This window comes from Drosophila takahashii, chromosome 3R (genome assembly GCF_030179915.1).
Source record: "Drosophila takahashii strain IR98-3 E-12201 chromosome 3R, DtakHiC1v2, whole genome shotgun sequence".
NCBI lineage: Eukaryota > Metazoa > Arthropoda > Insecta > Diptera > Drosophilidae > Drosophila > Drosophila takahashii.
Window position 1 is genome coordinate 19,676,395 of NC_091681.1, and position 416,051 is coordinate 20,092,445.

The 416,051-nt window shown below is 41.4% G+C and overlaps 46 protein-coding genes, 2 long non-coding RNA genes and 4 other non-coding genes across 72 annotated transcripts; 29 read left to right on the top strand and 23 right to left on the bottom strand.

Moving 5' to 3' along the window:
- Window positions 1-13,510: 13,510 nt before the first annotated feature.
- On the top strand, window positions 13,511-14,324 carry LOC138913577 (uncharacterized). 4 transcript variants are annotated; one of them, XR_011419362.1, is made up of 4 exons: window positions 13,514-13,637; window positions 13,716-13,776; window positions 13,845-14,035; window positions 14,100-14,324. It is a non-coding gene; the product is annotated as an uncharacterized lncRNA (long non-coding RNA). The 4 variants fall into 4 exon arrangements; XR_011419361.1 differs by having other exon boundaries at window positions 13,511-13,776; XR_011419363.1 differs by lacking the exon at window positions 13,716-13,776 and having other exon boundaries at window positions 13,514-13,582; window positions 14,100-14,323.
- Window positions 14,325-19,257: 4,933 nt separating this feature from the next.
- On the top strand, window positions 19,258-22,725 carry LOC108064439 (uncharacterized). 2 transcript variants are annotated; one of them, XM_070217150.1, is made up of 3 exons: window positions 19,258-19,703; window positions 20,274-20,477; window positions 21,570-22,725. In XM_070217150.1, the coding sequence occupies exons 1-3, from the start codon at window positions 19,621-19,623 to the stop codon at window positions 22,582-22,584; spliced, it is 1,302 nt and encodes a 433-aa protein (XP_070073251.1). In that variant the 5' UTR covers window positions 19,258-19,620; the 3' UTR covers window positions 22,585-22,725. The 2 variants fall into 2 exon arrangements, with proteins under 2 accessions (XP_070073251.1, XP_017007445.2); XM_017151956.3 differs by having other exon boundaries at window positions 19,259-19,703; window positions 21,567-22,725.
- A 2,631-nt stretch (window positions 22,726-25,356) lies between these two features.
- LOC108064357 (Ionotropic receptor 94b) lies at window positions 25,357-26,553 on the top strand. The gene has a single exon (XM_017151845.3). The coding sequence runs from the start codon at window positions 25,357-25,359 to the stop codon at window positions 26,551-26,553; it is 1,197 nt and encodes a 398-aa protein (XP_017007334.3).
- Window positions 26,554-26,727: 174 nt separating this feature from the next.
- LOC108064356 (uncharacterized) lies at window positions 26,728-27,905 on the bottom strand. Its single transcript, XM_017151843.2, has 2 exons — window positions 27,067-27,905; window positions 26,728-26,740 (listed from the first exon to the last, which is right to left on the bottom strand). Exons 1-2 carry the CDS (start codon window positions 27,903-27,905, stop codon window positions 26,728-26,730), a joined length of 852 nt encoding a protein of 283 aa, XP_017007332.2.
- A 1,076-nt stretch (window positions 27,906-28,981) lies between these two features.
- LOC108064355 (Ionotropic receptor 94a) lies at window positions 28,982-30,787 on the bottom strand. Its single transcript, XM_017151842.2, has one exon. The coding sequence runs from the start codon at window positions 30,785-30,787 to the stop codon at window positions 28,982-28,984; it is 1,806 nt and encodes a 601-aa protein (XP_017007331.2).
- A 71-nt stretch (window positions 30,788-30,858) lies between these two features.
- On the bottom strand, window positions 30,859-33,197 carry LOC123003025 (uncharacterized). Its single transcript, XM_044394146.1, has 2 exons — window positions 31,654-33,197; window positions 30,859-30,886 (listed from the first exon to the last, which is right to left on the bottom strand). Exons 1-2 carry the CDS (start codon window positions 33,195-33,197, stop codon window positions 30,859-30,861), a joined length of 1,572 nt encoding a protein of 523 aa, XP_044250081.1.
- Window positions 33,198-33,947: 750 nt separating this feature from the next.
- On the bottom strand, window positions 33,948-35,430 carry LOC138913313 (uncharacterized). Its single transcript, XM_070216578.1, has 3 exons — window positions 35,102-35,430; window positions 34,326-34,858; window positions 33,948-34,003 (listed from the first exon to the last, which is right to left on the bottom strand). Exons 1-3 carry the CDS (start codon window positions 35,428-35,430, stop codon window positions 33,948-33,950), a joined length of 918 nt encoding a protein of 305 aa, XP_070072679.1.
- A 1,120-nt stretch (window positions 35,431-36,550) lies between these two features.
- Window positions 36,551-38,236, bottom strand: LOC123003027 (uncharacterized). The gene has a single exon (XM_044394147.2). The coding sequence runs from the start codon at window positions 38,234-38,236 to the stop codon at window positions 36,551-36,553; it is 1,686 nt and encodes a 561-aa protein (XP_044250082.2).
- A 551-nt stretch (window positions 38,237-38,787) lies between these two features.
- LOC138913314 (uncharacterized) lies at window positions 38,788-39,996 on the bottom strand. Its single transcript, XM_070216579.1, has one exon. It carries the CDS (start codon window positions 39,994-39,996, stop codon window positions 38,788-38,790), a length of 1,209 nt encoding a protein of 402 aa, XP_070072680.1.
- Window positions 39,997-43,568: 3,572 nt separating this feature from the next.
- LOC138913315 (uncharacterized) lies at window positions 43,569-45,257 on the bottom strand. Its single transcript, XM_070216580.1, has 2 exons — window positions 45,141-45,257; window positions 43,569-44,486 (listed from the first exon to the last, which is right to left on the bottom strand). The coding sequence occupies exons 1-2, from the start codon at window positions 45,255-45,257 to the stop codon at window positions 43,569-43,571; spliced, it is 1,035 nt and encodes a 344-aa protein (XP_070072681.1).
- Window positions 45,258-60,444: 15,187 nt separating this feature from the next.
- LOC108064492 (calponin homology domain-containing protein DDB_G0272472) lies at window positions 60,445-75,516 on the top strand. 3 transcript variants are annotated; one of them, XM_070216840.1, is made up of 12 exons: window positions 60,445-60,846; window positions 64,778-67,327; window positions 70,404-70,555; window positions 70,624-70,758; window positions 70,836-71,093; window positions 71,550-71,889; window positions 71,952-72,038; window positions 72,101-72,251; window positions 72,514-72,823; window positions 73,157-73,256; window positions 74,294-74,437; window positions 74,818-75,516. In XM_070216840.1, exons 2-12 carry the CDS (start codon window positions 64,971-64,973, stop codon window positions 75,251-75,253), a joined length of 4,470 nt encoding a protein of 1,489 aa, XP_070072941.1. In that variant the 5' UTR covers window positions 60,445-60,846; window positions 64,778-64,970; the 3' UTR covers window positions 75,254-75,516. The 3 variants fall into 3 exon arrangements, with proteins under 3 accessions (XP_070072941.1, XP_070072943.1, XP_070072942.1); XM_070216842.1 differs by lacking the exon at window positions 74,294-74,437; XM_070216841.1 differs by lacking the exon at window positions 60,445-60,846 and having other exon boundaries at window positions 64,640-67,327.
- Window positions 75,517-77,440: 1,924 nt separating this feature from the next.
- LOC108064435 (Shal K[+] channel interacting protein) lies at window positions 77,441-244,437 on the top strand. 8 transcript variants are annotated; one of them, XM_044394310.2, is made up of 20 exons: window positions 77,441-78,113; window positions 86,528-86,577; window positions 95,877-95,932; window positions 121,574-122,377; window positions 216,337-216,684; window positions 217,069-217,361; window positions 217,437-217,486; window positions 218,014-218,120; window positions 219,520-219,606; window positions 220,534-220,590; window positions 233,635-233,692; window positions 235,467-235,696; window positions 237,741-237,904; window positions 239,526-239,607; window positions 240,141-240,359; window positions 241,464-241,656; window positions 242,542-242,687; window positions 243,078-243,343; window positions 243,419-243,540; window positions 243,974-244,437. In XM_044394310.2, exons 4-20 carry the CDS (start codon window positions 122,018-122,020, stop codon window positions 244,435-244,437), a joined length of 3,246 nt encoding a protein of 1,081 aa, XP_044250245.1. In that variant the 5' UTR covers window positions 77,441-78,113; window positions 86,528-86,577; window positions 95,877-95,932; window positions 121,574-122,017. The 8 variants fall into 8 exon arrangements, with proteins under 8 accessions (XP_044250245.1, XP_044250246.1, XP_044250247.1 ...); XM_044394311.2 differs by having other exon boundaries at window positions 243,995-244,437; XM_044394312.2 differs by having other exon boundaries at window positions 235,467-235,585.
- Window positions 129,425-159,890, bottom strand: LOC138913366 (uncharacterized). Its single transcript, XR_011419062.1, has 3 exons — window positions 159,775-159,890; window positions 156,476-157,379; window positions 129,425-130,061 (listed from the first exon to the last, which is right to left on the bottom strand). It is a non-coding gene; the product is annotated as an uncharacterized lncRNA (long non-coding RNA).
- Window positions 159,804-165,508, top strand: Gld2 (GLD2 poly(A) polymerase). 2 transcript variants are annotated; one of them, XM_070216874.1, is made up of 4 exons: window positions 159,804-160,030; window positions 160,093-162,801; window positions 163,279-163,542; window positions 163,611-165,508. In XM_070216874.1, exons 2-4 carry the CDS (start codon window positions 160,303-160,305, stop codon window positions 164,826-164,828), a joined length of 3,981 nt encoding a protein of 1,326 aa, XP_070072975.1. In that variant the 5' UTR covers window positions 159,804-160,030; window positions 160,093-160,302; the 3' UTR covers window positions 164,829-165,508. The 2 variants fall into 2 exon arrangements, with proteins under 2 accessions (XP_070072975.1, XP_017007432.2); XM_017151943.3 differs by having other exon boundaries at window positions 159,805-160,030; window positions 160,093-162,816.
- A 51-nt stretch (window positions 244,438-244,488) lies between the features above and the next one.
- LOC108064437 (uncharacterized) lies at window positions 244,489-246,658 on the top strand. The gene has a single exon (XM_044394318.2). The coding sequence runs from the start codon at window positions 244,489-244,491 to the stop codon at window positions 244,813-244,815; it is 327 nt and encodes a 108-aa protein (XP_044250253.1). The 3' UTR covers window positions 244,816-246,658.
- A 1,572-nt stretch (window positions 246,659-248,230) lies between these two features.
- Window positions 248,231-254,065, top strand: LOC108064551 (carcinine transporter). Of its 2 annotated transcripts, XM_017152133.3 has the most exons (10): window positions 248,231-248,527; window positions 249,947-250,431; window positions 250,487-250,599; window positions 251,092-251,254; window positions 251,334-251,510; window positions 251,594-251,743; window positions 251,971-252,195; window positions 252,507-252,634; window positions 252,713-253,134; window positions 253,773-254,065. In XM_017152133.3, exons 2-10 carry the CDS (start codon window positions 250,124-250,126, stop codon window positions 253,875-253,877), a joined length of 1,791 nt encoding a protein of 596 aa, XP_017007622.1. In that variant the 5' UTR covers window positions 248,231-248,527; window positions 249,947-250,123; the 3' UTR covers window positions 253,878-254,065. The 2 variants fall into 2 exon arrangements, with proteins under 2 accessions (XP_017007622.1, XP_017007624.1); XM_017152135.3 differs by lacking the exon at window positions 248,231-248,527 and having other exon boundaries at window positions 250,317-250,431; window positions 250,491-250,599.
- A 10,279-nt stretch (window positions 254,066-264,344) lies between these two features.
- Window positions 264,345-275,576, bottom strand: LOC108064425 (uncharacterized). The gene is given in 6 exon segments (XM_017151933.3): window positions 264,345-264,835; window positions 264,890-264,967; window positions 267,809-267,915; window positions 268,122-268,299; window positions 268,802-269,056; window positions 274,977-275,576. Coding segments are annotated over 6 exon segments (1,353 nt in total). The 3' UTR covers window positions 264,345-264,700.
- A 12,151-nt stretch (window positions 275,577-287,727) lies between these two features.
- On the top strand, window positions 287,728-289,270 carry LOC108064411 (uncharacterized). Its single transcript, XM_044394150.1, has 2 exons — window positions 287,728-287,774; window positions 288,109-289,270. Exons 1-2 carry the CDS (start codon window positions 287,728-287,730, stop codon window positions 289,148-289,150), a joined length of 1,089 nt encoding a protein of 362 aa, XP_044250085.1. The 3' UTR covers window positions 289,151-289,270.
- Window positions 289,271-290,060: 790 nt separating this feature from the next.
- Window positions 290,061-290,775, top strand: LOC108064396 (uncharacterized). The gene is made up of 4 exons (XM_017151902.2): window positions 290,061-290,120; window positions 290,179-290,334; window positions 290,388-290,561; window positions 290,620-290,775. Exons 1-4 carry the CDS (start codon window positions 290,061-290,063, stop codon window positions 290,773-290,775), a joined length of 546 nt encoding a protein of 181 aa, XP_017007391.1.
- Window positions 290,776-291,034: 259 nt separating this feature from the next.
- Window positions 291,035-291,901, top strand: LOC108064397 (uncharacterized). Its single transcript, XM_017151903.3, has 2 exons — window positions 291,035-291,105; window positions 291,179-291,901. Exons 1-2 carry the CDS (start codon window positions 291,076-291,078, stop codon window positions 291,518-291,520), a joined length of 372 nt encoding a protein of 123 aa, XP_017007392.2. The 5' UTR covers window positions 291,035-291,075; the 3' UTR covers window positions 291,521-291,901.
- Window positions 291,902-292,048: 147 nt separating this feature from the next.
- On the bottom strand, window positions 292,049-293,038 carry LOC108064394 (uncharacterized). The gene is made up of 2 exons (XM_017151900.3): window positions 293,012-293,038; window positions 292,049-292,778 (listed from the first exon to the last, which is right to left on the bottom strand). The coding sequence occupies exons 1-2, from the start codon at window positions 293,036-293,038 to the stop codon at window positions 292,272-292,274; spliced, it is 534 nt and encodes a 177-aa protein (XP_017007389.2). The 3' UTR covers window positions 292,049-292,271.
- Window positions 293,039-296,093: 3,055 nt separating this feature from the next.
- Window positions 296,094-300,613, bottom strand: LOC108064395 (uncharacterized). The gene is made up of 2 exons (XM_017151901.3): window positions 300,425-300,613; window positions 296,094-296,608 (listed from the first exon to the last, which is right to left on the bottom strand). Exon 2 carries the CDS (start codon window positions 296,595-296,597, stop codon window positions 296,100-296,102), a length of 498 nt encoding a protein of 165 aa, XP_017007390.2. The 5' UTR covers window positions 296,598-296,608; window positions 300,425-300,613; the 3' UTR covers window positions 296,094-296,099.
- A 1,167-nt stretch (window positions 300,614-301,780) lies between these two features.
- LOC108064432 (putative cyclin-dependent serine/threonine-protein kinase DDB_G0272797/DDB_G0274007) lies at window positions 301,781-302,676 on the bottom strand. Its single transcript, XM_017151939.2, has 3 exons — window positions 302,591-302,676; window positions 302,017-302,505; window positions 301,781-301,940 (listed from the first exon to the last, which is right to left on the bottom strand). Exons 1-3 carry the CDS (start codon window positions 302,674-302,676, stop codon window positions 301,781-301,783), a joined length of 735 nt encoding a protein of 244 aa, XP_017007428.2.
- A 10,575-nt stretch (window positions 302,677-313,251) lies between these two features.
- LOC123003029 (farnesol dehydrogenase-like) lies at window positions 313,252-313,868 on the top strand. Its single transcript, XM_044394151.1, has 3 exons — window positions 313,252-313,459; window positions 313,513-313,678; window positions 313,738-313,868. The coding sequence occupies exons 1-3, from the start codon at window positions 313,319-313,321 to the stop codon at window positions 313,866-313,868; spliced, it is 438 nt and encodes a 145-aa protein (XP_044250086.1). The 5' UTR covers window positions 313,252-313,318.
- A 1,702-nt stretch (window positions 313,869-315,570) lies between these two features.
- LOC108064390 (farnesol dehydrogenase) lies at window positions 315,571-320,300 on the top strand. Its single transcript, XM_017151895.2, has 5 exons — window positions 315,571-315,778; window positions 315,832-315,997; window positions 316,057-316,183; window positions 319,804-319,939; window positions 320,060-320,300. Exons 1-5 carry the CDS (start codon window positions 315,638-315,640, stop codon window positions 320,234-320,236), a joined length of 747 nt encoding a protein of 248 aa, XP_017007384.2. The 5' UTR covers window positions 315,571-315,637; the 3' UTR covers window positions 320,237-320,300.
- Window positions 320,301-320,752: 452 nt separating this feature from the next.
- Window positions 320,753-325,208, top strand: Sar1 (Secretion-associated Ras-related 1). Of its 2 annotated transcripts, none has more exons than XM_017152065.3 (6): window positions 320,753-320,864; window positions 321,637-321,774; window positions 322,432-322,551; window positions 322,618-322,683; window positions 324,016-324,251; window positions 324,325-325,208. In XM_017152065.3, exons 2-6 carry the CDS (start codon window positions 321,732-321,734, stop codon window positions 324,439-324,441), a joined length of 582 nt encoding a protein of 193 aa, XP_017007554.1. In that variant the 5' UTR covers window positions 320,753-320,864; window positions 321,637-321,731; the 3' UTR covers window positions 324,442-325,208. The 2 variants fall into 2 exon arrangements, with proteins under 2 accessions (XP_017007554.1, XP_017007555.1); XM_017152066.3 differs by having other exon boundaries at window positions 320,824-320,913.
- A 67-nt stretch (window positions 325,209-325,275) lies between these two features.
- JMJD6 (Bifunctional arginine demethylase and lysyl-hydroxylase PSR) lies at window positions 325,276-326,869 on the bottom strand. The gene has a single exon (XM_017152063.3). The coding sequence runs from the start codon at window positions 326,780-326,782 to the stop codon at window positions 325,565-325,567; it is 1,218 nt and encodes a 405-aa protein (XP_017007552.2). The 5' UTR covers window positions 326,783-326,869; the 3' UTR covers window positions 325,276-325,564.
- Window positions 326,870-327,327: 458 nt separating this feature from the next.
- Muted (biogenesis of lysosome-related organelles complex 1 subunit 5) lies at window positions 327,328-328,047 on the top strand. The gene is made up of 3 exons (XM_017151998.3): window positions 327,328-327,455; window positions 327,520-327,791; window positions 327,858-328,047. The coding sequence occupies exons 1-3, from the start codon at window positions 327,434-327,436 to the stop codon at window positions 328,026-328,028; spliced, it is 465 nt and encodes a 154-aa protein (XP_017007487.3). The 5' UTR covers window positions 327,328-327,433; the 3' UTR covers window positions 328,029-328,047.
- On the top strand, window positions 328,034-329,065 carry LOC108064462 (transmembrane protein 199). The gene is made up of 2 exons (XM_017151996.2): window positions 328,034-328,616; window positions 328,675-329,065. Exons 1-2 carry the CDS (start codon window positions 328,034-328,036, stop codon window positions 328,998-329,000), a joined length of 909 nt encoding a protein of 302 aa, XP_017007485.2. The 3' UTR covers window positions 329,001-329,065.
- A 12-nt stretch (window positions 329,066-329,077) lies between these two features.
- LOC108064463 (zinc finger protein-like 1 homolog) lies at window positions 329,078-330,446 on the bottom strand. Its single transcript, XM_017151997.3, has 5 exons — window positions 330,179-330,446; window positions 330,001-330,112; window positions 329,749-329,942; window positions 329,490-329,697; window positions 329,078-329,434 (listed from the first exon to the last, which is right to left on the bottom strand). The coding sequence occupies exons 1-5, from the start codon at window positions 330,278-330,280 to the stop codon at window positions 329,145-329,147; spliced, it is 906 nt and encodes a 301-aa protein (XP_017007486.1). The 5' UTR covers window positions 330,281-330,446; the 3' UTR covers window positions 329,078-329,144.
- Window positions 330,447-330,608: 162 nt separating this feature from the next.
- Polr3F (RNA polymerase III subunit F) lies at window positions 330,609-331,737 on the bottom strand. The gene is made up of 3 exons (XM_017151995.3): window positions 331,628-331,737; window positions 331,169-331,572; window positions 330,609-331,113 (listed from the first exon to the last, which is right to left on the bottom strand). Exons 2-3 carry the CDS (start codon window positions 331,559-331,561, stop codon window positions 330,625-330,627), a joined length of 882 nt encoding a protein of 293 aa, XP_017007484.2. The 5' UTR covers window positions 331,562-331,572; window positions 331,628-331,737; the 3' UTR covers window positions 330,609-330,624.
- Window positions 331,738-337,892: 6,155 nt separating this feature from the next.
- On the top strand, window positions 337,893-343,877 carry PyK (Pyruvate kinase). 2 transcript variants are annotated; one of them, XM_070216176.1, is made up of 4 exons: window positions 337,893-338,051; window positions 341,526-342,915; window positions 342,980-343,136; window positions 343,601-343,877. In XM_070216176.1, exons 2-4 carry the CDS (start codon window positions 341,547-341,549, stop codon window positions 343,611-343,613), a joined length of 1,539 nt encoding a protein of 512 aa, XP_070072277.1. In that variant the 5' UTR covers window positions 337,893-338,051; window positions 341,526-341,546; the 3' UTR covers window positions 343,614-343,877. The 2 variants fall into 2 exon arrangements, with proteins under 2 accessions (XP_070072277.1, XP_017007482.1); XM_017151993.3 differs by lacking the exon at window positions 337,893-338,051 and adding an exon at window positions 339,835-340,099.
- Window positions 343,878-344,078: 201 nt separating this feature from the next.
- Window positions 344,079-346,706, top strand: LOC108064459 (pyruvate kinase). The gene is made up of 2 exons (XM_044394085.2): window positions 344,079-344,224; window positions 344,277-346,706. Exon 2 carries the CDS (start codon window positions 344,448-344,450, stop codon window positions 346,650-346,652), a length of 2,205 nt encoding a protein of 734 aa, XP_044250020.2. The 5' UTR covers window positions 344,079-344,224; window positions 344,277-344,447; the 3' UTR covers window positions 346,653-346,706.
- Window positions 346,707-346,907: 201 nt separating this feature from the next.
- LOC108064458 (uncharacterized) lies at window positions 346,908-350,882 on the top strand. The gene is made up of 7 exons (XM_017151990.3): window positions 346,908-348,197; window positions 348,253-348,902; window positions 348,959-349,144; window positions 349,205-349,780; window positions 349,838-350,356; window positions 350,419-350,589; window positions 350,650-350,882. Exons 1-7 carry the CDS (start codon window positions 347,028-347,030, stop codon window positions 350,801-350,803), a joined length of 3,426 nt encoding a protein of 1,141 aa, XP_017007479.2. The 5' UTR covers window positions 346,908-347,027; the 3' UTR covers window positions 350,804-350,882.
- Window positions 350,883-351,033: 151 nt separating this feature from the next.
- On the top strand, window positions 351,034-352,271 carry LOC108064408 (protein suppressor of variegation 3-7). The gene is made up of 2 exons (XM_017151915.3): window positions 351,034-351,175; window positions 351,229-352,271. Exons 1-2 carry the CDS (start codon window positions 351,141-351,143, stop codon window positions 352,187-352,189), a joined length of 996 nt encoding a protein of 331 aa, XP_017007404.2. The 5' UTR covers window positions 351,034-351,140; the 3' UTR covers window positions 352,190-352,271.
- A 201-nt stretch (window positions 352,272-352,472) lies between these two features.
- Window positions 352,473-353,153, top strand: LOC108064559 (uncharacterized). Its single transcript, XM_017152145.3, has 2 exons — window positions 352,473-352,670; window positions 352,731-353,153. Exons 1-2 carry the CDS (start codon window positions 352,572-352,574, stop codon window positions 353,151-353,153), a joined length of 522 nt encoding a protein of 173 aa, XP_017007634.3. The 5' UTR covers window positions 352,473-352,571.
- Window positions 353,154-353,189: 36 nt separating this feature from the next.
- On the top strand, window positions 353,190-357,505 carry Gpdh3 (Glycerol-3-phosphate dehydrogenase 3). The gene is made up of 6 exons (XM_017152143.3): window positions 353,190-353,389; window positions 353,452-353,629; window positions 353,684-354,263; window positions 354,326-354,479; window positions 354,543-354,635; window positions 354,691-357,505. Exons 1-6 carry the CDS (start codon window positions 353,346-353,348, stop codon window positions 357,401-357,403), a joined length of 3,762 nt encoding a protein of 1,253 aa, XP_017007632.3. The 5' UTR covers window positions 353,190-353,345; the 3' UTR covers window positions 357,404-357,505.
- A 3-nt stretch (window positions 357,506-357,508) lies between these two features.
- CAH8 (Carbonic anhydrase 8) lies at window positions 357,509-359,983 on the bottom strand. The gene is made up of 4 exons (XM_017151841.3): window positions 359,475-359,983; window positions 358,410-358,607; window positions 358,090-358,352; window positions 357,509-357,895 (listed from the first exon to the last, which is right to left on the bottom strand). The coding sequence occupies exons 1-4, from the start codon at window positions 359,536-359,538 to the stop codon at window positions 357,509-357,511; spliced, it is 912 nt and encodes a 303-aa protein (XP_017007330.2). The 5' UTR covers window positions 359,539-359,983.
- A 1,005-nt stretch (window positions 359,984-360,988) lies between these two features.
- On the top strand, window positions 360,989-363,850 carry LOC108064402 (phosphoglycerate mutase 2). 2 transcript variants are annotated; one of them, XM_017151908.3, is made up of 4 exons: window positions 360,989-361,487; window positions 362,688-362,800; window positions 362,864-363,358; window positions 363,531-363,850. In XM_017151908.3, the coding sequence occupies exons 1-4, from the start codon at window positions 361,471-361,473 to the stop codon at window positions 363,692-363,694; spliced, it is 789 nt and encodes a 262-aa protein (XP_017007397.2). In that variant the 5' UTR covers window positions 360,989-361,470; the 3' UTR covers window positions 363,695-363,850. The 2 variants fall into 2 exon arrangements, with proteins under 2 accessions (XP_017007397.2, XP_017007395.2); XM_017151906.3 differs by having other exon boundaries at window positions 360,990-361,348.
- A 129-nt stretch (window positions 363,851-363,979) lies between these two features.
- Window positions 363,980-365,029, bottom strand: LOC108064401 (uncharacterized). Its single transcript, XM_017151905.2, has one exon. It carries the CDS (start codon window positions 365,027-365,029, stop codon window positions 363,980-363,982), a length of 1,050 nt encoding a protein of 349 aa, XP_017007394.2.
- Window positions 365,030-368,910: 3,881 nt separating this feature from the next.
- On the top strand, window positions 368,911-368,992 carry TRNAS-GCU (transfer RNA serine (anticodon GCU)). The gene has a single exon. It is a non-coding gene; the product is annotated as a tRNA-Ser (tRNA).
- A 192-nt stretch (window positions 368,993-369,184) lies between these two features.
- On the bottom strand, window positions 369,185-369,266 carry TRNAS-GCU (transfer RNA serine (anticodon GCU)). The gene has a single exon. It is a non-coding gene; the product is annotated as a tRNA-Ser (tRNA).
- A 449-nt stretch (window positions 369,267-369,715) lies between these two features.
- TRNAS-GCU (transfer RNA serine (anticodon GCU)) lies at window positions 369,716-369,797 on the bottom strand. The gene has a single exon. It is a non-coding gene; the product is annotated as a tRNA-Ser (tRNA).
- Window positions 369,798-370,103: 306 nt separating this feature from the next.
- Window positions 370,104-370,185, top strand: TRNAS-GCU (transfer RNA serine (anticodon GCU)). Its single transcript has one exon. It is a non-coding gene; the product is annotated as a tRNA-Ser (tRNA).
- Window positions 370,186-375,408: 5,223 nt separating this feature from the next.
- On the top strand, window positions 375,409-377,968 carry LOC108064418 (uncharacterized). Its single transcript, XM_017151925.3, has 2 exons — window positions 375,409-375,738; window positions 377,391-377,968. Exon 2 carries the CDS (start codon window positions 377,392-377,394, stop codon window positions 377,962-377,964), a length of 573 nt encoding a protein of 190 aa, XP_017007414.2. The 5' UTR covers window positions 375,409-375,738; window position 377,391; the 3' UTR covers window positions 377,965-377,968.
- Window positions 377,969-378,933: 965 nt separating this feature from the next.
- On the top strand, window positions 378,934-381,646 carry LOC108064548 (IQ motif and ubiquitin-like domain-containing protein). The gene is made up of 7 exons (XM_017152130.3): window positions 378,934-379,449; window positions 379,510-379,765; window positions 379,827-380,044; window positions 380,106-380,749; window positions 380,801-380,913; window positions 380,976-381,160; window positions 381,211-381,646. Exons 1-7 carry the CDS (start codon window positions 379,010-379,012, stop codon window positions 381,473-381,475), a joined length of 2,121 nt encoding a protein of 706 aa, XP_017007619.2. The 5' UTR covers window positions 378,934-379,009; the 3' UTR covers window positions 381,476-381,646.
- LOC108064549 (FAST kinase domain-containing protein 4) lies at window positions 381,524-383,874 on the bottom strand. Of its 2 annotated transcripts, XM_017152131.3 has the most exons (7): window positions 383,812-383,874; window positions 383,441-383,636; window positions 382,664-383,377; window positions 382,357-382,606; window positions 382,019-382,293; window positions 381,896-381,965; window positions 381,524-381,840 (listed from the first exon to the last, which is right to left on the bottom strand). In XM_017152131.3, exons 2-7 carry the CDS (start codon window positions 383,616-383,618, stop codon window positions 381,630-381,632), a joined length of 1,698 nt encoding a protein of 565 aa, XP_017007620.2. In that variant the 5' UTR covers window positions 383,619-383,636; window positions 383,812-383,874; the 3' UTR covers window positions 381,524-381,629. The 2 variants fall into 2 exon arrangements, with proteins under 2 accessions (XP_017007620.2, XP_070073852.1); XM_070217751.1 differs by lacking the exon at window positions 383,812-383,874 and having other exon boundaries at window positions 383,441-383,678.
- Window positions 383,875-384,158: 284 nt separating this feature from the next.
- Window positions 384,159-392,371, top strand: lqfR (clathrin interactor lqfR). 2 transcript variants are annotated; one of them, XM_017152046.3, is made up of 6 exons: window positions 384,159-384,508; window positions 385,911-386,112; window positions 386,176-386,548; window positions 386,610-386,706; window positions 386,770-387,518; window positions 387,783-391,087. In XM_017152046.3, the coding sequence occupies exons 1-6, from the start codon at window positions 384,456-384,458 to the stop codon at window positions 390,539-390,541; spliced, it is 4,233 nt and encodes a 1,410-aa protein (XP_017007535.2). In that variant the 5' UTR covers window positions 384,159-384,455; the 3' UTR covers window positions 390,542-391,087. The 2 variants fall into 2 exon arrangements, with proteins under 2 accessions (XP_017007535.2, XP_017007536.3); XM_017152047.3 differs by lacking the exon at window positions 387,783-391,087 and adding an exon at window positions 391,399-392,371 and having other exon boundaries at window positions 384,167-384,508.
- A 547-nt stretch (window positions 392,372-392,918) lies between these two features.
- On the bottom strand, window positions 392,919-394,925 carry Nop56 (Nop56 ribonucleoprotein). Its single transcript, XM_017152055.3, has 3 exons — window positions 394,784-394,925; window positions 394,218-394,620; window positions 392,919-394,154 (listed from the first exon to the last, which is right to left on the bottom strand). Exons 1-3 carry the CDS (start codon window positions 394,784-394,786, stop codon window positions 393,064-393,066), a joined length of 1,497 nt encoding a protein of 498 aa, XP_017007544.2. The 5' UTR covers window positions 394,787-394,925; the 3' UTR covers window positions 392,919-393,063.
- Window positions 394,926-395,006: 81 nt separating this feature from the next.
- On the top strand, window positions 395,007-396,887 carry mats (MOB kinase activator-like 1). The gene is made up of 3 exons (XM_017152057.3): window positions 395,007-395,431; window positions 395,982-396,148; window positions 396,208-396,887. Exons 1-3 carry the CDS (start codon window positions 395,418-395,420, stop codon window positions 396,684-396,686), a joined length of 660 nt encoding a protein of 219 aa, XP_017007546.1. The 5' UTR covers window positions 395,007-395,417; the 3' UTR covers window positions 396,687-396,887.
- A 489-nt stretch (window positions 396,888-397,376) lies between these two features.
- On the bottom strand, window positions 397,377-398,604 carry pinta (prolonged depolarization afterpotential (PDA) is not apparent). Its single transcript, XM_017152056.3, has 3 exons — window positions 398,173-398,604; window positions 397,854-398,083; window positions 397,377-397,793 (listed from the first exon to the last, which is right to left on the bottom strand). The coding sequence occupies exons 1-3, from the start codon at window positions 398,563-398,565 to the stop codon at window positions 397,595-397,597; spliced, it is 822 nt and encodes a 273-aa protein (XP_017007545.3). The 5' UTR covers window positions 398,566-398,604; the 3' UTR covers window positions 397,377-397,594.
- Window positions 398,605-399,792: 1,188 nt separating this feature from the next.
- Window positions 399,793-411,864, bottom strand: LOC108064555 (transcription factor SPT20 homolog). The gene is made up of 4 exons (XM_017152139.3): window positions 411,351-411,864; window positions 401,725-402,942; window positions 400,313-401,324; window positions 399,793-400,204 (listed from the first exon to the last, which is right to left on the bottom strand). The coding sequence occupies exons 1-4, from the start codon at window positions 411,357-411,359 to the stop codon at window positions 400,143-400,145; spliced, it is 2,301 nt and encodes a 766-aa protein (XP_017007628.3). The 5' UTR covers window positions 411,360-411,864; the 3' UTR covers window positions 399,793-400,142.
- Between the last annotated feature and the right edge of the window lie 4,187 nt (window positions 411,865-416,051).

The window sequence follows — 416,051 nt, forward strand, 5'->3', positions numbered from 1 at the left end:
GACAAACTCTTATATCTGCCACTGCCACTGGTTGAGCTTTGGTTGAAAGCCCCGGCCACACAGCAAATTTACATAGCATGTTTAAATTATTATTACTTTCCCCATCTGAGCTGATTTCTTCCCTCTCTGTTTGCTTTATTCTTTGCCAGCGCCAGGAGTCATTAATAAATAAATTTAATTCGAATTACCAGCATTCCATTATCGAGTGGATTATGCCTGGTTTTTTCCCAGCTGAATTCCAGCGCAATTGAGATGTACGGTCGGCTTTGGCCGAAGCGTATGCTTAATTAAAATGCGTAAAGTGGCAGACATCTGCAAGTCAAAGCTTCATTTTTAGGAAATCCGAGAAGCTGTCCTGAAATTCCTTGAATTCTGGAAGTGATAAAATTTCATAGATTTCTTTGAGCGAAGGTGAAAATAAGTGGGGGTGAACAAACACAAATAAATTAAATAGTTCTTGGCCTGAGGTAAGCCCTTTTCACTGAACTCTTGACTCTTTAAGTGGGAATACAAAGGGCGTCCTACTGTTATTATTAATTTTCCAGGAAATCAGGGCAGCTGACCTTAAATTCCCGGAACTTTGAAGCTGCCCACAGCCATAGATTTAACAGAGAAAAGATTTATTACATAGTTTCTGCCTGAAGCTAAACTTATTCTACTAAAATGTTTACTCTTTAAGTTTTAATTTGAAGACTCTCATTTTAATATACCTTTCTTTTGCATTTTAGATTGTTTGTTACATTCTTTTCAACCTGACTACTAATCAGTTTCTTTTAAGAATTATTTCCGAGGAATGCATCCTGGCTGACAAGGTCACCAAAAGTTTAGCTACTGCAAAAACTTCAAGCTGACATCTGCAGTAATTCGCAACTTAAGGCTTGTAGGGCGTAAAGAAAAACTTTTAAAAGAAAAAAAATAGGAACGTTTACAGGTAAATGTAGCTGAAACTTTCGAGGCACAACTTTCTGAAGGGGAAATTCCTCTGTAAGTATCGAGACAACAGGTTGAATATTCCGAGACAGGATCAATGACATTTTCCCAAAAATTAAATCAACAGAGCATGAAAAACAATTTGTCGCACTTTAGTCAGGAATGAAATAAAATAATGAGGAATTCGGTTAAGTAACAACTTGTCATTCTGCAAACCAATGTGAGAGACATGGTGATGAATTAATTAAGCCGGGATTCTGAAAGCGCTTAATTTAATTTGATTCGGCAAATTAATTACCAGACCGTCTTATCATCTGGCTGCCAATTACAATTTTCGTAAGCCAGCTGAGCGCACACAAATTATGCTGTAAATATGTACACATTATAATTGACTTTTTCCTGGGAATCTCGCCGCTATTTGCTGGCAAATACCATGGCTTTGAGCCAAATGAAGGGTTGCAGTACATCCGGCCATGCAGTTTCGTCTACCAAAGGCTTCTTAATTAATCCTCGACGGATTCAGTCAGCTCCATGTACACCGAGTCGGATGGATTACCATTGTGGATTGCCCCCAAAGGTTATTACTCTGGCTTTCATTATTTTCCCGCTTGCGGCCTTCGAAACAATCTCCATAAAACGGCCAAAAATATAGTTCGTGTTGGGGCATCACTGACTCATTCGTTAACAATTCAACAGGAGCGACGGTGGCGAAAATGAATGCGACCAGTTCTGGCAGGGAAAAGCAAAATGTTCCATTGTTACTTGCCAGTTTTCCGTTTCGCAAGCAGTTTGATGGACATTCGTGTATGTGTGCGCAGTGCGCACGGATGTATGCAACAGTTTTCCGTTTTGAACTTTGGACTACGACGAATTGGTGGGAAAATGCTCAGCTGATGCTACTTTGGCATTCTCCGTAACAACTAGAATTCCCCTGAATTTCGACTGAATTTCACAGAAGCTGCCAAGCTGTCTTTGCTGCAGTTCGTGCCCACTGCTGTTTATTTGCAATGCCAAGATGCCAGTGGCCTCGGTGGCGTATGCGTAATAAACGGAGGTGAGATATTTGTGGCATGCCATGTGGGTTGCGGCCATTTTAAATTCTGAATAAAGGCAGTTTCGTTTACTTAACCTGTTTAAATCAGAAATATCTTAATTGCTGGGGGGAAGCCACATTTAAATTTAGATTTAAAGAAAACTCGTCTTTTATTATGTTACTTTTAACAATTTAAAAATATTATATCTTGATTTAAAAAATGTTTTTCGGTTATCTGCATTTAATAATATTTTTCCAATCCTAAAATAGTATATCTTAGTTTTCGGTGTACTTTTTTGCCTGAGTTATGTGCGATTTTACTTAAGAGATGTGCAAATTGAATGCGTCCTGATCGGCTTTCAGCTAAGCCTGTTCTTAGTTATGCTGGTTGAGTTCGGACTGCTGCTATAACGAATCGACAGTTCCGGGGGCTTATCAATTAATAAGCTTACCTGCCGGTGCCAATGAATTTACTCCACACTTATGCTTCATTATTCAGAGAGTTGGCAATAATATAATCGCCTATGAAAGCTGGTTGCCTTAATGACGGAGCTCTGTAATTTCAAATTAATTTAATGACAGGGGCTTTTAAGCTTAGTTCTTAGTTTGTTAGTCCTCCTGAATATTCTCCTTGTTCAGCCTATTATTTACGAAGCTGCATCTTAAAATCAAAGACCCAAAAGGCAATTCAATTTTGAATTGCACACCAAGATGTATTCAAGGAAAATCCCTTAGCAGCACGTATCATTTGTTAAATCAGATTTTTATTCAGGGTCCCAGGCCTCTATTTCCAGCCAAGCGTCTGTCACTGCACCTAAATGTCAGTTTCCACAGCCAACGGCTGACGGTCACCTGTGAAATTACCTATGGCCACCTGTCTGCACGTGTTTCGCTTTATGTTTTTCTTCTTTCTTTGTCCCCCAACTTGACCCTCAGAGCGCTGAAAGTGATTTGTATCTGACAGCTGTGTGGGATTTATAGCTTGAGTTGGGTCAAAGGATGGTCGGCGGCTTGCGGTCACGTTATATTTAGCTTATTACCTAATTACACACCTGATTGAAACCGAATACCTGATGAGGTAAAAGCGCGAATAACTATAAACGGCGAACTCACCCCCTTTGGTTTATAATTAAATTCTTGAATTATAAATGTGGCAATTACTCGCGTGGGTAATAAAAATGTGAAAGTTGACGAATATTTTATTCATCCATTATTAATTAAAATAATAAGGCTGCGTTAATCATTCAGCAAATTTAAGTTTTAATTAATCTTGGGTTAAGGCTAACTTAAATGTTAGTTTATTTTGTGAATCTGCGAATTTATTTTTATTACCTTAAATTTTATTAGGATTTGTTTATGACATAAAGTTAAATATGTTTAAAATTACAGATTAATGACCAGCTCTTATACTAGAACTCAGCAGTCGGTCCTAAACGATTTAAGACGAAGTCCTCAGTTAAACCGCATGTAAGGGCTTCAAGTCCTTGGGCTTCTCCTTCAGACCCAATGACTCCCTCCTGGCCAATCGCATAATGGCGCCTGCTCTAAGTGGGCTTTCACTCGAGACGAGGAATTCCCTTTGCATCGGTGATGCTCCATCCATTCTCGGCCGGGGGTTAACTGCAGCCATGTGGGACATAAAAGTGCCGAGGCCCCATCAGATATATGGACCGGGTCCCTGAGTTTTATGCGCTATCCCCTATACCAACCCCACATCAACCCGCCACTTTGTTTATGGCCCGGCCATAAGGAGGGGCCATGCCACATAGCAATTCTGATATATTAAAAAGTTTTACAACAATAAAACAAACAGATTTTCACTGCTGTTTGTATAGGTTTATTGGGTTTTCCGCATAATGCAATATATATTTTTCATAGAGTCCCTCAAACGAGTCGCCTTCGAGTCGCTATTACGACTGCCTCCCGGTGTGATATTAATAGCATTAGAGTAGTAGAAAGTGGCACGTCCCCCTTCTTCCCCTGCTGCTTTTGATTTGCCCCCTGCTGCCGCCGCCTGTTGACTTCCTGTCGTCATTAGTGATGTTTGCCTGTCGCCGCGTGACGGCGCATAAATATCAAAGTTAGATTTACAAGAAATCGCATTCAATCGGAGCTGAGCTGAGCAAGGCAGGTAGGCTAATAGAATTCCAGCTGGCAATGGCACTTCAAAGCTCTTTGTTTTCCGTTCCTCTGGCAGGAAAACGGAAAAATGAGCATGAGAAGGCGGTTGGAAATGTTTGCCGGGTCCAAAAACTAATTAGAATTGATGCTCGGCGATGTGCACAGGTGAAAACAAAGGCTGTCCACCTATTGACTGACATTCGAAATGACAATATGCAAAGGTAATTGCGTTTGTTGTCGCACAAAACGAATAATATATGCCATTTTGTCTTTGCCATGGACATGTCATTGGTATATTAATGGCATCATTAAATTGTATTTTTCAAATGAAATGGAAACCATTATCAGGATTTTGTATCATTGTGGCTTCAATCATATGAGAGGGGTAATGAATCTTTCGTAGAGATGAACAAATACGGTATGTTCTAAGTACACTATTCTTGTACAGATTTTATTATAGTACCAATATTTATTAAATGTTATTATTTGTTATTTTTTCTATATTTTTTTGGTTTGTAAATCGCGGCATTTAATTGTTGATTTCAAAATACGCATACCTAGAAGTCATTAAAGCACACTTAAAGACCACAAAAATTCGCCAGACATCAGACACACTCTCGTCAATTGAGGAGAACTCTCTGAAAGCGCGAATCCACCCAGGCTAACGCACTTTTCGCTGCATGTACATAAGTTGTTGCTAAGCGTCGTCGTCCTGGATGCCGCAGATTTACCTACCTCAAAGGACTCGGGCGTCGGGTGACGAGGGGGCGGATATAGTCTGACGCCATAAGGATAATTGGCGGATGGCGGCTCATCAGAACGTTAATGCCCGCACGTAGTTTAACTTTAAATGTGGCTCAACTAACTTAATGGGCAGTCGAATATGTGTGTATGTATGAATGGGCATCGAACACTAGAAGACCGTGGCAACGGTGCTTACATATTAATTACTTCTGGTGGTCACTTCGCATGCGTGGGCCATGTACCCATTAGGCTATAACCGAAGGTCCTGTCTGCGCTGCTGTCGAAGTTTGCCTTGAGTCCCCACCAGAACTTTTGACGTTAAGCACATTCCGGCAAACTAGCTTGTTTGTTTTTCGCAAAACCCTTCCATTGTTTTGGCCGACATACTGGCACTTCGCTGGCGTTTTGATGAGCAGCACAGCTGCTTTAGTTGCGATTATAATATTCAAATTGCTGGCAGCTTCAGCTGATGATTAATTTAAAACTTTGGGAAAAGAGTTCTTCGCACAACGATGGGAAAATATGAACTTTGTTCATTTATTAATGAGTTTACTAGAATATTTCGCCATACTTTCCTACATATATATTTTAAGAAATTTTTTAGTTGGGAATTTTTTTTTGTGGTGATTTTAAATTTGCCCGCTACAATAGGCCCAAACAACATCCACATTAGTATCATATCCTATCCATTTACTTTCGTTTTTATAAGACTATAACAATTTTCTAAATTTTTCAAAATTTTTTATACACCCGCCATCCATTCTTGCGGCTTTTAATTTTCCGGTCTGGTACAGAACATAAATATTTAAGTGCTGCCAAATTGCAGAATTTATTTAGCTTATAAACTTACCACGAAAAAAGCTGTCAAAGTGTAGAACTTGGAAGGAAAGAAAAAGCACAATGAAAACGGACGGCTTTGGTACTGAAACGAAAAGCTTTTGGAAGCCAATACCTGTCGTTTGTTAAATGCTATAAAAGTTTAGATTTAAAATCGTATGATTAAACTTAACTTCCCTAAGAGAAATTAAAATGATATTAACCAGTAGTGGATTCAGAATTTTATGTTGTATTCTTTTTTATTACCATATTTCACTTTTCATCCGAATGGGTGCTTTTATTCCCAAACTTACACTTTTCCCGCAAATCATCGCATGTTTTAAAATTTCATTTATAAGAAAGAAATTGTTATATATTTTACATAATTATACCATACTAAATTTTGATTATTCCACTAAATATGATTTTATAAATATAGTTTAGAGCAACACAATAATTAAGAATCAAAGTGCAATAATTTCTAAAAAAAATAAATGGCTTTTGGGCCCAACTTGGAACTATAATTTTCCGCGCTTAGGTCCGATCCCTAACCATCTACCATTGACCGAACCCACAACCACTCAGGACGTGACCCATGTTGAGCTAATAGAGAGTTGGTTTTTACGCGAGTTCGCGCTTTTGTAAAACGCGACAAAGCGCCAGGACTCCGAGGTGAGATGAGGAACTGCGCCTGGAATCCTGCAGGCTGCTGTTCTGTGAAAAATCCACGCTTTTGCCCATCGGCCATTGCCGCCTTTGATTTGATTAATTGATGCATTAAGCTCATTTACGCATAATTAATGCCACTTCAATGTGTGTTTGAAATATTTTTTGCCTGCCTTTATTTTTTTTTGATTTGCAAAAATGATTTTTTTATTTGACGCTGTGAAATGCAGCATAATCAGGAATTCAAGTCGTGCGACAACAGAAAAACTGATTTTCCAGCCTCGGGGCAAACGAAAACGAGGTGCAGTGGGAAAAATAGGAAAAGCGAAAAGAAGAAGAAGCGGAAGTACAAATTCAACATCTTGGCATGTTTGTCTGTTGACTGACAGTGCAGTCTGTGTGAGTGTGTGCGGCAGATATGTCCTCTGTCTGTTTGCAGATACAGATAAGATGTCTTCTATATACGTGTGGGGGTGCATATGCTGCATATAGAGTCGCAGCTAAACCGAAGCCATATCAGAGCCACCTGGAAGCGTGGCAGTTGCAACTACGTGACTCCCTCGAAAAGAGCTCGGAAAAATTCCTATTTTTTATGAAGTTTATGACACACAGGAGAAAAATTTAAGTAATATTTTTTATATGAATAATCTGGAAATAGTATTGATTGTAATTTGTAAAAGTTCGGTTAGCTTGAAAACTAATCAAACAAACTATTACAATTTTTCGTAGAATTCTGGGACCCCCGGATAATGTAAAATTAGTGATAAATATTAGTCATTCACTTACAACTTACAAATTTGTCAGGACCGAATACTTCTTGAACAATAAACTTTTTGATAAAATAACTTTTAATTTCTTTATGTGCATTCTTGGCGAACATCTCAAAAACTGAAGACAAAATGGATGCCGCATGCTAATGCAAAAACTTTTCCATTTCTTGTCTAATTTGGGTCATTTCCTTAAAGTGCAGCTGGCGATGAATTTTAGCCATGTCTTGGAGCGAAAGCAATTACAGATAAGATCGACTCATTTCGCAGGCCTTTAGCTTTAGCTGTTTGCCAAGTGTTGGGAATTTCGCTTTTCACACTTGCCACACTGAGTGGTGATAAGCATCGGCCACTGTCACTTGCATTATGCCCGTCGCCACACCATCCATATATATATTGCATTTGGGTTTCGCTTTCCTTTTGCCCAGTGACACAGATTGATGGCAGGCAGCTGATTAATTGCAATTTGCGTCATAATTCTAGAAGCCAGTCCAGCCAGGAGCCCTGCTTCCTTCGCTTCCTGGCCCTAACGGTTTCCCAAAGGTTGGCAGCGGTAAACAGGAAGTGGCGCTCAGGGAACTCAAGGTGCCGCCAGTCATTGAACTCTCCGTCTAGTAGGGTTGGAAAAGTATATATAAGCAGTTCGAAAATTATGGAAAATCAGTAAATTAAATAACAATTGTATTAAGCTTTGTGCTTGACTCCAATAGTTGTGGGATAATATTAAAAATGTTACTCCAACATAATATTTCCGAAGAAAAACTATAAAACAAAAATTCGACAAAGGGGTACAAAATTCGTTGGAACTTTTGGGTAATTACTTATTTTTTTAAATAATAAAATATAAGGGCATAGGGGAACAAGCCTGGGAAAACTGCCCCAGGCGATATTGCAAAATTTTAGATGAGGATTGGTAGATAGGAACCTAATCGATAAGAATTCCAATTTTCAAATATTTTGATCCGCTGGTTTACGAGTAATCTGCCGCAACTAAAGAACATATCACTTGATTTATCTTCCCTTCGGTGGTTCTTGAGAGAACTTTTTTGATGCCAATAATTTTTGTGTTAACCTTCAAGAATGTCAGCCAATCTTTGGATTTTTACCATTCTTATAAGCTACCAAAAATCGCGATTCAAAATTTCAAAAAATTGGTTCAAGACTTTCCAAGTCTGACAACACCGCCAGTTTTTTACAGTTTGTGTGTCCTATAACCATCTACTTGATATAAAAAATTCATAATTTTTCGAGTGGTGCAACAGTGTTAAACAAACAAAAAACTGAAGAATTTATTTCTAGAAGGCTAGGAATGGAGTCAATAAAATATATTTGGCTTGTAAATAGTTAGTTCTAAGACCAGAATTATTATCAAAGAGTAAAGTTTTTAATATTATGGGTGAAAAGTGGTCCAAATTATAAAATGCTTGGCATGTAAATGTTTGCTTGTAATTGATTTAATAGGGACCCAGTCCCAGTCTAGTCCCCACAGCTTCGAATTTCATATCCTCCCTGGACAGAGATTTTATAAGAAATCCTTTGAGCATGGATGATCAACAAATACTTTAATTATGTGATTCTAAAGAATTCGCGGTCCAAAGAGGATTATTTAATATGCGAGATTTCGGCACCGTTGTTATTGCGCGAAATTGTTAACAATTTGTTATCATGCTCCGCATATTAAAGCTTTAAAATTACTATCTTGCTTTTTAGAATAACGATGGTACCGAAAGGATCGCAATTTAAATAATCCTCTTTGGACCGCGAATTCTTTAGAATCACATAATTAAAGTATTTGTTGGTCATCCATGCTCAAAGGATATCTTATAAAATCTCTGTCCAGGGAGGATATGAAATTCGAAGCTGTGGGGACTAGACTGGGACTGGGTCTCTATTAAATCAATTACAAGCAAACATTTACATGCCAAACATTTTATAATTTGGACCACTTTTCACCCATAATATTAAAAACTTTACTCTTTGATAATAATTCTGGTCTTAGAACTAACTATTTACAAGCCAAATATATTTTATTGACTCCATTCCTAGCCTTCTAGAAATAAATTCTTCAGTTTTTTGTTTGTTTAACACTGTTGCACCACTCGAAAAATTATGAATTTTTTATATGAAGTAGATGGTTATAGGACACACAAACTGTAAAAAACTGGCGGTGTTGTCAGACTTGGAAAGTCTTGAACCAATTTTTTGAAAATTTGAATTGCGATTTTTGGTAGCTTATGAGAATGGTAAAAATCCAAAGATTGGCTGACATTCTTGAAGGTTAACACAAAAATTATTGGCATCAAAAAAGTTTTCTCAAGAACCACCGAAGGGAAGATACATCAAGTGATATGTTCTTTAGTTGCGGCAGATTACTCGTAAACCAGCGGATCAAAATATTTGAAAATTGGAATTCTTATCGATTAGGTTCCTATCTACCAATCCTCATCTAAAATTTTGCAATATCGCCTGGGGCAGTTTTCCCAGGCTTGTTCCCCTATGCCCTTTATCAATCATTCATTATCAAAATAGAGTCAATTGTGCTGTGTACGAATTCTTTTTAATTTTGGTTAGCAGGAGATTTTTAACTAACACAATAAATTATATCAATTTGTATTTTATTATATTTTTATTTATTATATTTGAATTGGTCTAGTTAAAGCAATTAATATAAATTACGGCCCCTTGTCTGCCGAAATCTAAAAGGAATGCATTTCATTCAAATTTAATCCTCATAAAATATACATTCTTGTTGCAGCACATCCCATCCTTAGCCTCCTAAAACTTTTCCATCCCGTATAGTCACAAAGCAAATTCACCATTTCCCTTTTTCGATTCGGTTTGAGTGGAGGCCCTGCATTTCGCTGATGAGGGTAATTAAAAAGTTTTCACACCCCCGCCAAAAAACCGCAGAATGCAGGCAAATTGGTTGTAATGCAGGGATTGTAATCGCTTTAAATCTATAGGGTTAGGATGAACTGCAGATGCGTATGGAATAGCTGCCAGTGCTCTTGACTAATTCCCCAAAGACCGGGCCACCCCATCCGCAGTTCCTCCTCTTTGAGTCATCGAGAATGACGACGTCAACGACTTTGACTTTGTGCAGCAAAAACTTTTGCGTCTGCCAAAGTTTTATGACAAATTTTTGTGATTATGCAGCCTCCTCTGTGCTGCCGAAAAAAAGGAGCAAAATTTCCTATGCATTTGTTTGCCGGGAATGCAAATTAGATTTTAAATAGTTTTCGGTTTGATTGCAGAGCGTCGTAGGTCGACGGTCGTCGTCCATCTGGATCTGCCTAGATCAAATGCCTAATGCCATTTCAATTTCGGTAATTTGAAAAGGGGGATGCCTTAAAGTCTGCCGCTGGACCGCAGTAAGCTCTATGGGGTCGAGCCACCCTTAAATGCATTTGACTTTTGCTTTCAAGCTCTGCAATTCCCTGCCATCCCTACCCTGAATAATGTGCCCAACCCGTTGCGGCCACAAAAGCAACTAATTAAGAAATTAAAATAAAAAAATGGTCAAAAAAGTGAGCAAAAAATCGAGAATGCACTTTGCATGCAAATTTTATAAAAAATTAAACACAACAGCCAGCCGAGTGCAGCGGCAAAAAGTGCAACTCTTGCACAACGCCTAAAAGGGGTGGGGCTCGGGCTGGCCTTAACCCCCCGGTTAACCCATCCCTTAACCCCTTGTACGCCCATCATCATCACCCCATGTTTTTCGCAGCAAAACGATGACAATGACAGAAAATTGCACAGCTACAGAAATACCTTAAAGGCTCCTCAAAAAGGCAGCTGCCGAAGGGTTGAGATAGGCTTTGGTTTGAGTTGTTCCCCGAACAAAGGACCCTGGATACCTGCACCACCCCTCTCCACCCAAAAGGACAAATTGCAAAATCCGCAGCTCCGTTTTCGTTTTTCGGTTGCCCTCAAACTGTGTTCTGTTTTTAAGTTTTTCCTGTTTTTCACCCTGTTCTGTATGCAATGCAACGGAAATGTGAATGCACCGTAAAGTGAAGTGAAAAATGCACTTGAATTTTCCTATTTTTCCCTAACTGTTTAATCTGCTCCTCTTCTTCTCTCTGCTTTTTTATTGTAATTTTCGAAGGCCAAAAAAACGAGTAGTGTAAAAAAAATGTAGAAATTAAAATGAGCGCTGCAAACGAGAAACAAACGTAGGCATCATAATTTTCCTAGCCATCTCTAAGCGGCTGTGGGGGAAAAGAGGGCGTGGCGGGGGCGTGGCATGTGCATGTACAACAAGAACAACAGCGGCAAGAACAACAATGTAAGCGCCCACGTACCAACGCCAGTGCTGAAAGGTGCCCTCAGTGGGTTTTCGATGGGTGGTAGAATGGGTTTTTCTTCATTTTTTGTTGTATTTTTTTGGAACAGGTGAGGGGCTAGGCGACTTGTTAGCGTGCTGCTTGTTCATCAACAATGCAGCGTTGTCGCCGCTTCTTCTTCTTCAACGTCGTCGTCTTGCAGGAAAATTTCATTTTCCATGAGGGTTGCCCAGCACACACATACGAGCTCCAAAATCAGGGCTGCCTGAGAAACTGCAGCTTGCTCGCTGATTTCTCTTAATTATGCCCTCGCCGAGGAAATTTTAAGGGAATCATTCTGAACAGCCAAGCTGGAACTACCACACTTGTTCTTAAAATAATACTTTTTAACCTTTTACCAAAGAAAACTTTAAGCTAAATATGCATATATATTATTAACTATTTTTAATAAAAATTTTTTATTAAATGTTGTATAAAAGTATGCAATATAAAATATGTAATTTTTCTTAAAAATCAATAGAATCTTATTGGCCAAAGGATAAGTTACATTTGAGGAACCAAAACCTATAAACAAAAAACAAATTACATTAAAAGTTAAGGCTTGTTCATACTCTGTCTAGAATTTATCGTTTACATTCTTTCGCTTATTTACTTTTAGTTCAATATTTTAAATATATTAGTTTAATATGTTTAATTTTATTACTTATGGTACCTATAGCTGATTATATATAGCATAGATCAGAACTATCAGTGATTTTAAATGGATATTTCCAGGGTATTTAAACTTCCCCCTATCACAAGAACACAGCTATTTCTTATGCACTCGCTTAATATCTACCTGTCCCTTTCTCCCACCCCAACAAGCTGGTGTTGCCGAAAAAAAGAAGAGTACGAAATTAAAAGAATTTTTGTTAAAAGCGCTTCAAGTGGGTACTACGATGTCGTTGTTGTTGTCGTCTCCTGGCTTCGCAATCCATCCACCTGTCCTGCCGCCGTGTATATGTGTATGTGAGTGTGTGTCTCTTGACTCGAAACACCTCATATTCGCCGGTATGTGTGTGTGAGTGTGAGAGTGGGCGGTGGGGGAATCCCCGTCCCCTGGCGCTCCTCACCTGAAGCGCGGGTGCAGTGACACGACGACAGCTTCGCGCTTTTGGCTTTGACGTTTGCTGCTTGATTTTCAGCTGTAGCTTTTAATTTTTATTTTAATTTTAATTTTTTGTCCGTTTTTTATTTATGTGAATAATTTGTGGGCGACTCGCGAGAGTGTGTGGGTGGTTCTTGGCGACTTGATGTGGGTGTGTGTGTGTGTACGGGAGCAATATGTGAGGCATGATCCCAGCGGGAATGTGAGAAGTTGGTTTTTGTGTTCTTGAAATCCTGTTCCTTTTTGCAGGCGGCGGTGTAGGGATAGATAATTTCTGAGCGTTAAATGAGGGTGGGTTTCTGAGTAGCATCAATATCAGGCCATTTATGCGCTGTGTGATTTCTGTGGCACTACGATTATAATATTTTTTAACAAAAAAAATCACCAACTTATAATATTAAAAAATCCTATGATTTACACCAAAACCAAAAGACTTGTTCTCACATTTAGTTTTAATTTTCAGTAATTTTAAAAGTCGTAGAAAAAATATTAATAATTGTTAATCAAAAAAATTAAACTATATAACATTATTATCATAATGTCTATAATGATAATATTAATTTATTTTACTCAACATTTTTCAAATAATAATAAGGATGAATGTGGGATTCAACCAAATTATAGAGAAAAGCCACGGTAAGACGATTAAAATATTTGATCACATTTATCAAGGAATTACATTAAATTACAAAGAAAACTATTGTTGTTTTTTACATTTTTAAACATTTTCTGTGAAATAAAATAATTTGTTCGTCAGATCGTGGCCTAAGCCATTTTTAAGTGTTGTTAAAATATAAAAATTCGTTTTGGTGGTATTGATAACACGAAAAATGCCTAATATACCTATAATATACGTAACCTTTAATGATTACGGTCCCTGAAAAGTATTGTTTAAATATTTATTCGGCGCCAAAGTGTGACCCAACTTTACAACGAAATTTACCCCACATTTATCTGCATTTTGTATGGTATTATCAAAAATATAATGCAGGGTCACATCATTTTTAAATTTGTTGGAAAAAGTGAAAAAAAAGTGAAAATAGTTAATTTTAATCTAAAAAACAATAAAAAGGTGCGTGATAAAATGAATTTTGTCTTTTTATAACCTTTATTTCAGCGTTACAAAGGTTAGTATCACAGATATTTTCGCCATTAATAAATATACGCCTCCGGATGCTATCTTCAACACAAATTCTGCATTTCAGTGACACTTGAAATGTTTTTAATCTTTACCAGTGGTAAATGGTGTGAGGTGTTCATTAAATGGTTGTATAAATAGTACTTCAGTACTAACTTAGTTGTTTAACTTAATCAAAATATTACATTCATTTCAGCCAGGCCGACTGAGACTTCTTGGGACCAGAAGTGTTGCGCCTGCGTTTGTCATATTTTATTTTTTCTTCTCATAGTTTTTGGTATAGATACCCGACATAAAACAACTGAACAGAGGGTAAATGATCGGCCATGGCAAACCAGGCATAATTTCTAGAGAGATCCTTTAATTTTGTGCGGAGACCTAATAATGGTAATTACTCTTATTATTATTCCTGGTCTTACATTCATATCTAAATTATGTTTGATATTTTCAGAAGACAGACAAGAAATGGATATCTAAGTACTGCATTCGGCCAAGCAAAACCCGGGAATGCTTCATTAAAAATTTGTAGTTCCAATGCTTCGATAATAAATACACAAACAAATATTACAAAAAAACATGATTTTTATTGTGGAAAATCAGATACTGCAAAGCAGTGCAAAACCAAAACTGCGAGGGTCTGGAAAAACCAAAACTGGGAGGGTGTAGAAAAACAGATATTGCAAGTGGAGGAAAACCATAACTGGGTACGTGTGGAAAATCTATAATGCGGGAAGTCGAAAAACCAGTGGATTTTGTCCTGCATTCTTCTGCCAGAGATCCAGATAGAAACCTCATTTCCCCCTTACTTTTTGTGTCACCCCCGTGTATTTTGAAACCAGAGATGGAAGAAATGTAAGGGGTGAATGAGGTTTAGTCCCTTCCGCTTCTATGGAGAAACCTCTTGAAAATATGTTATTTTCCAGAGGAATTTTCCCGGTGGGATGATTTGTTGGGTCTGTCTGTGACAGGCATTTTTGATTCGAGTTGCCTGCCGCGAAATTCTAAAGGATTTTGCTATGGAAAGCCATTTGCATGTGACCTTTGATAATCCAATATTTAGTTTATCAATTTGCAGGCTTCATTTTATGCTACCAATAAAATTTGATAAATAGGTTCGTTAGATTTTAGTCATATTTAAAAAAAAAAAAATTGTAGGTGCATTGAAAGGTAAGATATCTGAAAATAAAACATATTCCAATATCTTTTATTTATATTAATTTTAGGTATTAAGGTAAATATTTAATTAACATTTTTGTCCATAGTCGAAGAATTAATTTGTTTGGAAGTTGTAATTAAATGTCGAAATATGTACGAAATCCTAATTCCTAATTATCGGATCTTTTGAGAAAATTATTCTTTAAATGTATGATTTTTAATAAATAATAATGAGTAATGTAATTTTTTTATATTTAAAATGAATTTTTAACTAACTATATTTAGTTAAAAAAATTAAGTAAGTGTATGAATCGCAGGGTGTTGAATTCCAGTCCTTCCGTGTCACTGCCGTATTTGCCCAAAACCATTTTTTGTGATTTTATTTGGATTTTAATTTTGTTGTGGCTTGTACTTGGCTTTTACATACTCCCCCCGGTCGAGCGTCCCGCCTCCTCTCCGAGGAAATCCCACTCCCACTTGCCATTTGCCTTTGGGCCACTGCGATGCTGATGCTTTGGTGCTTTGGTGCTACCTGGCTTAGCATTTTAGCGATGCATAATTAATCTGCGAGCGCAGGGTATGAGTGCGGGGTGCCGAGGCTTCCCTTTCACTCTATCATCCCCTGCGCCACTTCAATAAAATATCTTTTATTTTATTTTTAGTGCAGCTTTTCACTGCTGAAAAAATGTTTTTCATGTATCTGATGCTGCCCACCCCCCCTTTTTTCGGGGGGACGGTGATGTAAAAGCGCAAAAATGTGACGGGCACGCTTGAGTGCGGCCCTCGTTCCCCATTTGTTTGTAGCCCTTAAACCTTCTACCTCCTACGTTTTGGGCCAGGAACCCCTGGCCATGTTGTGTGTATTGTTTGTCAAACAACTTGAGGGCCGAAAGCGCTCTTACCTGTGGGCAGGGTAAGGTAAGAGTGTTCCTCAATGGGGGTAATGACTTATGGACTATCCCAGATATATCTGATCCTCCAGCTCGAGTTACAGCAAAGTTACAGCGTCTTGGTTAATCAGGGGTTAGGGGTTCTAAGGGTCGGAATAAGGGATAAGCCATGCATGAGCGCCCGGGTTATTGTTGCGTGGCCTTTTTAATTGGCCAGCCGGATGTCGGGTTAATGTTGCTGCAACTTCTTTCGCACATTTAATTATTCGCCGGCAACAAAACAAAGGCGAACGCATTACATTTTTAATTTGAAAGCGGAAGCGGGCGCCCTGAAAAAACTGCTTAATTTTCAGGAGTGTTTGCTTAGATTATTTCATTAAATTGACCAGCGACGGGCAAAGGACAAAGCTGCCTGGCCTTTGTCCAGGCCAAAGGATCCACGATCCAGGACAATGCCGACAGAGAGAGAGAGAGCGGACAAACAAAAGTGTTGGCGGATAGCAAAAAGTTTGGCCAGACTCCCAGGACTCCTGCCATAAACGCCAAAACGCCAAGGACTCTGGCCTGCCAAGGGGGTGGAACGTGCACTTAATTAAAGATAAGAATTAACTGCTGATTAGTAGTTCTTCTTTACACTTGACACTGTGCTCTGTCGACCGGCTGGCAGTCCTAGTCCTTCTTGTAGTAGCACTCCTTCTAGTCCAAGTCAAAGTCCAGGCACGTACTTCTCCGCCGTCTTGGTCTTCGCCTTGGCCTAACGAGTTTTTATTTTTGTTTCCCAGACCGCCGAAAAAGTTTATTTAGCACTGCCTGCTTAGGGTTTTCAAAGACCTAATGTAGCCAAATGATTTATGCACTCGCCCAGACACCATTTGGGTGGGGTTGCGCACATGCACTGGCCGCATTTGCGATAATTGATGTAGCCAAGTCTAGGCCTTCTTTTGATGTCCTTGCGGGAAGTATGTTGGTTTCTGCACCAGGAATGGCATACATTTTTGTTGATTGATTATTTCCTTTCCTTATACGTTTTTTAAAATAGAAAATATTTCTTTTGATTCAAGATTATCACAAATAAATAAGAAATAAATATTTAAGGTACATTAAAATACATCTTTGAAGTCTTTACGATTTTGTTCATTGAAAATGTAATTATTAAAGTTAATATCTTAAGGCTTCCTCGTTTAATGTCCTGAAAGAGTATTGCCAAAAACGACTATGATTTACCTCAAGCTTTTGTGTATAATTTAATGCTCCTACGTGTTAATCACGGCAATTAATGTATGCCTCCGCTTCTGTCCCAGCCTCCTCGATTGTCCTTCGAACACATACTTCACTGCGGGAGAGATACAGATACAGAAACAGCCATCGCAGACAGACACAGAACGAGCTGGAGATACAGATGCAGACCCATAAATATCTGGCACGTTCAACAACTCGAAGGGAAAAACTTTCGTTGGCACTTGGCTTAAATGCCTCATTTTCCAGTCATTAAATTCTGCTCGGCGCTTACTGACCAATTTCGGTGGCCATAAAATCTTGTAAAAATGTTGGTGGCAATTCGCCTACTTGGAAACTACAATATGTCCAAGTCAACTTGTTATTGACTCTCTGTCTCGGACCGAGGAGGTCCTGAAATATGTTGACAATGGCGCCAGCAACAAAAACTAAATATAAACACCCTATCCACGAAAAATACAGCCCCCCATTTATGTTCTCAAATTTTCAACCCCGCAAGGCATTTGACTTTTTGATATGCTTCCTATTTTTTTTGGACGCATCAGCAAAAGTCCTCTGGTTTCTTTTCTATAGTTTTTTTCTTAACATTTCCTGAAGCGAATTGGGTGGGGGGAGCGCGACAAATCAAAGCGTTACAAAGCTGGAAATGTGTGGAAAAGTTGCAGTGCAATTTATTATACGCTTTTGATTCTGCGATTCGGATTCTGGCTGATGTTGTTTTTCTTGCCTTCACGTTGTTGCTGGCACTGCGGAAATGTTAAATATTTGTTATTGCAGTCTAATGTTTCCGGTTTTACTAAAGACAACAGCCAGAGACGTTTGAGATTGTGCGGTGTATGATAGAATATTGTTGTACTTCTTTTATAAGCTGGGAACAGAAAAAAATATAATGAGATCTATTTTAAGAATATAGTAAATAAATACGTATTAATATATATTTAAATATTCATACATTAAGTTTTCTAAAAATATTTTTTTATATTTGTTATTTATATTTATATATCCCATTCGTATAGAAATGTTTCTGTGCTCTTTCGGGATAGTAAAACGTTACAAAGAAATGGTTATATATTTTATTTAATTAAAATATTCCTAAAAAAGTGATTCAAAATTAAAGTTGATGCATGTTCCTCAAAGATATATATATGTTAAGTGCATATATTCCAATATACCAGTACTTCTTAAGTTTTTAATGTGGAACTTCAAATTCTTCAAGCCACTTATATACCCAATATAAAACCCTATTCAATATAAAAATATTTTCTGGCAATGAAAACTATTAGCCCCAGTCATAAATCTTGAAGTCCACAGAGCGGGGGCAAAAAGGGGAGATGGTGTGGGTATGGGGGTATGGAGGGAAATGGAACCACCCGGCACGGCCGAAAGCCGGGTTCGACTAACCGCACAAGGGACCACAAGAACCGAGCTCCATTTGGCTGCGCAGACAGTGGCAAAGTCAGGGCCAGACATGGCACAATTATGACAATTTCTGATGCATAACGCTGCATCCATAGAGCTTTTAATGCAATAAACAAGCGACTGCAGCGTCATTAACACTGACAGGAATCGGGGAGCGCGGGTGGTGGGCGGCGATGAAGCCAAGGAGCATTCCCGGCCTTTTGTCGTTCACTAATTGTCTGGCCTGGCCGAAATGTGCAGCGCAGGCATGCAACGCAACGCTCCAATTCAGGTGTGTGTCAGTTGGCCGATGTCGCCACAAAACACTTTGCCGGCAATTGTCAGCTGGCAGTTGGGCACGCGTTATGAGCAGTGATGGGAGTGGTAAAACTCTTGTTTTAAGGTACAACAATAAATTAAAATGAAATATAAAAAATTTTTTGTATTTTGTATTCTTTGTATTTTTCTATTTTTATGATTTTATTTTATTTTTTTTAAATATTTTAATGGTTTGATTCCGAAATATTGATATTGATATTGGTGATGAAAATAAATTAAAAAGGTGACTAAAAATATGCAACAATGCTTTGTAAGACCAAAATTAATTCAAATAGATGACGTGTTTATTTTACAAGCATAAGGGTCTCTTAATTTTGATAAATAAACTCTAGTATATTTTAATAATTAACTATTATTCATTCAACAACACAAAGTTATAAACCTTTTCATTATTAATTCTTACAAAATTTAAAATCCTTAAATAAATTAAAGATTTTCAGTTGTTTTTTGTTTATCAATTTTTTATATTTAATAGTACTCGAAATCTGGTAGTCACGAGTGTCTTGTGGTACGACTACTTAACCACTTGCCATCACTGCCATCGAGTAGTAGTGTTAAGGCCGTTGCAGTTGCCAGTTGCTAGTTGTAGCCAAACTCACTTAGCAGCTGACAATGACAGTGCCCCCCTTCTGCACCACCAGCCCCCTCAAGTTCACCTGCGTTAATAGCCGCCTGCCAGCCAAGTGTCTGGCAAAGGTTTTGCCCAGTTGCCTAAACGACATTGTCACTTGCGGTTGGTTGGGCGCTCCATCTCCTGCTACTCCGGCTGCTCCTCCTCTGGCTCCTCATCCTGGTCGTCCTGCTTGCGGCTTCTGCAGTCGAGTTGCCATCGGTTTATGGCAGGTTTAACACCAGCGACAATGAAGCACGGTGCTGTGAAGTGATAAACATACGCGCGTTTTGCCACAAATCAATTAGCAATAATTGTGAATCGTGACCTTAAAGACAAACGAAATGTCAAACGGCCAAATGACGAGTCAGCTGAATTTGCAACAACAGCATCCGCTGCTGTCAGCCATTCCGGGAAATAATTATGCGTAAGCCGTGGCCGAAATGAGTTTCTATAAATGTTGGGTATCTATAACCAGAAAGCAAATTAAAGTCCTTGGAATTAATGAGTAACACAGTTTTTTTTTGCATTTTTTAATTTTCACTTTAAAAGACAGGAATTTACATTTTTTTTGTAGTTAAAAAAACCCGTTTAATTTCTTCGAAATTAAATATTCTTTTGAAATATTTCAAACCAAATGCTCAAGTATTGAGTTTAAGGAAACAAATAAATAATAAAATGATGTAATATAGGAAAATAAATTATTAACTATCATCATTAAAAAGGAACGTTCTTGTCCTAAAGATTCGTGCCTTATACATCTATTGCTTAATCAAAAGCAACAGGATTAAGTGTACCCTTTGACTTAAAGACCAAATGGTGAAGTGTCGGAAGCAACTCCCATCGACAGCGACCCCAGGCCCAAAAGGCAACCGCAGCGGGCGCGGACTGATACCTCAGGCACTTAGCCGGGCTAATGTGGGACACAAACAGGAGCGACGTCTCCGTCTCCATCTCCGTCTCGGCCACTCATTCCTCGTCTCCCCTTCACTTGCAGTCAAACGCAGCGCATGCATTACTATCCCAACCACTACTACCCGAGCCACTACTTCCCGGGCCATTACCACCAAGGACACCAAGGGTTCCAGGGGCAACATGGCCATCAGGGGCAGCTGGGGCAGCTGGGGCATCAGGCGGCCGCCAGCAGCCACAACGGTGCTTATGCGGCCACGGCGGCTGGCAGCGGACACTCCGGCTACGGGTAAGCAAATGGCCACCCCTACACAGAGAGAAAAGTCAAGCATATTTAAATTATATTTGATTTATTAATAACGAAAGATTATGAGATCGCCAAATAAGTTTTATTAAATATTTTTATACCCGTTACTCGTAGAGTAAAAGGGTATACTAGATTCGTGCAAAAGTATGTAACAGCTAGAAGGAAGCGTTTCCGACCCCATAAAGTATATATATTCTTGATCAGGGTAACTAGCCGAGTCGATCTAGCCATGTCCGTCTGTCCGTCTGTCCGTCTGTCCGTCTGTCCGTCTGTCCGTCTGTCCGTCTGTATGAACGCTGAGATCTCAGAAACTACAAAAGCTAGAAGGTTGAGATTTCCCACACATATTCTTTGGCTTCCTACGCAGCGCAAGTTTATTTTAGCCGAGCGCCACGCCCCCTCTAACGCCCACAATCGCCCACTAACGATTTTAAAATGGGTCCTGCGCCCACATCTTTAAAGATTTCCAAGAAGTATAAATGCAATTTTGTTGTGTATATTTATACCTATCGAAATGTAGAAGACACTTTTCAAATCGGACCATTCATTAAAAAGTTATACGCTTTATAAATTGTCAACATATATCTATCTCCCTCGCACTCCCTTTAGCTGAGTTACGATTATTAGTCGGGACACCAACCCGACACAGCGTTCGCACTCCCTTTAGCTGAGTGACGGGTATTAGATAGTCGGGACACCAACCCGACTATAGCGTTCTCTCTTGTTTTAAGCTTCAATTAATGTTAAAATAACTTTGTCATGATAACCCCTCAAACATTTAAAATTAGTTTTTAGCTTTTACCTTATACTCAGATTTCTTTCGACAAACAAATATAAATATATCAATTTATAAATTTAGACAGAAAGATGGTTATACTTATCAGTGATAGATTAGAATTTTGTCAAATATTAAAATTAAAATCCTAATAATACCCCATTATATGATTTAACTAAAGCTTTTCCAGCTGCCCCAGTCTATCTATTTTTCTCTCTGTGCATAAAGAGCCAAAGTCAAACCGGAAACCCGATCCCACTCCAAACGACTACCCTAATGCAAGTTTAAATTCGCAGCAGCATCGAGCCGTCCGTGGAGTATGAGCTGCCGCATGACCCACCCTCCGGCGGCTTCTCCTCCTTTCACTCCAGTAGTGCGGGCAGTGGGCCCGCATATCCACCGCACCACCCACCACCGCCGCCGCCGCCTCCGTCCACGAAATCGTCGAAGAAATCGAAGAAAAGCCCCGGCTCGGTGATGAACGCACTGACGCTGCTCTCGTTCTTCTTCTTCGTGAACATGCTGCAGAACTGCCTGAAGGATCACATGTCCGATATGAATCCCACCGTGATGGTGCTCACCGCCAGCGGCACTCGCAACCGATTCAACAAATTATCCGAGATGAATTCACGCGAACAGACCTCCACCACGGCCACCGAATCAGCGGCAGCATCATCTTGGAATCAGCAGCAGGCTGCTTTAGTTCCGGCCGTCGTGCCACCCAGCATACCGCCGCCCTCCATTGTTACGCCCACGGTCGTCCTGCAATCGCCCTACAGCGGCGTTCACTCGGAGGTGGCTAATAAACCCCAACGGCCGCAGTACCAGTCGCAGTACCCTCAGCCAAAACCCCATGATTATCGTCCCCACATCGTGGATGATGACGATGATTATAATTACGGGCAGCGCAGACCTCCTCCTCAGACCTCCAGTAACTCCGATTTCTATCCTAATCGCACCGCACACATCGACCACTCGTCCCGGCCCGACTTTGAATCGGACTCGGGGTCCGATTACTATCAGCACCACTACAACCCGTATGCCGGCACAAATTCCCGTCGGCATCCTTGGTCTTATGGCAGGCAGCGTTACTCATCCGCACCGTGGTCTTCAGCTTCGTTGGGCGCTCAGTCGGGCGTGAGCTCTTACTTGGATAATGCCCAGCGCCGGCAAGGTGATGATGACGATGGTCATGGTTATGGCCATAGGGATAGGGATGAAGATGGAGAAGGAGATGGGTATTGGGATGGCGACGAGGATGGTCAGCAGCGGCGACGCGGCGATGCTTTCTATACTCGCACACGCATTAATTGAATGCAAGAATCCCGCGCACATTTCTATGTTGCACGGAGGGGATTTGCTGCATTAACCCATTGCACAAAAATGGGGTGGAATAATGTGGATGAGTAGGAAGGTTTGAATGGATTTTCAGTGGAGCATAACCCGCGTTTATGGCTTAGAGCGCTTTATATTCTGTAAATATTATTAGAATCTATTATTTGAAGCTAAATACCTACAATTTAAATAGCTTTTATTTCTACTTTAAAAATAAACAGTATGTAAGAATATCAAATTTTGTTCTTAAAACTGGAAAGATTTTAACTAATTAAAAGAAGTTAAAATAGTTTTTACCTTTTTATTTATTTATTTTATTTACTTAATGATAACATCCTAGTGCTTCAAGTTTAAAAGAAAACTTCAATTTTATGCACTGGTCGCAAAGAATGGAAGTGATAATTTTAAATACAACGATTAAACATACATAAAAATTTTAAATGAAGATTAATTTACTCTGAAGATTTTCTAAAGATTTATTAAAAATAATAATTCTTTTTTTTAGATTTAATTTTTGGTGTTAATATCTTTATTTAAAAAGTATATTAATAATAATATCAAAGGGTAGAAAAAGGTGAACGTTTAATATCATTTAAGACTTAAAACCCCTGAACAACTTGGGTTAAAAATGCAAAGCTTACATGTATTTATAATTAAAAGCAAACAACGCGCATAAGAGCTGACAAAAAATGAATGGAAAAAGTCGGCGGCAAGCAGACACCCAGCAAGTTGGAATCGTAATGAAAATAAATGCTAATTTGTTGCACAACAAATTAAAAGTGCCCCCAGATTCTGTCCGGGCTAAGACTTTATTTTATTGCCTGGCACAGCAACTAAGTTGCTATTTTCCCGGCTCACTCTACCCACTTCGTTTGCTGCTTGCTGGTTTTCTAATTCAAATCTGGTGCATTTTTACCTAGCCACCATGCTTCTTGTCTGCTCACTTATTTAGTGGGATCTCGTTCTTGGCCCCACAATAATCACGACCAATGGGCCGCGAAAGCAAACTCGTGTCTGGGCTTCGTGGGAGGGGTTACTTTAATTAACACATTTAGCGCAATTTAAAATGCATTTTGCCATTTGCCGCGCGTGCACTACAAACAATGCTATCAATTTCAACAACTTTGATTAAACGTCATTTGCAGTTTGCCGTTGCATGTGGGGTGGCTTTTTCGACGGGAAGTGGGGAAATTGGCGGGGAAAGGGCTGAAGTTGAAGCTGGCAATTGGCATTGTCAGCGCTTTGGCTGCGGCGCTCCTCTTGCTTCATTTGCAATTAAATGCACGCAGCAGATGCGGCAGTTGCAGTTCCAGTTGCAGTTGCAGCTGCAGCTGCATTTCGGCCTCAGTCTCAGTCGACACTCAAAAGCGTAATTTAAAATTCTCTTGGCTGCCATTTTTCGAGGCCCTTTCTTCGCTTTGTGTCGGTGATATGGCTGGTTGGCGTGGCGTGGAGTGCCGCTGCCAGTTTTCCACTGACTGACTGGCTGGCTCACGGCACCACGGTCCACGGTGCGTATGAGTTATGCAACGACTGCAGCAGGAGCGGCAGGAGCACCACCACCCGGCCAAATGAAGTTAATATAAATTTTGCTTTACAACGGCGCCCGGCGAACGTGTGTGTGCGGCTCGAGCGTTTTTATATACGGCTCTGCGCCTCCCGTATATTTAAATAAATTTATGACTTTAAGTGCAAAGTGGCAGCTAATGCGTGATTTTTGGAGCCAGCACGAGCACGTAACCGGCGTAAGTGCTGCTCAATGGGACCGAGGTGGCCCAGAAAAATGGATACTACTTAGCAAGGTGATCGAACCAGTTGATGATGACCAAGGCTTATGGGGCAATGTCTTCCGTGTAGAGCTTATAAGGGCATTTAATATTTCAAAGTTAAATTATAAGAATGCTGATGCTTTTTCAATTTTAACAAATACAAAATTAAATATTTTCAAAGTTTGTCGAATTATAGCACACAAATAAGTTTCCAATTAATTTGTGTAGCAAAGTGTAGTATTATCCCCTTTACCACTTAGTCAAACCGTAAACTATATCAAGGCATCATCTGACAGCTGTCCTCCAAAAGATAGTAAACCTGGAACCTCAACACTTACAAAATACCTAAAAAACCATTTAAAAATAATATTTAGTTCAGTCTAAACCATCGAAAAGAATAGACATTACGCGAATATTTAAAGAGATGTCTCCTGTATTCCGAGTATTATTCCTAATTCTTCTAAGTCCAGCACTCCTTCAAGGAACTGAGTTTCCACAGCTCAAGTATCTCAACAGAATTGTCGGAATTATTAAGAAAGAGGAACCAGTCGAATCGGTTTTGATACTCCAGCACCATCTACACAACAATTGCTCTCTACGTCACTGGAATCCTCGAGAAGCTGCCATTCTACGGACTACTGATCTGAGCACTATAAATATTAGAGCACACTTTAGGAGGAAAGTCTTGGCCATTGTCTGTATAGGCGAAAGTGCACACATCGGACTGCTAAACAACTTGGCTGAGGCTTTCGAGAATATGCGACAGGACCGAATTATATTGTGGACACAAGTTCAACCAACGATGAAAATGCTCAGAGATGTCTCTAGAAAGGCCACCAAATTTCACTTCTTACAACTGGTAGTTCTGGAGGCTAACCCAAGAGGAATTGCATCCTTCTATCGACTTAATCAGATACCAAGTGCTCACATGGACCGAATCGAAAATATTTGGAAAATGAATGGATCAATTTTCCACGACCCCATGTATAATTTTCAAGGAAAAACGGCTCTGGTTAGGCACAATCCGAACTTGAACAAATGGTTAAAGTCAAAGTTTGAACCGACTGGAGTTGTGCCCATTTACCAAATAGAAGACAGACAAATAATTGAGTTTGCATTGAGTTTTAACGTGACCCTAAAAATACTGGAATGGAATCACTCAAGCAGTGATAGGTTCGACATACAATTAAACCCTCAATTGGTCACTAAAAAAGATATACACCTGCGGATGGAGTTTGTGAATCCATTCTGCTCCTCCTCTCTGGTGGTTGTGGTTCCTTGCGGCAGTTATATGAGTTTTCAGGATGTTCTCCAGCAATCCGGTGTCCAGAAGTGGATTTTGTACATTATGGTTGTCTATGTGATATTCGTGTTGATTGAGACCTTCATCCTCAAGGTAACCTGCCGGATATCCGGACAAGCAAGCCGCCAGACAATCAACTTGTACGCCTTTCGGGCCATTTTGGGTCTGTCATTTCCGGAACCCCGAAGGTCAAGCCTTTCACTTCGCCAACTCTTTTTGGCCATTGTCATTTTTGGAATGGTATTCAGCAGCTTTATAAACTGCAAGCTAAGTGCGATGCTCACAAAGCCCTTTCACCGACCTCAAGTGACGAATTTTGAGGAGCTGGCAGCCAGTGGATTGATTGTGGTCACGGATGACTATATGGACTCCTTCATCAAGAGCGAACTAGACGCGGAGTTTATACAGAAAATTATGCCGAGGAGAATTGTTTTGACCTTTATCGAAAGAGTTAAGATAATGTTCTCATCGGCCGACAGCTACGCCTACGTTATGATTGGTGAAAAGTGGGAGGTTTTTAATAACTATCAGAGATCCCGGGGAGAAAGGGTCTACTGCACCTCCAAGGGCTTGACCGTCATCGATAATTGGCCAAGAATGCATGTCTTGCAAAATAACTCAATATTTCAGTGGCCCTTGAGCAGGTTTGTGATGTTTATCCAGGAGTCTGGAATCACCGCTTACTGGCAAAAGGATATACCCCAACTTCTAGAAAAGATGTTCAACATCACCGTTTTTCAGAAAGCCCACAAAAGTGCATTATCAATCGATCAACTTAAATGGGTATGGTATCTGCTTATCCTGGGCTACACATTGTCAGTACTGGTCTTTCTTGGCGAGATCTTTTGGAAGAAGCGATTAGATAATCTTAACTAGCTTTTTACTTACTCAACAATGTAAACCTAGGAATATCAGTAATATCAATTTAAAAAAAAGTAATTTTTAGTTTTAGTAAAGAAAAAATGTCCTTTAGTTTATTACGCATAAATTACTATTACATTTATAACATTAATAATTCCGTTTATTTATAGAAACAATTACATTCAGATATTATGGTGCTTGTCTAGAATAAAAGATGAATAAATAAGCTTTGAGTAATTTTATGTCTGCGATTAATGTTCTCTTGGCTTTTTTATAAAAAGTTCTACGATAAAAGCAAGAGTGGCCAAAGCATATCCAAATATAAGGATAATCCACAACCATATAAGATCCTGAAAGCCAATTGGATTTTTTTTTCGCGAAAACCTTGGAAACTGTGTGATATTGAGGGATTGCTTCATATAGTAGGTCGATTTACTTATCCAATGTTTTATGATGCCATTTTCCCGAACTCTCCTTAAAAAGTGTGAAAGTGGCCAGTCGTACAGTGAGTTGTTTCCCAGGACATACATTCTGGGTATGCCCGACATGATGGTCAGGTCCTTTGAAGTACAAAGAATATTTCGTTTGATAGATTTTTGATAATTGTCCAGCACAGTCCACTTTTCGAACAGCATAATATACGCATACTTGTCATTTAACGAGAGCATGAGTCGTGTCACCTCACTATTGTTCAAAAATATAGCTCTTGGTATGCAGTCTTCAAAGAACTCAGAGCCGAATTTATTTTCAATATAAATGCGAATGTTATGTCTAACAATTACGGACAAATCACTGCCACGCAACTCATCGAAGTTGCTTACTTGAGGATGGTGGCTGTGCTTCGTTAGCAGAGCACTCAATTTGCAGCTGAAAAAGTTGCTAAAGACCAGTCCAAAAACGCTGATAGCCATAAAGAGTTGTCTGAGTGAAAAGCTGGATCGTCGGCTAATGGGAAATGGCAGTCCCAGAATGGCCCTAAAGGCACGCAGATTCAGAAGCCGATTCATGCAGGTCAATCGGTAGGTGTGCCCTCGAAAACGATGGGTTAACATCAGAATACACGTTTCCACGACCACAAATACGACATAAATGGGTAGAATCCATAGCAACAGGGGCAAGACCTTCAGTTGCCTGAAGACATCTCGTATGGCCCTCTTTCTGCTGCACGGTACTACCACAATCAATGATGACATGTCATACGGGCTCAAATTTCTGACATCTGTACCGTTCGATGTAAGCTCCGAATGTAGGTAAATGTCAGGAATCACATTAAGGTCCTTCTTTGAAGATCCAATAATTACGAGACTCAAATTGTATTTCTTGGCAAACACAATGATCTCACTGTCTTGGATTTGGCTTACAGGCATTGACACCGTATCGTTAAGCCAGGCGAAAAGTTTAATAGAGCTGTCCAAATCAGGCAGCACATTGGCCCTCTTGCCTCTAAAGTTCCAATCAAAAAAATAGAAAGGTGATGAGGAGCTCAAAATATTTTCGACTCGAACAAATTCAGAGCTTGGGAATGGCTCTAAGCGCAATATATTTGTTGGCCTCCTTTCTCCATATTGCACTTCTATAACAATCATTTGAAGGAACTGATTCTCATCAATTAAACGCAAGATCTCTTTAAGGAGCTGCTGCGTAAGCTTTGTGTACACCCACAAGATAATTCGCTCTTGTCGCATTCCTTCGAAGTTTTCAGCCACGTTCTCCAGTAGACTAATGTCGGAATCCTTGCCGATGCAAACAAGGCAAAGTGCATAACAATTGAAATGTCTTCTAACTTCGACCTTTGCCAGCTGATTAAAACGTAATATCGGAATATCTATCTGGTTCCAATCTTGGAGGTCACAGTTCCTCGACCGATTATGATTTATCATCAAAATTGTATTGATTGGGTTTTTTTGGTTTGTGTTTGCGATGAGTTTGTTGAGAAATCTGATCTGGGACCTCTCAGCCGTAACTCCTGTTAGGATTAATATTACAAATAGGGCGAATTTGTCCATGCTTACTGCCACTTTCGAAAACTAAAGATGATGAACTAAAGTGTTCTTGTTTTTCCACTGGAAAGTTTTCTGCTGCGCATTGAAACATAAGGATTGACAGCTGTCTTTCGATTAAGTTCCTATAAGCTTAAAAGGATCCCATTAAGTTAATAATATCATGATTATTCCTCATCATTACTGAAATGAATTATTGACTTTTAATTAAAAAAAAAACGTTATGTACTTCTGTTTTAAATTATAACAGTTTTTAACCATAATTTATTTTAAGCACCCGTCAAAATTAATTCAACAAATTTCAATTTCAACTTATCAAAAAATTTTTTTTTTTTTTTTTGTAATTTCGTATTTAGTTTTTATTAATTTATTCTCAAAAGGTGTATTTCTCCAATTACAATTTTTAGTAAACCATTTGAAACTCACGTATTTATTCTAGCGTACTAACATGGATATATGTTTCCCCTTCTCATACGCTTATGACTCTTAGCCCAACAGATTTCCATTACGAAGACCATAAATGATATGATGTAGGCAATTCCGAGTAGGGTCCACAGCCATTTGAAATGATCAAAAGAGAGTGGAAGATGCGATGGATGCTCCTCGAAACCGCGCATGGATGATTTAATAGATGCTTTAATAGATGCTTTGATTTGTTGGCCAGCTAATTTCATCCAGTATGTGCCCAAACCTGAAACATCAGTATTCAAAATGAAGTCTCGCATCTTCTGGCTAAAGATTGTGTTCCTTTGGAGGAAGAACGTCGACGGCACATTCTCTATTATCGTCAAGTTCTTGCCCTCACAATAGACTTTACGATTCAGCTCTTTCATAACTTCTTTAAAAAAGGTCCAAGGAATGGAATGTACTAGAAAGCCGGCATTCATTTCTAATGAATCGATAAGTTTAATAAATTCCAGAGATGACGTAATCCTGACATTAGGAACTTCGTGGTTAAAAAAGTCACCATTGATTTCAAGCTCTATAAACTCTTTCGTAGATGCATCCACCACGATGGTCAGACCACTTTCACGTAACTCTGAAAAGGTCTCAATCTGCGAGTCATGGGGCTTCTTAGTCAGAAAAGAGCTGAGTTTGCAGGCGAAAAAGCAGCCAAACAGTGTCCCAAAAAAGCTCATTAAACAGAGGAAAAGTTGGATTGATGGACTGGATCGGTTGGAGACGGGAAAAGCATGGCCCAAAAGAGCCCTGAAGGCTCGAAGGTTCACAAATGGGTTCGTAAACCTGATGCTAAAATGTGTTCCATTGATGCGATTGGATATGTAAACGAAAGTCGCCTCCACCAAAGCGAAGGTGAGGTAAAAAATCAAAGCCGACCAGGTCAGGGTCCCCATTCCGAGCTCCTTAAAGATGTCCACGCCGCTCAGCTCCATTCCACATGGCACCACAATTAATAGGGAGCTTGAAGACAGTGTTGCCACCAGAAAAATGTTGTTCGAAAAGTTCTTACTATTGGACAGACGCAAGTTCATGTCGATGTCATAGTTATCCTTAGGTATTTCAGTCTTATCCTGAGTTGCTGACCCTTGCAATCGGAGGGATGCATTGTATTTCCGAGCAAATTCTAAGATTATTTGTGAGCCTGCTCTATATACGGATTGGACTTCATTCGGTATAATACTTGCCACCCTTCCCTGAAAGGAAGCATAATGGGGAAAAATGTTTTTACCGGTAAATAGGTTGCGAACCTTCTTGAAGTGCGGTTCGGGAAAAGGTTTCAAACGAAGAGCAAATGCAATAACATCGTTATAGTCTTGTTTTTCGACAATCAGCACTATCATATGCAAAAATTCTAGATCCTTAACTTGTTGAGAAATATGATGCATTAGATCTGGATCTGGTTTCCGCCGAATCAACAGAATTATACGCTCCTGCCGCATTCCTTCAAATGCTCTAGCCAGAGTTTTGAGAAGTTCTCCATGAAAATGTTCCGTTACGCAAACCAGGGCCAATGCATTGTGGTTATACGAGTTTTCCAAGCTCAGATCAGTCAATTCATTTGAACGAAGAGTTGGAACTCCCATAGGATTCCAGTCCTTAAGGATGCAATTTGTATCTTCAGTATGATGTAGTAAAAACAATGTTTCAACTGAACGTTCGTTGCGAACAAAGTAAAGGACTTTGTTTAGAAAGTTCACACGTGGATCTCCATCTCCTTCAGATGGTACTTGGATTAATAAGATTACCATCAATAACATCCTAAATTTTACACGCTCTAGCAAGGCCATTATGTTTGTATTTACTCCATCAAAGTTAACACCAAACTGAGTTAAAAGTGACTCTACTGTTCTGCAAAGTTTCATTTTCTAATGGCCAGCACATTGCAGCTGTCAAATTTGAAGGGCATGCACTTAGATTCAGAAGTTAAGAGGCCAACCTAATGAATTATATTTTCTTTTGTATTTATATTCAGTGTTGGGACATACATAGGTACAATTTAGTGTACATTTTTAGTGCGAAGAAAGGATTAATTAATTTCTCAGATAGTAAAAACCTGAAGCAATCTTTGGAAAGCCGTTGTTTATGTAACCTTGCAGTTAAAGTCATTAATTTTTCATCATTATTATTTATTAGTTTCTCGTTTATTTCTAAAGGGCCTAGAGGATATAGTAATAAGATTCGTTTCCTTCCTACTTGTATAGATAGAAGAAATTCCGTAAAGTTTCATGAAGAGCATGCTAAATCGACCCGTCCAGTGATGCTGATCAATAATATATATACTTTATTAGATCCGTTGTAAATTTTCCATCTGTATTTTATTTCCATCCTTATTGTACATACAAACGTAAACACCAAAATATGTTAATCTAATGATAAGGTTTAAGTGCATTTAATTATTTCATATGGGTCTAACTAAAAACCAACTGAATTTGACTTTTTGTTTCGATTCCCCATAATAATTTCAAATATGAAAATTGTAATTGAAAATCCATAGCCACATCCAAGAACACACCAAAGCCATTTAAAATGACCAAAGGATAAAGGAATTTTTCTGGGCTCGCTGTTCCGTAAATTCGTGATGTTAAGTTTTGAATATAAAATAATATCTATCCAATGTCTCATAATGCCATTCTCTTGCAGTCGCATCGAGAACCTGAATAGGCTCTGTTCCAACATCGAGTTATTCTTCAGAATATGCGTTATGGGCAGACCTTGGTTGATAGTTAGATTTTCAGAGGTACATAAAAATTTGCGACCATATAATTTCTGAAACTTATCGACGACACTCCAGTTTTCCGAGAAAAGAAGGTATGCATTGTTGTAGCCCGGAGATAGCATCATACGAATACGATCTTCCTGAGATATATACTTCACGTTAGTCAAGTTATTTTTAACGAATTCAGATCCAGCTTCACTATCAACGAACGCTCGAATGGTCGGTCCTATAATTACGTTCAATCCACTAGTGCGTAAGTCATCAAAGTTTCTAACGCACGGATGTGCGGACTGCTTTGTGAGAAGAGCACTCAGTTTGCAGCTAAAGAAATTGCTGAAGATCAATCCAAAAACACTTATGGACAGAAAAAGCTGACGTAGAGAAAGACTTGAATTGTGACCGATCGGAAACGACATGCCCAAAAGTGCCTGGAAAGCACGGAGATTTAGCAGAGGATTGAGAGAGATCAATCGGTATGCTTTGCCGGATATCCTATAGTTTACCGCGAGTATAAAAGTCTCCGCCAGGACAAAGATTGCATACACAACAAAAATGTGAAAAAGCCATGACTGCACATTCAGTTGCTTGAAGACTTCCTCGATTCTCCACTGTTTGCCACAAGGAACGGCTACCACTAGCGACGATATGTCATAGGGGTTCCATGTTCTCAAATTGGCCATTTTGGTATGAATCTGAGTATTCAATTGAATGTCTGGGACTACAGATGATGTCAGGTTATACGAATCCTCCAAAACTCTAAGTCTCAAATTGTACTTCAAAGCAAACATAAGAACCCCTAAGTCCTGATTTCGGACTATGGGAACAGATATTTTAGAGGGCAGCGTCACGTTGATTTTAAAGGCAGCGCCCCAATTAGGCAGCAAATTAATGGTCCTTTCCTTAAAGTTCATCTCGGGCGGAAGAAAAATGGGTCCTTCAAGGTCGAGAATGTTATCGATTCGAAGAAAATGTGCATTCGGAAAAGGATCAAGACGACGTACGGCTACTGTCTCTATCGGTTCCTCTCTAACCTCTAGGATGAGCATTTGAAGAAGTTGATGTTCCTCCACTTGATTGGAAATCACATTAAGCATCTCCTGTGTGAGTTCAGCTTGAAGCCACAGGATAATTCGTCTTTGACGCATCCGGTTAAAACTTTGGGCCAGGCTTTCTAGAAGCGTTGTATCGGAATCCCTGCAGATGCAGACAACACCCACAGCCACATGGTTGAAAAGCTTTCTGAGTTCCACAACATGCAGTTGGTTGAAGCGCAGAGTGGGTATTTCGCGATGATTCCAGTTTCGGAGTGCACAATTCCCATCTCGATTGTGTTGCATTACTAACATGGTTTCAATTGGCTCTTCGTGTTGAATCTTTTGAAGGAGTTTGTTGAGAAATCCAAGTTGCTGATCTTCATTGGTACCTCGACCTAAGTAGGTCACGAGCAAGGTTATTATTGCCAACTTGGAGGGTAGAACCATGTTGCCAAACCTCTTTTAATATACTGGATGGGCTACCCCTGTAAAGTGCTCTATAACAACATTTTGTAGTGGAGTGCCTTTTCAAATGACAGCCGTCAGGCGATAGAATAAATGAAAACTCATTAAACAGATAAGAAAGCGTCTTTTTTATCAACCAATAAAACACATAATCATCTACCAAAATTTGACGGCAAGAAGTTTTTAATCAATACTACAGTGATGGTTAATAAATTCCATTATAATTATATAATTTTCTTTGAATAAGTGTTTTTTAAACGCCTACAAGATTTATGAATTATCAAATAATGTATTAATTAAATATTTATTTAACTAAGACACATATATTCAATGTGATATTTTAAGCAAGTTGTATTTGATATAAGCTTTAAAAGATTAATTTAAAAAGTTTGGAGTTCGACAAAACTATTTTTCATTTAAAAAGTTAATAAAATTTTTGTAAAATTTAAAAATAATTGATATTCCTACATTTTCTATCGATCATTAAACTAAATATAACATTATATGTAGGTATACATAACTATAATTTTTAGACGACAATAAAATGGTTTCTGGATCGCGGGTTCCATATCCAACGATGATGACCTCCCAGACAAATTTCGATTAAAAAGACAAAAATGGCGAGTCCATGCCCACATCCAAGAATAGTCCACAACCACGTTAAGTGATCAACGGATAAAGATTCTGTCTTTTGCTCGGCATTATGCACAATGGTTGCATTTAGGAGAGATCTTACTCGGAAGGGAGCTTGTTGGGTCCAATGTCCAACGATTCCCGCTTCTTCCAGTCTTATTGAAAACAAGAAAAATGACCAGTAAAATAAAGAGTTGTTTCGCTGTGTGTATGTCCTGGGAATACTTTGGATGATGGTCAGGTTCTTCGAGGTACAAAAAACCTTTTTTTCATAAAATTTTTGATAATTCCTTAAAGTGTGCCACTTTTCCATTGGCAACACGTGTGCGTTAGTGCTGTTAAGGGAGAGGAGATGTTTATTATTTTCTTTTTGTGTCACGAATTTGACCCTTGTTAAGTTTTTCATAAAAAATTCAGCTTCAATTATATTTTCGATGAGAAACCGCATGTGCCAGTCCACTAGGACGGTCAATCCACTCGTCTGTAACTCCTCGAAGTTTCTGACCTCGGAATGCCGGGAATGTTTTGTTAGCAGGGCACTGAGTTTGCAGCTGAAGAAATTACTAAACACAAAGCCGAACACAGTTATCATCAGGAAAAGCTGTCTCAGCGAGAGGCTTGATCTGCGGCTCACGGGAAAGGACATGCCTAAAAGGGCTCGGAATGCGCGAAGATTCAGCACAGGATTTAGAGTGGTCAATCTGTAGGCTTTGCCTGATATTCTATGGGTAACCACGAGTATGAAGGTCTCTGCCAGCACAAAGATTCCATAGACTAAAAGAATATGAAGCAGCCAAGACTTCAGATCCAGATGCTTAAACACCTCCTCAATTCGCATCTCTCTTCCACAGGGAACGATAACGATTATGGTTGATATATCATAGGGATTTATATACTTGATGTGTTGATTTCCATTGAACAGCGAGTTAAATTGAAAGTCAGGAATTCTTAGAATGCTCTGGTTAGATTCCCCAATCGGCGCTTGCATTACTTTAAGACTCAAGTTATACCTATTGGCGAAATCCAGGATTAAATTGTCTTGTGCTCGATCTATTGGGATTCTAACCTTTGGTGACAAAAATTTGTTAGTTTTTAAGCCTTTTCTCCAAGCTGGCTGTAGAGTTGCAGTTTTTCCCTTAAAGTTGTTTCTTTGAGACGGAAAAATTGAGCCTTTTAAATTGAGTATGTTTTCAATGCGATGAAAGTGTTGGCTCGGAAAAGAATGTAGGCGGAACACAGTTATTTTTTGCTACGGGTTGCCAATCGCCTCCACGATAAGGAGTTGCAGAAAACTGTGCTTTTCGGATTGTTTGGAAATTGTATGAAGAAGCTCCTCAGTGACGTTCCTTTGAATCCATAATATAATTCTTTCTAGTCTCATTCCATCAATATCTTTGGCCAGTGTATCGAGAAGAATAGTGTCGGAATCTTTGGTAATGCACACTACACTTAGCGAATGATGGTTGAAGTGATTCTTTATACTTGCTATGGCCAGTTGATTAAATCGCAATGTGGGAATTTCCTGCTGATGCCAGCTATGAAGAGCACAGCTTCCGGACTCATTATGATGCAGCAGAAACATCGTCATAACTTCATCCTCTTGATTTATTATTTGTAGAAGTTTGTTGAGGAATCCAAGATGCGGGCTCACAAACGTACCTCTGCTTAAAACCATAAATAATAATGATATTATTTTGAGTGCAGAAGGTTTCTTCATTTTGCATATCTGCTTTTATGTAGAGTAGGAAATAAACTAAAGGGGCCAAGAACTATAGCTGAAACCACTAAAAAATGCACTTAGCGCAGTGTGAAACTCATAGGTTGACAGCTGACAGTCGATAAATGTATTGAGAACTCATTAACTAATAAGTCAAAGCAACCCGTTACCAATGAACCGTATGTTTACCACAAAATAGCTTGTAAATATCTATGGGTTAAAAAACAATAAACGAAAATCTAATCGCAAGAACAGAAGAATCCTCCAAAACACTAAGGATCAAATTATATTTCAAAGTAAACTCGAGAAACCCTAAATCCCAATTTCGGAGTATGGGAACTGATACTTTGGAGGGCAATGTGACGTTGATTTTAAGGGCTGCAATATTAACATGCTTTCAATTGGCTCTTCGTGTTGAATCTTTTAAACGAGCTCGCTGAAAACTTAGGCCCATGATACTCATTAATAAGGAGAATATACTGCTTGTGCTATCCCTGTGAATTGCTCTATGATAAATTCTTTAATGGAGTGCCTTATTCAAATGACAGCCGTGAGGCGATAGAATAAATGAGAACTCATTAAACTAATAAGAATGCGTTGTATTTCTCCACGATTAAATCACTTAATCATTTACCAAAATTAAACTGCAAGAACTTTTTAATCAATATTACAGTGCTGGTCAAAAAATTCCATTCTAATTATATAATCCTTCTACAGGATTTATTAATTTCCAAACTTAACGAAAATTATTTTGTTAATTAATTCACATATATAGACTACGATACATATATTTAATGTGAGATTCTAGGCAAGTTGCGTTTAATAAAAGCTTTTAATGATTGATTATTTTAAAAAGTTTGATAAAACTATTTTTCATTTATAGAATTATTTAAATTATCTAAAATTTAAAAATACTTGATATACCAACATTTTATTTCGATCATTAAACTAAATATAAGAATGTATGAAGGTATAACTAATATTATTAGACTACAAAAATATGGTTCCTGGCTCGCGAGTTCCATGTCCAACGATGATGACCTCCCAGACAAACTTCAATGATAAATACAAAAATGGCGAGACCATATCCACATCCAAGAATAGACCACAACCAGTTCAAGTGATAAACGGATAAGGATTCTATTCTTTGCTTGGTATTATCCACAACGGTTACATTTAGGTTTGATCTCAATTGGAAGGGAGCCCGCTGAGACCATTGACCAACGATGCCCGCCTCTTCTAGTCTAATTGAAAAGAAGAATAAAGACCAATAAAATATGGAGTTGTTTTGCTGCGTATATGTCCTGGGAATACTTCGGATGATGGTCAGGTCCCTTGAGGTACAGAAAACCTTCTTGTCATAAAATTTTTGATAATTCCTTAAAGTGTGGTACTTTTCCAACAGCATTACGTGGGCGTAAGTGCTGTCAAGTGAGAGCAGATTATAGACTTTTTCACGCTGTGTCACGAATTTGACTCTTGTTATGTTTTGTGTAAAAAAGTCAGCTTCAACTCTGTTCTCGATGAGGGAACGGATGTGCCAGTCCACGATCACTGTCAATCCACTTGACCGCAACTCATCGAAGTTTCTGACCTGGGAATGCTGGGAATGTTTTGTAAGCAGGGCACTCAGCTTGCAGCTAAAGAAATTGCTAAAGACAAAGCCGAACACAGTTATCACCAGGAAAAGCTGTCGCAGCGAGAGGCTTGATCTGCTGCTCACGGGAAAGGACATGCCTAAAAGGGCTCGAAAGGCACGGAGATTCAGCACAGGATTTAAACTGGTCAATCTGTAGGCTTTGCCTGATATCCTATGGGTAACCACGAGTATGAAGGTCTCCGCCAGCACAAAGATTACATAGACTAGGAGAATATGAAGAACCCAAGACTTTACATCCAGGTGCCTGAACACCTCCTCAATTTGCATTTCTCTTCCGCAGGGTACAACAACTATTATGGCTGATATATCATAGGGATTTATATATTTTATGTGTTCATTTCCATTGAACAGCGAGTTGAATTGAAAGTCAGGAATTCTTAAAGAGCTCTGCTTAATTTCCCTATTCGCGGCCTTCACAACTTTAAAACTCAAATTATACTTTTTGGCGAAATCCAGGATAATATTGTCTTGTGCTCTGTCTATTGGAACTCTAACCTTAGAGGTCAGCCATTTGTAGGATTTTAGGCCTGATCTCCAAGCTGGCTCTAGAGTTGCCATTCTTCCCTTGAAGTTGTTCCTTAGAGACGAAAAAATGGAGCCCTTCAAATCGAATATGTTTTCAATGCGATGAAAGTGTGGGCTGGGAAAAGAATGTAGCCGGAATGTAGTCACTTTTTGCTCCAGGCTGTCTATCGCCTCCACGATGAGGACTTGCAGAAAACTGTATTCCTCGGATTGGTTTGAAATCGTATGAAGAAGCTGCTCACTGACGTTCATTTGAATCCATAAAATAATCCGATCTTGTCGCATTCTATCAAGGTCTTCGGCCAGAGTATCGAGAAGAATTGTGTCGGAATCTTTACATATGCAGACTATACTTAGCGAATGATGGTTGAAGTGATTCTTTATACTTGCTATGGCCAGTTGATTAAATCGCAAAGTGGGAATTTCCTGGTGATGCCAGCTATGAAGGGCACAGCTTCTGGACTCATTGTGATGCAGCAGAAACATCGTCATAACTTCCTCCTCATGACATATTTTTTGTAGAAGGTCGTTGAGAAATCCCAGCTGCGGATTCACAAACGTACCTTCACTTAAAAACGTTAATAATAATAATATCCCTGTGAGTGTAGAAGGTTTCCCCATATCGAACTAGTACTTTTATGCAGAGAAGGGAATAAACTGACCATGAGTTTAGCCTGACCCAACTAGAAATTGCACTTTTTTCTTTGTGAGACTCATAAGTTGACAGCTGACAGTCGATAAATGTATTGCGAACTCATTAACTAATAAGTCAAACCAAGCAATGACCAATGAGAACTAATGTTTACCCAGATATTTCTACAAGCCTTTTAAAAACACCAAATCCAAAAACAAAGACATTAAATAGTTTTTTTTATTAAAATTTATCTTTGAATAAAGTGAAAAACATACTATTTGTTGGTACGTAACTCTTATAAGTTATAACATTCAGCAAAAATTAAGTGATATTATTTATATAAGTTAAGCAGATGTATTAAAAATATTAAAGACACGATCTTTTCGATTTTTTTTGCACCATACTACGGTATTGAGGCATCGTTCTTAGGCTTTGAATTTGTATTTCCTCCGAAAAATATCTCAATGAAAAACACCAGTGTGGCAATTCCATATCCTAATATCAGAAGAAACCATAGAAAGTTCAAGTGTTCAAAAGAGAGAGGAGTGACTCCATGTGGAGGACCTATATCCTTTGATATATTATACAGTTTTTCAAGCTTGTTCATAAATTCTGTTCTCCAACGCATGTTGATGCCTCCTGCATGTGTTCTGTAAACAAAATCCCGAAGTGGCCACTTGTACATGGAGTTCCTTGGCAGATAAAACATTCTGGGTAGGTTCGAGATAATGGTCAGATTTTTAGAGTTGCAGAAAACCTTGGGTCCCCGTGCTTTTTGGTATCCCTTGAGAATGCCAAAAGTGTCTTCATGCATAACGTAAGCAAAACTGTCGTTTAACGCTAATATTTTTTTCATTTTATCCAGATCGTTGACACCAACGACGTTTGGTACAGTTTTTTCTATAAAATTGTCTTCGAACTCGTCTTTGATGTAGTGTAAAAGATTGTTACTTATCAAGACAGGAAGACCACTGGCTCGCAGTTCCTCGAAGTTCGTGATCTGTGCATATCGGGAGTGTTTTGTTAGCAGAGCACTCAGCTTGCAGGAAAAGAAATTGCTGAAAACAAATCCAAAGATACTGAGGGTTAAGAAGAGCTGGCGTCGTGTGAAGCTCCATCGGCGGTGTACGGAAATGGAGAGGCCCAAAATGGCACCAAATGCACGAAGGTTTATTAATTGTTTTAGGTAGGAAAGTCGCTCAGGTCGTCCTTCCACCCGACTAGTGACCATGCATATAAGGCTCTCCACTATCACAAAAGCGACATAGACAGGCAGGATGTACGTAACCCAGTCAAGGAAGTCCAGATGGTTAAAAACATCCTGAATGCTTCTCTCCTTGCCGCAGGGCACCACCACGATCAGGGAAACAACTGTGAAGGAGTTGGCACTTTCGCTGACATCCCATTTGGACACGAGACGCGGGCTCAGTTGCAAGTCAAAGTGGTCAGGACTCAATCCATTGGCCTGATTAAGCTTCAAACTCAAATTGGTCTTTCGAGCGAACTCAAGAATCTGCCAATCTTCTTCGGTAGAAATGCAAAATATACCCACACGTCCATAGCTAATGTTGAAATGCAGAAAAGGGTTTTTTTTCTGCATAACAATGGCCATCTTTCCTTGAAAGTTAAGTCTGGGACCTTGGAAAGTTCCTTTGAAATCAAAAATATTTTCAATTCTATAAAAGCGTGGTTCGGGAAATGCTTCAAGCTTATACAGGTTTGTAGTTCCGTTTTCTGAACTTCCAGTTTGGAGTATCACAATCCGTAAATATGAATGTTTTTTCGCGAGGTGACCAATTTCCTTCAGAATTTCTTGTATTGCTTTTATTTGCGTCCACAGAAGTATTCTTTCTTGCCGCATATTCTCATAGGTTTTCGCTAAATTATCGAGAAGCTTCACATCAGACTTTTGGCTTATGCAGACCACAGCCAAAGAATGAAAGATGTTAATAGTTTTCTTCACTTCAAAGGTAGTTAGCTCATTTGACCGCAAAGTGGGAATACCACTGGCTAACCAACCTTCAGTTAGACAGTTATTTGCTCCGTGATGCTGAAGCATAAAAATTGTTTCCACTTTATTCACTTTTTCCATTATGCTGATCAGTTTATCCAGAATATTCATCTGCTGAAGCTGTTCCTTCTGACTAAAAACCTGGCTCAGCAGAAGAAGCAGGAATATTTTTATATAAATGCAGCGCATTATGGGAAAACTTCAAGTTCAGTCCAAGTACGTCCTTTAAAGGGAATGAAAAAAGACTAACAGGATACTTTATAAGTTCTTGGTGTGACTCCCCCACAAGCTGATATAATCAGATGACAGTGGCATGTTTGATTATCTAGTAATCCCAAAATGTTGATACAATCTTTTAATTTGCTTAAAACCAATTTCTATTTTCGATATTTCTGACTAACAAAATCATTCCGGTAAAAAAAAGTTTTACAAAAAAACTTAGCACCAATGAGAATTAAATTGTTTGGTGCTTGCAAGTCCAGCATGATTTTTATTTTGCAAGTATTATTTTTATTAATCTAAGTTACAACTTATTTATATGTTTTTAATTTTATACGATATTTAGTAATTTATAATCGTAGCAGCGTTACTACGATTACTTGCATTTATTAATTTCGTATGGGTGTAACCAAAGTAACTGAATTAGTAAAGTCCTTAAGCTACAGATATATCTTCATTTGATTTTTTATTTTGAGCCGCCAGAAGAATTTCAAAAGTAAAAACAATAATTGCAAGTCCATACCCACATCCCAGAATAAACCATAGCCATTTAAAATGACCAAAGGATAAAGGTATATTCCTCGTCTCTGTGTGTCGCGAAATTGTGCTGTTCAGCTTATTTTTAATAATATGGGGCATTAGATTTATCCAATGCCCCATTATGCCATTCTCGTGCAACCGCATCGAGAACCTGAACATGCTTCGTTCCAATATAGAGTTCTTCCTGAGAATATACGTAATAGGCAGACCTTGGCTGATAGTTAGACATTCGGAGGTACATAACAGCTTTTTTCCATATAATTTCTGATACTTATCCAAAACACTCCAGTTCTCCGAGAACATAAGGTAAGCGTTGCTGTTGTTGGGAGACAGCATCGCTAGAATACGGTCCTGCTGTTTCATATATTTTACGTTGGTCAGGTTGTGCTTAACGAAATCAGATCCAGCTTTACTTTCAACGAACGATTGAAAGGTCGGTCCTACAATAACGTTCAATCCACTGGCGCGTAAGTCATCGAAGTTTCTAACGCACGGATGTGCGGACTGCTTTGTGAGTAGTGCACTCAGTTTGCAGCTGAAGAAGTTGCTGAAGATCAATCCAAAAACACTTATGGCCAGGAAAAGTTGACGTTGCGAAAGACTTGATCTGCGACTTATGGGAAACGACATGCCCAAAATTGCCCGGAAAGCACGAAGATTTAGCAGAGGATTGAGGGAGGTCAATCGGTAAGCTTTGCCGGATATCCTAAAGGTTACAGCGAGTATAAAGGTCTCCGCCAGCACAAAGATTCCATACACTACAAAAATGTGAAGCAGCCCTGAGTGAACGTCGAGGTGCTGGAAAACTTCGTCGAGCCTCCACTGTTTGCCACAAGGAACGGCTACGATCACCGACGATATGTCATAGGGGTTCCAAGTTTTCAATTGGTCCATTTGGGTATGAATATGAGTTATTAGTTGAATGTCAGGAACTATAGATGATGTCAACTTATCCAAAACTCTGAAGCTCAAATTGTACTTATGAGCAAATTCGAGAACCTTAAAGTCCTGAATTCGCACTATGGGAACAGATACTTTGGAGGGCAATGTGACTTCGATTTTAAAGGCTGCGCCCCAATTAGGCAGCAGATTAACGGTCCTTCCTTTAAAGTTCATCTCGGGCGGATGGAAAATGGGTCCCTTGTGGTAGAATATGCTATCGATTCGGTGAAAATGTGCAGTGGGAAAAGGATGAAGACGTCGTACAGCTACTATTTCCTCTGGGTTGTCTCTAACCTCTAAGATGAGCATTTGAAGAAATTGATGTTCCTCTGCTTGATTAGCAATCACATTAAGCATCTCTTGGGTGAGTTTAGCCTGAAGCCACAGGATAATTCGTCCTTGTCGCATCCTATTAAAGCTTTGGGCCAGGCTTTTTAGAAGCGTTGTATCGGAATCCTTGCAGATGCAGACAACACCCACAGCCACATGGTTGAAAAGCTTTCTGATTTCCACAACGTTCAGTTGGTTGAAGCGCAGAGTGGGTATTTCACGATGGTTCCAGTTTCGGAGTGCACAGTCCTCATCTCGGTTATGTTGCAATATTAACATGGTTTCAATTGGCTCTTCGTGTTGCATTTTTTGAACAAGTCGGTTGAGAAATCCGAGATGCCGATCTTCACTGGTACCTCGACCTAAGTAGGCCATTAGCAGTGTAAATATTACAAACTTGGATGATAAGCCCATTTTGCCAAACCTCTTCTCAGCAATGCTGAGAATATACTGGATGGTTTACCCCTGTGAGTTTTTGTACCCTAACATTTTTTAGTGTAGCGTTCTATTCAAATGACAGCCGTCAGGCGATAGAATAATTGAAAACTCATTAAACTAATAAGAATGCGTCAAGGCTAGAACCTATTTCTCAACGATTAAAACACTTAATAATCTACCAAAGATTGCTGGTAAGAAGTTTTAATGAAAGATTGCCAATCATTTACATTCTAATTATATTATTTTATTTCCTTCAGATGGAACATTTAAAATCAAATACGTGTATGCAGAATAAATTTAATGGGTCAGGAATTAAACCAGACCTAACTAAAAACTGATAAGTTAACACCTGTCAGTCAACAAATTTAATGAGAACTCATTAACTAATAAGTCAAACCAAAACTTCACCCATAAATTCTTACAAACAAACATTTGAAACCATAATAAATATAAATACATAGACATGCAGTAGTTGTTTATTTAAATTTGCGAATTTACTTTTTAAAAAAATGTTTATGTATTTATAAGAGACATTCTTAGACATAATTAGACAGCTACTGAAAATTATATAGGTACTCAAAATACTAAGCTATTGCGACATTATAATTTGGTTGCACAGTTCTTACGAAAGTTCGGTTACCTCCGCAAACCATTTCAATGAAAAACACCAAAGTGGCTATTCCATAGCCAAATATCAAAAGAAATCATAGAAAGTTAAAGTGTTCAAAAGAGAGCGGAATGGCTCCCTGTGGGACAACAAGCTCCTTTGACAGGTTATACTTTTTCCCAATCTTTGTTTGAAAATCTTTTCCCCAGCGCATGTTTATGCCAACTGCATGTGTGCTGTAAACAAAATCCCGAAGTGGCCACTTGTACATAGAGTTCCTTGGCAGATAAAACATTCTGGGTAGGTTCGAGATAATGGTGAGATTTCTAGAGTTGCAGAAAACCTTGGGTCCCCGTGCTTTTTGGTATCCCTCGAGAATGGCGAATCTGTCGTCTTGCATAACGTAAGCGAAACTGTCGTTTAACGCCCATAACTTTTTCATTTTATCCAGATCGTTGACAGCCTCGACGTTTGGTACAGTTTTTTCTATAAAATTGTCTTCGAACTCGTCTCTGATGTAGTGCAAAAGATCCTTACTTATCAAGACAGGAAGACCACTGGCTTGGAGTTCCTCGAAGCTCGTTATCTGTGCATGTCGGGAGTGTTTTGTGAGCAGAGCACTCAGCTTGCAGGAAAAGAAGTTGCTGAAAACAAGTCCAAAGATACTGAGGGTTAAGAAGAGCTGGCGACGTGTGAAGCTCCATCGGTTGTGTACGGAAATGGAGAGGCCCAAAATGGCACCGATAGCACGTAGGTTTATTAATTGGTTTAGGTAGGAAAGTCGCTTAGGTGGACCTTCCACACGACTAGTTACCACGCATATAAGGCTCTCCACTATCACAAATGCGACATAAACAGGCAGGATGTACTTGACCCAGTCAAGGTAGTCCAGATGCTGAAAAACATCCTGAATGCTTCTCTCCTTGCCGCAGGGCACCACGACGATTAGGGAAACAACTGTGAAGGAGTTGGCACTTTCGCTGACATCCCATTTGGACACGAGACGCGGGCTCAGCTGCAAGTCAAAGTGGCGATAATTCATTTTATTGCCTTGTTTAAGCTTTAAACTCAAGTTGGCTTTCCGGGCGAACTGAAGAACCTGCATATCTACTTGAGTTGCTATGGTAAATACACCTAGATGCTCAAAGCTGATGTTGAAATGCAGGAAAATCATTTCTTTCTGCATGATAATCGCCGTTTTTCCTTGGAAGTTAAGTAAGCCTCCAAGGAAAGTTCCTTTGAAATCCAAAATATTCGCGATTCTATTAAAGCGTGGTTCGGGAAATGCTTCAAGTTTAAATAGGTTTGTAGTTCCGTTTTCTAAACTTCCCGTTTCGACTATTACAATCCGTAAAAATGAATGTCTTCCCACAAGGTGACTAATATCCTGGAGAATTTCTTGTGTAGCTTTTATCTGCGTCCACAGAAGTATTCGTTCTTGCCGCATATTATCATAGATTTTCGCTAAATTATCGAGAAGCTTCACATCAGATTTTTGGCTTATGCAGACCACAGCCAAAGAATGAAAGACGTTAATAGTTTTCTTCACTTCAAAGGTAGTTAACTCATTCGACCGCAAAGTGGGTATACCACTGGCTGTCCATCTTTCAATCAGACAGTTATTCGCTCCGTGATGCTGAAGCATAAAAATTGTTTCCACTTTATTCACTTTTTCCATTTTGCTGATCAGTTCATCCAGGATCTTGAGCTGCTGAGGCTGTTGTTCCTCAGAAATAAGATCTTGACTCATCAGAAGAAGCAGCAATATCTTTGAAAGGCAATGCATTATGCTAGAACTTTAAGTTCAGTCTTAGAACCTTCTTTAAAACGACTTAGGGAGGTACTAACTGTTACTGCTACTTTAGAAATTCTCGCAGTGCTACCTTATAGAACCTTCCGGTGAATGTTTGATCGACAGCTGTCGGAACATCACTTTAAGTTCGGAAAATCCACTTAGCTTAATAAGATGTCAGCTGCTTGTTTGTTGTCTAGTGCTTAAGGTCTTAGAATGTTGATTCAATCATTTAATTGACTAAAAACACATGCTAAATCATTTATAATAAGTTCCCAATTAGGGAAGAAAAACTTAAATCACTAGCATCTTGTTTAATTTTGTTAGAGTAAACAAGCAGCTGATTCAAAAAATAAATGGAATGTGTGAAGATCATTTGGGTCTTAGTTTCTATTTGTTTGATTTTTTGTTTTGCCATTTTTCCAGAATATCATTTTCAATTGGTGGCCATAAAATATTACCGCAAATAATCTCGCATCTGTCCGACTGGCATTCTGCTGGTTTTGTCTGGCCAAGAGCCACAGACAGTCATTAATCAGGCGGCAAATTGTCACAATTTGTGGCAATTGTTTGTCTGTATTTGTGCTGCTGTAATTATGACAATTTTGCTTAATTGTTTTTGTTGCGGTCGCTGATGCCGGTATTTTTATTTTTATTCTCTTTCTCTTTTTTATTTCACATATGATTGTTTACATTTAGCAATTGTTGGTCGCGCATCGCAAGTCGCTCGCTTTGGCTTAACGATGCTAATTTGATTAATTTCCCTTTGGCCGACACACGTCGTATACGTAATGCCCATAATCCGCCCTGTTACAGTTTATGAAACGTTAATTAGGACTGATAATTGCCAGGGCATGGGAGAATGTTAATTGAAGCACGGCACGCTGTTTTCATTATGCCGATTGAGCGAAGCACGATTCAATGGAATGTCAATTGAGGGCGATTATGACAGTTGGCATTCAGTTACCGCTAATTGTATGATAGCTTAGCATATAATGTGGGTTCTTTAAAGCTGATACCGGAGTAATTTTAATGGTATTTAATGGAAGTCGATAATAAAATATTCTTCAAAATTATTGTTCGAATTTTGTGAATTAAATTCCTTATTTTCTTGAAATACATAGCTAAACTTTAACTTTTAACTTTTACCCTACAAAATCCGTATCAAATTAAAGTGCACGCAAAGCTTTACAGTATAAATGTAACAATATTGTCCCATCAAAGCTGACGTCATTGCCACTCAATCAGTTGGGCGGCCTCGAAACCGCACAAAAAAAAAGAATGAAGAAAATTTCATGAAAAATTGAATAAACAAATCTGATTATGCGTCGTTCACAGAGACACTCAGCCGCACAATCTCACACCCACAAAAACACTCGCTGTTCAATTTAGAAACCGCAATTTGTATTTTCCCCTTGTCTGATATCCATATACGCATATATACACTTTTATATATGTATGTACGCTTTCAGTCCAATTTCCAGCGCTGACAAATGCAAAACCCCAGCATTTGGCCGTCGGTTCACTCTAAATGTTATTTATAATAGAATTTATGCCTAGATGCCGGCCATCTATACTCGGGCCTAAAGTGAACTGGACCAAATGCAAATGGCAGCCTGTCGCCAGCGTTCCAATTTTGTTCGTGTATCAGATTTTAGTACCCTAAAATGGAGTGTTAGTGGGGCGTATTGTCTTTTTTTAATCCATACATTTTTAATTTCCAGGTATTAATATTAATATTTTGGTGAATATATTATTGTGCCAATTTCCTCTTCAAATTTTATACAGTTTAGCTGATAACGATTATTAGGGAGATTTTCTTTAATTATATTGTGTTACATTAGATCAACAAAAATATTTAGAAGTCTTAAAATCTTTAAAATTGTAACTTAAATCAAATATTAATGGTAATCACAAGGCTTATATGAACTTGCACTTTTTCTTTTATTTGTTTTCATTTTCCCGGCCGGTTTAGGCAACCGCAGAATTCAGCAACAGCAATGGCGGACGGCGTTATAATGAACCATTTTGTGGCCGAAAATAGAAAAAAATAGAGGGTAGATCCAATATTCGCAAAAATGTTCCCAATTTTCTTTCCCAGATGCATTTCCAAATGATTCATAAATTGACAACGAAATTGAAATGGACACTGGGCAAATAGCATTTGACATTATATTAAAATAAAGTCATAAATTGGGCAAAATGTGTGCTGTTTGTTCATTTCACACTCATCCGCTTTCTCCGACTCCCCGACTCACCGCCTTTCTCCGCTTTTCCCTTTCTCTTTCGTTCAATGTGTGCGTGCGCCCCGAAGCGTTAAAATTGCATGAAGGCAAATCTCAATGGCATTTATGTGCTGTTGTGGCGCCGCCATTAACACGGTCAAAAATGCGTTGGTGGTGGTGTATCCCCATACATTGCATTGTCAGCCATTGTCAGCAGTGGTGTTGGCCATACAACAATGGCCGCTGGCGGCATGTGTCAACAGCTGTTGCTCCGCCGTGGCAGTTGTATAATTTTTGGCCTTTGCCACCACTTGCCCACTCGCACGCGCCAAATGAACAACAGCGGAGAATGAATGCATTGGTAAAAGTCAATTTAATTACAAACAAGCGTATTTAAATTTAAATCAACCCGCCTGGGTATCATCACTTTTTTCGGATTCACAATGTTATTAGTTTGCAAATGGAGACCGAGAAGGAAGTGCTTTATGTGTGCTCTTTATGAATGCTTACGTTTTATACAACTACAAAGAAATTTAAATAAGATAATTGCTTAAATAAATTACAAAACTTTTCTTGATCTAAAGTAGATTGCTTATATTAAGGTGGCTGATAATGTGAACTTACTAAATTCATATTAACTCATAGTATTTTTCTTTTGTTTTTAAATTTTTGACTAATTCAGTTTCAAATTATCTTAAATTTTTCAGTACCTGATTGAAATTAAAAAAAAACCTATCTTACAGCTTAGCAACAAAAACTATGTAAATGAATTTATGTAGCAAAAATTAATTATTAATTTTTACCCTTATGCTATAAATCGCCAAAAATTTTTTTAATAAATCCAGGCAGTTAGTCAAAACTGAAGCCAGTGTCTAATGCCCATAACTTATTTTATAGTTCATGAAAAACTTTAAAGTTAACTTTAAATATTTTAGCAGTCACTCTCTTTTATGCGTGTGCATGTAAATAGTTCACACGGCCACTAAAACGGAAGTTGCAACGAACACACGCACACCGACAAGGAATTCCATTCCCGGTGTGTGTGTTAGTGTGCCACGGCAGGCGCTGCAAAGTATGCTACGAAATATTTTCAGTTTCATGCGCCAAGGCTTTACATTCATTGTGTGTGTTCCCGACACGCCCCTCGCCCATCCCCCTTTCCATACCCCTCTGTGGCAGAAAAATGGAATTGTTTATTTGCTTTCGCCTTTTCTTATTTAAAACTATTTTATGTGCCTGCTGTCCCAGCGTAAACTTTGCCAAAACGATAGAAAGTGCAAAAAAAAGGAAAAAATAAAACTAGGAGCAGGATAGGGAAAGTCCTGATAGAGGGGAGAAGGAGAGGGAGAGAGTAGCAATTGGAGTGTGAAACGTTTTCACTTCCGTGTGCCTTTGGTCCAAGTCTCCGTCGCTCCTGCAGCACTTTTCTTAACATGCACATAAAGTTTAGTCGATTCTGTTGCTGCCTTCGTTTCGGCCATGGCTTACACTCGCTGCCTTTCCCGTTCGACCAAAATCCCATTTGGCACTGAATTGTGTGCACACATTGAATTTGTAGCTAGCTTAAAACCGGAGCAATCTATGGGCATTAATAGATATTTTATCTCTGCATGTGTGCCACCGTAGTATATATCTACGATGTAATTGAATTGCAAGAGCTGCAAGTCCCCAGCAATATTTTTACTTTTGTTTGGGTTCGGTAAACTGATGTTGGTCAGCCTACACCCGGAGTTTTAAGATTGATGCTGTGAAATATAGTCATTGTACTTTCGTAATGAACTTAAAACAGCCTAAGACTGAGAAAAATTAAAAGATTATTTTGTATTTTATTTATTTTTTTGTAAAGAATTATAGTTGACTTAAATCAAGTCCTTCTTTTATCCCGTACATAGTTTTTCCCTGTGCATTTGAGGCCCTTCAACAAACAACTGAAGATAGCCAACGGTTTATGACGTGTTTATTCGCCACAACAATTGCGACACAATTGTGCCACATGCAGTGACATTTATGTGACCAACTCGAGTGCGAGAGAGATGGATGGTTGGTCGGCCGGTTGGTGGGACAGAGAGGGGGCGAGAGAGTTGTCTATGAGTTATGGCTCTTCAAGCGGCAACTGCAACCGCTGCATGCAACGTTGACACATTTTACTGTGTGTGTGATAAATGAAGCATGCCAAGAAAAGCCAAGTCCAGGCACGTGACAATTGCGGCTGCCTTCGAGTGTTTGCTTTAATAGTTTAGGCCAGAAAATGGCTCAACTTTATGGCTAGAGAGTCCATTTTGATCTTGCGAAATGGGTTTACTAATTTTGTGTTATTTCTCAAACTTTGAAGAAACAAAATGGGGTAAGGGATAAGGTAATTTTTTAAAATTATGACTAAATAAATACATCTTTTTATTTTTTTTTTAAAGGAAATAAACACTTTAAAGAAGGATTTTAACAATAATTATTTCCCTATAAACTTCTACTGTAAATCCATTTTATTCAGCAATCCAGTGTTTTATTTAGATAGTAAAATAAATGTGAACAAACGGGGTAAGCACCAATTCAAATTAAAATCTCAGCCGATTTTAGGCTTCTACTTGAGCTGGGAAAATTGATTTTATTGAAAATGAACTGGTAAACGGATGTATAAAGGATTCTAGTTTGCGACCACCTGCACGCCAGTTAAAGCCCGAAAAGGAATATCTTTTCGGCTGGCAACTCCTTGCCAATTGAACAATAAAGTCATAATACTCTTTTCGTGTTCTTTCTCGCAAGCGCATGGAAAGGCTGTGTGAGCCCGGCTAAATGAAATAAAATGCAATAAAATAACAACTTAACACCTTTGGCGCAAAATAGACAGAGCGAGCATAAAAGGGAACTGCCATCGGTAGACCCCGACACACCACCCACCACCCAAAGAGCCCACTATATCCATATAATTCACCCACACAAGTGCGCAGGCAATGCAAAAAGCAAACCGTAAGCGCAGACTAAGCCGATTATAGCACGAAAGTAACGGCAATGATGGGTGGTTGGGGAGTCGGGAATATACACTGGAAGGACATAATCTTAAAGAAAGAAAATTGTTCTTGGTGAACGACTGAAGTTGTATTTTTTAGAGCATATTTAATTGTTAAAATAAATAAAGAATTATATGCCAGTTTTTAAATCACCTCCAAAGGTGTCTAAAAGCATATATCTAAAAGCTAGAAGAGACATATTTTACGGAACACTTTTACATCTCTATAAGTATTTTTAACATCCTCATTTCTTCTGTAATAAAATAAAAATTTAGTATATAAAAACCAAAATGAAATCTATATTTTTGATTTATACTAAATACAAATTATTCTGCCCACAAACACTTCAAAGGTGCAAGTTACTCCACTATTTCTCTCGGCGGAGGGTGAGACGAGGGGGAGTAACTTGGCAGGAAGTGCGTGGCGGGCAGACAGAGACAGAGACACAGATATAGACAGGGACGGACAAGGAGTCAGGCAGGCAATGAATTATCGCACTAGCTGCGCCAGCAGTCGAGACAAAAGTGTTGTAAAAAATGTAGTACTATTAATTTTCTTTGCATATCTTATTGTATCTTCATAAACAGACACGCACACAAGCCAGTCTGGGAAAGTAGGGAAAAAGCAGGAGGATGTTCGAGCAGGGACAGCCCTCAGGAAACTGGCTTAGTGCTAAGAGATTTCTAATTCAGTTGAGCAGAAATAAATTACTTACCGTAATTGTTTGCCATATAAAACTGTAGCAAAATACCACTGAGATCTCTGGAATTGCCCTCCCGTTTCCCCAGGTTCTCGTTCTAGACAGTTCTGTAAAAGGATTCCAACATCTTAGCCTCATGCGTAAGGAAAACTTGAAATATCTCCATGGGAAACGCAATCTTGCGCTTTTCGGAACTTTAATAATTTTTGCAAAATTTATTCACTTGTTTACTTTTAATTTATCTACCGCACACTTATAGTTGACACGAGTGCAAATTAATGCCCTTTCATTTTGTGCTTTATGTGAGCATAAATAATTGTGCAAAGGCAGGCACAAAATTGCGTCGATTACAATTTTTAATTATTTTTTAATGAACTACGAACGGCAAAAAAATATTGACAAAAAAGAGTATGGACGTTGAAAAAACCTGTCCTTTACATTATAAATTTATGCGTGTTTAAAGTGAATTTATTGCATGTTTAATTGTGGATAATGTGTCAGACGCAGGCGACCAGAAGCCAGAAGCCAGCTGAAATCCCTTTCAGCCCCTGGACCTCCGGTGGGTAATGAAAATTTTCACTTTTATGATCTCAGCTGGGTAGTTGCTGCAGTAATAAAATCATGGCGGTCTGGCTTGAGTTGGATTAATGCGGGGTTGTCCGCTTATCAGGGATCTTGGTGAGTTCTTTATCACTCAGTTAAGAACAGAAGTTGCTCAATGATGTTATAGTTAATTAATTTAACTTTTCTGATTTCAAGTTTGTCTCTCATAGTTCTATTACTGTGTTTATCCGGAGGTTATAGAAAAATCCTTTTTAAAATTACTGAATTTGTTATGTATTATGTGTGTATTATAAAAAGGTAGCTTCAATAAAAACGAAATGAGGTTAAAGAAATGAAATAAAATGTTAATGCAGTTCCCAAGTTGGGAATCCCAACCATAAAATGGAACTTTAAATCTTTACAGCACAACATTAAGAAACTTTATTTATATTTCCTATTTAAACAAAATTAAATTTAAAGCTGAGTACACAGATATGTAGTAAATATAGTGTATGTAAATTGTCTTCTACATAAAATACCATATTAAAACAACTATTGAAAAATATTAATCAAAATATAAAAATAGAGATATTAAGCATGAGAGTCGCAACTCCAAAAACAATTTATCCTCTTTTTAAGAAGGAGTTCACCAAGAAATACTACTAAAGATGTACTATAGCCCAGGATAAGTAAATACCACAGCCACTTAAACTGTTCGATGGAAAGAGCATTTGCCTGTCCGTTGTTATTGGGAATAAATGTTTGATTTGCATTCTTCTCAAGAATTTTTGGAATCTTTCCAAGCCAGTAATTGGTAATCCCAGACTCCTGCATCAATATAATGAATCTGCTCAGTGGACTCTGGTATATTGAATTATTTCCCAGAATTTGCATTCTGGGCAAGTTTTCAGCGATGGTTAGCTCCTTGGAGGTGCAGTAAGCTCGCACTCCTTTGGATCGTTGAAAGTCATCCAAGACATGCCAATTGTCGGAAAACATGACAAGTGCGTATCTGCCACTACACGAAAATATTAGCTTTATTCTTTCCAAAAAGGGCACCATTTTTGTTCTTGGCATCAATCGCATATTGATTTCAGTACTGAGCTCCGTCTTAATAAAATTGTTTGTCACGTCATCGATGAGTACAACCAGTCCACTTTCCTGCAACTCGGCAAAGTTTGTCACCTGAGGACGGAGATGCGGCGTTGTGAGCATTGAACTCAGCTTGCAGTTTATAAAGTTGCTAAAAACCATTCCGAAAATCACAATGGCCAAAAAGAGTTGGCGTATCGAAGGGCTTGACCTTTGGGGTTCCGGAAATGACAGGCCCAAAATGGCTCTAAAAGCGTAAAGGTTGGCGGTCGTTCGGCGGTATCTTGTTTCAGAGATCCGGAAGGTTAACTTAAGAATAAAAATCTCTATCAACACGAATATTACATAGACTGCACTAATGTACAAAAACCATTTTTGGACTCCAGATTGCTTGAGAACATCCTGGAAACTCATGTAAGTGCCACAGGGAACCGCAACCAGCAGCGTCGATGCGCAGAATGGGTTCACGTAGCCCGTTAGCTTGGAAGAGTCATTTTTGGTCATAAAGTCATTTTGGTCAAAGATACCTCCATTTGACCCGTTTTCCTTCACGAGCTGTAGAGTGAGGTTGTACCTGTTGGCAAACTCGATGATTTCCCAGTCATCGATTCGGTAAACGGGATGTATATTCTCGTGCTTTCCTCCCAGTTTTATTTGTGAGCTATAATCGTGCGTCACAATAGCGGTCTTTCCTTGGAAATTTATTTCTAGGTCCTGGTAAAAAGAACTATTAAGTGCCCAAATATTTTCGAATCGATCAAAATGGGCACTAGGAAACGGATTTAGACGATGACATAATAGTGCTGCATTTGGGTTATCTTTTAGCACAATAAGATTTAAAAAATGTAAGTCCTTGGATTTGTTTGAGATCTGTTCGAGAAACTCCACCGTGGGTGTTACTTTCGTCCACAATATTATTCTCTGTTGTCGCATGTTCTCAAAAGCATCTGCCACGTTATTTAGCAGATTAATGTGGGAACTTTCCCCAATGCAAATAATGGCCAACGCACGGCTATTGTAATTATCCTTTATCCTGACCATTTTGAGATCATCAGTCCGTATGACGGCTATTCCATGCGGATTCCAGTGCTGAAGGCTGCAATTGTTGTTTAGATGGTGCTTGAGAATCAATATCGTTTCCATGCTATGCTCTTTAATCAGATGGTGAACTATTCTGCTTAGATTTCTAAGCTGTGGAAATTCGGATCCTTGAAAAAGAGCTGGACTCAGTAGAAGTATTAATACGAATTTCATTATGGATGTCATTGCACTTGTAACTCATGTAGGTTTTGGTTCTTAACGAAGTTTAGACTGAACTAAAGTACAACTATTTTGAAAGCACTTAACTTATGTCAACATAAGTCGCTACTTACTAATAGATCTTAGATAACAACTGTCAGTTATTCTCTGAATACATTTAATAGTAATTGTTTCTTTCCCTTCTAATTGCAAGCCATAATAAAATACCTTAATGGACGCTTTTTCAACATGGCACTCTACGGAAAAAAAAATCTACAAATTAACCACATTTTATGAATTTTATAAGTTTTATTTATTATGACACGTCTTTTAAAATTAAATGTGATTACATTTTTTTATAACTTAGCAAAAAGTTGGATATAAACGGCCTGCCTAAAAACGTTTCGAAAAAACTTTCCATTTATTAAAAAAGTTTTGAGCACATAATTAAATATAATTTTTAATACTTCCCTACCAGAGTAACGAGTGTTTAATAGTCGAGGCATTCGACTAAAACGTTCTTTTGTTTTAAAATGTGTTTTCGAAATAAAATTCAGGTTAAATAATCACAAATTAATATTCTTTATTTAGTTTAAATTAATAACATTATTTTATAGGTTTGGTTAACTTATGTATATTTTTGTGTGTATTTTAGACAGATTGTCCTCTAAACCAAATCTTGTTTTCCGATGGGCCTTCTCATTATATTCTTCCAGAATTTATTTCTCTTGCTAAGAAATATCTCGACGATGAAAACCACTGTGGCAATACTGTGCCCAATGATCACCAAATGCCACAACCAGCTCAAGTGTTGAATAGATAGGGGAACTGTGCCGGCCTTAAACCCTGGAACAATGCTCATATTGTATACATTTTTTTGAAACATGGGAACAAAGTGTGTTATCCAAAGCTTAGGGATCCCAGATTCGTGAATATAAATCATAAACCGCGACAGCATCCATTTAAATATGGAATTGCTCTCCAGAACGTACATCCTGGGAAGATTCCAGACTATGGTCAAATTTTCTGAGGCACAAAAGACCCTTTTTCCGATAGATCGCTGAAAGGAATCTAAGGCAGGCCATAAATTTGAGACCACTGTAAAAGCAAAAGTGTCGTTTAAATTTGCAACCATTTTGTTTCGATCCAGACGATCCATAATAACAACATTCGGTAAAACTTCGTGAAAGAACTCTGGATCAATCTCACTCTCTACAAAGGAGTGGGTGTACTTATCCGTAATTGTTATCAATCCGCTAGCTCGCAACTCCTCAAAGTTCCTAACTTGGGCATTCTGGGCTGGTTTCGTGAGCAGAGCACTTAGCTTGCAGCTGATAAAATTGCTGAAGATAAAGCCAAAAATGCTAATGGCCAGAAAAAGTTGACGCAGCGAAATGCTTGACCTGCGAAACTCCGGGAACGGCAGACCTAAAATAGCCCGAAATGCTCGGGAATTCAAAAAAGGATTTAGGCTGGTCAGGCGGCGTGAATCGCCGGATATCCTGTGTATTAACCAAAGTATGATGGTTTCCACAAAAACGTATGCCACATAGACAGTCAGAAGGCACATTAGCAATTTCTGTAAGCCCAATTTCTGGAGAATATCCACAAAACGCCACTTCTGACTGCACGGCACTATGACCATTAATGAAGTGGCCGTGGAGGGATTTATAAAGTCCATCTGGGTGGGAAAGTTTTGGGTTATAAAACGTTGACCTAACTGAATATCAAAGTGATCTGCCTCGGTATCATTCCTGTCACTCAATCTTAAGGTTAAGTTATACTTGTTGGCAAACTCAATAATTTCCAAGTCCTCGATATGAGAAATGGGAATGTGGCCAGTTGTGGTCCTTACATTATAACGTATATTCGAGTCCGTACTTTCTCTCAGGACAGCAGTCCTTCCTTGATAATTGAACCCAGGTTGATGAAAAACCGGGCTATTGGTGTTCAATATATTTTTGATTTGAACAAATTGCGGAGTGGGAAACGGAATCATCCGGTAAAATAATATTCTCCCTTCGGGATTATCAGCCATCGCCACCATTATTACTTGAATAAATTTAAACTTTAAGGACAGCTGGGCAATAAGTTCTAGGAACTCCTTCTTGGGTTCTCTTCGGCTCCAAAGTATTATTCTCTCCTGCCTCATGGTGTCCAGGGTGTGTGCTACGATTTTCAGGAGATAAGAGTCGGATTCAGGGTCCATGCAAACGAGGACAACTGTCTGGTCATTGCAAAATCCACGAACTTTGATGGAACCCAACTCATTGGCCCTTAGGATTGAAACTCCAGGTGGATTCCAGTGTTGAAGAGAGCAGTTTTTGTTCTGGCTATGCTTGATTATAATAATGGTTTGGACATCTCTTTCTTCTTTGATAATATCGATGAGATTTCCAAGGAATCTCAACTATGGATAGTGAGTTCCTCTAGTCACCGATAAACATATAAGAAGTATAACCAATAAAATAGTAACTTGGGTCATTTTTAATCAGCCTAAGGTTAGTTTAATATCGTCAGAAAGTTGGAACTATACTGACTGTTGCTACAGCACTTTGCAAATGTTTATCCCTAAACCAATCAAAAGCTTTGCTGTCACCTACGTCAACTGTCAAATGTCCAAAGCAATTAATTTAATTGCAATTTTTAAATGCTAATGAAATAATACCTATTACTAAAAACATAATTATTGTAGATTCTGCAACATTTCAAACATTAATCGAAATTGCTATAAAAATGAATTATTTTCTGTCAGTTTTTCTGTGGATATATTTAATAACAATGTTCTTCCACTTTTCTAAGTGCCAGCAAAATGCCTCTATGGCCGCTTACTCAATATGGCAATTATGATTTAAAGAAAACAAAGTTCAGGTTAAATAACCACAAATTAATATGCTTTATTTATTTTAATAATATTAAAAGTTGTTATTGTGTTGACTTGATTAACTTATGAATTTAATTTCTTGTGTTTATTGTTGACAGATTGGTTTCTAAACCAAATCATGTTCCCCGCTGGACCTTGTTCTTAAAATCTTCATGAATTTATTTCTCTTGCTAAGAAATATCTCGACGATGAAAACCACTGTGGCAATACTGTGCCCAAGGACCAACAAATGCCACAGCCAGCTTAGATGTTCAATGGATAGGGGAACTGCACCAGGTTTAAACCTTGAAAGCATGGTCATATTGTAATTCTTTTTTATCCAATGCATAGGAATACCAGATTCGTCAAGATAAATCATAAATCGTGTCAGCATCCATTTGAAAATGGAATTGTTCTCCAGAGAATACATCCTTGGAATATTCCAAGCGATTGTCAAGTTATCTGAGGCGCAAAAGACTCTTTCTCCGTAAGATCGCTGAAAAAAATCCAAAGAAGGCCATAAAGTTGAGAGCATTGTAAAGCTAAAACTATCGTTCAAAGAGGTCACCATTTTGTTTCGTTCAGGATTCTCCATAATATAAAAATTCGGTAGAACTTTGTGAAAGAACTCTGGATCAATCTCACTCTCCACAAAGGAGTGGGTGTACTTATCCGTAACTGTTATCAATCCGCTAGCCCGCAACTCTTCAAAATTTCTAGCTAGGGCATTTTGTGCTGGCTTCGTCAACATAGCACTTAGTTTGCAGCTAATAAAATTGCTGCAGATAAAGCAGAGACCGTAAATAATCATTATTTGAGATTTTTATTTTAAAACAAGAGAGAACGCTATAGTCGGGTTCGTGTCCCGACTATCTAATACCCGTCACTCAGCTAAAGGAAGTGCGAACGCTGTGTCGGGTTGGTGTCCCGACTAATAATCGTAACTCAGCTAAAGGGAGTGCGAGGGAGATAGATATATGTTGACAATTTATAAAGCGTATAACTTTTTAATGAATGGTCCGATTTGAAAAATGTCTTCTACATTTCGATAGGTATAAATATACACAACAAAATTGCATTTATACTTCTCGGAAATCTTTAAAGATGTGGGCGCAGGACCCATTTTAAAATCGTTAGTGGGCGATTGTGGGCGTTAGAGGGGGCGTGGCGCTCGGCTAAAATAAACTTGCGCTGCGTAGGAAGCCAAAGAATATGTGTGGGAAATCTCAACCTTCTAGCTTTTGTAGTTTCTGAGATCTCAGCGTTCATACAGACAGACAGACGGACAGACGGACAGACGGACAGACGGACAGACGGACAGACGGACAGACGGACATGGCTAGATCGACTCGGCTAGTGACCCTGATCAAGAATATATATACTTTATGGGGTCGGAAACGCTTCCTTCTAGCTGTTACATACTTTTGCACGAATCTAGTATACCCTTTTACTCTACGAGTAACGGGTATAAAGACTACTGTGATATTTTCTTTTAAACGTAAAAAAAACGTTCTTTTTACTCTTGTCCACAAAGTATATGCATTTCAACAAATCTTTAAAGCAAATTAACTGTTATTTCTTCATGTCTATAAAGTGCATAAAAACAAGTTAAATTGTTGATTAAAACTTGTAAAAACCTCAGTAGGCCATTTAAAATAAAAATCTCAAATAATGATTATTTACGGTCCCTGAGATAAAGCCAAAAATGCTTATGGACAGAGAAAGTTGTCGAAGCGAAAGGCTTGATCTGCGAGGCTCAGGAAAGGGTAGACCTAAAATGGCCCGAACGGCTCGAGTATTCAATAAGGGGTTTAGGCTGGTCAGGCGTCGTGAATCCCCGGACATCCGATGGTTTAACCAAAGTATGAAGGTTTCCACAAAAACGAAGGCAACGTAGACTATGAGAAGGCACAACAGCAATTTAAGAACACCCAATTTTTTAAGCACATCTACAAAACGCCACTCTTGACTACAGGGTACTATAACCATTAACGAACTGGCTGTGGAGGGGTTTATAAAGTCCATTTGAGTGGGAAAGTTTCGGGTTATAAACCGTTGACCTAACTGAATATCAAAATGGGTTGCCTTTGTGTCATTCTTGTCAAACAATCTCAAGGTCAAGTTATACTTCTTGCCGAACTCAATGATTTCCAAATCTTCGATATGAGATATGGGAATACTGCCAGTTGTGGTCTTTAAATTATAACGTATATTCGAGTTTGTACTTTCCTTCAAAATAGCCGTCCTAGTTTGATAATTAAATCCAGGATCATAAAATACTGGGGACTTGATCCTTGATAAATTTTTGATGTGAACAAATTGTGGAGTGGGAAACGGATTCATCCGGTAGAATGATAGTTTTTCTTCCGGATTATCAGCAATCGCCACTATTATTATCTGTGTAAATTAAACTTTAAGGATAGCTGGGCAATGTGTTCCAGAAATGCCCTTTTGGGTTCTCTTCGGCTCCAAAGTATGATTCTCTCCTGCCTCGTGGTGTCCAACACGTCTGCCACGATTTTAAGAAGATCTGAATCGGATTCGGGGTCCATACAAACGAGGGTCCGTCTGGTCATTGCAGTATCCCCGAACTTTGATGGAGGCCAACTCATTGGCCCTAAGGATGGTAGTTCCAGGTGGATTCCAGTGTTGAAGAGAGCAGTTTTTGTTCTGGCTATTCTTGATTATTATCATGGTTTCAATCGGTCTGTGTTCTTTCAGGATATTAATAAGCTTTCCAAGGAATCTCAACTGTGGATAGTCAGTTCCTTTAGTCAGCGATAGATATATAAGTAGTATAACCAATATTTTTGTAACTTTCGCCATTTTTAATAAGGTTTAAGGTTGGTTGTAATATCCTAAAGGAGTTGGAACTAACTGACTGTTGCTCGAAGCACTTTTAAAGTGTTTCTCCCTAAACCAATCATAATCTTTGCTGTCACCTATGCTAACACCTGTCAAAAGTTGTGCAAACTAAACTAAGCAATTAATTTAATTGCAATTTATAGATTATCATGCAAAAATAGATATTACTGAATTGTACGTCCTGCAAAATTTAACAAAAATCAAAATTGCTAAAAAAAAAGGTTATATTTTCTGGACTGTTCTCCGCGAACTAATTATTGACTTAATTTGAATTATTGATTAGGCATCGAAATAGCTTTTTGTTGTAAAAATAAATAATCAAACTCAAGTAATGAAAATAATCAAATCAGTAAGCAATAAATTCGAAAAATCCACATCAAGATATTATTACCCTTCTCCAGCTGCTGATCCGGAACATATTTGCTCTGGGAATGTTTTTCCACATTTATGGGTCAGCTGTGCTCCATTTGTTTGTGCAACAATTGAGATCTGTTTCGGTTAACCGTTTCCATTTGGCCACTGATCGACGTCGAGTGGACCGGCAGCAGCAGCGTTTAAATCTATCGATAGCGTCGGCCGAGCGACAATTTTTCTCGGCAGCAGCACTTTTCCTCGGCCAAAATGATCAGCGGCCTGTGCAGTCGTGTACCGTTTGCTGAGCCGTTTGGAACGCGAGCGCCGTGAGCGCCATTGTGAAAAGTGAAAAATGGATTTTCCGGCCTGGGCAGTCGATGCGCTTGGGACGCCCGAGCATGTGCCGTTGCCTGTTAGCGATTAACAAGTGTTTTCCCCAGTTTTCCCCCAACCACTGGCCGCCTACTCCGAGCATCTTGAAGGCGTGGGCCAAGCGGAAATGAGAAAATTTAATTTTAACAAATATTAATTGTCATTCGGTGTCAAATCAAATTGAAATACGTGTGTGTGTTTTTGTGTAATTGCGTAAATAATCTTTAAAAAATATTACTGTACGTTTATATGCGTGAACAGCCTACACAAAGTACGGTTGAAATAGTGTAAATAATCCTCAACAAAATTCCCTCAAGTTCTTCAAGTAAGTTCAAGCTTAATAAAGTGTCTAATAATATTCATAAACCTTATTATACGTTTTCCAAGCATTAAAGTTTAAACAAGAAATAAACATATATCAAAAAAGAAAAGTAGCCATAGAAATAATGTTTATTTTTATTGTCGAGAAATAACAAGTATAATAAGAAACAAATCTAAAAAGTACAAAAATCGTAGAGGTATTATTTGTTTTTTTGTAAATCAAAGTTCTCCTTTCTCATAAGTTATTGCTTGATAAAAATGTAACCCGAAAAGGTGTATTTAAGAAAATATTCATTAAATATGCCATGAAAGCGTTTAATGAGCCATCACTGTAAATACTTATTACATATTTGTTATTGTTTTGGCTTCTGCTAAGATACACACGATTAACTCGCTCAACACCTCAAGGCGGGGCTGTCGCAATCAATTTTTGTCGCCTGTCGCATGCATTAATAGTTTCACTAATTTTGAAATTTATTAGCCCCCCTCGCCGGGCCTTACATATCTGTTTTATGTGTAGTAAACCGTTTTTATCACCTCCACGGGCAGTGGGATGGAAAAGTCGACCGGTTCAGAGAGCACACACAGAAGGTGTGTGGAAAATCTTTAGCAGCTAAGCAGACAGACAGGCAGAAAATCTAGAAAATCCGTAAAAGCTAGGAAAAATATTAACCCGTCCCTGGGCGACGGCAACTCTGCGGCCGGAATGTTTTGGATCCGCTGCTTGATCTGGCATCAGTCAATGTCAGTTGGCCCAGTGCCAGGTCGACTGTGTGGGCGGCGACAAACAAACAATCGACTGCCTAGAGAAAAGTAAATAAATGTTGAGTTAAGGGAAAGTGCTCGAAAGTATTGCACCTAGTGGGAAAGCCTGTGTAGAGGAATATCTCTATGATCTAACCGCAGATGAAAGTGAGAGTACATAAATACCTCCCTTCATTTTTCCGCCCGTGATTATGAGCGTGTCATCCCCCACTACCCTAAAATAAGTTTCAAGTGGATTTCTGTCTCCACGCGTCAAGTATCAAGTGTTTTGTTACGAACCATATTTATATTGTTAGCGAACAACAGTGCGTTTCACACAGAACCTGTCATTTAATTCAAATGACCTTGGAAAATAATATTAACATTACAAATTGAAAATTATATTCTTATAATTTATTGTTAAAAGAGTTAAAATATCTGAATAAATCTGATCATGTTAAAATGTAATAAATATTTTTGTCATAATATAAAATACAGAATAATATAGTTCTGAAACGCACTGTACATATTTGAACGTGTTAATATGTATGGCCATATATTCTCGCTCGATTGCTAACATATGTTCAAATGACGACAAAAGCATGCCAAATATTCATGGCATATTTTTTGTTTTGTGGCATTTTTTTGTCATATTATTTTAATTTCTATTAATTTTTTGCCGCCTCCATCGCCGACGCTCGCCAAAAGAATAAATATTTTAACACATTTTCTATAAGGAATTCTTTAATGGATTTTATTGACTGAGTTTTTGGGCCTTTAGGCCGAGGCATTGGCATTGGCCAAGTGCAAAATTTATTATACATTTATCATTTAAGTATCATTTTTTGCGCCTTTTATTTTTGTGCGTCTGTTTTACTTCACATTGAGAATGTTTATGATTTTTTCCTTTGGATTTCTGAACTTGTGCAACAATTGGCAAGATATAAAATGTAAATTCAACAATGATACAAAGTCTGTGCCATCTGGTTGAAGGCTGTAAACTTGAACGACTTACGAAGTGGGTCAGTGTTTTTTCTAACAAAATCTAAGGGAAATAATTACATTTATTTATTTCATTTGTCTATTGATTTGGATCTTCCATATAGGAATTTCCATTTCATTGCCATAATACTCGACTGCATCATTTCCGTTTTTGAATTTCGTGCCAAAAGTAAGAGCGTCATGCACTTGACCAGACCAGAACCCCAAGATCTTCCGAAATGCCCATTCCACCACCTTTTTTCCGTTTTATATATGGTGATCATTTAGAGGCGCTTGGTTTTTATCTATTTAAAAAATTCGGGAATATGTGCAAATTGCGCAGCTGTCTACGCGTGAATCCCAAAATGCAAATTGTTCTCCGAATCATAAATTTTAATTTTGGTGTTCCTGGAATTATTCGAAATCTTTTTTTACTCAAAAATTTAAATTTGCTTTTTTATTATTTCAAACTCAATGTTTGGATAAACATTTTCACTTTTTATATATTTAAGGATTGGTATTTCATTAAGCCATTTTTATGTACATATATCTCAATAATTAAAGTGATAAAAATGTTTAAATAAAAATTGCACAGGCCATTTAATTAATTTGTATATCTAAGCCGATTTATCTGTGTAAATCTTCCGGATCATCAATTACACTCATCTGGCGCCCGATTTCACCTCTCTTATGGTGACGTAAATGAGAGCCCTACGAGAATAGATATTTTTAGCTATATTCCGTCGATTCGGCTGCTTGGAAAATCTGCGAGTCTGTGTTTTATTTTATTGCTGCCTATAATTGGTTCGTTTATGTGCAAAATGTAAGAGAGCAGCCTGAACTTGAAATAGAAGCATGGAAAAAGAGAATAGAGGGGAGTTTCTGGGCATGGAGGAAGTTTCACCAGGATTATGATGTTGGTTTATTTTTGGCCTGTTCGCTGCAGTTTGAACTTTGGTTTGAGCGGAAAGACTAATGACTAAGGAGTGGCGCTGACTCAAGTGTAGATCTTTGAAGGGCACTGAAAAAAATATAGGAACGGCAGTGGAGCCTATTTGAAGGTTGTTTGAGTAAGTAAATACCATTATTTTTGGGGCATACTTTTAGGAGTTCGGCTAAAAAAAATTCATCAAAATAATATTTTTTTAAATTACAATTTATAAGTATTTAAAAAAATATCAGATTAATAAAACAACCTCGGTAGGACATAAAAAAAGGTGAAAGTCTGGGCAGAAAATTATATTCCCCAAAAACGTGATATTCTCCAAGTGAAGCAGCCAATGTCAATGAATAATTTTCCCTTTCCGTTTGGGATTATTCAAATGCCTTCACAGCTGTCGAATACCTCAATTCTGAGCTCTGGCTTTCAACAATGTACATTCTACAATTAGCAAATTGTTGTTGCTCATCGGATGACACATAATGACGCATTGCTTTGGCCCACAACAATACCAGTGGGTCGCCTGGCCAACTGGCTCCCGCTTTCTATCCATCAATTAATATTCATAAGCAATTATCAGGCTTACCATAAACATTGTATTTAGTTTTGACTGCCTGTGCGAGTATGTGTGCTTCTGTAAGATAATTAAAACAAATTATGCCATGTGCCTTTTTTTTGCTATGAGTGCACATAAAACAATTATCTTTACTGAAACTATTTAAAAGCAGATTTAAACAAAAACATTTTGAAATTGAGATTTATATAGGAAACTGTGACTAATCATTTTTTGAGTCTTGAAAAGAATTAAAACTGAATATTGTCAGTTAATAAATTTATTTTAATTTGAAAAAGCATATTCAACGAGATCCTTTTAATAATAATTTATAAATAATAATAGTTTATTACTCATGAAAAGTCTAGAAAATTGTATAAAATTCTTCTAATTTTTTGCAAGTGCATTCTCAGGCCACCTAGTACTCACATACGCCCCGCTATAGTTACTCATAATTGTCCAGCATTATTGTCATCATCATGATGGTCTCGGTTGATCATCATGATGGCGATCATTATGGCGACAGTAGTCGCATCGCATGGAGTGCCAACTGCCGACTGAGCGACAGTCGCAGTTTATCCGCCGACCAAGTCGAATCTGAAAATCCGCCAAAAAGTGCTGAGCGCGTGCGGGTAAACTAATTAACGCCAATTAATCCGCGCAGCCCAACCCACTAGTCACCGAAACTAATGTAAAATTGTAAAATATTTTCAACAGGTTGAAAGCATTTAAAACAACAACAACAAGAAAATTCGAAATAATTGCAACAAAATAACGATTTGTTTATTAAACGAAAAGCACACACAACGAAACCAGAAGAAAAACGAAGGGGAATAAATGGATTTAGAAATAGATGAAAATTAAAATAAGAAGCTAAGACAACGGAAAATCCTTAAGAGAAAGAGCGAATATGTTTAATTTGCTGCGGAGATCGCGTCGTGGAAAAACGCACAAGAACGTTGTCGTCGATGAGGAGGAAGATGGGGACAGACCCGTGAGATACAGTAAAATAGGGGAGATTGCTCTTCGGCGCGAAGAGCCCAAGGAAAGAGCACGACGGGCGGTGATCGAAGAGCTGGAGGACTTTGCCAGCGACTTTGACGACGAGGCAGGGGAAACTGCCAGCGGCGACGAAGAGCGTTTAAAATTAGCAAAAACAGCTGCTAATGGCCGCTCCGACAATTTGTATATAAATAAAATGGGCGGAGCGGCGAGGACGTGGACGTTTTCCTCGGGCGGTGATCGAAATGCGGCTCCCAGCAGTCAAAACGAGGCAGCCAGCGCGATCGCGAGCAAAAGCGTTGGTGGTCATCAGCTAATTGGCACCATTGAGACCGAAATCGATGGCCCATCTATAACTCACCGCCAGTCGCGTACCGAAAGTGAACCGCAGAAACGTCAGTCGCTGCTCTCGATTGGCAGTTTCAAGATAGGCAACGCCAAAGAAAGTCCAGCTAGTACCGAAAGCACTGAGCCGAAAAAGCGGAAAACTCTGCAAAAGAGTCGCGATTTTCTTAGCGACATTTTCATGGCGCGTGGTCGAAACCATCAGCGTCAAAATCAGCAAAACCAGCAAAAGCAGCAGCAGCAGCAGGCTGGCAAGCCAAATAAATCGAATAAAAGTAATGCCAAAGACGTAATCGCCATCACAGCCACAGCCACCACACACCTTGAAACGAACTCCGACCCCGCGCTCGCATCCCCGACTACTTATCAAATGACTTTGGCTAATAATAGCCCAGAGAATAGCGGCCAACGAAGAGCGACGAGCAGCGGCGAAGAGAAAAGTAAGCCAGCTGGAGTGAAGCTGAGTGAAGAGCAGGCGGCGAGTTTTCCCGCTGAGAGCGAGAGTTTTCCGCCAAAGATCGAGCCGGAAAAAGAGCCAAGAGCCATGCGTTCGTCGGCGTTCCTCATTCAAGCGGCAAACGTTGAGAGGCCAACAGCAATTGCCGAACAGCAACAGCAGCAGCCCGGCAATGCAATTGCTGCCCCGCAGCAACATCTGGCCAACAAGCAGCAGCAGCAGAAGCAACATCAAGCGCCACAGCAGCAACATCAGCAATTAAGTGACATAACCATGGGCCAAACTAGTGCCAAACCGAATGAAATCAGTTCGGAACACAGTTCGCGTGCCAGTACGCCGCGTGAGTTCCGTGAGTCGATCGTGAGTCCGCCGCCGCAGCCACCGCCCAGGCATCAAAGGTCACCGGAAGTGCCGAAAATCACCGTCGAGGATTGTAGTTTCCCGGAGGAAACCCTAGCCAAAACACCGGAAATATTCTACGAACTAAATGAAACCGCCGAGGATTCGCTAAACATCGAGGAACTCAACGAGGCGCATATAGAGACCCTAGAAGATGAGGTCTTTGCCACGGATATACCAGCTACAATCTATCAAAATTCGAATAATCGTCCCTGGACTCGCTTGAGCAATGTGAAACTGGAAAATGTCCAGGAGGAGGCCGAAGAAGAAGACGAGGAGGACGAGGCTGAGGATCTAGATGATGTCGATGAGGCAGTGGAACTAGACTACGATCCCCATATAGGCCATAACCATCAAACAAATGGCAACTCTCGGCAGTCGGCCAGCAGTGAGAGGAGTGCCCTGAAGAGTGACTCCAATCTGAGCAGCAGCTATGCGGATTCCGGGATCGGGGAATCGCAGGAGTCCCCGAACCAGGCACACAATCCACAGCCACCGCAACCACCGCCACGCAGCTCCTCGCATATGGCTACCACCCAACAGAGTCAACAGAATCCACAGAACCACACCTCTTCCTTTATACGCGATGGCAACTCCACCGACTGCGAGGAGACCTTTCTGCAGTGCGACGAACTCGACGACATTGAGCGTTTCGGCGAGTTCAGCGAGCGTTTGGTATGCATCGAGAGCATCAGTCTGCCGGATGTGGTTGTGGAGTCAACGACCGCCAGTGCAACCGCATCAGGAACAACACTTTCAGCCACATCCACATCAGCAGCAGCAGCCCCATCATCATCATCAGCCTCATCGGCGACCACAAATGGCGGCGATTCGCAGATCAACATCAATATTGCCAACGGAGCGGGGGGCAATAGCCTGGGCAACGTGCACTTCATACCCATCCACGTCGAGGGACGCAGTCGCAGCAGCAGTCCCAAGCAGCGCAGCCGGGACGACAGTTGTCTTGGCCAGGACATGACGCCCTGCATCGAGATCATCGAGGACGGGAGTGTCCTCAACAAGCCGGTGAGACAGGAGAGCCCCTTCGACAGTCAGGAACTCAGGTGAGCTAAATACTTATAAAGAAGGGGAAATTTAAAAAAAAATGGCATTCCAATTTTGAAAATATATTAGAAAAGATTATAATTTATTACAATTAAAAAGGAACTTAATTAAATTTCTTTGGGACTTAACCACCAGGAAAATTTATAACGCGATGCATTTAATAATTTTCGTATATTTACCTTTTATAGTTTTTTTTGGAATGAGAAATATAAAAAATATTGAAAAATATTGAAATATTAATTGCAACGAACTAAAAATCACATTTAATTTTCTTTCAACAATGAATATTACTAGAAGTAATTGTTTTTATAGATATGCATCAAGAAATTATAAAAGTGCATCCAAACGGCGTTTCCTCATGACGTATACTTGATATTAGCTAGTTGTAGCAGCTGCGGCATCAAGTACGGCGTATTTACTTAATCGCAAGCGCATGCCAACAATTTCACCATTAACATGGCTAGGTGCAGCCAATTTATCTTGATCTTTGTGTCATGGAACATGCCTTGTGATCTGGTTTTTCTTACTGGGAAATCAGTCAGCGGAAATTTCCCTCTCATTTGCTTTGTGTGTTTTTTGCCAATTTGATTTGTGTCGAGTTTTCCAGTCGGGGACGACTATTTTTAAATGGATCAAAACACATATTCATCCACAAACAATTTGATTGGTGAAAAATTTTGAGGCATCTGCCAATCAAAATTGTTTTATGAATGAAATTTAATTTCTTCATTTTAAGAAATTTTAGCACAAAGTGGAAAAAATAAAAACCGATTTAAAAAAGTCAATATAGTACTAAAAAGTTTTAATTAAATATGTCAAAAGAGTTTCCGTCGTTTAAAGTGATACGATTTGATGGATAATTTTCCTTCAAAAAATATTCTGCAAGAATACCATATTTATAGAAGCGAATTCCTTAGAAAATCCCACTTGTTTTGGCTAGTGTCTCTCATTACGTATACGCAGTGTGAAAGGTGGCATTGTTTGGCCTTCGCCGATATGACAGATTATGACAGCCGTGCGGCAAGTGTCTCATAGCCAAATGGCCACAATTATTTCGACAATTTATATTTATGTAAATTTTCGTATTTTAAATAATAAACATTAGATTTGTGTTCAAAATGGGTTGAACAAGTGAACGAGGGCAAAAATAAATTCACTTCGTCATTTCTCGTTTGGCTTTCTTCCTCTTAGTTTGCAATTTTTGTTGGCAACATGTTGGTCATTTCCCACGCTTGTTTTTTGCACACTCTGACATAGGGTATATCAATTAGAACATCATCTGTTTAAAGTTTATATATATTTTAAAAAGCTTAGAAAATTATTTTTTGAACATATGATTTTTGTAATTTTTAATTATTGCTTAAACATTTTTTGTTACTTCCTGTTATTTCTTTAAAACCGTGTCTCATATAGAAGATAAGTTCCTAGAGAGCATACGTGGCCTCGACTTACCTTAACTTTAGAATTTTTCCCTCAATCATATTTTCTCATGTGCATAGAACACGATCTGCCTGCTCTAGTTTTATTCGCCTTGCTTATTTTAGGTGTAGTGCAAAATGAAAAAGACAAGTAAATTTTGAAACGTTCATATTTAGAGCAAACTTGTGAGGAAATGGTCAAGCGGGGGGCAGCGAGCACTTGTGGAATTTTATTTGGGTTGTTCTTGATTTTGGTGGATAATTGATTGGGCATACGAGCAGGAGGAGGAGCATCCTCCACCTCCACTTAGCTAGCATTGAAAGATTGTTTATTCCGCCGGCACATGCGGCGTATGCGTAATTTGCCTCGAATAACTAATGGACCGTTGCTTTCCCGAATCTTCGGCTGCTGTTTCCTTCTCTTCATCACCAGTTGTTTATCTAATCCGATTTAATTATCAACTTGGGCATAAACAACGAAAGAATCCAAGCTGGCAACTATGCATTCGCCTCGGAAAGTTCACAGGCACCGGCAAAGATGCTCTTGCCAAAAATAATTGAAATAACTTTCAATCTAAGTACACGAGATGCATCTGTCCTTTGTATATTTATCTCATTCCCGCTCCCCATATATATCTCTGTCTATCTTTATCTCCGACTATCTCTAGAGAAAAGCTAGAAACGCGTGTCACAAAATTTGATAAATTCACATTGTCTATACTAAACTTATGGGCGCATAATGGGGACAGTGTAGAACATAATAGAATATTCGAAAATCTTTATAACAAATATTACAATCAATACATAAGTGTTAAATATATAAAATACTCCGTTTTTAGAAGCTAGTTAACATTTTAAATTATTCAATGTCTATCACACTGCTCTTGCATTATAAAGTCTTAACTTTTCTAAGAAGATCAGATAAGGTAATAATATTATAGTATGCTTCTAACACAATTGTATCAATTTTTATAATATATTTATACGCATCGTGATCCTTAATGATCATGATATTATGAGTTTGACACTATCGATACGCACTGTATCTTCTATAGAGAGCGACTGAGAGTTGGCAAAATGCGCGAACAAAAACAGCGGAAAACCGTTGATTTAAAAATAAACTTTGCGCATTTTCGCAGCAACCGAGAATCGACTAGGATAAATTCAATTAAAACGTATTTCATTTTTGCGTTGAAAAGCCAAAACAAAACAAAGCACAAGCCAATATACATATTATATAAAATTGTATCTGTATCTTTGTCTACGTCTACGTAGCTATATATCTGAATACTACAATATGTATCTCAACAAATTATGGTTGAGGAAGACGTTGCCACGGTTTTTACACCTCATTCACATTTAACGAGCTTTTCCATTCAAATTACGTCAGGCCAATGTCTAGCTATAGGTATAAACGCTGGGACAATAATATAAAATAATAATTATTTTTATTTCTCTGTGGTTTTGCTTTTATTTATTTATACAGTTCGTGCTGCGTGCGCGGAACACGTTTGTGATTCATTTTGTTTGTGTTGGGGATTATTCAGTGACAAGATTTGTTTGAAATATATTCGTCTGACAGTTGAGCTGATCTGTCTAGGGATTTATGTTTCTATTCCGAAAATTACTCATCCTTGTACTATATACGCTTTCCCAGAAAGGAGCTGAAACAGCAGAAAGCTCGATTCGCCAGCCAATTGGATGAGGCCCACAAGAATGCCAGTCAACTGGAGGGCAAGGTTGCCGATATGCAGTTCAAGATCCAGAAACTGGAACAGGAACTGTCCGTCAAGCAATGGAATGTTGAGAGTAAGAATATCATTTAAAAAATATTTTTAGAAACCCTTTTAATTTTATTTTAATAATATTTTTTGCAGGGCTACAAAGTGAACTTAGCGCAGCCCACAAGGACGATGAATATGTGAGGAAAAAACTCAAGCTACTAGAGGATGAAAAAGTCCACTTACGGCACAAGTACAGCGAAAATCAAGATGAATTCCAGATCAAATATAGTGGGTATACAAAAATTATTTAAATTTTGTAAAATCAAATGCTAATTTTACTAATATATTTTGTTATGTTCTTCCAGACGAACTCGAAGCTCAGTATACCGAACTAACCGAGAAGTACAAAGAGACCCAAAGCCTGGCTAAAAGCCTGCAAACCCAATTGGCCTGTGCCCAAGTCGAGGCTGAGGAATGGCGTCAGCAGGTGGAGAAGATTCGAGCGGAACTGGAGGAGCAGATTCGCATTCTCAAGAACGCCCTGGAAAACTCAGAGGCGGAACGCAAGATCTGCGAAGACAAATGGCAAAAGGAGTTCGAAATGCTCAGGACACACAATCGAGGTAAGATTTTTAAAAACAAAAGAAAAACATTTTAGTGTCTATACATTAAGCAATTAAAAACTTAATTTTTTCAAATCATTAGGAACAATTTATTTAAAAACCCTAATACATTTTTTGGCTTAAAATGACATACGATTTTAATATTTTAAAGAGCGGTCTATTAAACATTTTAAAATCTACATTTTGCTTAAGTGGTTAAATGATCATTTCTATCTTTTTTACGATTATTATTTGGAATTCGATTAATAAATACTTGTATCAAATTCCAAAAAAAACGTATTAAAAAATAAGCAGAAAAAAACATATACAATTTTTATTATCTTAGATTTATAGATAAGTATCGAACCTTAGCGTTTACAAATTAATTTGTTGTCATTTACTAATAATACCATTTTAAATATTGTTAATTATTTTTTATCAACTCTGTAATCTAATAATATTTATAATTTATTATAGAACGCGAGGAATCCCTGATGACGGACTGCGAGTGGCAGCTGCGGCAGATGCAGCGGCAGTGCAAGGACAAGACGGACAAGTCCAACTACGAGCGGAAGCAGGCGAGCGCCAAGGCGGAGGAGCTGGAACTGGAGCTGCAGTCCCGCCGAAGGGAGTCCGAGATGCTGCGCACCTGCCAGGCGCAGGTGAACTCGCTGAGGGGCGTGGTCAGCGAGCAGGAGCAGTCCATCCAGACCCTAATGGACCGCATTGAGAACCTGAAGGGGGATCTGCAGTCGGCCAACGAGAACCTCGAGACCCAGATCGAGGCGGTGCACAAGATCAAATATCAGTGTGATAAGTGGGTATATCTGGGAAATATTCCTATAGCAGTTGTAAATAATAATTATATTCCTCTTTAAGTGCCATCTATGACAAGGAGCGTCAAATGATCTACAAAATCGATGAGGTGCGAAACGAAGCGGCCGCCTTCTGGGAAAACAAACTTTAGTAAGTACTATTTGTGAGATATGTTTATGACCTGGACTATAGCTTCAATTTTACACCCCTAGCACAGAGATGACAAGACTGACAAATGAACTGGAGTCCGTGTATGTGGACGAGCGCCGGGATGCGTTGGATAAACTGCAGAACGAGCACATCGAGGAACTGAGGGCCCTGACCAATCGATATACGGCCAACGAGGAGGAACTGCGAGCCGAGGTAGAATACGTTTTTAAGAAGGGGTTGCCTAATGATATCTTTGGCTATAATCGATAATATCGATACTATCAAAAATGATTTAAACGCATAGACAACTTAATGACACCTTTAATTAATGGAACATTAATGCATAAATCATATTACTTAAAAGATACATCGAATTGTACAACAATCGATAGTATCGATAGTATCGATAGTTTTAGTTATCCTAATTCCAAGTAAATTTATATCAATTTAATTCGTATTTATAAATCCCCTTTAGATCGAAGATCTGCACGAGAGCCTGGAGCTGAAGAAACAGGATTTCCTCAGCCTTCGCGAACGTTCGGATAATGCTCTGCTCCAGACCCGCATGCATTTGGATAAGGCCGATCGCGAGTACCAGAATGCCATGTGCCGCGAGGAGGATCGCCGTGTGGAACTGGAGGAGAAGCTGAAGAGAGAGTTCGAAGCGGAGAAGGCCGAGATGGAGGAGAAGTTCCGCGAGCGACTGGGCCAGGTGAAGGAGGAGTTCGCCAAGGAGCTGCAGCTATCCACGCAGGACATGGTCGACTCGCACCGGAAGGAGCTGGGTGAGGCTGGGCTAAAATTTTTAAATTTCATTAAATTTTTTAATATAGAAAAGAAAGACCTACAAAAATCGATAAATTTAAAAACACTTTCTAAAGTGTCCTATCTCCATATTCAAATTTTTAAGAAGGTCTAAAACCTTATACATTTGCTGATGCATTTTTTTAAAGCATATATTTATTTTGGAGTATTTACGAAGAGAGAGAAGTCATCAAAGTGTTATTTGATGATATTATTTAAATAAAATTATTTATTTAATTATATATATATTTGTGTGTTAGGGCTGAGCCTATAAAATTGATAAATACATGTTTGCATTTCATCAAAACCAACAGACTCTCAGAAGGCCAAATTGCAGTCGGAAAGGGACGAGGCGTTGCAGGAACTTGTGGAACGACATCGCGCGAAAATGGCCGCTGCCGATGAACGAATCAAGTGAGTGGCTGAGTAGCATGCCCCGCCCTTATGAATATTTAATTACCCGATAGTACCTGTACCACTGCTCCCTACTAAATTGCATTGAATGTCTGCATCCCACTCATTTGTCACCTTTGAGGCCTTGATCTCGATTCATTATCATACGAACATGTATTCTGTTTCTCTCGTTTCACACTTTATTCATTGGATCAGCATGGATCAGCATTTAGGTCGATCGACATCCTCTCCGGCCCTGTGGGCCTTGGCCAAGGGGGCGTGGCCGTATATGCCGACTCTATATGTGCTATATCTGACCATGTCGCCGCTGATTGCCATTGCATGCTTAGTGTTTAATATTGTCGCTGTGCTCTACATTAAATACCGTCACCTCTTGGCTCGCCAATAAAATTCTATCACCCCGTTTTAGCTTTGTATGGTCCTTGAATTAATTTTGGGATTTTACGGAGGTCTCTAGGATTTTAAAAACATTGGTTTAGGTGTTTGAAATTAAATAGAAATTACATAGAAATTTAATAACACTTTCAATAAACCGTAATCAACAGGCTAATTTGATCAGTATTTGTTTAATGTCTATATTCATTTTAAATTTACTCTGTAGAAAAACCAGCAAGTTAACGACTATAACTTACACATATAGTTCTATGTCTTATTTTATATTTACACTTTATTCACAATTAAACAAAACATATTCTTAAAATTTTTTTTTTTGCTCAGCATCAATTTTTTGAACTTTCTAGTAACCTCACACTGTACCTAAAAATAATTGTTGTCAATTGTAGAACACCTAAATAAATGTTTTAATATCTGTAGAGTGTTCCAGAATCCCTAAGATTATTATGATTTTTTTTCTGGAATGCAGCTTGTCAAACTTTGCCCTTTCGGAACGATTCTCTTAATATTTTACTTTCTCTTTCTCGCTATGTGTGTGTATCCACCTCAACCTCTGCCCACTTTTTATAACCTGTATAACCCAAACCCGAATCTGAATCTGAATCTGAATCCGCAACCGAACAAATCCGCAACCGCATCCGCAGCGATGTAGAACTTCGGCACCAGCGCAATCTCAAGGACCTGAAGGCGGCCTACGATGCCGAGAAGGCGGCGCTGGACAAGCGCGACATCAGCAACGCCAACGAGATCGAGCAGCTGCACCGCAAGTGCCGCTGCCTGACCAACCTGTAAGTGCCCCCACCACCCAAAGCCCGAAACCCACCATATCCCGAAAGTCAAGTTCTTAAAACCATTTAAAAATTCTGTATTATTAAAATAGTAATTTGTAACTTAAAAGAAATAGTTTTTAATATTATCCAAAACCGTAAACATTTATAATATATTTGAAACATAACATAAATACTATTGAGTTTATAAAGAATATGGAATTAAGTACTTGACCGAACCTCTATAAATCTTTACTTATCTTATCCAAACTGATCTTACTTTTGCTTGTCCATGTTGTGGGATGTTGTACGCTAAGTCAGTATCCAGTATTCGCTTTAAATTTACCAAAATCTTATATCCCATACTAAATAAAACATTTTAAAAACAATTATTTCCGTAGGTTCGAGGAGATGCGCATGCGATACGAAAGGCGGGATCCTCGAGCCGAGGATCTGCGTGAGATATCCGAACTGCGAACACGATGCGAAAGTCAGGAGAGAGATTTGTACGTGCTCACCGATCGCCTGCGCGAAATGCAGATTCAAATGTCCGAGATGCAGCAAAACGGTGACCGAAAAGGCGGTGGAAAGTCGATCAAGAAACCTCCGCCCAAATCGATAGCCACCAGCTGTGACGTCATATACGAGGAAAACGAAGAGCGGGAATCGCCCGAGCAGGAAAATGGGGAAAACTCCTCCCAGGGAGATGACGATGAAGAGGAGGAGGAGGAAGTCGAGCAGGAGCCCAGCGATACAGAGTCAAATCACACGATCGAGGTCAATGGAAAGTCCGATCGAATTAACGAGGATGACGCCCATCTCATCACCGCCGTGTGATCTACCAATTCTTCTATATCTTCCAATTTTGTGGCTGTATTTTTCGAGATCCCCCGGAGTGGAGGTTCCATGACCAAGGATGTGTGATCCCGGGTGCTTCGGTGCTTCATGTGCTGCCCTCTGTATCGCAGGATACGGAAATCGACCCACTCAACAAAATCGCTCAAAGCTTGAACTCATAAAAATTGTAAATGAAATTTCTGAATTGGTTTTTGAAACCGCAAAAAAAATAACGAAATAAATGTAAATATTTTTAACTAAAATGGAATATTTTTATTTTTCATAACAAATAATTTCTCATAACAAAATAGACCATGGACCAAACAAATTCAAAAGCATCTTAAAGTTATTAATAGACATCGGATTTTAGGTGAAATCGTTTTTTTTAAATACGATTTAAAGCCACATTTGATTGGTTACAAATTTTATTTATTAAGATATAATTAGATTTAGGCCAAAATTAATTGAGGTTTTTTTAAAAAAATTGTATCCAATAAAATGTGGCTTTAAATCGTATCTAAAAAAAACGATTTCACCTAAAATCCGATGTCTAGTTATTAATATTGAAAATCCTGCATAATTGAAAATAGTTCTTACATATTTTCTACATTCCTTAGTAATTTTACACGTCGCAACCCAAACATAACATCGATTCTACAAGTTCCCATAGGGTGATTCGCCTATTAAAATTGGTCTGTTTTCGTGCTCTCTCTCAGAACACTCTCTCTCGCAAATTCGAACAAACTCATCTGCAACTATCTCGCTCTAACGCACGTATTGCGAGAGAGCATAAGCAGAGCGGAGCTAAAATATAGCGGCTGGGTACGATTTCTTATCATTTTAGTACAATACGATTTTAAGAAACATAGTGGACATGAACAATAATAATAATATTCAAATAAATGTTGGGTCAAAATTTTTTGCTACGGTTTTACATTTTTAATATCTGCTTAGAAAACTTAATTTTAATTTACCTATAAATTTAATAATAATACTTGTCTAATAGAAAATTCCATTTTTTTAACGTTTTCTTGAAATATTTCAACTTCTAAACTTCTTACACTAGTTTAAATATATTGTATTATTGATTTAATTATTCTTAGGTTTTTTAAAGTTTATCCCAAAATTTTGAAAATGAGTTAATGTTAGTTGTAGCATCTGTTAGCTCAACAGATGTTTTGGGCTCTGTTACATGGAGAGAGAGAGAGAGAGAGAACGGGAGAGTGTAATCGCGCATGCGCCCGAGCGAGAGACCGAGTGTACTAAACGATTAGCTCATTTTAGACCGGGTTCCAAATGTATACGAACGGCACCGCCGAACGGGCAGTAGTTGAAATTAGTACATTTAATGTTAAATTGACCTTTCCATGAACACTGACAACATTTCTTACTCCAAGATTTAATTCTTTATTATTCGTCAACCTTCAAGAGTATGGCCAAAACTACTCAACATACCCTATGCATTAATACTTAAAAATGTAAATTTATTTTTAATTGTACCTTTTTAATAATAATGTACGTATTTTCCAGGGTTCGTAAACATCACTCATTTTAAAAATCCCTCAAAAACAAGCCGACTGTGATGAAAATAAATAAATATCAATCACGATACTAACAAATTGTCGTCTTTGCTCTTTACTGATCGAAAAATATTCATCATGAGTGAAGAAAATAAAATGATTAAAAACTTTTATAAAACTTGGTGTTAGTAGCCTTTTTGTTTTTATTTTCCTCACAAAATGTCAAAAATGAGGAAAATGTTTTAAGGAGAAAGCAGGATAAAGCAGTTTAGAAAAATATTCATCAGCCCTGCTTGGAAACTCCTCATTTTATTGCGACAAATATCACAGCCCTATTTTAACATTTGTATATTTAAACAAAATGACAGATTGTGAGGGATATTTTACGAACCCTGGTATTTTTGGAAATTAAATCGGATTGGTAAAGTTAGCATTTGAGTGCTTAAGGACAGTTAACATTGTGCATCGAGTGAAAGCTAGCAAGGCAGAGTTAACAGAGCGCGAGAGCAAAATTGCGGGGCGAAACTAACAGTGTGCGTGAGCGTAACATTGATCTAAAACATAAGAGAGTAAAAATGAGAGAGCCTCTCTCGGGAAAAAACTGCCTTTGCGAAGAGAATTCTCGAGCGAAACGCTTGTTTTGAAACCAACCCAGCCAGCCCGTGAAACGAATCATTCGTACATTCAGTTTTTCAAAAAAACTCGAACAAAACGGTCGAAAGGCTCGGGCTGCGGACGATTTGGAAATCAGCTCGAACGATTCGGTCTGTCGCGAGAAAAACTGAAAAGCCGGCAAAACTGATGTGTTGTGATTGAGAAAAACGGTAGCCAAACGAGCCGTTTAATGGGCAAACAAGCTGGCCAATAACCAATAACCATTTACCATCAAGCAAAGCAGGAATCGTGATAACAAAGCGGAGACGAAACCGGCAGCAATTTGTTAATTTTAAACGTCGTGTGTGTTCCTCTCCTGGCAGCAGCAACAAAAATACAAGCGAAAAGCATTTAAATTGCATTTTTAGGACCCTTGATATTTTAGTGGAGGAGACAGCAAGGTCGTCGGGGTCAAACGATGCAAGTGACAAAATCAAAATTGGAGTAAACAGGGTAAAAGTTTGAAGAACAAAAAGGAGACACGGATTATTATTTTTTTGTATGTAATTTTGAGCATCTTCGCGTCGCGTAACGGTAAATCTTCTGCGTTCTGTTTCTGTGTGCGTTCGTGTTTGAGTGTGCGTTTCTCGGTTTTGTTTTCGTCTCCTCCTCGCCGTCCTCCTTACACCTTCAACTGCCATCTCTCCTAATTTCTTCTACGAAAAAAAGGAGAGCGAAGACCAAAAGTAAGTGCCGCTACTTTTATTCCTTCCAAGTGTTGTTGTAAAAGATTTGCAGCCATGTGTGTGCGAGGGAGATTTGTGTGTGCGAGTGTGTGTGCAGCCTCCACCAAGCGCCGCATTTAAAGGATATTCCTAATCCGTTTTATTGATTGCAGGGCAAAAGGGAGAAGAAGAAAAAACAGCAACAACAACAACTACACAGCTGGAGAGCTCAAATTGTTTGCGTGTGTGTGTGTGTTTGCCGTGTTTAGTTGTTGTTCTCGCAATCTGTGCCGCTTTTTTATGTTTTTATTCCCTCTCCATTTCCACTCTATCCTCATCCTCATCCTCCGGGGTTGTAGTTGTTGTTGTTCGTGATTTTGTAGTGCCTGCTGTTTTCGTTTCTCTCTCTGCTTTCGCCTTCTAATTCTGACTCTTTGCCGGCTTTTTGCTGTCGCTGCCCACAGATTTCCTGACAAATGTTAATTATTTCCTATGGAGCATTCTATAAATCTTTCTCCAATTGTCCGTTTCCACTTGCATCTATAAGTCTGAAATTTCAACTACTAAATGTTATACCATTCTAATTGTAATTCACTATTATGAAATTAAAAATCCAATATATCTATTATTGATAAAATGACATTAAAACTTTTTTTAAAATAAGGATTTGTTTAATAATGTACAATTGGAACACGATTTTATTTTTAAATTTAATATTCAAAGAGTTCAGTCAGTTTTAAAATTATAAAAAATTTTCTAATTTGCAACTTAGTATTGTAAAAAAATATCAAACATTTAAAATTGTGGTTGAAAATTCAGAAGTATTATTAATTCTCGTTATAAATCCCCCAAAAATATTAAAAATTCTTTAACTCCTGAATGTATTCTGAATATATTTATTAAATCATTTTTGGTATTTATAATAATAAATGGTTGTCTTATCTCTTACCATTAATCAGCGGAATTTGACAATTATAGAATATATCTGTGCTAATTAAGTGATTTAAATGTTGAAAGTAATCTCCAGTAAATCTACTTAACGCTACTGAAAAGTTTTCAAGACACCTGTCTTGGCAGTGTCAAAACAAAACGTTCAATCGCTGACTTTTAGACACCGAAATGAATGTTTTTAAATCTCACAAACACACACCTTGGTTTCACATTTTTTTTCGCGTTCCTTATCTCTGCTTATAATACTTGTACATTTTCGCTGCGTTCCATATCTCTGTGAATAACTTCATCAGAAAATTAAGCGAAATATGCCAGGCACCTGCCCCCGTGGGCATAACTCAATAATCACATCAAATGTCGCCACTGGACCGCCTTGCACCCTTTTTGCCCCCCGAGTTCCTGGAGCAGCGGTCGCAACACCTCCTTAAGAGGTGTGTCCAGTCGACTGGGTCTCCGCACTTCTGGCCCCCAAGATCCCAAGATATCTCCCGGCTGCCCAGCTTTTCAGCTCCACAGCTCCTCAGCTCTTCAGCTCCCCAGCTAATGCCGCACAGCTGCGCGCCATTTAAGTCGCTGACAAGTGTTTTGCCGGCATCTCCGGAATGCGACGGATACGGTGGATGCGAGGTGGAGAGACCTGGCTTCCAGGCTCCAGCTTTCAGCCTTCAGCTTCCAGAGCCACAGAAGCCGCAGCAAAAAGTGGCAGCCAACATTGCTACCAATTATGCGATAAGCGAGAGGAGCCCTGCACAGCAGCTGATGCTATTTCACCTCACAATTGTGAGAAAACTTTAAGCAAATACAATGCGGGCTAGCAAATTAGAAGCTTCAACTTTCGGACTTATTTCCAAGTGCAGTTTTCATACTCTAAATGCCTTCATCCATTTATTGTTCAGCTTTTTAATTGATTCAATTATGCATTTAGTTGTGAGTAAATAACACTTAATTGTACAACTGAGAACTTTGCAATTACCAACATTTTGATCAGATATAAAACCTAAATTTTATTTGTCTGGACTTTTTTGCACTATTATTAAAAGTTATTTGAAATTTTATTACGAATTCTAGAAATATGATAGGAAATGTGGTGTCAGAATTAGTGGTCTCTAAAATCCAAATCCAAATTAAATGCATCACAACAATAACAATAATATTTATTTTTAATTGGATATAGGGTTTTTTGAGAGCGAATAAAAAAATATATTTTAAATGCAAGTTAAAGCAAAAAAAGTATAGAACCACAAGAAAAGAACACCATTTTTTAAAAGTTTCCGTACATAAATTATTTCACATTAAACAAAACTAAGCGGCCTTTTCAAAAATCCATAGTGCCCCTTGAAACCATTAAAAGAAAGCAAAAGTCGCAGCAGGGCTTACACTTCCCACACTTTTCAATTAAAGCCTACTTTTTTCGCACTTTGCCAGCAAGTTCGTGCAACTTGCAGCCGAACAACGTGTTAACATGGCCAAAAGCGGTGGGAGACTCGGGCTAATGAAGTGATTAGACTGCGATTTCGCTGATGTTGTTCCCTTAAAGAGTATACGAAAAAAGCATAATAATAATGGAAGGGAAGAAAAAATGAAATTGGATGGGGAAAACTAACAAAAGGCCGCGTGCGCAGCCATCAAACGAAACGAAAAGCGTGCAACTGCAACAAAAACACCGGCAAGAACAAGAGCAGAGGAATGACCTTATATTGCAACTGCAAGTCAAACAAAGGGCCGCTAATGGGTGGTATTGAGGGGGTTTTCGAGGGGGTTTCGAGGGGCTTCCCGAAGGGTGCAATGCCGGGTGAGGAGCGGAGCGAGAACCGGTCGATGCCCATTGGAGTCCGCTCTCCGTGCCGCGCGGCTACTGCGGGGCAATTGGGCCAAAAGCATAAAAATCAGTCAAGAGTCGCCTCCGCCAGCTCCGTTCAGCATTAAAAGCGACAAACAAACAAACAGACGGACACTGAGCAAAAAAAACATCCTCATAAAGATAATCGTGGATATAAAGCGGGATTTATGAGTACTGAAAGTAAATTATATCGTGAAATATTTAATAGTTAAAGGAAAAGAAAATTTTGCTGGCAATTTAAATTAAACAATAGTTTTTATTATGTTAGTAAAATTAATGTTAAATGGGTTAATGTCTAATGGAACATCACATCAAAGGTGGTCATTTTTAAGATCTATATATTTTTTTAAAGCCATTTCCTTTGATATTTCTCACTGTGGACAAACAGGAGTGCAACTCCCCAACTGGGAATGGAAACACGGGAGTGGGAATGGGAATGGTACTGTGGACCGGGGAATACGAATGGGACTGTGACTGGGCCTCGGACTCGAACTCGAGCTCGCACTGGAGCTGGACCTGAAACCTGGACACTCGCATCCAAAAGGCCGCCCGTGCGAGCGCAGGCAGCGCTGAAATCGATTTTCTCGCAAACTTGGCCAGGACGGGCAGCCGCAGGGCCAACAACTACTCGCTGTCCTCGGCCCTCTGTGCTCTGCTCTGCTCTGCCCTGCTCCACATTGCCTCATTCCCCCGATCCCCATCCCAATCCCAATCCCGTTCGCATTCCCATTCCCATTTTTCGTCTGCTCCTGCTCCTGAGCCTCCTGTTATTCTGGCTGTAATGGATATGGTCGAGGCGCGCGCGGTTTTCGTACCCGAGGACCTCATGGATTACAAGGGTATATTGCCTTTGACCATCAAAATGTAATGGTCAGAGTTAAGAGCCTAATGGCATATAAACTTAATTTGTTTACTTTAAAGCCCTAAGCACAATGTACCATTTGTTTTAGCGAATAAATGTTGAAATATAGAAAAATAATGTAAACAAGATTTTATAAATAAAAATAAAATAATAAAATTGATTTATTTTTAAAAAACTTGTTTTTAAAAAGAAAATATTGAACAATTTAAAAATATTTCAAAAACAAAAGGATCTTTAAGAAAAGTAACTAGTTTTTTTTTTTTAATGACAAATAATAATTGTTTTTAATCACAATTAATTTGTTATTAAATTCATTGCCGCAATTTCAAGTTTTTATTATTTAAAAAAACGCATCCTGTTTATAGTACCAAATAAAATTGGTATAAAACCTTGTGTGTGTTCAACAACTCAAACCCGAAAGAGAGTTGATAATTGCAGAAACGGGTATCGTATAGTCGTAAAGCTTGACTTTGGCTCACTTACTGGTTAATGATGATGCTGTTAATGATGATTCCTCTGATGGGGATGATGATGACGATGCGGATGATGATGGGGATGATGCGGCGACCACGGTTTCGCTGATTTCGCTGCTGGGGTCTGCTGGTGCAGCTAAAATTGCAAGTCAAACTGTCGTCGCTCGGCGTTGTTTAGTTGTTTTACTCGTGGCATGGCGCTGCTCTTTCTTCCTCTCTCTCCACGCTTTGGTAATTGCAATTGCAATTTTCTCCAACTGCAAGTCCGACTCCTCCGACTCCCGCTCTTTCTGCTCCTGGGGGTTAGTAAATCTGCAAATTGCATTCGCCTAGCAAATTTAGTGGCAGCCGGAGTCAAGTCCATTGCTCTGAGTTATTTAATTTGGGTTATAAATAAATTTGTTTAAAGCAATAATTCGCCTTCCGCTGGGGGAAGGTAAAAAAAAAAATAAAAATAGGAAAGGTTCCGATGTAATGTTTGTTCAAGACCCATAAACTTTGATTTTACTACATTAATTTATGGCTAGAATATTTCCTTTAAGAAAAATTCCGATTGTTTTAAATTTTTAGTCAAATATATTGCCGTTTCAAACAGATGACATAGGGACATGTTCTTAAGCACTTTTAATTATAAAACGAGAAATTTTGTAAACCAGTACTGAAAGCGAACATAATTCTCGCATTTCTGCTTTACATCTTCGAAACATCACTTCTTGCTGTATTCAACAATATAACTCGGCAATAATCAGTTCTGAGTGCCACACTCACTAACGAATGGTACTAATTGAAATCATATTGCATCCACAGGGCGTCAGTGGGGTTTTTCCGGGGCGGGCGGGGGCAGAGGTGGGCTGTCAGAAGGCCAAACCAATTCCCGAGAAGAACAACATAATTCGAGGCCAGCAGGGATGAGGGACGAGCACTAGTACGATACTATACTACCATGTGATATGCAGCAGTGCAGCATCCGAGTCGGGAATCGAGAATCCAGCATCTAGACACGCAAGCAGCAGCAACGGCAACAGCATTTGCATTTGGCCCGGACAGCAATTACCGAAGCTGGCTCATGATGTTGGCCTCATGATTCTCTGCTGGCCTGAAGCCTTTGCCACCTGCTTGTCTGGGAAATCTCTGGGTGTCTTCTCCTTCCTGGGACCCATCATGTTTGCAGACGAGGTCACAATAATAGTACTAGATAAGCAGAATATTGTTTTTGGTTTGCTCAAGTAAACTGGAAATTCCTAAAGTATTTTTTTTGGAAAACATGAAAAAATAACAAAGAACCCAAATATATTTACATTATTACTGGATTGTACAAATAATGTGTGCAATTGAATCCCATTAATTATGACTATATTAGTTCTACATGCAACTATTAGTTATATCTTTTAAAATATTAAAGGCAATTATTATATTAGTTGCTTGGTGCTATTATTTTGCCCACAATTGTGGCTGCGTGTGTGTTCCCAGCAGCTTAACTGACGTGACTGTCAATAGAAGGAAAAATGAGGAGGGGCTGGTACTAGGGAGGTGGTTCTATATAGGGGGCATGCGGGAGCGGGAGCCCCCTTCGCGTTTTCATGTTTTTCAAGTTGTCTGCAAACGACACCCAGCGACGTCGCCTTTTGCACTGATTTTTGCCTTGGCGCTGTTCTGCAGGCTCATCAGAGGAAAACAACAACAAATCAACAGCGACGGTGGCATCAATGACAACCAAACAACAAGCAGCAAACAAAATCATGGATGAAAAATATTGTAGAGTTGTTCGACTTGGAGATACCGAGGATTCTCAGATAGATAATAATAAAAGATATATATTGAGTTTTAAGAAAAGATTATAGAATCTTTAAAATCCCAAGGTTTGATTTTTTTTTATTGAGTTCAAGGTTTTTTTATATTTGCTATAATCCTTCTTTAAAAAATCTCGGGATTGGGCGGATCCACCTGTTAACCAACAAAGCCATATACCTTGTGTATCTATTGCGATACAAGGACGACGACGGCATCGTTTTATGAAGGATAGACCTTGGGCTGCATCTTGCAACCCTTTAGGAATCCCTGCACCCATTCCAACCCATATATCCTGTGTACATAAGGATGGACCCGCATCATCTTATTTAAGAAGAGAGCTTTGCTGCATTTTTGCTTCTTCCTCAGCTGCTCTTGTTCCTCTTCCTGTTGTCGCTGTTGTTGTTGTCGTTGATGTTTTTGTTTATTTTGTGTTCCGAGTTGTTGTTGTTTTTGCCATTGCTTTAATTATTGTTCCGTTTCGTCTGGCATTTGACGCTGCACTTTTTCTTCATGTTTTTCTGTTGTTTTTTCATCAGGTTTTGTTTTGGTTCTTGTTTTTTTGTTTTTGTTTTTATTTTGTTTTATTGCAGTTCTTCTGCATTTCAGTGGCGTAGCACTGTGAAACGGGGGTTGAGAGGGGGTGAAAATAATACAATAGGCGCACCGAATCACTTAAATCATTCACAGCTTGGGGCGGATGTGTAATGGATACGGCTGATTGAAGAGGGAAATAATCATGTAGAGCGCAAGTGCATCAGTTTCGATAGGGTTTTGTTTTTATAATGGATATTTGATTGCACTTTAACACTACATTTGATTGGAATGTGCTAAAAAGTAATACTATTATTTTTTAAATATAAGTATTTAGTGAATTTACTTAATAAACAAAATATGATATTTTTTCGAGAGTTCCAAAAATAAATTCGAAACTGAGACAGTGTCTCTAAAACTTAAAAACCCTTCGAAGAGCTCAGGTACCTGTAACGAAGAACTCACCGAAAGAGGATTAGGCTGCACTCTGCTCAATTGGTTTCGCTCCACTCACTTGATAAGATCGTTGATCCATTAATTCGTTTCGGCGCTCTGTTATTTTTTGTGATCTCTTACCCAAATCCTCTTTTTTTCGACAGTGAATGATGCCAGTTGGTGATTCATTTTCAACTTTTGTGCGATTACTTCTGGCATTGTTTGGTCTGTGGGGGAAATTCTCGCATGTAATTATTTTAAAGCGTTTTCCATTTTGGTTTTTGTTTTTTCGCCATTAAATGTCTGTGGAAGTGCAATTGCAACGATGCTCTGCCGACTCTCTCCCGTGAACTTCTAAAATCCAAAGCGAAAACCAACCGCCCAAAAACATTTCACTTTTCTTTGTGCCAAAACGAGGAAAAACAAAAACACAAATAAAATGCAAAAGTTCGAAGCCCCCGGAACGCTTTTGCCGGTTACTTTAACTGCCATGGCAAAAGGAGCAGCAGCAGCAGCAGGAGCAGGAATAATACAAAATAAAAGCCGAGCGAAACGAAATAAACAAATCAGAATGGAAGAGGACGAACCACGAATGCAGCCAGGACCTCGAGTTTTCCAGGCTCCTCGGCGAACTGCAACGTCCCAGATACTTTTTCATTGCAACACAGGGAAAAATAATACTAACAATAAAAGCAAAAATATATATTTTCAAAATATTTAAGGGAAGACAATTTAATTTTCAATATTTTTAATATTTATAAATTTTACACTAAATAAAAATAAATGAATTTACCAATATTTAAACTAAGGAAATAGCTTTCCAAAAGTTCGTTTCACACAATAGGTAAATCTTTGAACTAAAAAAAATTATAGTATTATTAGTAAATAGAAAATACATTAAAAGGCATAATAAATATTTTTTTCTCTGTGCTGTTGTTAGCCATTTTTGTGTGACTTAAATTGCATTTTATTTCTGCAACGTTGCAAAACATTTATTTACTTTCATGGTTTGTTGAGTATTTGCCAAGCCACAAGGAACTACTGCAACGACGAGGCATGAAATTCGCCAAGGATAAGCACGATGATGACGATGCAATGGTGATGATGATGATGTGCCAGAGGATGACGATGTGGCAGCGGAGTTTCAAACAGGCGAGCGGAACTGTTGACTGCTTTTGAACTTGTGCGTCGTCGTCGTCCTCGGCAATTGCATCCTTAGACAATGACGCGTCCATAGAAGGCGGCAGCAGAATGAGTTGAATTCACAGAGTTGCAGACATTTTGACAAGCGACAGTCTTCTTATATTTTTTTTTAATATTTTTTTTTTTGGCGTTTTGGCAAAGGGTGTGCCCTTTAAGTAGCAAGCGGATTTCGTGAAAGGGCTTCAGATTATTATTATTATTTTTATTTTGTTTCACCCTTTATCAAAAGTATATCTTTTGAGCATACCAAATTTTTCAAATGCCCTTGACATTTTGTTTTGATTTAATTAATTTAAAACAAAAATATTCGTTTCAATTGCTAATCGGAACAATTTGTATTTTCTTTTAGATTTTGAAGACCAACATATTGATGATTTAATTTTTACAACCTGAAAAATTGTAAGTATTTATTTAAGAAAATAACTTAAATAATATCAAATTATTTTTAAAAAGTACAACAATTATTTTAAAATAGTATTTGACTAGAGTATTTATATCTTGGTGTAGCTAGTGAAAATATCTGAAAATTTCGGTGCCGGGCGGATTACGCAGATGAAGATTTTTCAACACGCCGCCGATTGAAATTGATGAGGCCTGCGCCCTGAAAGTTGCCTCTGCGGCCACAATTATGCGCTAATTAAATGCTACATAATTTTTTGAATGCCGAAGACAACTAAAACAAGAAAGGAAGCTAGCTTCGGCCAGCCGAAGCTTATATACCCTTGCAGATCATTCCTATTAATTAACAAATCGCAAAAATGTTCAATTTTCTAATATTTCTCATTAATTTTCCGATCGTTCCTATGGCAGCTATATGATATAGTCGTCCGATTTTGATCAAATTAAAATTGAAATTCGGAAATATTTAAAAAGAGTCATATCCTAGAGTAGAAGATAATACAATAAAAACCAAAGAAGCTAGAATTTATTTCCTATTACTTTTCCATTAATTTTCCGATCGTTCCTATGGCAGCTATATGATATAGTCGTCCGATTTTGATTAAATTAAAATTGAAATTCGGAGATATTTAAAAAGAGTCATATCCTAGAGTAGAAGATAATACAATAAAAACCAAAGAAGCTTGAATTTATTTCCTATTACTTTTCCATTAATTTTCCGATCGTTCCTATGGCAGCTATATGATATAGCAGTCCGATTTTTTAAAAAATGAATTCGAAATTCAGAAATATTTAAAAAATAACATCCCCAAAAGTAGAAGGTAATATTTCAAAAAACACCGAAGCTAGAATTTTTTAAAGTTTTTTTTTTCCGATTGTTCCTATGGGAGCTATAAGATATAGTTGTCCGATCCGGTCGGCTCCGACATATATACTACCTGCAATAGAAAGAAGACTTTTGCGAAAGTTTTGTCCCGATAGCTCAAAAACTGAGAGACTAGTTTGCGTAGAAACAGACAGACGGACAGACGGACAGACGGACAGACGGACAGACGGACGGACAGACGGACAGACGGACAGACGGACAGACGGACAGACGGACATGGCTAGATCGACTCGTCTTGTGATGCTGATCAAGAATATATATACTTTATGGGGTCGGAAACGTCTCCTTCACTGCGTTGCAAACTTCTGACTGAAATCATAATACCCTCTGCAAGGGTATAAAATGCATAACATATGTTGTGCAGCCCGAAAACGCTGGGATCTCTCGGTATCAGTCTCAGTCTGGGTTTCTCAAACCCGAAGTCGATGGAGAACCAGAACCGCTTTTGTGCCTCTGCCAGTCTGGGTGAATTGTGGCCTCATGCCTTGGGCTCGGGGCACAAGAAACAATTTTCAGGCACACACAAAGAAAAAGAAGCAGAAGCGGCAGCCATAACCATAACATGTTTTGTTATTAATTATAGTTTACGCAATGCAGGGGACAGGCCGAAGACAACAACAGTCACAGTCACTCAGGGATCGAGGCTGGCTGGCTGGCAGGAAGCTCGACTTGACCATGTGCTCCTCCTCCTCCTCCTCCTCTTCCTCCGGCTGCAGCAGATCCTCCTCTTCAACAACAAAAAAAAAAAAGAAGGAAAAGAGTTCACTTAATTTGACGCACAAATGTCAGTCACAAGATGTTGTTGAACCGCGTCAGTTGGTCGGTCTCGGGCTTGGGTTCGTTCGCCTTCTGCCTGGCTGACTGGCTGCCTGTCGTTACTTTAGTTGTGAAAATAACTCAATAACTAATCCTTTTTGATGGTAGCAAAGGGTTGTTTGCCCAGGGCATTCCGAAAAGTCAAGGCGAAGCATGTGGCAAGAGGCTTCACTCAGCCGCGGCGGACTTGACAATAAAAATTATCATAATTATATTTAAATTAATATGCAACAAGGCCCGAAATGGAAAAGGGAAAAAACTGAAACTAAAACCCAAGCCGGTAATTTCCGCGCGCCCGACAAATTACAGGAAATGCCAAACACCAAAGGGGTGCTGCTGCTGCTTCTAGCGGTCTGTTTGGTGTTAGTTCACAAACTGTTTATATTAATTAGGAGCCTCGAGTAGCTTCACACTCCGCGAAGAAGACCATAGAAGTCGCACCCACGCGGAGCCATATAAAAAACATTTATGACACAACCTTCACGGAAGGGGAACATATTTTTTATGACCGTCTCACTTGAATGATTTCGTTTTCACACCTTTCAATCAATGAAACACAAATTCAATGAATAGATCCGCCTAGAAAATAGAGTATGTCAAAACTTGAGAATAAAAATGGACTTATAAATCCAATAAATTTTCTCTCCCTGCAGCAGAAATGCTTCAAATGTTTCTGGTGTTTTGTTAAAATATTTCTGTAACTCAGTTTTCTCTATAATCCCTGCTCGAGCTCAATGTCATTATCGCTCCTCAAACTTCATCGAATGGCAGCCAAGAAGTTGCTAAGCCCACCGACAGACTGAAGAAGACTTTAAGCCCCACTCGACTCAGTTCCAGCCAATCAGACCAAATTAGATGGTGGGGCAAATTAATCCGAGAGCAAGACAAATAACCAAAACTCGTAACAAATGCGTGCGACATTAATTATGCAAACAGAAATAGAAACAAAGGAGAGACAAACAAAGCAGACGACTAAATCGCTCAGTTTGGTTTATCTAAATCATGAGCGGCATTTTAAAAATCATTAATCATCGACGCTGATGAGTCAGACGGAGCTTAGGCAAAGCAAATTCGAACCGAAATTCGAACAAACGAATCGAAATGAAATACAATTTAGCATAAGTTGTGCCTGGTTTCGAATTAAATAATTAAAATCACATTGCCCGCATGTAGAATTAACTTAATTATTTAATTTATGCCAACCGAGTTGTCATCAAAAATGCAATAAAAACCCGAAATCCGTAAACTACAAAACATTTGTCAAAGCCGCCCGCTCATCGGCCTGAAATTAAAAATTTGCATAAATTTGCAATTGAATTGCACAGAGCGTGGGAGTTGACAATATTAGTTTTTAATTGCCATATAAATTATAAATAAATTCACGCTTCTCTCGCGTAGGCATTTCAAACGCGAATAGTTTGAATAAATTATATTTCCACTGTCGGCAACTGAATTTAGGCTGAGTGACTGCCTGACTGACACTTGGTAAGAGAATTTCCCGAAAAATGCATGACAATGTAAATTAATTAAAATATTTATAAGCTTGTGCCAAAATCCGAGAGTATGTGGTTTAGCTAATTGATAATTAAATGTCGAATGCAGGTGAGGATAGGTAATTGCAAGAAAATTAAGGAAATACTCAGAGGTCTTTGACACTAGTGGATGTTTTTGACTCTTGATATTATCGATACGACCTTTGATTAGATAATATTTACTTAAGTTCTGTGTATGTTTCTGCCCATAAAGTCAATTATTAGTTCCCATCATTATTTCCCCCACTAATCTCTTCTAAATTTACCATTTAGCTCGGGGCTTCATTAGTTTAACCTCTGCATTTGTTTATTATTTATGACTTTCATTAGGCTTAACTGTTATCCTCCTTTTTCAACGTTTACAAGCATTTAACTACTAAATAAAAAACAACTAAAACAACAAATGAATTAAGCTTTGTTTACATTACGAATTTCATGTTAGATTTATTGGTTTTTTATACCCTTGCAGAGGGTATTATGATTTCAGTCAGAAGTTTGCAACGCAGTGAAGGAGACGTTTCCGACCCCATAAAGTATATATATTCTTGATCAGCATCACAAGACGAGTCGATCTAGCCATGTCCGTCTGTCCGTCTGTCCGTCTGTCCGTCTGTCCGTCCGTCTGTCCGTCTGTCCGTCTGTCCGTCTGTCCGTCTGTTTCTACGCAAACTAGTCTCTCAGTTTTTGAGCTATCAGGATGAAACTTTCCCAAAAGTCTTCTTTCTATTGCAGGTAGTATATATGTCGGAGCCGACCGGATCGGACAACTATATCTTATAGCTCCCATAAGAACAATCGGAAAAAAAAAACTTTAAAAAATTCTAGCTTCGGTGTTTTTTGAAATATTACCTTCTACTTTTGGGGATGTTATTTTTTAAATATATCTGAATTTCGAATTAATTATTTAAAAAATCGGACTACTATATCATATAGCTGCCATAGGAACGATCGGAAAATTAATGGAAAAGTAATAGGAAATAAATTCTAGCTTCTTTGGATTTTATTGTATTATCTTCTACTCTAGGATATGACACTTTTTAAATATTTCCGAATTTCAATTTTAATTTAATCAAAATCGGACGACTATATCATATAGCTGCCATAGGAACGATCGGAAAATTAATGGAAAAGTAATAGGAAATAAATTCTAGCTTCTTTGGTTCTTATGGTATTATCTTCTACTCTAGGATATGACTCTTTTTAAATATTTTCGAATTTCAATTTTATCAAAATCGGACGACTATATCATATAGCTGCCATAGGAACGATCGGAAAATTAATGAGAAATATTAGAAAATTGAACATTTTTGCGATTTGTTAATTAATAGGAATGATCTGCAAGGGTATATAAGCTTCGGCTGGCCGAAGCTAGCTCCCTTTCTTGTTTCATTATGTCATTGCTTCGGGGCTGGTCTATAATTTATTTAATGATGCTTTTAATGTGGCGCGATTGGAGTTTTTGTTTTAGTTGGTCGACAGTTATTTTTGTTGCCGCTCGCGCTGGCCGTAATAATGGTGTTTAGTGGGGCTTTGGGCTATTTGCATTACATTTTACCCACCATATGCATAATGAGTTTAATTGTCGGTCCGTTACTTAATTGAATACATTAATAACAAAAGAGCGCTGTGGACCTGTGGACCATGTGTGTGCTTATGTGGATTACAAGCCGAACGAACAACTCTTGACATTTAAGCCCCGTTTCGAAGTCAAATTAAAAGCAAATAAAAATCCAGAGACCAGGTTGTTAGCTTCACATACATGGCTAAGCTAGGAGTCAGCGATTTAGATAGCAATAAAATGCAGCTCACCTCACTGAACTGCACATGCCCCATTACCAATTCAGAAATCTTTAGGCCGCCGCTAGAGAGCTAGAGAGCAATGGGGAAGCATGTTGCAACAACCACGTCAACAACATTAGAGAAGTCACGAACTGCGGCAGGAACACGGTGCAGCAGCAACAGCAACAGCAACTGCAGCAAGAGCAGCAACAGCAATATCAAAGGCAACAGCAACATCGGCAGGAGCAGCAGCTAAATTGTAAACATAAACAAAACATTTATGACTATTTACAGTTGAGCCCAAGACTTGAACTCCAACTGCCGGGGTTTTTTTTTCAGGGTGGGGGACCTTGTACGTGAGCAATATCTCCTCGTGTTGCTATTGCTGCCGTAGATGTTGCTGATGAAGTTCAATGAGTTTTCGGGTGTGAAAGGGTCAATTGTGTAAATAATAACGAAAAACTGTGAACAGCAAACACAGCTACAACAGCAGCAGCAACTAGGCAACCGAAATCGAAAATGGAAAATAGAGAGAGGGAAAAATGCAAGGGACCCAGGGTCGAAAAAACTCATAAAAATATCACACGCATATAGGAAAAGCATTTGCGATAAGCATTGCACTATGCAAACAACCAGAGACAAACATAAACAGACACCGAGCACACACAAGCGGAGCACCTAGAATTCAGGTACAGTGGGTACTGGGTTAAGTGGATTTAAGATTAGGAAATAATTGTCTTCCCAAAGATTAAAATAACTACAAAATTAAATACCAAATACTAATTGACATATTTTTATAGAACAATAATAATATTAAAAAGTGGAACACTCCAAATTTAAATGATAAATTAAACTATTAAATATTTAACAAAATATTTTAGTATAAGAACTGTGTTATTAAATTTAAAAAATATACATTTTTATAAAGATTTTTAAAGTACACGTCTTATAGCATATTAAATTAACTTCGAATATAAACACAGGAATAAAGAAACATTTATTTTCGAATTCCCAAACAAGCAATAAGCATTAATGTTTCATTCTTGAATAACACATTGGTGATATAATTACCCATTTCTAACCACTTAGCAAGCGATCACTGTTCACAATAAAGTTCAATTGCTATCAAAATTGGGAGTGGGGAGAACCGATATCAAGAGAGATGGGGGACATGGGGTTTTTATATTGGGCCAGACAGACTGCCGCTTTTTTATGATGCAATTAAATATTGTGTTTAATGCATTTGTAAATAATAATAAATAAAAAACATTTACTACAGCAATCACGATAATGCAGCCAGCCAGGGGCAATGGTAATAGTGTGGGGAGGTAGCGATAGCGATAACGCGATAATGAAGTTGAAGTTTCGAATGCCTCTCACATGGCCGCTTGCTTTATTTGCCTACAGGAAATAAAATTGCCATAAAAAACCTCTCTTCTGTCTCTGTCCAAGCGTGTCTCATAAATGCATATAAATTATGACAGTAAATACGAGTGGAGGAGCGTTAACTGAAGCTCATCTAACCTAAGCCCGGCCTTTTAGTCCAGCTGGCTGAGCATTTGACAGGGCAATTCGGTTTTATTGCAGCCGTCAATTGTCATTATAATCGGGCATTTAATGGCAACTTCAGTTCTGGCCCACATGTTTGCTCTTCGCTTTTTTCTCGATTTTTCCCAGATCAGAGAAAAAAGCTTCTGCTAATTGATTTTGAAGTGTGGGCTTCCATTTGACATGCATAATCTGCATTTAAGTGTCTTGAGCGCCAGCGTTGACAATTGACATGGGATTAGTTTCGGGGCGAACAATAAAAAATATAACGAATCTATTGAGCTCCTGTGAAATGCATGTTGTATCAATTTTGAGCTGGGAATTATGATTTTATATTGTTTTGGAATGCCATGTCAAGGGATTTAGTTTGCTTTTGCTCTGCTTTAATTTAGTTGGAGAAATTTCACAATAATCTGCATGCAAATTTGGTTGTGCAGGCGTCTTTGAAATGAAGTTAGATTGGCTTAGTTTAATTAAGGTAAAATATCTAGATTAAAGCTTAAAAGGGAAAACAAAAATAGTAATTTTAAAGTTTAATTTAATTTTTTTTATTGAAAGAGTTCTCGTTCTTGTATAAATTCACCAAAGGTTTCCGCACTTAAGAGGTATTTACATCTTTGACTGCCTTCAAGGGTTCCTGCGTTAGTCCTTTATCCTGCAGCGCAATCAATGCAGTTTCCCCTTGCGTTTTTTTATTGCATATTTGAAGTGTGTGCGTGGCAGTATGCAAATGCAGCAGAAGGATCAACAATAGAGCTGTCAAAGATGCAAATGTCGAGTGTGTGCGTTTTTCCCTCCGTTTTTTTAGTAGGGTTCTCAATCGATTCGCATCCGCAGGCTACTTTGGGACTCTTTGTTTTGGCTAGCAGAACAAAAAAGCCCCTCAGCATGCGTGTGAGCCTTGGGTTAATTGAACCCCTCGCCGAGTGGGCTCAATGTCACATAATACTCAATCAAATTAGGGCTCAAGTTGACTCAAGTAATTAAATCTAAAACCAACAATTGCCGCACTCGAAACCCAAGAAGAGGCACGCACACACACTTTGGGGTAAACTAGCCGTAAATAGCAACAATTTTCATATTAATTTTCATAATTTTCCAATGTTGACAGCAGAGCAAACACAAATACACGCTGGCAAACAAAGGGCAAGGAAAGGAACGGAAAGGAAAGGAGCAGGAAAAAAGTGTAAGGGATACTTGGCAGGACAATGGGGGGTAAAACACCGAACCTTGGTCACTTGTTGGTCAACGGCAACCTGCTGCGAGAATGTGAGAGTGTGTGTGTGTGGCCCAGTACATCTATGCGGCGACAATTTGCCTAATAACACTGGGCCAAAAAAAGGGGGCGAGGCAAAGTGTTTGCCTTGCTTCTCAAACCCCTGTCCTTCCCCCTGCCTTGCGGTTAGTTTGAACTGTTGACTTTGCGGTGAGCACTTTAAATTGATTAAGTTGAATTTGTCTAGCGGCGCCACCGCCTTGCGGTCTTAACCAACCCACCTGCGCCCCCATCTATCCATTCATCCATCCATCCATCCGTCCGTCTGTCCTACTAGGCGGGTACTTAATGCCACACAAACTGCAGCTGCTCTTTGATTAATTCATGTGTGGAGTGCGGAATAGAGGAAAAGAGTCTGCTCTGCTGCGACTCCGCAACAACTCGTGAGACATTAAAACACTTGAATGCCAAAAAACTTTGCAGCAATTTGTGTCGACTTGGCCAGAAGGAGTTTTCAGCCAGGGTTCGAGTTCGCGCTCGACTTTTGCTGAAGCCTCAAACTCTGACTTTGCACGGAGAGAAAATTAGTTTAAAAGAAATCATTATTTTTTAAGTTTTTTTTAATCTTTAAATGCCCTATTCCAAACAATAAGAAAAAAAAATTTTTTGTATGAGATATTCTAGATATTAAGTTAAATCCTTAACAGTTTATAATTATCTCCTCGCTAACGAAACAAAATGCATTGTATTTATTTTTCCTGTGCATCCTGTCACTTTGGCTGGCAAAAAACTTTCCAAGTCAAGCGTTGAAATTAAACTTTAGAGCGAAATTGTGAGTGGCCCAGACAACAACTAAAGTTACAAGTCACACAACAAAGGCAGTCAAGTGAGCGGACAAGAGGATCGAGAAAAAGGGGACTGACGATGAGTTGAGAATGTCATCCCAGCCGAAAATTAATTTTCCAACGCCCAGAAAGAACACCTCATCATCAACTTTGTCATTTTTGCGTATTTTGCTCCACTTAAAGTTTTTGCACCTTTAAGAGATGCTCCACCTTGTCGAGCAATTTTTGTGCAACGTCATTTCATGCTTGAACACGATGAACTGACCAGAAGTTGTAAACTGTGTGTTGCGACGACGAAGAAGATGGCCTGAAATGAAACTTTGGCTGGCCAAACAACTAACCACAAGATTCCTTTGCTCGACAGTCTGCCAAGTTCTCCCCCCTACCTTCCATTACTTTACACCTCCCGATTTCGTAGCTCCACTTCCCTGGCAATCATATCAAAGTGTCAATGTACATGGTCAGGCTGCCTTGGACTTGCACTTTGCATTTGGTCAGCACGAAAACAAACTCAAACACGAGAGAAAAAGGTGGTCAAAAAGATGCAGAGTGTGTGATACTCTAGGAAATGAGGATGTTATGTTGATATTAAATGTTGGGATTTACTATTTACTTAGATCTAACAAACCCTAACTATATTTTATATTTTAACCCCTATATTTCTCTTTTCGCTTCAGTTGTATAAATACCGCACACTGGGGCTCAAAATGACATGCTGTTAATAACAATCAAGGTGAGTAAAATAAAAATATTCCTAGAAATTAAATTAAACTTAAAAGCTTTGCTTTAATGAATTCTCCTTGGCAATATAGGTTGCCATTTCTTTGCTTTATTCCTAATTCAATTTACCATTTTGCTGGTTCTTTTCTTAAGCGCTGTAATTAATGTCTTGTGGCCTCGACGTCAAGTGTTCACTGTACCGGGGGAGAGTACTTCTTTCAGCCGCTGTAGTTGCCTTTTGCTGAAGAGCCCACCATGTCTGGCATGGGCCTACAATCGACGACGCCTCCACGCACTCCAGTTGTGTCCCCTCCCGCCCACTATCCCTGCCCAGGGGCAACCCCCTCCTTCTGCCGACGCCCCTGTGTCACCCTCTGTCTCTGTCTTGTCCTGATTCCCGCGCCCCAGCTACAATTGCAATTTGTGCACTTTACGCTGCCAGTTTGAAAATTGTGCACACATTCATGGGGCGAAGTGGGAGGGGAAAGTAGTGGGCGGGGGGGTGTGGTGGGGGGAGTGGGGGAGGAGGTGCAAGTCTCGGGCTGAGTGAAATTTTTGTATCTTGGCGAGTTTGCGCGGAAAATGTTCCGAGCTGTCGTTGCACTTGAAAAATATTACGAACAATAAGTGTAATTAATTTGGAAAATTAAAAAAATATTTTTTAATAAGACGAGTATATTGTTTTATGAAATAATCAATTCTTTTAAAATTATTTAACTCTGAAAGGAATTTAAGTTAAAGTTCTTTAAAAACTTAACATTTTTTAACACATGCTCTATTTTTTTTAATTTTTAAAAATAGCTTTTAAAAGTGGAAAAAAATAAATTTAAATATTTATTTTTTCTTAATTTTTGTACAATTTAATTTTCCTCTCTGCACTCCCGACCATATCTGCTAGTCATTGTCTACGTTGTCGTTTGAGATGCGAGCGTGCAGCTTTAGCTGCATGCCACATAGTTGCTTCTCACTTGAAAAAGTTGCTCATTTTTACACACTTTATTTTTGGTGCACTCCGGGCTTCAGTTCAGTTCAGTTCAGTTCGGAGTTTGGGTTTTTGGCTTCGTTCGTTCGCTGCCATGTTGTACTGGGTTCCCTTGTTGCACTTACAACTTGGAACATTGTTTCAGCACTTAAGCGACACACACAAACTGAGGCAAAGTAAGCGACCGGCGGCCAGGTGAAAGAGGGGCCAGAGGTGGAGGTGGAACTGATTGAGGGGGATCGGGATCCAAAAAAGTAGAGGGTAGGAGGGGGAGATGAGCAGGGCAACGGCATTCACTTTGCCCCCCACAGAGATGTGTGCGCTCAAATGTTTAAACATTGTGGCAGCCGCAGGAAAAAGTGGGAGGGGTTTTCCACAAAAGCAATCCCAAAAACTGAACCCAAACTGAACCAATCCACACAGATTCAAACAAACACACACACACAGATAGTGATGCTGCAGCCTTTTGTTTGAAGTTTGTCTTCGAATGGAAAACTTTTGTGAAAATTAATTACGAATTCGTGAGGTCAATCGTTTTTCGGTGATAATCGAGTGGGTGCCAAGCTCAGGAGGGAGTTTTCATGGGTATGGGGAGGTACAGGTTGTTTAAAAGCGCTTTACAGCAGGGGGCGGCTGTCCCCCGGCCCTTTTCGCCCCCTTCCCCGCCTCCTTTTTTGGATGGCATGCTGAGTGTGTGAGAGTTCCAGTGCATTTTTGGTATTCTCACTTCCTTCTTGGGTTTTCCAAAGCAGAGTGCCTCATCATCGGCAGCTAAGTCCCATATGGGTTTTTTTTCTTATAGAGGAATGATCTTCATACTGGAACATATCAAATGCTTACCAAAATAAAATGATACAGCTACATTTATTTTTATTTACATTTACATATTTAATTTTATTTAAATAATATAATATTTACATAATATTTTTCTTACCAATTCTTAAAGTTAAAACTATCGCCATATTTTACACCAAAAGCAGACAACAGTTTTAAAGTTCCTCCCTTCATTGTTCTTTGGCAGTTTGTTTTTTGCTGTTTGCTTATAATTTGGTAATTTGCAGTTTTGTCGTCGTCAACATGGTCGTGCCAAAGATTTTATAATTTTGTTCACATTTTCGGAAGTGGCTCCCACTGATGTTGCTGCGATGTTGCTGCTGTGCTGCAATTTCAGTTGCTGCTGCTGCTGTTGCATTTTGCATAATTTTCCATTTGGCTGTGGCTTGGGCTTGTTGCGTGTCTGCCCCGGCAAGTCGTGAGGCGTAATTAAAGAGTTTATTTTATGATTTGCGGTTCGTTGATGCTGCTGGTTGCTGCTGCTGCTGGTTGCTTCTTTTGCTCCTTGGTGGCTGTTCGGATGCTTGGATGCCTGGATGCCTGGGTGGCCCCAAAGTCGAAGTTGATTTTCCAGATGAGCGTCTTTTTTCCCAAAGGTGCCTCGCAGCTAGTCGGGCATGGATGGCATGCAGCTTTCGAAGGTTCGAAGGAGAGCCTTAGCCAACCAGCCAGCCAGCCAGCCAGCCAGATATTCTGCCAGCCTTTGACGTTGTCATCGCACTTGTCAGCGGCACGACATTGTCCCCGCAAATCCCCGACCCAAAACGTTTTCTCGTGTCCTTTGCCAGAGCCTCGAGCCATTCGATGATTCTGCGTCGTCGTCTTGTTTGCTTTGGCATATTGGGGAGACATCCTCGACAGGCACTAATTTTAACTAAATAACTTTGATGAGTTGGCTTTCGGGCCGCAAGGCTTAAACCTCTGCCGAGAACCTTTGCTCCCTGAGCTTAACCTTTGTTTAACCTTTCTTAAGCTGCAGTTTTTTTTTGTCCTTTCGTTTTGCTACCAACATATTTGTTTAGGTGCTCTCTCGATATGATGGGATGATGTCCTTTGGAAAGGATTGTATTTGTATATTTAATATATTCAACGCACATATGGCTACTGACTGGAAACCGAAAAACCCTTGCCTAAATGCTTTAATTAAATGAAATCTCATGGTTTTCGGATGGATCAAGGGGATGGGATTTTGGATGTGGAAAGGGGAAAGGGAGAATACAGGACATTGGCCAGTGGTCCTGTAACACGTTTCACAGTTGCACGCACAACTATGCGAGATGCTGGTCCTCTGGCGGGGCAACAACCATGGATCCGAGGGTTGTCAGAGGTCTGGCATTCAAAAATTGAAAAACCAAAATTTAAGCTGGGCCAGCTTTTTGAATTTATGACCAAATGGCACACACTCACATGGAATACGCATGGGAATGCATGTAAAAACTATAAAGGATCAGCCAATGTGCTCATATAGAGCTGAGTTTGGGGGGTAGTTTTTCCTGCCACTTTTGGGGTGGCGATTGCGTAACACCACGTAATAGCATGAGCAGCGGACATATATTATATGTGTGGCGGGACAGAAGGGAGCACATATCTCCATGTAGGAATGGAAAATAAATTTGATTAAAAGTTGATAAATTACCTCTAATACATTACAGTTGGCACAAAGTCGGAATTTGTCAGGATATACAGAGTAGCTAAATTTATAGAATTAAACAGGACTTTAAGTGATTCCATTAGGTAGCAGAGTAATAATTACCAAGTATTTACGATTGAATAGCCGAACGAAAGCACAATCCATTCAAAGAATGAAAACAAACCTGTTCATTTCCAGGGGATTCAGAAGGATAATTTTCCTAACCACTTTCAAATTACTTTGCAGCTTCCTCCCACTGCAAATCCTCTTCGATTGCAGCATTTTCGATGCCCAGTTACCTAAGCAGGTATTTCCCATTGGCTCAATGAAGATACATACATGCCTTTCGAACGGACATTCTCTCTCTCCTTTAATCCCAAAACCAAAATCGGTTGCAGGAGGGACAGGACATGTCTCCTATCTCCCCATCTCCTGGCATAATGTGACACGTTTCGGGGTAGTTTTCTAATCCCAAAACGAAGCAAAGGCCAGGCCAGAACGGTCCAAGTCTAGAAGGGAATGTGCCACAACCTGACACTCTGGTGTCGGAGTTGTGAAATCAGGCAGCAAAAATTGCTGGGCTTACCTGAGCAGCAGCAGCAGTAGAATCATCTCATCATATACCTGGGATATGGCCCAAGTAGCAGCTGTAAGATGGACACACAAAAAGACAATTATTCATGTATGCATTGGACTATAATGCTCTGTGCTCTGTTCTTTGCTCGGCTCGGCTTGAAACTCACCTGAATGGCTTGAATGGCCATGCAGCATTTCACTTTGCATTATGTAAAACATTTTCACAGGCGACAAACATTTGCATGATTAACCATAATTGAAAATCCGAAAGAGAGACAGCGGTGGCGGTGGCAACAACTGCCTTCCTGGATCGTAAGTCCAATCAGTAGCGCTCCATTCAACTCAATTTATCTACGCATGCCAGGCAGCCAACCTTCGGATTTCAGATTTCAGTTTTCTGTTTTCGGATTTCTCAGCTCCCCTGTCAGTGAGTCATTTCAGCTCGGTTTAGTTCGGCTAACTTGAGTGGAGCCGCCTACGGTTGGGTGGAGATTTGCTTTTCCGACTTTCAGTGCTCTTTTCCCCATCAGTAGAGTAGACTACACCACGCCCTTTTGGCCGCCTTGGAATGCGATGATGCTGGACTTGTTCTGGGCTCCTATAAGATTGGCTTTCAAAGTTACAGCTAAAATGAGGCTTAAACATTGTTAGAAAGTTGGGAGCCCTATTATCAAGTAATAATTATAGCCTATGGTTAAAAGAAACTCGTTCATGATAAAGTCATTTTATAAATTTTTCAATAAATTTTGGTTATTAATAAAAATGGCTACCCATTTAATAGAAAATCCATTGTTATAAAACCATTTCCATTAATTGGCTTTAGTAGGTCAATTGGTAAATATTTTATTTCGAAATAAGAGTAACAATTATGTGAAAATTATTGATGTGAAATGTTGGGAGAAACCAGTTTAAAATGGAATTCCTGCTTTTGTTAGAACGACTGCTCTTCCGACCTGCGCTGCCCTGTAACTGTAATTTAAAACTCATTCATAATTGAATCTCGGTATGTTGTGCAGAGGAAAATGCTTCCTGTTCATTAATGTTGCAGAGGCAAGAAGGAACTCTCGAACCGGAGTAATATCGAGGCAAAGGTAATCAGTCAAGTGCAACTTTTCTTCCAGGTCTTGGCTCATTTTTACCCCGAATGCCAGTGGCTTTTGTTCTTTGGGGCTAATGGGTGGCTTCCTGTTTAGCTGGGGGTTTTGTTGCTTTAATTAGTTGATCGCACGTGATAGGGCCCAGTAGTAGTACCCCTCTTTTACCTGCCGTCTATCTGCACTCGCTTTTGTTGTTATATTAGCACTTGTCCAGCTTTAAATTGCTTGTAAAGATTATCTATGGAAAACTCACACTCAATTTGCGCTCCAACTTCGGCGTGCATATATGAGGCATAATCTGTGCAAAATCTTAAGTAGCTTACAATGAGGGGCGTTGGTTGTGGCCTGGCCCGAAGACAATGCAGATAGGATGGTGGGTTTGGGTTTGGGCTCTACACCATTACTACCATTACCACCATCGTACGTACACTTGCGATGGTCACCAGACATTCTCTATCCTTGTAAGCCAAAGGATACATAAATTGCAGATGTGCGGAGCCCAAGGAGCGGACAGAAATTGCTTGGCAAATGCACAGCTGTTGCCAACAAATCTACAAGCAATTCGAGTTTCAACTGAAATAACAATAATACCCACACACACATTGGGGCAACAACAGTTGTTGCTTCCGCTTCATGTCCTTGTCGCTCCTCCTCGTTGTAGTTGTTCTTGTTGCTGTTGCTGTTCTAGTTATCCTTGTTTTTGTGGTTGTTGCTGCCGGCCGGCCAGTTGTCCTTCCTTCGTTTGTTTGTAATTTGATGCGCGCTTTTAGTTAATTGTGGCATCAGGACATGAACATTTCGGGCTATGCGCAATAACTAAGCCTCTTTCGCCTACAGTACGTACTGAAAGTATATATTATTTTAAGATAAAATTATATTGTTATTAAACTTAAAAATACTATTTAAGTAATTTAAAGTTTAAAAAAATTTATTCTATATAATAAAAACAACAATAATAAATCATATAAAAAAGTATCCAGATCATTTACAACATTTTTGATAAATATACTTGAGGAAAACAAAGTTCCTTTACAAAAAAGTAATTTAAATATATTAAAATTAAATGAATTCAATAAGTATTGCTAGAACTAATAAATACTTATGAATATAGAAAAAAAATCCATACATTTTTGTAACGCACTGTACTTGCTTGTGTGTAGCTTGTGTGAATTGCCGGCCAAGTGACATTTTGTCGCAGTTGTTGCTGCCAAAATGGGTTGGCCACTCGTATTTCTCGGTTTTTGATCGCTTTGTTAGGGCAAGCCAAGTCGAATCGGGGTTGGGGAATATTGGGTTTTAAATTTGCACTGCACTTGTCACTCCTTCCCCAGCCTGGCATATTTTAGTTAATTAATTTTGTGGTCAAGTGCATGCAAATCGTCTGATATAGATATATCTATGTATATAAATGTATATATCCCACAAATATACGCCTGACTTTGATTGGCAAGTGATTTTGAGCTGTCTGGGCGGTTTTTGTAGCCTTCTCCGGTGGCAGGAATGCAATAGTCCCTCCTTGATTTAATTGCATTTGCCGAATGCTGAAAAGGTGAAAGGAAGCCTATTAGGCTCTCCTGATGATGGAATGTTTTTGTGTGAATTTATGTGAATTTAAAACCGAAGCATTCGGCATTATTGCTCACAAATTCACACACAACCAATCGAATATAATTGGAAATTGCGGTTGTCCTTTCATGTCAGATGAGATGCCAAGTTGCTGCTGCTTTCTCAATGACAGAAAATAATTCATCTTTTGGTTATTATCAATTATCCAACACAGATGGCCACTTTGAAATCGATGAGGTAAAATAATTGATGCAATTTCGCAACTAGCAATGACATAAAATTGGGAATATCTAGAAATTAAATTATGGGAAATATAATTTATTATTTTTTCTTTGTTTGTCTTCTATAAAATAATAAGAATTTGTAATTAATAAACCAATTATTTGAATTGATAATTCCTCATTAATCGCCATTAATTTTGCAACATATACATTTCACTTAACAATTTTTCCCTGTACAGTCTACAATCCTGGTATTAATGCTGCAAAAACTTTGAATCTGAATGTTACCTGATTAATTAATGAATATTGCCTTACTTCCGCTAAAAGCCCAAATGGCCTTGCCCAAATCAGGCCAAAATGTTGAAACCACTTCAATTTACCCCGATTTCTCATGCTCTCACCACCGCTTTTAACCCGTACTCATTACTTATTGAAGCACTCTGCAAAAGTTACAAATTTACAATATTTTTCGTCGTAATTATGCTTGGCATATGCGCGCATTTCAACAAGTTTGGGCAATTCAACAACCCCTGAAATCCGAAATTGGGGTTAAAAAATGTATCGAAATACGAGTTTCCATCACTCTCGAAACAGTTTTTCATATGCAAAACGAATGGAGTGGTGGAGTTGGAAATGTTGAGGAGAGGCCAAACCCACTTGACCAGTTGGACATCGTCCAGGAGGAGGCACATTAGTCATCCTTGGCTAAACGCTATTTGAGTTTCGCATTTCAGACTTTTATGCTGGATGCTGGTGCCTTTCTTTTATTGGGTTTCTCGAGTAGGACGCAATGGGTTGGGGTCGGGGGTTCTAATTGGGTCCACTGATTAGCGTTTTGCATGCGAAATGCATAAATCACTTTGGAGGCGCGGAGAAAACGAGTGGAAAAAAGAGGGATATTCCATTCCGACGGCTGCAATTGCCATTTGGTCTGCGGCGACTTCGTTGACATTTTTATTGCCTGAGAAAATAGAATTTTTTCTTTATTTGCTCCTCGCTCTGGTTGCATTTTATTTTTTTTTTCTCCGCACGCTAAAAACAAGATTTAGCTGCATAAATTTCGTTTTTATCGCAACTAAATGGCCGCAAATGCTCAGCGGTTGATATGCTGAGCTAAATAAAATATATTGTCAATAAATAATACAACAAAATGAAGGGTGGGAGGCGAAACGACGAGGTCCTTGGCAGTGGGCGTTGATCTCAATGGCCAAGTCATAAAAACTGAATATGCAAGGCATGAATCATGTTCTATAATAAAATTAACTGATTGTTAAGGGCGAATAAAAAATTTAAATCTCCCGAGGAGCAACATTAAAAATCGGAAATGGTCGACAGGCCTCCATGATTTAAATATATAGTTTTAAAGGCTTAAAAGCCGTGATTTTATATTACAGATAAATAAGGTGAATGGGAGAACAGTAATGTTAAAATCGCTGTGTGTAGTTAAAGTGTGTTGGCAATTAAAAAATAATTAACATAGTTTTTTTTCTCTAATTACTCGTTATTCCCTCAATTACGTAGGCAATAATATAAATATTTAATGGCGGTCCGCCCTCAAGAACATCCCGGCTTTTCCTTCTCTATATCTTTTGGCTCCACTTTGACCCTCCTTCCTACAACGAATATGCAACATGAAGTCGTAACTTAATTTACTGCTGCAAGAGGAAACTACTGTGAACGGGAGAAGCTAGAGCCAAGGCTAAAAGTGTAATAAGGAAAAGTCTTTTACTAATTGAGGCCAAAGAAGCAGCAGCACAAATTATGAGCACGAAAAGAAAATAATAATTTTATTTTACAGCTTTTCTTTTTATTTTTTTCTACCACCAGCCAGCCGGCTGTGCTTTGTTTTTGCCGTTGCTATTTGCTCCTTAATAGCCGTCAAGATTCTCGGAAAGAAATAAAGCAAACGGCGCAAGGCACACAGAAGAAAAGGCAAAGACGAACCCTTTTCTCAGGCTCCCCAAATGTGCGCAAGCGTTGAGCTGTGAAAAGGCACAACAGCAACACCACAGCAGCAACAGCAGTACAGCAGCAACATTGCAACAGCAACAGCAACAAGAAGTGGCAGCAACAGCAACAGCGACGCGAGGCAGCCAAGTGAAGTGGCGTGTGGCGTCATCAGGTTGCAGATGCTGCTCCCTGGCTGCCTGAAAAAAATGCGTTCTACTTAATGTTGCATGCATTTATAGCAAATATTTCCCATGCCCCACGCCTTGGCCTGCCCACAATTGCTAATGATGCAGGAGCAGTGCGGCACAAGGAGCAATATAAGGAGTTACACCAAAAAAAATTAAAGAAAATTATTTAATTAGAAAAACCATCTAAACAAAAAGTTTCTTATAATAGGGCGATAGACTTATAGAATTGAAATGGTGTATCTATTTTAGAAATATACTCGATAGGAACTTTAAGTAATAGAATATTTCCAATAGAACTAGCAGGTCTTATATCTCTATAAGTTCTAGTAAGGGAAATTCGATGTATTGTATTTGTTTTTTGGAAACTATTTTCCACAAATACCATTTTTTTGGGTGTAACTTTCATCTTTTTGTAGCTCCCATTCCCAGCTGCTGTTGCCGCTGCCAGTGCAACTTAGTTGGCGCTCTTGTCATTAAGCTGCGCAACATTTACAGTTCTTGCCCGCTGGCTCCGCTGAGCTTGGCTTACTGCTTTTCGATTTAACTGCTGATAGCTTTTGAAGTTAGAGTAAGTTACGTAGTGCACTTGGCGCACACTTATCTATCATTATCATCAGTAACACACCAACACACACACAAAGGCATACATCGTGGCAACTTTTCTATTACGCTGCAAACTGCACTTATCGTCATCATCAGTAGCAGCAGCAGCAGCAGCAGAAGCATCGGCAACAGCAGGCGCAGCAGCAACATCTCCTGCACAGCAGCAACATCTCTACTCTCGGCGGCCTCAAGTGCAGCAAGACGATGATGACGATGCATCTGAGAAAGGAAGGAAGGCTGGGAAGGAAGCAGTGGGCCGGGTAGCGTCCACTCTAATCACTATATGCATCAGGCTTGATGGCATTAGTTGGACTGCTGGGAGCTGGAGCTGCCACCGCTGGATGGATGCCACTTGAGTTGTTGCCATCTCAGCTCTCAGTTCTCAGCTGACGACGATGACGATGAGTGCGGACTGTTTGGCAGCTGTTGGCAGTGCGTTTCGGTGATGTAAGGCCAGATTTGTTGGTTTCCAGATGGATGATCAACTGGGGAAAAAGAAAATTTATACAGTTATCTATTATACTTATTATTAGCATTTTGGTGAATTTTAAATGGAATATTAGGAACCTCAGAATTATTCCCAAATTTGATCTTCTGTTTTCAGTTTTATTGAGTTAAACTAAGTTAAATTCCCTGAACCCTTTTCTTTAAAATAATTCCTAGAAAGTATATCTATAATTTTTTGCAGCTCAACAAAACTGTTAATAAAGAAAGTTCCCCTTTATAGTCTTGTTTACTTAAAATTAGAGTAAGATATTTTTCCATCAAGCAACTTGGTTGCCGCAGTCTTCTTTAACGTTCGGAAAAAACTATATCTATCCATCTCGTTTGCCCTTTTTTTTCTCTTTCTCGATTCACGGCCTGCGGCCTAATTTTGTATAATTTTTTTTTGTATTATGAATTTGCTGGAAAATTGCAATTTTATGTGCAATTTCTTGTGGCCCTCCTCCTGCAACGCCCTGCTCCTTTGCTCAGCCCGCTGGCTTACATTTATTAGAATAATTTAATTGCTTATTAAATCATCTTTGCCTTCATGACTCTTTTTTTCTCTGTTCTTTTCTAGGTGAGTTTGTTGATCTACTGCGCGGGGCCTTTGGACTAATTAGTTTTGCTGTTGTTGCGGCTGCTGCTGCAACTGATATTGCTGCTGCTGCTGCAGTGGCCGGTGCAACTTTATTAACCGCTCGAGGTTTCAATCTGCGGCTGTCAAATTAAATGAAATTTACACTTTACCGTTAAATTGCCAGGTACGTTAGAAAATTGCCCAGCCAAGTCCATAAATTTTTACCGAGGCCCCCTTTTGTGTACATTTTAAAGTTGATGCGGGCCATCAAAAAATGCGGCTGCCTCCCCAGCATTTCTGTTTGCCCCACGGTGGCAGCATCCGATTTTGACACAATTTTGCAGTTGAGCGGCATAAAAAATAAATATAGTTATAGAGAGAACGAGAGAAGGGGTTGGATTGTTGGATGGATTCCCCCGGCTCTGTGCTCTACGCCCTATGTATTATGCATTTCGTTATCCATCCCTTCTGCCACTGAAATTCCAGCTGCATGCCTCAATGCACTTTGCACTGAAATAGAGAAATTCCACTATTTGGTTTCTATTGCTCTCGCTGTTTGTTACCCCTTTCATGCAACTGGTTTTTTGTATGCATCGAAAAGGAGAGGTACAAAAAAATAATGCTTACAGCAAATATAAACATGGAAAAAAGTTGAACAAACTTTGCTTGGTTTTCGTTTTTTATTCAGTTTTTTTTTTGCCCAGCCTTCAGGGCGGACGTTAGACTCCGTGAACAGAGAACAGAAATGAAGGAATACAACAAATAATGCATATAGAAAGCATAATATGCCGATGGAAGTCGCGTGGGATTAGTCGTTTTAGGGGATACACTTTCACTTCCAGGAACTCCCAATTGGAGGAAGTTGGCGGACTGAAAGTTTAATTTAGATTTTAGTGTTTGTCTTGGAGGGAATCGTAAAATTTATGAGCGTATATTAAAGGGCCTGGGGATTATGTATCGAATTCTTAAAGATACTAATGTGAATTAGCTTGAGATTATAGCTAATCATGTTTGAATACATATTGAAACTTAAAAGATAATCCACTTATACCAAAGAAATTTAGTTTTCCCAATATTAAAATTTATTAATTTTTTCACATTATTTTATTTGAATACCTTTAAGCCTAGTAATTCTTTATGCAACCTTTTTTATAAATTCAATACGCCTTTAAGAACTTAATGCTAGAAATGCTGGAAGAAAAAAAGAAAAATAGGAGAGCCATGAAATGGAAACTGCAGTCCAAATATGAATCAAGCCATGGCCCAGGCACGACCCAAAACCAAATGGGCCAGAAGACCAGAAACAGACCAAGAACAGAGGAGGCTTTATGGCCCAGTCTCCGCCCCTCTCCTCGCCATTCCCCATTTCCTGGGCTTTTGGCCAACTGGTCCAGAGATGTCTGTCGGCTGCGGCTGTTGCATTGTCTTGTGGCTTTGGCTGCAGTTGCACTTGGCGCTGCTTTTTGGGTTTTTATTTTTTTATTTTGTGTTTCGGTTATTCCTTTTTACTTTTGCCGGCTTGTGCCTTTGACCAATGGCCAGGGCGTGTTGTCTGTGTGTTCCCTATGTTCTGGCCATGTTTTGGTTTTGTTGAAAAACATTTCTACATACTGGCTGTATTGCATTGTTGTTGTACGATAGTTGCAACATGCTCTTTACACATGTCCAGCTGACCCAATTCCACGAATATTTAAATTTTCATAAAGCCCGAAAGAGGTTTATTACATTTCTTTTTGTTATGCTAAATTCATATTTGAATTTTGTTTGAGCTGGGTAAATTGTATTCCCGAAATGCCATGCGAGTATGAACCAATTAAGAGCTCGGAGAGCCTCCCTCAATCAAAAATGTTATTTGGCCGCAAAAGTCCTAAATCAACACAGGGCCATAATCCAAATACCCCTAAAAGGTCGTACAGCAAAGTGTTGACAACAACATCGAACGATGTTGGTTCAAACTAAAGTATTTGTGTAAATATTATTTGGTTCTGGAATTTGATTTCTCGGGCTAATGCTAATTTTCATTCTAGCAAAATCTGTAAATAAACAAAACCTAACAATGCCAATTGTTGTTTTCCCCCCAGTTTTTCCGGGAAAAATGCAGTGCCACATAAAATCAACCACCGAAATGAAATGGCTGGAAACATGTTTTCATTAGTCAAAATTATTACCACCCGAATGTGTGATTCGATTTTCCATATTGTTCCCGACACGCTCGCTGCTCTATTCCGCTATATCCATCTGTCCAGTCATCAATACTTGTCGCCCAAATCCTTTACACCATCAGCACCCCAAAAACCCGGCTGCCGGGAAGTTCATTTATTTTGTGTTTAACAGCATTTAGGGATTGGAATTTTCCACGCATTGTCTTATTTGCACACCCCGAAAGACGAAATCTGAAATCCGAAAACCGGGGGTTGCTAAATAATTTATTTCTTTTCTGCCCGTTAATGCCCTTCAAGTGTTCGCTGGAAAGCGTAAAGTCCTTTTTAGGCCTCCTGATTTGTCCGTGGATTAATTTGACCCTCACTCTCTCCTTCGCTTGTTGGGATATTTAATTTATTTGGGTCTTTTTGTCTAGCAACTGACCACGCAAAACTTTGGCCTTCAAAAAATGTTTTCAAAAATAATACGCTACCCTCACTCTCTCTCTCAAAAAAAAGGGAAAGAAAGAAATCAGCGCGCAAAACCCCAAAAAGCAATTTCTATGCACAGGCAACAACATAAAGTCAATTTACAGCACGAGCCCTAAAAGAAAACACACAGGGAAAAATGTGAAGAGAAAAAACACGAAATCCGGGGCCAAAGTCAGGCTGCCAATAAATCCGTAACGAATCCTTTTGCCAACAGCAGGAAAGGATCTACGCTTCAGTGCATTTTTGATGGACGTATCCGAGCGTAGCATATTGATGGCAAGTTTTGCGCATTTTACGGATATTGCACAATTTTTCGTTTTTTTTTTATTCTTTATTTGACTTTGCAGGCGAAAAAAATGATTAATTATACAGGCGAAATGGGCGTGATTGAGGCAAACGTTGTGCGAGGACTTTTAATTGGCTTTTGAGTCATCGACTAATAAAGATTAATTGTTTTTTAAGAGCAAAAATGTTGACAATGCGGCCGGCTGAAGGGGAAGTGAAGGGAAAGGGACAGGTCCATGTTGAAGGAGGGGGGAAAATGAGAGTGGAAGTGGGGATTATTGGTAGAGTTTCGGGGGCAAAGGACACTCGGATGCGTCTGGATGTCCAGAACACGCCAGTTTATCTATGTCAGCACAGTGGTACGCACTCAATTGGAAGATTAAATGCAAGCCAAACAGTCTGCTCGCGGTCTGGTTCGGGTGTGATCTCTTGGCTACAGTGCGTTACGTGGCCAGAAGGCTAAAGTTTAACGGGGTTTATATCTTAATATTGGATGGAGTCTTAAAATAAAATTTAATAACAAAATTAATTTGCTTTTAAATATACAAAAAAGTAATCACATTTTGAAATAATTTTTAAAGGTTTCCAAAAGTAGGCAACACAACATTTCTAAATTTGAAGTTACTTTTCTAACGCATGCTTTAAGATGTTGGTGATTTTTTAAAATCCCCATTAAGGAACTTTATAATTTCTATAATATCACAATGATATTGCACAACAAATTGTTTTAAAATTAAGTTTTAAAGTAGTTTTATAGTTATGCAAGGCACTGTAGCCCCTCAGTCTACGTTTGTGGCACTTGCCAATGCCGCACTTTTTTCCCTTTTACTTCAGACAATGTGTTATTGTGTTCCCCCGCCTCTGGCTTTCGGTTGCATATGCGGTGGTGGCTACTGTGGACCGTCCATTGGCAGGTCGAACGGTTCAAATGGGCCGCTCGATGTTGCTGCCGCTGTTGCTGTTGCTTTTGTTGCTGCTGCCTCATCCATTTTTGCGTATGAATTGCAAAACGCCGCACATATTTCACGTTATTGTTTGGTGGGGCTCGAGCTGGGTCCTTCGTACGTCTGTCTGTGGCTGCGAGTCGAGTTCTGGGTAAAGCAGGTAACCCTCTTCCTCCTCCGATCCGATCCGATCCGTTGGCATTCCAAGTCGTGCCACACATTTGATATATGTTTTGGTGTCGAGCATGAGTTAACTGTGTCACAGGCATCGTAAATTTTCGCCACATTTTCCAAGGGTTCGATGAGAGGAGTGGTGTGGTGTGGAGTACTGCATTGAAATTGCTAGAAATAATCGTAAAATGATGAAGTCGTCCGCAGCAATATGAACTTCAACTTGGGCCCCGAAATAAATGATTTGTGTGTCTCTCGAGTTTGCATTTTTGCGGGGTGGCCGCACTAAATTATCATATTTCTTTCCGAGTTCCCCGGGAAGGGAAAATAAATGTACCTATATATCTCTAAATTAGTTGAGAAGTTGTGTGGGGACTAATTAGGCGGCTGCAATTGCACTTTCAAGTGGCTGACAACAATGACAGGATATATATATACGTATACCTACATGTGTTCTCGGATATGTCATGAAAAATGATACACAAAACCCGCTTTGGCCAAGGGGCAGCTGCCCCTCGGATGGATGCCTTCTGTCTTTCATTTTCTGCCTCTGAGCCCTTTTGTTTTATGCCGCCAATGGGCCTTTTGTTGTTTCGCCTCTCTTTCGCTCCTTTTCGAGTATAATTTCGTTTAATATTGTTCATTTTAGTTGTGTAATTGTGCGACGTTGTCAAATGACAACTCCACCTCCTTCGCTTCCTTCACTTTCGGTTTTCAATTTTTCATTTCAACCGAATTGTTGGTTATCCTCTTCCTTTTTTTTTTTGCTGTATTGTTCTTGCCAGAGATCAGTTTACAGGCTATAGGGAACTCAACCTGGCCGAGGGTCGCGTGGGTATCGGATACACACAGAGATATATATAAATATCTACCTACATCGTACCTGCCTGCGTCCTCAGATCGGCAGCTCTGTCATATAAGGTTTGAGGAGGTATAAAAGTGGCTTAAAGGGCAGCGCCACATTTTGACATGACATTCTCGGGTTTTTATCTGATCCGAAGCAGCAGTCAGTCGGTTGGAAAATTTCGAGCTCTTCCCTGAAACAATTCGTATATCGTATCGTAATTTTCATTAATGGTCTGTGGCGACTCAGTTTTATGGGGCATCTGTCTGGGCAGAACAGAGATTCTGCTGGGCTAATCAAAATGATGAAATTTCAATTCTTCTCCGTGGGTTCTTCAATGTGAAATTTGAGCTATTTGATGTGTTTTTAGGGTAATGCGGCTTGACACTGATTTGGATATGTTTTGAGTGAATAGATTTGACAGGATTGAGATGGGGATAAACTGTTAAAAGGTTAGGATCTGATGGAGAATGGTTCAAAGAGTGTTTTGGTGGCGATGGCGGCAAGATCTTGATATGTTATTTGAAACGGTCAAAGCGGAAATGAAGTTGGGCGGTGATTTTAAAGCTTGATAGTGGTAGAATTTTGATGAAAGCCTCTTAACTTATGTTAATCCTTGATTAATGATCAACATAAAAACTTATGTTTTAAAATGTTCTGCATGTTTATGTTTATTCTATTAATTTTTATCCTGATTAAGCTTCACATTGATTTATAAAAGCAAAGTAAATTCCTAAGACATGTTATGATTAATTAGTAAGAAACAAAAAGTAAGTTATTAATGTTAAAGCCCGCATCAAGTTTAAAACAAAAGTTGTTTCAAGACGAAGAGTAAACATCTCAAGGGCTTTTCGGTCCGAATTTTTTTGAGGCAAACTTGATGATGAAAGTTGGTTAGAGATAACAAATTGGTCCGATCATGAGGCGGATACGATTTTTAAAAGTTTCCTAAACATTACAAATTGCTGCGATCATGATGATGGCCAATGATCGATATACCTTTAGTCAGGGCCTTTGTTATCATAGTCACGCCTATCGTTCGCTTGTGTTTTCAATTGTATCTGCCGGATCGAAGCACCGCGCTTAACCCCCTGTTGCCCCTTCGAGCTGGAGCTTTGCCAATATCCCGTGGCGAGTGCGTGAGTCGATCGAAGAGACGCACTTGGAAGTCATTAATCAAGGCCCACTTAAACAGATTTAAACGCTTACGAATTGTAACGAGCCCGACCACGATTTATTTTTTGTATGCTTTTTATTTCTCGCTTTATTATTATTATTATTGATACAATGCCGTTTGTGTTAACCGTTGCCATAAATTCACTTTGTTCGAGCTTTGGCAACGATGACGACGACGCATGCGCCGCTGCCACAAAGACGGCGATGAAATCTCAATAAGAAGAGAGATGTTGGGGACAAAAAGCCAGGGAAAAAAAGAGATCGCTGGCAAATCGGAATGTAAATTTTGTCGCTTCCCGGGAATTGATTTATATCTGCTGCAAGTCTGTTGGCGGCGGCCCCTCATTTGGTTCGCTTCGGCTCGGATTGGATGGGATTGGATTGGATTGGCTTGGCGTACTTCACTCCACTTTATTATTCATTGGAAACACAAGTCGGGCTGATGCTGATGAACCGAATGAAGTAAAATTAAGCAGAAACTCAGCCCCGACAATAGCCATAAAACCGATGGCAAAATCAAAGCCATAGCCACCATAGTAAAAGCCAAAGCCGGAGCTTTGAATTTCAATTAATTTGACTGACTGTCTGACTGATGGACTGGCCTGCTGCCCGAGGGAGGAGAACCTCGTAAATGTGGGCATTTTCATTTTTATGGGTTAATTGCCATTGTACGTTTGCTTCGCTTCGGTTCAATCAAAGCCAAATGGCAAAAAATAAAGGAGGACAGGAGGAAAAAAAAAGGCCAAGTTTATTTATCTTCCGCCCCGGGAAGAAATTGTTGTGATTTATGTGACTTCTTGGGGTTACAAAAATTGATAAAAGATGTGGCAGCGAAAGGAACACAATCACAGCACATTGACAAAATGCTAAATTGGAAATTAATCAATGGAAATTGAATGCCAAATTAATATTTATGGGAAAGCTTTTTCCCAAAAGCCGAAGACCAATTAATGCCATCAGATTTAAATATGAAATATTATTCCGATTTGTTCAGTTCGCATAAAATGAGTCAAAGGAAAATTAAAAATAAATAATGTATAAATGTATTGGTTAACAATTGAAGCCACGTTAATGGTTGAAAAAATGATACCATTCCTTTATTTTATTATATCAACAATTCATTTTAATAAATGGAAAATGGATAATAACAATTAGGCCCGAGTGTTCAACTTTTTATTTAAAGTGCCTTATGTTTCTCTGTCACTTAAAATAAATTTCCATCAACCATCAGCTCGCATATGATAAAATTGACTTAAATCGATGTTTACAAAAACTTAAAGTCTCCCCATTTGGCAACCGCACACATCAAAATAATAATCATTGTAATTATAGTCGAAGCCATGGTAATAATCATAAAATTGTGAAAAATATTCAGACCAGTGGACGAGTAAATTGCCTTGCCAACTTTTGACCGTTTTCCCCCGAAACCTTAACCCTTCTCCGCCGCCTGTCTGCTGTGCACAAATTATGCCTGCATTTAAGTAATTGTTGCTACCGATGACAACGCTGCTGTTGCATGTCCTCCACTGTCTATCTCTGTCACTTGCATTGACAACAAAAATAAAAAAAATACGCAAAAAAAGGAAAGAGTGCATATAGTGCATATTTATATAAATGGTGTAGAAAGCAGGACCAAGCGGAATTCATAAACTGCAGCGACGACAAATTGATAGAGGGCTGGGGGCTGAAAAGTGAGCGTCCAGCGAATGCACATCGTATAAAATTTTATGAAACGCCATAAAAATATTTATAAAATTGTCACCAAGCTGCATGTTTACGAGCATTTAAAAAATAATATTTCCAATAATGCGAAAATTATACAGATAAAAAAGGGGAATACTTAAACTGATTGCACAAACGGAAATTACAGAGATCATTGAGATAGGAAGCGTATGGTGTTAAGGATGCCTAAAGAGTCGTTATACTTTTTAAATGTGAATACAAAAATTATAATAACAGAACTAAAATAAAATGACTTATAGAGATTATAATTGAAATTCACATAACATAGAGTATTTTCCAAGAATGAAATCCCCAATATAATACCATTTCCAGCTGCAATTTAGTTCTAACAATTTCTAACTATTTCCTTTATGGGCTTTAGAGCAGTACGCTTCATTGATTTCGCCCAGCTTTTGACAGTTGAATGCATTTTTGATGCTCATTTTGGGTGGGGATGAGATGATATACATTATGTGTGCACATGTATCTGGAGGTCCGGAGGAATAGCGTGAGTGTTGCACGTGTCACTAGCACAGCAGGCGGTACATGGATGTGCAAAATCAGGAGAATATTTCACACTTGCTGACCCAAAGCGATTCGATTCGATTCGATTCCATGATGCACTCCGTGCCGAACACACGCAATACCGAATTGACTAATCCAAAAAGCATTCCTGACACTTGCTTCCCCCGTCAGCAGCCGGCAGCTTGCCTTCGTTACTAATGACTTGGCACTTTTCGCAGGACAGTACGGCGAAGCAGCAGCAAAATCGGGAACAGCAGGCAACCTGTGTGCCACGCCCTTGGCTGTCAGGCATTTGTCATATTTCTGTCAAATAAGCGCTTTTAATATTGATAGCTGCCGCCTGCCACTGTCAACAGGATGTTGGCTTCAGCGCGTTTTCAGCTGAAGGAGAAGAAGTGGAGGACTCGACTCACAGCTCCAGATTCTCGCCAATCCCGGGGAATCAGCTCAGTGCAGCTCGGAACGCAATCAGGCGTTTTATGTGAGCAGCTTAATGTGAATTTATTGCATTTCAGCCAGTTGCCACCCGCTTCCTGCTCTTCGCCCTTACATAATGAGTCTCCATTTATTTCCTTTTCATCTTTTTTTCTTTTTATTTCATTTTTTTCTCACTCACTCCTCCTCTCGAAAAGAAATCAATAAGTATGCAAACGTCTCTCGCTGAGCTGCCAAATTTTGATTATGAGGGTTAACGATTTAACATTTCGAGGGGTCAGAGCGTAATGATGAGGATTTATAGATGCCTGTTTGACTTAACTGTAGCGCCATTTGTTTCCTGGGACGAACTAACAAATAAAGACAAAGAATGCTAAATTATGGAACATTAAAAACATTAACTTGAGACTGAAAGTTGGGGTTTTCGTGTTTTTAAGACAACGTTCGCTGAAGCCACCTGCGCGTTTTCCATCCCAGTATCTTTTTTATTTTGACCACCCGCTGCGCTTGAATACCGAAAAAAATGATATAAATTTATTTATACTGCGCCAGAGCTTTGCCTCTGGGGCATTTGACTTTCGCGAGTGTGTGTTTCTTGTCGGTTTGCAAAATGCAAAATGCCAAAAGGTCATCAGCTTTTGGGCCCAGCGTGAAGCATTTTCGCTAAAAGAGCAAAAAAAAATTATGATTGCAACATTTCTGGCTTGGGAGGGCAATGGGCGATGGGCTTGTGCTTGGGAGATCATTATTAGAAGGCCGCAGAGCTGGGTTTTATTATATTCACTTATAGCTCTTGGTTATGGGTTATAAAACTAGAATAACAACATCAATCGGTGGCCGTGATACCACTTCAATTGAAGGCAATTAAGGGGTGAGCCTGGAGGCCATAAAAAACACCAGATAGTGCAGTTTTCCATGGGAAGTCAAAGTCGTTAGGGGCTTTTGATTAGGCAATATATTCATAATTGACTAAAGAATTTTCATTGAAGCTTAAAATTTAAATTTTCCTTTATTAGAATGGAAATAGTCATTTCAAAGAAAATTCATTCTGAATTAATTTAGCAAATCACTAGTAAACTAAATGAGTTGCCTCAGTTAATAAATATTTAATAAGTATTTGAAATTATACTATTTGGCAAACTCCAATTTAGATAGAAATCGAAGTAAATTATTGAGTCTTTAATTAAAGTACTAAATCTGTTTTCATTTAGCAAAAAAATAAATAAACATAATTATTATTATCCTGATTTGTGTTTATTAATTAGAATTCGCATTGAAACTGTAAATTAACCAAATGCATGATGGCTTAATTAATAGATAGCAATAAAAACAGAGCATTTTGTTATAATTATTAAGCCCCATTCAATAAGTATTTAGGTCCCAGCTCCTGTGAGATTTGGAATGCAATTTAAGATTCATTTATTGCAGTCATGCCAACCTCTCTCGAGTCAATTGCTGCTTAATTGCCAGGCAAGACTTCTTGCATTACGACCTGTGTCCCCTTGGATCGTGTCCGAGCAATCAATTCCTTAAAGTTTACACAACAATTGCGGTTTAATTAGAGTCATGCATACTACATTATAAATGCCAAAGCCAGACATGTGTGTGAATCTGAATCTGAGTCTGGTTTTGCCTTTGGTTTTCGACCAGAGACGACAGGGACAGTTTTCAATATTTATTGCTGGGTGTGGCTCTATACTACACTCCACTCCACCTGGCATTAAAAAGGGGCTAGTCTAAGGTTTGAAATTCGTAATTAATTTATTGAATGCGTTCGCCTGCTTTCGGTTTCATGTGAATGTGTGTTTTAGCCCGGAGGTTGTAAAATTTTAATGTCCACTTCATTATCTCGACTTGAAAATCTAATTACCAAAAGTGACTGCAGTCAGGTCGACCTGCTCGGCCCAGTTCCGTTCCCTTTTCGGGACATTCTTGAAGTGCCCAATATATATATATAAAATATATATGTGACGGAGAATCGTTTTGGCTTCTTTTTTGTTCCCTGCAGCTGACGCCACAAAAGTCAACAATTTTCTGGGCTCAATTAAAGAGTCGAACTGAAACCGAAACTTGGCTGGCTGCCGACTTGGCCGAGCGGGCCTTTATTATCTTGATGAGCGGCCAAACTATTTTACGAGCTCAACAACAAGTTAATTAGCCGTTGGTATTAATGCCCCCAGTGGCGGCAGTTGCTTGAAACAAAAATTTTATGTTGTCAAATGGATTTCGGCCTCTTCGCCGCTCTTCGTTCGTTCGTTCCACTTCCTATCATTAATGAAGACGCCCTGCTCGGCTGGCAATTTATTTGCTTTCCTCTCTTTTATTTTTCTGTTTAATTTTTATTGCCCACTAACTCCGGGGACTATGCAAAAATTGTATAAATATATAGATGTGTATTCCTGTGTTTGCTCAGCTAATGATTATAATTAGATTGCCCCGAGAAGTGCGTGGTCTTGGCCATCTTAATTGCCATTAAGTCAAAGTCGTGGACCGGCGAGCGTGTGAATATTTTGTTTATGTCGTTTCCGTTGCGCACCTGCAGAGCTAAAAAAAAGTGTACAAAAAAAATCCAACAAAAATAATGATAAATGAAATCAACGAAAAATTGTTTCGCCTGGCTGTGCAAATAATTTTTAATTAAATGGCAATTGCGCATACGCCGCGTGTCCCCGCTAGATGTTAGATAGATAAATCGCCAGACAGCCAAGTGCCAGCTGACACAGCTGTTGGCGACGTGTTGCAATTGCTGTCGTTTGCTGGCTGCAACTGCAACATAAACTGAACAATCCCAATTGTAATTTGCTTGGCCGTTTATTGAGCCGCAATTTGATTTGCCCGGCAACACCTCTCACAATTGTCTTAAGCTAAGGCCAAGAGTCAAACACGATCCCAATGACAGCGTTTAAAAATGTACAGAAAACCGACAGGCAGACAAATTAAACTGGCCGAGAGGAGACCCTAAAAAACGAAAATCTGAGAAAAATTGTTTTTGTATTAAATGCGTTACGACAACACGCCCACACGATATCAATTTGTTGACTAAAGACAACAACTGCAACAAGTCCGGCCACAATTTATTCGATGATGTTGCATTAAATCGTTGTTCAGTTCGGTTCGGTTTAGTTTTCTTTTATTTTATTTTCCATCTCCACCCGCTGTGAACTGCGTGGGCGGAAGATACAAAATTAAACAGAAACAAAAAGGAAAAACCAAAACAAAAGCAAAACAAATCGAGCCCCCGACAAACTTTGACCCCAAAAAGAGAAATATGCAAAGCCAATAGGTCGGAAGTGAAAGGGTTGGTTCGCCGCGACTCATGGGGACCAGAAGCGTTGGCATTTAAGTTGATGTCGGTTTTATAATAAAATTTAATATATTATGATTGATTTATGGGAAAACTTTGAGATGGGGTTACTTAATAAAGAGCTGGTAAATTAAACTCCCTAAAAATAGGCTTATTTAATGTTTGTAAGCTGCAAGAGAAAAAAAAATTATTAAAATAACTTTTTTATTCCCTTTGTGAACGCAAAGGAATTAACAATCAATTAAGGCCATAAAAACCCTTTACATTTCATTGCCAATAATTCTAAATGAATTTTCCAATCAATCTGCCATCGAACGTGCACACTTTAGCAACACATTTTCCATTAAATCATTGAAATAAAAAAAATACTCAAACTCGTCGTAATTGATTCCATAGACTCTTCAAAATCACTTTCCCAGCAATTTGCGATTGATTTCCGCTTAGCGCAGCAAGTAAAAGTTCAATTCATGACATTTGGTCGACAGTTTTATTGGTGAATAATTGGTCATCATTGAAGTATTTGTACGGCGAACCGAATACCATCGAACCCGTCCATGATTGATCTATTCAATGCCAATGAAAATGAAAATGGAAACAAAGCAGCTGCCACACCAGGCAACAACAACCCAAAAACAACAAGTAAAACGACAACAACATGGCCACAAAAGCAAAAGAAAAACTAGAGAAGAGCGACTGAAAAAACAAGAAATCAGCTTAGTCACTGGAAAAAGAGGTGGGTGGGTGGTTCTGATTCTGGGGAGTGGAACATAAATTATATGATATGTTTGTCCTTTAGCGAAAGGTGTGGGGGTGGTGAGATTGGGCGAGGCCTTCTGGATTATGGGAACGATTATACCCGGTAACTAAAAACGAGAAAGGGTATATGGGACGTTCCATGTCAACCCGGCCACCCCCCTTTTTTATTTTTTTTATATGTGGACAGTACCACATTGATTGCAAAGCCACTTGCTTCCAATAGTTTACCTCATACCTATTTTGTCAATGTTACCACTCTTTCGCCGTATAATCGCGTTGAAAAGAAAACACAAAATCAATTTTATCCTGCGAGCGGAAGATACAATTGGCATGGTTTAAAAGCAGAAAAATCTGTCTTTCTATAGCCGATTACGAGAAAAAAAATAGATTTTATTAGACCGTAGATGACCAAGCGATAACGTTTTTAAAGTCTAAAAGTAGGATTTCGTCCAAAGGGCCAGTCTGCAAAAATACCATTATATTTTTCTCAGAAAGCCCCATACTTAACGGATTTTATGCCACTGGTTTCAAAGTGGGATCTCTCTTGAGGAATTAGCTATGAATTCTTTTCATTGATTTGTTAATTTTTTTCAAAGCATATACGATTATTTTGTATTATTTATTAGTTTTTTCTGACAGTTAACTACTACAAAAACGTACAAAAGAATTCATAGCTAATTCCTCAAGAGAGATCCCACTTTGAAACCAGTGGCATAAAATCCGTTAAATATGGGGCTTTCTGAGAAAAATATAATGGTATTTTTGCAGACTGGCCCTTTGGACGAAATCCTACTTTTAGACTTTAAAAACGCTATCGCTTGGTCATCTACGGTCTAATAAAATCTATTTTTTTTCTCGTAATCGGCTATAGAAAGACAGATTTTTCTGCTTTTGAACCATGCCAATTGTATCTTCCGTTCGCAGGATAAAAATGATTTTGTGTTTTCTTTTCAACGCGATTATACGGCAAAAGAGTGGTAACATTGACAAAATAGGCATGAGGTAAACTATTGGAAGCAAGTGGCTTTGCAATCAATGTGGTACTGTCCACATACAAAAAAAAAAAAAAAGTGGGGTGGCCGGGTTGACATGGAACGTCCCATATTGGGTTTCAGAAGTTTGGGAATATATTTATAGGTTATTAGGAATATTATGATATTGTAATATATTAAACTCTTACGCTTGTATTTAATATAATGATTGTTATAATAATTTAGAAATGAAAACTAAATGCGATGTTTTAAATTTTTTCTTAGTTTGTATATATGTTTTTATAGTTTTTACTTAATGGGAATCCCTAGTTCCAGAGATACAACATCTTATTATACGTTCCCTTTTTTTGCGGCTGCTCGCTGACGAGCCAAGCAACCACTAAAATAATCCATTAAAGATAAACTAAAAGCAAACACTAAACTTTAGTGCTAAGCCGGGGAAACCGCAGGGCGCCCACAACACACCCACTCACATACAGCCCATGAATGGATTGATAATCAATCATTTATCAATGAGCGAGGGAGCCAAAAGCGCGGCACACGCCTTTCCAGAAAAATATCGACAGTGTGTGTGTATAAGCTTTTAGTTTGCGTTTAACGCCTCATGGATTCTCCAAAGCGGAAGCAACTTTTGGAGGGGGGCTCTTATTCGAACATGTATATATATATATGATGGAGTGATATGTGTGCATAAGCAGGAGCAGGAATGCACGCATTATAGGCCCTTTACCTAGATAAGATGTTCGCAGCCAAAAGATTGTGGGAATTTCCAAAGGGGGTGAAATGATGTGAGGGCGTGTGCAGTTGAACAAACCGCAGCTGCTACTGGGTTTAATTAATTTTCTAGCATTCTGAGTTTGATTTGAATCTCGGCTGTGCAACGTCATCAACATCAATTGTGGCAATAGCCGCGGGCTCTATTGATTTGTGCGAGATATATTATGGTGGGAAAACCAGATTTTCCGGAGGGGTCGGCGGGTTCGCGGGTTGTCGGGTTGGTTATATCATCTATTTTGCATAGACATATGCGGGCTCACCATATGCGGCCAGCCATTTCAAATTTATGCAATTTTCCGGCCGCTCTCTCTAAATTATTGAAAATAAACGTTTTTCGCGCTGACTACTAAAATTCCCCCCATTTTTATCCATTTTTGCAGAAGCAATGCGGAGCAGCGACGGCGGTGCCAACAAAAATGTGAGGATAAACCAGCGCTGGAGCCTTCTGGGATTATGCTAAAAATGCTCAAAGTGCGATATAAATTTTTATGAGTGTACGCGTTGAATTTTTACGACTGTCTGGGGGCGGGGAACGAAAAATTAGAGAAAATGCCCCAGGGAGGACGATTTAAAACAATACAATAGCTTAAAGTGGCAACGGAAATTGCATGCGAGCAAGGAGGCGTGGCACTGAACGCCCCCCTCATCGCACGTGACGCGCGCACTCACCAATACACAGCGAAACTAATAGACGCCATTTTGTAACGGTAATTGGCAGGGCACACACGTAAGCAGCACAGCTCCTTACGTAAAAAGAAAAAAAAACACCACCCAAGAAATCACCCTAGAAATCACCCACAAACTTAAACCTCATCATCACCAACATGGCCGTTAGCAATATTGTCTGCGAGTGGCTAAGAGCTTTGGGCCTGGCCCAATATGCCGAGAGCTTCCTGGACAACGGGTACGACGACCTGGAGATCTGCAAACAGGTCGGTGATCCCGATCTGGACGCCATCGGCGTTGAGAATCCTGCCCATCGACACAAGCTGCTCAAGAGCATCCGATCGCTGAGGGAAAAGGGCGCCGCATCCGTCTACTTTATGCTCAACGATCCAAACTCGCTCTCGGGCAGCATGGAGATCCTCTGCGAAACACCGCCCAGCAATGAACTGGAGCTCGTCCTGCGGGAGCAACTGGAAACGGACGGAGTCCGGCTCACGGCGCATCCATACTCAACACCGGTAAGTTAGTTAGTGCCTAAAAAAAATTTAATATTTAACCCAAAATGCAATTTAAGAACCGTGAATTCTTTATGCGCCCCCAAATTAAAGTTGGAAAAGTCGTGCCGGGCATCATTAACATGCCAAATTCTACTCCCCCGGCTGATACAGAATCCGAGGCGAGGGTTTAAATATCTATTAAAAGTATCCGCCCCTGCCTGTCATAAAACTTTCAATCCAGCATGTTGAAATCGCCAGTCCGCCGCACACACCCGCTGCTGCAAGCAAAACTTTGGCCAGAGCTTTCTATTACGAAATCCAATTGCAAACAAAACTGAAATTGCACTCGCCCGGTCCCCTAAACTATGGAATAACCCAACCCCCACTTATTTCTGGGTTGGGTTGGGTTCCGGTGGAACCCAGTAGTCGTTCCATTTGCCGCCCACAACAAAAGGGAGGCGAGCGAGATGTGCTCCCTGGCGAAAAACTATTCAATGTCAGTTTACATACTTAAATTAAAATTCTCGACATGCGAAGCAGAATCAAATAATGGAGGAGGGCAAAGGAATACCAGGGAACGGGAATAGGAATGGGGATCCCAGGGGCAGTTGCATCGTTGGCAAATGTCAACCCGGTCCGGTCCGCACTTGACAGTAAAATGGAGAACATTTAAACAGAGGCAAAGCAGCAAACTCCACCTTCGGTCTTCGGTTTTCGGTCTTTGGTCTCCTCTCATCCAGATCCAAGTGCTCAACACCAACTCTCCGCTGACCAGTGGCCTTTTGTCTGGGAATTATCCTCGGACTCGAGATTCGAGACTCGAGTGTCATGTTGCTCCATGCCGGTCTCCATTGTTCTCCGCTCGGCGAGTGCTTCACTTCTTTAGCACCGAATCCCTGAATCCCAGAAACTGCAACTCCAACTCCTGGCCAAAGCATCTCCCAGGTAGGCGACATATCATGTGTTACCAAAAAGGCACCGATGGCCCCGAAAATGTTTCGTTTTCTGACCAGCAGTAAATCCACAAGCTGCACTGAAAACTAAATATAGTAAATATATTTGTAATCAAGGCAAACAGAAAGATAAGTTAATATATGGGATAATATAATATAAAGCAGGATAGTTAATAATAAAATGCAAAATTGAGGGTTTTCAGAACAAAGTTTTAGTTTTTCTCTCAAATGGAATTTGAATAAAATAGTAAGCAAAAAAACTTTAATTAATTTATTTCAAATCCCAATTTTAAAGGCACATCAATTTTTTCCCAGTGCAGGGGAGCATTTAAAAAATACCTTTAGCCTTCTGGCTTCAGGTTCTGGGTTCTGGTTTTATTGCTGCGAGCCTTTGCATTTGGGAGCCGGCTCGAGTGTAATTAAAATAATGCCAAAGAGCAGACAAGTTGCCGGGGATAAATGGCAACATTTGATGGACTTCTTTGAGGCTATGGGAAAAGGCTAAAGATAAAGCGGCTGCCCCGGCGGAAGTTTGATTTATTATGCAAAAATATTTCGCAGCTTTAAGTTATGGCCCCCCCAAAAAGAAATCTTAGAAGAAGAACCCTTTTCAGTCGAAGAATTTTGCACATCAGTTCAGTGAAATGTGATTTATTTATATGAGCCAGGATTTTGCAAAAGGGATGGGTAAACGAAACGGATGGATGGAATGCCCGCAACGTTGGCGGCACAAATCACGTCATTGAGTTGTTTTCATCAAAAGGGCAGGCATGCAGAGGAGTTGCTCCGTCTCAGGCTCAGTCTCGGTTTCATTTTCATTCCCTCATTCATCCATTCATACAGTCAGGCAGTCGGTCACTCTGGCCTCCTTCACCGAGTATTTTTATCCCGAAAACTATCTTTGGGGCCTGACGACCGACAACCGACAACCGTCGACGTCTTGCAGCTTTGTATCTGCGTATATATCGCTGGCATACAATTTTTATTTATTACTCATTCAGCTGCAAAATTGTTCCTTAATTGCCCATATCAGCTGAGAAATGAAATTTATTACCTGGCGTGTGTATATCGCCAGTGTCCAGTCGTCTTCCTCCCCGAGAGTCTCTGCTCTCCCCAGTTGGCCGACTCTCCTGTCTGTTTGTATCTTGGCCTGTCTGCCGCATCATTATCAGGCTGAACACAAGTTGAAGTTGGAGTCCCTGGCAGGGGAAGAGGCTGAGGCATCGGTAGATATTCCCCCAGCTTCATCGACATCATTAGTTTTGTGCGCCGTGCCGACAACGTTTTGTATATTTACTTAATATTGCATTCGGTGGTGCTCTTGGCCGAAGAAGCCATGACCATTTATCTCAGAGTCCGAGGAGCAGCCTTCTGTGATTTCTGATTTCTTATGCCAATTTACTCGGGGACTGGTCGTTGAGGTTGCTCCACATTGTTGGATGAGCCAGCCATTCAGCCATCCGACCAACCAACCATCCTCATCATCCAACAACATCATCATCATCGTCATCTGTAGCCACCATAGATCAAAAGACAGTTTGCTTTAGTTTTCCCTCCTCGCCGTTGTATAATTTTATTTTATGTGCCTTTAGCCTTGACCAGGTCAAGTTGGTTGGGTTTTGGGGTCGTCTCCTGTGTTCCCTCTGTGTTTTATTCTTCTGACCGACCAATCAACCAACCGACCAACTGACTTGGCTGACTTTAAGTTATTTCCTCACTGGAGCTTTATTGATTTGTCCTCTTTGATCTTCTGCCTGAGCTGTGGCATGATTTCATTTTTATGAACTTGAGTTTGGATTGTCTTTTGCCCCTTTCCTTGGCTTTTACTTGGATTTTGCGTAGCGTGGCAAGTAATTGCCGCAATTCAATTTGCTCATTTTGCCTACGTGCTGTGTGGCTTTATTATTGTTGATTTTACTCGCCCATTACTCGGCGGAACTTTTGTAGGAAATTGGTCAGTCCGGCAGGCTGGTGTATCTGGTCTCGTCTGGTCTGGCTGCTCATTTACTTTCGATTATGTGCTGCCTCTGAATTGAAATTAATGGGCAAATATAAATCATGTTTGTGGGAATTATGTTTTTGGTCTCATATCTCCAAGAAATGCCATAAATAACACTGGAGATAACCGAAACTAATTTTCTAGAAATATAAAAAGTGTATTTTCTTGAAAATATTTAAGTTTTAAAAGGTGAAACCCTGAAGATGCTTTTAAATTTCACCCCTAACTGAAACTTAGTTTTATGTTTACCTAAACAAGGGTTAAGACCACCCCCCACATCGCAGCACAATCTTTGACAGATTTCCTGTAAATCTCCATTAGTCCTCCCTTTGGCCAATTAATTTTGGTAAAATCTTTAGCTGCTTGAGTGATTTTTCTTTCATTTACCCGCATTTTCTTCATCATCTGCATACATCTTGGGCCTGCATTTTCCAGGGGCTAGAATTAAACTTTTGTCATTGCACTAATTAAGACGGGAAAGCGGGAATTGTTATGGAGTTTTCCATCCCCCACGAGGAACAGCAACATCAAAGCAGCCAATTTTCCGAACTCCAACCCGAACCCCTCCTGGCGGAAAAAGGGGAAAATTTGCATAGCTTTCACCATTCAACTTAATCAAGCATTTAACACCAAAAAGTAAAACTGCGAAACCATTCATTGCTCATAAAAAATTAAAGTCTAATTGTGCGCGGCATGGAAAAGGGAAAATGAGGAAATTGGTGGAAAAGGGAATCCATGTCCAGAGCAACATTGTATTTTTTGTTTTGTTTTCCTTTCACACCGCCTGCCAACCGTTTGGACCCTAAACTGAATGGCAAGCGGGAAAAACCCTCTTCAAAAAACGAACGAAAGCAGGAGGAACACAGGAACAGGAACGGAAACTGAAATTCAGGAGCAACAGGAGTGGGCAACCGAACCGTTTGCTAACGTGCTGCGGCTGCGTGCTTTTTAATTAATTTAATTGCAATTTAATTACGCTTGCTATTTAATTAAACACATTGAACAAGCGAACGCGAACAAGTTGGCCGTTACGTTCGTTTCGTTTTCGACGTTTGCTCAAGCCCAATTGCATGTGAAGCTTTTGCTTTACTTTCTGTAAAGAGGGGGCGGATCCTTGGCCTTCTAAAAATTTGGTAATAGTTTTTTTGGGTGGCTTAATTAGAACCGACTGCACAAGTTTAATTGATTTGTTAGCCAGAAGAGGTTGATAAATGGTTTGCCTTTTGAATTTCAGAAGGGCAGTAAAATGGGGAAAGGATTTAAAATGTAAGAAAAATTAAAAAACTACATTGTTTTGATGTGAGGATATTGGTTCTACCTCTCACTAATTTATATGGTTGCACATGCCGCACGGCCATTTCGACACATAATTTAGTTTACCAAGTGTAATGGCTTTTTCCACACCATTTTCGAGTTACATTGTTGCATCCTGCTTTCAGCTGCTTGCTCCCCATAGGCCTGGATAATTTGCAGCTCCGTTGATAATTGACGATTAATTTAATAGAATGCCCAAGTTGGGAGTTGTGGCCACTACTCTTTACTATTATTTTTTGTTTTGCTTTCAACTTTCCTGGCTGCCCGTTGTCGGCATGCTCAATTGTGCGAAGTTATTTCGCATTCGCCGCAAAGTGGCACCAAAATGCTGTCGTCGCCTGTCGCCTGCCTGTCGTGGAGGCTGCTGTTTCCTCGGTTTGGTTAGTTCTAAACAACTTGCCACATGCTTCGAAGCTAGAGCTATGGAGCTGTGGATCCATGGACTTGGCCTTACTTGGAGTTTATCTCATATTTCACATGCCGCCGCAATTACTGCGGCTACTTACTGCCGCTGCTGCTCCGGCTGCCTTGCCTTTTGCTCCCAGGCCCCAAACAACTGCAGTGTCAACTGGCTGGAAAAAGAGTAGGAGCCGCCGTGTCCGCTGGCTTGAAATGTTTCATAAATACTTGAGCAACGCGGCAAACATTTTGCTTATAAATCAAAAAGTGACCACGGCGGTTTCTGCTTCTCTTTCTCCTTTTTTCTCTCTCTCTCTTTGGTAGCTCGTTGACAGGCGCTTATAAATCTTGTCGCGCACTTCGCGACCAGCTTCCCCAATGGACCCCGGTGGCCGGGACCAAAAAGCCCAGGCATCCACCGCCAGCGAGGACTGGAGGACTTGGACGTGTACTTGGCCTGGCCAGTTGGACAGTTGGCCAGTGCAGCCTACGCCAGGGCCACTTGTGCGTTTCATATAACCAATTACAGAAAACAGTAAGAGACAGCGCGAAGGCAGGGAAAGAGACAGCCGGCGTGGATGAGGGGTGGGGAGCGGACTCATCTTGTCCTTTATTCAATTTGTTTCCAAAGTCTTGTAGCCTTTTCTCATACCCTAGCCCAGAAGGTACTTAACTTTTAAAGGAATTTTACAAAATAAATAAAGTAAATGAAATCCTTTAAACAAACACCACAGCGTTGTTTAAATTAAGCTTTGGTCACACTGCGTATATAAGTGTGACCATAGAGTGCATACGATATGATCAAAATGCAACCATTTTTGCTACATTTCAGAGTAACTAATTTTATGTTTATCTTTTTCACTTACTGAGTATCTTAAAGCCACAATACTCATTACTCCCCAACATCATTCTCACTTGTTTTGCTTAAATTTATGTTTTTCCCGAGGAAATATACTCATTGGCAGCAACAGATCCGACAAAGCTGAAAAAAATGGGGGGAAATGCGATAGCTAAACAAATCGCATTCGAGTTGACATAACTCGCTGTCAATGTGTCGTCTGTATGTCTCATAGTTGCTGCTGCTAGAGCTGCTGATGTTGCTATTGCTACGCTATTGCCGATGTTGCTGCTGTTGTAGCAGCAATTACACATTTCACAATTGTGCCACGCTAATGATGGGAGTCCCACGTCCAAAGCGCCGTTGACAACTGCCTGTAGATTTTTGTGACATTGGCCAATTGTACAATTGCGTGGAGTGAAAGGCGGCCTAGGAGCACAGAGTACCGACTTCATTGCTCCGTCTCTGTCTCCTTTGGGTTTGGGATTGGGGTGATTGTGCTGTCCAGTTCATTGATATGCCCGTCGCTGCTAAATGTCAATTAATGTCATCAACTTAGTAGATGGCTTCTCCTCGGTCCTTTGCTTGTATTCCTCGTTTTTTTTTTTTTTAGTTTTTTTTTATTCCAGCCTTTGAACGTTTTCGCTTTTAATTGGGCGTTCGGCCAGAGAGCAGCCTAGATTTTTAGTGGGCGGGTTCTATGGGCAGATTTCACTGCTCTTGACTTCAACCGCTGAATGATTAACCAGCAAGTGAAAGTTGTTTGCCTGACACATTTACGGATTTACTGCCCAGCAAGGCAAGGCAAGGCAAGGAAAGGAGCTGCATTCAAAGGGATTCGTCCTCGTTCCTTTCTCCGTTTCTCCATCTTTATCCCCTGCTCTAGTTTCGGGCCTGTTTTTGAAGCTGGAGCTAATTAGAGCAGTTCCAGGCTGCATGCATAAATCAAACATTGCACAAGTGCAGCGGACGTCCAGGGGATGTTGTGATGGTTGCAGATGCTGCCTTGGATTGCAGTTTGTGTTTGCCGTAATTAACAAGCAGCTGCAGCGATTAGAAACGAGTTACCAAAAAAAATACTACGGAGGAATAATTGTCACATGCATAACGACTGTCGAATACCCGATGCATTATCATTTTTTCCTTTCGTAAGCAAGGGCCAAGTGTGAACATGCCATATAAAAAAGGGGTTCTGGTTTCCGAACGAATTAAGAAGTGTAGACATTCAAAATTAAATAATTAAAATTTTTAAGAATTGTATCCAATAGCTTATTGCATAATTTAAGAAAACTAATTAAAAATGGTTTTTTGAATCATAACCCTAATGTTTTTTTTTTCAAAAGTTATAAATTACAATAAACTGTTAAGAAAAACTTTCCCAAGAGGATATACCTTCATTATATATTAAGCATCTTTGATGCCTTTTCCATAACACCCAAAGCCAGGGTACGTATGCAAATTTCAGTGAATTGAAAAGTGTTGCAGCTAGATGGTAGATACCCAGCGACTACCTAGGCTTCTTCCCCCAAAAAAACCTGGTTGCAAATGTTGTGCAAATAGTCACAGAATTTGGTGCAAACGCAGCTCGAGGCTAAGCAGAGATGGGAGATTTCAGGGGTTTTATAGGAGTGTAGAAATCTCATCTCTGTTCGGCTCCTCAGCTCATGGATTTTTGGGTCGCTTTGGTTGGAGTTTTTGATTTTTGCCTTGGCCATGTTGTCATAATTCTCCCCATGCCGAGATGGATGTGTTGTTGGTTAGGCGGGTGGGGAAAAAGGTTTTCTCTGGGGTTAAGGATGGGGGATACGGTCGTTCACGTTGCGAGATGTTGTTTGGCTTACACTAAACGACATAAGCATAAATCTCACTTACCTACAACTTGATTTACTTACTTCTGTCTGTCTTTCTCCATCCACCTCTGCCCCCGTCTCTTTCTCCCTCTTTCTCGCTCTGTTTCGGTCTCTTTCTCTGTGCGACGTCATAACGAATGTGGCCCTGTCAACATTTCAACTTTGCGCCATTTATGTTGGTCAGCCGCCTGCAGTTTTCTGCTGAGCTTTGAGCTCCAAGTCGTGGACATTGGGTGTGTGTTTTTCAGTGTGTGGGAGTGGATGCTTCACGTTTATTTTTGCATGTGCAGACATTGCCCTCTGTCTCTGCTCGTAGGCGTAGCATTTTCCCTTCCTATCTCTGGTCCCCAGTCTGAAATACACAGGGAAATAATGCGAAAATTACTCATCATCGAACAGTGTGACCTTGCTACTGAAATAACAGGATTTTAAAATAAGATATTTTGAAGATGAAGCCTTTTAAAGTAGTTTTCTAAAATTGAAACAAACATAACTTATGTCAGTCAAAATTTAGTCAGTGTATTAAGGAATTTTTATGGCCTTATTATGGCCTTTTTTCTCTCTGTGTTTCATGGGTTACTTCATAAATATATTTCCTGTTTTATGGTGGTCCACTCTCACTCCGATTCGTTACTTATGATTCATTTGGCAATTTGGGGTCGTCTGACATTTGATATAAATGTTGAACATTTTGTGCAGCCAGCCTCATAAGGATTTGCATAATGATGATGATGGCGATGATCATTGGGGGCCAGCTAGACTAAATAGGTTGGGGGTTGTCACGGTCCACCAGCATGGGTTAAGCCGTCAGCTTCTTTCACATGACACGCCGGGGCCATAAATTTGCAATTCCCCCGAATCGGTTGGCGGCTAATCCCTGGGCTCTAAAACACAACCAGCCACAGCCACACCTCACTAAATACATTTCCATTTGGCGGCCACCTGCACCATTTTATCACCTCGGAAAAGGCTTGTACGCAAAAACCAATTTGGAGCACCCACACAAAGGAGGAAATTTAGTTGTTAAACTCAAACAATTTCAACAATATTTCTGCACATAAATTGCCGCCATTGGAGGGACACTCAACCCCTCGCGGCCCTCCTTCGGTTGACATTGTTGCACCATGCAGTTGCATCCGTTGCAGTTGTTGCGGTGGCTGCTCCCCTTTTTCTCCTTCTTTCTTTGGCTTTTTTTGGTCAGTCAACGACTTCGCCTGGGGGTCATAAATTTCCACTTGGCGAAGGAGGGAGCACCGACGACATTTTGGCATTTTCCCTGCATGTTACTTCAAGTGAATTATGTTTGGCAGACGCAACTGCAACTGCAACAGCAACTGCAGCAACAATGAGTTCCCATTTATTTATTTGCATTTAACTTTGGCTTAATTACTTTTCCCGTAATCGGAGGGAGAACATTGATCAGATGCTCCCTTTTAGGAGTGTAGTGTGACCATGCACCTTAAAAAAAGGGTTTTAAGAAAAAATTGATTTGAAGTCAAATTAAATAAAAGTTTAAATACTTTCTGTACTATTAAGGCACTTAAGTTGTACAACTCATAAGGCAGCATCGCGTTTCGCCATTTCCTAAGCCCTAATTATTGACCAGACGTAACCCTTTTGCTCCTCCAGCGGCAGCTGCTTAAATCCAATCCTTTGCCAGCCTCTTGATTTGCTCGATAATATTACATTTTCATTAGCCTGTCCGGTTGCCTGCTGGCTGCTTAATTAATTTTAGTTGATTGTACGACGCGTGGCATCTGCGGAGTGTCCAATAACCAGCCGAATTTCGAGCGCCAGCCGGGAGTCTTATCTCCTGACGTCTTTCGCCCCTGACTCGCCGTCTGGCGATTCGATTCGATTCGCTTCGCTTTGAAGCTCAGGATGAAGCTCGCTCATCAACGGGTTTTCGCAAGCATATCAGTTTTCATAATTGGCACTGCCCAGAGTTGCCGGCGGTATTTGTTGTTTTTGTTGCTGTGTTGCTGCGCAAACATTTCATGTTCAAGCTTCCCACTCAAGTGGACATTTGAGCCTCCTTTTCGGCCAGGTCTCTCATCTGAGCTCACCGGAGACCCGGCTTCAGTTCTGGTCCATTGCCAAGGCAATGTTTATGTTGTTGCGTTGTATCTCTGCTGATATGTGCAGCATCATCACCTCATTTAGATATGCGATATGCAAACGCTTTGGCTACGCTTTACGACTGCCGTAGCGAAAGATGCATTGAGAGAAAATATCATTAAATTAGGAATTTCACTTAAAAGATTTTATAAAATTAAATAGGAACACAAAAAAATTTAAAAACTAATTCAATGAATAGTGTGACCATGCCACTTAAAATATGGTATTTTAAGAAAATCTAAATTAAAAATCCTTAAAAATTTGTTTATTTTTAATAACAACAAATCTTTCCAAATATGATTACACCACTTGAAACTTTTTTTTTCTCTCTGCAACTGCATTCGGAGGGTCTTATTTTTCCATTTGCAACTCGGTTGTCGTTGAACTTGACCCTGAGGCTAAGCCAATGAAGAACATGCGCCTTAAATGCCTGAAACCGACTCGGACACGGACGCTTCCTTTGCAGTCTCCAGACTCCGGTTCCCAGTTCGTGTTCCTTGGTGCCAACGCATTGCACTCAATGAAATGAATTGGTTGACATTAGTAAGCAGACGAGTGTTGTTGCAGTTGCAGATGAAATTCTAAACGGGCTGAGGGACAGCCTCGGAGGCCATGACCACGAGGTGTGAGAAGTGGTTGTGGGTCTTAGCTGCCTTTAAATGGGGTATATATGTCGGATTGTTTAAGCGAAAATTGAGATGGAGTCGGATCGCTTAGGTTGCGAATGGTCATGCCGATAAGATACGGAAATTGAATTGGTTTTTGCAGTATGTGAGAATGAGAATGGGATTCATGGGAAGGTGCTACCACGAAATGCAGAAATTTATCAGAATAATGGAAAATAAACAGATCATTACGAAACATCTCGCGGATAAGACTACAGATTACTGAATTTTAGAAAACTGATAGGAAATTGTAATTACTATGAAAAATAAATTAACCCATATTCAACTTCTTCAGATTCTTTAATTGTCAATGATGCACCCACTTGCCAAGCAATTTATTTCTATTTAAATGGCTTGAAAATTCCTAACATTTTAAAATGTTTCTCATTTTAGATCGTTTAATATGCCATGACCGAGTTAAGTTCATCATAGCAATTAAGCGAGTATTTCATGAATATATTCAGTTCCATCTGTCATGGTCTATCAAAAGTGTTGTCACTTCACAGCTGTCTGAGCTGCTCAGGCCCAATTCATATCAATTTTCATATAGTCGACTGCAGCTCCATTTCCCAGATCCATTCCCACTGCGTCGCACATTCCCAAACACTCCACTCAGCGCCAACTAATTTCGCATGCCCTGCCATCACGAGTCGAGCAGAGCACTTCAATCCCCGTTTCCAGAGGCAAGACAAAATGCATAATAATTTCTGCCTCAGTCCCTTTTTTTCCTGGATTCCACCCATCCTGCGCTCTGACTCCCGACTCCCATCCATAAAACACCCAACAGACTGAGACGGGACTCAACCCAATTCCATAAAGCGAAAATCTCAATGGCTGTTTGTGGGGGGGAGGCATCCATATCCATATGCTAAAGCGAATTCGCCGTGGCGCACTTGTCTAAAATGACATAATTTACGGTGTAGCGCAGTGCCGCAGTTACGCCCACCCAACAGGGCGAGGAATTTTATAAATAATATTTCACTTGTACATATGAAAATTACCCAAGCTCTCTCGCACAGTTGTAAACATACAGTGAGCAAAAATGATTGTATAATTTAGGCTTCCTAAATGATATGAATAATGTTGGAAGGCCAATTAGAAATGTAATTTTTATTATCATTTTTTATTATTGCTATAATTTGGATTTTCTATGGTTTTCCCTTTTAATTATTGCCTTGAGATTTTTTCCCTTTTCCCACAGTGAAGGCCAGTGGTGCGCATGTATTCATAGGGCCTCGTGCAATTTCTTGACTCAGCTCTGATCTGTCTGTTGGTCTGTCGGCTTGCTCTTATTGCCAAATAAATTCGTGCAGCAGTGAAAATGAAATGTGTAAAATATGTGGCACGACTGTCTGAGCCGCAGGCAGCGGCCAACAGCCACTGGCGAAAAGGAGGAGGCCTTGTGCCCCAAACTTACGGCCCCAGCTCTCGGGGCAAAAGCCATTTTTATATGGTTTTCACTTTTTGTGTTGCTGTTCTGTTCGCTTGTTGATTGTAGTTGCAGATGTGTTGCCACACCGCAGCAACAGCAACAGCAGCAGCAGCAACACTGCCCTGCCCCAAACTCCAGACCCAGTTTCGGCTGCCGCTTCTCCGCCGCTCGGCCTTAATTAACTGCTTATGAATCTGCATATGCAGAGGCAGTCGTCCTCCCTTTGTGTGTAGGTGCTGCTGCTGCTGCTTGTTGCAAACTCAAAAAAGTTCAGAAAAACACCAGAGAGAAGTGGAGAAGAAACCAGAAAAAAAAGAGAAAACAGGATGCTCATTTAAATATTTAATGAAGTGCCTGTGTTGCTGCAAGAGATCTAGGCTGCAGCTAATCGTGCCAAGCTCCCACATGTAACAGTTTCTGTTCTTTTTTACACTTTAGTTTTCATTTTTCCTCTTCTCGATTTTGGTTTTGTATTTTTGTTTTTTGGTGGCCCAGCCAGCACCTCTTGACCCATTTCGAGGCTGTCTTTAATTAGAAATTAATTGCAACAAAATCCGGCGGAGCAAAGAAGAGATGTGTACAGAGGAAGAGGAAGGTAAGACTCAAGCGGCGCCTGGAGCGCCTTGAATTGATGGACATGAGCTTGTTGGAAGACTTGACTTGACACATGCCAAAACAGGCAACAAACTATGAGCCGGCTTTAGTTTTTTATTGGCATTGGTGTTGTGTACACAGAGCGAAAAACAATTCAAACAATTTCAAAAAACTATAATTGAAAGATTTCCAGCAACAACAACAAAATTAAATAATTTCGAATTGAGTTTTAAAGGCATTATCACACTATGATTTCGGTAAGAAATAACGATTGTTTGGTAACATTGAATAAGGTCTCTTTTTTCCTACGTGTACTTGCTTTGGTTTTTACTTATTTATTTTGGTTTGCATTACATGGACATGCCTTCAATTCAGTTGGCAACACCTTTCAGTCAAGTCATGGTCTGTCTGGGGTCTGAGGTCTGTGGTCTGGGTTTTGGTCCATTGTCTGGATGGCTTCTCTACAGTTTTCTCTCCGCACCGCCTACACATGGACCTGGGTGATTTTTGCTTAAATTTATATTTACTTTTGCCTGGCTGTTGGATGGACCTCATGTTGTTATCATGTGACATATGTGCATCAACGCCCCATGTTCGTTCGAGGCCTGTCAACGCGGCCAAGAAAGACACCCGTGGTGGTGATTGTATTGGTTGGTGGTGGTGCTAGTGCTCCTGCTCCTTGTGGAGTGGGTCCAAGATTTATGCTGACAACTCAGTGTTTGATTGGCAAATGGATGGGGTCGTGGCTTCGGGGGAGCCAGCGCGTCGTATGCGTAATTTGACAAGTCTTAAAGTTGCCAGTGATTTAATGCCAGAGAATACACACCCAATATATACTCTATACACACAGCAAAACTGCAGCCAGAGAAGTGGCAACTTCCGCATGCCGCTAATTGGCAGGAGCTGTGTGGCAAACGGCAAGCTGAGGGGCAGGAGCCACAGGGGGCATCCTTGGCTGGCAATTAACCCGCATTGCCCCAGTCGCCGGGTAGTTGAACTCCAACTTCCAAGTCAGGCTTTTGTTCTCTCCAATGCTCTGAGTGTGCTGTGCTGAGCTGTGCCGGTGCCTTCTTTCTTTTTTTCGGCAATAAACTAATGAGCGACAAAATGCAAAAGCCGCAGACTAGTGAGAAAGGAGGAAAAAGGGGTATGGGGTATTCACACTTGGCATGCAATGTAACACCGAAAGAAATATTGAAGGGAGCACTAAGGAAATTTAAAAAAATATAATAAACAAATAAAAAATAAAGCTTGCTCTTTTAAAGAATATTAATTTGGAATAAAATATATTGTTTTATTTTTTAGATGTGATAATTAGACGATTGTAGGCCTGTTTTTTTCGAGTGCAGCCTTGCCTGTTCTGGGCCTTAATTAGAAGGCAACTCCCAGCGCCCAAGTTGGCTTAGACGCTGACGATGACACCCAAACAACTTGCAACTATGCACTATTAACCCTTTGTGCCTCATGTGACTGTCTGTCTGTCTGGCAGCGAGTGTGTGTATTTGTGAGGCATGCGGGTGTCCTCGGCAAATCTCATTTAGCAATTTAGCCGCACACCCACTCGCACAGGCCTTGGTATTCTTGGTGATTCTGGCCCGGTTTTCTGGTTCTGACTATGGCCCTGTCCCTGCACCCATGGCTCCATGGATCCATGGATCCTTGGCTCACGTCCATCAGTCGTTTGCTCGTTTGCCTGCTCGCTCATTTAATTAACAGTCGCGCGCCACGCCATACTCATACTCCTCGGAAAAGAAAAAAATAAAGGAGGCTGGGTGGGTTCTTCTGGTTCTTCTCTGAACTCAAACTGAAGCTGAAACTGAACTGAAGCTGAATCTGAAGCTATATCTATAGCCAAAGTTGGAGCTCGGCTCAAGGCGTGCTGCTGCAATGATTCTTTTGGGTTCGGGCTCTCCCTTTGACGGCAGATGAGCAAGTTGCATGTTTTTTTAATTATGAATTATCGTTCCGCCCCAGAGGAGACGGCTGCTTGACTGACTGACTGACTGCCTGCCTGGCTCGCATGGAGCTTGTTGCATTTAAATGACATAATTATGGCGCATAAAGAAACTCCCACACAGAAGGCGGCGTTTCAAAGGTAAACTAACCACCCAGCAGCAGTCGCAGACAAAGGGAAATATATTCTCCCTCCCTCACCTCACCTCTCTGGGTAAATTAATATTTCCGAACTGGCGGCAGACAACTTGAAAAATTCCCGCACAACAAAATACGAGTGCCAAACAATGCAAAAAATAAAAAAAGAAGATTCTTTATTTTCTATTTATATTGTATAACAATTTTTATTTGCACTGGCGGAGCCACTTAACTGCCACGCCCCCAGCAGACTGCACTTGAGTATTTTATTTTTTTTCCCGAACAGAGATTCGCAAAATTTGGACAATTGAGAGCGTATTTGAGCGTTAAGGCGCATATTATGTGTGCAAATATATTGCAAGCAACAAAAATTTATTTCAATTCTATTTGATTTTCATGTATTTTCTGTGGGATTTTTCTTTCTTCCTCTTTTTTTTTTGTTACTGTACTTCAGAGTGAAGGCCACTTGTGAAAACCATTTTCATTATGAGTGGTGGGTAGCCACCAAATATAAAAAAGTGGAAGTGGAATAAAAATAAAATGTATAATAAAACTGCAAATAGAAGGAATAAAATTCCATATCGATTTGAGCACGCATACGGACACACACACGAATAAAAAACCGTCAATAGCCTAAACAAATAAAATGATGAGCGCCAATGAAGCGGATGCTAAAATGTTTGACTCTCCAGGGGAAAAAGGAATCCTACTGAAAAGGGAAAGGGATTTTGTCTGCGTGAATGTGTGTTGATTATCAAGTACAGTGGTTATTCTTTGGAGTAAACAAGGTGATAAACAATGTGGGATATTAGTAAATTAGTAAATTAAATTAGATTTTTATTATAAACTATATTTTCTTATAAATAGTTTTTGGCTTTTCCTTATTCCTCAGTATACAGTAGCTTATATCGTTGGCTTACTGTTTCCCAATTGGCAGAGATTGATTTCGATTTTCAAGTGCAATGAGGTTGATGAAGCACCAAGCTCCTGCTCGTTTATTGTATTGCATTTTAGTTCAATTTTAGTTGAAGTATTTAACTTGATTGAAATTCTGTTTGACTTTACCACCTAAACGAGAAACAAAGAGCAAAGGAAGGCAATGGTTAAAAAAAACGCTTTTATATAAAACCAATAGCGATGTCTAAATGAAGGAATTAAAAACTGAAAAAAAGGATATCAGACATATAGCGAATTCGAATTAACAATAAGCTTAATGAGAAACAATGTCAGGTGCAGCGCAACTAGCTCAGCTTAACTTTGTCTGAAAATAATTATTACGCATTTAAATGTATTAAAAAACTAAATTTTCCATTGCAATTAAAATGCTGTGAAACCTCAAAAGGAAAAAATACAATAAAGGGGACAACAATGGCATGCTTTCGCATAAAGGCTAATTAACTATCGATTGTTTTTGTTAGAGATTTTATTTTTTCACTATTCTTTGAGCGAAAATTATTACATGGCAATTATAAATGCCTGGCAATGGGTTTGCAATTAAGCATGCATGAAACCACAAATTTGCATTAAAATCGCACGTAGTATTAGCAACAGAATCGAAAATAGTTTTTATCTATAAGCATAAACGCACTTTTAAGCTGATTAATAAAAATGCGAAAATTGAACGCAGGCTTAATAATCCTTCGGCAGCTTGGTTAAATTACTAATTAAAAGGGGAAATTAATGTGGGGTTTGGAAGGGGGGTAACATAGGGAACGTGCCAATGCATAGCAAATGATTTTAGTTGCTACAGTTCCTCCATTTTATGGCATTATAATATGATAATTATATCAGTAATCTAGGCTCCGGCTTAACTAATAATTAATTTTATTGATCGACGGCAGCATTAATTGCCCAGCTTGCGATTCCAAGAACCCCAAGATAAATGGGCCGGTATTTGTGTAACCATTCATCAAGTTCGGGGTGCTTGACAAAAACTGAACAACTAATGAGCCTTAATGGCTATGGCTTCACCCGAAAACTAGGCAACACTTTGCTGAAAATTTTAATATCCCAACACGCAGCTGGGAAAAAGGCCTGGTGCGCGAGCCTGTTAAATTGTCTGCATCGTCAACACCTACGGCATTTGATTTATGACCCACGAAACCACAACCCCCTAAAAATTCCCCTCAAATCTGCTGCGAAAATAAATTCCCGGAGCTGCTACTATTCCTGCTCTATGTAGCACTTAATGGTAATGCATAAAAACGCACTTAAATAATCCCACGCAATTAATCCAGCATACTGGTTTCGTCTTATTATTTTCTTCCTTTTTTTTTTTGCTTTGTTTACTTAATTGGTAAACATTTTGTTACAATTTTACGAGCGCTAAGGTGAAGGCAGCAGCAAATCAACCATCAGTCGACACTCTGGTGCGCAGAAAACAGAAGTCGCTGCTGCATACTGGAGTTCGGTTAATGGAGCAACTTTTAACAGCGTTTACACACACCCATCAAGGCACACACGCACCCAATTTAATATGGCCCTTTTATTGTTGCCCGCTACTTGCCTTTGTTAATTAAAACACAAACACGTGCAGTACGCATAAAATATTCAGCAGGGAGTCCCCACCTTTTTGAGGCAAAGTCCCTATCTCTAGGCATAGCCCAAAAGCAAGTAGAATGGAGAATGATATCATGGCGTTTTCACTATATTTTTCATGGCCCACATAAAGATATAGGAATCGGTAACTGGGATTAGTTAGAAGTTGATTAAAAACAATTAAAATAAACAAAAATTAAATTATTAACACTATGTTACAATGTTTCTAGCACTAACACTGTGTTTTCAAATTATTTATTATTTATATAATAAATTCCAGCTAATAAAATTATAATTGTAATACTATGTTTAAAATATCGATTTTAAAATTCCATCAGATTATAGTCAAAAAACACACAATACTTTCAATGTAATCTCTCCCGTTTACTAAAATCCCTCCCATATATGTACCCAAAATAATTGTATGCACTCATACACTTTTCCCATAAATGCAATGCAAATTTAATCCTTTTAGCAAGTCGTTTTCATTACATTAACGAGACAAATAACATTTTGGTTTTATCAAAATATGAAAAAATATTTATTTTCAAAGAGCTACAAGGAGAAAAAAAATGCCTGGTTCGTGCTCCTTTGGCTGTTTCATTTTTTTATGCCTGTTTGTTTTAAGCGGCGAGAATATTTCAGTTATGCTTTTTTCACATGCCCCGGCAATCATATTCGTTTATCCGCATCCATATCCCTTTTCATGTTTGTTTGCTTGCTGTTATGTGCAAAACAATTTCATGTCCCGTTTGTGTGCCCTCTCTAGGTTTTTTTCGCTGCTTCTGGTTTGTTGGTTTTGCTGCAACATTTTGTGGCCCCCAAAAATGTGCGTGTTTGTGGGAAGGAGACAAGTTGTAAAAGGATAACGTGATTACTGAAATAATTTTATGGAAAATGCAAAAAGTCGCAAGAACATAAAATATTGTTTAGTGTCTTAAAGTGTTGAAACCCTTTTCAAGTGGATAATTTCTGGAGAAAAACAATTCTTATTCTCTTCAAACACATCTGTTTCATCTCGCCCAGTTTGTAATTCTTGGACCGCTTTCGAAGCCAAAAATATGTAAAATTCCGTGTTCGCCCACCGAAAAAAATGGGAACAAAAACATGAAATGGTTTCGTCATGATAGATGCAAAAAGCGTCGACATGCCAAAGGATAACCAACAAAATGTGTGAAGATGAGATGAGGTGGGTGGCCAAAAAAAGAAAGGAGAGATATGGTTATGCAAAAGAAGGGAAAACAAAAATCAAGTATACGCAGCGTCAGACAAATGCAAAGTGGCAGGCAGCAAAAAGCGAAAGGAGAATATTTGAATCCGGAGGCATCATGTGTGCGAAAATAAGCACGAAAATTCCTCAAACATAAATATGAATATGAATATTCTGCGCTCAGCTTTAAGAATCGCTATTTAATGTGCTGAAAATGTGAATTAAATTGAAATGGGTGCGACTGGCGGCATATATGTTGTACATCCACAGCAGTTCGTTTTTACGGAATATTCATGGTGGTCGAGGGGCTGTCACGTTGTCTGCGGTCGACACAACTGAAATTCACCTTGAACGGCCACAGAAATGATGTCCAGTGCAGTTGGGGCAGCTGCCGCAATCGACCGCAAAAGAGTTGGCAAAAATCTTGATGCAATTATTCATATAAAACGCAACACGCACGAACCGAGACCAACTGAAACGAACTGAAACAAGTCGAGATGCAAAAACTCAACGAGTTGAAGGTGTGTGCCCAGCGGCAACAGCTGCGACCCGATCCTCCGATCCTCACCGATCTTTTGAATCTGTCTCAACGCCACTGATCCTCCACTGACAGTTTTCCTGGGAACTTGGGTATGGGTACTCCGCACTCGGCACTCGGAACACACCGGCCCCAATGCGAAATTCATTTGTCATGCTTATAATTGTCTCACTCCGTTTCGTTCGCCGGCCAAATTGCAATTTTACGCAGCGAGCTCGGTGTATTTTTACTGCTTTTTTTTATTTTTGTAGTTTTATTCTCCTGCTGCCCTTGTTGTGCGTGGCCCGCAGATTGGCCAAGGCAGCAATTTTAATGAAAACGTTTTGGCCCAGCCCAGCACTGGAAAAAATCGAGCTTTAAAAGAAAATCTTTGTATTTACCGCAATTTAACCGAATTTTAACTCGAAAGAATGAAAATGCAAGGATATATAACTTAATCAGTAAAATCGATCATCAAAAGTCCATCAAAGGTTTTAATAATATTTATTGTCAAATATTTAATGAAAAATCCTACTAATTAAAATGTATAATTTAATGTTTTAAAGGGATAACGGTTCGTATCTCAAGCTAAGATGTTTATTAGAATCTGTTAAAATTGCCTTGTGTTTGTTAGAAGTGTGTTTAACATGTTCCACCAAATTTAAACAGTTTAATAATTTTCTAATTTCATTTTTCCTTTACAAAAGGCCTAGTTATTTGTGCCAGTGCCGCCTTCAGTTTAAGTCCGAGATCCTGGGCTGCCTTCACGTAGCCCTTGGTTTTGGCCGCCGCCTGTGTGTGGGGCCGCCTCGATTGCTGTCAGTAATTATGCTTAATTTTTGGCTGTTTGTTTGTATTCTTACTTTTTTTGTTTTTGTTCTTTATTTTCTTACTTGCGCGGGCATTTTCTCGGAGGCGCAGTGAAAGGGCATTCGTGGCAGTTGAAACATTTATTTCGGCTGGCCAGGAATTCGGCATCCATTCCATCCATCCGGGATGCCTTCTCATGGCTTTTGTCTGTATTAAGTTGTTTGGCAGCTGCTGCCGCTTTTGCTTCCGTTGGGATAAAAACGAGGATGAGAGGATGAGAACGAGGATGATGATGCCCGGTTCGGTTCGTTCGTTGTTTAAAATTGAATAATGCCCGCTCATTTGGTTTTATGACATTTCGATAATGATGATTGTGTGTTGGGCCTTTGTTCTGGGCTTAACTTTATAAGGCAAACAAATTGTTGTAATTTGGACGCAGCGCCAAGCGCTAAAAGACCGCAAAAGTCAGAGTCAGTTGGCCTAAAGTCTGTCGACATTGACGGGGTAATTCAATGCAGCAAAATCGTATAATTCCCAGACAGCGGCGATCAAAACGCAGAGCCAGAAAAAGAAAAAAAAGAAGTACAAAAAAAGCAGAGGAAAGAAAACAATCCGAGGCTGAAAATGAAATCGATCATGATTGAAATCGAGCAGAGCAGCTTCGTCTGCAACTTCGAGAGGGCGAGTGTTTTGTGAAACATCAACATTTTGACAGGCACACAAATCCTCTTGAAAATGAGATTTATAAAACACAGCGAGGCGGCGGCCGCAATAAAAACCCGGCGAAAAAGGCCAAAGTCATTGTCAGCCGAGTCGAGTCGAGCGTTGCGCTTGGCTGCGAAATCTCAAAGGCAAACAGAACAAAAAAAGGAGGATATATAGAAACAGTAGCGGTCAAAATAATAACAATTATGGAATTCGTATTTAAATTAAATTAAGTATTTAGGTTAATGACAATATCATTTTAAATTTGAATACATTCTATATTATTATAACCAAAGTTCATATAAAACATTATAATACTGCAAAAGAGTTGATTTAATAAAACCAATTGAAGAAATTTAACATTTGTCATATTTCAATTTAATACGGAGCAAGGTCTTATTTTCATTTATTATGTTTAATTACAAGTTTTTAATTGTTTGACAAATAATTTTTTTTGTATAGAAGAAAAGTAGGTAACTTAAATCCAAATATCCGAGAACCAATTCGTTGGCCTTAACTGTATAGATCTACCTTAAATCGGGGAGAGCTGGGGGCACAAGACCGATGCGGTTTAATGTGTAACATGTAGCCAGGTCGGACTGTCGACGGTGTGGACCTGCGGACTGTGTGTTGTTGCCAATGTTGCTGCCTCATGTTGTCGCGGTCTTCACTCAGGTCCCGACTCGACTCGACTCGAGCGTATTTATTTTCATTTCGAAGACATTGTAGTGTCATTTCAGCGACCGCAGCATGAAAAGCAAATAAAAGGCAACAACACTCCACACCGCATCACATTGCAACGCATCCCGTCCAATCCGATCCAATTCGATTCGATGCGATTCAATTCCAGTCCGAATCCGAATCAGAATCCGTGGAACAATCCCGGGCTTTGCTGCAGCTTTTAATTAAGCCAAAGAGCAACCAGTTGCTGGACGTCTTCGTCTTCGTCGTCGTCTTGGCCAACAGAAGAAAGAATGAAAAAAATGAAAAGAAAAGCAAAACACAAAAGAAGTAAAAAACCGAAGTAAAATAATTTATCTGCCGCCGCGCGTGTATCTGTATCTGTATATCTGTATCTGTAGCAATATGTATCTCTCGCCTGCCGATGTTGCATTTGCTTTGTTTGCTCAAGCCTCAGTTTTAGTATCGGTATCAGTCGCAGTCGCAGTCGGTCTCTGATGACGATGATGCTGCCCTCATCTGCTGTCCCGCTGAGCCAGCAACACCCCAGATCTGCGGAGCTCACTGTGCGTTCAGATACCCTTTATTAACGGATTTCTAGGGTATGTTGAACGAGAGATACCAAAAGATCCCAGTCTACTCACTTTTAAATGTAAAAATGCTATATAAATTGAATAGTCTTAATACATAGGATAGTAAGAGTTTAATAGACCATTTTTCTAAGGTTTATAATATCTTATACTATTTATTTTCATATCAAAAACATTAAAAGAATGGACAAATATTTTAACCTATTTTAGAAATTCTAGAATAATTAACATATTGCAAATCAATCCCAAAGGTTACTTTTTAAATATTTAAGATAGGATCTTTGTGTTTTAGTTCTAGAATAATTAACTAACAAGTCCCATTTTTTAGGGCTGTACAGGGTGTTGTATATTCGAGGGTTCTCTATCACCTCGTAGTCTTTTTTTGTGTTTTTTTTTTCGCAAACCCAATCCAAAGCTCTGAGCTCAGGCTCTGGCTCAGCCGCCCGGCAGCATCTCACGTTCATGCGTGGCCACATTTTTTGCAGCGCTGCCTGCGTTTTGTTCGTTTTTATGGCAATAATTGCAACTTGATGACTTAATTGCGGATGCAACTTGTTTTCCAGCTTCAACCTCAGCTCCGCGTATGCCTGGAAATTGAATTTTTCCACCTGGTCTGTCCCGTCTGGCTCTTTATTTATTTTCCTCCTGTTTTTTTTTTAAGCAGGATATGCTTTCATTACTATATAGATAGCTGGCAGATGGACGGAAAGGGGGCAGTGGGGCGCGGCTGCAATTTTCCCCATTGCATAAGCAAATAAAAATTCATTAATTTATGACTGCCAACGGGCAGAGCAAACCGAACTTCCAGTCCGTGCCCCGAACCCCTCAACTTCTCCTCGGGAGTTTGGAGTTTCGAGTTATTTTTATAATCGCAGCAACGTGACATTTATGCGAGTGTTCATGTAAATGATTATTACGTGCCGCAGACTGAACGAAACCAACCAACCGACGGCACCCCGCTGTCTCCACTATATATTTACCCCCGGAATCCCTGGAACCCCCGGCCAAGTTCCAAGTTCCCACTTCACAGAGTTGTTTGCCCAAGTAGATTTCATTTGATTTATTCGCCCCAACAGCACTATCTCCTTCTTCTCTTTTTTTTTTGTTTCTGTGAGGCTGTGGCAGCGCCAAAGTAATTTTATGTTTAATTAAAAAGAATTCTGCGTCATTTGCTTGGAGAGCAGACTTTGATGGACATTTTTGCTATTCACGTTGCCTTGCTGTCGATTGTTGTTTGTGTTTGTGTTGCTGTTGATATTTATGTTTAATTATAGTTAACATGTTTTGTGTCTGTTGTTGGGTTTGTAGTAGTTGTAGGCAGTGGAGGGTTAAATGGAGGCAAATGGGAATGTCTATGTCTGTGCACGACTTTGATGTTCGTTTTGTAATTACATTGCGTGGGCCATATTCAAATCGAGTTTGGGTTTCAGATGTGAGGAGCGATACAGTGCGTATCAGAGCTTTAAGACGGCTGTCTGTCAATCAGCTGCTGGGATGGACAGTTTAGTTATAGGCTGTTGATAAATGACGTTTTTCCTGTAATTGGTGCTATAAATTAATTTAAATATAAATATAAAATGCACTTAATTTCATTCCCTTTTCCAAATGTGTTTTTATTTATGGGGTTAAATTTATGGTGTAGTAAAAAACTCAGCGCTAAAATATAAATAAAATTATAAATTACCAACTATATCCACTTGATATAGATATATGTGCTTACAATTACCCCTTAAAAAAAACCTCGCATTCCGCGATTAAAACTTTCTCGTCCGACCACTTAACTTTGATTGATTGCTGGACAATCAAATGAACCTCATTTGTAGCCCCTAAAGCTCTTTTTTTATTTTAACTGCAATTACAGATACTCGGGAAAAAACACACAATTTAATTAACATTTCTCTTCCCTCTTTCATTTCGTTTCAGGTAAGTCAAACCTTCTTCAGGCCATATCGAAACGTTTTGTCAGACATTAAAATCGAAACGTGGGTTAAATGTAAAACGTAAGTGACTTCAACTTCCACCGAAAATACAAACCGACTTCCAACTCTCGTGCAAATGAAATACGAAAAAAAGGAATCAAAAATTGATAAGACCCGCCCCGCTACGTAGGGAGTTTAAAAACTCATTTAGTGTCCAATCAAGCGGCCATAAAATAAAGTCAATAAATCAAGCATAAAAGTAACAAATGCACGGGCAGTTCACAGATAACACGCACACACTCGTGTCGAGATGGGGATACAGATACGCACCCATACAGTTGCACTTGGCTGCATTTCAATAAAAATTCGATACGTTTTGAGGTTGGGGTTCTGGGGTTCCTGCCGCCGATTGAGATGGGGTAGCCCTGTAGCCCTCCTCCTTCTCTTATTCCTCCGCTTTATCAAGGTGTGATGATCACTTGCGTGCCATCGGCGCCTGACTTGCATTTCAGAGCATCGCCACCTCGGCACCTCCAACCTTTTTATCCCCATCCCCAACCCATCCCCATCTGAGTATACGCTTACCTACCCCCACACTTCCCTTTGAGAATCAATAAAAATAAATCGAAATGTCACAGCGCTGCATGTTTTCTTCAAGTGTGAGGTCCCGCAGCTCTCAATCTTCCTCTACGAAACACACAAAAAAAGCTCTGAAAAACTGTAAATGACTTTGTGGACAGCAAAATTCATTGGAAATTCAATCTGCCAACTAACTCTATATATTAATTTCACGAAATTGGAAATTAGTTGCCTTTAAAGCTATTGAATTACCCGAAGGTGGGCGAGGTGAAAACGGCACAGAGAAAAATAAGCTATGGTTACGCTTACAAGAATTCATATTCATATTGTATGCTAACCGTTTTTGTACAAACATATAAGTATAGACTTCAATATGGGTTAATAAATTTTAATGCTTCACACTACACCCTAAATATGTAAATATTTGATATTGATATGATGCCAGATCCAACTGATTACATTAATAGTAAACAAGGAAGATGAAAAACATTAATATGGTAATGGGCTTTACTTTTTCGCTGTGTGAGTTTCGATTCAGAAAAATCATCAATCGATTGTTCGGGGCCGCACATAAATCCCCGAAATGAGAAATGTGTGGCACACAGCATCGCAGTGCCCCATCAGCGGGGGTCTTTTAACCCTCTCCCTTTCTCCGTCTCTGTCTAAAGGGTCCAGGGCCCAATCGCAATCGCAGACCCAAAGCCAAACTCAAACCCAACGACTATCCACAAATTGGTCGTGTTCAGCCTTAAATCGTTTTACGTAGTTTCCATCGAGACAAGTTTCGCGGCCCCGTAAATGTTTGCCAAATGTGGCGCTGTTTGTAAATCACGCACGCTGCAAGTTGCACGCAACCGTCGTCGATCGATTACCGGTCTCTTTCGCTCCCCATGTTCCCGTCTCTTTCTCATTTGGAGATTCGAGCGGGGCGGCCGGGCCCCCCCACCGTCTTTGGATCGCCGGAGTATGTTAATCTTGGTCAGCCGTGACTTGGCTGGAGACTCCTCCCCCTCTTCGGACTCCTTAACCCATACCTCCTCACATGGGTTAAAATTTATGCGCTGTTCAAACGGCGCGTAATAAATTTGTTTGCTCTTCAACTGTGTGCGCGCATGTTCATTGAAATTGTGGATGGTAAAGAGGGGGTTGAAGGGGGTAAGCGGTACCAAATCGAAACGAAAGCAGGCTCAATCCCAATCCAAATCCCAATACCAATCCCGAACCAGAACCAAAACCCAGTTTTCAATTCCAATCTCGGTTCCAATACTTATACACTAAGAGCAAATTTAATAGGACCTATGTATCCGCAAATAATTGAAATCTCATTAAAAGAATAAAAAGCAGAACTTCGTTAAAAATAAATTAAATGATATAAACATTTTAACGAAGAAAAGCTCAACTTTCTATCATATATTTTTTTTAAAGATTTTAAATATATTTGTGGGGCTTCACTACTACCCATTACTACTTTCATAGACAATTTCCTTTCGTTTCGCTCTGCTAATTAAGGCTCGTTTTACTTTCGCAGTGTAAACATTGCATTGCCGCCAACGGCCACTTCATTTTGTAGCTTTTAACAGCATTTCAGCATTCTTCTGTATTTGTTTATCTAAACGTTTTATTCATTTGTGGGGCTGCTTCTGCTGTTCAGTGTTCTGGAGCTTGGAGATGGGAACTTGGAGGTTGGAAGTTGGCAGTTGGGGTTCCTGTGGCATTGCTTTATCTTTTGGTCAGTCTTTGGGCTTTTGCAGTTCGTGCTGCCGTTCCTGGCGGCCTAATTGATGCGCACTTGGCTGGGATTCCGGCCCCCTTTACTCCCGATCCCCGTTTATCGCCCCCTATTGCCTGGGTTTTTCTGCGCATGCGCAACATTCACACTTTGCCGGCTTCAGTCCGCCGGTTGTCGCTGTTCGCCCGTCGCCATCTCCAAGTTGATTGCACATTTTATTTGCGCATTTATTTGCATTTTTTCTCACACCACAAGAGTCCAGGAGTTTAGTTCAGTTCCGTTCCGTTTCGATCCGTTTGGTTCCCCTTGTTTGTTTTGTTTATTTCGCTTATTTTGTTTGCCCAATGCCAATGCGAATGCAATTCAATTGTCTTCAGAGTGAGCGCTTTTCGTCTTGGCCTTCTTCATTTGTTTGTTTGTTTTCCGTTTCTTCTGCTACTTCTGCTGCTGGGGGGTTTTCTCATGTTCGCCGCCGACTGATGCCGCCTCCTTTAATAGTTCATTTAGTTTGCATTTTTATGAAGTCTTTGTGTGGGTTGTGTAATAAATTTAACTCAAGTTTATTTATGTGCCATCGCCGAGACATTTATCACTCAATTTGAAGGCGTAATTGGGCGCAAAACGACAGGAGGCTGCCACAGGAGTTGTTTCTCGTTTCGCTGCTTTTTCCTTACTCTCTCGTCTTCAACTCAACTTAAATCAACTCCGACTTTGCCTCTGACGACTGACAGCCGATATGGCATCTGTGTTGCATATTTTGCATATCGTTATGCAGTTTACCTCCTCGACTTCTTCTTCTTTTTCTGCCGCTGCAGTTGCTCCTCTTGATTGGCAAAGCCGTCTCGGGAGTTGGCCAAAATTGGATGATCCCGTGGCTAAGGGGACATGATCTTAACGGTTCTCAATTCGTGTCGTGTGGGGACAATTTCATTTGATTTGCATATGCGAATTTTTATTTTGATTTTTCAAGCTGTCAAAGTGGAGTAGCTTTTGACACCCGTGGCTGAGGAGTGGAATTTATGGAAATCCATTTTCGTTGCACCAGTTTTCAATCAGGTTTTAAGCCATAATAAATATAACTGAGCTTTAACTAAAATGTATTTATTTATCTACAATTTATAACCAAAAATTCACATTTGTTGGGTAATCGTCGCCTAAATATGCAAATGAATATCCATTTTGGTGGACATTTTAGTGCACACCTCACTTGGCAGCATACGATATGTCAAGTTGAATGGATCGAAAAATGTTCAAATTAATTTACTGCTTCATCAAGCATCAATTTTGGCATTTCCCTCGAATTGTTTCCTGCGCGGCACCAAAAGCCAAATGCCGGCAAAACGGCGAATTTCCAATCCGAAATTTTATAGTTTGAATAGAACAATGGTGCCCACATACATACAGGGATATTTCTGCAAATCTGCTTAACAAGAACGATACACGGATGGAGAGATACTCGAACACGTGTATTTTGGCACCTGTTTTTAGCCATCGCACTCCAACAATGGCCAGCAACGCTGAAAATGTCGTTTAGCAACCAGAAACCATTTTAAACAATAAATAAGCAATTTATGCCACAATGCCAGCGGGGGAAATGGGAATGGAAATGGTGGAAATGGAGGTGGGTAAGTCAGTCTGAGTGGGTGGCATGCAAAAATGCTACAAAAGAATGCTACGACGAACATTCCACACATTTTGTAATTTCATTTCGCTCTCTCTGCTCCTGATGGATAGTTGAAGGATGGCATGGCAGAACCAGAAAAAAAAATAGAGGATAAATGAATAAATGTCTGAGCAACACCACCAAGATGTGGGAAATGAATGGGAAGTATTAAAGAAACCCTTCTTTAAAATGCTATAATTTTTTTAAATCAAAGTGGTAAATTAATCCAACCTAATAAACGCGATATTCCCCCTTTTGTTTGTTTACCTCGCCGCCGGCAACAGTGCTTTTGTTCGAAACTCCTTAGCCCCGAAATTGCATTGGTGCTTTCGATTTTTTTTTCTCGTTTCTGTGCCACCCGCGAGAACCCAAACTGCGACTCCGATTCCGTTTCGACTTCCGTCTGGCATTTGTTGCTGTCTGATTGCCCGCAAAAGACTAGTAGTAGCTGGCCATATAGACGGGATCTCCGAATGGAGGAGCATCATCAGTGGCACATTGCATCCTATCCTCGCACTCGCGCTTGGCACACAGCGAACAAAAAATCGAATTTCCCGTGCGGACTGATTCGATTTGGCGTTGCAATTTCACGCTGTGTTATTGCAAAGTGGCTGCAACTGTCGGCGCCAGGCGATATCCACCAACGAAACCATCCACCCACTCAGCCACCGAAAGCACCACCATCCACCCGTTCTGGCCATTCTAGCCACTCTGGCGATGCCAAAGCCACAGGAACAGAAATAGGAGAAACAGGAGCATCAGGCAGCCAGGCAGGCAGGCGGCAGGAACTCGCTCGTTCGGCTACCAAAATAGCAATTTCGATGGCGCACAACAATGGCCAAAAACGAGCGAATTGCAACAAAAAATACCGAACCGTAAACGAAAAAAATCTCATTTAGTGACGAATTAAGCGCCAAAACAGACAGGCGATTCAGTTTGTCAGACAAGCGCTAGACACCGACATGGATACACGTACAAGTGCACTGAAACAAATTTTGTTTTTCTATAAAAGCGATGCAAAAGAAAAGAAATAAAAAGTTTGAACTAATAGATATTCAATTATGAAGCTGAGTACCTGTTACAAGTCTCAATATTATTACATTTTTAGATCATATTAAATTGCTTACTGATAATGTAATTGATTTAGATAAAAAAATAAAAATTGGGAAATCATTTAAAAATAATTAAATTTTTAAAGAAATACAAACATTGAAAATATTGAATTGTCCAAAAATTTACTAAAACTAATTTTTTAGAGGAACTCTATTTAATCTTTACTTTCTTATAATATATATGTAATATTTTTCTTTTTGTGCAAAGTTCCGGAAGAGTCTATGTTGAGGTCTAGGTCCCCGTTTTTGGGTTCGGGTATCGGTTTGCAGGCCTGGTCAGCAAGTGGGGCGCTGTCAAGTGCAGAAGGACGATGGACGGTCGGGAGTAGATGACTCGGCACTATCTATGGCCAGGCATCGATTGGTTTGCCATGGTCTAAACCCAACCCCTCACTGGCCCTTCCAAACCCCTTTCCTTTCACTCCGCCGACTCGTTTGCTGTTTATGGCCTTAAACGCCATTTTGTGCGCACTCATTCACGCCACGGTTTGACATTGCCATACTGGTACAACTTCGCAGAGTCCCCCCTTTCCTGTTCCATTGTTAGTCTGCTACAGGATCTATGGATCCATTGTCTGCGCGGGCAGGACCCATCCTCTCATCCTCCCATCCGCATCCTCATCCGCTTCCTGTGGGTGCTGCACTCCCATTCTGACAGATTGTTGCAAGGGCAAGTGCAATATTAGAACATGATTTATTTATGCAATTTTTACCATAAAGCGAGCAATTTTCGTTCACTTTGCAGCGCGCGAATTTTCCCCGTTTCCATTTGGCATTTGTCTATCATTTTCGGTGGCGCGAGCTTACAATTTGTGTTTTTTTTTCCGCTTCTCCCTCACATTTTCCGCGTGGATTCGAGAAGGGATTTCCCCGTTGTAGTGCAGTCATGTCCATTAGTCGATGTGTCGGCACGTCAATTTGTTTGGGTCCGTCCATTCTGTCGGTTTCCATGTCTATCTGCCCATCGACAAACTGCCGGCACTGACTTGCAATGTTGGCATTGGAAATTATGATATGGAAGGCAATCGAAATCGCAATCACACTCGGAACTCGAATGCGAATACGCGGAGTTTTGGGCCTAATAAGTTCTTACTGTGCACTCGCATTTTGGCAATTAGTCGTGGCATACTGACGGTAATTAGTGAAGGGTGGAAAAGATGAGAGGGTTAGCTAATGGAATGGTTTTTGGAAATGCTGCCATGGAGTGATGGTGATGGCATGTTGATGAATGTATCGTTTGATCTTGGAGTGCATTAGTATGTGGGGAGTTCTATGGAAGATCCTACGAAATAGAGCTATTGAATTAAAAACCTATTAATTCGGTTTTTGGGGAACTTATCTAACACCCGTGTGAAAGCTTTCCGTTAACACCTAAAATTAAATCACTCACCCTCGCTTTTCATCACGAATAACGTTTCCCCTGCTCCATTCAAGCCAACGTAATCAACCGCAATCAACACCAAAGAGCCAAAAGCAATAAAAAAAATAGAAAGAAATGCATAATCAACATTTTTATCATTAGCGATAGAGAAATATGCAAAGCAGAGCGAAGAACGAGCCAAGTATTTCAAAAAGTGGAAAATGCAGCGGAAAATCTAAGAGAGTCGGGGGGAAATGAAATGAAGCACATTATAAATGCCAGAGTACATGCTAACTACAACAATTATCCTTAATGTTGCCAGCCAATGCCATTAGGGAGAAATGCGGGAGGAAAATCGCCTTGTCCATGGCTGATCACTTGCTGGAAAGAAATTCAAATTAAAATGCTTCCAATGGTATGCAAAATAGTTTCAATTTTCCGCCAGAGAGCCCTCCAGGAATGCTCATTATTCAACTGGAGAAGAACTTTAGCACAGGACACACAGGAATATCGGGAGAGATGGGAATTAAATGTCAAGGAATGTCGGACAGGACAGCCGGGAATCAATATCGCGAGTCAAATTGCAGTTAATTACGGGCCAGTATTGTGAGTTTTCCATTCTTTAGCCGTGTGCCTATTGATTCACGCTAATAAACCTCAACCTTTTAAACAGAGGACAAACGCCTGTTAACAAGGCGCCACAACACGCGATCGACACCATTACCAACACCCCGGCTAAAGGATACGGAATAGGGGTAGTTCATATATAGGATATTTTTCTAGGTATATCCTAAAACCACCCCCTGTAATCAAAGCCAGCTGCCAACTGCCGTCTGCATTCCATTTACCTTGCTCAGAGCACTTTTCAATTATGTTATTAAAACAAGCAAACGGGCAGTTAAGGACCCTTTTTGCAGGACCTGCCCAACATTGCGTGTCTGCCCTGCATGCTGTTCGTTGTTAGTTTTTTTCCAAACACTCTGTACACTCACATATCGTTAAATATATAATTCTGGCTTTTTAGAATTTCCCAACTCATAAATGCTGCAGCAATAGTAATGGCAGTGTGGCAAACATGAAAATTCAATTATGAATGCCCGGCTTAAGGTTGACGCCCCGTAATTTCCATCTCCCATATCCCCGCGCCGTCCAAGTCTGTGGCTCAAGGCAATTTGCATGGGTAAATATTGTAAATCTATGACGGGTTTGCAATCATTTGCAATCGGAGACCGCAGACGGAATGAGCGTAGCTATTCGATGCGATTCGAATCGACGACTCGCACAGACATCGTCTAATTATGTCGAGTGGCAAACAAGATACAGATACTAACGCACACACTCGCATGCAGTCAGATGCCAGATGCAAATAAAAATAAATATTTACATTCAATTTCGACAAACGCGCCAGCCACCGAGCGCCAAGCCAACTTTTGCCAAAGGAAAATTGTGCGTAAAAAGCAGCGGGAGCTGTCGACGCATATTTGTTAACCTCAAGCAACAGACCCAAAAACCCGAACCTCAAACCAGGTTCTGAAGTAAACTGAAAGAAAATTCAAATTTGTAGATTGATTATTTTGAACTCCAAATATTATATCATTATTAACTTTAGTACTATAGTACCTTATAAGATTTACGGGATTTGTTTTTGTAAGTTAAACAGGTCTCTAAAGATTTTAAATCATTTGTAAAGGTGTCTAAAAGTATGCTGTGAAAAAATTACATTATCTCTCGGACTTATTTTAAGGTTAGGAAATATTTTTTTCAAGATTTCTCTCAGTGTCGAACGAGTTTGATTTCGATGCCGGCCAGACAAAATCGATTACCGACTGATTGACTGAAATGCTGTCTCTCCGCGCCCATCGATGGGTTTGCTGCAGGTTAAGTTTGGCATATAGATATATCGCTGGCGCTATGAAGGATATAACTATGGCTATGGCAACGCAGCAGCTTCGAGGACTGTCAGTTAAAATGGTAATTGACTTTTGCGCGGAACCGCAATGTGTTTGTAAACTTGTTGCCATGTTGTTGTCTATGTACAGTGTAAACACAACAATTCCCCGTTGCAATATCGCCGGGATGCATCGCCAAGGGGATATACCTATTTTCCCCGCGAACTCTCGAACCCGATTGCAATTTCGCAAAATATTGTGGCATACGCCAAGGCGCACAAGCCGAAAGCTCCGCTCTGGCCATAATGTCATATTAGGGTTTATCAACTGGCATGGCTATGAAAATTTAGATCGCTCCTGCCGCTCGAAGGACGAAGAGAACGCAAACGGGAACGGCGACGACAGCCTGCAATTTTCAATTTCGCGCACACTTTGCACAGATAATAGAAATTTCTTTCGCTCCTCGAGTTGCTTTCGCCACTGGAGTTTGCGAGTTTTCCAGCTTTTTCCTCTGCGCTGCGTTTATTGACACAAATCGCAAACGCATTTGGCATAAGTACCGGCCAACAAGCTGCCTGCTTTTCCCGGGCTTTTCCCCCTTTCCACATAGTCATACCATTTGTACTTATTGTTTTTCTCCTCGGCACCACCACCACCACCACCCTCTTAAAGTATCTGGGTTATGAGTGGTTTAATGGCAGCTTTGTTGGTTGTGTTGCCTTCCTCCAACTTGAATGCTTTGGCTGGTTTGTTCTGGCCAAGTTCTGGTAAAGGAACTATTTCCTAAGCAGCTTAGCAAAATGTGTAATGCCTTGCTTAGACAATTGCTAAAGGGAAGGAATAGATGAGGAATATGGAGAAAACCATAAGAACTTAATCTACGGTCTAGGAAAAATCAAAAGAGTTGGAATATTAGAGCTGAGAAAAATAAAGAATGGAAATAACTTAAAGAATCTTTTCTATCCACCCTTAATTAACCAAAAATTTTGGAGTACCTACGCAAGGCAATAAAGCACTTTCCCTGATGGCCTCTCACAATGCCAATCAAATGCTCGGCGAGAACAAGCCATTTCCGACTTGCGAAGAGGGGGAAAATATTCGCATAATTATGACTTCAGCGGTTACAGTCTGGCAAATTTTCCATGTGAATGAATTTCGCACAATTACACACGCGTAGGCAGAACTGAAATCCACAAAAAAAGCAGAGAGAAAAACTCGGGGGAGTGGGCACATGTCGGCACATGACGAGGAGGAAGATCAACTTCATTCACAATTAAGCTAAAAATACAAGCCCCCCAGTTCGCGGGATATAATTTATTGTCAAGTGCAGAGTCACAGCATTCAAGATGTGTAACAGTCGCAGTCACAGTCGAAATAATTGGGCAGCGGGGAGGCCAACGAAAAAAAAGTGAGGAGAAGAAATAAAGTCTGGATCAGGTCTAGGTGTAACAAAGGGAGAGACTCTGGGAAATACGCAAAAATGGGGGATGGATGGAGGTGGAGTCACGCTGTCGCTCACAGAAAAATACAGGAGAAGTGGAAAACGCAGAGGGCCGGGCAAATCAACAACGCAATCTTAATGAAGGCAATAATTCAAACAAAATGCAAAATTCCCTTGGCAAACTCTGAGGGAAGTCACGGCGAGTCACTCCACAGCGAAGACAGCGCTGAAAAATTGCCGCCCAAGAAATAATTCCTGGTTGAAATTAAATTTTTACAAAATCAAATAAAATCCAGAGTGTGGCAGTCACTCACTCACTCACTCACCAAATTCAATTCCCTGGGCTCCCTTTTCGGTCGATCCTCCCTCGATATTCCTCTTATTAATTAGTTTGTATATTTTTGGCACACGAAGCGCAACACGAAATTGTTTAACATTTTATCCCCGGCACATTAAGTGGCAACATTTGTCAATTTGTTTTCGGTTGTAATTTTTGGGCCCAAAGCGGGCGGGTCACCACTCTCCAATTCTCGGACTCTTGGGCGTTTTGTGTGTAGTTAATGGCCAAACATTTGCCTAAATAATGAGGCACCGGTGTATTGCTTTGAATTCGATTTGGCTTGATTAAAAATATATTTCATTGTCGAGACCCGTTGCCTGTTTAAGTGGGTCGTCGTTGGGCAGTGGGTGGATTGGATCGCAGGCGATTGCATTAACTTCACGAGAAACAACAGCTGAGAAGCTAATCAGGCAAATGTGGCACAGTTTTCGGTAAGGTGAATTCATTAGTACCCGAGTAATACGATGGATACGTGTAGTCTGGGGGGCTGGACAACTGACTGAAGTGGAGTCGTAAGCCAGATGGCATTGAGTAATGCCTTTTCGGATAGAAAAACATTGGGAAATTCCGAAAAATTTGAAAGTAAAATGGGGAAAACTTGTCATGCATTATTCACAATTTACAAAAGAAATTAAGTTACTGACTGAAAAACAATTCCTAAAATTGCTTGATTTTATTTCTCCTTTTTTATGTCTATTTGATAAATACATTAAATTTAATTTATTATTTTTAAAGCAATCTTTATTATTACAATATTTCTAATATTACAACAATAATATTTACTTGCCATAACTTTCCATTGGTTCAATTCCATTTGATAAACATTGTATATTCCAATCCAATCCGCTCCAATGTTTACTGAAATCTAGCTCGCTGCATAATTAAAAGTGCGGAAAAAGTGGAAAATGAAAACGCTCGCTATTTCCTGTCGCCCTGCAATGCAATTTTCACTTTTTTTTCCGTGTCGCTCCGTTTTCTCATTTTGTCAAATAGCCTCGAGGCGGTAGAAAGAAGGCATAGCTCAGTCGGCAGGGCAAACTTTCGAAATTTAACGCCGGGCACAATGGGGCAGCAAACCAGGAGCAGAGCAACCAGGAGGAGGAATCATCGCTGGCTGCCAGCCGCAGTGGCGGAGAACAATTACTACGGGGTTTTTCGTTTTTCGGTCTTATGCAAACAGGAAACGCATAATGAACAAAGTCCGAACGAGCCGAGGAGTCACACCACTCACTTGGCCGGAGAATGGAGCCACGCGACTCTGGGCTTTTCAACTCCAGCTCCTTCATCCATTCATTCATTCATTTTTGAGCGGTTTCGTGGTTAACAACCGCTTCCTTATCCTTATTATTTTAATGCCTGCGGCAGCATTCCATCTTACTTACATTTTTCTCCTCGCTGTTGTGGCTTAAATATTTTAACTACTGCCAGCTACTAGTTGGCTGTCTGTCTGGGCCGGGCCGGGTCTTTGTGCCCGTAATTGGGGTTAACTGCGTTCAGCAGGTGAGGAGCTGAGGAGTCCGGAGTCGGCATTGTGTGTCCAAAGTGTGCCAAAAGGAAAAGTACAATTTTTCTGCCGCACTTATAAATTGTCCGTGCTGGAGTTTAAATTTGGTCTTCCATTGCTTTCCTTTTCATTTATTTTTCATTTTTTATTTTACACCCATTTAGCTTGGGGGCCGGCAATTAACTGCAATTGAAAGTGAAATTGAATTTGTGAAGCCGAAATAGACGGTGTGCTTTTGACAGAGTGTCAGAGTTGACACGCATGTTGAGAAAATTCAATTAAAAATTTTATACTGCAATCGTCCCGCTGTCTCTCACTCTGTTTGGGTTTTTCGCCAACTCATCGTCGATTCAGTTGATAATTATTTTTACGCGCCGAGTTGTAGGGTAAAGTGCATTAAAAATGCAAATGGCAACACTTTGCCACTTTGATGCCAGTGTTGCCAGTGTTGTCACGTTTGCCGTTTTATTAATTTATTAAATTAAAAACAACGCAAAAGGAGGCAACAGCGCACCGCCGGCTCCACTCGGGCATGTGTAATTGTAAATTTATGAGCGTGCCACAAATAAAAAGGAGGGCCGGTACTACAGTACATTAAAAAAAAGGAAGAAAAAATTAAAAAAGGACCAACCAACCAACGGCAGGGCCAACGAGTTCAACTGGGGCGCACTGTCAATCGTGTTGCATGAATTATTAATTATTTGCTTTTCGCACACACATCCCGATAAAGGGACAGCGCGAGTCCAACAGCGCGGATACAAAAATATACGGCGGCAGTGTTGCAATGCGGCAATCGGCTGTCAACTCCGCCACTTTGACAAGGGAAACACTAATAAAATTATTAACCAAAATGGCAAAAAAATAAGAAATTCGTTACGTTACTGATTGGCAATAAAAAGAGAGACCGAAATTAGTTTAATCTAATTACCTGTCACGCTTTATTGTCTTTAGCATAACGAAATGGATTTTGGTAAATAAAAAGTCAATGCCTAGGATTTTTACAAAGCCAAAAAAAAGAAATAAAAAAAAATTGGGAAAAGAAAGATGTATTTTTGGGTGGGTAGGTAATGTGAGCGTCCAACCCCGGGGACCCACGCAGCATTCCCAACTCTCCACCCCTGGCCGCCGCCTTATTTATCCTGCGTTTTCCCCCGGGGACACGGGCCACGGCATTTTCCTTGGCTCTCTGTGAATTATTCAGGCCTTCAATCGATGGCCGCCCGAGCATCTTCATTGCATACTATGCCATATATATATAGAGCACACGCCTCCCGCCCTTTTTTTCTTTTTCTATATCCCTCAGTGCTGCTGACAGTTTATTTGCCAAATTGCTTGCATGTAATATGAAACTTTTTTTCCCCGGTTTCGGGGCTAATTTTTAGTTCGGCAAGAGGAGGGATCCCAAAAAAAAAATGTCTCTGGGTGTGTGCTAAATCGAAAATCTGTAACACGCGTCACACAGCATTAAATGAGGAGGATGGCAGTACCAGGAGGTTTATGAGGCGGAGGGGGTTAGTCCACTAATACGGCATGACTCAACCGATTTCCACGTAAACTTTTATGACGGAGAGAGCTATCTTTGTTGGTTTATCTTCCTACTTGACTAAATATAAAAATATTTTATCCCTGTTAGTCTTTATTAAAAATGCCAAATTGCCATACTTTACTATTAAAAATTAAAAAAAAAAACAAACCTTCTGTTACTTTTAAAAATATGTCAATAATTTAACATAAAATACATTTTTTTGGAAACTATATAGAACCTTTTCCGAGTGCATCTGCCGAACCCCTTTGTCCTGTGCGCTGACCATAATTCATGGAAAGTTTTAAATTTGAAAATCTGGCCGTGGAAAGGGGGAATAATGGAGGCAGAGCACAGTTATTGTTGCGTTATAAATCTAATTAGAATATGTGAGCGTTCGGGGCCCCGTATCTGAATATGCACGTAGACTAAACCAATTCCAACCCCCTGTCCCCTTGGCTAACCCCCTTTCCCGGGGCTCATTTCATATGCTCACCGCATCTGGCCGCATCTGAAAATTGCCAATGGCGCCGCTGCGTCTGGGGTAATAAATTTGATTTGTTTCAAATTACAGAAGAACGCAATTTCTTCTCGTTTTTTTCGGTTGCATTTTTCGGGCTGAGCCGGCAAATCGAATTGAATTTTTAAATCCTTGGTTCGAAAGCTGCGGTTGCTTTTTGTGGGCAATCTTCATAATTTACATAAGCAAATCAAATTGTAAACGTAATACGGAGACAAAGGAGGCGGGTCTGAGCCGACTTTTTGAATGGAACTATGTTGAGAGGATGGCGCAGATTTTCTCCTTTTATTTTCTCCTTGTTTACAGAAAAATGTGTCAGCTTTTTGCGAAAGCCTTCTTTGTTTTAGTCAATGCGTCAGGGAAATTTAGCTCAAGTGGTGAGTGGAGGAAGTTGAAAGGATTGCCACCCGGAAAAAGAGAGTGTGAAAACCCAGAGACGAAATAAAAAATCCTTTGAAGTGATAGTGTTCAATATGTGTGCCACTTTACGGTTTTCTTTTTGCCCAACACTACGAAACAATCGTTGGATGTCTTACCAACACTGCTGGTTCTACCCATTGAACTTTTACACATATGACAGGTAACTTTTTTTACTTGTGTGTGTCGTGATTAATCCTAGTGAAAATTGTGTAAAATTTCTGTACAAATTGTGGGAGAAATCGGAAAAAGAGGGCAATTTCGAAACAACAAATCACGTGTCAAGAAAATCGAAACTGTGGGGAGAACAAAATCAAAGGAATATATACAACCCATCTGAAGACATAATGCGGCCTTTAAGATCGGCACTTTAAGGTAGAAATAATACACACGACCTTTGAGCTTCCTTTATTGGCTATTTGTTTTTGGTCTTCTAGAGCCCCCTTTTCTAGTCACCCCAGAAGAATCCAGCCGAAAAAATTGAAACCCCTTCGCCTGGCGTTCAGTTTGCTGTCAACTCTTTGCTTACTAGGAGTGACAGATTAAGGTACCGGACACACAACATATTCTTTAGCAATCTGCGTTTGCGTACGCACATATATATAGATATATGTCGTTTGGATCGTGACTAGGCCGTATCGGTAGCAATGTCCACTGCTCTGGCAATGGCAGCAGCGGCACCATCGAGTGCCACGGCAGCAGCAGCAACAACGACGACCACTAGCAACACCACCACAAACACCACAGCGTCACCGGCAACAACCACCAGCACCACCGACACCGACACCACTTTGAACACCACCATTACCATGACCACACCGAAAGCCACACCAACGGAAGGATTAGGAGCACTGGAAGAACCAGCTCCAACTTTGCAAGCTGAGGAATCCAACAAGGATGAACCGAAACCACGGAGGGAGCGCAAGGCCACGGTGGTGCACACATGTCCCCGACCACCGGGCGGCTACAAGTACTCCATGGAGTTTCTCTACGGGATCGGCAGCGGAATGGCAGGCATTACGCTCAATATACCGACGCCTTCATCGATAACGCCGCGAACGGTGAGAACCACTGTTCCCCTGCTAACCACCCATATGCCCCTGTTAACTACGGTGGGCGTGGCATCGCCACGATCCGCAGCTGGCTGCAGTTCGTCGGGAATTCGTTATGTCGGTGCGACGGGAACGGCTGGAGGATCAGGAGCAGTAGCATCCTCAGCAGTGACTCCACCGGCAACGGGAGCCGAAGGAGTGGCCCAGTTCATCTACCAGGGTTACCTGCCAACGGGACCCCAGCGACGCCTGTGGCACACGGAAAACGCCGTCTGGCAGTTCGATCGGAACTATCCCTACAATCAGGCATATTCCTCGCAATACGGCATACCCATGATGCCGGTGGGCTTTGAGCATCCCTACGGCCAGCGGATCATATATCCGGGCTACTACAATCAGGCCACGGGCGGATTACATGCCGCTACGGTCCCGGGAATGCAGCGAACCAGTCGCCATGTCGCCCAGCAGCAGCAGCAGCAGCCACATGTGATGGCCCAACCGACGGCAGCATCAGTGGTGAGTGGCGAAGCTGGCGAGGAAGCCCCTCCGAGCCTGGGAAATGCTCCGCAGGTGAGCAGCCCCTGGCGCTACGGAAGACCGGGATCACACCGCGATCGCCTGGGATCGGGCAGACAGGGAGGAGTGCCCACGGCGGCGGGTTCAACGGTATTCCACAGGGATTCCAAGACCTTCTACAACAGCATCACCGGCGGAATGGGCGGAGGACCGCGATTCAAGGCGCCCTTTGTGGCTACTACTGCCCGTGGCTATCAAGGAGGAACAGGAGCAGGAGCAGCCGGAGGACCAACAACTGTAGTTGCTACAACAGGAGCAGCCAGCGAGCAGAATAATCGAAGCAATCAAGCGGCTGCTTCGACCAACAACAACTATTCCAGAAATCGTCACAATTCCAAGAGGGGCGGAAAGAATTCGGTGGGCAAGGAACAGACCTCGAACTCCTCGGGATCCCTGTCAAATTCCTCCTCGAAATCCCAACTGGATAAACCTCCCAGTTCGAGTACCTCGATTTCACCAAACAAGCATCCCAATCGCACCTACAGAAACCGAATGCGCTACAATTCCATAGAGGAGCAGAAAACCGTGACAATAGCAGCGCCACCTATCGGTAGTAACTACCAACCGCCACAACAGCCACAAAATACTGGACGTAGGGCTGCCAAGTTCCAGGGAGCAAATGCCTATCAAGGATCGCGTTTCTATCAATCCCGACACATGGATGGATATGTCTACCAACCGGGACACTACATGGTCTATGCACCCGGAACACCAGGAGTTTTGGGAGCAGCAGGAGTAGGAGGAGGAGGAGCAGTTCCAATGCCGGGAGTAGCAGGGGGAGCTGGTGGATTAGGAGGAGGAGCAGCAGCCACGGTCACGGCCAGCAGCGCCACCTCGGAGGGCGAGCAGCCGCTGGACTCGGACTTTGATCAGCGCCAGGAATATGCTGACTTGGGTCTGGATCCAGCCAATGGCGGCTTCTCCTCCGACCTGGAGCCGCCCGGCTTCAAGCAGGACACCTCCGAACTGGACGCCCGCTCTTGTCTGCTGTCGCATCCGAGTTCCGAGCCCGACGGCTTAAACGGCGATGGCGACGATGGCCACTCTTTGGCCAGCCTGGCTCCCAGTGTGGAGAGCGATGCGACCGAGAGCGAGCTCAGCGATGCCTCCGTGGAGTCGGTGGTGCGCAACATAATGGTCAGTTGCCTGGCCCTGGCCACCGGAGCCCAGGAGCCCGATCTGAGTGGTCCGAATCTGGTGCCCTACGGCGATATGCATCATCTCAGGGAGCTGGAGAGGAAGGGGCAACCTACCGGAGCGCCGACCAACGGGTACAGGTGCCACATGCAGTCGCATCATCATCCTTTCAGTCCCCGCGGAATGAGCTGCTGCGGCGATATGTTGAGTCAATGTCCGGACGATTTGGTCTACAAACTGGATCAGCTGCAGCAGGATGGCCTTGAAAATGGCAAGAGCCGCTTGAAGGAGATTGCCGAGGAGCCCGACAACATCTCGGTGGCCTCCAATCTCTCCTGCAGTCCCTCCGCCTGCTCCAGCAGAAGTGCCATGGCTCCCAAGGTCAATATCATCATGGTAGGTCATCTCGAATAGCGCCGATAATTGGCTATACCTTTTGAAAGAAGTTTTTTAGTTTCTATGTCCGTTTGTCTGATAGCTCACTTTATATGGCGCAATTGTTATACGATTTCTAGCACTCACTTTATGAAATAAATAATTTTTCCAAATTGAATATAATAAATTTTTTATATTAGTCATAAAGATTCTACACACAAAAAAAAAAGCAAAAAGTCGCCGTAACATCGATATGTGCATGTAAATTTTTGGTTATTCAAAACCCATATCGTTTTTACATGAAATACCCATATCAAGTTAAAATTGATATTACATACGTTTCTTAGCTATTTAGCTATTAGTAGCTATTTCACGTTATTAAATTTCAAAAACTAAAAGAAAAAAGTACCGTAAATCTTCGGTCACCGAAGAAAACACCGTTTCCTATGTTTTTTCAACCATTCCCAATCCTGATCCCCAAAGCCAGAAGAAGTAACCGAGGAAGAACTGCCCTTGGTGATTCACAATCGGTATTGGCGCGAATTCTTTGGTTATACGCCAGCGGATCGCTTCTTGCTCCGAGCCAAAATGGTGGAAATGAAGAGGCCACCGAAAACAGTGGCCAATAGAAACAAGTGGGAGCCCTTGTCCATTTCCATCTGGCGGAAGTTCCTCGAGGCGCAGCAGACGCGTCATGTTTACAAGACCAAGATGCGACTGTGGCGCTCCATTTACTCAATGGCCATGGTGAGTTGAGTTATGGTGAGGTATTTTCAATATAAGGCTAAAGTTTCTGGTTCTCCAACGTTATGCAGACAACATATCCAAGATATGGGCTTTACTTAGTAGGCTCCACCATCTCGTACTTTGGTTCCAAGTGCTCGGACATGGACATTTGCATGCTGGCCTGCACAAATCCGAACATGGATCCGCGCATGGAGGCCGTCTATCACCTGCAACTGATGAAGGAGCTGCTGAACCGCTCGAATATGTTCCAGGACTTTAATCTAATCGAGGCCCGGGTGCCCATACTGCGATTCACCGACCGACGGCACAAGGTGGAGGTGGACATCAACTTTAATAACTCCGTGGGAATCAGGAACACCCATCTCCTGTACTGCTATTCCCAGCTGGAGTGGCGCGTGCGCCCGATGGCCCTGACCGTCAAGCAGTGGGCCCAATATCACAACATCAACAATGCCAAGAACATGACCATTTCGAGCTATTCGCTCATGCTGATGGTCATTCACTACCTGCAGGTCGGCGCAAGTCCACCGGTACTTCCCTGCCTGCACAAGCTGTACCCGGAGAAGTTTGGACTCCTGCAGCCCAGCGACTTTGGGTACGTGGACATGAACGAGGTGATGGCGCCGTATCAGTCGGAGAACACCCAGTCCCTGGGTGAGCTGTTGCTGGGTTTCCTGCACTATTACAGTGGCTTCGAGTACGGAAAGTACGCCATCTCGATACGGGTGGGTGGTGTCCTGCCCGTGGAGGTTTGTCGGGCGGCCACGGCCCCCAAAAACGATATACACCAATGGAACGAGCTGTGCATCGAAGAGCCCTTCGATCAGACGAATACAGCACGGTCGGTGTACGATTCGGATACCTTTGAGCGCATCAGAGCCATCTTTATGGCCAGCTGCCGGCGTCTGGAGTCGACAAGGAATCTGAACTCTATATTCGAGGGCTACGACGGACCCACAATCCTGATGCAACAGCCCTCGGTGGATTCGGAGGGTGATTTCTACGAGGGTCAGCAGCAGCTCCAACACCACCATCCCCATTTGCGGGCCAATAGAGGCTCCTCCCGATCCAATAGCAAAGTGTCCTCGCCGAGATCCTCAAAGCTAATGGTGGACAAGGCAACGACAGCCATTTGGAGTGACATTAATAGAAAACCCGATACCAACCCAGCCAGCAGCTACAATCAGTATGATACAAACGGTGAAAGAGCTGGCAAAAGAAACAAGATCTCCAAGAAGATGCCGTCCAAAAAGGACTCTGTGGCCACCGAGCCACCGCTTGCTTAAAAAAAAAACTATCACCCTCTATAGAAACCAAAACTAGAACCAAAAAATACACAGCACACAATAATCGCAGACCATCAAAAAGACAAGAAATACTTTTATATTCCCCCGAATCAGGATGTAAAAAAAAATTGAAAGGTTGTGATCGGAAGTTTTTTGTAGTAGTTGCCGGACCCATTTAAACCGATTTAAATTTGACGTTGGATTACATATGCATAGTAGGAAATTAGATCATTTCGATTCACCATATGTGAAATGACCAAATAAATAACGACACATCATCTATCCCAATGCAAAGTCGGTCGCAAAAAAAAACACTAAAATCTGCTAAAATGCAAGAAACATTTTCAAGTGTTTGCGTACCACAACGACTAGACTCGTTTTCACAAGCTTCAAAGCAAGATAATTGCTAATAAATAAAGCCTGGAAGAAAGAACATCATTAAAAAATCGAAAAAAAAATTAACAAAATTCAAAAATGTAAAAAAAAATATATAAAGCAGTTTTGTACAAAGTAGGGAGCAGTACATTTCTAAATTCCTACTTTTTATACAGGTGTAGGTTTGTAGGTAACATAAAATCATAAAACACATAAACCCACAAAAAAAAACATAAAATAAATAAAATGTAAAACAAAAAAATACGACAAAATTTGTAACAAACCAGTGAAAAATGTAAAAACCGCGCAAATCTTCACAAAAAAGCTCACGAGTTAAACGGTTGGGTGGAAAAACTCAGCCAAGAACTTGATTTAACCTGATGATAGCGCCAAAAAAATTATAAAAATAAAACCCCAAACACAATAATATTGTTAATTTATGGAAAGGGACTTAAACTTGAAATTGTATTTATTTGGACCCTGAAGAACTGTTTTTATTATGAATGTTTTCCACAATGCTGAATATTTCCGTACATGTGTGCATAAATCAACCCAATGAAATCATCCATCATCAGGCCATTAAAACCCGAATCTGATCCCAGTCTGCATGCCTTCATTTCAACACTTGGACTCTCTGGGGTCTCTCGAACTATAGGCGAATGAAATTATTTAGGATGCTCAATTTGATATTCCGCTCTGATTAATTCTTAGTGGTTGCCGTCATCATCGAATATCACCCTTGGGACAGGCGCTCTCCGGATGGCCGAAATTCTCGCACATGTTTCAGTTTGGCAATTATCTAAGGAAATCAAATCAAATCATTGATGCAGCTGTTACGCAATAGAGGATTGGATGGTGGTAGCTGATGGACAATGCCAATCCAGTTCGAAAGGGGGCGTGGCGACAGTCCAGGCATTTTCCATCCAAAACTCTGTTACCATCTCCCTCTGCATCTGTTTCGGTTTGGTTCGATGGTATCGATGGCAACCAAAAATGTCAGTGCAGCAAATTATTTCATCAATTGCAATGCTCGATTTCAGGAGGTTCACAATCGATGGCTGTGCGTTTTTGGGGTTGCATGTCCTGACGTCGTCCCGTCCCTGTGTATTGGGTAATTGATATAATGCCGATGGTTCCTGTCGTCGCCCACCTAATGGCGAAAATTGTCAACGGGATTTGGTTTGGGATTTGGATTTTCGATTGCAATTGGGTGGGTGACAATGTGGATGTGGATGGTTTGGCTGTAATGCAATATCGAATGGCAGCGCTATATCAGCGCTCCATAATCATCATCATCATTAACGCAGCCGAACAATTGTCACACTAATTTGTGCATATGTGCAAAAATGTTTGGCAATTAAACGGCGCAGCCAAGTCCCTCAGCCATTTTTCATTCTCCTCTGCCAAGTAATTAATGTCTTTTGTTAATGGTAATGCATTTGCATTCGGAATTGGAATTATACCCCAATCCGATCCAATCCAAACCGTGGGCTAAGACAATTTGCACAACAAAGGGCGCTGGTCGGTGGAATGCTAGAGATGAACTTCATTAAAATTTTGCACGGAACGGAAAAATTTGTGAAATTTGTTAAAAGGCGGAGGGGCGGAGGTTGGTGGTGAATTGAGGGAAAAATAGAGAGCAGCAGCTGCTGCATTAAAATTCCTGTCCGGGATTTGGTCTTTGGTCTTGAATAATTATTCATTGTCATTGTAATTGGCGTGCCAGGCGCTAAATGGAATCATAAAGAGGGGGGATGGGGCGAAAACTCTGGTTGACAATTTTCATTTTTCCACCAGAGCCAGCAAATTGAAGTTGCTCGATTACTTGGACACTTTTCTTTTTTCCTCTTTTTTTTTGTATTTTTTCCTCCCACATGAGAGGTTTTCCTTTTTGTCTGCCTCTGTGCTGGAGAAAGAGCGATTACTCCCCATGGATCTCGGGATTGGGATTGGGTTTTCGGTCTTGGCTTTTATATTGTTTGGGACACGTACGGGAATTTTCATTCGATGTCATTTCAATTTTCCTGTGCTCTTTTTTTATGGACGCACAGAGACAAAAAGGGTTTGGATTGGAAAAGATGCAGCGAACACAAGGATCCGACATGGGATTGCGTTTCTATGTCTCTGGGCCTTTGTTTCCCCGTTGGTCACTGAGCAACAAATTACCTGAGGCAGGTGGACAACTGCAGAACCGGAGGATAAGAGAGTGAACAACCGAACGAATGAATGAATAAATGAATGAGTGCCTCAATGGGCAAATGGGGAATGTGTGTGAGTCCAAGGTTGAGTGGCTTCTGATTGCGTTGGAGGCGGTTCATTTTTTTTAATGAACTTTAAATGCCCTTAATGCCATTTTAGTTTTTCAACAACAGCTTACTAAATTATACTCTCTATTTGTTCTTTTAATTGCAGGTAAGCTCATTACGACAAACCTTTTTAACACACCACAAAAGCAGCATCAACAGCAGCAGCAGCAACAACAATAATAAATAATGTTAGCGTAAGTGCTTGTCTACAATTTTAATTAGTTTTAAATGCAATTTAATGCATTTGTTTTCCCCGCTTTTTTTTGGTTTTGTTTTGTTTTTGGAGCCATGTTTTGGTTTGCCTAATGCTAAAGCACTTAGCATAATTCAGAGACAGAGAGCTGAATTTAAATTTGAAAACAATAAATCATTTCAACTTTGTGATAAATGCCGTGCATAATACAATGTAGATTAGTGTGGGCGAATTGCTCACATGTGTGTACATTCCCGCACAATTAGAAATTCATTAAATATTTAAAATTCTGCGTCACATTGTGGAAATGTTTTCCGTGGTTAAAACAAACATTTCGCTGTTGTGTTTGCCTACACTTGATTTTATTTACTCTGTACACGGAATGAATAGGATCTTAAACTTGAAACAAAAGAGTATTGAAGATAAAAATTATTACAATTGCGCCTGTGGACATAAATTTTAAAAAGTATATTTTTATTAACGCTTTTACTTAGAATTTTTCATTTGCGACACTTTATTTTACGATCAACCATAAAACGTTTCCTAAGCACAGAATTTCTTCCACTAGTTTTATGACTCATTTAGAGTTTGTTTTTCGGTTTCCGCCCTTTGCATTTAAAACAACTCAATTTCTGTAAGAGCCACGCCCTTCAGATAGTTAAACGCCTTGGCTATAACAACGAGCAGCGAACAAAAATCAATCAATGTAAAAAGCGGGGAAAGTTGCCTTACCATAAAGCTTTAAGGCGTGTTTGAACAGTCGCTGCCACGCCCACTGCCGCCGCCTTTTCCGCCGATTCGGCAATCAAGCTCATTTATTATGCATTTTTCATATGACGGCTTTTCTTTTTTGTTTTTTTTTTTTCGCCGAATTCTGGGCAGACAATTTAAAATCAACCGCAGAAAAAGCTGCATGTCCTGCCTCCTCAGGCTGGAAAATGGTGAAATATCCTGAGTGTGCGAAAGAGAAAGGGCAGCGGAAAGGGGTAAGAGCGAGACGGGGGCACACGCATGCCAGTGTTGCCTTTGTGTGACAAGAGTGACAACCGATGGAAACAAAATCGATCGCAAAAATCCACGCACACACAAATTACCCGCATTTTTTGTTTATATGAAAATTGAAATTCATGCAGAGCACAGCCCTTCATCATCCGTGTCCATATCCATATCCATATCTGCCCGAATATATCTAGCTGCAATCCATATCCCTGTCGTATCGCTGTCATCGATGGCCCCCTAACAATCTATCGATAAAGATTTCTTTTTACCACAGTTGAGGGCGAAAAAATATAACTAAGGTTGTCTTTCTCGTTTATAACAAATTTTGCCAGAGCTTGAAAAATATATACTTAAAGAGTTAAAAACTCTAAATTAATTGATGAAAGTTTCCAGGACAATATATATATTTTTTTTTTCAAATTAAATACAAATTATTTGTAAAAATAAAATAGAAGCCTTTTGACAGTCTTCAAAGCTTGAAGCTCAACAAATATTTCTTTTAAAATTAAATGACTTAAATTAAACATAAATCAAACTAGTCGTCAACTAGTTGTGCTATTATTTCGACTGACACTGTAGTTCGTTACATAAATTGTTTATTTCTTTTTTTGGAAACGTTGAAGAGTTACAAAAAGAGTTTTGGCGAGGGTCGCTGGTTTACCTGGCCCCCGAGGGTTGCCACATGCACATTTGCATATCGTTTCAAGTGCGAGCCAAGTAAAAAGGGGTCGTACTTTTTAGTGAAGGGGTGCGGGGGCTGAGGTTGAGTAGGCGTGGCACTGCTTATCGCCGCCACACTTGCCGCGAACGGGGGCAAGTATTTCCGTTGCCTGGGCACGCTTGTTAGTCGAGGAGCCGCCGGAAAAAAGGGGAAAAGGCTTGGGGAAATGGGAAAATGAGGGGGTGGAGTGGCGGAGTTGCAAGTGTCAGCTCTGCGGCGGAGTTCAAGTCGAAGTTGCCGGTTGTCGCTTAACGATTTCGTGTCATTTTTTGCATTTCCTTCTTGTGCCCGGCTTTCAGTTTTATTTTCCACTCCACCTCCAAGGATATTCCTCCTGCGGTTTTCCGCTTTCGAGTGTGCGGCGGCGGCCAGTCTTATCGCGTGCTACCTGTGTGGCACCTTCAGACAGCCACAGACCGGGGGAGAGTGATAAAAATTAAAGCAAAAAGTAACAAAAAAGCTGAAAAATAATAATAAGAAAAACAAGGCGACTTCAAGGAAATTCATACTGTGGAGAAAATAAATCACCAAGGAGGAGAAGCAGCAGCAGCAACTCGTAAATTTCTCTGGCCTCTTCGTGTACGTGTTAAAAACTTCTCACGTGTCAGTCGTTAGGATCTCGCCGAAAGTGAAGTAAAGTCACAGGACTCCGGATTCGGGCGGATGTTCGCTCTATCTGCAATGCAGAAGATAACTTTTGCCAGTCTGGCTGCCTGGCATATCATTTGCATTTGCATTTGGCACCCCTCTACGAAAACCGTCTTGGCTCGATTATGAATTTTTGTTATAGTTATTCCAGAATGATGAATGTGCGCCAGAGGAGAGTCCCAGAAGCAGAGCCAAAAGCGTCTGCAATTAGTGAAGGAAAGCAGGAAAGGAGCCGAGCCAAGGAGCTGTCCTTCGCGCTGCGTCTCGCGAATCCGATCAATTAAAAAGCAACTTACGAATGCCGGTGGTCATGGTGCTGCCGACTGTCAGCTCCTTGGAGCTCGTCGTGATTAATTTCAGTGCCCATTTGCATGCGCCATGGTGAATGATGCCATAATCCTTGCCGGCTGCTGTCCTTCTGGCCCCTTCTTTGCCGCTGATTTAAGTAATTTGTGGCCTTAACTAAAGGGTATTGTGAATATGCTAAGGAGCTGCAGAATCACTTGGCTGTTGGTAGCCAAAACAAGTCTTTTAATGAGGATTTTTGGTTTTTTGGTAATTTATCCTTGAATTGTAAGCGATCTATAGAATTTTAGTTTATTTTTATTTTTTCAGTGAGAACTTCTTAGAGAGTATTTAACCCTTCGGCTCGTCGAGACATTTAAACTCTTCACTCTTCATCCCATTTGCTTGAAAGAAAGAAATTAAAAAAGCACGCAGCTCAGTCTCTGAGTTGCGCTGGCAAGGATAAGGCTTAAGTGTCTGCCTGGACTCAGACTCCTACCTGCAGTCCTGCGTCCTGCATCCTGCGTCCTTTTTGCTGGACCTGGACAACGTTGCAGTCCGCGCTGCGAGGAATATTACAAAAAACGTGCCAAACGTTTATTTAAAAGGATTTATGTGCGTTACGTGCTAAATGTGAAATAATAATTTTTCTCACTCATTCTTTTTACCCTCGATGGCTTCTTTTTTGTGTTCTTTTTTTAATACCTTTTGCCAGTGCAGAATGCAGTTAGAGTGGGCGAGCGAATATATTCTATCCATCTCTTTCCCACTCTATCTCTGTGCTGGCATTAACTCAAGTCCTTTTCGCAATTTTTATTGAGCTCACGCTGAAACGCATGAAATTTTTGTGGGAAAACCCGAGGCTTTTGCACACGGACTTTCCAACTGAGATTTTTCCGGCTACGAGACTTAATTGCATTTCGAGTTGTTGTTATTGTTGCTGTTGTTGGTGCTGCTGTTATTGTGGTTTCTTCATCAGCTCCTTGTGGGTCCTAAGTGCTGGCCGAAAGGAAAAGTTTCTCCAGTTTTCTCCGCCATCTTCGTTCTGCGGCTGCCATTGCCAATTTCTAGCTTTCTTCGGGCAATTTCTTTATTTGTATTGAAATCGAAAATGCGTAGCTGGGGAATAGCAAAGAGCCGAAACTGGGAATTGGAGTGTCGAATAAAAGTGGGCAGAGAAGAGAAGGCCATAACAATGGCCGGGACTCAAGTCCAAGTTTAAGTCCTAGAACTGGTCCATGTTCATTTTCCCAGTTGGGTTTCTACTTATTATTATGTGCCCTCTCTCTCTCGTTGCCCGTCTTGCCACCTCTTTCTCACTCCGTATTGCTGCCTCTTTCTGGATGCCGTCTGTGCGTTTGTTTTGCACCCCGCACGCATATAGCATAATAATTAGGTGGAGAGTCCTGCTGCCAGACTCGTCCTGTTAATGCGAGACTCCTTCTGTCTGACTTCAGAAGTCCAGCATGCGGACAAAGAGGGATATATGCGAATGGAAAGAGACGGACTGCTGAATTTAGAGGGAGAGGGGGTCACACTTTCCACAGTTCATTTTGCGGCCCACAAAGTTTCTTAATTTTTTCCTTCGCCTTTGTCTCTGGCAAATGGCAAACACGAAAAAGAGAAAAGTTTTAATATGATTTGCAGTCAGACAGCTAAAAATAATTAAAGCCAAGTCGGAACGTTCAGACCCTTAAATTCGTTCTTCTTCTTCTTGCCTTCATCTTGGGTGGGTTCCTGAACTTTACTTAGTCATAACTTATGCATATGCATCTTGGCCTCCAGGAATTCGCAGGATAGGTGGGCGTGTGTGAATAGTTTGTGTCGTGAGCCCTTGCACTGAAATAAATGTAAATTTGTTAAGGCAAACTAAAGTTTTAAATATATTTGTATTATTTTAATATTTTTCAAAATATTTTAAGTCAAATTAAATCCAAATTAAAGACTTACCTAAAAATATGAAAAGTAATGTTTACACAAGATGATGTTTATCTTTCTTTCTTTTTTCACCCATTTCCACCATTTTATAAATACTTTTTTCTGCACTTTTGCTATATTCTTCAAGACATCAACGGGTTTTCAATGTTCTGTTTGTCAAAAGCAGAGTTCTTTTCTTAATTTTCTTCCGCTTTCTTTTCGAGTGTAGACAACGTGCTCCTCTTTTTAACTTTGCTTTAGCCTTACTTTTTTGTGCACAGCTTATTACCTTAAACTTGGCGAAAAGGTTGTTGACTGGCTGCAATTTGTTGACACAGACAGACGACTTCTAAAGTGGGTGTAAGGCTATGGGCCTGAACGTGTGTGGAAATGTGTGTATTCAAGGTACACATGTGTGTTTGCGAGTCGGGGCTGTTGTCCTTGGGATGTGGCTCTTGGGCATGTGCATGTACCTAAGACGCTTGCAAATTGAAATTCATATGCGAAAAGTGTGTGTTTTTCCGCTCTTGATATTCCTGTCCTTTCGCAGTCATTGTTTTGCATTTGCCGAGTGCATTAAGGAAAGCCTGGTTTTCTCTCCTTTTCGTTCTTTTTAATTTTCATTAGCAAGACGCTGCACTCCACTCGGTTGACCAAGCTGCCATTTTCTCCACATTTCTTTCTCTTTCTCCGGACTTTAGTCCTTCCTTTCTAAAAGTGCCGAAAGCTTTAAAGGCGCTCAAGTGAAAGTAATCTCCTGCATTTTATGTTTGTCTAATTCAATTAGGCCAAGAGAGAAGATATAAAAATGGTGAAAAAATAAAATAAAATAAAACCAAAAGAATAATCCAAACCAGAGATGAAACTTTAAGTTGCTTAAAGCCTTACTCGCTCTGGAATTAAGTTAAGTTGCTATCTCTTCCGCAACGCTGACTAAGGCAATAAAACTTCAATTAAATTAAATAAATCTCTGTAAAAATGTGCAACTTTTCCATCAGAGGGAGAGCAATCAACAAACAGCCTGCGGTCATTATTAAATGTCTAATTTATTTTGAAAACAACAACAACAGCAAGAACGGGCAGCCGAGCAGCGGGAAAACTCAGTTTTTACAGCAGGATTTTCCATTTTCTTTGGCCAGCTCGTCGTAAAAATTGATTTAATAAAACAGGCACGTTTCCATTTGAAGTGCTGTAAATTTTAATTTAGTTGTTGCTTCTCGCACAGCTGCGACACGCCCACACTTTTCCAAAAGGGGGCTGGGATTTTGGTTTGGAAAACAGCATCAAAGACGAGACGGGACGGGAAAACTTTGATAGAGATCACACGACGGCCTTCATTAACAATGGGGAAAAAGGAAAAATGGAACGGCGGAGCAGCGGAACCGCTTGGAACGGAAGTGACTTGTAAACCATCCTGGTTGTCATTTATTTTCTTTGTTGTCTTGTTTATTATTATCTCTTATCTTTGCAGAAGTTCCACTTTAATGAGTTTTATCTGAGAGGTGGGCGGTGACTCTCTGCAGAATTGACTGCCATTTTCAAAGGCCGCGAGCTGTGGGCACACCGAAAGAAAAAGAAGTAAATGTATACTTGAGGGCAATCAAATGGAAAATATGCTACTGTTACTTTGTTATTTACCCTGCCTCCGCAAATGGAATTTATGAATATTTATGAGTGTGACAAAAGTTTTGCGAGACCTGTTTAGTTTCGCTCCGTTGTTTATTTTATTTAAATGCGCCTTCAGCTATGCAATTGTATATTAATTCCCCCGACTCCCTGCTAGAATTCCCCCATCCCGCTAGACAGCGACAAATGCTAACTGACAAGACAATTTCGCTGGGGTTTGCTTTTGAGCGCAAAAGTTTTGTCGGTTAGGATGGGTTGGGTTGGTTAGGATCCCTAGCAGCTGACAGCCTTGGCAACAACAAGAACAGCAAATAAATACGGCAACAGCGGCTACAACAAAACTTGCCACTGACACACGTTGACATCGAATTATGCAAAAATGGCAAAAGGCGAATTAAAAATGCAAATTCCCAGCGACCAAAGTTGAAGGACACCCCCAGCTAAATGTACACAAAACTTGAACAAGGGATGAGGGAAGTGGGGGTAGTGGAGGGTCGGAAAATGGAAAATGGAACTGAGGGTATATGTGTCCAAGAACTAATCAAGTCGGCCTGTCAGTCGTCGTGGGCTGGATCAGATCCCAGGCTAGACATTATTTGATGATGCTTGAATTGACTTGGGCAACTCAAGTGGAAATATCACATTTCGACTCAGTTTTGGGGGAAAATATTAGCCAGGAAAATGCCTTTTCTTCTTGAACTTGATTTTCCTTGTGGAACGTGAACTGAAACGATAATTGTACGCTTATCTAGTGGAAAATCTTTTTGGGATAGATTTACGAAATTTATTTAAATTTAAAATGGAGAATGTAGGTATTTTATATGTTTCGATTTTCCTTTATAGTTATTTGATCCTAAAAATAGAAACTCTGGTTCATAGCTTATAGCTTAGTTAATATACTAAATAATTTTAAAAAGCTTTAAATAAATTGCAGGACATATTAAAGAGCAACTGTTTGTTCGACCTCCGCTGAGTGAAAACATTTCATTATTTCTATTCATTGACTTCAGTTGGCACCTCACGCCTACGCTTAGTATGCGCTTCAATTGAAATTGTTTGGCGGGTGGGTTTATTCATGTGATTGTCATTCGCTTACGCATGAAAATGCGCTCTGGCGTGCACATGAAAATAAATTGAAAAAATACCTTTGCTGCTCTGCCCGGCATCTTTTCCTCAGTCATCGCTTTGTCAATCTGTCGGTTTTCATATTTTCAACATTTTCCCCAACAAAATAGCTTAACTGCCTGTGTCAGCTGCATGCGGTTGAGGTGGTGGTGCAGGGCTGCTGGGTGGTGCGATGTGGTGGCGCCCCACAAAACCCAATAAGTATGCAGTAGGGTTTTGCCATTGTCAACTGCCTCTGATTGCTGGCTGAAATGCTGCTGAGCTTCTTACCTGACATTACGTATACGCCATGCTGTGTGTCGCGGGGAGTTTTTATTGCTTTCGATTTTCATTTTGACTGCTCGCACGTGCGGCGACACGACAAGGTTTTCCAGGGGAGAATGAAACGGGAAAAAGGCCGTCCGTCGTCCTTCGTCCTCCGTTTGCTTCGAAACTTTCCAGTTCGATGGCGTAAATTTTCTTTAAGCATTATTTTATTACATATTTCCCAGGCAGCAGGAGCAGCAGCAGCCGCCTTGTCCTTTTCATCCGCTGCTTGGCTGGGTTTGTTTTCGCTTTGCGTGAAATTCAATTTCCCATTTGCCACACATCCAGTTCATGTAGCCAACTGAGACATTTCTTTTTCCCTTTTTTCTTTTTGCGCCCAACCCAACCGACACTCTCTATTTCTCCGCCTCTCGATATAAAGATATTCATTCAGCCCGCCACACGACTTCATTTTTGCATATATCTGCAGAGCAAAGGAAGCGGCAAATATAAGCCACTACAGTGCGTTTCAACATTCTAAGGATAGTGCAATCTGAGTTGTCACAATGCTGGAATAGAAAAAGTATAAATTTAAATAGGAAAATTTTTAAATCTCTTTAGGGTTTTTTAAAATAACACTGTTGTTATATCCTACAGATAATCTTTTCTTACCCAGAGCGTTAGGGTTTAGGAAAATATAGAAAAAAGTTAAGTATTTTATAAGAAACAATTTTTGCAGTTTTGTTTTGCTTTGACTGATTTATGGTAAATGAAACTGCGACTGGAAAAGGACAAGTAAAACTTGGGCTTTACATTTTCCTTGTACTCGCAGCAGAACATAAATTTAATTTAAGAGGCTTGGCTTTGTCTTATGTGCTTGAGTTGCCACAGTTTTTACAGCCCAGCAGCACCCTGTAGCTTAATCGTTTTTCCCGCTCTATCGACCTATCCCTATCGCTATTCCCCTAACAAGAAAAAATAAACCCTGTTTCCCGCCTCTCGACTTTATGCCATCCGCTCGTGTGTGTGTTTCAATGGCTTCCCGTCTTATCTGCAGACGCCATCGCTGCCGCCGATTTACTTTTCCGTTCGTCGTTCGGTTTTTCCACCAACGTTGCAGGGGTTTTTCTTAACGGGTGGAAATTCATTGCAAATATTCTTGATTTTTATTGCGTTCGCTCGCAAGTGAAATTGCTTCAAATGTATTTGAGTTTTGCTTTTTTTTTCAATTTTTTCTTGCCTTTTTTTATTAGTTCTGCAATGCTAGACATTTCTGGCCTGTTATCCCGGTTCGTCCTTTTGGCATGCCAAATGCCTGCAAAACAATTTGTTCGTCGCTTTTCCTTTTGTTGTTTTTATGGAATTCCTTTTGGGTTTATTACTTTGTTTTGTTGGGTTCTTGGCGAGATTTGGTCGAAATTCATTCTGTTTATTTGGCCCGAACATGCAAACGCTTCGGTTTTGTTTTCTTTTCTTTTCTCGAAGCATTTCCCACATTTTTCATGTGCATTATCTCAACCGATTTTGACATAATTTATGTGGACAATTTTTGCCGTCGTCTACGGGATTTCTTTCCCCTTTTTTTGATCAAGTGTGCAAAAATGTGCATTTAATTGTGACTCATTTACATTTTTTCTCCCTCGCACTTGAGCTTGTCTTTATCCTTGAAAGGGTACCCGAAAAACATAAAAAATACAACAAAGTACGGAAAACGATAAAGAAAAAACCGAAAACAGAAATACAAAATAAAATATAAATCATACGCACCATTTAACAATGGCGAAAGCTGCGCCATTGCCAATCCGCAATACAATGGCACACATAAAAAGCAGCGCAGCAAAGCTTTCAGTATCACTTATAATGCCACGCCCCCACCGCCAACCGACCCAACCGCCCACTCTTGAAGCTGCCATTTGCAACGGAAATCAAGTCGCACATGCGAAAGTAAAAATTCAAACAATTGCGGGTCGAAAAGGAAAAGGAGCAGAAGGAGCCAAGCCAAATACAAACATTTAAAGTGAAATTCTGCAACATTTAACCCGGGAAAAAGCCATTTGAAAGGCGAAACAAAAGGCAACAAGCTGCTGAGGTAGAACACAAAAAAATACAAAAAAAATTCCTTCTTTCAAAAGCAAGAAGGTCAGCAGCGAAACGTAAAAAAAACATCTAATGAATGTTGAAAATCAATTACAAAAGCGAAACAAAGCGAAATAGCAATCGAAACGGGAACAAAAGCGAAAACAGCAAGAAGAGAGGGGCTGAAGAGGGGAAAATTGAAAGTGAATATGCTAAAAGCTGCCCCCGCTGATGATGATGATGTTCTGGATCCTGGGACCTGATTGTTGCCGCTCAATTGGTTGGAGGTTCGATGATGATAATACTGCCATTGCCACTGGCCCCAACGATTTCCGCTGAAAATTGCCAGCCATTAGAGAAAAATTGAAAAAAAGCTGGAACCTTGAGCTTTAAAGATATCACACTTTTAAAAATAAGTTTTGAATGGTATTCAAAACTTTTAAAATAACCGTATCGAACTTTTTACGATTATTAGAGAATGCATTTCTATATGGTTTTCTTTAAGTTATATCAGTTGGACGTTTTTTTTGCCACAAGAACCTATCCAAAAAAGTTTTGTCATTTCATATTGCATGAAAATGTTGAAGCTAAAACTTCGCAACTTTTGGTTTTACAATTTAACACTTCGATGTTACTTTAATCTGTTTGCCACAGAAGCAAGCTCTCTTGTACTTTAAGAAACGGGGCTCATGTGGCACCCGCAGTGGGGAAATGGAAAAATGGCAAAAGGAAAAGCTTGCATACTTGCAGGCTTTTCAATAAGCATAAAATAAGCAACTGCAGCGGAGTGGGCGAGAGCCTTGAGAGTTGAGTTTAATATAATGACACATTTTATGATTGCATTTGCTTGGCCCGGGCAGGCACTGCAGCTGGTCAATCTCACGTCTCACGATGGGGCATAAAAAGTTGGCCAACCGATGGCCCGATGGGCAAAGATGTAGCCCTGGACGCAGCAAAGTCAGCACATTGTGCAAAAATGGAAGGCGTTGCCTAACGAGCTCTAAGAACTGCTGGCCCGCTGTCCTGTTTCATCCTATCTTCGATAGCACTGCGATAAATTTTTATTCATTCTTTTATAAATTGTTAAGAAAATTTAAAGAACTATCGGTTTTTATCGTTTAATGTGGCAATTGCTTAACAGTGCTTAAAAGTATCGAAATTATCGATGATGGCCTAAAGCTATCGATAGCTAAAAAATGGATAGTGCTTAGTATGGAGGTTTTCACAACTTTAGTTTCTAAAAGAGCATATTAGATATTTAGCAAAAATTAGACTGAAATGAAAATTCTCCTTATTTTTTGAGTGTATGCTGCCCTGTCTTTTCTGTTTATGTCCTTCGTTCGATGGCTGCTTTTGAGGTCTTTTCTCGGTTCTGGCCGTGCCTTCGTTTTCCTTTTGCCGTGTTCATATACACAATTACCAGCTAAGGCGATTTGCAAAGACACGGCAGCGCCAACAAAAACGAAAACAACAACGACATCAGGTGGCCCCATGCACTCAAGTGCTGTGTTATGCCATTGTCCTTACACCCAGCCACGCCCCTTTTGCCCCTCGCCGCCCCCGCCGATTGTTTGACAATGTTTACAGGTGCAAATTTCAAAGTGAATTGCTTTTCTATCGCTCGGAAAAGTGCTGCAACACGCAGGCAACCAAGTAGTTGCTGCCGCTTCCCCTTCCCCCTCCCATTCCACTCAGTCAGCTCAGATATTTTCCTGGAAAATTAGTTCCAGGCAGGGGAAAACTTGAAGAAAAGCCGAGCTAAGCGGATTTGTTTATGGCTGCTGCCTGGTCGTGACAGTTTGTCATACAATCTCAGCCATTAGGCTGATGCCACCTCGGGGATTCCCCCGCATCTAAAAACCTGAAGAACTGAAGACGCAAAGGCTCATTTTTTGGCAATTGACAGCTTATTGTCGTTCGCTTTTGGCTGTCTCAATTTTAATTGAATTGTCTCCCTTTTTCAACGGACAAAGGGCATTCATTTATTAACAATAATTGCATTTTCATATAGAAGTGGAAAACCAAGAAAACTGTCAGCAAATGTCCAAAACTAATTTATCAATAAACGAGCGAACAAGGCATGGAAAATTGCTTTGGCTAACCATAAATGGTCAAGTGTTTGGTAAACACACAAAAGCACACACATATTCTCGGAATTTAAGTAAAAAGTTTGCAAAAATAATGAAGCATGGCCCTGGGGCAATGGAATGGGTTTCTGGATTCGGGGAAAATGCAAATTGCAAACAGGCGAGACAAACAAAATCCCCAAACTAACCAAGTGGGGATCCAAAGAGCACACACACACTCACACCGAAAACAGAAACGGACACACCTAGCTGACCACAGGATCCTGACCAGGCAGGACATCTGTCTGCAGTAACCTCAACCCCAAAGTGCCCATCCTTCGGCCATCCTTTGAGTCCAGTTCCCCGTTGGCTGGAGGCCAAAGCAAACGCACTGGCACGCAAGTTTACAATTTTTCGAAAACAAATACTACATGGGGAGAAATCAAAGTTTATAAAAATTATTTTATTAGAATTTAAAATAAACCATGTACTAACTTTTCTTTAATTTTTAATGGTGCTTAAATACCATTTTATCAGCCAAGTGGAAAGTCACTAATTCTTTTATTTATTTATTTATTGTTATTATAATTTTTTACTATTTCCCTATTGAATTTTTCAAATTCTTTAATGCAATTAAATACTTAACGCTAATTAAAAGTATTTTCTTTTTGGCGGCAAATGTTTCCCAATTTATTTCTCTGTGCTTGGACACTCACTTTCCCAGGACTGATTGCTCGCTTTGCTAGCCCTTTCCATTAGATTTGATCATCTGACTGGCTCACAATGAAATTTTTGTTAAATTTTGCAGTACGTTTCGGTGGGAGTTTGAGTCTGTGTCTGCGTCTGGATGTTGGTCCCAAAGGATTACCTGAGCTTTGGTCTGTTCCCGTGTCTGTCTGCCTGTCGCACAGTTGGCTACCATTTCTGTCCGGGATCCCGTCGCGTGTCACGCACTTGTGGCGCCCTCCTTCGCCTGTCAATCTCCCCGTATTCACACATCCAATCAAGGACCTCGTCCTCCACAATCCAGAATCCAGTTGCATTTGGGGAAAGTGCATAAGCAAAGTCAAGCAACTCTTTCACATTTCAATTTGGATTTTATAACTGTCTCACCTGGCTCCAACCCCTTCACTCCGGCGTGTGCCCATCTATACTTGACTCCGGCTAAAAGTTTGCTCAACTTGTTTTCAATAGTTTCCATTGAATATACATGGCCAACTTCCTCCTCTCAGTTTTCTGTTTCCAGTTCTCAGTATGCTCTGATTGCTCTTGGTCCGGTCTTATTGATTTCCCTGGCCTGACAGTGCGTGTCAAAATCATAGGAAACAGGTAGATTCAATTAAAGTCACAAGTTGAGACAGCAATATATTTATTGGAAAAAATTGGGACTCTGACAGCTGTAAAATACATTTAAAAATATTTTTAAAAAATTTGTTTTTTTCATATCAAAAACCTTATAAAATTGCACCGCACTGTTCAACTTCTTGTTATGTAGGTGGAACTTGCATTTCATCGATGCCTTTAGCTGCTGGCCAGAAATTGTTATATGGGCAAGACAAGTTTATCTACTCGAAACTTATTCAATCTCTAGAGAAATTATCCATTTGCCATTTTTGTTTAGCTCAAACTTAATTTAGTTATTGTTATTGCTGCTGCTGTTCCTGATTGCCAATGGATTTGCATTGCAAATTTGAATTTATGAAACGATGATTTTGAAAGCAAAAATTCTAATGAAATGCTATTCTCTTTCTTTTCCTTGCAGGTAAGCTGATTGAACCTGTGTGAATTGCTTTTGTCTTCGGCATCAGAGGTTTTTATAATATTCTTTTCTGATAAATACACTCATCATCTGGGCTAAGTCCGCGGTGTCAAGTGCAAGGTTAAAGAACATAAATCAGGGACACGGGAATAGAGGTTATTTTCGGAGGCTTGGAAATATAAATGTCCAATTTGCGCTGCCGGGAAGTTTTCCCCACCGAAATGATTAACTTGATTTATGCGTGCGGCGACAAAGTTTCGAAGGCAACGCCCTGCCTCGACTGCCAGGTGGTGGCCAAGAAAAGTTTGGATAAAAAATGGTACACAGAAAAAATATACGGAAAAACTGGGGGGGGGGGGGGCGAATGGGGGGATAGGGTAGAAAATACATTTGTCGCGTCGCGTCAAGGCGTTAATTTCTTGGCACTAACTTGAGGCTGCCCGAAAAAGTATGCTATACCACTTTTTTTGGGTGGAGGTCGGTGTGCTTCTGGTGCTTTTGTTTCAGGACCTGGAACTATAACAAGCTCCATTAGTTGGCCATGTCGTTTCGACAGCTGCTAGTCGTCGTCTGGCTGGCAGTGGCCTCATTTGTTTTAATGTGTCAATTTGTTGACTTTTCCAGCTGTTTTGCCCCCTTTGAGACCTTAACTGCGGAGGAGGAGTCTTTTTTTTTGGAAGTTGAGATATAAGGCCACCTGTAATCTGCCATCAGACGCTTTAATAGGCGTTTAATAATTCGGGCAAACGAACTTGTCTAGCACAGCAAACTTTTGATTGGCCCATGTTTTTTTCCGGTTTTCTCATCACAAAAAAAGTTATTAGTCTTGGGTGCTGACATTTTTCACGCCTTTTGCATTCTTTATGGTTTCGATAGAAATAAGCAGGGGTCTTTGAAAGTCATAAATCAATTGATGGTACAAAATGTAAAGAAAGTTTGTTTATAAATTTGATTATTTATATAAATAATATATATTTTATTATTTTGTTTTGCCCAGTAAAAGTTAATGCCGACATATTTTCGCATTTCTGGTTTGATTTTTATGTTTCCGCAAGGAAAAGTTTGTCGTAAAAATGTTTCCTCCCCGAGTTTATTGATGCTCTTTGATTAAGTGTTAAGTTGGAGTTGGATACTTTGAGGGATCTTTAAGACCTTTAGCTGCCACATCTTGTTTGCCATTGTTTAAAGCTCACTTAAGGCAACAATTTCGCCTGATTTACAGGTCATATATTCCCCTATGTAATTCTGTGTGGGATGTGGGCTCCATTAAATTTTTATTAAGTGCAAAATGAAATTGCCTCACTTTTGGCCCCCCCTTTTCCACCGCCCACCGCTGTCTGTGTCTTTTGTTTTTGTTGGGGCTTAATGCGCTTTAAGCCCGCTGGAACTTTGGTGGCCATTTAAAATTTGTGCCGACATAAAGCATAAATTATGGCGTTTGCCGGGGACTTATGCCCCTCTTCTTCTTGCCCCACCCCTCTTTTAAATGTTAAACAAGCTCATATATGTATGCCCACGTGTGTGAGTGTGTGGAGCATATGGTGAACATTTTCCTAGCAATTTTTCCCTCCATTTTTCCATCGTTTTGTTTATGTGAAACTAGCGCATTGAAATTGCATTTTTAATGCGCTTATTAAAATGATATAGTGGCCGGCAATACCCCTGCTAATTCTTCATAGAAAGCTAGACAATTATAGTACTTACTATATTTATATGTATGTATGTGTGTGCGCTGGTCAACCATTTTGTTGGGTCATTAATGTTGTTGCTTTGTTCTCGGTGCATTGGAATATGCTCGGTTTCGGGCGCTTTAGTTTTTTTTGGTGTTTCCTTTTTTTGGCAGTCGGGCAAAAGTTAATTAAGTTGCAAATGCCGCGCGTAAGTACATTAAAAACTAATTGCTGCTATCGTTATCGTTACGGTTGGGCATTACCGTTACGTAACGGTAACGTAGGACTCATTACGATTCGCTTGGGTACGCCCACACATTTAAAGACTGCAAATTGCTCTCTGAAATGAGAGGAAATGGGGTAATGGCTTTAAACTTGAAAACTATTTGGAGTCCTCGTGGATTTCGGTGGAAAATAAAAGCACTGGGTTTGAAATTCCCCTTTAAAGGTGTCTAAAAGAATACAACACTTTTTCGCACTGTAATAGTTTTGCTTCTTTATTGCAGTCCCAAACTTAATTCAATTTATATTCTCAATTTAAATAGTAAAATCCAATTCCGAATTTAAAAATGCATTCTTCGCCTCTTTCAGTTTCATTTTTAATTCAATCGGGATGATTTTGGCGTCATAATTTATTTATACCAATTACACTTTGCCCTCGAGTCCTGCCAACGACTCTCACTCCCCGTCCGTGACTCTTTAGCTGATTGTTCTGTATCCTTCTCAAGCGCTTGTGTTGTGTTGTGTGTTTTGTTTTCTGTATTCGACCTTAATTTCATTGACGCGCCCACATTTTGCTGACATGGCCGCAGACACTGGCACACACCCAGATCCACCGCTTCATCCACATCCACATCCACGTCCTCATGGAGATACCAGAAAACACACACGTAAAAAATTTGTTTGTCCTCACACTTGAGTGCCAGCCACAGCCGGAATTTCGTCCTTTTCGCCTCACTTTCAGTTTGTTTAGTTTTTTTCCCCTCGGTATTTATTCCTGGGATTGTGTGTGCTTCGGGTTTTTTTAGTGTTCCGTCGTTTACATTGTCTAAACAGCCGGAGTGCCCAACAAGTGTACGGGTCTTTGGCATAAAGGTGTATATCGTTCTGCAGATCTCACACCGCACCCCCCATCTCCATATATTTCCCCATCTCTATTCCCAACTGAATCCCCCTTTTCATCGCACTCTCGGCAGCTTCTCATCTTGCCGGAAAAGTTTGTTGGCTCTTGTTTTTTTCGCCGTTGCGCACTTTTTTATGATTTTCAGTTTCAGCTTACCACCCCACCACTGCTCCGCATGTGTAGGTGTTTATGCACTGAAAAAAATATAACAAAAATTGAAAGTTTACCAAGCGAATAAAAAATAGGAAAATATATTTCTTGAAAATGAATTTTTTGCAAATTTAATTTTTTTAATTTTGAAAAGTTTTTATTTCTTGACAAAAAATCATGAGAAATATAATTCAATCATATATACTTTTTTTCCGTTGTGTATCCACAAATATATATATATATTAAGGAGGACTTATTCACCCCCTGCTGTTCCTGCCACGCGTTGTACATTTAATGGCGTTGATATGGTTTTATGACCTTTGTGGCCTGTTACACATACGCCCCCGAAAATTGCATTGTTGGCTTTATTTTCGTCCTCCCTCTTTGCCTTTTTATTACATTTATTTTATGTTTTTTATGATTTTGTGCTTTTGTTTCTCTCATTCTCATTCTTTGTTTTCATTTGTGTTTGTGTGTGTGCCGAGTTTAATTTTCCCTTTTCGCCCAGCATCACCAAGGAGTCATAATTTCTAAGTTGATTTTCTTGTTTTCCTCGAACGAACGAAAATCGGAGAGTGGTATAGGCTTTTAAAAATCTGTTTATTTTTTATTTCTTCCCCCGCAAATGCAATGCATTCACTGCGCTGAAGTGCCAAGTGCATTTCTGCAAATAAAAATGCAATTGGATTTCGCTTTGCTGCTGTTTGCTTTTGTTTGTCATCGTATTTCAAATGTGACAAATTGAGTGGTTGCCCCATCTCGTGGATGGAACACCTGTCCCTGAAATTTGTTTGCATTTTTAAAAGATTCATTTGGTTTGGGGGGAAAATCGAGATGCGTTTGGTTTATCGATGCCAGACGGCAAAAACCGCAATACTGTAAAGGGTGAAAAATATCTAGGAAAAGGGCGAAAATTGCGGGACAGACAACTTGAACTGAGGTTAAGGTTTTATTTTGAAGTTCTGGTTGGTTGCATTTTAAAAGCATTTTTAAATACCCATATAAAAGAAAGAATTGCATTTGAAACATTTCTAAAAGTGTTTTCAAGTTTATACCTTTAAATATTAAAGATTCCCTCATTCATAAAGAGAAAGACTAAATGGAACGTTTGTTATCAAAGTGAATTGATCAATTTCTATACAAGTATAGCTAATGAAATTTGTGTTTTACCGGCTTTTACGAAGTGAATTATCAGGAATTGGAATTCCGAAGTACCAGGCACCATAAAGCTAATCGATCGGCGAAGGAATTTAACGCCCGTCTCTAACTTCCGATTAACCTCTTCGATTAACCCCCACTCGCGCAGTCATAAATCCACAAAATTGACCCGAAATCGTGGAAATCGTTGATTTATGGCTCCGAAGCAGACAATTCCATCAGGAAATTGCGTGACTGTTTAATTGAAATGAGTCCGCAGTTCGTGAGTGCCGGGGCCGTAATAGTATGCAAAACGAGGACCTCCACTTGGGAGAAAAAGGCCGAGCTAGCAGCAGACCCAAAAGCAGACATGCCAGACAGTTTATGGCCAAAAGAAAGCCCCAGGCCCAAGTTGACTCGACTTGACTGACTCTCCTCGAGCGTGCTCCAAAATTCATGAGCCACGAAAACGCATAAATATAAAGTTTTCCCTTCTCTCTTCCCCGTGTATTTTTTTTGGTTTTTCTGTATGAGACACGAAAGTGGCACAAAATAAAAGAACCGAAAATAAAAGTATAGGCCAAAACACAGAAACAGGAGGAACAGAAGGCAATTTTGATGAAAATTATGACAATAATTGTCATTAAATCAAAAATGCTCAGTAATTGTCTCATAAATTTACTATGCAAATTGTGAGGCAGGGCCATGAAAATCAAGAGAAGAGGGGCAGAAGGGAAAGGGACCAAGTTTCGTGTTGGACTTTGCAAATTTTACGATATCAATAAAAACGTCGACAATATAAACTTTACTTCTGCGGGCTCTCGTGGGCACTACCTCCTTTGGGCATTAAATTTGTATAGCATATTTCTAGGCGCACGTTGGTTTTAGTTCACGTTGTTGGCATGTTTGTTGTTTAGAGCCCAAAACGAGCGCGCGCACAGCCACAAAAGTTTTTACGATGCCTCATAAAAGCCAAAAGCCGAACTGGCCAAAAGGACTCACTCCTCCTTAAACTCCTCGAAAGGTAGCAGGGCCAAGTTGTGCTGCAAAGGATTAGATAAGAGGCATAAACCCGATGGCCCGTTCTTACCTTTTTATGCCCATGCACTTGTCGTCGTCGTTATGTGAACAGTCGGTCGGTCGGTTTGTTGGTTGGTTGGTATTAAAAAACCCAGCAAACAAAAAAAAATGCAAATAAAAAACCGATATAGCGCCTTTAAAAAAAACGAACTTCGCCCAGAGGCGATTTAAAGTTCGACGCCCACAAATTTGCACGAGGTCGTCGGCGAGGAGAAAGAGCGTCGAGAGCATGCTGAAAGTGGGCGGTGACCACAGGAAGCCGCAAAGTGGCTTTTTAATGCACAGCAGGAGCAACAACAGGATCAACAGGAGCAGTCGGTTCAGGCAGCAACAACGTAATCTACGACCAAACACAAAAGCAGAAACAGAAGCAACAGCTAAAGTAACGAAAGTAGTGGCAACACTATTAAAACCAACAGCAGGAGCAACATTAACAATTAAAGAAACGGCAGCAGCTTTAAGAAAAGGATTTTCAAAGAATGTTGCTTTCTGAAGGATTTTTTTCCAAAGGAATACGATTTTTTGTAACTTGCAACAGAATTGTATAATAAAGAAAACATTATACAATTGAATTATAAAAGTGATCAAAAATACGCAGTGAATAAAAATACAAAATAATATTGCAATCTTTTTGGCACCTTTAAATATAAATTCAAGACTTTTGTGATTTCTGTGGCACTTTCGATGTTTTAAAAGTACACCAATACTTTGATCAACATTAACAACACAGCAGAGGTAACAGCCCACACAAGCCACAAAAATTGCAAGAGCCGTAGAAAATAGCAAAGGGAATTTTCGACGAAATAGCAGATATTTTAAGGGCAGCAACATCAGCCATATATGTTGCACACACAGCAGCAACATGCAATTATATATAAAAATCACCCAGCAGCGAGATGGATGAAAATCGGAAAATAAAAAACAACACTCGCTGAAATTGCTTACTTTGCTGCCCACAAACACGCCCACATTGTTGGTTGGGCGTATGTGTGTGTTCAGGAGTGGTTGAGCATGTGTGCGTCTGCTTTGCAGGAGTATGTGGTCTGTTGTGTTAATTTAATTAAGGCCTTGTTTGTCCTGCTACAACGCAACAAATTAAATACACATATTTAAAGCCGATGGCAAAATAGGGTTTTATGAAAATTTCTCAAGGTCGGACTAGCGCATATTTATTTATGAAAACCCAAGGCTTTAAAAATCTCAATTCACAGCCGTTTCGGAGGTTGTTTTGGCCAAACAAAGCCATATGCTGGCCAACACAATTGGGACGCTTCATTAATAATTCAACAGGAGACGTGAGCAGCAAGGGGTCAAAATACAAACCTTTTTCCATCAATAGCCACAATGTTGCATATCTTTACGGGACATACCATATATTATGGTTGGCTAGGTCAAACCCCAAAAAACTGGGCCCAAAAAGGGGAATATTTACTGAAAGGTTATCCCTTCGAAGAGTTCATACTCTTTCTATTATATTTTAGTAAAGTAATAATTAACATTAGCGGGACTTACATTTTATTTAATTAATTTTACTGTTCTAATTTAAATATTATCTCTTTAGTCGTCGAAAATATGATTATTTGCTGAAGTTGTTAAATACCAAAGCAAAGTGACTTCTTTTCTTCTTAACTATTGCTTCAAAGAGGTATCAAAGACCTAAATAAAAGCAAGTTTCCCACATTTTAGTCAACAAAACCCAGTGATTTATGAATCGAATCTGCAAAAAAACAAAAGAGAACTCAAGTGGCTGTATTATTCCTCACTTTTCCAAAGTATCCCGAGCACCACCCTCTCCCTTATTATTTTAGACAGCTTGAGAAATTATTATGTTTTGCTTTTAGCGTGATTGAAATGAAATTAAACTCCTTGCCATGCACGCGTTTCAGTCTGCCAGCTGCCAAGGACATGTGTTGACATAAACAAAATTAAACGAAAGCGAAAAGAAAGTATTCTAAAAAATGAAGATAAACTAGCAGACACAGTTGATGGCGCTAGCAAAAAAAATGTAATTTACAAAATGAAAATTTAGGAAGAGGCATAAAAAGAGTACCCACCCTGAACATATTTTCTCGTGAATATGAAGTATACGCATATTTCTCTGAAGGATCTTAATCGCCTGTGCTTGGGATGCTGACAATTTGCGCGTCTTATTTATGGACAATTTTTTTATTGTCAGCTGCATTGCAGCACATATCCTTGTACTTATATTCTTATTGTGTGTGTTTGACAGCAAAAACCTTTTTAAATCCTTGTTAACTTCTCTAAATGCTCAGGTTGCTTTTTGAAACTCCCTCTCATATGTATTCTGTATATATAAAGGACATTTATATTGCTCGTGGGCTTTGCTTTGTGTCATCAGCAGCGGTATTTGGATGGAAGTAAAAAATAAATTGAAAAGCATTTAAGAAAAGGTTTTTCCTCGCTTTTTTTCCTTCTTATAAATGAACTGAAATTATGCTGATTGTTGGTTGAGCTCGCCTGATGCCTGGAGACTTTGGCAAATCGAAACAAATGAGTATGGAAATCGGTTTTTAGCTGCTAAGTGAAAATTATGTGTGCAAAGACTCTAGGGGATTTCGGGAGAACGGCAGCAAACCCATGGGAGTGGATGAAAACAGACAATTTAAAATGTAAGCAAAAATTTTCCTGAAAGAGAATAGGAATAACGAAAGCTTAACCCTAACTTGCAACCCGTTGAGCAGCTTTGGTATTATCTTTTTTCCTCCAGCCATTATTCATTCATTTATTCTTGGTTTTCATTTTGATTGCCCGCCAAATCTATGCAAATTAGCCAAGCTTAAGACAAAAATGCTTAACAAAATGGGAGAGAGAAACAAAAAAGAAAGCTCATACACTTATAAGGCATTAAAAAATAGTTGGGGACCCCTAGATGACCATGAAATGCAACTGCCAATCTTTCAGCTTTTCTCTAGAGCAGCTTAAGTGTAAATGCGGCATATAAATGAACTCATTAAACGTGGCAGCGGCAATGGAATGGGTCCCAAGATAATATTTTTGCTATTTGAGAAATGTATTTTTCATTAATTTGAGACATTTAAATATTTACACAGCAGCCGGGTGTATAATTAATTGTTTGGCCTTCAAGTGGCTGACTGGAAATTTTTCACTTGGCTGGTAAATTATGCGAATGGTGCCGCATTTCACACTTTAAGCTGACAGCTGAAGGAGGTGATGCCGGGAAGGTGAAAATTTATGCAACGAAATTAATTCCATGCAAAAACAATTAAGTTAATTTAGCAAGAGCCGGGCGAAAAGCGCAACAGCAGAAAAATCAGGCTCAACTGAAATATAATAAACTTTTTCGGAGAAGTCAGGGGCGTAGTAAGTGGGTGGGGGTCGTTGTGAAATGCTTTAAATTTCCATTGCCATCGCCATTTGGCATTGCCCATTGCCTGGCTGTTGTTTCGCCTGTGTGTTGTAATACAAACGCAATTAAAACCCGCTGAAGAGGCGCAAACAACAGACAGCCGCCGGGGGATTGAGGGGGGTGGTGTAATATAAGAGGTGGGTGGACGGTTCTAGGGGGTGGAAAAACTGGAGACGGAAAATGGGAAACGGAAAACGGGAACCAGGAGCCAGCAAATGAAATGAACGAACAGAAAGCGAGAGAAACGACACCGTAAAACATTTAAATGCCGAAAAATAGACAAAAAAGAAATGGAAAGGGGTAGCACAAAAGGGAGGGTGAGGGTGAAAGCCGGTGAAAATGGCAGCGGTGGAAAGGCACGGGGGGTGCAAAAAAAGAGAAAGGCCGTGCGAGCGGAATTTCGCTTTCAAATTTGCGTTGGCGCGTGAAATATACTTGCAAATGTATGCGTATACATTTAAATGTGTGTGTTTGTGTGTGAAAGGATTGCGAATTTCACAGTCAATGCATTTAACGTTTCGCAAATGAAAAGCGGGGGGAAAATGTTAACAACCAGTGTAATTTTACAGCTGAGCTCGGGCAGCCAAAAGCATGGAAAACTGCGAAGAGAAAAAAATGCACAGGAAATAAAATCCCCTTTAAAATGATTTCATTAAAAGTTGTAACCAAACTTTGAATTCAAATGCCTGAAAATACATTTATTAAAATATAAATCCTCTATAAATTGTATAAATTTTTCATCAGTGTAAAAGGACAGCTCAAGCTAGATAAGATAACTTATCTCATCTGCTGATTGTTGTTTCATTTATCACGCAAATGTCAAGATCCGCTGGCACAGCTCAAAATGAATAGCGAAAAAAAATACGTTTTTAATTGCATTTCAGCTTTTGCCACCCCCTCGTTGAGGTGTTAAGTGGCAACGGAGATAGAGAGTACAGTATCCACCCCCTGGGCGGTTCGGCATTGACATTGACACAACCCCTGCAGCACACTACTCCCCTGGTTTTTCCATCCATCCCATCCTCTTTGCAACTCTCCAATTTTCAGCTGGCCAACTCACAGGCGTGCAATAAATTTTTCAATGTCATGCTGCGTATCTATATAAAACGAGAACAGGAGAATGTCCTCGATGTGGATGGGTGGGTGGAAGAATGGTAGAATGGGTGTGGGTATCGTTGCTAAACCCTTCGTCCTTCGTCTTTAGACCACTAAGCACCCAAACAGCAAAACAAACTTCCAATCAGACCCAAGTCAGTCACCCCTCCCTCTCTATTTTGGCTGCGACTTTGTGATAAATGTGCTACAGCTTTTTGTCTTTACTTCATTTGAAGTTGGCTTGGCTTGGCTTGGCCATCTAGAATCGCTTTTTCCATCTCCATCTCCACCTTCCCCGAAGTCCAAGTTCTGCTGAAAGTGTTGAAGCAGCACTTTGGCATCGCATCAACGCCAACCAGCCCCGCCCACATTTACCACCGCCACCGCCCCCTTTTCCACACCCCCCCTCCCCTTTTAGGGCCAACGGCATGTTTGCTTTTTTATCTGCGTTTTGCATGTGACTCCGAGTCTCGGAATCTTGAACGTAGTTTAAGTGATGCCCTGAAAGAGGTTGCTTATGTTGAAGATAGAGGTTCAAGTTCCTACAAAGTAAATGTATTACATGAAAATTATATGATTTTCTTTAAAATGTGTTGAAAAGTTAAAAATAATAAATATATTGACACTTCTGTTGGTTAATTATTTTTTTTATCAAACAAAATCCATACATACAATTTTTTAAATAAACGACTTTTTCCATTGCAATTCTATAAAGGTTATTTAAATATTTTCTTTAAATAAATATTTCTAAGTCAACCAAACTACTTACATTTCTTAGTGCTAAGGGGGCCATTACACGATAGAGTATTAAAAACTTCAACCTTTAAGCATCACTTCTATGTAGTGTTTTTTTATCTTGCGCACAAGTTACATTTTTAATCGCGCCTTTGAGACTTCATTAGTGCAACAGCAGCCAGGAGAACGAAGCGGCACGTAGCGAAGGGAAAAGGGATATAGAAGAAGGATATAGAGGGAGGATATAGCGAGACTGAAACATGTGCGACGTTGTTTCAAGTGCAGCTGATGCTGATGGTTCCTCCTCGGCCATAGCCCCCATTTTTCCCATTCCCATTCCCCAGTTTCCCAGTTTCATTCTTGTTGTCTGCCAAATGGCGCATGAAACACTGGCAAAGAACACTATCCACCTTTCTCTCTCCCACCCGATTACTGCCGTCTCGCTCTGCGACTGTCTGAGCACTTGGCTTTACTTCAAGTGTTGTCTCTGCTTTTTGCCGAAACCCTTTCTCTTTCTCGCTTTAAATGAAGAGTGTTTGTCTTGAGCTTCAAGTGTGGCAGGTTGTGATTTTTATTTAAAACTAAGCAAACAACAATAATGGTCATAAACCAATCTCAGCATTTTATCAGTTATATTTGGGATCTTGAGTCGTTTATGGCTGATATTTGCTCACGCACTTGACATGACTTTGCCGGGAAAAAAAAACACCTTTTGCCCCCCCTGAAAACTCTCCCGAAAAGTACGAGCCACATGTCGTATGCGTGTTGCGTGCCTTACTTGGCAAAACATAAAATATGCATAAATTCCAGCATATTTCACGTTTCGTTTCGCTTCACTCTTGTCTTTGTTTGGCGGCGAGTCGTAAAAACCCAACATCAGCCAAAGAATTCAACACAAAAATGTTTTCTATATACAATATTTTCATTTCATTTGCAGCTTATTGACAATTGACATGAAATTGCCATTTTCTTCGCCGTGGCTGTTGCTTCCTTTATGCTTTTGTTATGCGGCTGCAAATAAAGTAATAAAAGTTGAAGTAAAATCACAGCCCCGGTAATGAAAGCATAGAACATGCAACACAGTGTACAACATTTTCCCCGTTTTTTTCTGAATCAACCGAATGACACACAACATTGACATTTTACAGCATAAACCTCCTTACCCGTGAGTCATTTTCCACAGAAAGTTTTTTAAACAGGTTTTCTTGGGAAAAGTAAAAGGAAATAGTTAAAATATGTCGTTGGCCCTAAAAATATGATAAACATTTGTGGGGTCTTTGGGTACTTGCAACCCTCAACTAATTGGAACTTGGCTTTGCAGATATATAGCTTGACTTTGGGACTTCAGTTCCCAGTCACCCTTTCGGAATTTTTTCCTTCTGCAGTAAAGCCCTTAAGTCTTTAGACTATCCATCTATCTGTCTCTTCTTTTCCTGATTTCTTTTTCCCCTTGCTGTCATGCGATATCTGCCAGCTAAAAAATTCTATTGCCACTCTTCTTTGATATATCTCAAATCCCAGCAATCTGTTTGCCAACCAACTGAAACCGAAGAAGATTTATGGTGTCTCAAAAAGGCAAAAAAAATAGCAAAAGTGAAACAAATTTTGTTGCCTAGGTGTCAAGTGGCGTATATAACAATTTGTAAATAATATTTTTTATTGAAATCCAAGACTTTTGACGGGCATTTTCGAACAGCAAACTGTTGCTATATCCTGTCAGCTCCTCGCAGGCGGTTTATAAATCACGGCGATGATGTCGTCGCTCGTCCTGACTAACTGGCTAGCTGAAGACATAATTAATTAGCTTTTAATGCTCCTGCTGCCGGGACACGAGATAAATCCGTAGCCAAGGAATGCCGCTGGCAGTTTGTTCCGCAGACTGCAGAATGAGAGAGAGAGTGCATTTAGTCAGACGGAAAATGATGCCGGGAAATGCCAAGGCAGCAGCCAGTGGTTGCTTGTGAATCTGACAGAAGGACCGACAGTCAGACAGACAGACATATATGCCGCATCCTTTGTAGACATTTCGTTAAAAGTTAGCACAGAGCACTGCCAACAATCAAATCAAAAGCAAACAATGGGCAAAAATGTAAGAAAACATAACCAGAGATAAGCGGCTTCAGCTCAGGCAAAAAAGATGGCGACAGACGGAAACGCAGACGGGCAAAGTAAAAAAAAAAAAAAATATATATAAAAAAAAAAACAGGACCTGGCCAAAAGGAACAAGAAACGCCGGGTGAAATGGGAGTGCAAATGTCGGCGTGTCCTTGTCCACGCCCTGGGTCCTGTTCGCTCTGCCCGACTGTGTTGTCTGCTGCAAATACCGCAACATGTACTCAAGCAGATAATGTTAAATACCACTCGAGAAGAGGACGTATAGCCAAAGCAAAGGCAAAGGCAAAGCCACCAGGCACCCGGCACCAGCGACAGCAAAGGAAGCAGCAAATCCATGGGCAACAAAAGACATAAGCGCTATAGCGGCTGCTCTTGGCCAGAACAGAACAGAACTCAACTCAACTGCGAGTCTGCAATTGGTATTTGGCGCAGAGAGCATGGGAACAGGTCTTAAACTGGGTACTACTAGTGGGACCCACGAATGGCGACTGGGGCTGGACGAGCAGTTAAAAGGACACCAGCAAAGGACACATGCAGAATGCGAAAAACGAAACCGAAAGCGGCGAATGCACTGAACCAAATAGAGGAAGCAATACTTTTTAAATTCGATTTATTGTTTGCTTTGAAAATATATTTTTAAATATATTAAAATGTTATCTATATTTTATTTGCTTATAAAACCAATAACTGCAGTTATGTGCTTTGTGCTTTGCCATTGCTTATAATCTCACAAAATATTTATTTTTAAAATCTAGTAACATTTGAAATCATGGAAAAGCAGGAACATCTTATTAAGAAATATTTATCAAATTTCCCTTTCAAAAATCTGAATTTTATATATTTATAAAATCTTTTAGTAAACCTTTTGTTTATTTATAATTGTTTATAATTTCGTGAGTGATCCTGGCTGAAGATTTTAGCCATTTTCTTGGCCAGTGTATGGCCGTCAGATCCTGGAGAACACCCAGTTCATTCGGCCTGTCCTGGCCAGTCAGACACATAAAGCGAAACAAAAGTTCAAAGACACGCCGAGCCGGAGAGACATTTCCGAGGCGGCTCCTCCAGCTGCTGCAGCTTCACTCAGTTAGCTGATTTTGTTGCCACTTCTGCCGCCGCTGCGCCTGAGCCGGAAAATTTAAGCGTAACATTAAATAATTTACAAACAAATGGCGCGACGTCGTCGTGTTCGGCTTAATCGCCGGAAGTACGCAAAAAACCCAACTTGAATGGGTATCCCGACCCTGGGTGGAATTTGCGGATGGTTGGGGGGAGGTAGAGCTACAGGGCCAGGGTCGTCGACGCATGTGCATGTGGCAGGCGAAGAAAATCAATAAAACGTGCGAGGATGCGGCGGTTTTGCTTTTTGCCACTTTTACTTTTGCGACGAGGAGTCGACTGCTGGCAGGACAAGCAGCTTCCGATGTCGTCCTGCAGCCTCCATTCTTCCTGCTTTGTCATTTGTTTGGCCTGCAGCTAAATTTGCCTGTCTATGTGGTACTCCTCTTACCTCCCAGACTTCCTTATTTCATCATCCTGGCCTCCCCTTTGTGCTCACAAACACACACTCACTTGCTCACAGGACTTAGGTGTGGCTCCTGGCAGCTGTTTCAGCTCTCGTCCTCTCTCTCTCTGTCTCTCTAGCTGTGCAGGCTACAAAGTGCAACAAACCGAATTGAAAATGGAAATTTGCAAAGCCACTCGCGTTTTGAATACTCTAAATAAAAGTAGTAACACCTTTTAAATGCCAAATAACTTCTCTAAAAACTATTAAAAAAATTAAAGTTTAATTATAAGCGAATTTTTATATTTACAATATTAATTTCAATAGAAGGGCATTTTCTAGCCCTGGTTTTCCAAAAAAAAAACCTTTTCATTCATGTTACATTTTTACAAAGACCGAATAAAATGGGTTTTTGGGGAAACGGAAGATTGCAGGCTTTAGGAATGGGACCTGACAAGCGTTAATCTCGAAATAAAATATTTGTTATGCACGGCATCGAAAGAGAAGGCTTCGCAGGACTAAAGGCGGGTGCAAATTCAACCACCAAAAATTCGTAGCATACTTAGGAGCTCACCAAGTCGTGAACTGCTTCTTGGGCTTTTTTCCTCTTTTTTTTTTGGTGTGTGAGAGTTGCTGATTATCTTTGGCGGCAAAGGCAAAAGCAAAAGGGACTTTCCATAGACTTTGCATAAATTTTCAACTGCACAAAAGTTTTCGAATACACTCAGACGCTCGAATGTTTTGGGATATCTTTTACTTCTAAGCTCTGGCAAATTGACAAAGAACTTCACTTGAGTCCGGAATTTTCTGTGGCTTCCTTTTTTTTTTGTTCAAGGGCCAGGTGTGTGTATTTATCCTGTCAATGTCTCGCAGTCGTCTCGCTATTTGCATATCAACTATGCGAAGAGCTGGGGGTGTGTGTAACACGCTAACATTCTGTTTGTATTTCATTAATATTTCAGAGGTGGCGTTGTTTGAAATCAAAACATAAATATTAACATACACGAATTGAAACGCTGTATCGCCGCCAGCGCATTTCCTGCCAACTTCACACACACATCGCAGCCAGGCCGCAAAAAAAATTCTGAGAACCCTAACCGAAAAAATATAGAACAGAGAAAAAAATATGATATAAATGCCGCCCGCAGAAACCGCAAACCAAACAACAAATACCCGACACACACAAAACACACGCCGAATAAAAATGTTCCAAAACTCTGGAACAAAACGTACAGCTGAAAATAAACGAGATTTAACCCGCTGCAATGCAAGGCAAATATTTTTGTATTTTTGTCTAGCACGAATTGGATTTGGTATTGGGATTGCGATTGGGATTGGAATTGTACATTTTCCAGGCGGCGATTCTGATTTGCTTGTTTTTCATTTAACACGCAAATATTTTGTGGCATGCAAACGATTTTGTTTCATAATTTTAAGCAAATACGGAAAACAGTGGCAGGGGGAATTGACAAGAAACACACAAGAGTTAATTATAAAAGTGATATTTATTATTTATCGGCGAGAGATAAGGCCAATTAAAGCTGGCAGATTTATGCGGCTTGTGATTGGAAAATCCGAATCAATTGAAAAATGAATAAATATTCAAAGTGGTATGTTGGCTTCGGGCTTTTAAATATTGTATGCTATTTTATAAACCATTTTTAATAAAACAATACCAGTTAATAAATGTACTAATTTCCTTTTATTATCTTCTCTTTCTAGGTAAGTGCCAGAAGCCTGAATCACCTCCTAAAATTGCAATCGATGTTCCATCAATGTTTACCTCGCTCTCTCTCTAACTGCACATCATCCAATCAAAGTTTGACATTCCTTCATCCAAACATTAGTTCATTACCCGCATTCAATCCTGCATACTTTCATGATTTCCATAATTTTTAATGTAGTTTAGAATTATGCCCATTCCCCTTAACATTCCCACTAACAATCCCAACCGGATAGGTAATATCTATGTGTGTGCCTCGCTCTGTTTATTGTAAGTCTCTGTGTGATTGTCGTTACAAATTGTGGTAAATATTTAAACATTTTCATTATCATTTCGCAGACAAGCGCTGGGAATCTGTCAGAGATTTGCCAAACCGCCAAAAACAATTTGTGTGCCTAATTAAAAATTTAAATTACATCAAATATAGGAGGCGGGAGGCGGGGCTGAACAATTTGTGCGTGTGACAAATTTGCTGGCGAACGAAGGCCGAGGCGAAGTTGCAGCCATTATGACATGCATTATGGTTAGGGGTTAGGTTAGGCGACAGAGGGGCGGAGGATATTCCGGAAGGACGAGGGACGAGGCAATATGCCACATGCTGCTGCCACACTAATTTGTGCGTTGTGCCAACTTGGGTGCGAAAAACACAGGGAGCGACGCCGCCAAAAACTTTTACCCAGTCGAGGGAAGGTCCTTGCCACGCCCACTGCCGCCCTGACCCGCATACCGCCCCCTCGTTGAGTGCAGAAATTAATTGCATTAGAAAAGTTACCCCAAAGTAGAGGCAGAAGGCAGGGAGAGCTGCACATGTGCCCGGGTAGCAAGTTGCGCTTATTTAAGTTTAGAAATGCCTTGGCAAAAGTTGCCACCTCCCCTTCCGAATTTCGCCGAACAAACGTTTGTCAGCAAACTTAATTTCTGAACTTTTGCCGAGGCAAATGGCAGGCAATCCCCAATTTCCACCCAGCCCCCAATTCGGTGCTTACAAAATGCTCGTCACCAACTTGAGCTGCGCTTTTTCAACGTCTTTCCGAGAATTCCCAGCCCAAGTCCCCAGTGCCCCGTGCCGAGTATATGTATATTTTAAAGGCGAAACTTGCCAGACGCACATTTTACATAAATGTTGCACTTAAATGCACATTTTGTCATAATGCTGCCCTGTCTTTGTCCCACCGTTGGGAACAGAAGTGCTTTCAAGGGGTTTCACTCAACTAACAAAAAAAAAACCAACTAAAAAACCAAGAAAATCCCAGCCTTTAAGCTGCCCCGGAACTTGGAACTTGGCAACAAAATTAAGATTCTTGTCTGGGCAAGTCTATAACAATTTTCAATAAATAACATTTTGTTTATTTTTGCCTGCAAAAATATTTCTCTCTCAAGGGTTAGAGGAAAAACTTTGTAACTGGAGGGCGAGAGCACTTTGTGCAGTGAAATGGAAATGAAAACTGTTGCCAAATGAAGGTAATGCAAGGGGTTTTTTTTATACATTCTATATATCCTTTTCTGAGTGCGTATGCGAGTGTGAGTGTGTGTTCATGTGTCGCTTGTTAGTGCAATTGCAATTGCTATTGCAATTGAAGAGAAACAAACGAGGCATTGCATCTGTCCCTGTCTTCTGTCTCCTTTGCCGAGTCACTTTGTATTGAAATTAGACACATTTCCGTTCAATGGAAAATGCCAACGGCTGCTGGCAACCCCTCATCCTTTTCCCCTTGATTTTTTGCCGCCCCTTTTGTTGAGCATTGATATGCTCACAGTACAGAGAAGGCCGCAAGAATAGAACTACAAACTTAGAGTTTTGCTAAATAAAAGTTTTAAAAAATCCGAAAATATCGATAAAACACATGCAAAGAAAATAATAAAAAAAATTTAGTGTATATTTAGTAATATTTTAAGTTCTTTTGCAGTAAAAAATGAAATTGATTTGTAATAAAATGTATTAAAAATTAGGGAGGGCCTTAAACTATATCTTTAGCAAGAAAGAATATATACAGTTCACAAAAACCTTTTAAATTTTAAAACTCCTATTACCTTGCCCTCTGCTGTAATATGCAGCCTTATGCACTTCGTTGCAGCTGCAAAGTATGCTATAGATTTTTGCTCGAGCGCCTCGCACATCCTGAGGTAACGGTAACGTAAACGGGTGTAACGAGTGGGTGGATGGGCGGCAGAGAGTGCGTGCTGTGGCTGAGGGGTAAGGGTGAGGGGTGAGGTGCAGCTGCCTGCCTGTCTGTCTGTCTGGCGACACTCGTTGACATTGGGGGCGACAATGCGTCAAGGCAGCCTTCCCTTCGACCGCCCACTCAACCCCCTTTCGACTCACTAATTTGCATATTTATGCAATTATACGCTACCTTTTGTGCCAGCCAACGTTTTTGTACGTACATCAACCCTTTTTCGGGACCCGAAACGCGAACCCAACCTCAACAGTTGGTCGCTGGCCCCGGGAAAACAGTCGCTGGAAAACACCGGCAGCGGCAAAGTCGTAGGCAGAGGCACAGGCACAGCATGTCACTTGTCACGCCAAACACGAACACGTTAAATGTCAACAATGAAGTGACGCAGCACGGCAACAGAGGGGTTAAGGCATACAGGCAGTAAGGGTTAAGGTGGGTGGCTCACTAGTTGGGTGGATGAGCGGTCATTGTCCCCTTGCGCGCCTACCAACTGAGACAACATCCGCAGCGGTTCGGATTTGAGAAACACTGAGGAAAACCAAATAAATTATGGATTTTAAAAAGGTTAAACAAATTTATTAAAATTTAAAAAAAGTAAACTTATTTTATATTCCAACTAAAGATTTTTTGAAGATCAATTTCCAGATATTAGTTCATTAAAAAACAGAACTAAAAACAAATGAGATCTTAAACTAAATTAAAATGTTGTTTTTTCGTATAGCAAAATATTTTCCAGTGCAGCACCCTTCAAACCCTTATCCCCAGTCCCTCCCCAACCGCCCCTCGTCTCCTGACATTTGACACTGTCACAGCGTTTAGTGATTTATTTGATGGTAACATGCGTCGCTGTTGTTGCCCTTCTAAAAAAAACTAGAAACAGGAAAAGGAAAATATTTCGGAACGTAGCAAACATTTTTGCTTAATTTTTGTTATTTCTATTTGCTTTTGTCGGTCGGGCGGAGATGATGGGTGCCCTCGTTCTATTAAATGCAAATGAAGTTATGAAAATTGCTCAGCAGCCCTCAAACCGCAGCATTGCTGCCGCGTGCCAGCCAAACAACAGAAAAAGGGTCCTGGCGATATCTTCAGCAAATGATCTCAATTTAAGGGGAGCGAGCATTATGAAAATTGCATAATTTCGCCATAAGGGTTGTGCCGCCCGCCACCCCTTACTAAGAACCCCGCCAATGGCACTTCAATTAGAGTAGCAAATAAAAACAAATATAAACAACATTTTGTGGCGGGTTCAAAGTTTGCACTCAAGGAGTCGCAGTGCTCCTTTTCAGACCTTCCCAATCCGACAAGTTTATAATCTCGCCGGGGAAACGGAAGACAAGATCTTGGCCCCGGCTTGTATGTCAACAGCTTTAATTCGGCCTTTCATTGGCTGCTATTGCTGCCGTTCGCTTTTCAATTACCAGCTCAATGGCTTCTGGGTAAAATCCTTGCAACAATGCCAGTATGCTGTGGCAGCCAAATAGTTGCACTTTTCCAAGGAGCCAACAGCGTCTGGCTGCCTCTTGCACTCCGCCCTCCGCAGCTCGCAGCTTCACAGCTTTTCAGCTTCAGCTTTTCAACTTTCAGCTTCATTGAGCATTGGACATTTATTGTTGCTGCGCATTAAGGCATTAGCAGGAGGTTGGCAGGAGGGATCGGGAGGGATATATAGAAGCACTAGAGGAGTGCAGGAGTGCCAGGAGTTATGAACGTATTTTTGACTTTGTTCGACACTTTTATTGCCCCAGTAGAGTGCAGCGTTTACATTAAAGTCGAACGCTGATTTTAATGTTTCCTAGCCATTTTAATGCATACGTAAAAATGTGCAATAATTTTTGAGTTATTGGAAAATTAAAATAAATATTACAAATTTATATATTCTCTAAATAAAAATGGTGGATTTAAATCTATTTAAAAATTATGAACTTTAATCCATATACAAATTTTGAGAAAGAAAACCTTTCACATGCTTTAAAGTGAATCAACTTTGACCCCCCATTATTGTTATTTTATTTATTTATTTAGCTGGTTAATTTCTTGCGGCATTTGCAAGGGGTCCTGGCCTTTTTTGATCCGTCTGCATAAACTTTTTGACAGCGAGAGCGAAGGGAGTTGGATATGATGAGTTTGCTGAGTGGGGTGGGCAAAAAAGGAGGAGCACATACAGCAAATTCCTTGCCTTGCCTTTGACTGACATGATTATAAGTTTGTCTGAGTCTGAGTCTGTTGCCATCCTGAGTCAGAGTCTCAGTCTGGATCTCGTCTCGGCACGTTAACTCAAACGAAACTAATTTAATGCGCTGCAAAAGTATTCAAACAATTGCACAAGGCGACGCCCAAAGTGAAAGCAGCTAAAGCCAAAGCAGTACAAAAAAGGAAAGCACGAGGAACACAAAAACTAAACTCAACTGAAAAGGAACAGAGATGGATCTGGGTGTTTTTATTTTTTTTCGGGGGATCCAGAACAACTCGTGCTCACATCAAACGAGCGAATTTCATTTGCCAGCCAGCGAAAAGGAAAAAGTTTTTGTCTTCCCCCGTTCTCTCACCGCTTTTTATATGTATTTATTTATTTCTTTTTTAGGAAATATACTTATGTATAGAAATTTCGTGTTCTCGTACTCCATGAAACAAATTCAATTGTTGGGGCGTGTGCGTGAGATGATGGAGCAAAAGGGGCGGGGGCGTGGCGCCGGGCGAGAGAATGCTAACAATTTTATTTATGTTTGCTTTGAACTTGTCTTCATTATTTGTCAACGACAACAGCCAGATGTTTTCCGATTAAATATTTTCCTCCGGATTGAACTCATTTGGATTAACACTTTAAAATGCACAAATAAAATAAATTAAATAAGGGGCTTTAATATTATCAAAAAATAGCCCACTTTGGGTTTACATTTTTCTCTGCTTGAAATTAAAATTAGCTTAGAAAGTTCTCCCCATCCAAACCACGGAAAGCCATTACTCACGAAAAACCATTAGAGCACCTTTAAGGCCCCAAACCCAGACATGAAATATTTGGGCACAAACTAAATACATTTGTGTTAATTTCCACACACACACAAAGGAGGGGGGTTGGGAAATGGCTGCCGAACCCTTTCTGCAAATTTGCATATGTGTGGCTGCCCCTTGAGCAGCGAGGGGAAGTGAAGAAGTATGAGCCACTCATACATCAAACTATTAAAAGCCTGGTGGAAAAGCCTCCAGGGCATCCCAACGCAGCCACAACAACCACCTTTGGCATTAGGAGGAGGAAAGCCCCGACCCCGATCCCGAGCCACACATCCTGAATGGATGGTGTGTCCTGGGTGTCCTTTCTGTCTTGCCGGCATTTGTCAAATGCTGTTGCGAGGCTTCAGCGCCCCATGGAAAAGTTTCCCCGCCTGCCAAAATAGCAACAGTTCTCCAGCAGCCGAAAAACTTACCACAAAACCCAGCATCTCCCCCTAAAAAGTTTAAGTATATTTGCGCTTAGATGGGAGGCGAAGTGGAGCGCCAGGTGCACATATTTACATATTTTTGGGTATACAATTTTTTGGTCTGGGCCCCTTGGATATTTGCGGGCAAATGATTTTAAGCCTTTTGCTTTGGCTTAGATTGTTTCTGGCTCCCCGGACGAAGCGAGCTGCTCACTAAATTAGTTTCATTTATCTACCGGCGGGCTCTCCGTAACGTTATTCCCTCACAAAAGTTTTCTAGATTGGAAGATTTCGTGTTTTTTTTTTTGTTAGGTTTTTGGCTCACGTAAATTTCCACAGCCGACCCAGACATCATAAACAATCCATGTGGCTATCATAAATTGCTTTTCTTTGGCCATTTCCCCACATTTTCTCAAATCCAAACAAAGTCTGGGTCATTTTTTACGGCAGCCCAGACAGAGGGAAGATGGAAGTTGAGATGGGGGAATAATGGGAAACTTTACCGGGGGTCTTAGGGGCAATTAAAATAAATTATGATGTGCAGATTTACGAAAATTAAGAGATTGTTTTTCCTGCCACTTAAAGCGAGGGCAAAGCCGGCAAAGTAAACTATGAAATTACGTAATAAAGGGAGCGCAGCAGAAGGGATAAGTGAAATCAACTTGCAGGTTAAGCGTCTCCGTCTCCTATCTGTGCAAAAGGATCCGGATCCTGGATCTGTGGAAGGAGGGCAACACGTGCTGTGGCCTCATCAGCAGTCAGAACACCTGACGCGACCCCCAAACACCCACACATTGGAATTAAGTGTGTGGATGGGGAAAGGGATTTGCCTGGTTTGCCTGGTTTGCCTGCTTTGCCCGGCTTGCCTTGGTTTTTCGAGGCGAATCCTGGCTCCTTGGGCAATCAAGAATTCAGGTCATGTGCATGTGAACTCAATTAAGCAGCACATAACTTACAAACCGGATTACAATCATCATCATCAACAACATCTGAGGGAGGGACCTTTGTGCCCCTGCCCCTTTCCCCTCGGAAGATCCATCCGCTCCTCTCGTTGTTTGTTTGGCATGCAAAGCAGTGGCCGTAACAGTTGGACCCTTGGATGCCTTCGGTGCCGTTTGCCTTTGACTTTTCACCAACGGAATATGTTGCTCATCCGCCCCGTTGTCCCGTTGCCCGGCGTAACCTTTTTCGGGTGCAAAACAATTTGCAACCATAAATTGTGGACCATTTTGGGGTAAGGTCAACAACAGCTGTCGATTGTCGAACTTATTTCGCATGTAGTGCAGGATATGAGAATTTTCACTTGAATAATTAATTGAACGTAACGGTTTTCCGGGGGGTGGGTGGGTGCTGCCCTGTCCATCTGTCGAACATTTGTGCCCCTTGTCTCCTGTCTTGTCTTGTGGCTCCTTTTCCCTTCTGTTAATTAAGCCATATACACCAGCAGCGACTCCTGCGGAATGAGGTTTCCACCATTTTGGGGTTGATTGCCACTGCCACTACCACTACTCAAATTCATTTTTTCATAAGCCGCTTTCGAGCGTCGCCGCCGCAACAGGCAAAACAACATTTAAGCCTTTTCGTGATAAGCATTTAAATAAATTAAATCCAAATCCGCTTTCGACCCCTTCTCTCCATTTTGCATTCTAACCGCATGCGAGAGCTCTAATGAAAAATAGCGAGAGTGCCGGGCATAAACAAACACAAACCGACGGCGACAAAGCCAAACAACAGGAACAAAAAACAGAAAGCAGAGAAAAAAAAAGATTGCAGGCGACATAAAGATTTGTCAACGTTGATAAACAACAACAAAGGCCAGAAATGCGACGCGACTGGATTGCCGCTATGTGCATGTGAGTTTGTCTGCTTTGTGGTAAATTTTCACTGCCCCCTTCCGAAGTGGGTGGAAAATCAGGGTGGCAGACTGGCGGGCGAACAAACAAAACCGAATCAAATGTGCAACTGTTGCGGCCAGTGTTGCTGCCTCAGCTGTCGCTTTGATGGAAAGTGTCAATCTGCCGATGAAGAGCAGCCAAATGACAAGTGTCAGGAGGTAAGGGATAATATGATCAAAAGGGTTACCCTGTACTAAATAAATATTGGGGAATTTACAATCATGAGGTAATACAACAAAATGACAAAAAATAAATCGCGTTAAAATCGGCTTTACCGATATCTCTCTCTCTCTCTCTGAGCATATCGAATTGAGGTGCTAACATATCAAGTGCAAAACATCAAATCGATCATCGTTTCACATCAAGGTTTTTTTGGGAGTGAATATAAATTATACAAATTAAATATTTATCCATAATCCAATAATTTATCTACCCCACAAAGCACCACCTACAGGGTATCAAAGAGTGTTTCGCTAGCCGCAAAATAGGTGCACTGTTAAGTATGCTATATTAATTTGCATTGTGCGGATTTGCAATTGATGCTCTTATTTCAATCCCGCTGTCTGCGGCCAAATGAATTCAGTTCAGCCAGAGTGTGAGTTTTAGATTGATGGGCGATGCGACATCGATGCCATTTTGGTGGCTCATTCGAATGGAATGTTTATTGTCGGCTTTGTTTGCCGATCAAATTCTTTTCTAAGCAGCATTTATCGCCTAACCACTCCACTCTACTCCACTCCGAAGCACACACCATCAATTCAATCAGAATTCTGTCACACAGCGTCCACCGACCATCGTATCGTTGCATACGTTGCCATTAGAGATAATCACTTTTGCATTTTTAATGCCCCGCCCCGGACACACGGACATAAAATGAAATTGCAATTGCCAGAGCGCCAATAGCTTTGATAAGCCATAATCATTGCGATTCTGCAAGTGAGACGGGATAGGGAAATTAGCATAATAAATGCAAGTCGTGGCTCCATAAAATTTTATTAATTTGCCAGCCATCGCACGGTGCACACAAAAACGAGGCACTCAAGGGCTTAACAGATTTACAGCTCACAAAAAGCCAAAGCCATAAATACGGCGATGCAAAAAAGCGTGCAAAAGTGCACTAAAAGCAGACAATGACTCATGGGCGGCGAATGGGGGAGGGGAACTCTCTTGTGTATGCCACTTTCTAGGTCAGCCAATTGGCAAGTGCACTAAAAGCCAAACAGCCGGCGAGCAAACGGACAGATAGTTGTCAAGCGGCCGTCGACGTTTCGGCAAGGTATGCCAAAGGGGCGTGTCCAGCCCATCGTCACCCCTTTCGGCCGCCCCTTTTACTTACACCCCCTCCCCTCCCCAGCACCTTGCACCTTGTGCGCCGGCTGTCAACAGTGTCTAACGGGTTGCCCTGGGCCAAGCTGACAAGTGTGTACGCCTCACAGATGGCTGGCAGATTGCGATTTCTGGGTGCAGACAGTGCACTTAACAAAAAGTCGCATAATATGCAAATTATGGGATCTAAATGTAGTTCATGAGCTTATTTAAAGATCACAGAAAAATTTAAAAAGCAAAGATCCTTTATTTCGGACATTAAATGAATAAGATTGAATTAAATCATTTTATTTAAAATAATTTGTAAAATATTAAAAATCCTAATAAAATCTTAAGTAAGTTTGATATAATCAATGAAATCTTCAATACTTTAAATTAAATTATATAATTTAAAATTAGTATTCCAAAAATAAAAAATTACATAAAAAATGTAAGAAAAGTGATAAAATTTACCTAAAAAAGGGAAATGAAATATTTACCTAGTTTTTATGGAATTTTACCTAAACTATTGTTTAATTAATGATTAATAACGGTTTCTTGTTTAGGTGTAAATTTACAGTCTTGTCTGATTTCCTTCTCGTAAAGTGAATATTTAATGACTTCATCATTTAAAGATTTCCACCTTTTTTCTCGCAGTGTGCCCCCTCGGAGAGCAGCATGTATGCACTTTTCGGCACAAAAACATGGGCAGACATTGTGTCTGGGCCCGTGTTTTTGGCTGGCTTCATTAGGAAGAAGGGTGCACTTGTCTGTTGTCTGTCTGTTGACTGCCGACTGTTTCTGCTTTCTGCCTTGTATTCCTGCCGTTTCCACTTTTCCACTGCCAAAGTGCCAACAGCCAACTGCCTGCTGTCTTTCTGTTTGCCATTTGCTGCTCTGCCCGCTCCTCCTGCCCCCGAGAACACAAACTATTTACGTTGACGCATACTGGGACACAGAACGCCCACTTGGGCACACCCAACTTGAACCTACACATCACCTACATACATCTCCTCCTTTGTTACCCACTCAAAAGTTCAATGTACGCGCTTTTGTTTCACAAAAAAAAGAACTGAAAAAAAATTAAGAAAAAAAGGAAATTGTTGTAGGCCAAACGTTGCCATTTTCTTTTCTCATTTTCCGCGGCTTTCAACGCCGCACACAATCTGCGATGTCACGCCCACTTTTGGCCCAATGCCAGGGCAAAGTTGGTCTTTGGGTCGCCGTGACTTGCAGCTGATAAAAAATTAAGCATAGTTTTAGGCCAGCAAGTGCTGATTCTGCTCCTGCCACAGCCACTTTTCCTCCTACTTTTGCTTCCACTTCCACTGACTTGATGAAGAAAGTTTTATTGCTCGGGGCCCGGAGTCTGCACAAGTCCATTTGCCTTTTTAATTTTAAACAAATATTTTGCCAAAGCGTTTTTATGCTCCGCTGTTCTCTGCCCCCTTTTCTTATTTTTTGGTTTTATTAAAATGTTGACAGCTTATTTGGCGGCAAAAGTTTTTCGCTTTCTTTGGCTAATGATAATGAAATTATGCTGAGATTAGGAATCTAGCCGGGAACTTCAAGGAGAGTAGAATTTTTCTAGATATTTAAAAATATTTTTAGGTACTTCAAAATAGTTTCTTAAACAATTAAAAATAATTTTAAAATAACAAAATTTTTTCAAAAGTTTTTCCTGTCCCCTGACATTTTTAAAAATATTTAATACGAATAGATAAAATTCTAGGAAAGAATTTGGTTCTCAAAACTTTCCTAACATTTTCCATACAAAATGCAAAGCATTTCAAACGTGTTAGATTTACTGCCAGCGTAATTGTATATATTTTTTATGGGGTGCACATCAAACAATGCAAATTGATTGCGGGCAAAGGAAACGCGTAAATTTGGGCAAATATTACTGTCAGTCAAACGGCAAGGAATCAGGTTTTCTCGGGGATGGAATGGGCCTGATCCTGATCCGCCCTGAGCCGCAGCCAAAGTCTTGCCACATGCCTGCGCATACCAAGTGGGTGAGTTTGTTGAAGGAGGATGGGTTGTGGCAACATGGCCATATGTGCGGCATAATGAGGAATCCCAGCGAAGGCAAGTCGTGCATGCAGTCGCCGCATCTGACAGCAAATCAATTCATATGCCCGGCCAGAAACCACCGAGGAGGATAGGATAGGATAATATAGGATAGGATAGGAGTGGGCGAATAAATTCATCAAAACGACGGGCCCATTGTTGTGGGCGGTTAACAACTGCAAATATGACTCGGGGGTGCCGTGGCGCACAATCGTTATACTTATACACAATGTCTAAACGGATTCTCCCCGACAATGGACAATGACCGAAGGCGGAACTTAATCCATTTTGTCTTTTGCTTTTTACTCAGACAAATGAAGTCAATTGGATTGCGAAGCGAGGCGATGCGACTGGCCACCGCATCAAAGTAAATTGTTTTAAGCATTCCGAGTTGATGCCATGGATTAGCATCGGTGGGTGAAATGACAAAGGCGGCGGCGCCTTAACGAATCCAATCCCCCATTGCAGTTTCTTGGCCCGAACTTTGAACCCTCGTCCTCGGCCACATTTATTACACACGCTCATTTGTTTCTCGTCCGCCGGAGCAGCTGTCATATTAAGCAACTTTGACCATTCGAGTGGCCACGCTCGAGATAGAAATCTTTTTTGTTCATTTCATTTTATGTCCACTATGACGACGAGGCCCACGCACACACGCATTTTCGGCAATTTCCTGGCCTTCTCTCGGCCATTTTTGCCCCCAACCACCCGTGTCTGCTGTCTGACCAATGCCTCAATTTGACATTGATGTGCCAAATGTGGAAATTTTCCTTCACTGGTCAAGCTGGGAAAGCAAAAATAAAAAAGGGAAAATAATAGTGATGAAAAGTTGTGGGTTCAAAGGCGAATGTTTAAATACACTTTCCATTTAGGATTTACTCGTTAATTCTGCATAGGCAATCTTAAAAACTTAAATAAATGTACAAAAATGTTTTCTTCTTGTAATGCATTTTAGAGTCATTATATTAAACCAATTAATATACCGTTTTATCCTTTGGAACCTGTCATGAATACTCCTTATAAAGTGTATATTGCGAACCCTCTCGTAAGCTGAGAGAAACTGTAACGGCTAAAGGCTGTTGAAATGTAATTTGGCAAAATATTTGGGTGCTATCCTCGCTTGACTTTGGTTTCGTGTGTTCCACCCAAATGAAACTCAATCTGTCAGTCGCTCCGTCTCTGTCTGTCGCCGTCCGTCTCTGTCTGTCTGGCCTGCCAGTCATGTTGCCACCCCCACACAACCCACTTTCCATGGCCTTTCAAGGCCTACAAGGCCCCCTTTCAACCCACCTCCTCGTACGTGCGTTACTCATTTTGGCACTTTCTCATGTCGTCAGTCGCTTTGCCTTTTACTCATTCGCACAGCAACGCCTACACATATTCATACGGATTGTTTTTCCCCATTTTTACCCAATTCCCTTATTTTTTTCCGCTCCTGTGGCAGATTAGTCTATGTACTTTTGGTGTTTCTGCTACGTTCTTTTTTTTTCTGAGTTTGCTTCTCTGTTCGATTGTGCATTTAATGCCAATTTGCTGTGTTGTTGGTGGAGGTGGCAACCCTGTGACTAATGTTTGTCTTCAAACGAAATGAAATCAATCATGGGCAGACGATTGAAAGAAGGCTCAAGAGCTTAGTTCGTATAATTAGCTCAGTTTTTCTTTCGTTTTTTATACAAATAAAAGTAATTTCTGGATAAATACAAATATTTTTTGGTTTACGTAATTTCTTTGTCATTCATAAATTCTCAGCTGATTTAATTGCCTTTTTAATAGCCCTTCTACTTTGTCTGTTTCACCTAAAATTATGAATCATTCCCAGTCTAGACATAATGAGAAATATTCATGCTCTAATCTCCCTTTCAATGGCAAACCCCTGAAAATCAGCTGTCCATTTGCAAACTCATTTACAATTAAAACAACATTAATTTTGCTCTAATATGACCTCAAGCATTCGGCGTCTGTCTGTCTGTCCGAAAATTTAAATTGCCAGAGCAACACAAGAACAACAAATGATTGTCCATCCTGGAACCGCCCCCATCATTGTGTATAAATGCCGCAAAAAAGTAATTAAATTACGCTGCAAACCAAACCCCAAAACCGAAGCCAAGCCAGAAAACCGTAGAACCCCAGGAAAACTTAAAATGCCCCGCCCACGCAACAAGCGTTTAGCCACGCCCACTCTCTGCGCCCCCTTTGGGAAAGGCAGCTCCTGCTGTGTGCGAAAATTTCGCATAATTGCGTCAGGCGAGCGCATAAATTGCCAAAGACAAGCGGCCTGGGGGCACGTGCGTATCTGGAACCGATGGGGGAATCCATAGAAGAGTATATAGAGTGGGAAGGGGGGAGGTGGGTGCAGCAATCAAACGCTGCACTTTGCGTGCGCATATGTCAAATGAAACGGCTCCAGTTCCCCCAGACATCCTTCATCCACCCACTGAGTGCAAAAGGACTCGCTGCGCTGGCTGGCACATTGTCCTGGGCATTGCATGGCTGTCACTCCAAACTGATAAAGGGGAAAATAAGAGACATAGAGGGCGAGTGCCATGCATTTTGCCAACTTAAATTATATTAAGTATGAAATATTATGCTAATTATGGCTGATTTCATTCCATTTGAAGCACAAAAGAACACGAACCCACACGGCAGAGACAATGCAAATGAATTACAATTAAATGGCAGGGAAAATGGAAATGAAATGAGAATGGAAATTGAAATGTAATGCCAGTCGTTTGACTCATCCTACTCCTTCTCCTCCAGAGTATTTTTGTGCCCTGCAGCCGTCTGACTTGTGCACTTTCATGTGAAACGCGGCGTATGCGTAATTTTTGCCTTTTTTCGCATACGAACGAATTGCCAACCCTTTGACAATTTCCACGCACTCCAGCTTGCTTTTTATATATTTGAAATGATTTTTCCATCACTTACAAATGAGAAATTAAATTATTTGCTGCTAATGTATAATGTATGTGCCAGCAGCGGAAAAGCAGCAGCAGCAGGAGTGAAAATGTGTGGAAAAGCCCCCCGCCCTTAGCGGGGCGGAAATGATACAGCAAAAGAGCCGAAAGGGCAGCCATCTGAAGATGAAATTTGTGCGCCGTGTGTCGCGTGGAAAACTAAAACTCATTTCTGGCAAATTAAACTTAAATGTGCCACGTTTTGGATGGAATGGAAGATGCCAAGCGAAATGAGTTGAATCCGGAAGAGGAAGGGGGTGGAAAATGGGGTTGTAGGGGGTGGTGTGTCGTGTGTGTGCTGTGCGAGCATCTCGAATGTGAAAATTAAAAGGCATTTCCGCAGAATGTCAGCGTCATATTGTAAAACATGAGTATTTAATTAGAAAATACTTTTAGGCAGCTACCTCAATATCGTCCTCTCTTTCTGGCACAGCATACACGTGGCAAAAAAAAAGTAAAAGATTAAATAATTAAAGACTTTCAAAAGATATGAATATACATTCTATAAATTTATATGAAATATGTCAGGAAATGATTTAAGAAAGTTTAAGTAATACCTTCTTTTGATCTTATTTTGATTAATTTATTTTAATTTCAATTACCAAATATTTTATCACTTGGTATACTTTTTCTTTCCGTGCATCCCTCTCGTTTCGTTTCGCTGTGTCGATACATGTGCCTGGCTAATGAATTCCTCCAGGAAGAGTTCGCCCAAGTTTTGTGCTTTTTAACAACTTAACATAGTTTTGGTCTCGAGTCTCGAGTTTGTTGCCTGCTCATGTAAGGTTGTAAGTACAAAATAGCATTTTCCTTAATGGAAAACCTCCGCTGCCTAGGCTCACAACTTTGCATGTATGCGGGATATTAACACGGAAAAACCAACAGCCAAAACAGCGAACTACAAGCTCAAATGGTGTTGGCTGAAAGTGCCGGCCAAGAAGAGGTCGTCAGCGGGGGGTTCAAAGGGCAAGGATAAGGACAAGGACGACGGCGATGACGATGATGATGATGATGAGGAGGCGGACTGTGAGGACTGTGTGGCGATGATGATGATAACGATGATGGCTGTGTTAATGGCCAGGCATTATTCAGGGCCTCATTCCCAGATTGTCACACAGCGATAGGCGAAGGCGTGTGTGTGTGTGAGAGTGAGTGTATCTAGATTTCAGGCTGATGGGGGGTTAAAAGGAGGCCCAATGTCCACTGGCCATGTCAAAACTCATTTGCCGTTAACGAGCAGCCATTGTGCTTATAAAAGGATTATTTACAAATCACTGACTTTCAAAAATTGTCAACTGCAGGGCAAATGCCAGTGGACCTTAACCCCCCTTTAGCCCCACAAACTGGCCGCTTTGATGTACAATTTATGGAATTAACCCTTAAGTGCTCGCCGGCATCAGACAGCAGCCGTGGATCAACGCTCCAGTTGATTTCTTTCAGCTGATTGCGGCTGAAACGGAAACGGATCTGCCCTTGCCCTTTCCCAGCCCCACAATTCAATTCAATCCAATCCATCCATCCATCTAACAACAATTGTGACTTGCAAATAGATTTTGCGATTTACAATTTGCAATTGATGGCAGTTGACCAACCGGCCAACTTAAGAAGGGAGCAAACTTAAAGAGGCTGAAGCTCCCCTTAATTGAAGCCCTTTGTTTGCCCTGTGGTCACTCTAATTGGTGTTTGCATGTGGCTCTCGAAGACTTGTGTAAACACGAGATTCTGGCTGACCAGCAGCGGAAAGGAATCCTCCTCCTGACTGCTTACCCACCTCCTCCTCCTGAGCTTCTTTTGTAATTTTGCGTGCGTTGTGTTTGCTCATTAAACGGATTTAGCCAGGCGCAGATTCGGATGAAATCGCATTGGTTGTGTTCGATTCTGAATGCTCTTTAGTATGGTAAAAAAATAGAGAAGTTTTTAGCAAACTCTAACTAAATTTTAATTATTTGTTAATTAGAACAAAATATATTTTTAGTTTGATCCGTAATAAAAGTTTATTTTCAGACATATTATTTTATTACACCCAAAAAAAACTTTATATTAAACGATGATCGATTTGATGTTAAGTGATATCGACTTTGACGTGACAAAGGCCATTTCGAAATAAATTAAGCGCTATCCCGCTTTATTTTCACTTACATTGCTTCATTCTCTCTTTTTCGAAGTCATAGAATCTCTGAGAGAGATTTCGGTAATAACGAAAAGCGTATGCAATACCAGAATTTTACCTTGCGCATATCGATTTTACCATCAAAAGCACGTCGCGTGTTTGAATTTTTTTGTTTTAATTTTGATGTTCCTGAGAATTTCAAGGTATTTTCTTATACCCTTCCCAGTCGGCTTTATTATTCGCCCCTCGACAGACGTCATCAATTAGCAGGCCGCAAGTCGAGTGGCTGGCCAAGTTTGCGGAAAAAATTGACAACTAGGGAGTGGGAGTGCGAGTGTTTCGACCAGGCCTAATGAGCAAACCAAAACAGACGGCGTGGCCTTAACGCCACTTGCGAAATCACATGTCAAAAGTTATTAGCCCGGCGTGTAATTTGTGCCGGGCTGATTACCACCGCAATGTACATGAAACAAATAAACAAAGTCATTTGGCTTGGCTAGCGGGAATAACAGGATTCGTTGCCAAGAAGATGGGATGTTCAGTAGCTTGTGTAGCTGCTGCTGTCATTGCCAAAATCCTGGGCCAAAGTTTGTGCTAGCTTCGCCCCTCCTCGATTCATGCTGTCAATATCGTGGCAACATATTTCCTCGCTTAATATTTTTTTGCCACATCCCATTTTTACCCTGGCTCCTGTGCTGTCGCTATTTCAGTTGCTGTTACTGTCTGCGAGGACGTGAGGGCGTTAAACTCATACATCACTTTATCCAGCATCCAATGTCCTGGGACTTTGGCAGGCTCCCTAACTAACTGCCTCGCCTCGCATCGCCTCGCCTGCTGTTTGTCTTGGTCTGGCGCGTTTTTCTCGCACCGCGATGTGTGTCAAGAGTTGCCAATAAAGCGGCAACGGCAGCCGCTTCCCCATTCGCTATTCTCAACCCGATCCTGCTCCTGCTCCTGCAGAGAAGCTATTGAAAATAAATTTATAACGCATACGTCATGTGAGCCAAGACAGAGTTCGCAGTTTATTGCATTTGTCGCTGGCATTGCAAAACTTCAATAAATTATTTTATTGCGACAGTTATTTTGCTTGCTTTGCCCTCTCCCGGTTGGTTTTTATGAATTTGTTCAGCTCACAACACACATATAACCATGAGCATAAGTACGATATATCTATATCGAAATCCATCTGGCAGGAGCAAACTTTCTGTCAGTTGGCATTTTCGTTCATTTGGCACTCAAGTCTTTGGCAGCAAAATTGCAAATGACTTTATGAATTTGCTGTTACGACTTGGACAAGCTCCGATGACCTTTGTAGGGTGGAAAGCGCGATATGGTATGGAATATATGTAGTAATAATCAACCTTATACCGAGATGAAATTGATTCCGCATGGGGCATAAACTCGGAATTGCATAATAAATTGCTGCATGAGCATAATGAATTGTTGAAAGATGGTTTTTTATTTTGTAGGAAAAGGAAAAACCAAACTGAGTCAGTTTATAGGGCGTAACATGTTGATTGATGCGAAGGCAGCAGGCTCTCTGATCCGATCATTTTGCGGCCATATCAAGTCCCTCAGCCCTCAGTCCCATTTCAATCGAGCATTAAACACACTTTGTCAGTCATAAAGGGCCAAAACACTTTCGTTCCCCTTCATCAAAAGTTGACACTTTGCGAGTTAACCTTTAATGAAAAGGCCAAACAAGCCAGCAGCCTGGAGGGCTCATTGTGAAATTACCCAAAGAGTAAAGAGGGCGAAAACGACAGGAAAAAATAAGTAAATGGAACTCTGGCTGGTAGTAGTAATATGGCCGAGGGCCATGAAACTCACTCTCCCTCCTCCTCCACTGCCGGCATCTCCTAGTCAAAGAGGCAATAAGTAGCAAAAATTACGCTAAACGTGGCAATTTCCTCGCAAATTGCACAATATATATATACAAAGCGAGTTCTTATGCCCTACGCATGTCTGGGCCGTAAGTCCTTCGTCTACTCAATTTAACTATGGAGAGAAAAATATTATAGAGGTTGGAGGTGAGACAAGAAATACCCTACGATATCAAAAGAACTAAAAACAATAAAAGAGACAGTTTAAAAATTTAAATAAAATATTAAAAGGCATAGCCCTCTCACCCAATTAGGGTCACAAATTGCTGATAAAATTCTACTTAAGGCTGCGAGAAAAGGGTATAATAAGGCCCATAGAGCTCCGTGCCAGGTATTTTTCATCCGTCAAAGTACAACGCACCCATAACTGGCGCTCTGCAGATGCCCGGGTAAAATCCGCGGCCAGGTGGCAAGCTGAAGCCTGTCAATTTCCACATGGCGCCACATGAGGTGGGTAAAATGGGGCACAAATTGGGGGCATGGCGGGAATCGGGGCGATATTTTAATGCGTGTCATATTTGATTGATGCCAGCGCAGCACAGAGCGGAGCCGTGGAACAATGTCAAGCGTTTAACATTGCCCCGAGCGCCACTCAAAATGTCAAGGCAGTGGGGTTGACCCAACTCCATTTTTAAACCCCCCATTTACCGTCATTTCCGCTCTTTTTTCGCCCTGCAAAATTGCCCCTGCAGGTATGCAATGAAAAAGTGCGTAAGGGAAACCCATTGTTCCTTTCTGTGTGTGAGTGAGTAAGTGACTGTGCACGAGTGTGAGTGCCTCTGTTTTGTGTAATTTAACATGGCAGTTTGTTAACAATTTTATCAGGCCCGAGATGTTTCGCCTACCGAATAAGGGAAATCGCTTCGAGAGCAGTAAACACACAAGTCGAGTGTGTGTGTGGGTGGCATAATTTATGCCCAGACTAAGTGCATTATGTTTTGGTACCCAGAGCTTTTAGTTACCCTCCCCCTTACCAGCCCCTGAGGCAGACTCAATTATTTGTGGCAATTGGCAGCGGCAGTTGGCGCAACTAATTTGACTTGAGCGTCGAATTGTAGGCAAACAGGCAAACACATAAGCTCGAACATATAGGCATTTATTTAATTATGGCACGAGGTACACAATAACACAAATCTGACTTGGAAGAAAATACATTTCTACATAAAAAAAATTATATCAATTATATACTCTCTACAATAAATATTTAAAGAAAAATCAAAATTCTATTAACTTAAGCCTAATACATATAAAATGATATTTAGATGTTTCCTTATCATCTTCCTGCTTTGGAACCCTTTTTTCCTTCTGTGCCAGTTTAACCCGTAGTTAAGTTATGGCTGCTGTTGATTAACCGGATAAGCGAATTAACCCCTTGAATTATTAACCCGGTGACTAGCCCAACCGCTAACCCCAACCCCAACGCCAACATCAATGTAGCATCATTAACCGCTCAGACTCTGTGCATTCACCACTCTGTCTCTCACCCGATATTCATCTAATTAGCCCCACTGTAACCTCCGCACCCTCTAGCATTCATCCCCACCACCTACACAAAAAACTCACTCTGCCAAAATAGAAAAAAGAATACTTGGCCAAGTGCTTTACCGTTCTCTGCTGCTCGTTTCTCGATCTTTTGCAGGATGGACAACGCGGCCATTTAGAGGGCCTGGCATCCGTCTATTGCGAGCTGCTAATGGCTCCCTTTGGGGACATTTTGGCGGCTCTCGAGCAGGCGCGCCAGGCGGCCTGGGCGGAGCGGAGTCCGCTGCACAGTACCGCCCAGTTAGTGGGCGGCGTGGGAGGAGGAGGCGGTGGGGCTGGCGGCAGCACGGGCAGCGGCAGCGGCGGTGCGGCCAGCGGTGGCAGCGGCGGGAGCAGCGGCGTTCTGCACCACCGCCAGCAGCACGGCCATCGCGGCCATTCGATGCACGGCGCCGGTCTGCCCAATAGTCATAGCCAGCCCATTTATGTGCCCGGAAAGTACTCGGTATGTATGATGACGACCCGGAACCATCCACCCAACCAACCACCCAATCTTCCCGCCTCCTTAATCACCAAGAATACAAAAAAAATAACAAAATTAGAATGACTCCATTAGCGGCCCCCTAAGGAAAATATTTACAAAATCAACAGAAAGAAGTACTTTTCAAAAAAGAAAAAATTGATGTTGGCGTTGCTTAAAAAAATAACTGAGAAAAAACCATTAAGCATCTATCCGAATAAATTTATTTAATTGTGTGTTAAGAATTGTGTAAATATTTTTTGCTTGCTTGCGTTCTCCACTTTCACTTGCATGTTGTAGCTGTGTGTTTTATTTCCCCTTGAAAAGTAACCAATTAAAATGACTAATTTGGACTCCCAACTTTTACAGCCCTCGAGTTGCTTGTCGGACAAGGAGGAGGATGAGATCTACGGATTTGGCTATGGCGTCTTTGCACCCCGAGTGGCAAGAGGCGGGCTAACGCAACAGCAGCAGCTGCTGCAACAGCAGACGCTGCAGACGCAGCAGAGCATACAGCAGCAGCAGCAGCAGATGCAACAGCAGCACCAGCAGCAGCAACAGTTACCTATTGTGCCAGGCCAACAGCAGCAGGCGGGAAATGGGCCGCATCAGCATCAGACTCTGCCGCCGAATGTCGCCCATTTGAACTTTGTGCAGCAAAAGTGAGTACAGGATTTAAATAATCCAAAGTCCCCTTATTTGAATCTTAATGCTTATACAAATTCGCTTTTATACAGCTGCCTGAGTCCGCGCTCTGCTTATTTTTATGAATTTCCACCGACAGCTGGTAAGTTGAATGAGAAAAAGCCACAGAAAGTACAGTTCCTAACCTTGCAGAGGATTTCTAAAGCCTTCATGAAAAGGTGATAAGCTTTTGCACTCAACGCGATAGTCAAAGAAGAATTTTATTATTTAAACATAACTAAAATCCTGGGAAGTGAATGAAAGTGTTATAAATTATAGTGTCAACTATGTTAATTTATTCAAACTTACAAAAAAAAAACATAACAAAAGGTTCTATATTTCTAAGAAAAATTTTTATAATAACAAGTTTTAAGCAGGAAAACTAGTACTTTATTTATTTAACGAAATATAATTCCTTTTTAAAATGTAGACCTTAATTTTGGTATTGGCATTATCTTGCTTATTTATTTAGTTTAAAAAGTAATTTAAACTCTAAAGTTATAGACCCCCCTGCAAGGTTAAGGGTCTGCGAGAAAAAAAGAGAATATGTAAATCAGCCGCCGACTTGAATTCCCTTCACTAATTCAATTTCTCTCCTTTTTCCAACGACTTTTCCCCCGCGACTTTCAGAGGGTCGCGAGACAAAGAAACGCACCACACTGGCCCGATTGCTGAAAGGCTTGAAGACTGTCAATCGACGGGATCGGAACAATCAACAAAATGGCGCCCAGGCCAGGGTAAGTAAAGTACTCCCTCAATACTTTTATACCAGAATTTTCTCCTCAACTCCTCCCTATAAACTGAAACTCATTTTCGCGCTTCGTTTTATGACCGCAAGCAAATTGTTTGTCCTGTCCCGCAACTTTTGTGTCCCCAGCCTTTCATTTGAATCAACTGCTGCGGTAATTCTTTCAATTTATTTGCTCGCATTTCGTTTGGTTTCCATTCCTTTCCTTTCCTTTGCTCGAATTTCCTTCTTCTAGGCTGCTTCTGCTGCCATTTTATGACTTTCTGCGTCTTGACTTGAATATTCCGCAGTGTTCTGTGTAGTATACTTAATCTTGGCCCTGGGGACATGTAAATTTTTATGCGCGCAGCGCTTCTCCCCTCCATTTTTTTTTTTGCCCAGCTGAAAAGGTTAAAAATGTTTTGCCAGCGGCCATGTCTACATTGCCACTTCTCATCCTGGCTGCAGCAGTGGCAACAGCAGCGGCTTCCTGCCTCCCCCCTCGCAAGTTGTTGTACACTCGCTTTATCTGCGCCGCTCACAAAGGATTCATTCAGCGCCTTTGATTAGAGCAACCTTTGGGGAAAAGCATCTCGGGATCGGGACGGAGACGGTGGTCCTGGAACATCTGGAACAGCAGAGGCACTATTCTTGAGCCTGGCAATGAAACTGGTGGCCAGGAGCAGAGATAACGTGGAACAGGACGGCGACGCTGCTCATAAATAAGCAAGGACATGCATAAATTTTTCACAAGCAGCACAGAAAAGAATAAATAAAGCAGGGGAGAGAAACAGCTGAAAAAAAAGCGAGAAAAAAAATATAAATAATAAACTGCCGAGGGGAAAAGGCGGAGAAAAGCCAGGAGCCGGTGCCGCCGGTACACAGATAAGCGCAGGAAATGACTAAGGATATGTGCCTAAGTAGCGGCATCCTACTCAACGGCCGAGGCCTTTCAAAATATAATTAAACAGCACTCACCTGCGCCATGCGTTCGCTCGTTCGTTTGCTCTCCCACCTGATTTGCTATTTATGATAAGAAAACAAACGCATTAAACAGCTCGGGTCGAGCCGAGAATAAGGGTCGAAGGGTGACCCTAACCTGACCCTTGACTCGTTATTAATTAAAAATTAAAGCCCCGCTGAAAGGTGTGAAATATAAAATGGCGTCCTAATGGCGATAAAGCACGATGCTGGCCTGGCCCCCTTTCAAGGAGTCCTTGATTTACGAGCACCCCTTTCCCCTCAATACCATCTACCCTCCATCCCTTCCTTGCCTAACCTTTGTGCATACTTGAGAAAGTTAATAAGCCAGGCGATTGAAGGCGAAGGCAGGCCTGCAATTGAAAGCCTGCAAATGAATTTAAAACTTTGCCCCAAATTGATTCTCTTCTTTCTGGATTCTCTTGCAGGCGGCCAACGATCGTCTGAGGCACTTTCAAATGATAAACGGCGGCGCCGGCGGACAGCAGCACAGTTTCGAGGAGACAATCCACAGGGTGAGTACAATAAAAAGCTGAATGCACTGATAAGCAAAATGGATGTACACTAACAAGGCAGTTTTAAAAAAGAAATTCACTTATAATAGGTTTTTATATATTTAAATAGAAGTGAGAAAAGCACTTCAAAAAATCCTTATAAAAAACTTTTCCGAATTTAAAAAATATATTTCTGTAGAATGCTTAAAAATGCGTGTGCTAACGGGGATGTTTGGTTGGTTAGAATGGAATAGTCGCATAAATATTTATGCTGCAAATTTAACAAGCTGATGTTGCTGCCTTGCTGCTATGTTGCAACAGCTGCGACAGCCAACGAAAAAAATTTGCACAAACTGCAACAGCAGTAGCAGCAGCAACAACAGGGGTAAACTTTCGCACCCCCTGAAACCCCCTTTTTGACTGCATTTGCAATGCAATTTCAACACGAAAGCTGCGGCTGTTGCTTTTGAGCACGTTTACCTGTAATGGCATGCCACCAGCAACAACAATTGCAGCCACGGGGGTAAAAAGGAAAAGGATGTGGAAGTGGAAGCGGCAGCGTGTGGATGCATGCAACATTTAAAAGTTCATTGCCGTCAACATTCATTATTAATGACAGCGCGCACGGCGCCAAACTAAAAACAAGCAGCAAAATGCAATCAACGGCGACAGCAGCAACAGCAGCAACAGACAGACAGCAGCAACAGCAACACCTGCAATAGCAACATCAGCAGCAACACCTGAAGCAACAGCAACTGTAACAATAGTTAGCAAATGCATAATGCATAACCAAACATCCCCCAAACATCAAAGCGCGCCCCTTTTCCATTTGCTACCGGAAAGCTTTCTTTAAATTTTGCGTTAGCCAAGAAATTAGTTGCCGCATTCATAAATAAACAAAGTCACTCAGCAAACGACAAGAGCTAACCAACTATTTTCCAATTGCAGTTGAAAGTACAAGAGGCCATGCGGAAAAAGGAAAAATTTCAACGTGAACACGAGGAGGTAAGTGACTTGAACATATCCAAATATTCAAATACCCGAGTATCCTGTGACCACAAGGCAAAGATTTATGCCTTCAAGATGTCTATTCCAAAATTGATAAATGCGAATGGCAAACATTTGCAGTGGCCAGGGATAAATCAAGCATATTTGTTCTGGGCACTTTTCACAAATTAAATAAACATAAAACACTCACAGCCCGAGGGTTGAAGTTGACCGAAGTAGTTGGGAGCCAGTAGGTTTGCACTATTAATTTCACAGATTCCGTAGCTTTATATTTGCATGCATTAGACACACAAACGGAAGAAACAGTTGCAATTGCACAGGCCAAAAGGTTTTGCTTGCTTTTCCTGCCCTCCAGCCAACAGTGCGTTTCAGTGTTGTAAGATTATAGTAATTACAAATCCAGAAAAAGGAATTGTGTGATATATGTATAGGTGTAGTTACAAAAATAAAAAAACAATAATTAGGATTATTTATAAAAAGATAATAAAGTTTACGTTGTAGCGAACTACGTTTCGAGAGCTGGTGTAATTTGTAGCCTACGTTGAGCACGCGCTGGTTCCGGCATGAGTTACCAGTAGAGGGGGGTCGGGGATAGGTTTTAGGAACGCTGCTACTTGCTCTTTACAATAAATCCTTATTAATTCGCGTGCTTAAAGAAGAATCTCCGAGGACTAAACTGGACTATTGACTAGCAAAGGACAGACAAGGACGAACAAGGATGTAGTGCCTTTATGCCAGCGGTTGTTTGTGCTGACGTGCCCTCCCTACCATGATCACCATCGACCAGGTATATTTATGGCGATCCCTAAAAGGCGACTACACTTTACACGACAGATAACATTCGACGACGCATGGCTTCCCTATTGACTCTACTCAACTTCAGTGAACATTATAAATTTTATTTTTAAACATAGAATAATCCTATTAACTGACAAAAATTAATTCTAAACAAGAGCATTAGGATCCTAAGAAGTGATTAACATATAGATTGAACTTAAAAATGCGAATTTAATGAATAAAAATTAAATTTAGCGATCGCTGAATATTTCAGTGCTCATGTATATAACATCTAGCTTTTACATGAAATAATACAAATGTAGAGAGCGGGTATAATGGGTGTAGGTATGTAAAATTATGGCATTATATGTGTGGCTTAAAACTTTATATTATTGAGCAGGGAGTTGTGGTTTGGGCTTTATGGGGAGGACATTTTTTTGGAGTTTGTAGTTTCTTTAATTTCTTTTTTTTTTTTTTTATTACGGCATTTAGTAAGGGGTGAATTTTTAATTTTGCAACAAGTTAAATTTTCTCTTTAGACTTTTGATTTATTTAAAAAAGGTAGTTGAGATTCTTATGACATTAAATCGACTCACTTTGTTTTCCCACGATGAAGCGCTTCTCGAAGGGGGCCTGTGAAAGAGAACCTCAACTACATAAGAGATCGCTAGCGTTACTCTCATTCGCCTTACTCGTACTCTACAGCGGTACGGTACTCTGCCGTTAAGGTATGGGAGAGGGAAGGGAAACGTACATGGGAAGACGGGACTGCTCAGCTCTAATGCATATTTTCCCTGTTATTGACCTACTCTCTTGATTATAACTATTCTCTTAAATTACTTAAACTAAAATTCAGCTTCAATCTGCTTCTAGTTGCGTATAATGACGCGTAAAATTCGAAACTTTAAGTTTTAAATGTAATTCGAAATGATTTTGTATTTGAGGGGTTGATTAATTCATTTTTTTTTTCTTGGGCTATATTTCCCTACGGCTTACGGACGGTATTGCCGGTAAATGGACCCTAGCCTAAATTTCGCTGGCTACTGGGCTATTCTACAACATATAAACGTAGATGTAGAAAGTAGAATAAATATGTAGATAATATAAATATAAATATCAAATTCTCGGCGCTTTGGTTGCTGCTGAGGGATCTCGGATTCTGCTGCTGCTGCTGGTGCTGATTGATCGGTTGGCCTTTTGCGATTTTGAGATTGCTTCCGGTTGGCCTTTCGTTCTGCAGACGCCTCATACGCCCAAGCCTGGCTTTTGGCGGACCGGGGTTATGTAATTAGGTGCCACCTAAAAACATTACGGCGTTCAAACACCACTTTATCAACTTCTCGCACTCAAAAAACTTACCCACTAGGGGTTGGCACTTTAGCACTTGTGTTTTTTTGGTTTTTAAGCCACTTGTAACGGCGATTGCCGGGAATTTTGGAAATTTTGGATTTCCTTTAATTTGTGTAACTTTGATCTTTGCACTTGCAACTAACTTCTTCTTCGATCCACTGGTAATTTTGGTGTGACTCCAAACGAAATTGACTTCGGGTCGGGACCCTGAGTCCGACCTGTAGCTCAAGCCTACTCACCAATTTGGTGAAGTTTTGGGAGTTCTGGCTCAAGAGACTATATTTTCTACTAAACCATGTAGACCAAACTCTGTTGCCTACTTTTGGGCCGAAAGCAATCTTAGCCAAAAGACAAGCAATCCTACAGTTCCCCCCCACCAAAATCTCACTTGGGGTGAGCTATCGACACAAGGGAGATCCCAGCTTGTCTTATTGTCGCAAGTCTTTCGCGTGGTATTTGCCAATTAACCTTCCCTGGAGGTCCTCAATTTCATAATAGGCCAAACCCAGTTTTTTTCGGATCCTAGACTTTATAAAAACCGGTGCTAGCTTTGAGCTAAAACCCTTTGCGAAGTTGCTTTGCTGGAAGTTCCGGCGAAAGACCTCTTGACCCGGTCTGTAAGACACAATTCGGCTCCGCAAGTTATAAGCCCTTTCATTCCTTTCCCTTTGGGCTTCCATCGAATCCTGAGCCGTACGCCTTATTATGTCTCGCGAGTCATCCTTACTGAACTGTACATTTCTATCCTCTAGCAATCCTAGCTCCCTAATGATTTTATATGATTTTCCATCTACTACCATGTGCTGCCCAAAAACCATTCTGTACGGTGTCGTTTTTATGGCCGAATGAAAACTTGACCTCAACGCGCAACAGATGCTACTAAGTTTACTATCCCAGTTCTTTTGACTCGGATCTATGTACGCCTTGATGGCAGCTAACACCGATCTATTGACCCTTTCTGAGGCGTTGGCTTGTGGAGCGTAAATCGCCGTATAGGAGTGTGCGATCCCATATCTCTCAAGTAAAGCGTTGAACGCCACTGATTTGAACTGCACTCCATTATCGGAAATAATAGTTTCCGGTACGCCAAAACAATGGAAGATTTCTTTTTCAAGGAATGGAAGAATAGCCTCTGTGGTAAATTTCTTTACGGCTTTCAGAAAGGGAAACTTTGAAGCATGATCGACTACAATAAAAAGCCCTATATGCCCTTCCGAGCTACGCGGATACGGCCCTAAAAAGTCGACGTAGAGCCTTTGAAAAATCCTTTCAGATTGGCCAGTATTTCCCAAGGCTGGTCTCAAAGTCTGACTGGGATGCTTTGTTGTCTTGCACACTTCGCACCTATTGACAAAATCTTTTACATCTACCGCTAAATTTGGCCAATAGAAATATCTTCTCAAGTTTTCTAACATTTTGGCTATGCCACAGTGTGCTGCTAAGGGATCTTCATGCGTTTTTTTTAACAAATCTGGAACTAGCTCTTTAGGAAGCCACAGCTTCCAACAGGATTCATCTGCCACTTTCTCGTCTGCAGCGTGCTCAGCGCGACGATAAACAAACCCGTTGCTGACCTTAACCTCACCTAATTGCTGTACTCCTGTGGAAATAGCTGCTTTTAGATCTTCGTAGTTTTTCCCTTTAAACTCACTAGCATCCATATCCACTAAACTAGATATTTCTAAGACCGAAAGGTCTTCCGTAAAAGTCCTTGACAAGGCGTCTGGCACTACATTTTGGCTTCCTTTTCTATGGCTGATTTTGAACTTAAATCCCTGCAGTTTTAGGGCCCATCGTGCAAGACGAGAACTGAGGTCTCCCTGGGACATAAGCCACTTTAAGGACGCGTGATCCGTTATAATTGAAAACTCTTGTCCCTCCACATATGCCCTGAATTTTTTTACCGCCAAAACAGCTGCCAAACACTCCTTCTCTGTGACTGTGTAATTTGATTGACATTTGTTTAGTTTCTTGGACATAAAGGAGATTGGAACTTCGTTTCCCTCGGCGTCGTCCTGCATTAGAACAGCGCCCACTCCAGTGTTGCTTGCATCACAATGGATGGAAAACGGAGCGTCAAAATTTGGGCTATGCAACACAGGGGCCGTACACATGTGTTCTTTCAAGATTTCAAAAGCTTGTTGAGCTTCCTCAGTCCAAGCAAATTTCTTTCTGTTTCTGAGCGTATCGGTAATTGGAGAAGCTAAAGCGGCAAAGTTTTTTATAAATTTATTGTACCAACCCGTCATTCCTAAGAAACGGCGAACCTGTTTCATGGAGCGAGGGCTAGGGAACTCCAGAATTGCGGATATTTTATCTGGGTCTGTGCCTACGGTTCCATGGCCAATCACATGTCCCAAGTATTTAACCTCCTTGATACAAAAATTGCTTTTTTCTACGTTTATGGTCAATTTGGCATTTTGAAGGTGAGACGCAACCTCTTTCAGAACTTCTATATGTCTTTCAAAAGTATCTGAGACTATTAGTAAGTCGTCTAAGTACACAAACACCTCGTTCCTTAGAGACGCTGGGATCACCTTATCCATTAGCCTACACATAGTCTGGGGAGAATTAGATAGCCCAAAGGGCATAACAACAAAATGATAGAGGGGTCTTCCAGGCACTGTGAATGCTGTTTTGTCCCTTGAATTAGCATCTAGCGGGATCTGCCAAAAGGCGTCTTTTAGATCCAAACTAGTTATGAATTCTGCTTTTGGGAGCCTACCTAAAATTCCATTAATAAGTGGCATTGGATATGCGTCTTTAACCGTCACTTCATTCAGCTTTCGGCTATCAATACACAGCCTTACTTTACCAGGTTTCTGGACCAGAACTACTGGTGAGGACCAAGCGCTGGACGACTCCTCTATTACACCTAGCTCTAGCATTCTATCCAGTTCCGCATACATAAGTTTTTCCGTTGCCGGAGATACCGCATAGTGCCTTTGTTTTATGGGTTTTGCTTGAGCCACATCAATGGAGTGTGAGAGTAGTTGGGTCCTTCCCAGACCTTTCGCCGCGTACGACGGGAAAAGCTTAATTGCACGAAGTAGCGCTTGCTGCTGGTCAGGCAAGAGCTCACGAGATATTGGCTCTTCTAATGCTGCCACTATTGGATTGTTGCCCCGGAAGGCTTCGGGTAATAACTGGAAATGCTTCCAAAAATCTATTCCTAGATACAAATCTCCTGCTAGGGATGGTACTATATAGAAGGTTAGTGTTTTCTTTTCGCCCCGGAAGGACACTTCTGTAGTTAGCCGACCACTTATCGGTTGGGATTGCCCGTCTGCTGTTCGAATTCCTGCTGTTATTCTAGAGTATTTTATATTTAGTTCTGGTAGCTCTGCAGCCAGACTCCCACCTATGCAGCTGACTGACGCTCCAGTGTCCAGTAAACCAACTACCATTTTGCCCAAAATTTCAACCTGCGCGTAAGGCCTGAAATCGTTAAGTTGCCCCACTATGGCTGAGAGCAACAGCTTGCGTTCTTTCTTTTTTAAACATTTGTAATTGTCCCTACGGCTTGTTGAACGAGTGGTATGATTGCTCTCTAACTCAGTTTTGGAAGAAATCTGGGCAGTTGATTTTGGTTTTGGGGTTAGTGAAGTGAATCTAGTTGGTCGGTCATCGTTGCCTTCGAGACCATCTGTTTGCGTGCCTTTGTGGCACGCTCTGCTGAGTTTTTTGACGGGTGGCACTTGATGCAGGTATGACTGTACTGGCCGTCTTCTCCGCATCCGAAACAATACACCCGCTTCGGTACTGGGCACTTGGTATGTGGATGTCCCTTTTCTTTACAGTTCCAACATCGCAGATTTATGGCCGCTAACTCTTGATCTTCATCTGACTCTTCGCTCTCTGTTACTGTCTCTACCTGACATTGCACCTCACAGACTTGCCTCCTGGGTGGTCCGTGGCGCGGTGTAAATCCTTGCGGCTTTCCTACGGTTTGCATAAAAATTTCTCGAGTCCTTACTAGTCGTCTTAATTCTTGCACAGTTCGGGTATGCTCATACAAAATCTCATGTTGGACTTCTGGAAGGAGGTTCGCCCGCAAAGTTTCAACCATTGCTTGCTCTGACATTGGTTGCGACAGTCTATCTGCAAGGGCAGCGATTATCCTATGGAAATCATCGAAAGTTTCGTTTCCCCGTTGCTTCCTTTGGTCTATTTCCGCTCGAATGTTCCTGTCAGTTCTATCGTCTTTGAATTGGCCTTTAAGTCCTTCAACTAACTCGAACCAATGCACTGCAGATACGCTTTTATGAAAACGCCAATACCAATCGCTCGCGATTCCGTCAAACAGCAAATTAGCATTCTGAGCCACTAGCTCAAGATTTCCCTCCAATGATTGTCCTGCTAAAGCTTCTACTCTGTATATAAAGTCTTCGACAGTCATTGGCCCTTTTCCTGAGAAGCGTAGCTTCCAACCAACCATGATTTGAGCAATCTTATCTGGCCTTAAGGAGCTGCTTGCTGAGGCAGGCGAATAATTGCTACTACGATTCTGACCTAGATTTGGTGGACCTTGAGGATCGGTATTACCTTGGTTATACATCGGGTCTAACATTATCTGGTTAGGCGAAAAATTGGCCGCTTGGGCTTGCGAATTCCCTGCGAACGCTTGGGTCATGGTTCTTGTTTGTTGAGCCAAAGCATCAGCGAAACATTTTGTTTGCTGGGCCAATGCAGTCGTTAAGGCTTCTGAAATGGCTACCCTGATAGTTTCGGCCATTGCCGACTGAAAATCAGTTTGAGGTTCAGTCGGGGCTGAAGACGGTTGTTGGTCGTTACCAGTAGGCATTGTGATGTCGCTTGATGGTTTGCCTTGATTAGCTTTCGACCTAGTCACTACGTTAAGTGGCACTATTGGAGTTTTGGTTCTCGAGCCAGAAGGTTTAGTTGGAGTATCAACTGCTAAATTCTCCGCTGATGCGAAGGATAGTGAGCTAGAGCAGACAGGACAGATTTTTGTTTTCCCCGCTTTTGTAGCGAAGCAATTTCGGTGAAAATCGTGACCGCACCTTGCGTGTAGCAATTGGATCGGAAAGGAAATAGGTTTTGCGCAGATCTGACAAACGTTCTCTACTATTTTATTTAAATCTTCTGTGCTGTGTGCTAGGGACATTTCAACAAGACCTACAGCTCCGGAATCTTGCAATAATAATTGAAAAAAATATCTACCTAATAATAAAAATAAATAAATAAAATAAATAAATAATAGTAAGCAAAAATAATAAATAAAGAAAACTTAAATAAATAAATAAATAATCGAAAAAAAATCAAAAATAAAACTTTCAAAATTTGGGGTGCCATGCAATCGTTTTCTGCTATCTTTTTGTAAAGTTCCTTGTCCTGCTAAGTCCTGTCGGTAATGAAATTGAATACTATTGACTCTAAAAAATTTTTAATAATAAAATGGAATTGCAAGTGGAAGATGACGTTTTCAGATGACGAACTATTACACAAAAACAATAAAAAGGTTCACCTCAAGGCAAACGGCAACAAGAGGCTCCTGTAATATCTGGATTTCCATGTAACAGATTCACTAATCTTACATTTAACATCTTGTATCAAATAACTTTTTGCAACTTGTATTATATACAGACTCTACCAGACACACCAGGCAAACGGCCAAAAGTGTTCTGTACAATTCCGCCTAAAACTCCACTACAAAAAGATTAATACGCAAAACAAAAATAAATTACAAAAAAAAATTGACTAGAAAGGTAAAAGATATCGTTTTCAGATGACGATCTATTAACGAAAATACCTACTTAATCGGTTCACCGCATGGCAAAACGGCAACATCCGGCTCCTATTGTTCAGATTCGCGAAAACAGACTCTTTATCTTACATTTAACATCTTGTATTAATTAAATTATTGGACTTCGCATAAAACACAGACTATACCAGATACACCAGGCAACCGGCCACAAGTGTTCTGTACAATTCCATATAAGACTTCAGTACAACAAAACAATTAATACTTCCCACGCTAAAAGACGGGATGGCAAATTTATTAAGCCAATAAACAACGCCCTATGCGTAAGTTTAATTAGGTAGCGGCGTTAAAGCTAAATAGCTAAAACTTTTCCAGCAGCCTAATAGTATGCAAGGAGTTTTGATCCGTAAATCACTCCTCGCCGCACCTAATCTAGAGGATGAATGCTGTGGAGATTCTCTTGACTAACGTCTGATGTTACTGACGGTTTTAAATATTTTTTTAATGGATCTGGCCTTGCCGGATCGAACTGTCGCCATGACAGAATCGGGCCACACACGTTTGGGCGCCAAATAATTTTATTGTTATATATTAGAATACTGTAGCGAACTACGTTTCGAGAGCTGGTGTAATTTGTAGCCTACGTTGAGCACGCGCTGGTTCCGGCATGAGTTACCAGTAGAGGGGGGTCGGGGATAGGTTTTAGGAACGCTGCTACTTGCTCTTTACAATAAATCCTTATTAATTCGCGTGCTTAAAGAAGAATCTCCGAGGACTAAACTGGACTATTGACTAGCAAAGGACAGACAAGGACGAACAAGGATGTAGTGCCTTTATGCCAGCGGTTGTTTGTGCTGACGTGCCCTCCCTACCATGATCACCATCGACCAGGTATATTTATGGCGATCCCTAAAAGGCGACTACACTTTACACGACAGATAACATTCGACGACGCATGGCTTCCCTATTGACTCTACTCAACTTCAGTGAACATTATAAATTTTATTTTTAAACATAGAATAATCCTATTAACTGACAAAAATTAATTCTAAACAAGAGCATTAGGATCCTAAGAAGTGATTAACATATAGATTGAACTTAAAAATGCGAATTTAATGAATAAAAATTAAATTTAGCGATCGCTGAATATTTCAGTGCTCATGTATATAACATCTAGCTTTTACATGAAATAATACAAATGTAGAGAGCGGGTATAATGGGTGTAGGTATGTAAAATTATGGCATTATATGTGTGGCTTAAAACTTTATATTATTGAGCAGGGAGTTGTGGTTTGGGCTTTATGGGGAGGACATTTTTTTGGAGTTTGTAGTTTCTTTAATTTCTTTTTTTTTTTTTTTTATTACGGCATTTAGTAAGGGGTGAATTTTTAATTTTGCAACAAGTTAAATTTTCTCTTTAGACTTTTGATTTATTTAAAAAAGGTAGTTGAGATTCTTATGACATTAAATCGACTCACTTTGTTTTCCCACGATGAAGCGCTTCTCGAAGGGGGCCTGTGAAAGAGAACCTCAACTACATAAGAGATCGCTAGCGTTACTCTCATTCGCCTTACTCGTACTCTACAGCGGTACGGTACTCTGCCGTTAAGGTATGGGAGAGGGAAGGGAAACGTACATGGGAAGACGGGACTGCTCAGCTCTAATGCATATTTTCCCTGTTATTGACCTACTCTCTTGATTATAACTATTCTCTTAAATTACTTAAACTAAAATTCAGCTTCAATCTGCTTCTAGTTGCGTATAATGACGCGTAAAATTCGAAACTTTAAGTTTTAAATGTAATTCGAAATGATTTTGTATTTGAGGGGTTGATTAATTCATTTTTTTTTTCTTGGGCTATATTTCCCTACGGCTTACGGACGGTATTGCCGGTAAATGGACCCTAGCCTAAATTTCGCTGGCTACTGGGCTATTCTACAACATATAAACGTAGATGTAGAAAGTAGAATAAATATGTAGATAATATAAATATAAATATCAAATTCTCGGCGCTTTGGTTGCTGCTGAGGGATCTCGGATTCTGCTGCTGCTGCTGGTGCTGATTGATCGGTTGGCCTTTTGCGATTTTGAGATTGCTTCCGGTTGGCCTTTCGTTCTGCAGACGCCTCATACGCCCAAGCCTGGCTTTTGGCGGACCGGGGTTATGTAATTAGGTGCCACCTAAAAACATTACGGCGTTCAAACACCACTTTATCAACTTCTCGCACTCAAAAAACTTACCCACTAGGGGTTGGCACTTTAGCACTTGTGTTTTTTTGGTTTTTAAGCCACTTGTAACGGCGATTGCCGGGAATTTTGGAAATTTTGGATTTCCTTTAATTTGTGTAACTTTGATCTTTGCACTTGCAACTAACTTCTTCTTCGATCCACTGGTAATTTTGGTGTGACTCCAAACGAAATTGACTTCGGGTCGGGACCCTGAGTCCGACCTGTAGCTCAAGCCTACTCACCAATTTGGTGAAGTTTTGGGAGTTCTGGCTCAAGAGACTATATTTTCTACTAAACCATGTAGACCAAACTCTGTTGCCTACTTTTGGGCCGAAAGCAATCTTAGCCAAAAGACAAGCAATCCTACAACGTGCAGGCCAAAGCCGCCATAAACTGTTATTTTTCTTTTTTGAACTTGTGCGGAAATCCATTCATAAAATTTGGCCTAATTGCGAAACATAAATGCAAGCAACTTATAGTTGCGACACGCACTGTTTGCACTCGTATTTGTTTTTGCAATATATAAATGCTACGACTCCTACATGCACAAGCCAATTAAAAAAGCTATTAAAAATATTTGATATAAAAACAGCAATTATTCCAAGGCATAAAAGCCCGAAGAGAAGACCAGGCCAAAAGCTCGAGCTGCCAAATAAATGTGTGTGCGATGGGATGGTGAGTGTGAGTGGCGAGCAAACATGCAAAACAGAGGCAGACAAAATGTTAAGCACACAGATACTCACCAACACCAACAGCAACTCAGCCCAAAACGAGCCAACAAAAACAATGAAGTGCAACGTGGCGAATGATAAACTTTGGTCTGTCATAAAAAGTGTACTTTCCACACTTGAAAACGTTGTCCAAACGAAGGACATGATAAAAACGAATGGGCGTGTCGCTGAAAGAGACTAACTTATTTATTTATTTGTATGCCGAGAGAATTAAATGCGAAAGCCGAGCAAAATATTTCATGTTGATTGCTTGATACCTCGAGGCTGATTGATACTATAAGCCCCCGTAGAGAGCTGAGATTTTTGCAGGGCTTAAAACCGAAATCGATTAAGGAAATCATTACTGCCACAGAGCACTCGACATCTTCAATCAACTTGGCAGCAGCAGGCATAGTTAATTATGCCAGTTATCAGGCTCAATGATGGATGCGCAGCATACTGATGCGAACTTATATACGCAGAACAGAGTTACACAGGAAAAAAATTTAAATTATGAGCTAAACAAAAATGAAATAGTTTAATAATAATTATGTTATTATGTTCAGATAATAATTAACTCTTATTCGAAGAAGATTTAATGTCTTAAATAATAGAACTTAGAAATGATATGCTAATCAACAGATTTAAATAATATTATTATAACTAAGTTATTATTTTACTTTAAGTGGAAGAAGATTTTATCTCTTAAATATTAGGATTTTTTCTCGGTGCACTCGCACAAATTGCGTTGCTGCACGACAATTTGTCGACTGTTTGCCAGTCCGGGAAAATGTGTGCTCCTAAGCAAGGGCAATAATTTTTGTGCATAAATGAAAAGCACACAAGGGTTGGGGGTACGACGATATATACGGGAATACTACATAGTTCGGTGGGCGGGGCTTTTATAGGGTGGTGGGCTTTCAGGGGCTTTGAGGGGCCTGGGTGTCACATTGTTATTGTTGTTAGTGCTGATGCTACTGCTGCTGCTTAACTTGTGCAAACAACATTCTGTTTGTCTAATTGTAATTGCTGTTTTTGCAGCCCCCACATGGAAAGGAGGCTGCTGTTCAGGCCTTGTTTTCCATTTGGCCAGGAAAAGCTGAAAAAGCTGTGTGTGTGTGTACCGAGCAACATGAAATATTTATGATGGGAGTGGGCTAGAAATTCTTTTTTGGTTTTTTTCTGGGGTCTTTGCATTTGGCCAGGCAATTAAGCAGGCGGCCCCCAGACTCTAGACCTCAGATGTGATTAGAATTGTAAGAAAAGTGCCAGTGTCTTCTTTTGGCCACGTAAATTTCAATTTGGCAACGGAAAGATCTAACCAATTGTGTGGGAGTGGAGCATATAACATCCCCTATCTCAGTGCCATTTGAATGCATTTTTAATGCGACTGGCCAAAAAAGCTTTTAGCTAATTTTTCAGCGCCCCGCTTTTATTGCTTGCTGTGTTCTCTATTTCTGTTTCCCAGCTTGTTGGCCCTGGCATGCTTTTCGCTATTCGGCAGCATAGCAGAAACATTTTCATATATGCTCTCGGAATTAGTATGCAGCGCACATAGAATGCCATTATGCTGCAGGACACTCAGGACATGCCGTGCCCAAAAACAGAAAAATAGGAACAAGTAGCACATTCTAGTAGTAGTAGTAGTAGTAGCTCGTTCTGCTTGCGCTGGCAAAATTGTTTTAGTTTTCAAATGGAATTTTGTAATTTTAACGCCTTTGCCTTTGCCCGAGACTCGAAGGCTGAGACTGAACAGACTTGGCTAATAAGATGCCAGCTGTAGCTGTTGCTGTAGCTGTGGAAGTACAAGGAAGCCAGCCCGAAAGTTGACAACATTTCGTCCTTTCATTTCGCACAGCAGTCACGTTTGGCATGCAGACAAAGTGCTGCCCAAATACGGGCAAACATGCATACGAATACGAATGCGAATGCGAATTTGAGAACCCCCGGCTAAGGCGTTGACTTTAATATGGACAAGTTTTATTTAGTTATATAGTCTGGCAGAGGGTGACAAAAAGTTGGCAAAGCGTAGACCAAATATAGAGTTACCCCAGTGCTTGATTGAAATAAGTTATTTGAAATGAATAAAAAACCAATAAATTACTGTTTTCAACAAAGTTCTATAAAAATAATCTCAAAGGTGTCTAAAAGTATGCAACATTATATTAATTCCCAATACTTTTGCATACTTTAAGAAACCCTTAAAATTACTCCCTAAAAACTAATGCAACATTGTTTTATCTTTAACAGATCCTGCGTGACATTCGACAGGGACTGTTGCAAATGAGTCGCGGCGAAGGACGCATGGGTAAGTAAAAAGAGCACAAAGGAAGGATAAAGAAAAACTAGTGGAAGAGAGGAAAATCTAGGCGAGTGCCCCAAAAAGTATGCAGCCAGGAATTTCACACTTGAAGTGCTTCTGTTGCAACTTGCAACTGCCTCAAAAAGGGGGCGTGGCCGGTCTGGCGAGCGTCACATGCATAAGCGAGCATAAAATCTTATGTCCGTTTCCGGACCAGAATCCGCACATAAGCCCCGGACTTCAGGCTCCTCCGGAGCAACTTGCTCTGCTCTGCTCGCATGTGGCAAATGGCATTGCAAGTTTTGTGTGCAACGTGGCGTATAATAATATTGTGTTGCAGCCATTCTGCTGGCTCTGCACATTTTTCGGCTGCTCGTAAAAAAGTTTTTAAAGTTCCTCCTCCTTCCTCTGGGTTTTTTCTTTTTTGTTCTCTCGGAACTAATCGTACACTCATAAAAATAATTTTCTACATTTTAGAAAATCGCCCTAAAAAATTTTTCGCCTTTGAACTGAGAAAAATTTTCTATTTTCACGACAAATTTGCCATAAATTTAAGGCAGGTGACCATAAAAAAATATTTTTAGGGTTAATTTTTCTATTTTTCTAATATTTAGGGCGATTTTTTTCGATTTGCTTCGTTTTGACCTTTTCTAAATCCAACGGCGAATTGCCCTAATTTTTTTTCTAAAATTTTTCTAAATACAAGGGCGATTCGCCTTAAAAATCACTCCAAAAGTGTGAAATTCGGTAGCCCAGCGGTCTAATCACTTGCGCTTTCAACTTTGCTATATGAGGACTAAGGTCGTGGGGTTGTGGGTTCGAACCCTGTGTGATTCAACTTGATTTTTATGTTTTTTTTTTTTTTTGTAAACATTATAATACTGAGGACATTTTTTCGTCCGAATTTTAAATTAAAGTAGTCTTTAAACCTTAAAAACGTATGGGAGTTCTGAATTAAAAGCATACTTTGTGTTTGCGGGCAAGAAAACGGGACTAATTGTCACAGTCGTCAGGAAAAAAATATACGGTTTAGTTGCCTTTAGTCATATTATAACGTAGACCTCAAGAAAATAAGATGTGTGCAGAGTTTGTTCGTCGTCTTGCGCGATGGGTCTGTGGTGCAGCGGTAGGACGTTAGACTCTAAACCGAGATGTCGTGGGTTCGATTCTCGCCATGGCCAAAAAAAGTAAGTTGTTTTTTCTCCTCATATTTATTTCCCTAATTCATTTACAAACATGATTTTTCAGTTCTAACGGCTGTGCTGTATAGATCGGGCTCCCCTCTTAACCCGGCTCCCATATAAACTACACACCAATACAATAATATGAAACGGTGTCCTCCGCCGGTGTTGTTTAATTAAAGCAGTCCCAGTTCCCAGAATATAGACGATTAAAAAAAAACATGCTTCCCAAATTCAGTTAAGCATGCTCAAACACGATTTTTTTTAATTTGTCTAATTTTTTAGGGCATTTGCCTATAAAAACAGAAAATTCGCCCTTAATTTTAGAAAAATACACCTTAAAATTAGGGCAAATCACCCTAAAAACAGGAAAATATTTCTTATTTCAAGAAAAATCACCCTAAATTAAACCAAATTTCCATCGGGATTTTTTAGAAAATTTTTCTAAATACACGGGCGAATCGCCAGCGGATACGATTTATGGGCGATTTTCTAAATCCACGGGCGAAAAGTCAGTTTTTTAGGGCGATTTAGGGTAAAAATTTCTATGAGTGTAAGCCTTACTTGCGGCTGCTAAACTCGGCTTATTCTCCTTGTAGACGATACGTACATGTACGACGAGGCGTTGAGGACGGGCGGCGGTCTGGGAATCGCCGGACTGGGCATGCCCCTCGGACTGGCCGGCAACGGAGGAAACGGAGGAGCGGCCCATTATGCGGTGAGTGCGCTGCATCATCAAGGTCATTGGTACGACGAGCCGCCCTACGAGAGCGATCCCGATGACTTTCTCATGGCCGGGCTCAACTGCGGACCAGCTGCCACTATTCAGGTAAGATTCATCCTTTTACCTTTCTTTAAGTATAAAAAAATGTTTGCAAATTTAAAGAAAAATTGTACTTATATAATAAACGTCATTTAATAATTTTTTTTTAAGAATAAGACTTTGCTAAATTATTGAATATTAAGTACCTATTCATTTTGTTTGCTTATTTTAATAATTGGCCTATGATATTTTTGAAAAAGTTAGAAGTAAATCAAATTCTGAGTTTTATATTTTTACAGCAATTTTATACATTTTTGGTGGCTTGTTCAATGCGGCTTGACTCGTTTTCTGGTTAAAAATTGGCAGCGGCAACATTGTCGCAGTTGGAATCACATTTGAAATTTATGCGCCGCATCCTGTGACGCCGTTAATCCTGGTTACTGGGCGCAATCCTTCGGGCCGAGGGCCAAACCCAATCCAATACCAGCTTCCATACCAATTTCAACTGCAACCCGCTTTGATTTCTCTGTGGAATTTGCCAGCCACAAAAGTTGTGAGGGAGTTTCCGCTTCTAGACATTTTTTTATTTTTGCCCCCATCGAGTTTGGTTTTCTTCAGCGATTTTCGCTTTGTGGCTTTCTTCTATTTGCTTTATTAAATTATACGCTGAATATATTTTTGTGCTGGCGCATTGATTTCTACCCACTTCGATTTGTATGTCCATGTCCTTTGGCATTTCGTCGTCGTTCCTTTGCTGTGTGCATAACTCCAGGACAAACTGCGACTCGAACTCACTTTATTTTTATTGACAGTCAAAAAGTGCATAATTCTTGTTGACTTGCTCGACTTTGACTCTCTCGGTCTGATTGTGGATTGATCCTAAGGGGCAGTGGAGGAGGAGCGATGCCGATGGAAAACTCTGCGAAAGACGTCGCCGTCTTGAGACTTTTCCTTTTGCATAATTTTCTTTGCCCCTTGTACTTTTTTTGCCTGCGTCGCCGGGAGTTGCGCTTTTGTCGGAACGCATTAGGCAAGTTATCGGGGGAATTTGTTTTCTTAGTCAATTGAAATCACTCAGCGCTGAAGCGTTCGAAGCGGCCCCAGCTCTCGGGGGCCTTTTGTGCGGGCCTCTTTCGGCTTGGGCCGCTTTGATGTGGCCACGAAATTTGTTTAAAATTGAAATGAAACTTTTGCGGTTCCCGGTTCCCGAAAAAGGTTAAGCTCGCGTTTGTGGCTGCTTAACGGACCGAAGTAGCCGGAGATAATGCATTGAAATGGAATTGTTGGTGGGGGTCCAGCGCCTTTGATCAGAGAAACATGATATGGGCTCCTATGTCAAACCGATTCCTGCCGACTGTGCATACCGAGAATATTTCGGATTAAACAAACCCAAAAGGTTCAAAAAATCCAAATTCAGATTGGAGGTTTTTCCACACTCCCCGAGCACCCAAAACTTTGCTGCATTGCCTAAATTAAAAACCAGAGAAAACTTTGCAATTTTCGTTGCCAAACAAAAATACGCAAAAAACAAAAAAAGCGAGAAAAGAAAACCAAATTTGTGTTCACTAAATTTAAAATTCCAAGCTGAAACCGGCAGCCACAGCAAATCAGTGCAACAAAAGCAACAACATGTAAAAGTACAGTGGAGCCAGGGCAGCCGCAACAGCAAATAAACTGCCTCTTCTCCTCTCACGGCCTCATAAAGTTTTATAACTTTGTTAATTTTTCATAATTTTGTTGCTCTACAGCGGCCAACAAATTCTACTTGAATGCTAATCCCCATGTTGTGCGCACTCTATCTCCCTCTCCTTCAACGAATAAGTGCACTGAAGAAAATAATGTAAAATAAATATTAAGAAAAATAAGCAAATATTTTGATGAACCATTAAAAGAAATTTTAATTTGCAGTCTTTTTTTAAATATAAAATTTATATTTTTTATTTTAGTTAGAAGCTATCTAGTTTTAATGTATCCCATATTATTTTACTACCAGCTATTTTAGATGCTAATTTCTCAATCAACTATTTTATTTCTCGATTTTAGATGGCGTTTTTCCCCCCAGTGTATGTATGCCCCTCACTCACCGTTTTCCTCTCCGCTTTTTTTCCAGGGTGGCCGTGTGCGCTTCTCGAACAACCGCGAGAGCACGGGCGTAATTTCATTAAGATCCGCCGGAGATATTTCATTGCCGCAACGTGGACCGCCGCGCAGAGGTCTTATCGTGCCGCAGCAGCCGCCAAATCCACCGACAATAATACCCTTGACGCACGCCAGGTGAGTTTCGGCCCGCGGGGCAGGAAGTTTGTGCCTCAAATAGGGGTGTGGGTGGGGCAGTAGCCGGTTGTTGATTGCCATTATTATTTGCAGTTGAGTTTAAGGCCAAAGGGCCGACACGATGTGAAGGTGGCGCATTAATAAATAAAACGATGCCCCTAGAGTGGGCAGTTATGATATGGCAAATACAATTGTCGAACTCGACTCGAACCCAAACCTAAAGCCAAACTCGAACCCTTTTCCGCACTTCAAAGGATCATTGAACCATAAAACTGTGCCACAAACGAGCCCAGTCTGGCGTGAAAAGGCCAAGCCTTTCGACCAGCAAACACTAATAGCTGACCAAGGCGAAAGCAATCAAACAGCTCAAGTCTGGCATCTCGTATTTATTTGTCAATTGGAAAAGGTGCAACCCCCTCGAACCCTCAAAGTCAGACAGACAGGGAAAAAATTGGTGAAAAAGGGTAGACTTCACTTCATTAGTGCGGTTATCAACGGTCTGCAGCCTGGCGATTGAATGAGCGAATGAATGAATGGGGGCTTGAATGAGGGAATTAGTGACTGACTGAGTGAGTGAGTGGGTGAGTGAGGAATGGGGAACCAGCTTGACTGGCAGACGGCACACATATCGAAACGCATCGGAGCGAAAGTCATCAATTTCATATTGTTACGCATGCCACACTCTCGATATATATACGTATGGATTCTGGATCCGGGATCCAGGATTCCGGATACTTGTTCCTCAGTCCTGAGTCCTGAATCCGAAAGCAATAAGAGCAAGACAGCGACAGGCCGGGACACTTGAATGAAATGGCATTATTGCTACTTCAACGCCAATCCAGAAGTCAGCTCCTCAATCAGCCAGCTAGGTAGACAGCCAGGATGGGTTCGAGAGAAAAAAGAAGAAGGGAAAAATCCAGGGAGAAAGGTACGGAATGGAGAACGAGACCCTGCGTTTTCCACACGTACGCATACAAAAGGACTTGCTGAAATAACTTATACGCCTCGTGCGCCGCTGGGGCCACAAACGAGCCAAACGAAAAGAAAACTTTTTTCTTCTCACGAAATGCGAGGGAAAGCCAGCCGAGAGAATGGGCCAAACGAAGGTGGAAAACAAACAGCAAAGGCAACCAAAAGTGAAAATCTCAACAAAATGTGGCAAAAGAAAAAACTGGCAAGAAGAAAAAATAAGAAAAAGATATCAAGTATTTATTTATATGACCTTTGTTTGCCACTCGACCTCGGGTCGTGTATATCTCAACCTCTCTCAGCCCGACGACACCTTCATTTCCTTCGTCGCTTATTGTTTGCCATCAAAATGTTTGCCGTTTTCGATTTTAAAGTTATTTTTGGCCATTATAAGGGGCAATTTTTGAGACCACCAACGAAAGGAGATTTCTTTGTGTAGGAAAAATGAAAAGTGAAATGGATAGGAGGTATTATTTGAGAGAGATTCAATTTGTGTTTAAAGTGGGAATGATAATCCCACTGAAGCTTTATGCGAGTTTTAAGAATTCAAGGATAAATAGAAGTTAAAAAGTCAATGGTTTTTGTTTGGAGTTTTAGATTGTATTGAAATGTTTATGATATATATAATGTTATATTTTAAATTCTTTTGCAGATCTCATGATCGCGAAAGCGGCGACTACGCGGGCTCCATCTCAGACCTTCAAAGCGTTACCTCCAGACTCAGTGCGGTGTCGGTGAGTACAGAATCCAAGTTCCCCTTGGATCGGGCTCATTTAACTTGCTGCATTGGTCGCTCCTCCGACTCCAAACCCAAACTCAACTACAACTTCGCTTTGCGACTGCATCTGAATGCGTCTAAATTGATTAAGTGCTCTTTGTGACAAACAAACTTCGCATTTGGCCAATGTCGTCTGGTCGAAAATGGACGATAGCCGGAATGCACGTAGATAGAGGGAAATAAAAACGAGCGGGCGAACGCACACAAACTTGAAAAGCTTTTTAGCCAAGTTTTTCCCCGTTTCTACCCCTGCCGTCCGGTTTTAGTATTTTTTCCTTGTTTTCCCGGAGCCGGAGTTGGCACTTAAGCCAGCTAAACGTTGTCGGAATACGAACGGCAAATGCTATTGGTTTGGATTTGAGATTGGGATTGGGTTTGGGGGCCAGCGACCATTTCATTTGCAAAGTTGACTTGCCCTAACTTGGCTAATATGGAAACGCACTCAATCCGCTTTTCTCCCGCCCCCGTTTTTCCCCCTTTTTTCTACAGATTGGCACCAACAACTGCACGGCGCGGTACAGAACCCTAAGCGGCGGAATTGGGGAATCGCCATCGCTGTCGCCCAGTCCTTCGTCGGATTACGAGGACATCGGAGTGACCAGGGGCCACGGATGCCTGCCGCCCAGCCTGCTGGCCGCGAAGGCCAAAAAGAACGGACTGCCGCACGGCAAGGCGAACACCATTTGCCAAAAGGCCACGGTGCATCATGTAAGTTAATTAAACGCTAATGCCAAGTGGAGGATTAGCAAGGGGATGGAAATGAGGATGTCAAGTGCATCGGAGATGCAGCCACGGACATTTTGTTGACACATTATGTGGCCTGCAAAATGTAATTAGCCACTTGGGGGGCCTGCATATGCAATGGCTTCAACCGAAAGCTAAACCTAAACCCAAAGCTAAAGCCTCATAATGGCCTGGACCGCAAACTCTTTGGCTTTGGCGCGACATGCACTCTAAATGCAAATGCCAGTTTAATGAGTTTTTATGGCCGCTTGCACTGTGTTTGGCGGGCTCGTAAAAGTGAAAGTTCATCTCGAAAAACTTTCGATGCGAGTCGAGGCCTGCCAAAAAATATGAGCAAAGTTTTTAGTGTCCGGCTAGAGAGCTTAAGGCAAAGCCAAACTAGTGCAGTCAGTGCCTAAAGCCTAAATAGGCAACACAGAGAAATATTTTCACGAAATAATAATAGTTAAGAGTGCTGAAAAAATAATCCTAACGTAATTTGACTTATATCAGAAAAGAAAATAAATTAGATTAAGGTTTTAATAGTTGAATCTTATACATTCTGGTGTTTATTTCTGTATCTAACCATTTAATTTGGATAAAGTAAAATAATATACATATATTAGTTATTATATAGGCATAGATAGATGTATAAACTCAACTCATGTATAAACTTAAATTTCATAAAAAGGGTTTTTGTATAGGGTTTTCACCTCTGTGAATTCCTGTAAATTCTGTCAAGTCCTGATTTTAGCCATTTATATTACAAGTAACAGTTTATTAAAGTAATAATATTTATTTTCGGTGTATACAAAGCCAAGTTTCATGCTCCATCCTCCGTTCCTTCCCTTGACGTATTGGTATGTTCGCTTTAAACTTTTTAATGATTTAACTAACAAAACTTTCCTGCTGTTCTTGTTCTGTTTCTGGTGCTCCCCTTCAACATGCAATTTATTGCACAACGATGACGACGACGACGACGACGCAACCCCAAACACATGGAAAAAATACGGATAACTTTCACTCCGGCTGGTCTTGGGGATTGGTTTGGTTTGGTATGGTTCGGTCTGGATTGGATTGCCTTTCTAGTCGGGCGAGATGCGTAGCTCGGCAAAGGAAATTGGCGCATTTAATGAGAATGGACGAAACTTTGTTGCCACAAAGGATACGTCGAGGGATTTTAGCAATTCCCAAGATAATACCGACCGTGGCAGCATGAGCGATCAGGCGTTCGCCTGTTCGGCCAGCTCGGTGGAAAGTTTGCCCAGCGCTTCCGGTTCGAGTAAGTATGCGAAGAAGGGATATAAGGATATATGAATACAGGGTACAGAGCTCGCTTGTATGTATATCTCCCGGGCTGTGTATCTTTTTGTCTGAGCTGGCAATTTAGAGTTTTCGGGTTTGATTTTGTCTGCTGCACCAAGCTGTCTGCTCCTACAGATGCTCCTTTCCTTCCCGATGGCCATGGAAAAATTCCCAGACTGCCTTGCATATTGGTCTATTAACAGTTGTAGTTCTTGTTGCGGTTTTTTGTTGCTCCTTCAAATTTTGCAAACTTAATGAATTTTTAATGCACTTGCTGCTCTGCCAGCCGGCTTGCTCTCTTGGCCTCTTGGGGGCGATGGGCGGGGCCAGATTGCAATGTCTGGGGCGTGGTTAAATGAAGGGCAACCGCTTCCTTTTTAATGAACAAAACTTTTGGCCAAATAAAAGGCAACACCGAAGGGGGCGGAGGGCTTAACTGGATGGGTGGGTGAATGGGAAGCAACTTTGAAAAGTGCAAGGAAAAATACTTTATTTTTCATGTGGCCAGGACACAAAGCAAGGATTAGCCAAAAGCTTTGGCCGGCAAACCAAACAAAAGCAACGCAAAGAAAACAACAGCCCAGAGAAATAATGGAAAACTTCAAGTGCATATTTGAATACTTTCGGGGCCAAGAGCAAGTGTGTGTGGGTGTGTGTGAAAATATTTGAAAAGTTTTTAATTAACCAAACGAATGAGTGGGAGCTCGTGCATGTGCATGGCCGGTTGTTTGTCCATAGTAAATTCCTTGGGTCCTGCGGCTAATTGGCTGTGGGCGCATTAATTGGAAATTTGCCAGGACAAACTTTGGCCCGAAAAAGCAGGGCAAATATTTATCAATCTCCCTCCTTTCAACCCCCGCAGGCACCCAGGCCCTGGTTCGTCCCGGGAGTCCGCACAGCTCCATTTCGGCCGAGGATCGCACCTCGATGGCCAGCTGCATCTGCAAGGCCAAGGCTCTCGTGGATAGTTTGCCCAATCCCTACGACAAGGAGGCGCTTAAATTCAAGGTGAGTTGGTTGTAATTTAAAATAACTACACAGAAAAAAAGCCGATAAGATTAATGTCAAGTTTATAATTTAAACATATCAACTTGATATTTTATCATTTCATAAAAGTTGTACAAATACTGTTTTTAAATGTCAGATACAGTATTTTTTGAACAAATAAATATTCATATTAAAAAAATAATTAATTAACCTGCATTTCAATCTGATCTTTTGTCAATTTTTTTCTGTGTAAAAGCTTTTAGGGATTTTTTTAAAAACTATTAAATCTCTTGAGTCCGATCTCTAAAATCCCTTTTAAAATCTTTTTTTGCCCTTTAAGAAGCCTTCATTATTACTCCAAAGAACTTCACGAAGCATGCTAATCTAATAATATTATTATCCCATCTGCAGAAGGGCGAGCTCATTGATGTGCTGTCGATGAACGCCTCGGGCATTTGGAAGGGACGATGCCACGGCCGCGTGGGCCACTTCAAGTTCATCAACGTGGAGGTGCTGCCGGAGCAGCGGATGAAGAACTCGAGCAGCAAGACCCTGGCCCCCGGCTCCCGGCTGGCCAATCCCGGCAATGGCAGCCACAACGGGGGACCCTGCTCCGTGGAGGACCTGCTGATTCGCATCGGACTCAAGGAGTACACCTCGGTGTTCGTGCTCAACGGGTAAGTGGTGTAGATGAAACAAATTTACCAACAATATTTTTTGTTGGATTGTTTCACCTATCGTTCCATTTGCAGCTACGAGGACCTGGAGCTCTTCAAGGAACTGGAACCCGCCGACCTGGACTACCTGGGCATCCTCAACCAGGAGCATCGTGCCAAACTTCTGACGGCTGTGCAGCTGCTGCATGACATTGAATGTAAGTTCAAACACCAAAAGCTCCAAATTCCTAATAAAAGGTCTATTTTATGATTTGATTTTATGGAAATCATGGCGAACGTAAAAGTAAAATAAAAGTTAAATTTTATAAACAACTTGGCTCGAAAACAAAGTTCATATTTGCGTAATCTGTTAAGGAATTGTGAAATTGATCAATTTAAATCTAAACTTTATTAGGCCCAAGTGAACTACAATGTGGTCTTTATCGGCTCCCAGAGCAATACGATTTCTGATAACTTTTATATGGCCATAAAGGCGGTTCTGTAAAAGAGTTTGAAAAACACTTTGTTTAGCGTTCGCCCTTTTCCATGACTCATTGCTAAAAGAGACCAAATACTGATAAAGCCTAACCTAACCCACTATCACCTTATACCAAACACCACACCCTCCACACACACGACGCATACTCACAGCTACAAATTTCGCCCGCACAGGCTCCGATGTGGATATAGCCGGTTCCAGCTCCGAAAACGACGAGGCCCGCCTGAACAACATCAACATCAAGCACGGCGCCTCGCCCTTTGGCCGGCGGCACTTTCCCCGCGACTCCGGCTGCTACGAGGGATCCCCGCTGCCCAGCTCACAGACGCCCACGCAGGCGGTGAACTCGACGGACGAGTCGAACAGCCTGGACGACGTGGTGACCAAGTGCTCCAGCGAGATCATGAAGCGCGTGGAGAGCGCCCGCCGCTGCAAGGACAATCCGTTCAAGGTCACGCTGCCGGGAGGCGGGCGACTCGGCAAGAAGTCCTTTCTCGGCGGCAACGGCCTTATGGCGGACGATACGCTCACGCGTGGAGGGCTTAGCGAGAAGTCGAGCGATTCGGGGGTCAGCAGCAGTTCGCTATCGTCGGGTCCGCTGAAGAGCAGCACTTAACATTTGCCCACCATACTGGCCCACGAGCTGCTGCTGGGCGTGGGCTCGGGCATGGGCATGGGCCTGGGTCTTGGCCTGGGCCATGGCCATGGCACCACCGGAACCCTGACGCCCCACGGAGTGGCTACGTCGGCCACCTCGCCCACCGCCCACTCGGCGCCGCTGGGCAACATCTGCAACACGCTGCCACATGCACCGAGCTCCTCAAGCGGCGGCGGTCTGGCCGGCAATCTGCCACTGAACCGGAACCTGGTGATGCTGCGCAATCACCTGCGCAAGAACACGGGCAGTAGCGCTGCCGGAAACGGCGGAACAGGAGCTTCCGGTGTGGGAGTGCAGCTGCTGCAGGACCAGGACGACAGACTGGAGGATCAATAACCCATTTACTACATCAAGTTCTTAGTTTAGTCTCCCGTTGAGTTAAGTGTATTTCAATTGCTGTGATTCGATAGTGAAAACAAAAGGCCAACACGCGTCTTTCAGTTCAAATGTATAGTATGTATAGAGAGAGATAGACAGACAGTTAGGGAAAGAGAGAGCGGTATAGTGGTGATGCGTAGTGGGGGAGAAAGTGAGCGAGATAGTGAGCAGAGATAGTCAGAGTCAGTCAATCCTTCCTCCGATAATGTTGGCATTTACACAAATATTTAACACTTATATATAAATACAGACCTTACAGACTTATATACACATTTGCCGAAAAAGAGAAATTTTATATACTTAGTGACATAACAAAAGCGTTTGAAGTTTGAAATGTTTTGACTATTTTTAGTTAGCCTCAAGCTATGTACTGACTGAGACTTTTATGATTGCCATTTGCCATTTGTTTACTGTTCAATTGCTTTGTGTATGCATATTTCTCAACGTGATATTGTGAAACGTCCAACTTGAATTGCATATTATATAGATTCATTTCCAACGTTTTAATAACAGACACACACAGAAGTCGATTCCTATTTTAAGGCACTAACCTGAGTGCAAGCAATAGACCAATTCAATTTTAGCAACCAAACAAAACGAAATATTTATACACAAGAAAAATACAAACATAAGAAGAACAGAACACCAACTGCCATTCAAAACTAATTTTAATTTGTTAATCTCGTATAAGGACAATGTAAAGGGAAATCCGTCAGAAACTTGTAAAAATCAATGCCGAAAATTGCCAAATCGCGCAAGAAAATAATGTACGCTAAGCAATATTTTGAAATCGTAGCGAGTCGTGTCCGGATCATGTGTACATATATAGGATTGCGATCCAATTAAGATTTATTATGCCACTTATAGAAGATATAAAAACGTATCCACTATGAGCGATTTAGCGATAATCAAAAGCAGACAATGAAATTAGTCAGGCAGCGCAAATGTTTTTAATCAGTTTCCAGCAATTAGTTAAATAAATGAATGAATATTTATCACGGCACAAGAACTACGAGTAACATATTAAAATTAAAACTGATTAAAATACATATTTACGAATAGCATAACCTAGCGTAGAGCATATGATTCTAATATAGCAATTGACTAAATGTAAATGAGTTTATTTGGAGAACGCTTTGACTTCTACTCAGAACGTAATTAAACCTGAACATATTTTGTGAACATAAGATATCGATATTCGTATTGTAATTCAATTAACACTAATCGCAAATAAATTAAATCAAATTTAAACGAAAACAACAAACAACAAATCGCACGTGTTACAGCCAGACGAAGATAAGGTTAAAGGCAGATATATTACAAGGGTATGTGGAGTAATGGATTATAGGCATTTTTTAAATTTAACTATCCAAATTACATTTAAGTGTTTCAACTGTAAATTGTAACAAAGTCAACAGAAGAATATTTATATATTTAGAGGCGAAGCGAGAAGCAAACACAAAATGAACACATCCACACAGCATGTGCTAGCATTTTCTAATTATCACTGTAAAATGATGTAATTTAAAGACAGAATATATAAGCAATATTAAAGTTTAACCTAACAAGGAGCCACAAAATTGATCATTAAGTCAACACATTACAATTGCAAAACAAAAAACCAGTAAATTCCAATACACAAAGTAAAACGAGAGCGCAAAGTAAAGTATTCAGAGTTCAGTAAATTTTAGAAGAAATTTTCAAGGAAACCAAAACAAAGTGGAGAACGATGATTCATGTTTATGCATAAATCAAAGTAAAATTCTTTAAATAAAAATGAACATATCTAAAAAGTAAAGAATACCGGAGTGCGTTATTATTGGGATTGGGGGAAGACATTGTGGGATAGGATTGCTGCATTCTACCATTCAAAGGGAAACTATTTATATCGCCAAGTAGGTGATGCCTGGTCATTACCTTTCATTGACTCTTATTGGCATTGACTTTCCCATACCCTTGGCTCTGAACCCACATAATTTTCGATGGGCAAAGCTCTACTTAAGTGCCATCCAGCTTTTGATCGGGCAAAGGAGCCGCCCCAATGCTTCTAAGAAGCAATTTGGACGACACTCAAAGTTCCAGGCAATTGGAATTTAGCGAATGACCTCGGCAGCTCAAGTGATTCACCTAAGCCCAACTCAGGCCCATTTCTGAAACGTAAACGATCTCCGAACCAGGAACCCTTGAATCTCCGACGCGCTCCGATGGCCGCACCGACTTGGTGTCGGTGTCAGTCAATAGATTAGCGCAGCGCCGACGTAATCTGCTCTGATTAAATTTACAGATCCACTCCTTATCCCAGATCTATACTATCTGGTGCCGGTTCTGCTGCCCGGCTGCTGCTGCTTCTGATGATGGTGATGATGATGTTTATTCATAGAGTGACAGTCGTCGCTGGCTCAGTTTTTACAGCGTCTAGTCGGGCGGCCGGGAACTGAATTTGCGCTTAAGTGCTTTAGTAAATTGTTAAATTGCTTTTGTCTTTCGCTCGGCCAGTATATGAAAATATGAAAATTGATATTATTGCATTTGCACAAGCCGAGCCAAGTGGACTCTATCTCATTGCCAGCTACGTGTTCTCGGCTTGGTTTCAGTCCCAGTCCCAGTCACAGTCGACAGTCAAAAGCGGCAGCAGCTCAAGCAGAGCACCAAGATAATCGCTCGTCTAATCTAATAAGCAAATAGAAACAAGAGAAAAAGTATAAAATACGAAAACGAATTCCAGATAAAATCCCAACGTCAAAGTGCAAGTGCAATGGGAGTTCTCAAAATGGCCATATTTCAACGTTTTCTAATCGGGCTTAGCTTGGAGTTATAACTTACGTTTAGCCGCGGGTCTTTGCTTTGTCTAGTCCCCAAAATATTTGTATCTGTATCCCGAATGCAAGCGTCTCGTGTTGTCTATCTTATCTGTGGCGAGGCTTACGAGCTACAAGCTCGCTGGGCTACTGGCTTATGGCCCCTATAAAGATGAAATTGCATCTGCAATCGCCCCGGGGCCCCATATCAATCAGAATAGTTCATTTTATATAACTGACAGCAATCGAAATGTAAACAATTTTACGACCACCCACATATATTATACGCAGAACAGCCCCGGCTTCATTAAAACCCAATTAACCATTTGTTTTGCTGTCCCACCGATTAGCATGATGACCCACAGAGCCCTTATCAGTGATAGTGGAGAAAGGTGATTAGATTCGAGGGCCCAGTGGAGAAACATAACCTGCTCAACGGGGCAGTCATCAGTTTTAGAAACACAATTTGGACAGGTTCAGGTGCTCGGCTCTCGCAATGGTTATACACATTTGTGTAAATCAGATAGACGTTCTCTTATCAGTAATTCGTTTTATAATACCCGTCTTGGCCTGATAAGTCGCCCCACAGCCGTTCGGCCAGTCAGAACAGCACCGCCGTGTGTTGGCCCCAGTTGATGAGCTCTCGCAGGCCTACGTATCAGAATCAAAAGTTTCGCCGTTTCGCGACGGGATGTGAAAAGTGCAGAAAAGCTGGCAGAATCCGTTTATATTTCCAAATTTCCCTTAGATTGGGATGAAGCTTGAACAGTATTCATAAATTTAAATAACCAATTCAAAAGTGTGAAGAGAATCATTTTTCAGAAAACGTATTAAAAGTAGTCAAGTTATTGTGCTCAAACTTAAAAATAGTGGTAAGTGATAAAGAAGAAAATTTACCAAAAATAGTTATGAGATTCATTATTAAAGAATTATTAAGTGCAAAGGCGGATTTGATATTATTAAAACTTATGTTTGTTATGAGTCAAAATCTGCCAAGTGGGCCACCCCTGTTCCGAAGGTCCGATTTTCATCGAACTTTTTTACTTTTCCGGTTCACAACGAAAATATAAGAACTTCATTTGAACGGTTTTGCGAAATTTTGAGTTTTACCGGAGTTATAGGGGTCAAAACATGGCATTTTTGACACTTTTTCGAAAAAGTTGCACTCAGTCATTAATTCATAACTTCGGAACGGTAAGAGATATCTTTATGATGTTTTCACTAATCGCTCAAGAATTATTATGGCTTTCCATAAAAAAATGTAAAAAAAAATTAAAATTTATTTTTCTTAAAAATAAATCAACATTTTTTTTTAGTTTTTATTTTTTTCAGTGTTCTTCACCAGCTATAGAGTTTAAAACCATTTGAAAATGAAGTTTGATTCATTACGAAAAAGATCCAAAAAAAAAAAAGAGTGGCCCGGCCAAAGGTTTTTCGCAATATCGATTTGAAGAAGGGCGCACAGCGGTTTTCCATACAAAACGACAAAAAGTGCCTCATTGACAGCTGCAGTCGGCTGACGCTACGCGCGCAACGGCATGTGTTGACCAGCCAATTTTCGCGAGCAAGCCGTTTTTGTATGGAAAACCGCTGTGCGCCCTTCTTCAAATCGATATTGCGAAAAACCTTTGGCCGGGCCACTCTTTTTTTTTTTTGGATCTTTTTCGTAATGAATCAAACTTTATTTTCAAATGGTTTTAAACTCTATAGCTGGTGAAGAACACTGAAAAAAATAAAAACTAAAAAAAAATGTTGATTTATTTTTAAGAAAAATAAATTTTAATTTTTTTTTACATTTTTTTATGGAAAGTCATAATAATTCTTGAGCGATTAGTGAAAACATCATAAAGATATCTCTTACCGTTCCGAAGTTATGAATTAATGACTGAGTGCAACTTTTTCGAAAAAGTGTCAAAAATGCCATGTTTTGACCCCTATAACTCCGGCAAAACTCAAAATTTCGCAAAACCGTTCAAATGAAGTTCTTATATTTTCGTTGTGAACCGGAAAAGTAAAAAAGTTCGATGAAAATCGGACCTTCGGAACAGGGGTGGCCCACTTGGCAGATTTTGACTCTTATGAAGATAACATTTCATTCCTCAAACAAAATAAATTAATTTGTTAATCAAGCAGTTCCTAAGTGCTGTTCCATTCTCCCAGTAAACAATCATTTATTAATTAGAAAATTATGGCCACAAGTTTAGAGCTGCTTATAATCATGAATGAGTTTATGCCTCGCAAACAAACAAATCATATATGACTTAATGAGTTTTTATATTCATAATTTGAAGATTTTAACGACGGATTGGCGCCAACTGGCGTGGCCAAAAGTGTCTGGTTAGAACTCGAGCAATCTCCACATCAGATCTTCGTTCTGCGAACCAGATGCCATAAAGATTACTCTGCTTATCGGCCCTACGACTGACTGGGGACTACGGCACAGCCACTTGGAGTACGGGTAGTACAAAATGAGAGACAAGAAGGAACAGGCGAACAGCCGTAAGGCCTCCCAGGTCTCGGGACATTTCTCCCAGATGGACGTTGACGATTCGGAGTTCAACGATCCCTTCCAGGCGCTGATGGAGAAGGCCGGCAACCATGGCCGCTATCAAACCCTTTACAATTTCCTGTTTGTCGGCGGCCTGGCCTTTAGCGGTGCCATGATCTACATGAATATCATCCTGGCTCTCAACATACCCGATCACTGGTGCACCGTCCCGGGTAGGGAGAACACCAACTTTACGCTGGAGGAATGGCGAGACATCGTCCTGCCTAAGTAAGTGGGAGGTCTGCTTTAAAAGTGCATTAAACTGAATCCAGTTTTGAAATAGACAGGCCGACAACCGAGGCAGGGAGACGTTTAGCAACTGTGAGATGTACCAGGCGAACTTTTCAGAGATCACGGACTGGTCTGCTTGGAGTAGCAGCAACCGCACAAAAACAAGTGAGTTAAATATTATACAAAATTATAAATATTAAATTACTTGAAGAAAAATAATTTTGGCAATTCTTAAAAGCATATCTAAATAGGTAGATCGATTTTTCCTTTGTTCCTAAATCATTAAAAAAGGAATTTTAAAGAAAATTAAGTAGTCCAATTAAAAGCGCCATAGGCGCCATATGCCTTCTTGTTCGTTATATATGCATTTATTTATTTGTGTTAACTTCCTCTTAAACCACATCAAGTGCTGGGCTTATTGGCAAATATTTATTGGCATCCCGCTCCCCGTTTTCCGTTTCCATCAAACAACTTTGAAGATAGAGTAAATACATACGTTTGCCGGATTAGTGGTGAAATTACTTGGCATTTCGCCGCCCCTCCCGCTGTCTTCTTATAAATATTTGCAACTTTGCACTCGAATGCATTTTACGAGCGCCCCCCATCTACCCCATATATTCCACCTATTCCATTTCGAACTCCCACTCGTCCTTTCAGCCTGCCAGAACGGCTGGAGCTACGACAAGACCTGGTACGAGAGCACCATCCCCACGGACCACCACTGGGTGTGCGCCAAGGATTTGTTCGTGACAAATGTGTTCGTGGTGGGTCGTGTGACGGAGGTGGCCGGCTCATTTATATTGGGACAAATGGGCGACTCGTAAGTAGCGCGACTTGCAAGTCGCCTAACTAAGTTATGGCAGCGCCGGTAATTGAATTTGTCCACTTGGCCGTGTCAGCTATGGTCGCAGGTTCGTGTACTACATCAGCGTGGTCTTCTGCTCCCTGGGACGCCTGGGGTCCATCATGTGCACCAGCTCGTACACGTGGTTCCTCATCATGTCCGGCATCGTGGGCCTCACCGTGAACAGCCTCTTCCAATCGCCCCAAATTATCGGCATGGAGATCTCGCGGGAGTAAGTTCTGCCCAAACTTACTTTTCTTTTCTGTCCAACTTTTATTGCTGACCCCACACTCTCTATTCACTGTAAATGTCCAGGGAGGACCGCAGTCGAATTGCCTTCTTCCAGAGCTGCGGCTGGTCCATCGGCACCACCCTGATGCCCCTGCTGTACTGGTGGCTGCGCCACTGGGACTCCTTCATGTGGCTCACCTCGATACCCACAGCGATGGTCCTGCTCTTTTCCAAGTAAGTCACGCAGTCAGAGCCCAGCGCCCAAATCTAATAACCTTCCACGTTTCTGCTGTGACATTAATTATTTCTTAAGTTCCGCCACCCCCTCGCATGAGAAGTAATCACAAAGTTTGCCAGCAAATATAGAGCCATTTCATCTCCTTGCCCAGGAAAGCCATCACCCCTTTTTAAAGCTTCCCATAAATCTCAGTTCAGTTCGAATAATCGTGAATTTCCCACAGATACGTAATCGAATCGCCCCGCTGGTTGATTAGCAAGCAGCGCTTCCGCGAGGCCATTGTGCAACTGCAGAAGATAGCCAAAATTAACGGCCATCGCTTCGACATGACCGAGAAGGAATTGGCCGAGATCTACAGTCGGGACAAGCAGGACGTCACCTACGGCATCGCATCGCTCTTTGCTGGCTGGCGGCTGGCCCGCAACACCATCATCATGGGCTTCAGTTGGTGAGAAATGGGGATGAACTGGGGGAAAAATTCAAGTTTAGAGATGAAATCATTACTTACATAAATGTTTTAATAATTTGATTAAAAAAGGGCGTAGATATCTTAAAAATAAGTTAAATTAAATATAAAAGGGTCTACTAATATTTAAACTCCAAAGAGGATTTTCATATTATGGTTTTCTTATTCTCAAATATTTTATTTCTCAATTTAAAGTAAAAATTCAAGATATTCCAGTAATTTTCCTCACTGCATTGGAGATTTCACACCGAAAGCAATTTGCATGTCTAACTGCCGATTCACTCCGTTTGCAGGTGCGTGGTGGCCGTCTCCTATTTCACGCTGGTGCTCTTCAGCTCCCGCATGGCGGGCAATCCGTTCCTGAACTTTTTGTACCAGAGCATAGTGGAGATCCCCGCCTACGTGGTGGGCCGTCATATGGGTGAGTGCTGCGGGGCGTGACGCCACGCTGATTGGAGCAGTCCATCACCGGGAATGTCTTTTCTCTCCACTTTCCCAGGCGATACGTATGGGAGGCGCTTCACCAACTCGGTATCGTTCCTCATCTCGTTCGTCACCTGTCTGCCCATCATTGTGTACGCGACGGACGAGCGGTACGAGAGCCTGATGATCTACCTGGCCACGTTCATCAAGTTCCTCAACGCCCTCACCTTCTTCACGGTGAACCTGCAGTGCCTGGAGATCTATCCCACGTGCATGCGGCAGACGGGCGTGGCCCTGGGCACCATCCTGGCCAACGCCATCGGAGTGCTGGCCCCGTACCTGGTCTACCTGGGCACCACCGTGGACATCCGGGCGCCGTACTACATCCTGGGCGTCCTCTTCCTGCTGGGCGGCATCGGGGCGCTCTTCCTGCCGGAGACCCTGCACAAAAAGCTGCCGGACACCATGGAGGAGGCGGGACACTTTGGCAAACACGATGTGAGTGCAATCAGGGCTCCCTTTTTACTTTGTTTCTTAGGGTGTGTTATGTGGCAAAAAAAATGTTGGCAATTGGGGTACAAATTGAACGCGTATATTATTTGAAGAGTCGAAATATTTTTATTTGACTACTAAACTATTAAAAAAAATTGATTCAGTTAATTAAATTGTTCATTTATTTTTTGTTTGAATAATTACTAATCAATCAAACCAAAAAATTGTAAAATGAAAATCTAAACTGAAATCTAAAATGAAAAGCAATAATTGAAATAGGCAAAATTTTTCCGGATATTTAAATTTTAAAGCCGTTTTTTATATATGGGAACTCTCGTTTTTAAAATAAAAACTATACTTTTCTTTACATATTTATAATAATTAAAAGGTAACAAAACTGAGTGCACCAACAGACAGGGATAAATAAATTCAAAGATCTTGTAAGCCAACTTTCAACTAAGTATAAAAGCAGAAGAGGCAATTTCACTGTAATTACTTTCTCCAAAGTGGCAAGAGTTCTTCAACCTTCTTCCGGTTCATGAGCAATGAGCCACCTTGGAGTTTTGCTGGCACATCTAATTTATAATCTAAATTATGCAAAGCAGCCGTAGCCTAATTTCATTTTTCACAAATTTAATTTACAGAAATTCTTCAGTCTGCCGAAACCGCCGCCGGCGGCGGAGAAGGACGACAGGCTGTCATCCCATCCGGAGTTAACCAGGCTCAGACGCTCGGAGACGGCGCCCTGAAATCCTTGAAACTCCCGAATCCCTGAATCCTCGAGACCTGCGAACGGCGAACTGCTGCTTCTTCGAAGGATTGCCTTCCCGGCAATCGATTCACGTTGCCATTCCCGTACCCGTTCCCTTGTGATGTTACGTTAAGTTTGGCCCCAAGTATTGCGAATAAAGTATTGTTATGTAGGCAGCCGTAATAAGACCCGCATAAATCACAAATCACCCGAACGCCCAACCATCCCGACCGTTGGCTCACAAAGAAATCTCTGCAATGAGTTTATCAGCGCATCTGTCAGAAATTTACAAATTACCTGGGGTGGCTAATGCTGTGGCTAATTTAATAAATGACGCCCCGCCAGCTCACATGGCGTATGCGTAATGCGTGGCAGGCGCCTGATTTATGCAAGTTATGTATCAATTTTTATCACCAGTTGCAGGAATTGAGCCCGGCCTTCGCCTTTGCCTGTCTCTTTCCCGCTGCAAGTTGGCCAAGTGCTAAACTGTAAGCAGCCACTAATACAGAAACCAACTGACAGCGGAAACGGGAAATACAATGTATTGGAATTGAAGGAAAATGGTAAGCCGAAGTTGGAATGCACTTAGAAAAGGATAAAAATGTTTAAAAAATACAATTTAAGGAGAAGAATAAGTTCAGAGAAAAGGACATTAAACCACGAATTTTTAGAGTATAATTAGTAAGATTTTCGGTAATTCTGAATTTGTTTTATAAGTTTGTTTCATGAAACAGAAGCTACTATTTTCATTCTATTGAAAAATTATTTGATTTAAACATTTTTTCTAAAATAACTGATTTTTTGTTATAGAAAAACTCCCTATTTAAACCTCTTTATGTTTTCACGCCTTATCGCTGCACTTGGCAACCTAAACTTCTTCCACAAGACTGATATGATCCTCCTTGAACTAACCATCTTGGCCCAGTAAAAAGTTTTACTCGTACGGCTTGCCAGAAACAGGACGTGCAACTTTTGTGCGCAAAGGTGTTTCGTTTTTCAAGTTATTTATTATGATTTATTTGCCAATGTGGCGCGCTGATGTGGCAACGTCTCAGACGGAGACTGAATCTTGGTCCTGGTCTTGGTCCGGGTAAGAAGCTACTCCCACTACCAACTCCATCTGGCGTGGCTGCAGTGGCGATAAGTAAATTGTTTATCCTACTTGTGAGTTATGTGCTGCGACGGCCAGCCAGCAAGCCAGGCTAAAGAGTGGAATGAGTGTAAGGACTACAGGACTTTAGTAGCAGGGGCAGCCATTCAGTTTGATGATCATGTTGATGTTGGCCCTAGGTTGGACCTCCAACTGGAGCTGTAGATGGAGCTCTGAAATGGCCGGGGCAGCTAACATTGTTATGCTTTCATAAACAGCTGAGCGCAATTTTCTGATAAGCCAGGTCCTGTGCCTCCGTGTGAGCTGGTGTTGGTGGCTATTTGTTTCAATTTATCATAAAAGGCAACGCCGGAAGTCAGCCAAGCTGCAGTTGAATGAACGATGGGGGCAGCGGAGGAGACTTAGTCTTGAGGCAGCTTAGCCGTAAGATGGCCAGCAAGAGTCCTTGGCAGCCGGCTGAGCGGCATTAGAAGGGATTCCCGGGCATTCGCATCGAGGAGCGGCCTCTTTAAGGACTGCATAAATACGGCTCACAATTATCGCTGTCGCCAGCCATGGCAGTTACACTGAAGAAAAAGTCATAATACTAGGAATTATTTTGCATAATGTGCAATATCAGCGGAATATTATACAATTATAGAATTACTTATAGTAATTTTAAAGACCGTAAAGATTGATTTAAAAGACAAATTTACAAATTAATAGCAAAATAATACGACAATGTCTTTTTTAGCAAAAACCAAAGTGCTGATTTTCTACCCAAAAAATTGTGATTTTGACATTATTGACAAAGTTACAGCCAAAAAACGGCAAAAAACTGTTATTTAAAAATAACATTAAAGTCTTGATTTTCCAGATTTCTCAAAAGAAACAGCTTCATAGTTCTAACATCTTCAGGAAAATAAAATATATTTTTGCTTAAATCTCTTTGTTTTTTTCCATGCTTTAAATTTATTTATTTGCGGTTCCGAGTCGAAACCCATTTTAAAACCCTTTTAAGTCCGGAATAAGATCCATTGCTCTACTTGTGGCCCTTTATCCCCAGTGTACCCAAATTACCCCCCAGCTTCAGCTTGTCTTGAGAACTGGTCCTTCTCCGGTCCAGTTCGTCCTGGGCTGCCCTGTCCTGGCAGTAATGAAAACAAATGCCCGGCCATTTGCAGCAACAGGGACAATTAAAGAGGCAAACATTAGGATACTGCAATGGCAGCGGAATGAAAAGTAAATCTGGAGTGCATTGCCGCTGCAGCGGCGAGGCTTTTGCTTTTGCTACAAATTTTCCCGGGGTTTTTCATATTTCACGCAATTGAGAAGGAGCCAAACTATTTGCAATATTTCAGGCTGCCACACGAACGAAATCCAGACATGAAAAATGCAATGCTTGCTTGGGCTTCCTTCGGTGGCTGAAAGCGGGCGGAAAAGCGTTGGAAAAGCGGAAAATTGGGTGGGATTGGGCGCAAGAAGCGGGTGCCACAACAGTGATTGCGCTTTATTTGTGATAATAAAACACACCATCGCGCCGAGACGACGACGACAACGTTGGAAAAGTGGGGGTGGGTCGAAGTTGGGGGTAAATCGAACCGCGAAATTGCAACAAACTGCGCGTGCATTGGCCTCCATGGAAAAGGGAAAAGGCCAGAAAGGGAATGTGGAAGGGGAAGGGGAAACAGAGCAGAAGTCAGGACCTTGCTGTCGGGGTAAGAATATTTAAGCTGCAACAACGTTGCAGCAAATATTAAAGGAAAACACGGACGGCAGCGGGGCGCAAAAGGATTTACTGCATATTTCATGTTCACAACGAACCAATTTTACGCTCTTCAAATCCTATTAGTCAATGGCCCTATGGGGATGCACCATCACCACCAGTGGCAGCACCACCAGCAGCACCACCACGAAATGCCGCACTACACAGCGGAAAAACTGAATATTAATATCTGTTATAGATACCTAAAGATTAAATAAATTGTAAATAAATTAATATATTAAATAAAGAATCTTTAGTATCTTTGAAATATAATTTTAATTATATCTAGCTTTCTTATTATTTTATTTTATAGAGTTACTAGCAATACCCGAAGCGACGTTGTCCGCTACTGTTAGCAATGCATTTATTGCTGATTTTTTTGTATATTCAAATTCAAATTAATATCAGAGTAAAATCCCGCGTAACCTTAGCTAAACAGTAAACCCACCTATAACGCACTAATATTCAAATCCTTCTTACCATAACATACCTTACCTTAACACCGCATTAACCCTAATATTACCTCACCTTAACCCCACCTATTTTATTCTAACTCTTGGCACACTTTTTTAGCACCTTAATGCTGTTTTCACTATTTCCTAGTCTTAACCCATCTTAGCACCAGTTTTTCCTCTTCTTAGCTAACCTAACTTGAGTCTCACCTGAAAACAAATTTTCCTTACTATACTTACTTACTTTAACTTCACTTTTTCTTAGTAAAACTTGTTTGTCACCTTGACCTTATCCTCACTAAAGTCCAAACGAACTTTATCTTTCTCACCTTCACCCTTCCCTTACAGTTCTTTTACCCTAATCTATCTAATACCTCCTTAATCGCAACTTAATTTTATAGATTTGGTTAGCTAAGCGAATGCAGAGAAAAACTTTTACTCTTTTTTACCGTTTATTTTGAACAGATCTAACCCCCAAAAACCTTAAAAACATAAAAAAGAATATATAAGAAATAACACACAAATACCTATGAAAGGCTACGGCCAAAATGCTTTAAGCGAAAAACGGATCCGCTCGCAGGATCGGTAGGTAAACAAAAAAAGAAGTGCCCCAATGTCGGCTGGGGATCAACAGCTGGAGTTAAATATTTCGGGAAATGAGGAAAATTAAAAAAAGCACCTAAAGCTCCAACTCTTTTGGGTGAAAACAGTAGGTGTAATTTTGGAGACGAAATTTGTCAACAATTTTCGTCGTGCGCCCCTCGTCTTTAACATAATTTAAATTTTTGCAAAATATTTGATTTAGAATGGCTGCATTGGGTGATCCGTTATTTTATCCTAATTTAATCATTACATACTTATGTATGTACATGACAATTTATCGATGTGTGTGTGTGTCATTGCGTTTCTCACATGCAAATGTGACGACTGAAAGTTTTTCCCTGCTCTTCCCTTGAAAGCCAATCCAAAATGTTTTTGAAATCAAAACAAAAATTCCTTATGAATTTAATGGGTTGGCTACACACTTTGACTTAGAATTGCATCCATTAGATAATCCGTTCTGGTATCCAAATAGTAAAAATTTTATCAGGTGTTTCTAAGCCAGAAAAATAACATTGGCGGCGTCTCTTTCGCTTTAAGTGACTCTCTCTCTGCTCACTACTCTCTCGCTCTGCTTTTGCTGACGCTCGTGAGTGCTGCGAAAAACAAAAACAACGTGCTGCCAAAGAGGCCCCCCGCAACCCGCGCAAACAAAAAGGATCATATAAAATCAACCGTGGGTCCAAAAAACGAAAAAAAAAATACCTTACTAATTGTATGGCATAGCTCCGCACTTTAAAACAAAAACGGATGCGATCGCATAATCGGTGCGGAAAAATTAATTAAGTGCCCCAACCGGAAGTCGGTGGGGGCTCATCTTCTGGGCTTTCAAAGATTTCCACAAACAAAGCTTAAAAAAAAAATATCAACTTGTTTGGTTAAAAACTGTGGGAATGGTTGATGTTTTAATCAACCAATTTTGCATTTTTCGAGAGTCCTGAGAGTCCTTAGGAGCCGAATTTTAAAAAATCCTTTCTTAGTGCACACCTCCTCTAACACACGATTCAGACCCAATTTTTTCCAGAATTTTAGGTCTTATGGTTTAGGCTGGGGGAACATGACGCAAATCGACATTTACTCTTTTATAGTAATACTCGATGTTTAGAATTGTCCATTAGAGAGTGATTTTATATAACTTATAATCTGTGGTTTTTAAAAATCCCTTTAATATACTAAAACTAAAGAGGAGTAAAGAAAGAAAAAATTCTTGTACGAAATAATTAGAACAATGTTTTGAGAAGTGAAATACCACTAGTATTTCTTTTGGAATTTTAAAATACGATATCTTTTTTCTATAGTTCTCGGTGCACCCAACAGGAGCTTCGGCGGAATCAAGCAGGACTTTCAGCCAAGGCAGCTGTTTCGAGAAAGGGTTGAGATTCAGCCCGGTGGTGTGGGACGGCGCGGAGTGGGTGGTGCAGGGTGATTGGTGATGCCTCGGCTCAGATACAGCGATTTACTGGCACACACTCGAGCGTATGTATCTATGTGGATATATCTTTATGTACGTAGCACGGACTATATATAAGTAAGACTCTGGCCTGGGTCAGCTTAGTGTGTCTGGCATTTCCGCACGATTATGCATGTGAGTGGCGGTGTGGTGCTCGCTGGAAAGCTTTCGTTGGGCGGCTGGGCGGGGATAAGCCCAGTGGACAGCCCGCAAATGCCCGCCTGGAAACGGTTCTCATCAATCTAGTTACTTCGAGAGCATGAATTATGAAAAACGTGCAAAATGCAAACGGAAATTAAAATTTATAAAAAAAGCGGGACAAGCTGAAGGGGTTTGGGGGATTGAGAACTTCCACTCGGTTAGACAAATGCGCTTTGGTAGGGGTGGAGAGGGGGGTCAGCACCACCAGCACACGGAAATCAAGGAAAACACTAGCCAAAAGACCGAAATAACAAATGAAAAAGGCCGGGAGCCTGGAGCCGTGGAGCTAGGGAAATATGTTTGGGGAAAATTAAACATATTATCCCAGACTCCGGACGCTTTTTGCTGCACAGCTGTTGAAAAACAAACCTCAACTTTGGCCGCATACAACATTTTTGTCAGGGTCCTGCTGCTGTCCTTTATTAATTTAACAGGCTATGCCAGTGATGCGATGCGACTTTGACTACAACTTGAACTACAGCAGAGGGAGGAGGAGGCAGGACCACCGACGGAATTCAACAAGCCATAAAACATATGAGGCAGCCGAGTCGCATTCATTTTTCATGAGCCGTTGGCTTTTGTGCCCATCACAATCATCGGACGAGGCCCGAAAAGTCCCTGTGCCGGGGACTCCCCCACTCCGACTGCCATCCTCCTGGCGACACCAACAATCATCATCGGGTGCTCCGTCCTCATCCTCATCCGCTCCAGCGGAGTCAGCTGGAGGACTTCTGCTGCTGCTCCTGCTCCTGACTTCTCCACTCTTGGCTACACTTGAACTTACAATGACACGTTCGAGGTTCGAATGATGTAGGAACGATGGGTTGGCACTGGGACTGGGATTGGGGGTGGTCCTGCATATTTGTTTGGGAATATTCGAGTAGGAACCTGCCACTGCATATCCTTTTCTTTTTGCTTCATGCCAGTAGATTTCACACAAATCGCTTTCATTTGTTTTAATAGGATATAGAAGGAACTGCAAACTTTGAACTCTGATTCGTGCTGTGGTAATTTCCTTGTATTTTTATGAAAATAATTGGTGAGCTGGACAATCGGAAAAATAAATATAAATACTGCGTCAATTAAATCGAAAATGACTCGTTAAAAAATAACTCCACTCAAATTAATTTGAATAGGACGTTATCTTTTATTTTTACGCTTTAATAACAGTAATCCTTATCTAGTTATAATAAAATAATTATACCATAACCTAGTACGTCTTCAGCTAGAGCCGCACTTCATTATCTCGCGAAATAAAATATCTTTATAGAGCTTGAGTGCCTGCGAACAAAAGGTGGGTAAATATTTTCATTGAGTGACATGCCCTCTTGTGTTTCCCCTTATTTATCTCAGTTTACAGACACACAAATGAAAACTGTTTAAAGCTTCAGTCCTTACATCTCGCTGATATATTCAGCCACTATTTGTAACCCCTACAACTTACTTCGCTTCCTGTGATTTTCCCAGCAGGAGCTGGGGAAGGTTTAGAGCAATCTCAGTTTGCAGGAAGCGTCAAAGCAATCATCAATCATCCGCCAGCGGCAACTTGAAGATACGGAGAAGCACGTGAAGAGACAGCGACATTGATGGAAACCAACACCTGGATTTTGCCTGCCCAACAGTTCTGCTATTTTGGCCCTTTTAAACAGCCTTGTGAAGTAAACCTAATTTTGTTCAAAAATTCTTATCTTAATTTAGGCTGGTAAAAATACACCATTTTTTAAAACAAACGAAGTTGTATTTTATTTTTTCTTTTTGAATTATATTTTGTTTTCTTAAATTGGCTGCTGGCAGCACCGCCATTCTCCCATCCATTGAAACTCCAATTTGCTGTACATTTCGGGAAAACTCTTTATTTCTATGTGAACTGAACTTTAAAAATATTTTATTTTTCCATATAACGTATGCAAATTTCGCTATACACTTTTTTGCGACTCTTTTGCCAATTTTTTTGTTTTGATTACAATTGCAAAACATTTGGGGCATACGTTCGCTAAATATTTGTTTTAAACATTTTATATTCTAGGGGTGTATACATATAACTATACAGATGTGTGTAAATATATTCACTATGTTTATGTGGGTAATTCTGGTACGCTTTCACGCGTGCTCTATTTTCATAAATATTATTTATTTATTTATTTGGGCAATCAATTTGCGTATTTTTTCTGTCCCTTCTGTCGTTTCTGTTCCATTTGCATTTGAAATGCTTTGGCATTTTGCTTAAACACTTACGTATGTAAATTGAAATTTGTCGATGGCTGACCATCAACTTTTATTGTAAATATTCGCATGTGGCTAAATGTAGGTATATGTCTATTTGCTGATGTATATTTGTATGTGGACCGTAGGTCATCAATATCCATAATAAATTAATAAATATATATCAGTAAGCCTAATTGGAGCCGAGAGCCTGCAAGATCGGCATCCTTCTGCTCCACTCTGTTGTTTATTGTGATTTGTTGCGGTCGACTGCCCACTTGGCCATGTAAAAGCTGTCGTCTGCTTGATTTGGCAGCGGGGAATCCGCCCCCTGTAAATTGTAAATCCCGATCCCCCTCCCCGAACTGGGTCAATAAGTGCACCCAGTGATTTATGGCCCTCTCCGGCAGTCCTAATTTAAATTATGATTGGGCTTACGCATAAATTAATTGTCCTGGTCACCTAGCACAGGCTGGGATCAATATCAATATCGAAATGCCTCTCGCTTGATTGGCACTAAATGCTATGGCTATTATCATTATGGCGTGCACAGTGCACTTCTCCTTCTCAATCGGTTTTTATTATTTATTATTTGTTTTTATCCAAATTAAAGCGAGCATGCCAGGCTGAATTTGACTTTGTATTTTACAGTTTCCGCTTTAATTGCCGTCTCTGGTCTCTGGTCTATTTCTGCCGATTGCTCTCATTGTTTTTGGCCATTTAACTGACTGTGCTGCTGTATCTGTATCTGTATGGGTGTACTCTATATATGTATATGTATGTATGCCTATGTATTGGTAGTTAAACAATTATATGTATATTAAACTGGCGCACAATTTTACACTCGACTGCCCGCTCAGAGTTTGTTGCTTTGTTTTCACTTTGCCTATATTTAATTTCACCTTTTTTCACTGTTTGCATTTTGTTTGTTTGTTTGTCTATACTATTTTCACTATTGCTGGTTGCTGGTTGGCTGGCGGACTCGCTGCTGTACTTGCTGCATTTAATTAAATTTAAATAAAATGATCATCGAGGCCTGACAGGGTTAATTGCACGTTAACACACGCTAGAAGGCAATCGAATAAAGCTGAATTATTAAATGGCTGCCATGGCAGCCAGAAAACTTTGCGTTATGGGTTGTATGGCGGAGGCTGGGGCAAGTGCTTAAGCTAATTGCAGTTTGGGCGACGGGCGAAGGGGCGACAGCCGACAGGCGGAACCGGAAACGGGCCTGCAAATGGCCGCAGATCCCTTGGCAAACGCACTCACGTAGCCGCTAAATGTTTCAATTTTCTGGCAGCTCAACGCGGCGCCGCAGACATTTAATAATAAACGCAGCTGCAGCACCGAAATGGCCAGAACTTTCCCGGATGTCTCCCTGTCTTTTTTTTTTTGGGGGGTGTGGCAAGAGTGTGGGAATGCGGATTGGAATTGGAATTGGAGGGTGGGGGTGTTGGTGGGGGAATGACAAAGACAACCGCGAGCAAATGGCCATCGACCATTTTGATGCCTTTCGGCCAGAGAGCAAACAAAATTAAAAACGAATTTCAAATGCCTTTGCCTGGCTCAAAAATGCAAATCGCATTCTCTGTCACAAAATAGTGATGGGAAATAGAGTATTCTCTAAAAGGTAGAAGTTTGATTAAAAAAAGGAATAATATGTATAATTTAAATTATAAAATCAAAAGGCTATTAAAACCTAACAATAAAATATTAAAAAAAAATGTTTTATTATATGTAATTCTATTTTGCTAATTTCTTATCAGGTTAGGATTTCTGTTGGGTGAAAGAGGACAGAAAATGAGTACTATGTACTATAAGAACTTGCCATCACTACCAGTACACACACACTCGCATAAGGAAGAGACACAATCGCACACCTACACGCTCGAGCTGGACAAGTTGCATACTTTCGGGCGCAACATGCAATTAAAATGCAAAAAAGGAAAATGGCAGAGCGGCCATTTCGGCTTCAGGTCGGTTTGGTTCCATTTCGTTCCGTTCAGTTCAGCCTGCAGCTGCAGCTCGAAAAACCAAAGACCAAAATCGATGCAGTGCCAAGTTGAAACGGAAATGCCAGAGCCGAATCCGCATCCGTCCGTATGTCCGTATGCGTGTCCGTTTGTCTGTGCAACGTCTGCGGTTAGGACAAGTTTGCCAGTCGGCATCTGCCTCTGTGTGTGTGTGTGTGCGCGCCACTGTGCGAGTGTGCGTGTTGATTTAGCGTTAAGCTTGTTGGATTTTTGCGTTTTGTCAACATTCCCCCGGCCAGTTGTCGATGCATTCGCAGACTGCTGCTGCGGCGGCTTTCTCGGGGTGTTCAAATAATTGCCGATAGACTTCGGGGCAAGAGCATTTCGAGATTGAATCTGGTTGGATGGGAGTACGCACACAGAGAAAAATAGTCCACAAAAGTGGTCATTGATTCGTTGTTTTCGAAGGTGCTTCGAAAATTGGATTCACTTATGGAGGTGTCTAAAAGTATGCCGATTGCTGCATAATTTAAAGCCCTAGTTACTTCTCTTTAATCTAATTTCTTTTAAAATTTTGTTAAAATGTTAAAGAAAGAATTAATGATTCAATAAGGACGATATTCAGATAAATTTATAGGTTTTTGTTTCTTTTTCGTGTTGGAGTTCTTTTTTTCTCTGTGCAGTCTATAGTAGTGATTGGTGCAGGGGAGGTAAAGTGCTGCTTAGACTAGGCTTACTGTTCATTAATGGTCGGGTGACTATACAGTGGGTGCGGGTGCTGATCAGGTTGGGTCCGTCAATTAGTCCTATAGGTAAGTTTAACTCAACACTTGCAGATATTATTCCTATGGCTATTTCTCTTCCTATTCGTAAGTTATGAGTGCATTGATATTGCTTCGTTGGCCTGCTATATTTCTTGATCTATTTAGCCTCATCATTTAGATTATGCTCCTGTCTTTCTTAAGATTGTGTATCACCTGATTGAGAACAATGATTGATTCAACAATTTGTATAAGTGAGTGTGTGTTTGTGATTGCCGGTTGTCGAGGATCCGAGATCTAAGCAGCTGCGCTGCTGAGGGCCGAATCCTAGGGATGCTTCGTATAATTATTGAGCGGCATCTCGTTCACATGGGTGTGGGCCACCTCCTTGTTCCGCTCGTGGAGGGCCATTTCCAAGGGGGCACTGGCCGGCTTCTTTTGGGCCGCCTTCTGTGTCTTTAGCTGGAATAAAAGGTTCATTTAATTGGGAATTTTTCTGGTATTTAGAATATTTACTCTCTGTATCGTCTTTTCAAAGTCCTGATGCGGTTCTGGTCGTTTCATCGTGCTGCAATTTCTTAGACGTTCGTTGGTCTGCAAAAGATTTACGAAATATTAGTTATATGCACATAGATTTAGATTTTTGTTTGCAAATGTTTTTTCCCCATTTCTAAATTTTTAGTTATTTGACTTCATTGCAATAATTGTAAAAAACAACATGCAGATAAAAAGTAAATTTAAATAAATATTTTTCTGAAGGCAACACTGCGTATGAGTGATTCACTTTAAAGCCAATTCCCGTACCTTCAAAAAGTAGGACCTAGTGCGCATAAATTATAAATATATTATACAAAACAAACTCATTCCATATTATTGTAAAAATATTTTTTATTGTAGCTAATATTTCCTTTTACTTTTGCACCTGTTACCTTTGCAGCTTTTACATGTTTTCTACAAGGTAGAACAAATTGTACCACCCATGATTACTTCATTAACTCGAGCCAGACCCAACAAATCGACACCTCAAAACAACCGCAGCCAAAACTTCAAATGGAAACGGGGATGTCAAATGAAAAGCGGCGGGCAGCCGAGTAAGTGTAATGAAAGGCCAGCGCTGGATGCTTCTGTCCCCGGAGCAGCATTTCCGCAGCAGACCGCATAATGAGTGCCAGTGCCGTTGGAGCCGAGGAGCTGGAGAGCTGAGAGATGCGGACCTGAGGAACACACGCTCCGGGTGACCTTTGACCGGGGGAAAAAGCACAGCGAATCACGAGCTGTGGCCAAAGAAAGGTAATGAGTGCCAGAGGACACGCCGCACACACAAAAGAAGTTGTCCCGAACCGAACACGGAGCACAATTGTCGCCAGTGCTTAGCCCAAGTCATTTTCAAAATTGACCGCAAAAGTCGGCAGGAACCGGAGTGGACAATCTGCAGCCGTGGTCCTCGGCAGCGGCAAATTGTGCTTAAATATTAAATGAACAGCCGGCGAAGGAGGGGGCGCTCACAAAAGAAAAACCGGACAACAACCGTAAAACACGAAAAGTTATAAACTCTCGCCGGACCGGAGGATCCCGAAAAACGCTGGGAAAACCAAAATAAAAGGACCCAAAAAGTAACCAAAAAGCAGGAAAAAGAAGAAAAACCGGCAGCTGGGTGGAAATGGAAAAGTGCACGGCGAGGACACACAAAACAAAACACTTTGGCACGCCTGAAATAATAAAAACAAATGCGAATGGAAAAAGGACAATCGTGTGTCGAGGGGGCGCCACCTGATCCCCACCCACATCTTTTACATCCGGCATAACAACCGCAGCAAAGCCGAAACGCGCCAAGGTGCAAATGACCAGGTAACGTGGAGTTCCAGGAACGTGCTCCTCGGGTCCTTGACAACGCCCCCGACAATGTGATTGGCGCCCTCGTCCCCGTATTTGTCCTTTGCGATTCCCGTATTCAATGCACTGGGAAAAACCAAAAATCACAGAAAAAATCCTGTCTTGTTCAATTAAATTGCTTTTAAAATAAATAAATCTAAATATTTTAACAAAAATATATATTTTTTAAGACAATTTAAAAAATTTAATTGATAAATAGGGAACGATTAATTTCTTAAATAAAATAAAATAAAAAAACTCTGAAGAAAACGTGAAATTCGCTAAACCCTTTACAATTTACAAACATATACATATTTTTAAAATAAATAAAGATGCAATATTGTAGCTGTGCTAGAAGTTATTTCTTTAAAAATATTTAATTCTTTTTTGCGAGTACATTCCGCATCCTGTTCTGGACTTCCATCTGTATCTGGCACTTGCACTTGCAGGACCCCCACCCTCATTGACAGTTCATATCTCTGAGTCTGCCATTTGCATCCGGCACATGTCCTTGCCGCGCTGCCCTGTTCTCTGTCCTCTGACCCCTGAATCCCATCCCGGCCTGCTCTTTTTGCTCCGGCTGTGTTGTCATTGTCTGGTCTCGACCACTCGCCCGGCGCAAGTCAACGCAATTAACGGTAATTGCCTTTTATCGGCTTAGCCTTGATAAAGTTTTCCACCGCCCCCGGGCTTTTGCGCCCCGCCTCCTTTTTCCCAGAACGCGAACTTTCCTAGTTATTGCTGCTATTGTTGTTGTTGTTGCTGCGTCCATCGTTGTTATTTGTAGGTTTACGCGGTTTTTATATTTTAATTTAATTTTATAAGTAGTCCCAGTGCTCCGCCCCCCCGCAAACCGGCGAACTTGTCCATGGCAAAAATTCGACATTAAACAGAGAGAGAGAGATGGTAGGAGAGGAGTGGGGGAAAAGTTTTTGTTTTGAATGCGGCAAGGAAATGCTTTGAAGTTGGCTCCAAATTATGGAACTTTTCATGGCTTTCCAGAGAGATAGGAAGCGGAGGACGGGCGACATGCCCGGTCCTGAATTAAGGAGCCGGGAATTAAACTGCGACCGAAATGCGAAAACTCTTTCCATTTTCATAATTCTGAAGCAGCTTAGGGGGTGTCAAATGCTCAACTAATGAAAATGTCACGTCTATATGGCGACGAACGGAAGTGTCGGATGAAGACTAAAGTTCGCATATTTTATTGATATATTTTGCTTAACTATCTGTTTAAAAGTTCCGTTTCCAAATTAGTTTTATTTCGTTTAATTACAAAAAATAACTTACGAATTCCATTAAAGATTTTATTGTTTTAACTTTTAGGACTTTCTTTTATTTATTTGTTTGATTATTCCGTTTCTTCTTTGCTCTCCCCTTTTTTTAACATTTCTAAAGTTTTTTACCGACCACATTAAGGAGTTAAAGGAGGCAAGCCTAAACGAAGGCAATAAAAACGGCTTATAAACCGGAAATGACAAAATCACACACGGAATTGTTTCCAGATGAAAAAAGGTTTACCTTTCTTGTAAGTGGCACCCAATTTGTGACCTCCAAACTCACCTTCAACTGCATTCCCTCCGTGGCGTTCAGCTCATCTCCACTCTGCCGGAGGCCCTGCAAAAAACGGGCGAATACCGTTCTCCGCTGCTTGTGCTTGTTCCGGCCCTCTAACCAATCCAATCCAGATCCAAATTCGAGGCAGTGAGGCGTACAATCAAACCGAGAATCAAACAGACATTCATTTGATTAACCAGACAGTCAAAGTTTAAGCGCAAACCAATTTAATTGAATTAAAAGCCATAAAAACCAAACAGCCGCCAAACTGTCTCTAACCACAAGAACCAAACCACCTGCCCTTTTAAGCGCTCCTCACCTGTTGCCGAAAAGTCGTAAAAGAAATTGGTCCGTGCTCCCGGATAACTGTGCTGCATCCCGTTCAGATTCAGGGCCGACTTGGAGTCGATGGCGTTGCGGGCCATGCGATTGGCCAAATCATTCTGCGTGTAGCTGTAGATCTCGTTCTCCTCGCGATTCGACAGGCAGCTGGAGGGCTGCACATGCACGAGAAATGCCAAAATAAATGGTATTTTTAGAAAAATTAGTGATTTCATTATTCGGAATAAATAAGAATTAATTGTTTTCTGGGCATTTTACAATATTTTAAAATAAAAAAATTTCTAAAACATAAAAAGAAATGTTCTAAATATCCAATTCACTCTAATTGATATTCGAAAAACTGTCTTATCTGTAGGTTCTTAGGTGAATCATAAAATATTTTATGATTGTATTATAACGAAATCTCTATGGCCAAATATTTCCAACTCAAACCCCCAACATTTTCCAAAAAGTTAGTATACAAATATATCACTGGCTCAGGGGGCTCTTAACTACTGTCACAATAAATTTCTTTCGGTGCAAGTACACATAAAAGAGCACACATGAGCATGCATAATAAACGAAACGGAAATGAATTAGAGTCTGATTAGCTGGAGGTCGTAAAGCCTCTCGGGGCCGTAAAAGTCGTGGCAAAAGTCGGAGCATCTGCTCACTTACCAAGTACTTGCCGGGCACATAGAGCGGCTGACTGTGGCTGGTGGGCATCACCGAGGAGCTGACCAGGCCCGTTCCACTGCAGCTGGGCCCAGCCATCCGGCGGGTCAGCGTGTGCCCCGTGGAGATGCGCACGTGGCGCTCCTTCCACTTGGACAGGCGCACCTGCTCGATGGCGTCCAGCACGTCCTCGTAGGGCATGTTGATCTGCTTGCTGTAGTGGGCGGCCAGGCCCTCCAGGTAGCCTCGTTTCCCCTCCTGAAAGGAGAGAAGACATTATAAGACAATCATGATTGTTTGCAGAAAAATAAACTACATTTTATGAAAATTAATCCTTTAAATTAAAATTAATTAATTATTTTTGGTACAGTAAATAAAAAATGAAATATAAAGTTTATTAATAAAATCAATAGTTAATACATGTAGGTAAATAAAAAAATGTATTATATATATCCATTTCAGATGTTACGTTTTAAACCAACTTTTTTCCAATCCAATGATTAGAATTTAAGTTTACGATATTTTTTCATTTTGAACTATATTAATGAAGTATCTTTTCCCTCTGTGCAGTGCAAAGTTAGAAGGTAGAGAAGAGGGCCAAGTCTTAACCGCAATCCACTGAGGCCAGGGTCAAAAGCAACTTAGGAGTTAGGAGTAAGCAGGGCAGGCGCACAAGTGTTAATATCTTCCGGTAATTAGCGTGAGGCTGCCACTTAAATGTGTCCTGTTTGACATTCAAAGCGGTCACTGAAGCGGCAGCATCGTGCTCCTTTATGCTGCTCCATCTGCAGCTGCGTCTGCATCCGCATCCGTATCTGCATCTTCTCTACGTCCATGTGTACTGTGTCTATGTCTGTGTCTGCACCTGCATCCTCAGCTCGGCAGAGCAGAACTAAACCTGAACCGAACCCCAACCCGTCCCTCGAGCCTGGCAAATTCATTTAGCGTCGCATTCATGTAATGCACATGCAAACATTTGTGCTGAAATGCAACTTGTCTGCAGCTGTCAGTCAGTTAGACACACAGATACTATATAGTACTATATATCACCCATCCACCCACACACCCAGAGGGCTGTCTGTCTCATCAGCGCAAAGTGCAATTAGTTGAAGTTGGAGCCCGCGCGTCAACATGGCCCAGACGAACGGGAGTCGAGGGGGCTAGAAGCCAACAAGTCCTGTCTAACCATCTCCTTTCTCCTTCTGCATTCTGCAGACACCTTTCTTCGCTGCCATTCGGTATAATTCCATTTCGGGCTTAAAGTTGCATTTCAATTTGCTCCACCGCAAAGACAACAATCGTAAATATTTAACCATATTTTAGCTCACAAACTATGCCAAGTACTGAGCCATAAGTTTGTGGCGAAAAAAAAGAACTGTCAGCTTGCGCTAATTAAAATGCAAAGCAGCAAAATCTAATGCAGCCTATGACAAAGTTTTCACACATAGCCACGAAGCAGTCTCAGCACTTTTTGACAGGAACTGGAACCGAAATAGAAGTGGCTATGCACTGGGGAAAAACTATTCTTAGTTAAATCCATTAAAATCATTCATAATATGGTTGGTTTTCTTAACGGAATTTTTAAAATAGTTCTTTAATAATAAAAAAAAATTATCTGTTAATAATAACGTTTTTTCATTGATAGTGAATAATAAAAGAATATTAACTTAAGAACTAACATAAAAAACAATTTATTTTGTACATATTTGTGTAGTAAATGTAGTCTATTTATATGGATGCAATATGGATGTTGGAATTTTGCTTGTTTTATTTTTCTCAGTTGAGTAACAAATTCAGTACCAGGAGCTGAAGCGGAAGCCGGCGGATCGCGTGGCCTGCATATTAAGCAGCTGCATCGGCATCTGAAGAGTGTCTGGCAAACTGTCAACACTCTATGCGTGCTCAATAGCCACGCCTGCCACGCCCACTGCCACTTCCCCGCCCCCCAAGGCTGAGGCATATACATAGGTGCACACACCACCTCGACTGCTCACCGCTGGAAAAACTTTAAATGGAGATGGCTTTGCATCTATTTGCATTGCATTGGATTGCATTTCTTTGGCGGAATGCAGGCGGCCCTGAACCAGTGACACGTTTCCAGATACAGCCAACCAACAAAACGTGGACAAAGGCACCAGAAGTCATCACAGCCAACGAGGCTGCCAAATGCCTTTCAATATGCACTTCTTTCACACGGATACAGTGGTCTTGCGTTGTAGAAAACTAGTTCAAAATTCGAAATGAAGCAGTGGGGAAAAAAACATATCTCTCACCATCATTCATTTAAAATTACATATTTAAGACTAATGATTTTATCAAATAAAAACACCTCTTAACGAGGTAAAAAACTAGTGACGACCGCACCTTCAACATACAAAAGTTCTGATATCAACATTTGTGACGAAAAATTATTACACTCGTCATTAAATAGACTTTCTAATATTTTCTCATTCGGCCCGCCCTAGCAAACTATTCCAGCCTTTTTCCCTTTACAGGCATTTTCTATTGCAGCGTGACGAATGAGAAAAGATTAAAAAGTCTATTTAATGACGAGTGTAATAATTTTTCGTCACAAATGTTGATATCAGAACTTTTGTATGTTGAAGGTGCGGTCGTCACTAGTTTTTTACCTCGTTAAGAGGTGTTTTTATTTGATATCAGAAGTTTTTGTTTGTTTACATTTGCTCTCATAGGAGCTAATATATACATTTAAATTTAAATTGGTCAATCATAATTTTTAAACTATTGTATTTTAACAAATTAAGTTAAAAAGGCGTTGAAGTATTTCAAAATACCTTTTAAACGAGGTATAGCACATGTCTGTACCTTTAGTAGTGTAGAACTTACAAACTAACGAAATTTAGCTATTTTTAGCTTTTTCCCGCTAAAGTAGCGGCTTTTTCCAAAAGTCGTAGAACAAAAGATTCCTATATGGAACTCTTAAGTGCAAATTTACTGATTCCATGACCCTAAAATACAGTTCGGATACCCTCCCACAAAATTCAATACTCAGGGAGCGTTAATTGTTCGAGCTGGCAAAAGTGGCTATTTTCGTATAAAAATAACTTTTAAACGTGACTTTTTACAGTAATGTGTTATATACCAAAATTTAAGGAATCTCAAGGGCTATACAGTTTAAGGTTTTAAAGAAAATCGTTAGAGCCGTTTTTGAGAAAAATAAAAAAAAGCTAAAAAAAAAGTTTAAAAAAATTTTCTTTTGTTCATATTTTTTTAATTATTACATTTACACAAATTGCATATAGAAGGCGTTTATAGCAATTAAAAATACCTTTCAAACGAGATGCAGCACAAGTCTGTAGCTTTAGTAGTATATAAGTTACGGATTTCCGAATTTTAGCTATTTATAGCTGTTTTCCCGCTAAACTAGCGAGTTTTTCCAAAAGTGGTAGAACAAAAGTTTTTCAAATCGATGTGATGAACGTCATATCAAATTTTCAGAACTTAAAAAACATATTTTGGACAAGTGGACAAGTGGACAAGTGGACAAGCGGACAAGTGGACAAGTGGACAAACTGACAAACAGAATTAAATTTTCATTTTGGGAAGACGAAGGAAATCTTATTTTGGCTATAACTTTTGAACGGAGCGTCGGATTTTGACAAATGACCCCTCATTCGACGGGTATTTTCAAAAGGAATACAACTAAAACATTTCGAGGGGGCTTTTATCCCCACCGGCCCCAGCAGCTCCAAATTTCGAAATTTTCACTTTTTCACTTTCACCGCTCTCTCTCCCAAGCCAATTAATTTTCTTAGAGTCTTGGTATGCAATCCTGTTAGTTTTCGCAATACCTTTCGATAGGTGTATAATTCATTATGATCGGACCATCACAGTAGATTTTCATTTCTTCGTGTATATATAGTAGTCGCCTTCGCACACTCTCCTGGTGCGCTTCGTCACTACATGGACTGCCGTCCATAGTGATTTTATAAATATTTATTTTCCATTATTTTTTTGGTTGACAAACACTTCCATTAAACCGATCATAATTTCGATATATTCATAAAATAATAACTTCCTAAATAATCATTTTTTTATGACGAAATGTCCACTGTTTTTTGGTACTCCTCACGTTGCAATAGTTATAAATGCAAAAGAGTTGGTCCTGCCGGAATCTGCAATTTGCTGACCCTGCAGTTTTTGCCGATCATTTAATTGTGCCCCGTTTTCCCTTCACTTTTCCATTTCCCCGCTGGCTAACCACAATGCAGAGCTTTATCTCTAAGCCAGCAGCAGTGACCAAAAAATACGCGCCAAAATAAACAAAATTAACGCAATGCAAAATCATTTCCCGGCCGGGGACCAACATGCATATAATAAAATAAACCAAACAAAACAAAACAGTACAGAACAGAACAGCAGGAGCACGATGGTCCGATGGAGGACATGGTGACTGTTGAGGTGACCCAGCGGGACTCCGTTGGTTGGCCACTCGGTTTAACTAAATTAAAATCGTGTTAATTTCACATTAGAGCGCACACAGCACCGGCTCCCCGAACGACTGTCACACGTTGCATTTGCACCCAGTGCACTATGGTCCGAGCGGCCGATTTTTTGGCATAAAGTCGAAATTTTTATGTTAATGTTTTGTATTTTTTATTTTAAATTCTTAAAGTTAATAGATCATACATATACAAACTTAAAAAAAAAAACTTTAAAAGCTACACTAACGCTTTTTATGAGCTTTCAAAAGTACACAATCGATCAGCTGCTTAGGACTAAGAAATTGGCGCCATAATATTTTCTTTACGTTTGTGCAAAAAAATAAAACTTCTTTGTCCCGACTAAATTAAGTAAATTATGGAAATGAAAGATCAAGGTATGTAATATTTAGTGTGTATAGTACATTAATGTGTAATCTTAGTGTTCGACCTGTGTTTAATTTCCAATTTATGTGTATTTTTATAGAAAATTAATATTTGTTCCCTGTATTTAGTGGGATAAAACTAACGACCCGACGTCTGCCCACAAAAACTAAGTACGCCAGTTTGTACATATACATGTCGTTTTTCAGCGCTAATTAACACCATTTCCCCGTTCGTCCCCCTTTTCACGCAATTCCACACTATTCAGGGACCTTAAAGTTTCTTCGTAGCGATCTCTAGGATATTTGGCGCAGCAACAAGCGAAAATTTAATTTTTTTCGGATTGCATTTCTGTAAAAATTATCAATTACCACTTAAAAGATGATAAAACATCAAAAATAAATTTAAAAAAGTAGTTATTTTGAATTTTTCTTTGTTAAGCATTCGTAAGAGAAAGAAAAGGAAATGTCTTCCTTTGCTTATAATTCCGTTAAAAAAATTACAAAAATTATTGTGAGTGTGGGGTTTGAAAGATACAGAGTTGCACTTTTTAAATGTTTTGAGTTACATTACATACGAAGAATCCGTTCGTCTGCAAAATAGGTTCAAAGTTTGCCAAAAACAGAATTTTTCCAACTTTAGTGTCCTTTTTTTTAGAATCCTTGGGTGTGAAAATTTTTTCGAGAGCACATTTAGAGCGCTGATTATTTAAAGCAAATAGGACTTTTAAGATTTCATCGAGGTATTTAAAAAAAGGTTAAATTTTATAACACAGTGTAGTATTATGAATTTGCTTGTATGGGAGGCAATAGAGGGCGTGGTCGCACAGACTCAAAAATTTGTTTGCATACTATTCTTTGTAAAAAAACAGAATGTGTAAAGTTTTAAGTCTGTGACTCAATTTTTAGAGTTTATGCCAAAAAAATCGACTTTTGGACCATAGTGCAGTGTCCACTACCGCCCACTGCCGCCCACCGACACCCCCTGGCCACGCCCCCTGGGAAGGCAGGATGCAAATTGCCAGGGCCCTAAACAAAATAACCATAGATAAGAGCAATCGCTGGCTGGTTGGTCGCCACAGTTAGTTGGAACCGTTTGCCGAAGCAGGAAAGTTACTTTAATAAAAATAAAAAAAAGCAAACTAAATGTAGACATAAAAGGAAAACATATATGTAAAAATTTAAAACTAGTAATTAAATTAAATTATAAATAAAATAAAATCAGGTGTAATTCTTTAACAAAATCATAAACGAGGAATACAATATAATAGACAGTACTTATAAAAGAAATTAAATAATGAGAAATAAAATCAAGTATGATATAGGAAGCTTATAAGCTAGTTCTTAACTCACCGGTGTGGAGTACGGATGGGCAGTCAGCCGGATACCGTCCGCCTCGAGGTGGCGCTTCATGACCGCCTCCAGCTCCTTCATGGTCACCGGCGTATCACAGTCGGAGGCCAGGATCTCGTTGCTGCTGCTCAGGGCCTTGGGGTCGTTGATGAGCACGTAGACAATGGCGGCGCCCTTCTCCCGCAGCATGCGCACGCTCTTTAGCAGTTTGCCCCGATGCGACGGGTTGTCCACCCCGATGGCGTCCAGGTCGATCTCCCCGATCTGCTTGCAGATCTCCAGCTCGTCGTAGCCGTTCTCCAGGAAGCTCTCGCCGTAGTGGGCCAACCCGATGGTGCGCAGCCACTCGCAGACGATGTTGTGGTGCGGCATGGTGGTGCCGGCAGTCGCATTCGCGTATCACGTGGCTCCGCTGGGAAACGGAAGGTCCAGCGGTGCGAAGGACACCTTGTTGAGGCGGTGCGGCTTCGTCGAGGTGCTGGCACCACTTGGTCCACTGACACCACTAACACCACTGGATGCAATGGCTGTCGCCGGCGGCTCCGCTTGGTTGCAGCTGCTGGCGGCACTGCTGCAGCTGCTGCTGGAGGTTGCCTTCATAGCAGCAGGAGTACTCTGCCAGAGAAAAAAGATCCAACCAATGTACTATTTATTTATGGAATTTAATAACAGTAAATTTAAATGAATTAAATAAAACAAATGGTTTTATTTGGTAAATAAAGTTTTTAATATTTTATTTTACAATCTTAGTTTTCCCTTCTAGTTTGAGTGTTCATAGAGTTCAGATTAGATCGGAAAATAAATCCAAATCAAATATGACTGCCCATAAAATTGCTGGAATATTATACTGCCTACTATCGGTAGTTTTAAACCTATACATTTTTTGGCCATTTCGATCCGCTATCATAGTCCAAACATCCTTGCTATGATTGTAGAGCGGAAATCTATGATTTCGATTAAAATATAACGAGAAACATTAAATTAAATGGACTTTGGCTCAGTGAGAGCAGCAAAAGTTATGGTATAATTTGGCAAGTGCGACAGGGCGTATGCGTAATACGGCTTCGGCTACTTCCGGTGGCCATTAAACCCGCCTGACAGGTGAAGGTCAAGGGGGGAAATGCCTGGAACTGGGCTCTGAGATATGGGTGGTGGGTGGCGGGAGGCATGGCATATCAATTTGCGTTAATAGCAGTCATTGTTCACTCGCAACGAGGGAGAGGGTCTAGAAATGGGAATGGCACTAGGCAAGAGGCCTCTGCCTCTGCCGAGTACTGCCTATAAGCACTTAATGATAATGCTCGGTCATGTACACGAGCCACTAAAACACTTGAATATGCTTAGCCCCGGAAGCCACTTGCATATGAATAAGCCACTTAAAATGACATATGGACCAGTGCAGACACAGAAGGGAGGCATCTCCAGAGGGGCGGGGCTGGATGGCTGCGCCCTCGGGTCACAGACAAAAGACAAAAGGAAGTCGTCTAACTATTTGTGCAATGCCCTTTCCCCGAAAGCGACCCCGATCCCTGTTTGTTGTTGCCGGGCGAGTGTGTGTTTGGTTGTAAAAATATTTTTGCTTGTCGAAAAATGAAATGCAAATGTCTGCTGGCAGCAGAAATATTGTCCAGCCGTTTCCTCCTCCGTCAGGTGGCCGGTGGTGGTGGCCATTCTCCCCGAGAAGTGTGGTCCAAGGAGGCAGACAATGGCATAATGAAAATAATGTGGCTACAGTTTGCTCACACAGAGAGCTGCAGCTGTCATTGAGTGTGCTAGATTGAAGTGCTCCGTCTCAGTCTCATTCTCATTCCCAGTCTCTTATTTCCATTTTGCCATTGCCCAAATCACATCTAGCCCGTGGATTTATGTACAAGAACCTGGGAGCCGAAGTGAGAGACAACTAATTGACTCAGCTTGACTTGGCCTCGCATACCTTTCATATTGATAAACACATGCTAGACAAGATGCCAGAATGCCGGACAATGGGGCGCATGAGTGACCTCCGGCCGAGGGGATGAAAGTGATGAGGCTTTTAGCAGATGAAAGGCACGAAATTGCTGGAAGGGTCAGAAAGGAACTTGAGCAGGAGGAATCCGATAGCCCAGGCAATTTGGAGCTATATTAATATTGAAATGATTTAAGATATGAATTGATAAGGGAACGAAATGGGGCGAGGGTTCAAAGAAGACTTAACCTAGGCAGTCAAGGCATTTAAAAGTACCTTTAAGTGTTTTCCTTAAAAATATCTTTAAACTCTAATTTAACAAATATTAAAAAAATAAAGTTTTCCCTCTTCTCCATTTAAATTTTTCAGTTTACTTAGATACAAGATAGCGGGCCTAAGGATAAAATGGCAAATCTGTAATTCAGTTACGAATATTCTTAGCAAAATTATTCCAGCCCCCCTTGCCAACGCCTCTGAGCTGCTGCAGCTGCAAATATTTAACCGCATCTCAGCCCAGCTCCCCCGGAAAACTTTCGGCACATTGTTAGCATAATAAACACATAATAAAATGCAAAAGGCAAAATCAGTAAAGTCAATTTTGAAGATGTTTTGCATACGCAGCCGTTGCAAACAGCTTGCCAAAGTTTATTTACGAGCTGGCTGGCCGAACCAACTCCGTTCCGGCCCAAAAAGGTTGCAATCCTCGGTTAATGAATGTCAGTGGCAGTCCGTAGTCCGTACATAAGGCATATATATCCTCCTCTATATTCGGTTGGGAAAATGTCATATATAAGATGCTACGGGTCGAGTGTAATTACATGAAAGCTGGGCAGAAATTTGCATATGCCGCAAACTGACTACGATAAGCGTCTTAAATTTTCAATTTCATTGTTTATTAAGTGCCAAATAATTGTTTGTGTGCAGTGAGCTGAATTTGTGATCAAAGGTGTTTGGCCAGCCCACGTTTTCCGTTTGTAATTTGCAATTTCCTGAACTCCTTCACCGCCCCCGAGATGAGATTTCCTCCGGTATAATTATGAACAGTTTGTGGCCCCTGAAGCGTGTGAAAATTCGCAAATGCAACGCGCTTTCTCTAATTACCACCATCGATTATCGCCTTAGCTTTCCAATTATGAAACTCTAGACTTTCCAAGGGGGGATTAGAGCCCGCTGTGCTAAAATTAAACAGAAACAACACTCACATCCTCAGATAAACACACCATATAAACCTGCGCGACAATAGCCCCATTGTTTATGGCTTTCACACAAATTTTTATGCAAAATTTCAGCCGGAGTAATTAATTTTAATATGAAAGCCAAACATGCGCGCTCTAACAATTGTCATATAATTTGCCGTCTAGACAGTGGAAATTTAGTATTTTCAATTAACTGCAATGGCAACTGAGCGCTGCACCAGGACCTCTTAACCCATTCCAGCCCCTTAACACCCCTCGACAGCAACAATGCACACAAAAAGGCGCACACTGATTATTTCCACGATGAAGGGGCAGGAAGCGGAAAAAGCAGAGCTGGAGCTTTGCTGGCTGACTGCCATGTTGACATTGTTGGCTGAAAAAAAAACATAAAAATAAAAACAACTAAAACCCCAAGGAAGAAAGTATGCTTTCACTGGATTCCGACTATCGAACTCACTTTAAATTACATAAAGTAAGTAAACTTCATAAATATTTAGAAAATAAATGTTTTAATTTAAAAAAAAAACAAGTTTCATAAAATATTTGTATAAACATTTCTAATTTTTTACTTGGAACCCCTGTTTTTACCCCTATTTTCTATTTTAATTTAACTGAATAAATAATTGAATATCTAAAAATATATTTGCAAATGTAATATGAAGTTTTTAAAACTACAGATTTTAAATTAATAATTTTTTAATTTTTGTAGTAAACATTTAATTTAATTTTGCATTTTGTTTACGTCTTGGACCTGAAATTTAAATGTAATGAAGGCTAAAAATTTCTGGATAGCAGAGCTACCAATTAAAGGCCCCAAATCCCGTGAATGCCAATATACCCCTTAGTATCATTGGCAACCAGTGCGAAGGGGAGATATACCCACGACCGAGTTTGGTGGGAAACAGCCAGAATGAGCAGGGATCCCCTGCACGGACGCCCCTTGCAGCCTTGACTCCGGGATAGCAGGCGTTCAGCAGACGGCAGAGCGACGTCCTCAAGGTTGGCAACAAAATTGCACTGGCAGTTACTCGAAAGGGGGTTCAGTCATGGGTGGCAGGAGGGGTCAGGGTGCAGCCTCGTTCGTGTGCCAATGTCAGTGCACCTGACGCTGCACTTGCCACTCGGCATTCACTTCGACTCGCAGCTGAACTCAACTCAACTCAACGCGGCTCGGCGACTCGCTCCCTTTCCCAGGCCAACAGTGCGTATTGCGGTGGCCGGGAAGCCTTACAAAGCGAAAGGGGGGGCAACCCCACCCATGGCCGGCTTCGATTTCACTTTTTTTTCGTACCCTGCTCGCACTCGTTTTTTAATTGAAATTTCATTTGCCCCGTTTGTTTGCACATAATTACGATTCGGAGGACTTTTGTCGCTTGTTATGCAAATTTAAGACCGGCTCATCCCGAGATGAATGAGTGTGAATAGACGGAGATGCATGAATGCCCGACTGGAGCTGCATTCTCATTTTTCATATTTCCCCTTTTTTTCGGCTTCGCTGCGGTTTCATTGTGGTCGGAGATGGCCCAAAAAATGGAATGGTTTTAGCCCGGCTGAAAGGATGAAGACAGCCTGCAGCTATAGCTGAGGCTCCATTCAACTCCAAGAATTTCTATGCTAAACAAATGAGCACAAAACTAAAACCCATTCAAATAGTAAAGTCGGCTGGGGATAAACCAAGAAGCTCGCCATGTTTGCAAAATGCACCACTTAAACTGCGCTACTTGCAAGATCGTAAATGCAAAATGTTTCAAATTAAAGAAAATTTCAGTCTAGCGAAAAAAAATTAGTCAAAGTAGTACATAGTTTCATAGCAGCTAAAAGTCATAAATGAAAAGGTTTTTAAAGACGAGAAGAACAGCTAAAACCTCAAATATTGCGAAAATTATTATTATTATTATTATTTTTTTGTATTTTAAAGAATTTGGAGAAACAAACAGATTTTCTCAAAAATACTTTCAATTTTCCTAAAGAAGATGTAGTTGTTCCCAAAGTTTTAAAGGATGTACGAGCTTTACAGATGCTTCCTTTGAGAAACCTGGAAAATAAAGATCTTCGTTGTTGGCAAAATTTGGCAAAATCAAAAATTCGTCCTGTTTTGAGCAGCTAACAATCTAATAATATTATTTCTATCACTTTCCAGCCGATTTAAAAAGATCATTTTGGTTGTCAATTTTAACATTTTTTATAAAATTATATTTACAAAAAATGGCAAAAAGTTTAAATTTTCTAGTTTAAGTGCGAATTGATTGTGAAGACGACTACGAGCTCAACCAGGAATGGCACTCCATATTTGTATTATTATTTCCACTGTTTTGAGCAAAAGACACAATTTTTTGGTTAAAAAATCGGACATTTTTTCTATTCTGAACTTCTCGTTATTCCAAACCATAAAGCTACAATAATAACCTATTAAAGCAATCAACCCAATCAGCCATTAATTTGAAATCAACCCTTGCATTAACCCCCATCCAGGATTAGCAATTCCCCAGATTTAATTCCCACAACCTTACGGAAATCCGGCCGTTAAACCCATTGACTGCTGATTGAGTAATCAACGAATCGACCCCGTAATTCCGCAATTTACTCACATTGTGAGCCGTAATCAATAGGTGAGCCCGGTGTGTCCTGCTCGGAACTCTCAAGGCATGCAAACACTCGGACACACTCACACGCGACTTGGGCGGTTCAGGAGTCGATGTATAATCAAATGCTGCGGCACTTCATTTGACGGGGATTGGCCGAATGCCCCGTGCCCGCAAAGACATAATCCCAATTCCGCCCACTTGTTGGGGACTCGACCGCAGGACAAGTTCTACACAGAGGAAAAAGTAAACGTAACTATTTCTGTTATAAATCGTGAATCGATTGTTTAATTATGCCAATATGATTAATGCTCAATGAATAAGTGTCATACTAAAGTAAAAAGAAAGAACTTGTTTCCCAATCTTATACTTTTGGGAAATTACACCACCTAATCTAGGTATATTTCTACTATTTGTATAGTGTCGATTGACTTTTTACTATAGTTTCACAAATTAGCATAATAAAAAAAAATCTTACATTATCAATAATTTACTTAATTTATTATAAAAATATTTTGTTGTATTTTTTTTTAAAGTCTTTAGAACTTCACAACAGTAGAGTTGTTTGAATAATAATTTCATTCAAAACAAGACACCACCAAAAGTATTTAGAATTGTTTTTAACAAGAGAAATTACTAAGAAATTACTTTAGAACTTCACAACAGTAGAGTTGATAGAATAATAATTTCATTCAAAACACGACACAACCAAAAGTATTTAGAATTGTTTTTAACAAGAGAAATTACTAATAACGTTTTAAAAAAATTCTTAAGATTTTAAGCAATGGATGACATATTTTAAATATTATAGCTGACTTGACTAAGTTTTTACTCCTTGAAGTCTTGAATTTAAAGCAGAGTTGATAGAACAGTAATTTTATTCAAAATACAAAAAATTAAGAAAAAATTAACTTGATATTTTTAGTAACAGTTATGGATATGAAAACATACAGATCAAAGCTCTTTACTTAATTTTCTCCCGGTGTAGAGCCCTCCTGATCACTCACGCACAATTGCCGGTCGTTTGATTTACGGCATCAGATCCGTTTTACTTTTTTTTTGGGTCGCCTGCAGGACAATGGCTGGCCAAAAAACGGGCGCGAAAACGGTCACCGGAAGTGGGGTCGCCAACCGGAAACGCGGAATGGTGCAAAATGGCGGGCAAATTACGCGACAAGCGGCAGTTTGCTGCCCGGCTGATTCCGGATTTCGATGGCAACGCGTTGCGTTCTATGAGACGGCCAAAACGAACAAGAAGACGAACTGCAACCGTGCAATTGTGCAACCGGGAGCGGAGTAAAAAACGCAACCAAAGTATGCAAAGCACGCGAGCGTACTGTGGCACCATCAGCAGAAACACGGCCTCCTGGGCCTGGGTTTTTGCCACTGCCACACTGCCTCTGCCGCTGCCGGAGAATCGAGAATTGAGCAGAGCAGAAGCGGAGCGGCGCGGCGCGGAGCTGAGAACTGAACTGAACTCCTCGAGGAAGGCCGCGCCGTGAACATTAACGCTGGCGTTAACGCTAACGGGAGGATGACGGGAGGATGACGCGAGGATGGCGCAAGGATGGGGACGGGGGCAATCGGGGGTCTCTGGCTGGTTGCAAGTGCCCCGTTGTAAGCGATACCCAGGAGGGAGGTTTTTGCCCAGCTTTTTTATTTTACTTTTCATTTTTTACTTTACTCCTTCTTTTTTTTTTGCCAGCCATGCATTCTCTTTTTATTCTCGCTGCAGCCACCCCGAAGCGGAGGCTTCAGACCAAGAGCGGAAAGTAGGTGAGGCACATGAGCTCGGCGGCAGGATGAGGGACGGGGCTCGGCGAGTGTTTACCCCGGCTTAGACGGCTCTGACAGGCCGTCTGGGCTCCAAAGCATGAATGAGTTGTGGAAGCAAATGAAGTGCCACGCCAGCCAGCCGACGTTGCAACCCGCAGCGTATTTAAATATAGCAGAGAACAAGCAGCGGCAACAGAAGCAGCAGTGGCAGCAATGCAACGCGTGCAGCAGCAACAGAAAAAGCTAAAGCAGCAGCTGCGCAGCCAGCAGAGACCAACGCTATGAACCACTTAAAGTAAAATATTCTGTATAATAATAAAAAGAATACAAATGCAATTTATAAAATATTCCCAAATCAATTAATTGATTTAAAATATTTTCAACAATAAAAAAATTATTAAAGGCTGTTAAGGAAATCTAATCTATTCTTAATAATGTTAAAAAAATACAAATGCTATTTACTAAATATTAACAAATAAATTAATAGAATTTCAAAACTTCCCAGTAAAATTAAAAAAAATGGTAAAATATACTTGTGATTGGAATATACTTGTCTCCCATATACAAATAAAAATATATTTAAGGATCTTAAAAAAATCAAAGCAAGTAATAATATTTTTTCTCAGTGTTCCAGGACGGTCGGCAGACGCTCACAGGCTATCATGTCACCGCTGGCGTCCTCATTTGTCTGTTTGCCTGTGTGCTCGTGCAATTTTTTATTTTAATTTCTTTTTTCCAGCGAGACATCGAGGCAGTCAGTCAGTTTAGTTGCGAGCGAGCCTGGGCATATTTTGTGCTTCATCATCTCGGCCGCTGATGATGACACATGCGAATGACTGCAAACAAATCCAGGGAGCGGCAGTTGCTGCTGCTGCTGTTGCTGCTGATGTTGCTGTTGCAAGTGCCGGTTGATATTGCTGCTGTCATCAGCAACATTGCGCTGTAACTTTCTCGTAGAGCGGGCGACTGTTTGCTGATGCAGCCGAATGCGAAGAGCGGATGGCGCCACACCTGCCGACCTTGGTGGGTGGGTCTAGACTCTAGGCCCGGGAAAAGCACTCCCACGGTGGTTTAATCAACGAATTACGCCGGATTGGAGTGTTAATAATGCAGATCTATAGATAGCCACGCCGACTAATCAGATTACTGGCAAATGAACATGGATTGGAGGGTCAAAAAGGCATAGGAATAAAAAAGGGTTGAAAGGACATTGAAATAAAAATAGTTATAACCAAAAACGGAACAAGTTCTTTAATCTATTTAAAAATGCTAAATACTTACAAGTTTTTGTAGTCCTGTTATATGAGTATTTTCCCATTTCAATTCGAAAATGTAATCCTAACTTTTGCTTATTTCTTTTAAACAATTAGGGGGATAGCAAACCAAAACACAGAATTTTCTTAACCATTTAAAAAGGAATCTTTAAGCGTTTTTAAAAACTCTCAGCTGTGTAGGAGATTATAAAAATATTAAAAGGGTTTACGAGAAGTACAAAAAAATGTAATCAAAGGAAAATTAAAAAACAAAGACCTCAAGATGGGGTCTGAGTGGGAATCCGAATCAGACTGATTCCTGGGCGGAAGGCTTGGCCTGCTTATGGGCTGTCCGGGGCACGTACTTGCGGTGGCTGCCACATAATGAGAGCTGGCTGCGGCACAAACGTGCCATAAACTGTGGCACGCCCCCTTAGACCAACCTCCGCCCCCGCCCTGGTCCACAGCCCAACCGATGAATATTCCATGTGGCATGCGTTGACAAAGCATTCGGGCCTCGTCATCTGGAGCATGAGAGCATATCATATAGGCAAAGTTTTTCCACTTCCCCAGCACAATGTGTGCGCCGCACACGGGGGATATACATATATAGTGTAGTCGTCGTATTTCAGGATGGACCGGGCTCCTGCTGGAGCTCAACTTTTATCGGTCTTGTTTTGATAGTTGACTCGCTGCTAAGCCTATTAAGGCGCTTGAGTCGTCCAACAAGCCAGAGGCTTTTGCACCGACCGGGTTTCCCAGACCCAAATCCAAAACCCTTTGGGTTTATGGTTTTTCTTTCTTTTTCATTTTTATTTTTTGTTTTGTGTTTTGTCTCCCTAGGAAATGATAGGCCCCACAAGGGAGCTAAGCTCTCGTTGGCGTGTCTGTTGCTGTGGCTCCTGTTAATTATGGGTGGGGTGGGTTTTTGGGGTGGGTGGTGCAGGTGGCTGCTCGTTAGTGACGTCCTCGAAGGGCCTCATCTCTCCATCTCCGTCTCTGCCTCCGTCTCTTTCTCTATCCGCTCTGGCTGCAATTTTCTCAAGAAGCCGCACTTAAATGGCTTCCTATGCGGGTGCAAACAAAAGCTGCCAAACACACACACACACATGTCTACCGCCCGCTTTTCAATGTGTGTGTCTGCGACAGTTACAAAAAAAAAAAACAAAAAAATAAAAGCAGAAAAAAATCAGGCAAAAATCGCTGCTTGAAGTGGTGGTTGAATTTATACTTTTTTCTCCTCGTTTTTGTCTTGCAACGTGCAAATGGAAAAAGAGTTGCAAATTTGTACTGCTGATGTTCTGCGCAACACATGCGCCATTATGCAATTGATTTTTCTTCGTTTTTTTGCGAGTTCTCCAACGCTGTTGCATTGTTTGTTTGCCTCTGCCTTTCGCCTGGGCTTTCTTTTTATTGTTTTTCCTATTTTTTTGGTTCGCTGCGCTGCCAAAGGTCATTCAACCTGCTGGCTGCTACTAATTTGCAGCTGCGCCTAATTAAGCAGATCCCCCTGCTTGCAACTAAAGCCCAAAAGTCGGCAACAAAGCGGCTGGCAAACACCCACACAAACACACATAAAGACAGGTGTCTAAAGTGACGCTTTATATGGCGAAAAACAAACTGAAAGAGCACGCACACAAACAGGCGGAAGAACTGCACGTGCTCTATCTGCTCGAAGGTTGCATGCAACTTATGCAACTTGGCTGGAGCTCATAACCCTGAATGCATGACTGCAATGAATGCAAACAGGCAGCAAAGACAGACAACTCACAGACGCACCCACACTCTGGGCGGAGAGGCCACTACACCAGCCCAGCCCAGCCACCCACCGCCCACTCAACCTCCGCCCCTCAAAAAGGCTTGACTGCAGCAGATTGCGTATACGCAGCATTGGCCACTTGCATTATGGAGCGCCTCCCGCTCTCGAGTCAGCGTGATAAGCCTCCGCATCTCGACATCTGCATTTCCATCTGCGACAGCTGCCCGCGTTTTGTGCGTTTTTACACAGGAAATTAATTCGTGTGGTTAAGAGAGACGTTTTTTGTGATATCAGTTAGTACTTGGGAAAATTAAAACTAACTTTTATGCTACAAATATCAGAAATACGCGTTTAAAAAAATGATATAAAATAATAAGTCATTTATAGACTATAGACTATAGTTTCAGTCATCTGAAATTATATTTTTTCTTCAGTAAAAAAGGGTAATCGTTCTTCTTTTTGCACCATTCAAACTTTAGATATAACTACTATTTCTGTGAACATTTTAGATATAAGTCTTAAGCGAACTCAAAGTTACTCCTAAAATTAATAGAATTATTGGAATATTCTTTGAGTGTACCGCCCCCTGCAGGACATCTCCGCCCGCTGATCTCCGCTGCATTCATGGCGAATGTCAAGTGTTGGCAGTTGGCTTGCCAAGATGTTTTGTTTGACGCCGGAGCAACGCCAGCAACATTTGCTGTGTCAAGTGGCAGTCAAGTGCATTTAACAGGGCGCGTCTTTGATTGACGTTAGCCCGCGTTTGGAACTATGTATGGCAAAGGAGGCAGGACGCAGGATGCAGGACTAAAGACGAGGGCAATTGCCAAGGAATTGTGCTGCAGGCGACCGTCAGGAGCTGACTGCGTGCAATTGTCAAACGGAAACGCTGAAACAAAGACAATGTCAGCACAGTTCAAATACCAAAGACTGGCTTCCTTTAATGCTCGAGAGCTCAAACATTTCTGGTGCGTGTCAATCGCTTAATCCGGTTGAATGGGTATTGCCACATCGAAGCCAGTAAATTGACTGGTTTATTGCATATTTATGAATACCCACATCTGGTTAGCCTAATTATGTGCGAAACGACAAAGAAAGATTGGGTTTAATTTGAACATCAGTCTTTTGTAAAGTTACAACACGACGTGCATACGAAATGCAGTTTCTCTTCTCCTTTAATGACCATATTATATTACCAGCAATCAAAGTACCATTATATCTCCCACCCAATTAACAATCGCAATATATTTGAAAAGAAGATTAACACTTATGGGCACATTATGGGAAAAATTATTTACAATAAGACTTGGAGATACCGCACCCCAAAATAGATTAAACTGGGTTTATGCGATTTTTAAAGTGTGCCTGTTGGCCAAGTCTTGTAAATCGGCAGACATATTTAAAGGCAAATATATACGTTTGTTGGTTTGTTTTTATGTTTGCCAAGATCCAACTTTTACTTTTCGCCGAGCTTCAAAACATAACGCGCTTCGCAGAAAGCACAGCCAGATGATGCGAAGCAAATTAAATTACATTAAACTTGGCCGAAGCGAACCGAACTGAAGTGGCTAAAAGCGGAAAGGCCGAAAACATTTTCACGGCCCTCAACACTAACAAAAATTGTTTAACCTGCGTAAGAATTTATTCACGGAAAATAAATTTCTTTAAAACAGCAGTCGGCACACACATACGCTGACATTTTGTTTTATATTTGTGTGAGTAATTTGCACTGGGCAGCTCATCGATGTGTGTGTGCAGACCGCTGTTCTACGTTATACGTCTGCGAGCAGCGCGTCGGCAGAACAAAACCTTATGCTCACTTAATAGGGCGCTGCCGACCGCTGCTTTAAAACTATTTTCTAACACTTTGTTTAAGGCAAGATATTTTTTTAAGTCCTTAAAATATTAAAAAAAATATAATATATTTTAAAACAAAGAAAATACCTTTGATTAAAGGTTACTTTTTTTAGCATAAGATTTACAAAGTAAAATACTTTTGTATTAAATAAACAAAAATGTTTTGTTTTCATATTTCTCTTTCTCACTTTATTTGCGTAGATATAAAACTAAAAGTTTCATAAAAATAGTTTATGTTTCTCAGAAAATTTGTTATAAATTTTTTTTAGTAAAGAAATATTTTCCAAGTGCGTGGAGAAATGCAGACAGACAGTGAAGAGCAGGCAGAGCAGCAGAGCTGGCACTTTAATTATGACAAAATTTGCGTGAGTGATAGTCAAATGATGCCGCAAGCGCCGAACGATCGCTCGAGTGTTGGAGCGGGAAAAAGGTAAACAAATAAAAAAATAAAAAAATAAACGATGCAGAGACAATAAATGGAAAAGAAATTATGAAATGTGTTCAAACTGTTACAACAAATCAAAGCCAGTTGGCAGAAGCGACGGCGGTGGCAGCAACATCAGCTTGAGTTATCCCAAACCCGTTTTCGTTTTCGGAGTGATCTTCTGGCGGGTTGGCTTTGCGGGTGTCTGCCCCGCCGGAGTTCATTTAGCTGCCAGCCGGCGAAGAGTCCACAACGCGCGGAGTGCCCAAAAAAAAGAAGCAAGATGCCCTCCCTATGGCTGTTAATCTCGATGGTGGGTTCACTGATGGATTTCCCAAAGGATAACCTGGATTAAATTGGATTTACTTTCTAACCCACAGCTGGCTTTGGTTGGCTGCCAGGACTATCAGTACCATCGTCCGCAGACTCCTTTTGTGGCGGAAACCTACCACCAGCAGCATCAGCAGCAGCAGCCTCAGACCACCAGGTTCGTGGTGCAGACTTTGGGTCGCACTTACGGCCTGGAAACGCAGAGGGCCCCAACCATCTATGAGGATCATCAGACGCAGGTGTTCCAGCTTTTGGAGCAGCGCCAGGTGCCGCAGTATCAGCAATATCAGCAGTATCGGGCTGCTCCTCAGCAGCAGTTGCACACGAGCAGCTACCAGAATCCCCTGCTGGTCAGCACCAACTACCAGGCGCCACCTCTGTCCCTGCCCCCGCCAGTTCCCGCTGCTCCTCCTCAGCCCCTAAGCTACTATGTGCCACCCCAGCAGCCACAGCCTGCTCCAATTCAGGCTCCCATCTACCAACCTCCACCCCAACAGCAGCCAGCTGCCCAGCCACCGGCCACTTACCTGCCACCTCAGCAGCCTGCCCAGAAACTGTTCTTCGGCAATCCCTTTCCCTATGCCCCGGTGACCACCGGCTCGGGACAACAGGTCCTGGATGCAGGACACGGATCGGGAGTGGCTCCCAATGAGGTGCAGGCTCAGCTGCTGCAGGCCACGGGATCGGCTCAGCCGGAAATTCGGGTGGGCGACCAGGTGGGCCAGTCGCAGAGCTCCAGCCTGGATAGCTACGACTACAAGCAGACCACTGCCGGGGATACCAGGGAGTACCAGAGGTTCGTGACCAGCTGCCCGGGAGGTGGCGGCTGCCAGAAGAAGGAGCTCAATCCCGGCGAGGTGGACGACAGCCACAAGAAAGCGCTGCAGACGGTGAGGGCCTCCACGCAGCCACGTGTGGAGGGCTGCTTCAAGAGCCAGGTGGTCTATGTGCCAGCCGGAGCAGCTGTCAATAATCAGGGACAGCTGCGACCAAAGAACCGACGCACCTTCGAGCGCCAGGAGCAGGTCTTCGACAGATATCCATACAACTAAATCCTCTCTCTCTAATCACTCACCGAATTTCACATCGAATTTATTAGTTTTTTACGCCTAGTTGTCAGTTCGTTGATTGTTGTAAATAAATCGAGCGAAGATTAAATTTTAAAACACAAACATTAACCGTCTCGGGTGTTTAACTTAACAAGCCCAAAAGTAGGCATATGTGGGAATCGGGAAAATCAAGCGATTCAGCAGATATGTTAATATCATAACCTGTTGGCTGTTGCTTAATCAGCTCGATGGTGATATTTTATTGTGCGATTGCGTATGGCCGAGCCATCAAATGCTAATTAGCCAAAATCGAATGCACAGCGAGAAATTAATGGGGTCGAATGGCCAAACCAAAAATGGATGTATTTATGCGTAAATGCAAATGGGGTAAACATGTGCCAAACATATTGGTTCACAGCCATAAACAAATCTTGATCAGGGGAAAAGAGCAAAATGGATAAATCAAATCTTTTCGATAACTTTTAGGAAGATTTTGTGAGATTTCAGAGAGTATTTCTGCTACGTCTGGAAGTTAATTAAAATTTACAGCTTATGGTACACTGAAGGCATCAAACTGGCCACTGTCTGGATTTATGGCAATATATCATGAAAGCCTTAGGTGATTTAAAAATTATGAAAATTTAACTAGAAAATAAGGCCAAAAATTCAATTGCATTTTTTTTGTAGTTCCTTAAATACTGTTTTTTCAAGACTTTAGCTAGCAATGACAGGATAATTATTATTGTTTAATGAAGCGCGTTAATCAATTTTTTGAAAGTGTTTAAAGCGTTCCGGATCAACGAAAATCAAATTATTTTTAAACAATGGAAGTCTCATTACCACTTTTTACTAAATATATGTTTTAAATTGAAAAAGGTGACTTCAGTTGCCGCTGACCTGTTGAAACACACAAATGTATTTTAAGGGAAAATTATTATTTATTTTAATTTTACTTTTTGGAAATATAACAGATGTAAGGATACATACAAAGTTAACGATCTTTTAGACGAGATATTTATGTTTACCACCAGATCGATTCTAAGTATGAGTTCACCAACATAAAGTGCAATACAAAGGACAAGAATTTTTTGGAGTTCGAGTACTGCTACATCAAGTCTGTTAATCGAAGTTATAAGTACATATCGCTTAAGACTAATATCCACCAACTACCCATCAATGATGCAATAGTAGGTTCTCAAGGTTCCCAGAACTTATCATCCTATTAACATGTATTTTTTAGGGAAACCTTCAAATGCTAAGAAGGTTTCGGTCTTATATGCCCATTACCATGAACGTCACCGTCGATGTTTGTAAATATATGGCCAGTAAGAAGAATACGGGGAATCCTATGCTTAGACTTTACGAAGAAGTTAGCAAAAAGTACTCCAATTATAACCATAAATGTCCTTATGATGTGGGTTATTATCGAGATTAAACATCTAATTCAATAATGATTTTGACCACTTTTTCAGCACGATATTGAGATAGAAAAGCTTCCTATCCAAGATATGAATAAGTATTTTACCGATATCCTGCCGCTTCCAGTAGGCGATTACGCCTTTTATAGCTCCTGGTACATCAAAGGCATCGAACGGGCAACTGTTTGGATTTATAGCACTATATCATAAAAGCAATCAATTAAATATTTAAAATGCAATAAATTTCTGTCTCAATAGATATTTTTGCAGAAATTATAGCCAATATCAAACATTTTTCAAACAAATACAAGATGTATCATAAGCAACTGGTTTCTCTCTCTCTCTAGTCTCTTTCAACGCTTAGATTATGTCATAACCGCTAGCATAATTGCATAATATGTTCTAAGGGCAGATAAAACACCATTGGGAGATTGGAACCCGGTTCTTTAAGCTAGTCAGTTTGCGGAGCCCGAAGCGTCGAGACATATTAAGAATACGATTCGGAGAACCATGAAGACGGTTTTGGTGCTAACGTTTGTGGTAATCATTGATCTGAAATCGCTATACCGCATAACTCGTTTCCAAACTAATGACGTCATATGCTCTCCGCTAGATGATGATGATGTTTGGAGTGACATTGGGCTTTGTATTGGCCGATGCTGACGATGGTTACCTATATGGCGAGCCATCAGGCGAACAGCTGCAGGAAATCCGTGAGGTCAGTCGTCCCAGGAAGCACCGCTTGAAGCCACGTGTCTACCCAGAGCATCCCTCCCTGGGTTGCGGGAATGCCGAGGAGTCGGACCACGCCGCTGCCCTGACCACCTACCACGCCAACCGCCCCCAACCGCGTCGGATTTACAGCCACCAGGAAGTCCAGGTGGACAGCTCGTTCTTTGAGCCCTCGCCCGAACGGATCGAGGAACTCAAGCGGATTTTGTTGGATCAACAATAAAGTGGAATTTGTTTAAGAGCAATCATGGTTTACTTAGTAAGGAAAAATCTATGTAAGTAAGATACAAAAGTATGGTGAAGTAAAAAACTCTTTGACATTTAGAATCGTTTAATAGTACCTCTTATTAATTCACCATTAAGACAATTTATTTTTATTTTCAAATCATTTCCGCTGAATCAAAAATGACTATAAATGTTTATGTAGAATCAAGATAATTAATTTCTTAACTGACTCATACACATGACAACTTGGTCTCCTATTTAGGAAAGATAAATGTTTGTTTTTAATGTGTCAATATTTAGGTTGGACACTGTGGAATGAATTTATTTAATGTAGATTCTTTATATTAAGAATAAAATGAGATTGAACCAAGTCTTGAAAAAGTTTTTTTAAACAAGTATAAAACTTAAAAAAAAAGGACTTTTTATTCTCATACAATTTATAATTTAAACGAGAATATTTTATTTATCCCCATTACAATTTAAAAGTAGCTAAAAATGCGCAGAAAAGTATCATCACTGTTTTCACTCGCCCGAATTGGCCTGCTTTCGGTCATAAAGTGAATGTTAATGGTTCTTGACCAATTATATGGCTTCAAATAAAAAAGTGGCTTAAACGGCATTCCAATCAAAATGACGAAAATACGATTGCAGTTAACAATAAATAAATAATTTATTTGTGAGCTTAAACCAACAGAAAACAAAAACATAAACATATACAGTCGATCTAGAGAGGAATACCCGGGATCCGTCTAGACATCGTAGTTATACTTCTTGTTGTTGCCGGGATTGAGGCTGTACAGATCGTAGTCGAACTGGTCCCATTCCTGGTGATCGGCTCCCTTGGGCTGGGTGTTGCCCTTCTTCAGTTTTAGGAGAGCCTTCTTCTCGCGGTTGATGTCCACGTGAGGAACCTGCTGGCGAGCACGTTTCTCCTGGGCAGTCAGAGGCTGAGGAGCTCTCACCGGAGTGTGGGTCAGGAACTGGGACTCCTCCATTCCCAGATCGGAATCGGGACTCATCTGGGCATCGTAGAAGTTGGCAAAGTTCTGCAGCTGCATGGACTCAGCTGGATGGTGGTCATAGTAGTCGGGCATAATGAGGTTGTAGTTTCCGGTGAGTGTCATGGGTTCCTGGGGACTAGGCGCATAGGCGAAGTTGGGGGAGCTGGCGGCGGTCCCCAAATCCCTGGGGCGACTGTATCGGGGCAGGGCTTCCGAGAAGCTCAAAAGCGCAGCCAAACTACAGCTGAGCAAAATCTTTACGAGAGGTAAAAAATAATTAAATAAGGATAAGAATAATTATTTTTGAAAATATTTTTAAGTACTTTAATTTTATGTACATGAACTTGAAAAAATTTAAAATATTTACGTTTTGTAACAATATGATAAATTTAAATTTATTTTATTTGCAAATGGGCTATCACAAAATTAATTTGTACTTATTGTTAATAAAGACACTTTAGATCACACAATTCACTGCAGATGCTTACCATTTGTGTGTTATATTTGCAAGCCATTGGTAATATACGAGTATTAACACCAAAAATGATTTTATATAATTAACTTGAATTTAATTTTAGCACTTTGTTGGTTGTTCACACTTGCTGGAGGATCTTTATGTGTTTTAAGCTGACGTCTGACTTTATTCCCCGTCAATGCGCTTAATTCGAGCTCTTAAACCAGTCTAATGTTCTGAGCCGTGCGATTTTGTATTTAAAGCAAAAGCCAGGCGAAAGCCGAAAGAATTTCATTTCGTTTGATTTGTTTTGTTTGCCAGCCTCGGCTTTATTGGCATGCAAATCCGGTTTCCAGACTTTGATTTCCAACCGAGCCGAGATGAATCTGAATCTGATGGCGATGGTGATGCTGAAGCTGAAGCGAAGGCTGAAACTCAGAGATTCTGAGGTTCGCGGAGTGAGTGACACACGTTGAGCCGAGGAGCACAGGTCAGGAACACCTGAGGGAAGCCGGAGATCCAGAAATCGGGTTTGTGGCGTCAGGGACTGGGAAAACAAAAGAAATGCAAATCTGGCCGCGATGCTCGACTATGAGGCGCTCGCGTTGACACACATTTGATGGGATGATTCATGGAATGTGCGCGGCAATTAATCCGAATTAAACGTAATAAAAATATTAATTGCACTCGCTTTGTACCACTGAAATTGGGTGTTTGGGCGGGCAAAGGTAATTAAGGCGGCGGGCGGGGGATATGTTAATTAACAGATTACAAATTGGCACATCAATCACTGCTTTTTATTGCCTCGCATTGATCTGACATTTCAATTTTTGTCAACCTCCTGTCACTTTAAGTACTGATAATCCTACGGCGGTTCAATAACATCTCTCCCCGACCCATCGGGAAAATCCCAGGCAGTGCCTTTTGGCAGCCGAACCTCAGCTGCGAGATTATATCTTAATCCAAACAGGTAGCTCTGTTGAGTTCGCAAAAAAAATAAAAAGAAATTAGAACACACTTCAAAGTGCGCTCTTTTAATTTGCGGCTTTTTACGATCACTTAAGATAAGAGCTAGGAAAATCTAAGCAAGACTTGCAATTTTAAATAAAGCTCGATTTTTTGATACCTAGTACTTAGACATGCAATTCGAAAAATGAATGGAATTATATGATCAGATTAATTAACGTTTGACAACCACTTAACTTTATAACTTGACAAATTTGTAAGTACTAATGCAGTAAATAAATAAATAAATACTTTACAAAATGATGACCTTTTAGGCTAATATATCAAATTAATGTTAATTTTTTTCCATATAATAAAAGTATTAATTTTATTAAAGAAAAATATTTTAAAATATTTATGAAGTATATCGGAGTTCCCTTTTATATTTGTTTATTTGAAAGCCATATAGAAATGATGTCTTGTGACTACTGGGGAAATCTGCGGCCCCAAAAATAAATCAAAGTCCGGCATAAATGATGACTTGCTATCTGAAATCAAAGACAAATCGTTCTACATATTTTCTGGGCTTAGCCGGAACGGCCTTTTGGGTTTAACCACACTTTATTTACAACTTTCGGTGGGAAGTTGCTTTGGCTGCTAACAACATCGATGTTTTTTCCCGCAGTTCAAAAATAAATTAGCATGTTCCAATGTTTTATATTTGGCTGGAATGTCAAGCGCACATGCTCGTGAGTGCAGAAAGAGAGGGAAGAGGGTTGTCAGAGAGAGACAGCAGGCCACCCCCTCGATCAAAACGAAGGCATAAATAAGTTTTAGTGTCTCGGGGAAACCCGTTGGCGGGTTTCAGCATTTAGCATCCAGCATTTCTCGCATTTTTTTGGGGAAATATTTAATGCCTTTTGGCAAAGCCAGAACTCATTTAGCTCTGTTTTAAGCACTTACATTTCGTTTCGTTTAATTTGCTGGCGATTTGTATTTTGCATATCCATATGCATATATGCACAAAGTTTTTTGCTGGCTTTTCGTTTTCCCTTTTGTGTGTAAATTGGCCTGTTTTTAATTTTTTTTTTTTTATTTTTTGTTTTGTCATTTTGTGCACATGTTTTGGAGATCAAAGACATGTTTTCGGGCAGCGGAGAAAACAATGTATTTTTTGTTTCGGGATTACAATATGTAAAACATTCTGTTGGGAATTTACGTCAGAGTCTGAATTGTATACTTTTGCTTAAGCCAGGCATAAAATTTCAATTATCCGAGGCCGGATTCCACCCGTGGGCCATTTGAGAGGGTGACCTTTTCGGGGGTAGAGGGATGTTGGCCTGTGTTTGCGCTTAACTATTTGCCAAAAGCCCACGCCACAACGCCGATCGAGTTGGAAGCCTCAAAGCAACGTGCCCCGGAATACAACCACAAAATTACTTACTCGCCAGACACGCCCTGCCCCTGTGCCCTCCCCAAAATCGTAGGATACTCCGCCGCCTCTGCGGTTTCCTAGACAAACGTTACCCGCCTCAGACTCCTTAAACCCCAACGCAAACCCAAACTCAATCCCAATCTGAATCCCAACTGGAAACCAAACCAAACCAAACAGCCAAGTGTCGCCTGGGGCAGCGCATTATTATCGATGCAGGCAGCGGCGAATGCAAATCGCATTAAATCTAATATGCAACTTGACCGCAACAAACTGTGCACATCATTTGCCATCGAGCCAACACAAACCCGGCTCAATCCACCGTAAACCACCCGGCCTGCACCACCCACAATCGAATCACCGGCAGCTGGTCGCTGGTCGGATGGAAACCTCAGGCAGACTTGAACTTTGGGTTCATTGTTTTCCTGTTTGTGTCCAGATAAAGTCACAGTTGCCGATAAATAATCACCTCTCACAATAATTTACTTGCACTTACCCTGATGAAATTATGATGCCTTGGAATGCCAAATTCAAGCAAGGTAACTGAATATTACAGCCAGGCACAAATGAATTAATTGATTGGGAAAATTATAGTAATATAGCATTGTATCGTTTACAGAAACCTAATTATATTACAAACAATTAAATAGCTTCTGGATTTCAAATAGATATATGTTTATGATTTTTCTAAAAACAATAATTTATTGTTTAAACAATATGTAATATTAAATGAGATGCTTTTCTCCTAATGCATACGATATATCAGCCTGGGTCGTCGGTGGTGCTGTCTTGTGACTAGTTCCTGAACGTCCGCAATCGCTGACTTGATGAAGGACATCGCCATTTGGCCATACATGTACCACGCCCTATAGGGACACTGGTCGAATCGGATGAGCGCCTGCTGCATGACCATTCCGTTGGCTAGGACATTGGCCAACAGCACCAGGACATAGAAGCAGGCCACGCCAGTGATGATCAGCTTGTGGGAGGAGGGATTCTCGCACCGCTCATTCCACTTGGAGAGGGCGAAAACGGTGACGGCACTGAGTGGGGCGGCGGCCAAGGCCATGTAGGTGTCGAAGCGGTAGCTCAGCACCATCACCGCCGAGTACTTGACCCGCAGGAAGAACGAGTCCACGAAAATACTAAAGTTCATCTGCGGACGGACCAGAGCGGCCAGGAGCAGCACGTACAGGGCCAGAAAGGCGGCTCCCTGGCGCACGCTCACCTCAACCGAGGGCATTTCAATTTAATCTGGGGGTAAAATAAATTAATTATTGCATTATATCATATATACTACCTTATTTAATATCATAAGAATTTTACATAACATAATTTTATTAGATCCTTCCGGGCTTTTTAAAATTCATGTAGGTATGCATTTATGTAGGTTTATTGCAAAAAAATGTTTTATATATGTATATAAACGTAGTATATTAAAACACTCTTTGCAACAAAAAAAATATAAAAAGCATGGTAATTAATTTAATTTTATATAAATTGTACACTTTATCATACGCAGCATATGATTTGAAACAGGATAATTGTTTCGAATTTATTTTACGTAAATAAGTATCTGGACTTTTTTCACAAGAGTATAAATCATTATTTAAACACTCAGGGAAAAAATTGTTCTGATTGTGTCTGAAAACGTGTCTGCTTGAGTCTCAAAAATAGCTTTATACCGTTTGGTATCATTATAAGAATTTATGGTATTATTTTAAGAACGGATTTTTAAGACCGCTGTTCTTACTCTAAGAACAAAACGTACTTAAATTTAAATTTATTTTTAGTACAAAAATAAATTTCTTTGAATGCTCCTGTAAGCATTCTTCCATGGAAGAAAATAATAAGGCCATAGCCCAGGGGCCAAGGTGCTAGATTCTGGTATTATTTTGTGTTTGGGGGTACGAGGTTCAATTCCCGCTCACAACACAACTTTTTTTTTGTTTTTTAATTAGTAAATTAACAACTTAACTTTTTAAATACATTTTTGTTCTTAAAGTTATTAAGGAAATATTAATTGAAATACATTTGAAAAACTTTTTACTTACTTTGACTTATCCGGTTTTTGAACCGGGGTCCTCTGGCATCAGAGGCAGACGCCTTACCAACTGGGCCATCGCACCGTGCTTCGCGCGCGTGCATAAGTTCAACTTAAATCTAAATTTACTGGTCTTAAATCAATACCCTTTGGTATCAATATAAGAATATGGTCTTAAAAAAATAAAAGAACAAAACGGTAGTAATGTAAGAAATTCGGTCTTAGATTTTTTCGGTCTTTTTTTTCTGGGTGAATACATGTCAAAGAGATAGATAACTTTAAGTGTGTATAAAAATCGTAAAAAAATTTTAAATGTAATTAAAGTCTCGATTTAGCACTCCCTCATGATGATTTCAACCTGACTTGAGACCAATCTTTCCGTCCGATCTTGCACAACTGCAGCCAACCCGCTTATTCGGGCCTTTGTCTACCCAATACCCTAATTAAGACCCTCTCCCCCGGGCAAACGGTCTTGGTTTATTCAGACCAGTCCGACCATCCATCAACCCAAATAGACTTCAATTAACTGCAGTTCATCAGCCTCCGCAGACGAGTGTTTCCCCGGCCGCAGTCTTCGGTTTCGACGACTCATCGAAGCCTTTTGCAATTACTTAACACATTCGAAATGTCATCACAAATGCACTGGCAATCGCGAAAACGCAGACTACAGTAATAACCTCATAATATGGGTCATTAGCGCAGGCGGCACAAGTGTTGGGGGCAACCGCTGCCACGCCCATTAATTACTTGCATCTCCATCGATACCAATGAATCTGAATCTTCACACTTTCCAAAGACCCATAAATGCTGACAAAAAGTAAGGGAAAAGTAAGCGGAAATGTCAATGGAGGCAAAGGCAAAAAAAAGAGTAAAAAAAGCAGTAAAGCTTAATTAATTGTGCATTTTCCATGCTGGCGAACGAACTGTAGTGGAAAATTAACTGACATGGAAAATGGGAAAATTAAAAATACCAATGGGGAAAATCGAACACAGCGCAGTCTTCGCGACAGCGTCAATAAATCAATGCAAATGCCCTAACAATGCCGGCTAATTGCGAAATGATTAAGCGAAAGTGGCCGAATCAAAATTCAAAATTCATTTCCATGTGCCTGTAATGGCGTGTGCCTTTGGGGTGGTGTAGGGAGGTGGGTGGCAAAGTGACGTGTGCTGGGTGGCAAAGTGACATTGTGGACCACCCGTTGACAGCGATAAATCAACAGGTGTAATGAGTCAAAGTTATCGTTATGCATGGATCATTAATCACACACGCATAACAAATTAAGAGTACATTATTCCATTGCCACACAAACACGCAAACGCGTTGGCCTCTATGTGTAGGTGAGCAATAAAGCTTGCATACTTTTAGGCCTTTTAGTTGGAGGTTTTGCTACCCTAAAATCTGAGATTTAATTATAGTTATCAGAAGATCTTCAGAAACAAGAAAATGTTTTTAATTAATTTGTTCTTTGTATTAATTTTCTCTTACTTACTAATTATGGAAAATTAATTCTTGATTATATAGGTGCAATTATTTACCACTTACATTTTTTTCGAATATTTTTAGTATTTCAGAGGTTTTTCTCGCTCTATTTTGTCAGGCTTTAGAATCTTTTTCTAAAATAAAGGGGTAATTCAAAAGGGTGCAGCCACGATCCCCGAAACGAGCTTTCGTTTATTTTGGCACCAGGACTTGGAGCATTCTCGCAGCATCTCTCTCTATTTACCCACTCGCTAATTGTAAATGCCAATCAGGACAGTGCCAGGACCCAGCTGACAAGACAAAGCCAACTGTCTCCGAACTGCGCCGTCAGTTGAGTGCGGCTGAGTGCTGAGTGCTGGTGCTGGGGCATTGGGATCGGGTTTGGGATTGGGATGGGCTGTCTGGAGCTGGAGCTGCAAACGGGGCCAAAAAGCTGCAGAACCGGGCTGAGTTGAGCTGGCTGATTGCTCCAATTGCCAGGCGACCGGGCACGCACGGCTGCCTCATACAAACTTGCAACTAAACAGGACTCGGGACCCCAGAACTCGGGACTACAGGGCTACAGGACTCACTCGGCAGCAACAACAATCGCTTCTGTCAACGCACAAAAGACAGCGCTGACGTAACGAAACGGTTAATTTAGAGTACGACAACGACAACAAACGAAGGCAGTTCAAAAGCCGTCAACGCGAGATGAGATGAGGTTGCAGATGGGCACAAAGAGAACAACACGAAGCAGTAGCAGCAACATTTACACTCGAAATAAAGGGGAACAAGTTTCCTTTAAAACACACAAAACAAAATCTTTTCGATGATTTCCATCACCTAAAACCACCCTGGCGATTTTAGCAATCAATAATACAATTAAATACTAAAGAAATAAAGTAAATTTACCAATTAAAATAAATTTTCTCTAAAATGTAAAATAAATCATTATCGACTCAAATTTCTCAAATACTTTTTTAAAATCATTCAAAAACTTTGAACTGGAATTCCTAATAATTTCTATTTGAGGTACTTATTTGTTATGAAAGAAAACATTTAAATTCATCCTATCTTATTTCAATTAATATCTACTACTTCATAAATTTTAAGATCCTAAGATAACATAGCTTAGGATTTTGTTTTGAATATAACTAAAAATTTAAAATGTATCATAAAAACTTTGCCACATATTTTCTTTCAGTGGACTAGCGGCAACAACAGAAGCAGCAGCTTTGTGCCATTTGCATAGGGGCGTGTACGAAGTCGGGGATCTGCAATTACAAAGCTTCAGCTCGAGATTGGAATGGAGGTTGGAATGGGATGGTGTGCGATGGGTATGGGTATAAAGGGGATGAGGAAACCCAGAACGGGGCTCTAGATTCTAGTCATATAAAACATTTTTTAGTGCGCTGATGCTGGCGAATGTTTAGAATTTAATTAGCCACGCTCCCTGATTATGCGTGCATGAAATTAGAGCCGTCGAATGGAGCCCTATAAAATGTGTACTGAAGTGCCGATGACAACAAAGGAGCCACCCCCACCTTCTTGCCATTTTACTCACATCTGCAAGACGTCAAAGGGTCGGAGCCACAGCCACATCCACACTCAATCCAATTTCAGTTTGATTGTCAAGACCTACAGCGAACGAAGTACTAAACTCTAATTTGGAAGATATTCTTTAACATTATCAAGTACACATTTTTATACTAATTTTGAAATTAAATGGGTTTTTGACTTCAGCTGAAAAGATTGCTGGGGTGGAACAAAATAAAATAACATTTTAATTATTTCTCGGACAATATTTTGAAATATTTTCTTAATTACTTAAGAATATTAAATAACATATAAATATTCTACATATTATTTTCTACTAGAAGGTTGAAATCATTATTTATCCAGTCTTGTCACCTGTGTTTTCGCTTCTATTTTAAGATCTAGAATTTCGTTCGAAACGCTATAAAACCCTAAAGATTATAGACCTCATCCGACGGCTATTCCGGTCATCAACTCCTTGCGGCCAATGCGAATGCAAATGCAGGCAGCTGCTTCGTTGACAGGACAAACAATGGGCGACACTTCAGCACTTTCATTTTCCCGCTCGAACACTTGCGAAAAACACTCCGCCGCAGACTCAACGCTTCGGCACACATACATTTTGTGGATTTTTATTTATTATTTTGCTTCTTTTCTGCGGCGATGGTGGTGGTGCTGGTGTGGTGCAGTTCACTCACACAGACGCCCCACAATTTGCGAGTCGCACTCAACATGAAGTGTTTTGTGCGGTTTTTTCGTGTTGCATGTTTTATGTTCGTACATATATATTTTTAGAAATTGTTTTTAGTTGCATGTTTTACTTTTATGCTGAGTTCTGTGACAGCTCACAACGAATCCTGGTGGGTGAGGTCCTTGGGTGGTGGCTACAGTTGGGGGAAACCACGATGACAGATAAGTCACATATTGTTCGGGAAATTTCTGGTCTGCAGAGGGTGACAACTAAATCGGCTAGCAGATTAGACAGACGAATTCTTTGAAAAAGCTAAAAATGTTATGAATCCCTAAAATAAGAATAGTTTTAAATTATGGCTAAATGCATTTCTTAAGGATTTTTTAATATTAATATTGTTCCAAAAGGTTTAAAAAGAGTTTCAGCTTAAAATGTGCCCCAAAAAACTTTATTTAGGAATATATTTTAATGTTAATCATTTTATGATAACCTTTAAGTCGTTTCAAAAAATAATCTGGCACAGCTGCCGCGCTGTCATATAGATGGAAATTGAGTGCACACACACAAACACACACACACACATGAACAAGGCCACCAATACATGCGATCGGCCGCCCCGAAAGTATGCAACACTTTGCAGCCCGACTCTCTATGCGCATCTTTATTAATTATGCCAGCGATTTAATTAAAAACTTAACCAGCTGTCGCCTTGAGCGCCGTGGCACTGAGCAACGGGATCGTCTCGTGGACACTCCCCAAAGGGGGCGGGCAGGGCGTTGTAGGGGGCGTGGCAACTTCCGATGGATTGCAGCAGAGTTGGCAACTTGCTGGCGCTGCAGTTGCCGGGGATGGGCTAATTAAAATGCATTGTTTAATGCAAATAATGGATTATATAAGTTGGTAGTTGGTAGTTTTCAGTGTTTACTTACGCCGATGGTAGGGGGTGGTGTTGGCCCTTGAGCTCTGGCGCCCAAACGGCTGCGGCTGGCGGCGCCTTAACGATTTTTGGCCCAGCTCCTACATTTTGTTGTTCAGTCTGAAATGGCTTTGGGCTCGGCTTTGGCGTTGGCTTTGGCTGGAGGCTATGGCGGTGTTGTTCAGGTTGCACATTGACGCCATTGAACCCGGCCAATATTTGAGGTGGTTGACCCGCGGCATTTTCATAAACAAAAAAGTGTTGCCCCCGTTGTTGCGGTTGATTTGTGGCCTGTTGTTGCTGCTGTTTTGGCTGGAGTTGCTGGTGGGATTGCTGCTTCTGCTGCTGCTGCCAATTTGGCACAGTTTGGTCCAGTAACTCGAGCAACAATGGCGCCAACGCCTCGCTGCCCGTGATTTGTTGCAGATGCTGCGGCAGCGCGGCTTCCTCAATCTGCTGTCCCTCCGCCCGTTTGATGCTCAGGATGCCGCTGCTGTGGTTCCTGTAAGCAAATAGTTTGCTCAATAGATTGACCCGCTAACAACCCAACCCATCGGAGGCAGCCACCCACAATCCACACGACCTACTTTGTCAGCGGCTGTGCAAACATTTGCGAGGCAACTCCCAAACAAACCAGCGGCAAGTGGAGCAGAACGAGCCAATTTGGATACATATTTAAAGGCTTATTAGTGCCAGACCTTCCCGTCGAAACTCTCGCCAAGAACTAAGCTCCGACTAACTAACTTCACACATCAAATATTCTCCCAAGCCATGGATTCTCATTCTCATTAGGAGATGAGATGCCTTTGCCTTTGCCTTGGCATTCGATTAGGTTTCTTGTTTTCGGGCATTAATTATTTTGGTGCTAATTATACATGCACATTAATATGCAAATATTATGAAGTGTGAACATTTTGATATGCCCCATTGGTTTCGGTATGATAATTACCATTTTAGCTTTACAAAATCCAAATAGAGGCCCGCCAGCGATTCTCGAGTGAGTGGATCTCAATAAGCTGGCAGGAAAAAAATATGACTAATTAATCGGTTTAATCGATTAATGAATTCAAGCTGTTTATAACTAATAAGCGAATTAGGAACTCAATAAAATACAGGATTAGTTTATTAGCAACAAAGAAGTGTGCATCATATAAATAGTAATAATATAAACATTATAAGTTTTTAACTTCGTTTAACCTTATGTTAATGATGTTATGCCCCTTAAAAGAGCTCTTAAACTGGCAACCATATAAGCAGGAATCTCAAACTGTTGCATTAACATGCGAGTAAAATGGGCTGGCTATAAATCCGAGCTAAAATGTCAACCGGCCGGCAGAGGCTGTCAAACTGTAAAGTGGCCCTTAGCTTCAGCTCCTATTTTCCGCTCCCTGTGGATGTGTGGCAAAATGTTTTTCCATTAAATTACAATCCCCCCTCCCTTCAGCAGAGAACCCCTCCCCCTCATCATCAGTGGCCTTCGTCTGCGTGTTGGCTCGACCAGCAAAGTCATGAAATTTAGTGTTGGCGGCATAATTAGACCATCAATTGCGGAAAACTCATGACAGTCATGAATGGCCGACTCTCTGTGTGTGTGTGTGTGTCTCTGTGTGTTGGTGGGGCCAAACCGCAGGGGCGGGGGGCGTGGCCAGGAGCTAGGGCACACTCTCCGGAATAAAGTAATATGGGCCCCAAGCATAAACTCATCAGAGTCGGAAAAGCTGACAGCGATGAGGACGACAGCAGCAACAAGAGCAGTACCGACATCACACGGTGAAAAACATAATTTAATTATAATTTCAAATCCATATAGCCTATATAGGCTATATTCTATTATTTAAATTTTTTAAATATTTTAATAAAGTGTTTAACAACTTGATATCCCCAAATATTTCAATGCATTACCACCAAAAAAATGTTTTTAAATTAATTCGGACTCCTAAAACATACTTGATTTCCTTAACTATATATAATAGCAATATTTTTATACTAAGATTTTATTTTTATTTATTTTGTTCAATTCGAAAAACGAATGTTAAATTGTATCTTAACTTTTTCTCAGTTGTATTACATCTGCCACAAAAGGCGGCCAGAAATTTTGACGATGGACGGGACTGTTGCTCACAAAAGCAAGAACAACAACAACTAGTACCACTACAACAACAAAAACAATGGCCACAATAAAGTCGGAATGTAAAGCACAAATGCTACTTTTGTTGCTCATAAATATTCACTGGAATATATATTCCAGTTCTCCACCGCTTTTAGTTGTTGTCCTTGCGGCTTCGCTTTCATTTTCCGCCGCTTTTCGGCCAAAGGCGCAAAAGTGTGAAATGGCCAAGTGCGAGTGTTCATATACATATATTTTCTATTTTTATGACGATTTTTCGGTGACTGTTTTAGCCAGCCGAGTGTGAAAGTTAAGCACATAAATTACAGGCGAGCGCTGCGAGAGGAATTAAAAGCGCAGTGCACAGTGGCCGAAAAACCAGAAAACACTTAAAATATGGCAACAACCGCTCACTGGGGAACCCCCTTTGCACACTCACAGCAAAGGTAAAAAAAATAGGTAAGCTGATTAATGAAATTTTATAATTTAAACGGATTTTTAAACTTTATTTTGATTGCAAACTTAAATTAAAAACGAGGTAAAAACAAATTGACACATTTTAAATTGTGTCCCCTTTGAAAAATCTATATTAAAATTATTTACATTACTTTAAAAGTTAAAAATATATTTATATATCCCCTATTGAACACGACAAAAGTCGTTACTATTTTGGTAAACCCTACTGTTGCCGTGTGTGTGAAGTGCGGCTCGTTGGCGCTTTTTAGTAAAATTACACGCTCTAATCCACAACTTTTGAGTGGGCCCTCACCCCCGAAAAATGTAGAAAAAGTGCAGGCAGCCCGTGTCGAGTAGGATCTCTCAGGGAGAGATGAAAGGCGACTGCCGAGGGCATCAAGGGCTGCAAGAATGCGCCAGACAGCGCCAAAGACCTAAACGCAAAACAAGCAAAGCTCCCTCAAACTCAGCCTGAAAGTATGCAAAACATAATTCATGCTGATGGAATTGTATGCATGAATATATGAGGAAAGCCCCCAAATCCCAAACTCCAGAGCGCAGGACTCCAGACCCCAGAACCCATAACCCCTGGGCTGGCTAAAAATCATATGCATCACGTGATTAAACGCGTCATGCATGAAAATGTAAAATATTGTGCAACCATATAGCTCACAGACAGCGTCGAGCAAAAGGGGAACCCCCGGTTGGGTTGACTGGCTGGCAAAAGTAAAAATGTAAAAAATAAAAAGGGGAAAAAATTAGACCCCGCACATCATGTTTACTTGACTTGACTGGCAGTCTGGTATCCGTGACCAAAGCAAACGAGAGCAAACAAAACGCCTCGGTTACAAATTTTTCACAATTTTTTCCAACCCCCTCCCGGTTTTCAGTTCCCGAATCCCGACCCGCCCCTGCCCCTTGGCTCGATTTAAATGGAGAGAAATGGCGGAGATGGAGCCGAATCTGAATCTGATGTTGAGGCTTCTGCTGACGGAGATGAATCTGGGCAGCACGTGCCCCAGACGCCGCCAGACATTGGCTTGAACTTGGCCATAACCAGACGTTGTTGCTATTTGTTTGCCCCTCTCCACACCCGACCCCCTCTGGACAGGGGCGTGGTCCCGACTGCAATGGCCATTTTGCGGCTTTAATCGAGTCCTCAATGTTGGCTGAAGGTCAGAATCAAGCCACAAAAGTGAAATTAATTGTAGAAGATAAAAATGCATACGCATTTTGTGCATTTTTTTTTGTTTTATTATTTATGTTAATTTAGTGTCATCAAAAAACTCTTCGAGCTACAGCTAAATATATTTTTTCACATTTTATTTATACAATTTTTCTTTTGTAGTTTGAACTTTAACGAAAAGCCTTTGAGTTGGGCTAAACGAATTATTTGAAATATCCTTTTTTTCACAATTTAAATGTGACCTCAATTGATTAATTTCTCCTTTGACATTTTCAATTAATGTAACAATTTATACATTTTTAAAGCTTAAGATTTTTTATTGAATAATTTTTTATTAATTAAAACCTGTATGACCTCTCTTTTACATTTCTCTTTTGACATTATAAATGAATAAATGAATGTATGAAAACATATTTAAATGAAGAGTTTGTTTTAAATTTAAGTAAACTTAAAGCTTGTTATTTTTTTGTTCATCTTTAATTAAAACTCTTTAGATCTAATACAATCTGTGCTTAACTAGTTTGCCCCCTTAAGTGCACTCACAACCCGCCATGCAACTTGTCATACAAATTATGCGCTTATTGCAACTCCACTTTTCTGACTCTTTTCTAACTATCTGATTTCCACTCAGCCATATGGAAATGCCTTCAAAGCACATTCACATTTAAAAAGGGACTTTAGCAACTTTGGCATACTTTGTGGCATGACGGGAGGAATTTATTACTACCACTCGGATATATCATTCAGGACTGGCGCCGGGCGCACTTCTCGCGAATTATGTCAGCGAAAAAAGCAGAAGTTTAACTACTTTTCTACGACTTTTTCGCAATGTAGCTGGCTAAAGTGGAGAAAGCCAAGGAGAAAGGGAGCGCGAACTTTCTTCATTTGCTGCTGCACACTTTGTCGCAGTTGCCGCACTTGGCTTAGTTGATTATTTCAGTCGCCTCTTTAGAGCTCCTGCTGCAGCCTACGAAATGTGACAAATCCCCGCATTTCTTTCTCTGGCCACGCCTGACACATATTCGCCTTTTTTCTATTTTTCTCCCAGCTTCGAGACCCACTTTTCCACAGCAGTGCGGCCAAATTATTGCGGACACGTCGCATCCACTTGCAGATAAAAGAAAAGCGGGCCAACAAAAACATGACCACTTATGAATGGAATTTTTAGACTTGAAAATACCATTTAAATATACATTTTCCACTGAAATAAATCATCATTCGACTAAGTGTCATTTGTTTACCCACTTTGGAAATTGCTAACAAATCAATTTACTATTTTTTCATTTTTTTCCATTCAAGTGTCATTCTGATTTACAGAAAAAGTCCTTTAAATCCTCTCTCAATCCCATGAATTATTTTTGTATTTATATGATTTTATACAATTGATTTTATGAATAAAATATGGCTAGTATGTTTTTCAGCGCTTTCAATGTCTGTCAACTTTTTCACAGCTTGGATTTAGCATACCCCTGTAACCTACAGAAAACGTATATAAAATGCATACAAAAAGAAGGAGGCCCAACATGAGACGTTGAGGCCAGCTACTTGCGTATTAGGAGCAGCATGTCTTCATTAGGAGGTCCATTGAAATTTAGCATGCCTTGGAACTGGGCAATGCATTGCATACTTTAAGACCCCGCCTCCTTGGACCAACCCAACTAGGAGCTGCGGGAAAAAAGAAACTTTGCTTTGCAGCAAATCAGCGAAAGCGCCAACAAACTATTAAAAACTTTCGCAACAAGAAAAACTTGCAGGACCAAGATTCCTGCTGTTCCTGCTCCTTTTCCAGCTCCTGCTCCTACTTTTCGGTTCTCGGGCTCCTGGTGATGGCATCCATATCTGACGAGTGCCAAAAAGCAAAAGTTTCCACCGCCAGTGCTGCATACAATGTTTGTGCTGATTGCAGCACAGCAAATGGCTTTTGATTTCACAAATCAAAAGTTTCTTGTGCGCGCCGCACGTGATTTATGCCTGCGGCAGGAGAAGGTCCAGATTCAGGAAATCTGCCGGGATGAAGGACGCTGGCTGTCGTCTGCTGGATGCAGTGGAAGCTGGCGAGGATCGCCGGCGACATGCACGAGCGCCCGGCTGCAAAAACTTGGCCCCGACCAGCCCAAGGGGAAAATGAAAAGAATCCAGTGGAATAAGAGAGACACAGAGAAAACAGCAACAGTGTAATATTATTAGTAAGCCGTGTTTTATTGTTCCTCATTTAATTTTTGAAATCTCTTTTAAATGTCAAAAAATGTGTCCAAAAGTATGCAGTAGATAAAGGATATGTGGCTTTTTGAATGAATTCTTATCACTTTTGGGTTAAAAATATAGTGTTGCATACTTTTAGACACCTAGTTCGAATTCCGCCGTAAATAATATAATTTATAGTTTAAAAAAACTTTACTTTAAGTATAATTAAAATATTTTAGTACAAATGCGAATAAAGCTACTATTTTTTTCTTTGTGCAGCAAAAGAAACCCGACAAGGGAATACTCAAACTAAGTTGCCCATTTTGTTTGCAGCTTAATGCACATTTAGATTTCGCTCAACGTCCTAATGGCAGCTCATCAGGCAGTCGAAAAAGTAGCAACAAGCTCCCCCTAATGAAGGCGGCATCCTCAACATCCCTAACATCCTCAGCATCCTTAACACCTTCCTCTAATTGCCGGGCGAAACTTGTGCCGCGCAATGAAAATAACATGGAAGACCGAATGGGGCCAAAAGCAGGTGAACAGCTGGCAGCTGAATGTGCGGGTGTTGCATGCGGCAATTCACGTCTTAACGTCTGCAACTCATAAATAACATCAAATAATAGCCCTGCGCGCTAATAAAGTGCCCGGGAACAACAAAAACAGTCGCTAGCAACTAACAACTAGCAACATCAGCAGCAACTAGCTGCTGTTGCAACACTTGCAACACCCACCAGCAACTAGCAACAGCAGATGCCACCCGCTGCCCCTAAAAAGTTTTGTGGTCGTGCATCCGCTTAGCGGTAAATGCAGCACAGTTAACTCTTTATGGCAGCGGCTTTCGAAATGGAGAAATGGCAACGAATGAAGCATGCCCTGTATATTTTGTGAAAGCTTAAAAATAATGTCTAAAAGTATGCATCAATAAAAAATAACGTTGCCTACTTTTAGATGTCATTATAAAGGGTTTTTTAAACTCCAGTTTTTTAAGGCTTCCTAAAATGTGCTATTTGGAATTTGTTTTTACAGTTTCGTATCCAGAATATTAATGTTAAATACATAAATTCTTTATGTACTATCTGGATTACTCAGATATACTTAAATGAATGTTAAATTAAAACTTCCAGATTACAGCCCAATCAACTTTCCTTGCCCCAGCTGAGTTTCGTTTCGTACCCACTTATCAGGTGGTGGCTGCGTAGCCTGCTAACAAATTTAGGCTAATTAGTTGGACTTAAGCGCGGCTTATGTGCCGTCTAATGGCCTCTTCCCTTGCTTCCCCCCAACTCCCTTAACTCTTTTGCCCACAAATGGTAAGCACGCTTTTGGGCGGACGAGCATTTAATATATGTAATTGCAGTTGTTGTTCTTTCAAGCCACAAAACAAAAAAATACCCTTAAATGTTAGAAACAATTTTTCGGGGACAAAGTCAAACATTCACCAGCGAGGGGAGAAAGGGAAAACACACGCAAATTGTCAGTAGACCGCAAAACATGCAAAACATTAAGGCCACGTCCTAGCACTCACACCCAATTTTCGGCTCATCTGTTTTGCCATGTCATTGAAGCGTAAATGAGACATTTGCGATGCTTGTTTAATTAAAATAAATTTCAATTTAATCAAAATTCGTCTGTCGACTGGGGGAAAACGGCAAGCGAGCAACCGTTTTGGAATTTCGCATTAAAATTGTTGGCATAGTTTTTAGGGGTCTCTGAAATGGATTCTGTGCCGTCATCGCCCCTGACAACTGTCGTCGCCCTGTGAGCTTTAAAATTCCGACAAACTTTTGTAACTGCCTTTTGGTTAGCACCTCTGCCCCTTCCCCCAACGAGGGTTGTAAGTGCCCAACTCCGTGTCATGTCGTACAGGTGTCAATGTGGGCGTGGCACTTAATTAAATCATTGTGTCAGCCTTTGATTAATAGTCATATAACAAATAATTTGAGGATTGTGTGTGACGCAGCGTCAGTTTGAATATAAGTCACTTAAACTTAGGGTGGGAAATTGTACAGATTTTGAAAGGGAATTTCATACATAAAGCAGAAATGCAGTTTTACTTTAAAACATTAACTTGAAGGAAACTGATGTTAGTAATTGAAATGCAAATTAAGTTTAAGGAAAAATTAATACTCCGTTAGTGATTTTGAAATCACAAAATAAATTCAACTTAAAATAAATAATAATATTTTATATTTATCTTTAATCCCAGCGCGATAAGCTTATATAGCTTTGAAATTACACTTTTACAGCAAAAGAAAAATATTTTCCTTAAAATAATAAATTTATTAAACTACTAATTGAGTGAAAAGCTTTTCAAACTCTAGAGCTCTAATCACCTTTTGCAGTCGATTTACTACAACCAAAATTAAACAATCTTTCACAGGCTCGAATATAATTTAAATTCCTTTTAAATATTGTTTATTTAAAAAAGTGTTAGCCCAGCAGGCAAAAAAGTTCCTTGAATATACAGACTTTACAACTTTTATTTTAGGTTTTTTTTTGTTTTTACACAGATGGAAGTGCGAGAGCATGAGGTAATTTAATTAAATGCTTTGGCTTGAAAGAAAAGTTGTTCTAATTTAATTGGACGTTTTGTTTGCACACGCCGCGAGTATTTCAACGTGGCCATTGTTTCCATTTACATTTGCGGAACCTGCATTTTTTATTCGATTTAGAGGGCCACATGGCGTATGAGTGATATGCGTATAATAAAAACGTAAGCGCTAATTGCCAAAAATGCTGGTAAATGCAATTTAAGTTTTTGGCTCCGGCAAATGTTATTGCAATTGAAAAAGGAAAGCGACCGGATGCAGTGGATGGAAAGCCCGCCGAGGCCATGAAACATGCATATTTGGGTTTAACCGAAAAATAAACAAGGCCAGAGGTCGGGGAGGTCAGACTACACATGTATGCTGGGAAAATTCTTTTCCACACCCCTGCATCGTTGGTTTTTTGCATGCCACGGGGCGCTGAGCCGAAAAGTATGCAACAATAAATTCTGCCACGACGGGAGCTTTTCATTTATTTGAAACACCCACCCGGAAAAACCACACACCCTCCCTTCTCCATTTAAACACCCAACGACGGTGAGCGTTCCGGCCAAAGAAAGGAAATAAAATCGGGCAAACTGTTGCCAAACTAAAAACAGTTTGTGCGCCAATTTTCTATCAATTTTCATTGGCGTTATCAGAGTCTACACCTAGAAAAATACTTTATTTGATTTGTGAAAAGAAATATAGCCATAGAACTTATAAATCATTTGCTGATAAAAATCTTTTTGTTTTAACAAAATTGTAGGGGAAATAAAGAAATAAAAAATATTTGCCATTGAATTTAGAGATTCGACAACGTCTGTAACTTTTCCTAAGTGCTGTGAAGGCACTCCAAGTGCCAGGAAAATATTTACAATTGTACTTTTGTGTGCAGCTCAAAGTGCCAGCCACTTTGATGACCCCACAGCCAAGACTGCAGCAGCATCTCGTTCTGGCCACTTTCGGTTTATGGCCCATAAATTCTGTCGCCTTGCCCCCAGCTTGTTTCCCCAGCTGCATTGCAATTGATTTGCATGGCCTGGCCGGCTGTTAGTTAACAGCCAGCACAACTGTACCACATAAATGCCAGGCAATTTATGGCCGGCCAATCGAAACAATTGCCTGACTTCTGGCCGATTGCAGCCATTGGGCCACAAAGGACTCATTCTCCTGCACCTGCATTTTATGGCTGTCAACTGCAACGCATTCTGCAACGTCCTGTCCCTACCAAAAATCCAGTCTAAGTGCATTTTTTGCTGCATCTCTCCAACTGGAGACTGACATGCAAATACTTTCCACCGGTTGAGATAAAGCTGATTTTTGATTTGCCAGCAGACTCACTGAGCCATGGCCAAGAAGCCAGCCAAGTGGCATTTGCCCCCTATTCCCACCCCCCTTTTGACCAAGCTGTTGTTTGGTAATTACAAAAATACGATAAGGCCCGGAGCAGCCCGTTCAACTGGAAAGCGAACACAAATGCCTGGGCGAATATTCATGACCTGCTGATGAAACTATCAAAATATAATGGAATACGTTATGCCAGATTATCGATAATGCATATTTTTGTGTTTGCCGAATTGGGGATTGATGGCTGAGTGGAAAGGTTGCTAATATTTGATAACCGGTAGCCGAATAAGAATTGCATATGAATATTAAATGCAGTTAAAGCATTAAAAAATTCACTTAGCTTATCTGCTGAAAAAAACACTCATCTTTGAAACTAATTACTTCAAATAAATACTAGTAAATCAGGTGTTCATGAATTCTTAAATTAATAATCACACCTCAAAGAGGAAATCCCACTCTTCATAAATAAATCACGATACAAATAAATCTCAAGAGTATAAAAAGCTTCGAGTGCTGGAAAAATAGGTTTTTCACTGTTGCCAGGCCATTTTCCACCCACCCCACGTGGACTGCCCTGCTTTTTGTGAATAGAAATATGAAAATAATCCTCAAGTGTCAGCCCGAGAGATTAGTGACAACAAACCAAAGCCGCAGAGCGAAATGAGATTTTTCATTCGGTATCAAATATCCGCAAAAACCGAGCAGGAAAAACGCAAGCAGACAAAAGAAAATGTTAAAAAAAGAAGATAGCTTAAACTACAAGTGAAATGCAAACGAGTGCAATGCTCCATGAATAGGAAAAAGGAAAAGGGAAAAGGGACAAGAACGGGCACAAAGTGCAACTAGACAAATGCAAACTACAAGCTACAACCGCACAATGCGGCCAGTAAATTGCAATCAATTAAATCCGATTTCTCCCGGAGCCACGCTTGCCCCATGATCCTAAAGCTAAATGGGAAAAGACGCCGGTGATAAAAATATAGTATGAAAATAAACGAAAACCCTTAGATTTTCTGTTTATGTTACAATGGAAGTTTAAGCTTTAAAACTTCAAAATTTTGATTGCATTTGAAAGTCCTTTATTGAAATCTAAAGCTTATTCGCACTAACTAATGTATTAAGATATAGTGGCAGAAATTTAATTTTTTTGTTTTTAAAGCCATAATTAAAAAAACAAATAAAATATAATTAATTATTGTGAATGCATTTTAGCCTTTAAACTTTAAATATTTTTTGTATATTAATATGCATAACATTGCTAAAATATTTCATTAAATTGAACTTTAATATTTAGTCATGCAATTAATTATGTGAAATAGGTATATAATTTTCGTCGAGTTCATATACAGTTTGGGCCCACTGTGCTGCATTTGCAGCTGCGACATGTGGAGCAACTGTAGATCGCACTCAGCCTCCATCATCAGTTGTCACTGGCATTCGAAGCCGTCTGGTTATCTCCTGTTAAATCACATCTTGTCTCAGCCGATTTAACACATCTTTGATCATGGAAAATAATTTCTACTGGCGAAACAAAGTGGCTGTGGTCACTGGCGCCTCGGTGGGCATTGGAGCCAGCACAGCTGTGGAGTTGGCCAATGCCGGAATGGTGGTCGTGGGACTGGCTCGTCGAGCGGAACTCATTGAAGTAATTATAACTGTTTTCTTTTAATTAAAAACCCTTAAGTCATTATTCCTCAGGCTCTCGGGGAACAAGTGACGGGCGAGGGAAAGATCTTTGCCCGGCAATGCGACCTCAATGATGAGGAGCAGTTGACCAGTACTTTTAACTGGATTCGAGAGAAATTCCAGGCCATCGATGTGCTCGTCTGCAACGCTGGCATCCTTAAGGCCAACTTCCTGAGCGGTAAATTCATAGGGAATAGCAGATATGAACTTTTGAGCCTACATTCCCTGAACCACCAGAGTCGCCAACCAAGGACATAAAGGAGCTGTTCGACACGAATGTCGTGGCCACCGCCAGCTGCCTGCGGGAGGCGCTGAAGCACATGGCTGCGGTTAAGGTTCGCGGTCACATTGTGGTCATGAACAGGTGAGTGTCCTTCCAGGGAAAATGATCTGCCTCAGGCAACAAAGCAAGGGGCATCTGAGGTGGAATGTATGGGGGCGGAAAAATATTTAACAATATATCCGCTGTAATCATACATTCCGTTTGCATTTCTGAAATCAATTTTCATAGCATTTCATTGGTAAAAATCGATTTAATTACTTAATGGCGCATTTGAAATGCTTAAATATTTGTTTGTTGTTAAGTGCATTTTTTATTTTTGAAAACATTTCTCAAATAATTTTATTAGTAAAACTTAATTTAAACAGCTTAAATATTAATATTATATATTATTCATATATTAAATATAAATATTTTTCCTTTACTTTGTTTGAAATATTTATACAACAGAGGTTAGTAACTTAAATTTTACATAAATATTTTAATTTAAATAATTTTAAAAATTTTAATTTAAATAATATCAAAATATAATGGAATACGTTATGCCAGATTATCGATAATGCATATTTTTGTGTTTGCCGAATTGGGGATTGATGGCTGAGTGGAAAGGTTGCTAATATTTGATAACCGGTAGCCGAATAAGAATTGCATATGAATATTAAATGCAGTTAAAGCATTAAAAAATTCACTTAGCTTATCTGCTGAAAAAAACACTCATCTTTGAAACTAATTACTTCAAATAAATACTAGTAAATCAGGTGTTCATGAATTCTTAAATTAATAATCACACCTCAAAGAGGAAATCCCACTCTTCATAAATAAATCACGATACAAATAAATCTCAAGAGTATAAAAAGCTTCGAGTGCTGGAAAAATAGGTTTTTCACTGTTGCCAGGCCATTTTCCACCCACCCCACGTGGACTGCCCTGCTTTTTGTGAATAGAAATATGAAAATAATCCTCAAGTGTCAGCCCGAGAGATTAGTGACAACAAACCAAAGCCGCAGAGCGAAATGAGATTTTTCATTCGGTATCAAATATCCGCAAAAACCGAGCAGGAAAAACGCAAGCAGACAAAAGAAAATGTTAAAAAAAGAAGATAGCTTAAACTACAAGTGAAATGCAAACGAGTGCAATGCTCCATGAATAGGAAAAAGGAAAAGGGAAAAGGGACAAGAACGGGCACAAAGTGCAACTAGACAAATGCAAACTACAAGCTACAACCGCACAATGCGGCCAGTAAATTGCAATCAATTAAATCCGATTTCTCCCGGAGCCACGCTTGCCCCATGATCCTAAAGCTAAATGGGAAAAGACGCCGGTGATAAAAATATAGTATGAAAATAAACGAAAACCCTTAGATTTTCTGTTTATGTTACAATGGAAGTTTAAGCTTTAAAACTTCAAAATTTTGATTGCATTTGAAAGTCCTTTATTGAAATCTAAAGCTTATTCGCACTAACTAATGTATTAAGATATAGTGGCAGAAATTTAATTTTTTTGTTTTTAAAGCCATAATTAAAAAAACAAATAAAATATAATTAATTATTGTGAATGCATTTTAGCCTTTAAACTTTAAATATTTTTTGTATATTAATATGCATAACATTGCTAAAATATTTCATTAAATTGAACTTTAATATTTAGTCATGCAATTAATTATGTGAAATAGGTATATAATTTTCGTCGAGTTCATATACAGTTTGGGCCCACTGTGCTGCATTTGCAGCTGCGACATGTGGAGCAACTGTAGATCGCACTCAGCCTCCATCATCAGTTGTCACTGGCATTCGAAGCCGTCTGGTTATCTCCTGTTAAATCACATCTTGTCTCAGCCGATTTAACACATCTTTGATCATGGAAAATAATTTCTACTGGCGAAACAAAGTGGCTGTGGTCACTGGCGCCTCGGTGGGCATTGGAGCCAGCACAGCTGTGGAGTTGGCCAATGCCGGAATGGTGGTCGTGGGACTGGCTCGTCGAGCGGAACTCATTGAAGTAATTATAACTGTTTTCTTTTAATTAAAAACCCTTAAGTCATTATTCCTCAGGCTCTCGGGGAACAAGTGACGGGCGAGGGAAAGATCTTTGCCCGGCAATGCGACCTCAATGATGAGGAGCAGTTGACCAGTACTTTTAACTGGATTCGAGAGAAATTCCAGGCCATCGATGTGCTCGTCTGCAACGCTGGCATCCTTAAGGCCAACTTCCTGAGCGGTAAATTCATAGGGAATAGCAGATATGAACTTTTGAGCCTACATTCCCTGAACCACCAGAGTCGCCAACCAAGGACATAAAGGAGCTGTTCGACACGAATGTCGTGGCCACCGCCAGCTGCCTGCGGGAGGCGCTGAAGCACATGGCTGCGGTTAAGGTTCGCGGTCACATTGTGGTCATGAACAGGTGAGTGTCCTTCCAGGGAAAATGATCTGCCTCAGGCAACAAAGCAAGGGGCATCTGAGGTGGAATGTATGGGGGCGGAAAAATATTTAACAATATATCCGCTGTAATCATACATTCCGTTTGCATTTCTGAAATCAATTTTCATAGCATTTCATTGGTAAAAATCGATTTAATTACTTAATGGCGCATTTGAAATGCTTAAATATTTGTTTGTTGTTAAGTGCATTTTTTATTTTTGAAAACATTTCTCAAATAATTTTATTAGTAAAACTTAATTTAAACAGCTTAAATATTAATATTATATATTATTCATATATTAAATATAAATATTTTTCCTTTACTTTGTTTGAAATATTTATACAACAGAGGTTAGTAACTTAAATTTTACATAAATATTTTAATTTAAATAATTTTAAAATCATTAAACAATTTTATTTTGAGTCGATTTGCTTTAAAATCTTGCCTACTGACAATAACCCTGTTAATTTTGACTTCCTTTCCGATCTCAACACTTAGAGAGCTCAATTTAATTTTCCGTAAATGAAGCCTGTGCGGTAGAAAAAGTTTGAAGTCGACTGCAAGGGGAAAGCCATCAATTGAAAGCTATACTTGAAAGGATTGTCTATTGACTCGAGACAATTAGATAGAGCTACAAAATTAGCACAACTGCAAACAGACAATTGGTCGGCCCAATCGGTCGTCGGGGGTAATTGTTATCATTTCGGGAGTTTCGATGTTTGCCCAGCTGAAATGGGAAAATTGGGCTTAAATCGAAATTAGTGCAGGGGGCCCACAAAGGCGGTGTGCATACAGTGATGGAGTTGGAGGTAAATCATTTTCGTACATATTTGCTTTATAGTTTTGCTTGTGCTGGGCAAACAACTGGCCAAAAGCTGCTGCCTTGAGTGGCAAAATATTTACCAAATTATGTCCTGTGGGGTGTTGTTGTTGTGGCCCACCCCCTTAGAGAGGGGCGGGGGGTTCGGCCGATCGAAGGGGGCTTAATGAAAGTGCAAACAATGCAGCCGGCCAGTCAATAGCCGCTTTCGGAGTTGGTCAGCTCAATGCATTTTGCATGGGCAAGGCTTTCGCACAAAGGAGAAGGGTTCGCAGTGGTTGAGGCGCGTTATTTAAATTAAATTAAAAGCCATGCGGCAAACAAACAGCACAACAGCACAAACATTTATTGATATTTAAATGCTGAACGCAGGAGAAGCGGAAGGGGCACGCATGGTGATTCTGCGGTGCGGGTGGTGCATTAAAAGCTTTGCATGGCCAATGTGTTTGCCCCAAACAAGGGAAACAGCAACAGCAACAACAACTCAATTATTCAACATAATTAAGTATTTTGCATTAAGCCGAATGCGTATTGCATTTGCATTTTGCATTCTGCATTCCTCCATTGGCAGTCGTCGATGTGATTTTTATTATTTCATGGAATCCAATGCGTACCGCATTTAAAATCAAAAATGTTGCGCATTAAGCCGCATGTTTGATTTGCGCTATGGCTTTAATTTCAAATTGCATTGATTTAATTTTAATGAAATTTACTTGAGTGCATACGCACAGGCACAGGCACACTCACAAACACCCACCCACCCAATCAGATAGCAATTATTGCCATTGCCATTGCCATTTTGCCCATGAGCAAAAGGCAAAATTGAATAATTGCGTATACGCACTGTGGGCGGTGAAGTGGGCCTGGCCTGCATGCATGCGTGAATGTCTGCCTGTCCATGTGTGCGCTTGCGTTTTTTCATGCCTGTAAAATCAGTCAGCAGGCGGAAATGTTAAGGCAAATTCAACAAAGCCAACGTCAATCTTATTTATTGATTGCCTTTTAGTTTATGCCAAGATGCCAATTTATTCGACCAGAATTCTGTCTGGGAAACCGTTTTGAAGCACCGAAATAAGATTCGATCGTTTTATAATGATTCGTCCTGACTCTTGACACTTATTCTTAACCGAAATTAATAAGTTGTGTATTAGCTTTTACTTCAAAAATTATTTATTTTGTTGCACTGGTTAAAAAACGTTAAAAGAAAAATCCAAAGGTTTCATTTTCAATATAAATATTTATTGCTTTTATCAATTATAGTAAATGTAAAATTTTAAGCTTTAAATTTTATATGAAATTCTTTTTTTATAAACGTGAAATATTTTAGAATACAAATTAAAGAAAATATTGTATCAAATATTTTCCAGATTGATTTGAATATATTTTAATTATATATAGCAATTAAATATTTTCTTTGTTGAATATTAAGTTTTTTGTATTTAATTTAAATATGTAACAGAATTTTTTGAATTCAATATGCTGATTTTTTTTTCTGTGTCTTTCATAAATTAGTTTTTAATTAGGTGTTAATGGATGATTCCAATGCTATTGAAACATAAATGGAAATATCGGGTTTTTAAATGGAGTCGAGATTTATTGGCGGAATTCTAGGTATACCTCAAAAGAGCATTCTTAACAGCCCTTGAGCTACCTCCGCATCCTGACCACCTTTCGCCACGCAATCGGAAAGTGCAACATCGAAGTGCATTAAAGACACACCGTAAATACGCATTTTCCGGAATTTTCATACGCATTTTTCCGGCATAATGAGCAGCGGACACAAGCGTATTGTCCGCAATCGAATACAATTGAGCATTGCGGACAGGCGGGAAAAGCGTGGAAAGCGGGACAAACGGGAAATGCGGGAAAAGGCGGGGTAAATGCGACTTCGAACTTCGCAAACGTTAATTAATGAGAAAATGTATTTATTTGGCGGCGTTGCGAGGCAAAGACAATCCCGTTCTGGAAACGTTGCTGAGGCGTTGCTAATGAGCGTGTGACGTTGCGGGGGCGTGTGTGTGTGTGTTTCAGGGGGCGTGGCAGGTGGGCGAAGGGGAGGGTCGTCAATATGCATTTCGCTTAATGTCAGTGCAATAATATTAAGACTTAATTAATTAAAAACTGCAAGGGTACGCCGACCGGCCAGCATCTGCAGCATCGTCGGAAACTGTTTGCATTAAAGGCCCCAGGATCCCTAGGCCCCTGCCTATAAGTACCACCCCCTATTTTGCACCTGCACTCAAAAAAAAAATAAATAAAGATAATATAAATACAGAAGCATGACTAAAATAGTTACAAAAATATTTATTTAATTAAAACTAGAAAATGAATATTTCCTTAATTTTGAACTTTAAACTAAATGTAATTATTATTAATTTCCTTTCTTTATTATTATAAAATACTATATTTTTGCCGAGTGTGGGGGTTAAATTAAAAGAAGTTTACGCAATGTTTGCACAAAATGCACAGCGACATATGCAGGCAGGTGAAATGCAGGACGCAGTGGGCAGAAAACTGGGGACATCACACACATTCTTTGAGGCATGCAAAGTGGGTTTTCCGGGGGCGGTGGAAATTCCGTAGTACCCGTCAGCTGCTGACCGTCATTTTCCGTAAGTGTTCGAGGGCGACTTGTTTTTTGTTGCTGTTTTAAGTGCTCGGAATCCGTGGTGTTGACTTTATTTACCCATGACCCCTCCTCTCTGTCTTTTTCTGTTTTGTTCACCCCCGAATGTGGACGATGCTCCTCCGGACAAATGGACACATGGACGTTTGACAACAGCGTGTTGGGCCATCGGATTCCGGAAGTGCCGGTGCCCTTATTCAGCGTTTATCCGGCCACGAAGCATGCAATTACGGCCCTCTGCCAAACGGTGCGCCAGGAAATACATTTTCTCAAATTAAATATTAAATTAACGGTAAGTTAAATGCAGTGCATACATGGCGCCCCATCCTCCTGATCTTCTTACTCTGCGAAATGTTGCAAACATGACGCGTCTGGCGATTGGTAACCCTCTTTCCATTCCTTTTTCCCGCAGAGCATCTGTCCGGGAATGGTGGACACGGATTTCCTCAGTGTTTACTCGCAGGCGGTCGCCGAGTTGCCCAAGCTGCAGGCGAAGGATGTGGCCAAAGCCGTGTTGTATGCGCTGAACACTCCTGACGGCGTCCAGGTGGAGGACATCATCCTGCAGCAGATGCGAAAGGTCAATTGAGCGCGCGATTGAATTCTAAAAACTTTTTGTTATCTGAAGCATTGTTGTATTTACAGTTTTTATATTTTTTTATTTCAAATATTAAAAAATACATTGCAACATGGTTTTTTATAAATCCTTAAAGTAAGACAACATTTTAATGCTTGTTATGAGAATTGTTGAATTTGTTTTAGCAGCCTAAGAAAACTTTCCACCTGTATAGTTTTAATAACAGCACACAATCCATAAATATTTGTATCACCCTTATACTTATTTGAAATATATATATGAATATAGAAGGGATAACTCTTGAATAACTATAATAAATTTTTCTTACAAATTGTATTTAAAAAAGCGTAAAGCGTAAAAACTGAAAAAACAGTAAATGGAGTTATAATTTGAATAAAATAAAAGGGGAGATGCCACTTCGGAGTAACGGCTAACTAGCGCTGCCAGACCCGGCCAAAAAGACCCTCCCTTAGCAAGTACCTCCACCAATTTAGCGGAGTTCCCCTCCGTACATCGATTGTCTGACATTTCTGCACTCGATAGTATCGAGCACACATCGATTTTTTCCAGCTCTACCCCTTTTGGTCACACTGGGGCTTATGATTAAAAAAAACTGAACTGACTCCAATAAAAACGTGAGGTAGAAAAAGCGAATTAAGTTGACAATTGATACACACAGCACCTGCACGGTAACCAGCAGCGAAACGCGGCAGAGGCGCGCGGCGGCAGCAGCAATTGCAGGCGGCTATGCGGCCATCAGAGGCGAGACACCCGCAGCAGCGGGATCGAAAATCCCGAAATGCGTCCACGTAGTGCAAAATCCGAATCTCAATCCGATCCCCAATCGGATGTCGATGTGTCTGGGCGCCCTTGCAGGTCGAGGGCGCGGCTGAAACGGGGTGAACCTGCGATCCGAAGTGTGTGATTACGAAATGTGCTTGTGCTCCAAAGGCGAAATGATATTATAAAGTATAATATGCGTGTTACCACGTAGTTCCACACAGACAGGCGAACACACGCGCACACACACACACACTGGCAGACAGACTGCGTGAGAGAGAGAGACGGAGAGAGGCGGGCGAGGGAGAAGAGAAAGAAAGAAAGTGTTGCCCAGTTGACAAAGAACAGGTTTTAACCTAATTAACTGAGAATAATGGCCCGAAAAATGTACCGCTAAAAGGAAGCGAAGTCCGCAAGGTCCCCGGCGGCTGTGTGCGTGTATGTGTGTCAAGGTTCCGGAAGTTTAGCCGCCGTAGAATTGATTTCCTATAAGCTAAGCTGCTGTTGTTGTTGCCGCTGCGCTGCGGTTGTTTTTGTGGTTGTTGCTGGACATTGAACTTGAGTCTAATTGCGCACTAATCCATTATCTATATATCTCTTCGATCTTTCGCTTATTTCCCTACATAATATAGCCGTCTAGCCCAGCAGCTCTCTTCCCCCCACAAAACACACACACGCTGCTTTTGGAGCCACTTACCCGCAACCGAGAGCCACAAAAAACATCAGGATGTTCATCTGGGACTGGTTCACCGGAGTGCTGGGATACCTGGGTAAGAAACGCCTCTACGAGGTCCCCGAATCCGAATCTCTGACATTGGGGGAGCGTTTCTTGAGCGAGTGCCAACAAAGCAGCCAGACAAAAGAAACCAAAATTCGATGTACAGCGGAGGTCAAAGTGATAGCTCTACCATAAGCGATTATCTAGAAACCTAAAGGTTAAATTGTATAAGAAGAGGTTATATTATTATACTTAGTATCAGTTTTTATCAGGATTTTCTATCATTAGGAACAAGCTTTTAATGTAATATACTTTGTATTATAATTCCTGACAAAGGAAGGGAATTGACTGATATATTAACCTACCTTTCAGGTTTTAAATTGTACTTAGGCAGTTCACATAAGTTAAATTCCCTGTTATTTTGTATTTCCATCATAAATTGTAATTGAAATAGTTTTTTTTCCAGTAGTCAGTATAATATACTTTATTATTTATATATTATTTATTCAGCTAAGTTCTTTTGGAAATTTGGTAGCAAAACTAATAATTACCCCGCATTCTCAGAGCTATTATTTCGACCTGAAATATGTGTTTGCATGTCTGTGGCTACGCAAACACAAGTGATCCGTCACTGGTGTTAGTTTAGCTGCGTATATTAATTGATGACGATTTACTTAAAGGCGCCTATTCAACATTTCTCTCATTCCAGGTCTGTGGAAAAAGTCTGGCAAATTATTGTTCCTGGGTCTGGATAATGCTGGCAAAACCACACTATTGCATATGCTCAAAGATGATAAGCTGGCGCAGCATGTGCCCACACTGCATCCAAGTGAGTAACCTTTAAGAGTCAAGTACAAGTTCCATAGATAACTCTTATGTTAATTATCCCACGCAGCATCCGAGGAGCTGTCCATCGGCAACATGCGCTTCACTACATTCGACTTGGGTGGCCACACTCAGGGTAAGTGTCTAATCTTCACCGGAGCTTCGGGGAATGTGCATCCAAATATCTGCTGTTTTCCGAACGTGCCCACGACTAAATATAGATCAGTATGCAAAAATATCGCAGGGCGACACACGCTAGAACAGCCAGATCCACGACAATCAGCATGAAATATAGCACAGCGGGTCACCCATACAGTCAGTGGGCCTTACACTCTTTGCATTTGTTGCGTTCAATCAGCGTCGCACACTCAAACGCCCATCAAGCAATGCCATTACAGTGGTCCTAAAACCATTCATGCAGGTTTTGAATTAATAGATTGATAATCTCTTAAACTGGATTGGAATCTTATGAATTTCTCAGGATTATAGATAGGTTGAATAAGTTTTGTTAAAATCTAATATTTAATTCCCTAGTAAAAGGTCCAAATAATATTATCTCGCCACCCACAGTGCATCTATAGGCGAAATATTTATGAATAATACAAGTATGAAGGCAAACAATCTATATAGATAACAAACAAAAACAAAAAGCGCTAGATGAGCGGGTACAAACTCAAGTTTTCTCACAAACGAGAACTTAGTATATGTGTATAAATAGGAATATTATGAAAAATGGTAAAACATCATGAAATGGCTTCTAGGGGCAATTGTTTTTGATAAAGAAGCAGCGTCGATTTAATGAGCTTTATTATAAGTGCAGCTCGTCATCGTGACGATCGTTTTCGGTTTCTGAACTGGGTAACCGTGATCAGAGTAACGTAGAGAGAGGTTCGTGAAACGCGGTCTCAACCACGAAAAGATATCACAACTTAGTGCCTGATAACAATGATTCGCGTTTTGTGTGTTCTGGTGATGTTATGTAAATTATAGATTGTTAGTTGAATACAATCGACTAGTAAGTAGTACCCTACGCTTACTTTAAATATTATTTAAATTTCCTAAAAAAAAGTTTTTTTAGTTTTTTTATGACAAAGAATTTAAAAAATCACAGTTTTAGCAGAAAGATAAGATAATACAGTACTTAGTACATCACAATGCACATTACTTACAAGCAAAAATGGTCAACAATGCTCTAAAAAAAAAAAAGGAAGAAAGGAGAGGTTTAGGAAAACTACAATTAAGTTAAATATTAAATAAATTTAAATGTTATTTAAATTCACTAAAAAAGTGTAGGGCAATCTTATCTTAATTTTTTTATGACAAAGTATTTAAAAAATCACAGTTCTAGTAGAAAGATAAGATAATATAGTACTTAGCATATAGTAAAAATGGATGAAAGGATATGTTTAGGAAAACTACTATATCCATATATGTTTGTGAATTAAATATTTTTTCTTTCTCTTAACAGCACGACGCGTCTGGAAGGACTACTTCCCCGCTGTGGATGCAATCGTTTTCTTAATAGACGCCTGGGACCGCGGTCGCTTCCAGGAGAGCAAAAACGAGCTGGATTCGCTGCTCACGGATGAGGCGCTGTCCAACTGCCCCGTGCTCATATTGGGCAACAAAATCGATAAGCCCGGCGCGGCCAGCGAGGATGAGCTGAGAAACGTGTTTGGACTGTATCAGCTAACAACCGGCAAGGTAAACAAACCCCTCTTCCGTTCTAATGGTCATTTTTCTAATAATACATAATTCATTTTCGTTTGATTCACAGGGCAAAGTGGCACGCGCCGAGCTGCCTGGCCGCCCATTGGAATTGTTCATGTGTTCCGTGCTGAAGCGACAGGGCTACGGCGAAGGTTTCCGTTGGTTAGCGCAGTATATCGATTAAGTCAGAATTAACAACCACCACAACAGCATAATTCAATAACACTCAACCGAAACCGAAAACTTGGCTACAAAATTTAAACCAATTCGACTACAGAAACAGAACCGAAAGGAAATGAACCCAGCCCAACCCAAACCGTCAGACCTTAAGCAAAACGAAGCTGCGTGCGCAATTTCTAATTTATACAAAACAATTACAAATATTTCATAATAATAAAAACCACAAAACAAAACAATGTACATCTGTAATTAAACGACGCTGTTTAATCCAGTTACACACAACCGCAGGAGAGAACACAACACAACATCAAAGTGCAAACAACTTTTCTATCTAGAACATCGGGATAAAATAATAAGGATATAAAGAGTGCGCAAGGGAAACTTTTAATAATAATTATGAATAACAAATTGTAGCAAATTAAAGGTGATTTATTTAAGAGCAAGTGCTTTCAACGACGCTGTTCCATAAATAAAATTTAGCTATCTACCTTTTATTTAAAAATTGATGATTGTAAATGTCAATATTGATTTCCTTTATAGTTTAGTTTGGCTGCAAAATATTATATACAACCCCAAAACCTTCCAACGCCCGTTTCCCCTTCCGATAATGGTATACTATATTTTAGCTAAAATTTTTAAGTTGCATGTCATCGATGTACTTTGTTTCTTTTTATACAATACGAAAGGGAAAACAGTTTATAAAAAACCGCATTTTTGTTTGCAAAGATAATTCTAAATAAAACGGAGAAAAGTAATTTTGTAAAATAAAAATGGGATGATGTTTTTTTTGGTTTGGGTAGGAAGAAGTTCAAGAATTAAATAAAACCCATTGGCGATGTACAAATATATTGAATTTATTTATTTTGCATTTAAGGTTTACGCTAATGAGTCACGTTGGAGCATCTATTGAAATCAGGGAGCAGGCTTTCGATGGGGGCGAGCGCGGAATCAAAGAGCTGCTTGTCTAAGTAGAAAAATATTACAAAACTCTGGAACGGCCGGGCTGCGGATGATGATGAACGATGCTAATGCTAACTGCGGCGGCAGCGGGGAAGCCGTCGGAGCAGCATAAGTTGCCGCTGAAAGAGGCGCATGAGCAAGCCTTTGCGCTTGGCCCGCTCCCTGCATCAGGAGCGCGAGGAGGACTCGCCCATGGAGCCGGATCCGCCCGCCATGCGGCGCTTCTTTTTCTTCTTGGCCGTGAGACTCTCCTGACCACTGTCCGTGTTGGAATCGCCGCCATCCTCGCTCTCCTCCGACGACGACGAGGAACTGCTCGAGGAGGAGGAGCTGGAGTTGCTGGAGCTGTCCGAGGCGAAGCCGGTGCTCTCGTTCAGGTTAATACTATCGGCGATCTGGGCCAGCTCCGGGCGCTGCTCGCGCAGCACGCGCAGCCACTTCCGGGACAACTTGGGTCGCCCGCGAACAGTCTTGTGCCAGACGCAGGGGAAGTTCGTCTGCGAACTGAAGTTCTGGGTGATGGCAATGGTGTCGTCCAGGTTGAGCACCACGTGCCACCAACCGCCGGGCACGAACACAGTCTCGCCCTCGCCCTGGAGCACTTCGATGGGGCGGTACTGCTCCGGCCAGCTGGGCAGCTGGGTGCGCGGATAGATGGTGCTGAACCAGGTGATGGCCTCGTCGCGCTGCTTGCCGCCCATGGCGCTCGTGACCTTCAGCAGCTCCTTGGGCGTTTGGGTGGGGAACAGGCACCAGCGCTTGTGGCCGCGGATGAGCGTGTTCCAGGCACTGGTGCCCAGCGGATCGATGTGGATACCGGTGCCGGAGCGAGCGGGTCCCATGACGAACCATCGGTACGGCGGACGGCGATTCTCGCCGCAGTACTGGAAGAGGTCGTCGCGGAAGTACCGGGGCACCACATAGTCGTCCAGCAGCTTGCGCCGCCGGTGGTGTTCGCCGAAGCTGCTGTCGAAGATGTAGAGCGGGCTGTCGTCGCGCGTGCCCTGCATGTACTCCACATAGTACTTCATCTTCATCTTGACGCTATAGCCCTCGTTGTCCTCGCCGCACTTGAACTTCTGGTTGCGGTACTTCTTGGACAGGCGGGCCAGTGTCCACTTCTCGAGCGCCAGCCAGCCGTCGGTGCAGCCGCGTATGACCACCGGCTTGTAGGGCCGCTCGAAGCGCTCGATGAACTCGGCCTCCGACACCTCCGACTCCACGATCCGCTCCAGGTTGTCGGTGAAGTCCCAGAAGGGCTCGAACTTATCGCAGTACCGCATGGCCGACCAGGCGTTCTCCCCGTCCAGCTCCGGACGGGCCTTGCGCTTCACCTCGCGGGTGCGCTTGCGGGAGCGCTTGGGCAGCTTGAATTCCTCGCTCATTGCTGGAATTGGCCAATTTTCAACGGCTCCTGGAAACGTTGAAAAAGCAACGTGAGTGCAGTGTGGCCAGGTGGCGAGAGCCCGATCATGCTGTTCACGGCACACCTGGTCACTCAGCTGGCCGCCAAAATGGGGGCTTTTACTGTGGTTTTTTATGGGCTTTCCAGGTGAAGCGACATTTTGGGGTGGTAGTGGGCGTGGCCTCTTGCGGTTTTACACATTTTATAAGTAATTGATTGTAAAATAAGCGCGATGCAAAATTTCTTTTGTTTAGTACCAGGGCTGACCATATCAGCGTGACCAGAGTTTATATTGTGTATATTTTTGTTTTTAAATTTAAAGTTCGAAATTAAATATTAATTGAACAATTAAAGTCACGCTTTTAAAATATGTATATTACTAGTTATACTAGTTTTTAATAATAATAATAGTTTTTGATAAGTTGAAATTGTAAATTTAAATTTTAATATATTCTTTAAATGGAGTAATGCATTTATTATTATAATATTAATGTATTTATTGTATTTTTAGTTATTATAAGTAAGATTTACAAAAACAGTACAAAAAAATTCCCGTTAAAAACTGCATACTTGTTAGTGCAGCCCTGGTCACTGGGATTTCTCATGTGACAGCTGCAGGCGGAGAAAAATAATGATAAGCCAAGTCGGACAAGGTGGAGTTTTTCAGGAAAACCAGAGGGAAAACCATTGGTAACCCGCTTTTCGCACTTTTTCCAGAGCTCTACAAGGTGCCGCTTCGCATTCTAGACCACCGGGTATTTGTAAACGGCGAAATCGAGAGTTTCCTCGAGAATTTCGAGGTGCGTCGCAACGACAGCGAAGTGGAGAAACTGTTCCAGGTCACCGAGACAGTGGGATCTCTGAAGTACGATCTCTCCGAGCGGTGCATTGCATCCGGCACGCAGAACCTCACCCAACTGGACACGCAGGTGAACCAACTGCTGGACGGGGTCAACGCTCTCCTAGCGAAGGCGAAAGTGGAACACACGGTTAGTGGGTCACCGTAATCACCGTCCGTTTGTCATTGATTAATTGCCCGTTTCCCCGGTGTTCAGGCCAGCACCCAGTTGCAGGAGGCGCGACTGGCACGTGAGCAGCGTCGGGCGGAGTTCCTGACCAATTTGGAGCACGGCTATCGACGCATCGAGAACTCGTTCGAGGAGAAGGAGGAGGAAATCGCCGAACTCTACTCGGATCTGCAGCTAAAACTGAACATTGCCAAGTAGAAGACATGCTGAAGTCAACGATCGTGGACGCACGAGTGCGCCTGGTGCCGTCCAAGAAGCTGCTGGACTTCCTGGACGCCCACAAGGAGCACTTTCAACAGGTGCCCGAAAATGTGGCCAAGGTAATGAAGCACAAGGGTCTCACTTTGCCTCTAAGAACAAAGATAATCAAGGATGACGAGGTGGTCACCAAACGTCCAAAGATCGACCAAGCTCTGCTGAAAAAGCTAACTGAAAATATAACAAAAACACCGGATGAGTTCGTAAATAATAAGACGGATTCCCCAGAAGATAAGGAAGAAACACCGGAACAGGTGAAAAATGTCCTGTATTTGAGTGACCTGCACTGGCTATCCAAAACGCTGCTTGAACTGCGCTCCCAGGACCTTTGCCAAGTCTTTCTCCATCAGCTAATTGAGTCCTGCGAACTCATTCTGCCCGAAAACGAGATGAAACCGCGAAATCCCGAGTTGGAAGCCCGCTGCGAACGTCTTCGCGCGGAGCAGCAGAACCGGGATTACCTCAAGATGACCAAGAACGTGGATGCCGGCCTGAAAAACTACCCCGAAGACACCATTTCCTATCAGAGTGAGTGTGATGAATTACTTAATTAAGTCACTAACTAAACGTTTTCCCCACTTTCCAGTCAAGAGCCTCAACAAGCAAATCATTGCCGTGGCCCAGTTCATTTTCTCGGTGGCCGCTGGCTTTACTTTCGGTTTCTTTGGCGTCAACTTGATGGTGGGTCCGCTGCCCTTCGGCTTTCGCATTCTGCTGGGCGTCATAGTAGCGCTCATCATAGCTCTGGCCGAGATGTACTTCCTGGCCAAGAAGCTGCACGAATACGACGAGGTCCTGGATGCTCCCAAGCGCAAGCCGCAGCCATCGACGCCGGTTAAGCGCAAGGTGGTCGTCGCCCAGCCGCCCGCCGAGGGAAGCCAAGTGCAGACACTGAAAGCCCATGCTGACTAGTTAATTACATCCTTGTATTATTTCGCGTTGCAATGTTAGGTTATATAAATAGCTGTAAAAGTTTATTCTTTCGGGATCGGAATCGGGGACTTGGATATCGATTATATGCTACGTATGCTCGTTTCGATTATGAATGCACACACCCTACTCATAGTGGTTCGGCTGTGGGTTGGGGTTGTTCCAACCCTCGTCCAGGCCATCGGATCCGCCGCGTCCCAGCCAGGCCATCAGGTAGACGAACAGGACAAAGGCCAGGATGCCGGCGGTCACCAGGAACCAGGTGCGGCGCCACGGCGGCCGGGAGGAGGGCGCATAGAAGCGGCGTGTCCAGCGCGAGAAGAGTTCCGCCGGAGTGCGGCGCTGGTACTTGTTATCGTCCCGATCCGTCCCTCCAATGGGCGACTGACGTGGCAGCAACGGTCGTCGGCTGCTGGCTGTTAAGGGATCAGCAGTTAGATAGAAACTAAAGGATAACGGTTGGTCTCATACCGTAGTCACCCGCACTGGGCGGATTAAATGCGTCCATTAGGAGCACGGAATGTGGACTCGCGGCATCGTGGCCATTGGGCTTCGTGCGCTCTCGCTCGCCACCGGAATGGATGTGGTGCACTTTGGTCATTTGGTTGCTGACGGCCGCCTGGCTGGCCACCTTGGGCTTGATGATGGCCTTCAGGCTGCTGCTCTGATCCTCGGAGAGCTAAGGGATAATCCGGGATTAGGTTTAGGTGGAAATCTTTAAAAAGCCTACCAGGGCCAGTCCCAGGCCATTCCTGCCCCAGTTGACCTGCGCCAGGAAGTTCTTCAGGGCCTCGGCCACCGGGGAGACCAGGTTGGAGTTGGGAAAGATCTCCACGCTGCAGGCGGGGCACTGGTGGCCGCGCGGCGCAGTGTTGGCAGGCAGGGCGGCTTGGCGGGCGTTCAGGCAGTCCCAGTGGAAAACATCTGGAAGGGAAGGGATCATGGATTAGCTGGTGGTGGGTGGGTAACTAGAGATCCCTACGGTAGCAGACGAGGCGCACACAATCGCCCTGCTCCAGTGTGGTGCCGCAAAGGGTGCAGTTGGAGATGTAGTCGCTGTCCCGCAGCCACTGCAGATACGACTGCACAATGCACTGGAAAGGGATATAGAATATATATAATCTGGGGTTCCTTAGAGCTGATATAAAGGATATCCCCACCTTCGGGTGCGACTGAACCATGCAATGTTCACAAACATTGACGCGGTGCTCGAAGCAAAACTGGTTGGTCACCAGTCGCTTGGGACACTTGCACAGACCCATGTCTACGAATTCGATTCGGGGTTCCTAAGGCGGTGGAGGAATTGCACTTGGCGGCCTTGGGAGAGCTATCGCATAGTAGTGTCCCAATTTAATTTAATTTTACTTCTTTCGCAGCTTTTGGTCGGAATTTTCGAGTTGGCATTCACAGATTCAACAGCCACGTATCTGTTCCTGCGTTCCGGGCGAATGGCCAGCAGCTGACGGTTGGGGCAGCGAATATCGTAATGGTGAATGACAAATTACGATATGGCTTTTTGTGGATTTAAAAATGACTGTTTCAATTGGTTTTATCTAAATATATGTTATAAATCTTGACTAATTAAAAAACATTTTCAGTTAACTATTCAATCCAACCAATCTCGCATATATTCACAGGTTATGGCAGTTACATCGCCGCAATTGGAGCAGTTTTTGATCACCGGACAAATGCCGCAGGGCATTTGCACCAGTCCCGTGGGCGGAAGTGGCGAGTTGACCGCCCGGTAGACGTGGGTTCCGTCCTGCTGACGCACTCGCTCCGCATTGCCGTCGTACACCACCGTTTTGAGGATGGTCTCCAGATCGGCCTCCGCCAGATTGACCTTGCTGATGCCCAGATCCGAGATGAACTTCTGAACCTCGTTGACCGTGCAGCAGGACATCTGCTTGAAGGCCAAAGGCCCCTCGCGCTTCTTCTCCGCACTGTCGCGCTTCATTTGCAGGAAGCGCAGGCACTGCTGGTTGAGCACATCGACGAATTCCACCTCAAAGTCCTGATCCTGATACCAAGCACCGCCCGTAATGGAGAGATCCGGCTCCAGGTTGTACAGCATATACACCTTCTTTTTGCTGGCCTGGAATTAGTTGGTATTAAATTACATTATACCGGGTATAGGGGATTTAACCTACGTTCACCGACTTGACCGCCTTGATGAGCTTCTTAGTCTCCAGGTTCTTGAGAATCTTGTTGAGCTGTATCATGTTCAGGTTGGACTTCATGCGTATGTCCCGTATCCAGATGCCCTTGTTGCCGCCCTCCTCCACGATGCCGTAGACCACCTTCTCCTCGTTGTCCGCATCCTTGGGCAGGGCGCTCTTCTTCTCCGGATCCTTGGCGCGGTACACCAGCTTCTCGCCCTTCTTCAGGATCTCAATGCCGCCCTGCTGTAGCAGTATATTCAATGCCTCCACCCGCGTGGCCGCTGGGACATCGGGCAGCGCCTTGGTCAGGTCGTCGTTGGTGGCGCCGGCTGGAATGCCCTGGACCACAGCCAGCAAAAGTTGGGACACCTCCGTCGCCATGCTCCTGATTTCTGGGTTATTCTTTCATTTAAAACTCCAGTTTATTAAAAGAAACAACACGCTTACCGTAAATAGCAAAATCAAAACAAACTGTTCGGGGCGAATGTCAGGTGACCGCGCCAAGAACGATAAAAAATACCATGAGGTCTAGAAATAAATACCAAATTATACGGACATTTCCACCAGAATTTTAATCAGGCCGAAAAGCTTTCTGGGTAAGCTTTAAACTCTTGACTTGTTCTAAATTATAGCCTCTTCCCATAGAGTCCATCCGTTTGAAACGGTTGGGATTTTTGACGAATGTGAAACTCGTGTTCCCACAGAACTCCATCCACCATAGGGATGTCGAAATATTTAAAAATATCGTATCGATGATATTTTTTATTTAAACAAAAAATCAAAATGATATTTGATATATCAGAAAAAAAATATCTATATATCAGCTATTTTTGATATTTTTGTTTTATTAATTTTTTTTTTTTTAATTTTAAGCTGCGTAAGCAATAACCACTAAACATTAACCCACATACGATCTTAAATTATATTTTTTTAATTTTTAGTTTATATTAATTAATAAATGAAAGAAAACAATATTTATTTTGGCTTTTTTTTTTCTTGAATTCTGAATGCTATGCTATGCATTTTCACTTGCCGAAAAATAAATTTTAGCGACGCTCATTTTTCACATATGTATTTTTTCTTGTCCCGATGAAAAGTGAAACCACTTAAAATTATCAAAAAAAATGTGAAAAAAAATCGATGATATATGATAATTATTCAAAAAAAATATCACGATAAAAATATTTATTTTTTCGTAAAAAATATCGATATATTTATATTTTGATATATTTTCGACATCCCTAATCCACCATCTACCATCCAATAACAGCTGACTGAAGAGCAGTTGCTCAGCTCAACATTAACGAAGGGGGATTTCAACTCGGGAAAACTGTCGTAAAATTGCGTTCTCCTAATTTTGTTGTAGAACTACAATAAATTAAAACTGAAAATTATGCATACCTTTATATTTGCTACTTATTTTAAATTTACAAATTCCTTATTTTTAGCCTATAGCCGAGAAAAGATTTTATCATAACTTTTTTCTTATTTTCCGCAAAAACAACAGTAAGGCTACTTAAAATATATAAAAAAAAACGTGCGAAAAAATTTCTAAAATTCTGATTGCTTGCGTAGGTTATCAGCTGCACAGAACAGAAACAAATTAATTTTTCGACACAAATCCTTACCATAAATTTCTTCACAACATTAGTACTTTGTCCAAAACATATTGTTTAAATATAGAATGTCATACTGGATTGGGCATGTAATTAAATTTCAAATCGATTAGCGTGTAAATCTAGAAAATAAGCTTGTTTTCTCAAAAAAATACACCAAAACCTTGCTTAAACATACCTCTTTCTCTAAAAGATTGCTTTCCAAAAACCAATATGATTATTTTGGTTAAGATTTATGAAGTTAGAGGAAATATTTTTGTTTAGGAAAAGGTAAATAAAAACCAAATACACTTTGCGATTTAGCTAATATGGGGGTTTCTAGAAGGTATCCACTAGACCTAAATAAATACGTGTAGTATTTAATTATAATTTAAAATTTTCTGAAATCTAGCTGTCGATTTAAAAAAAAAACTCATTTGATTTTATATGCTGACCAATTTTATTGGTGTATTGGAGGAGGAGTACTTGTCTTTTTTTTGTAGTGTTTGTTCTGTTTGTTTCTAATTGGTAAATGTTATAATGTTTCCGACTCCAGGACGTAGTGTAACTGGCATGTGCTCATTCTCACTACCGAAGGCTATAACAACTGGATTTATCGTTATTTCGATCGGTAACTTTCGCGTTATTAATTTTGTCAACGGGTTTAGGTTCCTCACTCTTTCGTCGAAAGTACGCAGGCCCATGCACCATTCAGTCGAGCTAGATTTCCTAATCAATGCCTCCATACAAAAAAGGGACATCTACATTGTAGGAGTGCTGTTCTTAGACGATGAATTAAGCCATCGTCAGGCTCCGGGAGCAGGCCGGCCCAACTATTAATATTTGCCAATGGCAGGCTTGTTGTCCATTCCGTTAGAGCGGTCGGCAGCTCCCTATTAAGTGAGCATAGGGTTTTGTTCTGCCGGCGCGCTGCTCGCACATGTATAACGTAGCTGGGCCAGCTCCTGCTCCCGGATTCGATTATCCAGATCCTTGCATTTGGCGGCGAGTTTCTCATTCTCCTCGGCCAAAATGATATAGTTGTGGCGCAGATTGCTAAAACAATCGTGACCAGCCAGCTAAAAAAAGGGTTACAAATATTCTTCATTAAAATAGTAGTGCCGGTCGCACACTGAGTTTTTTCTTAATACTTTCTCCATTTCTTCACATACCCAACTCATTTTTTGTCTGCAATCACGACTTTTTTATAGGTCGCGGTCCATGGACTACTATGTTGGCTTCTGTCAGTCAACAACCGCGATTTCTTAAGAGTCGCTTTTAAAAGTTGGTCATCGATGGTCACGCGAGTTCTTAAGCATTCGCATACAAGAGAACCATGGCAGTCCGCGCCTATTTTTACACCCGTTACTCGTAGAATAAAAGGGTATATTGTATTCGTGCAAAAGTATGTAACAGCTAGAAGGAAGCGTTTCCGACCCCATAAAGTATATATATTCTTGATCAGGGTCACTGGCCGAGTCGATATAGCCATGTCCGTCTGTCTGTCCGTCCGTATGAACGCTGAGATCTCGGAAACTAAAAAGCTAGGAGATTGACATTTTGCGTGCAGATTCTAGGAGTTCCTTCGCAGCGCAAGTTTGTTTCAAAAGGGTGCCACGCCCCCTCTAACGCCCACAATCGCTTATATACGATTTTAAAAAGTGCAATATTTCGGAAAAGTTAAAATGCAGTTTTATTGTGTTTATCAATACCTATCGAAATGTAGAAGAAATTTTTTAAATCGGACCATTCGTTTAAAAGTTACGGCGGATCAAAGTTTTTATCCCCATCTCCTTCGCACTCCCTTTAGCTGAGTAACGGGTATCTGATAGTCGGGGCACCCGACTATAGCGTTCTCTCTTGTTTTTAAATCGAAAGATGTGGCGATTGAACTTAGTTCTTTTCAAATTGGCAACTTGTTAAACAACACCAATGTTGTTGAATTTATCAAAGAGTTAAATGGTTTGACTTAAACCACCCTGGAAACCCGAGCTAAGAACTGTACTGAACTGGGGCCCACTCCCACAAAGCTCGCCAGGTCCGGCACACTAGAAAACCTGAGAACCCGAGTTACAGGGTAGTTGGATGAGGATGAGGAACTGGGGCTCAGTACTCGCCGAGTACGGAAGAAGCCGTGGGGAACAGCACGACCGTCCAGATGAATATCCTGGCACGAACGAAACACTGGGAAACAGTGGCAGTGGTCCCAAATGCCTAACTCCCGGCACGAGTTGTCCCAATGGTGGGCGACTACGTTGAGGAGTTTGAGCTTGAGTTTTAGCAGGACGGCGACACTATTTGGGGGGAGGATCCGCCTGGCCCTGGCCAAATGCCAGACTTTAAAACGCCAGCGGTAATGGTGGACACCAGAGAGCTGCAACGAGTCAATGGCTGCGTTCAGCAGAACAACATGATCACTGATCACTGATGGATTTCTTACGATAGTTCTGCTGAACGCACATGATCACTGATCATGATGCAAGATTTTTGCATCAGTGATCAGTGATCAGGAAGCGTAAAAAAAGTACGCTACCTTTTCTTGATACATGATACATGACTTCTGGCATGTATCGATAGTCGAAATATCGAAACTTATTAACAAAATAATTTAAAACAAGAAAGGAAGCTACCTTCGGAGCTATATACCCTTGCAGATAAAGTAATACTCACTCTGTGCAGTTCCAGGGATTCCAGATTCAGCGTTTCTATTTTTGAATTTCTATTCAAGAATTAAAACGCCTACTTCCTACAAAGTAACAATGAATTTTCTTATATATGTTTGAATATTCCTATGGGAGCCTTAAGATATAGTGGTCCGATCCGGCTGGCTCCGACATATGTACTACCTGCAATAGAAAGAAAACTTTCGGGAAAGTTTCATCGCGATAGCTTTAAAACTGAGAGACTAGTTCGCATAGAAACGGACAGACGGACAGACGGACATGGCTAGATAGACTCGGCTATTGGTGCTGATCAAGAATATATATACTTTATGTGGTCGGAAACGTCTCCTTCACTGCGTTGCAAACATCTGACTGAAATTATAATACCCTCTACAAGGGTATAAAAAACCATAAATTCGGTGGAATTCTTTATAATTGTTCAGCCATTTTTGATTTTTATGTATCCACGATAGCTGTGAGCCGTGCTGCAGTTGCGGGAGCGGGAAAAATATATATTTTCAAATTGCGCGCGCAATGTTTGTTATATATTTTACTTTTACGTCGTCGATATGTATCATGAGCGTTCAGCAGAACAAACTTGATTACTGATTACTGATCCATCAGTGATCATTAGTGTTGGGTTGCTCATGAGCAGTGTTGGGACATACCTAGATACTTTTACCTAGGTACGTACCTAGGTACAATTTAGTGGTACCTTTTACCTTACCTAGGTATACAAATAATTGAGTACCTTTTACCTTACCTAGGTATTTATTTTTATATACCTTTGGAATTATTAAGGTACTTACATAGGTATTAAACATTGCTCTGATTTAAAATATCCAAATCTGACTGCGACACTGTAGTATCGTTTCATTGTATCGTTTCGTTTCAGAATTGTAATAGTCGGAACGCAGCATTAATAATTCAGCCGTTCTATTGTTTGTTTTGTGAAGTTAAAACTAATCGCAGTTTTTTTATATAATTTTGTGCACGTATGTATGTTCCCATCACTACATCAATTTATTTATGAAACCAAAGTGTATTTGGCGCGCAAAAATGCCGTATGTACGTAAACAAACGGCATATACATGCATATGCACAATATATAGTCAATGTTTCTACATACGGAATTTTTGCGCGCCAAATATGTACATGAGGGTTTCATAAATACATTAATGAAGTGATACGTGCATAAAATTATTCATGCCGCGTGGTTTAAAAATATATGCACAAAATTAAAACATTTAAATTTAAATGAAATGAAAAGATATTGTTTGATTAAGACGAATAAAAACTGAAAACTAGTCTTATTTTAAGTTTAAATGATTACATTGAACAAAACAAAAAAATTATAAAAAATAAAAAATACCTTATAAATACCTTTTACCTTTACCTAGGTACTGGGAAATTTAAGTACCTTTACCTTACCTAGGTATTTATTTTTGACAATACCTTTTACCTTACCTAGGTAAAAAAACACAGTACCTTTCCCAACACTGCTCATGAGTGAGTGAACAAAAAAGAGTGGCTCACTAAACTGAGTGAGTGAACATGTTCCTTCGAACTTGTTCTTTATTGTTCACTTGTTCATTTTTGCTCACTTGCTCTTTTTTTTCACTTGCTCAGTTGCTCTCTTGGTGTTCTTGGCACAAAAAGTATTTTTTTTTTACTTTTAGGTTGCATTTTGCATACGGTTTTACAGATAATGAGCTGTATTCTCAGAGCCAGTGAAAAAGTTAAGGACAGAACAAGTGAGCAAGTGAACAAGTGAGCAAACTGAGTGAGTTGACTCATTGGGAAAAAAAGAACAATTGAACATGTTCACCCAAATGAGCACTTCTTACCAACACTAGGATTATGTTGTTCTGCTGAACGCAGCCAAATGACGGAGACCCGGTGTTACGTTAACTGACACTTACGTATAAACTTACGTCGTTCTTGGTGATGGGGATTTTTTAGGGTTTTTTAGGGGGCAACATTTTCATCTCGCAACACTGTGCAAAAGCCGAGCCGACTGTTTTTTTAAGCCCGCCAATTTTTAAAAAAATACCAAAAAGTTTTTAAAATACCAGAAACGGTAATTTGAAAGTGGCCCTAACTGGCCAGTCGCCAGTCTCTCTCTCCTCTCCTCTCAATTTAACAGAAATGTTAAGATACAACGTTTTCTTACATTGGCAGAACTGTTAGTCCTCTGCCGCTGCTCTGCCAATGTAAGAAAACGTTGTATCTTAACATTGCTGTTAGAAAAACCATGAAATCTAACATTTAGGAGCGCCAAATTGGCGGAAGGGGAAAACTGGTTTAGGGAAACGGGCGCCCTCTATGGAAACATTTGTGAGCTGACACAGCAACATTTTCATCTGGCAACACTCAAAAGAGTTGCTAGAGACGGGCAAAAAACGGGATTTTTTAGGGTTTTTTAGGGGCAACATTTTCATCTCGCAACACTGCGCAAAAGCCGAGTCGACTGTTTTTTTTCAATCGCCGAACAGATCGCACTGTTTCTGATTGGAGTGTTCGCTGCCTGTGCATTTAAATTGAATTAAAACAAATTCCAAAACAGGAAGAGCAAATACGACTCTGCGAGTTCACCTCTATTGTTCAAAGCAGGTAATTATCAGATCATCTTAAGGTGACCCCAACCGAAACATCTTCCCATTAAAACACAGTAAAATTCGCAAACTAAATTTGCGGTGAAGACTTTCCTGTTTTTGTTGTTGTTGATGATGCAAGCAAATTCTCCACATTATGTAGAATCAGAAACAAACGCACACACACACACCCACCGGCGAAATGAATTCGCACACCCATACAATCTCGAAAGTGTCTCGTTAGCGGAATGTGTAAAGGTGAAATAGAAGTCATTCCATACGGAGCGCGCTTCAAGTATAAAGAAACCCATACCACCGCAATCACACCCTATAAAACACGCCATCGGGAATAATGCAGCAATAACAATCTCGAATTGCTGTAAACTTCCACTATCGCAATTGCTTAATTGCCCTGTGACGACGGCGCCTGATGAGTAATTTCGCATAGATTTCGTCTGTGCCGGGTTGTCTAAATTTTTTTAAAGACTTTGTTGCTTTTTCGGCGTCTTAGTGATAAGCATTTGTTGTTGTAGGCCTGGGCTTCCATTGGTAACGAGGCTAACGTCCTTTCCCCTACAAGTTCAAGGTTAAACGCGCCACATATCTACATAATACGTATTACATATTAACGGTGAGCTCTGGAAAAGCACTTTCACTTTCAGAACTTTTCTCTTGTGCGTTTTCCCGGCGACGAAAGCTGCGAAACGGAAAGCTCTCGCTGCACGCTTCTTGCGCGTGTCACGAAAAAGAGAGAAAGATAAAAGAAAAGCTATTCAAATGCTCACGCACTTGCATAATGGGCGTGCGAGCGAGACGGAGCTTCTTTTTTCGTGGAGGCGACTAGCTTGTCAAGGTCAGCACAGTGGAAATGGAGGTGGAAGTGGGACAGTGGGCTGTTCGCCTCGTTTTTTGTTTTTTTGCCAGCTGATAAGCGACATCTCACAGCTGATGATCGGTTTTTTGTTTACCCTCGCACACATGCTGACATCACGTGCTCATATGACTATACATATTTGCAAATATTAATGTTTATTAATGAACACTCGATGAATCGTTGAACCTTCTGTTCCGTTGCGATTTGCCGGCTGGCCTAGCAACGGAGCTTTGCGCCAGTTGACTCCGAAGCTCCGCGCTCTTTGGATAAACTTTTTGCATCCCCTACTCGAGAGGAGTTGGGGTATGTTGGGATTAAGGGGTATCTTGTATTTTCTTGAAATATTTAATGGTTTTATCTTGTTGGTAATATTTTATACTTTATGAATGTACAAAATTGAACTTAATTTAAAAGGTAATAGCTATTTTATTTGGATCACAAGTCAGTATCTTCACCTCGATCATGGGCTATCTGCATTAATGCAGATGTTATAAAGAAATAAAATGCAATTGATTTTTAAAGATTTTCAAAGATTTTGAAAAATAAAAATAAATCCTTTTTGTATAGCAATTAAACTAATTAAAATCGAAGGCTACAAAAACAAACCCACCTTTGAGCTATCAGTCAGGATTCACCTCAATTGGAAATAGCTTATCCCAGCTAGCCTTGACTCGATTGAGTAGCTGCCATCCCCTGGTCGAGTATACCCTGTGGATATACCCTTTTTGCTTCTCGCGAAAGTTGGCTCTTTAGGGGTGGCCTGTTGCGTCCGCCTCTCGCCTCTTTGGGCCCCAAACTCTCTCGTGGCTCTCGGGGGTTCTGCCTTCCTGCTCTCTTTGTCTCGGGCTACCGACATTCTGAGCGCTTTTGCCGCGGCTCGGGAAATTTTCCGCTTGCCAAAAAAATCTGTGCGGCAGTCGAACTTTTTGCCTCGTCCTCGCCGCGTCCGATTTTTGATATATCCGGATTTTCGGCTCAAACTTGGAAGATATATTGCCAAAATATTGAACTCGGCTAGCCGCGGCTTTGTGTGTGTTGTGCGTGGCGTTGCGTGTGCAGCTGGAAGATATAGGCGTCTGTATCCCAAGACCGATCTCGATCACAAGTGCGATTCCCGTTGGTTCCGTACCGCCCGCTTGGTAGGCAACAAAATGGTGAACGTAACCATCTACGATGAGGCTCCGCAGCTGAAGGTACGCCACTGTCACGGGTCTGGAACTCACCTGAACTGGTCCATAAAGATATACATAATCAGTTGGCAGACGGGTTGGCCCGATACCAGAGCCATTGGGGGAAAAAAGGGAATTATGCAACTGCAGCTGCGAAAATTCTGTCGGTCGCGGTCGGCAGAACTGACCTTCGGCGGTGCAGCGATGCCGACGTCGCTGCACACTTTTCTTCCGCATGCTGCCTTCTCTCTTTCGCACTCTCTCCTGCTCAGCTTTTCTCGGGCCCTCTCTTTTGGTCCACCCACACCCACCCACTCAAGCACTTCAAGTACGCGCACTTTGTTTACATCAGAGGATTCCGGGTATAGGAACTATAGCATAAACAATGAGGGAATAATATTGCTTGACACCAAGAATTTGTAATTGTCTGCCAAATAATGATTATCTTGATATTATGATATTTATACTAATTATAAATCTAAATCTAATTAGTAAAATGATTAGCCTGTTAGAAATCAGGTGAAGACCTGCGGTGAAATATAGTTTGTTAGAGTAAAATAAATCATTGGTCATATGTTTTCATATCTTTGTTTTTATCAATGGCTTATTTACATGCTATTTATCATACTAAAATTATATTAGATTGTGTTCTTATCAAGCCTATATGATAGCGTATAATATTTCGCATTGATATTAATTAGGAGGGAATTGTTATTATTGATTAACTGGAACTACTGCCCTTCTCTGTCGTATGCGAAATAATTTTGGGTCGTAGCGTTTACCAGTTGAGGTAGAAATAAATGATTAATCTTTATAACTGAATGTCCTCAACCTTAGTTTTTGCAAGGAAAATCGATTGGTACGAAAGAATTCGTGAAAGACTTATGTATGTAGCCGTGTTGCTTCTATTTATAAGCTGGTAGTAAACATTTAATTTGGTCGATAAAAGCAGTATCGATTTATATTCGTGAAAATAACTAAGGCTTATCATGAGAACTTCACGTGTTCAGCTAATTTATGTTGGGCTCTAATTGTGTTTCATAATTTCTATGCGAGAAATTTATTAGGCTTTGATATCGATTTCATTAAACTGGTTATTTTTGCAACATCTTGGATTGTGAAATAGAAAGATTTTCTTGTTATCAAGGTTTAGTCACTTGAGGGGGAGTCTTATCTACTAAACAAATTTTTTTAAACATCTTCACAGAATTCAAAGCAGAAAAAAAAGCTTGAATACTAGTTTGAAACCGACTTATTAAATTTTTAAACAGTAAATAAACAATCGTATAAATTGATTTAGGCTCAAATTGAAGAAGTCCGATTAATTTGCATGCATTTCTAAAAATAAGATATAAACAATCCGTTCTAACACACGATCTACCAGCAAAAATTATCACATATACGGTGTCGAATCCACCAATTAATAAACTATCCCCTCTTCGTTTTGCAGCCCAACGAAGTACCGCAAAACATGGCCGCCGGAGCTGATACCCAACTGGAGCACATGTGCCGCCTGCAGTTCGACTCGCCAGTGCCCCATGTCCGTCTGTCTGGAATCGTGTGCACCATCGGTCCGGCCTCCAGCAGCGTGGAGATGCTGGAGAAGATGATGGCCACCGGCATGAACATTGCCCGTATGAACTTCTCTCACGGATCGCACGAGTACCACGCCGCCACGGTGGCCAATGTGCGTCAGGCGGTGAAGAACTACTCGGCGAAGCTGGGCTACGAGCACCCCGTGGCCATTGCCCTGGACACCAAGGGACCCGAGATCCGTACCGGTCTGATCGGAGGCAGCGGCACCGCCGAAATCGAGCTGAAGAAGGGCGAGAAGATCAAGCTGTCCACCAACAAGGAGTTCCTGGAGAAGGGCTCCCTGGAGGTTGTCTACGTGGACTACGAGAACATTGTCAACGTGGTGAAGCCCGGCAACCGGGTGTTCGTCGACGACGGCCTGATCTCGCTGATTGTGCGCGAGGTGTCCAAGGACACGATCACCTGCGAGGTGGAGAACGGCGGCTCCCTGGGCTCCCGCAAGGGTGTCAACCTGCCCGGCGTGCCCGTCGATCTGCCCGCCGTCTCCGAGAAGGACAAGAGCGATCTGCTGTTCGGCGTGGAGCAGGAGGTGGACATGGTCTTCGCCTCGTTCATCCGCAACGCCGCCGCTCTCACCGAGATCCGCAAGGTGCTGGGCGAGAAGGGCAAGAACATCAAGATCATTTCCAAGATCGAGAACCAGCAGGGCATGCACAACCTGGACGAGATCATCGAGGCCGGTGACGGCATCATGGTGGCCCGTGGCGACTTGGGCATTGAGATTCCCGCCGAGAAGGTGTTCCTCGCCCAGAAGGCCATGATTGCCCGTTGCAACAAGGCCGGCAAGCCCGTGATCTGCGCCACCCAAATGTTGGAGTCCATGGTGAAGAAGCCGCGTCCCACTCGCGCCGAGATCTCTGATGTGGCCAACGCCGTGCTCGATGGCGCCGATTGCGTCATGTTGTCCGGTGAGACCGCCAAGGGCGAGTACCCGCTGGAGTGCGTCCTGACCATGGCCAAGACCTGCAAGGAGGCCGAGGCCGCCCTCTGGCACCAGAACCTCTTCAACGACCTGGTCAAGGGTGCCTCCACCATCGATGCTGCCCACGCCGCCGCCATCGCTGCCGTTGAGGCCGCCACCAAGGCCAAGGCCGCCGCCATCGTGGTGATCACCACCAGCGGCAAGTCGGCCTTCCAGGTGAGCAAGTACCGCCCACGCTGCCCCATCATCGCGGTCACCCGCTTCCCGCAGACCGCCCGTCAGGCCCATCTTTACCGTGGCCTGGTGCCACTCATCTACAAGGGTGAGGCTTCCGACTGTCTATATGTTGTTATCCCTATATTTTAACTTGTTATAATGTATCGCAGAACCCGCTCTTGGCGACTGGCTGAAGGATGTGGATGTGCGCGTCCAGTTCGGTCTGTCTGTGGGCAAGAAGAACGGCTTCATCAAGACCGGCGATTCCGTCGTTGTGGTTACCGGCTGGAAGCAGGGCTCCGGCTTCACCAACACCATCCGCATTGTGTAAGTATATAATTTATGCAAATTGATACACAGAAAAAAAAATGGCAATGGTCAATTTGATATTTTTAAAGATCAAGTTGTTCATATCATTTTGATATGAATAAAGATCATGTTAATCTTTTTTTAAATTATTTGCTTAAAAAAATACTTAATTTGGTATATTTATGATATCATAAAATATCATGTTGATATGCTTGAACCTTAAATTTGACATAAATCATATCAGCTTTTTATTGATATGAAAAAAGGTAGAAATAACTATATTTCATATCGGATTTATTTTTCTGTGTAGGATAATTGTAGACTATGAGCACAGAATTATTAGTACCCTTTTATAGTTTGATCGAGCTCACATAAAAACGTTAGGTTTTTAGTATCAAGTTGATTTACTTTCTCTCTAATATTATGGAAAATTCGTTTTCTACAAACCTCATATTAACCATAAAAACTCTTTTCCTTTCCAGCACCGTCGAATAAATGTTGCCGCTCAGGAAGTACCTGGATGCGTCGCAGCTGCCGCGGGCGTCGCGTTAATTACTGTTAATAACCAAGTTTATTTATTAATTACACAATATTTGGAATATTGGAAACTGCAGGAGGCTGCTGGAACCGCTGTCAATAGCGCCGAAGGCCGGCCCGGGCCTCAAACAGACACACAAATATAATATACCATTGTTGAATAATATAGATTTCTTCGAAAAGTATAATAAAGTCATCACTGTATTTATGTACGTATGGAAACTAGGTGGATTTTGCTTACTAAAGGATTACCTAATATTCTTGAATAATTTGTTGGGAATTGAAAAACGAATATAATTATATTCCTTAAAATCATCATATTGAGGAAACAAATAAGAGATGGCCCGCTTTGGTTTCTAATTTTAATTTTAATTTTTTTTAATAATGTTAGACTTTTTACACATTGACAGATAATATTTTAGATATTTCTCGTTTCGGTTTCTCAAAATTTCTTCAAAATTCATCCCTACGCAAGATTTGTTTGCCGCAGGGCAAAACTGCCCGCATGTTCCAGTTCCCTGTCGAACCTAAGATATCGCTGCTATGCGAGCAATTGCAAAAGGAAGAAGGTGAGTCGGTGGTGGACTTGTCTTGGGGTATCCACTAACCAATCCCCGCTAGGAACCGCCGAAGTTCCGTCTGGACCGCGGACCCTTTGCCTCCCAGCTGGATTACCAGTCGCTGCTGCAGTTCCAAGCACCTGCTCTGAGTGTCCCCCTCAGCGGCATCATATGCACCATCGGACCCTCATCCAACTGCCCGGATGTGCTCCTGGAGCTGATCCGGGCGGGGATGCGGGTGGTGCGCATGAACTTCTCGCACGGCACCCACGAGTACCATTGCCAGACGATTCAGGCGACCCGCAAGGCCATGGCCATGTACGTGGAGCAAACGGGTCTGCCCAGGACCGTGGCCATTGCCCTGGATACCAAGGGTCCGGAGATCCGGACGGGCAAGCTGGCCGGTGGCAGTGACACCGCTGAGATCGAACTCCAGCCCGGTGGCAAGGTCACTTTGAGCACCAAGAAGGAACTGGAGGATAAGTGCACCGCGGAGGTCATCTACGTGGACTACCCGCGATTGCCGGAGCTTGTGAAGCCGGGAAATCGAATCTTTGTGGACGATGGGCTGATCGCCCTGTTGGTCAAGGAAACCAAAGGCGACGAGGTGATCTGTCAGGTGGAGAACGGTGGTAAGCTGGGCTCGCACAAGGGCATCAATCTGCCCGGCGTTCCGGTGGATCTGCCCAGCGTGACCGAGAAGGATAAGCAGGACCTCAAGTTCGGGGCGGAGCAGAAGGTGGACATGATCTTCGCATCCTTTGTCCGCGATGGCAAGGCTCTGAAGGAAATTCGCCAGGCCCTTGGTCCTTCGGGCCAGCACATAAAAGTCATCTCGAAGATCGAAAACCAACAAGGTCTGGCCAATATAGACGAGATAATCCGCGAATCCGACGGCATAATGGTGGCCCGCGGCGATATGGGCATTGAAATACCCACAGAAGATGTGCCGCTGGCCCAGAAATCAATTGTGGCCAAGTGCAACAAGGTGGGCAAGCCCGTGATCTGCGCTACCCAGATGATGGAGTCGATGACGAACAAGCCGCGACCCACACGAGCCGAGGCCTCGGATGTGGCCAATGCGATCTTCGATGGATGCGATGCCGTCATGCTGTCCGGCGAGACGGCTAAGGGCAAGTATCCGGTGGAGTGTGTCCTGACCATGGCCAGGATCTGCGCCAAAGTGGAGGCTGTCCTGTGGTACGAGAATCTGCAGAACAGCCTTAAGAGGGAAATCCGTTCGAGTGCCGCCGATCACATTTCAGCGGTGACCACGGCAATTGCCGAGGCAGCCACGGTGGGTCAAGCTCGGGCAATTGTGGTGGCCAGTCCGTGCTCCATGGTGGCCCAGATGGTCAGCCACATGAGGCCGCCTTGTCCCATTGTGATGCTCACTGGCTGCCAGTCCGAGGCCGCTCAATCCCTGCTCTTCCGCGGTGTTTACCCACTCCTCGTGGAGAAAATGGTTATTGGGAGCCTGAACTTTAGACGCATCATGCAGTCGGGCCTCAAGCTTATGGCCAAGATGGACATACTTGAGCCGGGCCAAAAGGGATCGGTGGTGCTGGTTAATGCCATGTCGGCGGAGAAGATCACCTTTCGGCTTTTCACCATCCGTCAGCAGACCACCGCCGAGCGAGATCAAGAGGAGCGCTGCCGGAAATTGGCCATGGAAGAGAGCTGCAAGCAGAGGGCTGAAAAGGAGGCCTGCGAAAAGCTCAAGCAGGCGGAAGAATGCCGGAAAATGCGCGAGGCAGAAGAGTGTAAGCAGAAGAAACTGGCTGAGAAATGTAAAAAAACCGAAGAAAGGCCAAAAGAATGCCCAAAGAAAGACGATGCGATGGCAAAATGCATGCAAATGCAAAAAGAAAGCCAAATGCTAGCGGAACCCGAGAAGAAACGCCGAGAAGAATCTGAAAAGTGCTGCAAACTAGCGGAAGAGAAGAAAAGTAGAGAAGAATTTGAAGAAATCTGCAAGAAAAGTAACGAGGAAGCAGAGAATCGCAGGAAGAGGGAAGAGCAGTTGAAGTGCAAATTATCCGAAGAGAAGAAACGGAATGAGGCGGAACTGAAGATAATTGAGGAGGAGGTGGCCAAAATAGAAGCTGCCCAGAAAGCCAAGCGTTTGAAGGAGGAGGAGAAGAAGAAAGTGGAGCTCAAAAGCTGCAAGCAACTGTGCGAGGAAAAGCAAAAGAAAAAACAAGCTGAAAAGTGCAAAAGGCAGGAAAGGGATAAGAAATTGGCAGCAATGGAGAAGAGGTGGAAGCAGGTTGCGGCCAAAAGAAAGCAGAAAAGGGAGGCTGAGCTCTGCAAAAAAATGGCGAAAAACAAGAAGAAAGCCAAGGCAAAATCAGACGACAAGGTTCTAAAATCTGTGTGCAAAAAGCTGAAGGAATCTCTCACGGATCCAGATAATTCAAACAAGGGCAAGAAATAGGTTAATAGGTTAGGAAATTCTGGGTATTCAAAATTACCGTTGAAATAAAAGCTAGCAAATTAAAAAGATTATTTATGGTTTATTCACTAGGTACTTCTTTCCAGGTAAGTCCTTTTTGTGTTGTCTAAAACGTACTTAAACTTTCTTGATTTTTTCTCGCCAAAACTCAGTGCGAAATATAACGGCCATTACAAATTCAAAGTACACAATCGATACTTCTATCGATGGCCGATGATATTTCGATATCCCGTCTATCGAATTGCGCCAAGTAAACAAATCACGTTTCAATTTCGTTCAATTGTGAAACATTTGTTGTGAAAGCACTAATAAGTAATTAAGTTTAGTTAGTAGCTTTCATCGAAAGGAGCTAGTACCATGGCTCTGCCCACGACCAGAGCCACCACGGCGACGGCCACCCACGCGGTTGTCCAGGCCCTGGAATCGTACATCCAGAACCAGAATTTGCTGGGCGACGTCGCCGAACTGGACGACATGCTGTACGACCTGGTGGACATGCACAAGGACAACGAGTTGGCCCTCAAGCGGGTGCTGCAGTGCATCCACAACCTGTTGCAGACGAACAGCAAGTGGAACGTGCGCTTCGGGCCGAAGGTGTTCCACAAACTGGTCTCCGTGGTGATAGCGGATAGCCCCGAGGATTCGGTCAGCCGGCGTCAACTGGTGGCCAACCTGCTGGTCTGCGTGCAGCTCCACATTCGGAAGTTTCCGCGCATCGAAGCCAAGTTCGTGCTGCAGCAGCTCTGGTCGCTCAGCCAGACGAATGAGGACCAGCCACATGCGGCCCAGATTCTGGTCCACCTTTTCGACGAATTCATCCACAACCTGGGCGTGGAATGCGCCCAGGAATTGCTGCCTGTCACCCAGAATCTTCTGCGCTCGGAGGTGCGGGAGGATCGACGTTCGTCCTATTACCTCATGCACAAGTTGCAGGAGATCAAGGAGGTATTGGCTGCCCTCCAGTGCAGCGAACTGCAGTGGAGCGCCTATGTGGGCATCATGGAGAATATGGAGGAGCAGCAGTCGCACCTGGTGCTGCCCACTCTGAGCACCTTGTTGCCGCGCGTGGGATTGTTGTCTACCAACTTGAGTGAGGATTGGCTCAGCTGGCTTAGGATTCTGTGCACTCGCCTTCTCAGCGACAACAATATCCTCGTCCTGCGCTGGACTCTAAAGTACTTCTTGTCGCATTTCAGCCTGGCCCAACTAGCGCGCTTTAATCTCCTGCCGGAGTTCCTGGCCGCCACCAATCGAACACAGCTTTACAATCCCGAGGTGCCCGATTGCCTCACTCAGAAGCAAATACATCACTTTATGGCTGAATACCCGGCGGAACTTTTGCTAGAGGCCCTCGTTGCAGTTCCCTGGCATTGTGTGCCCCTCCTCCATTGGCTGACGGGCTGGGAATTGACACAGTTGCCGGTGGTTTCCAAGGAGCTGCTCCTCCAGCTAAGCGCCCGCGTCCGTTCGCTTCAAAATACGGTTCTGCGCGGTGCAGCCATCAACCATGTGCTTTTCTCGTTAACTGTAAGTTGAATTGCCATTTCAATTTAAACCATTTACTGATTCTCCTCTCTCACAGGCCACAATTGACAGCCTCTCTTTGGGAGACTACCTACTGTTCATTGAGTCCTTGTACAATACTATCGACCGATATGAAGACCATCATAGACTAATTCACAAAATAACCTCTTGCAGCGTCTTAGAAGAACATATTGCTAATTTTAACAGTCGTTGCTGCGAGCTTGTCTCTGAAATGGACTATAAATACGACGTTTTTGTTGAGTTTTTGAGGAAACTACGGACATTGCCAAAATCCCAACATGGTTGGTGGCGCCTTTTACCCATATTTCTGCACCGGGAACTAGATAGGCCCGAAGAATATTTGGATTTCTATCGCTCTGTCTATCAAATAGATACGTCTCTGCTTGAAAGTGGTGTGAGTCTGGAGGAGATGCAGCTGCACCTTCTAAATCGATTGGATTGCCGGACGAGGGAGGAAAAGTCCTTTGTGCGCGAACACTGCGTGGATCTTTTTGTTAAGGTAAATCTTCCAACATGGAGCAAGTTGGAAGAGTTGAACCTCAGACCTTTGGAACTTTTGGATCAGGGCACGGCAGGCACATTTGCCACCTTGACTCAAATCTTGTCCACGCATAACCAACCATTGGAAGATGGGGACGTCTTGCCTGCTCTGATTTCCCGATTGGGGAAGCTCAAGTGTCGGGAAACGTTAGTTTAAAACATTTACAAAGTTGTTTCGTTTCTAACCTTTTTGAATTTTATAGGCAAGCCATCTTAAAATATGCAGTGGGATATCTATCTGCGGAAGAGTATGATAAATGCGTAGTGGACGTTTTGCAGAAAAACACATTTCTATTGGGTACCTTGGATTGTGAAGAATATATCAAAGCACCTCCTTCGTTTGTTCTGAAAAAGTTGCTGGAAGGAGAAACCACCACAGGCGATGCACGGTATGTGTGCTCTACTTCCTAGTAACACTTCTATATACCAAGTTTATTAAAATCCTGCAGCATAGAACGTGCTTTTGAGCTTACGTTTGGCCAACGTGCGGATACAGAAGCCATGTCTCGAGTGCAATTTATTAATTATGCCAAGAATAGCAGTCTCTTAGATATCAGCAGTATTTGTGACGATTTGTTGCGAATGAACAACGAATTGTCCAAGAAGAAACCACGTTATTTTGCCAACTGCAAGGAACACAGAACCAAAATGCGTATTGCCAAAGCTCTGCTTGACCTAAGCGATAAATGGAAGTGGTCGATGCAGTTGTGGGAGGCAGTCTTGTGCCCCAGCGATCAGCCTAACATTAGCTTTGTGTACGAGTACCTTGTCGCCAAAATGCTGCCCAGCATCGATCCTTTGCTGGAGCAATTGAAGCTGCTGGCAACTCTTAAGCCGAGTCAACAAATGTCGCTTGTTTCTGTAGTCCACATATACTGCCTGTCTCACTGGGAAAGTGTTAAACTAGAGCAACTATCGGAAATCTTTGCCGTTCTTCTGCCTTTAACAATGGGAGCCAATTTTCAGACTCGCCTGCTGGCCCAGTTGGTTCTGCATCGTATTTGTACTGAGTGCGAATTAAGCAGGTAATGTCATGTTTATATGCTCTAACTTGAACAGTATTAATACCAATATATTTTCAGCATTGAAATGCCACTAGCTGGTGCATTGAAAAAGTCAATTGAGGCTACTTTGGGTGACAAATTAAATGAGTTTAAGAGTGAAGCTCGACTTTTGTTACCGGAATTACACCTAGAGTGTCCCACATCCCAGTCTGATGCGATTCTCTGGATGACAAATGCACCCTTTGATGAAAACATTAGCTTCGTTTCCTGTCGATATGCATTTAGAGTAAAACTTGAGCGCGCTCGCGAGACATTTAAAGCGAAAAGGGCAGGATTAGCGCCTGAGCTGTCGTCGTCTTCGGCATCTAATGGAAATGTCCAGAGAAAAATGAATCCCATTGGTGATATTTACCCGGAGAGTGACTTTGACGATGCGAACAAAGCTCCGGATAACCAGGAGCTCATTGTGGTGGCTTCCCTTATAGACAAACTGCCTAATTTGGGTGGATTGGCGCGCACTTGTGAGGTGCTGGGCGTCAAGACCCTGATTTTGGGTCTCAAATCACAGGCGGAGAAAAGCGATTTTACGAACTTGAGGTATGTCCACTGCAATGCCAATTGAAATATATATGCTAATACATTTAAAATCAATCCTTTAGCATGACTGCTGAGAAAACTTTAAACATACTTGAAGTGAAACCGGAAACTCTAGCTGAATTTTTGCTGGAAAAGCAAATGGAGGGATACAAAATCGTTGGGGCTGAGCAAACAGCGCACAGCACAAACTTTGTCGACTTCAAGTTTCCCAAAAAGAGCATTCTATTGTTGGGGTAGGCGTAACTGATTCACCAAGTTTACCATTTAGATATTGATAATATTCAATCTTTTAGGCACGAAAAGCATGGAATACCAGCGGACCTCATTGGATTCTTGGACTATGCTGTAGAAATTCCCCAGTTCGGATTGGTGCGCTCCCTGAATGTACATGTGACTGGATCACTTTTTATTTGGGAATACTGCAGGCAGCACTTGACCAAGGAGTAAACCCTTTTTTGGGCCGCCTATATTTTAATTCACAAATGCCTTATGAGTACTGTAGAAATAGACAGTATAGACAGTATAAAATACGCACATGTCTTTAAAGTTTTAATAAAAAAAACCTTTAAATATAAACAAATTCTAATTTTATTTTTCTATTCTGAAATTTTCTTTATAATTCCAATTATATTCAATTTTAGATAACTAGCGGCTAGTTATCGATAAACATATCAAGTGACTTTAATTTGTTGTCGATATTTTGTTTAAACAGCTGATCTGTGTCTAAAAAAAAAACACCTAAAACCAAAAATAAACAAGTTAAAACAAAATTCAAAAAACAGCCATGAGCTTCTCGGAAAACACCTCCGATTCAGAATGGTAAGCCCCCAAAACTTTAGAAACTCAAACTCTAACAAAATCCTCGTTTTTAGGAAAGCGGCTAGGATGAAAGTGCAGCGGACCATCAAGCAATCCTCAAAGAGCGACAAAGAACCTAAGGAGCAGAAGTCGCCAACTTCCAGGAGCCTGAAACCCAAGTACAACCAAAAGTTCTGCGAGAAATGGCTAAAAATCTTTCACCCGTGGCTGCGCCGGGCGGCCGAGGATCCCAATAAGCCATTCTGTCGCGCCTGCCAGAGCACCATGGACTGCAATCGGTGTCACCTGGTGCGCCACGAGCGGACCACCAAGCACAAACGCAACCTGGAGGCGCTGCTCACCAATGGCGAGGGTGCGGCGCTCCAGGAGTTCCGAATTCGCAAGCAGCGCAGCAAGTACTATTGCAGGAAATTGGAGGTGCAGCAAGAGGACAAGGTGGATAAGGAGATACAGCTGGAGAACCGGGATTCGGTGCCCCCCACGAAGACACTTGAAGAGCCTCTCCCCATGGTGGCTATTGCAGACCCAATCTCATCCGCCCCATCCATCGAGCACGTAACTGTGCCCAAGCAGGAGCACCCTTGTGAAACAGAGTCGGCCACAAAGGTGACCGAATCCTCGTATAGCCTGCCCAAACGAAGCGACTCCTCCAATCAGGAGGGCCTCAAGCTACTACTGCAAATCCACCAGGACAAGAACGAGCTCATGGACTCCTTTCGCGAGCTAATGGGTAGCCAAAGGACACCAAATCACACACCGCCGCCCAAGGAGAAGAACCATGTCGACCTATTCTTCGAGAGCGTCAGATCCAGCGTAAAGGCTCTGTCCCCAAAGTTGGTGGCGGAGGCCAAGATGCGGGTGTCTCAGCTGATCTGCGAACTCGAGTTGCGCGGCCTCAAGGAGAACAATGCTCAGGAAGCGATGAATCCACATCCTCTAGCGAATTTACCTCGACCGTCAGGACATGGTGGTCAAGCGGTTGCCCAGCAGCCAGGTTCTAGCAGGATAGGTTGAGCGACAAAGGTTAGATGTAGTATTAATGCATGATTTATTAAGTTTGGAAATAAACTGTTTATATATTAAGCCTGTATTTTCTATGAAAAAGAGAAAACCTACTTTAAAAGAGGCATTTATATTAAACTAACATATACATTGAGTTTAACGAAAAAATGCTTTGTTTTTCAATTTTAAAAACCATGTTTTAAAATTTAAATATATTTTTCAAACCAGAAAATAGTAATCGCACTTGTATTGTTATCGATGGCTTCGATAGACAAGCAAATCAGCGGCTGCCATCTCTAAAGCGCGGCCTCTTTTGGTCAAATATTTTATTAAATTTAATTAATTTAAGCGATTTAAAGTGTTTTAGGACTGTGCAAATAGTTAAAACAAAAGCATGTGGAACAGGCCGAAAGTGTACGAGAATAGGACCGCCAAAAACGAGGAAAACGATCAGGAGGAGGCTTCATACGTCAAGGAGGAAGATCATATAAAGGTGAGATTAGAAGATATCCAAATAATTAACCAGAACTACAGCCAAATTATGCACTTGCAGCCCGAGAGATCAAGTTCGCTGCGCCTGAATAACACCAATATGTCAATAAAGAGAAGTCAGCTGCCATACTCGCGGCCCATTCCCCAGAACCGTGAGGAACTCCTCCAGAGCATCGGGCGAGATCGCGAGGTTCTGGGGGCCTACTTCCAAAGATTAACATCCCAGCGAGAGGATGCCAAGGCGCCGGATGTGGCACCACCTAACCCTCCTGCTCCCCAGCGAAACAGCTACGACCTGTTCTTCGAGAGCGCCTGCATCAGTGTCAAAGGATTGCCACCCAAATTGGCCGCCGAAGCCAAGAGCCGCATCTCCCAGATCATCACTGAGTTCGAGATCCGCGCCATCTCGGAATTGGAGGCCCAGCAGGAGCGCCGAATGGACAATGCATCGGGGATAGTCTACGAATTCCGACCCTGCTCGTAAAGTAGGTTGGGTGTTTGCCTTTGTAAGCCCCCCCAGCTCATCAACTCACTTTACATTCGGACGCCACCTCACTCTGGACTATCAAAATTCATAATAAAATTTAAAGCGTTCTACATTTAGTTAACACACAGGCGGTCATTTGGTCGCGTTTCGGCCCTAAATTATTTAAATACGTTGATTTAAGGTGGATCGATGGACGGAAAGCTGAAAGTATGCATCATTGGCGCCGAGGGCTGGTGGGTATCTTTAATGGTCAAGCTGTAGATCCACCTAACTTCTCTGGGTTTGTATTTTCCAGGGGCTCGGCCATTGCGGCCGCCGTGAGCAAGAATGTCTTGAAGGGAGGAGACTTCGACAGCCGGGTGCATATGTATGTCTACGATGAGATGATTCGCAACAGCAGCCTTTCGGAAGTCATTAACAATCGCCACGAGAATGTCAAGTATCTGCCTGGGATCAAGCTGCCCTGTAACCTGGTGAGACACCATCTTGTGTTCCTGAAACCGACTAAAGAGTAACTCCCTTTTCAGGTCGCTGTTAATGATCTCTTGGAAGCTGCCCAGAATGCAGATATCTTGATATTTTCCACGCCCCACGAGTTCGTCAAATCCTACTGCAATATACTGGCTGGAAACATGAAGGAGTCTGCCTTTGCCGTGTCCATGACCAAAGGTCTGATGCGCGTGCAGGGCGAGGAGATTGGGCTCGTGTCGCACACCATCAGCGAGCGGCTGGGCATCCCGTGCTACTCGATGATGTCCGCCCAGAGTGCCATGGAAATGGCTCAGGGAAAGCTGTGCGAGGTTACCATCGGTTGCAGTGACGATGCTCATGCCAAGCTGATGAGTGCCGCCCTGCAAACCAACAACTGCCGAGTTATCTCTGTCGATGACGTCGATGGAGTAGAGCTGTGCGGAACGCTCACGGACATCATGGCCCTGGGAGCGGGCTTTGTGGACGGATTGCGCCTGGGCGAGAACGCTCGGGTGACCGCCATCCATCTGGGCATCAAGGAGATGATGCGGTTTATCAAGACCTTCTTCCCGTCCGCAAAAATGTCGACATTCTACGAGAGCTGCGGCGTGGCGAACTCTGTGGCTTCTAGTTATGGTGCGTTTTAGGCTAGGAACTCCTATATATACGTTGTAAATCACAAATTCCTACACCTACAGTCGATAAAAACGCAACCTTCGCGAAGAGTTTAATTACCTCGGGCAAAACGATTGAGGAAATAGAAGCTTACCTCCACAATGGCCGCAAGATGTTGGGTCCTATGGTGGCCAGTGATGTGAATGCATTATTGGAAAAGGAGCTAATGCAGCACGAGTAAGCAAAAATGGTAGTGAGAAGTTATAACACAAATATTTAATTCTTAAATGAATCATCCAGATTTCCGCTTTTCACGGCCATCCACCTGATATGCCAAAATGAAGCTCCGCCGGATCTTATGCTAGAAGCCCTAAGAAATCACCCAGATTTAAGGTAACGAGAGTGCCTTTTCTAAAACAACCCTTACCCATTTTCAATTCTTAAACAGCAATTCATCTATTTCGCATTTACTAAACCACGAGTCAGAGAAGGGCGAGCCAAAAATGGACCAAGTGCTAGATCAAGTGGCTGACACCCTGCCCAAACTGAGAACCGCTTTAGATAAGGTTTTGGCCGAGTCTAAGAACGAGAGTTTTAAGCACCTAAAGGTGACGGAAGACTGGACGGAAGTCAACGACTACGACGTCGAAGGGACGTCCCTAGAGACCGAAGAAATTCCCAATCAATTGAGTGTACAAGCCGCCCGACTACATAATGACATCCGGGATGGTAATGTGCAGGTGGCCTTCAAGATGGACATTGAGGAAGGCGATCGGCATGTGCGGCTCTTGCTGCAGGAGGACAGAGAAACGTCTAGAAATAACACGGGGTATCTAATATCGCCCAGATTGGTTGCAGGCCAAGAAAGTGACGATACCAGTATGGGTCAGCAAAACTTCAAGAACCCTTCCAAGGGATCTACTAATTTCGCCGACAAAATGAAGAACAAAACTTCTGATGTCCTGGACTTGAGCTGCGAATCTGAGCCACTGCAGTCATCAAACCAAAATAGCAAGCTGATGGAAGCTGCGGAGCTAAATCAGTCCAAGCTTCCAGAGATGGCTAACTTAAAAAAGCAAATCGACGAGCAAGAAGCGGCCAATTTTAAAGCTCAGGAAAATCTCATAAAATCAATTAGGCAAACTATACAAGCTCTCGGTGATAAAGAAAAAATGGAAAACCTAATCGCTCAAAATCAAATGGAGGAGGAAACTGCCCACACTAAGAGCCAAATGGAGGAGGATTCTTTTCAACTGAAAAGTCAAATAGGAGAGGAAACTTCTGAGGCATATACCGAAATGCTCGAGGAAACTTCCCAACTAAAAGGTGAGATGGAGAGCGAAATGGTTGAGGAGACTGCGCACATTAAAAGCCAAATGGAGGAGGAGTCTTCACAACTGGAAGAGGAAGCCATTGAATCTAGAAGCCAAATGGAAGAGGAAACTTCACAACTGAAGAGCGAAATAGAGGGTGAAACGTCTCAGTTTAAAGGCGCAGCAAATGAATCGGAATTTGTTGAACACAACGCTGGAGAAGAGCAATCTCTAGAAGAACCAACAAACAAACAGCAGTACAAAATAGGATCCGATGCTGCTAGCCTTAAAGCGCTCATGTTCAACGAGACAGAAGAGCCTTTGGAGTCCGAGAAGCTGGTTGAAATGAAACTTCAACACGAAAACGATTTCGATTTGGACGAGGAGCCAGCCATAGCAAAGAAGAATCGCACTTACACCAAAGAAAACATAGAGCTCGAGGAGCTGCTCGAGTGGCAGAAACTAATGCGGCGGGAGAAAGATCATACTTACTCTTCAGCAGAACTGGAAGATGCCACCGCCTGGGAAGACAATTCGAGGCTCCCAATCGAGCATGAAGATAGATTGCAGGATGTCAATAGCCATCAAGACGCCGAACCCATTCAAGTGCGGGCTGAGAAAACGCAGGAGCTGCTGAGCAACGTCGGTGAACGGAAGCCGTATGAAAATCTGGACGAGACTGGTCGCCACGAGTGGGATTGGCTAATGAACAACGAGAAGTTGGATGCCGACGAAAGCATCACCGAATTATCCACCAACAAAAGGGTCGAAATGCTCAGCCAATCTGACCAGGATAAACTGGATAATCTCAATCATCAACTTAATGAAGCTTTGCAGCATGATTTGGAGGTGATGTCGGCTAGCCGAGGGGATGTAGCCAACGAAGGCCTGCCCGAGACGGAAATGAATACCGAAAATGCAAAGGAAATTCCGGAGCAACCAAGGAACCCCACTCCCTATCAAATTCCCGCTGTGCCCGTGCCAGAGCCCGTGCCCAATAAGCAGTCCCACATTCGCGAGGGCAGTCCCCAGTTCCAGAATCCGCCCCGATCTGTTCCTCCACCTTCGCCTCAAACGAAGCCACCCTCGCCTAGACAAAAGCAGCCCCATCGCACAAATCCTCCCGTCGAATTCGGCCACATGGATGATGTCGTTCAACCGGAGATGTCAGTTGGAGAGCAAGAGATTCCGGTGGCTAAAGAAGTCTCCACGGCGGAAAGCAAAAGAACACAGCAAGTTGACTCCAGTAAACCACCAGAAGTTGCCACTCCTGCAGAGGAACGTCAAACCACGCCAATGACAGAAAAGCGTCGGCAGTATATAGAAAACCAGAAGGCGCAGCTAGAAAGAATGGGCAAAAAGATCAGCGTTATGCGCAAGGGTCAGGATCGTCGAGTCAGTTACAGGGGCCAAAACCCCTTCAGGGAAGAACCGGATCTGGAGTCTCGGCCGCCGATGGACACCAGCCTCGAAAAGGACAAGGTGGGGGAGTCCCAGGGTCTGGGCCATCAGCGTCGCAAGGTGGTGGTGTCGCCGCCCTTCCATCCCCCCATAAATCCTAGAGTGCGCGTGCCAAGGCCACCTTTTGATGGACGGGATCATGAGTTTCATACAATGACCCCGAAATGGCCTCCCATGCCCACGAATCTGAGACAGAATCGCACCTCCTTGGTGGCTACCATCCAGGTGAAACAGTTTCGCGCTCTGCCGAGTCAGGTGCAGTCCATCCCGCAACCCTTGCTAAAAATGCCCTCGGGAGTGCCACGTACGCCTACGTTTTCAAAGATTCTCTGCGCCCTTCAGTTGGGATTGCTGGCCTCCTATCTGGCTCGCTGCAAGAAGGACTAGCGATGATGTAGTTTCGACTCCCCTGATGTAAGCACTACCAGCTCGAATGAATATAGAATACTTTAATTTTTATTAAAATAAAGGGTGTTACGTTAAATCTTATGGCTATAACCATATCAGTTCTTGTAGCTGCTCCTGCTGCAGCGGCACGAAAGGTTGCCGGTGGAAGATTTGTCGGTTTTCCTGCGACTGCAGTGGCCGAAAGTTCTTTTGGAGCGGACGATTCAGCCTATCGCGGAGTTGCCAAAACTTGGGCAGTTCCAGGTGCGAAATGGGCAGCACTTGGCCAAATACATGCCACTGAACCACAGGTGAGCATGGTGGCGTGGTCAGGGAACCCTTGTACGTGTAGAAATTACCCCTGTCCAGGTTTCCCAGCAGTGATCCAAGGGTTATCCGTTCCTGCACCGTGTAGCTGCTATTAAAGTTTCCCAAATGGAGTAGAGAACTAAAGACCTCGTTAAGTCCGGGCTGATAGAACGTTGGATCCGCCTGAAAATCAATCGATCAGAATAAGTATATTTTTAGGCTTAAATATTAACGGAATATCTATAGATATTTTATTAAGGAATTAGACTTGTTCTTTGAATCTTGATAAATTAATAATGATCTATTTTAAAGTAAATTCTAATATTTTGTTTAAAGCCATAAACCTAAAATAACAAAGATTTTTGATCTCCACTTACCCGCACAACCTTAAAGAGCACCGCCAGTACAGTAACTCCATCGCTATTCTCTTGTGCTTCCTCAAAGGTCAGATATTTAGTATTCCTATGTACTATATGCATTTCCAGATCAAATCGACGTCCATTTAGGACATGTTCGGATCCCTTGCTCACCGGGGATCCCCAATGGAAGTGCACACCTTCGGCTTCGTAGCAGTCTTGCAACAGACCCCCTGTAACATAGGGTCTCACGCCATAGATCGTTGTGGGTACCTTAAATTCCACTATAAACAGAATGGATTAATTTGCAAAATTTATGGAGAAGTCCTTCTTATAAATACCTGTGTGCCCATTGTTTGACACGGTTACTAGCTCATCAAAAAACTCATCGTATACCCCAAATACGAGAGGAGGCAAGCTGAGGGGTATTACTTTGCGTGCGCTAATCGCAATAGGCGATTGATCTGAACCTCCACAAGCAGGGTAGGTATTCTGCCACCTCACCGGCGCCTGGTAGTCGAAATCAGTAGACCTGAAATCTTAAATAAATACAAAAGAAATATTAGACTTTATGTAGTAAATTAAAAGGGGTCCTTTCCCTAACATTCAATATATCTTTATCGATCCTGTACTTGGTAATATGTCGAAAACTACTATAAATTTGAGAAAACAAAACTATAACTTTAAACTTTATACTTTTTGAAAAGAAGTACGTTTAACTTAATCCATTTCTTGTGTAATCTTCAGTTTCCACCAGGCAAAGGCGTGGTCACTTTGCAAACCATTAGGAAGGCCGTTGAAGCAATTTCTGCACTTGCCAATTTCCAAAAAACGTCTCCGCAATTTCAGCAATTTCGCAGAGCCTACGGTTATGTCTAAAGCGTAGCATAATTGCTTGATTTCGGGTCCGGACCATGGAAACCTCCTTTTGTTTACATTGTTCCAAACGATGGATCGCACACGCCGGTCTTATAACAATGGATGATGGTAGATGGTAGATGGTACTTCGACATCTACTCCGCCCCCGAAATTGACGCGCTCATTGGCTTTCATGGGGCATTTGTGGATGCAAATTTAATTATTGTTATTATTTACAAGCCACCGGGTTGTTTGCTATCCATTAGATGAACCGCGATGAGACAGTTTTATGCGCGTCGAGTGTGACATACGAGGGTTCGGTTGGAGGAGATGGCTCATAAATTCCCCGATCTATGCGAAGAAGCTACGTAACAGGCCAGGCGGTGGTCATGTTCCGTTTCAGTCTGCCGCAGTGTCTCAAAATCTGGGCTACGGGGTCTGGAAACTGGGCCTTATCGATGTCTGGCGTCTCAATATCAAGGAGATCCACCACCGTATTGTATTCTTTGGACGCGACACACCTCACTGGTTTGCATTTGGGAACTCACTTGCGGCGAACGGCAGCAGAAACAGAATTCGCTGATAGAAGTCGTCAAAAGCCGGAAAATGCATTTTCCACCTGATCACCCGCTATGCAGACGTCGTCTTCGCCAATCTAGTCCAAACTCGAGCCACACAATAACCCCTGACCGAAGACCAAAGATATCCACGCACGTTTCTCTGCAGACTGAGCCACGTTCGGCTTAGGCCAAAACCTTTATATGAAAGACCAAAGGGCCCAAGTCTGGGCCTAAGCTTCCGTCACTGGGAGAGCAGCAATGTCAAACGCTCGACGGAGCAGCAATAGATGGTAATCTCGACTCGAAGTTGTCGTACCCGGTACTGGAGTTCGAGCACCGTTACCCCAAGATTGCAAGTTATAATTGAAAAGCTCGGTTCGATAGGGACAAAAAAAGATTACACAAATTGAAATTCTTTGACATAAGTCGTCGGTCGTATATTATCTGGGTTTTGCTAATCCCTTAACCTATATATCATGACGTTTATAAAAAGTATGTCTAGGCATGCATTCCTATTGGAAGTCGTACCTCTTAGATTTTTGTTCTAAATGCAATGAGGAACTAAAATTATAAATGAGAAGTATTACTTATTTTTATATTGAATATTTATTTTAAATTTGTTTGGTTACCTAATTATATTGTAACATTGGTATTTCACTCGATTCCTTGAGATCATAAATCGTGTTAATTTTGATCTTTGCTCATGACATCCCCTTGTACCTAAGCCTCATTTTTGAGTTTTTTGGTTGGTCCTTGAATTACATGTTAATTTTTTGAGCTTAGCTTAGAAAGGCAAGTAGACTGTAGACTCTTGAGATCCAGTTTTCGGTTGTGTGTCAGTTGCAGCTGCAGAATGCAAAGAGTTTTTATTATTCCCCAGATTTATCAGACAATCAAAATATAGAACAGGCTTTTATATTTTTTATTTTTACAAAACGAACTTTAAACAGCTTTCAGGTGAGTTGATTTAACAAATCAGCTAAATATAAATACAGAGTTGCGTATCGCGCGTGGCAGATATTTTGAGTTTTGTGCAGACAAAAATTGTTATAAAACTATATGTTTAAAATTTACTTAGGTAGTTTTTTTGGTATAAATATCAAATATTTAAAACTCTTTTTTAAGTCAATTTCAGTAAAATGTAAAATATTTATAATCATTCAATTTCTAGGTTTAACATCTATTTAATTTAACAAGCAACAGCCTAAAGTATAATTATATTGTATATTCATAAATATATCCGAGTTAAATTTAAATGTGAATGAAATGATTTGTATTTTTATCTAATAGATCCAAATATTGAAGATGCTACAGATAAAATGTCATTGCTGACCAAAATGTTTTTTCGATGTCCCAGATCTACCATGGTTTTTCCAAAAGAAGCAACAAGTAATTATTGGAAGCTCGAGGACGCAATTCGTAGACAAGTCCAAAAAACTAAAAAAAACGTTTAATGTGCATACGTTTGCTATTTAGCAGCCCAGTTGACCGGAATGTAAACAGTTCGTTTTAACTCAGTTTAATGGCCCAACAAAAACAAGTACAAAAATTTCAGTTAATGTTGTTATTATTATTATTGATTTTCCCCAGTCGATCCGAAATTGAGCGTAAAACCCAGCGAATCAGCTGTTTGGCGGCAACGCGAGCAAAACAAAACAATTATATATCCGCTGCAGCCGCAAAAACAACAGAAAAATCAAAAAAAAAGAAAAGAAAAGAAAAACAACTGCGCCGCGATAAAATTGTTTGCCAATAAGAATCGGGCTTAGTGCGAATTGGCATCCGAAAGATACAGGAACGTGTGGTGGCTGCAGCTGCACCAGGAAGACGATGGTTTTCTTCAAGTTCTTGAAGAGCAAACTGTAACGTATATAAAAAGGAACAGCATATCAACGTAAACATACGCGAGTATCCAAAACAAAACAAAACATACAAAAAAGTTACGAAAAAGATACAAAAAAAGATACAGCCGAAGGGAATAACAATGCGCGAAATTCAGGCGTAAGTATGCGAAGGTGTGGGGGCGTTGTTTACGTCTAGGAAGTATCTGGTATCTGGTATCTCTATCTTTAAAGTATGGGTACCGTATCCCAGAGGTACCTGGCCTGGGGAATGGGGAGTATGGAATCTGGGGGAGAATCGGAGAACCACAGCCAGATAGATAGAGCAGCGATTGAGATTCGAACCCCGAGAATGAGAATGAGAATGAGATTGAGAATGAGGCGAGCAAAACACGAAAATCCAAAACGACGCCAAGCCAGCAAATAGTATCTGTGTGAATGAATGGGCCTGTTTGGTGGGGGTGTGTTCGTGTTCATGTTCGTGTGATTATGCTGCCGTCTGGACATCAGATAATGCGAATTATATTTTGTTTTTGTCCCGTCATGTTGGACGAGCCGCGCGCGTTTTTGCCGCGCTTTGTATCTATCAGATACACTAGCCGAAAAGTATGTGCGGAATGCGCGGTGCTTTCGTCGGATGTCGGATCTCTTCTTTATTTTTGTTTTATATTTTTTTTTTTATTTTGGATTTTTGTCGGGGCTTCGCGTGGAGTCCGCTGCTGGACCGCGCTTCAATCGCATCCGGACGGTGTCGAGGTGAGCACACGTTCGAATTCTCGAGTCTCCGGCGCTCGGCAGTTTTTATAAGCACAAACATATATCTATACCTTCACCCTTATCATCCGCGAAACGAAACGAAACAATACGACATCCGCCGACAGTCATGAGGTATATGTTCCTGTAAAGATTGCAATTTACCCCCAGCTAATCGGGCAGCTAAGCCCCACACTAAACTTTATAGTGGATAAACCAAAAAGGCCAAGCAAGCGAGGCCAGATAAAGTCAGAGATGTCACTGCATTGGAATACGCGGAAAACTTGTGACCCACCTAATATCAACAAATGTGATTCCCCAAAAACGTGTACTGCAACTCGGCAAAAATGATACCCTTTTCAAAAGAAACTTTGAAGACTTAGATCTATCGCTTCCTCTTAAACATCCGTCGCAATTAACAATAGATCGTATGTCTTCATTTGTCAAGATTGTTTTGTTGGATATATGTGTTATAGAAACAATCATATAAAAATATATTAAAGTTACAATCTAAAACACAGTTACAAGAATTAGACTGCAATAATAATTGGATAGCTCAAAAACCTTCTCATACATAATAGCCTTAATACAAGTTCCTCCCTTGCAGCTCCCAATTTATGACGAAGACAAATCGCTTGGTGGTTTTGCGGCATGGCGAGAGCGATTTCAACATAGAGAATAAGTTCTGCGGGTGGCATGATGCGCCCTTAAGCGAATTTGGTGAGTTGGAAATTGACTATAAATACCCAGTTCACGTAATCCCATTAATTACTAATCAATTAGGCATCCAGGAGGCTCTAACGGTGGCGATTCCTGCTCTGGCCCAGTCTCAGCTGGAATTCGACGTGGTCTATTCGTCCGTATTAAGCAGATCCCGGCAAACGGCCGAATTGATCCTCTGCAAGTTGAACTGTGCCTATGTGCCCATCAAGAAGGATTGGCGGCTATGCGAACGGCATTACGGGGATCTGACGGGCTACCGGAAACGGAAGGTGGCCGATCGCTTCGGGGAGGAGCAGGTTCAGGCCTGGCGACGAGGATACGACTGTGTTCCCCCGCCCATCGAGGAGAGCAATCGGTACTACTACACCATCTGCAGCAATCCCATTTTCGATGATGTTCCCCCCGGCGAGTTCCCTCTGTCTGAATCCCTGCACATGTGCGTCGACCGGGTGAAACCCGTCTGGAAGGAGGTCAAACGGGAGGTGCTCAAGGGCTCCCGGGTTCTGATGTGCGTCCACGGCACTGTGGCACGTGCCCTCGTTCAGCATATCGAGGGTGAGTCAAAACTATTGCTTTTAAATTCATTATACCTCAAACCATTTTTTCACAATTCGAATTCGGTCTGGTTTTAAAATGTCCCATAGCTTAACCTTTCCATCATTCTTTCTTCATTTTTATAATGTTGAAATATATATTTCATCATCTTCCATGATCTTTATTTCCCCAGGAATCTCCAACGAGGCCATCGAAAAGGTCAACATTCCGAACTGCGTGCCACGCGTCTACGAGTTCGACTTAAATTCGGGAGGCTTGGTGGGCGGCGCCATTAACCTGGGAGATCAGGAGTATATCAGGCGGAAAACAGCCCAGGTGGCTGCCATTGGTGACTGATTGAGGAAGATCCCTCGACTTTTGTGGGATTTACATTCCTGAGCCGTCTTCTTGAGGTCCAAGGAGGTCGGCTGTTTAGGATATTATAACATTTATTTATTTGTCTACCCCGTCTGATATTTTCGGCCAAAAATATACTATTTATACAAAACATAATGATGGATATTCCCAATGAAAAACCTTATTAGTTTACGGACGATATATTTTATTAAGTTACTTTTTAATCTGATAAATGCATTATGTAATACTTTCAGTTGGTGCCACAGCCATTGGCAGAATTTATGATTAGTAATAGCTCTGTTCGTTGTAGAGCGGACTGAGGTTGTTGGGCAGGATGTAGATGTCCTCGGGACGACCATTAAAGACGAAGGGGCGCTTCAGGGAAGTCAACTTGGAGTCCTGCTGAGGAACTGGTATGGAGGCCAGGCCGAAGCTCTGCTGGGAGCCCCCGTAACCGCCCATCGAAGGCGGAGGGGACATGGGTCTGTAGGGATTACTTGGGGTAGGTGGCCGCATGCCAAATCCTCCTCCTCCTCCTCCCAAGCCAGGCATTCCCTCTCCCGGTGATCCATTAACCTGATAGACTCCCGAGGGCTTCCCGTTGGCCAAGAAGTTCACGGGCAGATTGAACACGGATCCGTAGGCGGAGAAGGAGGGCATCGGCTGGTAGGTGAGCAGAGGGGAGAAGCCTCCACCAAATGGAGACGTCGGCATATTGGGCAAGAACATATAGGGTGTGGGTGGCAGTCTCACATAGTAGATGGGTGAATTGCGGGCAGCTTGGGGGTGATTGGCGGCAGGACGTCGTCCGCCGGCGGCTCTGGACATCACCACATCCTCGAGGTCATTGCCACCGGGGGAGCCGGCGGAGAAGGCGGGATAGAACATATCCGGTGCCAGGTAGAGCGGAAAGGGGATGAGCACTGGTTGGGCGTAGCCTATGAAGGGTAGCATCTTGGGCATGGCCTCGTAGGGATTCGCCTGCGGAACGGGGGCGGCATAAGGACTCCAGGGATAGTTGGCCGAGTTCGGCAAACGCGACTCCTGCTTGGACTCCTGCAGTAGTTGGTAGGGATCATGGTCCTCCTCCTCCTCAGACTTCAGATCCTGCTGCTCGGCCAGGTTGTCCTGCACATACTGCTGGGCATGGATCTGCTGTCCCTGCGGCAGTTGGTGTTGCTGCCCCGTCTGCTGTCCCTGATGCGAGGATTGCACCTGCTTCGGCTGACTCTGCTTCTTCACCAGCTGGCCGAGATTAGCCGCCTCGGATGAGGCCACCAGGTGCTGCAGCACCAGCAGCACCATCACGATGATGCTCCACATACGGTTGCCCATTCTGGCGGTAGCTCTGTAATTGGATCATGGCATTGCCGGTGAGTAAAACTCCTCTGCTGATCTCCAACTGACCCCAAACCATTCGAGCTGATTTGCATGCCTCCAGCTAGTTTCTCACACTCCAATTGCGCAACCAGCGGATTTTCCCCCACCATCTACCGGCAGCAAGTAAACAACGGAATAAAAATGGCCAGCACTTGGGATCACCACGGCTGGTTAAGATCGGTGCGAAGTATAGGCCAACAAAGTGGGGAGAATCCCGAGGCCTATAATAATTCCATATTACCTAAAGTACCTTACGTTAAGTAATATGTGGCTATTAAAATTGATTTCACTTTGAAGTTCAGGCGATGGATTTGATAAATTGTATGTTGTTCTCTAATCGCTTTATTCGGGAAAAAATTGTGATCCTATACCTGGTTGATAGCTCTCTTAGATAGATGGATAGATAGATAGATAGATAGATATATAGATAGATAGAACAGACATAGAAAACTTTTGTTTACAATGTTATTACATCTGAGATCTTAGTGAAATAAGATAATTCATTTATTACACAGAGAAAATTATACAACTTTTTGGATGCCGCTTTCATATAAAAACGTGTTAAAAATAAAAATGAAAAATTTTAAAAATGCAAAGTAAAATAAAATTTGTATGAAGCGTTTTACTTTTTAAAATGTTTCACCCCTTGTTTTGCACCTAAAACTTTTTATAATTTTCTCTGTGTAATGTTCACTTCTAAAAGAACTTTTAAATTTACTCAATACTAACACTTTACCAAATGAAACTGAAGTAAAAGACTTGAAAGTGAAGTCCAGAAAACATTTAACATTTTCATCTGATCTAATTTAAGTTAAAGAAATTCTTTTTTTCCTATTTTTAAAATTCCGCCAGTTGCACAAACAATGAGCATTACATTTAATTCACTTTTTATTAACACTTTTCCCGCAAGGATCTGATCAGCAAAACACTTTGTGCAAACTCACCTGGTTGATTAATCGGAGATCAATGAATGCTCAACGGGATCGGAGAGTCCTGATCGGGATGCCAACGATTCAGATGGCCCACTGGTCGGCAGGCGCGTTCGACTGGAAATGAGTGTGATCGCGGCCAGAATCGGCGCTTTATATAAGGGGGCCTGGCCCGAGTGGCCAGAATCCCCGCATTCCCAGTGGCTAAAGCTGCTCAGACGTCGGCGTCGACGTCGCTGCGCATGCGCAGAACTCAAGATGGAGCAGAGTGAAGTGAAGAAGTTAAGTGCGCCGAGTGTTTGGGCCATAAGTTTGTTTGCATTTGCCCAAGCTTTTCTCAGCGATCTCGGGCCATGATTTTGAGGTTCTGTGGCAAGTGATAAATCGGCTAATTGCCAGCGGCTTAAACGCCGGCTTAATTAGCCCCGACTGTGAATAACCCTGCCAGCTGCAAATAAGCGAGCATATCCACATGCAATTGCTGCATTTTGCTAGGGCGAGGAGGAATCGCGAGCAATGTTAATTACCCCGGCAAAAAGGTCCCCCAACTACTGGGGTAACAAGACCCAGAGCCCTGCGAGCAACGCCCGCGATTATGCATTTTAATTTTTATGACAGGGCAAAAGAAGACGTCGAGTTTGAGTCGGAGATGGGCTCATTAGTCAATGATATCCGCCTGGCATTCCACATGGCACCTAGCACCTACCAGCTAGCCTATCACCTTGCAGCTAAAGCACCTGCTCCTGCTGATCTAAAGATCTCTTCCCAGTTGCATAATTGGGCATAATTGTGCGATTGCATCGGCGTGCCTACATATTTAGTTAGTGTGCATCTTTATTGTCCGCCTAACGATTACCAAGCAAGAGCCAGTAATGCCAGTCAAAGTCTCCCAGGCTAAAAGAATATGGAAAGCGTCTGTCAAACAGGTCATAATTATGCCAGATACCGCAGATACTCCAGAGCAGATAAACCCTACGGGCACTATTAATATTCTAATATGAATAATTTGTTTATTTGTCAAAGCCAGCGGCAGTGGCGCCGGCGTTGAGATTAGAGCAATAATAAATTACGCAGCTAATTAAGCGGCAGTTGCATCAGCAGCAGCATACTGCTGCAACATCCACATCCACGCAGATGCAAAAGATACAGATACATGCCGCAGATTGCGGCGGCTGCCACAACAAGCGACGACAATAATGAACGGTTCGTGTTCTATGTGTGTATTACTATTACTATTACTATTACCCACCGAAAGGCACTATCTTAGAGTACCCAGAGCCCAGTAGCCAGTACTCGAGCCAAAACCAAAGCCCAAACCCAACCAAAACCAAGCCCAACTTGGCCAAGCCCCATGCCACACGTAATTAGCCTTGGAATGTCCTTGTGCACGTGACTAGCCCCGCTCCCCAGTTCTTCGGGCCCGAGGATCCCAGTCGCCCTGGTGTGGGGCTAAATATAAAACGCGCGTGCCTGCGGATCATCAAACTTGGCCACTTTCCTAACGAAGCCACGTTAGGTGACAATGTCGTTGCGGCACTGGCAAAAAATTCGGACTATTTTAATATTAATTGAAATATGAAACAAAATATATTACTTTATATAATATGCAATGTTTTACTATGTTTTACTATGGTTTACTATGTTTTACTATGGTTTAATATGGCTTACTTTGGCTCACTTTGGCTCACTTTGGCTTTACTATGGCTCACTATGTTTTACTATTGTTTTACTACTTACTTTGGCTTACTTTGGCTTACTATGGCTTACTTTGGTTTACTATGTTTTACTACGTTTGAATAATGATATCTAAAAGTCAGACTCCTGCCGATTAAAATATTAGCTTATGGAATTTATCCTCTAAGATAAGTTTAGTTAATTTATTAGAATATTCTTGACCTAGTTTAGAGTTATGGGAACCATGCTTAGCAACTACCTACATATTATAAATTTATTCATATTATTCTTCTTCAATTAATCTCCTTCTTCAGTGTAGGATCGTCGGTGCTATCGCGGTATCGGCATTCGGAACGTAAACAACTAACAGCTATCAGGCTACAAGGGTTCATTAACACCAACTGACAGCCTGGACACAAACATGGCCCAAACAAAACGCCGCAGTTGTTGGGACCACTGCTGATGGCTATTGCCATTTAAAAGGCAGAAGCTCTCGTATTAAATCATCAGCCCCATCATCGCTTCGCTACCGACACACTCGCTTGAGCATGGCCCATCTAAAGTAAACCACTTTTGTTTTTTACACCAAAAGAGAGAGATATAAAAAGAAATCGAAGCCAAGACAGAAGATCGGCAGAGAACTGGGTCAGAAGCGGCACGACCGCCGGCCGAGAATCTGAATTATTGAAAACCCCTCAGGAAGTCGCCCTCCAGATGGGCTGAGTAAACAAATTACTCGGTGGGTATTAATATTCAGTAGACTTAAAAGCAAAATATAACCTATAATGTGCAAACAGAAACTTTCCATAGTGCAAAATCTTTAATTATAATTATGTTAACTCAAAGTCTGACAGGATCTCGAAGTCTTAAATACCCCTTTCAAAACCCTAAGCTGCACTTAAGACATCGCCCCCACACGAGCCACACTCAGCTACTTTCTTGAACTGCAAACAAATGAACGACCCAGGCAAACAAATCGTAAAAAGCTTAATTGTGGTGCTTGCAATTATTTTTGCCAATGTCATTGACACAATTTTTAAACAAACAATTGGTAAAGAAATTGAACAAACATTTCCGGAAACGTGGCTGTGATTGGAATGCTGATTTAACAGTTTTATTTTATTGTTATCTCTCTCGATAGGGTTCAATTAGTTCCAGTGTAGTTGGGTTCTTTGATAAGAACTTGGTTTTGTTTTGCGACAAAGAGAGGTTTTCACAGAATGTTTGCCCGAAGACGAGGTGGCCGAGAGGTTAAGGCGTTGGACTGCTAATCCAATGTGCTCTGCACGCGTGGGTTCGAATCCCATCCTCGTCGAAAGATCCTTTTTATTAAATATATTTATTTTATTAAATTTAATTTTAGTTTTTACTTTCCATCCAATTAAAAGTAATTACATTACGTTTCACTTGTTTGAGTTCTAAGCTTTAAAACATTTTAAAACTAAACAAATCACTTATTTTTTAGAGTATTTAAAAAAAGGACATCATTTAAAAAAAAATTACTTCTCGACGAGGATGGGATTCGAACCCACGCGTGCAGAGCACATTGGATTAGCAGTCCAACGCCTTAACCTCTCGGCCACCTCGTCAACTTAGAAATAGCCGTTTTAGATCGTTTTTTCAAATAAGGGATGCAAATATTTCCCTCAATAAATTCACAATGCGAAAAAGGTCCTTAAATTACAATTGTTTTTCTAAGATGTGTCAGAATTCATCTAAATAGATTTAACATTTAATTTACAAACACAACATGTTACTGACAATCTTTGGAAGTTTTTTTTCTTTTTATAATTAAGCGTTAAGTGCCAGAATAATAACATAATATATATGTGCTTTAGAACTATATATATTTATGTTTTAAATTTATATTTATTTTCTAATAAATTAACAAGGTTTTTCTTTTTACTAGCAGCCAATCATAAGCAGAACTAACTATTGTATTCATAGAGTTATTTAGGAAGAATACAAATACAAATTAATATTTTATTAAAACTTTAGGAAACATAAAAACACCTATAAAAAAAACAAAAAGTTTTGTCGACGAGGATGGGATTCGAACCCACGCGTGCAGAGCACATTGGATTAGCAGTCCAACGCCTTAACCACTCGGCCACCTCGTCCAGTGACTCGGGTAGGTCCAACATGGCACTAGTTCTGAGCGAACTACTGAGGCACATTGTTATCGACAGCAAGCAGTGCATCTGTGCATTAGAACATTGTTATTGGGGTGGTTTATTAACCTTAGAACTTAACTCTCTAAATCAAAATAAATTACTTTTATTTATATTGTTTAATATTATTTAGATGCTATTAGTTATTATTTTAATAACCGCATTTAACGCACCTTTCACCTATAAGAACTTGCACTGCTTGCCGGCAGAGCAAGCGGTGCACGAAATGAGCATTTGGCTGCCAAGGTCGCATATGACGAGGTGGCCGAGAGGTTAAGGCGTTGGACTGCTAATCCAATGTGCTCTGCACGCGTGGGTTCGAATCCCATCCTCGTCGTGTTCTTTTTGCTTTTTTTTCACACCGTTTTTAGTTGAATAACGTTTTTTGTGCTACCGTAAACTAAAAATAAACTTTATTTTAAGAATCGAGTCATTAAATTACAGACAATGCTCTGGAACCCAGATGATAATCGCGTTTCAATTGAAATTAAAGTTTTACGGCCTCGTCTCCAGGCTGGAGACAATAATGGCCAGTCGAGCAGTTTAAAAGCAATGAAAATAGATACATTGATAACAGCTTAAGTGTCGCCGATGGTGGCATTGGTTGATCTTTTGGCCCGGCGATAAGATGTGATGTGTGTGGAGGATGCTGGAGCGACCGCCGCCAACTAGATGGATTCTCCAGAAACGGGGTTTATTGACACCGTGAAAAGGGCCGCAGCCTAGACTTCGTAGGCCATTAATGGCTCGTTTGGCTCTCAAGGTCGGCGGATGGGTTCGACCATGGGGCGACGTTTTATTTTTTGCAAGCCCAGGTGCCTCGCATTTGGGCCAGGTTTAAAGATGGCAAATACAAACAATGCCCACTCACGAAATTAAATTCCAATTGAAATAATAGTTCGCTATTGCTGCCTCTGGCGAGCAGCCAAAACAATATAAGCCGTGAGCCGCCGGGTAATTAACGTCGTTTCCAATGATTTCTTTCTCGTCCGCTGGACGGCAAATAATTAATGCATTTAACGCAATTACAATACAAACATCGGGTATATCGTATATTATGTTTTCCGTTCGGTTGATGTTTCGTCTGCTTTTCCTTTTTACTGGCCAACTGGTTTTCAATTATCTAAAACTTACTTCTCGATCATTAATGGAAAAGCCAAAGAATTTTTTCGCCATTCGACGGGCGACGTGTTAAAATCTTTCAGCCACTGAAAAAGGCCATAAAGCCATCATTAACGATCTATCCATATATCTATCTATCGCTTGCTCTGATTGTTGGCCACTTGGAAAGTTTCGCAGGTCGGCTTTATGGCCGGTATAAATCACTAACTCGGAGAGATATATATCGGGGAAAACAGAGGTCTTAATTCGGTGTGGGAGTTGACGATGTCTTTGAAAGAGCTGGTCAAGCTCTATATGGCTAAGGATTCGCATGACATTTCAAGCATGTCGAGATACTCATCTCTAGAGACAACCGATATCATCTGACAGCCGAAGGTCGAAAGAAAATGATGATTTGAATCTTGGGTTGCGAGCACGCCAAATAACCATTACCAATTTTTATTACCTTTGCATTGACATATTTTGCATTACTTTTAGAAATAATTACTAATAAATCATAACCCAAAAATGAAACTACATTTTAAAGTTATAGGAATTTTTATTTAATTATAACATCATTTAAAACGCTTATCAACTTAGCTTGTAAAACTGATTGCTGCAATTCGAACTCGACCAGAACACGGGGATTCCCCTCAACTCGCGCTCGCTCTCTTGTGAGCTCACTCTTTCTTTCTTCGCTGGACAGCTTGAAGAGCTCTTTCCCCGAACCACTCGAGCCCCTGGTTATGACTCAATAGATCTTGACTGCCGGCTGGCCAACTGGCAATCCAATTCGCCAGCCAATCGCCCCCATTCACCCCCATTCTTAACCATTCGGCGGAGGCCAAGCTCCACTGGAAATCGCAACGCCCATTTTAACCTGCTCCCTGCCCCCGGGGACTTTCACAAATCCCGCGAAGAATTCGCTAAACGCTTTGGAACGGATGAGCAAATATTGAATCTTGCGGCTGACAATCGATGGCTGGCGAGCAGGTCTTTTCCTTTCGTTACACTTTTCTTTTTGCGTGCTCCACAAATATTTGACTTTCGATGAAAGTCGCTGAGCAGACGTGTTGGCAGTTATGACCCCGATATCCAGGGGCTAAACTCTCAGAAATGCCAAGTGCACGGCCGAATCGGGATGGCTGACATAGCTGTTCGTATGTTGGATTGGTTGCATAAGCCCGGTCTACAACTTCATTCCGAATGCACTCTCGATGGCGATCCGATGTGGGGACCACACATGCCAAGCACCCCGAATGACAAAAGCTTAATCAAACACTGGAGACAAAGCCTTAGCTTAAAGTGCCTGAACCCCAGTTGTGAGTCAGTTTATGGGCTCTGCGGGTTTAATGAACCTGCGAATTTATCGACAATAAAAGATTCGCTATAATTGGCCCATATATAATCGTTGCGATTTAAGCCGGCTGATTAGTCGACTTAACTGTGACGTAGCACTGTCGGTGGGTGTTCCCGCCATTCATCTAAATGGCTCTTGGGTCTCGGCTCTCGGATCTCCGGTCTCCGGTCTCCGTGGCGCTGTGTGTCTTTATAAGCGGCTAATTAAAACGTTGGCAATGTAAATGAAGCCTTAGCGCCCCCCTCACCACTTCAAGATCCGCAACTTGACGTCGTGCTGGCAAATGCTTAAAAATTCAGTAGCCAAACACGCAAGCGCCAGCAGGCGAGAGACGAGCCACAAGAGTTGGGAGTTAAGAGTTAAGAGCTAAGAGTGTGTGTCTGTCATTCAGACCCAAAGACACCGGACCAAGACTGGGTTTCGGCCAGAAACTGAGGCCAAGACTGCTGATGACTTTGGCGAGGTTGATAAACGCGGATGGGTGGCTCTGCGGGGTGGGTCTAGTACACCAGAAGAAAACATAACAATCTGTGTTCCTTATCGCTAAATTATGTACTCAGGTTCTTTATTATTAAAATAATCATGCTTTGGGAAATATAAACTAAGCCTGAGAATTTCGTTAGGTTGTCAAACGAATGTATGATAAATTGTTGTACAAATTCGAAATATCACAGCCAAAAAAAGGAAACAAGAGAGAATGCTATATTCGAGTGCCTCGACTATAAAATACCCATTACTTAGCTAAATGTGCGTGATAAAGATGGAGATATGTAAGCAGCAAATCAAGCTATTGAAGTGGCGCCATCTAGCGTAAAACGCAATATTTGCTTATAACTTTCTCACTCTACAAGAAAAATTATGATATTGAATTTTCAGTAATAAAAATTATGAATTTATTTAGAAGAATAAATATCTCAGTTTGCAAAATATTTATATTTATTTTTAATATTTTTTCTCCACGTGCAGTTGGAGCTGTCTGTTTGGGTGCCCCGTGCCCGGGCCATCTATCCGCATTGCTTCCGTCAGCATTAAACATATTACTCTTAATAATGCCTAAAACTCGGTTCACACACAAGGCGCTTGAAATGGGACTGAATCCGAATCAGAATCAGTATCAGAGGCACGAAGACTTTGCAGATGCACAGAGAGCAGAAACAGGCGTTTGCAGCTTGTTCGTGATTTGTGTTGTCTAATCGTTAACAATTACAATTAGGCCTCTGACTGCCCGTTCTTCTGGCAGCTGGTGCGTGCAGTTGGCTGTGAGAACGGGTATATGGCATATAGATTATGGATATATATAGATTCCGATTCGACTGGCCATTTGGCACATGCGAGAGCTTACGCACTTCAACACACACTTTAAACCGGAGGCCTAATTGCTGCCATGGCTAATTAATATTTAAAGTGCCATTCGGATGGGACAGAAACAGAAGTTGGGAAGTTGTACTACTCGAGTGTTTTCGGTTATGTCATTCGTATTGTTGGGGTCCCAAATTTTAGATTGTCTCTGTGGTCGCGAGAGCCGGTGAAAGATGACGGGGCCCTGGGAAAGTTGGAAATGCCTTTACATAATCCCGCACCGCGGTTAGTTGCTTTTACTTGTTTTAATTAGCGGCTCATAAAACGGTGCCTCGAAGGGAAGTGATTTAATTAAAGCACCTTTGCACAAATTTCGCCATGAATTATGGGCATTTTCTTTGATTTACCGAGGATCTTTCTGGCTCATTGGGTCAGAGCTTCCACATCTGCACAGCTGCAAGGTCGAGAGACTCCTCTTTCAATCACCCAACACTCCCAATCAACGTCAGCAGCTCACGCAAAAGTGTTTAGAGAAATGCCCCGAACAGCATTTGGCATTCCAATTAAATTATGATGAGGGCAAAAACGCACAGATCCCTTGGAGCGCCACACGCATATGGTCTTTTGGAATGGAAGATGGAGATGTAGCTGGAGCTGCCTGGTGGCCTGTCAATAAGCCAAACCGAAAAAGCACACATAAAACCACTTGGATCGAAGAAGAACAGACTGGACCGAGACCTTAGCCCTACCTCAACGGAGGCTTCGTGTTACCGCCAACGGCTTTTGTTGTCGTAGGTTCATTTGTAACTAATTTGTGCACAGTATCGGAAAGACAAAGGAGCTGCCAGCCAGACTAGACCCCGATTCCTATCCCGATCCGAAGTTCTTAACCCTCTTTTTAACGACAGACAAGAGATACAATAGCTTAAGAACTTTTTGAAGTCAGTAGCCTTTCATTAAACAAAAACTTATGAGTTTCAACTTAAAAGCATAATGAGGTATCTGAAAAAAATAAAAAAAAATAAAAATAATGGAAAAAATAACAAACCATAAATATACATAAAAAATTCGACAGTTAATTTGTAAGCATTATTCAACTCGTGTTATCACAACAAACAGAGAAAAGATTCAAATTTATGCAAATGCATACAGTTTTATATCGGTTGTGAAGAAATTTGTACCAATTAATAATGATCTTATCCGCAAAAAATTACCTATACTTTTTAGTGTTTTTCAAGAGCTAGATTAAGTTATATTTTTGTAATTTTATGGTTTATGGATTTTTAAATTATTTGTTAATACAAAAAAGGATGAGTGCAGGGTTAAGGACCTTCTAGCTGGCCTTGCTTTTTTCCAGAGGGTTAAGAAGCTGGCACAGTGGCTACCGAGGTGTAATCCAATCGAGAGCCGACCGACTGGTCAAGTGGTGTTGGATTTCCTGCCCAGTTCTGGTCGGGGAACCGAGAAATGCAAAGCTGATGAATTTGTTAAGCAAATGGCAATTGCGGAGCAGCAAATCCCACCAAGTGCAATTGCCAAGTGTAACAGTAAGTGGACAAACAATAAACTGGCTAATTTATGGCCGCTCATCATCCGAAGATCATCTGCCATCCGGCGAACCAGTTGGCTCCCCACTCTTCATGGAATGGGATGGGACCTCACACAATAATAAATCCAGTTGCCGCTGATGACGACAGAAAGGCAGCGACGCCGGCCGAGGCAGCGACGTCGGCCGACTGATTTTTGATTTAAGGAGAAAAAGAGAAAAAAACAAATTACAAACAGTCCGCAGATCTCATTTATTTGCGGCACTCCGAGCCGTTCACAACGTTCAAAAGCTGCGCGCTCAAGCTAAAAAACCGAATCGTCGGCAAAGCAGTGCGAGGAAAACGCGAAAAACTAACGCTAACAAAGTGCATTTTAGATACGCGTTGTAAATTTAAATAACCAACCATAAACGTGTTAGAACGTGCGCATAAATTATTTTAAACAATCTATTCAAGTAAACATCTTCGCTTGAAGGACACTCGGACAATAAATTCTACAACCAGCCAATATAATTAAGGAAAATCTTGAATCAACTAAGACAGGCGGCAGCTGCAGTCACAGTCACAGTCACAGCCATTTAAAGTGAGTGCGATTAGAATATTGCCGTATGCCCATAGAAATCATTAAATCATTTGCATTTGACGGCTGGCAGGCGGTTGTTCATTAATAAGTTTATAATTGCTGCCCGTCCGCATCGAGTTCGCTGCCTAAGTCTTTCGTTTGCAGTGAGTTTGCTGCCTGAGTCTTTCGCTTCCCCCGTTTCGAGTTCGTTGCCTAAGTCTTTCGTCTTTCACCACAGAGAGGAGCGTGATATGATTAATCATGGCCAGCATCACGAAAATGACCTTGGCAATGCTGTTGATATAGGCGCAAAAATAAAACAGCCTTAGATAATTGAAGTCAGTGAGTGGACAAATTAAATTTAGTTTTCCAGTTTCTGGTTCCTGAACTGTGCGAACTGGGGAGTCATTAGGGTGTCGAACAATTAAATTGTAATGAGCCCAGACGTAAAGTGTGTGTGTGTGGTCTCTCGAATTTCGCATTTTGCTCTTTGTTTTATTATCACGGCGATCCCTGATCACCCCGATCGCATCATATATCATGTATCATGCGGGACTTGTGATCAGCCCACAAAACAAATTCCCAGCTTTCTGCAATTTATCTCGCACATGTCTTTTTTTCGGGAATTCTGCCAGACGAGAGAACTAGACAAATGTCTTTATCGGAAAAACATATATCCGAGGTGATTTGCATGGCCAGCAACCTGTTGAAACGATGGGCGAACCGCAGACGCCCCCCGTTAGCCCCAAAAATCGTGTTATCCACTTCGATCCCAGGTTTTTCGGTTGTTGCGGCGATCAATTTACTTTTTACTGGCTCATTAATCACTGAAGCGTTGAAATCTGCGCCGCGGATGGCGCTCGACTCGCTCATTAGCGTAATTGCTCTGCCGGCGTCGCTTTGATTAGCGTGCATTAAATGCTTTCATTTAAATCAAATCGAAACGAAAATTATCTCTGGCATGTGAGTGCCTCGGTTTTCATGTGTGTATGTGGGGAACGTGAGAAACTTTACAATGTAAAGGCGAAACATTTTGCGCTTTGATGCGCACAGACAATTTATTTGTTATTAAATTATTCGGCTTTGGCATGTGACTTGCAGAAAATCGCATTGGCCATTATTATTATTATTATGATTGCGAGTGGTCGAGATCGCCACTTCGGTTGCCACCCCATCGATCAAAACCTTGAACAATCGGACAACCCGTCGAGTGGGGCGTGGGTGGCACTCAGCACTTTCATTGCCTGTCGCCTTGACATTCTCCTACCTTTCATGAATATTACCAGCTGAGCTTGCTGGCTTTTCAGCTCCTGTTCACATGTTTTTGAATTGCAAAATCAAAATTACATTTTTTTCCTTTTTTTGGAAAGTAAAATATAATTCCTAGGAAAGTTAAATTTAATGAATCCAAAGGGAAACTATGTTCAGTACATGTTGTTAGCCCTAAATTAGAAATATAAATGTCGAGAAATATAATTTTTAAGTTTGATAAAAAAGTAAAAAAATTATTTATATAATATATTGATTAATGTAAATGTTAATTTACTATAATAAAATTTCTATAAATGTTAAAGAGTAAAATAATTGTGTAAACGTTTTAGCTAAGCTATTAAAATAATTTTTCTGTAATATTTTCTTGTCAATCTCTAACAATCCTTTATGACCATTTTCAGAATGTCGCCGCTGCTTCCGCTGGCATCTCTACTCATTTTGGCCAACCTGGTGGCAGCTCGACCCTATTCCTATGACCCAAGGGCAGAAGCGCCGCCTACGAGGTTAGTCAACCGGATTGTGGTGCAGTCCCCATCGCTGGACAACCTGTACATGGACTACGTGGTCACGTCCAAGCCGCTGAATCTGCGCAAGTACAACAAGAACGGCAGTAAGGCGAAAAAAACGAAAAAGGATTCGAAAATATATTACATACCCGTACCCCCACTGCCCTTCCGCCACATACCCGGCATCGGTCTGGACTATCAGCCGATGAAAATCAATCCCATCCTCCCGTCCCAGGAGGCGGAGAAGACGACGACGAACAGGCCAGAGGTTCGTCCATCGACGACGACATCCAGGCCCGATCTGGACCATCGGAGTCCTAGTAAAGTACTCCGAGTGCAGCACCACAAGGATTACTACTTCAATGGACGCCCGCATCGACTGCAGGTGGCCCATGCCGGAAAAAAGTCCGGACTGACGGCCCTCAACCTCAAGTCCAACTTTTACTATAACAAAAACATTATTTATTAGTACTCATAGGTTAGCAAATAATAAAAAACATAATGAAAACCAACAATTGCTTTGTTTTTCGGCGTTCGCTAAGCGAATATGTTAAGCGGCTTTTGAATGGAACCCGCCTCAAAGGGGAAATGGCAAAACCTTTTAACTGGATCGCGTTTCCTATGAGCCGAATTGACAAAATCCCCCAAATTGGGTCAAAATCAAGCGAAAGAAATCGCTTAGAGCTGTGGGGGCCATTAAATTTGATGATATCTGTTCGGATCATGATATAATAGTTAACCATCATTATTAAGACGGCTTCCGCATCGGTAGCTTAAAATCATCTTCACGTGTGGTCCGGCCATTTCTCCAGTCCAATCCATTTAGTAAAAGTAATTACTGTCACCGTTGTCTTTGCGCATGCCAAATGCTTCGAGTTGTGCAATAAATAATAATAAATAATAAGCCAATGAAATGTGGCCGATTGAAACTGGGAAGACGCCGAAAATGGGGCAATTAGAAAATGTTTATGGGTATGCAAATTTGTAAATGCCCAGTGGAATTATGGAGCTCATTAGATGATTGGGTGCTTTCACTCTTGGAAACTCAGTGCGAATGCGTGAGAAAAAATGAATACAGTTTAAGTTCTCTAAGTGGAACTTCTAAAGGGTATACGGAATAATTGGAAAATTATTTTAGCCATAATATAATTTAAAATAGCTTAGAAAATATTTATGTGTTCATTTTTCAGTGTATAAAAGCATAAATCATATTTTCAGCGCTTCTTTCTAAAGTGTGTGTACAATTAAAATTTCTGTGGATGGTGTGAGTGGCTCCACTGTATTCGGAAGACAAGAAATTAGGGCTCAAACGGCTTTTTGGCCTACAACCCGTTGCCACAACAGGGCGCCTAGCAGCGGCTAAAAAGTTATTGAACAAATTCGTGGCTCCCACCCATGGCCATCCTCTCTTAGAAAAATCCCAGCAGGCAGTTTTCAGCCCTAATTTTAAAAATACCTTAGACTACACACAATTATTCCCCCCACCAATCGATAAATATATTTTGTGTGGCAAGATGAGCGTGGAGGAGCGTGGTCCGGAGTATGTGTGCAATGTACAGCTGCATGTGGAACCCAGCGAGCGGCCCAAGTTGCCACCGGGATGTCCTCCGCCTCTGGATTCCCGGAGCACCGAGTCGGAGCCGCAGCACTCGGAGGAATGCTGCGTGGAGCTGGAGAACGTGACGGTCAAGTTCAGGATCTCGGAGTCCGACATCCTGGCCCAGGTTTATCCCAACTGCATGACCCTGGGCGAGGTGAAGCAGGATATTGCTCGAAAGTTCGAGGTGGAACCGGGATGGCTGGTTCTCCGACAGGATGGTCGCATCCTCTGCGACTCCGTGCCCCTGAACTCCACCGCCCTGGATGAGTTCGGCATCCATGAGTTCCAGCTGGAGTTGTACCGAGAGGGTAAGGAGGATCAGAACTCCAAGCTGGATCTGGATGTCTACTACGAGTGGGTATTAGAAATGGTATTATTATATATACACCATTAAAATCCTTTATTATCCCTTAGCAAACACCGTCTGGCGGACTTTATCACTGTCCACATCCCCGGTGAGGACACCCAGGATGGCCAGTCCAAGAACGTGGTGGTGGAGATCGAGAATGCGGCCATAGTCAAGCCCTTCCTGTGCGGCTACCGGGACAAGATTACCGGCAAGGAGTACCTGGATGCCTTCACCCAAACGGGACCGTACTTCGACAAGATGAAGTACAGGAAGTACAAGACGAGGGACACGCAAACCTGGGAGCAAAAGGAGAAGACGCTGGTAAGTTAAAAGAGAACTCTTTTTAAAGTATTGCCATCTCTAACCCCCTAATCCCCTCCAGAACACAGCCCATGAGCAGTCGGTGCAGTGCCATCTGGACGGCATCAATATCCTGTATGTTTCCGCAGCCAATGACTTCACCATTGTTCCTGGCAAGTACCAGTCCTTTGCCCAGAAGGAGCGGGCAGAGCGTAAGCTCGAGAAGATTTTGCTCATCCAGCGGAACTGGAGGCGATGGATTCTGTGGAAATATATCCATTTAAGGGCCAAGGAATACCGGTGGGTAGTGCTCACAATCTGGGGGATATCTGAAGGTAATCCCTACCTTAATCCCTTCCAGTCGCCTGGTCCAGAATCGCGAGCAGGAGGATGAGCGGTACGAGAAGTGCGTGGAGCAGCGCGTGGAGCGACATCGGGTGATTAAGCAGTTCCCCCGCAACAAGGACGACTTCGATCTGCTCTACGCGGAGGTGGGTCGCTGGAAGAAGGCGGAGCTGAAGCGGATCACGGCCAACTACGAGGGACCCGCTCGCATTGCCGAGGTGAACATCCTGCTGGACAAGGAGATCCAGCTGCTGAATGGCGTGGAGCGGCAGCGCGACCTCGTCTATAAGGCCATGGAGGAGTTCCGCAACGATCAGCTGCTGAAGGAGATGGGCAAACCGATCGAGTGGATCGGCTACAAGGACTCCAAGATCCACATGGATCTGCTGAGCACCCAGCGGGTGCGCTTCCTCACCGAGATCTACAAGGATCTGCGCAAGCCGCGCAACAAGGAGGACCGCTTGGTCTTCATCCGTCAAGTCATGGCCGTGCTCACCGAGGAGACTTGCTATCCCAACTTTCCCGAGCTCTTCGATCTCTTCGAACGCGAAAAGAACCTCCTGCTCTATGCCAAGTCCTTCGATGTGGAAATCTTGCGCAAACGCCAAACCATGCTCTTTTTCGATCTGATTAAATTTCAAAAGGGCGAGCCCAAGCAAAGTGAGTATGGATCGGTAGCAGATTGAATTGGTTCTGAAATTTAATACCCAGGAACTCCATCGCGCATGTGCATCGTGTGCAAGAAGGTCAAGAGCTATGCCGACTTTGCCATCAGGACCCGCCAGAGCCATGTGGACACCTGCAAGCACTGCTACTATCTAAAGGTGGGTTCTTAAAGGCACTACCTTTTTAGATTATCATAGCTAATATTTCTATAATAAATTAGCTTACGGCTACAGAGAACACGGTCTACCAGTCCATCCTGCGGTGCATCCATCGGGATGAGCGCAAACGCAAGTGCACCACATCCTTTGCCTTCGTAATGCAGCCAGATGATGTGCGTCACATCATAGACAAAATATGGCATGGCCACTCGGCGCTCAGCAAGACAGAGAATCTGAGTGAACTGAGGTGAACTCTATGCTTGCCTATGAATTAAACTAATTATACTTACACTATAGATTGCCGCGTTGGAACAAAAGCGATGACTGGGCTCCATGGAACTGCATTTGCCTGACCGAACGGGAGACGCGAGATCACTACAAGATCGATGACATCGAGAAGGTCTACGATCCCAAGTTCATTCTGCACATAGGAAATCTTCACATGCTGGCTCGCAGTCTGTTCCACACTTTGGCTGCCGTGGCCACCGAGTTCCAGGAGACGGGTCAGTGGTGGAAAGTGGGCATGAACAAGCAACGTTCTAGTAAATTAGAAGCTGTTTAAAGAAACTATACTTATGCGTATCGCCTAACAAAACATAGTCTCCATAAATTGGGTTTAGCTTGTAATTCAGCGCCTAATTTAACATTTACAAAATTTAAACAATTCAAATATTGATCAATCATTACAAGGAAAATTAAATAAACTACAACTGCAATTATTTGCTACTTGCAATCGCCTTGAACTTTGACTCCAAATACTGAACGCGCTTCAGTAGTTTGTCACTGGTGCTGAACTCGTTGTAGGGCACGGGAATAACATGGTAACCACTCCTTTCCAGCAGGTCAAATGTCAGATTCGTAACCCCGCTGCCGCTGCGATGCGTTCCGTGGCAGATGTCATGGAAATCGATGACCATTAGCGCCACCCTAAAAACAATTTATAATTATCAAAACAAAATGGCAAATATTTGACTCAACTCACCTAATGGCGTTGGGGTTTTCCTTGTCCAAAGGCAGGGGGTTTTTGTTAGCATCAAAGTGGCACAAAGCATCTGAAATGTAGACCAATCAGAGATGTTTTGCTCTTATATAAGTACTTTCTTACCTATAAGAAAGCCCATTTTGCTGTCCACCGCGCTCTGGAAATGATTGCTGGCCGGCAGCAGGCTCTTGAGTGCGTCCAGCATGCCATTTACAAGTACTTGTTTGGCTTTAGGATGCGCCATGGGCACCTGGTAGGCAGGACTGTCGGCGGTCAGCAGGGGACCCTTGTAATCTGTGGCCAATAATTGGGCATAGCTGTTCAGGTTGAGTAGCCTCATCTTGGAGGTGGGTGTGACTCCGGCCTTGTCCTTTTGCAATGCCTCTAGGAAGTCCGAACTGCAGGTGCATTTAATTACAAGATTAATGAGATATTAAGCAAATGAATAGCTAAGAACCCACCTCAAAACTGAAGCCAAGTGGCTGTGTTCTACTAAACCCAGCATGGTGAGCGACCACACAAAGCTCAGCCACTCGGATTGCTTGGTAAAATCTTCGCGGACAATGGATTTCACCAGCTTGTTGCTCACTTCCTCCAGCTGGGCGCTCTTAAAGTTCAACAGTGCCGAGGTGAGGAAGTAGGCGCTGAGATCTTGAGGCCGGCAGATTTCACTGTTTTTTAAGAGCCACTGCGTCAGCGATTCCAAGATATCTAGGTGGAAAAATAGTTACATGAAAGCCAAATATGATGGAATACGAACAAACTAACCCAGATCCCGGTAACGTAAAATGCCCAGACTGGTGATGATTGAACCCACTACGGCGGACTTTTCCACATTCTTGGGCAGCGCCGTCTGCACATCCGCGCACACCTTGGCGCCCAGCACAGAGTCCTGGAAATTCAGTGTGGACATGGCGTAGAGCACATCCGCCGACTGCTTTAGATCCAGAGCCTCCGAGGCGCTGCTAATGTTGAAGGCCAGTGAGCGCAGGAGAGGAGTACTACGCCTCTTCCGCTGGGCCAGCGTGCTCATCACCTTGACCATCTGGGGCAGACTGATGCTGGCTATCAGCTTGGCCGCCTCATCATCACCAGCTACGCCCAGCACAGTGTTCAGGTCATCCGTCCGGAAGCCGGAAATTCGCTTGGAAGTGCTGTTGCTGTCGCCAAGAGTCTTGCTGTTAGCACCATTACTTTTGGGCACCGTCCTGCCCAACATGCGGCAAATGCGCAGGAATCTGGTGTCGTTCTCGAACTCGGAGATCTTCACCCGGTCCATTGTGCTCCACTCGGCCAGGATTGACACGATCCTGAGGGCGTGCTTCCGCGAGAAGGCGTTGTTGTTCTCCGTGATGGCCAGCAGTCCATTGACTGTCTTGGCATTGATTATGCGCTCGTCTATCTTGCTGGAGGCCAGGCTCTTGCCCTCATCCTTGGGATTGTCGTTCTTCAGGGACTCGAAGGCGGTGGCTACCAAGTGGCCTGGCAATAAATAAGAGTAGTTTCCATTTGGTAAGTCTATCAAGAATTGGAGCAGCTACCTACCCCTGGGCTTCCTGGCCGCCGCCTCTGCTGCCGGCGTGCGTGCCTCCGGCTCGACTGCATCCGTTTGTCCTCCGGTGGGGGTCAGTGGAACGCCTGCCGCCCGCACGCTGCTGCTGTAGGCGGCACGGCGGTACAGCTGGCTGACAAAACTGCCGGCAAAACGTTGCAGTCCCAACATTTTCAGTCAATCTACACGCTGCAAGAGACCACAGAAGTTTACATAACCTTTTTGTTTACATTTTTAGCGGCCGGAAATGGCCCTGATTAAGCATGCCAAGGTTAGAGCCTTATTATCATGACTTGATAAGGCTTATTTCCCTTGAAATCCTTTCTGTTTCATTTAGTAATTGCTTAAATTTAAGTAAACTTTCCTAATTGAACGTTGAGAATCCACAGATGACGGCAGCTTTCAGCTGTTTTTAGCCAACACTAGAAAGAGCCCGCCCTGCCAACCGTTTTTAGCACTGGATTGTTCTGCTTTTTATAGCTAGATTTGGCTTTTTTCAAAACCCGTCAGACGGAACTTTGTTTTAATTCGATTTGGATATTCATTTTGGAATTTCCGTTCAGAATTACATATTTGGAAAAAAAATAATAATGTAAATTCAAAGAAGAATATTTTTAAAAGAATTTTTAATTTATAATTTAATAATCTATCTTTCAAGCCAAATTTTCAATTATAGCTAGCCTAGCACCTTTGCATTTAGCCATTCCCAAAAGCGAGAGTTGGCAGCACTGTTTGCAACACTGGCCACGACAGCTCACCAAATTAGCTGCTCTGCTGTGATTTTGTTTTACAATTTTCGTTTAAATTTTTACATTTTTGTTTACGGCGGATAGCGCGGTGCGAGCAAAGTGCGCAGTTTCCATGCAAAAGTGCAGTACGGCAGCAATCGCACACACGAAGAACGGCACGCCAAGCGAAAACGAGTTCGACGTCTTGTTGTAGTTGGATTTTCCAGCCACTTTTCGACGAGATTGTGTGAAAAATTCCGTAGCATTCAATAGCTCCAAAATGGTGGATAAGTTCATCAGCATGTGGAAAGTGCGCGAATTGGCGGACAAGGTGTAAGTGATCAGGAGTATTTCCATTTGGTATTTGCAATGGAATGTGTGTATAACATTCCCCTTGTAGGCAAAGTGAACGTAGAGACTCCCACGCCCCAACTTCCCGAAATCCCTGATTTCCCGCCACGCCCCCTACTCCCCATACGTCTTTACACTTGTATATCCTGCTGAAATCCTTCCTTTTTCAAAGGAATATCTCATTAATGGATGCACTGCATCGGGGTGCTGGATTAGGTTCAGTTTTTTACCTGTTTTCAAGGTTGTTCGTAATTCCAAACGAGCTTTACCAACACCAACACCGCATTCCGATATGGATATCCATGTGTGTATGTGTGCGTGGGGCTTTATCAAGAAACAATTTGTTTGCTTTCGACTGCCCAAATATAACAAAATGTTTCCACCTGTGTTAACACTTCCACTTCCAGGCTTTCCAGTGAAATGGGTGTTTCTGTTTCGCCATCGAATTATTAATTACGGCTGCCCCCTTTCACCAGCCCCAATTATGGGGGTGCTGGTTCCTAAAAAGGTGGCTATTGTTCCACTAATTCCAAGTCAATGGAGTTCCAATAGTGAGCTCGCAAATCATTAAGTTAAGTGCAGTTGATATTCGGGAAACGAGTTCGCTGTTCCTAGGGCTTATCGCCAACTGATAAGAAACAACTAGCTGGCCCAGTTGCGACAATTAGCCCTCTTCCATCACGTTTCGAACGTCTATCAACGTCTCAGCGAAGTCGTATTACTAACTTATCTCTATCTGGGGGCATTGTAAAGGCGCATTGTCACACACCGTTTATTTTAAGATACCAGTTCTGATTAACTGGCGCTATATCTATTTGATTATCAACACTCAATTGAATTTATCAATGTGCCAAGTCTATAAGCCCTGTTTAAGTTTACAGGGAGCTCACGATAATATTATTGATTAAGGGTAGGCCTGCCTATCAATATTATAAGATTAGATAAATATGATTTTAAGATAACTTTAATCACCGAAAGATGATTTTCTGGTTTTAAAAAGATCGGTAAAATATTATTGTCTATTAATTCTATTAGATCAGAGATAAATTAAAGAATTGTTTAATTATTTAAAAGCATTATTAGAAATCAGGGCTATTTACATATATACTAGATATATTATTTTCACCATTTTAACGCCATCCAAATCCTCTTGCAAATTAGATAAATATGATTTTAAGACAATTTTAATCACCCAATTATTTCCTTATAATATTAAATTTACCAAAAAGATTGTGATCCGAAAGATGATTTTCTAGTTGATATGTTATTAGCAACTAACTAACTAACTCAATGATTTAAAAGCACCATTAGAAATCAGGGCTATTTACATATCTACTACATATATTATCTTCACCATTTTAACGCCATATAAATCCTCTTGCAGCACCAATGTCGTGATGAACTACACGGAGACGGAGGGCAAGGTGCGGGAGGCTACCAACGATGATCCCTGGGGGCCCACGGGACCCCTCATGCAGGAGTTGGCCTACTCCACCTTCTCCTATGAAACCTTTCCCGAGGTGATGTCCATGCTGTGGAAGCGCATGTTGCAAGACAACAAAACCAACTGGCGACGCACCTACAAGGTAAGTGATTAAATTCAAATGAAAGTAATAAATTTAGAAATAACGAATATTCCCCATTTACAGAGCCTCCTCCTGCTGAACTATTTGGTGCGGAATGGCTCCGAGCGCGTGGTTACCTCCTCCCGGGAGCACATCTACGATCTGCGCTCGCTGGAGAACTACACGTTCACCGACGAGGGCGGCAAGGATCAGGGTATTAACGTTAGGCATAAGGTACGAGAGCTTATAGACTTTATTCAGGACGACGATCGGTTGCGGGAGGAGCGCAAGAAGGCGAAGAAGAACAAGGACAAGTATATCGGCATGAGCAGCGATGCCATGGGCATGCGGAGCGGAGGCTACAGCGGATATAGTGGTGGGTCCGGAGGAGGCGGCGGTAGCGGTGGCTATAACGATGGTGACTACTCAAGTCGCTCTAGTCGTGGAGACAATTGGTGTAAGTTCAAGATAAACCTATATTTACAATTATATCTTTTAAAATTTGATTCCATCTGCAGACTCCGACAAGAACGCCGATAAGGATCGGTATGAGGATGATGATACTCACTACGATGGAGAGCGCGAGGGATCCGACAGCGACTCACCCAGTCCAAGGCAAGTGTTTGGTTTACCTCCATTTAAACAGCCTTACTAATTACAGTTTCATCTTCTCTACAGACGTAACTATCGCTACAATGACCGCGCAAGTCCCGCCGAGGTGGCCAGCGAGGCCAAGCCCTCCAGCCTCAACATGAACATTCGCCCGAAGAGCGTCAGTTCGCCGGTTTCCAAGCAGCCCACCTCAACGGTGTCCGCCAAGCCGGCGCTGTCCCAGAAGAAGATTGATCTGGGTGCGGCGGCCAACTTTGGAAAGCCAGCTCCCGGCGGCGCTGCTGGCATTCACTCGCCAACTCACCGCGACACTCCCACCAGCGTGGATCTAATGGGCGGCGGCTCGCCATCACCGTCCACCTCCAAAACGGCCAACAATAATACGCAAAGCAATAACAACGATCTGCTGGACGATCTGTTCAAGACCTGCTCGCCACCGCCGGCGCAGGAGAAGACCCTGAACAGTGCCGCTGTGATTGTGGACGAAGATGATGACTTTAATCCGCGTGCAAGCGATGCTAGCCAGCAGGAATTCGGAGACTTTGCCGCTGCCTTTGGAGGAGCGGCGACCAGCGAGCCCCCCTCAACGGGCCTGATTCCGGCTGCCAACGATGAGTTCGCCGACTTTGCTGCATTCCAAGGATCGACGACGTCGACCTCCGCTCTGGACGGGAATCTGCTGAAGACGGCCACGCCGGCAAACGATTCCTTTGACCTGTTCAACGCTGCTCCCGCGTCGACGGCGGCGGCCACAACGGCCACAGATCTCCTGGCGGGCTTGGGCGATCTGTCCATTCACCAAAGCATGCCCATGGGTGAGTTGGAGTTCGGTTTACGTAGCTTAACTTAGTCTTAACTTTGAACTAGGATTAGGATTAGGATTAGGATTAGAGTAATTGTCATGACGTATTTAGGAATTGCTGCATGAAGGCGCGCCTCCCGAGCTTGACTAGAGCCATCTATCTCTACCTCGAGCTCCCCAGCCCCACACAAAGATACACTATCACCTCCTTCCACACACATAAACGGCAACATATTCCAATCGGATGCACTCGTTCTCTTCTCGTTCTCTCTCGCAGCTGTCGAAGAGCAGTTGGAAACGCCTTCTCCGCCGCCACCGCCGCCGCCAGAGGCAGTGCGTCTGGCTTTGGCCAGGGCTCAGAGGCTGCTGCGTGACTTGGAGCAGGTTCAGAGCGCTTCAGCTGCCTCCCAAGTGGCGGGTATTTTGAGGGAACTGCATGATACCAACGCACTGCCCGGATTTGCTACCCCCGAGCAGTTGGTGGGCCTCGATCGACAGACCTGCGACTGGAGTTTGCTGGCCAATGGAGAGTATGCGGCGTTGCTCAACCAATTGGTAGAGCTTTTCAGCCAGGATTGGCCCGAACCCTCGCGGGATGTGGATGTCCTGAACCTGCTGAAACTCGATCACAGCTTTGATTATGTGCGCGTTGCCTTTGAGACGCTTCAGGGAAGATTGGATCAGTTTCCCGGTACTATAACGTCTTTGCTGGAAGCCATGCTGAAGGATGAGGGTCTGGTTTCCATCGCCCTGCTGCATATTTCCCGCCAGAGAGGTTCCTTGATGCAGCGCTTTGCCGGGACTATCAAATTAATGCCCGAGAGGCGCGTAGAGGAGCTGGATGCCCAGGTGAAGGGGTTCTTTCAACTGCTCATCGGTCTGCCGGCCCAGGTGGCCAATCGTCTGGGACGAAAGCTGCCGGAGATGTTTGCCCCTGTTTCTTATCAGCAGCTTCTACTGCGCCAGTGGCTGAAGTCCTTGTACTTTGTGCTGCAGTGTGAGGATAGCGGGGAATACTTTGATTTGGAACCGTACTCCTGGCTTTTGTCACAGCTTGTGAACCTAATTAACGATGTCCCGACTTTGGAGAGTTTCCTGCGGGTGCTTAAAGACTACGCCGTGGCTCCCAGAGGAAGAAAGGTGGTGCATACCATAATGAGGGAACTGGATCCTGCTGCTTGCCTGAAAACAGCTCAATCGGCCCTTTCTGCGGAGCTAAATCTCTACGTTCTCATAGGCGCTTCTGCCTTGGAAGCTCCTCACTGGAAGCACTGCCTGCTGCAGAAGTTGCCACTCCAACGGACACCAGTGGAAAACAAGCAGCTTACAACATTGGCGAGTTATCTGAATGTGGTGGCTCCTGCTCAACTGCAGGTGCTCTTCAATCAGTTGCTGGGAATCTGGTCTAAGCGCATCTCCTTGCACAAGCTGAGCAGCCAGGAGCACTTGGCCATATCCAAATTGCTCGTTTTGGCTGGGAAGTGCCTCTGCCGAAATCTTGAAATGGATCTGGACACCAAGCGTCAGCTGCACGACGGACTCAGCAACCATTTGCAGTCCCCAGATGCCCTCCAGCGACATGTGGGCATGAAGACAGTGGAGCTAATATTCAATTTTATGGCTTTGCCTGAAACAAAAGAGGACGATCGTCTACGTTTTGATTACGAGACTTTGAAGGATACATTGCAGTGGCACATCTTCGAGGAGTTCGATGAGTTGGCTCGTTTTGATAGCCCCAGCAAGTCTAAGCTGGATGAGAAGCCCAATGAGGATCAGGTGAAACAATTAGAGTCACATCTCAGGGACTTTATGAGTTCTTCAGAAGATAGGGAGGAAAACTATGGCCAGAATATCGAAATTAAAGCAAAGCCAACTGGCAAGACAGAGAATATTAGAATGCAGCTGGACTCGGATGACGATGAGCCGCTGGACGAAGACGATGATGATGATTTGAAGCCCTACGACATGTCCAATGATATAACCAGCACCCTTGAGCAGCGCCCGAAATTCGTTATGGACTTGTTGCAGCTGCTTCGAACTAAGGTGGAGAATTATCAGGTGTTTGAAGGAGCCTTGGGCACGGCGGAGCAGCTCATCCGAGGACAGCTGGCCAGGCATGACACCCAGTTGGCCCTGGATCTGCTCCAGCTTTTTCTGGTCATGGAAATGCAGTTCTACTACGAGCACTTTGAGCGTACTCAGTTCAAGTGTTGTGTGGCCATTTGCGTGGCACATCCTGGTCCCTGTGCCGAGTACTTGTGCCGCCAGTTCCACACGGATAACACTTCTTACGCAGCCAGTGTGCGTATCTTAATCCTCCAGGTGCTGGCAGCGGCGGCCAAAGAACTTTCAGGCGATGATAGCAAGAAAGATGAGTATGAAATCCTGGATATTGTGCCGCCGGCAGCCAAGCAGCCGCGAAAGTTTGAGCTTCAGCAGGAGGAGGAGAGTCCTGCCGCTCGGCTGGCCGCTGCCCAAAGGATCATTCGCGAACGACTGCGGGCCAAGACCAAAAGGTATTTCAGCAAGCCAAAGTCAGGGGATCGAATGGAAAGAGCCAATCCCTTCCACCCGGTGGCCGGTACCTTTTTCTTCAGTTTGGTTAGAGGTCAGCGGACACGGCAGATGCTGTTCGTCAAGTACGAGAACATATCTCACGACATCGACACCCAGTTGCTGGTAAATCTGCTGTACACGCTCTCCGTGCTGGTCATGTGCTCCCAGAACTGTCCACTGTTGCCGGCGATGACGCGCGAGATCTTCGATTTGTGCGCCTTTGTGCGATTTAATGCCGAGGCCCGCGTCCGTGCGGCCACTCTGCAGCTAATAGGGATCGCCCTGGTCACCACACCGAGCCATGTCCTTGGCCAACACTTTGCCGAGTCGCTGAACGAGCTGCAGCGTTGGCTGGAGGACTTTATCAGATCGCCCCTTGTGGGCGGGGAGACTTCAGAGGAGTGCCGAGACCTGGCCCAAAGCATTCTGGACACCTGCTACAAGCTATTCGATTCAGCCGCCATGGAACAAGCTGCCTAGCTGAGCCATTTTAAGATATTTTTATGAATTTGAAAACTTATCTTAACCTAAGAGATCTTATTAATAACTGTATTCAAAATACATAAAGCTTATCTGTTATTAAAGAAAAAAATAATGTAGTTGAAGTATGAATTATGTACTTTCATACATTAAATGTGAAATAACAGTTTTACTTTCATACAATCCCTTGCGATTTTCCCTTCATTTTTATATTTTAAATTAAAATATTCCACCCATCCAAACACACAAACATTGAACACTGTGTCCTTAAACATTTCATTAACATTTTAAAACTCTATTTATATTTATAGACTCCAAAGGGAGATTTGTTAGATATAAGAAATAGTTCGAGAAGTTATTGTTTATGTACTTCTCAACCTCCATTGTATTGCAGGTATACATATACGGATTAACTTAATTTAAACTACTTTCTTTTGTTTATTTGATTTTTCTCCCACTGCATATTTGTATTGCAAACCACACACACATCGGATCCGATTTTATTTCTCAAATATATATATGTACTTAATTATGGTGAATTGAAAAGCATTTCTCAATATTCCGGGCATTGTGCGGCCACCGCAGCCGCGGACTCATTAGGTAAACCAACCCCAATAAAACCGTAATAAGCGCAGTAGCCAAATAATACAGATACCAACCTATTCTTTGACTATGTAATTGCACTTGATTTGCTGCGCAAACGCTTCCGAGTAGCCCCCACCTCATTAGCCGATCACCAAGTAGCCGCATTTGCAATTCTATCGAAGCCACACATTCAAAACAGCTTTTTGTGATACCAAAATGAAAACCGAAAGTGGAAAATCGACTAACAATATTACTGCCTTTGTTTTTTCCAGACAATATGCTGCCTCCCATTGCCGCCGTCACGGGCAACAATCTGCTCCAGCCCATGTCGTTGACTAATAATAATAATAATAATACCAACGGGGGCGCAGCCACCAACGCCTCGAGTGTCCAGCCCACCAATGTGGGGGCCACCTGGTCGGGCGACCTGAAGGGCGGCAAGATGAACATCGACCTGGACAACCTGCTGATGAGCAAGTCGGGCAAACCGAGTGCCCCGGCTCCGTCGATGAACGCCCTGAAGACCCATAGTCCGGCCAAGGCCCCGCTGAATGTGCAGACAGGTGGCGGCGGATTCCCCGGACTGTCGCCCATGACCAGTCCCAATATATTTGGGGCTTCGGCGCCTCAGCAGAGCATTCCACAAAACCAATCAGCATTTGCCAACTTTGGAGCGTTCCAGCAGCAGCAGCAGAATCACAGCAATAATAACAATAACAGCTCGTCGGCCTTCGACTTGTTTCAATGATATTGTCTAGACTAATTCCACCCTTGATTACCTACTCCCCGAAATTTCCACTCTCACATTCACATTTCCACGATCGCCGAACTTGTCAGTTTTATATATTATTTACGTTTCCCTTATTCTTATCTCCCTTGCTGTACAAAGTTTGCGAAGCGTGCAATTTGTTGCTAAATTTATTGTTAAAAGAGTTTCCCCCGATGCAGTTCTCGGATCACACCCATGAATTCCACATCCGTCCTGATTGTCCACTCGGAATTTGAAAGTCGAAACGTCGTCATCAAATGCAATACAGAGTAGTTGAATAATGGTTGTACTGAACGGATTTGTTGGCACAACGCGCGGACGGACGGCTGAGCGATCCATCATTGAAATTGTTAAACAAAATACTACAAATAATGAAATCAAACAATTTTAGCAATAGTTAACGTTACGATGTGTCTGTATATAAATTGAATGTAAAACAAATATGAAATATAAAAGAAGTGAAAACAATAATTAAAGCAGTGCTACTCATTTAAAACCAGAGAGAACGCTATAGTCGGGTTGGTGTCCCGACTATCTAATACCCATCACTCAGCTAAAGGGAGTGCGAGGGAGATGGATGTATAAAACATTTTGATTGCGCATAACTTTTTAATGAATGGTCCGATTTAAAAAATGTCTTCTACATTTCGATAGGTAGTTATAAACACTATAAAATTGCATTTATACATTTTTAAAATCTTAAAAGATGTGGCTGCCAGACGCTTTAAAATCGTTTGTGGGCTTTAAGGGGGCGTGGCGCTCGGCTGAAACAAACTTGCTTGCAAACTTAAGCCAAAGAATATGTGTGGGAAATCTTAACCTTCTAGCTTTTGTAGTTTCCGAGATCTCAGCGTTCAAACGGACGGACATGGCTAGATCGACTCGGCTTGTGACCCTGATCAAGAATATGTATACTTTATATGGTCGGAAACGCTTCCTTCTCCCTGTTACATACTTTTGCTCGAATACAATATATTCTTTTACTCAACGAGTAACGGGTATACAAATCAAAACACAATCTAATTTCCGGGGGACTACCCTCCAAAGTATATGTATGTTTATTAAAATTGAATTGGGATCCATTGGGGTCAAAGAAAATACAAAAGAAGCATGTAAAGTAAAAGGTAATAGTTTGAACTAACACTAGGCTGAATGTAATGGAGACTATTTACGCCACCACGGCTTCCTTGTTTTTGTTCTTCTTTTTCTTCTTCTTCTTTGGCTCTCCATCATCGTTTCCATTGCCATTTTCTGCCTCGGCGGCTGCTCCATTTCCATTGCTGGCGCCACCATTGGCCTCGCCATCATCCTCCGCCGCCCGCTTCTTCTTCTTGTTCTTCTTTTTCTCGGACTGAGGAGTGGCTGCCGCCTCCTGGCCAGCTGCCTCGATGGCCTCCTTCATTACTTCGATGTTCTTGCGCGGCACATCGCCGGACTCGTAGAACTTGAGGCGATCCTCGACCTGCTGCTTCAGCGTGTCGCCAAACACACTGGTCGGCTGCTCCAGGAAGCAATCGATGCGCGACGCGATGGAGCACTTGTTGGCCAGGAATCGGGAAATGCGACCCTTGTTCTTCAGGCCAGCGCGACCGATGAACGAGGAGTGATAGATAAGACCGTACTTGGGCGTATTGGAGCGGGTCTTGAGGGCACGGAAAAGCGCCTTTTCGGCACCCAGAATTTGTACCGTCGATGCGGGATACTTGGCCAGATTGGTCAGGCTGCCGGCATGCGAAATCAGGCGAGCACCGACCTGATCGCCAATCAAGGACTGCAGATTGGGCGCCACCAGGTTCATCTTGTTGTGCAAGTACGTGGACAGCTTCTTCCGGTACTCGGACAGCTTGACAACGCGCTCGGCGAACAGCTCAATGTTCATCAGATCCACAATGGAGATGTCCATGCCCATGGACATCTTGGCGGCATCGATGATGGCCTGAGCCTTGGCCGAGTCCATGACGATCTTCTCCAGATCCTCCAGCTGGTCTTGCGTGAGGTTCTTGCGATCCTTGATGAACTTGGCCGACTTGGCGAACATGTAGTTGTCGGGCACAATTTTGACCAGCTCTGGGAAGTGGTAAGAGTACCACTCGCGTATGCGCATGGAGAAGGTGTTCACGTCCTTGTCCAGCTGATCCAGCAGGGCAATCGACTGGATGATCATGTTGTCGGAACGGTGGACATTAAACTTGACCTTGGCACGCGAGTAGCTGTGGCCCAGACCCAGCTGAGCAACGCCCGCTGACTTGTCGGTGAATCCTGCAGGAAATAGAGGATAAGATTAGATTAGAGAGGGTTTTTTCTGAAGAGAAACTAACTCACCCTTGACCAGCTTGGCGAAATGGAATCGCACGCCGCGCAGGATCTCAGGAACTACGCCAAAGTGACTGCACTGCACTCCAATGGCCTCAGTGATGGCTGCTCCCAGCTTGGCATCCGCAATGCCCAGGGTGCACTTCTTCTTCTTCAGCTTGGCGAAGAAGTCATCCAGGAAGGAGAGCAGATCCTGCGGCACAATGCCCTCGGAAATGGCATTGATGTTCTCCAGAGCGGCGATGGCCGTCTTGAAGGGCGCAAATCCGGCCAGCTTCACGATGGAATTGAACTTGGCGAGGTCCGTCACCGAGGACTCCACCTGGGGCAGGAACATGGACACCTCCTCGAACTCCTTGACGGAGAAGAGCGAGAAGCCCGCCGCATGCTCGTACAGCACGTACAGGGTCGACTGGAGGCGGGGGAAATGGAAAATGATCAGTTTGGTGCGGTGGCAAGCACATGTGTTTTGGGTGCTCCGCCAGTTTAGGTTAGTTTTCGTCGGGAAAGCATTTTATTTCTACCGGCATTCCAAGGAGCACCTAAAGGTATGTGGGTAAGTACCAAATATTTACCATATTTATGCCGAATAAATGCCGTTTTTATATAGAATTACGCAGTTTTATCCACCCACGATGCTGCCACAGTTGTTTTTTCCACGTGCTACTCGAAAGTATGACCCTAGCCAGCGTGCTTGGGAATGTCAAAGACATACCAGAAAAAATACCAGAGTACCGTACTCCATTATTTCAACAGGCTGGCCACGTTGATGGCCTGATAACCTGTCGCGTTGTCCCTCTCGCACCTTCAGCAACTGTCTCTGTGTGTGATTTTTATTTATAACAATTTTTGCGTTTATAAACACAACAGAAGTACATAGTTGGCTCGGCCCACTTCCTGGAATCGCTCGCATCAGCTGTTGGGCTCCGGCACTAGCTCACTGACCAGACCGCCCAACTGGAGGCCAGAGACCATCGTTCGTCCATTTCCATTTCCATTTCCCAGTTGTCCAGAGAAAGAAACCTGCTGCGAGTTCCAGCCACTTTTGTTGATTATTTTCACCGTTAATTGCGTGGAAATCGGCCGAATAAAGCTGCTGACACGTCACAGGAGCGCCGGAAAAGCGGTGTGGCACTCGCCGGAAAAGTCAACGCATAGGAAAATTCCATTGGAGGCCCAGTGAAAGGCGGAGAGCATCAACTGCATGCCATGGACTTCTTGTTGTAAGTTCTCGGGGGCAAAAAGGAGCAACAGAGTGCGTCAACTGCAGTCGCAGGGAGCACAAAGAAAGCTCGGATCACCCCGCCCCCATTTCCGACTTGCCGGCTTTGTTTCCCCTTTTCGGGGTGCTGTCCCCAACTCCTGTACAGTGGAACTTCCCTAACTCAATCGGGGGTGTTTAGGATTTCAACCGAAATCTAAGGGGATACCCCGTTCTCACTGTCCCAAAAATGTTACCATTTTTAATGCATTTTGAACTTTAAAAAATGTTTAATTGTAAAAATTTTATATTCCACAAACAAAAGTTTGGGATTAAATGCTTTAAAAAATGTTTAATTGTAAAAATCTGTCCCCCAGACAATTTTTAAAGGGAATCCCCGTTCTCACTGTCTTAAAAATGTTACGATTTTTAATGTATTTTAAGCTATACAAAATGTTAAATTGTTAGAATATATTCTTTGGGATCAAATTCCCATTGCATTTACAGAAGTTCTACTGTACTCTTGTTTAGGGTTGTTGGGGCCGCGACTTATTGCCCTTCTCTCTCCACAGCGGTTCCCGTTCCAGCAAGACCTTCAAGCCCAAGAAGAACATCCCGGAGGGCACCCACCAGTATGATCTCATGAAGCACGCGGCAGCCACTCTGGGATCGGGAAACCTGCGCAATGCGGTGGCCCTGCCGGATGGCGAGGATCTCAACGAGTGGGTGGCGGTCAACAGTGAGTATTGTATAGAATACCCCTTTAAAAATGCTATTCTAATGCCCAATCCCCCGCAGCCGTGGACTTCTTCAACCAGATCAACATGCTGTACGGCACCATCACCGAGTTTTGCACCGAGGAGACCTGTGGCATCATGTCGGCTGGCCCGAAATACGAATACCACTGGGCCGACGGCTTGACCGTGAAGAAGCCCATCAAGTGCAGCGCCCCCAAGTACATTGACTATCTGATGACCTGGGTGCAGGACCAGCTGGACGACGAGACCCTGTTCCCCTCCAAGATCGGCGTGCCGTTTCCAAAGAACTTTCACTCCTCCGCCAAGACCATACTGAAGCGTCTGTTCCGCGTGTACGCGCACATCTACCACCAGCACTTCACAGAGGTGGTGACGCTGGGCGAGGAGGCCCATCTCAACACGTCCTTCAAGCACTTCATCTTCTTCGTGCAGGAGTTCAATCTGATCGAGCGGCGCGAGCTGGCCCCGCTGCAGGAGCTGATCGACAAGCTGACGGCAAAGGACGAGCGGCAGATATAGGAATCACTGCAGAGAGGCGGGAGTTCCAGGGATTCCGGCGGCGATGGCGGTGGCCTGGGCTTGCAGTTGGACTTGTGATGGGAGCGCTCTGGCTTTAGTTAGTTACCGCCAATCCTTTTATGTTTCGTTCATTGCTTCTTGGGGTGCCTCCCACTAAAAAACAACACAAAAAAAAAACAAACAGCCGATCGGCGGAGTGAACCGAACTATAGCGGGCTAATTGCTGAATCAGAGCAACTACTATATTTTTATATGTGAATCGTAACTTTAAGGAGTATAAATCATATTTATATGTATATGTAAAGGAGAAAACAAAAAGCATCAGCAGCAACAGCAACAGCACGCCTTCAATCACTAACACATCCCGCTTTCGAGAAACATCCAATATTATGTTCACAAACTCTGCGTGTTCCCCTGTTTATCGTTTTTCTTTCTGTATGTATTGTATGTATTTATTACTATTAAACTATCGCAATATAGCTCGGAGTCGTCCAGCGGATCAAGCGATTTTGTAATGCAAACCCCAGCAATGTGAGGCGACGCTCGACAGCACCCAATAACTGATAATAATTGTAGACTTGATAAACATTTTTGATACGTTTTATACTAATAAAGAGAATATTATGAATAAAGGCAGCTCTCTTTTAGGTTTATCGTGCAATGACACTTTATTTGGAACGAAAAAAAAAAAAACAAAAAGATTAACATGATAAAAATACGCCTTTTGAAAAGGCTTATACTATTTAATTGCAGTTTAGTTGGGAATTGTGTGGTATTTATAGTACCCTTCCATAAAATATGACAAAACTGATATGCGCCTGTGTGCATTTGCGCATTGTAAATGTTTGCGACTAATCTATAGCATTCGGCTAATCGCCTTGTTATCACTGTCGCCACACTAACCCCAATCACTTGAGCTGGCTTTTGTATTTGTCTTGCTCTAAATAGAAATTGGCATTCTCCTCGACCAACTGTTTCCACTTCAGACTGAGTTCCTTATAGCCGAGTCCTTGGCCGCCTAGCTCCTTGGGCAATTGATCACAGATAACAGAGGTTCCCTCGCGTCGCACGAAAAGTCTTGATCTTATCTTGGGCGTCATGAATATTCTGTAAAGGGAACTTTACTTAGTTTCATTGGTTTTATTTTAGATATAGCATATTACCCACCTGAAGGTATTCAGAAAGAAGTTAACATGGCGCGGGGCGTTGGTAAACTCCAGTAACTTGGGCTGGCATGGATAGGCGGTCCAACTCTCCACAGACCTCTTGATAAGCTTGGGATTCATTTGAAGGGCATGACCCAGTTGGACGCCTTGCATGTCCAGAATCGCCACCATTCCGCGGGCACAAGTCTCGGGTTCAAGCTTAAGCAGCAGGTCCAATATCATTTTGCTGGTCTGGAATACAAAGGTCAAAGAATTACAAGGGAGCGAATATTTATAAGATATATAGACTATTTATATAAGCACGTATTTCCCTGACTCACCTTAAACACATTGTTCTGGCTATGGAGCTTGGGATCGTGGGCCGCTGTCCGGATCACCACCACCATCCTTTGTTCCGCATCCGCACCGATGGGTAGGAATACTCCCAGATTGAGTAGTTCCTGGATTTCGGGCAACTGGGGATCACGATTATCGAACCACTCGGTGCGTTCCGCTCGCATTTGGTAGAAGGTCTTCAGCTTCTTCTTTGTCCGCTCCACATCAAATTTTGAGGTTCTGAGAAAGAAGTGCAGGTTCTCGAAGGTGTTGCACCCGTTGATGTGCGGATTGGCCAAAAGCCAGTCGCTCAGCTCCTGGACCTGCGCTAAAACCCTTTCGGGGTCACCATCGTTGGTGGTGACCTGCCTCTTAGAACTGCTGCTGCGCGACCACATGGCGCTCTTTTGGCGACGACGACTGCTGGCAAACTAAAGCAATTGTTTATAAACAAATTGCGACACGAACAAGCTTTCCAAGCTTTTGCGCGTTCTCAGCGTTTTTTTTTAATCGCTCGATTCGTCAGCATTTCCCACTGACGGATTCTAAAAATACATAATTGCTGATCCATTGCAAGCTTAATTGTTGCGTTTTGGCTCAATTGGATTAATTTAATTCGAATTGATTGGCGAGAAGCGCTGACATTGTCGCCTTGTATTTTTAAGCTTACCGATTTCGATAGACGAGGAAACGCGAGCGTTAGAGAGGGCAACTTTGAATCAGCTTACATTTTATGCTAACCCGCTGTTAACTTCAACTTTGTAACGGTTTTGTGATCTTAACTCTTAGTAACTTGAAAAAATATATTAAAAAAGGCGTAATTGTAACAGCATTTCGCAAATCAAATTTATTTTGTATTAAAATTTCCCCAACAGAACTATATTTTACAACAAACGGGGTTTACTTAACTTTTATTTTTATGTGGGGGTTTAATTCGAGTAATTTTTATAAAGTTGTTACATTCCAAAGTGGCCTAGAATAAACATCTTAAATAACTGTTATTTTTCGATGTTCTTAAATTTTGAAATATAAATTTTTCTAAAGCAAAACTAATTGGGATAATAACCTAGTTTGATTTCAATAATTATGTATGGACTTGTAGGCAGACCAAGGCTTGTAAGATAAGACGAGCTGATTGATGAGCTCAAGAGGAAAATTCCCAGACGGCCGGGGTAATTTGCATATGCCAGCCGTATAACTTACTTTAGGTATATAAGCCCAGCATTTTGAGACATTCTACAGTTGCACTTCAGCATTGTAATCATGTTTTCTCGAGTGTTTTTGGTTTGCTTGGCCCTATTTGTTATGGCATATGCACAACCTGTTCCTGGGGAAACAGTCGATGTCCTCGATGGTAAGTGAACTTACTTTAAAAGCTACAGCATTTGGTAATTTCTATGATTTTTAGGTTTTCGCTCTGGTTTAGCTCGTCCTATTGTTGTCCCGGAGCCGAGCGATGATCCCCAGGGCCGCACTTTGGTGTTTCTCCTCCCGATTCTGTTCCCCAAGGAATTTTACCTTACATAAATAAATTAATAAAGTCAATTGATCAAGCTTATTTTACGATTTTTATTTACTTCTTGGTACTATACAAACTTGAATAAAAAACAGAAAACCAAAACTAGTTGTACTTTAATATAAACTTTAAACTTTATTCACAAGAAAATAAATAATTGTTACATTTCAACACTTTGCTCTGCCAATTGCCTCACCATAAATTCCTCCTCGCATCCTGCGGATCTTGCATCCTGCTCTCTTCTATATATTTCTCTTAGATCGATGCTTATGTTTTAAAATAAAATGTATATTTACAAAGATGCTTTACGTAAAACTTAAGTCAACGTGTGGGGCGGTAGATATTGATTCTGGGTAAAAAGGACTCAGGAGCAGGAGGTGTTTGGAGTTCGAGTTGGTGGTGCGGGATGGTGGTGCTGTTGGTGGTGGTGGTTGTGGTGCTTTTTGGTGGTGCAAGTGCTCAAAAGGCCCCGTTGAAGTGCAGGTTTTGTGAGGCGAACTGCGGTATCCCATGGTTGAGAGCTAAAACTTTACTGATTACTTTCAATTCGTCAAGATTTCTTAAGCTGCTAAATTGACTAAGATGATTGCCACTGGGGCCACTCGGTCTGCTCTTATAGTGTGCATTACCTGGACTAATGTCGCCGCTGGCTTTAGGTTGCTGCTGCTGTTGCTGCAACTGTTGCTGCTGCAGATATTGCTGGGCGTTCTGCTGCAACTGGTTGCTCAACTGAGGCGTCAGATGTTGCCTGTAGAAGTTCTGATTCTCCAGATTGGGATTGTTATTTATTCCAGGCTGCTGGCTAACAATTGTGGTGGCAAAGGAGTTGCTGGGCTGGATCTCCACGTTGGTATTCAGGCCAAAGTTGCCCACTCCCGTCTCCTGGCGGAATTGCCGAGCCCTCTGTTGCTGTTGCTGTTGAAACACCGCATTGCTGACGTAGTTGGGTACCAACAACTGTTGCTGCTGCTGCTGCTGAAATGGCTTGTAATTGTTATGGGGCAAGGCCTGAAGTTGCGACGCCTCGGCCGGTGCAAAGTTGAACTGATTGGAGGGCTGGACCTGGGGGTTTTCGTTCGATTTCTGCAGAGATTGCTGCAAATTTTGGAAAATCTGCTGCACCGCATTCGCCGGCGGCTTCTGATAGTTATTCGCGTTTAGGTTGCCATTGTGCAGGGCGAATTTATGACCCGCAACGGCATCGCGCAGCGGCAATTGCTGCTCAATTGGATATGTGGGATAAATAACAGTCTTGGTATGTGTGCTGGGTATAAATTCCACCGAAGGTCTTATGGAGTAACCGCCGCCCAAAGAGGGCGGTTGCAGGCCCGCCTGAATGGCCTCCAGCGAACCATGTTGCTGCTGTACCTGTGGCAGTTGCTGTTGCTGTTGTTGCTGCTGCTGGAGGTGTTGCTGCTGCTGTTGCTGCTGTGGCTGCAATGTGCTGGGTTGGGCAATCGGACTGCCCTGGAAACGACTTTGGGTCTGCTCCTCTAGAAGCTTTAGTTGTCGCAGGATGAGAGCCTGTTGCTGCTGCGCCTGAACCTTCAGCTGGTAGATTTGCTGCTCCAGAGCCCGCTGACGCTCAATAAGATAGTTATTCACACTGGGCGGCTCTGCCAGATTGTTCAGGGGTTCCTGCTGAAATAAATATTTTACTTAAGGTATTAACATCATCGGATGATGACCATCCTAAAGATATATAAGAACTATATTATTTATATATAATAAATTTAGATCTTAAAATGCAGCAATATTTTCTATAAGCATTCCTTATAGTTTCAGACATTTTAATTATTGAAATAAGTATTCTAGTGTGGGCCTTATTTCAAGACGATTAATTGATAAGTTGATAAGGCAGATGAATTCTTCCTTTTAAAAAAAAAAGTATTAACTCTTCACATAAAGGGCATTACTCGTCTCAAGAATTCGCGTTTGTTTTATAATTTCTATGTTAAGAAAACAACTATAAATTCCAAACAAAAGGTATTTAACATTCGTTAAGAAAGTAAGATATATATAAATGTTTGATTCATCATACCTTCACATAGTTGCTGGTGGAGCTGGCCAGGAAGGCAGGAGTGGTGGAGAAACCGCCGCCGGCAGTGGTGCTGGTGCTCGTGCTGACCTGGGTGGTGGTGGTGGTGCTGCTGCCGCTTGTGGGTGGAAACTGAGTGGGCAGCGGAGTGGCCGGTGGCTCCGATTCCAAGACATTCAGCTTGGTGATGGTGGGTCCGATGTGCGGCAGCTGCTGCTGTTGGTGCTGCTGCTGTGGCGGTGCTGCGAAATTGCTGGTGGTGCGCTGGTTGCCCGCCAGCAGTGGGCGGAACTTTTGGGCCGTGCCCCGCTCGTCCAGATCCACGGTAAAGGCGGTCACCAGTGGCGCTTCCTGGATGCGAATGTCCTGCTTGTCCACCAGCTCGATGTTCTCCCCATCCTCGTTGTGGGTGGGTCGCGGCGTGGTCGTGGTGGTGGTCGTCGTTGTCGTGGTGGTGCGACGTCTGGTGGTGCGCGGTCTCGGCGTGGTGGTTGTGGTCGTACTCGAGGACGTGGTCGTGGTGGGCGTGGTCGCCTTCCTCAGATTGCTGATCTCGAATTTGATCTCGTGACTGCCGCTGTCGTGGGAGATCTCATTGCTGCTCACGGATCCGGAACTGGAGCTGTCCACACTCCGGGTGAGCTGGCGATTCTCCGGACCCTCGGCCTCCACGGACTTGGGTTCGAGGGGCAGGGAAATGGCAGCTGGAGAGTTCTGTTTCCGAATCGTGGTCTTCTTCCACAGCTTGGAGCGATCGATGAAGGAGGAGAGCAGCTGCTCCTGGGCATTCTTCTCGTCGAAGGTGGCCGTGTAGAACTGGACCGTGGGCACCACTGGCTCCGGTTCGTTGCCCCGGGTGCTCTCCTCCAGAATCTCATCCTTCTCCCGATGCGATGGCAGCGTTGTGGTCTCTGTGCGGAGGAGCAGGGATCGGGAGCCACTGCTGCTGGGACTCTGACTCTCCTCTCCACTTTCCGTGGCAGCCGCCTCCTCCTGCTCCAATTTGTCAATGGCCCGCAGTAAAGCCTGCCTCACCGAGTAGTCCAACTTTTGAATGGCCTCCCTGGGAATGATCTCGTTGCTCTCCGTGCTGGCGCTGTCCACCTCCTCCTCTGCTCCCTTGTGTTCCCCACTCGATGACTCCGCATTGGCGACATGGAGCTTCAGGGCGGCCAGCAGGAGAATTGCCAGCAAAGCCCAAGGCAGGCTGTTCAAATGTCTCTGTTTTGGGAACGAAATGAAACCAAAGACAGAGGAAACATTAATGGATACGCTTAAAAGTTAATAACTTAATAACTTCGACAGCCTTCTCTTGATGGGGCTCTTAGTTTCAGGCCTCATTTGCCGTAATGGCAACTGATGCTCGGCTAGTTGGAGACACCTTGGGCACCAGGGCACTTGGGCTAATTGCCTGTGACACCTTAACCATTTCGCCTGGCATGGCAATAGTTAAAGTGCCTTTTGCCAAAATGGTTGGTCGAATTATTCGGCTTGTTGGGAAATTTTTATGCACTATTAAATAAATTTATGTTTGGTAATTCCCTCAAAAATAATTTGTACCACTTTTTTTATAAATAAAAACCAAAGCAAATCATTTGAAAATTATGCAAAATAGTTATACCTGCTTAGCGAATTATTGCGTGTTAAATACTTAATAAATTATTACAATTTTGAAATGTACCATGGATTTTTTCTGTGTTAAATTGCATAAGAAATTTCCTGATTTTCCTGAAATTGTAGGAGACTCTTTAAACCGAACTCGTTGGAATTTCGAGTGCATTTTATTCGCCATACTAGAAGCCAAGCCCAATTGCGGGAAACTCTTGCAAGCTGGGTGAAAATGCATGCTCGGTCTGCAGTCTGTGACCCCTTCGGTTTTCCAACCAAACTCTGCTAATCGCGGCGTGAAAATCTTTCCGGCACTTGCGCAGATGGAAAATCATAACGCATTATACATAGTTTTTCGTTGCCGGTCAGGCTGCCCACTCATGGCATTCGTTTTTCCAACTTTTTTGGGGATCTGTGGCTGCGTTTTTGGGACTTTGCCTTTTTGCCTTGCACAATTTCCCATTTTCAACAGCTTGACGATTGATTCCTGGTGGTTTTTCATGTGGTTCGGCGAGACCGTTTGCAAATTGGCCAGCAACTTGCAACGCTTGTTTGGCTGTGGCCAAGTGCTTAGGCTAATTGTTGCCTCAACGACCGGGAGATTTGGATAGCTATACCATCTGACCACCTGTCGCCGCAGCTACGTGAGTTTCTCGCTTTGATTTTGTTTCGTTTTGGGCTTTCGGCTTTGGTCTGGGTTTTCGGGAAGAGACTGAAGCTCTGGGTGCCCAGGATTTTTGTGTGGCAGTCACGTTGTTGCCACTTGGCACTTGGCATTACTCCGCATTGCTGGCCAAATTTGAACAATCGTGGCCCAGTCGTTGCCTGACTGGAAATTATTTAATCGGCTTCAGCAGCAGCAGATGAAATGAAAAGCCCATTTGATTCGCAGCAAGGATTCCAGCGATTTGCAATGCAATGCAATGCCAATGTTGCATAAATCTTCGCTTTGCACAGGGAATAAATTTGATGTATTGTGTACGATTATTTCAAAGATAATTTTTAATTTAAAAAAATGTAATAAAAAAATCAATAAAAAGTTTCAAGTCTTTTCTTAAATATTTGATGATTTTTAATGAAAAATATATTTAATCTTAAAGGCAAATCATGCTTATTATAAACTTTTATTTTAAAAGGCCCCAGGTCTTTTATTTATTTATTTTGGCAAATACATTTTTATTTGTTTTACAAATTTCATGATTTTTATATACTTTATGGACAAGTCTTATTTTTCACTTTTAATAGTTGTTAGTCTTTTTGCGGCCCCCCATAAAAAGTATTACTTTTTCAGCATGCACTGAAGCAAATGCAAAAATTGTAAGGTTCATTTTTCAGCTGAGACCCTATTGATCATCAATCTTGTCCATTGATTAAATCTTACGACTTTGTTCAACACCTTTGACTGGGGTTCGCCCCCAAAACTTTCTACTTGTCCGCCTTCCAATAACCGAAGGGGTCTCCTTTGATGTGGAATGCTATAAAATCGAACATGACTCGAGTTTTTTCACCTTGAGTAGGCTGGTGAAAATAAGCATTATTTTTCACAATTTAACTGGCATCCGCCTGCCGCCCAAGCCAAGGCCAGAGTTCGAGTTCTGCTAAAGGGCAAAGCATTATGGGCCACGCCAACTTTCAGGAGGCGGCAGAGGCAACCACTTTTGATGGGAAACAACCTCAGAGGGCAGTCATTTCTCCGCACAACTTGTTTGCTATTGACTTTCCGTCTGCCTTTTCGCTTTTTGGCCAACAAAATCGATGGCGTTGCCTGCTTTGCCGCTCATTTGCGTCAATTTCACTATGGAAATCATCGTGAACATCAAGTCAGTCAGCCAAATGGTCGGACAGTCCGTCAGTCGCGTCAAGTTGGCGCTAAGCTAATCAAGTTTACCGGCTTTGATTTCGCGGATCGGGTTGGGAAAAGGTACCACAACGGGGAAGGAGGATTCACAGGCACAGCAAAAAGAAATAGCAATCATCATAAATTGTAATGGTCAGTTGGGAATCTCTGCAGCTATATTAAAAGGCAGGGGGCTCAATTGCATGTGGGCATTTCCATTTATTTCATTTCGGGCCATTTCCCTGCTGTGTTTGGCACTTCAAAACACGTGAATACCATGCCGCTTTTGCGGAAGCGCTAGATGGTAAATATTTGGGAGATTCGAGGGGATTACTTGATTATGTCTTTATAAATAAATTTTTATTTTTGAGACGGAATATTTATATTTAGGTTTTTAATGGCAAGCATACAATTCAAACCATTTGGGTGTAAAATCTATCACTAATAATAATTATGTTCTTTAATGGGTTTCTTATTTTTATTATTTTTTTTAATTATTATTTATTTTTATAAATATCTCACTGAGTCTTGTCAATATTTTCTGTTTGATTAAGAGACGTATATTTTAAAATATATTATTTTTAAATGATATTTAAATTTAAGTGTTCATTTTGGCTTAGGGTTAATAAGCCTTGCAGCGATTCGAAAATTTCTCTATTCAAAATTCGCGCTAGTTCCCAACTAAAAAGCTAATCAAAAGGCGGCGCAAATTTCCGTTTTAATTGGCTGAATATATTCGCAACATAAATGTATGAAATTAACAAGCGCGTAAAATGCCATAAGGCAGCTCAATAAAATTCCTTTAATTATCCATAATTACTTTCGGGGGCCGCTGAGTTCCGCAAAAGGCCCCAAGCCGCAAGTATTGGCCACAAACATGCGGCAAAGTGTAAAAAGTGATTTAACAACAATCGGACAACGCCAATAAATTAGCGATACCTCAATGGATAATGGCCCAGAGCTGTCTATATAATTTATTTATCTCTTGTGTGTGGGTCGAAAGTGTTTTCTTTACTGTTTTCCCCTCTTCGGGCAGGCAAATAAGTATACATATCGCCTCGGGCCAAAAGAAGCGGCAATTGCATAATTCGAAAACTGACCAAAACCGAAACTTCACTTTCGACAGGCGGACTGGGTAACCCAGTTCCACTGGACAACAATGAAAAAATGGTACATCATATTCGCGTATGCCAGTAATTCGAGCTGTCAGTTCGCCAGGGGGGTTTATGTTTGTGGATTTCCCCGTTTTTTTCTTGCATTGTGATTAATTTCACGCCTGCTGAGCGCCGCTGCACCTCAGATATTTCGCATTCTGCAGATGCATTTTGAATTTTTGCATTTAGCATTGCTCAAACCTGCAGTGGTTGCATCCACATCCACAAGACTCCACGCATTATTAAGCAGCTGGCCAGATGATAAACCCCGAATTTCGAGACCCGGCCGAAAGTTGTTTATCTGGCTCTGGATGTAACAGTTTGCCATATAACGCAATCTGAAGACCAAAATCCCATATCCCATCCCCTTGCCAATTGGCGAGTCGGTGCAAATTGGTGTTTATGCTTTATGTGGGCCAGCATAAATATTAATGTTGTAAAATTATGTTGTAATCTGACTGCCCTGGCAAAGTCATACAATGCAACCGCATTTAATACAGATATATTTTATTAAAAGCCTGTTCGCGACAAGCTCACGCCCAAATAAACGATTGATGATCTGAAGGAAAGACCTTTTCGGGTATATTCATCTGGGCACAAAGTTGGTATAAAAATGGCCTATTATTGTGATATACAAATTGGACGGTATTCATAACCAAATTTTTGGCTGATAACTAAAACAATGGGAGTTCATAAAGGCAGAGGTGTTACAGAAATCTTCTGTTGTTTAAATTCATAGCCAAATATAGATGTCACTTCAATGGCATTTTCTTGAGTTAAATTCCCTTTAATGTTTTTTTTTTAAACTTGAACCAATACAAGAAAGTTCTCATTCATAAAAATTTTATTATTATGCCCTATAAAAAATTAAATTTTAATTTTATAAACGTTTTTAGGGCAACTACTTAGTAAATGTAAAATATAAAAATTCTTTTAATTTCAGTATTTTTTGTAAACTTAACATTCCAGCTTTGTAAGAGCATTAACAAATCGATATCTTCGCTACCTTTTGGTAGCCTTTATCAATGATGGTCTTTCTTGTGTTCGCTTGCTCAATAAATTAGTTACAGTATTTTATTGGCTTTTAACTGCCTTTGTGGCTACCAAGCTTCGTTGTCCGCAGGTCCATAAAAAACCTCCGTAATTGCGTGTGTGGGCCTCGGCAGCAGCTTCTCTCAATGCGAGATATACCATCCCATCCCATCCAGTTCGATGCCAGATAGCAAGTCCCGTCCATTTGCATAATTTCACACTCACATTTCGAGGCTGACGCGCCCTGATCTCAGATTATGTGGCATTGTTTCGACGCGATACGATACGATATCAATATAATCTCGGGGCCTAGGCTGTTTTGACATGGAAGCGAGCTTTTGACTTTTGATTGGCATTGATTGGGTCGCTGGATATTGACCAATAACGCTGTGGTATCGTGATATTCGAGGGGATCTCCTCCTAAATCGAATTCATAGCTGTTTACATTTCGATTAGTGCCCATTTCGCCGACTGTTATTTGCATATTTATGTGCATTTAATTGGGCTTTGGTTTTCGGTTGCGTGTAAGCCGTCATAGATATGGCAGATCCAAGATATCTCGACGGGCTAAAGACAAAGGTTATCTTCGCCTGATTGGCCAGAGGTCAAGTTTATCGATGGACCTCCCGATAAGCAGCTGAAGTTCAAGTTTGCGGCTCAAATTGAATTTGCCAGGCAGATGATAATAATATTATGCCGTCTGTTACAACAGGTTTCCACCATGCATATGAATCTCTTTCCGTTTTTTCGCCACGCCAAACTCTCGCTGGCATAAGTGGCTCTGAGTGAAAATCCGCAGACTGGGCTTATTGACCAACGCTTTTTGCCCATCTCCCCGGCTTTTATTTAGCCACACAGCATTTCATAATAAAAATAAGACAAAATTACCGATGTGCGCATATTACGATAAATTTCCGCAGCCCATACAGTCGCAGACATGACGGTAAGGCAAGGTAACATAAGGTTTTTCCATCCGACAGAAATTTCTGTTTGTTTGTTGGTCGCTCTTCGGTTCGCGTAATGTCTGCCCATTGTTTGGGGTTTCGGATTTTGAGGAGGGGCTGTGCAGGGAAATCTCTGTGTTTTCTTTTACAATTTTTTTCTTCGCTTTTTGTTTTGCTCTTTACATCTAATGGCGCGTTGAGACAAAAATGCAATGTCAATGGCATCATTGGGCCGTGTACTCGGCAATTTCGGTTTCACTTTTATCGATGGTCTCGGCCTCTGTCTCCGTTTCCGAAGATCCGACTGTTGAGGAAGACCCAAGATAAAGATGCTGCTGCCGGAGATCATCGGTGGCCAGTGGAAGTGGTAAATGCTTTTATGCCCAGCTTTGTTTGGCCTGTCTATATAGTTACATATTATTATGTAAATCGCTTACATTGTGTGTGCAGCGCGTCGTGTGCCAGTTACCACTCAGCCACAATTGCCAGTTCGAAATGCTGCTGTTGACCTTTCGGCGGCAGATGCGTCGATGGGTTTACAAAACAAAAGACTTAGGCAACGAACTCGACACTAAACTCCCCCTAAAAGCGTTGCATGACCGTCATCTCATCTATTGCACTTGCTGAGCGGCTCAAGCTAAAGATATACTTATATTTCAAGTGCCGCTGATTTATTCACCCCTTCCCTATTCCTTTTCGAGTTGCCCATCTATCATATGGTAAATTGTAAATTGCTATTTTGACAATTGCACAATTTCGTGCAGAGTCTGGTTAAAGATACAGATCTTGCCGCACGATATATGTGTTCGTTGCTCAGTGTGCGGGCGTTTTTTTCTTGTTATTTATTTCTGGCTGAATCCATGAATCGGATATCTTGTGAATGAAGCGCCGATCGTGAGTGAGTGTGTGGCACTTTTACTTTTGTTACCCTACAATGGCGGCGGGTCAACAGTTGCGATAAGCGAATCAAACTAGCATTCGCTGATCAATGACTGTGAAAATCGGAACTGCGGAACCCCGAGGCACTTGAAAATGTTAATTGAAATGACCGAGAGAAACTCACGGGTGATAAAATCCATTGAGATGTATGATTTGAGTAATATTTTGGTTATTGTGTATTATGGTATGGGGTCTCTATAGCCAATGACTTGGATCATTATTAATCCAATTGTATTTTTTATTACATCCCTTGACTTGCTTTCATTAATGAGAATTACATTTTCGTGTTTTTTTGAAGTGTTGATGTGGATTAGAAATTACTACAAAGACATCACTTTTATTTGGTAAGTATTGCGTACTTTCTTTACATGACCCAACGAAAGGGCAATTATTACTTATTTTATAAACATTTTATCAAAAGGTTTACAGAGTTGAGCTCGGGAATTTGGGAGTGATAACATCTATTGAGCAAAATAATAGCCAATAACTTTCGGAACTTTTGTTAAACCAATTTAAAGTGTTGATTGAAGGGAATTATAAAAAATGGATTAAGATATAATAACAAATAGTTAATTTTCAAGGATAGGTATTTTTTCAAGAGAAGAGTTTTGTCATAAATTAAATGTAATTAACCCGTTAAGTTGTCGAAGATGGGTACTTCCTTAAAACTATTTAGTTTTTTCAACTAAATGGGAAAACCCCACAGCACATCCCTTGACACTGACTGCCTCTGGATGATTTATGACCCGATGGCTAATTTTGGGCTGGTGAAATCAGCGGCCGGCAAGGAAGCCGCCGTTTTTTGCCAACGCAAACAGAAAACGCGAAAAAAAAGAAAAACGCAGCATAATCAATTTTAAGCATTGTCAAACTGCAATTATGCAACGGTGAAAAGTGAAATTTTATTGCATGTCAACAACGGCAGACGTCTACACACATCTTGCGTTTTGGGACGTCTTCGCAGATGACTTGGTAGATGGGCTGGGATTGGTTATTGCTGGGAATGGGAGTCGATCCGGTTGCTCAGGTCCAGTCGATGCCAACTCTCAACTTTGGCTGGCGAACAGGTCGCACTGGCCATTTGAATTTGGCCATAAACTGTCGATTGCGCAAGCTGGAAATCGGATATGCCTGGGGTGTGGGCTCTAACTTGGCTTACATGCGGGCCAGAAGGCGCACACATAAATCCTTGTGATGGGTTGGCCAATCTAATTGGGTTAAACGACCGACCAGCACCTGTGCTTATTATAACCAACCACATCCGTTCGCATTTCGACCTCAAAGTCACGGCTTTATATGTCACTTTTAACGGTCCTAATCAGATTAATCAAGCATGGCAACCAAATGGTCTCTGACTGATTAACGATCGTAAAACAACTCGATCGGTAGCTGGCATACGCATTAAATGCGTCTCATATGTCGCTAATTAAATTGTTTTATTGACTCCGAAACGGAATCATTAGACGGCATTAAAAACCCATTACACAAATGACTTGGCAAATGACTTTCAATAATTTGGTCTTGCCAAAAACGAGAAAATCCCATGCATATATTCATGATTGGGCTATCTGATCGATTGGCGTCGATCGGAGCTGTCAGATCGTAGCCCGTAACTCCTACACTTTTTCGCTTTCAAAGTGCCAAAAATGGGCGGGGTTTTATGTCTTACTAATTGAATTATAATTTAATTAGCTATCTTGGTGAAATTTCTATTAAGGTGAGGCTACTACGTCAAACTTTCGGATTGGAAAAAAATAGTTAGGGGATTCCTTGGATCTCTAATTAAAATAAGGCTAAGTGATCTCTCTCGCGGAAATCGAGCAAATTAGCACTTCGCAGTAATCTCTTTAGAACGAAACTTAATTAAAATATATATTATTGTTTTATATAAAAAAAATTGGGACTCTTTTTTATAGAAACTCTAACAAAAAGCTCTAAGGAGATAAAAATACAATATATTTAAAGACCCTCTTCTTAGCTTACGAATTTATTTGCTTAAATCAATGAATAACACTTAATAGGGATTTAAAATTTGTCTGTACTATTTTTTTTTGGAAAAAATGAATATACTTAACATTTTTTAAAGATTTATTTAAATTATTATTTGTATCTTACCACCAGCATTTCGATTATGTATTTCAGTGGGATATATCCAATTTTATAGCGCTGTAATCCGATGTTTTGATGACCACTCCACCGCACTTTCTGCTTCGCTTCCAGATGATGCACGCAATCAAATTGTAATTTTCGAATCGGGACAGAAACAGAAACTAATCAAATGCGAATTAGCTGCTAACGTTTCCTTTATTGTATTTGGATTATATTTATTTGATTTTCAGGTATAATGCCAATATGCCGCTGGCAGTCGGCCAATCCTCGTTGCACTTTATTTTCGATTAATTGCCAAATTTCGAATCGTTATTTTCCAATTAGCGGACAATAGTTCACACCGGCCGATAATTTTCGCGGCCCAGAGTTAGTAAGATTTTGTATTTTTTCTGCTTAAAGGTTGCCTTTTAGCTTCGTTGTGTTTTTTTGTTTTTATTTTTGGGGCGGCTAACCGCTGGCAGAGAAAAACTGAACCAAACCAAACCGTCTGAACGCTCGATGCAGACTGAGGCGCGAACGTTTCGAGGTTTCCTGGCCGAAGACAAAAGCATGGAGCGAAGACCAAAAGCCTGAAGATGCTGCAGATGTTGCTGCCGGGCGGCAACATGTTGCTTGTGCTTGTGCCTGGCATGAATGAAAGCCAGCCGAAGCAGCAGCAGCAACTCCAGCTTATTATGGCCATCTCTCGTTGTTTTTCAGCTTGAACTTGGCCAGCAGCCAACTGCAAACTTACTACACCTTTAATGGCCATCATGACGCAACGGAATTCTAGTGGAACTGCATTGCCTGGGGGTTAATTAAGCTTTATCCATTTACATTTATTTATATTTTTGGATTTTATGCTGCGTGTCTCGCTGCCAGACTTTCTCAGTTTCACGGCATTACCCAACATCTCAATCTCTGGTTTCGCTTTCAAGCCAAATCCTTGCCCCCAGCTTAATGATCGCTGCAAGCCAGTTCGGGCCAACTCTCACACGTGCCACAGATCAAAGTTGGCTTCCTGGCTTCCTCTTGGCCGCATTGGATGGCCAATTTTTTTGGGCCACTTCGCGGCGCGAATTTCTCTCGAATTAGCGCCAATTCAGCATGTAAATTAACTCATTTCTGAAGACGCATGTTTCAATATTCGATTTCCGCCTGCCTTTTTCCACTTCCGCTCAACTTTGGCACTTTCAATTATTTCTTCGATGAGCTTTGATGAGCCACTAAGTGCCAAACTGGCTAAACCTGGAAGCATCTCTTGGCCATCAATGGTTAAGTGAAGAAAAACAAGCAGCTTAAGGAAAAACTAGTGTTAATGTTTTCTTTCATTTCTGTTTCGAAGAAAACTATTTATAATTTCTAGAACAAATTTAGAAATAAATACAATATATGATTTGATACTGAATATAATTATTATAATACAGGGTTTTCCGATTGAAGATGTTTTATTGGAACCATTTTTTAACTAATGGAACATTTTACTTAAAATTAGAAATTTAGAATAGGTTAAATCAAGCAATTTTAAATTATTTAAATGTGGTATCTAGTTTTTTAGACCAAAAAGGTTTTCTTTATTAAGTAAATAAGTAATGCACCATTGCATTTAATAACAGCTTTTGGGTATTACCAAATCGTCGGTGGTATAACACCTTTTTGGGTAACCGTAACCTGCCTGGGAAATTGCCAGTTGGCGGGGGAGTGGAAAACAAATCCGAAACCCAAACCCATCCTCTGTCAATGGGGAATCGGCAGGCAGTGAAAAGCACTTTCCGCCACCCGACACGTTTCCACATGCCACTGGGAGGAGAGTCTCGGAGTCACATCTCTTAGCGGCAGATTATTTGGCAAATGCTTGGTAAAGACCAACAGAAAGCCACAAAAGCGAGCCAAAAACCAAAAAGCAAAAACCAAAAAGCAAACATCGAACACGTTGAACGTCGAATGGCAAACCAGCTTTCTTCGTCGTGACTTTTGATATTTGAACTGATGCCGAGACGCCTCGACGCCGCCGCCTGGTGAGCTTTTGAACCCGTTTGCACCCTTTTCCAACTGTTCCATGCGTTTTCCCCCTCCCATTGCCAATTTTCAATTTGACTTTTCCGAGTCCAAGTCGTTTGCTGCTCTGTATGCTGAACAAATTTTGATTGCGGCCAGGACACAACGGCTGCTGCACATGCGCCCATCTGGAGGCTGAACGTGATGATCCGCGGGCCATTTGTTGCTGGGGAGTTGGCGGTAAAATATCGCTTTTATACACTCAGACATTTCACATTCTGATTTTGTAGATTTATCAAGTCTAGTTTCGTAATTTAAAATACTACTATTTTAATTTAAAAAGTTACTTATACCTTATTTTAAAGGAAATATAATCGGGAGTGTCATAGAAATAAAAATGTCCAGGCTTGAAAACCCATCGATTAAAAGTTTATTTTTTAACGAGGTATAATGTTACAGATTTCATAAACTTTGTTGTTTTCATTTTTTTAGTCAAATATGAATTTATTTTAGTATTTTTTTCCTGTAACTTGGCAAAAAGAGATCCGAAATTTACCTGACGTACTTTTTTCTTCACCTAATAATGCAAATAATCAATTCCTATCACTTATCAGCGGACTTAAAAAATATTATTTTTTCCCATTTCCACCTTTTTGTATAAGGGGTCACATCATGATTTTTTTGTGAAAAATGGCAAAACATAAAAATATCCAGGTTTATATGCCAATCCATTAGAGATCCAATTACGAGCTCAACGAGGTATGACGTTCCGTATTTAGACTTAATTTCACATCATATCGGTTAAAATACTGCTCTTTGGACCAAAACATCCGAATTTCATTCCATACTTTTTGAATTCAACGAAACTCTATCTTCAACGATTCTGTATAACTTTAGGGAAATCTATGTTTTATTTTATTATTTTTTTAAAATTTAATTACTGAAATTAAACTAATTTTTTGGAATATTTCTAGTATCCTTTTTTTAAGTGCAGGACGAGAAATGGAAAATGCATGTTGCATGGTTTTACAGCTGGGATTCCTAATGAAGTTTTGCGGTTACGGATTGGCATCCGATCGGAGGTGATCTCAGCTGCCATAAATCAAGTTAACCGCAATTTTGAAGCCCCCCCCCATCGAGCTCTATTTTGCAACCCACCGGTGACCTTAACCACTTGACTCAATTCGCCACGCCTTGTGCCCACTACCGTTTATTTTTCATAGGCCGCATAATAAAGTCATCCATCTGGACAAGCGATCATCGATATCGAGGCGCCTGGGGCTAAGCTTTATTGTGACACTTGATTGAACCCCCCTTAGATTCCCAGGAGCTCCGAATCTCAGGCATTTATGATTGGCAGGGGCAAATGAAATCATAAATAGCAAAAAGAGCAACGAGTTCAATAAATGGCACAAACACAGCGGACAATCGAGAAATTTGTTTATAAATAAATTTGTATAAATTGCATAGATTTGACATAAGACAAAGGCCTTTGTGCCCCACGAAATAAACGTGTCAATGAGGGCCGCCATAATAATTTAAAATGCAAATAGTCGAAAGAGGCAATCGCAGATTGTCGTTTAAGGTGTGAAATATGAACGCGGCAGAAGCAGCTCTAATCTCCGGACTCCACACTCCATGGGAGGCGACGCGCTGAAACCCGAGAAAAGATTTGCCAACGCACCGCGGATAATCATATGCATCCAAATGTGTCTCTGAACTTCGACGGGGGGCCAGGGGGATGCCCATATATCCACTCTCGTTTTAAATATTACGGCTCTTTGGTTACATTTTACACTCGGGGCCTTGTCAGTTCCGGATTAGACAAAATTGCTTTTTAAGTAAGCTAAATCAATCATTTGACAGCAGCTTAATTGACCAACGAGCGATAGTCACGCCCAAAAAAAAGGGGCTATGGGATTGTCTTCGGGTTTTTGGACAGCTGCTGCTGATCCAGCTACCGGCTGAACTCTTGAACCCCACTTTTTTGGCCCATTGTGGATAGTTCAATGCCATGGCAGCCCGTTTTTCTTCGGCTATTTTTCATCGTGATTGAAATATGTTTGGGAACTTAAATGTCAGGGAAACTTGAAGGATTTTGATTGATGCATGAAGTAAGTGAAATCTTGCAGGCATTCAGAAAGAGAAATCTCTTTAGCTCAAAGTGAAAATACAAGAATTTTTCTATCTTCTGACTTTTATAATAACTAACTTAAGTAGATTTAACCTTTAATGGATTTATTAATTAGCTATGTGTAAAATTAACTTTCTGGGACCTAATTAAAAAGTTAAACCATTAAAAGTTAAGTGTAAAAAAGGAAAAAAAAGGCTTTTGTTTTAATTACTTTATCCAAATATTTGGCAAGGCTAACATTTCTATTTTTAAACAATGCCTGGCTGATGGCTTTTCATCTTTCAATCAACCCAATCAAAACTTGTTTTTCCTGCAACCTTATGAAGATGCTGCCAATTAATGGCACCCCGATTTACGAGCCATTTTTTAGGGCTTAATGATTATAACTAGTTAGCCATCGAATATTAATATAATCCATCAAATGAGATAATATGAGATGATTTCCGAGATCATTTGCTTTCTTTATTTGTTTATGCCTCGGGCCGATAAAATTTATACATTTATGCGATCCACTATATTTTTCAGGCCAAAAGATACATTTGATACGTTTCGGGATGACGTCCGCCTCATAAACAACAAAATGCCCGGCAATATCA

Coding starts and splice junctions, on each gene's coding strand:
- LOC108064439 (XM_017151956.3), top strand. CDS start 19,621: ATGTCAAACGGCCAAATGACGAGTCAGCTGAATTTGCAACAACAGCAT. Junction 19,704..20,273: donor ATTCCGGGAAATAATTATGC/GTAAGCCGTGGC, acceptor CTTCACTTGCAG/TCAAACGCAGCGCATGCATT. Junction 20,478..21,566: donor AGCGGACACTCCGGCTACGG/GTAAGCAAATGG, acceptor TTAAATTCGCAG/CAGCATCGAGCCGTCCGTGG.
- LOC108064357 (XM_017151845.3), top strand. CDS start 25,357: ATGTATAATTTTCAAGGAAAAACGGCTCTGGTTAGGCACAATCCGAAC.
- LOC108064356 (XM_017151843.2), bottom strand. CDS start 27,905: ATGCCTGTAAGCCAAATCCAAGACAGTGAGATCATTGTGTTTGCCAAG.
- LOC108064355 (XM_017151842.2), bottom strand. CDS start 30,787: ATGGCCTTGCTAGAGCGTGTAAAATTTAGGATGTTATTGATGGTAATC.
- LOC123003025 (XM_044394146.1), bottom strand. CDS start 33,197: ATGGTTCTACCCTCCAAGTTGGCAATAATAACCTTGCTCGTGACCTAC. Junction 30,887..31,653: donor TTGGAACAGAGCCTATTCAG/GTTCTCGATGCG, acceptor CAAATTTGACAG/CTGCAATGTGCTGGCCATTA.
- LOC138913313 (XM_070216578.1), bottom strand. CDS start 35,430: ATGTTTCTGCTGCATCATAATGAGTCCGGAAGCTGTGCTCTTCATAGC. Junction 34,859..35,101: donor GTGGAGGCGATTGGCAACCC/GTAGCAAAAAAT, acceptor TTTCGCCAATAG/GTATAACTTGAGTCTTAAAG. Junction 34,004..34,325: donor CTTCGAGGAGTTACAGACGA/GTGGATTGACCG, acceptor GTTTTCAATAAG/ACTGGAAGAAGCGGGAATCG.
- LOC123003027 (XM_044394147.2), bottom strand. CDS start 38,236: ATGTTTCTGCTGCATCACAATGAGTCCAGAAGCTGTGCCCTTCATAGC.
- LOC138913314 (XM_070216579.1), bottom strand. CDS start 39,996: ATGGCCATTGTTATGCAGAAAAAAAACCCTTTTCTGCATTTCAACATT.
- LOC138913315 (XM_070216580.1), bottom strand. CDS start 45,257: ATGCATTGCCTTTCAAAGATATTGCTGCTTCTTCTGATGAGTCAAGAT. Junction 44,487..45,140: donor TGATCAGCAAAATGGAAAAA/GTGAATAAAGTG, acceptor TTTGACTTGCAG/CTGAGCCCGCGTCTCGTGTC.
- LOC108064492 (XM_070216840.1), top strand. CDS start 64,971: ATGTTTAATTTGCTGCGGAGATCGCGTCGTGGAAAAACGCACAAGAAC. Junction 72,039..72,100: donor TTCTGGGAAAACAAACTTTA/GTAAGTACTATT, acceptor TTACACCCCTAG/CACAGAGATGACAAGACTGA. Junction 74,438..74,817: donor TGCCGCTGCCTGACCAACCT/GTAAGTGCCCCC, acceptor TTATTTCCGTAG/GTTCGAGGAGATGCGCATGC.
- LOC108064435 (XM_044394310.2), top strand. CDS start 122,018: ATGGCCGTTAGCAATATTGTCTGCGAGTGGCTAAGAGCTTTGGGCCTG. Junction 217,487..218,013: donor TGAATTTCCACCGACAGCTG/GTAAGTTGAATG, acceptor CGCGACTTTCAG/AGGGTCGCGAGACAAAGAAA. Junction 220,591..233,634: donor TTCAACGTGAACACGAGGAG/GTAAGTGACTTG, acceptor TATCTTTAACAG/ATCCTGCGTGACATTCGACA.
- Gld2 (XM_017151943.3), top strand. CDS start 160,303: ATGTCCACTGCTCTGGCAATGGCAGCAGCGGCACCATCGAGTGCCACG. Junction 162,817..163,278: donor CCAAGGTCAATATCATCATG/GTAGGTCATCTC, acceptor TGATCCCCAAAG/CCAGAAGAAGTAACCGAGGA. Junction 163,543..163,610: donor CCATTTACTCAATGGCCATG/GTGAGTTGAGTT, acceptor AACGTTATGCAG/ACAACATATCCAAGATATGG.
- LOC108064437 (XM_044394318.2), top strand. CDS start 244,489: ATGGGCATGGGCCTGGGTCTTGGCCTGGGCCATGGCCATGGCACCACC.
- LOC108064551 (XM_017152133.3), top strand. CDS start 250,124: ATGAGAGACAAGAAGGAACAGGCGAACAGCCGTAAGGCCTCCCAGGTC. Junction 250,432..250,486: donor CGAGACATCGTCCTGCCTAA/GTAAGTGGGAGG, acceptor GTTTTGAAATAG/ACAGGCCGACAACCGAGGCA. Junction 250,600..251,091: donor CAGCAACCGCACAAAAACAA/GTGAGTTAAATA, acceptor TCGTCCTTTCAG/CCTGCCAGAACGGCTGGAGC.
- LOC108064411 (XM_044394150.1), top strand. CDS start 287,728: ATGCCGCAAGCGCCGAACGATCGCTCGAGTGTTGGAGCGGGAAAAAG. Junction 287,775..288,108: donor AGTGTTGGAGCGGGAAAAAG/GTAAACAAATAA, acceptor GATTTCCCAAAG/GATAACCTGGATTAAATTGG.
- LOC108064396 (XM_017151902.2), top strand. CDS start 290,061: ATGTATTTTAAGGGAAAATTATTATTTATTTTAATTTTACTTTTTGGA. Junction 290,121..290,178: donor TTTTTGGAAATATAACAGAT/GTAAGGATACAT, acceptor GTTTACCACCAG/ATCGATTCTAAGTATGAGTT. Junction 290,335..290,387: donor TACCCATCAATGATGCAATA/GTAGGTTCTCAA, acceptor TGTATTTTTTAG/GGAAACCTTCAAATGCTAAG.
- LOC108064397 (XM_017151903.3), top strand. CDS start 291,076: ATGAAGACGGTTTTGGTGCTAACGTTTGTG. Junction 291,106..291,178: donor TTTTGGTGCTAACGTTTGTG/GTAATCATTGAT, acceptor GCTCTCCGCTAG/ATGATGATGATGTTTGGAGT.
- LOC108064394 (XM_017151900.3), bottom strand. CDS start 293,038: ATGGCTTGCAAATATAACACACAAATG. Junction 292,779..293,011: donor GCAAATATAACACACAAATG/GTAAGCATCTGC, acceptor CCTCTCGTAAAG/ATTTTGCTCAGCTGTAGTTT.
- LOC108064395 (XM_017151901.3), bottom strand. CDS start 296,597: ATGCCCTCGGTTGAGGTGAGCGTGCGCCAGGGAGCCGCCTTTCTGGCC.
- LOC108064432 (XM_017151939.2), bottom strand. CDS start 302,676: ATGTATCCAAATTGGCTCGTTCTGCTCCACTTGCCGCTGGTTTGTTTG. Junction 302,506..302,590: donor TTTGCACAGCCGCTGACAAA/GTAGGTCGTGTG, acceptor ATTTGCTTACAG/GAACCACAGCAGCGGCATCC. Junction 301,941..302,016: donor CACCACCCCCTACCATCGGC/GTAAGTAAACAC, acceptor CATTTTAATTAG/CCCATCCCCGGCAACTGCAG.
- LOC123003029 (XM_044394151.1), top strand. CDS start 313,319: ATGGAAAATAATTTCTACTGGCGAAACAAAGTGGCTGTGGTCACTGGC. Junction 313,460..313,512: donor GTCGAGCGGAACTCATTGAA/GTAATTATAACT, acceptor ATTATTCCTCAG/GCTCTCGGGGAACAAGTGAC. Junction 313,679..313,737: donor TAAGGCCAACTTCCTGAGCG/GTAAATTCATAG, acceptor CTGAACCACCAG/AGTCGCCAACCAAGGACATA.
- LOC108064390 (XM_017151895.2), top strand. CDS start 315,638: ATGGAAAATAATTTCTACTGGCGAAACAAAGTGGCTGTGGTCACTGGC. Junction 315,779..315,831: donor GTCGAGCGGAACTCATTGAA/GTAATTATAACT, acceptor ATTATTCCTCAG/GCTCTCGGGGAACAAGTGAC. Junction 315,998..316,056: donor TAAGGCCAACTTCCTGAGCG/GTAAATTCATAG, acceptor CTGAACCACCAG/AGTCGCCAACCAAGGACATA.
- Sar1 (XM_017152065.3), top strand. CDS start 321,732: ATGTTCATCTGGGACTGGTTCACCGGAGTGCTGGGATACCTGG. Junction 321,775..322,431: donor CGGAGTGCTGGGATACCTGG/GTAAGAAACGCC, acceptor CTCTCATTCCAG/GTCTGTGGAAAAAGTCTGGC. Junction 324,252..324,324: donor ATCAGCTAACAACCGGCAAG/GTAAACAAACCC, acceptor TTTGATTCACAG/GGCAAAGTGGCACGCGCCGA.
- JMJD6 (XM_017152063.3), bottom strand. CDS start 326,782: ATGAGCGAGGAATTCAAGCTGCCCAAGCGCTCCCGCAAGCGCACCCGC.
- Muted (XM_017151998.3), top strand. CDS start 327,434: ATGATAAGCCAAGTCGGACAAG. Junction 327,456..327,519: donor GATAAGCCAAGTCGGACAAG/GTGGAGTTTTTC, acceptor CACTTTTTCCAG/AGCTCTACAAGGTGCCGCTT. Junction 327,792..327,857: donor AGGCGAAAGTGGAACACACG/GTTAGTGGGTCA, acceptor CCCGGTGTTCAG/GCCAGCACCCAGTTGCAGGA.
- LOC108064462 (XM_017151996.2), top strand. CDS start 328,034: ATGCTGAAGTCAACGATCGTGGACGCACGAGTGCGCCTGGTGCCGTCC. Junction 328,617..328,674: donor AGACACCATTTCCTATCAGA/GTGAGTGTGATG, acceptor CCCACTTTCCAG/TCAAGAGCCTCAACAAGCAA.
- LOC108064463 (XM_017151997.3), bottom strand. CDS start 330,280: ATGGGTCTGTGCAAGTGTCCCAAGCGACTGGTGACCAACCAGTTTTGC. Junction 329,943..330,000: donor TGTGCGCCTCGTCTGCTACC/GTAGGGATCTCT, acceptor CTTCCCTTCCAG/ATGTTTTCCACTGGGACTGC. Junction 329,435..329,489: donor GCCCAGTGCGGGTGACTACG/GTATGAGACCAA, acceptor ATCCCTTAACAG/CCAGCAGCCGACGACCGTTG.
- Polr3F (XM_017151995.3), bottom strand. CDS start 331,561: ATGGCGACGGAGGTGTCCCAACTTTTGCTGGCTGTGGTCCAGGGCATT. Junction 331,114..331,168: donor AGGCGGTCAAGTCGGTGAAC/GTAGGTTAAATC, acceptor AACTAATTCCAG/GCCAGCAAAAAGAAGGTGTA.
- PyK (XM_017151993.3), top strand. CDS start 340,058: ATGGTGAACGTAACCATCTACGATGAGGCTCCGCAGCTGAAG. Junction 340,100..341,525: donor ATGAGGCTCCGCAGCTGAAG/GTACGCCACTGT, acceptor TTCGTTTTGCAG/CCCAACGAAGTACCGCAAAA. Junction 342,916..342,979: donor GGTGCCACTCATCTACAAGG/GTGAGGCTTCCG, acceptor AATGTATCGCAG/AACCCGCTCTTGGCGACTGG.
- LOC108064459 (XM_044394085.2), top strand. CDS start 344,448: ATGCGGGTGGTGCGCATGAACTTCTCGCACGGCACCCACGAGTACCAT.
- LOC108064458 (XM_017151990.3), top strand. CDS start 347,028: ATGGCTCTGCCCACGACCAGAGCCACCACGGCGACGGCCACCCACGCG. Junction 349,781..349,837: donor ACTGAGTGCGAATTAAGCAG/GTAATGTCATGT, acceptor ATATATTTTCAG/CATTGAAATGCCACTAGCTG. Junction 350,590..350,649: donor AAGAGCATTCTATTGTTGGG/GTAGGCGTAACT, acceptor TCAATCTTTTAG/GCACGAAAAGCATGGAATAC.
- LOC108064408 (XM_017151915.3), top strand. CDS start 351,141: ATGAGCTTCTCGGAAAACACCTCCGATTCAGAATG. Junction 351,176..351,228: donor AACACCTCCGATTCAGAATG/GTAAGCCCCCAA, acceptor CCTCGTTTTTAG/GAAAGCGGCTAGGATGAAAG.
- LOC108064559 (XM_017152145.3), top strand. CDS start 352,572: ATGTGGAACAGGCCGAAAGTGTACGAGAATAGGACCGCCAAAAACGAG. Junction 352,671..352,730: donor AGGAGGAAGATCATATAAAG/GTGAGATTAGAA, acceptor ATGCACTTGCAG/CCCGAGAGATCAAGTTCGCT.
- Gpdh3 (XM_017152143.3), top strand. CDS start 353,346: ATGGACGGAAAGCTGAAAGTATGCATCATTGGCGCCGAGGGCTG. Junction 353,390..353,451: donor ATCATTGGCGCCGAGGGCTG/GTGGGTATCTTT, acceptor TGTATTTTCCAG/GGGCTCGGCCATTGCGGCCG. Junction 354,264..354,325: donor CTCTGTGGCTTCTAGTTATG/GTGCGTTTTAGG, acceptor CTACACCTACAG/TCGATAAAAACGCAACCTTC.
- CAH8 (XM_017151841.3), bottom strand. CDS start 359,538: ATGCATTTTCCGGCTTTTGACGACTTCTATCAGCGAATTCTGTTTCTG. Junction 358,608..359,474: donor TCTGCTGCCGTTCGCCGCAA/GTGAGTTCCCAA, acceptor TATTTATTTAAG/ATTTCAGGTCTACTGATTTC. Junction 358,353..358,409: donor GTCAAACAATGGGCACACAG/GTATTTATAAGA, acceptor TTCTGTTTATAG/TGGAATTTAAGGTACCCACA.
- LOC108064402 (XM_017151906.3), top strand. CDS start 361,317: ATGGTTTTCTTCAAGTTCTTGAAGAGCAAACT. Junction 362,801..362,863: donor TGCGCCCTTAAGCGAATTTG/GTGAGTTGGAAA, acceptor CTAATCAATTAG/GCATCCAGGAGGCTCTAACG. Junction 363,359..363,530: donor CCTCGTTCAGCATATCGAGG/GTGAGTCAAAAC, acceptor TTATTTCCCCAG/GAATCTCCAACGAGGCCATC.
- LOC108064401 (XM_017151905.2), bottom strand. CDS start 365,029: ATGGGCAACCGTATGTGGAGCATCATCGTGATGGTGCTGCTGGTGCTG.
- LOC108064418 (XM_017151925.3), top strand. CDS start 377,392: ATGTCGCCGCTGCTTCCGCTGGCATCTCTACTCATTTTGGCCAACCTG.
- LOC108064548 (XM_017152130.3), top strand. CDS start 379,010: ATGAGCGTGGAGGAGCGTGGTCCGGAGTATGTGTGCAATGTACAGCTG. Junction 380,045..380,105: donor TTAAGGGCCAAGGAATACCG/GTGGGTAGTGCT, acceptor AATCCCTTCCAG/TCGCCTGGTCCAGAATCGCG. Junction 381,161..381,210: donor GAGAATCTGAGTGAACTGAG/GTGAACTCTATG, acceptor CTTACACTATAG/ATTGCCGCGTTGGAACAAAA.
- LOC108064549 (XM_017152131.3), bottom strand. CDS start 383,618: ATGTTGGGACTGCAACGTTTTGCCGGCAGTTTTGTCAGCCAGCTGTAC. Junction 383,378..383,440: donor GGCGGCCAGGAAGCCCAGGG/GTAGGTAGCTGC, acceptor ATTTATTGCCAG/GCCACTTGGTAGCCACCGCC. Junction 382,294..382,356: donor CACTTGGCTTCAGTTTTGAG/GTGGGTTCTTAG, acceptor ATGCACCTGCAG/TTCGGACTTCCTAGAGGCAT.
- lqfR (XM_017152046.3), top strand. CDS start 384,456: ATGGTGGATAAGTTCATCAGCATGTGGAAAGTGCGCGAATTGGCGGAC. Junction 386,549..386,609: donor TAGTCGTGGAGACAATTGGT/GTAAGTTCAAGA, acceptor TTCCATCTGCAG/ACTCCGACAAGAACGCCGAT. Junction 387,519..387,782: donor TCACCAAAGCATGCCCATGG/GTGAGTTGGAGT, acceptor TCTCTCTCGCAG/CTGTCGAAGAGCAGTTGGAA.
- Nop56 (XM_017152055.3), bottom strand. Junction 394,155..394,217: donor TTTCGCCAAGCTGGTCAAGG/GTGAGTTAGTTT, acceptor TATTTCCTGCAG/GATTCACCGACAAGTCAGCG.
- mats (XM_017152057.3), top strand. Junction 396,149..396,207: donor CGAGTGGGTGGCGGTCAACA/GTGAGTATTGTA, acceptor AATCCCCCGCAG/CCGTGGACTTCTTCAACCAG.
- pinta (XM_017152056.3), bottom strand. CDS start 398,565: ATGTGGTCGCGCAGCAGCAGTTCTAAGAGGCAGGTCACCACCAACGAT. Junction 398,084..398,172: donor GCCAGAACAATGTGTTTAAG/GTGAGTCAGGGA, acceptor TTTGTATTCCAG/ACCAGCAAAATGATATTGGA. Junction 397,794..397,853: donor TTCTTTCTGAATACCTTCAG/GTGGGTAATATG, acceptor TTCCCTTTACAG/AATATTCATGACGCCCAAGA.
- LOC108064555 (XM_017152139.3), bottom strand. Junction 401,325..401,724: donor CCACCAGCAACTATGTGAAG/GTATGATGAATC, acceptor TATTTATTTCAG/CAGGAACCCCTGAACAATCT. Junction 400,205..400,312: donor CAGCGGCGACATTAGTCCAG/GTAATGCACACT, acceptor GTAAAGTTTTAG/CTCTCAACCATGGGATACCG.